Here is a 576,716-nt window from a genome sequence, read left to right on the forward strand (position 1 = left end):
GAACAGCAGGTTTATCCATGCTATCTGTGTTATAGCAATAAATATTATTGTAAAATGACAATCTTGTTAATTTATTGATAAACCAATACTTAAGAATACTTCAGGGGAATTCTAATCTTGATTTTGACCCAGGTTTGTGATGTTGAGAATCTAAGGCCCCTTCCACATAGATGTATAAAATCCACATTGAACTGGATTATATGGCAGTTTAGAGTCCGATAACAGTTTAAAGCATATATTGTAGTCTATAATTTGTAGATTATCTGCCGTGATATTCTGGGTTATATAGCTGTATGGAAGGGCCCTTAGTAACCAACATAGTAAATTCCAGATACTCCAAACAGACTCAGGCCTACAGTAAAAAACAAAAACCCTTCAATCTTCTAAAATAAAATAGAGTGGAAGAACAATACCTGTGTCAAAATGAGGTTGGGAAAGGCTAAAAGAATCCCAGTGTTGTCATAGCCATGATTTATGTGAGAGAACATGCCTGAGGAGACAGCACAATACTGAAAATGTGCACCTTTGAAGCCTTGGTGCTTCTTTGACGTTGTTTGCCTCTGGCAAAGGAGAATAACAGCTCTTACTTATTTTTAATAGATCCTAAGATGCATGTCTTGGTCTTTCTATAATTTTCTTTGTTAAAACGTTTGTCCTAGAACATAGACTATCAAGGGGATTCATAGATTTCCTGCATCGACCAGGAGGTTGGACTCAATGGATCATGTGACTCCTTCAGACTCTATGATTCTGATCTTATGGTACCCAAAGCCTCACAGATTTCCTTTTTGCAGGAGCATTTGTGAATGTAAACCATTTATATTGCAATATTGTCGTGTGTGCCCAGTCAGGCAGTAGTGAGAATAGATATTCCTACTGACATATTCCCTTCTCCCCAGATAAGAACAAGACAAGGGATATCTGATTATGCCCATCTGCTCACTCTTCTCTGTAGCAATATAACAGCAAGACTGTTCTTAATCATGGAAATAGCCCATAGTAGCTTGTTCCTTTATGTGGTTTATAAGTAATAAATAAGTTAACTATTTCAGTACGGTGAAGAATGTTTCCAGCTCTACACTGAAAGCCATATATTGGATTATGAACTTTAAAAATCACTCAGAGCTATGGTGCCCAAGTTTGTGACAGATTGAATGAACTAGATGGAATAGAAGATGGAGAGAAAGTAACCTTCCAGCAGTGAAATTTTAGGAGGCAGGATAAAAACCTGCTGAGTTACCACTAAGTACTTAACCAAATTGCTACAGAAAAGTTAATAGTCTGCGAAGAAGGGCACATTAGAGATAGGTAAAAAGGTCTTTAAAGTGCAGTTATATGCACAGCAATTCAGTCTGTTCTAGCTTTAGGGTAATCTGCATTGTAGTTAGACATGTTGATTTATGGACTAATTAGCTCTGTACAACAAAAATACTCTTCGAATCTCTTTCTACTAACCAGCCCCCAAACCACCTAAACAACTGGAAAATGGGTTTTACAAGTTAGAAGATAAAATTCAATATATATTTATGAGGCCATTCCAAATGTAGAGTCCTTCAAGAGCAAGTTTCTGGGAAGCAGAAATATCCATGCATCAAATCCCAAAGGTGTCAGAATCCCAGGCCGCTGAGAATGAATTTATTCGTAAGGTGCCCGATTTTATATATTAATTTTGGAGGTTTTATAGAGCACAAATTACACGAGCATTAATACATGTAACAGAATTGCAGAAAAGGTGTCAAGTGCTTTATAACTGTGCCCTGTTGCTTTGAAAAATAACACAGGACTATTATTGAGTCTCGCTCCTGCCCCCATTTGCTCAATAATGGGGAAATTTAAATTGCATCACAAACAGTATAATGGCTGAAAGACCTGTGCAAAGCCAACTTTGCAAATGTTAATTGCTTGTACATGAGCTCAGTTAGCATATCTGTTTTATTCTTTTATTGCTATGTGTCATTATTGTAAGTCAAGTTTCACTGTTACTGAACAGATCCACAAATAGAGCATTTGCTTAAGAGAATCAACTTGGAATTGGTATATAAGATGTGAAAATACACACTGAAATAAAGTTTTGGATCACAGAAATTGAATGGTGGTGGAACTACTTGGTTGGCACCAATCTCTTCATGTAATATCCACATAAATCTGAGACTACACAGTGAGCAGTTTGTTGCCTCTGTACATGTGGTGTGATAAATATTAGGAGAGATTACCCAGAGTAAAATCTTACCAACAGAACATTACCCCACTAGCAATTCCATGGAAAAAAGCAACATGGGCTTCTCTGGCAGAAAAAAATATACTACCCTGATAGTCACTAAACAGTAGCTATTAGAGGACTGCAGGCACCCCCAAGTTGCAAACAAGATAAGTTCTGTAGGTTTGTTTTTAAGCTGAATGTGTACAATTTAAAAGTGTAATTCCGATATAGATAGATATAAAAGCTTTAGATAGCATGGGGAATGGTTAACACCCCTGTGGTGTTTGTTTTGCTGTTTGTGCCCCTGTTCACAAGATTTCATTTCACTTCTGTTCCTGTAAGAATTAGATTTTGAAAAATTTGGCTTGTTGTGGAAACAAAAAATAGTGATAGCACTTCAGTGGAGACATCTTTCCCCCATAATAGGTCTAGGAATGAATTTCCCTTCCAAGAGGCAGATTTCTCTTACATCCTGTTGTAATGTAATGTAAATTTTTATTACGGTCAATGACCAGCTCATATCAAGGGCACCCAGTCCCGTACATCCATATGAAATCCAAGAAGTTATATACTTCAGAATTAATAAAACTCCTATAAAACTAAATCATTGACAAAATTTAAAATCTAGGCTAAAAACTTCAATATTAATATAAACCCTTATAAAATTGAATCATTGACAAAATTTAAAATCTAGGCTGAAGATCATATACCAGTACCATTAAGGCCCAACTCAACTCACAGGATCATCCGGGGGGGAGTCTAAAGGAAGGAGTAGGGATGGCACGGGGGGGGGGGAATACCCCTAACTGTAAATAACAACCTATAACTATAAATAGTGGTCTATATCTGCTTTCCCAACTCTATTCTATAGATGATACTTAGTTCTTTTGGCTCTCAATCATCATCTGCCAGATTTTAATTGCAGCTGTGCAGAACTTGGCGACATTATATGTCACAGCTGAGATGGTATCTGAGAGCAATAAGGTTACGTAAAATTGTCCAAAACGTCCTGGGTATTTAGTTGTTCATAGCATGATGAGACATCCTGTTGTCCCACCCCATTCTTAACTATGAGTTCTTTGTAAGTAGGATGTTTGTAAGTCAGAGACTGCCTATATCTGTTTTCATTCCATTGTGCCTTTGAGAAATCTTCACTTGATTTCAGAAAGGATCCTCTCATTTCTGATGTCATAATATTTATGTACAATGCCGTGTCATGTATCAGATAGATAGGATTTATCTGAATGCATGAGGCAGCAGAGGCACAAGCTGTTGTTGTTGTTATTGTTGTTTTCATTCAGGTTATTTCTGTCCTGTGGCAACCTCAAGGAGAAACTATCATGGGATTTTCAGCCATGAAGACCCCAGTGAGTGACTTGCCCAAGGTCACTTGGGGTCTTCATGGCTGAGTTAGGATTTGGAGACTGTTCTTCAGAATCATTGTCCTACACGCAAAACACTATGCCAGTAATGGGGTGAGTGAGATACCTCCTACATTATAGATAGATAATGATGATAAAAATATGGCATTTTGTGTAACAAATGAAATCCCAGAAATAGCTGTACTATATATGAGGGGGCATTCAAAATGTGTCTGCACTTTTATAGTTTTGTTTTAAATGGTAATGGTTAGAGAATTTATTTATTTATTTACAGTATTTATATTCCGCCCTTCTCACCCCGAAGGGGACTCAGGGCGGATCACATTACACATATAAGGCAAACATTCAATGCCTTAACATAGAACAAAGACAGAGACAAACACGGGGCTCCGAGCTGGCCTCGAACTCATGACCTCCTGGTCAGAGTGATTCATTGCAACTGGCTGCAGCTGGTTGCTCAACATCCTGCGCCACAGCCCGGCTGTGGAGTAATTCCAGTTGTATCTGAGAGTGTTATGTGAATAGTCTGTCTAGCAAGCCAGCTAAACTTGCATGGTTTGCATCTATACATTTTTGCATAAGAGTTGTCACACTGTGGTGAATCATAGAATCATAGAGTTGGAAGAGACCTCATGGGCCATCCAGTCCAACCCCCTGCCAAGGAGCAGGAAAATGGCATTCAAAGCACCCCCGACAGATGGCCATCGAACCTCTGCTTAAAAGCCTTCAAAGAAGGAGCCTCCATCACACTCTGGGGAAGAGAGTTTATCTCTATACTGAGCGCACATGCGGAGAAGAATTTGTGCTCCCAGCTTTCTCAGATGGCTGTGAAATTCATACACTTCACCAAAGAGGAACAGTGTTTTGTCATACACTTTTTCTGGGCATAAGGTTTGCTGGGAGCACAAATTCATCTCTGCATGTGTGCTCAGTATAAAGTTCTCTCACACAGAGTCATCTATGAGTGGACTGAAATATTCAAAAAATAGCTGTACTACTGTGATGGATGCAGATAATTCTGGACGTCTTCCTACAGTAATGACCACAAAGAATGAAGAAAGAACCCTGGTACTGATTTGTTTCCGTGCATCTGTGGCTACACACTCAACCAAAAGCATTTTTTTGCTTATGGCACTTAAAAGTTGGCATGACACTGGAAAAAAATGCATTGCAAAGGAAGGCGACTATGTAAAAAAGTGATGTCATTTGTTTTTGAAATTCTCAATAAATAGAGTTTGAAAACTGCAGAAACTTTTTGAAGAATCCTCATAGTAGCAAGAATTTTCCCTCAAAATGGTTACCAGCAGAAAACATGCACATAAACAAGTGCTCACTATGTTTGTGTGTGTGTTTCTAAGTGAGCAACTCCTGTCCACATGCTAGGGTTGTAAATATACACAGGACCTGTCAAACTACTTGAAATTGTGAAATTAGGTTTCAGTGTACCCAAATGAACCCAAACTGTGCTCCTTTTCTGTCTTTACTTTGCTGACACCGTGTTACCTTTATGAAGCGTTTTAGTATTTTGGACTTCAGGCACAAATATCTTTTTCCTACTCTTTCCACTAATCCGTGTGAAATGATAGCTACTTTTCATGCATAAACTCTTCCATGTGTGGAAATCTTAAGGATTATGCAGATACAAATGGAATTTGCACATTTCATTTTCATAACTCATCCTTTCAAGAGAATTCTTAGTTCTTTAATGAAAGAGCAAGGAAAAATTACATCTGTGAAAAATTTTATGACACAAAGAGCAAAATGATCATTTTTAAAACTTTTGAAATCTACCTAATTTTCCTCAGCAAGTCTTAATATTACCATAATTACATATCTCAGAATAATGGCCTATTTCAGTAGCAATTATGGGAAGTTAATAAAATTATCAGTTAATCTTAAATGTTGCCACTTTTGGATTTTCCATCCAGGTTTCTTTCCTTCTTTCACCCAGACAAGAGGGCAAGGCAAAGGCAGGATTAAAGCATTAATTATGAACTAACCTATATATTTTATGTCAAAAGAACATAGAATTGCTTTAGTCCTTGATTTGTAAAAACTTGCACACCAGCACTGCAATGTGAAACTGGCATTGGAAGAAGACGAAGAATAAACAACCTTGTCTTTGGAAATGTGTAAACATGTGAATATTTCATCCAGAGGAGTTTGGAGAAGAAAACTCTTTGACTTTGCATTGCCTTTACAGGAATCGGAAAGTAATTGAACAAAAAAAAAACAGATGGTGCTCACATCTGAGGCAGAATGACCATCAAAATTCTTTTTTTCTTCAACCCAAGCTTTCTTGGAGTGAAAAAAAACTGCCACTAACTTGATCAGTTCTATTACTGGCTTGTTTGATTACTTTATCATTCATCTAACCCCCTTTAATTGCTACTTGGCACTACCACCAGGCAACTGAATTGCTACTTGCCATTGCTCAAGAACCAATGTCGGATGCATCTACACTCTAGAATTAATGCAATGTGACACAATTTTAACTACCATGGCTCAATGCAACAGAATCACAGGAACCCTAATTTTACAAGGTCTTTAGCCTTCTCAGTCAGAGTGACGATGCCTCATCAAACTACAACTCTCATGATTCTATCACTTTGACTCATGGCAGTTGAAGTGATGTCAAATTGCATTAATTCCACTGTGTAGATGCACTGATCATGATCAACATGAATTTTGATGTGTGAGGAAGAAGCAAGAATTAGGTCTTAGCTATGTAATTCAGTATGTATTTATGGCAAGCCGAGCGCTCAATTCCGCATTGCCCTAGCATGCCATTTGCAGAAAGCATTTGAGCAAATGCTTAAATGTGTTCCTCAGAGCAATTACCATTAGCCTTTTGAATCGAAATGTAAATCCTATAAGAAATCATAGTTCAAAATGAGTTTCACTTTGGTCATGGCATCAGATCACTTTAAAAGGAAATTTTGCTACCATATTTTAAAACTGATATTCAGTATTAGATGTCTTGTCAATGTTTGCAGATGGCCAAATCACACTTTGAAATACATGATCATTATTCGTATGAAGACGGTTGTCAGGTTGTTGGTTCTGACCTTTATCAGAAGCAATCCTCACTTCTATGACAACAGTAAACAAAGGCTTCCCATACAATATTGTGTGGCAGGAGCGAGGCATTATCTCCATGTTATGTAGCTGTGAAATAACTCCATTCCCAAGACTGCCACATTGCTGCCTTCAATGCTTCAGATTCAATTAACCTTGAAAAACATATTCTAAACTCCTTTAAGCATTTCTTCTCATATTAGGCTTAATAGTTTGGATACTATATCACATCAAGGATTCTACCTGTGGTGTGATTGGGAGCATGCCTTAGGCAATACTGTCTCCTCTATTCCACTCATTGTGACTACAAGTGGATGAACATTTGACGAGGGGATGAGTACAAACAGTACAAATTGTTGGCAGAAGTGTAGTCAGAAAGGATCATGTATCCACATGTTAATGGTCATGCACGGTTATTTATTCTTTCAAAGTAAGTTATTTATGGAGAAGACAAAGATTGTTTATGGGATATGAGCCATATTTTGCTGGAAGAAGAAAAATATAGAAGTGTCACCAAAGGATTAATAATTCTTTATGAAGATGGCTGTTTGTCAGATAATAGTTCAATGTTGGAAAATGGCAAAGCTTCTAACAGTAGTTTAGATATGGAGCTGTGTGGTAAACAGCTATGACAAATCACCTGTTGCACCAGTTTCAATTGGCTAAAGATAAAATTTCTGAATTTTACACATTATAGTCTGGCTTCATTATACAATTGAGGAAAATGCTTGGCAATATCTAGCTACCTTTTCTCCCTGGTTATGGAAAAGAGATTAAATACATTGGCTAGATTTTTGTTGTTGGTGCCATTCACATGTGCCAGTTTTCTGAAACATGTAAGTGTGATTTTTTTGGCTGTTGTACAATGGATTTATTCTCTTTGTGACTGCAGAACTGGAGTTCCACAGTCATCATTTCACACAGGTTTAAATCCTATTGTTACAATCATGGGGTTTACCTACACGCTGGCTCACCATTAGATTCAGGTTATCTACAGGATGATCTTCTCCCATACAATCTGTCCCTTAGGACACAAATCCTTTGGGAGGTGTCTACTCCAGCCTGCCATAATCCAATTGGTGATCATCACCCAGAAGACCTTTTCATCAGCCACCCCAAAACTGTGGAATGACCTGCTGGAAGAACTCTTACAGCTAAATGAGTTATCGGAATTTGAAACATATCTGAAGACTTAATTTTTCTGTCAGGTCTACCCTTCAGTTTCAACTATGAATTTTAAACTCACATCTTGTGTTTACTATATTTTAATCTTTGTTCTGTGTATTATAATATATACATTTCATAGAAATATGTTTTTATGAAACATATGTCTATGAAATTCATATGTTATAGTAATATATAATTAATTTTAGTAAATAAAATATTATTTTATTGTATGACACAGCAAACAAGATAGATATGCTGGATTTTGTATCGTATCACAAAATCACAAGTCGAACACTTCCCAAGCGTCTAGGACTGTGTGATGTATTTTCGGATGATGCGTGCAGATCCCAGTAGGGTGGCCTTTTGCAGTTGGCAGATCGTAATTTTGTCAATGTCTATTGTTTCCAAATGCCGGCTGAGATCTTTTGGCATGGCACCCAATGTGCCGATCACCACCGGGACCACCTGCACTGGTTTCTGCCAGAGTCTTTGAAGTTCAATCTTGAGGTTCTGATAGTGGCTGAGTTTTTCAAGTTGTTTTTCGTCAATGCGACTGTCACCTGGGATGGCGACATCAATGATCCAAACCTTTTTCTTTTCCACAACTGTGATGTCTGGTGTGTTGTGTTCCAGAACTTTGTCAGTCTAGATTCGGAAGTCCCATAGTATCTTTGCGTGCTCATTTTCCAATACTTTTTCAGGTTTGTGATCCCACCAGTTCTTTACTGCTGGGAGGTGGTACTTGAGGCATTATTATTATTATTATTATTATTATTATTATTATTGAGTCTGCTTTCACTGGGAAGTAATCAAACAAATTCTAATCATTTTGTATTACATTTTGTATTACATTCTCGAATGCCATGCAATTGTTTGTCAGAGCTCTCAATGGTTGGACAATGCTGGTATTCAGCAGAAAGGTAATGTGAAACAAAGAAAGAAAGAAAGAAAGAAAGAAAGAAAGAAAGAAAGAAAGAAAGAAAGAAAGAAAGAAAAGAGAAGAAAGGCAACTACTGAGCAACTATGTGAGTCTACATTTATACTGCATAAGATAGTGTAAAGTCTAGGTCATTATCTCTATAAAAGCTATGTGAAAACTCTACAAGTTGCCAATGGAGTCATTTTTTATTTGACAGGTAGAAAAGGTAATATTGTAATAATTATTGTGTCAATTATTACACTTAAATACAATGTAACCAATTGTATTCCCTTCTTGTTTAATTCTTTTGTTATTACTTGTGAATTACTTCTTCCTATTTGTCATTACCTTTGAAATAAAAATAATAATTTTGAAAAATTCACAAAAGTGGCCATGTATTATGTGGGTTTCCAGTGCAGTGAAGCAAACATGCGCATCCCTTGTTTCTACGTTTCTGTACACATCTGGTGAGTCTGTGTAGGATATGCAAACATGTTACTAATTCCACTGCCATTTTCCAATCTGAATCCTGGAATAAAATGTGGCCTCAGTAAATTTCAGATCAGTGTAAGCTCCACAGAGTTTTCTAGCAGTTAGTCTTAAATGGAACTGAAATATCTAGTTTTTCCAAAACATCCATTCTGAGTTTCTGTTATAAGCAACAAAGGGAAAAAAAACTACAGATAAATAAACTTAGTCACTACATAGATGGGAACATTATTGATGATGGAGGAGATTATTGGATGAGGAAATTTTCCATTACAGTAAAAAAAAATCCTATCAGTTTATATTTGATAAACCCTATTGTTGCAATGTGCTGCATGCATGAAAATGATGTGAACATTAGAAGACAGTTATGATTTTGTGATGTGCTTCATTTTACCAACATACAATAGGAATTAGATCACAGTAATGTCTCAAAGATAGTGATAATTCCATACCATTTGATACATGAGTGAGCATCATGTGGCTTTTCAGCTGCTGTCAGACTGTAGTTCCCAGCATAGTGCACACTGCATATACTCATTTGGACATTTCGTTTGCTTTTTGTACCTGATTTGAAGCCAGGTCAAAGAATCTTGAGTCCTACTCGAGAATAACCTACTTACCCTCTTTGATTTGGCACACGAAAGTGGATTCATTTTCCTTTTGCCACACAAAAAAAAATCTCGATTTTTCACTGGAATGATAGATCAGCGATGTTAGTATCCCTCCCACAGATACTAACTAGCACTGCTAGAATTAATACACAAAGGGAAAAAGAGTTAACACATAAAACACTCTGATCTAAAGCAGACATTTGCAAACATGGTGGAAGAATACCTGTCCAGACATCATATTCACAACTTGTACAGTATGAAACCAATTATGTGTGGGGGATAAATTCTTGAATTTACCAGGGAAACATGACTCCATGATCTATTGAAATGGACGACTTCTGCCAAAAGTTACCATGGAGTCTCCCTGATCTTAAAAAAAATCCCAAAAATTCCACTTTAGGTCTGCCAATGTGACTCTGCAGCACCTTCTGGTGAAAGCATAACATAGAATCACATTAAGGACCTAGGAAAATTCTAGCGATTACATATTATGTCAGTTCTGGATAGATAAAATCACAGTTATTGGTCTCATGGTGCTTTATAAAGATTGTCAAATGTAGAAATGGGGGTAATCTAACTGGTGTTAATATTAGAAACATACAGGGAGAAGGGCTAATTTTGCAAATAGTGGTTTTCCACTTGATATATTTGATGCATAATTAAATGAAGAAAATAACTTTCGGTGTGTTAAGGATATAAAGGATCAGGCCTAAATTGAAATATTTTTTTTAAAAAAGAGGAGAATCTAGATCAGGGGTCCTCAAACTTTTTAAGCCGGGGGCCGGTTCACAATCCTTCAGACTGTTGAGGGGCCAGATTATCATTTGGAAAAAAAAATTTCCAATGCACACTGCACATGTCTTATTTGTAGTGCAAAAACAACAACAACAACAATGAAAGAACAATACAATATTTAAAAATAAAAACAATTTTAACCAACCTACATTTATCAGGATTTCAATGGGAAGTGTGGTCCTGCTTCTGGCCAATGAGATAGTCAAGTTAATTAGGATTGTTGTTGTTGTTGTTGTTGTTGTTGTTGTTGTTGTGTGCCTTCAAGTCATTTCAGACTTTGGGCGAGCCTAAGTGTAAAATTATTTATTTATTTATTTATTTATTTATTTACTGCATTTATTTACTACATTTGTATCACACCCTTCTCACCCCAAAGGGGACTCAGAGTGGCTTACAAATTATATGTACACACAATATATTATTAGCATAGCACAATATTAGCATTATATATTACTATATTGAACTATACCACTATACTGTAATATTATTAGTAATATTATATGTAATATAGAATATATAATTAATATTATTATATGGTATTATTATTAGTGTTATATTGTATTACATTATAATATTATTATCAATATTATATGTATATACAATATATTATATTATAAAACTGAGGGCAGGGGCCAGGTAAATGACCTAGGAGGGCCGCATCCGGCCCCCGGGCCTTAAGTTTGGGGACCCCTGATCTAAATGATCACCCAACAGGGATGTTGAATAATTATTGAATATAATGGTCAACTGAGTGGACTTTGGTGATATTTGAAGTCTTTTCAATGATATGTTTCTAAAAAAACCTCTTAAATTTGCCTCCAGAATTTTTTTTTTCGTGTCAGGAGCAACTTGAGTCGCTTCTGGAGTGAGAGAATTGGCCATCTGCAAGGACGTTACCAGGGGATGCCCGGATGTTTTTTTTTGATGTTTTTACCATCCTTGTGGGAGGCTTCTCTCATGTCCCCGCATGGAGCTGGAGCTGATAGAGGGAGCTCATCTGCACTCTCCCCGAGTGAGATTCGAACCTGGCAGCTTTCAGGTCAGCAACCCAACCTTCAAGTCACGAGGCTTTAGTCCACTCCGCCTCCAGAAGTTATCACACTCAGATTAGACTATCACAATATACACTCTTACGAATTTGGAGAAAAACGTTTGTTAATGAGGAAGAAAATTAATCACATATGATAAGTTTCTCTTAAGTTAAGTTTCTGTTAGCTTCTAAAGTAACACACCAATAAAATAATTTAATAATCAATATATAAAACAAGTTCTTTTGGCAAATTCTTGGTGGTATGGGGATACCAAGTCACTTTGTCTGTCTCCTGAGAAATCTGTATAAAGACCAAGTAGCCACAGTAAGAACACTGAACAGACTGGTTCAAGACTGGGAAAGGAGTAGGGCAGGGCTTTATACTTTGATCCTACCTATTCAACTTGTATGCAGAACACATCATGTGATGTGCGGGGCTTGACGAATCTAAGGTTGGAGTTAAAATTGCTGCAAGAAACATTAACAACCTTAAATATGCAGATGATACCACTCTGATGGCTGAAAGTGAAGAGGAGCTGAGGAGCCTTATCACCAAGGTGAAAGAAAAAGTGCAACAGCTGGGTTGCAGTTAAACGTCAAGAAAACCAAGATTATGGCAACCAGACTGATTGATAACTGGCAAACAGAGGGGGGAAACGTGGAGGCAGTGACAGACTTTATATTCCTATGTGTGAAGATCACTGCAGATGCAGACTGCAGCTTGTCCTTGAAGGAGCTGGGGTTGACGACAGCCGACAGGAAGCTCTGGCGTGGGCTGGCTCCTGAGGTCACAAAGAGTCAGAAGCGACTGAATGAATAAACAACAACATATAAAACAAATTGTGGACAGAGAAAGTCTTATTAAAATGTGCCCACAGTATAGTGAATTTTACCTTTAAGCAAAATTGAGGGCCAAGTGTTTCGTTGTTTGTCATTTTTTTTTGTGGCTGGCATTTCTATCCCATGATGAATGGAATGAAATAATTTGACCTGTTTTTCCAATTTTGGCTGGAAATAGAGGCACCCTCTTAAAATCGCTTCATGCACACCCATGTTGGTCAGCATTCAAAGCTATTCTGCCTTGGTCAGACCACACCTGGAATACTGTGTCCAATTTTGGGCACCACAGTTGAAGGGAGATGTTGACAAGCTGGAAAGCGTCCAGAGGAGGGCGACTAAAATGATTAAGGGTCTGGAGAACAAGCCCTATGAGGAGCGGCTTAAAGAGCTGGGCATGTTTAGCCTGCAGAAGAGAAGGCTGAGAGGAGACATGATAGCCATGTACAAATACGTGAAGGGAAGTCATAGGGAGGAGGGAGCAAGATTGTTTTCTGCTGCCCTGCAGACTAGGACACGGAACAATGGCTTCAAACTACAGGAAAGGAGATTCCACCTGAACATCAGGAAGAACTTCCTCACTGTGAGAGCTGTTCGACAGTGGAACTCTCTCCCCGGGGCCGTGGTGGAGGCTCCTTCTTTGGAGGCTTTTAAGCAGAGGCTGGATGGCCATCTGTCGGGGGTGCTTTGAATGCGATTTCCTGCTTCTTAGCAGGGGGTTGGACTGGATGGCCCATGTGGTCTCTTCCAACTCTACTATTCTATGATTCTATGATTCTATGATTCTATGAAAGGTTAGGAATATTCAGCAGTGCCCAAGGCTATTGGGGTGGAGATTTTAATCATGAATTTTAAACTTGTGTCTTGTGCCCACTACATTTTAATCATTGTTCTGTGATTTTAATATATGTATTTGGTAGAAATACATTTTAACATATATAACGATTACGTGTTTTTAGTGATGTAACCCACCTTGAGCCATGAGGAGAGGCAGATAAGAAATAATAATAATAATAATAATAATAACAACAACAATAAATAATTTGTTACTTTTTTGAAAAGTCCAACTTTCACACTACATCTAATCTGAAAGATGGTTCACAATTAACTCAATTTTTAATATAGAACTTTTGGGTTTGGGAAGAGAAGAAGATGCAGTCTTTAGAAGTTTCCAACCAACATACCTATATTTCTTGCCCAGAGTCCTTTAAAGATTTGTAGCATCATAGTCAAAGTAAAAAACAAAACAAAAACAAACACCTTCTATAATTCTAAAAAAAAGCCAATTGAAGAATCAACTATAACTGCATGGCAGGCCACAGAAAGACACATCTCACAACCATGCCATAAAATCACAAAGAATTGAAACCTATCTTGATTACAATCTGCATTAGACTTCATCGTATATTAATTTCCTGTAGAGTGTGGCCTGAACTCTGTATCAGGTTAAATTTCACTTAGCATTCAACTAAGGGAATACTTTGGATTTCAGAAAAATCACAGAGAAGTCTTACATGACCGACTCCAATCTGAACTGGTCTGCTGTTCATACAGGTGACCACCACCATCCCCTTTTACCAATACTCATTAATACATGGAAAATGGGACAGATAGATCAGATTTATTTACCTGCCCTCCTTCCATCAAGTTTCATAGTCACAGGGTTCTGGAGAACTTCTGGCTGACATTAACGAAAGCGCTTGCATAACCAAAGAGGAGGGGTTTTTAGCATCCCTGGACCATCTGCATTCATTGATGCAGTACATTGATGCTGCAAAATGTACTTGGGATGCATAGCTGAGCCAGGGCCAGTCCAGAATATTTCTACTCTGGCCTGGACTGGGTTATGTGCTACATGTAAATGAGCCCTAGGTAACTTCTAAGTAACAGTTACATAACCATAACTATTTCATATCCATAATCACTAGTTAAGTCATGGTTTGGACACTATCGCAATGGTCACAATTAATCTACAACCTACTTTACTGAGCATCAACTGCATGGAGAAGAGGACTATTTTGCTAACAAGACTGAATGATGTTTTTGTCTGATCTAGGAGAAGTTATTTAGTTAAGTATTTAGTTCAGTGTAAACTGATACAAGATTCAGGCCACATTCTTTTAAAAAAAAGTAAATAGTGTCTATTGTGCATAAGCTTCTCTTCATAATGCAAACAACCATTTGAAAATAGTTAAGATATGGAATTCATTGCAGTTTTGGTATTTGCTCAACTGAAATAAATGATCTACCTCTTCAGCATTTTTACAAACCTCTGAGTGTAGAACAATGGCTGAAGTGAATTTTTCTGATAATTGCAGAGAACAGGTAAGATATTGGGGGGGGGGGGAGGTGGGGAGGTGTTTATGTGCTAATACATTTTCAGCAGCATAAATTCCACATTTTAATATTAGAAATCCACTTTAATTATAAGTAATCCTCGGTGCCATGTGCCAGTCAGCTGTATTTGCATTTGCACTCCTCTGTGAGGCTGTAATATAATTTTCTGTTTATTGTCATGAGTGCACGGCTGGCTTAAATCTACACTTCTGTGTAGGCTAGGGCTGGCAGTCAGCCAAAACCTTTAATTTATCTTTGCCTTATCTTATTCTTGTACACCCAAAGAGCCTAGTGGTGCGAATAACAAACAGTCCATCAGCTGCGCTGTTGTGGAAATCTCCCCAAATGTCACCTATTTTGCTGTTTTTGTCATTCTTTATATTAGCTTTCCGAGAAACAAAACCAATAAGACAGCTTTCTCCCCTGGTGATTGTTCCTATGGAGTATTTGCCAGCCAAATTATTATTCTCTGGAGATGGGGCAAGTCTATCAAAGAAGGTTCAAAAGACTACACACTTCTTGATTCAGAGACTACAGAGCCCGGAGAGAACAAAATAACCCATTTCTCCTGGGCTTTCTGTCTGTGCTGATTAATTGTTTTCCATTCCAGGCTATTATATGGGTAAAATATTTGCATTACGTGCAATGGAATATCTTTCTCCTAAGAAAATTCACTCTGTGTTGCCACCTTTTGATTCTTTCTTTGTCTTTGAAACATTGCTGTGGTTGGTACTTTTGCCTCTGCTTTTTCCTCTGTCTCTTGCTGTCAAATGCAGTAATTGGGCTAATAAAAGGCAGAAAGAAGAATTTATTACACCTTGGGCAATACTTTAAAACAAACTTTATTTGCTGGAGCAGCACTTTCCCCATTCTTGCCACTATACATTTTGACACTACCCTAAATACTAAATCTGGATTTATTAAAAGTTAAATTGTGCAGCTGTTTTGTATGTGTCTCTGCTTGGTAGGAGCTGTTCAAATATTGTCACAGGTAGACAAGGGTTTGGGGAACATATAAATATTTCATTTCTTGCTGATGTCACGTTAGTAAGATTTGCAATTCACTAGCCGAGTTTTTCAGCATCTTTGCTATGTAGCTAAATATATTAAAAGTTATGAAATGATACCATGATAAAGAATTTCCGCCCATGATTACATAGAAACTTACACAGCAAGTGCATTGAGCAAGGAATACCAATTTTCACAAATATGTTAAAGTATCAAGCATTTACATTAGTGGTTCCCAACCTTTTTTTGACTAGGGCCCACTTTGACCACAGCCTGTTTTGACCAGGGACCACATAAACAGGGACCATTTTGACCGGGGACCACTTGACTGTAAACCACTTGACCAGGGACCACTCTCCAACATTAGTATCAAAAGTGTTATGAAGTAGTTTTTAGTCAACTTTAGATTTGGTTTGATTATTTGGGGTACAATTGCATTGTATAGAGCACATCAGCTCTAGTTTCGGATACCGAACATATCCCATCCAGTAGTCACCATCTGCTCGCCCACAGAAAACCATATTTAATAATCTAGAGTTGATGTGGTCTATCCAATGTAATGGTCCACTCTGTAGAAAGGAGCAGAAATAAAATTAATAAAATAAAATAAAAAATAAATAAATAAAGAGGAAGGAGGTTCACAGACCAGATTTTTGCTCTCACGGCCCACAGGTTGGAAACCTCTGATTTACGTTTATGATGACATTAGAACTGAATGCAAATCTATATATTTTTCTGACTCAGTGTTTTAATGCACACTTTCAAATCTTCTCAATAGTTTGCAACCCAGGTCATTTAATCCTTCCAAACCGAATTGTGTCATCCTTTCCCACAAATTATGGCAATCATTGGACTCATTCAGTGATGTACATTTGGAAAACACTTTTCTAAACATAAAAAATCATGGTATAGTCTGAAACGTATTCAAATCAACCAGAATAGACCTATTGACTCTAATTAATTTGCATATTTGCTGGCACTTTGTTAGGGACATCTACATGTGGAAGCTTTCCTTTCACATTTTTCAAGGGCTGAGGGGCTGGCATTGCATTGCTCTGATCCATATGAGGTTCTCTGTTGTTGATCTCATCGTTTTGTGTCTGGCTATGAGCATGTAGTCAGCCCCTTTTCCACGCCTGCCTGCACATCATGAAGCATGGAATGACCATGTGGGGGCCACTTCATGGGCTTTTCTGTAAACTGGGAGAGGCTATATGGCCCGGCATAATGTCAATTTTTACGCAGATATTTATGCTATCATGATCTGAGACTATCATGAGACTAGACTGTATCCATTGACTCACCATGAAAAAGTTGAGTCAATGGTTCTGTTTCAATTCAAACTGGTCAACAGGAAATTATTCTGTTTTCTTTTCTACATTAGATGGCAGCTCTGATTCTTGCTGTACACACAAATCAATCCATGGAAGATCTCTCACAGAATACAGTGAACTCACACCATGGGCGATGTCAATCAGTCAGCTGTCATTTCTAATGCCGGTCAATCTAAATGAATTTCTCTTTCAGTATTGCCCCAGTTTATGGATTAGGCATTCAGAAATAAAATGTAATATTCATAGCTTCATGTATAAAAATAATTTTGGGGACTAAAGTCTCCAAGTGTGTTTATTCTTTTATTTTGTCAGGTTTCCAAATTGCCGTAGACTGCAAAGTTGCCAGTGTTGCCATTCTGCCCACTATGCAATGTACCAAGTAAACAACCACTTTCTTCATCCATTCTATTAACTAATCTTGCCAAATAGACTCCAACCTTAAGCTATAGAAAAATGGAATAAGAGAGCTACTGTACCTTAACATACTTACTTACAAGAGAAGTGGTAATAGGGGACTCATCTATTGCTGATCTCCAGTGATGACAATGAACATAGTTACAGAATACAATTGTTAATTGTAGAAGTGCCTTAGACTTTCTTTAGGCAACTGTGCAGGAAAAGAAATTTACCTTTGTCAAGCTCTCTTTGAAACAACGATGGGAAGAATTTTGACAGTGAATATCATTTCACTGTGCAAATATTTGACAAATACTTGACATTTAACTTTGTCACTTGACATCCAGAGGTATTGCAACACCAGCTAGCATATCTGAAGTCTAACAGCTTGCAGTGTTGACAGGTACCCCTCAATGTTTGACAGTGTTGAAGATCTAGTGTCCAGTGGCTATCAACAATGAAGAATTGCTCTGAATCACTGCAATAAAGAGTTTATTCCAAATGAGCCTGCATTTCTGCTGAAGCCATCAACTGAAACTTTCCATCACTTGCTCTCTTAAGTGTGGTGGTTGTCATTTGAAGAGAAGACCTGCTTTGTGGTGGAATCCTGGCTTTGGAAATCATTCCTCTACTATTTTTCCCAGTATCTCCATTTACTGATTCTCTAGTCTGGTTTAACATGTAACACTGTTGGTACTGCTTTTAGTACGCTTTTCATGTTTCTCTGCCACCTTGAGAACATTTTTGCCAAAGGTGTACAATTAAATAGTAAAAGTTGGCAGAATCTGACAGCAGACACAAGAGCAATTCATGCAACAGTTTCTCATCCATATGGTATTTCAGTACATTTTAGGTTAACAGAATCAGTTAATTATGCCACTAAAAAAATCTGCATTTTCAGCTATTTTGGACTTCAAATCATCAACATTAAAAATTTAACTGTGGTTTTGAAATTCCCCCTCCCAAATTCATCTCTTCAAACATGACACGGTATTTCATCAGCTTTACCAGGATATAAAGAGATACATCCTATAACTTTATACCTTTACAATCTCAGTTGAGTCTTAAATGGGAAGGAAGGGAAAGTGGAAAAGTTTACTAGGATGATGTTGGAATTCGATGTTGGAAATAGATGTTATAATAATATTTTCCCAGTGCAATTGAGAACATGGCTACATACCCTGTTTTTCCCAAAATAAGACCTACCCTGAAAATAAGACCTATCATGATTTTTCAGCATTTCTGAGGTTGCTTGAAATGTAAGTCCTATTTCAAAATAAGCCTTAGATATAGTTCATTTAAAAAGTCAATTTCGAAAAATTAGACTGCCCCTGAAAACAAGCCCTAACACATCTTTTGGAGAAAAAAAATCAATATAAGACCCTGTCTTGTTTTGGAGGAAACAGGGTATGTCAGTTCAGAAATAATTATGTTCAAGAAAAATCATTTCCAGGGTAGTGAGGATAGTAGTAACTGGCAATGTTTTGCATTCCAGATATTTATGGATGGTAGCTTCTGTCATCCCACAATAGAGCAGATGGGAAATGCTATACTACAGGATGTGGAACACCACAAAGTGTTCATTTATGGGGAATTACATTTTAACTTAAATTGATTAGGGGAAACTGTGCTTGTCCACTTGTCTACTATACTAAACAATGCCTGCCAGTGGTTGTCACTCCTAATAACTATCTCTGCATCCCATAGAGATTTTCTTTGCACCTTAAGAGACTCTACTGATTTAACATGAAGATTTGCATATGTTCTGCTGTGCCTGCAGAACTCTCCCACCTGGTAAAATACAGTTAAGAAAGTGCAATACTAATTCCTAAAATAGTTTACGCAGGATTTTTTATTCTCTTAAATCTTCCAGTGTTAAAGCAACAAGAAAACATTTAGAATGTCCTTTGGTGGAATTTTATTACACTTGCTATAATATGTAAACTGATATTCTTTGATGCCAGCACGTTGCCCATACAGAGAAATCTCTGCACAAATAAAATGAAAGGAAAAAAGAAAAGAAAAAAAGGAGAGAAAAAAACGAGGATGAAATAAAAAATTAACTCCCCCCACCTTTATCTTATTAGGATTAAAGTACATTAATAAATTGTCTGTTAACACAAATTGTCAATAATACAAAAAGTCTACGTCGTACGTTAGTCAAGAAAAATAACTTCATTTGAATACAAAAGGATAAATACACTCTTCTTTTGTTCTATAGCCACTCTTGTACAATAGGTGAGCACAGCATTGGCTTGATGCAGTGCTTCTAAGATATACAAGGGTATGACTGGCTTGGAATTTATTGAGGAGGGGCTGATACACATGTGCATTACTAACATCGGACAAAGAAATCGTTCAACCAACAAGGGTTACAGAGCAACGTTCACTAAAGCACAGTTGGAAGGGGATTTGGGGGGGGGGGGGCTGAAGCAGGCCAATATGGCAGCTTTGAAACAGATTTCCTTATACCCACAATGCACTGACAGCAAAGAATGCCTCTATTTGGTTGGCCCACACACTGGGAAGAGGTACAGTTGTGCACCAGATTGAAGGAGCAAGGTTCTGCGGTTTTCATTTTATTGTATTCCTGTCCAAGGGGTGGAGACCAAAGCCTTTTCAATCCTTGGTAAGCTTTTGCAGCTGGCTTCGTCATTAGTTGTAATAGTACTGGCAGCTGTCCAAGTAAAGCTTGAGTCAGAAAGTAACAGTCTTGACTCGCTGGGTTGTCAACAATGGATAGATATGGCTTAGTTCAGTTAGGCCTTTTTAAAGTCTATATATATGTATAGAGATTTTGCACTTTCCCCTTTTATTAGTATTATAATTATGTTTGAAAGACGCATTAGCATCTTCTTGCTGCTGCTGCTGTCCTCTTTTTATTTCATTTTCCATTTCTGTGTCCAATATTTTTAAAGCAGTCTGAAGTCGACGCTGCTCAAGCTGCATAGCCTAGAATAGGAAAAATCCACTTAATCCTAATGGTGCAATCAGTGGTAATAGAAGTATCAGGCATGGTAATGTTAATGCCCTTTGTCCAGTGTTGCAAGCTTCTGAATTCCCTTCACAACTCGGCTTCTCACACAGCACACCTGTGTAGGTTGGTGGGCACAGGCAACGTACATTCTTCTCACACGTTCCTCCATTCAGGCAGATCTGAAGTTCATTGTCACACACGTTGGCTGAGAGATGGAGTTGGAAGGAAAGAAAAAAAAAACAGAATCAATATCAGTATTTTGGTTATGGAAAGCAATGATATGAAGGAGGAAGGTTAGGATTTTCCTCTTGAAGATACTTCTAACAGTATGGTCCCCTTATCTATGAATTCAATATTCATGGTTTCACTTATGGATATTCCAAAAATGCCCATACTCCCCTCCCTAAAAATGTTTCTAGGCCTCTTGAGATCCTCCGGTAAGATTCTACAATATAATTATGGATCAATTATAGTTAAAATATAGGATCCACTATTATTCATGGTTTCAGGTATCCGCGGGCATAGGTGGGTCTTGGAAGGAATCTCACATGGATATCAGGGATCGTACTACAATTGTACTAAAACCTATAGTGATGGTTCAGCAGATAATAGTGGAAGGTGGGTTTTGGAAACTACAATTTAAATATTATATATCTATATCTATCTATATCTATATCTATATATATCTATATCTATATCTCTAGCAGGAGTGATGATTTTATCTCCCTCTCCCATTGTTATACCTCCCAGTTATAGAATGGCTTTACTTTCCCATGTTCAAGTTAGCAGGATTATGTTCATAAACACTGTGAACTGATGAGATTGAGATCTATTGACTATCAAAGGCCTTATGCATTATGGATAAAGCATATGAAGATATTTAAGAGCATGTGCATGGCTAGCCTTGCTCCCAGAGGCCACTGGCTACTCTCCCTAGTAGTTCATATATAATCAGCATCAATTTGAGGAAGACCAACTCATCTTCAAAGCCCATGGGATAGGGCAACACTAAAGCTATTGTCACTTTTTTCAGGGCTGTGCCTTGCAAAAGTATCAGTAGCGAAAAAATAGGGCTAACAAGCCGTATTCTTAGAAGGCATTTACTGCATTTTATGCCTATGGGTTCTCATATATATTAAATACCACACAAAGTTGCTAAGACAATTTAATATGATCTTTGATGCTGGAGGAGACATATGCTGGTAATAACAGAAAAAGAACATTACTTCTCTCCTGAGCACAGGGAAGTCAGACGTGTTGTCTGCACAATCCACAATGGCCCTGCAATGGCCTGTATTGGTTCTGTATTCAAATAAAAAACCTGTTTAGGTCAGGCATTTTGCACTTGTGCAGTACAAGGATAAGATATGTTGAAAAACAAGAGCTCTTAGGCAAATAAACACCTAATACCTTTGCATTAAATTTTAGACATTCCTTGTATTAGGTCAGGGAATTTTTTGTACTGAAACTCATTAAAGCCCATGGGGAAAGGATGCTTAGATCATGACCTGATATCTAGGAAGCCATTTATTTGCCATTGGTCTGGTATTTCCCCTGAAATAGGAGAATACTAGCCTAGCCTTCTCTCAGAAATACTGGTTTTTGATAAAGAGAAATAGTCTAAAATAACCCGTTTTGGAATGGTTGTACCAAATGATCATTTTGAATATGTGGAGAAAACTGTAAGAACTGTGCAGATGTGCCTTGTGATCACACTGCCAGCCTAACTGTAGAGAAAGTTCAAAGAAATCACTGACATGTGAGTAAGAGAATCAGGCATGCATCAGAAGATTTGTCTGTGGCCATTCCCATTCGATACTGTTCCTCTCTTTGACTTGTGTTATGCTCTGAGCACCTACATCAATTCAAATACCATGAGCACGTAAGTGACTTCTTTAGATTGCAGCCAAATGCTTCAGGCTTGGCTTCTGTTGATGTGTCAGACTAGCAATTTCCTAGCATTCTGCAGCATTGGTGAGAGAAGGCAGACAAAACTTGCCAGGTTTGTGCAATCTGTTTTTCCAAAGCCACTCCTTCTTCCATCTCTCCTAGCTGCAATAGTCATGACCTTTTCCCCCCTATCCCCTCTTCTTATGATGGCATTGCTACACTGATATAGTGTCCCAACAATAGTCTAGTCTCCATTTGCCATTGTATGCAATCTGTGAGAGTGAGCCCCATTTAACACGGTGGGACTGTTTGCTTAGTAAATCTATATAGGACTATCAGTATTTAGTCCAGTAAAATGGACAAAAACACTGTGAAATGTTTGGAGAATTTACATGGTGTTATTATTAAACTGAAGCTTTAAATTATTATTATTATTATTATTATTATTATTATTATTATTATTATTATTATGCAAAAAGGCAACACTTGCAGCAAGCGGGACAAAACATGTGCATAACAAAATATTAAACACACGGTTAAATACAAAGAAACAAGTTAATACGAGACATGAGGTCTTTACAGTGAGCAATCTTATATGCAGAAAGAAATGTAAACACATAAAGTGGATATAGCATGGCAAGAGAAGTGCAACCTGGGTGACCTGTGAGCAAGCAGATATACAAGGAAATAGCACAGTACATTTTTATACTCATTTTATTTTATAAAAGAAAATATTTTTTAAGTACTCAGGTACAAATGACAGTTAATTAGGGAATACTAATGGTAAAAACAAAATGTCTATTGACAACTACTTAGAATAAATATGCATTACAATTACACCATACTAGACCATTGTAAAGAACATATTTTAACATACTGTAAAATCTTCTCACTCTATCAGGCTCATTCCCAATCCACGCAATTCTATTCCCTCTTTAATCATGTGTTATTTTCAAATAGTCTGTATTCACAATGCCCATTGAATGTTCTTCTGTCCTATAGGAGGCTGGTACAGTAGAGTCTCACTAATCCAAGCCTCGCTTATCCAAGCCTCTGGATAATCCAAGCCATTTTTGTAGTCAATGTTTCCAATATATCGTGATATTTTGGTGCTAAATTCGTAAATACAGTAATTACAACATAACATTACTGCGTATTGAACTACTTTTTCTGTCAAATTTGTTGTATAACATGAAGTTTTGGTGCTTAATTTGTAAAATCATAACCTAATTTGATGTTTAATAGGCTTTTCCTTGATCAGTCCTTATAATCCAAGATATTCGCTTATCCAAGCTTCTGCCGGCCCGTTTAGCTTGGATTAGTGAGACTCTACTGTAGCTCTAATATTGGTGGAGTGAGGATTCTCTCTGGATTCAATCCAGATTTTAAAGTTGCTGTCCAAGGTGCTGAGCCATAAGGGATAGCTTTCTGTACCATTGTGAATTTCTTTAAAGTTCAAACTAAAATCAAAAGATTATTCATCGACCAATTGACACTGGAGTCACTAGTCCCTGCTTCTTTCTCAGGTTTAGCCTTCTCCATTTTCAGTTAGACCCACCTTAAATAACAGTTTTGGGGAAGAGGTTGGAGAGCCATGCCAAAATAGACCAATATTTGATATTATTTAACCAATTATTCCTTCAGTGAGTCATTTTATTCAGTTTCCACCCTCTCCCATTTTGTTTTTCATGATTCATTAATTTTAGTCCTTCATATTTTTAAAAGCCTGGTGCGAAACCTAATATAACAGCCACTGCAGTATTGACCCCTGTATTCCAGATGCCATTGCATCAAAAACAACATGGAGCATAATATACATATACAGTCAAAGAAGGTTTGTTTCAGACGCTATAGATCTGTAAATTGAGGCTTTTATGAAAAGTTTTGAATGCTCAGAAGTCATTCATAATAGCCAGAGAGAAATATGATGAAATCAGTTCAAATTACATTGTGCCATGAGTAAACATGAAACCCAGAAAGTCTAAAGAATCATGATGGCATTCGGGAGCAGCAGGTGGCTCCCTTATTTCTGAGTAACATTTTCCTTGGAGTCTGTTTTCCCAAGTTCTGGTTTTGCAGGGAGCTATCCAAGGTTCTGAACAGTACTCCAAAAACAGATTCAGCTTTGAATAAACTGGCATGAATTAATCCCCTGATGTAATGGAGCTACCATCTTGCCTAGTGTCCCTGAATTTCATGACTGCTTCAGAAGACTCAGAGGCTGGCCAATGACTGCCTAACATACAGAGGGACAGTAAGGAACAGATATTCATACTGTGGTTGTCAACTGTAACTGAAAGAAAATATTTCACTATAACAGTCTCCATCTCCCCACACCCATTTGTATGTTAGGTAGGGTCCATGGGAATTGAAACCTAACAACATCTAAAAGGATACAGGTTGCCCATTTCTGTTTTAGTATAATGTCAAATTTACTTGTAACCAGTGTAGATTTTGCTTTGCTTGATGGTAATATTTTTTTAGTCTTGTATACAGTTCTGTATTCCCAAATCTCCAGAACACTCATCTGCAAAAGTAGGCACTGCTTGCCACTTGTCATGATGATTGTTACAAATTGAGTATATCTTATCTATAATGCTTGAGACAATAAGTATTCTGTATTTTTAGATGTTTTTGAAATACTTGGATATATATACTGAGGTATCTTGGAGATGGAGCCCAAGTATAAACTCTATATCCATTTATGTTACATATATATCTTATATCACATCTGAAGATTTTCTAATAATGTTTTGAATAATGTTGGGCCTGAAACAAGGCATCTATACACTAAGTAGTCAGAAAGTAAAGGTGATGCTATCGCAGCAACCCATATGTACAATTTCAGATTTTGGAGTATTCTGGATTTCCGAATTCTGGATAAGGAATGCTCAACCTCTAGAGGCAAAAAATGTAATTCTCCATCTTGCTGTTATCTTCATCATCAGCTCTGTATCAAAAAAACTTCTGCCAGAAACGTCATATGCTTCTAGTTACTTATCTCATAGTCCTAGCTAAAATGTTGAAGGGGTAATATATACACATTAATGGAAAATAACAGACAGTTAATCAGGACAAACAAGTTCAATTCAAACTAACAGAGGATACACAAAAACAGTGCTTGATAGAACTGCTCCCCTCACAATCATCTAGAAAGTATGGCTTTGTTTTAAATATACTTACTATTGGCTTCTAAATCTGTGCATGCAAATGAGTTGAATAACACTGCTCTTCTAGTCCTTCTCCAGTATGCTATGCCACAATTAATACGAGGGCAACCAACAGACACCATCTAAACATGCTTCTCCTTTGTCACCTTCCTCTGTGATAACTTTTACTGTACTAATGTATTTTTTATGACCCATTGACACAACACTGAAATGCATCCCCAGTTTCTGATCTGTAAATGTCACAACTGCATATTAAGTTATAATAAATGCAGCTTGCTCAGGGAATTACGATGATGATGACCATATGTTTACATTTTAGTCTTCTTTAATGTAGCATGCAAGACAAGGCTAATTGGGCATATTTATATTGCAAATATAAACCAAGAGGAATAATAAACCATAAAGTAAATCTGATGAGATTTCAAGTGTAGGAAATTATTGCAAACAGTACCAGCCAAAAAAAGAGCGCAACACGAAATCAGATTGTTTTGATATTTATAATTTCTTAACCTTCACATATACTTCCTTATAAATACTAAGGTTAATTCACAAGGGCATCTATTATAACCTGCTCCCTTTCAACCTCATCAGATGGGGTGACTTTAGTGTCATAGGAGTTCCACGTTGGACATCACACAATGTTGTGTAAATTCCAGCGGAGCCGTCCCCCCAAAAAACCCAGGGTGAAAGCGTTAATGGATGCCTTCTCCCCAACATGGGAGGTTTCCAATGGGATCAACATGGAGCCTTCTCGAGAGGGTCACATTTTCTCCTTGTGATGGGGAAAGTGTCACCGAGTGGGAGCTGCATGTGAGGTGACCAACTTGCCTTGCTGCTCCCCTTTTCCTCCTGGTTGCCAGGTTAAGCAGGATGCTTTGCCTGGCCTTTATGATGAGAGTCTTGCTGGTGAACACTATGTATTTGTTACCTGTTGTCTTTATACAAAATAAATAACTCATAAAACATTTTAACTCAAGTCCACCGAGTTCAGTGGCACATGCTTCCTGAATTAGTGAACTAGCACAACTGAACAGTGGGGTATGGTATCCGGTAGACTCCTGCAGAGGAGAGAGGATCGAGGAGTCTACCGGATACCATGCAGCTGTGGACATAGGGACCACCAAATGCAGCGCCCAAACACGAGTCAAAGAACTTGAAAAACACTGCAGACTAATTCAACCAGAGAAATCAGCCAACCTGGACACAGTATATTATTTGAGAACACAAAAATGCTTGACCACTCCAACAACTATCATGTCAGACTACACTGAGAAGCCATTGAAATTCACAAGCATGTGGACAACTTCAACAGAAAGGAGGAAACCATGAAAATGAACACAATCTGGCTACCAGTATTAAAAAACTCAAAAATCAGAACAGTAGATGGGAAGCAACACTCTGAGGGCAGAGGAGCTCCAGCGATGGCTAATGACTCTAAACAAGGGATGTCCTCCAGGCAAGAGACAAACCTTTCCAATGCTAATTAAGGTGATTAACTGCAACATTCACACTGACTTCCAACTGACAAAGAACTCTTCTCACACCCTGGACTCTCCACAGATATATATTAACCTTCCTTGCCTAGTTTCTCCATGTCTCACAACCTCTGAGGATGCCTGCCATAGATGTGGGTGAAACATCAGGAGAGAATACTTCTAGAACATGGCCATACAGCCCGGAATACATACAACAACCCTGTGATCCCGGCCGTGAAAGCCTTCGACAACACAAGTATGTGTAAGTTTGAAATTTGTAATGCTTCTATCTGAAGTTTCAACAACTGCTATTTACCTGATCTATCAGCTCATTTGGCTTGAGACATGAAAAGGTAGCCTTTCTACACATAAGCATTTTCAAAAGGCCCATTAGGACCATTGACACTTGAAACTTTATTTTCTGAACTTTTAAAAAATAAATGGCTGATTGCAGAGGTGAATTATATGTGCCATTAATACTGGCCAGTGACCTGAAATAAATGAGGAGAAATCAATAGTTAATTAAAATACCTTTCTAAAAAGTAGCTGAAATCTTGCTTCTGTTTGGAACATGAATGCAAATTAGGATATTTCCCAAAGTTTTTCTTTTCATATGGAAAATAAATTTGATTTCAACTTTTTTTTCACTTTTCAAAACATTTTACTTGTTTTCTTTTTTTAAAGGAGGAACTGGTCTCTCTTTATGGCTACAGTTTGTAATCATCATTTTCTTTTCTAAGAATATGTCTATTGAAAATTTTGGAAGCATGTTGCAATCATTTCTATTAATCTTTCTGTCATATGATATTACACTGGAGGAATGTTTGGTATGCTCCACCCTAAGCACTTAAAAGTTTGTAGAAGAGTCACTAACAAATGATGCCAATTATGTAAATTGGGAAATTGGAGCAGACCTAGCTTCCTATGCATTAGATCAGTGTTTCTCAAACTGTTATTCTCCAGATGTTTTGTACTCCAGCTCCCACAATTCCTAACAGCTGGCAAGCTAGCTGGGATTTCTGGAAGCTGAAGCCCAAATCACCTGGAGGAACACAGTTTGAGAAATAATTTATTAGATCAGTGGTTCTCAACCAAATACATTTTTCTGAGCTTTCTCATTTCTTGTTCTAGGAGAGTTGGCAGATTTTAGATGGCGCAACATCCACATTGACTTGGGTACCCTTTATATTTAAAGACCTGACTTTAGATAAAGAAGCTTCCTCATCTTTTAAGGCAGTGGTTCTCAACTTGGGGCCCCCAGATGTTTTTGGCTTACAATTCCCAGAAATCCCAGCCAGTTTATCAGCTGTTAGGATTTCTGGGAGTTGAAGGCCAAAAATGGGGCCAAAAAAGGCCCCAAGTTGAGAACCACTATTTTAAGGCATATTCAAATGCATGTAAGACTTTGAATGGTTAAAAATACTATGCATCAAATTATTGATTTTATGGATGTTTAGGGTTGTGCAAAACTTTGTATAATTCATTAGTCATCTGTAATTCATTAGATTCATACATACGAAGCAATATTTAGAAACAGAAGGGGCGGCCACGCAAAAAACGTATGATTAAAAAAACTGACTTGTGGTGGAGGCTCCTTCTTTGGAGACTTTTAAGCAGAGGCTGGATGGCCATCTGTCGGGGGTGCTTTGAATGCGATTTCCTGCTTCTTGGCAGGGGTTGGACTGGATGGCCCATGAGGTCTCTTCCAACTCTATTATTCTATTATTCTATGATTCTATGGGAGAGACAGGCAGAGACCACACTTACATTGAGGCTTTAATGCAGGAAATGAGCAGAATTCTGGGAAATGGAGGTATTGAGATAAAATGGAGGGCAGGGGTATTGAGATAAAAGAAAGGGATTGTTGTGAGTTGAATTAACCTTGTGATGTAGGCAAAGTTTAGAGACAGTCAGTCCAAAATTTACCTAGTAGGTTTCCTGTTGTTGTTGTTGTTGTTTCAAAGGCTAGATGGGCATCTTTTGGCGTTTGACTGTGCTTTTCCTGCCTGGCAGAATAAAGGGGGTTGAACTCTCCCCCCCCCCCGCACAATTTTAGAAATGATTCCCCCCCCCCCCATTTAGTAATGAGTATTGAAACATTTTTTTCATTAATCACACCGGCCTAATGTTTATACAATTCTGAAAGAGTAAGCTTAAATTAATTTTAGTCCTAACTAGTAGGCTTACTGACTGATTGGGATTCACATGCTGCAAGTGTTGGCTTATTATAAGCAATTGATTACATGGATTTATCCTAGTTCAGACTGGCAACTGAATTTAGGACACTTCAGTTCTTGTCCTTTGATGTTTTACAAGCTGATCCATTATTTCTATTTTTCAGATATTGTATAGTACATCAATGTATTTCGCCCTTGATGAATGAAGCACCATCAAATTTACCTTCTTCACCATCTCACAGAAAACAATAAATGTTTCAAGGAAAATGAGCTGCAGTCTAAAAAGATTTCTGTTGGCTATCTTCCAACTATTAGAGATTCATGGCAGATCAGCTGAAGTGAAAGTCCATACCATAGAAGCCAAGCCCATAGGCATCAATGTTCTAACAGTTGCATCACACAGCAAAATCATCACATTGCAAAGTTCCTATATTAGAAAATAGTAGTTGGCTTGTTACATTGTTTTGGATTGCTTACCAATTGTGTAAGGGTTAGGGTTTAACAATAAAGAATCTATGACTTCAGGTCTCCTTGTCACATCTTGCTGAATTTTCCAAAGACCCTTGGGGCTCAAATGCAACTAGGTTTGCTATAGGGCTAACTTCATTAATTGTGTCGGTAAAGAAACTCAGCACTTCCAATAAACTCTTTTCTATTTCCTTCCTTCCAGCCTCTTCTCTCCTTCTCTAACCTTTTATTGTTCTTTCCACCTCGGAGCTGGTCGGTGAGCAAATATCATTCAAGGGTTTAGAGAACAGGCATAAGAAAGCACTTTCTGCACATTTTTTCATTGTAATCATTAATGTTTCCTGAACTCCTCACAGGATGACCTGGGATGGTCTCACCATTAGGCAGGGTGAGGCAGGTCTCTTAAGTGGCAGATGCCAAAAAGTTTAGAATGACTACAGTGACATATTTCATATTTACCTTTTGCATGTTTTTAATTGTATTCCTTTTAAATTGCGAGCTGTCTGAATCTGAATTGTGGTGAAAAACCCCAAGATATAAATAAACATACTATTACAGAAAATATGGTTCCTTCTCCCTCTTTGCCTTGTGATTTTAACTTATCATCCCAGCCAAATCTTCCAAAATACTGAACCAGTATGATATAATAATTTGAGACTCTTTGAATCCTCACCTACCTAAGGAAACCCATTGGTCACCATACGCAAGTGACTGGGATTAAAATGGCAATCAGCATTGAGATGGCAGTACGAACTAGTTGTGTTGAGAGGAAGTTGTATCAGGAGAGAAAGATGTTTGCTAGCTAAGCGGCTCATGAATCAGCAAGGCTAGTGTCTATGGCAATGGAGACAACTATTTCTGCCATTCTGCTGCCATCACAATATCCTACTCCAAAAGGTACCTTTGGCCAGTGTAAGTCATCAATGGACACTCTTGTACCCATGGAGTCAGCCATAAAAACCTTGAATATCTATCTAACTCTTTATCTATCTATCTATCTATCTATCTATCTATCTATCTATCTATCTATCTATCTATCTATCTATCTATCATCTCCATTTTATACAAGGGACACAATTTTTCTACATTATTGTATATATAGGATTTGAACATCTACACATTTTTTTACTATCCACAGAAAGTCCTGAAAACAAATCCTAGCAGATACTGGAGGCCCACTGTGTTCAGTTTTATAGAAACATGAACTCCAGATGTATTCTGATCTCCAAACATTTGGAAGATGTAGATTGTGGGCAATTCACTTCAAAACACAGACAGATGAGAATAGTCCAGCATTCTTATCACAAAGGAAAAAGAGGACCTTCATCTATTATGTTCCTACTAAAGTTTGGTATTTTTTCCTTTTGGCAGACATGTTATGAAGTATCATGTTTTTATAAGACTGGAACAGTTGTGGGATCAACCTTAAATATAAAACTTAACTTTAAATGTTCTATTCAATTAGAATATATCCTACTGGTTAGTCCAAACTGAAATAGAAATCCTGAAAACATTGTTGATTGGGTAAATTGCATTGGTTCAAGGGGTCTATTCCAGTTGGGATTAACAATAGAATTTAGACCATTATCTCTGTTCTTAAATTCACAGATCAAAAGCACCTGCAAAGATGGTGAGAAAATTCACAAGTTCTTCTGGCTCCCAAAACACATTTTGATTGCTGATGGAGCATTAATATTCTTGAGTAAAACCCTTTCTCCAAAGTGCTAATTAAGAAAATATTGAAATTTTCCACAGGTCAAGACATTCATTTATATATGCTCAAAAAGATGGCTTTGCACAAGATACCACTGATTTTCTCCTCTGAGACTTATGAATAATGCAGATGTGGAGGGAGGGGTGAAGCAAGACAGAAGAGAAAAAGACAAAAGAAAAAAAAATGGAAGTGGCCTGAATCCACTTGGTTCATCTATTAGAATAGAGCCACCACAGCAATTATTGGATGTGTGACTCAGGCCTCATCTACATTGTCATATAATACAGTTTCATAATGCAGTATAACTGCACTCAACCACATTCTATGAGTCTACACTGTCATATAACACAGTTCAATACAGTTCAACTGTATTGTGAACCTGAAATATATAGCAATATAGATTTTTTTTCTCGTGTCAGAAGCAACTTGAGTTGCTTCTGGAGTGAGAGAATTGGCCGTCTGCAAGGACGTTACCCAGGGGACGCCTGGATGTTTTTGATGTTTTTACCATCCTTGTGGGAGGCTTCTCTCGTGTCCCCGTATGGATCTGGAGCTGATAGAGGGAGCTCATCCGCACTCTCCCCGGGTGGGATTTGAACCTGGCAGCTTTCAGGTCAGCAACCCGACCTTCAAGTCACGAGGCTTTAGTCGACTACGCCATCGGGGGACCTCAACATGATTCAATGAGCTTACTGTAATGGGGACTGACCAATGTGTTGCAGTGGCAACAGTGACTCAGCCTAAGTACTCTGTCATTTCACCCTTGCATGACACAAGATGAGGCAACTGGGGAGTGTGAGAATCGAGTAGGGATACAGTGCTGGATTATACTGCTGCATGTGTTGCATAGCCTTCCTTGCACTCCAACATTGTCTCTGGCTCCTTGGTTAAGTGGAAATACAATGCAGAAGCACGATTCCATTACACATCTCCTCTTTACATGGAACTGGGATGTCTTTTGCTCCAAGATACAAAATACATTAGACCACCCCTGAAAAGGAGACAAGCTGCAAATTCTGTTGTTGCATAAGAGATGAGTGCTCATTTAGTCATTCTCTAAAATGGGTCTGAAGGATTCCAGCAGTTAGGAAATGAGAATGTGCGGTACTTATATTTAACCACTACCGGCTTTCTGGTAAAAAAGTCACTTATTTTGACAGATGAATGCCAGTAAATGTTACTGATCACCTCATCACATTGACTTCTGATTCCATCCTAGGATTCCAGGATGGAGCCCAAAGAGCCCGATGATGGGGCTCCATCCTGGAAGCATCCTAGGACAGAGCCATGGGTGGCTAACCATGTTTTCATAGCCTACAGCGAGGGAGGCCAAGCAATGATGCTTTTCCTCATTTGATGGGCAAGGCGGCAATGTGCATCATGTGGGGCATGGGATGACGGTTTCCCCCACTGCCCTATACATTTGCCATGCTGCCTGGCAAATTCCCCCAGTGCTGGTTGTATTAGGGACCTCAATGTGATGAGGTCCTGAGAGAAGGCGGTATTTGAAAGTGAACCAACATTTTAAGAGGGAAATGAAGAAATCACCCAAAGTGAATCTTCTGAACATAGGTAGGGATGGATTTCTTGTTGCTGACAACCTTCTGTCATCTTCCACTTTCATTTATGATTGCATTTCAGTCCAACAACATTTAGAATACCACTAGTTGTCCAAACCTAGTGTAGAAAACACATTTAATTACTGCTGTGCAGGAATGTGATTTGGGGACACTTAGAAGAAGCTGAAATTGGTCACCGACTTATTTACTTATACCTTTCTTTGTGATTTCACCCAGTACAGATTTCTTTTCTGTACTGTTATAAAGAGAGTGGGGAATAATCATGTTCAAATAAATTGTGCACTCTCTAATCCTGGCCAAAGGGTAGGTATCTGTTTTTAAAATATATCTGCACAAACAATAAACCTCAGTGGATTCAGTAGGACATCTCATAATTAATATGCATTGGGTTGCAAGGTGAGGCTATGCACACCTAATTTAGAGAATGACCCACTAAATTCCCTATTTTTATATTTCTTTTACAAGATCACATTGTATATATTCATTTGAAACTACACTCAATCCCTGGTGAATACAGCTTCTAAGGAATTATACATTTTTGGAATAACAATTGATTTTCAACCAGCTTCTGCTCAGGCTTCAGCAACATTTAAGGAGGACTTTAGGGCAAAAGTACAAAATAGCAGTGGGATTCCAGCAGTTTACATACATTTTGCACCTTGTTAATAAGGAGGGAGGACAACATTCATACATTTGTTGTTCAGTGAACAATAAAACTCAATCTAGAAATCACACTTTATTCCAAATAGTGGGTGGTGGTGGGGGGACGGACTTAACAACAAGGGGGATAAGGGATTATATTTAAGAATATCAGAGGAGTTTTCTTTGTGAAATATTTACGATGCCAAGCAATCAGTTTCAGTGTTCTGTTACAGTACACATGTGCTGCCTGCAGATATTGAATTAATAGAATATTTAAAAAATAACTAAAAAGGAGGTATAAAAGAGGGATAACCTAGTATTCAGCATGACATGAAATGATGAGTGGGTACTCTATCTCCATAGTAATCATAATCTTACATCCTGGAGTCATTTTGACAGGCCTGATAGAGGATAACAGGAGATTGCTTTCTAAAATGGACAAAATTGGAAATAAATCCAGGATTAGTCATTTTAGAATTACTGTTGTTCTAGTGGGGATAGATCCTCCTATCTTTCTTAGTCAGGGGAAAATGGTTAACTAAGCTTGTGCAGCTTTCTGATTTAGGCCAAGCACTTCAAGGAAGAAGATGCTTATGGGTGTGAAGGACTCCTTGTCTTCCTCCGTGTCATAAACCCCTGGATATCCGACTGCTCATAATGAAGTTCTAAAAGCTGCCTGAGTAATTTGAGGGACTGCAATCAAATTGGAGAAGGCTGGGGAAAGCAGTAAATGTGACAATTGGATTGAGAGACATGAAGCCCATAATGAAACGCTGAAGGTACTGTACACGTTTAAGTTTAGAGATATGAAAATAATAGGAAGACTGCAGTTTTCAAATGTGAAAATGGTCTTCCATAATGAAGACCTAGTTTCTCTTCTATAGCTTTACATCCAATTACAAAATCCCCTGCAAGTTCACAACTATAAATATAATTATTCATACAAAGATAGGGTTGCACTCCCCCCAAGGTACTAATTTTGCACTTTCTCTGATGCTTGTATTATCAATTTTAAAAAATATATGGGAAAGAAAATTGTGTCTTATTGTGGTAGGCTGGTAAAGAAAGATTCAGAGCGGGACCAGAAACAGGGAAGTATGGTGTTGGAAGTCTATGTTAGATAAGATACACAGCATGTCCCATTTTCCCCTAACTTTGCCTGCAACTCTTCGATTATAGAAGGCACATGATCAGCATAGTTCCATCAACAACCTGTGGTCTGTTGTAAACTTTATTTACATTGGGTTGTTGTATGTATTACGGGCTGTATGGCCATGTTCTAGAAGTATTCTCTCCTGATGTTTCGCCCACATCTATGGCAGGCATCCTGAGAGGTTGTGAGGCATGGAGAAACTAGGCAAGGAAGGTTAATATATATCTTTGGAGAGTCCAGGGTGTGAGAAGAGTTCTTTGTCAGTTGGAAGTCAGTGTGAATGTTGCAGTTAATCACCTTAATTAGCATTGGAAAGGTTTGTCTCTTGCCTGTAGGGCATCCTTTGTTTAGAGTCATTAGCCATCCCTGGAGCTCCTCTGCCTTCAGAGTGTTGCTTCCCATCTACTGTTCTGATTTTTGAGTTTTTTTAATACTGGTAATACACCCCCTATTTCTGCTGCTTTGGCATCATCCTTTCTCCTTCTCTGCTACTGGGCTTTTCTTCCAGTTTTTTTTTCTTCTTTTCTTAGCAAGTCAGGAATGATACAGCAAATACACTAAATCATAGTTCTATATGGCCAATAAACCCAACTATATAAAAACGGCAGTGAAGGCAAGTAAAGACCTTTGGATTCAAAGCAAGTAAGCATATGAGATCTTTTCTCAACACAGTGTAAAGAACCGCAATATAAAGAAATTGATCCAGTAAGTACTTTTCCCGAGAAATAGTTAACTGATTTGGCTTTGAACAAGTGAGGAACATCTTGTGTATGTCAAAGTTTCACACAACTTAATGGAGTGGCTTTTTGATAAGCAAACTTTGAAAGTATTTGTGAAGTTCTCAGGGTAGCTTCTAAATTTATGATTTAGAGTAAAGTGATAGACTTTTGAATATATGATATGCACAGACAGCTTTTGCTATTCACAGCAATTTCTTGTTCCTCAGAGGTTTAATATGTAAGATGATTACTTTCCACTGTCTCATGAGTAGGACTATGCTTTGGGGGGGGGGGGGGGGGAAGGGATAGATATCTCCCTGATGACAATAAAATGGTTGCAACTCCTTCCTTCTCTTGTTCCAGTGGGGCAAGTTTAACTTGATTGCTGTAGCATATAATTATGTGGATTGCAGTCAGAAAATCAGAACACATTTACTTTTTGGGAGGAGAGCAATGATAAATCTCGATAAAATAGTGAAGAGTAGAGAACATCACATTGGCAATGATGGTCCGCTTAGTTAAAGCAATGGCATTTCCCGTATTAACCTATGGATGCGAGAGCTGGACCATAAGGAAGGCTGAGTGAAGGAAGATAGATGCTTTTGAACCGTGGTGTTGTAGGAAAATCCTGAGAGTGCCTTGGACCACAAGAAAATCAAACCAGTCCATACTCCTGGAAATAACGCCCGACTGCTCACTGGAGGGAAGGATATTATAGGCAAAGAAGTACTTTGGCCACATAACGAGAAAACAGGAAAGCTTGGAGAATGGAAGGAAAGGGAAGAGGGGCTGATCAAGGACAAGATGGATGGATGGTATCCTTGAAGTGACTGGCTTGACCTTGAAGGAGCTGGGGGTGGCAGGGAGCTCTGGCATGGGCTGGTCCATGAGGTCACGAAGAGTTGGAAGCGACTGAATGAGTAAGCAACAACAACATAATTATGTGGTGTAGTCCAGCATATGTAAGCTGGCACCCTCTCTTTTAGTAAAAGCATTTAGTATGGGAGGGCCTGTCTGCCATTAGAACTGAGACAGGTAGGCATTTTATGCAGCAAATGTTGAGTGTCCTGAAAAGACAACTAAATGTAATTCCATTTCCTACTTTATACTAACAGGACTTTTTTAAATATCAGGAAAAGATGCATTTTGTATTGCTTGCTTTGTGTGCCATGTTAGCTTGGTTGGTTATATGTTCTAGATAGTTTAACCTGGATAGTGGGGCAACATTTGCCATTCCACCCAAGGACAGTCCTATAGTATGGCCATGCAAGGTAAAGCATCAAAGCTGGCAGTCAAAGCATTTTGTGTATCTCTGAAAAATGCAATGGATTCAGAACTGCAGTAATACAATTGTGATATTGACATAGAAAAGTATTATGTAGAGCATCTCATTTGAAAGTCCTATGCCTGCCTTAAAGGAGAAATTTGTTCTGGCTGAGTTCTTTATGCACACTCCAGTATTTGTCAGAAGAAAAATCATAACCTTACACATGTTAATAAGTAGATTAGAATGGATCCAAAGGCGTACTTGGGTCTGTCATGTACATTTTCATGCAAGACACCTGCTGTGCATAGCAAAATGCTTATGGAAATGCTTTGAACAGAATTATTCCACATTTGGTAACTGAAGGAGAATCCTCTGCATTTGTATGTCACACAATGAGGAAGATAATAGATTCCTGTCTGGATTATTATTGATAATTAAAAACTTTAATTACTGCTTCTGTTCCTCTACGTGAGTTCTGAAAAACCTCAACAATCTTCCTCTGGAAGTTGATTCTATTTTTATGCTGCTTTAGCTCAGAAAAATGACATCATTGTTTTGAAGATCTGTTCAAACATCTATTTTTAGTGGGTTGCTGTGAGTTTTCTAGGCTATATGGCCATGTTCCAAAAGCATTTTCTCCTGACGTTTCATCCACATCGCCAACAGCCATTAAATGCCTATCAAGGTGATTAATTACAACATTCACACTGGCCTCCAACAGACAAGAGTTCTTTCTCCCACCCTGGACCTTCCACAGATATATAAACCACCCTTGCTTAGTTTTCTAATATACCTCACAACCTCTGAGGATGCCTGCCATAGATGTGGGCAAAACGTCAGGAGAAAGTGCTTCTGGAACATGGCCATAAAGCCCGGAAAACTCACAACAACCCAATGATTCCGGCCATGAAAGCCTTCGACAACACATCTATTTTTAGTTTCAGATTATGTAGATCTAACTTTAAGTTTCACAAAATAGAGATTTTAATGGATATGTCAATAAGTTCATAACTATCATGTCAGTAGCAAAGAATCCCTATCCATTATAAAATGAAATGAAATTGGTTGTAAATAATTGTAAGTGTTTGTTAATTGATTCTACAGGATAAACATTACCAGAGAAAAGGACAGAATCATGCATACGGGTTCATAAATGTTTATAATAGAAGTAAATTGGCTGATCTGACCCTACTAGTTGGGAGGTACTTCTTTTTAAAAACCCATTAATCTTTTTTCTGAATTTTAAAAGGGGATTTTTATTAGAAAACTGTTTTAACTAGTGTCACCTTTAATTTTGGTAACCCTAAGATCAAGTACCTCAAGAGCTGAGAAATAATTTCAATTGAAAAATTAAAGTTGAGCTACACTTTCCTCTGGTTTGTGGCTCCCTGTATTTCAGCAGAGGTGAGAACTAGATATTAAAGCTAGGTATATGGTTACAAATGAAAGAGATGTATCTCTTTATCTCCCTTTCCTTGAACATCAAGCACTGCTTAGCCATGTCCTGATATCATTGCACTGTGTATTTTCCAAGGCTGACTGAATTAAATTTACTGCAAAATGCCACCCACTCTCATCTGGTCCCCTACAACTGAATCTTACTTCATGGATGCAATCTATTTAAAAAGTTATCATCAACACTGGTAGACAAGTTCATATTACTGTGAGAGAATGAAACAAGGAAGGTGGGAAATTCAATTGTGTAAATAATTGTTAATGGGTTAAGTAAAGCACCTTTTAAAATAGATGAACATGTGTGTACTTTTGCCTTATTAATTCATTACTGAATGCATTCATTTGTCTGATTAATTATTAGTAGTTATTTTTGGAGCAAGACACCAGATATTTAAAGGAGTCTAATTCTCTCTTTCTGATTTTTGCAGTTGGTAGACATGTATTTTAAGAGGTGAATTCATAAGGTTTCATTTACTGTGAACCAGCATCCTTGGAAAAGATCAATTACCTTGTGATTCCATCAGGCAGGCACTGATTATATTTAGAGATGAAACAAATTTTCCACTTAGAATTTGCATATTGTATCCTGAGCACTTGAATGTCTCAACAAATACAGAAATTGTATGGCATAACCTTTGTGAAGTCTGATCAAATTCTAACATTTGACAGTTCATTACGTAGTTTAGTCCGTATAAACTGGACTAAGAATTGAAGCGTGAAACATGGTAGCCATCATATAATGTATAAATAAGAGCCTATCTACATGAGCATTAAAACTTGGACTCACCTTGAATTAGCTGTCTGTTTTCATGACATTCCTCAACCTTTGGTGACCATTATGGTACAAACAAGGTTAATCTAGTTTTACCTGACTGCAGTAAAAGCAGGAAGATATGCCAAGTTTGCCTGAAACCCCAAAGTATCCTGTGGCTTTGGGGCAACATGGACAGTTGGATTGGCATAGCTGGAATGACAGTATAGACATGGCCTGAAAAATCCTGGCCAGATGGAACACTGCAGCCATCACCTTCTCCTGTACACATCAGTGCAGGGAGAAAGGAGATGGAGTCATGTCCATGTTGCTATCACCATCATTCCCAGTTGTAATCTCCTGGCCCTTGCAGGTACCTATTCTGACATCATCAGATTGGGGTGATATTTGCTTCCATCTGGGGCTGGCCATCTTTAGAGGATCCTATGGAGATGCCAGCAACAAATGCATATAAAAGGTCTGGAGAAAATGTTGCTAGAACACAGCCATACAGCCCGGAAACCACACAGCATCCCAGTGATTCTGCCTGTGAAAGCCTTTAACAATATATCATCACATTGTCTCTGTCCTTTTTCCTGGTTACATCTAGATATCCCCCTTGATGTAAGAACAGAACACCCAGGATGGAGAGGAGTTGACATGGAGCTCTGCAGTCAGCTGGGAGAAGTGACACAAAAGTGAAGTGATGATCAAGCAGGGCTAATGTGGTTTCGGCCTGACTGGTGGCTGCAACCCACCACTGTTGAAGGTTTTGAGATGATGGTGTGACCACCTCTGGAACCAGTATGGAGCCTTTCTGCTCCAGACTGGCCCTGGATTCAATGGCTAGTATAGCAACAGCCTAATCAAACACAACTGTAACCGTATAGGATAAAATATAACACATATATACACTGGAGTAAATATCTGGTTTTGTACAATTTTGAAAACTAATTCTTTAAGACAAATTTCCTTCAAATCTCAGAAATATCCTATTGCATTTAAGTACTAAAACCAGAACAAATTATTGGACTTCAGAATACAATATTCATATTCTCACCCCAACTGTAGCATGCTTATTTGAGAAGTTTTCGTAGAGAAGCTAACTAGATTTTATCATGCGAAGCACCACAAGTCAGGATATATTCCCAGATAAAGATATAAGTATAATGACACAGGTGCATTAAGTCCAGTATTACTTGATCAGTTTTAAGATAACATCTTGAAAAGGAAGGTTTGGCCTAAGATATTTTGCTGTTGGGAGTAAACTGTTACTTAAGGACTGGCAACTGAGAAGTGCATACAGTTGTTTTTCATACCTTATAAGATCTCCTGATGCCCAATGACAAGGCTTATCCTAAAATCTGTTAGATATTTAGGCAGAAATTCCACCCAGAGATGTTAAATTGCCCTGCTGTGTTTCACATGTCATATAATAATCATGTAAGAGTATCACTATTTCTGGTTATACTCACTGAATGGGTATTGCTATAAATAGGTCTTGGTGTGAGGTACACATGCAAAAGGCACACATTTGATTAGTGAGAACAAGAAGAGTGTGACTTGTCTGTGAACTGCTTTGCTACACTTACCTGAAAAATAAAAAGTAATCACAAGATAGGTTCTTAAATAATTACAAGTTCTGGCTTATTTATTTCACCTCTTTAATTCCATGGTGTGACTCTTTAGGCTGTTTATATTTTGTTTTTTTCTCTAAAAACTGAAATTCTCTACTTGCCTTGATGGTTCTATCCTATGGTCAGATACATAGTTTGAAACAGTGACTTTTTGGATTACATCTGCACGAATGCCTACCACTATGGTAGCGGCAACATAAAAAAAAAGTAATGCTTCCAAGACCAGGAGGTGATACACTGTACTCAACACTTGCACGTTTGTTCCAAATTGCCAGTGTGCTACTGGACACCCTAAAATATAGAGGCAGGGAAATTTCCTGATGTCCCCTCCACCTGGTTTTCAATTACTCAGTTGCATAATAACTAAGCAAGAAAGGCCATGTGCTCATATGAATCTAATTTCTGAAATGTTGGGGAAAGATGTTAGAAGAACTTGAGTCCGGCCCTGCTACAACAATATGTAACAGTTGTTTATTTATAGGAAAATATATTGAGGATCATGGCTTTATCTCTTTAGTAAAAGCCTTCAGAAGTGTCAGACTCTACAATTTTGAAGTCCACAAAAATGGGCTGGAGGACTACATATTCTGTGTACCCAACTAGTAGAGGTCACTTCTTCCCCCAGTCTTATGGGAAACTGAGCAAGGCTTGGACTGACAAGTCTTGAAGGACTGCACAAAATTCTGTGGATATTATGGAGTGGAAGAAAATGATAATATCACTTCTATTAACCAGGCTAAAGGGGGAAGGGAGATTTACAAGCGTAATGTTGCAGATATCCAATTTTTAAAATATATATATCTGCTTCACAGGAGGAAAAATACAGATAATTTATTGCTGCGTTACTGCTCCAGGACCATAAAATATATGATGAAAATAAATAATCTCTTTATTGGAAATGTCTCCCACTCATTGCTCTTTAAAATATGGTATGATATTGAAGATTTACACATTTTCTTATGTCTTCTCTGAAAAAGCCTTCAACATGAACCAAAGAATATTCATATTTTTCCTTCTAACAGCCTAGAGTAACACAGACCCAGCATCAATGTTTGGCCTTCTCTAATAATTATGTTAAAAGTATTAGGTTATAGTTCTCTAACACATGCACGAATATTAAATGTTTGCATCTACTTCAGGTCAGATTACATCAAAAAAGATTCTACACTTTGATGTAGAAAACAGTTGTTGTGGATGCCTTAGGTATTGAAGTTTGTTATTGAATTACAAAGATTATAATTTCATAAACTGTAAATTCTCCTTTATAGAATTTCCATTCCAAAATGAGAGTTGTGTTGATCAAATGCACTGGTAATCTATTTCTATACTGTAACTGTTGATTTCTATCATCGCAAGACTTGATAGGGGGTTCTTTCACACAATACAATTATAGCACTACAATTTTACATTGATTGTGATGATTCTAGCCTTTGGAATGCTGCCATTTTCCATTTTAGTAGGGGTACATAGAATTTGAAGCCTCTAGTACTTCACTAAATGACAAAATACAGATTACTGTAGGATGCATCAAAAGTGACATCAAAAGTGCTATAATTGGTTAGTTTGAAGAAGCCTAAATGATAGATATGTAGGCATAGCTCTCCATTTGCTGGGCAAATAGTAACTAGGGGTGAAGGAAAGGGGTAATCTCACACCTAATTTAAATTATCCCTGGACCTGTCCATTCCCACCGCTGTGGTTTGCGAAATACAAAGAACAGAAGGCTTCATCGTCAAGTCTCTTTTGGTCCTCATTCAGATTATCACTTATCTGATTTTACTTGCTGTGTTTCTGTTATAACCTTCAGTGCTTCAAACCATGAAAATAACAAACTGGATTACATGGGTATTAGAACATAGTTATGTTCCCTGAGTGAGTTTCTTGACTGATGGGAAGAAATTTAAACACTTTTCAAAAGAAATTAAGGAATTACAGGAGATCACATCATCTTAGTATCAAAACATATTGAGGGACTAGTTTTTATGTTGAAGACAGAGATTTTGCACTAACTGGTCATTTGGAATATTTCTTGTTCATAGAATCATAGAATAGTAGAGTTGGAAGAGACCTCATGGGCCATCCAGTCCAACCCCCTCCCAAGAAGCAGGAAATGTTGCTCTTGCTATAGCAAACTGGCATCTGTGGTAATGGAGCTGGATGGGCCAATGACCCTAGGATAGGAGATTAGAAACTGTGGATATTGAATCCATGAATAATCAGGTTGTACTGTAATGACAAATTATTTGTTAGCAGCATTGTTTTGACTAATATGGTACATGCGTTTAGGAAATAGTTGGCGAGTTCCCCCTATTCTTTGTAGTCTTTGGTTATTTTCTCCTCCCATGGAGGCAACTGTTGTCCAGTTTTAAAACGATGAATGAAAGGTAAGTAATGTAACAGGAGAACACAATAAGAATGGTTTACTTGCCAGATACCTCCCTTTCATTATCTGATACCTTTTAAAGATGTCCTATTGAAGATTTCATTTATCTCAGTTTTAGAAATATTTGTTTGCAAGCCTTAGTACCTGCTGTATGTCCTACTGCCTTTTTTCTCCTACCTCTTATATAACAGTGGGTGGGTTGGGAGCAGTTCACGCAAAGCTTAAGTTACAGAACCGTTCTAGTGGGTGAGTAACCTCTACGATAATGCCTTCCCACCTGTCATTTCACAATAAGTACTGGGCCTGCTTGCATTTGCTCAAATAAGCAATGAATAATTCATTTCAATTAATAACATTATAAGCTTTCCCTTCAGTAGATTTGCTGTCAAACAGATTAAAGTGGCAATTGCTATCAAGCGGTATGTTTTATTCCATGCACCTAATAGACATTTCTGTCTCTTTCCTTGTAAACTCACTTTACATTTTTAGTCTGAGCAATGTCTAAGTGCCTGGCATATTCTTGTATTAAATTATTTATTACCAAAGGCAGCAAGTATTAACAACGTAAAAATTAAAGGGAAACAAATAGACTACTTGTTTAACGTTTATGCATTTCTTAATGAGTATATGCTACAAATTGCCAGTAGTTGTAATGTAATTTAGCCAAAAGCAGCTGACAAACCAAGATGCAGTGTGCCTTTGTCTCACACTGATCATTTTCCACTTCTTCCATTTGATCCATCACCATATGTTTGGGGTTTGCTAAGCAGTTTTTTTTTTACAAAGCCTCATGCATATTATATCTGTACAATCATAAATGTACGAAATATGATTAGGTAAATAGCATGGTGCTGAATGTAATATGGCTTGGGCCTAACAAATCCGTGGTATACTGACATTCTAGAATAATATGGTTCATTCTTACATGGAATATATCCACACCCATTTACACATTATGATTGTCATCCTATTAGTAGCATACAGAAGTGTTAGTCCATGTTATGTCTATGTATATCCTTTTTGGTCACTACAGTGGCTCGTATTATTTTGTCCTCCAAAGTGATCTAAGCCCCTTCCAACAAAACCAATCTATTTCTTCTTGATAGCCATTCTGTAAGGGATTGACAACATGAGAGATTGGGTCCCGTAATGAGACATAGACTCATGACATCATCTGTTCAGACCCTGGAGAATCTTTGGATGGTGAATCATAGCATAAAGACATGAGCCACATTGGGAAATGTAGGATCTTACTGATATGACAGGGCTCTATCTCAATGTTCAGATGATGTTCTTAGATCTCTGCATACATAGAATCATATAGAATCATAGAGTTGGAAGAGACCTCATGGGCCATCCAGTCCAATCCTCTGCCAAGACATGTTATGTCTCTCTGAACACTCCATGTTATTTTAAAGGCAAAAATCTACATTAGTGGAGAAGCTTGCATATCAGCTTCTATGCAACTGAAACTCTATGGGTGCAAATATTAAGTACTTCCCTGATTTACATGGCACATAAAGAAAACTAGTTTTGTGTGTTCTGACAGATAGTCCTCTTCAATATTTCAGATAGAGAATGGCTTTTTTCCAATTGGAGATTACATTGCTTGAACCTGGAATCTTTTGTGTACTGAAACTGTTGCTCTTCCATTAGTATGGTGTCACTGGTCTCAATGACATTAAGACATGGATTCAAATTCATCCTGAAAGTTACTGGCTAAGTATCTGAAAGTAGTTAAGATTATCTCTCAGGAAAGTAGTGTTTGGGATATCCTCTTGGATAGGTCTCCAAACTGTCTCTCAAATGTGATCATCCATGTAATGTATTTCTGGTATAATGTATCATATCTCATTCATGGCATAGCATTATGCTTGAACCAACTGCAATAAAGCAAGGAAGGTGGGAGAGTAGGGAACTGAAGTTAGTAATTCACTTAAGTTCAAAGGCATCGTTACTGGATCAGACAAATGCATCTCCTAGGACAGAGCCAACCTATTGAACTAGCCTTAGGGATGCACTTCATGTTGATGCTGGCATCAAGCCAGTTTATAATGACCCCATTAGGTTTTTCTTCACTTCGAAGATTTAAGGGCATTAGCTCTTAACAAATTCACAAGTGCAGCTTCAGGGTATCATCGATGCAGAGTGTTGCAACAAGTGTCAGACATCTTATGAAAACATGCTTGCTAGTTTTGGTCAGAACAACAGTTGAAGTCAGGAGCATCAGAAAAATTCAATTTCTTTGGTTTTCATAGATATATCAGCATCATATATGAGCAAATGAAACAAAATCCTCCCACCCCAAACATACATTTTTTCTTTGAATTGGCACACTTCAAATTATTGGCAGATTTCACAATTACTGCAGTTTAATTAAATAATTGTATTATGATTTAGTTACTGTTCATGATGCTGGTTAAAAGAAAGTACCGATTATGAATAGTCATATTGCCTTGGTCCCTGAAATTTATGTCCAGGGGTTCCACACATTACTGATTCCTTATATATATACACTTTAACTTTCAAATTGAAAAATGATATCAAAAGGAACATAAAAGAAATCATGGTGAAACACTTTTTTCTACATTTTTGCATCAAGATAAAATTACTTTTATATAGATGAATGAGACTATGCATCATAGGGTCACAGAGATCCCCCACTATCTCAGACATGTCGTGTTTCATGTCTCCTCAATTCACTTTAATTGGGATTGAACTGACATCAGTGAAACTCTAAACTTTTTGTAATGAATAATGGGAAAATGTATAATGGGACAAAGATGTAATTTGAAACACTAGGGAACAATGGATTGCTCAACTGTACATGGAAAAGGAAGTGTTAGACAGCAAATGCCTCATGTATTTTATGCTTTTTTGAAGCTAGTTCCTGCTTCTGAGTCACCTACAGCGATTGTCGTGTCATGACTAACAGAACCAAGCGAGTACATGCCAGGCATGAATTTCACCTCAGTGCTAAACTCAGTCACTGAGTGGCCTTGGGGCAAACCACTCTTTCTTAGTATTAGCCACTGTCACCAATTTCAAGCAGTCTTGGCACCTCATTGCTATTTAGCAGAAGATCTATTAAATGTGTGTGTGAACCTGAGCAGTGTTTCAATGGGAAGTCAAAGGGATACGTTTCCTATTGTGCCTTTCCCTGAGATCACATTTCACTCTGTATTCCTTTCCCGGTGGGAGATTTTAGATATCGGCTGGGCTGTGGCACAGCTGGCTAGTAACCAGCTGCAATAAATCACTACTGACCGAAAGGTCGTGAGTTTGAAGCCCGGGGACGGGTTAAGTCCCCGACCATTAAATAGCTGGCTTGCTGTTTACCTAAGCAGCCTGAAAGACAGTTGCATCTGTCAACTAGGAAATTAGGTATGCTTTATGTGGGAGGCTAATTTAGCTAGTTTATAACACCATAAAACTGCCAGCAGCACATGGAAAGCAATGAGGAAGTACAGCACTCGGTGTTACTCGTGGATGGTGAAGCATCAGCTCCCCCTGTGGCCGGAATCGAGCATACCCTCACGAAGCTGGAAATGTTAAAATTGCCTCTGTGTGTGTCTATACTGTATGTTGTTTGTCTGATGGCATTGAATGTTTGCCATATATATGTTCATTGCAATCCTCCGTGAGTCCCCTTCAGGGTGAGAAGGGTGTAATATAAATACTGTATATAAAATAAATGAATGAATAAATAAATAAATAAATTCCAGTCAGGTCTAGCAAAGTACAAGTAAGCTAGAAGATCCAGGAAAACAACGTAATAGTAAAGAGTGCAGTGGGCTCCACATATCAGCAGGAGTACCGTTCAAATTTTCCATGCAGTCATGCCCCATACAATAGTGTAGTAAACATGCATGTTTCAATGTATCTACATTTATGCTGGCACCATTTAATAATACAAGGCGTGATAATCCATGGTAGACTGAAACTGAAAAATCTGGATTCTGAAAATTCAGAGAGCTCACTGTATTGGTTTGATGCTGATTCATGTTTTTTTTAATACATATCCCAGTTAGCAAAAGTTTGAGTGAAACTGTGTGCATGAAGACTGCCTTTTTAGAAATAAAAACTGAGGTTAGCCTTGTTGGGTAGGGCTAATGGGAGCTGTATTCTCATATGATCTGGAGGGCAACGTATTTTCCAATGGTAAATTAAAAGATTCAGCAGCCTATTACAGAGATGTAAGCTCTGGTGGGGGTGGAAATTATGTGTTAAAAACTACACACAAGCATAGCACGCTCCAGTGCTAAAACTGAAAAACTCAGAAACTGTTATTTATTTCAGTTTATTTGGCAATTGCCAATATGTTTGTCTCCAGGTGAAACTTTAGAGCAGGTGAAATGGTGTTGATGCTTTTTCACATAATGGTCCTTTAGCCTTGTATCAAACAAAGAAACCCTTTCAGACTGTCTCGGAATGTGCAAAGATTTATTTATTTGCTCAATTGATATTTGTCAAGATGCTGGTTAATGCCTGGGAGTGCAAAATGAAGTTAACACACCAATAAAATGTAAATGTGAAAAGGCAGCTCTCACTCTATGATCCTTACCAATGTGTGACTCTTTTAAAAATATTTTTTTACTCTGGAAAGTGATTTTTTAAAAAAGGTTTCCATAATTTAACAGAAAGGAAAACAGTAGTATTTTCCAGCTACTTTGTGGTCAACACCGAACCGATATATCTTTTAAGTGAGCTGCAGATTTCTGGGGTAAACATGTCGTTTTATTACCAGATATATTTCCTGCCACTATTTTAAAGCTTGTGAAATATTTCACGCTGAGAAAGTGATAAGCCCATGGTAATCCACTGAGCTGCCTTGTTAAAAAGGATCTTAAACTTGAATTTCTCACAGTGTGCCTGATAGTTTCCTTGACAGTGGTACAGAGAATGTGATCTGGATTTTAGTAAGAACTTTGAAGGACCTATTGAAAGTACTGAACCTATTTCAGGGATACAGATCAGCACCTTGGATAGTGCCATTAAACTTCATTTGCCTAAAGCAGTGATTCCCAAAGTGGGTGCTACCGCCCCCTGGTAGGTGCTGCAGCAATCCAGGGGGTGGTGCTGGCCACAGGTAACATTTGGGGGCGGGGCCAGGGGAGGAGGCGTGGCCTCTTCCCAATTGCCAGAGACAGGGCTGAGCCCGAGACGCCTGTTAGAACACAGGGGGCGGAGCTAGAGGAGTGGGTGTGGCTTCTTCCCAAGACCCCGAGACAGGGCTGAGAATCTACACTTCTCCTGAGGCACTTGTTGGGACACAGGGGGCGGGGCTAGGGAAGGGGCCTCTTCCCAAGAGTGTGAGACAGGGCTGAGCCTCTGTATACCTCCCCTGAGGAGCTTGTTAGAACATGGGGGTGGGGTATAGAGGTTCAGCCCCATCAGCTTAGAAGAATGTGGAAGCTCTAACCTCTCCTCCCAAATGGAATTTCTCTGAGTTTTGGTTAAATTAAATCCATGACATACCTTGAATCACAATTTACATATAATTTTCCTACTTTTGTTTCTTAAAAGGTCATGAAAAATCAATAGGATCTCTTAGCTTAATGTGACAGAAGTTGAAGACAACATTGCCTGAGATTTTAGTATAGGTTATGCTTTAGTATGGACTGTGCCTGGGACCAGATTTTTTTGGACTGTGGAATATAGGTAGGTAGGTAGGTAGGTAGGTAGGTAGATAGATAGATAGAGAAGGGGGACAATGCAGCAAATGTCCAGCATCTGCTGACTGGCTGTTACTCACTGGCTGTTGATACATTTTCCAGGAAGTGAGAGCAAAATCCTCCCCTTTTATTTAACAATTTAACCAGAACTCAGAGAAATACCTTGTGAGGGCGGTAGTGGAGTATTGGAGTATTTTGGAGTATTTCAGACTATAGATTTCTAGATGAAGGAGGCTCAACCAGTATGAGATCTGAAAGGTGTTGTCTTGCCCTGTGATGCTGACATGAAATTAAAATACTAGGCAAATCCAATTAGATTTAAGTTGCCTGTCAGAAGATTCCCAATTAATTTATGATGACCCCATAAGTCATAGGACTTTCTTAGTCAAGAAATACTCGGAGCTGGTTATTTTTATTTTTTTTGTGTCAGGAGCAACTTGAGTCACTTCTGGAGTGAGAGAATTGGCCGTCTGCAAGGACGTTGCCCAGGGGACACCCGGCTGTTTTGATGTTTTGACCATCCTTGTGGGCGGCTTCTCTCATGTCCCCGCACGGAGCTGGAGCTGATAGAGGGAGCTCATCCGCGCTCTCCCTGAGTGGGATTCGAACCTGGCAGCCTTCAGGACAGAAACCCAACCTTCAAGTCACTTAGTCCACTATGCCATCTGGGTCTCCGGAGCTGGTTATGATAAATATTGACATTCACATTGGACAGTTTCTTGTCTTAGACTCTGTTGTGACAAGGATTTTTACAGAGTGTATGCTTTGCATGTTCATGCAAGTAATCTTTAGGGAATATTTATAACACATTAGAAAGATGTTGCAGCTCTTGTAACTTTCCACACTAGCATAATAAAGAATGTGATCAAGAAAGGGAATCTTGATTATAAAGGTTGTGTAATCCAACCGGAGAAGATGATGTATAGCTGAGTTTGACTCTGAACCAAATGATCCCAACTTTGGGAGAGTGCTAGTTTTGAGATTCAGATGTAACAAGGAAACACACACTAGTAGATTCTCACAGGCTTCCCATCTGATACCATTCTGATGCTATCCGCAGTAGACCTGGAGTGTGTGGCCTACTGTTTATCAGTCATGTTGTCTGATAGCTTGGCTCCATTGACGTATAAAGTAGCAATATTCTAACAATAGTGGACAGGAAAGTGATGGTGATTTTCATCAAAAAGAGAGAGTATATCCTGTACTTTTTTGTATATCATTTGGCATCATGTTATTTGTATATTATCCAAAAGCAATTTTGGACTGTTGGTGGTTGTTTTTGTTTTGCTTTACACCATCTCCTTGAATCCCCAATAACAGAGCCAAAGGAAAATGAGTCAACCACTGATCCTCACCCAGAGTTAACCCAAAAATAGGAATGCTTTCCTGAAGTTACTAGGTGTTTCTAAACAAAAACATGCTGTGCAAGATACAATGCATAATTGTATCTTCTCTTACATGGCTGCAGTCTAGTATGGAGAAACCTGATAGAACTGACCACAACACAAGGCAGTCACCTAAGGCAGCAGGAGCTGGGAAGTTGTAGCCAATTTAGGATAAAGTGGCATGGATGCACTTCTGGCACAGTACTGTACAACCCCTTGTACATCTGTTCTAATTTTGGTGAGATAATGCTCATGCATGAAATAATGTATGCATGTGGTGTTTTCTACATTTTGTGAAACAAATAGCAATTATACTATAGATGCAGGTACAACAACCTTAGGTATGCAGATGATACCACTCTGATGGCCGAAAGCGAGGAGGAGCTGAGGAGCCTTATCACCAAGGTGAAAGAAGAAAGTGAAAAAGCTGGGTTGCAGTTAAACGTGAAGAAAACCAAGATCATGGCAACTACACCTATTGATAACTGGCAAAGAGAGGGAGAAAACGTGGAGGCAGTGACAGACTTTATATTTCTAGGCGCGAAGATCACTGCAGATGCAGACTGCAGCCAGGAAATCAGAAGACGTTTACTTCTTGGGAGGAGAGCAATGGCCAACCTTGACAAAATAGTGAAGAGCAGAGACATCACACTGGCAACGAAGGTCAGCATAGTCAAAACAATGGTATTCCCCATAGTAACCTATGGATGCGAGAGCTGGACCATAAGGAAGGCTGAACTCTGGTGCTGGAGGAAAATCCTGAGAGTGCCTTGGACCGCAAGAAGATCCAACCAGTCCATCCTCCAGGAAATAATGCCCGGCTGCTCACTGGAGGGAAGGATATTAGAGGTAAAGCTGAAGTATTTTGTCCACATCATGAGGAGACAGGAAAGCTTGGAAAAGATCACGACGCTGGGGAAAATGGAAGGAAAAAGGAAGAGAGGCCGACCAAGGGCAAGATGGATGGATGGTATCCTTGAAGTGATTGGGTTGACCTTGAAGGAACTGGGGGTGGTGACGGCCGACAGGGAGCTCTGGCGTGGACTGGTCCATGAGGTCACGAAGAGTCGGAGACGACTAAACGACTGAGCAGCAGCAACAGTATGGTGCTAATTCATCAACAGTATAGCGAATTCATCGCTGATCTTTACACAGTATTCACACTATCCCAAACAGATTTCCAAATCTAGTCATCAGAACAATGTAATATCCTCACATTAAAAGCAAATTATAATACATATGATCAGATCATGTTTATGAGCAATTTTGGAAAGATATTATACTTGCATATAAAAAGCTCTGTGCATGCCCTCATCCCCAGTGAGATGGCATAACACCATATTTAAGACAGCATTGTTATTCTTTGTACCACACAACTCTGCACTCCAACAACTCATACAATAGTTGGTAGTAGGAACACAGCAGTTTGATAAAGAACTCCATGTTTAAGGAGGGCCACTGAGGGTGACTTACATGAACTCTCCTCTCTCCACACATTCATATTGGCAAAGGCCTTTGATACACCATTGCAGATCTAGGGTGTGCCCTAATTGCAGTTATGAATTGACATGTCTCCCCAAAGGAATAGCAAAACACACATGATAGCAGCATAGTCAATAACCAATAACCACTGAGAAAGACTACAAGCAATTCACAAATAGGAATACATTGGCATTAAGCAAACAACATCAAGCAGTAAGCAAATCAAATCAAATATTTTTGTTGATAACCCATTAGTGGATATCTAGACTATATTTGTTTAACAGAATATTTATTCCAAATAGCTGACTTTACTGCAGATTTCCACTGCATGTCTAGAGATGCAGATGTATTTTATGGGATATTTATATTGTACCTACCTGATATTCCATTATTGCATTAACCCCTTGATTTTGTGTTGCTTGTTGGGCAATAATACTTAGGTCATTAATAGCTTGGCGGATCGCAATATTTTGGTTCAGTGCATTTGTTAATCTTTAACTATGGTTTTGATAGTGGAAGTCTTCAGCTCAACAACTCCTGTCTGTCCCCGCTCCCTCCTTTTTTCTTCCCACACTAAAATTCCTCATCTCCTTCATTTCATGTGCTTCTCATGGTTAGAATCATATCTACACTGGAGCTAATATCCATCTTAGCTATTGACTTTGCTTCCAACAGTCCACTTGAGCACAGAACTAGCCATGGTTTGAATTAAAAATGGAGACATAACACTATGGTTGTGAGACTGGGCAATAGTTTTTTGACAGATAATGTTTTCATATCTCACTCTTGGTGTTAAGTTAGTATTGGCAGAAAATTAAAATGAAATGCACATGCATCAATGGATATACCTCACCTTACTTTTATTTTTCTAGCTGTCAATGCAGAAAAATACATTCCTTTAGTTAACTCTAGCCATTAGTAGAAACAAGTGGAGCGAGCAGTACATAACATATTGAAACGAATGGATTGCATTGTCAGTTGAATGCTCTCTTTAATCTTCAAGCAAAACGAGTTTTGAAAGCCTTTGGAGAAAGAGAGGTAGCCCTGCTGTTAAGCATTGCACATGCTGGCACAGATAAGTACAGGCATCAAGTGGCAGGGGAAGGTAGGTCAGAGGTAGGGCAATTACTTACATTGACAGCCCTGGTTGTGCCAGTAATATCCCCGCAGACACTTATCACACTTAGGCCCTGTTGTTCCCTGCTTACACTCACACATTCCTTTTTCATTACAGCGATCACGGATTGAGCCAAAACGGTTACAATTACATTCTGCAGAAACAAGACAACACATGTGAACTCGATACAGGGGTACAAGATTATAGCTAATTCATCGCTGATACTAACAATGGTCAGTGTTTAACCATAAAGGAAGATTGTTTAATGATGGAAGAAAGGAAATAACTGCAGGTTAATTAAAATTAGTTAACATGATTAATTAACAATGATCATTAATTAGTCAGGTGTATTATTTAATATTATTAATTTATTATGTTACTTATTCTCCATATTATAACTGAGCCATGTTGCTCCTACTTGTGTCACCACCACAGCAAAATACCAGCTTGGTTTAACTTTTTTATTGTTATTTTAGAATCAATGGCAAAGGGGAAGCAAGCAAAATAGTAATGGTGGCTGGCGGTTTGTGGAAGGATTACATTTCCTACCACATGCCACCCATGGGAAGTTGGTATGCTGTGATTAAGGAATAAGACTCACTATCAGAAGTCTTAGAACCTACTGAATGGCACAGTTTCATCATGAAAGGATGAAGTCACCCATATGTTCAAAAGTAATTGACTATGAAAGAGCTTCCAATTCATATTTTTAGATTTTGTAAAATGAACACTGAGAAAGCCCAATATTTCATGAAACATCAATAAGCTTCAAGTAAATCCTCTTCTAAATTATTAAATCAGGTAAGTGAGGTTCCATATGCAATGCATACTGCTGCATATTTTCTAAATGCAATGCAATGCACTCTGCTAATTTGAAAGATCATCTTCCTTTATGTTTATGAACATTAGCTTAATTTATTAATGACGTTTTAGTGATTGGCATTGGCAGGCTGTATTTTTAGGGGGTAACATCAGTTGTTTACTTAGTTATTACACAGTTTGAGATTATATGGGCAAGTGAAGCGCTGGGACTGCCAGACATTTTCATTAGCCTCAAACCAGCAGAGAACCTATAGTTATATTAAAATATAAAATCAATTCATTAACAAAAAGAGCAGAAACCCTGTGACCTGTCTATATAGTATCATATATACTCATAATGAGATGGTAACAAAGCACTTTGGTAATATGCATTTCAACGTGCAGGTCTTTATCACATTCAGTATGAAAGGTACTTAATACATGTAGAAGAATTATTTTTATTTTAATCCCAAATGGCAGAAGATTATGAGAAAAGGTTTCTTAAGAGAATTTTCTTAACAACACGGCAGTGTATGCAGCATGGTCAACAAATTACAAAGAATTAACAACCATTTGGAAAGATCATTCTTATTACCTAAATGAAAGCAAATGTAATTAGTTTCAGACTTTTCTACAAAGGCTTTGAAGTCTCCAGGCAGAGTTTTTGCAACTAAAGAAAGTAATGGCTTTCTATGAATTGAAGAATAAACCAGAGGCACTGATGGATGTTTTATTAGTTTTAAAAGCCCCTGTTTCGGCCTGCCTGTGCTTTCAAGGTTTTCTGCTGGGTCTATCTGCAATTTAACTTCAGAGATTTCCTGAGCAGAAACTCTCACACCATTTACTGGACAAAAAGAAGTTTGAGTCGTGCTCAGTGTTGAAATCTTGGCTGGAATTTTGTCAGGCAAACAGTGACTGCCTGATTCTTGTTGGTTTCTTTACTGTGTGCAACATTAGAATATGTTTTGTTTCCCATGACATCTCTTGGCATTTCTTGTATTAGCTAGTTTGGCGTCTCTGGGCTGTTTAAAACTTTGTTATGGAACTCCCTATTTTGAATTATTTTGGATTTGTCTTTTCTTAATCCATGAATTTGCTTCTGTCCAATCTTGAATGTGAGTTGCCAAAGCCTTAAGTCCATGGATGCAATGGGAATTTTACCTGTCTAGGAACATATGCCAACGCCAAGGCTGTTCTAATTTGATTAGTATATACCAACAGGCATTTGAAGACCTTAAAGGTTCTACGAGGGTTGAATGAAAAGTAATGCCTCCACTTTCGTAACTCCTCAACAGATGGCAGTACTGGTATGCGGCAGGTAATGGCTTGTTCAGTAGACTCTCCTCTACGGTTCCATTTGGCGGGAAGCCTTCGTATTGGATGGTTGTGTTGTTAAAGTGAAAAGTATGGAACACTGCGCAGATGGTCGGTAAATGCGACTTAAGCAACCGGCCGTCATTGAATTCTTGATAGCAGAAGGTGTCACCCCAAAGGCGGTTCATCAGATAATGCAACCTGTTTATAGTGATTGTGCTGATGTGAGTACTGTGGGTCGTTGGGCGAGTAAGTTTAAAAATGTTGAGGTGGGAACATCTGACAGGACTGGGCGTCCTGTGCCAGCAACCACCGAGTTTCACAAGCAAAAGGTTGACAGATTGATTCAGGATGATCGTCCTATCACTCAGAAATGTAAAGCATAATCGGAATTTCACAAGAACGTGTGGGTCACATTATTGCTTTGCTTGGCTATCGGAAGATCTGTGCACAATGGGTACCCAGGATGCTGACCCCTGAAATAAAAGCGCACAGACTTGAAATTTGCCAGGAACTCCTCTCGCATTACGAGAATGAAGGTGATGCCTTTCTCCTTTGAGATGACACCTTCTTCTGTCAAGAATTCAATGACTGCAGGTTGCTTGAGTCGCATCGACCGACCGTCTGTGCAGGGTTCTATACTTTGCACTTTAACAACACAACCGTTCAATGCTAAGGCTTCCCGCCAAATAGAACTGTAGAGGAGAGTCTACTGAAAAGGACAGTACCTGCCACATACCAGCACTACCATCTGTTGAGGAGTTACGAAAGTGGAGGTATTACTTTTCATTCAATCCCCGTATTCCAGGCTCAACCATTTGTGATTTAAAAGAAAATATTAATTTAATTTCATATAGCAGTTACTAAAGACCTCTACACTGGTATTAATATTTCCAACGATCACTGTCATTCTCTAATTATGAACACATATGGTATTATATGATCCAGTGTGTTTAGTGGTGGAACCTGAGTCTGGGGTTGGAATCCCTACTTAACCATGAAAACCCATTGGGTGACCTTGGGCAAGTCATCTCTCAGCCTAAGGAGAAGGCAGCCACAAACCTTCCAGGAATATTCTTGCCAGCAAAACCCTAGAATAGACTTGCAATATGTCAAACTTGATAGCACATAATAACAGTTACAAATGGTGTTATTTGTCCAATATTGGTTTTCTGCTCTGTATGTTGGTGAACTGATTATATATATTGTTGTATTCTGTCTATATATATATTTGAACAGTTAATTTGGGTATTGTAATTTCATCATAATGGCAAATGTAAGCATGTAGAAATGGAAAATTATGAAATAGGGAAATGTTTGAACCTATGGATTTCTTTTAAAAACATATGTATCTAATCAAACAATTAATAAGTTATATCAAATTGTCCTCTTCTCCCTTTTAGCTCAATAAGTGAATATTTTCAGATGGAACCTCTTGATTTCCTGGGGGACCCCATGGAAAGGCTTCCCAGTAGCATTGCATTCTAACCAAGTTCCCAGTGACATTGAAGTAGGCTACTGGGAGATCTCATGTTTGGAAATGTCCTCCATACAAACATTTTCAACTAATTCAGGAGCCAGGGATGGGAGTTTTGATTCTTACCCTATTATTACATTTTCAAGTTGTGCATGTATGTATATGAACACATTCAGGTGTCAGAAGTGCTGTGTTGCCTCAATGTTTGTGTTTTCTCAAGGTACTTTCTTTTACCTGCACTTTTTACTTGTCAATATGTTCTCAGTGTCTTCATCCTGACTATATCTTTTTTCCTATTTCTCTTTTTTAGGCATTTCTGGGGTTTCTTCTTTAAGAATTTTTTATTGCAGTTAAATATGCATAGATAGGATATAGACTCCAAGTTAATAATAAGCTTCCCTGCATCCCTGATGTCTAGCTGCTATCAAATGCAAAGAGTGCAAGCATTTCTTTTGAATCTAGTGATCATGCTGGGAGAGCAGCTCGATTTTTCTTTTAATCATCCCATTTACAATTGTTTCCTGGAATTTCATTAAGTATCACTGCGATCAGAAATGACAAAACAGGAGGGATTTTTTGAGAATATATTAACATTGTAAATAGAAAAAAGAGAGAAAGAGAGTTAACTCTGAAAATAGGGAAAAAGTTGAAGAGGAAAATGTTATGAGTAACAAATATTATGGTATTTGTTCAGGTTTTTGATCATTTCAAATTATAAATGTTAATCTCAAGAGAGGGGAAACTAATGATACAATCATACTCACTTACCCATAAGTAAGCCCGACTAAATTCAGTGAGGCTTATTTATGAGTTAGCATGAATAAGATTACCCTAAAGGTAGTATTGGAAATAATTTGCCAAAATGAATGAATGATTAAGTCGACATCGTCATCATCATCATCATCATCATCATCATCATCATCATCATCATCATCATCATCATCTCCTTCAGTCAATTCATTATCAACACCAACTAATGAACAATCAAAAAGCAGAAAATGTCTAATGTGTTACAGGAGACGAAAAGGGAAGACAATTTCAAAGTCAATCTGACATTCTGAATTTGCCTTTAAATGGACCAGAGTCTAGGTCTGAATGGAAGACAAATGCATTGTGTGTTCAAGACACACACAACTTTTTTTTGCCAAAGTCAACTAAAGTTTCATCTTGAGGGTTAAAGAAACTAGAATTTATGGTGTTAGCCATGTGAAAATTAGAGTAATGTGAGCATATGCCAAATAAATTTTAAGGACTGGACATGTTTCCATACATTCAGTAAGTTCAAACATTCCATAAAAGCTGTAAGCTGGGATATTTTAGTATGGTCACAAGGGTGATCATACAAAATAGCTAAATGAAATTTCAGTGGGGCTTAAATGAAATATGTGAGGCTCATATTTGTGATGAATAGCAGCATGAGCCAACAAAAACTTCTTTCTGAAATTCTACTTCATACACCGGTTTCTCCACAAATCTGAACAACTATATTTCATGTCCTGCATAGAGAAATTAGGATTGGTTGTTGTTGCATGGATCCTCCTACATGTGGGAGGGGATAGCTATATCAATTGCAGGAATTGTGCAGTAGGCCCAGGCATGACAAGGGAAACGGGAAAAGATGTTACTATCTACACGTGTGTGTGTTGAGGGTAAAGACCTGTAATCTAAAAAATAAACATTTCAAACTTTAATATTGGTAACATTTTTTACACTAATGCTTTCGCCATGATCATGGTGTAAACATCGAGGATCAGGGTAATGCAGGGTCATATATCCTCTGTTGATGGAGAGGAGACTAGTAATGAAAATAGGCTCCAGAAATGGAGCCATTGACATCTGTCTGGAACTCTGGGCAAAATAAATCCATGGTACCATGTTTAATATCTAGAGCACTTGTTGCCAACCTTGGGTTCCCATATGTTTTTGGCCTTCAACTCCCAGAAATCCTAACAGCTAGTAAACTGGCTGGGATTTCTGGGAGTTGTAGGCCAGAAACATCTGGGAACCCCAGGTTGAGAACCACTGATCTAGAGGAAGTGCATAGGAGTATATCAGATAGCAAAATAAGAACAGACAGCAGCAAAGTAAGATCCATTAAACTTCATGAATTCTTATATTCTATTACTGATATAAATACAGACATTTGATGGCTTCATGTACTCTCAATGAGTCTGTAGATGTTAATTAAATTATTGTTCAGACAACACTGCGTGACTTTTATGTAATTTAAATGTCATATCAGGGTAAATTATACAATAATTCTCTCTTGACACTTTACAAAAGAACTGCAGATATTTGTTGACTGATTGCAGCTTAAGTGTTGCTGTACCTCAAATGTTTGTGATCCTAATCCTAATCAGAGTACATATTTATTAAGGTTTGAGCCATTATGGACAACATTCTAATTGATATTTAAAACATGAAATTAGTGTAATAGCTGACAAATGAACATTGCTTGTTTGTTCCTAAGCTACAACAGAAAGGATTTGCATTTTTTGCTTCTGCTTGCTTTCTAAAGAACATAGACTGAATGAAAAAAAAGTCCCATATCCAATGGGATGTTTTAAAATTATTCACCCATTCCTACCTATTGTGATGAGTTCAGAAATTCACAGGAAGAGTTTTCTAAGGGCTCTGAGGGCTGTGGTGAGGGAGAGGTGGGGACTACAGATAAGTTCTAGAATACTGAAGGATTTGGGTCACAATGAATGTATTTTTTCAAATTCAGAAGTGAACTCCATTGATTGCACAAGGATTTACTCTGCTGAGAGTTAACTTATAATGTTCCAAGAAATCAGACTATTCTCAAATGTACATTTGAAAGGTAGGAAATCAATGGGGAAATTATCAAATAACATACTGGTTAACACAAGGGCATACATTCAAGTGCCACTGGCACCATAAGCAATGTCCTCTTTTTCAGATTGCTGAAAGAAATCAGCATAAGAAGTAGTTTATCATCTTTTGTCAGGAGCTGGAATGTGTGGGATGAGATCAATGAATTCACATGCAGGACAGAGCCATAGGCTATGATTTCTATTTGAGCTTTGCAACTTCTGAGTTAAGTGCTGCTTGGGGAAAGGGTGCAGAAACTGGAAAATGTGATCAACAGCAGTGAGTATCTCTCATTTACTGATGTGCTCAAGTCTTGGATTTCAGATTTAGTCATACATAGCACTGAACCTTATAAATCAGTGGAGATTAAGTATGTCTTAAGAAACAAACCCCACTGATTTCATGACTAGTCTGGATCCAACTGTCATTTCAAGTCATAATTAACTTAAAAGCCTTCAACCGGGTTTAGATTCTTCAATAATACATATGAGGACCTTCAGGTTCTCTGTCAAGCACTTCTGAGATCAAATACTGCTGTTTTTACCTACAGCAATCACTGTATTTTATTGTTTTTAATTGGGGGGGGGGGGTACTGTGAATTTGTGATGTTATGTTGACTGTTTATTGTCAATGTTTTGTTTTGCACTTTTTGTATTTTGCATGTTACATCTTGAATGTTCGTGAGCCATCCTGAGTCCCTCTGGGAGATGGTAGTGGGATATAAATAAAAGATTGTTGTTGTCGTTGCTGATTTCAAACTATCTAAATCTGAATATTCAACTATCTTTTCATTACTTCCCCGGTGGCACCTTGACCTGTTTTTCTAGTCTTATAGCTGGTTTGCACCCATCTATTATCCAACAATGAGATAAGATTTCCTCATATTTAGCAGCCTTCTGCGAACAAATGGTTGTCCTTCTGATTTAATAAGATGTTTAATTTATGAAGATTCCTCACTCTCTTGCATGTAGAGAGTTTATGTTCAGTATAAATATCTAATAACTCTTGGTAAAAGAAAAAAAGTGCTACTGCTCTTACAGGTCTCTGCAGTGTGGCTACATACCTTTGATATCAGAAAGATAATGTTCCTTGTTCACATCAAAGAGTAATAATCAAATGAGTGTTTGTTTTAAAAGACCTGTGCTTGGCATATGTGTTAATTGTATTGATCTGGCCCATTTGAGTGGTTGTCACTTGTCTCACCATAGATAGTAGTTACCCAGCATAATTAAACTCAAAGGAATCAAACTTTTGATTTAACTTAGCACCAATTCACATCAAAAGGAGCATCAACAACTCCTGACTGTGTGCATAACTGGTTTTTTAGTTCTATATTCTTTTGTGAAAGAGGATATTTGAAATATAAAATAGATTTTAATGGATGTTCTCAAGTTTTGAAGTTGGTTCCAGATTTAGTAATACACAGTGCTGAATCTGGTAAATCACTTCCAGAATATCTAAAGATCCAGATAAGTGTGGTTCTGGTTCTTATGTTGCACAAAAACACATTTCTTTGTATGCAATAGAATATGCTATGGTAGACAGATGCAGTTCTAATCAAGCTATACAAACAAGATTAGTCCAACTTTTCAGATTTGCAGGACATAACACACTCTCTTTAGTTACCTAGATTTTTGTGACATTGTGATAGCTGCTGAAACAGAGTGAATTTGCTTTCTAGTGTATTACACTATGCTATTCTAAAAATATTTATGGATCATCTTTTGAATCTTGTTGCAAACACATAGTGTTGCTTTAATGACCAAACCAACAATCGAAGCCAATATTGCTGTCATTCAGAAGTCACTGGAAGCAACTATTATACTCTATCAATGGTAAAGGTCAATGGAAGTTGCAGTCTAGTCGTATATCCACAATTTGGCCATCTGTGCTTAGTGAAATATCCTCCCCCCCCCCCGCCCTTGCAATCTTCAGCACTTAACAAATAGCATTCTATTTCAAGAGAAGGAGAAGCATTTAAGTACTGTACTATACAAAGTTTGAGTATCAGGAGCTGTAGTAGATGATTGATGATGATAACCCATTTGAATTAATGATTTTATGGCACTCCCACAGAACTTGTGGCCCAGCAATGTATAATAGCCTACAATGGAACAAAAGGGAGGATAATAATATTGTGTTGCCCATAAAATATTGCAAGTGATCTGGAAATTTGTAAACATGGGGATGGGGAATAAGGAATTTCACCATCCCACTTATGCTTGAACCCCTCCACCATAAATTTGAGGGAAATTGAAAATTATCAAATACTTACTTTTAATGCCATTTAAAGAACTTGTGTAGATGAGCCACAACTTGTGCAGGTTGGCTTGGGACTATTTCAGGATAGATGCAATGATAGAAAATATCTCTGTATAGAAAGATTTCCATATTCCATATGCACATTAGCATGGATGTTCAATGTATATGCATCTGTTTTGATGGGAGAACAGGATGGAAAAACAGCCGTGGGCTGCATTTTGTCCACCCCAAAAAAACTAGTAATTTCAAAAACTGGCAGTGATATCTGTGTTGGAAATTAGGAATGGATGTCTTCATTTGGTTGGCTTATGCTTATGCATGCAATAACAAAAAAATAAGATTTTTTCTTACTCTGGTGTGTTTATGGGGGGTTTTGTGCCTTTTAAAATGTTTTTTAAAGGATTCTTCTGTGAATTTTTTTTCTAAAGAATGATTTTTGAAAATCCACTCCATGATTTGTAAAAAGAACATTTTCATGCAATTTACAATGTTTTGCACAAAAACATATTTTTTACACAAAATCAAATATTTTGTGCAAAATTTTCCTTGAAGAATCCTGAAATATGAAAAACCTCATGGACATGGAAATTAGTAATTATTCTTTCTATACCGTTATATACCTGTTGGAAATTCATCACAAATGAAGTCATCATGTTCCATGGCATTCTTATAGGTTTACATCTGAGCTAGACAGCATATCTATTGCAGTACTTTCTACTAGGTTTCTATGTTTAATGATTTTGGCTAAACCACCGTAGTGAGTGGAATTTAATTTCTACCTTTCACTTTGGAGATTTGTATGTGAAAATGTTCTGGCATCTTTTCAGAAAACTCTTTCAGCTCATTTACGTTAAGGGGCTGAACTCTTTGCTTGACACCTTCCTAGGGTTAGAAAGGTGTTTTTTGTACATTTGCTATTTTGTAAAAGAAGGGAGCACAGTTAAAGAACACCAATATTGTTCTTGATGGGGTGCTAATACATTCATCATAACCTGTCATTTTTCATCTGATCAGATTGCTCTGTATCTTGAATGTGAAGGCATCTGGTACAGCATGTGGTTCATTTGTTAAAATTATATTAGTAACATATGTTGTGATCAATCTTTTCCATATCCTGAAATAAGCAGATGATGGCTGCAATTTGTAAATTGTGCAAATCTATTGTTTTTCTTTGAAGCATATACAGTGTACAACTGCACAATTCAGAGAGTATATAATGGTGCTTCAATAATATCAGACTTTTGTCCGGTTAGCCTAAACTTGATCTAGATTTCCATATGATTTCCTAGAACTTGATCAATCAATTAATTTTCAGAAAAGAAATGTCCACAGTTTTTAGCCAAATCTGTAATAACAAGATGCAGTTCTTATTCAGGTATTCAAGCTAGAGCAGTGGTTCTCAATCTTTGGTTCCTCGGGTATTTTGGCCTACAACTCCCAGAAATCCTAGCCGGTTTATCAGTTGTTAGGATTTCTGGGAGTTGAAAGCCAAAACATCTGGGAACCCACAGGTTGAGAACCACTGAGCTAGAGGAACAAGACTCAAAATGAATCCATGGAAGGTACACAGATCTCCTCCATAGAAAGAGCTCCATCTGACTCAGTTGGTGAAAGAAGAAAAAGGGTGAAAATGGCTTTGCTTATGCACTAAAAAGGCCTGAACAACTGAAAAAAGGCAGGGAACAAAATGCCAGAATTAGAATGAAACTGACCTATGCATACATTTTCATCGTCCAGCTTTGCCGAAACATTTCTGTAGTAGCCCATCCTGCACAACTCACAGTGCTGCCCTCTAGTGTTGTGTTTACAGCTCACACAAATGAATGTACTGAGCACATCGATGTAACTGCACCGGTTGGAGTGGCCGAAGCATTCACAGTCTTGCAAGGAAGAACAAAAATGTACACAAAAGGGTATTCTGTAGCAGAGTCACAGAAATTCACATGCTCTTCCCACCCACCCCTAAATATGAAGCATAAACAGATTATGAATGAAGAGCAGCACAACATGTTCATTAATGTTACAGTAGCATACATGGAAAACAACAGATACTTCACTGCTATGAAAGTGGTATCTCTTTTTCAAGCAGGTTAGAATGATTTGACAACCATCACATAGCATTGAAGGTAGCTTTATCTTCAGGAGGGCTAATGGAACTGAAGCATTTGCAGTTGTAAACCTTCCACTGGTTTTGTGAGTTACTTCCACTTTGTCTTGCAGGGTAGACTGTGGAAATCTATAAAAGGAAATCCTGGTGGATACAACTCTGATTTGCACATACAATTTAAAAAATCTCATTGTAGTGCTCTTGATGGTACAACTTATTTGAAATGAGACTACACACTTTTGAACAATGAGGTTCGCATTTTGGACATGCCATTTTCCCACCAGCCATGTTAGCAATGAGGAATGAGAATGCACAGTCACAAGCCATCCATAATCTGGTAACCTCCAGGTGAGTTTACTACAAAATATTTTAAATGGGGTTGAGTTTGAGGACTCTCCGAAAGTATTAATGAACAAAAAATACAATGACTAGTTTTCTAACTAGACAAGGGGAGAAATATGCCACTCAGTTGATATTTTTGGATTTTTACTCTCAGCAGTCATAGATAGCATAAACAGCTGTGAGAAATGCTGGGAGATAAGAGTCAAAAACCTTCTGGACATCTATGTGAACCTCCTGAACTGACTCCTAGTCTACCACTTGACTCATTTCCAAGGATTAGTTTTCATGTAAGAGCTATACTTCTTTTAGCACCAAAGTTCTGAAGGTCACTTGTTCTCTGTGTATTAAGATAGCCCCCACAAAATTTAGGTAGGATGTCAAATGTTTGAATGCTGATGTTCCAGTTATCAAGTCTTTATTTTTTTAAAGGCATTTTACATTATTTTCATCCCCGTTAAATCTCTCATTATACCACTTTTATTTGTTTATTTTCACTGCAGCTTTGAGATTGTTCCTACTTTTACCAAAAGAAAGATAATTGTACACATGTCAGAGGATAGAGAAGTACTTTGAAAGAATGAAAACCCCTTAAAAAAAAGAAAGAAATGGCCACTTAGGATGTGAAGAAATTCTCCATAATGGACCACGAATGATCAAACTGAGAGAATGTCCCTTGGAAGTGTTTGATAGTTTAAGCAGGAAACAGGTACTTTGGGCTGCATATTGCTACCATTTTAGGCAAACCTTTCTCTTGGATTATCTGGGGCACTATTTTCTTCAATGCATTAGATTTTTGGTGCATAAAGGTAAAAGTTTGAAATGTGAATGAAGTTTGTTATGGTGAAATCATGGAGAATGACGAAGATTCAGTAAAGAGGAAAAGCAATTTCACAGTAAGGCAAGTCATTGAAATACCATCACTTCTTGCCAATATAAAACAATAGGTGCCTATATGTATTTCAATGGCAGTCTAAGGAAAAATAACAGATGCCTAGTTTCAGCCATGATTTTAAGTTCTGATGGATACTTCCTTGATAGCAATGTGAGAACTGCAACTTATTCCACAAGACTCAAAGGACGTCTGGAGATAGGAGGCATGCTGCAGTTTTTTTGTACAGCAATCTGATAATGCTGTGTTACTCCTCATCTTTTATTTCTAATTAAATTTCAATGTCTCACCAGCCTATATTTACATAAAGACTTCAGGGTGAAGAATATATGTCCCTTCAGATATTGCTAAAGCTTCCATTATAATTTCGAGTTAGAATAACCTATAATAAGGAAGAATGGGAAAGAGCAATCCAACAGTATCTGAATAGCTATATGTTCGCTACTCCTGAAATAGATGAAACCGCACTTTTATCATACAATTTGTATCATCTCTGTATGTGTGTGTGTGTACACACACACACACACACACACACACACACACACACAAAGAATGAAGGATACACACCATCTGTCTATCCATGAAAGTGTTATGAATGTATTACCTATCAGAGACTAGGAATGCAAATGCACAATTTCTTCTTTGCAAAGGAGGTTGAATAATGTCTGTAGTTTTCCCCATTCTGTGAAGAAATAACTATTTCTACGTAGTTTTGACCTAATATTCACACATTCACAAAGTATTTGGGGAAAATATGCTGTGCAAAAACAACAATGGGTTTTTGTAATGCTATGTGGTTTGTTTTGTCCTTTAAATTTTTTTTTGCAGAAACAGAACATCTAAGTTACATAGAAAAATTAACAAAATTGCTGTTTGTGCAAGGTTGTTGCTTTTGCAAACCCCTCCATGTGGTTATCTTTTTTGTGGGTCAAAGACTGCTTTTGTAAGGCAAAAGAACCAGTATTGTACACAATATTATCATGCAACTGTTTTGGGTGCATTCCAGATTGCTCTTTATGTGCACATAGTATGGAAATAGTAGTTTGTGCCAAAAGCAACCATTTTCACACAGAGAATTCATGTGCATTTCTCACAGAGTAATTTGGCTGAAATACTTAAGGGTGTGCTGATATGAGGCAATTTTTTTTTCAATTGTATTGTTCTTCCCATCTAGGCTTCCCTAGTTTCAGTACACCTGTTTTTCAGGCAGGAAACATGGCAAATATTACCTCCATCATCCAGTGACTGAGGATTTTATCAGGTGTTTGCTGTTTGCTGATGGCAGAAAGCTTAGGAAGACATGTGCACATTCTTTGGTCAGCTACCACATGACCTGACTAAAATATAGTGGGAAATGCTTTTGAAAACAGTCCAATTATAAAAGCCATTCTCAGACTCATCAAGATAGGACACTGGGAAAGAGGAAGAAACAGCACCCAAGGCACCCACATTAGCCTGAAGCTCCCTAGAAGAAAGTAATTTTCATCAATTATTTAATTTCGTAATTGAAGCTTTATGAGTAAGAGCCGCACTTTCCATCCTTCCTCCTAGCTATGTCTTTGATCAGCTGTTGTGCTGATTTCCTTTTAAAAATACTCAAAACCTATTAGCCATTCATTGGCTGTCTGTCAACTATAGGGTGACTTCTGGACACTGGAGTAAAGAAAATATTATAGAAGGAGACTGAAGAATTCAAAGGTAGACTTGTCTGCCTTCACAATTCCAACAGAATGGTTTAACATCTCAGTTTATGAGGAAAACACGGGATTGTAAAGTACCAAGTCAAATAATAATTAATGGCCATGAATTCTGAAGTGGCAAAATTGTTTAGGTAATTATAATCCTCAATTAATCTTGGCTGGCTAATGACTGATTTTTAAGTGCACAACTAACAGCAGTTTTAAGTTTAATGAAAGAGGTAGAACCCATATTCTTTTAGTTCAGATTGTTGGTTCTTTTTTCTGGACAACAATTTTGGGTATGAAAATGGTCATACTATCCTAAAATACAAGTTTTCACATACTGTGTGGCGTATGTATCGTTCAACAACTCATCCAAAGGGAACTGATGACACAGTCCTATGATGACAGACACCTCACTACCCAGATATAGGATAAATTCTTTTAGTCCCCTACAGCTTCTTTCTAAAACAAAAGAAGGGCCCATAAAATGCATACAAACAAGATATTCTCATGTTCATCCTTATGAAGTAGAATAAAAGGCAATTGCAACTCTGATGGTCTACCTAGTTGCTAATTTCCACTCTTTCTGTGAGAAATCCAGTGCTAAAATTAATAAGGAGCAGAAAAGAATTAACTATTGGAAAGACAATTAGACTTTCTACAGCACACAAAGACTTTATCTCCTCGCCTGAACAAGGATGCATTCCTGGATCTTGTTACCGAGTGTGGGAATCGCTGAAGGCTTCAGTCTGATGCATTTACATACATTTACATACATGCAGTGGCTTGGTTTTTTAATGCAGTCAACTGCATTAAAAATCCCAGAAGGATATGTAAGCACTCATTGGGAGAACTTTAAAAATTCCTTCTTCTGATGTCAGAACACAAACATACCAAAGGAAAACTTAAATTTTGAAAACCGTACACAAACAGAATATTTATCTTATGTACAGATACACATCTAGAAAATGCCAATCCCATTGATGGATTGAATGAGAGCCAATAAATGGAGCGGTATTCCAGATAAAATGGAAGTCCTGTTTGGAAAGTTATCATTTGCCTAAAGACTGAAAAAGTTAACATTTTGCACTGGATGAATTCCTGAGGCAGCATCAGACTAAACATACATCACGCAATTGAAGTTCAAAATCCAGGAAACTGCAGTTCAATAAGTTAGCTTTTTCCAAGTCTGGTTCAACCAGTTTTGGAAAAAGCATCACTTCCTCTAAATTAGGAAACAGGTTTACCCCCCCCCCCCCTCATATGCTCTCCAATGCTTCAAGAGATGTAAGGGACAATTTCACCACTTTGGGGGTTCTGTTTCTCTTTTAAGGACAGGACAGGAGAAGCAATTTCCCCCCCAACAGCAAGTGATCTGCAAGTCACCTTTTTGGTCACTTCCTCTTGGAAAAAGACCCAAGTTGGGGTACAAATGTACCAAAATGTATCCCAAATGCTCTGCTGTGGGAGCAGACACCTCTAGGAGATTTTCTCCTCAAATTTTAGTGGATCCTGTGATAACATGAATGCCCCGTTCTAAGGTATCAGACCTTCCGTTGGGGAGTGTTCTTGATTCTGGAATTGCTACTGAAGGCATAAGACTCAGTGGCTAAAAGTAGTGTTGTCATAACAACTGAGATCTTAAGTTTTAGATTTGCTGTCATACAATTGAATTTAATGTTTGCTGTAGTAAGCTTTCTGTAGTAATGTACACATTTATAACTAGGTTACACCTAGTTACTTACTAGTTGGATTATGGTTCTATGCTCTATATAGAGCAGCCTTTACAAATAGTTCAGAAGGAGCAGCAAGACCATTAAATGGAATTTAACTATATGGTTACACTAGTATTTTATAACCAGAAATGATTTCTAGCCAATTTCAAGATCCAAAATGTACTCAATAATTGAAGGCCAAGATCCTGAGGAATCATACCCTTAGGCCTCAAAGCCATCTTCTGAGGCTCTACTTCATTCAGTAGAGTAGAGGCTGTAAAGGAATGAACAGCTTCACCAGGTTTTCATAATCACTGCAATACTATAATGGAAAAAGATATAGTTGCAGAATTTCTACTGAGCTATTAAAGGAAAATGAACTCTTATTCCCCTGGAACCTTCGTGGTGAAGAAGGTCAAGTGCCCATGAAGATACTAATTATATGGTTCTGGAGTTAGTGGAAACTATCCATTTTCTTGTGGTAGAGGAATGAAATGTTGGCACTGAATTAATAGCTGGTGTTGATGAGAAAAGATTTGTCTTGTGATCACAGATGGATGGGAACTCAAGCTGCACAGCTACTATAGCAGATAGGCTGTTTTGTGTGCAGAAGAGCTACCTTCCTGCCAAGATACAAACCACACTCTATCTGCACCATTCTTTGGAAGCACTGGTGCTATGTGGTTTATTTCTATACTAGTTTCAACCGAGGAATCAAATGAAATATCTGTTATCTGGTATTTCAGTACTAATGTAGTATCTCCAGTTTCCCTCAGTAGACATGAGGGGAGTGGCAGGTCTATGGGATGGGACAACACAAGTTTCCCTGTTATCTGTGGTGATGGACATGGCTGGACTCCTGTAACTAGTCTGTAGACTTGTTTGCCTAATTGTAACCCTTTAAAATATTGTAAATTGGCAGAAGGTGGCTTGGCCCTTAGTTTTCACATACCAGAACAGAATATCTGTCCGTTTAGGAATCTCAACATAAAATACAGATAGATGCTGCTACTTCTCCCACTGCAATATTGCAATGTTAAACATTATACCTTTGGAACTCTGTTATCCTCAGACCTCTTAAAATCTTTTATACTTTGTCAAAAATACAGCAAATATATTTATGACACAATCAAAAAATGGGAAGACCTTAAATTCTCCCATGCGCATAGGCTCCACATTTCCTGGGATTCTGGCACAACAAATACTAAACTCACACTATAGTCTGTTGGCCAAATTCTAAAACTATACTTTAGATCATTCAACTGACTTGCCAACCAGCAACAATCTGTCTCATAAATTTAAATCTGGAAGTAGTTAAAACATGTGTTTTCAAATAAGAGATAACGTGCAAAATTTGATCACTGCTCTATGTAAGTAGAGAATAGCACAGCAGTAGCATTGTCAGTGACAACCATACCATGCCACTATGAAATTGATGCTGCTATAAAATATATTAACTGTGAGTTCTTGAGGAGATTGTGATGCTTTGTATCAGTGAAATAATTAACCAATACCAAGCAATAAGGTTTAATTGATTTTAAAGGTCATCCTGACAGAGAAATTATATACATGTTTAAAGGTAAAGGTTTCCCCTGACATTAAGTCCAGTCATGTCTGACTCTGGGGGTTGGTGCTCATCTCCATTTCTAAGCCGATGAGCCAGCGTTGTCCATAGACACCTCCAAGGTCATGTGGCCAGCATGACTGCATGGAGTGCCGTTACCTTCCCGCCGGAGCGGTACCTATTGATCTACTCACATTGGCATGTTTTCGAACTGCTAGGTTGGCAGAAGCTGGAGCTCACAGCGGCCACTCCCGCCGCTCCCGGTGTTTGAACCTGGGATCTTTCAGTCTGCAAGTTCAGCAGCTCAGTGCTTTAACCCACTTTGCCACCGGGGCTCCTTATACATGTTTATACATGTTTACTTAGAAATAAATCTTAATAATTATGAATCTTAGGAAAATGTGGTATATGAATCCAGTCCCAAAAACATATACAATGATACATTGACTTAAGAATTTAATTTGTTCCATGACTGTGCTCTTAAGTCAAAACAGTCTTATCTCAAAGCAAATTTCCCATTGAAATGCATTGAAATGCATTGTTCCAGTCCCCTGAAAATCAATCCAATTTTTGTTATGCGTTTTTAAACAGGAAAATGTACAAATAACAAATAATATATAAAATGTTCAGAGATAGGCAGTGCTTGGTTCCATCCAGCCACTGTGGCAAGGAAGCACATTTGAGGCAACAAAATGTGTTGGCCAGTGTACAGCAAGGCAAAACAGCATTATTTTCTTCATACTGTAATTCCAGCCTCCCCCTCTCCCTCTCTTGCTCTCTCTGTGGTTCCATGGATACAATACCTAAAACATGGGATTCTCCATGTTAAAAAGGGAGTGGCTACATGATGTTAGTGCTAAATGTGCTCTGATTAGCTGCAATGGCTTAAAAACTCTAGATAAAAAGTTCCTCTTTTATCTCGATTCTGGCCAAAAATGTGCATATTCATATCACTGTATATCCCTGCACTCACCAAAACATGTAATTTTTTGCAACCGCATCTTCCCCTACAAACCTGCACGATCTCTAAGATTGTCTGGGGAGGCTCTCCTCTTGCTCCAACCCCTGTCACAAGCGCGGTTGGTGAGGATGAGAGAAAGGGCCTTCTCAGTGGTAGCCTCCCGGCTCTGGAACTCTCTCCCCTGGGAGATTAGACTGGCACTCACCCTGTCCACTTTCCGTAAAGATCTAAAAACACAGATGTTCTACTGTGCTTTTGTTTAGGCAGTTCCCCAGATAATTTTGGCCCCAGCTATGGTCCAAAGTCTAATCCTTGCACTTTAGCACTGCTCCCTACCCAGAGATATAGTGCTCTACTTTTAATTACTCATCCCTAAATTCGTTATCTGGCTTCTGCGCTTTATCTATCAGCTCTGTCCTTGCAACTGACTTGCACTAGCCCTGCTCACCCCTAAGAAACTGTTTACTTCTCAGGCCATTGGTGGTTTGTTCAATGATGTTTTATACTGTGTTATGTTGTGTGTTGTTTTATTTTGTCCTATTATGATGTTGTTTTATCAATTTTATTATGATATATTTTAACTGTGTTGATCGGGCTTGTCCCCATGTGAGCCGCTTCGAGTCCCTTCGGGGAGATGGAGGAAGGATACAAAAACTTTCTTTCTTTTGTATTGTACTGGAGTTATGGAAGAAAGAATGAAGAATGGGTGGTGTCAATACCCTGTTGGGCTACTACTCACATCTCCCACTACTGCTGGTCAGAGTAAATGGAAGCTGGACTCCTCCAGCATCTGAAAGGCTGTAAGTTGACTGAAGGCCACTCCTGACATTATATTAGTAGAGACATGGGAGTCTACAGCTTAAGGACTCAATATAGTTCACAAACAGTCCCCATCCTGCCTGACAGTTTCTTCTGTGGGAAGAAACCTGGGCTAGCCTAATAAATTTTGCTGCAGGAAATGGGGGATGAGTATAAATACCAGCAATTTTATGACCAGGAAATTACATAACAAGAACAATAACAACAATAACAGGTAGAGGCAGACAAGAAATTGAGGATAAGAAAAAACCGAATAAGAAAGAAGCCCCAAGAAACTGGCTTCTTTCACCTCCTCCTGCTGAAAGAATTTTGCAATTTCTTATCCGCCTTTCCCCAAGGCTCGAGATGGGATACAACATAAAAATACAATATTTAACTAAAATACATATTTTTTTAAAAAACACATAGATTAAGAACACATGAACATAATACTAAAACAGAAACCATCACACATTAAAAAGATCCATACTTCTAAAAATGCCAATTTAAAATGCATAGTTTAAAATAGAATGGGTTGGCCTGCCACAGGATAATTTTTTTTTAAATCCAGACTATGTGTTTAGATGTCAAATCTCTTTCAGCAGGTCATTCCACAGTATAGGGCAAACAAAAAGGTCCTCTCAGTGGCAGTTGACATCATAGTCCTGGCTGCTTGAAGTAAAAGTCCAACAGAGGATCTATGTGGCAAATTGTACAGGAGGAGGCAGTTGTGCAAGTAACTTGGACCCAAACCATGTAGAGCTGTAAAAGTCATAACCAAACCTTGAACTTTGCTCAGAAACTGATTGGCAATGTATGGAGTGATTTTAATAGTAGTGTGATGTGCTCATTCCTAGATATACCTGTAACCAATTTGGATATTTTGAACTAATTGGAATTTTTAGATTTGGTACAGAGGTAGCCTAATGTTGAAAAAGCCCAACATTGAAATTAACAGTCCATGTATTACAATCTCTAGGTCTTCCACTTCTGGAAAGTGGTACAGTTGGCGTATTAGCCAACACTGACCATCAAATGCATCTTAACTGATATTTGGAGAAACAGATCCAAGCTGTGAACATAATCTTTCAGAGGGGATATAACACCATTCAGAACTGCTTGACATACCTCTAACCCTAGGTTGGGACCCTTGATAACACTTCTGTTTTATCTGGATTAGTTTTTCTTTGTGAACTTTCGCAGTGTAACAACACAGAATATTGCAGCAGACATGAAAATAAAATTATACTATTTCACAAAACATAGCTTGAGAGAGGGCTGCTCTTCCCAAACAGTTATATGTGGACCCAAATATCTCCACTTAGTTACACAATTTCTTTAGGTGCTTTTATCACATGTCTATTTGAAGCAGATTCTAGACTATAGTGAGAGACTCTTACAACATTTGGAGGAAGACAGTTTCCTCTGGTTTTCCCTTGGGATGAGGACTATGCCATTGCCCTAGATGCCTGTGACCCTTCATAGATGTCTGTCAAAAATGTTGCTGAGGGAATGGTACAAGATTTTTTTATATTTTTATTGTATATCTTCTCTATTCATTTTTTTCATAGTGCATAGTGTTCAACATGCATGTTACTCATTTTCAGAACTTGATTTTTCCCCCTGGTTGCTTGAATTTGTTTTTCAAAGTTCTGCATTGATCAGTCCTCAATGTTCAATGTTTACCAGGCAATAACCTTTGGCTTAGGAGGCAGAAAATCTAACCCCAATGGCTCTCCTCATCTTTAAACATTCGAAATTAAACAACAAAAATAAATTTAAAAATTAATTTTGCATTTAATTTGTTTCTCTGCCATGACACCCAACAATTGCTGCCTGAAGTATGGGATCTAGGTTTCAAAACTGGTGTAGGATAAGGACCTCATCACATTTGCCACCGAAATTACCATGGATCTGGCAGTTCCCAGTGGGGGGCCCTGCATCGCCCAACTTACTCCTAACCCCATCCCATAGAGGAAATGTCCGCCGCCCAGCTTCCCTCTATTGTAGCTAATGCAACATAGTAAGCCTCCTGTGTTGCTGCTGTGGCGGGATAGTCCAGTTCCTCTCCTTTTGCGCCATGGAATCCTGTTGAAACTAGCTCTACGTCGTGGGATGGGAGCCAGCAGACTCAATGGAGCAAATGGAGAGGGACCAGCACATGCCTCTGATTTTGGTCAATATGATGAAGTTGTACATGATGAGACATAATAAATCTCTTCCAATATTGCTATTCTGGAAAAAGCATCAGGCTTCCTCATTGTGGACTGGTATTCACTAGGTAAAGCAACAATGCAGAGTTTTGAAATAATAAAAGGTAGCCCAACATCATCCTAAAACATTCCCATTCCATATTCTATATGTAGTTATGATTATTCCAAAACAATAAGAAACATATTTTAAAGTTGCCATCCACCTGTCATATCAAACTGAAAGCCCCACACATCCTCTCTTGTGTAACATAAACTCAGAAATAAACTTGTTTTTCATTATAAAATTAGATTTTCTCCAATAGTTAGATTTGTTGCTTTTTAACACCATATACTATCTATCCCCTGGGGCAAAACTAAGGGCATGTTTTGTAAATCCACTTGTGGTGTAATTTGGCCACTCCCATGTCATTTTTGAAATTCACATTAATTAGATGTCAGATTAAAGGCTCAGGCAAGACAATTTATAGCAAAACTACTTCCAGTCAATGACTGACAGATGCTCAGCTAGGTAGGCTGTCTAGGAGCTGTTACAGCAACTGTGCTATGCTTTCAAGATGTCAATGTAATTCCATTATTTTGAGAAAATATTGAAATGATCTCAGTGCATATAAAATCCAAAGGGTGAATGTAATTCACCAAGACATTCACAGCTAAAGTTGCCCTGCAGTTTTCCTTAAAGCAAAATTAGAAGGGGAGCAAATGGCGGTTTTATCTTAGGCAAAACACTTAATTTTTTCCCATGGAAATCCCAAGAGTTTCAATAAGTTTAGTTCTTAAGAAGGCAGGCAGGCTATATGCATCAACTGAATTGTACATTGAACAGAATTGACAGTAGCCACCAACCCAACCAACCTGAAAGCTTCACTAATATATTCCAATAACAACTACCATAAGAAGCAGATTTTTCTGGACTAACATATATAGCAATTTCTAGAGGTGTGCAAATGACTCGTAAAAAAATCAGAAATTGGAAGAATTTGAAAGTTTTGTAAGTCTTTTCGAAGCGTTAGCGTGGCCCACGCCAAAAACTTAAGAATGGAAACTGATCCCCAAAATGTTTCCGTTAGTGCTCTGAAGGCTCCCAGTTAGTTTCATTTAATGTAGTGTGGTCCAACCCATGGCCTGCGGGTCGCATGCGACCCATCAATTCATTTTTGTTGGCCCTTGCCCTTCTTACTGAAAAAATCCTTTAATTTAAGATTTGAAAATATATAATAATAATAATAATAATAATAATAATAATAATAATAATAATAAAACTTTATTTATACCCCGCCACCATCTCCCCAACGGGGACTCGGGGCGGCTAACATGGGGCCATGCCCAGAGCAATACAATATAATAAAATATAAAAACAACATATCATAGCACCATTTAAAAATACAATAAATGATAATAGACATTACATCAAGAAATCAAAAAACAATAAAACAAGGGCAGGCCGTGTGAACACAAAGATAAAACCTGGAGTGAGAGGGACAGAGGGGTACTCCACTGTGGGCAGGGACATATGGAAGTGGGGTAATCTAGAGGATAGATGTTCTGGGTGGGAGTAACACAGAAATATATAACAGAAATTACTCACCAAAGGCACAGCGGAAGAGCCATGTTTTCAAGTCTTTCCTAAAAGCTGACAGTGTGGGAGCTTGCCTAATTTCAGTAGGTATATATATCCTTCTTACTGCTTTAAGTTTTTAAGAATTCATTTTCTTTCTGGAATGTCTCTGGCCCTCACGTTCCTATGCTAAAGTTTGATTGGCCCTTGGGTAACTAAAGGTTGGACCACATTGATTTAGTGCAAGGCAAGAAAGCAATCTGCCTGCTACTAGTAAAAGAAAGTATAAAGCTACGATGCCTGGCTGCCTCCTTTGCCATTCCTCTCCCTAATGGCTTCTCCGCTTTCATGATGGCTCGCTTCTCGCGATAAGACAGGGGAAATTGCATTTGGGAACACACAGAACTTGGGAAATGTAGTTTGGGAAGGGGAGCAGCCCTATGCCAAAGAATTCAAAAGGCTTTGCTTTAAACTGCATTTCCCAGTATGCCTCGTAATGAGAATGCGCCAATCAGGAGAAGAGAGAGAAAACGATCCCTCCCCTAAACAGTTCATTTTTCTGAAAACCCTTTTTACACCCCTTAAATCAGTAGATGTATTAGTATTTCTGAAAAATGGGGGGAATGTTCCCCTGTTATCTTATGTCATTGCATAGAAATTCAAGAAGCTAGCTCTTGTGTTTTTAAAAATAATGTTGCTTTTAAAAAGCTTAAAAAATTTGCCCAAAAACCATGTATAAGTCCAACATTCTGAAATTTGGTGGGCTAACATTGGTAAATGTGTTCTACCACTGTAGCAAGTTTCATCAGAATAGCTCAAAAATGAAGGGAAGGAGAAGTAATGTTTTCCATATTTTGCAATCGTGACCACAATAATAATAACAACAACAACAACAACAACAATAATAATTTATTTGTATTCCACCCTATCTCCCCAAGGAGACTTAGGGTGGATTCTTATGAAGTACTTACAAAGATTTGTAAGTTTCATTAAGTTCTAAAATCTTTACCCCCAAAATTTGGGAAGAACTTTAGAAACAAGGCACCAGCGCCCCTACTTTAGAACATAGCTTAGAACCATTTTTTATGGATCGCACATGCCCAATAATTTCCCATGCTTTGGAATTGGATGGCAGTAATTCATACTGGAAAAAACAATTCATAGTGTGAGTGTATATTGAGTATATACTGAACTAACAATGTTTCAGGAAGTGATTTTTTCATAATCATACACTTAATCAATGCTCTTTGATATACCTGCCACTGGTTTAGTGGATGACAGCTGCTGGCCAATTTTGTGAAATTAGTAGCAAATATTACAGTCCAGAAACATTTGAAAGCCCTTGCAATATCATTTATTTTCACTTCAGTTAAACAATGACTGCTGCTATTTCATTTTTAAACATATGCAATCTAGAAATCATAGTTATTTATTTTCTTTACGGTTCATGCCCTTAGCAATATTTGATTATCTTATTTGTGTTCAATATGTATATCTCACTAATGGGATGATTCTAAGCACACCACAGTTATTCCAGATTCATACAGTGCAATTTTTACACAACACAGAACAAATTCTAGGAAATCACTGTATGAATGCAATGATTCATACCTCTCTTAGGGACTGCAACTTGAACAGAAGAAACTGTAGACAAACCTAATTTTGGAGTAACTGAAAGAAAGCATTTGAAAGATTATACAATTGGAACAAACTAAATTTTGATTGATTTAAAAATATATTATTTACAATGCAGGCTACTGCATTTCATGGTAGTATTCTCCAAAATACAGTAATGCCACAGTAATCTAAGTAATATAGTGAACTGTAATAAATAAATGAAGTTGTAAACTAGGCAGGAAATAGTTTAAAACATTATAATCCATACTCTACAAAGCTTTCAGATACCATATGGACACTCCTGTTTGTGAGACAATTTGATAGCTAAGCGATTGTAGAGTGTGGTCATATTTCAATGTGCTATAACAAATGCTAGTCTAGGAAATAAATAAAATTATCCCCGCAAATATTTGAAAAAAAATGGTAGTTGATCAGATATAATAACTTATGGGCAGGATGTCCAGTATATTGCAATCAGTTAATGGCATTTTTAAAGAGGAGAATTGAGAAGCATCTACCGTATGGTTCAATATGCTCTTGGCAAGGATCTCGGAAAGAGACCAATAATGGTAACACACAGGATTTAATAAACACATGACAATCCTGTAGTAAATGGCGGCCTATTGTGGAATAAATGTTGAGATCTTTAAATAAACAGCAACAGCTATTGTATTCAATATTTCTATCCTGCCCTATATCCGAAGATCTGGGGTGGAGTACAAGTCTAAAACATTTCAAACCCATTTAAAACCTTGTAAACAATTTCAGAAAATGAAATAAAACCTGCAATAAAAACCAAAATTAAAGATGGAACACCTGAGCCAATTAGTATTATAACAGTGAGAGTAACAACTGCGATATGATATTGTGCCATGTTTTTATTAATGTGCTCTGTTATTTGGGCTACAAAACACCTTTCTCTCCACCTCTCTCTTTGTGTATGTGTGTGTGTGTATGAAGTACTAGACAGACATCACATCACTCGTTGATTTAATTTCAACCCATGAGCTACAGCTTGTGAAATCTAGTGTTCTGCTTCAGGACGGATTTCTCATACGAACAATACCTCTGTGTGTGAAATTTTGTATATTCCACATATACATGCAGAATTCCATATGCACATCTAGAATCTGTACATTTGAAAAGTGTGCCCAAAACTGAGCTTTGCTTTGTCTAAATGATTGTAACCAATATAATCTCTTGTGTATTGAGGTGTTTAAACAATTGAGCTCCAGAAGATTCATTTTGTATCTGGACTAATCTGACAATTTCAATTTTTCACATTTGACAGCTTACATGACACTTTGGCTTCTCTGCACTTAAAAAAATGCTTTGAGGAGCTGGACTTTATGCTTAATGGTTTCCTCTGAGCAGACTCTGTTTTTGGTCTTTTCTATATTCTTAATAAAGAAACACAATCAAGGATTACCAGCAATTATCTTGATTAAAGGGTAATACTAAATGACTGATACAACTTTTTTCATCAATAAGAGGGCACCTTGGCATGTGTTCAAATTTTTTTGTATTAGTTGAGTATCAATATGGTACAATTATTCTATATACTGTCTTCAGTTATATGTAGATGCTACAATTTATGAGTTGTAAGAATGGGGTGTACCATACAGCATCTTTGGCAGAATTTCACATGGCTGTACTAACAGGATTTGATCCCATTACTTAGAACTTAGTCTAGGCTTTAATACGGTTTTCCAGGAGTGATACATGTTGAGTGTTCAATGACTGAATAATTTCAGAGAAGAAATATCTACAATCACTAGCCAGGACCATAATAGCTATAGTTCTATAGTTCAGTTATTCCAACTAGACACTGAAGTGTCAAACTCAATGTACACAAGATATTGAGATCTCTTTTATAGAAAAAAACTCCTTCTGGATTGGCTGTTAAAATAAAGAGAAATAATTTTGATTCTGTTAAAAAAATTGAAAGGCAAAGAGCAAATGTCAGTACTAGAATGAAAGTTCGTTATTCAGCTTTGAAAGAGCATTTCTGTAATATTCCAAACTGTGGTCTCCTCCATTGTTGTGTTGTGTTTAGTCATGCAAATAAATGCATTGAGCTTACAGGAGCAGCCAACGTAGCCAAAGCATTTATGGCAATTCAAGGAAGAAGAAGAAAAACATACAAAGGTTTTCTGTAACATTACAGTAATTATCGTAATACATATGCTCAATGTTTAAATCAGTATTGCTTAGGACTCTTTAGGCAGTCATATTAGACCTCTGCAATTCCTCTGTAACCAAGAAAAATCCATTAAAATGCTTCATTAATATTTTTTCATGTGTTATTGCTGTCAGTTGCTTATATAATGTGTTATAAATATTGTATTTTAGAGTGTAACCCCAATAATCATGGAATGCAAAAGGTCTGCTATTAAAATAATGGGTAGAAGGAAGATTTTGAACTATTATTAGATGCGTGAGATTTATAGTATAGAAGCAAAAATTGACACGACTCCTTCCTACCCTAAATTATATTGCTGAAATGAAGAAAGTTTGGGACAAACAGAACAGATTGGAGGAACTATGAGCCCTATTGAGTCTTGCTATTCAAAGCAAATTTCTTTAACATCAATCTCTGATTGGCGGGTTTTGGGGCTTTAGTAAAAATCATGCAAGCATGGTGTCCACACATCCCTGTATTACTGTGTACACTTTTCTAAGGAACTTGCAATTTTTAAATAAAATATATAATGGATTTCTATGATTAAGGCACTTCTAGCTGTCAGTAATGTATGTATCTAGGGCAGTCTCAATTTCATCATCATGATCAAGGGCTAATACTGCAGTCTTTCCAATCTAGCTCTCCAACAAATTGCTAATACATTTTGTTTAGTTTGGGAGCTATTTCCTGGATCCTCTTATGTTCATTTTCTCCTTCATCTGTATTCATTAGAGTTTAAAAGGAACATCCTGTGTATAATGATAGCAAGCTGTAGGTCCATATTGTTTGCTTTAAAAGTAGGGAAATGGGATCGTTCCACATGAAGCAATGAACCAGTTTACACCTGATTGAATGAAGTTGCTGTGTAAAAGCCTTGTAAGAACACATGCTTAGAAATCACACACACACACATTTCCCTTTTAATCCCACACCCGCTCCATTTCTTACTGGAACAATCACCATGCCATAGTCTGTCAATAAATGTTGTATGTGCGAAAGACATTGGAATTTAGATATGGAATTCATGCACTAGGGATATGGAGAGAAATATTGCTGTCAGTGTTTGTGGAAATGTAAAGCTTTAATCATGCACAGATGTTTGTGTGCACGCACGCACACACGCACACGCGCACGCACACACACACACACACACACACACACACACACACAATATATGTGAAACAACCTATAAAGTGACCTGACCTCTTGGAGAAAAAAACCCCTAAAGGGTAGGAAGAAAAAAACTCAAAAGCTTGACTTTCTGAAAATGCTGCATTGATCAAAGAAATTTCCTAAAAAAGGCGGTTTGCTGCCACCACTGTCTGTCTGTCTCAGTGCAACCTCAGTTCTGAAAACTATCAAAAATAACATTCATTTCATTTAAGAAAACTAATCAGAAAAGAGAGAGATTCAGGTATTATTTCATCGAGACATAGGGAATATCTTGTACTCCCGAAGTACAACATCAAAATTTATTTCTCATGCAAACCACGATGCCCATACAATTCCAGTATTCTCTAAGGACGTATATCACATTTTAAGCTATAAAAATGCTTGTAACTTTGGTGAATGTTATATAAAGCCTTTTCATGTAAGATTCATTTTATGATAATAACTCTCAGTAGGTTGTTTTGGACAGTATGCCTTTTTCTTAGTCCCAAGAGAGGAAATTTTTTTCATCCTTTTAGCAAACAGCGAAGATTGTAAGAAAGCAGTTAAAGTTATGATAGATCTGTAGGAATTTTATAGGATCCTACCTTGATTTGGGTTAGAAACCCCAAGGGAAGATATATTCGGCCATATCCTATCATGCTTTGGAGAAGCTGCATATATTGGGAAAAATTAGGATTTGTTATTTACATCTGGTGACAGATTTTGTTGTATTTTGTTTCTAAACAGATGTGTATGGAGAAAAACATAAAGCACGAACATCCATTACTGGACTTTGTCTATGTGACACTTGGACAATACATCACTGCTACATTTAAACAAAAACAAGCAATTGATGATTCCCAAAACACTCAATGAACACTTAGATATCATGTCTGTATGTCTCTGTGTGCATCACATCTTTACTTTTATCACTTAAAAGTAACAAATGTATGTTAATATATGTATAATTAGAAAGGACGATCTGGACTGCTGTAACTGAGTCCCTTCTTCTTCAGAAATGTTGTTTATAAAGTAAATAATTGTTTCAGGCCATGTTTCCCAATAACACTTGCAACAATTTAAATGGGTGATAAAAGTGATCAAAGGATGTATGACAAAAGTCCAGACTAAAGAAAGGTGGTTTTAACCAACAGTATACACACCACTAGTTGTTATGTGAAAAATAATTATACAAGGTTCTTCAATTCATTTCTTTTAGCAATTCAGTTTTGAATGTACTTCTTCCCTATCCATATGCTGTAGTGCATGGCGGTGGAGTTTACAGGTCTTGAACTATCTGCATGTTAATGCATAATTATATGACTACATATGTACACTTCTTTCCATTTGTGTGCATCCTGTTAATACTTGGATGGTCATTCCTGTGTGTATGTACAGCATCCTATTCCTTCCTCATAAGCCCTGAATACTTAATGACTGGTAACAAGTACTTCAATTTGAATGCGAATTGACATGAAAGCTCTATTTATGGCAATATATGTGTGGAAGCTCATTCAAACTTTGATATCATATATCTCAAGCAACAGTCAAGATCTAGCCTTGAAATGTTGATGTGTCTTTGCAAATTCTCCCATGGTGCTTTCTTTCACTGGCTGGACAAAATGCCTACATTCAATTGTGAAGCAAAAAAAAACAGGATCTCAATTTCTACTGAAATCAACATTAAGTGTGAAAAAGTATGACATGAGGTTACATTATACCATTAAAAATCAAGCAATTTCTGGAAACTTAAAGTGACATTTAAAAATCAGTTGCCTAAAGAGTTCTGATCATGAATGGATAAACTCAATCCTTTCCCTTTAAGATCTGGCAAAAACTGATCAGATAAAGTGACAGTTCATACATCTGTCAAATTTTCAGTGACACACAGAAATTGGAGTGTATTGCTAAAAATGCATATATTTGCTGATAATCATTTTCAAATTACTTTTAAACAAGTATTGTCACCTTGGAGCCCCCAGTGGTGCAGTGGGTTAAAGCACTGAGCTGCTGAACTTGCTGACTGAAAGGTCAGTGGTTCGAATCTCCCACTATTAGCCCCAGCTTCTGCCAACCTAGCAGATCAAAAATGTGCAAATGTGAGTAGATCAATAGTTACCGCTCCGGCAGGAAGGTAATGGCACTCCATGCAGTCATGCCGGCCACATGACCTTGGAGGCAGACAGCGCTGGCTCTTTGCCTTAAAAATGGAGATGGGTACCAACCCACAGAATCAGACATGACTAGACTTAATGTCAGAGGAAAACCTTTACTTTTAACTATTGTTACTTTAGTATTATCTGGCAATTGTGAGCATGGTATCTTGCCAATTTAACAAAGAAGAAACAAATACTGTAATTCTGATATGAGAGTGTCTGAAATGTTTTAAATATTATGGTTAAACCTTCCCTCCTTTTATGCTGTAGTCCCATGCCTAACATTACTGATAAATCACTTCATCAGACTAGTGGCTTTCCTCATCTTAGCATGCTGTTGGAAGTCTGCTGGAGCCCATCAAATAACATAGGACTACTTCCAGCGGGGCTCCATTGGGCTCCATGCTGGCAGCATGCTAAGAGGAAGCCCTGGGCAATCGGGTGACTACCCATCTCCTCATCAAAGAAGCCAGGGACAGCACAGAAACATCATGGGATGGCAGCCCACAACCCACAATGGTAAGGGGATGAAGCTGGGCACTGCCCCAAGATTTTCCCCACTTTCCCCAGGCTTCTGGACCACCATGTGATGAGGTTTGTAGTCTCTAATCAAGCATGCAGCATCACAGGTAGTTTGGTCCTTCTGTATGACTTTTGATGCTTTTCTATGGTCTGTCCCAAGATGTACAAAATTCCATTTTGTATGTTGAGAAATATCTGGGTTACAGCTTTAGGCCTGGGGCTGAAACATTTAAACAGCTGAAGTGGAAAATCTACATTAACTAAAGGCAGTGGTTGACTATTGATGGCTCAGTTTTGATCATTCAGGGGAGCTGGAAGTTGAGGGTGCCATCTTTGGAATACTATTTTGATTCTGGTACATTAAAATAGAGAAACAGTAAACTAAAATATTAAATTGGCAAACTATTTTGTACTCTCTTCAACATACCTGAAACGGCACAAAACAAGTGCTGTGGTAGCATGCGATATAATGATATCTAAGGCTGGATCTACACTGCCATATAATCCAGTTTCTGATCCGAAATACCTTTTTTGAACTGGATTATTGAGTCTGCACTGTTGTATAATCCAGTTCAAAGCAGATAATCTGGGATCAGAAACTGGATCGTATGGCAGTGTAGATGGGGTTTAAGAGATTAACTGGAGAAAGTACTAAGTCAGGATCAATCTTACTAACATGAAAAGTGAAGCAGCAGATTCTGTATGTGTCATTTAAGGGCATCGAATTGTAAGTTATTTAACTTATCACGAATGCATTTTTTACTCCTAAGAATGGGGAAAGGTAGAGATTTTCTGCCTAGAATTCATACATTTTGCAGTGTTAATTATATTTGATACTATGATTGGCTAATATTTTCCCTGCTTTTCTACAAAGGCACATTTCACTGAATAGAGTCTTCTCTTTCAATTTTGCCCAGTACAGAGCCTGGTGAACTAAGGATTAAAGCTCCATTTCCTCTCCACACAGCCTTGAGTTCGTTTAAAGCCCTGTGATACCACTGTACCAATTATTAGATTTGTCTGCTAAAAAGATATGGCTTTCAATGTAGACACCATGCTTTGTATATCTCGCCCATTCTTGGCTGGATACTGTGTGAACGTCACCCAGCCTTTCTACATTTGCCACTTTATTTCATCTCTAAATTGTGGGATAAAAACTTCTGAGTCACCCTGAGATTCTTCTGGAGGCTGCCTGTGAAGTCTTTAGGTAACTGGAAAAGATGAGTCATTTTCAACAGGCTTCAATCAGAATCCTTTAATAGCCAGGGCATATAATAGCCACTCATTCAGTTATTGCAATTTGTTAAGAACTCCCTTTTCCTGAGCAGCAGGAAAATAACATAATAGTTCTGAGATCACTGCAGGGGGATAGGTAAAGGGAAAAATACAGAATGGGAAAATGTAGCCTATGAACATAAATGCTTTAAAAAAACACAAGATCATATTAAAAAAGACCAGGGACCATGCATATATATGGTGCAGATATTGGGGAAATGTAAAAAGGATGAAGCTTTTCATTTATGACACTTATATAACAAATTTCATCCAGGAAGCTCAAGACGGCATTTGTCAAATACCTACATATGAGCTCCCCTGAAAGATACATCCAAACAACAGAGCTGTTTTGCTTTAGCAACACTACTTTTAGTGACTTAAAAAAAAAAGAACTGGTTTAGATCCCTGTGACAATCATTTATTTGATATAAAACATATTTATTCTACATTATCAAATCTCATTTTTCCTGGATGTTTTGCTTGTTATATCAAATTGCTGAAAATATATCATTTATTTATTTACTTTTTAAAAAATCAGCATTGCTAATCCAGTACTACAAATTTGGTCATGGCATAAGCCACCCAAATGACAACTTGAGAAAAATGGAGAAAGATAACTGCAGCTTAGTTTGTCATAAAAAGTTAAGATTGGGTTTGTTTCACTCAAGTTTGAAGGAGGCATGGGTTTTGATAGACTTTTATTGGATTTTGAAGTTTTATTGAGAGACGGATTTTTTTTCATGTCAGAAGCGACTTGAGAAACTGCAAGTCGCTTCTGGTGTGAGAGAATTGGCTGTCTGCAAGGACATTGCCCAGGGGAAGTCCAGATGTCTGATGTTTTACCATCCTTGTGGGAGGCTTCTCTCATGTTTCCGCATGGGGAGCTGGAGCTGACAGAGGGAGCTCATCCGCACTCTCCTCAGGTTGGGTTCAAACCGGCAACCTTCAGGTCAGCAACCCAACCTTCAGGTCAGCAGTCCTGCTGGCACAACAGCAGTACTGAGGGACTGGATGGGAGTGCCTGAAAGTTATGAGGACAGAGGTCTACATGGACTACACAACATTCTCTGTGTCCTCTATGTAACTTGTTGCTCCAAACTGTAGGCTTGATCTGGCATCCTAGATGCCAGATTGAGCGTGCTTGGCAAGCCCAGTAGGGACTCCCTTCAGCCTCAAATCACACACCTCTCACCCTATGTTGCAGATTTGCCAGCTTTGACACCCCCATCTACCTGAGTCTTGAGGTGCACTCACTGACAGACTTCCTAGGAGAATGTAGATGGGTGTGTCACAGCTGGTGACAGCCGTGACACAGGGGACAGGACAGGAGGGGAAAGCCATCTCACATCCCCAAGTCATCTGAGCCCAGAATGTTTGTCAAGACGTTTGTGGCTGGTTTAATTGAGGAACTGATCAAGCTGTCTTGACACCTCCGAACTTGGGGGTCAACTCGAATAGTGTTTCAACTGAGTTAACACAACCTGGGAGAAAGTCACCTTCCCCTCATGTTAACCTAGATCAGCCCCATGCAGTACTTCTTTGTGAAAAAGGGGCCTGTGTCAGCACATTGTTGGTTTTGAAGAAATTGTTTTCTAAACATGTCAAACCACTCTGTGTATGTGTGTGTGTGTAGTGCAGGAAGTTATCTCTACTCTTTCATTATTATTTCTGGTAATAAATTTCTGTCAAAAAAGTAGCACATTGTCTTTGTTAACTCAAGGACGTCTGTACTTTTCATCTAGGTAACAACTAATTTTCCCTATCCTGGGGTCCATTCTTCACTCAATTTAGTGCCTTTTCTTTCTTATTCGATTAATATTAAAAAGAAGTAAAAAATCAATGTGCAACAGAAAAAGTTACTACAATCACACTGTAATGTTGAAGGTAACAAGTTACTTCTCATTTAACTCCTTAGACTTACAAAATCAATTACTTTAAATATATATCTCTTCAATTTTCCAGACAGTGTAGACTAGTCCCAAGATGCTGTGTTATCATAATATGAAGATGAGATGTTATTATGAGGGAGACACAGAACTGTGAAGACGAACCCATTCAATAGTTAAACAGTACATCATTCTAGAAGGCCAAAAATTGACATGACGAATAATATCCATGGTAGAAACTTTCATCTCTCCTCCCGCCTCTAAAAATGTTTGCTAAAAATGGAAAGGGGTGATGGTAAGAGAGGCAAAACAGCCTCCTCTCTCCAAAATTTGCCCTCGGAAGGCCAAGGGCAAATTTTGGCAAATACCACTTTCATTCCTTGCTTCATTCTTTTGACTGAGAGCTATATTCCAATGTTATTCTGAGCAGTATTTTGAGAAAAAAAGGTGCCCCCAAGAATGGCTGCCACTAGAGAATTAAAATGGAAGCTGCCTGCTGAAAAACGCTGGTGATTATCAGTTTTCCTCCATTTCAATTCACTTCCTTACCACTGAAAAGACTAATTTGCTGCTTCTAAATCAGGTTGTAAAGGCCATTTTCACTTAGCCTTAAATGCTGATCACAAACCTGCCCATCACATCTGTTTGACTCTGAATGTTTCCATTCTGGAATTATATAAAAGCTCTGTTTAAGTCCACTGACTGAATTATCTAAAAATCTAGAATTTTATTTAATAATAGGAGAAATGCTAATCTCTTGAGAGTTGGCTGTCAACAGAAAATTGGTAGATTAGAAAATCTAAAATTCTACATTCGGCTATCATCAGGGCTGGCCCTAGGTAATTTTCAAGTGTAAGCGAACAGAATTTTGTTGCCCCACCCCCAAACCAATCACTGAAAAATAAAAACGTTGGATAAGCAAAAATGTTGGATAATAAGGAGGGATTACGGAAAAGCCTATTAAACATCCCATTACATTATGATTTTACAAATTAAGCACCAACACATCATGTTTTACAACAGACTAGCTGTGCCTGGCCATGCGTTGCTGTGGCATATGTAGAGGGTGGATGGCCATCTGTCAAGAGTGCTTGTATTGTGTCCTGCATGGTAGAAGGGTTGGACTGGATGGCCCTTTGGGATTTCTCCAAACTCTTGGATTGCATGGTTGTATTATGATTATTATTGTTTTTATTATCTTTATGATTATTATCATTATTATGTAGAGGTTGGATGGCCATGTGTTAGGAGTGTTTGGATTGGTAGAAGGAAGTTGAACTGGATGATCCTTAGGGGTCTCTCCTAACCTTAGGATTCCATGATATTGTTATTATTACTGTTATTTACAGGCTGGATGGCCATCTGTTGGGTGTGCTTGGATTGTGTCCTCTACTGCAGAAATGGCTGGATGGGGTTTAGGGGTCTATCCTAACAGTGTAATTGTCTGATGGGATTATTATTATTGTGGAGGTACTGGATCGGCATCTGCGAGGAGTGTTTGGATTGTGTCCTCCTCAGATGCGAAACCTACCTAGCTCTCGGCCGTTTGTGTAAAGACAAGGAGAGAAGAAACCGCCGCTTTTGTCCTCCTCCTTCCCTCCTTGTCAGTAGCTTCGCAGGCGGGGAAGGCACCTCGCTCACGCCCGTTTGCCGGATCTGTAGGATAGTGAAAACCACCGATTTCACCGTTCTCTTTCCCTGCCACTTAGGAGCATGCGGGGAAGTTGTGAGACGGCGAGTGGCGGTGTGCCAGGGCAGGTGGCCAAGATGGCGATGGTCGAGGTAGCCGGCGAGCGAGGGCACGAAGGAGCGTGGAGGAGGGGGGGGTGGAGTGGGTGAGTTTCGCACACTGGGCCTGTCCCGCGCAAGCACACATGGTTTTTGTGGGTTTTTGGGTTTGTGTTGGCCATGGATGTTCATGTGAATTGTGGCTTAGTCGTCTAAATCCAGCCTCAAGGGCATTGTGTTGTGTTGTTAAGTTTCGTGGTTCTGGGTGTTGTAGTTTTTTTTTGTTTATATTAAGATAAAAACGGACGGACTATATATATATATATATATATATATATATATATATATAGAGAGAGAGAGAGAGAGAGAGAGAGAGAGAGAGAGATCAATCAACAGAAAAAGCAGTTCAATACATGATGTTATGTTGGAATTACTAGCTTCAAACAGACAAGAGCTCTTTCTCCCACCTTGGACTTTCCACAGATATATAAATCCGACTTACCTAGCTTCCAACAGACCTCACATCCTCTGAGGTCAGGAGAGAAAGCTTCTGGAACATGGCCAGGCAGCCCGGAGACCTGGCTTCGAGGGCAAAGGCCAGGCCAGGCTGCGGAGGCAAGGCATGGGCCATACATCCCGGAAAACTTACAGCAACCCAGTGATGCCGGTCTGACACCACTTTAACTGCCATGGCCCAATGCTCAATTGAATCCTGGGAGTTTGTTGAAACGTCAGCATTCTTTGGCAGAGAAGACGAGATCTTGCAAAGCTACAGCTCCATGATTCCATAGCACTGAGTCATTGAAGTGGTATCAAACTATTAATCCTACAGTACAGATGCATCCACAGACTAAGGATCATTTTGTGAAGGCGATGACGGCATGATTCACAACAACATAAGGTAAAGTGTATATTGGGGTGTATATTGGACTGCAACTCCCATCATCCAAAATAGATAGTAATGGTGGATTATGGGATGCACAGTTCAGGAAACATCTGGAGGGCCCCAAGTTCTCTCCATCCTTGACTCTGTAATAAAGTAAAGGTGTAGATAGGTTTCATGTTCTAGGCTATGGAATCATGGGATTCATAGTTCGGTGAGGCACCAGTCTAGAGAAGGCTAAAGGACCTTGTAAAACTACAACTCCCAGGAACACAAAGCATTGAGCCATGGCAGTTAAAGCTGTGTTGGGCTGCATTATATATGCAGTGTAGAGGCCTGGGCAAACTCTGGCCCTCCAGGTGTTTTGGACTTTAACTCCCACAATTCCTAACATCCTACCGGCTGTTGGGAATTGTGGGAGTTAAAGTCCAAAACACCTGGAGGGCCAGAGATGCCACCTTCCCTTTCCTGCGACAGCACACAAAAGGCACTGCAGACTGATTCAGGCCGAGAAGTCAGCCATAGCAGAGCACCTCATGAACCAACCTGGACACAGTATATTATTTGAGAAGACAGAAATGCTGGACCACTCTTAACCACCATGTCAGACTACACAGAGGAGCCACTGAAATCCACAAGCATATGTACAATTTCAACAGAAAGGAGGAAACCATGAAAATGAACACCACCTGGCTACCAATATTTTTTTAAAAAAACTCAAAAATCAGAACGGTAAGGAACAACACTCTGAAAACAGAGGAATTCCAGACATGAGTCAATCAGGGTCAGCGTACACCTCCAAACAAAGCATTCCCCCAGGCAGGAAGAAGCCATGACATGAAGTTTGCAAGGCCATTAATGCTAATCAAGGTGATTAACAACATTCACACCTGCTTCCAACAGGCAAGAATTCTTTCTCCCACTCTGGAACACTGGAACATCCACAGATGTTTAATACAATAATAATAATAATAATAATAATAATAATAATAATAATAATAATAACAACAACAACAACAATAATAAAACAATATAATAATGTTAATTATATAGTATATATTACATGTAATATTAATAATAATATTACAATATATTGATATTGTACAATATAGTAATTTATTGCCAGTATTGTGCTATGCTAATAATATAATATTGTATGTAAATTGAATTTGTAAGCCGCTCTGAGTCCCCTTCAGGGTGAGAAGGGCGGGATATAAATGTATTAAATAAATAAATAATAAATAATATAAACCTCCCTTGCTTAGTTTTTTCCAGTATACCTCACAACCTCTGAGGATGCCTGGCATAGATGTGGGTGAAACATCAGGAGAGAATACTTCTGGATTCTGGTCCTGCAGGCTGGGAAACACACAGCAACCCTCAATCAGAGAAGAGTCAGGTTGTCCTAAAGGTGCCTTGGATGTTTGCTTCTAGTTGCTCTGCAATGCTAGGGCTGGCTGCTTTTAACCAGTCGCAGATGCAACAGTGTTTGAGTAGCACATCTCACAGGTGTGGGTAGGTGGCCTGTGATAGTGTCTGAGGGTGTGTTCTCGGGAGTCTGGCTGAAATGGAGGGGAATTCAGCTGTGTCTCCTGGCAAAGGGCCAGAGAAGGGCTCTGGGCAAGTCTTCTGCTCCTTCAGGGGAGACAGGCTCTGCAGGGTGGGCAGGGGAGTATCAAATGAATGAGAAGCTGAAGCTCAGTAGTAGGCACTTGAAATGCAGTCATGACTCGTGGGAAGTAGTTCTGCAAACATACCAGCAGAGAACCTATTATCCTGGTTGGAAAGGAAGTGGTTTTGGCAAATTGGAACTCTTGATTTAATTCAGTGTACTGGCAAAGTGCAGCAGGGTTCATTGCGTGAGCAAGGCTGCAGCTACACTGTAGAAGTAAGACAGTTTGGCCCCACTTGTAACTGCATGGCTGAATGGTATGGATTCATGGGAGTTGCAGTCTTGCAAGGTCTGTAGCCTTCTCTGCCCAAAAAAGGTGCTGGTGCAGCATCCAACTGCAGTTGCCATGATTCCATAGGATTGAAGCCTGGCAGTTCAAGTGGGGTAGTCTGCCATCCAAGTACTAACGAGAGCTGACCCTGCCTAGGGTGCTTGTAGGGTATTTGGAAGTAATTCCTAAATAAATAGGGAACTTTGTTTCGGGAACCTAGGCAGCGGAGAGACCCTGACACATGTGCATGGCTAAAGAATATGTAGCTTTCATTTCCAGATAGATGCGTGCCAACAGAGACAGGAGTATAACTACAGTGGAAATGTCCGATAATAAGGAGGGATTAAGGAGAAGCCTATTAAACATCAAATTACATTATGATTTTACAAATTAAGCACCAAAACATCATGTTTTACAATAAACCAACAGAAAAACCAGTTCAATACATGGTAATGTTATGTAGGAGTTACTATATTTGCGAATTTAGCACCAAACATTGAACTGGGATATAGGGCAGTGTGGACTCAGATAACCCAGTTCAAAGAAGATATTGTGGGTTATTCTGCCTTGATATTCTTGGTGATATGGCTGTGTGGAAGAGCACTGAGGGTCCCTCCACACAGCCATATAACCCAGAATATCAAGGCAGATAATCCACATTATCTGCTTTGAACTGGATTATATGGCAGTGTGGACTCAGATAACCCAGGTCAAAGCAGATATTGTGGGTTATTCTGCTTTGATATTCTGGGTTATATCGCTGTGTGGAAGAGCCCTGAGGGTCCTTAGGAATCCATAGGAATTAAAAAGCCACCGAAAGGGAATCTGGCCCCCGATATTAAAAAAAACTCTAAAATCAGGATAGTAAATAAAGGACAACACTCTGAAAACAGGGGAAATCCAGACAGGAAACAATCAGGGCCAGCTAACACCTCCCAACCAAGGATGCACCCAGGGAGGAAGTAGCCAGGCTTTGAAGCTGCACAGCCATTAAATGCTAATCAAATTGGCCAATTGCAACATTCACACTAGCCTCAAACAGACAAGAGTTCTTTCTCCCACCCTGGACTTTCCACAGATATATAAACCCCACTTACCTAGCTTCCAAAAGACCGCCCAACCTCTGAGGATGCCTGCCATAGGTGTGGGTTTACCGTCAGGAGAAAAAGCTTCTGCAACATGGCCAGGCAGCCTGGAGACCTGGCCTCAAGGGCGAAAGCCAGGCTGCGGAGGCAGGAAGGCCACGTCTGGGCGGAGGTGCCTCAACGGTGCCTCCTAGGCGCCCCCTAGAGGATGGTGCCTTCAGAAACTGCTTACTTTGCCTAATGGTTGAACCGCCCCTGGCGGTTTTTTTAACACTGTCTCTCTTAACAGAAGGCATCTTCTACCCTGCCATATAAAATCCAGAATATCTGCATTGAACTGGATTATATGACAGTGTAGTCTCATAATCCAGTTCAAAGCAGGTAATGCGGATTATCTTTCTTGATAATCTGGATTATATGGCAGTGTAGAAGAGGCCCAAGAAGAGAAAGCAATGGGGAAAGCTTCATTAATTGAACCAAAAGTATAGGACTCCTGTTCTTGAAAGCTAAAAGGATGAATAGTTAATACCAGTAATAAGTGATGCAACTTCCCATCTTCAGCTTTTGCTCACACAGAGTGATAAGATACCAGAGGCTTTTAAACCACTCACAATAATGATGTCCTCTTTGGTGGTGTATCATGTCTTCTCTCAAGAAAGCATTTCCAGTTATGGCTCAGAAATAATTTCTTCCCAAGGTGTTATCTGTTCATTATTACAAGTACTCAGATCTTGCTACAGTTATCTTAGGGGATCACAACAGGGTGTATTCACATTGAAAAAGCAGCGGATTGTCCGGCCATGCTGTAATCAACAAAAAATGCTTTTTTAGCATGAAGATAAACATTCGCATGTCATGTTTGCTGTTAAAAGATACATCTATATTTTGGAAATCCTAACTGTAGCCCACATATCAGACTGTCCAGGTGTTCTACTTCAAAAAAGGATGTTCTTTATATGGGAAAGTGAGACATTGGCTATATGTGACTCAATCTCCATTTTGTACCCCATTCGCAGGGGCACATAGATGTTATTTGTTCATTGTTACAAATGTGGGAGTTTTGGGGATCTGAAAAAAATAATTCCTAACACTCCCAAGCCTCCTGGAAATGTGTTGTTGCTTGCATCACCCTCCTATTATTCTCAATACATGCTCCAAAAAATTCCCCCAAAAGAAACTAATATGATGTGCTAGCAACATGCCAGTACAGGGCCCTGTAGAATTGTCCACTCTTGTACTATTAGTGGCAAGTGGAGATATTGCTGGACTGCAAATTCCATCAATTCTACAGCCAATGGTGAAGGATGATGGGAGTCCAACATCATCCAGAGAGAATTCGTTCCTTTGTCCAAGTAAAAGGTTACAAAATGTAATACAGAAAATGAGCCAATCACAAAGCACACATATAGTATTCTGAAAAAGTGACACAAATTAGTAGGGCTTTGGGTTGCTGTGAGATTTTCGGGCTGGATGTATGGCCATGTTCCAGAAGCATTATTTCCTGACATTTCGCTTGCATCTATGGAAGGCATCCTCAGAGGTTGAGAGGTCTGTTGGAAACTAGACAAGTGAGGTTTATATGGATTGTCCAGGGTGGGAGGCATGTGTGAATGTTGCAATTGGCCACCTTGGTTAGCTTTGAATAGCCTTGCAGCTTCAATGGCTATTCAATGCTAATTCAATGGCTGTAAGGTTATTCAATGCTAATCAAGGTGGTCAATTGCAACATTTACACTTGTCTCAAGCAGACAAGAGTTCTTTCTCTCACCCTGGACATTCCACAGATATATAAATCCAATTTGCCTAGTTTCCAACATGCCTCAAAATCTCAGAGGATGCCTGCCATAGATGCAGGCGAAACGTCAGGAAATAATGCTTCTGAAACATGGCCATACAGCCTGGCAAACTCACAGCAACCCAGTGATTCCGGCCATGAAAGTCTTCATCAACACATAGTAGGACTTTGCTCCTCTCCTTGTACTGAATTTCAATCAAAATTATAATTATGATTTCTCAATTTATATACGCAATTTACCACTGTATCTGTTGGGGATATGTTCCAAAACACTATGTGGATACCTGAAATCACAGATAATTTTAATGATACTTGGGCTTGAAGCATACTAGAAAGTAACACTGGAGAACCTAGAGAGATCCACAAACACTACCAGGAGAAATATATTTTTTGAGGATGGGTAAGAGAATTTATAGATATCGAGACTAAGGCCACATTGTATGCACATATTATCATATTCAATTATGCAAAATTATCTGTTCATTCTGCATTCCATGGTGGCACATTTCCTCTCTCTCTCAATCTCTCAGCTATATATATGCCTCTGTACTGAGGTGTATTTATTTGAAATGTGACCATCCTCCCAAAGCTGAAGACTGCAACCCTGAAAACTGCTAGCAGATGGGTTTCCTAAAGGCAGTTATGGAAATAACGGAACGGCTTATTTGTTTTTCACAGATAACGATGTGAAACCGGTGTGCTCTTGCACCTCAAGATCTAGGCTTTTGCTGAAATAACCAAGTGCAAAGGGAGATAGGACTCGGGTATCTTCACCTGTGGTGCAGTAGAGGGATTTCCAGCAAGTGTCACTTTCTCGCCCATGTTTGACAAGTGACACCTGCTGAGATCCCCTCTTTTCCACACCTATTAAAAGCACAGGAGTCCTTTGCATCTGGTCACACTAATTGCTCCTGCCCTTAGGCCTCTTCCGGGGAAAGAAGATGAATGCTAAGGTTGCTAAGCAACAGCTGGCTTTCTCGTGCCGCTGTTCCAGGTCTGGTTATTGCACGGACGACAGAGAAAAGAGCGGCAGGACATTTATTAAATTGTTCTGAAATTTTCTTCCACTTACATCACAGAGAACCATGGGATCCTGCTGCTGAAAATTAAGGGTACCATGAGAAATTTAATGGATACCATTCCATTCCTGAATAGACATCTGGGGACCTTCTTGTCCCTGGTGAGCAGGAGGTCCAAACTCTAGGCTAGCATACAAGGTTGCTAATCTAACCTCTTATCCACCTTGAATTTTAACTTTTAAGGAAAAGGTGGAAGAGAGTCCTTTGGATTCCAAAGCACTGCCCCAAATGACTATTTTTCTGAGAACCTGGACATAGTTCCTTTGTAATTCCTGCTTTTAATTTTTCTACTCAGTTTCCATTTCAAAGTTGTCTGGTTTCTTGGCTGGCCCCTTTTCTCATTTTCACTGAGGTCTATAAATTATCTGACATACCAAAGCTGCAGGAGTTGCAGTGTATTTCCAGCTCTTCTTAGTAGCCGTCATCATCCTAGGTGATCCCTTGTGGCCAAGTATGATTGCCTTCTTGGTGGTGATTTCATAAGTGAATGTAAAGACCTATTCTGTATCTGCATGGTCTATCACAATGAGGATATCAGTTTCCAGATGGAAGGATTTGTTTGACATGTCTTACTCTTGGCACCTCCCTCCCTTTTGCCCACTATTTTTGCTGCCTCAAAATCCATAGCACTGTTGGTAACAGCTGACATCCAGTTGGAATACTCGAGGGCCAGGAACTTCCCAGTTCTCGGTGATAATGCCATAGTTTTTAAGGTTAGCTTTAATCCCATCTTTAAATTTCTTTTGTTGTCCACTGACATTTCATTTTCACTTCTTGAGCTAAGAGTAGAATGACTGCTTTGGGAGACAGTGATCAGGCATTCAGGCTAGGCTAACAAAGTTGATGGCAGAGAACATTGCTTCAATGCTGGTGGCTTTTGCTTCTTCCAGAATGCTGATGTTTGTCTGCCTGTCTTCCCAAGAGATTTACAGCATCTTTCAAAGGCAACACTAATGGAATCTTTCCAGAAATTGAGAGTGGCATTTATAGATGGTCCACATTTTGCAGGCATACAACAGAATTGGAAGGACAATAGCTTTAAAAATAAGCATCTTGGCATCCCTATGAACGTCTGGATTTTCAAATACTCTGAGTCATTTGAAAAATGGTCCACTCAGAAAGCTCAGATGGTGTTGTATTTTGGTTTCAATGTTGGTTTTTGTGGAGAGGTGGCTGCCTAGGTAGCAGAAATGATCAACATTTTCTAACTATTAAGCTTTATTTCTGGCATTGCAGAGGGATTAGTGCCTGCTGGTAGAGCACTTTGGCTTTTTGATGTTCTGTGCGAGGTCAAGCTTTTCATATACTTCTGTGAAGATGTTTAAAGTGGTTTGTAATTCTTCCTCTAAATAAGCACAGACTACATTATCATTAGGATATCCGAGTTCTATAACAGAAGCTGTTGTGACCTTAATTTTGGCCTTTAGCCTGCTCAGGTTAAAGAGCTTGCTGTCTGTCTGAAAGGTGATTTCCACATTGGTGGGAAGTTTCCCATCAACAAAGTGTAGAATCATAGCTATGAAGATGGAAAATAAGGTTGGGGCAATAACACTTCCCTGTTCGACACCTGATCCCACCTTAAATGAGTTACTTTGGGATCCATTGCTGTCCAAGACGGCTGCCATCATGTCATCATGGAGGAATCACAACCTCTGAGGATGCCTGCCATAGATGTGGGCGAAACGTCAGGAGAGAATACTTCTGGAACATGGCCACACAGCCCGAAAGACATACAACAACCCTGAATCACAGGATGTTCACAAATTCATCAAGGCATTTAATTTTCAGGAGGAATTTTTTTTTTTTACAATCAGATAGAGGGTAGGCAAAGTGCGGCCCATCAGTTTGTGTGCAAGTTTGAAATTTGACCACTGGACTGTGAAAATTGTGAAGGTGACACTGCAAAGACATCATGGCCTGGTCTTGTCTAGTCTTCTCGTTCCTCACACATGGTATGATATCCATTGGATAGCACAATGCTGGAAGGGAGGAATGTTGTCTAATTGTTTAAACCAAGGATTAGGATCTACAGTAGGATCTGTGGTTAGAGTTGCCAATGTGAAAACTGGAGACTCCTGTAAGACTCTCTTCTAGCACATTTCAAATGATTTAGTTGTTTTCTTACCAGCTTTCTTCACTGTCCTCCTTTCAAAACAATGCATAGAAATCAGAAAGAACATGGCATGGACAATCTTTAGTATTTATTATCTTGCTTTTGAGGGTCTTGTCTAGTTCTTTCATAGTTGACATTTGAATTTTATAGTTTTTTGATTTCTTGACTACAGCTTCCATTCTGATATATGACTGAGCTAATGGATGGAAAACCCTTAACAATTTTAATTTTCTACTTTAAAGTTATTTAAATAATATGTGATTAAAATTTTAGTTTTCTTAATGTTGATCTGTATTTTTATGTTTGCACGTTCCTTCTCAATTTTCCATGGTCATTCCAAGTCTTTGCTCTCTCTTCCTCTTTTTTATATCCTTTTTTTCATGCAAAAGCTTCTACATGCTTTCTGTATGGTGTTACTTACACAACTATACAACAAACAATTACTGAAATGTCTTTTTCTATGCAATCAATAAAGCTATAGGAATTAATTCCAGTTTTCATTCTGGCAACTCTATTTATGGTTATTCGGATTTATTTTGGATATTAACTTCCATCAGTCACAGACAGTATGGCCAGTGTTCAAGGATGATGGTCACTATAATCTATCATCTAAAGCATTTTCTGCCTAAACAAGGCAGGAAAAATACTTTGAATCACAAAAGGGGAAGCATTAGTAAGCAGGCTATACTTTCACCTCTTTCACAGCCATGCGATGGCCTGTTTGCTAAAGCACCAACATAAAGGAAAAGACACCTGGGGAGCCTGAGAATCACCTCTGTATCCACACAATCATTATCATCACTGCACTGATATTAACCCTTTCTATGGCTCCAAATAACTACACAAGAAGCAAATTAAATTCAAAATCATTTTCATTCATTCAGCGATACTTCATCTGAGCGTTAGTTTTGACACTATATATATTAATGAATAGAATACTGACACATATCTCCTGAGCTCAGAAATGAGAATGTGGTTAAAATATCATAATCTTTCCAAATTATGGAACAGATGATATTTCAGTCATTGTTATATGTTGAAATGCTTGACAATTAAATGGTTTTAACGCTTTCTCTGGATGCTTAAGTCATTCCTCTTCTTTTGAAACATTTGAAAATGTAAGCTCTTAACCTTGCAGTTTTGAATCAATGTTTTGAATCAATGTTTTGAGGTACTACATGCTAATGCTGAAAATGAATTACTTCTGGCTCATTGCCATTTTGTTTTCTGAGGTGGAATTTGATTACAACACTATTTACAACATTCCAGTTCCTGAAAATAATTACCTAACTCTTTTCTTTTGTTTCCCCTCTTCCAGTGGGCTTGATAGGATTATTTGCTTGTGAGACTAGAGTTTATGCTGTACTTCACAAATCTACCTGCCCCAAAGAGTTCTGGACTAACATCATATTAAGCATACAGCGTTTAGCCCAATCTTTCATATGCTGGTGAACTAAAGCTGCCATCAAGTCTCACCATTTGCTGGGAGGATTGGGGCTGTTGGTGAGTGGAGTTTAATAACACCTGGAGGACCACAGCAGGGCGCTGTTTGGCTATCCCCAACTTCTGAATTTGGGAGTAAAGGTATCTTGATTCCAATACACAATTGCATATGACCCAGAACTTGAACATTATTCTGTAAATCAGTGGTTCTCAACCTGGGGTCCCCAGATGTTTTTGGCCTACAACTCCCAGAAATCCCAGCCAAGTTACCAGCTGTTAGAATTTCTGGAGGTTGAAGGCCAAAAATACCTGGGGACCCCAGGTTGAGAACCACTGCTGTAAATGATGATACAGATAATTTTGAATTGTGATACATTTGTTTCCCACAATTGGGTCTTTTGCACTGATACTCAGACAACATAACAAGTCTCCCTGAGGTTTCAGGTATGCTGAAGAACTTTCAGAAAGATTAAGGACCATAAAGTAAAACCAAAGATATTTCCTGTATAGAAGTTAAGAACTGCAGTCTTACAACTAATATGCTAATCTTACAAGGAGGAGGAGGAGAAGAATGGTCATATTATTTGTATATCTGTCTAGATTTTAGGAAAATACAAGATATTACATTACATAGGCAACGCGTATAAAGAGGCCTTTGTTGTTGTGATATGCATCCAGGTTGATTCTGACTTATGGTGATCTTGTGTAGTATATTTTAGTTGGCAAGGTTTATTGAAGGTAAGCTTACCACTGACTATATCTTAAACTGAGAGAGTGTGAATTGCCCATGATCACTCATTGGGTTTCCAGGGCATGCGGAGAATTCAAATTGTAGTCTTCTGAATTCCTAATCCATCTTTCAAAACCATTAAATAATGCTGCCTTCTCATAAAGAAGCCTTGTTTAGTGTTTTTGCATCAGGAAACATTGAGAGCATCTTCTCTACAGCAGTCCCACCAAGCACAAGAGTAGGAGGTTGGGCATCCACATCATTTTTTTTCTCTTTCTCCCAGACAACAGGAGCTTTAACAAATCTCCTATCTACATATCATTCTCTGCCTCTGTATGGACTGACAAGATGGTAAAATTTAGTGGAGAAATCAGTGGGGATGTAAGAGTTGCAGGAGTGATGAAATAATTTTAGAATTTAAGTATAAAATGTAGAAAGGGGCCTTAGCACCAACTGATGTGAAAAAGCTGATAGTTTTCACCACCTTCTGACCATAGAACTAAACTAAATAGTGGGAGGTCCAGGACAAATAGAAATAAATACTCCTTATAGGACATATTTATTTGCTACTATAATGTTGTGATGACCATGAACTTGGAGGCAGGTCAGTGGTTCTCAACCTGTGGGTCCCCAGTTGTTTTGGCCTTCAACATCCAGCAATCCTAACAAGTGGTAAACTGGCTGGAATTTCTGGGGGTTGTAGGTCAAAACACCACGGGACCCATGGGTTGAGAACCACTGATGTAGGGGTTAGATAAAATAACAGAACATAAGGCTATCGATGTCTACTAATCAGGATGGCTAATAGACATCAGCAGACTCTACTTCCTCACCACACTAGAGCAGTGGTTCTCAACCTGTGGGTCCCAAGATGTTTTGGCCCAGAAATCCCAGCCACTTTACCAGCTGTTAGTATTTCTGGGAGTTGAAGGCCAAAACATCTGGGGACCCACAGGTTGAGAACCACTGCACCAGAGCATAGATCCACTTTAAATCCAGTTGCTACCTCCTGTAGAATTCTGGGGTTTGTCTGGCTGAGCAGCTAAACCATGAGCTTCAGAATTCTGCAGGAAGCAGAAACCAGATTTAACCCATACTCTACTGCAGTGGTTCACAACCTGTGGGTCCCCAGATGTTTTGGCCTTCAACTCCCAGAAATCCTAACAGCTGGTAAACTGGCTGGGATTTTTGGGCCAAAACACCTAGGGACCCACAGGTTGAGAACCACTGCTCTAGTGTGATGAAGTCCTAATTATACTCTGTGGATTTATCTTGTATGAAAATCAGGGTAGTATAAAGGTTTGGACATTGGATTGTGACTAAAGACCAGGGTTCAAACCGCTGCTTGCTCATATATGGCTTTGGGTAAATCATATACCCTCAGCCTCAGATGAAGTCCTTTCTTTATTTACTACTAGGCTCTCTGTAGGCTTGTAACCGGGTAAGGAAAAAAATAATACACAGTGGCTTAGCTGTGAAGCTCGAAACAGCACAACATCCTCTATGAACATATACTCATATGGGAGAGGAACTATTCACAGCTAGCTTTCTATTTTCTGGCATGCTAGCTTTGTGCATATCTTTGGAAGCAGATTCATATTCTTCCCACCTGTATTATGAAGTGAAACAATCCATGAAAAGTTGAACCACACTCTTCTTCTGTGTTAGATCAATGAATGCAAAAACCCAGTGAGAGGCACCAAAGGGATTTTACTGATAAAAATGGGAAGATTTTCCCTTTGCCCTCTCTTTTATCAGGAGTGTTTGAAAACTCATTTTGGCCCTAAGCTATGCCAAAGTCTTGATGCCTGGCTGACAAAACAGACAGTCTTCCACAACTGACATGAAGCACAAAATGGCTGCTTTCTTGTTTTCCCAGTATCACATTATTTTAGTAACTGGCTACTAAAAAATCTCTAGAATACTATAGACAGTTTTAAAAAGTACAAGACCACATTACTTGAAAAGGTTTTAACATTCTTTTTGTAATTTAATTTTAGTGGGCCATTTCAATTTGTTATTCAAAGCATTCAAAATAGTTTGTGGTTTTTTCACCATTTACTTCTATTTCGATGTTTTATTGTTTTGTGGGATTTCTTCTAAACTCCAGGAATGATTTTGATTGCTAATTGTATGACTACGATTGAAAACTGCCTCAGGTTCCCAAGAGGAACAATAAGGTATAGATTTACTTAAATGTATATAAATAAAAATACATGAATATGTAATTACTGAAATACAGGAAAAAATTGCTTAAGCAAAAAACAACACCCCCCAGCTCTTCATTTAAATTACATATAACAACATCTTATCTTTGTCTAAACACTTATTTTGCAGTCAAGACTACACTGAATGTAATCAACCCAAATTGATTTACATCACCGTTTCTCAACCTGGGGTCGGGACCCCTCGGGAGGGTTGTGAGAGGGTGTCAGAGGGGTTGCCAAAGACCACCAGAAAACACTTATTTCTAATGGTCTTAGGAACCCCTTTGGCAGAGAAGGCTCAATATCTCTTTGCCTGTCCTTCTCTTCCTTGTCAGAAACAGAGGGCGAATCCTCTCATCAAAAGCCCAATTTGCCCAATTCTATTGTTGGTGGGGTTCAAGGGGCTCTTTGATTGCAGGTGAACTATAAATCCTAGAAAACTACAACTCCTAAATGTCAAGGTCTATTTCCCCTGAACTCAATCGGGGTTCACATTTGGGCATATTGAGTGTTTGTGCCAAGTTTGGTCCAGATCCATCATTGTTTGAGTCCACAGTGCTCTCTGGATGTAGGTAAACTACAATTCCAAAACACAAGGTCAATGCCCAGCAAACCCTTCCAGTATTTTCTGTTGGTCATAGGATTTCTGTGTGCCATGTTTGGTCCAATTCCATCGTTAGTGGTGTTCAGAATGCTCTTTGATTGTAGGTGAATGATAAATGCAAGCAACTACAATTCCCAAATGACAAAATCAATCCCCCTAAGCCCACCAGTATTCAAATTTGGGTGTATTGGATATCTGTGCCAAATTTGGTCCTGCATATCAGATGTTTACATTACGATTCAAAACAGTAGCAAAATTACAGTAATGAAGTAGCAACAAAAATAATTTTATGGTTGAGGGTCATCACAACATGAGGAACTGTATTAAGGGGTCGTGGCATTAGGAAGGCTGAGAACCACTGGCATACAGTATTCAATATAGACCCATACAGTCATCTCTGAAGGAAACAAAAGTCCCAGCAGAAAATAGTCCACAAAGACTCATTATTTATGTTCAAGAGAAACCAGAATGCCCCTATCTCTGCTGGTCTTCCACAAATAGATTAAGACCTTTCTTGGCCAACAGGCTTTTGAGGAAGGGTAATGAAAGACTCTGGGGAGGCTGGGTGTATTTTACTTCTGTTTTTAACCACACTGTTATTGCTTAATTTTTTTTAATTTGCTCTTTTAAAACTGTTTAGTGTAGATAGATGTTGGCCACCTAGGGGATAGCGTCTAGATCCAGAGAAGTTATGCTCCCCCTCTATTCTGCCTTGGTCAGACCACACCTGGAATACTGTGTCCAATTTTGGGCACCACAGTTGAAGGGAGATGTTGACAAGCTGGAAAGCGTCCAGAGGAGGGCGACTAAAATGATTAAGGGTCTGGAGAACAAGCCCTATGAGGAGCGGCTTAAAGAGCTGGGCATGTTTAGCCTGCAGAAGAGAAGGCTGAGAGGAGACATGATAGCCATGTACAAATATGTGAAGGGAAGTCATAGGGAAGAGGGAGCAAGCTTGTTTTCTGCTGCCCTGCAGACTAGGACATGGAACAATGGCTTCAAACTACAGGAAAGGAGATTCCACCTGAACATCAGGAAGAACTTCCTCACTGTGAGAGCAGTTCGACAGTGGAACTCTCTCCCCGGGGCCGTGGTGGAGGCTCCTTCCTTGGAGGCTTTTAAGCAGAGGCTGGATGGCCATCTGTCGGGGGTGCTTTGAATGCGATTTCCTGCTTCTAAGCAGGGGGTTGGACTAGATGGCCCATGTGGTCTCTTCCAACTCTACTATTCTATGATTCTATGATTCTACCTTGAGTCCCCATGGGGAGAAAGGAGGGATATAAATAAAGATGATGATGATAATAATAATAATAATAATAATAATAATAATAATAATAATAGATCGAAAAATCAGCTGATGACCCAAAATGCAGACTGTGCAAGGAAACCGACGAAACCATTGATCATCTCCTCAGCTGCTGTAAGAAAATTGCACAGACAGACTACAAACAGAGGCACAACTACGTGGCCAAATGATTCATTGGAACTTATGTCTCAAGTACCACCTTCCAGCAGCAAAGAACTGGTGGGATCACAAACCTGCAAAAGTATTGGAAAATAAACATGCAAAGATACTGTGGGACTTCCGAATCCAGACTGATAAAGTTCTGGAACACAACACACCAGACATCACAGTTGTGGAAAAGAAAAAGGTTTGGATCATTGATGTTGCCATCCCAGGTGACAGTTGCATTGACGAAAAACAACAGGAAAAACTCAGCTGCTATCAGGACCTCAAGATTGAACTTCAAAGACTCTGGCAGAAACCAGTGCAGGTGGTCCCGGTGGTGATGGGCACACTGGGTGCCGTGCCAAAAGATCTCAGCCGGCATTTGGAAACAACAGACATTGACAAAATTATAATCTGCCAACTGCAAAAGGCCACCCTGCTGGGATCTGCGCGCATCATCCGAAAATACATCACACAGTCCTAGACACTTGGGAAGTGTTCGACTTGTGATTTTGTGATACGAAATCCAGCATATCTATCTAGTTTGCTGTGTCATAATAAAATAATAATAATAACAACAACCCTCGATACAACTTGGATTGATTACAAAAAAGCATTTGACTCACTGCCACATTGCTCGATTATCAAATGTCTAGATGTCATCAGGGTTTGTGAAAATATTAGAAAGTTCACCGAAAATGCAATGAAACAATGGAGAACTGAGCTGTTCGTGGGCAACGAAAGCTATGGAACTGTTAATATCAAGAGAGGAATTTTCCAGGGTGACTCACTGTTACCACTGCTGTTCATCACTGCAATGGTCCCTCTGTCAGTAATTCTACAGAAAACAAACCTGGGCTACCAAACAGCAAGAAATTCACCAAAAAATTTCCCACTTGCTTTACATGGATAATCTAAAGCTTTATGGAAAATCAGAAACAGAAATCCAATCACTGACCAACACAGTCAGAATCTTCAGCACTGACATCAGTATGGAGTTCAGCCTAGACAAATGTGCCACAGTGGCATCAAAGAAAGGGAAAATTACTCACAGTGAGGGCATAGAGATGGCAAATGGACAAATCATAAAATGCAGTCAGCTGAAGCCTATAAATATCTGGGCATACTACAGTTGGACAATATCAAGCATGGGCATGTGAAAAATGTGGTCAACAAAGAATATATCCAAAGAATCAGAAAGATTTTGAAGAGCAAATTAAATGGCGGAAATACGATCAAGGCTATCAACACCTGGGCCATACCCATCATTAGATACACTGCTGGAATTGTGAACTGGACACAAGCAGAGCTAAATGATCTGGACAGAAAAACAAGAAAACTGATGACAATCCACTACTCATTACACCCGAGTAGTGATATCGACAGACTTTACCTGCCCAGAAAATCAGGAGGCAGAGGGCTTCTGCAAGTGAAACAAATGGTAGAGGAAGAGAAACATGCCCTGGCAGATTATGTGAAAGGCAGTCAAGAACCAACATTGAGGGAAGTCAATAGTAGTAAACTTCTTCAAGTGCAAAAGACAAAGAAAAAGCACAATCCAGAGCAGAAGAGAAAACTAGAGAAAGAAGGCTATCCATGGACAGTTCCTGGAAAAAAATTGAGAGTCAACTTGACAAAGAAAAAACATGGCTGTGGCTCACAAATGGGACTTTGAAAAAGGAGACGGAGACCCTGATTCTGGCAACCCAAGAACAAGCCATTAGATCCCAAACGTAGACTCTGCAAGGAAGCAGATGAAACAATAGATCATATCCTCAACTGCTGTAAGAAGATTACACAGACAGACTACAAGCAGAGGCATAACACCGTCGCTCAGATGATTCATTGGAACTTGTGCCACAAATACCATCTGCCTGCGACAAAGAACTGGTGGGATTACAAGACGGAAAAAGTTACAGAGAATGAACATATCAAGGTACTCTGGGACTTCCGAATTCAGACAGACAGAGTTTTGGAGCACAACACTCCTGACCTCACAATTGTGTTAAAAAACCAAAGTATGGATTGTCGATGTTGCAATCCCAGGTGACAGCAGGATTGAAGAGAAACAACTGGAAAAGCTGATATGATATGAGGATTTAAAGATCAAATTACAAAGACTCTGGCACAAGCCAATCAAGGTGGTCCCAGTGGTTATCGGCATACTGGGTGCAGTGCCTAAAGACCTTGGCCTGCACTTAAACACAATCGGCGCTGACAAAATTACCATCTGACAGCTGCAGAAGGCCACTTTACTGGGATCGGCACGCATTATTCACCGATACATCACACAGTCCTAGACACTTGGGAAGTGTCCGACGTGTGATCCAATACAACAGCCAGCAGAGTGTCTGATGTGGACTCATCTTGTTGTGTTTCAAATAATAATAATAATAATAATAATAATAATAATAATAATACAGTACACTATTGTAATATGTAATAATATTACATATTACAGTACACATTTGTAATATGTAAAATACATTACTTCAACTTGTCATACATTCTTCTCAGTAAATATGCCAGGATTCAGCAAGGTCCATGAGTGGAATTGGACAAAAGGCACTCCTTTCCCCCACTATTGCAACCTGGGTGCCCCAGTAAACCTCTTTTAGGGGACTAGAGTTCCTTCCACACAGTTCTATAAAATCCACATTGAACTGGATTATATGGCAGTGTGGACTGAGATAACCCAGTTCAAAGCAGATATAATGGATTATCTGCCTTGATATTCTGGGTTATATGGCTGTGTGGAAGAGCCCTAGGAAAGCCCATACCCAAAGAGCAAATTTTCAGTTGCGGGTGAGTAGAATTCAATGCTACTGCTGTAAAGAATTAGCCATCTTTGTCATACACATGCTTCTTGTTTGACTTCTTGTTAGTTTGGTTTCCTACCCACTCGCCCTTCCTGCATCTCTCCAACATAGTCATTTTTTTTTACCTTATATACAGGATATGTTAGAAAGAAGATGAAATTTGTTTCTCTCTCTGCTAAACTCTGCCTGTGTGTATGTAGATGGACAATGAACTGTTGTTCAGTTTCTGCTTTGCCAGTTTGACATCATTTTTGTGAGAGAGCCTCTTAGTGTCTAACAACTGCAAGTTGGGTGCTGGATTTAACCCATGATTTCCAAACAATGTAGCCATTGAAATGTCCATCACTTGAGCTGAGTTGCCTTGTCATTTTGAAGATGTCAAGTCTGCAAATACTATGATAGCACTTTCTAAGGACCTCTTCACACTGGCCATGAGAATCGCCAGGCATTGTGGTGAATCTGGTGACCGCCATTGGGGGGGGGGGCATGGGAAACTTTCATCCCACATCCTGTATCACCTGGCTTACCAGAAGGGTGATCCCACGGGGGGAAATCATTGACCACCCAGCTTCCCCCAATTGTTCCTGGCGGAACATGGGACACCTCCCGTGTTGCCATGGCAGTGACATGCTCCACTTTGCCACCGCTTTAAACGTGGAGCCTCACCAGAAGTAGTAGTGTGTAGTGTAATGGGAGCCAGTGGGCTGTGCTTAAAGAGGCAGCGAAGTGGAGGATGCTACTGATTTTTCCTGTTATCTGATGAAGTTGTAGGAGAATGCAAAAATGTGCTATTCTTCAGAAAGAATCAAAATGGCAGTGCAGGCAAGCATGAAACACTGCTGCCCATTGTGTACACAAAGATAGAACCCAGCACAGATATGGTATAGTTTAAACTCTGCTTAGCTTTGGTGTCATAAATCTACACTATGTAATAACTGGATCTTGGCTTCAAAACATGTCTCTAATAGCCTAGGATCAGTCACAGTTATGGCAGCCACACCTACATTAATAATGCTATGCATAAATTCGCCCCATGATAGTCAGCAAAAATATTTATGAAATATGCAGAAGGGTTGTTGTATGTTTTCCGGGCTGTATGGCCATGTTCCAGAAGTATTCTCTCCTGACGTTTCATCCACATCTATGGCAGCCATCCTCAGAGGTTGTGAGGTATGGAGAAGCTAAGCAAGGAAGATTTATATACCTGTGGAAAGTCCAGGGTGCAGTCCTTAAACCTTTAGTGTTTCCTATTCCCACCTCATCTCAGTTATTTTCCATTTTAAAAAAGATGTCCCATGTGCCTGCATGAACAATTAAAATAAAATGGAAGGAAGAAGTATAGCTTGTCTCCCACATGCCTCATGATATGCACTGATACCTTTATGGCAATGCTTTCTTTGGAAGAAGTAAACGCTGCTGAGAGGAGTTTTATATACATACATAAGCAAATACAAACAGATGGAGGAAAACAAACATTTCGGGGGGGGGGGGGGGAGAACACATCCTGACAGCAGTCTTGATCCGAGTATTTGAGACGGTTGCCACCTTTTCCTAGGGGTACTGTAATATTTAACAGCAACATGACATCCAGATATTAGAAAGATTATCTCCACTTAGTGAAATGCATCACTTGTTGATTTCAGCACATAAAGATATCTTAAAATAGTAGTCTTTTTCAAGTCTGTCAGACAGCATTAATTTGAATAGCAATGACACCCAAGGGAAATATTTTAATATTATCCATGTTACTTAGATATCTGAAAAAAATATGTAAAAGTCATATCCTACCTGCTCAAAAAAATGGCCATGAATCCTACTTTTCAGAGAACCCTCCTCTGTTAAAAGGTGTGCTCTTTTTGGAATCTTGTCTACTTCAAGACCAGCTTAAAGAGGAACTATAAGGAAGGTAAGTTAATATCCAGATAGAAGGAATGAATATGCACAAAAATAATTTCTGCACAGGAATTAATATTTCTCCATTGAAATATTATCTTCCAGACAGAAAATGCTGTTTTCTATACAAAACAACTGCATGTGAATGTTGTGCGGCCTTTTTATTTTTTTGCATTTCTTTTTCGGGAATTAACATTTTTGCATTAAAATGTTATTTTCCACATAGAAAATGCTGTTTCATGTACAAAAATTGATGTTTTTTGGGTAAACCCAGATGCCGTTTTACAGAGCATAAGTCCCAAACTCCTAATAGTCTTCAAAAACCCACATGATGTTTAAAGCCTTTTTTGCAGCAGGAAAATTGCTGAAATTACTCACTGCTAGTTTAAAAAAAAGTTATGAAAAATTACATCCTTAAATAATGTACTTCCAAGTAAATTATAGTAATTTCTCCTAATTTTGAATGTAAGGTTGCCAGGTGAAATTTGCTAAAAGGTAAAATTCAGTAGGTGTTGCTTCTCATAAACTTCCCTCTTCTCCACATCCATTATAGGTCCGGAAGGTTTGTCTCATATTTCACCTGGCAAATTATTTGCATTAACAGTTATACATTAATGCAATATGTGACCTCTTTTTTGTGTGCTGCATTCTCACTTGCTTGCTTGCCCCAAGCTGACATATTGCTATTTCCAGAATAATAAGGAGCAATGCTACGCCACAGTGTTGTATACAGGTCGAACTGGTAGATCATAGGGATGGAAATCTTTGAAAATTTCATTCTTGCATGCAATAACAAAGCACTAAAAAGGTTTAATCCAAATTGGACAACACAATTTGTTTATAACACAATATTTCCTATTTCAAAGCCTCTGTAGTAAAAAATTCAGCCAGTGTTTTGTGCAATCCCCCAAATGACAATATATTGTCAAAAAGTATTAGTTTGTGCACAAATGTCTTGTTCTTGAATGTAACTGTATTTGAAAACAGAAACAGAACAAGTTTGAGAATATCTGAATGAAGAGCCACATGAAAGATCTGTGAGACATGGGTCCTCCATAGCAGAGCTACTCAAAGTGGTTGTCTCAGGACTATTGCTGTTTCTTGAGTGACAGGATGTTGATCTCAGAAAAGGAAAGAAAATCTGTTTCTCTCTGGGACTGATATGGTATTAGGCACCTTTGACAAAAACAATGGTGCCACTCCCTATCAGATAGATAGGGGGTGCTTCCAGGTAGAAATTTTTAAAACCTGCTTTGGCGTGAATTTAAATCCACCCCGCCCCGCCCCCCAAAACCTCTAGGCTTTCCCAGGTGGGGTTCTAGATGCCATCCGGTTAGCTACCGGGATGGCCCCCCAAAAAAACAACCAAGATGGCTGTGTAGATTGGGCTCAGGCATCGCATGACACAGCCTCCAGGCCCAATCCACACAGGGCCCACATCTGGTAAGACCTGGATCTTACCAGGTGTCGAATTGGTTCAGAACCAATTTGGTTCAAAACTGAATTAACTCACTTTTATCTGAGGCGACATTTGGACACCTCAGGTAAAATAATGACCAGTCCCACATTTTTGGGCCTGTCTGGAAGAGCTCTGAGAAGCATTGTTCTACAGATCTCCAAGTGGGCAGTGAACCAGGATATTCCCCATTACTCCTCTATTGTCTTTTGGTTTTAGAGTTTGTTCTTTATTGTTTTATCATGTATCGATGTTTAATGACAACTCTTTCTGTGCAATCAGAGCTTAAGTAACAAGTATGTCTTGCCCCCCCTGCCCCCCCCCCCATTCTCTGACCTGCATAACACATTACTGGGAATTGCTATTTTCCAGTTAGCCTCTCTATTTAAGTGCCACAGCAAATGATAATTACTAATCCATCTTAAATTTTGAAATGAAGAGATAACAATCTAAATAGAAAATAGTAGCACCAAATCTCAGCTTGGGAAATGTACCTTTGAGGGGACTACAACTTCTGTAATCTATCATGTGGATTCTAAGAATCCCCCCCCCCCCAAAAAAAAAAAACCCTTCCAAATTTTTTCTTGCTCTGTAATAAACCTATTCAGAGAATTGTTCCGAGGCATTTTGTACTACGAATCTGAAATGTTTAAAAAATGGCTTCACTGTGCATAATTGTAAGGAGTAAAGTTTAGGGAAGACATAATGAAATAAGAAGTCTCCTCCTACTGAAAGTTGTCCTGTAATCAAATTTTGTTCAAAATAACAGTTGCAACTTAATGAGTAATGCAAAATGACAGCATAATCATATTTCTGGAGCATATGCTGTCTATGATGGTCAAAGAAGAAATGAAATGGTAGATCTACATAGAGATTAATGTGTAGTTATAATTGAAGTGTAGTCATGAGGCAGAGGCACTCATCCTTTGTCCATTGGGTAATCATGAGTTTTTGTGAAAGAGATTTAAACTGGGATAAATGGGTTGAAACCTTCCTATCAGACCTTGATGGCCCTGATATGACTTTTCCCTGTATTTTATTTGATATGCTTTCTGAAGGGGAGAGATTCTGTTCATAGATTTTCTTTTGATTCAATTGAATTACAGATACTCAAACTGAGATGTTCATTGGTTTACAATCAATGACATGTAAGAGGTGTTTGTGGGTCTCATATTCTTCTGTTGACTATACTGAGATGAATATTTACCTCTTCTCTCTGCTGCTGCTTCTTCAGCTGCCTTGCTCATCTTGAGTGGTGAACCAAAAGGCCTGCAAAAGGAACTGTTTTTGCTTCCTTTTTCTTTGATCACATTTGGTTTTAAACTTCAGAATAGAATGATAAAAGCAAGTTATGTTTTTCCGCCTTAGTCAAATTAGTTCTGCACTAACAGAATCTGCTCATGTTTTGTTTGACTTTCACCTGTCCAATCTAGTATCCTCCCGCACTTATAAAGCATCTGGCCACAGAAAGCCTGTCCTGGAATACTCTACTTTTAAGAGATAGGCAGATTACAAATCACAATTTGAAAATGGGTAGTGAGAAGAACAGAACAATGGGTAATAACACACTGCTGATTTTGTGTTCTGTACTTCAGCATGGTGTTTGTTTATAAACTCTGACTCTTCTGTTGCTAACAGGCTTCAGAGGTGGTAATCACTCTCATCAAGCAATTTGTGCGTCATGCCAATCCTGTTTTCAGTATAATTGTACTCTTTCTAACAAACTGCTTAGCATAATTAGTGACATGGTGGTGTGCTGGAATACAGATTAGTTTGCCATTAAATGCTTGTTTAAAGCAGGGCTTCCAATCTGGGCCATCTTTTTCCTACAAAGGAGGGCAGAAAATGCACAGGAGAGGCAGACCTAGGGACACTGAGTGACCATGGCCCTTTCTGTTGCAAAAAGCTTGACTACACAGATGTGCCAGGCAGTGGCAACATAGCGATGGAAGGCAGAGAAAGAGAAATCCTGGCCAGGGAGGCATAATATACTACAAAGTCTAGTGGTGAATATCAGTATTCAACATTTTGTAGGAAAACAAGATACACCAGAGGAAAGTGTGTTTGTGTATGGACACTCAGGTCGAATATAAGTATATGTTTATAGAGAACCTGTTTATAGAGGGTAATGTGATGAACTGTGGTATTTCTGTCATATTTTGAAACATCTTTTTGTGTGAAAAAGATCTTATATGTAGTATATTGATCTATCAGAAAGACAGTTGTATTGTCCTTTCTATAAAGTCCTAGGTTTCTACATTGGGCATTTTTTGCATGAGGAGCTGCCAAATAAACAAACAAACCCAACTACAGTTCACATTGACCAATTCATTCTTTTTAATGTGGAGAATTTCCCTGAATGCCTGAAATGGCTGATTGTGGAAAATGTATGAAAGGAAGGCATACAAAATAAGCTTTAACCTCTAATATTCAGTCCTAAAAGTAGTTTTTGCCATATGTTCTACATTGAGATTATTTAACATTGGTCATGATAAGATGTTTTGGTCATAAAATCTTACAATATCCTAAAAATGGTTTTGGGACTCATTAATTGCTAACCATCTCACCCGATTTTTTTCCCCAGCCAATGCTGAGAAAGTGTTGATAAGATCAGCTTTGGAATCAAATCTGCTGGAGATTATCAAAGAACCTTTTACTCAGTTGATAGACAACATCAGGTACAAATGGCCTTAATGGGGAAAGCTCTGGTTGGTTAATATTCTTGTGAGTGACCAGAAAGGATTTTTTTAAAAAAATGACCATTCTCTGTATTACACATAAAAATTAGCAATGCGCTGCTTTAATACAAGATTCTTTGAGAGAAAAGAGAATATAAAATTATATACATATATGTACAGTTCAATATATACACATTTTATACTCTCTTGAGCATGGCTTTGATTGGTGGAATCTTATTGATGTTTTTGTAATATTTATTGTAACAGATTCTTTTTTTACACTGGATATTTTGTGTTCTTTCTTTTCACTAAACTGAGCAAAGCTTCAGGCATACCAAAGCTGATATAAGCAGTTCCGTAGTTTCCAGTGAGCAATATTAAATGTACTACCTAAGAATAGTCAATTCCCAGATGACAGGAGATGAACAGAAAAATTACATTGGCATAGACAAAAGAAGGAATCATACAGAATCCATTAAAGCAGCTTCATGTTTTTAATTGAATTGGGCATGTTTGTGCATCTATCTCTGTCTATCTATGTATGCATACATGCATCTACCTCTATCTGCATATATATCTATCAATCATCTCGTTCTCTCATCTGATTTGTCTATGGATTCACAATAACTCATGTGGCCTAAATCTATCCATTAGTCCCATTAGAATAAACAAAATTAGACTACATTCATGTATACTTGTTAAAGCAATACACAGTAAGATTCGTGAATTCAGTGTATCTACTGTACTTGGTACTAACAACCAGATTTAGGCCTAATAATCTGCATACAATTGTATAATTGGATAATGGCTTCTATTATTTAAGAATTCTACTATTTTCAAAAAAGGCATTAATGAATGATAATCAAATTTTCCAACAAAGCAACCAAACAGGGTAATTAAATTATTTTTCCTTTATTAAAACTCTGTGGTTGAAGTGGAGTTGATTTCACATTCCTTTCTGAAGCAGAAAATTCCACCAATTGACCAGTGAACGGTTGAATTTCCATTGTTTGCAACAACTAGGTAATGTGTGCAGGGGAACTGGTTTCTTTTTGGTACAGTGGTGAAACTGAGTTCATAACTTTGTAGGTAGCTAGAATAATTGTAGAAAATCCCTTTAAGCAAAGGCAAAAAGAAAAGGCAAAGGCATAGGGAAAACCCCTATGGTTTTAAAAGTGCCAAAATGTAAAAAGGTCAACAATTCATCCTTTCAGATCACCTCCAATTAATCCAAAGCTTTTAGAGTTTCCCTATTAAGAGTCCAAAGGCCAACATCTGCTGATGCTCAGAGATGGCAGTGCAGTGAAGAAGGCAATATGGGAGTGTAAAGTGAATGTCACAACCACACAAGTGCATGCAAGACAATAGCAAGTTTGTAGCATAAGAACTATTTTTACCATTTATCCATTTCTGTTGAGCTATGACAATGTTGTTGTTCCTTTGTGAGTGCTGAAACAATACAGTTTTTCTTTGGCTTCCTTTCATTGCTTCCCCCAACCCCTGCCATGCATCAAATAACACATGCAAATTCATGGTCAGGCCTTCAAAAGGATCACATTATTATGCATTTGTAGGTAGGTATGTGCTGGAGAAAACACTGGGGCAGAAAGTATTTGATGAATAAAAATGAAACACCTTTATCTGGCATGTTGTTAATACCGTTTCACTCAATAAACCTGCCACAAAGAGGGAGGATGGCTGCTATCACTTTTAAAATGGACACAGAGCACCACTTGCATTTAAGCCAAAGCTAGTTTTGATGACATTTAACATACTGCATGGTGCTTAACAAATTGTTCCTATGCCAATTTGAGAGCTGAAGAAAACTGAGTTGATTTATAAATGGAAAGACCTGACCGTGCATTTATAAGAAGCATTGCAGCTGTAAAATTATTAGAGAATTGCTTTTCAGCTGGATGCCAGGTATTGCAAATCCTTTGTTGGCTGCTAAAGTGTATATAATGGCCCTGCATTGCACAAAATTCAAGCACAATCCAGACTATTTAAATCCCATGGATTCTGAACATTTCCTGGGGAAAGGGGAAACATTTCCTGGACAAAGAAGGGAGTCAGTCCCACTGTATACAGGCAGAAGATGGTCCCTCTAAGTAAATATAGATAGGACTGCATTGGAACTCTCTGCTTAAATTCAGTGGTAGGTAACATGCTTAAGTGCAGGTGAGCCATATGCTCTATGTTTATGGTTTGTGAAAAACAGAAAGGTCATTAAGGCACTTGGTGTCCCAATTGCACTGGGGGTTGTAAAACTGTTATTAATTTTGTGGCCATTCTTCCCACAGAGGTTCCTGACTGCGCAGGAACTCTCCTGGTACTAAAGGCCTTTTGAGAACAGAGCCCAGCATCTCGAATAGCTCTTGTACAAATTCTAGCCATAAAAAAAAACCAGACTGGGCTTCCTGCCCCCTGCAGAAAAAGATGGACACTAATCAGAAAGATGGACCAGTCTTTCTCTCCACCAGTTTTAACTATGAATTTTGAAATCATACTCTGTGTTTATTGTGTTTTAACTTCTGTATCTTATATTTTAATATGTGTATGTTTTAATATATGCTTTTAGGTTGTATTTTAACTATGTTTTCATATGTACTTTTATCGGACTATGTTGTGCCCTGTTGTGCAGGCAGAGTCCCTAATAACATGCTCCAAAGGGTTGGAAATCCTTTGAAGGTTTTTGGCACAATGGAGGCCTGTAGTAGGGGGAAAAGGATGGACACCTTGCATATGCCAGGATTGAATATAGAAGTATCGGGAATTTCGAGCACAGCATCTCTATAACGCTCTGGTGCAGTGCTCTTAAATCATTGAAAAGACGACAAAAGGACAACTCCAGTTGGGATTGTTCTTACAGATATTATACTTGTGCCAAAAAAAAGCTTGCTCAAGTGCATATGTTGTACTCTCTGCATCACTATTTTGCTTTATGTCTGGTTTACTTAATTATGTGTGATAGAATATATTATTCAGCATTCAGAGTTCTTCAAGATGAAATATATCTTAAGTAAAACCAGAAATTATTAATATAATTAAGGATACCAATTTGGAAAACAAAGTTGATTTATTTTAGATGCAGAAAAAAGCATGTGGTGATGCTTAGTGGGATATTTATCTCAGGTACCTTCAGTTTTGAGCCTTGTTTTCTTGGATGAATTAAGGCATTTAAATTGCCTTAATTCAGTGGTTCTCAACCTGTAGGTTTCCAGGTGTTTTGGCCTACAACTCCCAGAAATCCCAGACAGTTTACCAGCTGTTAGGATTTCTGGGAGTTGAAGGCCAAAACATCTAGGGACCCACAGGTTGAGAACCACTGAATTAAAGCAATTTAAATCTAAAGCCATTCATAATTGCTATAATCACTGAGGGATTTGTGGAGAAAGGAAGATATTTCAAAATATGTCATGCTCAAGGAAAGACTAGTGGTTTGTAAAGTGGGATCATCGGAGGACTCAGGTTTGGTAAAAAAAAGTTACATACAGTAATGTTGCAGTGTGATTCTGAATCAATATTTAGTCTCATAGAAAGAGGAATGGATAACTAAAACAATTTCAATTTGAAAAGTCGATCAGCTAATATTTAGGCATTTGCCAGTCAATCTTCCACATTCTTGATTATTGAGGATTTGATTATTTGCAGATTTAATCAAAATGCTATCTCTATGTGAGAATTTGATCAGTGAGGCCTTTCCACACTGCACCTATATCCCAGGATCTGATCCCAGATTATCTCCTTATCCCAGATTATCTGGCAGTGGAGACTCATATAATCCAGTTTAAATCAGATAATCTGGGATCAGATCCTGGGATGTATGGCAGTGTAGAAAGGGCCTGAGTCACATTGGAATACCTAGAAATTCCTAGAAAGAACACAACTTCTCATGAGAGTTGATGATAGACTAATGCTAGTGGACCTAGAGATTCCTGGGATGGTGTTATTTTAGATAAAATAATTGTGTTTTTTATTTGTGGCTTTCCCAGTTTCATATCGGTCCTGCACTGCTAATCCCAGCAAATGTATGTATTTATAGACATTAATAGGGATTTAAAAGAAATAACTTGAGAAATTACTGAAAGAATTGAGTTTATATATGCTCTTCTCTTTTCTTTTTCTATGGCAGCCATGTCAATTAAAATAAATGCTTTAAGAAAATTTAAAGGTCTTTTATGAAATACAGAAGTGAATATGTCATAAAATACTATGATATTGGTAATGGGATCAATATGTTTATTTGACCAAAGCCTACTGTGAACTACAGGACAATGCAAGGGATATTTGACAGAAGCTGTCATTACTTGCATACTCACAAGGAAATTATGTGAATAAGTCATAGACTGCTACTATAAGCCCTCAGGAACACCTTTAGGTATATTAAAACAGGCATATCGTAAGACTCTATTATATTTATTACTATGGATGTCATCTAGGGAAATGATCCCTTTGATTCAATCAAAGCAGTTTTAAAGGCAATATTAAAGGTCTTGGATATATTTAAACAAGTACTATGAACCTTAAATACAGTCACCTCTGAATTTCATAAAAATAGGTGAAGTTGTGTTTTTTTAATATGACAATGATGGAGAATTAATGTATATATGGACTGGATTGCAGATGAATATATAATTTGATATAGTCAATGCTTGAAAAGGGGAGGAATGCATTTCCCACTTTTGAAATATTTTGAAGTAGACACATATTGTAAGTAAAAGAAATGAGAATGATCATAGCTAGGAAGGAGAAACCCCTGTTTGAAAACGAATTCTGAAAGAGCCAAATTGCTATTCTGCTTCAGATTTTATCATAGCTGGTCAAAAGGTTCTAGGTTATATTTTGAAGGAGAAATAGCTGGAAGCTGAAAGTTCTCAATTATATTTTGGAAAAATATATGATGACAAACAATACTTTGCATCATGGGCAAGTGCTGCAAAATGAAAGCAGAATGCATACCCAGGGTCTGTGTGGAATTATGAAAGTAAACATTTGCAAATTCAACAGGAAAAACTGATGTATTAATAGTCCTGCAGAACTGCTGGCATACCTTTAAAAATAATGGGCCCTAGATGTAGTTAAAATGTGCTAGACTTGTTCTTGATCCTAACGTTTAGACCGGCAAAAACGTTGAAAGTTCAGGCTGCAATCATATGATCATTTGCTTGGAATAAGTGCCATTGAACTCAGCAGGACTTGCTTCAAAATAAACATATGTAGGATTGAATTGTCTGTTTTAAAGTATAGAAAGACAATTTATTTTATACGTTAGAGGAAGCTGAATAGGCAAATATTGGTAAATATTATGAACCATCAATTTTAAAAAGGAGAAATATGTTTGGGAATACATTAGTCCAGTTGTTCTTTTGCTTTTGTCTTAGAATAGTGTTACCTGGTATTTTAAAGCATAATTCATTCTCTCTTTGAGTGAATCCTACATATTTTAAAACAGTGTGGTCCAATCAAATTTTAGTATAGGAATGTGAGGGCCAGAGACATTCCAGAGAGAAAGCGTTTCTTAAAAACTTAAAGCAGTAAGAAGAGTAAACAATGTTTTCCTAATGTTAAATTAAAATATTTTTCCAGTAAGAAGGGAAAGGGCCAACAAAAATGAATTGGTGGGCTGCGGGTTGGACCACACTATTTTAAAACATAACTTGAGAATCCTTCTTTATTTCTCTAGCACAAACATTACTTTGGGTTGATTTAAATCCTTTAATTTGTCATCACTTTTGTTGGTGATCATAAAATCTGTGTTTGCCATTGGATGCAGTGGCATAAGATGTGAAGCTATGCCCCGCTGAATATAATGATCCACGATCAGCAGGAGGAAGATTGGTAATATTTTTGCAATTGCTACAAAGCATGCTTTTAAAACGAACAGAAATAGATACTGGAAAAATAGATTTTCAGAGCCTGAACAAAAGCAAAGCTGGGCTAATTCTGGTCTTTATTACTTACTACCAATGCTGGAAATACTGGGCATACCTGAAAAGAAAAGAGAAAAGTTTGGTTAGGTATACATATCCAGAACATTTAACATCATTGCACTGATAGGAAAATGACTTGTCCACACACTAAGGATCTCTTCATAGGGGGCATTTTTGCCCTTTTTTGCCACTTTTATGCGCAGCTTAGATGTGGCTTAATGCCATCACACAGCTTAGTGCCATCACACGACACACAGCAGGCCTTGCCCACATTCCTCCCAAAGTGGGGTGGAAGTGTCTCCACCACTACATGGAGGAAAGTGTTGTTTGGGTAGCTCCACACTTTCCTCCCCTTTTTGCCATGTAGTGGCAGAAAGGGCGATGGGGCAATACATGTTACCGCCCTTTCAACCATCCAGTGGGGTAAAGGAAAGGGTGCCAACGCATTGAGTTTAACAAGATAATAGAACACATATTGCTGAATTCTCATGGAAAAAATGACGGTAAGTGTGTGGGATTCACCTGTAAACTAACACTAACACCTTTTACTGATTTCAAAGAGAAAAATAATTCAGATTTATATAGGAAAAGACAATTAAAATATATATCGCTTATCGGCCTTTTGGCTAAGATCAAGTGTAGTTACCTGTTCTTATCAGTTTATATTAAAATATAATAAAAATTGTGTACCAAACTGCTTTGATTAGCTGCCAAAAGCATTTGGCTGTGGGTTGCAAAAGAGAAACACTAACAAATATATGAACTATATTAACAGATGGACAAATATTTCAAATGTTAGTTATGATGCAGTCTCAGCACCTATATAGAACTGTTTATAGTTATGATTAAAATTTCAATTTTAAGAGTAAAATTTTAAATTATATCATACAATTGAGGAGAAAAACTAACTGTGCTCCATTTTCATTTGCACATTAAAACTCCTGCAATTGTTTCCCGCTGGACAATAGGACAATACTCAATTCTTGCAAGGCTATCTGCAATGCATCATAAGCTTCTTATCAGACTAACTATGCACAGGGTGTTTTCTCATCTGTAGTCAAGTATGGTAGTTGCTTGCCTCTGAAAGACAGAGTATCCTTTCTTCTACCAAAAGCACTGGAGGTCAGATAGAATGATATAAGCAGAAGTGAGAGAACCAGTTTCAAAATAGGTTTGTAAGATTATACCCGCCAACATTTCACAAATGAAAACAGGTCACATTAGGCCAAGTGATATTTGAGCAAGATAGCAAAAGCTAGCTAGGAGAGACTGCAGCAAATTGGGCAAGATTCTGCTCCTTCCTCTCCTTTCCTCTCCTTGCTGCGAATTTTACTGAGAGTAAACTGCTTCTATACAAAGAATTGGAAACAGGAGAGAAATTGAGATGTTTTAAAAATTGTTGAAAAAGTGGGAAAGCAGAGGATTAATTGGGGGTGTCCCTGTCAAATTGGGTATACAGGCACTCTCCAAGTTATGAACAAGATTCTGTAGGTTTGTTCTTAAGTTAAATCAAATCAGAACAGGTACATTTTAAAGTGTAACTGCAGCCAAAAATATGTATCTTTTAGCTTTGGGTGGAATAAATAAAAGTTAACACCCTTGTGATGTTTGTTTTTCTGTTTGTGCCCCTGTTCAGAAGATTTCACTGCAATTTCTGTCCTGATTTTGAAAAAAAAAATGGCTTGTTGTGAACACAAGAATTGAGGATAAATCTTCATGTGAAACACATTTCGACCTTGATAACTCTTTCAGAATTTTCCTCCCTAGGGATAGATTTCTCTCATTTCCTGTGGTCTCATATCCATTCTTAACTGGGAGTCATTTGTAAGTCAGGGACTGCCTGTTTAAGATTAATTGTTTGGTCATTATGGCTGGAAAGGTATGTAAATTGGACAGTATGGCCCCATCAACACTTAGAATCCAAAAAGAATCCAAAAACACATAGAATCAACACATAGAATCCAAAAAGATGTGGATTGGAAAACACATGTTTTAGAAAATGTAAATTTAGAAAATGTAACCAGATATGGAGCTTTTGAGAAGGTAAACAAACATCTTTTCCCTCCCTTCCTGAGAAGAAGTCACTTTCCTCTTTTTGTTTTTGAGTTGGAAGATTATCTCCATTATTGATTCTCATCTGATGAGATGCTGCAGTTCAGTGCCATTTGTCCGAACAGAGTAAGAAAGTAGTTGTGTTATTCTGTTGAATTGATCCGGCATGAGGGGAGTTTTGTGGCTGCCCTAGGATCTTTTTCACATTTCTCAGGGTGTGTGTACAGACTCTCAGGAGTGGAACTGGATTTCTTTACTCCACATTTTGAACCGGATTAAGTGGCTGCGTAGACACAGCCTGTGTAAAATCAACTGGTTTGTCACAAAATCAAAGAGAACATCTTGGACAGTTAAAGAGATATATCTAAAAAGGCCAAATTTTCAATCTTTCTCATCTTCTCTCCTTGAAGTTCTTTGTTTTCCTCAATCTTCTTCAGAAAGGTTTTCCAGCTCTCTGACATAGACTGAGAAAAAGTGGGGCAGTGAACGATGGAGGTGAAATTCCCTGTTGTGGAGGACTCTGCTACCTAACAGGTATTGCTGGATCTTCCTCACTGTCCGTCTTCACTCTACTTCTAGGGTAAATCACAAAACCATAGTTGTCCCAGAGCATCAACCCCACCTTCACTACTCTTTTTTAGAAATTAACCTGATATGGGCCTCATCTACACTACCATATAATGCAGTGTGAAACTGCATTACGTGGTCAATGTAGATTCATTTAACACAGTTCAACTGCATTTAACTTTCATAGAATCATAGAATAGTAGAGTTGAAAGAGACCTCATGGGCCATTCAGTCCAACCCCCTGCCAAGTAGCAGGAAATCGCATTCAAAGCACCCCCAACAGATGGCCATCCAGCCTCTGCTTAAAAGCCTCCAAAGAAGGAGCCTCCACCACAATCCGGGGCAGAGAGTTCCACTGCTGAACAGCTTTCACAGTGAGGAAGTTCTTCCTAATGTTCAGGTGGAATCTCCTTTCCTGTAGTTTGAAGCCATTGTTCCGTGTCCTAGTCTGCAGGGCAGCAGAAAACAAGCTTGCTCCCTCCTCCCAATGACTTCCCTTCATGTATTTGTACATGGCTATCATGTCTCCTCTCAGCCTTCTCTTCTGCAGGCTAAACATGCCCAGTTCTTTAAGCTGCTCCTCATAGGGCTTGTTCTCCAGACCTTTGATCATTTTAGTTGCCCTCCTCTGGACGCTTTCCAGCTTGTCAACATCTCCCTTCAATTGAGGTGCCCAGAATTGGACACAGTATTCCAGGTGTGGTCTCACCAAGGCATCTAGATGCTATACCCCTATTTATGCAGGCCAGAATCCCATTGGCTTTTTTAGCAGCCGCATCACATTGTAGGCTCATGTTTAACTTGTTTAACGAGGATTCCAAGATCTTTTTCACGCGTACTGCTGTCAAGCCAGGCGTCCCCTATTCTGTATCTTTTCATTCCATTTTTTCTGCCGAAGTGAAGTATCTTGCATTTGTCCCTGTTGAACTTCATTTTGTTATTTTCAGCCCATCTCTCTAGTCTGTCAAGATCATTTTGAATTCTGCTCCTGTCTTCTGGAGTGTTAGCTATCCCTCCCAATTTGGTGTCATCTGCAAACTTGATGATCGTGCCTTCTAACCCTTCGTCTAAGTCATTAATAAAGATGTTGAACAGAACCGGGCCCAGGACAGAACCCTGCGGCACTCCACTCGTGACTTCTTTCCAAGATGAAGAAGACGCATTGGTGAAAACCCTTTGGGTTCGTTCGCTTAGCCAATTACAGATCCACCTAACCGCAGTTTTGTCTAGCCCACATTTTACTAGTTTGTTTGCCAGAAGGTTGTGGGGGACTTTGTCGAAGGCCTTACTGAAATCCAGGTACACTACATCCACAGCACTTCCTGTATCGACCCAACTCGTAACTCTATCGAAAAAAGATAAAGAGTTTTTCTATCTTTATTACATGAGTATGAACAGCATTATACTGTATTATATGTGGTCATTATACTGCTGTTCATACTTTATTACATGAGTATGAACAGTAGTATAATGACCACATATAATACAGTCTAATCTATATTATATGGGGCCTCATCTACACTGCCATAGAATGCAGTTTCAGAATGCAATATAACTGCATTGAACTTGATATGTGTCTACGCTGCCATATAATGCAGTTCAATGCAGTTAAACCACATTCTAAAACGCCATTATATGGCAATGTAGATGGGGCCTGCATTATATTGCAGTGTAGATCCAGTCCAACATATATCGGCTTCATCTTAGGCAATGAGAAAATGGCTAATTGGGGAAACATGTCAACTTCCAATGGCTTTCCAATGGGATCATTTTTGGGTTACATGCATGATCAACAAGTAGTAATAGATCACTTATTCTCTAAAGATCACAGTAGGGAATTTTTTTTTACCTCCCAAATCCCATAAATCAGCACAGGCAATGGTTAGGCAGAAAGTATATTTCAACAGCATCTGAAGGCCATAGGGTACCCATCCACTTCTCTATATGTTGCAGGTTTTTCCAGTTTGAATGTCTCGATTGCTGTGAGTTTTCCAGGCTGTATGGTCATGTTCCAGAAGAGGGTTCACAGAGAAAAATGAAGATGCTTAGAAATGTTGGTAATCCTTCAGAAAAAGTAAGGATATGTCTATTTCTTGGAAATTCCTGTAAATGTGAAGTTTTTTTGCAGAGGGTAAGAATATGACTCTAGAAGAATAAGCAATTAGGGTGCTGCATAAATAACAAAAAGACTCCATCATCAGCAAAAAAAAATCTTATATTAAGAAAAAAAACCCCGAGTTGTTCCTCTCTTCAAGCAACCATTGATAAATACAACCAAGATGGATACAGAGGAACTGTATTTCTGTGAGTATCAACTTGAGTGAGTTTAGAAGCCTTTCCAAAGCTGTGAATTTCTCCATGGGGGTGGAGAGGAGGGGACAGGGGAAAATCCTGTGAATTTTCACATGTATCTTGAACATAGCTTTAAAGTATTAACTCTGTGATCCAAAGTGTTCCTTTTTCTAAAAGTTAATGCTCTTACAAAATGTTTTCCCCCCTTCTTTTTGAAGGTTCTTTTCTCTCTGCTGCCTGGTAAAATTTTATCATAATTTCATGCCCCCCACACTTCATGGTTTGTTACTTGCTCTATTACTTTCACATTAAACTTGATAAGGTCCTGCTTCCTGTGATATTCATTTTGGAGGTTTGATTCCTTGCAGCTGCTGCTTTGAAGTGTGAGATAACATTTGGAACATGGCACATTGCTGGTACTGCTGCTGTGTGTGGTTTTTTCATTCTTTTTTCTTTCTTTTTTAAAAAAACATTTCATTTAACTGTGGCACATAACCCTGTTTCTTGAAAATAACTTATTTCCAAAGCTAGCTTTTTTACATTTATACAGGCCGGAACTGTAGACTTATTATAAAAGCAGCTAATAACTTTAACCCACAAAAGAGCTGATGGCTTATTCTCTGTTTGTTCTTTCCCCTCCTTCTCCAAGGGATTTAGGTACATAAGTCAAATTAGCAAGGATATGAATTAATGTAAAGCTCACTTCCAGGCATAGCAGAACGGATCTCAGAATTCATTGCTTTTTAGTACTCTTCTATTCTCTTTATATACCACATCCTGTCCTCATTTTGAAGTCTGCATTGTGCTGTTCTCAACATTATTAGTAGAAAGGACAAATGTATGAAAATCATTCATCCCCAAAGCTAAATGTATCTGACTTCCATTGATTTGAATAAGAAAATCAAACAACAGGTTCAAATGTCTCATATTGAAATCGTGAAGGAAGTACAGATGTAAATTGACATATTGTCATGAGGAAGAATGAAAAATCTGTCCCCTCCCCCCATGAATGGGCAAGATGGAGAATGGTTGTTCTTCAGTTTTCAGAAGCATCTGCATTTGTGAAATAAACATCTGGAAAAAACCTGAGCAAAATAACATTGTTTCAAAAACTGGTTTGGAAATTGTTGCTAGGGCTTTTTAAAATTGTGTGACTTTTTAAAATGTTTTAATTTGTTTCTAAATAAATGTGTGTTGTCTTGGAAATACTAATGCACTTGGTCGTTGGCTGTTTATATTTATTACTCATACACATTTCAAATCTTGGAAACATAATAGTCGCCATCAGATAATAGTTGCACGACCCTTTTGGGGAAGGTAAAATAGGACTTCTACCTTTTTCTGTGCCCCGATTGATTATTGCACTATGAAAGAAGCCCCTCAAATGGGGCTTTTTTCACCATGTAATAGTCGCCATCACATAATAGTCACATCAACCCTTTCCCCCTGCAAAATGTAGGGAAAAGTGTGAATATTATGCAATGAAATGTGGTATGTAAGATTTAAATAATCCAACATTGGCTATATTTTGATAAAGACTATTTTCTTGACTTAAAGCTAATGAAAACAGTGGATTTATACATGCTTCCCAATTCCAAAAGAAGTTATTTTTATAGAGAGTCTACTACAATAACATAAGAACAACTCCCCTATACATTTTAAGAATGGGTTAGATCCTTAATGTCATAAATGCCAGGCAAGAAGTAAAAGCCTAAATCGTAGTATTTCTGCATTTTTATTTGGAGTGTTGTGTAATGTGTACCTGACCATGAATGGATGGAACTGAACATTGTATATGACAGCTAGTGTTGTGTTATGATCAGTGGTATAGCGATCCAAATCCAAATACCTGCTCAGCTATGAAAATTCACTAGACTTTCTATTTCAGCCTAACCATCCTCAACAGATTGTAATCATAAACTGGACAGAGGACCATGTATGGTGTTTTTAGCTTTTCAGAGGAAGAGAGCTATATAAATAAATAGCATATACAGTTGTTATCACCTGATTGGGTTTTCAGAGGTAATCTTCCCTTCCTATTCATGGTCATCACTTGTAAGATATTTATTCATTTATAGTGTCAGGAGCAAATTGGGGATAAAGTTATCATGTATTTAAAAACACAAAGTTAAAAACTTGGCATTATACTAGATTTACTTTGACTAGAAGCTGGTCACTTGGAATGCCCCTGGTGTCACTGTGAGAAGCGTGCTTCCAAATTGTGCCTGTTGCAGGGCTCACGTTGCATTGTAGTAAGTGGTCTGTGGTTTGCTCTTCTCCATACTCGCATGTGGAGAGTTTCTCATCTGGTATCAGCCATGGATTGAGGTTCTGAGTTTTAGCCTAACACTTTTGGACTCTTGCTTGCTGAGGTGTTCCTGCGAGTATCTCTGTGGATATTAAGGAAACTGTTTCTTGATTTAAGGTGTTGGCAGGCTGGCTGATATCCAAACAGAGCTGAAGATGTCAATGCCTTGGTCCTTTCATTACAGACTGTTACTTCCCAATGGATGTCAGGTGGTGCAATACTAGCTAAACACTATAATTTCTCCAAAGATGTAGGCTATGAATGGGAGATTTTTTTAAAAAGAGTTTGAATGATCAAACTATTATGTAATAGTTCAAAGAACGAAACTGTTACAGTAGAGTCTCACTTATCCAACACTCGCTTATCCAACGTTCTGGATTATCTAAGCCATTTTTGTAGTCAATGTTTTCAATATATCATGATATTTTGGTGCTAAATTAGTAAATACAGTAATTACTACATAGCATTAATGTGTAATGAACTACTTTTTCTGTCAAATTTGTTGTATAACATGATGTTTCGGTGCTTAATTTGTAAAATCATAACCTATTTTGATGTTTAATAGGCTTTTTCTTAATATCTCCTTATTATCCAACATATTTGCTTATCCAACATTCTGCCAGCCCGTTTATGTTGGATAAGTGAGACTCTACTGTATCTTGGTATGTGCTATGATGCATGTGATATGAATGAAATGTAGACCCTGTGGTTGACATCCTGGACCCACCCTTCTGTCATGGTCTGCACTCTGTCTGCCCTGGCTTAGCTACTCAAAAGACAAGCTTTAGCACAATGAACCCAATTTCTTCAATAGTGATTTGAAACTGACTTAAACTGTCAGTGTAGATGTGTTCTTAGTGGGGAATTTTGTTTAGATTTCAATAGAGTTGCAGTGGGTGCTTCATAAAAGTACATGTCACAATTTTAATGGGTTTTTAAAAACAGGTATGGGGTTTTTATGTGTGGCTTAAATTTCTAAGCATGCTTAGCTTTATATAGGCAACTCCCCACAGAACACAGTTGAAGTTACTTTCAGGATTTTAGTATCCCTGAAAGCATATCGTCTTAAGTATTTTTAAGCCTGCATCACAAGTATTGTTAATAATGTTTGTCCCTCTGTTCAAAATATATTTTTACCATAGCTTTCCTGTTGGGCCAATAAGTACTCACAGATATTTGCAGTGCCCTTAGGAATGGGGAGATATGAGCCTGCGCTCCAAGGTCGTCCCTGATAATTCTTCTTGCATTTTCCACAGTCTGGGCCTGTTGTATTGTGCTCACATTCACATAACAATTTTTTGTTTTCTTCTCTGCAGCCGGTGGCATGAAGGTTGCATTTGCACCTGACAAAAGAAAAAAAACAAAGTGTGATGACAAAGAGATAGCTTGTTTCAGACTATTTTTACTCGAAATGAAATTTGAAGGATTTTGCCTTTGGGAGGAAGCATCTACTTAACAGGAAAAAAAATTGAATAACAAGCTCAACTGTGCTCTTATTGTTCCTGCCAACTATCCCACTACTCAGAACTATTTCTAATTTCCATGCTTCAGTTCTGTGACAGTTGGATTCAGACATTTCATGATCTTGGAATCTATCTGCTGCCTTAGCACTACAATCAAATCAACAAAAAGACATAGTAGAAGAGGTGTGTATAACTTCCTTTTTGGGGAACTATAACTCCCAGAATCCCCCAATCAGCATGATCTGTTATCAGTAGTCCAAAACGTTTTGTTTTCTAGAACATGGTCATGTTATACCTAAATTCTATTAAGGAGAAATTTACATTACAAACCTCATTGTTGGAACTGCCCCTGAAACGCAGGGCAATTGGAGGACCTATGAACAGGTGTATTTATGTGAGTATGCATACAAAGGAGACCCGGGCTGTGGCGCAGGCGGGAGTGCAAGCCAGTGCAAGCCAGTGCAATTAACTGCAAGGAGGTCATGAGTTCGAGCCCCGCTCGGAGCCTATGTTTGTTTGTCTTTGTTCTATGTTAAAAGGCATTGAATGTTTGCCTGTATGTGTAATGTGATCCAACCTGAGTCCCCTTCGGGGTGAGAAGGGCGGAATATAAATGCTGTAAATAAATAAATAATAAATAAAGGAGACTGACCATAGGAGAATCCTCTGAAACCCAGTAAACTAGGCTTCCTGGGAATTCTAAAGGTAAGACATGATATATGAAAGCATATTTAACTAGGTTGCCACTACCCTCCAAAAACTGGATACAATTTGCATAAATTTTGGACATTTCTATTTAGATAAAGAAATTGAAATTTTAAAATGATTGTTGATCTCCTAAATTCCCTACTTGACTAGATGGCTTGTTGGAATCACAGATGTCTTAAAGGGCCAGATTTAAAAGTGACTTCAAAACAGAAATTTAATCCAGATTAACTGGATGTAAAGAGCAACAAGTCAAACAAAACACTCTGAGGCAAAACAAAAGACACAGTACACAAGTGGTTAACAAAAAGAGTCGCAGGAAGAGAAGCGTCGTCAGCCAAAGGCCAGGGTCGAAGCGGGAGAAATCCAAAACAGCATCGCTCCAGTGTCTGCAGAAGCAGCATCTTTAGCCAAACCGGTCCAGGTCCAGAGAGAAGTCCACATTCACGAGAAGCCGATTCATGTCAAAAAACACACAAATGATCAGGAGGTCCAAACTGCAGATCCGAATCCAACGCCGAACACAAAACAGGCAACAGCAAGTCTACAAGAATCTTTACCAGTACACGAATGCACATTAACACCTTGCCTTCTGCAAATACCCCTCACCCCTGAACCTACTTTTATCTACAAATCATCATCAGAAGATGAACTGACCACCGTCCCATCACTATCCCCCGCAGCTGCTCCCAGCTCTTCATGTGAATTCCCTTGACTTTCCCTCCAATTCCTCCATCTCCTGTCAAGACTTAGATCCCCCCAAGACTCAGTTGGATCTCCTGATTGCTAGTCTTCACCCCCAGAGAACCCCATAAAGGATTGCTAGTCTTCACCCCCAGAGAACCCCATAAAAGTTGTTGGTGCCTCACAAATAGCTTGCACTACTCTTATCTTAGTCCAATCCATGGTGTCTCCTTCTTCTCCTTCACTCATTGACCCATCGTCCCCAGAGAATCCCTCAAACGACTCCTCATCGGTAGGTGCTGTAAGTATGTCCCGGATCCTCTTTCTCTGCTGCTCATCATCAGATTCCTGCTCCCAAGTAACCCCTTTCCCCCTTCTGACACCCATACTACTGTTTGTAACGTTACTCACAGGCTCTACTACAACACGGCCCATGTTGTCTCTTCCAACTCTATTATTCTATGATTCTATAAAATGTGTAACCGAGTAACATTTCCTGGTCCTTCTCCCTCAACAGCTTATAATTGTGTTAAGGTCTGTTCAACTGCTGATCAGGGCATAGATAGGATGATGTCTCCAGACTCATCCCACAAAAGAGGAAGGTTGTGATGTGAAATTGTGTTTAAGGGCCCACTTTTCTTGCTGGAACATGGCCACACAGCCCGAAAGACATACAACAACCCTGTGATTAGTTATTTTTGGAGTCAGTGCCCCAGACATTTTTATGGTTTCCATTTCTTATTTTCCTGTTCTCCCAAAGTGACTAGGAAGGCAAAAGCAAACTTCTCAATACAAGACACATTTTCACCCAACTACCATGTTGGTCCAAGGACCTCATCACATGGAGGTCCCTAATGCGGGTGACAGTGCGGGGATTCATTGGGCACCATGGTGAATCTGTGGGGCAGCAGGGGAAATTGTTACCCTGCAACCAGTATCACCACTTTTCCTACACATGGGGGAAAGTGTTGCCATCTCTTTCCTCCACGCTAGCCACATTCTAAGTAATGTAAACATGGGAAACCCCTGTCCTAAGACGCTTCCAGCATGAAGCCCTGCATCATGTGATGGGCTCTGGCAGGCTCTGTCCTTACTCCATCCTGAAACAGAGCCTAGGACAGAACCCAAGGCTAATGTGTTGAGGTCCCAAAAGAGAGCACAAAGCAGCAGCATTAGGCATAGCATGGATATGATATTTCTACTTCACAATTCATTAGGTCACACAACATCAAAGTAGTCAGTCCTCCATTTTTGTGGAAGTTAGGATGATATCCTTCCCTTATGAGTCCCCTTGGGAAGATAGGGCAGAATATAAATAAAGTTGTTGGTGTTGTTGTTATTGTTATTATTATTAAAGCGGAAAAATTGTGAATGCCTATGGGGAGAGGTACCACCACCATGGTCTGTGGGGCTACCCATCAGGGGGATCCACTCAGTCTCCCTACCTTTTTTTCCTGTTGCTGTGTGTGTCTGTTTCATGTGGACAAAGGGAGGGGGGAATGCAGCCCTTTCCTTTTTCTGCCTGCCCAATTGCTCGCTACATTTCTTGTGTATGAGGGCAAGGTAGGTGGGGAGGAAGGTACTTGGCAACCATGCAGTGGGAGAAATTGAGTACTCATTTATTTCTTCCCTTGCATGATTGCTCACTGGCTTTTTGTCCCTGGGCACTCAATCTCTCAATGTTTTTCTTTGCCCCCTTCATTCTCACCCACTGCCTCTGCTGCAGCCCTGGGCATTTTTTCATAGGGCTTTACAAACTTCACTCTTATGAGGCTTGCAGTCTCTGTTGACATTGGGCAGCAGCGAACAGATCATCAAATAATCTGCGGATAATCAAAATCATGAATGTGAAACCTGTAAAAATGGGGGATCAACTGTGGTATTTAAAAGTTACAGCTATATCAAAAAGGGAACGACATTTTACTCATAAAGTGACAATTGTAATGTAACTAAATACCATGTTCATTACTTGAAAAATGGAGTAACAGTGAGTTATATGTTATATGTAATTACTTTCTTTTAATATAATTTGTTTAAATGTGGCTGTTTGTAAAATAAGTTTTTCTGCTTTGGAAGGATATGGTGATTTCTTCAAACTATTTTCTAGATGTTATTAAGAATGCATGGATTTACATGTAATAAGCATAACTATGCCATGGTTTTTACCACCACATAACCAGCAAGCTAGATTGTAGAGATTGCATACAACAAGGGAAATGCAAGATATTTGTTGCTTGTGGCAATATAACAACTAAAACTCATGACCCATTGTAGTCAGGGTCTATAGTAGTCAAAAGCAGACAAATTATTTTGACACAGGAGGTGGAAAAGTTGGCAAGTTTCTCTTTTCATCCCTAGCAGTAAAAACACTATCATAACACATTTGATAACTATTTGCTTTCCCTCCATGACACCTAAAATATGTTGCCACTTTTCTCTGCCTAATGGTAGGCAGATATGTTCTGACATAAAACACTGAGTTTAAACATTGAATTTTAAAAAGGTATTAAAAAGTATTATGGTCACCTTATTGATATCTGTAAGCTGTGCAAAATAGTTACTAGTGAGAAAAATAATTACAAGTATACAGGGGGAAGATACACAATTTCAAAACAAATGGTTTGTTTCCCAAGCCAGTGCCCTCTACATGTGTTGGACTATAACTTCCATCACCCCCAGACCATGCTGGAGGGCACCTCGTTGAAGAAAGATATCTGAATGCATGTATCACAGCCTTGTACATTATCTTATTTTTTATTAGTCTGATCATTAGAAGCTTTGCTTGTGGAATCAACTCAAGGAAATTTGTGACTGCTATAGCCAATTAAAAGACAATTGTGCAACTCTAGATCCACAAATGGAGGCAACTCTAAATCTTTGAAAGGAGGTGTGGCTACCAATCACACTTTTGATACATTTATGTATTTATTTATTTATTTCAATTATTTATACCCCGCCCTTCTCACCCGAGGGGACTCAGGGCGGCTTACAAGTGGCAATTGATGCCGTTACACTGATATACAATAAACTAAAACGATTAAAACAGTTAAAACAGTCATAAAATAGTCATAAAATACAATATACAAGTTTAAAACAATGCAAAGTGCTTATGCCATTCATCCACCAGACCTTATACAAGAGCCGTAATTCAGACCGCGTCGAAGCCAACACATGCTTATTCTTCAAATGCCTGCGTACATAGCCAGGTCTTCAGTTTTTTTCTGAACCCCAAAAGGGATGGGGCCTGCCGAATGTCACTGGGGAGGGAGTTCCACAGCCGGGGAGCCACCACCGAGAAGGCCCTGTCTCTCGTCCCCACCAGCCGTGCCTGTGAGGCGGGTGGGACTGAGAGCAGGGCCTCTCCAGAAGATCTTAAGGTTCTTGTGGGCTCATAGGGGAAGATACGTTCGGACAGGTAAATTGGACCAGAACCGTTTAGGGCTTTGTAGGCCAGGAGCAGCACTTTTACATCTCATTTTATTATTTTATTTTATTATTTATTATTTTATCATTTTATTAGATTTAGCAGGATATAGTGGCTTGATCATTAGATTCAACTCCAGAGACTAGGATTTAATTTACTGCTCAGTCACCAGATCTCACTTGGGTGAGTTACACACTCTTAGCCCCCATGAAACTCTGTGATGGGTTTGCCTCAGGGTAGTCATATGCTGAATGACTTAAAGGCACTCAAAAACAACAACAAAGTGCAATACCAATATGATATTATTTTCATGCTATTATGCATTTTTTGCATATTATGTTACACAGCAGTGAATATAATCTGGAATGTTTCTTTTAGCTGCAAAACAAAGTATGAAGTCAGCTTCCTCTACCCGCCCCCCACTCACTCAATTGTCCTCCTTACTCCCAGATGTAACCCCTACTTGCCCGCTGCTTGTCCCCCTCCTGAGTGCCCCCAACCCACCTCGGTTTGGGAACACCATCTCTAGAAGGTTCATCATCACTGTTCTATGTGACTCCAGAAGCAGCTGACAGTTTCTTTGCCAGTGTCGTGGTTGATTTACTCTGGCTTTTAGTCTGAACTTTGAAGGAATTGTCCAACATCCTACCTCCAAAACATGTTCAATGCCTTGGATAGCTCCTCTAAAGTCCAGATTAAAACCAAGAATGGATTTATCAGCTCCATGACCCATACCATGAAAAGGCATAGTATAGGGGGGAAAGAATTCAGGATAGGTTTACTCTTCAACAGATGGCTGATATGAAATCTAAGTATCTTTCTTCATTCAATGTTATCCACATACACATACCAGGGCAACACTCCTCAACCTGATTAATAGGCCAGCTTGATTTATTATAGCCAAAGAGGGGCGGGGTGGGGTGGGGTGGTGGTAATGTTGCTTCAGTCTCGCATCATCTGGATGCATATACATTCCATATCTCTGTGGTGTGTCAAATTTTATTGACATTATTTTACACTATTTCTTTCCCTATCCAATTAACGGCATTCTTTTCTTTAGTTCAATTTTTGGAAAATAGGATTTTGTGGGAACTTGAGAGCTTAGACTACAGTTCTATACAGGCCTACCAATTACTAGTGAACCCCTAATGATCTGACAAGATATGCTCTAGTCTAAGATATCACCTCACCCACTCAAATGATTTGGAGATACTTCAAGTCTTTTCAATCTAGATTTCTCCTCATTTCAATTTTGGGCACTTCCAGGAAAATGAGTAAAATATAATTGTATCCAACAATGATACTAGTTATTTCCATCTCCCTGGCTTGATCCAGCATACATATCAAACTCGTTCATTCATTCCAAGTCTATTTTAATAACAATTCCTCCTGGAACTGAAGAGGCTTTTCAAATGAAAAAAAAAATGATCTGCACTAAGGCATTGTGATTTCTTTCCAGTAGATGTCAGAAATGGTTTAAAATCCTATTCTAGTAGATTCTGGAGAGGTGCCCAGGTATTTAGCAGCTCTGGTTGATTATTTTCCTTAATGATTTGACATTCGGTGCTTGGAAAGAATATTCTTCTGGGGGCATTTGTCACCCATTCCAAGAAGCGAGTAGTAATTAGAGCCAACCAGAACAAGGAACGGGCAAGATTATTTTTTTAAAAAAGTGAGTGCAAATTTACAGCTGCCAAACCCGGTTTCCATTTAAGAAAAATCTGACCTGAAGCAAGTGGCAACCCACATATAAATCCCACATGTAAAAAAAAAACTTCTGGTATCCTGAAGGAATCCAGAATAATGGTAAAGGGAATTGGTAACCAGATAGAGGTTATGTGCATTTCTTCTGCTGTGAAATCTAATCACAATCTGAGTGGATGCAATTTACATAACAGCTCACTCTAGCTGCAAATATTAACAATATGTTTTTCTTTTTAATTACAACTGACAGAAAAATTGGGCTAGAAACAAACTATGCATTGCCTTGATGAGGTCTGACTTCTGTTTTCATCACATACTTGTATGATGAACCATTCTCTAAATAGAAACAAATATCCTGGATGGTCATTCATTTCCATTAAAATACAAATAGAATAAGAAAGCATAGTCTGAATTAATGAGGAATGGGATCACTGAAAAGTGGGTTTTATGGCTTCATGAATGAGGGACCTGTGTCAGTTGCATGACATTGTGCCACCTGAAGCATATCAGCAATGATGTTGTTGCCAGTCTTGTTGTGCCATTCAGACACCATGTGTGTACAGTCTGAGAACTCTCAGGCTCCCTTGGTACATCAAGGATTGGATGATGGGAGCAACTGCCTGGTTTAAATGGTACTAGGCACATTGCAGTGATTCCAATCATACCTAAAAAGGTGGTACCAGAATCACTACAATCATTGGAATATGGCACCTTTGGAGTTCTCTCCTGCTTCCCATATAATTCAGTATTTATATGAAATTGATATCTATAGGCAGTAGAGAAATAGGCTTGGCTTTTTTATCTGAGGTACCAGCTTTCTCCATGTAGGAAAAAATTGACACAGAGACGCATTCAAATATGCCATCTTCTGAAGTGCTAGTCTGTATAACTTGAGAAGAATGTCCCACATGCTTTCTCTGTAGCTTTGAATAAGCTTTTACTGAAGTGAAATATTGCTAGCTTTCAGATTCCCTATCACTCTCTTCTTTACAGAACCATAGATCCTGCACAGCTTTAATGTGTCCTGGCATTTCTGTTCAGTCAGCCCTCCCTTTTGTTCACCCCACAGAGCTTTTAAAGAGAAGATTTATTTGTTCAAAATGAAACATTCACCATGCCTACTTGTTTGATTCCTATCACTGGAGTTACCAATAGCAAAATGCAAAAATGAAAAGACATAAGGATTTGCTTCTTGAATATTCTGAAATGGTTGGCCAGAATTTCTGTTTAACTACTCATAAAGAAAAAGTTGGAGTGGCAAGTCAGGAAAGACCACCATCATAGGTTGTAATTCAGTTGTGCAACACATATTTCGCATGGAAAAGATCCTTAGCTGAGTCTCCCACAATTCCAGGGGTTTTTTGGGATTTTTTTTCCGTGTCAGGAGCGAGTTGAGAAACTGCAAGTCTCTTCTGATGTGAAATAATTGACTGCTTGCAAGGACATTGCCCAGGGGACACCCGGATGTTTTGATGTTTTCATCGTCCTTGTGGGAGGCTTCTCTCATATCCCCGCATGGAGATGGACATGATAGAGGGAGCTCATCCGTGCTCTCCCCGGGTTGGATTCGTACCAGTAACCTTCAGGTCAGCAACCCAACTTTCAAGTCAGCAGACTGTTGGGACAAGGATTTAACCCATTGCACCACAGGGGCTCCACAATTCCAGTTGAAAGATAGAAAAGGTTTCCTATTAAAAGCTGGTGGAGATTCTCCTTAAGAATAGCCCGCAATGGAAGACAGGCCATTGGTGCCTTTCCCACTCTTTATCATATGGTCAGGAAGTACAAATTGGATTCATTACAGATCGCACAATGAGAAACCAAGATGCTTCATCTGGAGATCCATGGACTCTGTGGATCAATATATTGTTTTGCCACTGTACAAATGACTCAATTATCATGGGCACATGTGCACATTTTCAAACAATTCTCAGAAATAATCAAAACTACATCTCTACATGAGTGTGTTTCTTTTTTTTAAATAAAATAGGTTGCCTTTTTGGCAGCTAGCATCACAGAAAGTGAGATAATGAAAGAAAATTCTTACAAAAATATTTGAACTATGAAAGCAGTTAGAACAGTCAGAAAGCTAACATTACATATTTAAAGCTAGCTGCAGATTTAAATAGCTTAATCCAGCAATTTGCAACTGATTACGGGTTCAACAGATATTCTTTATGACAGAATCTCACAAATATGAGACTACAACTATTATGACCCTATCTGTAGTGTTTGCCAATGCAGTTATGTACAACCCATGGTGCATTCTAATTAAATACATCTGCCACAGCTACTTAAACATCAAGAAAACCAAGATCATGGCAACCACACCTATTGATAACTGGCAAATAGAGGGAGAAAACGTGGAGGCAGTGACAGACTTTATATTTCTAGGCATGAAGATCACTGCAGATGCAGACTGCAGCCAGGAAATCAGAAGACGTTTACTTCTTGGAAGGAAAGCAATGGCCAACCTGGATAAAATAGTGAAAAGCAGAGACATCACACTGGAAATGAAGGTCCGCATAGTCAAAGCAATGTCCTTCCCTACAGTAACCTATGGATGTGAGAGCTGGACCATAAGGAAGGCTGAGCGAAGGAACATAGATGCCTTTGAACTTTAGTGCTGGAGGAAAATCCTGAGAGTGCCTTGGACCATAAGAAGATCCAACCAGTCCATCCTCCAGGAAAATAATGCCCAACTGCTCACTGGAGGGAAGGATATTAGAGGTAAAGATGAAGTATTTTGGCCACATCATGAGAAGACAGGAAAGCTTGGAAAAGATCATGATGCTGGGGAAAATGGAAGGAAAAAGAAAGAGGCCGACCAAGGGCGAGATGGATGGAAGGTATCCTTGAAGTGACTGGCATGAACTTGAAGTAACTGGGGGCGGCGACGGCCAACAGGGAGCTCTGGCGTGGACTGGTCCATGAGGTCACGAAGAGTCGGAGCGACTGTGTGAATGAGGAAGAAGCCACAGCTACATCTTTGTATAAAATGCTTGACCTGGTGAGCAGTCTGGAAGAGGAAAACATAAACCTCTCCAACTAATTTCCCATCACTTTCTATTCATCTAATTCATTATCCTTCCAAGGAGATAACTGTTCAGAACACAAGTACATGATTTTCAAATGCTATGCTTCTCATGTCCCCCACTCCCTTTACAAGAAAAGAGAAAAGAGAAAAAGTCAACAGCAGGAGCGAACCAATATACTGAACTTGTGGTTGGGGTAGGAATGTGAATATTTAGTTGGTTTATTAATTATCATGAAAAAGGAGAAGCCCTGGTGTTTTTGTCCTTGTCTTAGCAAAGGTGAGATGCTTTCTAGTGCTGTTGATGAGAGCTTTCATCTTTGAAAGAAGAGGTTTTGCACAAACCATGAGAGTGATTTCTGTGTGAACTATGATCTCAGCTTCCTTTGTGTGTAGACTTTTAGAAATAAAAAAACATTGGATTTTTTATTTTTTCATCAATGCATCAAGTCTTTATGTTCTTGCTGTGTGCAGGTATATGCACATCTGTGCTAGCTTCACAAAGGGTAATGAGATTAGTTTTGTATAGAGAAGTTCTGTGAAATTTACAGCAATGCATGCAAGCTCTGAGAGTGGCAGTTTCTCAATAACTATCTCAATGTGTCGAGATACCCCCTCACATCAAAAATGAGAAATTTTGCAGATCGTCTCTGCACGTTTTGGTGATGTTGGTAGGCAGCAGATATATCCTTTGACAAATATAAATTATCACTCCATCAGTAGCTTAAAACAGAAATAAACAATACCTATCAATGGAATGCTATAAATAATAACAAACACTTCAGGAGTGTGTGTGTGTGTGTGTGAGAGAGAGAGACTGGGGGGGGGAAGACAGTTCAGTGGTTATCATGGTATCTTTTTGACCTTAGATTTCATAGAAAATAGTAAGAGATTCATTTTCCAATAGACAGAGGACAGCAATGACATTTCGTGCTGCATACTGAACAGCATTGCTTTCTGAATTGTGGGATTCTCTGTATCTTTATCAATCTGGTGAGATACAATTGAACTACTCCAGGAAATTCTGCACATGTCACTGTGAGAGAATTCATTCTAAAGATTAAAAAAGACTTGTGTGATGAGAAAAAAAATGATGCATAATGAATAGAGAAGGGAAACTGATGGATGCTTAGCTCATCTTAAAACGACCCATGCAACAATGTTTTTGTGAATGTTTGAAGAATTCACACATGAAAAGGAAGGTTTTAAAATGGCACATTGGAAATACAAGCATGCTAAATTCAGAGAAAAAGAAAAAAGGATACATCTTCCAGTTTATTTTGAAAATGAAACATCACTAACAAGCAAAAGAAAAACATCCATCCAATATTTCTTGGCTTAATTAAATCAATTAATTCAGCCAATTGCAAATGAACATTTGGGTTTCCTTGTGTTTTAGAAACTTGACATCCTTGTTTAAAATTGATATGACTCCATGGATCTTTGAATATAGCCTTGGTCAAAGGCTGAATTTTAGGCAACTGCTTGGTCTACAGATACACTAATAGTACTTAAATATGTGGAGAAATTTTTCAGTGCCAATCCGTTATGAGAATGCAAAAGAATTCTTATGAGAATTTTTAATTTCACTTTCCAAATGACTGTTAACTAGATGGAAGTCTAGAGACCCAATCCTACTGAGTGTATTAGGATTTTTAGCATTTTAAAAATGTGCATGAATACTAAAGAGGAGTGGAAAGAATCAGTGTAAAAATGAAACGCAGCAGGGGATTAACTAATGGTAGACAAACCGAATAAACCAAATAAAGAAACCTTTCAGAAATGTAGCCTTAATTCTGGGGAGTAATTCTTGAATCAATGGAAATAAGGAAAGTAGGCTTCCTCTCTGTTCATTTATGGCAGTGGTTCTCAACCTTTTTTTTAACCAGGGCCCACTTGACCAGCGATCATTCTCCAACATTAGTGCCACAGGGGTTATGAATTAGGTTTTGCTCAACTTTAGATTCGGTTTGGTTATTTGGGGTGCTGATTCAGAAAATTGCATTGGATAAACCACATCAGCTCTAGTTTCTGATACAGAACATATGCCACCTAGTAGTCACCATTTGCTCGCCCACAGAAAACAATATTTAATAATCTAGAGCTGATGTGGTCTATCCAACACAATGGTCAGCTCTGCAGGAAAGGAGCAGAAATAAAATAAGATAAATAATAAAGAGGAAGGAGGTTCATGGATTGGATTTTCGTTCTTGTAGTCTACTGCTGGGCTGCAGCACATAGGTTGAAAACCACTGAACTATGGCGAGATTCAGGAGGTTTTTTTTAGATTTTAAATCCCAGATTCTTCTAGCCAGTTTCCACCACTGGCTATTCTACTAGGTTCCCATATGACCAAGGTGAGCCACTTACTGATATCAAATGTTACTTTGGTAATATAAGCTAGAATGACCTGTTGTCTTTCCGTCAGCAGGTGAAAACATTTTTATTCAGCCAGGTTTTTAAATAGTAAGGTTTTTAAGATACCGTCAGCGGCTGCTGTGGTTTTAGCTTTAAATGTTTTAAATCAGCTTTGATGGATTTTAACTACAAATTTTAATGCCATTGATATTTAATTTTGTTTTAATGTTTGTAGATTTTAAATTGTATTGAAATACTTTTAATTGTAAGCCGCTGTGAGTCTCCTTTGTGGAGAAAAAAGTGAGGTATAAATAAACATGACGACAACAACAACAATGTTCCATCAAAGTTAGAAAACAATTTTAACCGCTATGACTTTCTGGGAAAGTCAAGCAAACCAAATCACAGCCAGTCATCTCCTTGGCTGAGGTCAAACATCTGTCCAAAGCTGACATTTGGATATAGTTGAGGCTATTATCCAAATCTCCCATTTTAATCTTTAGTTTTGCTTGTTTTTGTCATACATGACCCAGTGCTTATCTCAACTCAAACGCCAGTGGGGCACTGGGACCAAAAACAAATTGACCTTCTAGCTCTCCAAAACTATTCAAATCTTTTTGCAAAGCCAAGCACCCATTTGACCTTCATGTTATCACTTCAGAAGACCTCACTTGCATCCACAATTCCAATCATGTGTAATAAAAATTTTAAAAGCTAAACTTATTCATTTTATGCCAAAAAGCAGGGAGAAAACTGAGAAAATGCAATATAGATAGTAAAGTAAACCCAAAGCCCTTTCACCAAATGTGCATATAAGAAAGATAATTATATGTCACAATTAGAAAACCTCCTTAGGCTAAAAATGGCACCAAGGTCAGGTTGATGGCAATCTCCTTTTAATCCCCACCCATGGCTGTAAAATAATAATCAAAATAATCCTGACTGATTATAGGACAGTGACAGTGATGGTGCTGAGCAAGATAAATGGAAGCTTTCACAATTTGGGGAAGAAACAGTCCATCTGACCTAGCTATATAGATCTATCTAGCAAGACAGCTGGGGGGTGTCTCTGATCAATTTGTGACATTGCCAGTACAGAAGACAGGAATATGAAAGCAGATGACAAGAACTAATGCTTTGAAAAGGATAAAACCAGGTCTTTTTCCCCCTCTCTGTTTAAACTTGAACTGCCATTACATCACCTTATAATGAAGTTGGCAAAAATGAGGATTTTTCTAACTCTCATATCTACTTTTGGTCAGGGGAGTCTAATATGTATTAGTGATTGTAATCATTGCTTCATCATTTTCCATCAATTGATCCAGTGGTCCACAAGACTATGAACAAAAGCTTGCACTATGGCCTCAGGAGAAAACTACAAGTGTTTGATTATTTCTTTGTTCTTTTCTGAATTACATGTAATTAAATGTGGATATGTTTACACATACAGTACATTTGAGAAAAAATGCAGCCAAACTTAAGCCAGTAGGCAAGATGCATAAGATGTTTTACTGGGAAAAGTGCCTACTAATATACACACCAATTTTTCTGTGGGAAGAAGGAACATTCCCAAAAACCAATATGAAACCTGGGAAGGGTAAGGTGGTGGTGGTGATTTCTTACATTGAGCCTTTTCAGTTAAAGTGGTGTCAAACAGAATTAATTTTACAGTGTTGCTGCTCCCTAAGATATAAAAGTTGGGGCTTGCCCAAGATCATCTGGTGAGTTTCCATGGCAGAGCTGGGATTCCAACCCTAATCTTGTGGAATTCAAATTCGACACTAAGAAGTGAATTTAACCTTCTAGGATAATTTTTATTCCTTACCTGATTTTAAGATTGTCAAATTCATTTTGTTTGCTACACTCAGATCTTCAGATACAGATGGATATAAATATTTAAATAAAGAAATAGTTTTCCTTACATGCTGTAACACAGACACAAAAGGAAATGGACTAACAAAGCCACCCTTACAACTCTGTCACTTTGGGGGACTGTTGCAGATTGGCCCTCGTCCATAGTAAGGGGAACCTTGAAAATAATGTCCAGCACAACATCCAGAACAGGTAACAATGACTTTAAGAAGCAGTACTGCAGAGCATGAAAATAAACTGTGGGTCCTGACTGCAAACGGGGTTCCCTTAGCTCCATGTTGGGATCCTAAAATTTTAGCAAAAGTAAACATTTTCTGACTGTTTTAGACACTTATATGCATCTGTTGTATAATCTATGCAGTGGACTCCAAAGAGTTCAATTATACTTTATAAAAAATAAAATCTGCATGTTTAGAAAATCTTGCAAACATTTTTTATACCTATTTTATATATCTATATCTATATCTAGGGTAACATAAAAATGTCATGGGCCAAAAGGGGTCCCAAGTGGCAAAGTTGAAGAAGCCCTGCCCTACAGCACAATGAAATTAGAATACGAGAAGCCACTAGACGGAATCAGTTTTTAGTCCAAGCTTCTTGCCTGGAACCTTCTGTTTTATACCAATCATTACTCGCATTGCAACTGTTATTTATTTATCACAACAATAGTCCAGAGGCTTCAACATCAAAGGAACTTCATCCCACTCCTTCTCTCCTTCCCCAACAATCCCTCTTTCAATAATTCCTCCCATATGTCCTTCCTCACAGCTGTTCTAGACATTTTTCCTTCTCAAGGCCAGCTTCACGGTTCCAACCTCTCTTCTTCAACTCCCCCGAGTTTCCACATTGTTCTCTATTAACCCTATTCATCCCACTGTGCTCTTCCAGGCTTTTGGGTTTAGGCAGTTCCCTTCCTAAGTGCAAGTCTGTTACAGGGAATGATTTTCAAAAGTTAATTTTAGAGGTTTCTTTCATTAGCAGACATTCCCAAACAACAGGCATTCTCTAGTGACAACCACATCTGGCTGACTCTCTTGCAGCCATTCAGTCCTCTTGTTGGAAGTACAAACCAAATGCTCAGATATGTTTGGTTAAATAGACACCACTGTCACTTCTATGTGATGGAATAAAGATTCATATACAATGTCCCAAATAATGCTCTAAAGGCATCAGATTCTGTCTGATTTCGGAAGCTAAGCAGGGTTAGTATTTAGAAGGAAGACTGTCAGGAAATATAAGGCGCTGAGGGCTATATTTAGAGGAAGAAACTGGCAAAACCAACTCTGAGTATTCCTTGCCTAAGAAAACCCTATAGAATTCATTAGGTCACCATAAGTTGACAAATAACCTGAAGGCACACACATACGTCCAGAGTATCTTGAAGCAATGCTGGGAAAAGCCTGTATTTTGGTCTAAGGATCTTGTATCCTTTGCTTCCAGGTTGGACTACTGAAATGCACTCTATGTGGGGCTGTCTTTGAAGACGGCCTGGAAACTGCAGTTAGTACAAGGGGCTGTGGGCAGGTTGTTAATTGGGGCAGATTACAGGGAGCGATCGACCCCCCTGTTCAAACAGCTCTACTGGCTGCCAATAAGTTTCCGGTCCCAAATCAAGGTGCAGGTTATCACCTATAAAGCCCTAAACAGTTCGAGACCTGACTACCTTCATGACCACATCTTCCCCTATGAACCTGCGTGGTCCCTAAGATCCTCTAGGGAGGCTCTTCTCTCACCCCCACCCCCGTCACAGGTACGGTTGGCAGGGACGAGAGAGAGGGCCTTCTAGTCCTCCCCTCCCCCCGGCTCTGGAACTCCCTCCCCCAGGAAATTAGGCTAGCACCAACTCTGTCCATCTTCCAGAAAGAGCTAAAAACGTGATTTTCCACTGTGCCTTCGATTAGACAATTTCCCCAGATCACTCAACCCCACCAGGACATAAAATCTCATTCTTAAACTTTACTATTATTCTCTATTCAAAGATATTATGCTCCACTTCATGTTGTTCTCCACCCCCTAATCTCTGCTGTCTGTTTATGCACTTTATCCATCAGCCTTACCTTCAAAATTGATTTGCACTAGCCTGCCCACCCACACCTCGGGGAGATGGAGGCGGGGTACAAAAATTAAATTGCTGCTGCTGCTGCTGCTGCTGTTGTTGTTGTTGTTGTTATTGTTATTTTAAGCTTGTCCTGTTGAGCATTTTCCAACCTTCTGCTTCCCACATGCAGCAGTTGATGTCCTTTTCTCTGCCATATTGGCCATGGTAACTGAGAATGATTGAAGAATGAGCCAGCAATGTGATGCGGCAGCTAAAAAAGCCAACGGGATTCTGGCCTGCATCAATAGGGGTATAGTGTCTAGATCCCGGGAAGTCATGCCCCGCCTCTATTCTGCCTTGGTCAGACCACACCTGGAATACTGTGTCCAATTTTGGGCACCGCAGTTGAAGGGAGATGTTGACAAGCTGGAAAGCGTCCAGAGGAGGGCGACTAAAATGATTAAGGGTCTGGAGAACAAGCCCTATGAGGAGAGGCTTAAAGAGCTGGGCATGTTTAGCCTGCAGAAGAGAAGGCTGAGAGGAGACATGATAGCCATGTACAAATACGTGAAGGGAAGTCATAGGGAGGAGGGAGCAAGCTTGTTTTCTGCTGCCCTGCAGACTAGGACACGGAACAATGGCTTTAAACTACAGGAAAGGAGATTCCACCTGAACATCAGGAAGAACTTCCTCACTGTGAGAGCTGTTCGACAGTGGAACTCTCTCCCCCGGGCCGTGGTGGAGGCTCCTTCTTTGGAGGCTTTTAAGCAGAGGCTGGATGGCCGTATGTCGGGGGTGCTTTGAATGAGATTTCCTGCTTCTTAGCAGGGGGTTGGACTGGATGGCCCATGAGGTCTCTTCCAACTCTACTATTCTATGATTCTATGATTCTATGATTCACAATCCACATACTGACCACCAGCAATATGAATGCACTGAAGGAGTCAATACCTTTTCGCTCACTTCAAATTCATTAGACACTATTTAAGAAATAAACTGAGCGGAGAAAAGGCAAAAGAAATCCAGTGGAAGGGATATGAAGTGTTCTAGGTTTGGGGTGGGGCTGGGGGAAGAAATTGTAACATTGGTTCTCTCATTCCCTTAACATTAATCTAACCTGAAACTAAAGTAGCCTGAAACCTCTCTAAAGCAAAAGGGAGTATAGCAAGGAAGAAAAAGGAGTCATCTGTCAGCTGATAAATTTTATGACAAAGCACAATGCACAGACCCCCCCCCCCCCAATCCCAATTTCTGTAACTGCCTTCTTTTCAGGGAAGAGACACTGAATGGAAACAGCAGCTCATCTTGTGTATCCAGAAACCTTCATACTGACAGTTTCTACAACTCAGCTGATTCTCATCATTCAGCTGAGAAAACCAAAAGTGCTGTTTATGATAGGGACACAAAACCCACAATTTCGATTTGCCTTGCCATCTAATACCAGAGTTCCAACTCCTCCTGTGGGGGAGGACAAATTGGTTTTCCCAGACACTCATCTTTATAACACTCATTCTTTCGCAGAGAAGGCATTTTGAAATACCTCTCTATCCATGGTGATGATGATTTAAAAACAACAACAGATAACAGAATATGTAGGAAGAATCCTGATATATCGGCGCAAGGGAGGTTTCATGTGAGAACAAAACCCATGGATTTCTCATCTCCTTGCACTTTCTATTTACATCTATATAAGTGACATTAAAACACTGTAAATAATATCACTGAGATAGTTGCTAATAGCAAGTTGAATCAGTAGCTTGTAAGTGCAAATCAGCAGACTGGAGGTCACATGAGGGGAGCGTTTCTGCTGACTGATACACACACACACACCAAAGAAAAAAGAAGAGAGGCTGTCTTTTGATGCATTTTTAACGATAAGCCATATGTTCCTCTCTTAAGACATGGCTTTGGATCTCTGCACATTATTGCCAAGAGTTTAGCCAATCAGAAGTAAAGCAGTACAAGCACTTTTGTTGATTCAAGTCATTTCAAACTTCTGGAGACCCAAAAGCTAACCTATCACAGGATTTTCTTGGCAAGATATGTTCAGAGTGGGTATGACTTTGCTTTTCTCTGGAAGAATGTAACTTACTTAATATCACCCAATGGGTTTCCATGGCTGAGTGGGGATACAAACCCTGGTCTCCAGAATCTTAGCACAATGTACCAGTTAAAATTCATGAGTAAACAAGTCTTTTTAAACCTGAAACTTTTTTTTTGGGGGGGGGGGGTAACCCTTAGTTTGTAAGCACTATGTATAGTGCTGATGCCATATAATTATAATTATGATAATGATGGTAATGATGATGATAAAGATGCAGAAGTAATAATAATAATAATTTTTAAGGATTGCCATAATACAACAATGAGACACAAAGAGAACAAACACTGTAAACAGACTGAGCACTGGTAATGAAATGGCCCCATACTGTATAATTGAAAAGCCCCATATTAGCAAAAGACTCTAAAGACAAGTGTATTAAAGCAAGGTACATCTGTATAGCATAGAGTAGGGATGAGCAACTGAAGTTAATACAAATGCTTTCCTGATCCCAAGTAATGTCCCATGATAGCAACTAAGGACTTCATTGCACAGGGCTTTTCCGCCATCCTAGGAAGCTGCTGAGATGCAGTCACAACGGAGCCCGCTGGAGCCCATCGCATGACTCAGAGCTACTTCTGGCAGGACTCCATCCCAGCTCCATCTCGGCAGCATGGTGAGAGGCAGTAGAGAACAGCATAAGGAGAAGCTGGGGGCAGCCGGAAAAGTCATGGGAAAGTAAGTGCACAAAGTAATGAACTGCTTTGACAGATTCCCCCGCTGCCTCACAGATTCCCTGCTGTCCCCTGGCTTATGGACTTCCATCTGATAAGATCCTAAGTCAATTCCTCTTAGATGATGGGAAGGGTTTTAAACCTCACCTCTTCCATGGAAGTAGTAAGAGAAGTTCTCTAGTGTTATGCATTTCAGTTGTTCACTTCTGTGCCTGAATAGTAAGTGTGAGTAGCTGTGATAGCCTAAGGAAGGACTCTGCCAAGATTCTGCTACAATTCATATCATATTGTGTGTGTGTGTGTGTGTGTGTGTGTGTGTGTCAAAGAATTCGCTGTCTATTGCTCTGGGACATAGTCATTATTGTTAATTTGTTATGCTTTGCTTGATTGAAGTATGGCTTCTGTCAAAAATCAATGGTTGATAATAGGAATATTAAATTTTTACTCCAAGAGTCAGGAATCTTTTTTTCCTCTGTGAACTGTCATTGACCTGTGAAGAAATTCAATCAAGGTTTGCAGGATATGCTTGGTGAAATCTGGGTTAAAAAGGGAAGGAATCTTGGACTGTAGGATTGCAAGACATCCCTTTCCCTGTGTCTCTTTTTTGCTATTTTGAAAATCCAGTTTTTGCATCAAAAAGAGACAACATTCATAAGCAATGCCTTTATTGAACTTAAGCAAAGTCACAGAATTTAGTTCTTTTTGGCATCATTTATTTCAGGTTTCATGGGGAGGAAATTTCACTCTGCCATCGCCCTGGTCTCAAATTTTGGTGGAAATTTTTAGAAATATTTGATCACCCATGAAGAGGTTTTTCTAAAAACAACAAAATGAAACTACACATCTTCTTATTTTCTGTTTTTAGGCCCCTACATAGCTGCAGAAGCTCTCAGGAGAACTAGATCTTCCATGCCACCTGCCAGGCTCTGTTGACCCAGGATTCTGCTAATCAATGTCCTTGGAGTAATAAAATAATGAAGGGAAGGTTCCTCCCTCTATTGAAATGATGTCTCTGCCCTTATGCTCTATCAAAAGAAATTGGTGGGGAATTTCTAGTGCTGACAAGAAGCGCTTCCAAAGAAAGAGGCCAGACAATTTTGCTAAACCTTTCCAATCAGCCTGGAAAAATGATTCAATAAATCATATTCCATCTTTTTTCTCGGTTTAAAACAGATTGTTTTCTCAAGTTTGGCTAACACCACATGCAAATTAGCTAACACTGCTTGCGTTTTGCCACACAGACATCCCAAACTGAAAATTTCCTGGGGGCAAGAGAAATATAAGCGGCACAGCAGGGAGCCAGCCTAAATTTTCTGTAGATTTTCTTCTCTTCTTTTGAATTTCTTCACTTCTGTTTGACACCACTTCCTTCAATTTGGAAATCAAAAAACCTTGGGTCTACGTTATTTGAAGGACCATATCTCTCTCTATGAACCTGTTGGAAAGCCATTATCTTTTGGGGAGAAACTTCTCTCAGTCCCAACACCTGCACAAGTGTATTTGTTGGGAACAAGGGAAAGGGTCTTTTCAGTGGCTGCTCCCAGACTCAACTCCCTCCCAAGAGGAACTAAGATGGTTCAATCCAACCTTGCTTTTCACAAGCAAGTTAAGACTTTTTTTTTTTTGCCTTCAGGCATTTCAAGCAGAAAGAGGGGCACACTTCTGGAAAGGTTGTGGGTGAGTGTTGGGGAGGATATTTAGTTTTTAATGTAACTTTAATGTATTTTTATTGTATCTTCACTGTATTTTGAGTTACATACTTTTTATTCAGCTGTATTTTAAGTTGTATCCATATTTGTTTTAAATTTTTGTATTTACCATGTTTTTAAATTTATTGGGAAGTGTCATGTTATTGTTAACTGCCTTGGGTCCCCAAGCATGTCCATAGATGGGACATGCTCTTGATAATATAATATTAATGCTCGGTCATAAAGACTGAAAGGTAAGTTTAGTTTTGTGAGGTGATGAAGAGTAAAAGAATGTATTTAAATTTGTATTTCTTTTATCTTTTTTTCTCGTGTTTGTTGTACTTGCTCATAATGCATAAAAAGTATCTAGTAAGATGGACAGCAAATATCAGCATATAACTTTGAGGTATAGAGAGTTCTGGAGTAAAAGGTTTCTATTCCAAATTATCCAAAGTTTGTTTCTCCAAGTAAGACAAAAAGGAAGAGAAAGAATTACTACAGTGCTATTATCCATGGTTATTAGGGCTTCATTATGAAGAAACATGGTCCATGGCTAATTTTCAGACAGCTTTCTATTACTATGGTACCGTGACACAATGGGCATGCCAAGATAAAATGTGGACTAAAATAATTTCCTTGTCTGCTTTCCCATATTTCAGAAAGTATGCCAGTCTGATGTATTACATCATGCTAGCTCGCTAACTATCTTTAGGCTCGTCTCCTTTTTTTTTCGCAGCCCCAGTGAAAAACGCTGTTCCCACCAAGAATAATTGCCCTTGTTATATAGCAATCTGTAAGTTGAACTCATTTAATTCCAAATTTGGTTCCGTCAAAAAGTCGGTATGCATGCCAGTTGGGCTGAAAGTGTTTTTCAAGTGGCAAATTCCCAACAGAATGCTCCAGTATTGTCTAGCATTGTTGTGCTGACATGCCTGGAAGTATGGAGCATACTAGAATATGTCTGGGCTACATGTAGCCTCAACAATATTTCATTCAATCAGAGAATAAGAAGGAAGCTGTAGAAAGGTCTTTTTGATTAGGCCCAAAGTGAATGTTAAAATACGTTCTAGAACATATAATCCACTGTGGAATTTGAACTTGACAGAATGGATTCTCCACTGAATGAAACCACTTGGGATTTACTTTGTAATATTGTGCTCCAAACTGCTTCTGAAGGAGACATGTTAATAAGCTGGCTACAAAAAAGAAATCAAGTTTTAAAATGCTAATGTTTAATACGTGTAATGCTTACTCAATTAAAACTTAATTAATAATTAAATGATTAATTAAACAATTAATTAATTAAACATAAATGCTTAATAATGGATACACTTGCATCCACTGGAGAAGAGCAATAGCAGAAAATCATAATTACCATTTGGGCAGATATTTATTGTGGAAGGAGATAATGTGCAAGCATTCGGTGCCCATACATCGTCAATGCAACCAGCCACAGCTGTTAAAGAATAGAATGGACTACCTCAATAGGTATTGAATTCTCCTTGTTTGGAGGTCTTTAAGCAAAGGTTAGATAGCCATCTTTCAGGAATACTTTAGTTGTGTGTTCCTGTATGGCACGGGGTTGCACTAGGTGATCCTTATGGACCCTTTCAAGAGGACTTTGTCATCCTGATCTTTATACTTTCAACACTGAGAAATGAAAATGTTTTATAAGAGTGCATGCCAACATAATTTAAAAAGGAAAACAAGGCAGAGAGTTTGACAAGAAAGTAGTGCTCGAAAATATACATCTCCAACAGTTAACATATATCAAGTTTAGCTGTGGTCAAAGGAAGTCGTTTATGAAGGTTTTAGGGCATGAACTCAATATATCATCTCTGTAATAGCAACAAAGTGTTGCCTAAAATGAAATGTGGGGCAATTTTATTTTTCTTCAGGCTAAGGAGAAGTCATTTTCTGAAAAACTAAAAACAAACTGGCTAAGAGTAGCTAAATTTCAAATAGTGGTTTGTCTATTTTATACAAGTCACTGATGTGTTTGAGTTCCAGGATGGATGTCATATGGCCTTCCAGAGGGCATTGGACTGTAATTTCAATCACTCCTAGCCATAAGGAGACATTGGTAAGAAATAATAATAACAGTTATATACTAACTACTATTACCACTACTACTATTACTACATTGATAGAAGTTGTAATCCAACAATTCTTGGAAGAGCACATGCTCCCATCTTCAGTCTTATGCAAAATTTTAGGTTAATCAAGGAATTACATCTTGGGTAAAAATCCTGAGGAATATTGAAAAATGTCACAAAAACTTCAAGAAGGCTCTCAGAAATATTGTGATCTTTCCAGCCTACCATACTTGGTGGGGTCTACTGAAAACTGTCGGCTGCAATTTGTGTAATTTGCTTTTAAATGTGGTGATGGAAAGATGAAAGAGAAGCCTTCCATGTTGGATGGGTAAACATTTGCAATTAAAACTAATTGTTCTTTGAAAATTAAATGCAATGTTACAACATTATTTTGAATAGCTAAATATTTTTTAATTTACAAAGAAAGGAATGATGTTGGATAAAGTAGTTAATCTTCTTAAAGCAGTAAGTAGCTTTGGGAAAGAAGTTAACCTGTGTGGGCAATCCTCCCATACATTCATTGCTAGGATCCATGTACCTAATAGAAGTATCTACAGTGCCACTGGTTGTTTAGTTTTTAGTTTTCACTTTTGTATTTGGGGTAGTTTAAATTAAAATATATATCTAAATATGGAAAGGGAGGTAATTCCTTTTTAATTTCTATCCTTACAATGAGTAATTTTAGTAAGTTTCTTCTCACTGGGAGAAACTCCTTGAAAACAGTGCTATTTACAGTTTAAGACTTATTTTGAACAAAAATAGCAAGTGGCGTTTTTGAAAAGAAAAAAGCATTCTATGCACAAAAATAATCTTTCCTTCTGAGCAGAAAAAATATCCTGTGTGAATTCTGCACAAAATAAGCCCCAGCCTGTGAAAAATATCATAATAAATTCAGGATTCTTCCAATTTGAATTTTTGAAAACTTCAGAAACATATTTTGAATATTTCTGAGTTTTCATTCCATTCATAAACATGAATGACATTGGTAATGTCGAGGGCATGCTCTATGAAATATTAGGGGCACATGATGGCAGCTGAAAAGCTGACGTAATCATTTGGCAGCTGATTCAATCGTCTTGGAATATGAATCAATTCAGTTTGTCATTTTTTGATGAAATTGATAAGAACATCTTACAAAGAGATAGAAGGGGAGGAAGAGGATGGAGAGGCAGGGATGGAGGGCAGGGCGGACACAGCTTCTTAGCTCTCCATGTTAAAGCAGAATTAGTATGAATGAGCAGAGCTTGCAATATGAATCTGGAGAAGTTATTCAGTTAACAGTTATAAGTCTCCTATGTTAACGTGTTGTTTTTTTAAAAACACAGAGCTACATGACAAAAGGACAAAGATATGCTATTACCATTCAAATGTAATGTGATGCTTAAGCTACTGGGGAAATGTGTAGTCAAAATTAATTAAGCCAATTAATTAAGCCTGGGCCCGGGCTGTGGCGCAGGCTGTTGAGCAGCCAGCTGCAGCCAGCTGCAACAAATCACTCTGACCAAGAGGTCATGAGTTCGAGGCCAGCTCGGAGCCTGCGTTTGTCTTCTATCTTTGTTCTATGTTAAGGCATTGAATGTTTGCCTTATATGTGTAATGTGTCCCCTTCGGGGTGAGAAGGGCGGAATATAAATACTGTAAATAAATAAATGAGGTGAATCTGATGTCAGTCAGATATTAGATCACTGTAAAGTATAAGTTGAGGGCAAGTTTTAAGGGCAAAATTATGGATTTTGATATGACCCATAGATAAGTCAAGGATCACTCTACAGGATGGGAAAGTACCAATGCCCATTCTATACAACAAACAATTGAGACATTCTATACCAGTGGTTCTCAACCTGGGGTCACCAGATGTTTTTGCCTACAACTCCCAGAAATCCCAGCCAGTTGACCAGCTGTTCGGATTTCTGGGAGTTGAAGGTGAAAAACATCTGGGGACCCCAGGTTGAGAACCATTGTTCTCAACTATCTCAATTGTTGCCTTACCTCGATCATGTTAATAAATAGTTTTATAAAAATGATCAACATATTTTAAAATCAAGATTATTGGTCCCCAAAGTCATAAATGAGGATCCTGACTGTCTCCTACTCTTATAAATTTACTCTGAGCTTTCAACAATTCCCTTTTGTTCAGTCTAGTTAGTCTAAATTGCCCTTGAATGTTATCTAGCCCCTCCCCCTTTTTTACTGACATAAAATATCTTTAGCCTTTGTTCACATCTCTTTGACCAAGCAACAGTGTGGGGATTCCAGCTTCAGACATTTTGGAAGTCAAGTTTTAAATTTTAGGCAATGGCCAACGTACAAATGCAATAATGATTTCATAAAATGTCCATTATTTTAATATATATTTATGTGTTGCCTCTTTTTGTTATTTTATACAGTCCCTGAAGAAGGCCTTCAAAAGTTTACACAGACAGAAATGCATTGGATTTTTTAATTCAATAAACCATTCATTTATTGAGCACCTTGACTTGGTTTTTGCTGTAGATTTTATTGTGTGCTCCCCATTTTTTGTTCTTTCTATAATTGTACATTGCCTTTGCTAAATTCTTAGGGATATAGGTTTGTTGAATTCGTCCTCTTTGAGTTCCTTGCTACATATTTAATAGCTCTTCCAAATACTGCCATAAGGGAAAATGTTAAAAAGACCATTTGTAAGCAAGTCTCATTGATTCCCAGTGGATTAATTGGGAGTGAGTGATTGATTTAGTGACAAGGAAATCATTTCAGGCATCTGGCATGATTTGTTCTTGCATTATTATTGTCCAAAGGTCAACCAGGACCTCTCTAAAATATTGTAATAATTGTAGACTTTTGTCATTTTTGTTCAGTGCATTTGCAAAATGAATCTTTTATTAAATGTAGCACTAAAACAGGTAAGAAAGAGGAAACTGGAATGGGGGGGGGGGATGGTGCCATCAGAACAAGAAGAGGTAATCCGCTTTGTGTCCTGGAGTTTATTTGTTATTACAGAAAAAGGTAGATTGTCAACATGTAATCCTGGATTTATTACTAGCCTATACAAAATTCACCCAGTCAGAGAAGCTTGCTTTTTCTCTGAATATCCTTTGATCAAAAGTTGTTTGATAGTATTTTAAGGATGCTGCAAAAGTGGATAAAAATGGAGGAAATGTAGAAATGTGCCACAAGTTTCCAAAGGATGACATTTATAACAGAAATGTGACATGAGTTTTCAAAGGATGACATCTATAACGTCCTATGTCTTCCAGCAAGGATCACTGTGAAGGTGTAGACAATAGCAGGTGGTGGTAAAAGAATCTTCATCATATCAGCTTAAAAGGAGTGGGCAGGGTGTAATCTTGCAAAAGATAGTAGGTGTGAGCACTGCTCCTGGCACTCATGCTCTGCAGCTATTTTTCTTTCCAGATTCATGTTGAAATAAGGAGCTCTTACTGAGCCATGAAGCTCAGTTTAAAGTTTTGGGTCAGGTTTTTCCTTGCTTTCCCCATGAGCATAAAGTGAGGAGAAAAGAATAATGCATACTACCACATTTACTCAAATGTAATGCTCACTTTTTTGGGCTAAATTAGATAGCCAAAAGTGAGGTGAACATTAGATTTGATGGTGCATTAGAATTGTGCATGTAAATTCACCTGCGCCCCTCCATCAGGTTGAGGCTGGCAAACTTGCCAGTCTCAGCCTGATGGAGGAGCATGGTTTCCCAATTGGCCTCATTCATGAGGCCTTCAAATCCACTCCCTCAGTGCTGAAGGCTTCGTGAATGAGGATTTAGTTCGGAAGCTGCCACCCATGCATCAAGCTGAGACTGACAAGTTCACTAGCCTTGGCCTGATAGAGGAGTACAGCTTCCCCTTGCCTGTCAGCCGTTCCAAGGTGGGCAGCAGAATGGCTGACATGAAAGGGCAGGCTATGCATTACATTTGGAAACTAAACTTTTTTTTTCAATGTGCAACTTCAAAATTGAGATGCGCATTACAATCGACAGCATTTTATACTTAAGTAAATATGGGTATATTGAGCTCACTGATGAAAAAGTATATCACAGATGTAACAACCAAGCAAATAAGGCTGGGCACTATTTGTCTAGAAGCTGAGAAATAGAGTGACTCGCCCAAGGTTATCCACTGTGAAACAAGTTTCCACACTTGTAGACCAAAGTTCAAATTACTACATCTGCTAGATCACAAAATAGATAGCTTCTTGCCTCAATGTGTGACAATCAGCAAACGCAATGTCCATGAAATAAGAGGTGCTTGGCAAATCATCGTTATTAAATTATGGATATCAGGGTCAGTGATGAAGGAAGTAAGCCTTTGCAATGAAAGTGTTAAGATTGTCTGAGTTTAAATACACATGGTTATCTTTTGGATAATTCACTTGATTGAACAGGTTGCGTATATTTTAAAACAACTGCCCCATTACATTCATAAAACTAATATTATCTATATCTTTTTGGATATATGTGTATGTATTTCAAAATATAAGAGAGAAAGGACAGCAATTTTCTCCCCATTTTATTCAAATTATGATAATAGTATGCATTTTTAGGACATGCGAGTCTTTTTGGTGAACAATTTGTTCTCATCCTCCTCTTCCTCAAATCCAAAGTTCCCAAATGTAAAAAAAAGGCTTGTGGCAGTTGACCATCAGCTTTAAAGGATCTCTTGTGACAAACTTATTCTACCACTGAAAAATATCATGGAAAGGTTTTTGGGCTCTTTTGCACTGTGGAGGGAAAAAGTTACAAGCAAAATGAGCCATATTCACCATTTGATTCAATTAAGATTCTCTCTAGGCACATTCTTAATTACCACTACAATGATAAGCACATTCATTTTTTAAAGATTTCAAGATACCTTATTGTTTTACTGACTTAGGCAATCTTCAAGACATTTTCAGCAAAATTAGGATAAAAATGTTAAGCAAATCGATTGAAAGACCATAAAGGATAATAGCTAAAACAGACACCAGCTGGGAGGTCTGTTGTCAGTTTTAGAACTCTGATGAGTTTCCCAAGGGCAAGAAAAGGGACTCACCTCAAATCTGGATGACTATGTAACATCAGTTAATAGTTCAAGAGAAGAGGGATATAGTCCCGTACAAGCATATCTGAGTTATGAGGTAAGAGATTTTAAACTTTAAAATAGGCATATCGTTGTCAGGATATTAAAATAATTAACTAAGCTAAGCTAAAAGCCATATACAGGATTATATTAAAACCCAACAGTATTTATGGAATTAGGAGAGGGGAGGGAACGGGGGTGATCATGTGGCACAGGGAAGGGAGGTCCAGTCAAACAGAGGAGGGAGCAACATCCATACTATAATTAAAATACTGTAATCCCAATTTTCTGCTAGTAAGAAGTTCTGACTTGTACTAGCTTGTGCTTTCAGTCATCAACCACCGGACTTTAATAACTGGTGACCTTATAAATTATAGCTGAGTTAGTGTTTGAAAGCAGCAGGGAGATGTAAAATTGTCTAGATCGTACTGGGTGTTTGTATAGTCATGGCGCAATGAGACGGGATTGAATATCTCTATAGAACAGGCACTGAAGAAGCACATGTTCCATTGTCTCTATGTGTCTTGAGACACATGGGAACAGTCCCTTGGTGTATGGGGTCTTTCGGTAATGGCCTTCCAATATGGCAGATGGAAGGGCATGGCATCGTGCCAGAGTGAAGGCCCTCCGATAGCTGGAAACCTCCAGCATGGTTAGATATTTCATAGGGGAGGTACAAAACCTACTGACTCCACTGATGATAAAAGATGGGGTGCTAGCTAAGTCTGACTGGCACTCAATGTCTGTTATTCATTGTTTAATCAGGGATCTGGCTTGGTCATAGCAGTTCTGGTTAACAGTTCTGGAGAGAAAAGCCCAGGGATGAAATTTTGACTACTATTGCTTTTTCCCATCTGGACTGAAAGTCATCCAATATAGTAAGTGGTACAAGGCCAAGGTGAGAGAGGGATAGACTCTAAGCCAATAGTTTAATATAGCTTCCTACATCCTGGCGTCAATTCCCAGGAAGCCCTTCTCCAGACGTAGGGTGGCATTGGAGACACTCCTTGGTAGTTTGGTACCTATGTAGCATCAGAGCAGGCCTGACGGCCTCCAAGGCTAGTCCAGAGCATAAATAGTTTGGTTGTACCTGGCTTTAGCAATCTTTCAAAAGAAGATTGGCAACAGAAACATTTTGAATCAGGGGAACAGAGATATTTTTACCCCATTTTATTTTTCATTCCCCTTCAACTCCCAACACAGGACCTATACTTAATACGTGAAGAAAAAAGAGAAAATACTGGATACCTGCTTCTTTTCCATCCCCATAATGCTTGAACATATTTGGGGTGTCTGTGTAGTTCCCACTAGTAAAAAAAAAGATGGTGAGGTAAGGTGTTTAACCCTTTACTCAGCATTGTAGCTGAGAATCAAAACCTGAGGCATTAAATGCATCTGAGTCAACATATCTTCTGTATAGGGTGGCCATGGGCAGATGATACCTCCTGTTTGTATGTATATTTTATTTGAATGGCTATCTAGTACAAATCTAGTTCAAAGCCCAAGAGCTATGAGAGAAGGGGCTAGAAACTACCCATAACCTGTTCACTCCTGAAAAGAAGGCTAAACAGGGTAAGAGTTTGCCTAGTATTCGTAGCCTTTCACTCTATGGTGAGATGACTGTTTTTTGTATATGGAGAAAGAACACATGGGACAAATCTGCTGCTTCCTGGGCTATGGAAGATCCACACCTTGAGGGATTGATTGGCTGGCCTCATTTTGACAGAAAGATAAAGCTGAAATCTTCAAAAAAATCTTTCAGAGGCTAGGGATCATACCCTGTCTAGGTAGTAAAACAATGATATAGGCTGAAGTACTGAATTGGCAAAATACCTATGGTGACATAATTACATCTCAGAGCTATGTCTCCTGATGTTATACTCCAAAAACAAACAGGATGGGGGCTAGGGACAGCATAGTTTCCCCACACACCATCTTCCAGCAACTTGGAAATGGCCATGTTTGTGCGGCTAAGAAACTTGCAAGGCAGGCTTGGTGGGATATTGTAAAGCAGACCTATAACATACACTGTGTATTATTTTAAATATGTTTGCATTGTTTCCTGTTAGCTAACTTGATAAAATATAAAATTTAAAATTTAATAATAAATGTTTAATTTTAATAATTATTTCCAAAATTACAGTATTGATGAAATTTCATATTACAGTCTTGTTTGGCCCAGGGACTAGAAGAAGGTAGGCCTGTCTGTAAAAGGCTACATTCAAACAAACAATAAAGCAGTCTGTGATGTTCATTCTCCCTAGAGAACATGACTCAATAAGGGCCATAGGCAGTGGAATATATATTTGTCTGGGAGGGGAGAAGGAGAGGAAGAACAGAAATAATAGGAATTTTATCATTGATTTAGAGAGATAGCTCCCTGTGATCTATAATGATTTTCACTTAAGAACCAAAAGCATGGTATAGCCCATATTTAGGATAAACACCGTAGCACGTAGTGAGACTGCTGTTCACAGAATAGGAAACTTCCTGTCTCAATATGTCAAAACCATATTCCAACTAAAATATCTGGAGAAGAAGAAGATGCAAAATCTGAACAGTTAACATTATATAACGCAGATACAAGGCAACAGGAAAAGTAATAAAGTGCATCCTGTATAATTAGCCGGAAGGAAGTAGCTACATCACGTGGCAGATGCTGGGAGTATCTGGCCCTGGCATCTTTGACCTCCAACTATTCCCATCTGGACAAGAATTTCCCTGCATGGCAGGAGGTTTGACTGGATGGCCCTTGAGATCTCTTCCAACTCTATGATTATATGACTCTAAGAACAGAGATGTACATGAACTCCCCCCCCCCCCCCAACATCATCATCATCATTGGCAATTCCTCGTGATTGAGTATAATTGTCTTCCAGAAGTAGAGTCTTGGCAATGGGTTCGCAAGTAATTGTAGATATCTATTCTGATTGGCATGGTCAATCAAAAAAGAGGACATCAATTTCCAGATGGAAGCTGGTCCCAAAAAGGGGTTGCTTGATGCACCTTCCTCTTGGCACATTTCTTCCTTTTCTCCTCTCTTTGTGCCACCACAAAATCCATAGTACTGTTTGGTAACAGCTGACCCTCCAGTCAGAACTCCCCCACCCAAATCAAAGACGAATATATAGGGGCAGGAATGTGAAGGCATAACCCCTCCAAATAAGAATTCTGCCTCCCCAGATTAAACTTTTCCTTCAATTTTCACATTTTTAGTTTTGCAGAAAATGATACACGGATATATTGACATTTACAATTCTCACATTTGATGTGTATGCATTCTCTAATGAACATTTCATGCTCCTTTTCTTTGGATAGTTCTTGTAAGATGTCTAAGGACTTGATAGAATGTTTAAGTTAATACAGCAATAGAAATTTGGGTTCTGAAGGAAATATTTCTTGTTGAGGTTGTCAATGCTCTCAATTTGTTCCCCATTGATACCCCTCAAAAGAAAACATGTTACTGCCCGACTTCAAGCAGTTTGGCCCTTCTGGTGGAAGTCAGTGGAAAAGTCTTCCATAGTTCGCGCAAAATTTGCATGTCGCTTATTTTGTGCACAGAAACAGCATTGAGAATTAAATTAGCAAAGAATTGCATCTTCAAAAATAATCACAATTCATGGCTGAATTGTCCAATTTTGGGGGGGGGGGGGGGAATCTTAGTGGAAAAAATGAGAACCTGAATCAAATTAAATGAAGCTTGACAGATTTTCTCCTCTCTGCACATACTTGTCCTGCTTTAATGCTAATCACTTGGCCTGAAAATTCAATGAGATAAAGTTTAAATATTATGGCTTCCTTCTTGCTCAGTAGCAAATTAGGGCTGAATGTGTTTGTGTTACTTTAAATTGGTTTTTGTTGGATTTATGAATAATATCCATTGTTTCATTCTTCTAGGTTCCGTGTATGATAGGGTAGTTCCAGAAGATTTATGTAGGTAATTTACATAGGAATATCCTTGTTACAAAGAGGGGCATTGAGAAGAATGAACCAGAGAGCATGGGACACCTATTCTGTTTGTATATGCAAAGAATAAATAATTTTACAATTGTTCCCTCTATCTATCTATCTATTATCTATCTATCTATCTATCTATCTATCTAATCTATCTATCTGTGAGAGAAATGCATTGGAATAAGTCACTGGTATGTTTAGAAGCACACAGCAGGGAAACTTGCTCACTGCTCCAGTACATTTATTTATTTTCAAAAGACAGCAAAGAATCATGTCTGTGCTCAAGACCTAGGGAGCAATTCAGAAAAGTTGCAAACTTGCCCAGGTACATTTTAATTCTTAACTTCCCCTCCTCTAATCATTCATCTCCTGATGTAAGTCACACAATTAGTTATATATTTCTAGCCAATTTCTGTTTCTAAGTTATCTTAACTCCCTGTAGATTCTTAAAACACTCCCCACTGGTCGCACACCTTTTGCTCAGCTTTTCAAAGAGAGTTTAAAGTGGCAGTGACAGAGGTAGGGTTCCCTGTGTGGCAACATATTCATTTATTTCGTCCGTACTATCATATCTTAGATCCAACATTCTATAACCTGACTAAAGGCTCCGGATAGGAACACATCACTTCTTTCCCCCTCCATTTCTCTTCCCTTCTGTATGCAAGATGCTGTCTGATCAGGGAAAGCAAAGGATGTGCTTGGGACGATAAGCAAAAACCTGCTGGGTATTTATGTGTGTGTGTGGATTGTTGCTACTATTCATTCATGCAAGCATTCTTTCTTGCATTTCCAAACCTTTCAATATACAGTGGAGTCTCACTTATCCAACATAAATGGGCCAGCAGAACGTTGGATAAGCGAATATGTTGGATAATAAGGAAGGGATTAAGGAAAAGCCTATTAAACATCAAATTAGGTTATGATTTTACAAATTAAACACCAAAAACATCGTGTTTATACAACAAATTTTGACAGAAAACGTAGTTCAATATGCAGTAATGCTAAGTAGTAATTACTGTATTTATGAATTTAGCACCAAAATATCACGATTGTATTGAAAATATTGACTACAAAAATGCGTTGGATAATCCAGAATGTTGGATAAGCGAGTGTTGGATAAGTGAGACTCTACTGTACTTTAAATTATACCCTTTTATGCTTTATGCAATTATTATCCTAGCACTCTCAGCACCTGAATACATATCATTAAAAGCTTTAAAAATGGAATACGTTCCCGTATAAATATATTTATTTGTCATGTTATATCCCTCCTTTCCTTCAACAAGGATGGCTTTCTTTTTGCCATTTTATCCTCCACCTACCTTATGAGGTAGGTCTGAGTGAGAAAAAGACCAACCAATCAAAAGTCATCCAGTAAAATTTAGGCCTCACTGGAGGATCCTGAGCTGAAACTTCAACTCCGACTCTAGCATACTTGCTAATTGTAATCTGTATAAAAATTCTAATATTTTCAACTGTTGTCATATTGATCATAGCCTGTTGTTAAATTTACTCAAGCTATACTTATTCCAAATTGAAATCAAAATCAGCACCCAATAACAAAACATTAGAGTCAGACTAAACAAAAAAGTCACACAAAAGTGTGCAAAAGAAAATGCTTCATGTATATCAGTTCTCAGTGGTCTGTGTAACCATCATTTGGACCCCAAACTGATTCTAGGATTTTCTATGTACTTACTTACTTACGCGATCCCTCGTAGGCTGAGGATGATGGTCCTCCGTTTCTAATGTCTCGGGGGGGGGGGGGTGTCCATAGGTGGCTGAAGAGACCTATTCTTGATCTACATGTTCTCCCGCAGTGAGGACATCGGTTTCCAGGTGGAAAGCGGTCCTGGTCAGGGTTGGCTTGATGCACCTTCCTCTTGGCACGTTTCTCCCTTAAGCCCTCCATTCGTGCCTCTTCGAACTCCACAGCACTGCTGTTCACAGCTGACCTCCAGTTAGAGAGCTCAAGGGCCAGGGCTTCCCAGTTCTCAGTGTCTATGCCACAGTTTTTAAGGTTGGCTTTAAGCCCATCTTTAAATCTCTTTTCCTGCCCACCAACATTCTGTTTTCCGTTCTTGAGTTGGGAATAGAGTAACTGCTTTGATCAGGCATTTGGACAACGTGGCCAGTCCAGCGGAGTTGATGGCATAGGAGCATCGCTTCAATGCTGATCGTCTTTGCTTCTTCCAGCACGCTGGCATTTGTCCGCCTGTCTTAGAATCATAGAATCATAGAATAGTAGAGTTGGAAGAGACCTCATGGGCCATCCAGTCCAACCCCCCACTAAGAAGCAGTAAATCGCATTCAAAGCACCCCCGACATATAGCCATCCTGCCTCTACTTAAAAGCCTCCAAAGAAGGAGCCTCCACCACAGTCTGGGGGAGAGAGTTCCACTGTCAAACAGCTCTCACAGTGAGGAAGTTCTTCCTGATGTTCAGGTGGAATCTCCTTTCCTGTAGTTTGAAGCCATTGTTCCGTGTCCTAGTCTGTAGGGCAGCAGAAAACAAGCTTGCTCCCTCCTCCCTATGACTTCCCCTCACATATTTGTACATGGCTATCATGTCTCCTCTCAGCCTTCTCTTCTGCAGGCTAAACATGCCCAGCTCTTTAAGCTGCTCCTCATAGGGCTTGTTCTCCAGACCCTTAATCATTTTAGTCGCCCTCCTCTGGACGCTTTCCAGCTTGTCAACATCTCCCTTCAACTGCAGTGCCCAAAATTGGACACAGTATTCCAGGTGTGGTCTGACCAAGGCAGAATAGAGGAGGAGCATGACTTCCCTGGATCTAGACGCTATACCCCTATTTATGCAGGCCAGAATCCAGTTGGCTTTTTTAGCTGCTGCATCACATTGTTGGCTCATGTTTAACTTGTTGTCCACGAGGACTCCAAGGTCTTTTTCGCACACACTGCTGTCAAGCCAGGCGTCCCCCATTCTGTGTCTTTGCATTCCATTTTTTTCTGCCGAACTGGAGTATCTTGCATTTGTCCCTGTTGAACTTCATTTTGTTAGTTTCGGCCCATCTCTCTAGTCTGTCAAGATCTTTTTGAATTCTGTTCCTGTCTTCTGGAGTGTTAGCTATCCCTCCCAGTTTAGTGTCATCTGCAAACTTGATGATCGTGCCTTCTAACCCTTCGTCTAAGTCGTTAATAAAGATGTTGAACAGAACTGGGCCCAGGACAGAGCCCTGCGGCACTCCACTTGACACCTCTTTCCATGATGAAGACGACGCATTGGTGAGCACTTTTTGGGTTCGTTCGCTTAGCCAATTACAGATCCACCTAACCGTAGTTTTGTCTAGCCCACATTTTACTAGTTTGTTTGCCAGAAGGTCATGGGGGACTTTGTAGAAGGCCTTACTGAAATCCAGGTACGCTACATCCACAGCATTCCCTGTATCGACCCAACTCATAACTCTATTGAAAAAAGAAATCAGATTAGTCTGGCATGACTTGTTTTTGGTAAATCCGTGTTGACTATTAGCAATGACCGCATTTGTTTCTAAGTGTTCGCAGACCACTTCCTTTATGATCTTTTCCAGAATCTTGCCTGGTATCGACGTGAGACTAATTGTTTGGGTCGTTCTTTTTTCCCTTCTTGAAGATAGGGACCACATTCGCCCTCCTCCAATCTTCTGGGACTTCTCCCGTTCTCCAAGAACTCTCGAAGATAATTGCCAGTGGTTCTGAAATAACTTCCGCTAGTTCCTTCAATACTCTTGGATGTAGCTGATCTGGCCCTGATGACTTGAATTCGTTTAGAGAGGCCAGGTGTTCCTGGACAACTTGTTTCCCTATTTGGGGTTGGATCTCTTCCCAAGAGATTTGCAGGATTTTTCTGAGGCAGCGCTGATGGAAATGCTCTAGGAGTTGAGTGTGACGTCTGTAGACTGTCCACGTTTCAAAGGCGTATAGCAGGGTTGGGGGGACAATGGCTTTATAAACAAGCACCTTGGTATCTCTATGGATATCCCGATCATCAAACACTCTCTTCTTCATTCGGAAAAATGCTGCACTCGCAGAGCTCAGGTGTTGTTGTATTTCAGTCTCAATGTTGACTTTTGTGGAGAGGTGGCTGCCAAGGTAGCGGAAATTGTCAACGTTTTCTAATGTGACACCATTAAGCTGTATTCCTGGCATTGAAGAGGGATTAGCTGGTGCCTGTTGGAAGAGCACTTTGGTTTTCTCGATGTTCAATGAGAGGCCAAGCTTCTCGTATGCTTCTGCAAAGGTGTTTAGAGTAGCTTGTAGGTCTTCTTCTGAATGGGCACAGACTATGTTGTCATCGGCATATTGGAGTTCTATAATAGATGTTGTGGTGACCTTGGTTTTGGCTTTCAGTCTGCTGAGGTTAAATAGCTTGCCATCTGTCTGACAGATGATTTCCACTCCAGTGGGAAGCTTCCCATCAACAAGGCGAAGTATCATAGCAATGAAGATGGGAAATAAGGTTGGGACAATGACACATCCCTCTTTGACACCTGATTCCACTTTAAATGGGTCACTTTGGGAGCCATTGCTGTCCAAGACTGTTGCCATCATGTCATCATGGAGGAGCCATAGGATGTTCACAAATTTGTCAGTGAATTGCAGTGCTCTCTGGACCATCCTCCAAAAAATCGGGTGCCCTGACAAATTTTCTATGTAATCATCTGCCAGCAGCATTATTTTCTTCAATACCAGTTTGAAACTGCATTAAATGGTAAGTGTAGATGGGGCCCTAATTTCACCTCAACTATGCTATGTCACTGTATATGATGAAACTTGAGAATCCATATTTTTTATTCAGGATGGGGTAGGTAATGTTATGAAAACCTTACAAAATAAATGCCTTCCCTGCCCCAGTATCTGGAAAGAGGGTCTTTTTAATTTTGTACAATGATAATACTATGATGAATAAAATATATCGCTTGTTAATGATAAGCAATAATAATGACACTATTACATATACTGCTGCTGCAGTTCCTAACACACTTTAAAAGAAAAGAGATTGCATTCTTTTTCCCTATAACATCAGTTGCAAATTACTCTTTGATCAATTTCATAGTTAGGTGGTGAACATCAGCAAGATTAACCTCAGCACAGCCAATTTTTAACCCAACAGACTTCTCTTTCTTCAGTAGGCTCCTCTTGTATGACTATAAATCTCATGTTTCAATGAGAAAAAATATAAATTATGAAATTGTATATATGCTTATTCTAAAGTGAACCCCATTAACACCAGTAGAGTTTCTTCCTAATCCCAGGTACACTTGATCAGGAGCACATTCACATTACTCAGTTATAACCATTATACAGGTAGTCCCGAATTACAAACAAGATATGTTCTGTAGGTTAGTTCTTAAGTTGAATTTGTATGTAAGTTGGAACAGATACTTTTAAAAGTGTAACTCCAGGCATATCTATCTATCTATCTATCTATCTATCTATCTATCTATCTATCTATCTATCTATCTATCTATCCATCCATCCATCCATCCATCCATCCATCCATCCATCCATCCATCTATCTCTTTTGATAGCATAGGGAAAAGTTGACATCCCTGTGGTGTTTGTGTTGCTGTCTGTGCCCCTGTTCAGACGATTTCACCTCACATTCTGCCCCTGTGATAATTGAATTTTGAAAAATTTGGTTTGTTATGGAAATAAGGGTTTATGAGAAAGCTTCAGTTAAGTTACTTTTTCCCCATGATAACTCATTCAGGAGTGAATCTCTCTTTTTAGATTTCTCTCACTTCTTGTGAGTCATTTCTAAATCAGTTGTTTGTAACTTCGGGACTGTATTCTACTTCAGTTGCTATGGCTGCATTCTGTGGAGTCCTATGGCTTGTAGCTTGGTGAGGTACCAATACTATTTCAGATGAGAATTATGAACAGCTTTCCATAAGATGCAGATCCCAGGAAGCTATATGATGGAAGTATGGCAATTAAAGTGGAATCAGTGCACTATAATTATGTATACGTTATGAGTTGCATGCAACCAATGTGTAGTTTGACCATATCTGGAAGAGCTATTCAAAGGCTTTATCATTTGTTGTAAACCACATTCAGTAGGCTTACAACAGTAGGGATGGTGATGAATATGTTGAGAACAACAACAACAACAACCTAAATATCTCATCTGATCTTAGAAGCTAAACAAGATAAGACCTGGTTATTACTTGGATGGGAAAGGGACAATGGATACTGAGTGCTGTAAGTTAAATTTCAGAGGAAGGAGCTGGTAAAACCACTTCTGGCATTCCTTGTGTAAGAAAAACCTATGAAATTCATGGGGTAGTTTTGAGTTGACAGGTGACTTGAAAGGACATAGACATATACAATCATCAGCATCCAGTGTCATATATAGGATGATTTTTTTAAAAAAGAAGAGAAACTTGTAATGATATGAGACTATCATCACAATCAGGCAATCCCTCATGCCTGAGTATGATTGTCTTCCAAGGGTACTGTCTTTATGGAGGGTCAATAAGTGACTGTAGAGACCTATTCTGGATCAGCATTGTCTTTCGCAGTGAGGACGTTGATTTCCAGATGGAAGGCAGTTCCGATAAAAGGCTTACTTGATGCACTTTCCTCCTGCCACATTTCTCCCTTTTGCCTTCTATTTATGCCTCTTCAAAATCCACAGCACAGTTGGTAACAGTTGACCTCCAGTTAGATTGCTTGAGGGCCAGGGCTTCTCAGTTCTTTGTGTTTATTCCATATGTTTAGGTTAGCTTCAAGCCCATCTTTAAATCTATTTTTCTGTCCATCGACAGCATTGACTACTATATAAAAGAAGACTGTATCAGACCAATGAGATTTAGTGATTACTTTCACAAAAAAGTAAAATTCCAAAGAAAAGATACAAAAATGAAAGAAATGAACTGGCCACTTAAGTAAAGAAAACAGCCATGCATAAACCGAACAGCTAATTCATTAGACTCACAGCAGGTCCTATGAAAATATCTGATCAGCCAAGTTCAGCTAGCCATATGTTAACAGGTGGAGAGAAACAAATGACACGCCAGGAAAATACAAACAGAGCTCGTGCAGGAGGACAGTATTAATGCTGCCAGCAATTGGCAAGAAACAGTACAACTTTCTTCCAGGAACAGCAGCCAAAAACAAAGCTCTTGAACTCAAACCAACAAAAGATTATTAGATTGCATTTTACACACCCACACTCTTCATAGTTACACATTTAGTGAGATGCTTCTACAGGTGTACTTGTACACCGAAGCCCCTATAAAGGGGAACCTTACTACCAATGAAATCTGTTAATCATGCAGAAGAAAATGAAACATTACTGGCACAGAATTGGGTGATGAGAGGTGGAGCATGAGAAAGGCAACAGATCCTAATGTTTGAGCTTCATTGTTTTCTGCTCTGAATGAAAATGCCCAGAAATATGTTTGGGAAGTTCAGTAAACTGGCTAGTCCAGAAACATGATGAACCCCCTCCCTAAGAAGGCCAAATGTCTTTGTTTTGGGGGTAGCCAAATCAGCATGACAGAAAATAACTGTCAATTTATCTTTATGTTTATGCACATATTACTTTCAAATAGTTCAGTCACCATACCAAAACTTCGTTAATCCATGATACTAAATGAAATAGTCTCTGGTAAGTACCTAAACTCCAGTTCACACATTAATCTGACAGGTTGGAATCAGATAGTTTCATGTTAGAATTTGCTCAGATCAAATCCCCATCTTCCTGCCAAACATTTTTTATCATGGACTTTGCTTATGTGGTGCAATTCTAAATTTGAAGGGGCTTTGTCTCAGAGCGATTCCAGATATAATGAAAGAGTTGATAGCCTATAGGTGTGTGCCACAAATCAGGTAGAGTGGGCCTACTGCACCAACCTCCTTCAGGGCCCAAGGAAGGGACTCATAACCTAACTAGCACAGGGCCTCATTTGTCCTCCACCTGATACTGGCTGTTGGTTATTATTAAATATAGCATCTTTTGGGAATTGATTAATGAGACTAATATATCATAGTTCTCACTTCTAAAAATATATATTCTTAGGTGCTCCAATATTTTCCAATTTTTAAAATAACAATTTTATTCCCTAAAATGACTCTCTTGGAGTGTTTGTAAGTGACTTTTACATCCTCCCACTGACATGCATGGGATACCAAGCAGTGGCAATGAAAGTGGAAAAAAAACCCTACGATACAGGCAGTCCTTTTCAGTTATATTTACACTGCTATCAAGCTACTGTTATTCTAAGAAACATGTGTATGTGTGTGTATGTGTGTGTGAGAGAGAATGGGAGAGAGAATGGGAGAGAGAAAGGGAGAGAGAAAGGGAGAGAGGGGGCACATTCGTCTTCTGGAAAAATTGTTCTTGAAAACACTGCGTCTAGGTAGGGGTGCATTAAGAACTTGGTCTTCCCTATGAATGAAAAATGTTATCATCAACTAGGGCTCCACCTACACTACCGTATAATGCAGACCATTAAATTAAGCTGCATTGTATGAGTCCACACTGACCATATAATGCAATTTCAAACTGCATTACATGGCAATATATGACAGTATAGATGGAGCCCAAATACAGTGGTGGCAACTGGTTTTTTCTACTTTAGCCACATAGCCCGCCAGCTCTCTTCACACCCTGGAAAAGTACTCCATGTGTCTCCATGGCTGAACTGCTGCAAAAACCCTGCTTCCATTGCAAAATTGCCAAAGGTGCATGACGAGAGGTTCCCAGTCTTTCTATGAGGAAAGATGGGTTGAGTTGGCTTAAAGAGGCTTTCCCCCATGTGATGAAGTAGGGGGGAGGCTGGTACGGTTCGGGGCACAGGACGACAGGTCCCCACACTCCCAGGGCGGGCGCCACCAAAATTGCCATGATCTGCTGCAATTATGGCAGTGCAGGTGACAAGGTTCTTAGTCTGTATGTGTTGGATGTGATGCAGATACCAAACAAAACAAAGTAAAGCTCTTTTTAATATCAAGATTTAAAAGGTTTTGCAGCAAAATATATAGGAGTTTGCATAAAAATACAAAAAAGACATTCTACACGTAAACAAAAATATTTATGTTTGTAGAAGTATACAAAAGAAGCATTTCAGTAAAAATGTCTCACAATTTGTCTTCCAATTTAGTCTAGAAAAGCGGCATGTAAACTGTACGGAGGGAAAAAAATAACAAAAAACACCAATATCAAAGACCAATTATATCCTGCATAATAGATTGTTTAATTGTATTTTACATTCAACTTAGGGCTTAAACTAACTTGTTTTCACCCATGTTGTAGTCCCCATGCCCGCTCAGAACCCTGGAATTTTGCTCCTGGGGTGGCTACATCTGGCAACCCTCCAGCCCCCTCCCCCCCATTCCCTCCCACAAAGCTTACCCCAGGAGGAATTGTCCCTCTCCCTCTTTCTGGGAGGAATTGCCCTTGAGGTATGTTTTGGAAGAAGAAATGGAGGACTAGGAGGGAGGGGGGCCACCATCATGCTTTTCCAAATTTTGGAAGCCCGAAGAAGCAAGATGGCTATGGAGATTCACTCGCACATGTCCAATACCCCAATAGACTTTCAGGAAGGCTGGAATCTAATGAGGTATCAAATTAATTCAGAACAAATCAAGGAAACGGTTTGTCCTGAATTAATTCATTTTTTCGGAGGCATCATTTGGACACCTCAGGTGAAAACTGAAATAGGTCCCACTTTTTAGTCCTGTCTGGATGGGCCCTCAGACTTCAATGGATCAGTAAACATGACCCCTTTGTCCTTTCTTTCTTGGAGTCTACAGTGGACTCCCTAGCCAAGAGTATTCTACTGAGATGAAATTTCTGGCATATTTTTGGCATAAAGGTGGGACTAGAGGCACATTAAAATGATAACAAATACAGGTAAAATACACAAATAGATTAAATATACAAAATGATATTTCTAAAATATAATTAAACTATTATTTCTCCTAATTTTGTTGGAACATAAAAGTCTCAATCTGATGACAGAAGACCAGTAAGGAGGGGGATGTCCTGAGCCTCGACTACATGTGCTTTAAACCCTGGACTCACCCCAAATCAGCTCCTGGTTGTCCCAATAATATTTCCCCATTTCCAGTAAGTATGCAGTGTGAAACCAGATTAATCTGCACTTGGTGCCCATGATAGCAGGTGATCACAAGCTTTCTAGTCAGCTGGGAAAAATGATGGTAACATGGATGGTGAGGCAATGGTTCAGTGAGATCAATGTGGTCTTAGCCTAGTTGAGCTGTATAGACTGCAATCCGTCACCACAGTGGGTTTGAGAGAGTGAGTGTGACTATCTCCAGGGACAATCCAGAGCATTTGTACTCTGGATTGGCTCTGGATTTACTACTCAGTGAAGAAATGGACTTAGTCTTCCAAAGAAGGGTTCTTTGCAGCCTGGATGCAGCCATTATGGAGGCATCCAGGATTGAGGATAAGAGGACTATGAAGGTAGGCTGATATAATAGAATAGAGTCTTTCAGTCAACACTCATTTAGGTGGGCAATCATCAGATGCTATTTTATTGTTATTGGGGTCAACTCTTTCCTCCCAAATTCTTATCACCACACCATCAAGGACAGAGCTGACTTATTCATTTTTTTTTCATTATGTCTGGTTCATTTTAAGAAAAGTGCTTAGGATTAGTAAGATAATTGTATAACTCTTGGAAAAATCCTGCCATTCTGTAGCTAAATCTTAAGAAGAGATTCAAAGATGTTAATACATAGAGTAAGTTGGCTTTTACTCATATTCTGAAATGGAATTTCCTCACATTTGTCTTACTAAAGTCACATACCATGTTCTAGGCTGTGACTACAGTAGTCCATCCACCTTTGCAGTGGTTATTATGGTATGGGTACAGGACGACAGTGAGAGTAGGAAAACCATTAATAACCCCCTTTTTAACCTGAGAAAACACCTATCTAGGATTTTTAGGCCTCCAGCATAATTCTATGATCAGCCTCTGGTGAAATTAGTAAAGAATTGAGCTGGAGGACAATGCAAGCAAATCAGCCTTGAAACAGGACCAATTGTGATGGTTCCTATTGCATAATGGTATCTTGGTCTGCCCATAATTAACACATTCCCTGCTATTGACAACAAAAATCCATCAACAGTTTCCAATCCAATATGTACTTTGTACAATGGGTCCTTTCTGCTTTTATGTGCCTCTCTCATTCTTCCCTATCTTGTTATTCACAGGTTGTTTAGTATACATTTTACAGTAACATTTGCCGTTTTTTTTTAAAAAAATAACCATTGCTAGAAGTATGACTTTGGGAGCACAGACTGGTGAATTGTCACAACTGCATAAATGATGAGATGTGCAATAATGAGGGTGCTCATGCTGATATATATCTGATATCAGTGATTGCTGAAGAATAGTGGATGTGTGTGATAAAGTCCAATATTAATCAAATCTGCAAACACAGAAGGCAAACTGTATAGCACCTTCAACTCATTACTTCTGAGATGAAATTGATCACCTCAAAGGCAGATGGGATTGGAGTACAATTTGCAAGTCAGAAGGTTTAACAACAAAACATTTATTTTAAAAAAGTATACATTTAGGATTCTCTTTATTTTTCTTTCTGTGGGAGGTGAGGGTGGGGTGGATCCTGCTGGCCTGCTGAATTTGATATAATGGCTGTACGAGTCCATCCTTTAGAAGGACTAAACAACTTCATTTATATTTCAAATGCTTGAAATCAATACATTTCCCCCGTCCTTCATTTTGGATCAGGCTGCCAACCAAAGCAGCAACAACAACGACAACACATAACTGAACATTTTAAGGAATAGATTGCCTGTTATAAATAATTTATGGCTGTCATAAAGGAAAACCAATTGTGAAATACTGCTGACAAAAACAATGCTGATATTAAGGGATGAACCTTTCTGACTCTGACTAGCCTGACTTCTCTCTCCCCCTCCTCACAATCCTGTCAGTCCTCCCCCCCCCCCCCCCCCACACACACACACCATTTTCAAATGTCATTCAGGCTTCTACACTCAGCCGCACTCAGCAATGAAAAATGCAAAAGCTGCTTCTCTCACAAAGAATATACTCAAGATAATCTGAAAATAAATAAACAAATTGGAATAGTCAACCATCCCATGGATTAGACAAGGCTGGTATGCAGAACAGAAATTTGCATCTGAAAAACTGAGTTGGAAGTAAGCATCTTATGCAGGACTGGAAAGCATGACACTGGGTATCTGAGAGTGAAACAACAAGATGGGGATGAACCCTAAACCTTTCCTGGTCCAGCTGAGCTTAATTCAGTCTGGGGAATAACTGGCTTAGTCAGGCTATTGTAAAGAGAAGTTGACTAAGTGCAGCTCAGGGATTGCTGAGGCATGTATGGCCAGGCTTTTGAAGGGCTTAGATAAGAAAAGAAAACACAATACATCCTCCTATTGTCCTTACCACCCCCTCTCCAAATTGATAACTTCAATAGCAGAAGATTAGGGCGGGGGTGGGGAGAGAAAGCACTTCTGGACAGAGCTATAGGGAGACATGACAATTAATTTTACATAAGGAGCTCAAATAGGGTGACAGGAGGGGATCTCTGAACCTTTGATATTTGCACAGTACTGGGAAGCTTTAACAGGTGAACCTTGTCATGTAGGAATCAAAGGGAAAATGGCACCAAATGTCAATCTTCTCCAGAACCTTTTTAAAAAAACAACGATCAGGGGTGTAGTTATCTCTGTGTATGCATTAACACAAATTGATAACATTGCCCCTGCAAATAAGAATTTTGCCTACTCCAAATTATATTTTCATTAAGTCCCCAACTTTCTAGCATTGCAATAGCTTCAGCTGAGCATTTAGAGAAACTGTTTAAGCATTTAAGGGGGGGGATACACTTAGCAAGAGATTATGAAGATACAAATATAAGCATTCTGGGTATGAATGATTTTCAGTGCCTCACTTTGTAATGCTAAAGATTTGAGAACTACAGCATTACATTGTATGGACAGAATTCTTATTGGGGGAGCTACAATGCATCCCTACCCTTTGTAGCTCCATTCCTAAACACATTCCAGGTGAGGGAGCCATATTAGTGCATTCCAGAAAATGGCAATGACAGCTCACTAAAAACAAACATTATTTATTGTGGCATGAGCTTTCCTTTGGAAGTGGAAGTTTTATCTTTATATTTTATATTTTAAACAGTTTTATCATTGCTGGATAGGACTGTTGCAGTATTTCTGCATTTTGATAATACTTCACATTTTGGGATCTTTTTCTTAACCTTCCCTAAAGGCTTTTCAATGTGTCAAGATGCTAATGATCACTAAAAACAAAAAGGCTGCAAGTATTCTTTGAATTATTGAAATTACCAGAGGTAATTTCATCACATTGAAAAGTTTCATGTTAACCTTACTTGGGTATATCGTATTTTTCAGTCTGTTTGTCTGTCTGTTCATTCATCCATCCATCACATGAATACAAAGACAGTACAAATGAAAATTTCATCCATCTAGTAGAAAAAGAAGAACGCTCCAAACACAGAAGTAGTGCAAGACATGATGAGAAAGACAATAAGGCACATCCTCCATATACTGAAGCCAAACAGCTTCAGTTACTTTCTTCGCAGTCTAATGACTATGAAGCAACTGCCTGAAGTGGATGGGAACTAAAACTTTATTTTTTTTAATATCCCGCCCCATCTCCCCGAAGGGACTCGTGGCGGCTCACAACAGGGACAAGCCCGAACAACAACAACATATTTAACATAAACTTAAAACATTCCAACAATACACAAAATAAGATAATGGACAAATACATTAAAATCCAAGCAGATAAAATCAGAGTAATTAAAAGCAACCCAGTGGGGACAGGTTTCATAAAGTGCTGTATCATGGAAATAAGTAGCAGTGATAAAGTGCCATATGCTTTTAAAACAGAAAGAAGTATTCTAATAACAGCTCTATTGGGCCTGTTCATTTAAACGCGCTCTGGAACAACCATGTTTTCAATTCCCGACGGAAAATGGGCAGAGAAGGAGCTAACTACTCATAACTGGTCAGAAAATATTAAAAGACATAGCCGTGTTAGTTTGGATCAGTGTGTAAAGGAATTTTAGTCACACTTTTGAGGCTGAGATTTTAAAAAGGTTGGTAGAATAAACTTCTGTGGACTTGGGCTTTACCTACATGGGATAGTTATTCAGAGGCCTGTGGGGAGCAAAAATGCTCCAGAGTGGCCCATGGGGCAGTCACACAGTGTCCTCAACCTACAGTGGTGGTGGGCCAGAGCCCAACAAGGGTGAGACCACATTGCCCCCACTGGACCAACACCTTACCATCCCTGTTGCTGTTGCCAGATGGTCACAGAGTTCTGCAACATCTCATTATTGTCATGAGTGCACTGTGTTGAGCTCTTGTGGAGCTCTGAAGCTGTCTGGCAGAAGCAATGATGATGGCAGAAGCCCAATCCATCCTCTGTTCCTGTGCTGCTGTCCACACTGTGCTGAAGCATCACATTTGGAGCAAGCCAGCAGCTTCAGCAAAGTGTTGGCTGCAGGGTCTGGTCCCTTAACTTTTCTTAATGTGGTGCTAAACTGTGTAAATCTAGTTTATTCTATGATTCTACCCCATACTAGCCATCAGAGATTGCAGAATATTATGCGGGATGGTCAGAAGCAACTGCACCCTGAGTGAGGACTATTAAGACCATGTAGACAAGCCCACAATCTATGAAAGTTAATGCTAGCAACTTCTTTTTTGGAGTGGTTCTATGCTGGCCCAACAGGGAACTCACTCTGGCATTCATGGTGCCAAATCAAGCCTGCTTGGTGGCCCAGTAGGGACTCCCTCAGCCACTTTGGAGGCTACAGGGAGTCCTTACTGTCCAACCATGCCATTGGCTAGCCACCCTAAATGGTACCCCTCATGCTCACATGTCATGGTTCCTATCAGCCACAACACCCCCACCTACCTCAGTTTTTGGGTGCTCTGACTGATGTCAGCTGATGTGCCACTCACTAAGACTGCTGGGAAGGCAAAGGGGGAAAAGCTCATCTTTCTGCCCAGACTTATTAGAGAGGCTTCTGGCTGACTGAAAGCAGCTAGAACACACAGAATAGTGTAGGTGGAGATCTTATGGGGAAGGAGATGGAAGGGGGCTGCTGTCACTGTGGGGACTGTGGGATGGCTTTCAAGATTGCTGCTAGTTCCAAGTAGGGTCAGGATTTGGGTTTTCCCCTTAGGTAGGCTTGCCCTGTGTTAAGCCAGATCAGGCCTGTGCTGGACTTAGCTACTGCAGGGCTGATCTTAGGTCGCACTGGGATCAGCCCCACTGATCTATTTTCTATTTTCTGATCGGTGTGCAAAGGGATCTTGTAGCACTCTTGACTAATTCAAAAGGCACAACTATACTGATAAATAGATAAGAATGTATATAATACACAAATAGCACATAAAATATGCAAAAAAAATATTACTTTTCTAAATCTGAATCTGCTGGTTGGCTTCACCTAAGGAGTGTATGTGTGTGTGTGTGTGGGGGGGGGGGGCAGAGTTCATCAAGTCAGCATTCTTGTCACCTGTTTCCAGCACTGACCCATGGATAAGTTGAGCCAGATTGTTTTGGTCCATTTTTTATCAAAATGTTTTACTGTATACATGGGTCTATACAGAAAATTCATTAATTTTGCTAGTCTGTTTACTATCTGTTTACTTCCTTTTCAACAACCTCATATGACACTGTAACCTGCAGGTATTTTCTTGTTTACTTCCAATCTTTCATAAGACCATGCAATTGATTATGTACAAATATTTCCAGATTCGTTTACAAAGAAACTTATTTTCTCTGTTAGATCCTGGGGGTGGTTGTAGATGTGGAACATTTTTTAAGCTTCTATCTTGCCAATTTAATTGAGAAAAAGAGAAAGAGAAAAAGATACAGATGATCAAATTACAGTGTTGCAGGGGGTGGACAAAAGGCACTCCTGCTGAAATTTGTCTTCCAAATTCTTTAGAACTTTCAGCACAAAATCCAAACAGTGCTTCTTCTCATTCCTCAGCAATGAAGAAAACAAGAGAAAGAAATGACAATATGTTGACTTCTCCATGTGTTGTGACTCAGCCTTTGTGTGACTCTGATGAAGATTCTGGGATGCAGTTTCAAGATGATGGGATTCAGGTTCAGGATGAGTTTCAAGATGACTGATAGGAATTATGGGATTCAGGTGCAGAGTGTTCCTGCTGTGGGAGATGAGGAGCAGGGAGGCTTTCCCACAGGAAGAAATGATGTTGTTACTGATGATGGTTTTCAGGTGCAAGAAGCAGAAAGGGAGAGTAGCTCCCAGCCTCAGCCTGATAACACTAACAAGCCCTGTGGCCTTGAAAGCGAAAGCGATGAGGCCGCTTCTCTAGATCGGGCTAGTCGTTTGGAATTTCGGGGGTTGCACAGAAGTCTCAGAATAGCAAGTAAGAGGGAGGTCAAAGGGCAAAGAAATGCCTTCATGTCATGCTATTAAAACAGTCTGCTGAGAGGGAAATCTTCGTCAAAGCAATTTCCTCGCTTGAATCAAGAACCAAGTTTGCTTTCCTGTATTATCTTGTAGCCGGGATGTATCCTTGTTTCTGGGACATTGGCTTCATTTTAAGGACCTTGCTTCATGCCTAATGTTTCCATGGATTTGTTCTTACAGCTTTGTTTTTGTAACTATCTTTTGGAACTGAACTTTTACCTTTTATGAACTATCTTTTCCTTATTTCCTAATAAACTACAAAAGACTACATTCTGTGTACAGCCTGGTGTCTTTAGCAAGGTGAAACTAACCTAAGGGGCGACACCATGGTCTTAAGATTTATGTGCTCATTTTGACTCATGTTAGTCCTGGACATAATTCACTTTTTGTGCATACATTTATGAAAGGCACTAAGATCTTGACTTCCCTCACTTCTGCTCATTTACTGACTATGGATGATACAGGTATGTTGGATATCTGCTACCTACACAAGTTAATCCTGGAAGTAAATTGTTGTACAGGATATTCATGTTAAACAAATGATAAATAGTAACAGAATTTACTCCAAAAAAGAATTGTGTGGCATGTAGGCTGTATGGGTCTGATTGCTTGATCCCCTCCCACCAAATTGCTCCTCCCTTCTTAATTTAGAGGGCTGAAAAATAATTTTCTGGAGCCAGACATTGTATTAAAAAGACAATTAAGGGCTCAGAAATGCCACTCAAGTGACTGGTCACCCACAGAGTCAGCTGAACCCCATCAAACAATGTTGTGCCAGCTCCGTGGATGCTGAGAGGAGGAACTGGCATATCACTGCTGCCCTGGGGGGAAGGCCCCATGCTTTCCCCATGTGATCACCCCCCAAGTGAGGTGGGAAGTGTGAGGCATGGGGTGCTAGTTTCTCCATGCTTCTTGGTGTAGCGGGCCACCACCTCCTTCTGCTGCCAGCCATCTGATGAGGTAGTAAGTTACAAAATGTCACATCCAGTTGTCCCAAATAGTGCCTGTGGGAGGGATCTTTTATGAGTTTTTCATGGGGTCAGCAAGTAGTGAAAATGGATGTCCTGACTTTTCTGCCCATCCAGTGTCCCAATGTAATGCACAATAAAAGATATATGGTTGTGTTCTTGTTTTTTACACTTTAAAAGAGTATAACCAATTTTTCTAATCCAATACTGAAACCCACCATTTTAAACAATCATATATCCAGAGGAGTACAGATTAGATTGCCTGCTGAGAGCTCAACAAAAACTGAGCCAATGTTGCTAATTGTTTTGTAGTGTATAGAGTCTATTAACTCACAATGTATTCTCAGAAAATTAGGCACAATAGGATTTTCAGCTAAATGCAATTCAGAAACCCAATGGCAAAGCTCTTTTAAACAGATTTCTTGACTGCATCTTTGGAGAACAATTCCTCTGTAGCTGACAGGAAAACAAAAACTTGTTTCTGTATTATGCTTAGTTTCAGATATGGAGGGAGGAGTGCGGTGGGAGAGGGGAGGAAAGCACATTCTTTGCTGTTTTTAATGTATGAGCTTTTCTTTGTTGAGGCTGAAGCCAAAATTGCTAGTTGATTGGCAAAAGATGAGGCGAGGATAGTGACGTCTGCTAGCAAACTGGCCACAGATATTATCAGACGTTAATGTGGGCTTAAATGACATTATTAGGTAGAGGCACCACAGAATTTTCCAAAGCTGCAAAATATTCTTAAATAGACTTGTCAAGCTTCAGTTTTAGTATGGGTGTACATAAAAAACACAACAATTTATACAGAGAAAGATGTTGCAAGTAATGGCGTATTATTAATGTGAGGTTTAGGATAGGAATGTATGTCTTATTGGTTCACTTGGATGCTTTTTGTGCATTTTGTCTAGATTTTACATGATGGTATGCATTTTTTCAAATTCACTTATTATCTGAGGTATGCATGATTTTGTTTGTTTTTTCCCCTCTCCAAAATACATCAGAAATATTTCTCTTAAAGTCTTGGGAGGAAAAAACCACAACAAAATCAATATTTCTGTACAAAAATAGGAAAGCAATATGTTTCTTGCCCATTCCTTGCTAGTAGGCATTTTCATCAGTAGCATGTATTGTAATTCCAACATATAACTTATAGAAGACAGAAATTTCAATTCCAGAACTGCTCTCTTTTTTGTTCTTGTTCATATCAATAACATTTACAAATACACACAAAAACAAAGACTTCAGGTTTCAGTAAGTGTTAAGATTTGACAAAAAACAGTCACTATGATAACATGACAAAGGCTTTGGTCTCGAAGACACATAATTTGGAAGATGCTCTGAAATCATTTTTATAATTTGTAAGCTGCCTTCTGCCTTGACTTATTGGCTATCTGTAGGAGAGCTTTGAAGTGGAAGATATGATGACATCAAGTACCATCAAAGACCTTTCCCTTATGCACTGGATGGAGGTGCCCCATACATGAAATACAAGCGCTGACAAACACCATTGGTCCCTTCCCATGAAACTCGTGATCTTGACATCTGATCTTGACATCTATCCATTAGGTATGATTGCCTGCAGAAGGCAGCATGGATTATCTATGTGTAATTTGAAAGCATGATTTAGAGTTGCAAAAAGAAAAAAAGACTACACACATAGGCTTTCTTTTGTGGATGCAATACTTAAAATACAGTACAGCCTTCAAAACAGAACCAGAAAAATTTCCCCAGCTCTATTCAGTGCAGCATGTTTTTATGAAGCACGCAAAAGAAAAGATAATGGCCCTATCTACACTGCCTAAAATGCCATTTGAAATTGCATGATATGGTCAGTATAGACTCATATATTGCAGTTTAACTGCACTGAACTGTATTAAGGAAGTGTACACCGGGGCTGTGTTACCTACATATTACCAGAAAACTATGGCAAGGGGACTTGAATCTGTAGAAGCTTTGCTTTTCTGGTATTGTCCTTCCTCACTGAACTGGGAAATTGGTTTTCCATTGAACATCTAACAAAGAAGTGGGGTCATGGTGTTATTTGGGAAGGAAAACCAGAAGGTTGAAAGAGAGGGTTGACCTTTCTCTCTCCATAAAAATTTCTCCCTTGCACTACTGCCCCCAAATAATTTTCCTCCTAGTTCTGTCAAATGCACACCAGTGAATTCATACTGGGAGGGACAGTGCTGTGATGATGTGGCTAGCAGGGAAAAAAAAGAATAATCTCTCTATTCATTTCCCGCTTATTTTCAAAACACACTTTTCTCCAATGGTTTCTATGAGTTTGGAAGAAATATTGATTCCTATTGAAGACTTTGATGATAAAACATAGTTTTAAGAAATGGTACAAAATTATTCAGTCTATAATAATAATAATAATAATAATAATAATAATAATAACAACAACAACAACAACAACAACAACAACAACTTTATTTTTATACCCCGCCCCATCTCCCCGAAGGGACTCGGGGCGGCTTACATGGGGCCTGGCCCGATAAAACAAACAAATAACAGTAACAAAGCAATAAAACAATTATCCCAGTAAAAACATCAACATCAATAAAAACAATCATTAAAATCAACAAGCAGGATACAGTGTTAAAAACAGGAGACTAATTTGTAGATCCCAGGCGAAGTGCAGAGTGTTACGAAATGGGAAAAGGAAATTTCACAGTTGAATGGACAATAAAGTGCGGTATAAAATGGCAAGACAACAACAATGGGACTATTATGGAATGGACAGATAGATCAATCCAGCAACAACTAAAGTCAAAATATATTCCTATATGTATGTTTTACTGCAACACTAACCATTTATACCTCAATGACTACACTGATATGCCAACTCAGAAATGTTTGGATGCATTTAGCCTCTCACATGGTTCCCATTCGGTTCCTTCAACTCTCCCCCTGAACTGTTTGCATGTTTTTTAAAATAAAAAGAAAGTAATCTAAACATGTGACAGATGTGCAAATTTCCCCTGAGGCAAAAGTACTCCACATCCAGAATGGTGACAATGTACTTGACAAAAGTCATCATGCAACTTGCTGTCACTCTGTCACCTGTTCATGTGCTTTGCTGCACCCTCGGCAGCTGTCTAGGAGCCTCAGTGCACCAAGACGAATCTCATATATTCCTCTTGGGGCAGCTTTTCCTTTTTTCTCTTGATCTGTTTATAATTCTTCCTTTTGCATTATTGAAGTAGTTATGCTTTGAAAAATGTATGGATGAATACATCGCATACCATATTTTACCCCTAAGACATCAGGAAGCATCTTCCTTTAAAGCACTGAACCTGAAACCTATTTGCCATGATAACAGCCATAATAGTCACAGCAGAAAGCAGCATTTGCTCCATTAGCAATTGGCTATTTCATATGGAATAGCTACTGGAATCTGAAGGAACTGAAACAACACAGCTTCCGCTTTGAATCTGAGAAGTTAGGCCTTAAATTAGAACACAGGATTGGTCAGGAAAGTAGAAAGCTTCGAAGGGACTGAATATTAAAACAGAACACAATCTTTTCCCTTTTAATTACATAGTTTTATGGAATGAATACCAAGTGCTGTAGGCTATAGTTCTGAGGAAGGAACTGCCAAAGCCACCCCTGAGTATTCCTTGTTTTTAAAAATCCTATGAAATTTATAAGGTTGTCATGATTTTACAGGCAACTTGAAGGCATACACTGAATTGGAGCAGCAGTTCAGATCTTTAAGAACCTGGACCTGTGTGGCACTACTACCTATGCACTTTGTTTTCTGCAATAGCTTTGTTTTCTTCTAGCATCAGGAGAAATAGGAAGAAGACATAGCTGAACAGAGACTTATTTTTTAGTGAATGTCTTGCTTTCTTCCAGCTTCCAGAAGAAGGCATAGCTGAACAGAGACTTATTTTTAGTGAATGTCTTACTTTCTTCCAGCTTCTACAAGAGGTAGCTGGGTAATATGAGATGGTAAGAAGAAAAATCATTATGTGGGCAAGTGTTGTAAGACCTGAAACTTTTAAAAGAGCAGCAACCACTGCAGTTACTTGGTGGCATCACATCACATAAAAAGTCTACTTAGGGCAATGGGTGCATGCTTCTGCCTGAGGGCTAATTGAATTTCACAGAAGTTCTCATGGGTCACATTCCAGTGGTGGATGGAGTAAGAGCAAAAGTATATTACTAGTATATTTTAGCTTGAAGCTTTTACTACTAGTGACTTAGGAGAGACATTTCAAACTTTTAGGAAAGAGAAAGAGCACAAAGCCTGTGAAACAACCCAATGCTGTAACATGGAAGAGGACAGCGTGACGAGCGGAAACTCAAAAAGCAATACTTGAATGCCAGGAAGGCCAGATTCGAATCTGTGACTACTGATTTAGGTGTTTGAATGAGTTAAAACAAGAATTCAAACCACCTCTCAAGTTATATAAAAGAAGAAAAGTGTGTACATTTCCATTAATAGCAGTTGTAAAATAACCTTCACCAACATTATAGCTATTCTGGAATGTCTAAGGGGAAAAGATTACGTAGCACTTGTGTGACGGCACGCTGGGGGAAGGGAGGGCTATGCGTCTGGCTACACAAGCGGCAATCGGTTTACCCTTTATTATACCTCAAACCTTTAAAGTAAACACTCTTGAAGCTGGTTACAGATAACCAAATATATGTTTATTGAACGCAGGAAATGGTAATTTTAGGCAGGATTCTTGAATAATGATTCAGAATAACATATAATAGAAAACAGATTGTAGATTGAGTTTTAACCCCGCCTCCCGCCCCGCGCACCCTGCCCTGCCTCCTGCCCAGTGCGCCCTGGCCTGGCTGGCCTTGCCCAGCCGGCCATGCTGCATGGGAGAGCTCGCTCGTCGCCGAACATGCCTTCCTGTTAGCCGACGAGCGAGCCCATGGTCCCCGCTGGGGGGGGAGGAAGCTTGACGGCGCCCCCGGGGACCTGCGCCCGAAGCGGCCCCCTCAGGTGGCCTCCGTGTTGGGCCAGCCCTGCCTGCTGCATAGTAGAAAGGGTTGGGCTGGATCGCTCCAAACTCTTGGAACACGCCTATCTGTATTTTATAATGTGTTTTATGAATACTGATGTAAGTTAATAATAATTTTTTAACTGATTTATATTGCTCTGTATAATTTTTATATATGTGTTTTTTGTAAGCCGCCCTAAGTCCACTGTTGGGTGAGAAGGGCGGGATATAAATATTGTAATAAAATAAATAAATAATTAAATTCTATGCTTTTATTATTATTATTATTATTATTATTATTATTATTATTATTATTATTATTATTATTATCTTCATCATCATCATCATTATGTAGAGGCTGGATGGCCATCTGTTAAGAGTGCTTGGATTGTGTCCTCCTGCATGGTAGAAGGAAGTTGATCTGGATGATCCTTAGGGGTCACTCCAAACCTTAGGATTGTATGATGTTGTTGTTGTTATTATTATTAGTAGTATTACTATTGAGAGGCTGGGTGGCCATCTGTTGGGAGTGCTTGGATTTTGTCCTGCATGGCAGAATTGGGTTGGACTGGATGGCCTTTACGGGTGTCTCCTGTCTGATGCTATGTTTCAATGTGTATTACTATTGTGCAGATATTGGATGGCCATCTGTCAGGAGTGGTTGGATTGTGTCCTCCTGCATGATATAAGGAAGTTGAACTGGATGATCCTTAGGGGTATCTGCTAACCTTAGGATTGTATGATATTCTTCTTCTATTATTATTATTATTATTATTATTATTATTATTATTATTATTATTATTATTGAGAGGCTGGCTGGCCTTCTGTTGGGCATGCTTGGATTGTGTCCTCCATGGCAGAATTGGGTTGGACTGGATTACCACAGTAATTATTTCATATTACAGTAGAATCTCACTTATCCAACATTCGCTTATCCAGTGTTCTGCCTTTTAGTAGTCAATGTTTTTGTAGTCAATGTTTTAAATTCATTGTGAGATTTTGGTGCTCAATTTGTAAATACAGTAATTACAACATAGCATTACTGAGCATTGAACTACTTTTCCTGTCAAATTTGTTGTGTAACATGATGTTTGGTGCTTAATTTGTATAATCATTACCTAATTTGATGTTTAATCGGCTTTTCCTGAATCCCTTCTTATTATCCAACATATTCACTTATCCAATGTTCTGCCGGCCTGTTTATGTTGGATAAGTGAGACTCTACTGTATATTGATAATCTTATATTATATGCATAGAACTGGATTATATGAGGCCCCTTCTACACAGCTGTATAAAATGCACACTGAAGTGAATTATCTGGCAGTGTGGACTCAAGATAATCCAGTTCAAAGCAGATTATAAATGGGTAATATATCTGTGTAAGGGCCTTGAGTCTACACTGCTATATAATCCAGTTAAAATCAGATAATCTGTATCTTATAGGCAGTGTGGAAGAATTCTGAGGCCTAACTGTGTCTGTCCCCTGGGCTGAGTGGGTTGCTAGGAGACCAAATGGGCAGAGTTTAGCCTTGTAACTGGCAGCAATTAGATAAAAAACAATTATTCTACTCCCTCTAACTAGGACTTTATTTTTCTTTTCTTTTTGTTGTATGAACGTAGAGGCATGGATAAGGGATTGTGCTGCCAAGTTTAGTGTTTCTGGGATGTGTAGTTTTGTTGTTTGTCCTAGGCCAATTTTTTAAAATCCTTTTATATATATATAGATGATGAAGCTATACTTAACAACAACAGCATAACAAACATACTAAAATAGGAAAACCTCTCCACATAATCACTTGTTCAGATACAATAAAGGGATGCAGTATCTATATAATATGACTCACAGGGTGATAACTTTGGCCCCTTCTACACTGCCATATAATCCAGTTCAGCTGTATAAAATCCACATTGAACTGGATTATATAGCAGTGTGGACTCAAATAACTCAGTTCAAAGCAGATATTGTGGATTCTGCCATGATATTTTAGGTTATATGGCGGTGTGGAAGGGCCCTTTGACTCTTTTCAAATATAACTTTGCAGGCTTAGGACTAGTTTTCAACTGCAGGACGTTTGCACCAATCAGCTGACCGATAAATAAATAATCAGAGAAAAGCTATTGATGAAGGAAATTCAGAAATATATTTACATCACCTGATTTCTCAGCTCAAAGTGCAAACCTGGATTCCATTAGAAAGATTTAGGTCCAAGGGCATGTGACATAGTGTAACATTTCTCTCAGTGGATGTTGAAATCTGAGATGTACTTTCAGTAATATATCAAAGCACATGAAAACTAGACCTTTTTTGTCTGAATTGAAAGAGAGGCAATGAAGAGGAAGACAGTAGGAGTTAGAATTGATATGCCTTTAATGGCTTCAGTAAGCATTTCAGCATCTTAATACCTGGATTGTTCCAGACGGTTGAATAACAAAAACGAATCAAATTAGGTTCCTTAGTCAGAAATGATCGACTGTTCTACTGCTGTCTTATTGCTGGTGGCTTGCATGAAAAATATATAGTATTTTGGAAACTGAAATAGTCTTCCAGTTCAATACAACTAATAGAAATAAAGATAATTTAGTTTACTTTAATCCTCCTCAATCTCCTGAGAACTCTCTGGCCTCCTGACCAATAATGAAATCTAATTTATGGTTTAGCTCATCAGATTCAAAGCTGAAGCCCTGCTGCTCTCTTTCTTTCAGGTACTAAAGTATTTGTCAATGTACTCTTGTCTCTCTCTTTCCCTGAATGCATCTGTGTGCCTTAAATGTGTGGCCACCCTGTCTGAAACTCAGCAGGTTTTCTACTAATCAAAAGGGAGTTGTCAACATATGAGCACCCTCCTGTGAGTTTTGTGTACAATGACAAAAGAAGACTGGTTTCAGTCCAAACAAGATGCCCACATCCCTTCCTCTTCCTCTCTTTTGAAACACACAATACAAAAAGCTTATGTTTCTCAGTGAGAGTTGAACCTCTTTTAGAAAGAGCTCCAGGTTTCTGTAGCTTCTGTGGAACAGGAATTTTATTGTTCATTTTCTGTAGTGAGATGGAGGAGCAACCCCGACCTCTGATTTGAGACATGAATAGCAAAAATCAAACACTACCATTTAGAGTGTGGAAACAAATGCTGAAAACTATAGCATTAAGTGAATTTAAGGCGAAACCTAGAACCTAGGTCTGAGCTAGAATATTAATTTGAAATCAATTCCCGCGGAAAGCTGTATTTTTCTTCCTGAGCATTCCACAGCCAATGTGGCACTGATGAATACTGCAACAGGCATGACTGTTGCGAGTCTATTAAAGCAAGAAAATAATAAGCAGCAATATATGTGTGTTGTGAATTCATTCTAATATTTGTTTTGCTATTTTATTATTAGTTGTGGTATGTAAGCATTAGAATGTGAGGGTATAAACCAGGGGACCCCAAACTAAGGCCCGGGGGCCACATGTGGCCCATCGAAGCCGTTTATCTGGCCCCTGCGGTGGCAGCTCCCTCCTCCTCCGCCGAGGAAGGTGCATGCGGCGCAGGGTAGGAAGGAAAGGCATGCAGCTTTCCCATCTCCTCTCTTGCCTGGTGCATGCCTTCCAAAGCTTTGCTTGTTTATAATGGAGTTTTAATTATTATTTAATTAATTATTAAGGGATGCTTTGCTAGTGCTTTTGGTGCACAAAGGCAAAAGGAGGTTGGACTAAACGGCCCAAGGGATTTCTTCCAACCCTCTTTATTATTTTTAATATGATTATGATTAACATTGAGGCTGTATTTATTCCTGTTTTGTTTTTTTTACTTCAAAATAAGATATATGCAGTGTGCACTGCATAGGAATTTGTTCATAGTTTTTGGTTTTTTAAAAAACTATAGTCCGGCCCTCCAACGGACTGAGGGACCGTGTACTGGCCCCCTGTTTAAAAAGTTTGGGGACCCCTGGTATAAACCAATGAATTAGTCAACTGGCCACTTCCATTCTGATGCTTGTAAACTTCCAGACCAAGCTGCTCAGGATTTGGAGAATAATCTATTCCTCTTTATGTTGCTACTTTTCTACTTCTCCCCCTTATGGAGAAACATATCTATGAAGTGCCTCTTTCCTGAGATTTAATAAATTGTAAAGTGTTTCTCTCATTAGCAACACAGAGGGCACTTGGAAGTCTAGAAAGGGGCTTCTAAAGTTATCTAAGGTGTGTGTGTGTGTTTGGGGGGGGGGGGCAGTGTGTCCTGGTATCATATTTCTGGTCATTGTCTACAATGGTTTCTAATCTGTTATCTAGAGATGGGCAGCTGATAGTTCACAGGTTCTGTTCCATAGACCAGCACTCTGAGTAGTATTTTTCTACAGCCATGCTGAGAGTCCAGCTAATATGGATCTGACACACAAGACACATGGTCAAGAGTCATCAACTGTGTAGCCAGGGCCGTAGCAAAAAAAAAAAAAAATTCGGAAGGGGTTTTGAAAATTTCGGGGGGGGGGGGTTGAACCCCTAGCACACACCCCTCCCCGCTACAAATCTGTCAATATCTGCTTGAAATAGTGCCTGGAGGGACTCTTTAATCTTTTGCATCTCATAGACTTAGCATGGGGATTTGGTTAACCAGTTAAAATTCATGAGTAAACCAGATTTTTTTTATAACCTGAAAAATTTTAGGGGGGGGGGTTGAACCCCTAAAATCACCCCCTCGCTACAGGCCTGTGTATAGCCATAAGGTTCTCAGTCTTTTGTGATCCTTGATTCCTTCTAAGAGCGCTTGAACCTACAGAGATACTGTTCTGAAGCTCAGCACAAGAATGCACCTCCTTCCTATGGCACATAGCCTCTTGATAAGAAACCCTCTAGTTTGTTAGTCCTGCAGCCTCACAGCAACAAAATGCAATCCCCTTTCCTCGTGGAATAAGAGCTTGCTGCGTTAGTAGCTGTTCTTACTTCTAATTTAGTGTGAAATGGGATAGAGGGGAGGCAGGTGGCACAAGGGAAGCAGGGCAGGGAGTAGATACAGCCCTAAAGGCAGCCAACTAGTTGTCCTTGCATCAGGGGTCTATGTGAAGGCAGTATACAATCTTCCGATTGTGATTTGCATTTCAAAATGATCAAAGGGAACGGGGTGGAAGAAAAACGAATTGCTCCTTTATATCTTGGTTTTCGTGGCATTTTCTTCAGGCAGCTGGATTCTTCAACTCGATGTGTCCCACTGGTAATTTCCTAATGCATTACCTTGTCACTCACAAGTCTGTCTAGCAGTGTTCATTAGGAAGGTATGTGACAGCATCCACTAATGTATGTCTGGGGCAAGAGAATCGATTTCACCCTTCCTTGCAAAGGAGAGGTCTTTAATAGTAATACTGTAGGGGAGATTACAAGATGGAAAGTGCACACTGATGGAGTCTCCTGTAATACATTATCAGGCAGGAAAATGTCACTGATATATCACTTACAAAATATTAGCTATTTTTCCATGGGGTGGGAGGCAGCCAGAAAGGGAGAAGAAGAGTCCAATTATATTTGTGGATGAAAAGATGTCCTGAGGCGGGTGAGCCTGCCTTATTTATTAAGAGACTATTCAAAGGCGATGAATGCAGTTTGAGTCTAAATGGCTGAGTTCTGGTGGTCTGCTATATCAAAGAATATGGCCATGAAATAAATATCATACCACAGTGCAAAATTTTCCCACAATACATAACATAATTAATAGTGAGTATGTGTTTCGGATGTCTTGACAATGTTGCAGAAAATATAGATGGTTGGTCTGATTTGGGGATATTTCTCTTCTAAAGAACTAAGGAACATTTGTAAACTTTATTCAAGTCAATGCTTACCACATCCTTCTGCAAAGTTTCCACCATCAAACAGACAGTTATCCTATTAGCAGGCATTTGCATTCAATGCATTTTGTAATGATTTATCTGCCACATGTTGCTGAACGTGAACACATCAAATGCAGTCAGGAGTAAAGACCTACTCAGGTGTGAAAACACACATTACAGAGTACACATGCTTGTAGTAACCAAATATGTGTCTTTTTCCATAATGTGCTATGGGAAATGGTGACTGCAATTAAAATTGAACCTTAACATTGCTTTCTCCACCATACCACTACCATAACTAATTAGACTTGGATCTGGACTTCAAATAGGTGACTGGATTTATAATTGCCTCACTGTAATGATGATCATATTAAGGGAAAAATTACATGTTATCTCACCAGACAGATGGATAAATTTTATTTTGTATTGCATTGTCATCTTTGGATTTACATTCATTCACAAACACATTCTTTCCTGCTTTCACTTTAGTTTATGTGTCTTTTTCCATATATGTGTCTTTTTCCATAATGTGCTATGGGAAATGGTGACTGCAATTAAAATTGAACCTTAACATTGCTTTCTCCACCATACCACTACCATAACTAATTAGACTTGGATCTGGACTTCAAATAGGTGACTGGATTTATAATTGCCTCACTGTAATGATGATCATATTAAGGGAAAAATTACATGTTATCTCACCAGACAGATGGATAAATTTTATTTTGTATTGCATTGTCATCTTTGGATTTACATTCATTCACAAACACATTCTTTCCTGCTTTCACTTTAGTTTATACATTAGTTTTAATACCTGAATTTAAAATGTTATGTGGATTTTGCATGTGCATTTCTCTTACTATGATCATGAAAATGCACATCTGTATGCAATTTTTGTTTGCATATATGATATAAGTGAGAACAGTTTCCTACAACATAAATTGTTTTGCTATACTACTTTCTCTGCATGAATTTTCGTGTGCTTTCCTAGCCAATGTATACTGTTGTTGCCTATCCATTATTTCTGATTGATTACTGTATCATAAAATGCTGAAAAATGAAGGACAACAGCTTCAGATCACAAGAGTTCAGTTCAGTTCAAGAGGTACAAATTAGTTTGGTTCAAATTAAAAATGCTAATTAAATGATACCCTGCCCCACCCCAAATTTGCATATTTGCCTTTGCTGACAACTGGGTAAATACTTGCAAATGAAAACTGACATATTGGCCACAGCTTCCTGCGAATACGAAAGGAGTGAAATTTATCCTGCTACATCTCTTCCTGACAGCCAATTGTCAACTTAGTTTTCCCAGATTTTAGTACCTGCCGAATGATATATTTTTGAAGCAAGATCTGTATTAGAATATTTAGAAAGTGAGAAATCTGGAGGATAGTAAATCCTGATCATAAATCAATCTAATATGTGTGGGAGAATCACATTATTTTCCCCGAGTCCTCGTTGGGGAGATGGTGGCGGGGTATAAATAAAGATTATTATTATTATTATTATTATTATTATTATTATTATTATTATTATTATTATTATTTTCTTTTATACTTTTCAAAGAAAATTGTCAAAGATCTTGTCTCCCCCATTATTAACAATTTCTATTATCACAGAATCCCCAAACACAAATGGAGTCTAAAAGTATGGAGTATGGAAATTGAAGAACTCAACATCCTTTAGAAATCATTATACTGTTTCTGGAATGGTTCCTTGAGCTTTTTCAGATGTTCCTTATATTTAGCAAGGTGAGAACACATTGTGAATGTCAGGCTTGTCAACTTCTTTTAGTGCCTGGTAAATCAAATGTTCAAACAGCAAAACTTTTATTTAATTATTTACTTTGTGTTCTGTCTCCTCTTCCACTGCATGCTTTTGCTTCTGCTATTACTAGACTTATCACACTACTATACCATTGAAACCATGGCCGATTATACCAGCCTGGAGAGTTAGACTGGTTTGATTCCATAAAAACAGAAAGGGCTGCTATAATTTGAGGCTCTTGGTAAGTCAGAGAAGAATGAGAAATGTGTTATTTGCCTATTTGCTGGCTATTACCAATGTAATAGAAGCTGTTGGATCAGATACTATAAAAATGATGATTGGGGGGGGGGGGGGTCATTGTTTTTATCATGCAAAAAAGAATGATATCACATATGTGAAAAGACTGTCACTGACATATACAATAGTATATGAAGATTTATATCCAACATTCCTAAAAATGTTAGGTTTATATCCAAATGCTTTTCTACCTCACATATGAGATCTTCATGATCCAGAAATATGGTGCTGGCAGTGGATAATAAGCAAATAAATCAGGTTTTCCCCAATGTCTTATTTCAGTACAAGTCTCACCAGTATAGTTTTTGAAGTACTAAGGAGTCCATAGTTACTTACATCATTTATCCTTTTCAGAATTTCTTGCCTAAGCCCCCTTAGGCAAGTCTGAATTATATGAAAGATGACAGCAGTTATGAGCTTGACACTTCCAACAACAGCCATTTTAGAAATTATAAATGTTTCCATCTTGTGGAAGAATGGGGTTTCAAAAGCATGTAAGTTACCTGAATTATCAGTCCTGCACTGTTATTCCAGAAACAGATTATAACTAATTATCCAAAAAAGTCCTCCAAAATTTTATGCTTAAAATGTTACTTCCTTTATCTATGACTAGAAACAAATGTAACTTAATACTAACCACTTTAGTCTAGGAGATAGCATTGGAGTCAACAGCCAGTTATCCTTATTTATTTATTTATTTATTTATTTATTTCAGGTTATATTCTGGATAAAACTCACTATAACATTTACAATTTGGGGGGAAAAATTATCACCCAGAACTGTCTTAATCTGTTTCCATCCACTGTACCTACTACTTCCTAAAATGTCACAATATAATTATTAAGGCTGGATCTGCACTGCTCTATTAACAAGTTTCAGAATGTGAATTATCTGCATTGAACTGGACTAAATCAATGTACACTGCTCTATAATCCAGATCAATGCAGTTAATCCACATAATGAAACTGGATTATAGGGCAGTGTAGATTCATTCTTTAGAAATATCAGACAATAGAGATTAAAGGTGGGAGGAAAGGGATATTAACAAGTGAAATATGGGAGGAAGAACTGGGAATAAAAGTAGGAGAAAGAAATTGGGAAAAATTATGGAAAGCAAGGCATTTCAAAAATTTATCAATTAGAATAAAAGAAAACTAGTACAAGGTAGTATGGAAGTGGAATTTGACCCCAATAAAGATACATAATATGGATAAGAGCTGTTCAGAAAAATGTTGGAGGGGTTGTCAAGAAAGGGGGACATATATTCATATGTGGTGGGAATGTAAGTATGTACAGAGTTTTTGGGGAAAGGTCATAGCAGAAATAGGAAGTATCATGAAGAAAATAATCAATACAAACCCAGCGACTATACTATTATTTATTTGTAATACAGATGAATGGAAAGAAAATAAAAAGAATTTGATAACAATGTTGTTAACGGCTGCAAGGTTATTAATAGCAAGAAATTGGAAAGGAGAGGTGGTAATTAAAATAGAAGATTGGTACAAGGAAATTTGGAAATGCGCAATAAACGATAAATTAACATGTAATTTAAATGTTAAAAAGGCCTAAGGAAGAAAAATGATTTTGAAAGTATATGGAAGAAATTTATCGAAGAAACATTAAGGAGAGATGATGGGAATCAACCCCCACCAGAAGAAATGAGGTTCTGGTTGGCCTATAAAGAAATGGAATCCAGTGATGGGGAGCATAACGGGTAGAACACTGGGGGAAGGAAAAGAATTAATTATATGAATTATAATGATTTTTCTTTTCTTTGTAACAGAATGAATAGTAATGTAATAAAAATTTATTAAAGATTTAAAAAAGAGAAAGAGAGTGCATATATGCACAAAGAAAAAGAAAAGAAATATCAGACAAGAAACATGGGTGCCATACACTCTCAATGTTAGTAGTTAGTAACAGACATGGATTAGATTACTTTTAATTTTTTAAATTCATACTCTACTAATACAGCATGTTAATGACTGGATTAGCAGGCCTATGTCTCTATGTTCAAACAAACCTTAAATTTCTACTCAGCACAAAGAGTTCAACAACGTATTTTAAATTTGACTGTTATTGCTCCCAACTTCTATTGGAGGTGTGGAGAGGGAGAGACTAACATAGGGAAGGATCCTCTATGGCCGTTTCAGATGTTTAACCTGGAGTTACATATTCATGACTGTTACATATTTATAGTTCCCATGTAGCCCATACAGTGAATGTTCTCCAGTTTCCACTTACTGGGAAGCAGCTGCATCAATTGGTGGGAATCTGTTATCCTGTTGATTGGGAAGCAGCTGAGGGTTCTTCCAGACAGGACCAAAATGCAAAAGGAACTGGGATTTTAAAATCCTGATTCCTTTTGAAATTTAGGCCACACAGAGAGCCCAAATTCCAGTTTTTTCCCTGGGGGAGTGGCTAGATGCCCTCCCGGGTTGATGAGAGGTTGACCAGGGAAGACATCTAGCAAGCCCTCCATTTCTCCTATAACCTTTCCGGAGGAGCCTGGCTGCATCCTCATGGCTCCCGGAGTAAGCTACTGACACATCAAAATGATATGTCAAGAGTTGTGGAGAGGGGTGAGATCTCTCTCCAAAGCTCCTGACACATTTTGACACTCCAGAACAGGGGTCCCCAAACTAAGGCCCGGGGGCCGGATGCGGCCCTCCAAGGCCATTTACCTGGCCCCCGCTCTCAGTTTTAGACTTAGCTCGCCCAAAATCTGAAATGACTTGAAGGCACAACAACAACAATCCTACTTGATTATCTCATTGGCCAGAAGCAGGCCCGCACTTCCCACTGAAATCCTAATAAGTTTAAAGTATGTTGGTTAAAATTATTTTTATTTTTAAATATTGTATTGTTCTTTCATTTATCAATATTGTAAATGAAATATTGTAAATGAATGATATGGTAATAATATAATATATTGTGTATACATATAATATTGATAATAATGTTATAATGTAATACAATATATTTATTTATTTATTACAGTATTTCTACCCCCGCCCTTCTCACCCAATAGGGGACTCAGGGTGGCTAATAATAATAATAATAATAATAATAATAATAATAATAATAATACAATATAATAATATTGTACAATATAATAATATTAATTATATATGATATATTAAATGTAATATTACTAACAATATTACAGTATAATGGTATAGTACAATATAGTAATATATATTGCTAATATTGTGCTATGCTAATAATATAATATATTGTATGTACATACAACTTGTAAGCTGCTCTGAGTCCCCTTCGGGGTGAGAGAGGGTGGGGTATAAATGTAGTAAATAAATAAGTAATTGTTGCTGGGGTTTTTTTTTTTTTTTGGCACTACAAATAAGACATGTGCAGTGAGCATAGGAATTTGTTCTTTTTTTTTTTTCAAATGATAATTCGGCCCCTCAACAATCTGAGGGACCATGAATCGGCTCTCCACTTTAAAAGTTTGAGGACCCCTGCTCCAGAAGCTTACCCCGGGGGGCCTGAGGATGCAGCCAGGCCCCTCCAGTAAATTTACAGGGGAAATGGGGGGATCGAAGGGGATGCTATCATGCTCTCCAGGCTCTTAGAGCCTAAAGAACTGGGATAGCAATGGGAATTGGCCCTTGGGATCACAGAAAGCAGTCTTGAGAGTCAATCCCACAGGCCCAACACCTCAAAAGATCTGGACCATGCAGTAAGGTCCAGATCTTTTGGGGTGTTTTTTTTTAATCCAGAGTAAATTGGGAAATCCCAGTTTACTCTGGATGATCCTGGATTAACCTGAGACACCATTTCAATGCCTATTTGGAAGGGCCCTGACTAACATTGTTCACCCTATTTGCACACAACATCTCTGGTACAAGGGCAAATTGTAACAGGAGCTCTGCTTTTTCTTGTTGCATTTGATATCACTCACAAGAGGGATGGAAACAGCAGCCAGCTGTTTCACAATCAACAGGGAAATTATGGCATTATGGGGATCAGGGCAGGATTCAATGTGTTTATTTATTTATTTACTACATTTATATCCTGCTCTTCTCACCCCGAAGGGGACTCAGAGCGGCTTACAAATCAAATGAACATACAATATATTACTAGCATAGCACAATATAAGCCTTAAATCGGGGAAAATAGAAGAATTATTCAGAATATCACTCCAAGTAAACATGGAATGTTGATGGGGATATTAGGGAACAATAAGATTAATGTAAAACACCAAGATCTATTCAAAGCTATGATTCTTGCAGGGAAGGCAGTAATAGCATGGGGCTGGAGAGATGCAAAAAGTGGAATATGGTGAATTGGAATAATTATTTGTTTGACCAGGTTCAATCAGAAATTATTGCAAATGTAACCTCTGAGGATAAGAAGGAAGATAAAATGAGGAAAGTTAAAGAGAAATGGACAATATATTCAGATTGGATAAAAAGAGGCGAAGCCAATGTAAATATTGTACAGAAATGGGAAAAGTTGTGCTCATGGTTGGAGTTAAATTTCTAATGGAATTGTGGTATGGGGTAAGGGTGGGGTGAAGGGAGGGGGTGGGAGAGTGGAGGGGGAGGGAAGGGGAAAAAGAATGAATAGAATGATGATATATTAGATATGTGAGTAGACAATATAGATGGGAAGATGATTGAGAAATGTGATAAGAGATAAATGATGTGTAGGTATGAATGTTTGTATTAAATGTGCAATACACTCACAACATGAAATATGAGATAATATCAATAAATATATTTTTAAAAAAGCACAATATAAGCCTTAAATTACCATATTGTACTATATCATTATATGGTGATATTATTAGTAATATTACATGTAATATATAATTAATATTATTATACTGTATTATTAGTAGTATAATATTGTATTCCATTATGCAAATGTAAATTCCATAAGGTTTCTGACCAATGTCAACAATAATTCCTTTGGACACACAGCTCCCATATATTGCATATTTTAAAAAATTACCTGTGATGAAAAGATTTTAACGTCATCTACTCAAACTTTTTCCACCATCCTTTGAACTGAGTGGATATGCTTTTCTGGCCGAGGGTGATTGCTGCCAAGGAGTTTTACAAGGATTAGGATTGGAGGGGTTTTTTGGTTTGTTTTTTTTAACTTATCTTGATTTTTATTTGCCACCAGGCTGATTTTGACTTATGGCAGTACATAAATGAGAGATTTCTAGAAGCCCTACTCATAAACCGGCCTGCTCAGTTTTGTAAACGCAGGGCTTTGGTTTACTTTACTGAATCAAACTTATAATATGGTATTTGTTAGTTCCTACTGCTTTTCCTCTAAGTTAGTTCTAAATTTATAGATCTATATCGATCTATAATTAATAAACATTCAAGATGGGTTGGATCACAGAATACCCAAGAATTGGGACTGCTGCTACAGTGCTAAGTGGAATCAGGATCTATGGTATCTATTAGTTATTTAACTTGGCTCTTGTAGACTATCACATGAGTGAGATTACTGATTTAATGAAATAATAGTTCTTTTGAAAAGTTGGTACAATCCTGTGATATGAAAGTTCTGTTGCCAGGCTGGGCTGTGATGTTATAAAAGGAATAGTTAAAATCCAATAGATTCAGACATGAAACCATCATTGTGTCATGTTCATCTACTTTTTCTTCTCTTTCTCTGCAAACCCAAATAATACAAAGCAAAGCAAACTACACTGAAAATATGAAATACATGTTTTACACAGACAGACTTCATCAGAAATTGAAAGTAGTACCTATTCTGTTTACTTCTTCCATTACATTAACAAGAATGCATGAACCTAGCAAGATTCCATCTATCATTCCTGTCTCAACATCTCTCAGATAGATTCCTCTGGAAATTTTTAAACAGGACATGCAGATGTTACATACTATAATCTGTATGCTTTAATTCATTTTTAAGTGCCATGATTTTTGTGCTAGTAATAATTCTGCTGGATGGTCTAAATGTCATATTAATCTAATGTGAACAGCAAAGTAAAACTTGTATCTGTCTGATCAATTTTATGATAGAGCTGAGTCTGATGTCTTTGAAAATACATTAAACTCTATGAATGAGTGAGTTTATGAAAATCAGTTTGCATTATTAAGTGATTTTTTGAATTTGTTTTAATATCTGCAAACCACTTTGATTCCATGCACGCGCACACGTGTGTGTGTGTACACACACACACACACACACACACACACACACACACAGTCAGTACGGCTCACATATCTGAAGAACCAGTATCTGCAATTTCATTTATTCATGTCGAACAAAAGATGTCCTTTCAGTGTGCCTCTATGATATTTTGGCTTTAGAAGTCCTTTATTTCATTCATTATCCACCATTTTGTATATCCAAGTCAACTCTGTACACAGAGGTCATACTATTTAAATTCAAATCTTAAACTGGATTATTTATACTGTCATTGTACTTACTGTTTAGAATAACATATTTTTGTTAATACTGTGGAATTCCTCCAACTGGATATCGCTTAGTGCTAGTGTACATTTTAAAGTAGCCCTAAGAAGGGATATGGACCATGTTGAGGTTCTGGGTCCCACTTACTGATCACGAATGTCACTATGGACCTCATCACATTGAGGCGTCTCCCTATTTCTTTATGCTATTGGTACACAGAAGTAAGAGCCCATCATATGACATAGAGCTACTTCCGGCAGGGCTTCATGGACCTCTGTGCCAGCAACTTGCTAGCAGTGCAAAAAAATGGAACACAGAGGAGTGGGGTGCCTGGTTGTGCCATGCTCTGATTGGCTGAGAATGGACATAATGGACGACTACAATTCAGAATACTTTCTTGCGGTTTGTCTTATTTTAAAAACTTAAAACAATTCTAAAAAAACAGCAGATTAGTGAATTGTTTTGAAACTCAGCAGGCTTATAGTTGTAAGTGTGGTCTAAAACTGAGGTAGGTTTCATGCAGATAGGCCTTAAAATGACTGAGGTTTGAGCCTTTAAAGTTTCCCATTATAGCCAATGGGCTGAATCTTTGCCAAATGAAAATGGCAACATCCTTCCCCATTCGAGTAACTTCCCAGTAAACAGAATGAGGGTTTGGCCAAAAATGGAACCCAAAACGGCATACCATTTGGCCAAATGGCACACTTCTACTCTCTACCATACCAGCTGGCTGTCAAAAGTCAATGATGACAGTGCCACTTTGATATTTTCTGGCAAATAACAAACACATTCGAAACTATGTGTAGGCCTTTTAGGAAATAGGTTTACAAGTCTCTGTGTTCCTTGTCCTCTAGCACATCCAATGCAAACATGTAAAATACAGATGAAATCTGCTTTCCTCTGCAGTGATTGTGTTGCCCATAAACAATATTTATATTTAATGAGAAGGGAATAACTAGTTAAACAAGGAAAACAAATCCATATCTTACAGAAACCCTTTGACTATACTGCATTCAATTCCCTGTACAAGTTATTCATAGTGCAATGATGCTTTTGTTTGGATTATGAATAGTTTATTGACTATGCTAACTCAGAGCTTTTATCGTTATTCTTCTGGTGATATATGAATTGATTTGACTTTCAGGGTTTAGCTTGCAACATTTTCATCTATTCTGGATAACACAGTTAAAAAAATTCAAAGGGAATGATAGGATTAGAGCAAGAGGCAAAGTTGGCTCTGGCCCTATGTACACAACCTATTTTTTGGACCCAATCCAGATCATGTCCAAAAGGAGTCTGCTCAGGGAACCCCTCAGCTGCGTAGGATGTGGATTGGAGTCCATACACAGTTCAATGCCACTGGGCAGCTGCTCTACACATTGTCCCCCCTTTCCTCACATATTGTGATGGTTTCTGGCCCTGATTGGCACTGTTGCTTTCCCTGAGGTTTTTTTGTTGTTGTTTTTTTTTGGGGGGGGGGGAGAAAGTTCCCCCTTCTTCCCCCCCTTTCTAGTACTTCTTGTCATCGCAGCTGACATGAGGGAGAGTGATAAGGAAAAAGAGGGTGGTATGTCATGGCCAGAAACCGTGGCAACATGGGAGTGGGTGTGTGGGCAGCGGACTGCCATTCCATGTCCTGGGCTGCCAAAGGACATGGGATGCCTGGTACCCTTTGGGGAATGGCTAACTATCCTCACTGCCCATCATGGAAACCCCAAATTCTGGGGCAGGATTTGGCCTATTCACCAACTTTGGATAGCATGGGCAAGGACTCATTCAGTGCCCTTGCTTTGCATTACCACTATCAGCCCTTTGTGGCATGTAGCTGCCATGAGGCTGATCTAATGTGCTCTCTGTCTTAAGGTTCATTTGGTCATGATTAATCAATTCTTTATTCCATGCTTTCTATTGAAAACCTAAAACAGCTTATCTAAAATGTCCTGAAAATAAATGCATTAGGAACGGTAGGCCACAGTTCTCAAAATTTTGGAGGTAGGTGATTTCAGAGAGAGAAATAAGCTAGGCAAAAAAAGATCAATGTACATGGAGGGATTGAACTTTGATGTATATCCTCCAAATAAACCAAATTAACTTTTTCTGGTAATGCTATTAGAGTGGACAAATGGATGGGCAGATATTTTTATAACTACAGTTATTGAAACCGCAATGGGAATAAGCAACATGTTGGACTTTGATCTGAACTTTGGTCCAATCTAGTAGGAATGGAAAAAAACTCTACATGCTCAGTGGCACTTTCTTTATTAACCGTTTCTGTTTCAGAAACCCATGCTACAAAATCTCTACATGCTCTTGGGCTACACATTCACTTTAGTTCCTTAATGTTTTGCATATATAAAAGAGTTCAAAGAATTAAAACCTGTATATGCAGAATTAAAACCTGTATATACCTATCTGCCCGCATCTCCTTTTATCAACCTGCCCAAATGTTAAGATCTTCTGGAGAGGCCATTGTCTTGCTGCCGCCATCATCACACATGCATTTGTTGGCAACGAGAGAGAGGGTCCTCTTGGTGGCCACCCCAACCTTTTGGAACTCCCTCCCCAGGGAGATTAAAACAGCTCCTTCCTTGACATCCCTTAAAAAATAGCTGAAGACCTTCCTGTTTAAGCAAGGTTTTAATGAAGATATTTAATTCAGAATGACAGGAAATCTAACTTTCAGTGAGTCAAGCGAAGTTTACCATCTGAACTGAGAAGTTCAGACAACCATGGTATCTGGTATTTGTTAAATGATTTTAAAATGTTTATTTATATTTCATTGTAAATTTGGTTTTATTGTTTATTGTTAATGTATGGTTGATTTGTATTGTTTTTAAATGTTGTGAGCCACTTTGGGTCCCGTTTAAGGAGAAAAGCAGGATATAAATAAACTGATTTACAGCTTGTGGTTGGTCTCAATTTATTTTCTTTACACACATTATTAAAACACAGTTCATTGTAAATTCAGAAGAAGACCCCTGTGAGTTCAGCTGAACTTACTCCCAAGTAGCTTTATAAAACATAATAACACATTTGGATCAGCTCCTATTGTCACTTGATGTTAATCATGACCTTGCTCAAATTTCTCAGGGTTCTGTATTCCCTAATTCATCCATGAAAATGTGTAACATATTTAAAAGGCAGATATCTCACCAAGTACCAATATTTCTAGTTACTTGACAGCCCTGTATGCAACCAACTTTCAAACTGAAATTGAATCCAGACAAGACAAAGGTACTCCTGGTTAGTCAAAAGACCGATCAGGGTATGATTACAGCTTGTGTTGGACGGGGTTATCCTCCCCCTGAAGATGCAGATTTGCAGCTTGGGAGTTCTCATGGACTCATCGCTGAGCCTAGAACCCCAGGTTTCGGCAGTGTGCACCAGTTGCGCCCATACCTTGGGAAGTCTGACTTGGCCATCATAGTCCACGCTCTGGTTACATCCTGAATAGACTACTGCAATGCGCTCTGCGTGGGATTGCCTTTGAAGACTGTTTGGAAGCTTCAAATGCTCCAACAGGCGATGGCCAGATTGCTCACTGGAGCAGGGTACAGGGAGCATAATACCCCCCCCCCCCCCCGTTACGTCAGCTCCACTGGCTGCCAGTCTGCTACCGAGCACAATGTAAAGTGCTGGCTTTAGCCTATAAAGCCCTAAATGGTTCTGACCTAGCCAACCTGTCTGAACATATCACCTTCTATGAACCGTCTCAGAATTTAAGATTGTCTGGAGAGGCCTTGCTCTCGGTCCCGCATTCCTTGCAGGCGTGATTGGCAGGGACGATAGACAGGGCCTTCTCAGTAGTGGTCCCTTGGCTGTGGAATTCCCTCCCCAGGGATATTAGATTAGCCCCCTCCCCCTTGACTTTCCGTAAGATAGTAAAAACATGGCTTTGTGACCAAGCGTTTGAAGAACTCGTGCAATAGACACGTATGGATTGAAGTGCAATGACTCTTGGAATGGCCCGGTTTATGTTTGTGGATTACGTGATTATAACTGTGAATATATTGTTTTAAATGTTTTAATTTTTTAAATGTATTTTATAATTCTCTTGCAATGCTGACTTGAATTGTACACTGTTTTAAAGGCATCGGATTGTTGCCTATATGTAAGCCGCCTTGAGTCCCCTCCGAGGTTGAGAAAGGTGGGGTAGAAAGGTCATAAATAAATAAATAAATAAAAAAACCTCAGAACAAACCCAAATAGGCTCATGTGGTAACCTTAAGTATGCACATAAAATCTCTGCTAAAGCCAGAATTGTATTTCATTAAAAAACAACCAAATAAATAAGCAAATTGTCTTATTGTTTTTTAAAAACCCAGCGGAGGAAATACCCCTTGACTCCAAGTAATAACTTACTGAAAGCAGGATCAGCACACACAGACTGCGTTAACCTTGGCTAATAGAAGCTGAAGTTATTTCATTCATTTTTATTTGTGGTCTCTCCTAAACAAGTCTTTGACATGTTTATAAAAGATGAGAACTCTTTTTTAAAAATGACATTGCACAACAGCTATAAAAAGAATAATTTCCTTCCAGCACCAGGGAACTGTGAATTAACTGACAACATCATAAGTACATAAGCTGTTTTACCCTCATTCTGCTAATGAAGTTTGCAATTTAATTGGCAGAATTGTTAGATGCACTCACTCCACACTGTGGCAAAAGTCCCCAAGGAATCAAAGAAGCTTATGCAAGTATTCTTGTAAATAAAGGAAACTTCAGGTGCTTTAAGTACATGCTTCAAACTATGATGGCTCTCTGATCTTTGCAGAAGAGTTAGAAGTAGATGTATTGTTATTAGTAGGCTTTAGCATTTGCATTCTAGCTTAAAGATAAACATTCTTGATGAACATGAAACTAGAGCAGCTCTTTTAAGTCACTGTTATTATGTTAATCAGCATCACTATTAATAATAAGAACGTTAATAGATTGCTAGGGAGCAGCATTGTGCGTTTGGTCAGTGTAGAAAGCAGAGCTACACCTATATATGTGCTCATCTTTCACAACTGGCCAGTAAAGGACATTGTTAGCTTTTGTGAAGGTGCAGAGTGGATGAGGCTTCATGTGTTTAAAGATATAGGAGACCTGTGTTAAACCTTTCCATAATACCTTACAGATACAATCAGATTGAGGCTTTGTTGAATAAGTCCAATTCAAATGGAGAGTTTCCATTGGTTTGTGGAACATAACTTTATCTTGAATTGCACTTCAATAATTAATTAAAGTTTTCAATACTTATTGGGGCATAAAATTCTGCTTTGGGCTAAAATAGAAATATAATAATCATCAACATCATCATAAACATCACTATCTCTGGGACTTCCAAATTCAGACAGACAGGGTTTTGGAACACAATACTCCTGACCTCACGATCGTGTTAAAAAACAAAGTATGGATTGTCGATGTTGCAATCCCAGGGGACAGCAGGATTGAAGAAAACAACTGGAAAAGCTGACACAATATGAGGACTTAAAGATCGAACTGCAAATACTCTGGCACAAGCCAGTCAAGGTGGTCCCAGTGGTGATTGGCACACTGGGTACAGTGCCTAAAGACCTTAGCCTGCACTTAAACACAATAGGCGCCAACAAAATTACCACCTGCCAGCTGCAGAAGGCCACCTTACTGGGATCTGCACGCATTATTCGCCGATACATCACACAGTCCAAGACACTTGGGAAGTGTCCGACATGTGATCCAATACAACAGCCAGCAGAGTGTCTGCTGTGGACTCATCTTGTTGTGTTTCAAGTAACAACAAAAACAACAACAACAACAACAACAACAACAATTTGTTAGTTACGCAGCTCTTCACGTGGCTTGAGGCTGGGCACAATGTAGTTAAAACACATCATCATTAAAACATTCAATAAAATGCATATTAGGGTTGTGCACAGATTTGTTTTTCAAAGCAAGCTTTGGCTGTTTTGGACAGCTGTAATGGCATGGGCTCCGCTACTATTTTTTTTCTGACCGCAACAGACTACTTGGCTGCTGAAAATGGCTGCTTTTAGTTTCTTTCGGCTACATGTGGAGTGTGGGGAGGGAGGCAGACACATGTGTACAGGTTTCCCTGTGAGGCTGTGAGCCCTGCTGCCTGCCTGAACCAATCAGATGAACAAAGCTGCTCACATGCTAGCTAGCTCAGTGTTCTGTATCAGTGCCATCGCTGCTCTTAGGATCTTGCTTTTGGACTCAATTCCAATCTTTTCCTTTGGCAATTTCATTTATGGGCTATGAAAGGACATTTGTTAAAGGACATGTGTTTGTTAAATATTGGGGTGACTCCCTTGAGTCCCCATGGGGATAATTCAATTCCTCCCCAGCTCTCATTGAAGGATATAAGAGTTTTAACACCAAGGCTTGGGAAGGAAAGCAGCCCACAGAAATGTCTTAATACTGAGGCTTGGGAAGGAAAGCAGCCCATAGAAGTTTGAACACAGGGCTTGAAAGGAAAGCAACCCACAGAAGTATCATCATGGGGCTTGGAAGGCATGATGGGAGCTAGCTGGATCGGTGGATGAAGAGAGTGTAGCTGGCGCATGCCACCAAATGTAGCCCTGTGTGAGGGGTGAGTTTCATTGAATGATATAAGGGGTAAGGTCACAGAAAGGGTGGTTTTTTAAGCCTCTTGTCTTAAATCCAGGACCGATTGAAGGATATAAGGGGAAAGGATCCCAGAAAGAGTAGTTTCTTAAGTCCGATACCCTAAAAATGATGGAAAGGGGAGCCTTGCAAGTTCCCCATTGGTGCTAATAGACTGGATATTTCCCGATCTTTCAATCACCGAGCCAAAAATGGCTTTTTTCCATTTCAGGAGGCTCCTGAAGACTAATCTGGGTGCCCACCAAAATTCAGATATCGAAAACAGTTCATGGTCCAGCCAAATTTCACAACCCTAATGCATATATTAAAAGATATTTCTATAAAATACACCTATTAAAATACACAGAGCAAAGATTAAAATACAATAGTCATGGAATTTAAATTTAACATTTATGATTTAAAATTGACTGGGTAAGCTTGCAGAAGAGACAGATATTCAGTTGTATCTTAAATTTGGACAGCTAATTTAGCTGTTGAATCTCTCTTGGGGCAGCTGATGAAAAGGTGCTCTGGAAAGGTGTGGTCAAAATGGCGAATGTGTGAAATTGAAAATGAATGCAGATTGACTGTGGGGGTTTAAATGATGTTGTTTTCATGGGTAGCACAGTGTGGTTTCAGAAAATTAAAATTTATAAACCACACTTTCAGATCTATGGGCATATACTAATCCATGTTAGGCAGTGGGAGAATTAAGGGCAAGCATGAACAAATTTATACACTTTAAAAATAATTTTTTACCCCTCATTTGTATTTAATGGGACTATTAGCTTTATTTATTGAATCTATAGCCCACCTTTCTGCTCAAACAGGACCACTTAAGTTAGTAGTTCTCTAAAGTGGCTATTAAATTCAACTAAAAACAGCTATATACAGTTGACCTTCTCTAACCACAAATTCTGCATCAATGGATTCAACCATCCATAATGTGAAAACATACATTTTTAAAAAAATTCCAAAAGGCAAAGGTTGATGTAGCAAAAGGGAAACCATTTTACTACATCATTATATATGAGATGTGAACACTCACAGATTTTGATGCCCACATATGTGCATGTCTTAATCAGACCCAGAAGGTAGTACTTCAATGTGAAAAACATAAAATAAAACAACAGCTCTCTTCTGCTATGGCCCGGTTTATTGCCATAGATCTAAATATGACTTTGCGGGCCCCCAGAAGGACATTAGAAAAGGACAATAAGCCCACAATTCCTCAGTTCCAGAGCCTCGAAGCTACAATCTTTCATGTCACCTGATACCAAATTGCACTGGGATCACACAAGACTTTGAATTGTGCCTGGAAAGAGAATGTTACCCAGTTATAACATGGAAGTCACGTGCTTCCTGTAAGTGTCCTTGATCAAGAGCTGTGCTATAGCATTCTAGCTCTGTTAAAGTTTCTGAACACTCTTCAAAGGCAGAATGTGTTTTAGCCATCCAAATGAGATGTAAATCAAGTTTAAAATGCTTAATCATGTTCTCTGTTTCTGAAAGTGTAAAGATACCTAAGCTACATTAAGAAAATGCAGCTCTTTCCTGACCCATCCCATTTCCTAGCACTCTTTCTAGCATGACTTATGTTACCCATCCACTTGTGTTTTTGTAACAGTACTCTAAGGCAATGGTACAACCGTCCATTATTCAAGTTCAACTGTATAATTCAACTCACCTCCTTTCCTATCAGGCCTATCACCAACATCTTAGTGAGGAGGGACTTTATCTCAAAATTTTGAAATTAAGTATGACTATAGGGGCTACTGCTTATCATATGTGTGAGGATGTTTTCTTTCATTAATCCTTTTATTTGTTATCTCTAGTAATGGACTAAAGGTAGACCATATAATATGACTGGAATTCTATACTTGCACTTGCACATGTTTGTGAACTGATTGTGGTTGTGAGAAAGTGGACAAAATCTGCCAACTTCAAGACACCTAATCCCACAATGCTTTGCTTTTGCCCCAGCTCTTTTCCTCATTATCACTGTTGGTATCCTCATGCCAATCTATACACATAATAAAAGTGAAAATCTGTATGTGTGTATGTGGCAGAGGTGTCCACTTACACAGAGAGCCTCCTGCTTCCACAAACAGGCTATAGTTCCCAGTGCTGAGAAGCCACCAAGTCACTCCCTCCTAGGACATTGCAGGGTATAGCGAGCACCATGGACATGTAGCCCCAACCCCTGCCAATGTCCTCCCCAAACACTACTTTTCTCCACCAGAGGCAGACATCCCAGGGTTCTCCATTGGTGTGGAATTTGCATGTTCCTGCCTACTGCCTCTCCCTTTCAAATCTGTCTGCAAAACAAACAGAGCAGAACTGAGCATCAACTAAACATACTGGAGGAGTTTGGGGCATTGACTTCACATGATGGAAGTTGTTCACCCTGCATCAAGTCACAGCACTGTGACTCCAACTGAGGGATTTATAGGAGTTGTAGTTCACCTACACCCAGAACGCACTATGAACCTGACAATGATGGATCTGGACCAAACTTGGCATGCATACCCGATATGCCCAAATTTGAATACTGGTGGATTTGATGGGAATTGGCCTGGACATTATGGAGTTGTAGGTACTGGAATGTATAGTTCACCTGCAATTAATGAGCACTCCGTACCCCCAAAGGAACATACTGCAGGGGATTCTGGAAATTTACCTTTATTTCTGGAGTTGTACTTCTGCATCCAAAGAGCACTGAACCCAGCCAATGATGGATCTGGACAAACTTTGGCACACAGACTCAACTTGGCCTACTGTGAATACTGACGGATGTTCAGGAAGATTGCCTTGGGCATCTGGGAGTTGTAGTAGTTCACCCCCACCCAGAGAGCATTACAGCCAGAAGATGATCACCCAACGACAGATCTGGACCACACTTGTTTCACAGACCCAAAATGGTCAACTTTGAATACTGGCAGGGTTTGGTGAGGATTGACCTACGATTCTGGGCATTGTAGTTCACCGACACCAGACTGAGAATACCTAACATTTAAAAATAAGCAATGCCCTTTTCAAATAACCTGGGCATCGCCGGGTCCCCAAGCTTGTACCTTATAAAAATAGCTTTCTGACTTTCTGCTTCTTAACCTCAAAACATTTTCCTGCCCCCCTGCAACCCATGTAAGAGTCACTATGGCTATATTCAGTATTGTCCGGGCAGATAAAGTATTGGAAGTCAGATAGTTAAAACTGGGCTCTCTCACCCACACGATTCGCTAATAATTGCCCTTATAATGATGTCGCATTAAAAATTGATTCACACTTTAATGATATCCCAACACTGAGAACTTGAGACAGGTTTTTTTTTTTTTTTTTGTGTCAGGAGCAACTGGAGTTGCTTCTGGAGTGAGAGAGTGGGCCGTCTGCAAGGACGTTGCCCAGGGGATGCCCGGATGTTTTGATGTTTTACCATCCTTGTGGGAGGCTTCTCTCATGTCCCCATATGGAGCTGGAGCTGATAGAGGGAGCTCATCCACACTCTCCCCAGGTGGGATTCGAACCTGGCAGCTTTCAGGTCAGCAACCCAACCTTCAAGTCACAAGGCTTTTATCCCCTAGGCCACCGGGGGCTTCTTGAGATAGGTGATTTCATTCCATGGAATAACAAGGCCAGCCTCATGTCCTGGTTGAAATGATATATATTCTTCTGGCCTACTTGGCAATGGATTTAATATCCACAATTTCATTTACTCAAGCTCCAAAATATTTCCTCTATAAAAGTTTATGAGCCACTTTAGATGTGCAGTGTGATTCTATGGTATGCTTGTGACCCAAACAGTCAAAAGATACCATTTACTATTATTTATGGTTTCAAGTATTTTTTAATGTATCCCTGCAGATATGGGAATCATACTGTATTACAATTAAAGTACCTCTTGCCACCTCATCACACTCACCTGTCTTCTGGATGGAGCCCTACAATGGCCATAACATGCCATCATGTGATGTCTGGGGAAGCCCTGCCCCAAACCAAGGTGAAAGCATAGCTGAAAGTTTCCCCACAACATGGGGGGCTGGCTCCAATGGAGCCAGCACGGGTACTCTATGGAAGACCGACACTCCCCTCACCCGTGTGATGGGAACAGCGTTGTGTGGGGCGACAGATTTGCCCCATTGCCGTTCTCTTTTCTCTCCAAAGCCAGGCAAAGTGAGATGCTTGGGTGTATCATATTTCAGGATGATTTGTAACTTTTGGTAAATAACTAGGGAAAAAATGGTTTTACTAAAAACACTAGGCAAATCCTGGTCCATTCATCCAGTAAGGCATATTTTTTATTTTTACAAATTATATTCTAAATTACAGAATGGGGAAATAAGCAGTTCCTAAACATTTTAGGAACAGTGAACATTTAGAGTCATGGCAACATCATCGGCATGATGACGGAAGGGAAAAACACGACAAACTATTATTTCCTCCCACTCCCTGCAAGGGTAACATATTCAGACTCAGAGGTAGATTAAATTTAAAACTGATAATGTGAGGGACAAAAACTGAGCTGCTGTTATTGCTGGGACACAGCTGAAAAGCCCTGGGGCTCAAACACAGAGGATTCCAGCAGAAGGAGAATATAAAATAAAATGAAAGGCTTAATGATATGTATTGCAAAGGGACTCAAAGATATTTTAAGTTTCAAGATAAAGTAGAAATTCTTGTATTGAGAATTGTGGAAATGGTCCCTGGACTTTACCTTAACAGTCTCTTCTCGGCTCACAGGATAAAAATGTCATCCACAGCCATGGAAGTTTCCTCATCTGAACCTTAAATATCTGTATTCTGGTTATAAATGCATAGACAAAGAGTGACAGAAACAATATTGCTTGAATATGGCTCCAGGATTAGGAAATAAAAGGGAACACAACCATAATTGAATGAATATTGTGGTTTCTATGGTCTTTAATAAATTCAGCCCTCCTTATTTGATGGAACTGACCTCATGAAAGTGAAAAACCACATATAAAAACTGCAATTTTTTAACCTGAAAGAACACCTCTCTAATAATCTCTAGGTTCTCCATTATAACTCTATTGTGGAAGCTGACTATATCGTTTCTTAGAGATTCCCACAGAGAATTATTTTAATCAAATTTGTGAATAATAAAATCTGCAAAAATTAAGCCTACAAATACAGAGACCTGATTGCAATGCTTCTTCAAACTCCTCAAGTTCATGTTTCTTATTCCTCCCTCAATAAGAAAACAGGACAGGGACACAGTGATTCAATTTTAATAGCAAACCAGAGGTTAAACCAACCCTTCATGAGATATGTAGACACATACATACATTATACCAACAAAATGTATGGGGATACAACATAGCTCATGCAAATCTTCAATTTTATTTTTAAATATATGCTTTATTGCTTATTTCACATAGACTCAGAGATTTCTTGTTACATTTGTGTGATCCATCTACACTTTGCAGCTGGCACACTAACATGTCATGGCACACAGTTAGGAAAGCTCTGAATTAGAGGGCTGGTTGTATTCTTTTCACTTCTTTCCCCCTTGCACAATTACAAGGAGTTACCAAGCTTTTGCTTCAAATTTATATTACTTACCCTTTGCTGTGTTATTCAGATCTATCAAACTGTACCTACTCTTGATGTTGTAGCTTAGCAAGTGTCAGAGGAATTTTCTGAAGGGTCAGAGATGGAGGGGGATGACAGGTTTCAAAGTGAGGCATCTGTGATTGATTAGAGAGAGTTGCAAGTAAATGACACCAATATTGTGGATTCCTGTGCTCGTTCCCAGGCAACAGGGGAAAGTGAAAGTTCCAGTTCTCTTGATAAAAGGCTTTGGGCCGATGGGGAGTATTTTCAGGAAATTAGATTAGGCCTGAGAACACAAGGAGTGAAAAATAGACAAATGAGATATTCTCAGAGAATCCGAGATGCTGAACTCTGGTGTGGTGCTGGGTGAAAAGGTGTCTTAGTGCTAGAGTGAAACAGTTGAATACAGTTAGTGAAAACAAACCAACTTCAAACCATCATTAGCAATAGAATGGACAACTTGTATCCTTCCCTTCAGATGTTGTTGAATTGTAACTCTCAATAAGTCTGTCCAGCACAGTGAATGTTGGGAAATCATGAGTTACAGACCAGTAATGAATAGAGGGCCAGAATATATAAACCTTCCTTGCTGAGTTTCTCCATACCTCACAACCTCTGAGGATGCCTGCCATAGATGTGGGTGAAATGTCAGGAGAGAATACTTCTAGAACATGGCTATACAGCCCGGAAAACATACAACAACCCTGTGATCCCGGCCATGAAAGCCTTCGACAACATATTCATACCTAGTTTACAAGGCTGATTCCACTAACCACAGTTTAGGATTTTGACAATACATTAAACTAGGTATGAATAGCCAAACTTTAAAAGAAAAGTGAATTTCCTTTTCTCCTTGCAATAGCAACAGAGAAGGCTAAGGGAAGTGTAGCACGTCACACACTTTGTGCAGCTTGTTTTCATAGTTTGAATTTACTTCGGATTTTCACATTAACACTGGGTCAGAAATAAGGGTTGTGCTCACTCTGAGTATGTATGAATCAATTATAAGGATTTCTTATAAATGGTTCCATATACACAACCCATTGGCCTTTGTCTCAGAAAATTCTGATAATTTCAGAACAACTTCTAAACTTCTGGGTGACTCTTCTGGAGCCTAAACCATTAAACTTGAAAGAGGAGAAAATACCAATATACACGCAGTAAATGACAAATGCAAAGTTCTTTGATTTATGTCCTACATGCTCTGGATGTTGATTATTTTGGAATATCGATGAATTATTTTAGTTAATGTTTTACTGAAAGCAATGCCAGAAATTTATGTTTTGACAAATCAGTTTTAATATCAAAGTGGCTACAACTTGAAAAGCCACATTTGAAGCCAATTGTAATGTGTAAAGGTGAAACAGTAGAATTTTTTTTGGAAAGACAAAAAAATTGATACATTCAGCAAAATTTCAAGGTGAAATTTGGGTAAACACCTGCGGAAATTTGAGGGAAGATTAATAAGATTTTTTCCCACGTTTTTATATCCAACCCTTCCTTTAGAAGCAAATATCTTTGCAAACCTGCAATACAGTGGCCTCCCTGCGATGTAGCACTAAATCGTTGATTAATGTTACATAAACAAACTTCAGACTCTTGAAGAGATCAGATAAGATTTGCTTGCATTGTAGACTAGCAGCAACTACTCATTTTCCCAATTAGCCTAGTAAAATGTAGTTAGGGAAGGATGGGTGAGAATTTGACCTTTCTAATTCTAACTATTATCACATAACTAATGAGTAGATCAAACCACAGTTTTCCTTCAGATTATGCATCTTTCAAAATGTTGCAACTCATTTCTTTTTAAAAATGTTTTTATTGAACATTTCCATTTTTTCCATACAAGATGGGGCAATTGGGGGAAAGGAAAAAGAAAGAAGTTGGGGACAGTGAAGTTATATTTAGTAATTTAAGTCTTTACAAATATCTATTATGCCACTGTGGGAGAGGGGGAAGTCAGAGTGAGAGGGATGGGATGGGATGCAATGCAGTTCTTAACTGATAAAACAATAGATGGACAAAACACTTTAGAATTATGATATGACATGAAATAAATTACAGTAGAGTCTCACTTATCCAACATTTGCTTATGCAACGTTCTGGATTATCCAACACATTTTTGTAGTCAATGTTTTCAATACATCGTGATATTTTGGTGCTAAATTTGTAAATAGAGTAATTACTCCATAGCATTACTGCATATTGACCTACTTTTTCTGTCAAATTTGTTGTATAACATGATGTTTTGGTGCTTAATTTGTAAAATCATAACCTAATTTGATGTTTAATAGGCTTCTCCTTAATCCCTCCTTATTATCCAACATATTCGCTTATCCAATGTTCTGCCGGCCTGTTTATGTTGGATAAGTGAGACTCTACTGTAATTAGAAAAAGAAGTGAAAGCTTCCAATATCATCCTGACAAAAAGAGGAAGGAACCAGAATATATCAATGTAACACCAAACTCAGCCTTGTGCTGCATAGATTCTATAGCAATTTTATGGGCATCCTCACCATTGCTGGCCTTGTCAAATCGATTTGATGAAAAATATGGCAATTATGTTTCTTGCCACCTTCCCAGCAAAATTTAGTAGTGCATTAACATATTCGATGGTGGCAGTAAGGGCAGGCTGTGGCTTCAATGGGTTTAGGGTTTACTTTTAGGGGGCAATAGGTATCCTGCCTTGCTCTAGAATGCCCATCCTACTGAGATGCTGATTTGGGGGCACAATTCTTACTTGTGGAAGCATTGTAAGTAAGTAAGTAAGTAACTTTATTTTTCTACCCCGCCACCATCTCCCCGCAGGGACTCAGGGTGGCTAACACGGGACAACAGCCCGAAAACAGTAAACAAGTACAACAATTAAAACATATTATAATGAATAAAACACAGTAAAACCACATTATGCAAACAATACATTACATTAAGTATAAAAGCCCATTAAAACATAAAATAGGTAAAAGTAAAATAAAATAAAATGTTTACACCGCTATCCAACCAAATCTCTGGAGAAAACTTGTGGATCAATCAAAGACTGTATAATTGCCCTTTTTTAAAAAAGAAGAGAATAATAGGAAAAGCTTTCTTGTGATTTCTTTGCATTGTCTTACTTTTTAAAATTCTTTCTGGAGTTGGTAATGAACAGAGTGGACAAAATGTCTCCTGCCTTCTTTTCATTTTAGTTCTTACTCAACTAGACTTAATTTATGCATTAGTGGACCTTTTTAGCCATTAGTACTATCTTGCTCCAGAAGTTAATTAACACAAGTGCCATAATTTAATACAGTTAATGCTACTTGATGCCCTTTAATGTACCTTCCATTAGTGATATTATTGTAGTATTACACTGTAAATTAAAACAAGATCAAGATGAAGAGAGACTCTCTTTAATTAAGGTACTGGCATATTGAACTCGTCTGTTATTCACCTAAGAAAACTGGCCTGATTTAGTGAAACAGGGCCCTTCTTAAGGAAGAATTAGTTTATGTGCATTATTAGGTTTCTCAAATAACAGCAATACAATGGAGTTGCTAAAATGCTAGCAATCACATTTCCTCTTTTTTTCTTTATCTTAATAAACACACAATGAAAGGTAACAAATGAAAGTTGAATGAAAAACACATAATAGAAGAACTGAAGTGTTTATCATGAGAATGCAGGGTTTCATCTCTGCTGTAATATACATCAGACTCATTTCACAGCAAAATTCAGCTGAATGAGAAAACAAATTGTATATTAAATGGATAGGGTAGCCAGCTTTAATGTAATGTGCAATTGCCATCTTCAATGTGAGAGTTTTCATACCAGAATTTCCAAGATTTTCTTCTCCTCCTCTTTATTTTTTAACCTCTTCAGAGATCCTCGGAAGCAACAGCATAATTTCCAAATCATCTATTTTCTTCCTGGATTGTTTGAATATTATTGGGTTTTCAGATGAATATTGCAAACGGAAGCCTTTTTGAAGATATCAAGCACAGCTGCAGTTCAAATCTAGTTAATTCAATTGCAAGTTTCCCCTAACACAAGATGTGAATTGAACTGTTTCGATTTGCCTTTTCAGGTTTTCATTCTGGACATCTGTTTGGTGCCAGAGCCATTTCCCTTCTCTGTCAGGCTATTATTAATCAGCACTTCCTTTTAATCAGATTATGCTTCCAGCCATCTCTGCATTCACAACACATGCCCAAGAAAGACATTTATTTTATTTATTTATTTATAACATTTATACCTTGCCCTTCTCAGCCGAGGGGACTCAGGGCGGCTTACAGAAATTGGCAAAATTTAACTCCCAAAGAATACAATCATAAAAGCAAAACAATACATATAGATCCGTTAATAACATTGTTAAAATACATTATAAAAACCTTTAAAACATACATATAATTAATTCCATTCGTCCAAGAACCTCATGCTTCATCCTTAAATCAGGCCATGTTGACTTTGTCGTTTACTCATTAAAAGCTTGGGCACACAACCATGTTTTTACGGCCCTTCTGAAACTCAGAAGGGTTGGAGCCTGTCGGATATCTCCAGGGAGGGTGTTCCACTGCCAGGGAGCCACCACTGAGAAGACCCTATCCCTTGTTCCCACCAGCTGTGCCTGTGAGGCTGGTGGGACCGAGAGCAGGGCCTCTCCAGATGATCTTAGGGATCTTACTAGCTCATCGGAGGAGACACGTTCGGACAAGTAAATTGGGCCAGAACTGTTTAGGGCTTTATAGGTCAAGACCAGCACTTTGAATTGGGCTTGGTAACATATTGGCAACCAGTGGAGCTGGCTTAGCAGGGTGATGGTAAACTCCTGTTAGGTCCCAGCCAGCTAGGGCACCAAGGCCTGCAGCGTTTCGGGACCTGCACTTTGACATAGATAATGATGAGGAATTCACTGACATTGCACCCTCCACAGAGGGGCCTTTACAGCTGCAGGTGCCTGAAAATGTTGACGCTGGAGATTTGTTAATTGGAGAGGATTCTTCTAGTCTTCCCTCGCAGACAGAGCCAGATGTGGAAGAAATGCCTGGGAACGGGGTGTTTAATCATAGAGATTTTATGACAAGACAAAGAAGTGCAAAACAGGAAATTCACCGCAGCCAGAGACTGGCAAACATATGGGAAAATGGGTAGTGTTCCCTTGAGAAAGTTTGGGAGTTTGTACTCCCCAAATTCTGAACAGACCAGAATCTGTTAAAAGTGTGTTGTTCGGTAGATTCCTTTGTGCTGTCAATGATGTTTTCTGGAGAAAGGTTTCTCTGTTCCTAGTTCCTGTTTCAAGCCAAGTTTCCAGTTTCCAGTTGGGCTGTGCCAGGCCGCGACTCTCAAGTAGACCCTGACTTTACTTATGTTATTCCTCGTTCCTGTTTCAAGTTTGCCTCAGCTTTAACAACTTGTTTACCTTGATTGCTATGAAGCATTTCCAGTGGATAGAACTCTGTTTTCTGCCAGCCTTGTTTCCCTGTTTAACTTTGTGGACTTGATTTCTTGGGAGAGCTAACGAGTTCTCATTTTGGATTATAATATCGGACCTTTTCCTTCACACAATTGAAACCGTCATTGACTTTCTGAAAAAACCTATTCCTTACTGAGACTCTATACCTAATTTCTTTTAGATTTGTAATTGTTTTAATAAAGATATAGTGTGTTATATTGGCTCTTGTCTGGTTTTCGAGTGCTCATGCTGCCTTGGGGTGCAACAGCTCCCTATATGCTGCCCCAGTTATTAATCTGGCTGCCACCCGTTGTACTAATTGGAGCTTCCAGGCCATCTTCAAAGGCAACCCCACATAGAGAGCGTTGCAGTAATCCAAACGGGATGTAACCAGAGCATGGACCAAGTCAGACTTCCCAAGGTATGGGCGCGGCTGGCTCACAGTTCATAGTTGTGCAAATGCTCGCCTGGCCACCGCTGAGACCTGGGGCTACAGGCTCAGTTATGAGTCCAGGAGAAGACCCAGACTGCAAATCTGTGTCTTCTGGGGGAGTGCGACCCCGTCCAACACAGGCTGTAATCCTATACCCTGTTCAGCCCTGCAACTGACCAGGAGAACCTCTGTCTTGTCTGGATTCAGTTTCAATTTGTTCACCCTCATCCAGCCCGACACAGTGGCCAGACACCGGTTCAGGACTTGAACAGCCTCCTTAGTGACAGGTGGAAAGGACTGACAGAGCTGGACATCAAATGCTTCACAGCGGGCTGCCAAGTTGTCAGGGATCTCGTCCTGAGAGACGGGATATAATAAACCTCTGACAACTTGGAACAGCTCCGCTGGACGGTTCTTTGCGGATGCAATATTAGCTGCAAATTAAAAATTCTTTGCAGCATCTATTGCCGCAGCATATGTCCTAAGATAAGAGATTAGCCATGTTCGGTTTGGCTCGTTCGGCTCTGAGCGCCACACGCTTTCTAGTTCCCTCTTCTTTCGCTTCATCGCTTCCAACTCCTCGGTGAACCAAGGAGATGGTTTAGCTCGGGTACTCGAGAGGGGACATTCTGGAGCAATCATGTCCATTGGTTGACTGTGGTTGACTGCGGGATGGGGCACCTGGTCAGGGGGATAGACCCCTTATAGACCTCCTCCCTGCTCTCCGGATCTTGGTTGGTGCTGCACGGCATAACCTAGTGGACAAAGCTGGGTGAGATTGGCTCCCCCAGCCTCATCCAGCCAGGTCTCTGTTATTTATCCGTAGTTAGTAATAGCAACTTGTGTGTTTTTTACTTAAGACATCTTTAAGAAAGATGTATAAGAAAATGTATAAAAAAGGCAAAGTTCATCTTACCAAAGTAAATCCTGTGCTCAGGTAATTACAGGAAAAAATCCTGCACAACCTCTCTAGAGCTGTGCAAAATGACAAGTGATGGATCAAGCAAAGTTCTTGTTATAACTGTTGAGTTTTCTCAAAGACATCCAGTGTGGTGTGGTGGTTTGTCTGTTGGATTACAACTCTGTTAACCAGTAATTGAACCAGTTTCCATACAACTATGGAAACATACTGGTTAACCCTGGACACGCTGGAGTTGCACAACAGCAACAACAGGAGGGAGGAAATGGTCTTAACCATGGTTTGCTTACAGCAAGTGTAACACAAACTACAGTTTGTAGATGCACATCCAACTAGTGTGTGGTGAATTTATTCAATGATTTTGCATTTAGATGTGCTGCAGGATCATATCTTTCTAAAAAAATACAAACAAGGAAACACGCCATTGCTAATTGTTATATCTATATAGAGCCAAGATGTCCAAGCTCTCTTTATAAATCAAACTGGAAACAACAAAGTTTAGGAGCTGTGATGATTTTGCTACTGCTGCTACTGCTTTTGAGATTTTTTTTATGTTGAGCTTATCTTCTTTGCCGGGGTTCATGAGAACTTCTCTATTTCACCACATCAGAGACTAACAGCCAGTGACTAACTAAAGAGGAAGAGTAGCCCTTTATGGGCTTTGCTCAATTATATGGGCAAATCCTACAAAAAAGTGCAACATATCCAGGAATTTCTCATCCTGGGTCAACTTCTGTGATCACATAGAAAATGGTTGCCATAGACAGAAACAGGGTTCTCTCGGCCCATATAAAATAGCAGGTGAGGTAGAAGGAAGGGTGTTTCTATTGCAACTATGATGGAGAAGGACCTTTGGTTATCTCAGGATAATAGATTGTGTAAAGAAATTCAAAAGAACCAATAAGGAATGACTGTCCAGGTATGTGGGCAGCAGTCAAAACGGAATAGGGAAATTCTGGATCTTCTACATTGAGCAGTATTTAGGCAGTTGAAATGGAAAAGCCTCCCATCCTTCTTATTGAGTGGCAGAGATATCACAGCCTGCTCTTTGAAGCCGCAAGATTTACCAAGACCAAAAGCCATACTTTCTCTATTGGTGGAGGGAATAGATTAAGCTCTTATCAGTGAAAGGGAGGTAAGGATCCACATGAGTTGTAAGGGTGCTCTGCAAGGGCGGTTTATCAGCAGCAGCCAAGTGGGGAATAAAGAAACCAACATGAATTTAATCTACTAGGATGGGATTAAACAGCAGATAACCCCTTTGTAGTAGGCCTGTCCGATTACTAGTAGGTTTAGCCAACAAGCAACACCATCAGATAAGTTCTGTATACTGTTAAACCTAATTTTTAGAGTCAATTTGCTATGGGATTGCTGTGAGGTTTCTTTTTTAAAAAAGCCAAGTGGTTTTAAAAAAATCCTCTAGACCAATCTCCCTTTCTCTCTCCTACTCTTCTCTCACATTTCTTTTATTATGAATAGGAAACATCAAATCCATCTCAAAAAGCAACTCTCTTTAAGCATGTTGGTGCTTCATGCACTTTGATAATGGAAGGGATAGGGCTTCAAATTATTAGCAAATTATTCTGTCTTGGGAGGATATGCATTTGTGTGTGTACACACACACACACACAGACACACACACACACAAAAGCACTAGTATATCCCTAAGAAGGCCTTTGAACTTCCCAAAAGTTAAAATAACTTTCCTCTAAGGGAAAAATCCAGATATTTGTTTTAAAGTATTCCTGTTGCTCTCCTTAGAGCAGTGGTTCTCAATCTATGGGTCCCCAGATGTTTTGGCCTTCAACTCCCAGAAATCCTAACAGCTGGTAAACTGGCTAGGATTTCTGGGAGTTGTAGGCCAAAACCCCTGGGGACCCACAGGTTGAGAACCACTGTTTTAGAGCAACATGGAATAAGAGAGAGAAAAATATGTAAAATTCGTTAGGAAACACAGCCCCGTCAACTATGAAAAGGCTTTCCAAAATAACATTACTATTCATTAGTCAGACAACAGTCGTCCATTTAAACAACAATTATGAATCTAATGGCATTTTACCAGTGTTTTGACATTTTAAATTAAGAGCTCCTAATGTGTGTTAGAGAAAGGCCACAAGGAATGTTAACTACAGTACAAGCTATTATCCCCCTCCTAGTTGAAGAATTTCTCCTCTCATTAAGAATACACTTTCATTGCAATATTGTGCTGAAAGGTTCAGACCTGACATGCTTCCTGTCATATGCTTCTGTGTGAAATATAAACAAATAATCAGTTATTTGCACTGAATTGTATAGATAGATTGTTCTACTGACACTGATAACTTATGGGAAAGGGGAATGTGGTTGTAATGTAGACTAAGGTATATAAAGATGCATCGACTTCATCAGACAGGCTGATTTACCTGTCATATGTCACTTCTTCTGCACTTTCACCATGGATCCCTTCCCACGATGCATACCAACTTCTGGCCAGGCTCCATGGTGAAAGAGGACAGGAAGAGGTACACACTGCTGCTGTGGCAACATGGGAGGCAAGCCAGGGGACAAGCCAAGCGGTGACCCTTCCCCACATTGGATGGGGGTCGGGGTAAGTCACACAATGCGGGATGTGGAGTGACAGGTACTCCATGCCTCCTTCCCCTCCCCTCTGCTGTAGGTAACCCCAAGTATTTGCCACGATGCGTGGTGAATCCTCAGCCCAATGAGATATTGTCATTACTCAAGTTTTGATGACCACAAAAAACAAGGCCAACTGAATTGTATAGATAGATTGTTCAATTACTAGAGTGACAGATACTGGGAACCATCTAAAGCACCCTCTCTCTACCAGTACCTCAGGAACTTCCTAACTATTTCACTCTACCACATAACCTGACTTTCCCCCTCTCCTCCTTCCCATCAGATGGCTACTTCAGGTGGCCTTGAGCGTTTTTTTAGAAGCTTCAATATACAGTACACCATCAAAAATCCTGGGCCAACCCTGCAACAAAAAGTGTTATAGAATGAGTTCACATTAGATCCTTTGCCCTTTTCCCTATTGGCATATTAGAGCAACTCTTCTCACACAGCATTTCTGTCATGGGTTGGTGTAGGTTGCCAAGATCAGGTACAATGATACTTTAAACTGCATTTGCTGTGTTTGGATACTAACTATACCTTAGCATCATGGCAATCTGTTCTCTTCAATATTACTAGCAAAGCCCCAGTGCTTAGGAATGGGCCATAAGACTTCAAAGGGAAATATAAAGACTGAATACTGACAGAAGATGGAAGCATAATCATAAAATCAATTATCATTTGCTGATGGCTGTACTTAGTGGATTCTCTGAATTCCTCTAATATGTTCAGCCAGGTTTGTTCCCCCTCAGTTTTATTGTACCTATTCAACTATTAATATTGCATCCTGGCAGTTCTTAGAGTTGGAAAGGAAATGATTGAGAACCTACTCATTATTCTGAAAAGGAGGAAGAGGAGACAAATTATAGATGATAGACTAAGAGAGAAGTTGGTGCATATCCAATTATCCAGTCCTTCCATACAATCATGTTTTTACAAATGGTTTCTAAAGCTAAATTGGGGGGTTTCCTCACACACAGTTTATCCATATCCACATTATGCAGCATGCAGCATTCCAAACACACATTCAGACTTGTCTCTGTGTTCATGACTATGTATCAAAATCATGAGCACACAAAGAATCTTAATATGCAACCAAAGCATGAATACACTGCACAATGTATATAAAGATATGCCAGAAGCCATTAACCACATTCATGTTTGTTATCTGCCATTAACCAGTTGAGCAGTAGAAAATCTTGTTCCACTCAGTTTTCTCTAGTTTGAGGCTCCTTATTCTGCAAGTGATAATTATTTGAAACACAGGGTATTAAAATGAAATAATATATATATATATATATATATATATATATATATATATACACACACACACACACACACACACACACACACACACACACACACACAGACACACACACGCACACACACACACACATACAAGGAGCCCCGGTGGCGAAGTGTGTTAAAGCACTGAGCTGCTGAACTTGCAGACCGAGTTGTCCCAGTTTCAAACCCCAGGAGTGGTGTGAGTGGCCGCTGTTAGCTCCAGTTTCTGCCAACCTAGCAGTTCGAAAACATGCCAATGTGAGTAGATCAATAGGTACCGCTTCAGCGGGAAGGTAACAGCGCTCCATGCAGTCATGCCGGCCACATGACCTTGGAGGTGTCTACGGACAACGCCGGCTCTTCGGCTTAGAAATGGAAATGAGCACCAACCCCCAGAGTCAGACATGACTGGACTTAACATCAGGGGAAACCTTTACCTATGCATACATACATACATACATACATACACACACACACACACACACTCATCCTTATAAGACTGATCAATCACAGATGCTGAATGAGCTTTCAAACATTACATTGAAAGGCACTTTTCAATTTAAGTTTATCCCACATCAATAGTTTAATGACTATGGGGCTAGGATTATCTGCATCTACACTGTGCTGCATATCTTCTGTGGAATCAGCATTTCAGGACTGAACTTGGAAAAAGAGGTAGACCACAGTGTTTCTCTAACAGTTGAAAGGTATCTTGCATTATAAATTCGTTTACATCCCTTATAAAAGGTTATAGCTAAGCAAGGGGAAAAAGAGATGGGGTTCTATCTAAGGGCATGCAAATAAACCCCCATTCATGGAATAGGATTTCTCACGTAGCCTTCATTTCTCTCATGTCCACCAAATTTGCTGAATGGATCCCAGCTTGCAGACTATGGGAATACTTAGAAACAGACATTTACAAATGCAAACAAAGGCTTCACTCCCAGCACAGATAATTTCCAGGTATATGAGAATTTCCTGTTGCTTTAGAGCATGAATAACCCAAAAGTCTTTTCGTTCCATGATAGAAAAAGCATGATATGAAATCAAACCAGATTATTGATATTGTCAATGTGATGTAGTAGTTTACACACTGGATTACAATTCTGAAGATCAAGGTTCAAATTCCCAGTCAGGCATAGAACCCACTGAGTAACCTTGGGCAACTCACACTTTCTTAGTTTCAGCAAAAGACGAAGGCAAATTACCCTTGAACAAAGAAAATCCTATGATCAGTTCATCTTAGGGTTGCCATAAGTCAGAAACAACTTGAAGGCAAATGATAACAACAGTTTAATTTAATTTTCACATGATAATGTTTAAAAACTAGAATTGCGGTGATGTTGTATTTAGAGTGCTGGGTTAGGACCTCATCAATCCAGGTTCATCTCCAGTGAGCCATAGAACCCACTAGTTCACCAAAAGCCAATTGATTTAGCCATTTTCTCTAAGCCTGGACAACTCCACAGTGTTGAAAAAAGAAAACAGAGAGAAGGGATACATGTCTTGAGTTCCTTAAAAGAAACATAGGGAAAAAAAACAACAGCTGCATTTCTATTACTAACATCTTATTACACATATTGTGATGAGTGACAGAGTTCTTTCACTTAGTTGTTTAGAGATCTTTAGTATGCCCCGGTGGCGAAGTGTGTTAAAGCACTGAGCTGCTGAACTTGCAGACCGAAAGGTCCCAGGTTCAAATCCTGGGAGCAGAGTGAGCGCCTGCTGTTAGCTCCAGCTTCTGCCAACCTAGCAGTTTGAAAACATGCCAATGTGAGTAGATCAATAGGTACTGCTCCCGCGGGAAGGTAATGGCGCTCCATGCAGTCATGCCGGCCACATGACCTTGGAGGTGTCTACGGACAACACCGGCTCTTTGGCTTAGAAATGGAGGTGAGCACCAACCCCTAGAGTCAGACATGACTGGACTTAACGTCAGGGGAAACCTTTACCTTAGTATGCCATTTATTATATCATGGGCACAATCCCATAGTCAATGTCTGAAGTTACTAAAGGAATTGTGGAAGCCTTGGTGAGCTTGCAGCTTAAAATATTCTGGCAGAACTGCCCTGATTTAACTAGTAAGATGTCTGCCACTGGACCAGATAATGGCCAAGATTCAAAAGCTTGTGGATGATTTTTCACAACAGCCTCTGGCAATAGCGATGTTTCCACACAGATATGATGAAAATGACTCTCCACAATTGTTGGTGTTTTCTTTTTTGTCTAGTCCCCTCCCTTCCTAAGTCAAGTAGGACTAGGATCTGGCAGCCATTGTGTCATCATAGCAATGGTGTATCTGTATGGCTCTGACACAAGATAATATGTCTACTCAATCCATCTTGAAAATCCTTTGAGCCTAGACTCTTCTATGTACCAAGCAAAAATAAGTCATTGTACTCCGGTACCAGAGTCAGCACAGTATTATTACAAAACTTAAAAGCATGTTGCACTCACAGTAATCAGCACATAGCACAATCTGCCAAGGGGTTCTTCTGTGATAGGTATAATGACACAAATCTCAATGATCTCCACACTGTCTCCTCAGTGTTGCCCCAAAGCTACATTTGGGATGCCTGTAAACTGCCTTGATGTATTCACATGTCTGTCCACATGTCTGTTCCCTCATAAATAATCAATTAGTAAACATTTTCACTCTTTTTGTATTGGTTCATTGAAGAAGGCCTGTCCCTACCTTTTATGTGCTGGAAATTTTTAATTTATTGGAAGCAAGCAAACCTGTAGAAACAGTTCATGTTTGTAACAAAACGGTCTTCCCCAAGGCCCCAATACTTGATCATGAATATATATTAATAACACTGGAGGGAACTAATATACATCTCATACCCCATAACAGAGAACTTGCTTCCTGTTTTTGCCAATTAAGCTGGGGTCAATGTTCCTGTTAAAGACACTTCAATGGTAAATTAAAGATCTAGTGCCTATCAAGCTACATTTCTATGAATACCCAGATCATATCTTTGATTATGATCTCACCAAAAGCTGAGGTGCCTTTGGGTTGAACTCATCCACCCTAAACAATCTGCTCAACAATGAAATAAGATGGAACTAGGAAAATGTATTACAAATTAATCAAATTGTGGTCACAGGTGCTTGTGGAAGATTTCCACACAGTGATCAACATTCGAAATAACAATGAAAATAACTGCTATATTTAATGTGGGTGGACAGAACATTAACATCACCATTTCAAATGCAACTGTATACATAGTTGCTTATTTTCTCTTACCTTCCAACTACTCTTATGTCTGAGATGGCATAAAAGTAGCGCGTCAAATGATGCGGATCCACATATATTTCCCCTGTTGCTGGCCTGAGTAGTCTTATCCTCAAGTCTGTGATAGTAAAGAAATCTCTTAGGTTCTTGGTTGTGTCGAGCTGCCCATAGAGAGAAGCCATATTGTGTAGCCGTGCCCCAGCAAATAGGGCAAATCTATCCTTAATCTCAAAGTGGAGGATTTTACTGTTTGCCATGTACCCCGTAGAATATTCTTCTGTGCAAATGATTTCTAGGACTGTCTGTTGGGTTAAATCCCTCACTGATTTTGGTTCCATGTTGAAAGCATCTAAACAGTCGGTAGCATAGTACTGGTACGGCTGCCACGTCCGACCATAGTCGAGAGACTTCTCCAGGATCATTAGGTCGGGGCGGCCAGATTCAAAGGTGATCACAATGTTGTCTGTTAGCTCAATGGTTTTGTTCCAATAAAGGGTGATGTTCACCTGGAGAGGCTTTGGGTAACCCTTCCAAGTGGTAGACTGCCAAAAGGTGTAGGGATGCCTTCCTTCGGCATCAAACATCAGTTCGGGTGGATGTGCCAGTTCGTCAATGGTTGCATCGCACTCATTGCACATGTAGGGATTCCCCTAGAAAGAAGGGGGAAAAACAACTGTGAGAAGGAGGCACTCTAGAATCAAGGGATCTGGGGAGTGCAGTTGATTTCATAAATCATAGCAATGGGTTTTCATCTCGAATTTAACCTAAAGGTTTTATGCCAGATCCAAGAATAGTTTGGATCATTGGAGACACTCTTTACCACAGAACTAATGGAAAATAACTAGATGGTTGCTGTGAGCAAACATTTCCACCCACAGAGCCAGATGAGAGATCTATGACTGTATCCACATTCAGAATTATAGTAGTTTGACACCACATCAACTGTCACGACTCAAAGGAATTCTGGGATGGGCACAGAGAGATCTGGTGCCAAAACAAATCCCAGGATTTCATAGATGGAGCTATGGCACAATATGGTGTCAAACTGCTTTAATTGCTCAGTGTAGATGGTCAATGGCTCTCCTGACATTTCTGTTTTGTCGAGGCCTTTAATTTAGATTAGATCAACTGTAGTGTGGGAAAGGAGGAAGAGGACTTCAAAATATAGAATAAAATGTAAAGTCCTTAAAAGCTTGAGATCCAAATACTTGAGGGAGTATCTCTCTCTTTTTACATGCCTACCTGAGAATTAAAATCTATTGGGATAGGTCCTCCTTTGTGTCCCATTAATACAAGAAATACATTATGAGAGGATATGGACCTTTGTTGTGGTGGAACTCTAGTTTTGGAATTCCCTCTCTCTGAAGGACTCATTGGCATCAACACTGGAAATTACTTTGATGCCAAGCTAAAATCTGACTTTTTATTAAGGTTATTGGGCCAAGCTGACTTTATCTAGGCTGGAAATGATTCACAATGGTTTTATCTGACTTTACAGTATCTGTTTATAAAATTGTGAAATCATTTAATATATTTTAAAACATTTATTTTTTATAATTATTGTTTAAACTAATTTTATTGTAGACCAGTAAAATCAAATTATTTCTCTAGCTCTGTGAATCCACTATATAATAGTCCTGTGGATACAGTCATGTGGCAGAACTTTTTTTGATCTTATATATCTAGAGATTTGAAGGCATGGCAAACTTTTGCCCCCAGAAAAATGGGAAAATGGATTATGGAATACAGTAAAACATTCATCCCTACAGATGCAATATCCAGTTTCATTTATCAACGTTCAACAAAATTTGTCCTATTTAGGTTGTCCAGTGTGATCCCAGGATATTCTTGGGCCAGATTTCCTGAATTTCAATAGTATTTACTATTATTCACGTTTTTGTACATACATGCAGAAATGTTTGCCCTACAGAAATGGGTGTTATACTGAACAAAACGTTTACGACAAAATTTTCAATATTTACTGTCCCAAAATTGCTCCTTGACATAAGGTAAGAGGCTTTTATAACATGCTATGTACAGTACAACTAATTACAATTGTGGTCTTGATTTCCTTTTCTCAATTCATTATAAAAAAACAAAAAGAAATGTGTGGGTATGCAAAAAAATAATAGTTGTGAAGGTGAGACTGGTGAGATTCTTTACCAAGTTTCCTTCATTTTTTAAAGGACATGTTTAACCTTAATAGTTATGAGGGCCTAATTGTAGGTTCTTTTGAAGAAAATTGGTTCTCCTACTCCTGTCATGAGCACCTAGTACCTGAAAAGCAAATTAAGATAGGATACAAGTCATCTGGTTGCAATTTCCCCCATGATATGAAGTACATGTTCATTTCAGTTTTGCTTATTGCTTCTAAAATTACACCTACAGTATATTAGCATATTCAAATTTTATGCAAATTAGAATTATCTTTTGTCCTTTGTGAGGGTAATATTTTTTTTTTTTGGCTGCCCTCCCCATGATAGGTGAAAAGTGCAGTTTAACAACAGCTGAATTGAAGTATTTGATTTGATTTGGCTACTGAGATGCCCTCTTTGTTTAGGCAAGATTGTAGTAGCATCAAAACAGATGAAGTAATTATTTATTTACTTTCTAAACCCTACTTTTCCAGCACACATGGCACAAGAGGTGTCTCATGTTACAGAATACAGAATTTAAAAGGATTTTTTTAATGAAAGGGGAACATAAATGTCCATCAAGTTCACACTCGATTAAAACAACCCTAGCTTTAGATACTCAAAAATTATTTTCTGTAATATCCCCCAGCCTTGTATCAATGGCTCTATATAGTACATGTGGCATAAAATTTCACAACCATATTTTTATTATTTCTGAAAGCAATTTGGAAATAAATGGCCTGATTTGTCTGATCAGAATGGGAATTCTCCTGCTTTGTCTTTTGCTTAAATCAATCCTTCCCACACTGCTGTGTGCTTAGCAAATGCTAATGTTTGTCTCGGTGGGGTTTAAGAGGAAGAAAATAGTTTATTTACCCTGAATAAGTTGCCAGTAATCAACCCACAAAGCCTTGAGTACAATGAATCAGCGTCCTAACGGCTCCTCCATAGCTCTTGATTCTTTTCTTTCTTTTTTTTGAAAGATGCTCAGCAGTGCCGTGTTTTCTTTTCCTTTTTAAAATTTTTTGGCACATTGCTCAACAGCGCAGTTCATAAAAATGGTCCCTGCTAGGGCAAATGAGTTCAAATCAACCACACCGAAACTGTGCACATTCCTCTAGGAAACAATACCCATTAAGGTAGTTTGGTTCCCCTTTATCCCCTGGACTCAAATACATCAAGCTTAACTGTGTGCCTGTTTAGCGATGTCTTCCTTTGAAGGCATTTACACTGTTCACCACAAATCATTCTCTTGCGCTCCACAATACAAGCTCAGGGGCTTGATCCAGACATCTGCTACCCTATTAGCTACAGGCTAGCAAAGTACTTCATCTAAGACTTATTTCTTTCTATCTCTCCCTCCCACCCACCTCCTTCTTCCCCCTTCCCCCCTCCCACACCCCTTCTCTCCATCTCCAGTAGATGCTGGCTCCAATTTATCAGGACAAGATAATCCACTACTTGATTAGGTAGGTAGGTGATGACAAGAGCTCTGGCTGGACGTCTGCCGAGGTGGAGGCTGAAGATATGAACTCCGTGTTTATATATAATCTTGCCAATAAATGGGCAGCTTTCACAGCAGCTTTCCCTCTGTGGCAAGGTGAAAGTGAATTATTCTCCTCTTGACCTTTTCATGCATTAACTCGAGTGCCGCCACCTTTGCCTTATCTCCAAAGGACTATCTTGTTTGCAGGCTGGGATAGCCTGAATACACTATTTCAGGAGAATTACAATGGACACAAAATCATGTCTGCTAAGCCATCCATCTATAAATTCATTTCCTGGCAGCCCAAATCCAATGGATTGCAAATTGTGACATGCTGTTGCAGTTAAATACTGTTTTAATGGCAAACAAAGCACAGGTAAGACTTTACCTGGAAACCCTGCTACTGCTGTGGTTTTAAAAGGTGTGGCATGAAATCACATGGAATGAGTGTTGTGGGCATGCTCAGAGTCTGGAAAGTTTACTGTTTGGACTGCCATTCCCAGAATGCCACAGATAGCATGAAGGTTTTTGGGTAATATAGTCCCCAAAATTAATTTTCAAAACTGAGCTGGCCAGCAAGGTTTATTGGATGTTGCAGACTAGTCAGAATACTGGACATGATGAGGCGGAAAAGCGCATTCTCAGGCCCCTGATAAATCAGCATAACAGTCCTTCCATAACAAATAAAGATACAGGGAGGGAATGCTGAATGTCCTGGGATGTAGAAAAATGTTTGCTAGCTTTATGGTGCCATTTTTGGAGCTGTACTCCTTCTGGTCCAAAACAGCCTTATAAATGAATCCATAAATTGTACTTTCTCAGAACAATTTCACTAACCTCCTTGCAAGATCACCCCAACACATTTTGGTGTGGTCATACAAGTCCTATTCAGTTGAACTTTCTCAGAAAGCAGGGGTGAATTTCTGATGACTGGCCTTATGGAATTTGGGTGTTAGTGTCATCACTGTGCTACTGACATCTACCTCTCTTTTTCAGTTGGTGTCTAGGAAGCTGTGGAAGTTTGACTACAGGGAAGGATTTGATGAGAGGGAAAAAACAATCTAAGGCTAAATCTAGACAAGGTAGATGCACTGCTGGTCAGTTGATAGCTTGTTCAGACAGGTAAGTAGGATCCATGTCTGGGCAACTTTTCATTTATACTGCTGTAAAAATCTGAGTGCTATTGTTCCCAGGGGGGTGACAGGAAGCTGCTGGAGAGTACATGGTAGTTCATAGTAAGCCCTTGTGAGGCTGAACCATCTCTTTGGGTGAAGCCCCATACTTGTAAAAACTAATGAGAGCTGGATGTTTACCAGCTCCTCATTGGATGAATCTGGTTGACCACAGAGAGTATACATAGCCAGCTGTAAGGGTGGAGACAGCCAGTCTCAACTGGATCTCCAGCCACTCTCTTCTCCCAGCATTTCATAATTTGTCACAACTGTGAGTTGGGTGCTTGGTATAGGTCTTGGAGCCAAATTCAGAGTTAGTGCCTATGGATATTGGCAAGTGGGAGGGTTTCCATAAGGGAACCCTGGCTCCATGATGCGGTGAGTCAGTGTTTGCCCAGGTGGGGGCAGGCACACACTGCCTCAGAAATGCACATATCCTGAAACAGACCAGCAGCTGACTTGGGAAGTGAGATTATACATTATGACAAGCATGCCACATGGAAAGGGGATCCATGACCTAGCAGCTGTGCCAACCCTGATAAGCTATAACCAATAAAGTTGTGGTCTTATTTCATCCAGCATATGGTATATTTTGGTCATTATTATTCTTATACAGTTGATATCTGCACCTGCCCAGGAGCATATTATTTACAGAGCTGCCCTTAGCAAGCATTTGGAATTTACAGTTAGAGCAAAAAGTATAAGTATGTGCTGGTGTTGCTGGTCTTAAACAACTTTCAATTTGGCTTTGAAACAACTTCCCATTTATTTCTGAGCCATGTTAAAAGTGCTGGTTTTGATCTGTACACATGATCAGCAACGGATGATACAATATCACAAATCACTTTCATGGAGGAAGTGATTTTACATTTTGGAGAATCACTTCCTCCTCAGGACCTACCCAAAAGAATTCTTTAATGGTAACTATTCTGATTTTCATTTGATTGAAAAAATTGTCTCTGCATTTTAATAACTTCATCCTGTTATTTTTGCTTGCATTGCTTTACCCTGAGTTTTGCTCCACTGCTAATTCCTGCCATAATTTTCCATATTTCTTTTATAATCTTTACTGTTTGGTGTGTATTCATGTGTAGAAAAGTGGGATGAAAACAAAATGTTAGTAATTATTATTGATAGAAAAAAGAATCAATCAGAAGAATCCTCTTCTGTGGAACATCCTAAAATCTTGACAATACTTGTAGCAAACATTATTGCAGCCATCAATAACTGTGTACACTCGATGAGCCAAATATTGCTAGTGATGAGGTAAATACTGTTTAAGAAAATGGATGGCAAGAAATGTAACCTAATTATTGAGATTTCGATTTAACAACTAGGTGGAATAATAATTCTCTGAATAATTAATCTCATATTCCCACCCTGTATAATTACTATTGTATTACTTTCTATGTCCTAACCTTAGGGCCTTAAAGTCACTCCCATTGTGTGATGCAGGTATCCATTAGTGGTTTTCCCCCTGGTCACTTGGTAAGATATAAGTGAATTATTCATATCAACTCCCTGCCTGCTTCACAAAAGAAAAAAAAACCAATTAAGTAGCCCTACCTTTCTCCAGAGGGATTTCTCTTACTCATGGCATATCTAGTCAATATGCTTTTTACAGAGCCTTGCTTTTACTGATACATAAACTACTCTGAGAGCCTTTCTAGCTGAAGAGTAGATATAAATATTCTAAGTAAATAAACAACTTTACTAAACACTGCACTTTGTTTTAGTTACAGCTCTATTTGCACTAGCATTAGAGCAATGGCAGTATTATGATATTTTGTCTCTATGTAATAAAGAGGGGGAAAGAGTCTTGCTACTGGGGACAGTTATATCTGTTTATCTTCCAAACAAAAGATTTTAGCACTGCAGAGGGAGAAATCCCATGCTTTAAAGCCTTAAGTGTACCATGCAGCAGAGTTAAAAATTTCCAATTCCCAGTCATGTTATCAGGGACTTACAGTACAATCCCACATTCGTTTACTTAGAACTACATCCCATCTGGGGCCCATTTATATAGTACAATTATAGCGCTATTATTCCACTATAACTGATATGCTTTCAGTGGTTTGCAGAGAGGCATTTAGAATTTTCAAATGTTCATCTAATGCTTCAAACTTCAGGATTCCACAAAATGTTGCTATGGTAGTTAAAATGGAACCATCATGTTATGACTGTGCACTGAAAATGGGTTCCTGGCTGGTAAATGTGGGGCCAATCCAAAGCATTTCTGCTTCAGAATGTCCCTGGTGGTGGTCACATGCATCCTCCAAAAACTGTGGTGGCAGGGAGTCTGCACAGTCTAGTCGGGTCAAACCATACCAGCCCTCACTTCACCTTCCATGTTGCCATCACCACTCCCAGATGCCAGGGGCACTCACATGACCGGAAGCAAGAGGGAGACAATTTCCCCACTTTCTTCCTGGTTATAGGGACACCCCTGCCAATGTCAGCATAGGGTGCCTGAAACATCCAGGAGCTCGTACAGAGCACGGCAGTTAGCTGGGAATCATTCACTCCCTTTACCGGTGTTGATGAGCACAGGGAAAAGGTGATGGTGGAAGTGTCCTGTATAGACAGTGGGCCAGACCAGATAGGATCCGATTCGACTGCTCAAACTGCCCTGAAGCCACAGGATACTCCAGAGTTTCAAGCAAACTTTGAAAAGTCCTCCAACCTTTACTAAAGTGAGACAAAATCATATTAACCTGAAGTACTCACTAGAAATGGAGGACAGCCAGGAGCCAACTCAGATCTAATCCAGGTTTTAGTGCTTATGTAGGTGGATTGGGAATCAATTATACTGTTGTAAATGGAACTCACTTTGGACCATGCATATGTAGGACTGCATAGCATTTTTTTCATTGAAACAGTGCAATTCTAGCCTAAGTAGTAAAGAAAAGATCTACTGGTGAGAAATTATGCTTGGTAGCCATAGAAAAGTGTATTGGGAATAGATATAGTTCTTGAGGTCTTTGCAGTAACAGAAGCAGTGTTACTACTGATTATTTTGAATCCGAGTCTGGAAAAAAGGTGGCATATACATCCAATAAATAAATCAATACCTTACAAAAATGCAAATAACATGTGATAGAGATACAGATTGTTCATCATAGTGCTATAATTATATAGTGTGAAATAGCACCTTTTTTCTTTTACTGGAGTAGGGGAAGTATTCATTCTGTAGGATATTCACTTACTAAATGTGTACATTTCAGATACAATGTGATGATTTGGCCTTAGTAGAATCATCACAACTTAGAATATTGGAACTTTATAAAGATTGTATAAACTGCCCTGTAACAGCTTATGATACCGAAACGAACATAGCATACACAGCATTCACCATCTCAATAAATATTTTCTCAGTGGAAAAATAAAGAAGCCGTGGTGGCACAATGGGTTAAGCCCTTGTGAACTGCTGACCTGATGGTTGGATTGCTGACTTGAAGGTTGCTGTTTTCAAATTTGTAAGATGGGGCGAGCTTCCATCTGTCAGCTATAGCTTGAAGGGACATGAGAGAAGTCTCCCAGTAACACTTCCGGGCGTCCCTTGGGCAACATCTCTGTAGACGGCCAATTCTCTCACATCAGAAGCAACTTGCAATATGTTCTCAAGTCGCTTCTGACATGATAAAAAGTGGAAAAATAAGCACTGAATATTGAAATACAGTAGAGTCTCACTTATCCAAGCCTCACTTATCCAAGCCTCTGGATAATCCAAGCCATTTTTGTAGTCAATGTTTTCAATATATCGTGATATTTTGGTGCTAAATTCGTAAATACAGTAATTACAACATAACATTACTGCATATTGAACTACTTTTTCTGTCAAATTTGTTGTATAACATGAAGTTTTGGTGCTTAATTTGTAAAATCATAACCTAATTTGATGTTTAATAGGCTTTTCCTTAATCCCTCCTTATTATCCAAGATATTAGCTGATCCAAGCCCGTTTAGATTGGATAAGTGAGACTCTACTGCAGGGGTCCTCAAACTTTTAAAGCAGAGGGCCAGTCCACAATCCTTCAGACCGTTGAGGGGCCGAATTATCATTTGAAAGAAAATACGAACAAATTTCTATGCACACTGCATATGTCTTATTTGTAGTGCAATGTAACAATAACCATTAAAGAACAATACAATATTTAAAAATGAAAACAATTTTAACCAACATAAACCTATCAGGATTTCAATGGAAAGTGTGGGCCTGCTACTGGCCAATGAAATAGTCAAGTTAATTATGATTGTTGTTGTTGGGCGAGCCTAAGTCTAAAATTATTTATTCATTTACTACATTTATTTATTACATTTATATCCCACCCTTCTCACCCCGAAGGGGACTCAGAGCAGCTGTATGTGCATACATTATATTATTAGCATAGCACAATATTAGCATTATATATTACTACAGTAGAGTCTCACTTATCCAACATAAATGGGCCAGCAGAACATTGGATAAGCGAATATGTTGGATAATAAGGAGAGATTAAGGAAAAGCCTATTAAACATATTTACGAGTTAGCACCAAAATATCACGATGTATTGAAAACATTGACTACAAAAATGTGTTGGATAATCCAGAATGTTGGATAAGTGAGACTCTACTGTATATTGAACTCTACCACTATACTGTAATATTATATGTAATATATAACATATAATTAATATTATTATATGGTATTATTATTAGTATTATATTGTATAACATAATATTATCAATATTATATGTATACACAATATATTATAGTATTAAAATAATATAAAAATATTATATTATAAAACTGAGGGCGGGGGCCAGGTAAATGACCTTGGAGGGCCGCATCCGGCCCCCGGGCCTTAGTTTGGGGACCCCTGCCCTACTGTATTGATACAAGAAATCTGAGCTGGCTACACTGAGTAAATAAGGTAGATATTTCTTGGACAGTAATCAACACTTTAAAATCTTTAGGAATACAGCTGTATTTTCATTTAGCTGAAAATACGTCCTGTTAATGTTAATGGGGTGTACATCTGAAGAGGAAAGCACTCTAAATATTTCCCATAAATCCATATGTATAGATCCTAAGCTAATATATTTTTATATAATTAAATTAAATGGAGCAAGGCTTAAAAATGGAATTACACTAACAGAATGTAGAACTAATTGTAATCTCAAACAACGTCTGTTACAGAAATTGTGTTCAAATTATGGCTGTGAACATCATAGTCATCACTTCATTATAGTTCTTGAGATCACACCTATAATTTATTACTATTCTTGTGTTCTGTTGGTAGAAATATTTGATATTATCTTCCCACAGTGAAATTCAAGCACATTTTTAAAATGTGTTTTTCTTAGGAAAATTTTGAAAATAAATGTAATCTATTCCCCATTAATGAAAGTATCTTTCTACATATAGTTCCAAATATGCATATTGTAGCTCTTCATATTTTTTTCTGAACATACTGATGGGTATGGGTGTCTCTGTGTGAATGAACCTTTATTGAGCCTGCTGGGTCCAATGAAATTTTCTTCCATCCCTAATCAAATTCATCAAGCAATCATTCTGCCAAAGAGGAGAAATTTTAAGGCATTATGTGGCATGAGATGGAAGTTCACTTTGTGTAACTCTGCCCTTGTTGATTATTTTCCTAATTGCCTGCTCTAGCAATAGTAGGTAGTATGAAAGAAAAGTGTTGATATTCATATCTCAAAGAAAAAAAGGATGTAACAATGATCAAAACACTTCATTATGAACCGGGGAAACAGCCATGAGATCTTCAACTTTGGGACTTGGTTGCACAAAAACACACAAAGGTTGGTATACTGTTAGTTGATCCCAACTAGAGTAGATTCATTCAACCAATTGTTGAATGTTGAATCAATGTATAGGTAAACCCACTGAGTCCATGAGTCTACTCTTCTAAGGACTAATCAATGTCATAATCTTTGGGCAATGGGTTTTTTTCTGAGCAGAAAATATGTTTGGGGGAAGAAAATGATTTTTTTTTGCATAGAAAGCAGTGCTTTTGAATAAATTACACTGTCTTCAATGCAAAAATATGTGGGGTTGTATAGAAACATTTTTCCTGCAACACATGATTTCCATGAACAAATCAGAATATTTTTGTAATGTATATACATTTGCAATTTTATGTAAATGTAAGCAAGTTTCACTATAACAGATCCATGTGCATGTGGGAATAATACATACAAGATTTAAATCAAACGGAATGCAGTTTGTTAAAATGTATGTAATTTGATTTCTGTGCAGAAAAAACTTTTTGGGACAGAAAATATATTTCCTTTACAAAAAGCAATAGATAGCAATATATAGTTTCCTGTACAAAAATATGGATTGTTGTACAGTATATTTTCTGACCCCATCATAGTTTCCACCTGAAGGAACTACAGTACATTTATTTTGCATGAACAAACCTTCTCAAATGAAATCCCAAAGCACAAATATAGTTTGAAAATGGCATATTACCATGGAGTGGAGACAATGCGGCTGAAATGATTTGTTCTTGCATGCAGGCACAAACAAGTGAAAGTTTATATCTTATAAGAACACTGCTTTTGGTTTTTGCCTAAAATTTACAGGAGCTCTCTATGGTGCTGAACTTACAAAATAGGTTCAGCAAATCCATAGTTCTTTTAAAAGTTCATATCAAAACCTAGGATGGACTCACCAGTTCTGGAAGCCACCAGCTGCCATTGCTCAATAAAGCAATTTCTACACATCTTTCACATTCAATGAAGCACAGAGGAGTTGAAGGCAATAAAGATTACAAGTGAGATTGCTAACAAGCACAAGTGGGTATGCGTAGGGGGGTGGGAATTCAATATATTTAGAGATTCTTTGCATACAGCTTTTCCCATCCACCCACCCAAAATGAAAATGAAAAGTCAAATATTGCAGCTCTGTTGAAATAAATGTAAATGTGCACTTTGCATAAAAAGATCAGAATATGTGAATCACACCTTGACTTGAAATTTAACCAGCAAATGAGAGCAGCTTCAAAATCTGCCAACATATTCCTTGTTTAGGTAACCAGTAGCTTTTGTTTTTCTCTCTTTGGCACATGTCTGTATGCACACACACACACACACACATACAGAGAAAGATACTTTTTCTGGAGGTCAGAGATATCAAAATGCATGAAATCAAAGATATTGAGCAGCAAGTTGGAAACATTTATATTAAACCACTCTGATAGCAAGCTTTGCTCTCCTAAAGCACAGTCAAAAATCCCTGAACACAGATCTGTTGAGATTCTTCATGCTGAAAACTAAACCTACCCCGACACTACATACCAGTCTTTCAGTGCTAGGAGACAGCTTGTTGTTTGAAGTTAAATGGATAACCCAGACTGCAAGCCACTGTGTCTCCTTAAACATGACATGTTTCCTAGCAGGCAGGAAAAGTACATTAGCTTGTTGATTGGAAGGAAATGAGATGGCCTTTCCAATGGTCTCTGAGCAAGTGACATTAACCCTTAGGACAGTGGTGGCGAACCTATGGCACGTGTGCCAGAAGGGGCATGCAGCGCCTTCTCTCCTGGCATGTGCGCCATCGCCCATCCCTGCTAATCTCCCCCACTCACCCCTCTCACCCACCTCCCATCTGCCACTCCTGAGTGCCCAATCCCCACCCACCCACCACCCCGGTTTGGGCACCATCACTGCCCTAAATCATAAATCCAATGGTGAAACCCCACAACAGTAGATCCACCGAATCAATGGCTGAATCAACCCTGAATCAAATACCAATTCTATTAGTTTTCCCTGACTTAACTACAAGACGTGACACCCTTCTTACACTGCATTTTGCCATACACAAGTGAAGGAGGGAGGGAGAAGGGTCGGCAAGAACAGGTGAATGTACAGAGAACAGGATGACAGTGTGAGAAGGCATGGAACACGAAAGGAATGGTATGATGCTCTGCTCAAAATCAGTGTATAAAATGTTTAAATTCTTAACTTTTTATTTAAGCAGGCATATGATCATTGTTTGTGGGGAAACCTTTTATAGGGGTGTGTGTGCTTTATTGTTATATTTATCTCTTAAAATGTTTTTCTATTTTTCTATCTTTCGCTGGGCCAAAAAAAATGTTTTTTTCTATTTTTCAAAGAAAACATCAGGGTTTTTAAAATGATCTATTCACCTAATGAGGTGAAAGCATCATCCTAAGTATCTTGGATCCAGAATCTCAGGCTTTCTGTTATATTTCTGTTACCAACTTCCTAACACAAGCACCTATTGAGCTCTTTACCAAGTGAAATTTCTGGACGTTTGTCATAGATTCATATTATTGTAGAGTTACAAGATACAGTTATCCTAAAATATTCAGAGCAGTATATGCAGAGCAGAGCTAATCCATAGAACAGCTGTGTCCTTCACCTGGATACTCATTCTCTCATTTCAGTAACAACATTATTGAAACTGCTCAGTAAGCAGATCATTCCAAATGAGCTTCCTGCCTAAACGACTACTGGTAAAGCAAAATAAATCCATCAATAAATTCTACTTGGTGTCATAGCTCTAAATGCTGTTTTTAGAGGTTAATGATTTGATGATGATTGAGAGGAAAAGAATGTGAAGCTTGCAGTAGGATGGACTATGTAGATACCACAATGCAACCTAGCAAAAGACAATGTGTGAACTTTAGTGAGAACTAATACTGAACCGGGAGCCCCTCCATAGAAAAAGTGGAACATACTTGACTATGAAACACTTGGTGTATACATGACTTGCATCTGCTGGAAAACCACGTGGTGCAAGAAAATCATGTGATGAATATTTCTAGGAAAAGGTTTTGATCTCATCTGCAGGAGAGAATGCAAACCTAATTTCTCTTATCTTAGATATATATGAGTAAGAATGTGATATCTACATATTCACGATGCAAAGAAATTGCAGTTGTTGTTTTTTTAAAAAAAATACACACACATTCCAAAGTGGAAGAAATTGTACCAGATTTGACTTTGCAGGCCCAGAGTTTGAATACTTAACTCTCAAAAGTCTTATTTTAAATCCCTGTGTGTTTTAAGACAGAATTGCCACACATTTTCAAATGATAATACTGAGTTAATGGTGCATGTTTAAAAAGCTGTTCATTTTAAACACCTATATGGCAAGGCAGTACAATGAATTTCTCTCCTGTTGGGAATCTGGAATGGCTTTGGATAGTATTAATAGGGAAATGAAAATGTTTTAATTCATTTACTAACATCTGCACATTTTTTCACATAAAGGATAGAAAGAACTGTAGATTTTTTTTTAAAAAAAACCCCGAATGAAGACATAAGTGAAGGCACTGCCATATAACCCCTGTCTCTCCAGTGCAAACATCAACAGAGTCTAGGATAGACCTCTCTCCTTATACTCCTCAGCTGTTTACTGGTGTACAGAAGCCAAGACACAAACAAGACTGAGCAGCTGGGATGTATAAAGGAAAGTGCCAATGCATCAGTAGCTGCTCTTACTGGAAAGGAGGTTAAAGACCCCTCTGCCTGCATTCTGGCTTCAACAGAATCCAGCCAGCCTTTCTCCCCTTAAAAATATGCCCCCTGTTAAAACATTAATTGCTGGGCAAGCTTCTGGGCACTTGAAGTGAAACAGCTGCCATGTGGAGGCTGTTTCCATAATGGTTCAGTGTGTATGACCCTTATTGGATTATTTGGATAAGGAAGCCTCAGCCAATGTGAACGAATGTTGAGAGTGCATCTATGCATGTGTGAATTTAATTGACACATCACATAGGTAGCCAGCATCCCACATTTGATAAATGCTGATATTCATTCCCTGCATTTCTTGTAATTCAAATATTTCATTTTTTTTCAGACAAGCATGCATGAATTGCAGCTACCACTTCACAATTGATGGTGCATTTCTTTGTGTTTGGACATGACAAAAAATGAATGTGGCATTCCCGATTTCCCTACTAGGGTTACCAGATTGAAAACTGGAGACAGTTCCTTTATGTTTAATAATAATGGAGGAGAAAAGAGAATATCAGCTGGTGCTGTTTGCTTGTCACACAGAGTAACAAGCAACACTTGCTGAAATTGCCACTGCTAGACAGCCATTAAAGGTGTAGGAACCATATCTGGTTTTCACTCTGGCAATTCTAGTTTCTCCAAATTTCAGACATCTGGATTTAACAAATTCTGGACAGTGTCTGTAACCTAAAAATAGTATTGGCATCATAAACATCTGGACATGTCTCAACATGTTCATTGTCCCCACAACTCCAACTGCTACTGGCCGAAAGCAACAAAAAGCATATTGTAGCACACGGCAAGATCAATTAAACAAGTGCCTATGCACTTCAAGGTAAGTTTAGTTTAGTTATATTTTGCTTTTCCTAAGTGGGTAATGCAATAAATGTTTATCAAACTACAATATTAAAAAAAACAAAAAGATGTACAGGCCATATTCAAGCAACATAAAAGTATTTCAATACAAGTGGAATAAGATTGCTTTTGCAGATATTTTGTATCCCTAACCCCAGAGAATGCAAAGGACCCACTGTAAATACAGTAAAGTCTCACTTAACCAACAGTCGCTTATCCAACATTCTGGGTTATCCAACGCATTTTTGTAGTCAATGTTTTCAATATATCGTGATATTTTGGTGCTAAATCCGTAAATACAGTAATTACTGCATAGCATTACTGCGTATTGAACTACTTTTTCTGTCAAATTTGTTGTATAACATGATGTTTTGGTGCTTAATTTGTAAAATCATAACCTAATTTGATGTTTAATAGACGTTTCCTTAATCCCTCCTTATTATCCAACATATTCGTGTATCCAACATTCTGCCGGCCAGTTTATGTTGGTTAAGTGAGACTCTACTGTACAAAGAAATTAAAAACTAACAAGTAATCTCAGAACCACCGACAATAATCTTTAAGAATTTCTGGAGAATAAGAAAAATCCTAGCAGCTGGGAGAGTGCAAATGTGGAGTTTCCAAAAGGCACCAAATAATAATTTAAAATGTTGCCTAGGAGTAGAATATTATATACAGTTCAAAACTATCAAAATGTATCAAGTCACATTGGCACAGGATTTGGAAATTTGCATTTTATATCAAAAATGCGTTATTCTCAGCATATTTTTCCCCAATTCCTGTAAAAATTGTTCAGATGGGTCTGGTACCTTTTGGAAACAAGTTTCACCATTGTTGTCCCCATCTTCAGAAACGGGGAAAAACTGGATGCAAATAATTACAGCCAGGAAAGATCTAGAACAAATCGGACAGTATAGGGACACTTAGAAAGGAATGCATGATCACTGAAAGTCAACATGGATTTCTTAAAAAATCCATTGCCAAGGAGGCCAGAAGAATATGTATCATTTCAACCAGGACATGAGGCTGGCCTTGTTATTCCATGGAATGAAATCACCTATCTCAAGAAGCCTCCGGTGGCCTAGGGGATAAAAGGTTGGGTTGCTGACCTGAAAGCTGCCAGGTTTGAATCCCACCTGGGGAGAGTGTGGATGAGCTCCCTCTATCAGCTCCAGCTCCATGCGGGGACATGAGAGAAGCCTTCCACAAGGATGGTAAAAACATCAAAAAACATCCGGGCGTCCACTGGGCAACGTCCTTGCAGACGGCCAATTCTCTCACTCCAGAAGCAACTCCGGTTGCTCCTGACACGAAAAAAAAAATCTACTGGTTTGTTGGTGCCATTTCACTCAGTTGTGCACCCAATCAGGGTGTATGCCAACAGTCTTCAGATCATCCTGCAACACTTTCAGCCAGTGTTGTCATCCCTTTGGTCTCTTGTCAGGCACTTTTAAATCAAGAGCAATCTTGCAAATTGACTTGTTTTCACCTCGGAGAGTATGACCATACCATCTGAGGTGTGATTCTCGTAGTTTGTCAGCAATTAGAACAATGCCAAAGTGTTGCCAGATGTCATAGTTGTGGATGCAGTCCAGGCCTGTGATGCCAGCTGTAAATCGTAGCATCTTCATCTCCACAACACAGAGGTGGAGCTTTGCTTTGTTACTGGCCAACATTCAGCTCAATATATTGCGACAGGCATTATAATAGTTCAAAAGATTTTTGATTTCAGTTGATCGGGCATCTTCTTGTCACAAAGTACATTTGCTACCAAGCACTATTTCATCCAAGCTGCATTAATTTGTGCGGTGACTTCATCAAAAAGGCTGCCATCTTGAAGTTATAATTGATCCAAGATACTTTAAGATGTTGACTTTTGGGAGAGCCACCCCATCCACCTGGACGGTACCAGTCTCCTCCTCATTAATCATCAGGTACTCTTTTTGATGTTAAGACAAAGACCGAATTGCTCCCATCGGTCACACCATGCTTGCACTTCATGTCCAAGTTCTTCCTTGTCCTCAGAAGCAAGCATTGTCATCAGCATACAGCAAAGTACAAGGTGCTGGTTTCTGCAGATCTCTAGTACAGTCGAGTCTCACTTATCCAAGCCTCGCCTATCCAAGCTTCTGGATTATCCAAGCCATTTTTGTAGTCAATGTTTTCAATATATCGTGATATTTTGGTGCTAAATTTGTAAATACAGTAATTACAACATAACATTACTGCGTATTGAACTACTTTTTCTGTCAAATTTGTTTTATAACATGATGTTTTGGTGCTTAATTTGTAAAATCATAACCTAATTTGATGTTTAATAGACGTTTCCTTAATCCCTCCTTATTATCCAACATATTCGCTTATCCAAGCTTCTGCCGGCCCATTTAGCTTGGATAGGTGAGACTCTACTGTACCTGCATCCATTACAAGAACAAAAAAGAGGGGAGAGAGGGCTGAGCCCTGATACACACCAACAGTGATGAGGAACTCCAACAGTGTGGCAGCAGCAATCTGCACTCTGCCTTTTGGATCGCTATACACAATCTGGACCCAGTTGATCAATTCTTGGACAGATCTCAACTGCAATAAACCTTTGTCTAGCTCTGGGCATCAAAACACAAGGAGGATGTTGACAAACTGAAATGTGTCCAGGGAAGTGTTATCAAAATGGTGAAAAATCTGGAAACCAAGCCCTATGAAGAATGGCTGAGGAAGCTGGACATGTTAAGCTTGTAGTAGAAAAATTTGATTGGGGGGATGAGAGCCATGTTTAAACACTGAAGATGGATCAAGCTTGTTTTCTGTTACTCTAGAGACTAGAATATGGAATTATATATTCAAACCATAGGAAAAGAGATTTCACTTGAACATTGGAAAGACAAAATAAATAAAATTAAGTACAGGTTTGGCATCCTTTATTTGGAATTCCAAATCCAAAATAGTCCACAGGGATGGCTAAGATAGTGATAGTTCTAATGATGCAAGTACAAACTTTTTTCATGCACAAAATTATTTAAAATATTGTTTAAAATTATCTTCAGGCTCTATTTAAGGTATACATGAAACTTAAAAGAGTTTCATGTTTAGACTTGGATCCAATCTCCACAGTTATTACATTATGTGTCTATATTCAAGCAAAGAGATTTCAACCCCCCCCCCCAAATCCAAAATACTCTTAAGTCCCAAGCATTTCAGATAAGGAATACTCAATCTGTATTAATTAATTAGTTATAGGACTAATAAGAAGCGGGTTGCAGTTTTTCTTGATCAGTTACAAACTTTGTTGCCCTTCACTATTGCACTGTAACCTCATGAATGACTTCTCTCTCTCTGCAGTATACTTCCTTCTCTGGAGGTTTGTTGCTTTTGTGTGTATTACCACACACTCATCTCATTTAAAATAGAATTTTCTTGGAGTCTGACAAAATGTTTCATTACCTTACCAATTTCCCAAAGAGTGACGAGGCAAAAATAATATCATAATGTTATCAGCAGCAATGTGTTAATTAATAGCAGCCCCTATCACTCCCAGAGGTGTTGCGAAATAACACATATTTGGCATGTGATGATGCAGACGGGGGGGGGGGGGGCAGCAACAAAAATACCACAATTTTCCTTGCTATTTCTTAGTAAAGTATTTAGAGGTCATTCTCTTCAATTATTAAGCAATCTTTTAAATATTGTTTTGAAAAAAAGGCCCTTTCCTATTTAGTCCTGCTGAAGAGCTGCTTCTGGGAAGTCTTCAACTAAGATCTATTCAAGGCTGCCTGCTGGTCACAAGATAATTAGCCCCAGTTGCTTACGCTGAAACCTGTTAGATGTCACTAAAAGAGAAAATGTGCTTTGTTTTGACAAGGAAGGGAACAGCTCCCCCCTTTCTGCATTCATTTTGGCATTAGGCACATTAAGGAGGATTATCACAGGGGCATTAAAATATGTAATCAATCCTTTTAACAAAGATCCCTTTCATACAGCTTTCCTGCCACCCAGACTCTCTCAACACATTCCTTGAGAAGCATATTGAATGGATTTCAGTGGAAGCTCTTTCTTTTCCAAAATGTGATTCTTTAAGGGAATAAAGCCAGACTTCTGGAAAGCTATAAGTTCCTGACTAGTGGCCTTCTCCCAACTGAGTAGGGCATAGGCTTCCAGTGAGGCTGGAAGTCTCATATCTACCATAGTACAAAATTTGTTATTTTGTACAGTCAGTCCTCCACATTTGCTAGGGTTGGGTCACAGGGCACCCTCAAAAGTGGAAAAATGTAAATAATAATAATGCACTTTTTGTAACTGAGATAATGCCTCACTAGGAATCTCTATTATGACTCTATTGTCAACTTCCAGTTGAATTTGATTATGTGGTTGTACTGAGTATGGTGTGATAACAAAATCAACAGGATGGGGGTGTTGCAGTCACACTGATGGATGCAGCTCATCATTCTCCATACACTTCATGTTCATGCATACTTCCCCAATATGGATCTTAACTTTTCTCTGTTTTCTCTCCATTTTCCCCACGCTGGTCATACAAAGTCCCATGGAGGCCATCCCATGATGCACAGCCACTTCTGGTGGCTGCCTGTGGGAATCTGTCTTGCCAGTGTGCAAAGATGGAGAGAAGACTCTATTTTCAGAAAACAGGTGTTCCTCGACGCCTGACTGAAAATGTGGTGAGAAGTGGAGGAAAGCCAGAAGAAGGGGAAACATCGGGGATGGCTAGCCATCCCAGAAGACGTGTCCCCACTCTTCAGGATGCTTTCCCCTGCTTTCCTCCGCTACCCCTCTTCTCCCCTACCCATGGGATAACGGCGTATGAAGAGAAGGAGGAAACCTGGGGATTGAAACTTGCGGAAGTGTACTTGTCATAACCAATTACCCTGAGGTGTGAAAACATGACAATGGCTGGTTCTACACAGCCATTTATATTGAGTCATGATGTGGATTAAAGAGATCTGGTTCCCTGTGGAGTGCCTACACGGGCATCCCAGGAACTACTTGGAGGCTGGGAAGGTGGTCACAAAGATTTGCTGATTGAGGATCAATCCCTTTGTTACTGTGCCTTGCCTTGCTCTAGCACTGGTCCGTAATGGTCAGGAAGTGCTAGAGCAAGGTACAATAATAAAGGAAAAGCAAATGCTCCCATGGAAATGTTGTGGTTTTCTCTCCAGGGATAGATGTTTGTTAATTTCCCAACAAGCTGCGTACCTCGTTTCTTCACCTGGATGTTTCAGAACTAGCCCTGTCCTCACGGATGATTTCCATTTTTGTCTTAGGTTCCAACTCTGCATTGGCTATACAGTGATTGGCTGCAGCAGATTTTATGACTTATTTGTGAGCTTTTAAAAATATGCTGCCTTGGTTGGAATCATTTCGCAGCACACGACGGTGGTGTACTTTTGTAGACACCCTGATCTCAAGACAGGTTTGAACTGGATTTTATTGCCTGTGTGTGAGTGGAGGCATGCCTCATAAAGATGACTGATTTTACTTGCTTAGCTTGATAAACATTTTTCTGTTCCTTACAACACAGTAGCCAGAACTCTGTCAGGTCGTTTTTTTAACCTTAACGTTTTCAAAGAAAAAAATGAAGATGTCTTGCAAGGTGGATCACCCTGGAAAAATCTACCTAGGAACATAATATGCAAATGAAGTTGAGGGGAATATGAAAATAGTATTCTTAATTAGTGGGTCAACAGGACATCAGCCTAACGATGCCTCTCAGTGCTCTCTTCATTTTTTTTCCATATATGCAGATCATTAGCATTTATTTCTCCCGAGAAAACTAAATTACTACACCTGAGGATACTGCTAGCCTGCCCTCAATGACAAAGATCTCTCGGGATGATGTGATTATCTCTCTATGAACGGCACATCACAAGAGAGGCAGGATGCATCCTTGCTGTATAGATCTGCAGGAATCCCAAACAGACTTACTGCATTTCGGTGTCTGCTTATACACAACCTTTATAAATAGATGGATTGTTCTATATCTGGCTTATGCCAGCTTTGCTTTTGCTAATTTATAAGAATTTCAGCACATTCTTGTTTGTAATTTTGTTTCCATTTATTTATTATATTATGCAATTGTCACTTCTCAGTCTGCCAGAACCCCTTAGCAAATGTATATTTTCCTGAAAAATGAATGTGTTTGTGCTAAAATGGGCTTTTCCTGAAAACATTTTACACCATAGTGCAGGCTAGGGAGCTAAATCTGCACAAACATTATTCTTTCAAGTAAAACAGATAATTTTGCCATTTTTTTCTTCTCTGAGATAATACTAAGGTTTTGGTTTAATTTTTGACTAATATTTGTGCTTCAGATAGTAGTTTGTATATTTATATATTTGTACAAAATATATTGTATATTATTTCCCTGTATATTATTTTGAGAACAAAAATTGATACTTTGAAGAATATGCTATGACTGGAAAGGTTATTTGAAAAAATTGAAATAAAATTTCTCAAGTGTTGAAAAATTCTGGTAAAATATTCTGGACTGATGATAATATCTATTACAGTAAGTTGTAGTAGGACAAACTGTATGTGTTGAAGAAAAACCTTATGATGGTAATTACTAGGTGCAGCTGGTAATGTAGGTCAACCAGCAATCTTGGGCCTCACCCAATAGGGTATAACTGTATGGGTTTTTAGAATACAGTTCTGTAGAGTTTTTTCTTTGAGGAGATCTATGCTCAAAGGCTCTGCTCTGAGGAGCAGGTAGGAAATAAGCTGTTATGCTGCTCTAAAGGAGCCTATGGTGGAATAGCTGTTTGCTCAAGGTTTATGTTTTGATTTCTCATTTGATTTAAGACAAAGATGTCTTATTTTGTGTTACTTACAAAGACTAAGGTTTTTTGCATTGCTTGTTTTTTATACAACATTGCAAGTTTGTGTTTCATCTCTGCTATCAAGAGTAAAGATTTTTCTGTTCATTTCTACTCTTGTCTGTGTGTCTTGTGCATGGGACGTGGCGAAGAGCCGCTTGCTGTGCAAATATCTGCATGTTGGGATTTATTTTACACAAAATTTGGACATGGCATTTTTGTATAGAAAGGAGTATCTCAGCACAAGAAACAGCCCTTATTCATTGACATATTATTTTCTGTCCAAAAAAATGCTATTTCCTGCACAGAAAATTCTTTTTTCCTAGCAATAAAACTCCGCAAAACACTATTGTCTACACAGAAAACAGCATTTCTGCACAGAAATATTATTTTATGCCCAGAAAATGCTATTTTATGCACAGAAAGTGTTTTTCTATGCAAAAATGCCATGTGTGGAATCGACGTCAGTGTAGACTACAAAACTCTTTCTATTGATTTTCTCTCATCCAGAAGACATTTCTGAAATTGTTAAATGCTTTTCTATTAGATGTCATACTATGCATATATACACAATAAGGTAAAGGTAAACATTTCCCCTGACATCACATCTAGTCGTGTTTCATTCTGGGGGTTGGTGCTCATCTCCATTTCTAAGCTGAAGAGCCAGCATTGTCCATAGACACCTCCAAGGTCATGTGGCTGGCATGACCTTTCCACCTGAGCAGAACCTCTTGATCTACTCACATTTGCATGCTTTCAAACTGCTAGGTTGGCAGAAGCTGGGATTGACAGTGGGCTCTCACCTCGCTCCCCGGATTCAAATCGCTAACCTTTTGGTCTGCAAGTTCAACAGCTGAGCGGTTTAACCCGCTGCGCCACAGGGGCATCAATAACATTATCAGAGTAAAATCACTGGATGCTTTTAAGCACAATTTCAGAGTGAGGTTGTTTTACAAAGTCAATGATAGCATACATCTTAGAAGTATATGCTACAAATAATGGTAATTTCATGCATTCAGATATTTATGTAGGCATAGAGATGAAATTCATAGGCTGTCTGAAAGCACTGAAATTCAATAAGACATTTTCACATTTACAAAATCAATATCAAGAGCTACCACTAGACCACTCAAATTATCTCTGAACCAAATAAATGTGAATCTGCCCACCTGTTATTTGGATATTATGCACAAAGGGTATTCAAAATGTTCACTACCTGGAACTTATATTTTCTTTTAAGAAACATGAATGGATTTCATGAAGGGTCAAATGAAAAAGAAGCGCCTGACAGAGACTTCACATTCAAAAACTGTATGTTTCTTATAGAGAGATTTATTCTGTAAAATATTTATGGTAGAGGAGAGAGTGCAGGTTATTCCGAATCTGTCTGAGTCTTTTAAGTGTTAAAACAAGAACTAGGTTTATAAATGAATCAGGAGTCAGGGTAGATATTTCAAGTTTCATATTTTTCATATTCATAGTTATGAGCTACTTTATCTTGCAGTCGTTTTCAAAAGCGATCACTCAGCAGTTTCATTTTTGACATTAAAGAGCATCAGGGGAAAGTATAGCACCTTATGATGCTACAGGTACCATGAGGTAAAGAAAATGATCCCCAAGCACCACTTTCTGGAATTGACAATTAGGAAGAATTAGAAACCACAATGCAACATACTCCCTGCTCAAATAAGCAACAACAGATTTATTTCAACCCCCTAGTTAAATGTTGCTCATAGTTGGGGGAATGATGGAATTTGGAATGATTGGTCACCAATTGTGGAGTTCTGATTTAGTAACTTTAATCTCAACCAAGTGGAACTTAATTCCGACCTCCAAGAATCACTTTGTAGTACAAAATTCTGTCATCACAATTGGAAGGGAGAAGAAAAATCAGCAAAATACTGATTTGTCAATAGCCTTGTAGTGAGACAGCCAAGGTTCTGTTCATTTTTAATTTATTTTAATAGGCTATCCTAAAGCTTTATTTCCATAGTCAATGTATGCCCGGTTAATTTTATTGTGTTCCAAGCTTTGTCTTCTTCAGCTTCTTTGGGACTACAAATTATTTCTTGTATGCTTTCGTAGATCGTGTTTGTTGATACTTTTTATGTATTTCCAATAATATTTTCATCATCTGACTGCTTCTCTGGTTCCTTCAGGTTGTGCAGCAGCACTTAAGTATCAGCCCTTGAGCTTTGAACAGCCTTGCATTAAGGTAAAGTGCCTGAGCTATCTTCCAAAAAGCAATGCTGCTTCTCTTAGTGTAATTTTCTTACTTTCTATTTGTTGTTTAGCAGCTCCAGAAATAATAGTCTGGTCTTTGAGATGCATGCATTTTTAATGTGGAATTGGTGAGATGGAAGAAAGGGATGTGAATGTTAGAAGAACAACATATCAATTGATTGCTCTCAAAACTGGAAACATTTTGGGATGGTTAACATTAACACAACCACACTGCAACAACATAGGACATTGTTGGGGACTCTGCAACTCTTAAGTCTTATGTAGTTCTTTTTTCAGAGGGAAGGGGAGCTTATGAAATCCTTGGGTCCTTATAGATCTCAACCTCAAGTTCAACTTTAAAAAAAACAAACAAAAAAACAGCATCAATTCAATTTTTGAGAAGTGATGTTGTTTTGGGAGTACCACTCTCAGACAGCAGAAAATCACACAAACACTCCAAAGGTTGAAGGAAAGTAACAAGAAAGCCACTTCTGATTCCACTAAAATGAAGCACTGTGATTTGTGTGTGATCAGGCGGAGCCAAAATGCATTCGTCAAAATTCCATGCATGTCTACTCCAACAGAAGAAATGCTTCATAAAAATAGCTTCCCTTGTGGAATACTACCCTATTACCACTTTTATGCAGAAAAAGATTGTTTTCTGCACACAAAAATTATGGAGAATCATTTTGTTACACCCAACGAGGTCCATACCCTTCCCTATATGTGCTTGTGATGCCATTTCCATTGCTCACTCGTCTTCCTTCTTATCACCTTTTGATTCATTTTGCACCTTCACCATGTATCTGCTCTTTTGTTTCTTGCATCCTGCTGCTCATACTATCTGCCCCCCTCCCCAACACACACACTTTTCTCCTTAGGTCTCCTCATGCTTTTCTTCAATGTCTGCAGGGGTTACTCTTACTTCCATTGCATCTGAAAGGACTTGTTTCTCACTGAACAATTTCATAGAAGAATGCCTCCACATTCAAATAATTAGGAAATCACATGGTCTGCTTTGCCATAATGCAATGTGAGCTAGTGGCCTTGGAAAATTTAAATGCCATGACAGAGCAACATATTCTTAGGTGTGAATCGTGTTGGTACTCCTTGCATACATAATGTCCATTTTACCCCATACCCATGAATGGCATGGTGGCAGTAATTGGGACAGTGATAAAGGCTGCTGACTCCAAACACTTTGAGGAATAATGAGATCCTCAGAAGCAAAGTGCTATGGAAAAGGTGGACCATAGGTGGAAACAGAGTGCTCCATGTCAACAGTCTTCTACTCTGGCCCTCAAATATTCTTTCCACCTTCCCTGGCTTTGCAACGTTTCTTCTTCTTCTTTTTTCTTTTCTTTTACTATGACTGCTGCTCCCTGATCTTTTCCCAGTATAGTTATTTAACAGGGTCCGAGCCTTCGGTTTCTTTTTTATTGTTGCATTTCTACTGTTGCCAGAGGAACATGTTTTTGTGGGATCTGCTACCTCAAAGGGCAAAATAGATAGACCTTTGTACTATGAACTTTGACTGTAGAAACACTGCCATTCTATCTCAAGCAGCATAATGTTTGGGCTCATACTGCTTGTTCATGCTACAGTATAAAATATCAAACATGTGGCAGTTGGGAAATTGTTCCCCCCACTCACTCCTGTAGGGCACCCCATTGACCACCTGTGTTCAATTGGTTACTTGATCCAGACTGCCTTTAAGTTGACTGATAACTGAGACATACTATTTTTTTTCTAAATTAAAATTGGTGGTATGTTTCAGTTTTTGCTCTGGGGAAAAATCATTGCACAGTATGAGAGTAAAACTATGTTAAAATTATTGAATTAGTTTGTAATGAATTATAAATATAAAGTATTGATTAGTTTTGCACAAGCCTGGAAGACATTTCTGGTTTCTGTTTATATGCATTACAGTTCAGTCATATACATCTTTACTCGGAAATAAGGTCAATGAAATATTCTTCCAGGTAAATGATGTTTATGTATGTGTTCCCAGGAGGATATAGGTGCTTAGCTGGATTTAATTCCAAGTAAACACAGGTTTTCACTATAAGTTCTTTAAACACCAATGGTGTTCATAGTTACATATCAAAACTGTATGGTTTTAATAGAGGAAGTGCAAAGCAATACTATTTTTTTTTGTTTCAGCAATAAATGACAACACTTTGTCTTGGGTCCCACATACTACATAATGCCCTCTCCATAATATTTTTTTAAAACTTGTTTTTGTTGGATTTTTAAAGTATATTACCAAAAAAGAAAAAAAGAAATTGGGAAAGCAAGATGGAAAAAAGACACATGGAATGGGAAATACAGAGATGAAAAACAGACTGTAGATATAGGCTGACCATATTTCTAAAAACATTTCTTGAAGTTGACATCTCCACAATACACATTCATGCATAGTAAGATCTTCTAAATATTGAACAATAGATGGTGGATAGCTACCTTTCCAACCTTGGAAGATAAGCCTTTTTGTAACAGTATAAGTATCTAAGAGCCAAAGGTGCTTGTAGTTGAATTTCATGCCACCAGAATATATATATATATTGTGTCAGGAGCAACCGGAGTTGCTTCTGGAGTGAGAGAATTGGCCGTCTGCAAGGACGTTGCCCAGGGGACGCCTGGATGTTTTGATGTTTTTACCATCCCTGTGGGAGGCTTCTCTCATGTCCCCGCATGGAGCTGGAGCTGAAAGAGGGAGCTCATCCGCACTCTCCCCGGGTGGGATTTGAACCTGGCAGCTTTCAGGTCAGCATCCCAACCTTGAAAAGACCATATGCAAAAGATTTTTGCATTGCATAATCAGTACACTGTAACATAGCCAAGAAAAAAGGAGTAGCCACAAAGCTCACCCACATCATATGTCAAACAGATAGCTTACAAAAGCAGTGCTACTCAAACTTGTAGTCCCTGAATCATCGATGATCAGGGAAATGTGGTATGCTTAAAGTGCTGATAAGGATGTGACCCACGATTCAGAGAAAAACAGTGAGTGAGGGACCCATATTTTAGCATTATATTCCATTTTAAATGTCCTGGCAACAAATTATGGAATCTTTGGATTTGACATTTAAAGAGGGGAATTTAAAATTTTCAATCAGAATGCTCTGTCCAACTAAAAACTCAAGGATTCCATGGGATGTTGCTAAAGTAGTTAAATTGGAATTATAGAGCTAGGTGAAAGGGCCCTAGTTCAGGCAGAGATCCAGTGTGAGGGAGAAATTCGAACATATCGCTGTATTTAATGTTATTGGTTCATTCAGGACTTGAAAAGAATGGTTCTGTCTTCAGGAGATGCTGATTTTACAGAACCACACAATAATTATTTTAATGCTTTGTCCAGAATCTCATTGGGTTTTAATGAAATGGAAAACTATCAGTGGATATCAGAGGAGACAGTATCTTACACCAGTGGTTCTCAACTTGTGGGTCCCCAGATGTTTTGGCCTTCAACTCCCAGAAATCCTAACAGCTGGTATACTGTTGGCCAAAACACCCGGGGACTCACAGGTTGAGAACCACTGTCTTATATGCATTCTAGTTTGTCCTCTGACCCTAGCCCTCTACACCTCCCAATCCTCTGGATGATGGGCGGAAGAGAAGCCTGAATGATCCACTTCCCTACTCAGCACAAGAACCTCACTGGATAGTTATTTTATTTATTTTATTTTCTTCATGATGCACTAATGACACACCAAGGACACTTGAATCAAAACAGTGCATGTAGTTTTAGGTTGAATATTCTAATAAATATTTTCTTCCTTTTTTCTTAAAAAGAGAGGCCCAGAGTGATACATAGAATAAATTGAATACATTTTATATTACTTTAATAAATATGATTTTTGAGTTTTAAAGTTTGCTTAGTGAGGCATCAGAGCTGTCACAAAGTAGATCATGTCACATCAGAATGCATCATATTAGCAGATGATAGAACAATACAGACATCTGGCAGTGTTTTGTATTCAATGACCAATCAGCTTAAAATACTGGAAAGTAAACTTTTTGCTATTTACAAATGACATATTGGTTCAAATATTCATTCCAAGGAAGGAGATCTTGCATATTTTCCACTTCTAACTTCCATTAATTTCTAAAATCCTATTTGCTTGTCCAAATGTGTAGCTACAACAAATATATATCTAATCTCTGATTTATTGGACATAAATTAGACAAAGACAACAAACTGAGAGAGAAGCAATCCTCAGTGGTGTTCATTAATAGTAGCTTGCGACAAAGCAATGTCAACCTTAATTTACTAATGTTTTTTCATGCTGCGATTCTTGTTAATACAGCACAATTTTATTTTGTTATTTTTTTTTTTAAAAAAAGGCTGCTAGGAAGATTGTGGCAACAACAAAATTAATAAAAAGGATGTTTAAACAACCCTTAAAATTCAGTCCAGAAAAGCAATTTCAATTACTGCTGTAACTGAAAAGTGATGCCTAGACTTAGTTGGTGTGTTCTAATAACTTCAGTAGGATATCCTCAGTGAAATATATCCAATTCATAAGCGCATTGCTGAATTAATAATGAAAGAACATTTCTATAACCTCACAAAGACATTGCTGGAATAAGAAGATGAAATAAACAAATCCTCCCTGCCCAATTATATTTTTCTCCTGGTCAAGAAAACTGAATTTATTATATTATGATTGTGATTTGGATTGTGAGAGTGAAGATGTGGATCATGATAACAAAACGTATTATAGAGATAAGGGCAGAAAGGCTCCTACCTGCCTAGCAAACGGTATCTCTCACCCCATCTACTATATCAGTACCTGAGATTATCTACCAATTTGATTTACCAGACAATCAAATGCAATTTGAAATGGAATTTGTTAAGAATTTCCTCAATTTAGATCAAGAATGCAGTGCTGGGGCAGATGGATTACTACTCATGTATAAATCTAGAAATTTTACTCAAAACAGTGACCCAAAAATTCTAGGTGAACTTATACACAGGTCGGTACTAATTATTTTAACTCTTATCAAAAAAGGAACCATTTCCTTTTCTAAGTAGAATAGATAAGTCCTTCTTGAATACCTGGACGGATAAATGGCAGCAGTAGCACTGGCTCTCTCTCTCTCTCTCTGTGGAATGATCCCTGACTTACCCATGGATAATATCAAAATCTAGAGAGGGAGAGGGCCTTCTCTGCTGTGGCCCCCTGATTGTGGAACTCACTGCCCGGTGAGGTTAGGCAAGCCCCCACATTAGCAGCCTTTAAGAAAGAGCTGAAAACATGGCTCTTCCGTTGTGCCTTTGGAGAGTAATCACTACATACATCCCTTTTGCTGCTCTCCTTCAATATTTGTCCTCCAGATCGCACCGCCACTTTATGACCCTGTCCTCTGTGGTTTTTACTCCTACTTCCTTTCTCACCTCGAGTTTAAATCTAGTGTTCATGTGGCCCGCCCTTGGTTTTATTGTTCTTTGATCTTGTTTAATGTAGTGTATATTTTCTTTTATTGTGTTGTTTAATGTGCTATGATTTGTTGTTCTATTATATTTTGTTATATTGTATTGTTCTGGGCATGGCCCCATGTAAGCCGCCCCGAGTCCCCGTTGGGGAGATGGTGGCGGGGTATAAATAAAGTTTATTATTTATTATTATTATTATTATTAGAATATTGGCCCCAAAACCTGCCTTCAGCTTATACGCGAGGATGACTTACATTAGTATATATGATAGGTGTAAAGTGAGGCTGCAACTTCAGGGAGTAAATTCTGGATTTCATTTAAGGGAAGCACATTACTTGCTGTATGATTATGATTATTATTACCACCACCAGCAGCAGCAGAGCAAGAAAAAGAGCTTGCAGAATTTTCTTATGTGCCCCCAAGCCCTGACTTACAGTGTTATACACCATGATCTGGGTAGGTGTGATACAAAGGAGCTGCTTGCTTCTCCTCCTCCAGACAGAAAATGTTTTGGGTAATATATGGCAATGAGGGCATCTGATGTTTAGGAGGATGGTCCGGAGAGCATTGACTTTGCAAGATCAATGAATGCCATGTACAATGGTTAATTTTGTTCCCTGAATTTTTCTTGCAGGGAACAAAATAATGTCCACTGTTCTTTTGGAAGCCATTCTGGGAGGATATCTTCTGAGACAGGTAGAAGGTGGCTTGCAAGGATTCTTGCAAGGGTTTTCCCAGCAGAGGTTAAAAGGGAGATCCCTCAATAGTTTCCACAGTCTGTCCCCCCCCCCTTTTTTTTTTTTTTTTTGGAAAAAGGTGATGATAGTGGCATCCTTGAAGTCTGCTTGGATTTTCTCAGTTGCCCACACTTTTTCAATGAGCTGGTGGAATTGCTGTGTCAACTCAGGTCCTCCCTCTTTAAAGAGTTCAAATTTTTGATGGGGATAATAATAATAATAATCATCATCATCATCATCATCATCATCTACAAACAGAGGTACAACTATGTGGCCCAAATGATTCATTGGAACTTATGCCTCAAGTACCACCAACCAGCAGCAAAGAACTGGTGGGATCACAAACCTGCAAAAGTATTGGAAAATAAACATGCAAAGATACTGTGGAACTTCCGAATCCAGACTGATAAAGTTCTGGAACACAACACACCAGACATCACAGTTGTGGAAAAGAAAAAGGTTTGAATCATTGATGTTGCCATCCCAGGTGACAGTCGCATTGAAAAACAACAGGAAAAACTCAACTGCTATCAGGACCTCAAGATTGAACTTCAAAGACTCTGGCAGAAACCAGTGCAGGTGGTCCCAGTGGTGATGGGCACACTGGGTGCCATGCCAAAAGATCTCAGCCGGCATTTGGAAACAATAAACATTGACAAAATTACGATCTGTCAACTGCAAAAGGTCACCCTACTGGGATCTGCACGAATCATCCGAAAATACATCACACAGTCCTAGACACTTAGGAAGTGTTCGACTTGTGATTTTGTGATATGAAATCCAGCATATCTATCTTGTTTGCTGTGTCATACAATAAAATAATAATCTTTATTTATATACCACCCTATCTCCTCAAGGGATTCAGGACAGTTTCCAACATAGCAAGTAAACCACACAACAATTTTAAACCATACAACAACAAAACATAATACAATAATGAGCATAAGTAAACTAAACATACAAATCAATCAATTAACCACAGGTTTAAGAACTAATAACAAAATACTCCATCAGCGGGCCAGGATACAGTAATCAAGGGTTCAACGTTGGGGTAGCCAAATATAAGGTGCTAGATGGGTCAAGTGCAACAGTATGGCATGAGGCCAGGAAGTGGATAAAGCGCTGAATGGCGTCATAGCCGAGAGGGCAAAGGATTAGCCCTGCTCAAAGATCTGCAGAAACCACCAGGTTTTCAGATCCTTGTGGAAAGAAGATAGAGAAGATGCTTGCCTAATCTCTGTGTGAAGTGTGTTCCAGAGCCGGGGAGCCACCACCGAGAAGCTACCACTTGTGTCGGTGGCGGGAGCTAGAGGAGAGCTTCCCCAGAGGATCTCATAGGGGGAGATGCGATTACAGAGATAGGCAGAGCCTGAACAATATAGGGCTTTATAGGTCATCACTTGCACCTTGAATTGGGGCCAGCAACTTATTGGCAGCTAGTGGAGCTGTTTTAGTAGAGGTGTTGTATACTCCCTGTAGTTAGCTACAGTTAGGAGCCCGGCTGCTGATCATTGAACCAGATGGAGTTTCCAGACTGTCTTCAGGGGCTGCCCCACGTAGAGAGCATTGCAGTAATCCAATCTGGATCTAACCAAGGCTTGGACTACTGTGGCCATGTCTGACTTCTCGAGGTATGGTTGCAGCTGGCACACAAGTTTTATCTGTGCGAAGGTCCTCCCAGCCGCCACCGACACCTGAGCATCAAGTGTCAGCGCAGAATCCAAGAGGACCCCCAAGCTGCGGATCTGTGCCCTCAGGGGGAGTGCAACCCCATCGAGCACAGATTGCCACCCAATACCCCGATTGGCCCCACAACTGACAAGGAAGACCTCTGTCTTGTCTGGATTGAGCTTCAACTTGTTAGCCTTCATCCAGACCATTTCAGCTGTCAGGCACTGGTTTAGGGTCCGGGAGGCTTCCTTGGAATTCGGTGGAAAAGAGTAGTAGAGTTGAGTGTCATCCGCTGACATACAAAACATAGTGTAATTTATTTTTTATCCTTTAGAACAGGGGTCCCCAAACTTTTTAAACAGGGGGCCAGTTCACAATCCTTCGGACCGTTGGAGGGCCGGACTATAGTTGGCCACCGAGCAATAATAATAATAATAATTAATAATAATAATAACAGCAATAATAATAAAAAAGAGGGTTGGAAGAGACCCTTTGGGCCATTGAATCCAATCCCCTTCTGCCTTTGTGTACCGAAAGCACAAGCAAAGCACCGCTGACAGATGGCCACCCAGCCTCAATGTTAATAATAATAATAATAATAATAATGATAATAATAATAATAATAATGAAGGGGGGTGCAAGAGACCCTTTGGGCCATTGAGTCCAATCCCCTTCTGCCTTTGTGGACTGAAAACACAAGCAAAGCACCCCTGACAGATGGCCACCCAGCCTCAATGTTAATAATAATAATAATAATAATAATAATAATAGCAATAATAATAAAAAAGAGGGTTGGAAGAGACCTCTTGGGTCATTGAGTCCAACCCCCTTCTGCCTCTGTGCACCAAAAGCACAAGCAAAGCACCCCTGACAGATGGCCACCCAGCCTTAATGTTTGATAATAATAATAATAATAATAATAATAATAATAATAATAATAATAATAATAATAAGGGTTGTAAGAGAAGAAGAGACCCCTTTGGTCATTTAGCCCAACCCCCTTATGCCCTTGTGCTGTGGGGGCCAGATAAATGGCTTTGATGGGCCGCATCCGGCCCCCAGGCTCTAGTTTGGGGACCCCTGCTTTAGAAGTTTGGTTCATCTGATGAACATAGAGGTTGTATGCCATGGTTTGTTGGGCTATAGGTGATGTTTGTGGCTTTAAAGAATCCCCGTACATCATGGACATCTGCAAAATGTTGGATTTCTTTAGCCTTTTTTGTCCACCAGATGTTATTGAGTTCTCTGGTCCTTCTATGGACCTCAGCTGTTGCACTAGCATAGATCTTTTTCTTAGGGTCATAGCTGGTGTCTCTTTGTCATATCTGGAAGGCTTTCATTTTCTTATCGATTAACTGTTGGATATAGTTATTATTTTCATCAAACCAGTCTTGATGTTTTTTAGTTTTGTATCAAATGGTTTCTTTACAGGCTGTAATGATAGAGGTCTTCAGCTTATTCCAAAGCTCCTCAACATTTTCAGTCTTCTATAGGTAGATGATCCTTGAGTATTGTTTGAAAAAGGACTCATGTAGAGGGCTCTTGAAGGGCCCTTATATTTCTGCCTAGGAGTCTGCATTTAGGGACGGATCTTAATAACCACTGTCAATTGAATTAACCTGTGGTCTTTCCAGCAATCATCAGTGCCTGTCATGGCTCTTGTGAGCACATTATGGTTGTCTCTGGCACACAGAATTACATAGTCTAAGAGATGTTTTAACCGGGGGTGCTTCCATAATGTCTTAAACTTGTTTTTCTGGCAGAAGAGTGTGTTGGTGTTTTTATGAGGCCTGATTGATTACTTGTTTTAGCCAAGGTTTGTTTTGTTTTGTTTTATCTTGTCACTGCACAAGGTATTTAATTTTTTTGTTTTTGGAAGCCTCCCTGAGTCCCCTTGGAGAGAGAGGAAGAGTTAAAAATAAAGTTTTATTTATTTTTATTATTGGTGATAACAAGATTGTGTTCCACACATTTGGTGATAAAACAGTGTTGTGGAATTTGAAGAGGCACAAATGGAGGGTGAAAGGGAGAAACTTGTCAAGAGAAAGGTGTGTCAAGCTGATCCTTGTCAGGACTGCTTTCCATCTGAAAATCGATGTTCTCACTGCAAAAGAACACCACCAAGATCCTACACTTTGAAGGCAATTATATCTGGACACAAGTGATAACCTATGTTGAATATATAGCAATATTCGTTCCAGTGAAGTCATCTGAAGGAAGAGAAATTGCCCACAACTAACCAGAGAACAGTTTCAGACTGGATTTACTGAGAAAGGCAACCAAAGCCACCAAATAGATGACTGCTCAGAATATTTTGGTCACCAAACCATTGCTTGGTTGAATAAATGGTAGAAATATAACATACAGTTTGACTTTGAGAAACTTATTATTACAGTATGAACACAGACATACTGCTCTATTGTTATGCCTTCCAATCTAGTACAGACATCTTTCAATTCCTGCTACTAGTGCTACTAGAGGTTTTGCAAAAGTAGGCAGCTCTATTTCCCTTATGCTTGAAAGATGAAAAACAAGGCATCTGCAGATTTGACCACAGCTTCTCAGTAGCTAAGCAGGGAACAATATCTTTAAACTGCTTCAGTCTTGCTTCATGGATGGCATTTATTATTCTCAGCTGCTAATTCTATTTCTGATTCCATAGAGGAAAAATCTGAACTGCATGAGAAGACATAAAAATGATTTTTTTTAAAAGGAGGCCCTTTTTTTGCTTGGGGAGCGGTGCCACTGGGGCTATCTGCAACTGTCGGCATTATTCATTGTTCTCTGTCATATTATTGATTCTTGTACCTGTGGATTTTATGCAAAACCCGTATTTCTACTCTATTCACAGTATTATCTCCAATTTTTAACAAGCATTACTCTTGGCAATTTCTGACCTCCCCTATTGCTATCAATGTGTTCGTTGCCATTTTTAATAAGCTTTCGAGCAGGTGGATTAGCCCTGAATGTCAAGCACTACAATTAGAATTGCTGATCTTATGCAAAAACAGGGTGCACTCCTGCCCAGATAAAAAGTCTATTTCAATACTGTAGAATTCAGCACTCAGATGTCTTATATTTGATCACATTTATCATAGCATTTCTTGACTCAGAGAGGCTCAGAGCAACACTTTCTCTAAGTCTGTAGAATTCTGGGCTGCTGAATGAAAACCATGAAGGATGAAGCCTCAAGGACTTGTCAATTAGGAAAAAGGAAGAGAGACAGAAAATGGGTAAATGTCATTGTAGGAAACAGTGGCTGTTCTTTTACCCAATTCATCTGATGTCAAGAAATGGCTTCTCTTGGTCCTACCACCCTTGCAGTCCAATCTGGTGACATAATTCTTGGTGGCTGTACCTAGGCTATGGAGAGGCTCAACTGGCCCCTCCATGTTTTTTTTCATCAGCAGGCACAATCTTTCAGCTTTACTATTCTTGAATGGGTTTCTTTTTCATTATTTTAAATAAATGCTTTAATTGGATTGTTTAATGGTTTTTATGTTTTTGTAACATAACTGAGTGCACCAACGAATTTCAAAAGAAAATTAATATGTGCTATACATCTTATATCAAAGCCTTTGATTGTGTGATCATGAAAATAATGCATTGCTTTTAAATAAATGGATGTGCCACAACATTTGATTGTCCAGATGCATAACGTGTACTCAGAGCAAAAGGCTACCATCAAGACAGAAGAAACTAAAATGGAATGGTTTTCAATTGGCAAAGGGGTCAGGCAGGATTGCATTTTATTACCCTATCTGTTTAACGTGTATGCAGAACATATATTTAAAGCAGGAATTGATTCAGAAGAAGGAAGCACCAACACTGGAGGAAGAAATATTAACAATTTAAAATATGCTGATCACACCACACTACTAGTAGAAAATAGCAAAGCCTTGGAGTGATTGATAAAGAAAGTGCAAAGGCAGGTTTACAGTTTAACAGTAAGAAAATAAAATAATGACCACATATTATGTCTATATGAATGTAGAATATGAAGACATTGAAATAGTTTAAAATTTTCCATTCCTTTGCTCAGTCATTGACCAGAATAAAAGACTACAGTCAAGAAATCAGAAGAACTTGGAAGGGTAGCTATGAAAGAACTAGGCAAGATCTTGAAGTTTAAAAATATATTATTGAATACTGAAGTATTTCTCATTTTATGTATGGTAGCTAGAGTTGTAGAATAAAGAAAACTAAAGTGGAAATGACTAGACTGATGACTAGACTGAAATTGCCATACTTTGGCCATATCATGAAAAGACACAAACCATTAGAAAAGACAAGTAAGGTAGAAGGCAGGAGGAATAGAGGGAAACTGCATTACAGGTGGGCAGACTCAATCAAGAAAGCCACTATCATGAAACTGCAAGACCTGAGCAGTTCATTTGATGACAGGATAACCTGGAAGTCACATATCTATGGGGTTACTACACAGAGAATGCTGTTTTCTATGCATAACATACTGCATTTTGTGCCCCCCCCCCCCGGGGTATATACAATTTGCATGGACTAAGACCAAAACTGCAAATATCTTTTTGAAAATCCACATCTTTTGAAATCTTGCTCACAGTGGGAAGAAAACTGATACAATCGTTTTGTACGTATGATGAATTACGTTACTGGTTCTTTCCCAAATCTGCCATGAAGAAACTGTGCACATAGGAAAGATGAGATTTACAACATTTGATCCTGAGTCTCCATGTATATTCACAGAGCTATTTATTCCATTGTCTTGGATAAGAAAACTCTTTTATGAACATGCGAAGCATTTGCTTTATAATAATGTACAAATAACCTTTCTTTCTTTCTTTCTTTCTTTCTTTCTTTCTTTCTTTCTTTTCTTTTCTTTTTTAAAGAACTTTCTCATTGTTTCTAGTATGATGTTATTTGAGACAGGGAAGAGGTGTGAACTGCTTGTTAAGAATGACAGGTAAAAGAGAACAGAAGCAGCTGGCTTCTATCAACTGTAAGAGCACAGAATGCAATTGGCTGCTGGGCTGGAGAACCATGTAGATCAATACTTCCCCCTCCAAGGAATTTGTTTCTGGGTCAGAGGTGCAATCATAAATGATACTCACAAAGGTCTTATATGTACAATTGCAGTTTCCTCTTTTTAAAACATTGCTCCTCTAACACATTTTCCATCATCACACGGATGCTTACTGTCTTGTCATAAACAAACATAGAAAGCAATGAGGATGGGATTGCTGATCATGATTACACTTTACTTGTACAGAAAAGAAGAGCAGTCATTTGATTTGCAGACTTAACAATGAGTGAAAATATCAGGAACACTAAGGGCCTTTCTACACGGGCACTAAAATCTGGCTTCAAGTCAACTCAAACTCAGGGTGTTTGCAAAAGGTGCATCCTCAATGCAAATTACAACATGGATCCAGCCAGAAACAACATGTTTAAAAAAACCACCAGAAATTCCAAATCAAGCTATAAAATCCACTGAAACTCATCTGTGTATAAACGCTGCTTAGGAGGAAGCTGAATGCCAAAAGTGGAGCACTTATGTAGACATGGCTAATGCTGCAGAGGTTAGAAAAACAAAACAAAACCTTGGAAACAAAGTTCAGCATGAAGAGAAACAAATGCCTCCCTCCTGGAAAGGAAGCCACAGCATTCTTGTGGGAACACTTGATTGTCATCTTTTAGTTTGCCATGCTGTAATCAAGAACTGAGAAGCTATTTTTTTATCGAAGAAGGTGGGGGGGGGGGGGGAGAACCCTTGGAGTGGATCAATCCATAGTCAGTAGGTCTTTGAGGCTACAGTCCCTGCTTGCAGCTGGTTCCTGGAGTGCCTCTGCAGGTACTCCGAAGTGAACCAGGTTTCTTGGCTGTGTAGAAACAAACTTTGGCTGGCTCCACACTGTAGAATTAATGCAGTTTGACACCACTTTAACTGTCCTGACTCAATGCTATGAAATCCTGAGAATTGTAGTTTGGTGAGGCACCAGTGCTCTATAGCATAGAAGGCTAACGACCTTGTAAAACTGCATTAATTTGAGAGTGTAGATGCACCCTTTGACAATGATATGTTCCAGAACATTATAAACCTCACCTGGCCTTCACATCACATTGTGGATATGTTCTAGAAAAAGATGTCAAAAGGCTTTTTATCTTTTTACAGCAAAGATGGAGAGCCTTTGGCCTCCCAGTTATGTTCTAAATATCCAGCAGGGCTAATACCAACTGATTCTGTGTGTTCTGAAACTTATTTATTTATTTACTGCATTCATATGCCGCCCTTCTCACCCCAAAGGGGACTCAGAGCGGCTTACAAATAATATTTACATACAGTGTATTAAAAGACATTTAGACAGAATTTGCAAATTAAGCCAATGTATTAAGCAAATGAGTACAATAGAGTTTGGGGCAGAAATTATCAAACTGATACATTTCTGAACTATCTGAATCATTCAACATGGAAACTGTTTTACTTCTCCTTTTGATATTTTTGTCTGTTCTTTGCATAGAGGGGAAAAATTAAGATGGCAGTAAATGTCAAATTTGAATATTCTAGATTATCTTTCTTTACAATTGTACATCCTCTTTGAATGCAGCAACATATACAATCATGCCATTCTCATGGCAAAAGGAAAGCTGATAGTGTTTCAGCACACCATTAAATAATATCAAAAGACCTTTTTTTGGAAAACGATGCCATGGCATGACCTTCAAAAATTTCACATAGCTATACCTGGGATGAAGGATTCAGAAGCAATATGGACAATTCATTACAAAGATTGGGTACAACTGGCAGAAAGTAAATACACAGTGGAAGAACCCAGTGATTGCTTGATACACAATTTAGTACAGTGTATGAAAAAGTAGACTAAAGACTAAAGGTATATCTAGGTGAACATTATGCATTCAAAAAACATAATTGTCTATGGGGTTTTGTGAACTTTAATTTTGCTATACAGAAACACATTATAACACGATTGAGAAACATTCCTGAGGATCTCAGTTATTGCCTGTCATTGGAGAGCAGTCAATCCTCCTGTTTAAGGAACTCCATTGGCTACCGATCGTTTTCCGGTCCCAATCCAAGGTGCAGGTTATTACCTACAAAGCCCTGAACAGTTTGGGACCCACCTACCACCGTGATTGCATTTCTCCCTATGAACCCGCACAATCTCTTCGATCGTCGGGGGAGGCCCTCCTCTCACTCCCACCTCCATCGCAAGCATGGCTTGTAGGGATGAGGGAGAGGGCCTTCTCTGTGCTGGCCCCTCAGCTCTGGAACTCCCTCCCCAGGAAGATCAGGCAGGCACCCACCCTGGCAGCCTTTAAGAAAGATTTAAAAACCTGGCTCTTCCATTCCAGTGTGCCATAAATAACTGATCACAATAACCACCTCAGTATTGATTATTACCAGGCCGGATATATTGTTTTTCTTTCCCTTATTGGTAGTAACTCTCTTTGTTTATCCCACACCGAATTCTCTTATTATACTATAGCACTTTATTATCTACCTCATCAGATTTTAATTATGCACTCCTCGCACCACTGCTCAGCCTTTTACTATTTAAAATTGCTATATTGTTCTTATTTGGTGGTTTATTTACCATTACATTATTGTTTAAAATGGTGGTTAAACCTGTGTAATTCTAAATGTTGATAATGCTTGTTTTTATTGTGAATGTATTTTATCTTGTTTATTGTGGAAATTTGGGCTTGGCCCCATGTTAGCTGCCCCGGGTCCCTGTGGGGAGATGAAGGCGTGGTACAAAAATAGCGTTGTTATTGTTGTTGTTGGTTTAAAAAGAGTTTTAAAAAACAATTTCTAGATGTGTCAGGACCCAGGCTGCAGAGCACCAATAACCATGCACAGAGACCAGAATCTATCTAACATCTTTATTAAAGGAATATATAAAGTCAATAAAAACAAGTGAAGAATATAGTTCAGAAATAGACCTTTCAGGAAAGGTCAAATATAGTCCAGGAAAACAATGTCCAATATGAGATATTAGAGTCCAAAGTTATAATCCAATAACCGAAACACACACTTTGCCAAGCAAAGTGTGGGGAAATGACAAGGTCCTTTAGTCCAATGGAGCTTGACAACAAGGCTGGAGAGCAAAATAGATTCTTGGCAAACAAGGCTTGATTCAAGGCAACAAGAAGCAAGAGACGAGAACAGGGTCCGTGGCGAGGTCCGTGGCAAGGTCCGGGGAAACAAGGCAGGGCTGGAACAAGAACAAGGTCCTGGAAACAAGGAACTGGAATAGCGAGTCCACACACGATCTCGCTCCCGAAGCTGACGAATTGACTCCGCAAGGATCCCCTTGCGGTTAAACACCTATATAGGATCTTGTTTTCCCGCCAAGGAACACTTTCCCTGGGGAACAAGAAGTGAAACCCATACTGTGTCCAGATGCATGACTCCTTAAGATTTCCCAAGGGAAACAGGCTTAATCAGCTAATTGTCTGGCAGCAATTCTGGCGCTTCTGCGATTCGCCTCCCTAGCGCCTCTATCTCGATTATAATTATCCCGGCGAGAAAACGGGGGAGATTTCTGCTCAAGGCTTGTTTGGCTGACTTCTTGTGGGCAAACATCTTGCAGGTGCAAGGGCTCCAATTCTGGCTGAAACGGTGGGAAACCCAAGTTGTCCTCTTCATCTGCCACAATAGTACTAGGAACGGGACTACATGGCCCATGAGTCATCACAAGATGTTGTCGAAGGCTTTCATGGCCGGGTTGTTGTATGTTTTCCGGGCTGTATGGAGAAAATACTTCTAGAACATGGCCATACAGCCCGGAAAACATATATAACAACCCAATTTCTAGATATTTGAGGATGCACTATCAGAAAGATGATCAACAACTGGAAGAAGTACAAGGCTACAATCATTTTACCCAGAAGAGGTGATCCATCCTCCAAGAACAAACCTTCACGTTATCCAGCAAGTTGCAAAGAAACCACTATAGCACCCTAAGGATGTGAAGTCATTATCTCTCTCTCTCTCTGATTTGCTAGAAATTAAGGGACTGATGGAAAATTCCATGGGGAGGACAGAATTCTTATTTGGGATGCAATGCGCTCTTTCCCTGTTCTCACCTATACCACCATGATTTTTTTAGTACACATGCTCACTACATCTCATATACTATTTGTGTGAACTCAGATGAACAATAGTTGCTAAATGAGTTTCCACAGGTGTTCATCTTCCTCCGCTTTTCTGTTGGAAACAGAATGTCTCACAAGATAATTCAATATTGTTATTTTACCATGGTCATCTATTGCAATTTTAAAAATCTGGATTACTGTAAACAAATATTTATAAAGCTATTCCAGGAACAATGTGATATGTTGTGGTGTGAGCAGATCAAGGTAGGATCTGTCAATGTTGATAGATGATAAGTGACCCCAATAAGACTGGCTGAGCCAATGCTATATGATTTACTTTCAAACACATGAAGCTTAGGTGCGCCGAAGATTTGTAAAAGGTGATGTTGAGGCAAAGTGACGGACTGCATTCTAATATGTTTTGATGCACCACAAAAGCAGTTGACATGCCTAGCCCCGTGTGCCCATCCTTCCTTTGCCCTATCCAGGGAAAGCAAAGAGTTACAATATGTCATGTTTCATTACCACTTCCATCACAAGGCAGTAAGCTGTTGCAGCAAAAGTAATAGATATGATGTAGTAGCAAATCCTTGGGAAAAATAATGAATCTTGTGACCTAAAAAATTGCAATTCTGCCTGCAATCCTGAAAATAAGTCCTTGAACTCAATGGGACTTGCTTCAGTGTAGTTATAGTTTATGTCCACTGTACATATTGACTTTGTGATAATGAATTCACCATGGTCTGGACCAAGAACATTAAACCTGTTCAGTTTTTAATGTGCCTGCAGTGAAGTGGAAAACACAATGTTACCTATATGCTGCATGACTTTTCAGCATTGCTTAGGTGAGGTTTGCCTTCTTACAAACATTAAGTATTTGTGTCATATCCTTTAGGCAAACACCCCCTAGGAATATTTATAGTAGTTGTCCCTGAGAATGGCCAGGAAACCCAACGAACACTTCAAAAACATTTGTGCCCACCAGCAAGCTTATCCCTTTAGCTCACATGATTTAAGGATGCCCTATTCAAAGGAAAGGGATGTTTGTGTTTCAAAAATGCAGGCAATTCATTTATTTTTCATCAAGAATGTTTTTCTTCAGAAGCAAATTAATGCAAATACAATCACTTAATTAAACTTTTGAAATACACATAATTAGCCTACCAAGATTCCTTTATAATACTCTGCTACAATTCATTTTATCTCCTACTTAATTATACTAAACTTACTAAATAACTAAATGACTGTTGATCAAGCTCATTAATTTTGTAAATAAACAATGGGTCTGAGTAAAACAACTACAGAAAATAAATAGAAATGCGGTTCTTTGAATGCGATTTCCTGCTTCTTGGCAGCGGGTTGGACTGGATGGCCCATGAGGTCTCTTCCAACTCTACTATTCTATGATTCTATGAAATAAATATCCACAGTCACTCATCCCTAAATACTAGCGGACCCAGGCAGATCATTCTACTTTAGGGCTACATCCGTGGTAGTTCTACCTAGAGTAAAGTAAAGATTTCCCCTTGACATTAAGTCTAGTCAAGTCCCACTCTGGGGGTTGGTACTCATCTCCATTTCTAAGCCGAAGAGCCAGCAGTGTCTGTAGATGCCTCCAAGGTCATGTGGCCAACATGACTGAATGCAATGCCATTACCTTCCCACCGGAGTGGTACCTATTGATCTACTCACATTTGCATGTTTTTGAACTGCTAGGTTGGCAGAAGCTGGTGCTAACAACAGGAGCTCACCCCGTCCGTGGATTCAAACTGCCAACCTTTCTGTCTGCAAATTCCGCAGATTAGTGGTTTAGCCCGCTGTGCTACCGTGACCCCCTAGAGTAGATCCATTTAAATGAGTGACACGTAGTTACAACTAACTTGAATCCCATTGCTTTTAATTGGTATAGTCTAGGTAGAATAGATGTTGGATTTAAGTATGCATGTTATATTGTCATCCAGCTATCTCAGAGTCATAAATTTCTATCCAGTTTAGCTTTATTTTTATTCTAATAAAATAGTATTAAAGTAATATGAATTTTTAATTATAATAATTAACTAATAAGACAAAATGATTATTGAAATCAAGATGAGCAAATTAATTGGATTTATCCACATTAATCACTATGACTTACAAAGATTACCCTTATTAACTGCAGAGAACATCTGGAGAAAAATTCAAATAATTTATTCCATCTATCACAGAAAGGAAGGAGGGAAGAAAGGAAACCAAAAATAATCTGTTTCTAACTTGTATCCTGAGGTTTGGAGAAGATGAACATTTATCTTAAATTATCTCCCATGCCAAATGATTGACTGGAATAGCAATACAATATCTAAACACTAAATTCCCACCCAACCTGCAGAATGATACCGTTTCTCCAAAAATAAGACATCCTCTGAAAGTAAGACCTAGTAGAGGTTTTGCTGAATTGCTAAATATAAGGCCTCCCCCGAAAGTAAGACACAGCAAAGTTTTTGTTTGGAAGCATGCCTGCCAAACAGAACACCAGAGCATCCATGTACATGGAAATAATGGTAGTGACAAGAAATTATTGATAGGATTCACAGTTTGTCTAGTTATGCTGGTTTGTGATGACAACTACTATATAGTATACTAGCTGTGCCCTGCCACACATTGCTGTGGCCAATTGGAATTGCAGTGAATAGCCTCGCTGCTTCAAAGCCTGGCCGTTTTCTACATAGGGTATCCTTGCTAGGCCAGGTTGAATGAGATGGAGTAGCCTCGTGGTTTCCAAAGCCTGGCTTTGAAGCTGCAAGGCTGTTCAGTGTTAATCAAGGTGGGCCACAAAGGGGTTGATATATGTGTGGAATAACGTGCAGTATGGTAGAAAGAACTGTTGTCTGGTTGAGGCAGGTGTTGTCATGGATCTCCTTGATTAGCATTGAATAGGCATTCAGCTTCAAGGTCTGTCTGGTTAGTACCTGGAAGAATCGTTTACTGGGATGTGTTAGCTGGGTGTGATTATTTAAGTTGTTTAGCATTGAATGGTCTTGTAGCTTGCAAGCCTGGCTGCTTCCTGCCTGAGGGAATCCTTTGTTGGGAGGTGTTAGCTGGGCCTGGTTGTTTCCTGTGTGGAATTCGCCTGTGTTCTGAGTGTTGTTGTTTATTTAGTGTCCTGATTTTAGAGATTATATTGTTGTGTATTGTTATTAGAGCACAGTAACTAAATTGATAATGTTATATGATTTGCCTGGTATATGAGGCCCCTTCTATACAATGGTTTAAAATCCACACTGAAGTGTTTTTTTGTTTGTTTTTTGTTTTGCTGTTGCCTAGGAGGCAGCCTGGCTTTGAAGCTGCAAGGCTGTTTAGTGTTAATCAAGGTGGGTCACAAAGGGGTTGATCTATGTGTGGAATAACGTCCAGTGTGGTAGAAAGAACTGTTGTCTGGTTGAGGGAGGTGTGGATGTTGCCATGGATGTCCTTGATTAGCAATGAATAGGCATGCAGCTTTAAGGTCTGCCTGGTTAGTACATGGAAGAATCCTTTACTGAGAGGTGTTAGCTGGCTGTGATTGTTTCCTGTCTGGTATGTCCGAATGTGTATTTGAGGTATTTTGTAAGTGTAATGGTTGTAGTGTTGTATTTTTAGTATGGGGCTTCCCCTTTTTCCCCTCTGTCTGATGGCAGTGTTTTTGTTTGTTTGTGCGGTATGGCGTTGTCTCCCTCCCCTTTTCCCTTCCTTCCCCTGAAGTTCTGTAGTTTTTGTGGGGATCTTGCTGTCCCATGGTGTCTCTTTCCCCTTGGGGATGTCCCTGATGGCTGCATTTTGGAACGTACCTTGTTGTTGTAGTGTGTCGTTGGCTGTGGAGAGACTGGTTTTTTTTCTTCCCTGCTTTTGTCTCCAGTGGGGGGAGGTGAGAGCTGTGGACAGGAGAAGTGGGGAAGGGAAAGTGAGTGATGGTGGCTCCTGAGGCTGGGAGGGGGGGGGGGCGGTTTGGAGGTGAAAAACGTTGCAGGGAAGGTGAGTGATGGTGGCTCCGGTGGCTGAGGGGGGGGGGAGTGTTGGGATTTTTTTTAAGAGAAAGGGGGCTGGGCGGCTGGCGTGTTCTTGTCTCTGGGATGGTGTGGATGGTGTGGGAAACGGCAGTGACGTTTGTGGAGCAAAAAGGATTGCGCACAAGAGGGGCCGTTGAAGGGAGGGGTGTGGGTTGTGCTGTCTGTGCTCGGACTGGCCTTTGGCGCAGGCGCAGATGGAGCATTCCGGTTTTTGGGGGTTTTTTGGCGCCATGGAGGTTAGGGATGTGTAGTTTGTTTGTAAGAACGTAGAGACGTGGATGAGGGGTTGTATTGTCGATTTTCTAGCTTGGGGGGGCCTTTAGTTTTGTTGTTTTGCCTGGTGGAGCGATGCCATTCTCCTTTTATATATATAGATAGATAATAAATGTTCAATTTTTTGTACAACAATAAATGTGAAGTCTTCTTCATGGAAAAATAAAACATCCCCTGAAAATAAGACCTAGTGCATCTTTGGGAGCAACAATTAATATAAACACTGTCTTATTTTCAGGGAAACACGGTAGCAGTTTGACACCACATTAACTGCCAAGCAACTGAATTTTGTGATTTGCAGTTCTGTGAGATATCTGTGTCATGGAGCTGATGTGCCACAGAAAATTACAAATACCAGGATTCCATAGGATGGAGCTATGGCAGATAAAACAGCATCAAACTTGACTGAAACTAACATTCATTATAAGCTGGCAAATTTTATCAAATCTTTTCAAACATGAATGAAAAATATCTAAAGCTGTTTCAAAACAAAAGAGGTCTCCTCTCCTCTGGATATCACTCTGCTAACAATGGAAATCAAGTACAAGCATGTAGTTAAATAGTTCTAACCACCCAGAGGAATCAACTTGTATGAATGCTTCATGTACTGGTCCTATCCAATTACTGATTTGTTCACATGTGTGGCTTCTCCTTACATCATTGGCAATCACCATACTGATATCCAAAGGCATTAACCATGTGGAAATGCTCAAGGGGAACTTATGTGCCAAAAGTATAAAGGAGTGCTCTACTGTACATCTATTTTTTTCTCTGAAAATATTTGGGCTTACAAACAAATGAATCAATTCCTGTTATGAAGACAAAAGGTTACTTCAAGGCAGAATCAACTATTTTGGGGGGATAGAGGGAAGAAAGCAGAATTGTAAGAACTGATGGTGATAATTTAGGCAGAGTCACTAATGACAAAAATAAAAAATTGAAAATGCCATACAATATGAAAAGAAGGGTGTGAAAACCTGAAGCCATCACAAAAGGATTAAATTTTGAAGTCCTAGACCATTCTGTTGGATGTTTGTCTTCCTTCTAATTCACTCTCATGCTCTTAAAACATTATTATCTTGTTACCAAAACACAGAAAGCCAAATACTTCATTATCCGAAGTTCATAATGGATCAGTAGATTCTAACTTTGACACAGCAAGTGCTATTCAAAAACCTTTCCATAGTCATTTATAATAACTGTCCAGACTGGCTATTTTGTGTGTAGCTGAAAGCTATGGAAGACTGAATTCATATACCATTCTGTCTCCTGAAGAGACGACTAGGGCCCTATCTACATTGCCATATAATCCAGTTTCAGAATGCAGATTAACAGCACTGAATTGAATTAGATGAGTCTACACTGCCATTCTTAACCTGCATTCTGAAACTGCATTATATGGCAGTGTAAATCCAGTCTAAGATATATACTAGTAGTCACTGGCTCAATGGGGTGGTGAAAACCTGTTCCAGGGTTTGGTCTGAACAGCTAAGAGCTATCCAAGGTACTGAATCTATTTGGGGGCTACAGTGCTTTAGGTAGCTCTTTAATATTCTGACTAAAAGCTGCAGGGTTTCATTGCCCCAATAAAACAGAAGCCACCAGCTGCCATAAAATGTATCTGAAGGATGACTATCTTCTGCTGCCCCCTTGCAAAAATCAGATAAATGAAGCAATGACTCACTAAGAGTAACATTTGGGCTTGTTTGTGTGATAAGCCATTCCTTGCTTCAGGATCTCCCCTGAACCATGCTTTCAGTTTTTCTCAGCCCTGAGTTGTGCTGTAACTCAACAAATTCTCCCTTCAGGAAACTGCCAACCTCAGTGAAAACACCATTTCTCTACTGAGTATGGGCATACAATAATCTAAGTCTAGGCTTGACGTCTCATTCCTGTCATATTACACACATTGGGCAATATAAGACAAGGATGCAAACTTCAGAACCGAATAGATTGACATAAAAATCTCTTCTGTAAAGTCAGGCATTATGGAATTTTTTCTAAATGGAAAATGCTATGAATCCCACATTGTGTAGTGATATTTCAAGAAAGTAAACTGCAAGATTCTAGAATCAGGCTGTCACGTGTTTTTAAACTGCAGAAACCTTGACAAGATCTAAAATGCAATTGTCCTAATTTCTTTACCCATTAACAAAATAAAGCTTGTTGTATTGTTAATTATTACCTTGAAATTTTTATTATCTCAGTGCTTAGGGTGATAGCTCTTTGTTTTCAGACTTTATTGAAACTGGGGTATGTTTAATGCATACCATCTCATCTTGGCATCAGACCAAGATGACTGCTGGCATGTGTGTATCTTTTTATAATATACTTTTTAATGTTGTTATGTCCTAGTTAGAAATTCAAGTGCTCAAGGAAGTATTCTCTCTTTATTAAGTCTTGCTGTAATACATTTATTTTAGCTCACTGAAATAGGAGCCGTGGTGGCGCATTGGGTTAAACCCTTGTGCTGGCTGGACTGCTGACCTGAAGGTTGGGTTACTGACCTGAAGGTTGCTGGTTCAAATCTGTGAGACAGGATGAGCTCCCATCTGTCAGCTCTAGCGTGCTGGGACATGAGAGAAGCCTCCCAGCAGGATGGTAACACATCCAGGTGTCCCTGGGCAATATCTCTGTAGACAGCCAATTCTCTCATACCAGAAGCGATTTGCAGTATATTCTCAAGTCGCTTAGGTAATGATAAAAAAAGCTCACTAAAACATACTGGGGTTTGGTTTGAGGATCCTAATGTGAATAAATCCATAGATGCTCAAGTCTTAATATATACAACAGTGTTGTAAAATAGTACCCCTTATATGCAATGGGAAAACCAAGGTTTGCTTTTTTATTTTTTAAAATATTTTCATTCTGTAGATACAGAGGACCAACTGTATTTCATCAGACCTTTTTCTGGAGACACCGTATAACTAGGTTTGTAAGATGAGATTTTCTACCCAGGCCACTGGTTCAGCAGATCCAGACTGGAGCCACATGTAACATCATTTTATTGTATTTATTTACCCTTTTTCTCCGGATAAAGGCACTCAAGGCGGCTAACAAGAAATATCAAAGTGACTAACAATAATCAGTGGGGAAAAAGGCAAGTGTTACATTTGTATATCATGGCAAGCAAATTTATTTTTATTTATTTATTAAACTTATATACCGCTACTCCCAGTTTGGCTCAGAGCGGTTTACAAATATAGATTAAAACAATACACTTGGCTTTAAAATAACAATAAAAACAATAAAACCAACAATAAGAGCAACAATAAAAACAGACAGCAAGATCATACTTTTGTTTAGCTTTTTGCATTTATGATTAGTAGAGTGCATTCACTCACCATACTAAGTAGAATGCATTCACAACTGGCCAGAACTGTCCAGAACGTAGGGAGATGTTTACATTTTGGTGCTGGATATATTCAGCAGTGTGAGATGCTGTATCACTTTTTGTTGTTGTTCTTACAAAATGGTATTAGATGTTCTTAAGTTCTGAAGACACATTTACAAGTGTGTTTCCTGGGGGAATCTGCCTATACATTACTTCTTGAAGTCTTGTGCATTAGCTCAAGATCCTTTCAGTATGTCTAAAGCTAATATTGAGGTGGATGGGGGTAGAAAGGCATGCGAGGCAACCCTGTGATAAAGAAGATTTATGACTTTCCAGTTAAATAAGAGCCTGCGGCTTGACAGTTACAGTTATGGTTACAATGCTTCTCCAGTGTGAAACAACTTGAACTATCTGAGGTGTGCATTCTAAACAGAGGGACTTACTGGGGAAGGGACTGGGTCTGTGTATAAGAAATGTAGACAACTGAGAAAAAACAAACAAAAGGGCTTAAGACCAGCTGGATCAGTAACGGTAGGGACATCTTTCTGCTTTGCAGAGCAAACAGGCTGTCACTGCAAGGAATTGATTTGCTCTATGTAAGGACTTCCATCTTTATGATGAGAATGAGTAATCTGTTTCAGGCAGTTGAAGCATATCTGCTGTCATGATCGCATCCCACAAGTGTCTCCATGCAAGTGAAATGTATCAAATCAAAGCAGAATGACTTTGAAAAACAGTTATTTTTAAATCTATGCAGTAAGTAATTTCCATCAGGCAATGGAAAACGTGCTGTCATACATTAAGATATGACACATTTAATATAGTGCATGCAAAAACAAACATAAGAATTGTCGGATCAAGCCTGTATTATGTCACACTTTCCTTGAGGTTCCTCCGTCCTCAAAGACTGCTTAAAATGTATAATCTCGGCAGTATGGGATGTAACCATGTCCCGTCGAGGAGATAGAGTTTATTAAATTTAAAAAGTGTATTTATTTATTTATTTAGGATTGCAGAATGGTGGCTGAAACTTTCAACAGTACGATAGAGCCGTTTTCTGTCCCCTCCCCATGTTTTATTGACTGTATAGGAAACACAAAAGCAAATGCAGACCAGAAAAAGTTAAAAAAAAAAAACACAGTATATAAGAAAAACAGAAAATTTTAAATGGAAGCTCATGAATATGTGCTGCTACTTATGATCTAGTCTTGCATCATAAAATAGTAATTAACATTCCAAACATGGTGCTGTTTTGTATTTACACCCCTTTTCTATACTGAACTTGACAATTTTCATTATTCCAGGTATTTTATAAAGATCCGCTCTCTGCTACTTGGGTCATCCTTTAGCACTGCTTTGTCATAAAGCACCAAATGGTTTTCCACAGAGTAATTCTTTGTTTTTACCCAGTGGCAAGGATCACCGAGTTCAATAGGGCTTCATCTCAACCTAATGACCATTTCACACATTACATAGAAATGTCAGATTTGCACTTAAGGTACAGTAGGCTTTTCACTTTTGCCGGCATAAGGAGTGCAAGAACCCTGCAAAAAGGGGGAAAACATGAACAGAATAATATTTTTGTTTAACCCATGAGAACATTTATCTAGGAATATGTTGGTCCTTCAGTGTGACTCAATGCTCTACATCTTCTAGAAGTTGACCCTGGAGACTCCTAATGAAAATATATTACCGGTACTCAAAATCACAAATAACCAAATCTGCAAACATTCCATTCACAAATTGGAGCAGCTGGCTGTACATTCAACAGAAAAAGGCAACCTGTCACAGAATCCTGAGAAATGCACCTGCATGGCAAACATGTTTTTAACAAATATGTGTTTGTTACTTCACACCTTTGTGGATTTTTTTAAAGAAAGCCACATACTTAATGAGAGAAGTCATGTTTAGGAACCAGGCTGAAACAAGCAAGCACTATAAAATATATAATGTATAACTGAATGGTGATGTGCTTGTCATAGGCAGCAGTCTGGCAGCTATAGTTGCTTCATTTCCCCTTTTTATCCAGTGCTGTAGACCTAACAATAAATTACTGCCTGTTTCAACACTGACTGAGGACTACAGCAGCAGAACAGAAAGCCCCTCAACTGACACAAATCAGAGCAGAGTATAAAACCCCTCTTCCCACTTCTCATTCTGAAGCCTCCTGTTCTGATGGATCTACATTGCCCTATAATCCAGTTTCAGAATATGGATTAAATGCATTGAACTGCATTGTATCAGTCTACACTGCCCTATAATCCAGATCAATGCAATTAATCCACATTCTGCACTTGGATTTTAGGGCAGTGTAGATCCAATTGTCTGCTAAAGCAGAAATACATGTCTTTATCCACCTGACTCCATTCAAAATACAGCGATCTTGGGAAATGGTAATCTCCTAGACCATAACTGGCCTTGAGATGGGGGACACACAAAGACTATTCTTTTTCTTTCATACAAGTAAAATCAGCAAGCTTTCCTTGAGTCAGAACCTTCTGACACCTATCTAAATCCTGCTGCCCTTGCTCCTTTTTCTCCTCACTCCTTTGTTTCCCTCCCACTCTTTCGTTTCTTTACACCCAGCCCTTTCTGTGATAGCTCTTTGCACTAAGGGCATTTCCAGACAGTGTCAAAATGAGAGTTTAAACACTGGGGTAAAAAAATCCCAGGACCTGATAGCACAGATCTGTCAGTCCCAGGAAATGGTCCCCCGCTGTCCTCACACCTTCCTTTGAAACGGAGCAAGATGGAGGGTGGACGGGGGATATCCAGCAGAAGTTTTTTTTAAAGAAATCTCTCCAAGATGTGCTGGACCTCATATGCGCATATACGGAGATCCCAATGTACACACAAGCAGATTTCTTATCTCTTCACCCAACTGTTAATTCAAGCTCTGTTTAATATAAGAAAGAAAGAAATGCTTCGAACTGCTTTTGAATTGTGCTCCCCTTTAGCCACCTGTGTGTCCATAGCTCCAATTTTTGACAGCCCGATCAGCTGTTTCAGGCTTTTTTTTTTCCTTCGTGTCAGGAGCAACTTGAGTTGCTTCTGGAGTGAGAGAATTGGCCGTCTGCAAGGACGTTGCCCAGGGGATGTTTTTGATGTTTTTACCATCCTTGTGGGAGGCTTCTCTCATGTCCCCGCATGGAGCTGGAACTGATAGAGGGAGCTCATCCGTGCTCTCCCCGGGTGGGATTCGAACCTGGCAGCCTTCAGGTCAGCAACCCAACCTTCAAGTCATGAGGCTTTAATCCACTACTCCACCGGGGACTTTTAAAACATGTGAGCTCGACCAGTCCTCACAGGGAGATGGAAAGGAAGTCACGCATTTTCTATGACTGCAGGGATATGTAGTCATGTGAAGATGCTCATTTCTTGGAAACAATCGAGTTTTAAGTGCATCTTCTAAACATGTGCTTTTCATCTGTTAACCCAATTCCACCTGCACTTTCCACAAACATCATCTAGCCACTCCCCTTTTAATCCCAGTTACTTCTGGGTTTTCCTGCATGTGTAGAATGGCTCTAACTTACCAAGCACCAAAATTTCTCCTTCTCTTTCTCTGACATGGGATCCTTTCTTCCTTCTTTTTTCCAGCTTAAAGAACATTTATTTACATCCATACATTTGTTTGTTTTTAACCACTGCTGTCTGGCTTGCACTTTCTTGACTGTTTTAAGATCATCTTCTCATGTTACTCCAGCAGTTTGAGATATATCCTGATTTCTTTCAAATTATGTGGAGTGGAGAATTGATACAAGAAGCTCTGGGCCATATGGAGGAAGCTCCCTTCATAGTCCCTTCACAAATAATTGTCCTTCCACCTTTGCAGATTTCATATTCACAGTTTTGATTATGCATGGGCATGAGCTGCCTGCCCCTACCTCCCAAAATGCCACATATCTTCCTTTTTTCTGTGAGAAGAGCAAATCCACCCCTGGAACAAGGAAGTACAATGTGGAGGGCAAAGCCTAGTCTCTTTGTAGAACAGAAAGCATGTTTAATTATTTCAATGATATCTTTAGCCCTTAGGAAGTTAAGGTGCATCTACATTGCACAATGAATTCAGTTTGATAACACTTCAAAAGCCATGGATGAATGTTATGGAATCCTGAGAGCTGTAGTTTAGAGAAGCACAGCACTCATTGCCAAAGAAGGTGATGACCTTGTAAAAGGATGACTCCCATGATTCTAGAGCAATTAAGTGGCATTAAATTGTATTCATTCTACAGTGTAGATCAGGCATGGCAAACTTTGGCCCTCTAGGTATTTTGGATTTCAACTCCCAGAAATCCCAGGCTGTTAGAAATTCTGAGACTTGGTCCAAAACAACTGGAGGCTGAAGTTGCCCATGCCAACTTCAACCCTTAGATCATCCTTAGACAGTTACTTTGTAAAATATATAGCTCCAGTTCCAAGAATACGCCAAAGTATAATTGAAATATTTACAATAGATCAACCCTTTCCTTCTCTATTACCTTTTATTTTAGTTTAGTTTAACTAGTTTCTTTTAGAAAAATCAGTATGCTAAAACCTGCTGACATTATGTGGCACAAAACACTTTTCTCATCCACTTGTCGACTCAGCTACCACAACAGAATACAAGGCAGCACCACAAGTCACAGCATGAGCAATGAGATATTCCACTGTTTAGCAAGGCTGCCCACTTTATAACTATAACTTTAAAAAGTTACTTCTGAGTAAGGGCATTTTTCATCAAATTACAATCACAGAACAAGTGTAGTATATTGGCTAAAAAAAGACAAAGTGAAATGTATACGCGAAAGATGGGCAGTACAAAAGCCCTTAAATATTGTGCCATGCTTTATGAATGCACCCTACAGAAGACTAAAAAGGATGCACATAATTTATGCCTTTTTGATGCAATTTCAGGTATGAATTCTCTTCCATGGAGAGATCAACATACCATTCTCACTTGCCTTTCTCGACCTCATTGTACTGTGAATTGAGGAGATGCATGTGACAATTTTCTCCACAGAAACCACAAGGTAAATTTAGCAAGTAATCAATCTTCTGAACAGCAATCAGGCAACCACTTAACAAACATGCTACACAAACATAATAATTAATCTAAGCACTGACCTGAATAGCAATTAATATAATCAGCCTCAATTGGCATGTTCGTTCTACACTGGTTTTGTTTCCTAACTTGTCAACGTTGGGACGTTCCGCTTAGTATAGACATGCCAGCCTGTGCTGGGGAATGCTAATTTCAGGTGGAGTAGGTGACACCAATGTTGAAGCAGCACGGGGTGCTTGCGCTTTTGTGTTCAAAGTGAAGCAAAACATGGTGTCAGTGTCAAAGTAGAACAAAAAGGACAAGTGCATTCTATCTAAAAGGGAAAGGGATGTCAACTTCTAACCACAAATGACAGACAGATCCTAGTGGCCTGTGAATTTTAAATGAGACAAGTGGTAGGGAGAAAGCTATTCCTGTGGCCTCAGGTTCACCATAACCTGATATACTTGTCTTTCCCTTCTTAATTAAAGACATGCTGCCACTGAAAAGCTGAAGGCTCAATTCTTTTTTGTTCGAGTGTGAAATTCAGCAACTTGTGGATCAATTGTAAATGTTAGGTTCAATACGAAAGACTACTACCAAACATAACAGTTGATTGTCACATTCTTTTCCTTTCCCCTTAGACATATGTACCCATACATGATATTTTCAGAACTTAGGGGGGGGAAACTGAATGACACCTCTTAGAATCTGCTATGCCACTAGCAATGCTGGTTGGGGACTGTAGGAATTGTACTTCTAAAGTAAAGTTTTCCAAACTCTGGATACAATAATGTAGTGTGTATATTATTCAGTCCACACAACTGGCTGCTACTAAAAGGACATATAAATATGCTGAGGCTGTACTAGTTGTTTACAAATTGGAGGGCAATGCTGTTTTAGACATCTGGGTAGTAGAATTAGCTAGAGTAATTAATGGAAAGGTGTTGGGACATGGAAGTGGACGGCTACACATTTCATGTTACCTTGGCAGCCATACTTTGCACACACACAAACACACACACACACACACACCCATTATAAAATGAAAATTATGATGTATGTCAGGACCCAGGCTACAGAGCACCAATAACCATGCGCAGAGGCCAGATTCTATCTAATATCTTTATTAAAGGAATATATAAAGTCAATAAAAACAAGTGAAGAATATAGCTCAGAAATAGACCTTTCAGGAAAGGTCAAATATAGTCCAGGAAAACAATGTCCAATATGTGATATTAGAGTCCAAAGTTATAATCCAATAACCGAAACACACACTTTGCCAAGCAAAGTGTGGGGAAATGACAGGGTCCTTTAGTCCAATGGAGCTTGACAACAAGGCTGGAAGCAAACTAGATTCTTGGCAAACAAGACTTGATACGTGGCAACAAGAGGCAAGAAGCAAGAACGAGGTCCGTGGCGAGATCCGGGGACAAGGCAGGCTTGGAACTAGAACAAGGTCCGTGGCAAGGTCCTGGAAACAAGGAACTGGAGTAGCGTAGTCCACACACGATCTCACTCCTGAAGCTGACGAATTGACTCCGCAAGGATTTCCTTGCGGGTAAACACCTATATAGGATCTTGTTTCCCTGCCAAGGAACACTTTCCCTGGGGAATAAGAAGCGAAACCCATACTGTGTCCAGATGCATGACTCCTTAAGATTTCCCAAGGGAAACAGGCTTAATCAGCTAATTGTCTGGCAGCGATTCTGGCGCTTCGGCGATTCGCCTCCCTAGCGCCTCTATCTCGATTATAATTATCCCGGCGAGAGAACGGGGGAGATTTCTGCTCAAGGCTTGTTTGGCTGACTTCTTGTGGGCAAACATCTTGCAGGTGCAGGGGCTCCAATTCTGGCTGAAACGGTGGGAAACCCAAGTTGTCCTCTTCGTCTGCCACAATAATACTAGGAAGGGGACTACATGGCCCATGAGACATCACACTATCCCCCTCCTCAAGGCCCCTCTCCAAAATGGGCCCTCTTCCCGAGGTGCGGGGCCGCAGCTTGGCAGGGTAGGCCTGATGGAAGCGACGGACTAAATCGGGGGCATGGACTGTGGAAGCGTCTTCCCAAGAGCGTTCTTCGGGGCCAAAACCCACCCAGTCAATGAGATACTGAAGGCGGCGGTGGTGGAAGCGAGAATCCAAAATGTCCTGAACCTCGAATTCCTCCTCCCCATCCACCAAAACAGAAGTGGGGGCCGGCCGGTCTGCATCGGGGCGGACACCATCTGCCGGAAGGAGCAGGGAGCGATGAAACACTGGATGGATGCGCATAGAGCGCGGAAGTTGGAATTTGAAAGTCACGGGGTTAAGTTACGCCACCACTGGATAGGGACCAATGAAACGGGCATCTAGCTTCCGGCAGGGGCGGTGGGAGGGCAAAAAGCGAGTGGACAGCAGAACCCGATCTCCTACCTTGATTTCGGGGCCCGATTGGCGATGACTGTCAGCGTGGCGTTTATAGTCCTCCTTGGCTTGGTCCAGTTGCTGGAGCAATAGTTGTTGCACCGCTGTGAGTTCCTGCAGCCAGTCCTCCGCTGCAGGGACTTCTGAGGTTTCAATGACAGGAGGAAAGAAACGTGGATGGAATCCGTAGTTTGCAAAGAACGGGGTTTCCTTGGTTGAAGCCTGGACACCGTTGTTGTAGGCAAACTCTGACAGAGGTAATAGGGAAGCCCAATTGTCCTGTTGATAGTTTACATAACAGCGAAGGTATTGTTCCAAAGTGGCATTGGTACGCTCCGTTTGCCCATCCGTTTGGGGATGGTGAGCTGAGGATAAACGAGAGTCTATGCCCAATAGTTTCTGTAGTGCCTTCCAGAATCGAGAGGTGAATTGAGATCCACGGTCAGTGACCAAACTCTTGGGCAATCCATGTAACCGGAAAATATGCTGAAGGAATAAATCTGCAGTCTGTTTGGCCGTGGGAAGGCCATCACAAGGAATGAAGTGGGCCAATTTGGTGAAAAGGTCCACCACCACTAGGATCGTGGTATATCCAAGGGAGGGTGGTAGGTCGGTGATAAAATCTGCAGAAATTATCTCCCATGGACGAGATGGAGTAGGAAGGGGATGCAGTAGCCCTGAGGGCTTCTCCCTTCTTGTCTTGGAACGCTGGCATACCGGGCAGGTATTGACATATTTCTCCACATCCTTGCGGATCTTGGGCCACCAGAAATCTCGTAGGATCAAATGCATGGTTTTAAATAGCCCAAAGTGCCCTGCTGGCTTGCAGTCATGACACAGATGAAGTGCCTTTTCTCTGCCTGGTCCTGGAGGGATGTAGACATGATTTCTGTAGCATAGTAGCCCATCCTTAAGTGAGAAAGGGAAACGTAGTCCTTGGCGAATTTGATCTTGAGCCCAGGCATCCGCCTGTTGACTGGCTCTAATTTCTTGAGCACAAAGGGGTCCTGGAGTAGAGGGAGTTGGTTCAACTGCAGTGGATTTGGTGTTTCCCACTGTGAGCGTGGCAAAGTTTTCGGGCTGTAGCAATTGGGATTCGAAGGTCTCTCTGCGCCCTGCAGCATACTCTGGTTTCCGTGATAGAGCATCTGCTTGCTTGGTCTGAGCTGGGGTTACATAATGGATCTGGAAGTCAAAACGCTCAAAAAATAAAGCCCAGCCCTGCTGCCTCTGATTTAACTTGCGGGCAGTTCTTAGATGTTCCAAATTACGATGGTCAGTATGGACCTCAATGGGAAATTTGGCCCCTTCTAACCAATGTCTCCAATTTTCAAAGGCTGCCTTTATGGCCAAAAGTTCCTTCTCCCAAATAGTGTAATTTCTCTCTGGGGCTGTTAGTTGACGGGAGTAAAAGGCACAAGGATGAAGATGTTCTCCCACTGGTTGCATGAGTACAGCCCCAATTGCCACATCGGAGGCGTCAGCCTGCACAACAAAAGGGGTTTTAGGATCAGGGTGCTGTAGGATTGGCTGGGACGTGAATAACTTCTTTAGTTGCTGGAACCCTTTCTCTGCTTGCTCCGTCCAGCGGAAAGGCTGTTTTCCACGGATGCAGCTGGTGATTGGGTCGGACCAGCGGGCAAAGTCTGGAATGAACTTGCGGTAGTAGTTTGCGAACCCCAAGAAACGTTGCACTTCTTTCTTGTTGGTTGGCGCCCGCCATTCCAATACTGCTGAAACGTTTGCCGGGTCCATGGAGAGCCCTAATGGCGAGACACGGTATCCCAAGAAATCTACCTCTTGTAGATCAAAAGCGCATTTTTCCAACTTGGCATATAGTCCATGATCCCGCAATCGTTGTAACACCATTCTGACGTGTTTCTCATGCTCCGATTGTGATCTAGAAAACACCAAAAAATCGTCTAGGTATATGATCAAGAACCGATCTAGATAATCCAGGAAAATATCATTGACAAAGTGCTGGAACGTTGCGGGAGCTCTGGATAAACCGTAATTCATGACTAGGGACTCGAATAATCCGAATTTAGTCTGGAAGGCGGTTTTCCACTTGTCCCCCTCCCTGATACGAACTAGATTGTAAGCCCCCCGAAGATCCAGCTTGGTGTAAACCTTGGCCCCTCGAAGCCGGTCTAATAGGTCCGAGATCAAAGGCAGGGGATAGCGGTTCCGCTTCGTGATATTGTTCAATGCTCTATAGTCCACAACCAAGCGTAGGTCCCCTGACTTCTTTTTCACAAACATCACCGGGGAGGCAGCTGGGGATTGAGAGGGTCTGATGAATCCCTTGCGAAGATTTGACTCTATGAACTCCCTGAGAGCTTCTTGCTCTGGTTCCGTCAGGGAGTAGAGGTGTCCTCGCGGGATCGGGGCCCCCTCCACCAAGTCAATGGCACAGTCATATGGTCTATGTGGGGGTAGTTTCTCGGTTTCCTTTTCGTTGAAAACATCCCAAAAGTCTGAATATTTCTTGGGTAAGGTGATGATGGGCTCAGCGTCTGTGGCATGGCAGACCTTGGCTACTAGACAATGGTTTTGGCAATATTTTGAAGCAAACTGTAGTTCTCTGTTGGTCCAGGAGATGTTTGGGTCGTGGAGCGTCAGCCATGGAATTCCCAAAATCACAGGGAAGTGGGGCACCTCGGTAACAAAGAAGGAAATCTCTTCCAGGTGTTCCCTTATCCACATCCTGGTGGGTTCAGTCCATTGACTTACTGGACCCGTCTTTAGAGGACGGCCATCGATAGCCTGCACCACCCGGGCGTTCTTGAAATCGTGATATTGTAATCCCAGAGAGTCGGCATACTCTCTATCGATGAAATTGTTTGTTGCTCCTGAGTCTATCATGGCATGGATCATGACGGGTCCTTTTTTCGCTGACCACAACGTGACCACTAGGAGAAATAGGACCCCGGTTTGCGGCTCTTGAGTGGGGTTCTTGACCGGGTTGGCGAGCCTCTCTACGCCCGGTCGCTGGCTTCCCCCGCCGGCTTTGCGCCAGCCGTCTCGGCCGTCTCCGTCTCCGCGGAGGACGCCGCCGCCAAGCGAGCGGCGGGCTTTCTCTTGGCTGGACATTCTCTGGCGAAGTGGCCCCCATTCCCGCAGTACCAACAAAGGTTTAAACATTGGCGGCGGGCCTTCTCGGCAACATCTAATCTGGGACGCACATTGCCCAACTGCATCGGCTCTTCCTCGCTTCCTCTGGGGTATGGGGCTGGTGGTGGGGGTCTCCACACTGGACGTGGCTGAATACTGGCGGGAGCGGGAGGTTTCACTCCTGCCCTTCCACTCTGGCCTCGGAGCCACTGTTTTTTGTTGGCAAGCAGGACCTCAGCTCGTAAACATTGGTCGATAAGTCTCTCAAGAGAGTTTGGAGGCTCCACCTTGGAGATTTCTTCCTGCATCTTGATGTTGAGACCCTCACGAAACTGTCCTCTGAGGGCTATATCATTCCATCCGGTGTTTTGGGCCAGCACTCGGAACTCGGCTATGTACTGGGACAACGGCCTGTCCCCTTGGAAAAGGCGCCGGAGTTTGTGGCCGGCCGCCTCTACATTGTCCTCGATAGGTGCATGGAGCCCGCATCAAATAGCGCCGTCGCCCAATTGGCCACTGGCCCTTCTAGGAGACTGTAAATCCACGCCACCTTGACATCTTCTTGGGAAACTCGGCTTGACGGGCTTCTAAGTACGCCTGGCATTGGCGACGGAAAACATGAACCTTGGAGGCTTCTCCAGAAAACTTGGTTGGTAGCGCTAGGGTAGGGAGACGGGCTCCGCGTTCCTTCAAGCCCCGTATTTCTCCCTCCTGCGTATGGAGTGTATCACGGATTCTGTCTAATTCATCCTTGGAAATGGTGTAGCTGAGTGGTTGGGCTTCCACCCCGGTTCCTGTAGACATCCTGGCCTAAGGTTAATTGGTGCTTAGGGCGGCGGAGTCAAACTGTCAGGACCCAGGCTACAGAGCACCAATAACCATGCGCAGAGGCCAGATTCTATCTAATATCTTTATTAAAGGAATATATAAAGTCAATAAAAACAAGTGAAGAATATAGTTCAGAAGTAGACCTTTCAGGAAAGGTCAAATATAGTCCAGGAAAACAATGTCCAATATGTGATATTAGAGTCCAAATTTATAATCCAATAACCGAAACACACACTTTGCCAAGCAAAGTGTGGGGAAATGACAGGGTCCTTTAGTCCAATGGAGCTTGACAACAAGGCTGGAAGCAAACTAGATTCTTGGCAAACAAGACTTGATACGTGGCAACAAGAGGCAAGAAGCAAGAACGAGGTCCGTGGCGAGATCCGGGGACAAGGCAGGCTTGGAACTAGAACAAGGTCCGTGGCAAGGTCCTGGAAACAAGGAACTGGAGTAGCGTAGTCCACACACGATCTCACTCCTGAAGCTGACGAATTGACTCCGCAAGGATTTCCTTGCGGGTAAACACCTATATAGGATCTTGTTTCCCCGCCAAGGAACACTTTCCCTGGGGAACAAGAAGCGAAACCCATACTGTGTCCAGATGCATGACTCCTTAAGATTTCCCAAGGGAAACAGGCTTAATCAGCTAATTGTCTGGCAGCGATTCTGGCGCTTCGGCGATTCGCCTCCCTAGTGCCTCTATCTCGATTATAATTATCCCGGCGAGAGAACGGGGGAGATTTCTGCTCAAGGCTTGTTTGGCTGACTTCTTGTGGGCAAACATCTTGCAGGTGCAGGGGCTCCAATTCTGGCTGAAACGGTGGGAAACCCAAGTTTTCCTCTTCGTCTGCCACAATAATACTAGGAAGGGGACTACATGGCCCATGAGACATCACAATGTATCAAGTCTACACACAAGCCCAGAATATGTATGAAGAGGAAGAGAATATTAACTGGGAAGATTGACTTCCACAAGTCCCTCCAGGTGTAAGAAGCACACCTTAAACAAGCAATTGGCACAACCTGCTGTTGAACCACACTGAAAAATAGGACATGTAATTGCATTGCAGAATGGAGTGTTGACTAACATTAGAAAGAAGAATGGACCTCATCTGACGGTTCATATGTATCAGTCTTTCCACATGCAAACACATACATACAATCAACACTCCATGTCCATGTATTTTGTATCAATAGATTCAACCATTTATAGCTTGAAAATATACCCTCACTAAAAAAAATCAAAAAAGCAAATCTTGGTTTTATATGATAGGCTTGGGCCCAAATCACTGTTGACAAAAAGATTTGTAGTTTTTGGTGGGCCATTTTTGATAATTTTCAAAAACAGAGCAGGTAGGAGGGGGGCAAAAAGTCCAGCAAAACGGATTCAGAGTCGGATTTTTTTTTGGTTCTGGAGAGGAAAGAATTAAGTCTGCAACAGACCTGTAGGCAGGGGATCTGCTGTATCAACTCACTTTCCCAGAAGCCCTTGCATAGGGTGGCCATTGAGAAGTTCCTCTCGAAATATGATGGGAGTTTCTCAGCCAATAAAAAGCCTGGTGGTGTCCATGTTCTGATTGGCTGAGAGTGGACACAACCAGTGACTACAATTCCTAGTACCCTCTCTTGCAGTTCGTCTTAGTTTTTTAAAAATGTTATGTTTAAAACTATTCCCAGGCATCCTTTGACTTTTACTAAATCAGGGTAAAGCTAGATTAACCTGGGGCACATCTACACTGACTTCTTAGGCCAATGTGGAAACTGGAAAAGAAAGAAATGTTTTCAGTGTGTGGGTGATTAGATGAGAAGTTCTGGAACTAGTTTGAGCTATGAATGCTGCTTATACATGCCACTGGGGTTGGCCTTTAATAAATTCTTTGATCTGCAGGATCCGTGGTTTGGCAGCTACAAAGAATGCAGGTTTGTTTCCCAGCTCTCCATTCACAATGCCTCATGCATTCATAACATGTGTCATACAAACATCATACTCTGAAGCTGCCTTTAAACAACTTTAAATGGTCGGTGTAGATGTGCCCAAGGTTTAACCCAGTGGTAACACATGATACTCACTGCAAAGGGATAAACGTTGTGGGGATAGTCAGGCGCCAACTCAGGGTGAGTTTGGGTTATAATGTTCATGTAGCCAAGCCCTCCTATGTCATTCCAGGCAGGAATGTATACCTGTTCTCACAAACTGGAGGGAATTTAATGTATTAAATTGAGTACATTTGTTGGCTGCAGTGACGTGCTTCTGTAGACATACAGTAATGTACTAAACCTTTCAAAGCTACTGAGCAGCAATTATTTATGGGGATTTGCTTCCATTTTACTCAGTCAAAAGTATCTCTTGGAGATCAAAAAATACTGGATTAGCAAAATGTCTTATCTTTACAGGGATTCAAAGCTTGTCTGGTTCAATGTCAGACCATAAGTGGCTAGGGGGATGGGAATAAATGTAAACTCTTGCTTAGTAAACAGCTCAGCCTACAGCCTTGCTAAGCTGTAGTGCTTGGACACAAACAGGCTGTGTCTTTCTTGAAGTCAGTGGAATTGAATTGGTTTAAATCCAAGCACTTAAGTTTAATTGAGGTGAGAATGTAGGGTTGTACTTTTGATGGTGCATAAATATGCGATGAGTGGCAATGTCATGCTCCTTAACATTTTCAGTAAGAAGATCACAAGCTAGAGTGTGATTGCCTTGGAAGAATGCTCTGGCTCTGGCTGGCTCTCTTCTTCCCCCTGCTACTCAACTTCACTAATAAATCAGATCAGGGAGAAAAGCAATTGAACTAGCAGAGAACACAAGACAGGGGTGCCCTCCCCCATGTCAAGAGTGGGGAAAAGCCAATTGTTCTCCCACTTTGCCTTGAGTTAAGTAGTAACCTGAGATGTCTGAATTTTACACTGACATCTCTATGCATTTTTCCTGCAGCCTTGATTGTGAGCAGATTAAGCTTCTTATTTCCTAGGCTCTATCATTTCTTTCATTTATTTTTCTAGTGATAAGGCTGTTGGGGGCATGGCAATAGAGAGGGCGGGAAAGACATGAGCTGCTCCCCCCTTTAAAGAATCTAATTAAAGACAGAAATAAAAGTAGAAAAATGAAAAGTAAAGATGATGAATATCAAATCTAAAGCAATGATGTTAGGGGCAGCATGGTAGTAAATGCTTTTTCAATGCTATAAGTTGTATTTGGAGGAGGGTGCTACTGACCATTTGGGGGCAAGGTTTTTTTCAGCCAACAGGAAGCTGTAAAAATGCTCTTAAAGATCCCAAAGGACCCCGATGGATAGATTGCATAGCCTTGGGTTAAACTATTAGATGAGGAATTGGCTGGTCTGGTTTAGTCCTCGATAGATTTTGAGTTATTGAATGATGAATTGGCAGATCTGGTTTAATCCTTGGCTGGTTCTAAACTATAAATGGGTGAGTTGGATCAGTTTATTTCTCTGTCTGCTACATACATTGCCTTGAGCCCACTGGAGGATAAATGGATTATAAATACATTAACACACTTATACATAGGTGTAAAGCCCAATGAAAACAGAGATTTCCTCCTTGTATTCTGTTGCACTATATTGCAATCCAATGAAAACTTGTCATGACAGTAAGTCTACTAGACATTCACATAACTACTTTGGAGCATGTGAAGTCCGCAAATCCAAAATAAGTGGCTTTTAAATGTGAAACATTTAAAAAAAAAATTCAGCTTTGCAGAGCAAAGTTCAGGTATTTTAAACAATCAGGTAATAAAGCAAAATAGATGCAGGGGACTAAAAGTTATTTGATTCTTTGGAGATGCCAGGAACTGAACTTGAAACCTCTGAGTCAGTCTATATCATTGACCTTTGTAGACCATGTTTCTTGAGTCTAAGTGCATGCATACAAAAATGTGGATACAAAGAATTTAGAGGTGCAAAAATGTCTTATATATTCTTTGTAACACACAAAGCAGTTCTGATCAAGAATTCCTCATCCTTTTTTATCAGTTGGTTTCTATAGCCACTTATTGCTAGAAGCCCTATGTCTGTGTCACACTGGATAAATGTATAATTCCTGAATCATCTTGTCCAATTCAGAATTCATGGTATTTGAAGGATGGGTGAACAGGATGCATGTGGTGGTGGTGGTGGGAAGTGGAAAGGAGGGATTGAAGATTTAACTGAAAAAATTAACTGAAATATTTATCATTCTTTAGGTCATCCTCTTCCATTTGACACTTCACAAATGGGTTGGACTATAAATTTCATCAACTATAGTCAGTACATAAGTGGGAAGATTTGTGCCAGATTAGAGAGGCAAATGTACCTTGTAAAAAGGGGACTTCAAAAGGTAGTGATGTCAGCCACAACAAGATATGTTATTTTCCTTAATTGAATAGGCAATCTAATGCTTAAATTGTTATTCAGTAACTTCAATGCAGCATCATGAATGAAACGAGTTACCTCATCATACCAGGCTAGATTTGGCGGCAAACAACAATCTAGCCCTGGTCACACACAGAGCTGGCTAGTTCCCATCAAACGATGTTGTGCTGGCTCTGTGGGTACAGAAGGGCAGAAACGGTGTGCTGCCACCACCCTGGCAACATGGAAGGCTTCCCATGTTGCCCAATCTATGGGAGGGATGAAGCGCTCACACCATGCATGCTCCACACTTTCCCCCATGTGACTGCCCTCCTGGCAAGGTAGGCAATGTGAGGCATGGGGTGACAGATTCCCCACATCTCGCTGCAAAGTGGACCGCCACCTCCTTCTGCTGCCAGCTATCTGATGAGGTGGTCGATCTCTGAGTTGTCAAGTACAGTAACTTGAGAAATGAGATGATTTGTACAACTGACTCATAGAATCCATGGCTACTACATCCACAAATTCCACCAACCACAGCTTGGAAAGATTTTATAAATTAAAAAAAAAACAATACAAGAGACTTAACTTACTACAACACTGCAATTGTGGGGCAGATTTTGGTAATGCTGGGAGATCTTGGAATCAAACCCTAGCAGGTACTGAGAGCTTATCTATCTAAACTACTATCAGTTACTGAGGAGCATGAACATGGGAGTGCAGCTGCAGCATATTTTCATCTGCAGGACTTCTCATAGGCCACTAGTTGCCCATTGCAAAAAATGAAATATTAAACTATCGAGGCCTTTGCTTTGATCCATCCGGGTTCTGTTATGTTCCTATTTTTGACGTGCAGTGTCATGAATATCAGACTAGCTATTAGTTACCATTTGTAAAGAGTATTGAGTTCTTCGAGGCCTTCACACCTAAGCTTTACAATGAATCATTCATTGTATACAAATGTATACATGGTTTGTTGTTCTTGACTGAAGCCAACGTTTTTCATAATCTTTCCTGATTAGCTGTGTAAGATTTGTGAAGGTCCTTTTCTAAAGAAAAAATCATATTCTAAGAAAAAAAAATCCTTTTGATATTATTTAATACTATGCTGCAAATTATTAAGCAGTTTTCTACCACAGCAATGAATGACATCATTGTGTTTTGCTGTCTCTGAAGAGGATACAAAATTCCCAGAAGCATAATTTAGAACATTTAAGTTTGACATTTCCTACCATTTTTTTATTTCTCTTTTATAGAAAGAACAAACAAAAGCTTCAAAAGAGGAATAAAATAGCTGGCACATTGTCTTGACAAACTACTTGGAAATTCATCAGTTGGGACATATTATCCTTTCTTCTGGTAATTTGGAGGTGACAAAAGAAGAAAATCATGACCCGGAACACAATTGAAGTGAATTGTACAGTCATTTTACTATATCCTCCACATAAAACAGATTATATGTAAAGAACTCCAGAAGATCAAAGCTTCAGAACAGAATAACACAGAATAACAACTAAGAATGTGTGAATAACAACTAAGAATGTTCATGGAAATTGTCTTCTGTAAACATACTACACTATTAGAAATAATCTCTAAAAGGAATACTTGAAATATTGGGAAACCTATATCCAGCACTTGGAATTGAAGAGAAGAAATGTGGCCTTCCAGATGTTTTTGGATTTCAATGCAATAGCCATCTAAATTATAGTCATTTCCGATGGATTGTGGAAATTCTAGTCTGAATCTTTTTACTAGATCAGAAACAAGCTGCTCTCCTCTTTATCTGGAAGTATTCGGATGGATCTCAAACTCTTGTCAATGAAATCATATACATTCACCTGAATGTTAGTGCCACTGAACACAAGACTTTCTTCTATGTAGAAATGTACAGGACAGTGTTGATCATCATGTCCTTACTGAGAAAAGGACTAGATGGATATAAGAGAGTGATAATAAATATTTCCTTTACTTAAACATCTCTATAAAACTATGACACAAAGTGGCGTTCTTTGAATCAGAGTTGATGCGCAAACTGTGGATACCTGGCAGATTTACAGGAAAGAAAGTATCAACTCTAGCTCATGGGCACAAATACAGTATTGGTTCATGGCACGTTGCCTGGGAGCGGGGATCTGGTTCCCCTCATCAGATAGCTTGAAAAAGACTGTTCTGTAGCATCTTTAATGGGCATGAGGGTAGTATTAAGTACATCAATCAAGTTGAAAGTGCTTTGTTAAAGTGCTGCAGGAAGTTTCAGACCTCTCAAACCAAACCTTTTAGTTGTGGTTATATTAAATTCCCACAAATGCATAAAATATGAACTGGTGAAGTTGTCCAATTTAATTAAGAATTATGAGCACTAGCAGATGCACAGCCAACTGTGCCTTTCTTACCTCGAGTGTACCAAGAATATACATTTGCCAAATATTTATTGCCTTGATATACTTACAAGGATTTTTCTCCCAACAAGTATGGAATTATTTCAGAATCTAAAACCATGTGTGCATGTTTGTTGAAACTTTCCTATTTGTTATTCATTCACCCCTTTCCCCCCTATTTTGTTCATTTTAAAAAATCTCCAACCAGTATTTTCTATTGTACTGCTGAAGGAGTATAATCTATGGCAGTGGTTCCCAACCTGTGGACCGCAGACCAGCAGTGGGCCGCAAGAACGAAAATCTGGTCTGCGAATATCCTCTTTCTTTATTTATTTTATTTTATTTATTTTATTTCCGCTCCTTTCTGCAGAGCTGACCAGCCAGCACCTTTTGGTACTAATGTTGGAGAGTGGTCCCTGGTCAAATGGGCCCTGGTCAAAGTGGGCTCTGGTCAAAAAAAGGTTGTTAACCACTGATCTAAGGATATGTTGATGACACTGACAGAAGGCTCTCTTATATCACAAATTCCTTGAAAAGAGAAAACAAATATACTGGGAAGAATGTTAGATCCAAGACTTTCTCATTTTATAAATCTCGAAAGGCTCCCTCACAAAGTCAGCTTCATTTTCATGGCATGGCAAGCAAAGAGGGAAAGGAGGGAGAAAGCAGTGTTCCCTGGGAAGGAACACAGAACTGGGAAATGTAGTTTGGGAAAGTGAGGAGCCCTATGCCAGAGAATTCAAAAGACCCTGCCATAAAATACATTTCCCAGAATGCATCTGCATCAAAAACTTCCAGTCAGGATAGGGGAGAGAGAGATTTGCCCCACCATAGCCAGCCAGAGTTCCAATAAATTGGTTAATATTCTGCACTACAATTTTTGTTCCTAGATTATAAATGTCATTTCCTAATTAGTTCTATCATAAAAACATGTGGAAATTGTGCACTCCAGGTACGCAATTACTCAAAAAACGTCTTTGCAAGAGGGACATTGTGCTAAAGTGCTATAGTTTTTCAATGAATATCTCATCATCATTTCTCAACCAATTCAACATACCGTATATACTTGAGTATAAGCCGACCCGAATATAAGCTGAGGCACCTAATTTTACCACAAAAAACTGGGAAAACTTATTGACTCGAGTATAAGCCGAGGGTGGGAAATGCAGCAGCTACTGGTAAATTTCAAAAAAAAAAAAAATAGATACCAATAAAATTACATTAACTGAGGCATAAGCAGGGTAAATGTTTTTTGAATATTTATCGTATTTCAAAGAAAAACAGTAAGCTAACTTTGTAAGTGCATAAATAGGGTCAACAAAAACAATATGGTATCAACAATAACTTTATAATAATAATCATCATCATCATCAACAACAACAACAATAACAACAACTTCCTTTGTATCCTGCTCTATTTATCTCCCCATGGGGACTCAGGCCGGCTTCCAACATAGTAACAGGCAAACATTCAATGCCTATATAATCAATGCAGAGCTAGATATAGCTAATTATATATACTAATTTCACATTTGCATTTCCCCCTTAAAAGTTTGCAAATCCTCTCTCTATATATGTGCATTTCCCTCCTGCAATATTTGCAAGTCCCATTTATCTATGTTTACATCTATCTAGACATCTGTGTGTGCGCGCGCATTTAAAAGGCCTATATCTATATTAATATCTATCTATCTAGACATTGCTCTATATATAGAGATTTATATCTTTATAGGATTTGCAGAGACTTGCAAACATATGAGGGGAAAATTCATATATTAAATTAATGTACTTGTAGGGGAAAATCTAGATATTATTTACAAACTTTGGGGCATGCATTTGCCCAAGGAAGAAATGCAAGCAAAGCCCTCCTAAAAACAACTTTGGCCTCTTTTCTCCTCCCCTTTCCCACTTATTTTATTTATCCCTTTTCAAACTCTAAAAGTAGCCAGAAAAGGCTTTTTAAAACTTCCCTTCCTCTACCAAAAAACCCACCCCATTTTTGTTTCCTTAGGAATAAAAAGAAATACACAGCTTCTGTTGCTCTTCTTTCCCTCCTTCCCTCCCTATTGACTCAAATGTTCTTGCAATAATAGTAATAATAATAATAAATCCGGCAAATTTGCAAGAGTCTTTTTCTTCCCCTTACACCCATGCAATATTTTTCTTCTTCCTGGCTTACAAGAGGCTCTCACTCTCCTTTCACTTTTGAAAACACTCCCTTGTCTCTCTCTCTCTCTTAAAAAATAAGATAACTCCAGCCTTGGAGGAGAAGCGGAGAAGGGAGGTTTTGGAAAAGAAAACATACTGTAGTCTCCAGGCTCCGGCAACCTGGCTTGACCTTGACCTGATTATAAGCCAGGGGAGGCTTTTTTCAGTCCCCAAAAAGAGATAAAAAACTCGGCTTATCTTCTAGTATATACGGTAGTTTGTGCCACACAAAGTTTCTGGAGTAGAACAGCTACTTTCAAATTAAAGACTACACCACTTAACAGGAGATAACACTTTCAAACCAGGAACATATTGTCTTTATTATTAAAAAAATGTTGTTTAAAAAAATACTATGGAAATTCCCCAAAAATCTGTGGATAAGTGAAACATTCTGAAATTTGGTGAGCTAACAGTGGTAAATGTGTTCTACCATTTTAGTGAGTTTCACCCCAATAGTTGTAACAATGAGGGACAAAGGAGTGCCAGAACCCCCCCCCCCCCCGTGAGCAATTGCTATAATGAAATAGTAACCAAATTTAATTACTCTCATTATAGTAACAAATTTTTCACTAATGATACTTTAGAAACACTTTAGAAATGAAGTGCCAACACCCCGATTTTGTAATGCCTTTTGAAACATTTTTTTTCATCGATTGCACATGCTTACGTATCACTTGCTAGGAGTCTCTCTCTTGGAATTGTTGCTGGCACTCCTTTTCCTCTATTGAAACAACCAGAAAGTACAGTTCCAGATCCCACTTTTTCTACCTGGTATGAGTACGATGAATGGGTGCCTGATGCACTTACAATAGACCTGGGCCAGAGCATTTGATAGACACCAAAATGGCCTCAGATTAGAAACTACATGTTTGAAAAAAGAGCATGTCTATTACAACCATGGCTGGTATCCACTCCTCATATGCTGAGCTTTACAAGCCCATGCAACTTATAATTGTGGCTTGTGAGGCAAGCCTATATAAGATCTATTCAAGTTTTGCAATAATTCAAATGCACTCATGGTAGGACATTTGAGAGCCCAGAACTTTTGTGAGAGATCCTCATCTCATGTACTGGCTTGTCTAGGAGCGGATTATTAGGCCGCAGGTCAGGATGTTTTGTATCTTTACATAGTTTTATTGTATTTATGCGTAAGTGTGTACGTATTGTATGTTTTACATGTTTTGATATGGTCAAAAGTGACTAATCAATAAAGAATTGTATTGTATTGTACTGGCTTGTCAACTGCTATTTAAAATACACAACAACACTAGCAAAACTGACTGATTTCTAGTCTGGCTCTCTAAAAACAGAAGATTTATCCCCTCTTACTCTGGAGCCCAAACGTGTCTTTCAAAGTACTGGATTTTCCTGGTTCAGGCTGAGTAAACAGAGAGGGTTAGTGATCATAAAGATAGACTTCTTGGACACAGTATTCTTTCAAAGTAGTAGTAATGGTTCACATGGCAGTGGGATGGCGAATGCACTCTGGATGGGTCTGAACTTTAAATAATGTACATAATATGCTAGAACCATAGCCCCCAAATTATGTCAGCACATTGGCTAGCACCTATAAAGTTTAAACTGAAACCAAGAGAAGATTCTCTTCCTCTTTCATACACACACACACGCTGGCAGGAAAGCCATAAGCCATCACTGTTTAAACCTAATAATGATTTGTTGAAAACACTGACTGGTTTGTCAGTTTAAGCCACATGGCAATGCACAGCTAGTTGAAAACAGAAATGATGCCTTCTGAACATCTTGCAGTTGTGCTCCATGGAAAGAAGGATGGCAAAAATGCATGAGCTCATTAGAAATTCTCAGAGTCTTATTCCCATCACAGCAACCAGGTCTTATCTTGACATTCAAATATGGTTTCTGTGTCAAATAACACAGGCATTTGAGTGGGGTTTGAAGAGCGAAAACTAATATATACTTGGTAGATTACAACAGGGAGAAATGAATTCCAAATGTTACAAATAAATAAATAAATAAGTGCTAATCAGTTGGAAGGGCAATGAAATCATCCATTCTTCCAGCATTGCCCCTTTTATTTCAGACTAGGCTGTTCTGCCAATTCTCCTGTGCAAGAATGCATTAGCAATTCATCAAAAGAGCAAATGTCATTATACATAGGAAGCTCAGGGAATTATTTTGCATTTGATTTCCCACTTCTGATAGCATTATTATTGATTTAAATATTCTCTAGCTTGACACAGGTTAGACACAACAGATCACTGTATTTTTGAACTGTCAGTCATCGTAATCCTGGGCTACTTCAATGTTGATGGTTTTAGAAATTGTGATGTCAAATGCAGAGGTCATGCTCCCAGCCCACAAGCTCTCACACTTCAACAAAAGCCCACTCACTAAAGCAAAAATTCAAAAGGCGCTTGAGAAAACCAATCATAACACATTTTAATCAATATACCACATCACAGAAAAGCTGGGGGCTAGAAAATACTCATCTAATTTCTTACAAGGATTAAAATAATAATAAAAATGTTTCAAATAAGACAAGCACAGAAAGACCTCTGCAACTGCAGAACCCATATCCACAGTTTCACTTTTCCATGCCTGGGGAAATATTGTCTCTTTTAGAATCTGTAGGTCTTTCAAGCAATTCTAGAGTAGGCTTCCCCCAGAAGTTACCATAGAATCACCCTGAAGGACCTAAGGAATTCATAGAGAAAATACTTCTCTAAGAATTTTTTGTCCTCCCCAGGGATTGTATGATATACTGCTATCAAAAAATCAGGTAAGTTAATGGTGTCTGGTCATATCTGTGATCTCCAGTAATGTAAGCCCAGTAGATATGGAGCTCCTACTGTATACGTTTGGACCAAAGCTGTATCCTATGAGGTAACACATGTTTTGCAAAATCAATTTAAACACTGTTTTCAAAACAGCTTATCCTAGAAAAGATCATCAAACTTGTATCTTTCCAGCTGGACCACCCAAAATACCCTGAATTTGTCACCTCACTACCATACCTACAAGTTTTGCATTACTCACAGTCTGCCTTTAAAGTAGGCGCTCTACTCCATACATCTTAGAAAGTCTCCTTTCTCCCTCCCTTCTCCCCAAGTGCTCCAGTCACTTGGCTGATGTTATATCTATCGCCAAAGGAGGATCAACAGGCAATTTGACGCTGGAGATCGCAGTAACAGGATGGCCAGACAGGGGAAGGTAGGTGCCATCCTGTGTCCTAGGGCCACTTGAGACCAGGAACTAGGAAATATTCTGAAATTAATTCAAGCTAAATTCAAGTTACAATGACACAAGTTCTTTCTTCAAGTGTAAAGCCATATTACTAAATTCCAAAGTCAGAATCACTCAGGCCATACTATTTCTATTTACAGTATGATTATAAAAGCTAGGCAGTGAAAATAGCGGACAGGAAGAAAATCATTTAAAATTTAGTGCAGGGTAAGAGATATCATAGACAACTAAAAAGACAAATGAAATGTGCTCTTAGAACAAATCTTGCCTAAAGTAAGGTAAGATGATTACTGTATATACGTATGTGTAAGTCTAGAAATTTTTAGGAAAGAATTGACCTTAAAAATCTGGGTTGACTTATGGTACTTTAATGCTTATCAATGTAGGAACCATTTCTGAGTAGAGTGGTGAAAGGTGAGAGATAAGTCTATCCTGGAAAACCTAAGAGAAAGCACCCATCTCTTCTACTCTCTCCACTGTAGTACTGCTTCAGTCCTTTTTGAGTGCCTTTTTGAATAACTCAGAAAATGACAGCAGCCAAGGGTCATTGGACCCTCAAAGTGTCACTGGTACTTTCCATTCTCTATGGAATGACCCTTAAATTAGTCATGGGTCATATCAGAACCAATATTTTTGGCACCAAAATTTTCCCTCAACTTATATATGAGGTTGATCTGTACACAAGTATAAATGATAAATTGATGTTATCACACTTTGTACGCATCGTAAGATGACATAATTCACTGGAAAAGATACAGTGTAAACTGAAAGGCAGCAGGAAAGATGGAGAGTACAGGGGTACTCTGGTTTCACTGGCAGAATTAATGTTGGTTTTAACTTACAAACATGTTTCGGGTTTCTCAGAAGTTATTTTGCTAAATAGGAATTGTTGTGACCACATGATATATCTACATCTGGGTGTTATTGATATATTTTGCTATGGTGGGTGTAATATATAACTGAGCAATTTATATTTCTTTCATAACTGATTTTGACTAAGAAGCAGGTAATCAATATCAACTACTGATTACAAAATTATCCTGAAAAAGGAAGAAAACTGTCCTAATTAATCACTAAAGGGAAGATAATTTTTCCCATCACTTTACTCTGAGCTTTGTCAAATCTGGATGCATTCCATAGATCTGAAAGAAGGTGGGCAATTTTCAGTGCCCCAGTTGTTGTTGAAAAGCAAATGCATAGCAACTAGAAGATGGTGATGGAAGGTGTTTAGGAAACATTTGAATACATTGTTTTATGTACCACTCTAGAGTAGCAAAAACAAGCTTGGTTCCTCCTCAATGTGACATCATTTCAAACAGATATCATGTCCCCTCTCAGCTTTTGCCTCTCCAAGCTAAACATACCAAGCTTCCTAAGCTGTTCCACATAGGGATTAACTTCCAAAACTTTGATCAATTTAGTTACCCTTCTCTGGACACCATGTTGATATTGTTCTTGAATTGCGTTGCTCAAACTGGTGGACACAGTATTCCAGGTGAGGTCTGATTAAAGAAAGCAGAATTTGATGAACCCATGCAATACCAGAATGTCTTCTGTAAGAGATTTTCCACATTTAATCACAGTAATTATTCCTTGTCTCTGTTCTTGACTCTTTTCTAATTGCATTTCCTACTTTACTTACCTTGAGCCTCTTCCTTACTTAAAATGCTCAATATTTCCTCAAGAATTCCCCACACAAACAAAATACCATTCAAAGTTCAAATATGTCCACAAGAAAATGGCAATAAATGGAAAGAACAAAATACTATTCAAAACATCCAGCCCAACATCCAACATCCAATTTTTCAGTCTTATTCTGAATATCCAGATCTTTAGGCATAGGGCAGTACTTCTAGCAACAGCCACATAGTTCTTATAAGGTCAAACTTCAGGCTAAGGACCTGTCATAATGAGTGCATAAGTCTTGCGAAAGGAACTTGTTCTGATTTTCATTTGTCCTTACAAGTATTTCATGATCGCGGTAGTAGCAACCATATGCTTCAAAATCACAAATTTGCAACCAAGTCCATGTGTATTAAAGGAAAGTACTACAATTAGACCATTCTAATTCATGACAAAGGTGATGTGGAACAGGAGTGTGAAAATCCCCATCATCTGTATGTACAGCGGGGGTTTTTTCTTTACATTTTCCTTCCAGGACCTTCCTACCCATTTCTTGTAATGAATTACCCAGGCTGCTTTTAAAATTTCATGCAGTGATAGAGTTTAGCCATGATCTTCTATAATCATTTCTGGTATAGCTATGTGAAGTTTTTGAAGGTCACACCACAGAATCATTCCTGTACAAAAAGCCCTTTGTTATTAATCTAGTGCTATGCCAGAAAAACTTTAAAAGGGTAAAGAAAGTTTCCAAAATGATGTATTACAGAATAAGTGTGTGAGGAGGGTGGGTGGAAGAGACCATTAAATGAAACATTCTCCATAGAATTTGTTTCTACTGGCAAAATGCCCACACATTGGCATTAGGAGACAACTGTGGCATTTCTTTTGCCACGTAAATGATACTACTGTATGATGTTGTCAATTACAATGAGAACATTCCATTTCCAGAAAGTTCATTTCGTATATTTAAAATTAAAAGTTCATGCCATTTTTAGGATTTTTTTTCTTTATATAAAGCTCAAAGACATCAAAAGGGGAAGTGATCAGCATTCAATGTTGGCAAATAGTTGTGAAAAACCAAAATTTCAAACTATCATTATTTCTTTTAGTAATTTATTCTGAAGGCAGGCACCCAAGCCAATTCAAGTAATTAGTGCAGAACTTTTAATATGAATGAGAATTTAGGGAGAGAGGCCCTTGTTTTTAATATGACTGATTGGAATTCACACAGCCATACTACTGGAGCCTCTGATGGTGCAATGGGTTAAACCCTTGTGCCGGCAGGACTGCTGATCAAAAGATCAGTGTTTCGAATCTGGGGAGTGGGGTGAGCTCCCGGATGTCAGCAATAGCTCCCCATGAGGAGACATGAGAGAAGCCTCCCACAGGATGGTAAAACATTAAACATCCGGGCGTCCCTTTGACAACATCCTTGCAGACAGACAATTCTCTCACACCAGAAGTGACTTGCAGTTTTTCAAGTTGCTCCTGACATGGAAAAAAATCTCCATGCTACCAATGACTTAACACAGGACTTTTATGACAACAGGAACCCAGAATGGTTGGGATGTTTTCCCTTCATAGTATGCTGTGCAAGTTGGTCCTATGATTTATCACATGCTAAAATTATAAACAATAATCTCTATGACCTATTTCCTGCATCTCTAAACCCTGCTCAGTATACTGTGGGATACCAAAGGAAGCTTCTTATCTATCTTTTAGGGGGAATATAGTCATCTTTCAACATTTATTATTTTGATTTTTGGGGATTTGATTATTCATGGATTTGGTTTAAATTGTTCTCTCTAGGATTCTCTGTGGCCTCCAGTATGGCTCTATGCTCAATTTCCTCTAGTCATGGTGGAGGACCTAGAGACTTCTAGAGATAAATTTCTCCTCCAAAGTAATTCTGTGTTCAACCTCCAGCAGAAGTTGAGAGTCATGTTGGAAGACCTAGAAATTTCCAGAGAAGTGTTCTCTCAGATCAAATAAATAGCAGTGTCTTTATTTGTAGTTTTTCACTTTCATGGAGGTCCTGTGCCCCAAACACCAGCGAATGTGTAGAGATAACTGTGCTTTTTTTAAAAAAACTTCCACTACTATCACAGTCACTTATGGTGGCAGAACATGAGTGGCTGATTTCACTTTAATGAGAAGTCAGTCTAGGAAACCCTCTTTGTCCACTTCTTCCATTGGTAGTCAAACACAAGTGGCTGTTGGCCACAAAACCTTTAGTTGCAGAAGAGATTTCAATGATGGCTGTTGCACTGCTTCTCCGAATACAGTAGAACCTCAGTAGTCCGAGTTAAACGGGCGGACCTCAGCTCGGTCAACCCAGATCACTCGGATTACCAGGTTTCCTCTCCCTTTGGCGGCTGCTTGGACCCAGGGAAGCGTGGAGCATGCTGCTTCCCTGGGTCCAAGCGTCCGCCAAAGGGAGAGGCTTCCTCTCCGTTCGACGGGCACTTGGACCCAGGGAAGCGGCACGCTTCCCGCTTCCCTGAATCCAAGCGCCCGCCAAACGGAGAGAAAACTTCTTCCTTCGGTGGGCATTTGTGCCAACCATTGAACGGGTTAAGGGGGAGGGCTGCAAAAGCCCTCCCCATTCACCCGCCCGCCCGTGCCTCGGCTCCTTCGTCATGCCGGGGGCCGGCAGCACCGGCGCCCAGCGTGGCAAAGGAGCCAGCCATGCGTGTTGCTAGGTAGATAGCAAGCTACCTAGCAACATGCATGGGGCGCTCGCCCCTTGGGAGGTGCCCCCTGCGTGTTATTAGGTAGCTTGCAATCTACCTAGCAACACGCAGGTGGCACCTCCCAAGGGGCAAGCGCCCCGTGCGTGTTGTTAGGTAGCTTGCTATCAACCTAGCAACACTCACACCTAGCCCCAGCGAGCAGGTGAATGGGGAGGACCTTTGCGGCCCTCCCCGTTCACCCGCTCGGATTGCACGGAGGCTCAGACAAGTGGGGCTTGGACGAGCGGGGTTTTACTGTAGTTACTTTTTAAGGGTTTTTAAATGGACAACTTTTTATTTATTTTTCAGTATTATATGCATGTTTTAGGTGTATCCTTGTAAGAGTGTGAGGGAATCAGAGGATTCTGCCTCTGGTCTGAAGACAGTATGCTCCCTTAATCCTAAGGGAAAAGAGACCAAGACTTGTTGATGAACGTCAGCTGGGAGATGGGGTGTGTAAAAACACTGAACAGAAGGGGGGGGGGGAGGGAGATGAAAGTCCAATAGATCTCTCTGTGATGCAACTACAATAACGGACTATTGTGAGTTCTTTAATAACTTGCTGGCTTCTACTTGAAGGCCATTATCTTGTGCTTTCCTTTCTCACAGCAGAGGAAAAGTTTTTAAAACATGCACTCCAAATTGTATGCCATGTCTCTGCCAATGGAAGAGGAAAAAAATTCTATCCTTCTGTTTTAATTCCTATTATAAGTCACCTTGAGTCCTGCACTAGGAGAAATGCAGGATGTAAAATAAATAAACATCACACGATACTAGTATTTGTGTATTGTCCATCCTTTCTGGCAGCCTCTCTCTAGGGTTTCAAGTAGGAATGATTCCAAGGCTTTTTGAGAGCTGCCGGGTTATTTCTGCATGCAAAATATGTATTCCACTATGGGGCTGCACATCCATTTCTAAGAGCTACAAAGAGATCATTGTTGCCCTGACAGAAATAATTTTTATAAACCTCTCGTATATTTCCCTCTCTTCTTTAGTTGTTGTTCTAAACGAAATGATACCTGACACCTCAGCAGTTCCAATGGGAGATGCTCCAAACAGTTGATTCACTTTGGCTATCCTTTAACATGCCCTTTCCAGCTCTAGGTATCATTTTTCTTTTATCAAATCATTTTTATTGAATAAAATATACATAACATAAACACTGAATAACATATACAGTCAGTCCTTCATATCCACAGATTCTGTATCTACAGATGCAACCTCTGACAGCTTGATTAAAAAAAAAACCTTAAAAGCAAACCTTTATTTTTGTCATTCTGTATAAGGAACACCATTTTACAATGTCATTGTATATAATGGGACTTGAGTATCCACGGATTTTGATATCTGGTCCCAGAATATTTTCTAGTAGTAGATGCTTGAATCAGTGAAAGCAGAATCATGCACACAAAGAGCTGCCTTTATAATGGAGCAGTGTAAAGTGGCCTCTGTTGAAGATAGAAAGCTTTGTTTCAACTGAACACAGTCCCATTTTTAAAATACTATATCTCAATAATATAACTGTGGAATGGAAACCAAATCAAGGTCAGTCAATGTCAGGCAACTTTCAGACTCATACCTCAGTAAAAGAGTCCAGTACTATCTACCTCTTTTCTGGACTTATGTGGGCCGTAAGAGGAGGAGGAAGAAGAAATACTGACCCCTGCCTGCCTTGGCCTCTATGTTTCACTCGCTCTCTGACAGATAATGCTGATGGGACCTGAAGGAAGACCAAGGAAAGAGGCACTACAAAAAGTGGCAACAAAGGAGAATAAACACACCACAAAGAAAATGGGGGCTGCTGAGATTATAATATTAATTAATTTTCATAAACTGCTGTTATCTAAAGATTTCAAAGCTATGTCACCAAATACACCATATTGCAAATACATACAACCATTATATAATGGCATTACCCATAAAATACATGGTGACTGAAATACAGTACAACCCCTCTTATCCAGGGGGCTGTGGCCCACAATTTCATTTACCTGCATCCAAAAACTTGTGTTCTCTCCAAGCATTTTCTATGTCCCCCAGTTCAAATTTATGATATGCTTCTGCTGGAAGTATGGCTCTAGAGTCAGCCTGAAGGACTAGAATATGTAAAGGGGTATTCTCGTTAGGCATTTTCTATGTCCTCCAGTGTGACGCAATGTTCAGCTTCCATTGGATATTGTCCCTGGTATTATCCGTAGCTTAATATGGGAGATCATACAATATTTTGAGAAGGGCAACAAAAAACATGGACATGTGTGCCAAAGTGTGTTGTTTGGGCTGTCCCTGTTGTGAACCGCCCCGAGTCCCTTCAGGGAGATGGGGCGGGATATAAAAATAAAGTTTATTATTATTATTATTATTGTTGTTGTTGTTGTTATTATTAAAGGCTGCTTCCACACATCTATTTAATCCAGAGCAGAATGTGGATTTAAAAGATCCAGTTTGCTCTCAAGTGCATACACAGAACTGGTTGCAAGCTCCCACAGAGTCCACACAGAGCAACTAAACAACTGAAACTATTTTTTGATCTAGACTGGCCTCTTCAAAACCCAGGATAGTATTATTTCTTCTTCTTACCCAAAAACAGAAACATTTTCCCCGAGCTAGCCTCGGAGGCTGTAAAGGATGAAAGGATCTTACCGGCAAGGGGAAGTGGTGGTGGGGGGGGGGGGGGGGAGATAGGTAAAAGCAGAGGGAACTGTCTTGTTTTGTCCCTACCATCTATGCCCCATGTATTTCCGTCTTCAGGGATTGCAGCCATCCCACATCCTTTCCCTGTTTCCATTAGTCTTTGCTCCATTTCCCTGTGTTACTGCAACAGAACCCTACGGGCAACCACCAGAAGTGGCCTTACATCATGGGACTCTGTTTCAACAGCACAGCAAAATGGGAGTGAAGACTATGTGGGATGAAGTTCAAAGAATGCTGCAAAAGCCTGCAAAGGTTGTGTTCCCTGCTTCCATGGGGGAGTGGGAGAGCGAGGTTGCTTCTGTACTTCGACTGCTCAGCTTCCAAGATGTTTGTTTTGTTTTTGTTTTGTTTGTTTTTAGGATTCAGATCTTTCCTGTGCCTTGTTCAGACATAGGAGGGATATACTGGATCTTCCAGCTGAAATCGGGCTGGTTGCGAGTCAGAGCTCACATTACAAAGGAACATCAACAGGACAACAGGAACATCATTAGTACACTGCATTCGGAAGGAACATCATCAGGACACCCCTGCTTAATCCACTTCGAAGTGGATTATAGCCCTTGTGTAAAGGGAGTCTAAGACTTGCCAGGCTAGTCCAGGTGAAAAGTATACCAGACCTTGTCATTTCAAGGCCCAGACCTGAGATCCAGGGACAATACAATGTGCCATTAAAATGGAGTGGGCCCTGATGATGGTATAAAACACGTTACACTAAATATCAACCACAACTTCACTGAATATGCAATTCAAATTTTAAAAAAACCCGACACTTTACATATACAACACAAGCACACACTTTTAAAAGCAATGCTACTGCCCTGAAATCCCCCCCCCCCCCCGAGTAGTGGAGAGGAGGAGCTAAGACTTGATACTGAGAACCCTTGTCATGTGTAAGGCTCCCTTGTAGCAGGCTTGTCCAACTCATGGTCCACAGGCCCCATGCGGCCCAGGACAGTTATGAATGCAGCCCAACTCTTACTGAAAATTGCAACTACTTCCACTGAAACAGATTCTGATGCATTTGTTTCTCAAAAACAATGTCAAATATCTTACTAGTTTTATGTTGTCCTCTTTTCATTTACTTTAATAATAAAATAATTTTTTAAATTAATGAAATTTTAGTCTTTAGGTATGTACATTTTCTATATCAGTAATCACACACTTATGACCTTCTCAGTGATTTTAAAAGACCCTTTGATTGGGGCATTCATGTATTTTATCTATGGTCCAAGACACTTCTTCGTCTTCCAGTGTAGCCCAGAGAAGGCAAAAGATTGGTCTGCCTTGTGACAAGTGCTGCCATATTAAATATCCTGGGCATTTAATGCTTCTGCTGCTACATGGGTGGGAGCAGAAAGGCTTCACCAGATGGCCTCAATGGGTTTATAAGGAAGAGAAAGTACTCTGACTCGACATCATCACACAGCTGCTGGAATCACCACACATCATTGTGAATCTGGCAACCCTTGTTGGGGGGCGTGGGGAACCCATCACCTCATGGCTTGCATCACCTGCCTCATGAGGAAGCTGATCTCACGGGGAAAGTGTCAATATTTCTACACATTGCTTCCTGGGCATCATGGAGCCCCGCCGGAAGTTCCTGAGTGTTGTTTGATGGGAGCCAGCATGCTCCCAGGATGACCTAGAAGTTAACTGGTGTATGCTGCCAGAAAAAGCTCTATCTGATGAGGTTGCTAAACTGTTTAGGACTTGGAACTAGCACTGAATTGAATGCATGTGGGATTTTTCTGGGTCTTGCTAAACTTGCTCCTGCTGTGGCAGTAATATCTTTTGGGGTAAGCTGAAATGAAGAGCAAGTACTCCTGTTGCATCTTCCCAAGGAGGACTCTCCTGTCCTTAAATTTGGAAAGATGATGCATCCTGCTTGATGCATTTAAGAGAGGAGTGATAACTCATTAGTAAACATAGAAATGCATGTCTAATTACTCGAGAAATGTCTCTGCCAGTACCTTTTCAAGGCACCTGGAGGGGATAAATATGTCCACAGTTTTAATTAATTTTATTTTTTTCATTGCATCTGTATGGCTGGAAGAAATGGAATTCTGCTACAAGTATAATCGATGCTTTCTCCAGAAATTAGAAACATGTTTTGGCAATAACCAGACAATGAAACCTTCCTCTTGGTTTAATTACAGTCTTGGAAGGGTATGGAGGGGTGGAGTGTGGGGAGAGATACAGCTATACAACTGCAATTATTTTAACTCAAATCAGGAGGCAAACTCCCCTCATCTCAATTCAGAAAAATGTTGCATTCTTCTACATTGTATTTTTAATTAAGAAAGATAGCCAAGTAGTATTTATTTCATTAATATATGGAATAACAAATACAGCACATACTCTGTGTTGTCGAAGGCTTTCATGGCCGGGATCACAGGGTTGTTGTCTATGGATGCCTGCCATAGATGTGGGCGAAACGTCAGGAGAGAATACTTCTGGAACATGGCCACACAGCCCGAAAGACATACAACAACCCAGCACATACTCTCTTTGTGATTGTTCTGCATGTTATGGGAGCTAACAGAAAAGTGTTCATATCTTTTGACTGCTGAATTATTGCATCCTAATCTCTCCTTCTGAAATTTTGTTAGAAAAAGTACTAGCTGAAGATGAGAGTTCCTTTGCTTTATTCCTCTAAGAATATTTATACAACAATAGGCATCTTCCAGATCATTTCACCTAACTGCTGCCACAGAGAAATAAATATACAGTAAGATCCCTATATCTGTGGAAATACATTCCTGGCTAGAGTGCAGTCACCTGAAACTGCATATATGTGCAAACACAATTATATTACCTGACTGCTATCTGGAGAGTCTATAGATTCCTAGAGAGGTAGCCTTTCTAGGAATTTGCTTGGCCCACCAGAGTAATTCCACAATATCTTCCTGGTATTGCCTTCCATATAATAAGGTGGATGACCTAGCAAATTCCCAGAGAGGCACAGATAAATGAAATGTTGCAGTGGGTTATGGGGTCTTACTGTACAGCAAAATGGCTGTTAGTTTTAAAAAAAATAAACCAAGACATCATTTTTTGGGGTGAAAACACAGTTGTTTATCTAATCTAACCAAGACTTTTCCATCACAGCATGATCTGATCCCAGCGAGAGATGCAGAAATCTGGAATGACTAGAGATGTGAGTCTCTGGAAGAACTTGGGGGGGGGGGGGGGGGTGAAAAAAAATAAAAACAGGAAAAATCTTCCCTTCCCATCCTTTTCCAAATTCTTCCTTCCTAGAAAAATGGAGGGGGTGTGTGAAAAAAGCAGATATGGAATATTTTATTTTATAAATATTCATATATTTATTGCCCTGAAATAATTTTTAAACTTTATGCAAGAGAAAGACTTTTATATGATATTATGGATAGTATCTAGTCCTTATAGTTCATGGTCTTGGTTTCCTTTTCCTATATTCTTTTTATGGGAATAAATAAGTTATGTCTGCTTGATAGTTTGAACTACTGAAAGAAAATAATGTTCTTCATTTTACCAATATTGTTGGTTTCTTATTTTCATCAGACTTTTTTCTATTCAAAAGAGTCTAATTAAATAGCTTCAACCGGATATATTTTAAAACAAACAAATAAAAAGAAAACAAATAAATACAGACAGTCCCTGGGTTACAAACATCTGAATTACATATGACTAATAGTTAAGAATATGGGTGAGATAATAGGAAGTGAGAGTAATCTACCCCTCCAAAGGGAAATTCACTCCTAAAAGTTATCATGGGGAAAAGGTGTCTGTCTCCACTGGAGCTTTTTGTAAACCGCCCTGAGTCTATCTTCAAAGCAGGACACTTTCCTACTCTGGGAAAACTCCCAGTCTAAGAAGAGACATGCTGACTGGGCGGATCAGCTAATAGCCAGCTTCATATCTTGACAGTCTCCTAGGCATTTCTCCTCAGACTGAGCAGCATTCCCACTCTAATGCGGCTAAACAAAATCCCACTATACAAAAGACATGAAGGAAAAAGGGAGCCTATCTAGGCATAGAAAAATATTTTGTAAAAAGGAGCTTCACTGTCAGAATTTATATTAACTGAGGTATGCCTGTATAAGGTTCACAAATTTCTAGTGAAATAATTATTTCTGAAGGCTAACAGTGAGCAGCTGGAGCCATGACATGGTGAGTGTTATGGAGAGATTTAAAAATGAGTTTTTAATATCCCATCTATGCATATTGGACTCAAGTTAAGTTACGTGTTGTTTGGATTTGTATTATTTTATCTCATTAAAAAATCTAATAATAGTTGGACAGATCCACGAAGAGGCCTCCCACTAGATCCCAGAGATGAGCATAAATGGTGTGGCACAATTCGGGATGCCCACAAACCCTGGGAAATGGTGTTCTTATGAAAATTGGTGGCTCACCGTGCTACCAGAGTACTAAACAGAGATATTTCATGTACTATTCTTGTTTCGGATGGGTTGTAGACACAAAGGATGGGTTTTAAAAGACATGGAGGTCTCACAACATATCCCAGAAGACTATCAGAAGTGACTAGTTTAAGACAGATTATTTTGCTTCCATCCATTCCAAGTGAGACAGTTCTGGAGAGGAGGAGTCGTGTGTCCACATGGCCATGGAATCTCACTGAAGGCAAGTCTACTCTTCCAGCCTCACAGGGAGGCAAAGGCACCCCCCCCCCCCAAAAAAAATCTTGCCAAGAAAACACTGTGATCAGGTCACCATAAGGATACTATAAATCAGAAACAATCTGAAGGCACAGAATACAAACATTCCTCTAGTGACAGTCAAACCCCAATTACATTTGGAATGGTCAGAAGGAACATTGGATAAGTCAAAGTTTCAAACAAAAACTTGGAATAGATTCACTACCTTCTCCTCAACATAGAGCAGACCATTGTTTTCAGGCAGCTGAACCACAAAACAGTTGAGAAAAAAATCAATAAATTACTCCAAATCCCAGATTTATTAGCCAATCTAGCTAACAGGAAGAGGAAAAATAGGAGCCTTGAAAAACATGATCGTGGCTTTTGCACTCCCTTAATTTTGCTGATTCACTTTGCTATCCAAATAGTCTTTTCAAATTAATAGATATACAGTACTTGGAAACTGCAAGACAGCTTTCTTTGCAAAACCGTTGTTCTATGAAGCCTGGAAAGCTTTACTGTTTTCTAGAAGTGAGGCTCACTTCAAGGTGTCATTTAGGACGGTTAAGAATAATTGCAACGTGTTTTCTTCAAAGCTGAATTTTCAAAAGGGAGATGGAAGTGGACAGCAAAGAGACAGGGAAACCAAATTGCAGCTTGCCTTTATAGAATTCCTTCCCCCACTAGGGATATGCAAAAATAACATGCACTGGGATTTTGCATATTGCAGGCCTTGCTCTGAACTCTTTAATGAGGCAAAGATGCCACTCATTTCAGTGGGAGTTTGGCTGAGGAATGAGGCAGCCACTGGCCTTCTTCCAATATTGCATACTGAGAATTTGCAAGATGTGTCTATTTATGCCAGACAAATACGATGAGAGCAGAACTATTACAATATAAATCTCCTAAGAAGGGGTCCCATGGAACCGTTAGAGTTTAATGGAGTGTGTATGCCACATGCATGAATGTTCAAGTTATTAAAATCATTTTGAAACCTACCAGTCGTGTGCAGACCCCTTGGAAACATCCCAATTATGCATATGAAAGGCAGGACTTTTATGTACTATTTGCCCCTCCTCCTCTTTTTGGTTTTAAGTACAGTGGGCTCAAGCACTTGGCAAGAACTCATTGGCAAACTGCTGTGATTTTTATATCCTCTTTTGTAATGTGTCTTTTAGTGATGCACTTCTGGGACTCTCGCCGGCTATCCTAGTTACATCCAGATACATTGGTCCAAAAGGAACAACACTCCTTTTGCCTTCAGGTTTTCTACGGCTGGGAAGACAGAATCCTCACAAAGAATACAGCCTGATCCTCAGCATGTGAAATTCGCCGAAAGCAGCACTTATCCATAGGCTGAGCAAAGAGGGAATAGCTTGGGGGTTTACATTTAATGTCAGCCTTTGTTAGAATGGCAGGCTTTCCAGCATCCTCTTGGATATATTGAGAGAGAGCCGACAAATCTATGACAACCGTATACAGTGGGAGGAGGCTGTTATACACATATGTGAAATAAATCTGGGATCCAAATAAACAGTATACAATAATCAGGGACATTACGCGGATTTAAGAAACTATTCAAAAAAAATCTGATCCATTAAATGTCAGATGAGATTGATTACAAGAAAAGCTGACTGGAGTACACCCCCTCCTATAATCTTTCTGCAATATTCTGAGTTGTTTTAAAATGAACCTACTGTTTCCCTTCACCCACCTCCACAGATACATCATGATGAACTTATCTGCACAAGTAGAGTTCATTGTCTTGTTTTCCATTTCCTTTGAGTCAGTAGGAACCTCATCATATGAGCCACTTGAATCACCATGGATTGTGGTGAATCCAGCAGCGCCTAGCAGGGGGTGGGGAAAACCTGTAGCCCCACACCCCACATGGGCTCCGTTGCAAAGCTGAAGAGAAACCACTGTATGGTGGCGATTTTTACCCTGTCTGATGAGGTCATAAATCTCAATCTAACCTTCCTAATAGGGTTCTTTTGAAGATATAATGGTTCCCACAAATAACGGTGGGATTCAAATCTAACAATTAAATACATATAATCAATAGGGTTGTGCCTTTGGTTCAGAATTTCTTTAAATTCAGATCTAATTCGGAAGTTTAGCACTTTTGAAGTAAGTTCTGACTCACCTGCTCACTGCACACACCCCCCCCCCCCCAATATTGAGAACTTGAATCAAAAGGAGCCTTCGATTCTTACGTCTCGGATGTCTTCGGATGTAGTTGTGACCAAGCCCTGCTGAGAAGTGAAGCCAAATCTGTTGTCATACCTCTCAGCCGATCAGGGCTGACAGAGGAGGGAGGTGGAGGCATCATTCTTGCAGTCTTTTTTTAAAAAAATAACGGTTTTTAAAAAGTTGAAAATTCCCCAAAAAATCAGTGGATGGGTGAAACATTATGAAACTTGATAGGCAACGGCTGATAAATGTGTTATACCATTGTAGCAAGTTTCACCCCAATAGTTTTAAAAATGAAGGAGAAAGGAGCCCCTGAATTTTCTCCATTTATAGTAATTTAATGGGAAGCAAGGAGAAGTCACATGCAGGCACTAAACTACATTTCCCAGAATGTATGAGGCTGGATCAGCTAGCCGTGGCATTGAGAAACAGTCTAATTATTATAATAAATACAATCATGGAATCTGCAAAGAGGACATAAGGATATAATAGTATAAACCTGTGCAAAGTTATGTGGTTGTGTGTTAATAGGGAACTCAAACCTGTTGGCATGCCTCTCAGCCAATCAGGACTGACAGAGGAGGGAGAGGGAGGCAGAGATCTTTACAACAAATTTTGTTCTTAAAGGTCTAAAAATTCTCCAAAATTTCATAGATAAGTGAAACATTATGAAGCTTGACGGGCAGAGTGGTAAATTTGTCCTACTATTGTAGCAAGTTTCATCCCAATAGCTTTAAAAATGAGGGAGATAGCAGCCTCTGAAATTCCCCCAATAATAACCAAGGAGCCATATGCCTGTGTTAAAATTACGTTTCCCAGATGCATCAGCATCAGAAGGCAGGCTCCAATCAAGATAGAGGACAGAGAGGTTTGCCCGTCTCTAAGACCATTCACGGAATCTGCAAAGAGGAGGGCTGTGACTGGTCTATTTTCTTTATTGCAAACAGATGAGGAAAAACACAAAATGGAGCATTTTATTTTATGGGGCTCCTGCACTAAATCTTTCAGGATGAAGGGACATCATCGTATAAATAGCATATTTTGCTTTTTTTGAGTCTCTCCACCAATTTAACAAAGTTTCTGGCACAAAAACAAAGTTTCTGGAATAGAACAATGACTTTCAAAGTAAAGACCACCCAATCAAACAAGAAATAACACTTTCAAACCAGGAACAGATTTCCTTATTCAGAGGCTGATGGCCATCTGTAGTTTGATGGTGTACTAAGATTTCTGTTCTTGGGTGATGTCATTTCCTAATTGATTCTGTCATAAAAAATATGGCAAAACTTTATTACACTGCCAAAGCTTTGTCGTTGTCTGACTTGGCTGTGATGGTCCATGCTCTTGTTACATCCCGAATAGACTACTGCAATGCACTCTATGTGGGGCTACCTTGAAGACTGTTCGGAAACTTCAACTAGTCCAACAGGCGGCAGCCAGACTGCTCACTGGAGCGGCGTACAGGGAGCATATCACTCCCTGTTATGTCAGCTCCACTGGCTGCCAATTTGCTACTGAGCACAATTCAAAGTGCTGTCTTTAGCCTATAAAGCTCTACATCAGTGGTTCCCAAACTTATTTGGCCTGCCACCCCCTTTCCAGAAAAAATATGACTCAGCACCTCCTGGAAAGGGGTGTGTGGCTTAGAGGGGTGGGTGTGGCTCCTGCTCAAGAGGGCGGGGCTGAGTCTCTCCCCTAGTCCAAGATGCAGGGCTGGGAGAGGGAGGGGGAGGTGGACGGGGCCACAAATGGGCGGTCAGAATTGGGATGGGCAGAGTTAGGAGCTCTGAGGCAGGGCTGAGCTTCTATCCCTGCCCTGCGGCGCCTGCCAGCACACAGGAGGCATGGCTAGAGGAGGGGGCGGGGCCTCTTCCCAAGTGCCTGACAGGGCTAAACCTCTGTACCCCACCCCTGTGTTCTAACAAGCGCCTCAGGGGAGGTCTACAGAGGCTCTTGGGAAGAGGCCCCACCCCCGCCCCTAGCCCTGCCCTTTAGTCCTAAAAGGCCTCTCAGGAGAGGTATAGAGGCTCAGCCCTGTCTCGAGCTCTTGGAAGGAAGCCCTGCCCCCTTCCCTAGCTCCGCCCTCTGTGTCCCAACAAGCACCTCAGGAGAGGTATAGATTCTCAGCCCTGTCTCAGGCTCTTGGGAAGAAGCCACACCCACTCCTCTAGCTCCACCCCCTGTGTGTCCTAACAGGCGCCTCAGGTGCTCAGCCCTGTCTCCGGCACTTGGGAAGAGGCCCTGCCCCTCCTCTGGCCCTGCCCCCGTGTCCTAATAGGCACCATCACCGCCTTCCTGGATCACTCCAGCACCCACTGGGGGGCGGTAGTGCCCACTTTGGGAATCACTGCTCTAAATGGTTCCTGCCCAGCTTACTTGCCCAAATGTATCTCCTGCTATGGTCCACCTCTCAGTTTAAGATCATTTGGGGAGCCCTGCTCTCAATCCCACCACCTTCGCAAGTGCGATTGGTGGGGATGAGGGGCAGAGCCTTCTCAAGGGTGCCCCCCCCATCTGTGGAACTCCCTCCCTAATGAAATCAGGTTGGCTTCCTTCCTTCTGTCCTTTCATAAAAAACTTAAAACTTGGTTGTGGGACCAGGCATTTGAGCAGCAGACGCAGCATTAATAGTAAAAATGATTTTATGACTGATATTGGACAGACCTGGATCATGACTTGAATTGCGCCTTTTAAACAGATGTTTATATGGATGTTTTTAATTATTGTTTAATTGTTTTTAATTGTAATTGTTTTAAATATTATGTTTTCTAGCATCTAATGATTGCTGATTGTGAGGCCACCCTGAATCCCTCCTTGGGGGTGAGAAAAAAGGGATATAAACATCTGAAATAAATAAATAATAAATAAAATTGATGCAAGGGACATCATCCTATAAATAGTATATTTTTCTTTGTTGAGTCTCTCTCTCCACCAATTTAACAAAGCCTCTGCCACAAAAACAAAGTTTCTGGAATAGAACAACGACTTTCAAAGTAAAGACAACCCAATTAAATAGGAAATAACACTTTCAAACCAGGAACAGATTTTTGTTATTATTAAAAATGTTTTTTATAAAAAAAAACTTTGAAAATTCACCAAAGATCTGTAGATATGTCAAACGTTCTGAAATTTGGTGAGTTAACAGTGATAAATGTGTTCTACCACTGTAGAAAGTTTCATCAGGATAGCTCAAAACATGAGGGAGAGAGAAGCCCCTCAATTTTCCCCATTAACAGTTTTCCTTAATGAGCATGCGTGACCACATTTAACAAGGGACTTATGAAGTTTCAGAAGTTTCATAAAGTTTTGAAATTTTTACCCCCAAAATTCAGAAAGGACTTTAGAAATGAAGCACCAACACCCCCTACTTTTGAACACAGTTTAGAACCATTTTTTGGATCGCACATGCCTAATAACCAATGCTAAAGTCTTTCTATATATCATGTTTTATTGGCTCTAAATCATGAGTGTGATTCATGTGTTACTCCAAATGCTGTTGGACTGAAAGTCCCAACAGCTATAGCCTTTGGAGTCAAAGGGCCCTTCTATATATGCTGTAAAACCCAGAAGTAACCAGGTTAAAAGGTGTTGTTAATTAACATTTAGCCAAAATGCAGGAGGGATCGAGTAAATGGCTAAAAAGAACACAGTAAAAGGGTGTGCTCAAAACCCGATTCCGCCTGGAAAAAGCACACCTTTGCATGAGAATATATCCCTGCAGTCATGCAAAACACATTGTCCTTCCCTCCCCTCTGTGTAAACTGCTCCAGCGCATGTGTGCTTTTAAAAAGCCCAAAACATCTGATCAACTGATTGGGCTGACAAACAGAACACAGGTGGTTCAAAGGAAGCACAAATGGAAAGCAATTAGACCTCTCTGAAACACATTACTTTACACTTTATAATCTTAAACAGAAGTTGAATTAAGAATTGAGAGAAGAGGGAAATCCAATTGAAGTTTTTTAAAAACATCTCTCCATTACATGCTAAACCTCATACAGATACATACAAATCTGCTTGAGTTTATATTAATATATTCGCATGTGCAAATATATGGTCCAGCGTATAACGGAGGGATTTTTTTTAAAAAAGAACTTCAGCTGGATGTCCTCTATCTGCCCTCAATCTTGATCCACTACAGAGGAAGGCTGTGAGGGTGGCGGGGATCATATCCCAAGACTGACAGGTCTGTGTGTGGACCTGCTGTCAGGTCCCAGGATTTTTTGTCAATTAATATAAAACACATATTTTTATGCTATCTGGAAGCACCCAAAGGTGAAGAATTATGGTAATTATTGTTCAACAATATATGGATGCCATATGTTTCCTACCCTACCTTAAAGAGATACTGGAGTCTGCTGCTCCCCCACCATGCATGTGCGCCTGTGCAATTGATTCAAAAAAGCAGAATCCTTCCAGGAAGTGGCATTAACAAATAGATCTTGCAGATGGCTCCCTGTGACCAAGGTCTTTACTGTACAATACAGTTAGCTGTCATTATATTGTTACTAAAATTCATAATATTTGTACAGCAAAAATGCTGGATCTAACAATTTCAAAGTACAAGTGTTGTTGTTGTTTCGTTTTTGTTTTTTTTAAAAAAAAAACAACAACAACAACAACACAGCTTCTTCCCTCTTTGGTGGCTAAGCTAGTCTTTAACACAGTTGCTCCACCACAATTGTGGGTTTCACGTTTGCATATTTCATTATTTGTAGATTTGATTTGGCTACAAGTTGACCATAGAGTGGGACTGGTGAACCTAGAGATTCCTAGAGAGACTACTTCTCAAAACATTTCTAGATCCTACAGCACAATTCCATGGTCAACCTCCAGCAGAATTTGACCATAAAAGTCCCACTGGAGGTCCTAGAGATTACTACAAAGATATTTCTCAGTTCAAAAAAGCATTCGTACATGACTTCATGGATATATAGTAGAGTCTCACTTATCCAACACTCGCTTATCCAACGTTCTGGATTATCCAACGCATTTTTGTAGTCAATGTTTTCAATATATCATGATATTTTGGTGCTAAATTCATAAATACAGTAATTACTACATGGCATTAATGTGTAATGAACTACTTTTTCTGTCAAATTTGTTGTATAACATGATGTTTTTTGTATAACATGATGGTGCTTAATTTGTAAAATCATAACCTAATTTGATGTTTAATATGCTTTTCCTTAATCTCTCCTTATTATCCAACATATTCGCTTATCCAACGTTCTGCCGGCCCGTTTATGTTGGATAAGCGAGACTCTACTGTACTTAATACACTGATCTAAGACTTATGCTAACTTTAATTACAAACATATGAATTAAACACTTGTGGGCATTTGGTTTGGTCTTTTTTTAAAAAAATGGCTTAGTTTAGTAATGCCACTAACAATCAAAATATATCTATTGCCTAAATAATTTTAAAAACTGTTAGTTTTCCTATCCTACACTCCATTTGTAAATGAAAAATTAGGAGTAAAGGCAAGGCACAATGAAAATTAATTAACAGGATATAGGAGAAGGGAAGTATTTCAATCCTCCATTCCTTTACTTTTAGAACAGCTGTCCTGTTGAGCAAAATACATAAAATCCTTAACAGGCTATTGCTTCTGACAACCTAAAAAGCAGAAAGTATTGCAGATGTTATTAAATAGCGTACAAACATTGCAGCAAGAGAAGCATGCATATGTGAAGTATATAGCCTTATAAAAAGAGGAAGCATCTAGCAATTATGGCCTAATTGGGTGCATGGACTAGCAGGCTGTATTTCTGTCATATAAATATACAAATGTCTATATTTAATGGTGTCATAAAAATGGAGCATGTTTCGTTAAATAGCAGGAATTTGTGCTCTTCCCTAAAGAGATGATGGCACATAGCATTTTGAAAGCATTCCTGATGTGGATAGAGCAAAATCCGGGCCAAGAGACAATGGAGACGCTCTATTCCCAAACAAGTAATATTAATGCTGTAAAAACATAGTAATCCCAAGAACCTTCTGCCTCAAAATGGAGACAGCCACAACAAGATGAAAATCAGTGCTCCCATCTAATGAATAATGCAAATTAGTGCTCTCACAGCAAGGCAGTCTGCAGGAATTCTCCCTTGCCTCAGCTCACATTTCTGGGAGATTTTAGCACCATGTGTCACAAGGAATTAGAGAGAGGCACCACGGAGAAATGACAAAGGCTCAGAGACCCAAATTTGTCCAGCCAACCAGGTGCATTAAGATGCAGGAGGCAACTGCCTTGGCACTTGACAACTCATTAAAATGAAACGTTTGCTGTTTGCTCATTTTCTGGTCAATAGAGTTATAACACACTACAATTGGTGAAGGTTTTTTTCCTTTATTTGTGCAAACTAAACACCCTTCCAACATATTTCCAATAACAGAGATATGAAAAAGATCATGAAGTTTTCTTGTCTGTCTTAAATGATGTATAAATAATCGACCTAAGAATCAGCCTCAATTCTTCTGTTCAGCTATGATCTCTTTGCCTCCTGGCCAACTTTACAATACTTTTCAGCAATATCATAAGGTCACTTGGAGTAGGTAGCAAGTTCCTAGAGAGAACATGTCTCCCCTGGTGCAGTAGAGTGAAAAAATGGGCGAGGGTTTCACTGTCATGGAGTCTTACTTTAATTCCAAAATGTAGATTGATACTATAAGGAAAAAAGCATATTTCACCACAATAAGTGTGGTATGGGCCATAAATACTGTATATACTCAAAGATAAACTGAGTTTTTCAGCCCTTTTTTTGAGTTGAAAAAGCCTCCCTCAATGGGGTCAAGCCGGGCAGTGGAGCCTGGAGGTCATTGCTTGCAATATATGATATATTTCTCTCTCCTCTTACCCTCCCTTGACAGTGTGTTTTCTTTTTCAAAGCCTCCCTTACTCTTAACCAAGGGAATACTTTGAAAAGGGAAAGGAGGGGGAGAGAAGCCCTTGCAAGTCAGGAAAAAGACTATATACAGTATGTATGTATGTGTGTGTGTATGTGTTCGTGTGTGTGTGTGTGTATGTATATCAATTAATCTTATAAAAGCATTTCCCCCTTAAATATTTGTTAATCTCTCCTATAGATATATAGACCTTTTTCCCCTGCAAAACTTTGCAATCCCCATGTAGCTATATATCTCTATCTACATTAATTTTATATATGAATTCTCCCTCATTTGTTTGCAGGTCTTTGCAAATCCTATATACATACAGATATCTAAAGATTTCTATGTACCTGTTTATCTGTATGCATACATTATTTTTTCATATGAATTTTCCCCTCACATGTTTGCAAGTCTCTGCAAATCCTATATACATATAATTATCAATATAGAGAGATGTCTAGATAGATATGAAAATAGATATATGGGGCTTGTAAATATTACAGGGGAAAATGCACACACACACATACAAACACACACACACACACATAGAGAGAGAGATGTTTAGATAGATATAAACATAGATATATAGGGCTTGCAAATATTGCAGAAGAAAAATGCACATACAGAGAGAGAGGATTTGTAAATGTTTCAGGGGGAAATGCATATGTGAAATTAGTATATATATTGAGAGATCTATATCTAGCTCGGCATTGTTTATATAGGCACTGAATGTTTGCCTGTTAGTATATTGGAAGCTGGCCTGAATCCCCACGGGTAGATAGGCCGGGATACAAATGAAGTTTTATTGTTGTTGTTGTTGTTTTTGTTGTTGATGATAACATATTGTTTTTGTTGACCCTACTTTTCCATTTTCAGATCTAGTTTACTGTTTTTCTGTGAAATACGGTAAATATTCAAAAACATTTAACCTCCTGATGCCTCAATTAATGTAATTTTATTGGTATCTATTTTTATTTTTGAACTTTACCAGTGGCTGCTGCATTTTCCATCCTCGGCTTATACTCGGGTCAATACGTTTTCCCAGTTTTTTGTAGTAAAATTAGGTTCCTCGGCTTATATTCGGGTCAGCTTATACTTGAGTATATACGGTATGTAGGGTAACTCATGTATGTGTAACCAGTGACCTCTATCTCTCCAAATTCAGATTTTAATCCTAAACTAGAGCATGGGCCCACATTTTTTTAAGGTTATGTGCAATTTTGTCTTGATTACAGTCAATTTCTCTGAATGTATTCTCTTTTTCAGACACAACCCATATTTCCAGACCTTTAAAGCCATATGAGTCTTGAGGGAAGATCTTCAGGTAAATTCATTATTTTAATCCTCCTACTATCATGAGAGGTACATCTAGTTTGTATGCAAGGGAGGGGGGTTCTTGGACAACCACAAACTCTGGAAATTCTTTGCCAAGACAATCAAGTATATTCTTCCTGTGTTGCTATTGTATCACTGAGCAAGAACATTTTTATGTGACATGGAAGCTGGTTTGAGGCTGAAGGTGGCTTGTATTAGAGGGTTTGAATTGTATTTTAAATGTATTTCTCTCCATGATTTTTTTTTGTGATTTTCTTTTCAAAGCACAAGTTGAGCATCCCTTATGCATAAACCTAAAGTATTCTAAAATCCAAATTGTATGGCTGAAACAGTGAAACCTTTGTTTCTGAGGGTTTAGCATACACAAATGACTTTACAAATTGTATAAAATTACTTTCAAGCTTTGTGTGCAAGTGTAGATGAAACATAAATGAAATTCATGTTTAGACTTGGGTCCCATCTCCAGTATATCTAATTATGCATGTATTTGAAAATATGAAATATTCAAAATCTCAAAACATTTCTGTTCCCAAGCATTTCAGATAAAGGATTCTCAACTATGTTATGGCTAGTTGTAATCTCTCTCTCTTTATCTCTCTCTCTGTTTTTGCAGATATGCAGGGTAGAAATTAAACATACAGTCCTTCACAATGACTTAAGAGTGTTACAAGTAACAGAAATTTCATTTTCATTTGATTCCCACTGATGTCACAGGTAACTGAATGTGTCTAAAACAGTAACAGGCATTCATAATTTGAGAATATAACAATGCTCCCAAATCCGGCAAATCTAAACTGAGAATTTCATGTTACCCCATCACCTCTCTCTAGTCTTCACATTTTTAATAGTGTTTTATTCTTTTTGATACAATCTCAGCATCACACTACCTTTGTTCTTCTTGCAAGTTTCCAAAACTGCTGGAGACAGACAGTGTGCTGGCTAAAGAAACTGGCAAGAAAAAGTTGATCTATGTAATGAATACAAAAAGGAGATTAGAGAGATTTTATCAGGTGCCCTCTTAGGGGGTTCTGAAAGAAGCACTTTTATCGTGAGTTGGCAAAAGAATCACAGCTGAAAAGCAGGTCTTAAGATTTGTCTTCTTTTTAAGGCACCACGAGCATTCTGTGTTTGGCAGTGTTTTGGACCAGAAAAATGTGAAACAGGATTACTATATGTGTTGTCGAAGGCTTTCATGGCCGGGATCACAGGGTTGTTGTATGTCTTTCGGGCTGTGTGGCCATGTTCCAGAAGCATTCTCTCCTGACGTTTCGCCCACATCTATGGCAGGCATCCTCAGAGGTTGTGAGGTATGGAGAAAACTAAGCAAAGAGGTTAATATATATCTGTGGAAAGTCTAGGGTGAGAGAGGTCAGTGTGAATGTGTAGTTAATCACTTAAATTAGCATTGAAAAGCTTATCTGCTGTCTTCTTCCTGCCTCTGGGGCATCCTTTGTTTAGAGTCGTTAACTGCCCTTGGTTGATTCATGTCTGGAAACCCTCTGTTTTCAGAGTATTGCTTTTTATTTACTGTTCTGATTTTTGAGTTTTGTAATACTGGTAGCCAGATTTTGTTCATTTTCATGGTTTCTTCCTTTCTGTTGAAGTTGTCCACATGCTTGTGGATTTCAATGGCTTCTCTGTGTAGTCTGACATGATAGTTGTTAGAATGGTCCAGCATTGCACTGCAGACTAATTCAACCAGAGAAATCAGCCATAGCAGAGCATTTGATGAACCAGCCTGGACACAGAATACTATTTGAGAACACAAAAATGCTGGACCATTCTAACAACTATCATGTCAGACTACACAGAGAAGCCATTGAAATCCACAAGCATGTGGACAACTTCAACAGAAAGGAAGAAACCATGAAAATGAACAAAATCTGGCTACCAGTATTACAAAACTCAAAAATCAGAACAGTAAATAAAAAGCAATACTCTGAAAACAGAGGGTTTCCAGACATGAATCAACCAAGGGCAGTTAACGACTCTAAACAAAGGATGCCCCAGAGGCAGGAAGAAGACAGCAGATAAGCTTTTCAATGCTAATTTAAGTGATTAACTACACATTCACACTGACCTCTCACCCTAGACTTTCCACAGATATATATTAACCTCTTTGCTTAGTTTTCTCCATACCTCACAACCTCTGAGGATGCCTGCCATAGATGTGGGCGAAACGTCAGGAGAGAATGCTTCTGGAACATGGCCACACAGCCCGAAAGACATACAACAACCCAGGATTACTATACTTACTACAATAAAACTGGTGCCTGTATCTGCCTTTGTACACATTATCTTTTCTTACCCTGTGCATCTTCTTCCCTCAAAGAAGAAGATTTCAGAATCAGAGACCTGGAATTGTTACTTATGCTCTCAACAGCACTGTAAGTGATGGTGATAATAACTCACAACCTCTGAGGATGCCTGTCATAGGTGCAGCAAAATGTCAGGAAAGAATTCTACTGCAACATGGCCACACAGCACAAAAAACTCACAGCAACCCAGTGATAATAACTGTTGCATTACACTGCAATGACATCACCGGCACTAAATAATAATGACAGGGATAGAGGAGAAGCTCATTTTTAAAAAAAACAAAAAACAGAATTCATCCAATTTACACCTCCTAGAATCAAATGTGGTCACGAACACAATTTGTAACCCATATATTTACAAGCTTGTGATCCACTTCACACATCATTTCAAATGTGTTTTGTAAATTTGAGAAATGTGCACTTCACGTTAGGCTGAAATGACAATTTTCATGGAAGAAAAGCACAGCAAAATGTGCACCCATGATGCATTTGAGTCAGAACAAACTTCAGTATAGAACAGTGGTAAACTGCATGGGATTTCTGGGAGTTGTAAGCCAAAACACTTGGGGACCCACAGGTTGAGAGCCACTGAAATAAATAAATAAATAAATAAATAAAAGTTTAACGTTTGCATTCTCCTTATTTACATCAATAACTTACAAATAACAATATACAGTATCACTTAAGATTTATTAGAAGCATCTGCTTAACCACTTAAACAATATGCAGTACTGGTTCAGAATATTCAAGTTGTATACGAATTTAGTGCATAGCTAAGTTGTGGTTCCCATTAGTCTGGGAATAGCAGTCAATCCCAAAGGAAACAGGCTGGGCTTTTTTCCCAAAACGATAAATATTCCTGAATCCCTGATGATCAATTTTGACAGTCATACTGGATAAAATTCTTTACTTAATTCATGGAGAGTACAATTTTTATTGAGGAGGGTAATACTGTCATCTTTTATCCCTACTCCTCCATATACCACTGCTCACCACATTGAAAGTAGTTGACGAAATCTGACTGGTCAGATGGCTACTGAACTTCTAGTTAATAGGAATACCTCCATCCTTTTAAGAGAAAATATATGTATTAAACGCAATAACAAAGGCCAAAGGATTTTTCAAAGGAAACAGATTTGAATTAGATAAACCACAAGATGTAAGAAGAAAAGATTTATTTATTTATAATGTCAGAAGCAAATTGGGGGTACAGCTATAATGTATTTTTTAAAGCACAAATTAAGTTAGAAAACTTGACATTATGCTAGATTTCCTTTGTCCAGAAGCTGGCCACTTGGAGTGCCTCTGGTGTTGCTGTGAGAAGGTCCTCCCTTGTGCATGTGGTAGGGCTCAGGCTGCATTGTAGTGATTTGTGGTTTGCTCTTCTCCAAACTCGCATGTCCTGGACTCTACATTATAGCCCCATTTCTTAAGATTGGCGCTGTATCTCATGGTGCCAAAGCAGAGTCTGTTCAGCACCTTACAAGTCGCCCAGGCTTCTGTGTGCCCAGGGGGGAGTTTCTCATCTGGTATCAGCCACTGATTGAGGTTTCAGGTTTAACTGGCCACTTTTGGACTCTTGCTTGCCGTGATGTTCCTGCAAGTACCTCTGTAGATCTTACAAAGCCGTTTCTTGATTTAAGGTACTGGCATGCTGACTGATATCCAAACAGAGGATGGGCTGGAGATGTCACTGCCTTGTTCCTTTGATTACAGGCTCCTTCTTCCCAACAGATGCCAAGTGGTGAAATGCAACCAGAAGAGAAGATAATGCAAGATCAGAGAAAAGATGGGAGGAAGCTGAAGGGACAAAGACTTAAGACCAAAAAGTTCAAGATCAAAGAGATGAAAATTGATAGTGAAAGTTTTTGGAATGACAGAAGTAGAATTAGTCATAGGGAGCAAGGAGAAAGTATACAAGAGCTATAGAGAAGAAACAATCTTTGAATTGTGTGGGAAGAAGGAAGGAAGGAAAAATGTTATAGTTTTTATAAAAGGCTTTGTAAATTGTTTGGTGCTTGTTAGAATATTTGCATGGAATGTTTAGATGATGATGATAATGATGATGATACTTTATTTGTATTCCACCCTATCTCCCCAAGCAGATTCCAGCAAACACAGACACAAGGCGAACATTCAATGCCTAGAAACAACAAACACAGATGAAGATAAAGGCTTCCCCTTCCGGCTCTGAGAGGTGGTGCTCATCTCCATTTCTAAGTCAAAGAGGCTGTGCTGTCCATAGACACCTCTCAGATCATGTGGCTGGCATGAAAGCATGGAGCGCTGTTTACCTTCCCACTGAGGGGGTACCTATTGATCTACTCACATTTGCACTGCTAGGTTGGTAGGAGCTGGGGCTACCAATGGGACGTCACCCTGTTCTGCGGATTCGAGCCGCCAAGCTTCTGGTCCGCAGGTTCAGCAGCTCAGCGGTTTAACCGGTTGCACCAATGCGGTCCGTTTGTTGTGGAAGAAATAATAGGAGGATGCCTCACTGGGAAGGAGGCACATGAGCATATGAATGTCTTTGACCCAAGGGGCAGGAGATCACTGCAATGGGATAGGTGGGAGGAGAGAGTAGTACAATGTGGAGCAATAAAAGAGTATATGTTTGTGTGTGTCCATGCAGATTTTTTAATGCTAATGGTGCATTTGTGCAAATTTAATATTAAGAAATTTTCATGGGGAAAAACAAACATGGTTACTGATCAATCCAGTGTCCCAGCCTAACATCCCAAGCTAAATCTTGTCATAATTTATTTACTGAATTTATAACCACCTTTCTCATGAGATGGGATCTAAGGAAGCCTTTCTTTTGCTTTCCTTTCCTTTTGTTTTTTAAACAAATAACATTCACAAATATCCAGTCTTTCCACTGAAATGCAAGGTCAGCAGCGGAAAAACAAAACTAGGGAGAAAGCTTTTGCTAGAGTGGGTTATACTGCCAATCTAAGACAGAAAAACAATTAAAGTCAAACACTTTTTGAAGAGTAATAAAAACGTCAGTATGAGTGAGTGATAAGTTCCAGAAACTTGGTTTCCAACTGGGACTCCAAAGGATGCTTGTGTTTAATCTGTCCTCTAAGATTGATATGAGAAAGGGATGTGAAATTGTACACACACACACACACCCTTCTAAAGATTTATTCATTGTTCTCTCACTGAGGTTATATAGCAGAAATAGGCTTCGTTGTCAGTACAGTATTCCAAAATCCTCCCTAGGAAAGAAACATAATTTAACAAAAAATAAACTGGGCTTTTCTGCAGAGAATTCCTGACACAGATACTGCTGAAAAAGAAATTTGGGATTCTTCCTGCCTTTAATAACTTCATTGCATTATTGTTTTTATTGTATAAGTAATGTTATTTCTGTTTCTTGCAGCTGAAGGCTTGTGGTGAGATAGAGGAGAGTTTCCCCGCCCCACCTTCTCTTGCTCCCATCTTTCTCCACATTGAGTTCACAGTGTAAAGTCCAATAGAGTTCAACGAGGTTTACTCCCAGGGATGAGGTGCAAAACGTTCTGTGTATGAGTTCGGTCAGAATGGTTCAAACTTAATTATTTCCCATTCAAGCTACTGTAATACACCCTACATGGGACTGCCGTTACAAAATACATCTGCAGGCTGTTGTGTGGAGTACTCCTTCTGTGTTTACATGCTATCAAGTTGGAGACCACATATCATCTACTGCAGGGGGCGCCAAACTAAGGCCCGTGGGGCAGATGTGGCCCTCCAAGGTCATTTACCTGGCCCCCGCCCTCAGTTTTAGACTTAGGCTTGCCCAAGTCTGAAATGACTTGAAAGCACACAACAACAACAATCCTAATTAACCCGACTATCTCATTGGCCAGAAGCAGGCCCACACTTCCCATTGAAATCCTGATAGGTTTATGTTGGTTAAAATTGTACTTACTTTTAAATATTGTATTGTTCTTTTATTGTTGTTGTTGTTGTTGTTTGCACTACAAATAAGACATATGCAGTGTACATAGGAATTTGTTTGGTTTTTTTTCTTTCAAATGATAATTCGGCCCCTCAACAGTTTGAAGCATTGTGGACTGATTCCATCCCTACTATGTTTCCAGTAGAAGCTACCTCATTCCACATAGCCTTCTGGGGGAGGCTTTAGTTATGTGTGTTTGTGTTTATTTTTCTTATGTATATGTCTGATGTGCACTGGCTATGCAACTTAACAGACTGGTTAGCAATATCAAATAAATAAATAGCATCTATGCATACATCATGCAAGAATGATTGAGATTTCCATTATATTGCTTAGCCTTCGAGAGAGAGTACGTTTGAGGAGGGAATATGTTCTGCATACAAACATAATGCAAGTAAGAAGGTGCATCCAATATGCAATGATGTTTTTGTTCTATATGTAGGTTGAATATCCTTTACCAAAATGCTTGGGACCAGACATATTTTCATGTTTTGGATTTTGGAATACCTGTAGATGCATACACATAAGATAATGAGATATCTTATTATCTTATGTCTGGCCTGAAGCATTTTGGATAAAGGATATTCAACCTGCATAAAGATAATGAAATATCTTATTCTCTTATTATGTGTATGCTTATACAGGTATTTCAGAATAAAAAAAACCCCATGAAAATATGTCTGGCCTGAAGCATTTAGAATAAAGGATATTTGACCTGCATAAAGATAATGAGATATCTTGGATCCCCCGATGGTGCAGTGGGCTAAACCCTTTTTGGGGCAGAACTGAAGACTTGAAGGTTGGATTGCTGATCTGAAGGTTGCCGGTTTGAATCCACCCCGGGGAGAGCGCAGATGAGCTCCCTCTGTCAGCTCCAGCTCCATGTGGGGACATGAGAGAAGCCTCCCACAAAGATGGTAAAAACATGATAATCTATCCAGGAGTCTCCAGGGCAACGTCCTTGCAGAGGGCCAATTCTCTCACATCAGAAGTGCCTTGCAGTTTCTCAAGTCACTCCTGAGATGAAAAAAAGAGCTATCTTGAAGATGAGATTCAGGTCTAAACACAAAATTCATTTATGTTTCATATGCACCCTATTTTAATAGCCTGAAGTTTATAAAATAGTTAAAAAAATAATTTTGTACATGAAACAAAATTGTTGTTTTTTTTACAGTGAAACATCAAAGAGCAAAAATGTCACTGTCTAAGCCAGGGGTCCCCAAACTAAGGCCCGGGGGCCAGATGCGGCCCTCCAAGGTCATTTACCTGGCCCCCAGCCCTCATTTATAATATAATATTTTTATATCAGTTTTAATAATACAATATATTATATATACATATGATATTGATAATATTATCATGTTATACAATGTAATACTAATAATAATACCATATAATAATATTAATTACATGTTATATATTACATATAATATTACAGTATAGTGGTATAGTTCAATATAGTAATATGTAATGCTAATATTGTGCTATGTTAATAATATAACATATTGTATGTACATACAGCTGCTCTGAGTTCCCTTTGGGGTGAGAAGCGTGGGATATAAATGTAGTAAATAAATGTAGTAAATGAATAAATAAATAATTTTAGACTTAGGCTCGCCCACTTGACTTGAAGGCACACAACAACAACAACAACAACAACAATCCTAATTAACTTGACTATCTCATTGGCCTGATAGGTTTATGTTGGTTAAAATTGTTTTCATTTTAAAATATTTTATTGTTCTTTCATTGTTGTTGTTGTTTTGCACTACAAATAAGACATGTGCAGTGTGCATAGGGATTTGTTCGTATTTCTTTTTCAAATGATAATTTGGCCCCTCAACAGTCTGAAGGATTGTGGACCGGCCCCCTGCTTAAAAAGTTTGAGGACTCCTGGTCTAAGCTATCCAAATGGAATTTTCCAGTTTTTGGGCTATTCTAGATTTTGGAATTCTAGACATGGGAGCCCCCGGTGGCGCAGCAGTTTAAACTGCCGCACTGCTGAATTTGCTGACTGAAAGGTTGGCGGTTCAAATCTGGGGAGCCAGGTGAGCTCCCGCTGTTAGCCCCAGCTTCTGCCAACCCAACAGTTCAAAAATATGCAAATGTGTGTAGACTAGTAGTTTCCGCTCCAGCAGGAAGGTGCTCCATGCAGTCATGCCAGCCACATGACCTTGGAGGTGTCAATGGACAAGGCCGGCTCTTCGTCTTAAAAGTGGAGATGAGTACCAACCCCCAGAATCAGACATGACTAGACTTAATGTCAGGGAAAAACCTTTACCTTTACCTAGACATGGGATGCTCAACGTATATTTTGAAAACAGCACTGGTTCTGTCTTTCTTTTCTAGGTAAGGATTATCAGTTATTCCAGAGACAAAAGTGCAAAATCCACATCTCCTTTGTTTAAAACAGGAAAGGAAATCTGTATATGCAATGCAGCTGTAAAGATTGGGGCAGAGATGGGAGTGGTAGCTTACTGCTGAGTTTTTTCAATTCTCTGCTTCTTCCATCCACACTCCCTACCCCCTTGGTCTTCTGTAAATGTCAGCCAAAACTGCAAATATTCCGTAGAAGAATAATTTCTACTGTCAGAGGCAGAGAAAAAAAAATCAGTCTGATTAATTCAGAAAATGTCTTTCTTCAGTTTTAAAAATAAAAATTTAAAAATCTCCCAAATGTTAGAAAGCACTACACTTGCATGTATAAAAATCTGTTTTGCTCATTAAAAGCCTTTTTAATGGTTTTTTAAATCAATCTAGTTATAATAAGGCTTTCCTTTTGCTTCTTAAAAAAATGTACAAGTATTAATTAAAACATGTGTATTTTTTAAAGCTCTGTCCAGGTAAAGTTGTTCAAATGTAAAATAGAAAGAGGATTTTTATATGTGAAAACACGAAGCCAGATAAATGTTCTGCAAGGTCTAATATGTATTCAGGATTTTCTGCAAATATATATGGCTGCAACGCAATGCAATGTGACGTTATTTAATGTAATGTTTTAGAGAAAGAGCGATAAGGAGAACCATCCCACTAGATTCACTAGGGTTAGAGGTTCAGAACCCCATATATAGGTCACTAGCTGTGCCCGGCCAAGCGTTGCTGTGGCTTTGTCTGGTGGTGTATGTATTTTATAGGCAGTGTGGAAGAGGTCTAAGTGAGGCCTAACTTTGCCTGTCCCCTGGGCTAAGTGGGTTGCTAGGAGACCAAGTGGGCAGAGCTTAACCTTCTAACTGGCAGCAATTGGATAAAAACAATTATTCCTCTCCCTCTAATTAGGACTTTATTTTTCTTTTCTTTTTGTTGTATCAACCTAGAGGCATGGATGAGGGGTTGTGCTGTCAATTTTTGAGGTTGTGGGGTGTTTAGTTTTATTGTTTTGTCGGTAGCCAGGATTCCATCACTCTTTTATATATATAGAAGACTAGCTGTGCCCGGCCACGCGTTGCTGTGGCGAAGAATGGTGGTATGGGAAATAAAGTATTGAGGAATTGGTGGTAGTTAAGGTAAAGGGTAAACGTTTTCCCCCGATGTTAAGTCCAGTCATGTCTGACTCTGGGGGTTGGTGCTCATCTCCATTTCTAAGCCGAAGAGCTGGCGTTGTCCGTAAACTCCTCCAAGGTCATGTGGGATGACTGCATGGAGCAGCGTTACCTTCCCGCCGTAGCAGTACCTATTGATGCACTCACATTTACATGTTTTTGAACTTCTGGGTTGGCAGAAGCTGGGGCTAACAGTGGGGGCTCTGTCCGCTCCCCCAATTCAAACCTGCGGCCTTTCGGTCCAGAAGTTCAGCAGCTCAGCGCTTTAACATGCTGTGCCATCAGGGGATATTATTTCCTAAAGGTTGTGAATATACAATATTTCTGATTGTTTTTTGTTTTTTGTTTTTTTGTCTGTTGGAGGCAAGTATGAATGCTGCAATTAGGAAAAATGATTAGGATGTAATGGCCTTGCAGATTTAAAGCCTAGCTGTTTCCTCCCTGAGTGATTTTTTTGTTGGGAGGTGTTAGCTGGCCCTGATTGTTTCCTGTCTGGAATTACCTTGTTTTCAGAGTGGTGTTGTTTGCGATATTTTATGTGCTTCTACTGTCTGTGGCCCTGAGAAAACAGAGGATTGGCCAGACTTTGATGATGGGAATCCTTTGTTGGGAGGTGTTAGCTGGCCCTGATTGTTTTCTGTGTGGAATTCCCCTATTTTCAGAGTGTTGTTCTTTATTTAGTGTTCTGATTTTAGAGATTGTATTGTTCTGTTTTATTCTACCACATTAATTTTTATATATTCTGATTTTAGTGTTTTTGAATACTTGGAGTCAGATTGTATTCATTTTCACGGTTGACCGCAACACAATAATAATAATAATAATAATAATAATAATAATAATAATAATGATAGTAATGATAGTAATAATAATACATAGTGCTTCACTGCCTTCTCAGCTTCCTTTCTGGAAGAATCCTTTCTTGGGAGGTGTTAGCTGGCCCTGATTGTTTCTTTTGTGGAATTTCCAATTTCCTTGCTTTATTTACTTTCTTTATTTCTTTATTTCTTTATTACTGTCCTGGTTTTAGAGATTATATTGTTCTGCATTATTCTATCCTAGAAATTATTTCATATCAAAGTAGAATCTCACTTATCCAACATTCGCTTATACAATGTTCTGGATTATCCAACACAGTCTGCCTTTTCATAATCAATGTTTTTGTAGTCAGTGTTTTAAATTAATTGTGATATTTTACTGCTAAATTTGTAAATACAGTACAGTAAAGTCTCACTTATCCAACATAATTGGGCTGGTAAAATGTTGGATAAGCGAATATGTTGGATAATAAGGAGGCGTTAAGGAAAAGCCTATTAAATATCAAATTAGGTTATGATTTTACAAATGAAACACCAAAACATCATGTTAGACAACAAATTTGGCAGAAAAAGTAGTTCAATACGCAGTAATGCTATGTAGTAATTACTGTATTTATGAATTTAGCACCAAAATATCACGATATATTGAAAACATTGACTACAAAAATGCGTTGGATAATCCAGAACGTTGGATAAGCGAGTGTTGGATAAGTGAGACTCTACTCTAATTACTACATAGCATTACTGCGCGTGGAACTACCTTTTCTGTCAAATTTGTTGTATAATATGATGTTTTGGTGCTTAATTTGTATAATGATTACCTAATTTGATGTTTAATCAGCTTTTCCTGAATCCCTTCTTATTATCCAATATATTTACTTATCCTGCCGGCCTGTTTATGTTGGATAAGTGAGAGTCTACTGTATATTGATAATCTTATATTATCTGCTTAGAACTGGATTATATGAGGATCCTTCTTCACAGCTGTATAAAATGCACACTGAAGTGGATTATATGGCAGTGTGGAGTCAAGATAATCCAGTGCAAAGCAGATAATATAAGATTCTAAATGGGTTATATAGCTGTGTGGAAGGGCCTTGAGTCTACACTGCCATATAATCCAGTGCAAATCTGATAATCTGTGGAAGAAGCCTAAGTGAGGCCTAAATCTGCCTGTCCCCTAACTGAAACCTGGCTGTCCCTTGGTTGCTAGGCAACGAAGTGGGCAGAGATTAGCCCTCTAAACTGGCAGCAATTGGATAAAAACAATTATTGCTCTCCCTCTAATTAGGACTTTATTTTTCTTTTCTTTTTGTTGTATCAACCCTGAGGCATGGGTGATGGGTTGTGTTGTCAAATTTCGAGGTTGGGGGGCCTGTACTTTTGTTGTTTTGTGGGTTGCCGTGATGCCATCACTCTTTTATATATATAGATTGTGACTCTATGCTCAACATAATAATATAATATATATTATAATAATAATAATAATAATAATAATTATAATTATTATATATATTATAATAATATAATAATTCTGGAAGACCTATAAATGCCTAGAGCTTGTTCTCTCTAGGATTCTCTAGGTCCTCTAATGCAACACTATAGTTAATTTCTGGAAATTTACTATTGAGTCATGCTAGATGACCTAGAGATTCATAGAGAGAACATATTAATCAAATCTGTGAATAATCAAATCTGCAAAAGTGAAATCTACTGACTGCACTGTTGCAAATGAATGCAGCATAGCATGTAGAAATGCTGCTAATGGCTAATCATAATGGCTATATATTGATTGCAGTATCAGTATTATTATTTATTATTATTTACTTCACTTTTATATTGCTTTTCTCACCTCGGATGGGGGACTCAAAGCGGTATACAAACATATTATGACAAAATTCAATGCCTACACAGCAGTACTAAAATACAACTATGCACTGAATCATAAAAATGCAATAACATTAACATTAAAGCATAGAGTTAAAACATATTAATTTAAACATTAAAATCACATAATCCAAAAATCAAAGTCCAGGGCCATTCCAATATCAATCTCTATTGCACGTAATCTCTTTATTTCTTTATAATATTTATTTAGTAAGAACCCTCCTCTCATTACTAATTATTCAGGACAAAGCAAGAAAGAGTGACTGGTTACTGTATCTGACTTGTGGGTTTCCCACAGACATCTTGTTGGCCACACTGAGAAACTAGATGCTGCACTATCATGCTTTTGTTTTGATCCAGAAGAGTTCTTAATTGTTTTAGTCAGAAATGTCCACTGCTTGAACAGGCAGATTTTACATACCTCTAAGTACTACACTTAGAGCCCCGGAGCCCCGGTGTGTTAAAGCACTGAGCTGCTGAACTTGCAGACCAAAAGGTCCCAGGTTCAAACCCCGGGAACGGCATGAGCGGCCACTGTTAGCTCCAGCTTCTGCCAACCTAGCAGTTCGAAAACATGCCAATGTGAGATCAATAGGTACTGCTCCAGCGGGATGGTAACGGCGCTCCATAAAGTCATGCCAGCCACATGACCTTGGAGGTGTCTACGGACAACGCCGGCTCTTCGGCTTAGAAATGGAGATGAGCACCAACCCCCAGAGTCAGACATGACTGGACTTAACGTCAGGGGAAACCTTTACCTTTACTTTAGGTACCACACACCCACCTGCTAACCCAGACTGTTAAATAACATATAGAAGGGAGAGCATTTGAAAGAGGAATGTGAATGGCTCTCAGCTTGCCAGGGCTTCCAAAGCGATGCACAACAGATATTTGATGTTGTTAATTGTCTTTAAATTAATTTCGATTTAAATGAATGAGAGACCTCCAAGTCACCCTATTATCGACAGACCAGCTCAGGTGTTGCAAAGAGACACGTGGTTTCCTTGAGTCTTTTGTCTTCTTTTTCTTCTTCCTTTTATCTTACCAAGCATTATTGCCTTTTCTAGTGAGTTCTGTATTTTCATGATGTGCCCAAAATACAACAGTATGTTGTTTAGTTAGCTTGGCTTCTGGGGAGAGTTTGGGTTTGATTTCAGAACCAAGCTTGATTTTGTGGAATATTGTGTCCAATTCTGGGTACCGCAATTGAAGGGAGATGTTGATACTGGAAGGTGTTCAGAGAAGAGCGACTAAAATGATCAAGTGTCTGGGGAACAAGCCCTATTAGGAGTGGCTTAAAGAGCTGGGCATGTTTAGCCTGCAGAAGAGAAGGCTGAGAGGAGACATGATAGCCACATATAAATATGTGAGGGGAAGTCATAGGGAGGAGGGAGCAAGTTTGTTTTCTGCTGCCCTGGAGACTAGGACGCGGAACAATGGATTTAAACTACAGGAAAGGAGATTCCACCTGAACATTAGGAAGAACTTCCTCACTGTGAGAGCTGTTCAGCAGTGTAACTCTCTGCCCCGGAGTGTGGTGGACGCTCCCTCTTTGGAGGCGTTTAAAGAGAGGCTGGATGGTTATCTACTGGGGGTGCTTTGAATGCGATTTTCCTGCTTCTTGGGAGGGGTTGGATTGGAAAGGCCAAAAGGTCTTTCCAACTCTATGATTCTATGACACCCATCGGGAGGATGACAAAGTCCTCTGTATGAAAGATGGAGCAACAGCCTCTCCCCCCCCCCCCCGGTCCGGAGTTGACCACAGCCTCCAAAATGCCGGAAATAAGATGGAAAATGCCTTTAACTCTGTCTGTCTGTATACTGTATTTTCTGTCCTTCTGAATTGTATAACAGCATTAAATTCTTGTTGTATATGTGTTCTGTAATCCGCCCTAAGTCCCCACGGGGAGATAGAGTGGAATATAGATAAAGTATGTTGTTGTTGTTATTCCTATTATTATTATTATTATTATTATTATTATTATTATTATTATTATTATTATTTTATTATTATGACACAGCAAACAAGATAGATATGCTGGATTATTATTATTATTATTCTCTAGAACCCATTTATTTGTCTTTTAGCAGTCAACAGTATCTATAGAACTCTTGTCCAGCACCCTATTTATAAATATTTTTTTAAAGACGAAGAAGAAAATCCACAGTAGAACAGTGCAGATCCAACATGATCAGGCCTTTAAAAAAGTAGTGGTCTGTGATAAAATCCCCATGTCTTCTAGACAGAGAAGGAGAGGGAGAAGAGAGAAGGGAGAGAGAAAGCAAGCAAGCAAGCAAATTTATGTGGTTCCAGGTGGTGATGCAACATTTGAGGATGTCAGGGGAAACATGTGAGCCAGAGGTTGTATTTTCTCCCCTTATCCCGCATTAAGCTATTCTAGTATTTGCTAAGATGTCCTCCCATCTCTGTCAGTTTAATCATGGCACAGATTAGATACGTACAAAACAATTCAGATAATATAAGTCCTAAAATCAGCCTTTTGTCTTCTTATTTCAAGAAAATGATACTTTATTAATTTGAGTAAATTTGTTTTTCTATATAACTGAGGTTATAAATAAGCAATATTGATTTTTAAAATGTTAATTTTACAGTTGTGGACTATTTCAAAGGGATCCAGTCATAAGCATTCTATCCTTGATTCTTTAGCTTCATGATTTAATGGGGTTTATAAATGTTTATGCTGTCATTGGATTTATACAGTGTTCAGAGTATACTGGTAGGATTCTGCCCATTAGCCATAAGCTAGAATTAAGCTGAGAAGAAAGGTTCAACATAAATCATATTATCTAAAACTGCAAAAACATCTCTGCCATTGATTAGAGAATGATTTCTCATGAACTGCAGGCAAATAATACAACTTGATAACTTGTGGGCAGCCTATCGTACATAGATGAACATGAAATGATTCTCAGCCAACTATTACCTATCCTGGTGACTGTCAGATTTAGGACAAATAAGGCCCTGTGTTAGTTAAATTATGAAGTCCCTTACTTGAGCCCTGAAGAAGGTAGACTCAGTAGGCCTTATGCTGCCTGCTTAATGGTACACTCCCATAGACTATCAATTCTATCGCTCTGAAACAAAACACTGACAAATTTAGAATTGCACTACATAAGCAAAATTCTTTGTAACAATTTGGGGGGGGGGGCAGGATGATGCCCTATCCAAACAGGGCCCTGTGCATACCTAAGCACAATGGTAAATCTGGTACTGATCCTGGTTCATCTAATTCAGTAGTTGCTCTCTCTAAGTCTCAGGAAGAAAGGATTTTCCCACTGCTCAATAACTGAGTTTTTTAAAATCCGAGATAGAAGTCACTGATTCTGTGACCTTCTGCATCCACAGTATGTACACTGTCTCCAAAGTGTGGTCCCTGTGTAGTTCTCATCCTCAATGGTCAAGAAAGTAGGTCAAACAGGTCAGACAAGGTGTCAGCAGACAGACAGAAATGGAAAACAAGAGAAAATAAAACAAGACTGGAGACCCAAAGCACATCTCAGGAGTTGCCACTGATGGAAAAGCATAGATTTATAATGCCCAGTGTGCTGGAAGAAACAGGAGTCACAAAACATTTAGTTTAGAAGTAGCCATTCCAGTTTCAGTTTGGTCCATGAAGAACATGTGGGATTTAGGTATTAAATGAAATAAAACTAAAAAATATCTAGTTGAGAAAGCCCTGCATACCACTTGGAAAAAATTGTAAAGGCAGATAATTCAGATAACTTGTTCATATTCTCTTTTTAGGACTAGCTAGGATTGGAAAATCCTTGTGGAAAACATACCCTGAAATAGATGTATGTCTGATAGCCCAAAGTACACTGATTTATATTTAGACCATGGTTATGGAGAATTATTTCTGTGCTGAATTACACTGTCTACCATAAAAAAAATTCTGAGTTGCATTGAGAGCTAAATCATACTTGGTGCAGACAATGGATTGAGAATCTATAGCTCTGCTGTTACATAAGCCATTGACTGCAAACTATGAGTCTTGTGAGGTTTAGTAAACCTGGTTTTCTTTTGTCTATCCCTGTATTGTCTCAAAGATACCTTGTCTTCCAGCCTCAGAGGTCTGACTCCCTGGAATTTCCTGCATGTAAAGATATAACAGATGCCAGTAACTTTTAGCTTCAGTGATAAAAGTGGTAAAGGGGTCTGACTTTTGATGACTGGGGAGAAACAATACTCCATTTTCTCAAAGTTGTGCAGAGCCACTGAAATCAGTGGTACATCTATTAGACACGTTATTATTGTACCGACATCAATTAATCTACAGTTGGATTGGGTAGTGTGTGGCTATCCAGATGCTACTGGCATACAACAACCATCATCATCATCATCATCATCATCATCTTCATTTGTATGCTGCCACCATCTCCTGAAGGGACTTGGGACAACTAACAGAAGCACTTCAAGTGCTGTATATAAACAATAGTACATAAGCATATACACAGTGACGTAAGTATAAAAACAACAATACACATAAAATCCCAGCTGATAAAATTGTAAGAATTGTAAAAATTATTTTAAAAATTCCTAAAATGCAGTAGGACCTGCGAATAAAGCTGGCTTATCTGCAGAACAAATCAAAGTGCATAGTGACACAATCAATGGATCCACCAGCTGACCCTAGATTCCACAGGGGCAAAGACCTGCCTGAAGAGGCATGTTTTTAAACTTGCCCAAAAGGCCTGAAGAGTGAGGGCTAATCTAATTTCTTTAGGAAGTGTATTCCAGAGCCGGGGATCCACCACGGAGAAAGCTCTCTCTCTTGTCCCCACCAACAATATTTGAGACAGTAGTGGGACCAAGAGAAAGGCCTCCCCAGCAGATAACCTTTTACCATTGGCTATGCTGGCTACTAGACCATCAGTGAAAAGTAGTCTAAGACTATCTAGGGAGCTACAAGTTCACCATTCCTGGTGTACAAAAAACATAATGAACCCTTTGTGTTTATAATATCTTTACACTGTTGGTGATTTATAGCCGATCATATGCATTCAAGACCTGCAGCCATGCATTCAGCAAAATTATACACATATGGATTGGGGTAGGTGCTAGGAACAGATTCTAGTTACTGAACAACATTTCTGTTTGTTGTTGTTTTTTGACAACATGGCCAGTCCAACCATCAACTGGCCATGTTGTCTGAATGCTGGACTGGCCATGTTGTCCAAATGCCTGGTCACCATCTCCCAAAACAGTAACTATACTCCCAACACAAGAACAGGAAACGTAATGTTGGTAGACAGGAAAGGAGATTTAAAGATGGGCTTAAAGCCAACCTCAAAACCTGTGGCATAGACATCGAGAACTGGGAAGCCCAGGCCCTTGAGTGCTCCAACTGGAGGTCAGCTGTGCAGAATTCAAAGAGGCAGGAATGGAGGGCTTAAGGGAGAAATGTGCCAAGAGGAAGTCACATCAAGCCAATCCTGATCAGGACCGCCTTCCATCTGGAAACCGATGTCTTCACTGCAGAAGAACACGCGGATCAAGAATAGGTCTCCACAGCTGCCACCAAGACACTACATTCAGGCTACGAGGGATCACCTAAGTAAGTAAGTAAGTAAGTAAGTCTGTTTTGTTGTTATTTTTTGAGATATTAAAATGTGTAGGTCTGCTCTTGATAGGAAATTAATTTATCTTATTCAAGTTATCTGCAAAACTAATTCTCAGCTAGTACCTTAAGAATTTAAAGTAATTGAGTGCATGAGTAAAAAGAAAGATATTAATAACCAAAAAAGTACAGGAAACTATTCCCTTCATAGGGCATATGTGTTATTAAAATTCATTCAAAGGCTACTCTCTATAATTACATTCACACTGTCAGGACTTAAATATCAAGACAGTGTCACTGTCAAGTGACTGTTCCCATGTGGATTTATTAAATTTTAGAGTCCAAAAAAGTACTAAAAATATAACCTTAAGAAATGATGTGTTTATGGATATTTCTGCCTCAGGATATTGCTGAACCTTTTGCTCCTAAGAGACTAATGTTTTTATATCCCAAGCTTCTTTGCCTTCCTCCATTAGATAAAGCATCCAGGATTACTGCCAAATTTTCAAAGTAAAATACTGTGTGAAGATTAGGAACGTATGTTCCCATAGCTGAACCATCCAGTTGTTAACCTGATTTATTGTAAGATGTAAGATTGTCCTCTCTTTTTTCTGAACTTCAATTTTGCTTTAAACAACATGGTGAAAGAAGGATTAAGGGGGTCAAACAACAATGGAGGGGAGGCCATCCATCCCCCAGATTTGCCACATTGGTAAGTAACAAACATACAAATAAGCTAAATAAGCCCCCATGCATTTATTCTTTTCCAGATATGAAAGACAAAGTTAGAAAAGGTTACATCCTTGGAGTACAACTCCCAAAGTCCCATGCAAAATTCCATTAAAATTCGAAAGATGAAATCAAAACAAAACAAAACAAAACAAAAAAAACCACACAAAGACTGCACAAAAATACTTTCCCAATTTCTGGGTAGAAATCTATGTTCATAGTAGAAATTCGAGGTCTGCAATAAACATTGGCAGTGGTTATTAATTTTCATTTATTTTATAAAATTTATCGGTCAACTTCCTTCCCTGTTACATGGAAAGTTCAGATAATGTTGAATGTCATACCAGCACAGATTTTAAGAATAAAGAAACTGACCAATTTGAGTCTAAAGTATTATTTTGATTGAGCAATTCTTTCCATTCTGAGTCCAGGATACAGCTGCATTCAGACTAACCAAAGGTTACCCTTTTTAAATATAGTGCTTTCTACAGGGGTGTTATCGTTGTGGTATTATAGCTGTATAAGAAGTACTTTCACACGTCTGTGTAATGCCAGTATGATATATTGATTGGATCATTGGACTGAAAGTTGGAGGGGATTTATCTTCCAGTAAACCATCAACTTAACGGGTGATCTACTGTTTTTTCTTTCTCAGCCACCCAGGGTTGTTATGAGGATAAAACTGTGGGGCCACAAAAGTACCACCTATTAGTAAGTCATGTGCCAACGGCAGCATTTTCGTTTCCTTCTTTATTTCCTTATCAAACTTTTGGAATTTTTCATCAATGATCTCAACTTTGGGTTCACTGCAACATTTTTTTAAAAAAACATGAAGTCAGCAGAAAAACAGAAGACCAGCATACGAATTAGACCCACACCTGTCAAGCTTAGAAAAACCCAATGAAATTAGTAGAACTTTTAATCATGATTAATCATGACTAACAAGTTCCCTTAGTTTCAATGGGTCTGCTAGGCCCTAACTACACTGGCATATAATGCAGTTTTAGACTGCATTATATGGTCAGTATAAACTCATATAAAGCTGTTCGATATAATGCAGTTTGATGCAGTTAAACTGCATTATATCAGTTTACATAGATAAGACAGTGTAGATGGAAGTAGATGGAGCCTTTTTCCAGATCCAACTCTACATAGCTAAGTATTGAAAGTACAGTAGAGTCTCACTTATCCAAGCCTCGCTTATCCAAGCCTCTGGATTATCCAACACATTTTTGTACTCAATGTTTTAATATATCGTGATATTTTGGTGCTAAATTTGTAAATACAGTAATTACTACATAGCATTATTGCGTATTGAATTACTTTTTCTGTCAAATTTGTTGTATAACATGATGTTTTGGTGCTTAATTTGTAAAATCATAACCTAACTTGATTTTTAATAGGCTTTTCCTTAATCTCTCCTTATTATCCAACATATTTGCTTATCCAACATTCTGCCGGCCCGTTTACGTTGGATAAGCGAGACTCTACTATATATTGAAAGAAAATGATCTTTTTGTAGAAGAGAACATGCTAACTATATTGCCAATGAAATGAGTTCGCCTATCTCTAGAATGGCAATTGAAATTTTTCTGCTTCACCTGATTGAATCTGACCTAGAGGTATGATAAGAAATTGGTACTAGTAAATAGTAGTCTTGTGCATTTGCATGAAATTGCTTACTGTTCCTGCTTGTTTCATTCATATGGCCCTGTTTCCGTGTCCATCCACCGCTTCCGAAACCATGGTCCATATGAATGAACTCTTTCATTTTACCATCCGAATATACAAATACATTCGTCCCATTGGCAACAATGGGTAAGCTGCCCATGCTCCCGTCCTCCTCAGTTTTAAGATTAGAGGGGTGAAATTCACCAGACATGGAAGGCATATCAACCACTTTTAGCCCACCAACTCTTACAAGGTTTGTGTCATCCCCCAAATTTTAGGGATTTTTTTTCTTTCTATAAATAAAATCTTGAAAACATTCCCTCTTTCCCCATGGGTCCTGCCCTCTAATTTAAGGGCTTAAAGATACCAATGATTCTGAGACATCTCCCTCTCGATCTGCAAGAAGACCTGAGCTTAAAGGCAGGGTCTTAAGCACTACTGATTCTGAGATGTTTTTTGCTGCTTTAACTTTCGTTTCACCACTTCATCTGTGTGGGAGGGGCTGTGCCATATCGTGCAATACGAATGAACTCTACGGTACAGAAGTACGGATGAAACATATGAGAAAAATACCGGGTCCTACTCTAGTAAGTATGGCCTATAGTTACCTCTAATACCCAAGTAAATTCAATTTAGTTGGGGAGACTAAACTTCACATCATATTCTTTGACATGGAATAATGATCCTGAATAATGATCACTTTCAAGAATGAAGGAAGTCCTATCTTTATTGTATGTTCCACGATCACAGTTGTACTCTCCTCAAACTGAAATGTAAGCTTTTTTTTTTTCCTTTGGTGAGACCTTGTAGGAAAAGTATACATTGTCTTCAAATATTAATTTTCTTCCAAGCTTTCTAAAAAAAACAATTACAGGATTCTGACAGGAGCCAAGGACATGTTTTCACATCTGGCTAGTGACCTCATCAGATGGGGCTTACTTTGGCAGCATATGGCCAGTTCAGCCTTTGTTGATCCACAGAGCCCACTGACTCCCATCTCACAACTCAGAGGAACATCTGGTGGGGCTCCATGGGTCAACTAGTACAGAACCAGCATATGCCGCAATGGCAGCAACACGGGAGGCTTCTTCTGTTGCACCTGAAGTATTGGGGGAAGGAGAATGGTTGACACTTCCCCCTGTGGGATCAGCTTCCTAGTAAGCCAGGTGATGCAGGGCATGGGACAACAGGTTCCCCATGCCTCCCTGACAGCGGTTGTATATTCGTCATGATGTATGGTGATTCTGGTGGCCCATGTAAAGAGACCGTTAGAGACCACTAGCTGTTTATATGAGGGCTAGACAGCAGAATGATAGCATTAATAGCTCTAGCTCCTCTATGGCCAGACAGATGACCCCAGATTATTATGAAACACAACATGCTGGACTGGCATTCTCTGCCTATGAAAGCTTCTATGAATGAATTTTATCTTATTCAGTTAGTAGACTGCTTTCCCAGCATATGGTTCTATTTAAAAAGTGTTTTGTTTTACATCACTGCCACAATGGTGTCCAACTTCACTAGTAGCATATTTGTTTATGAAATTCTGATTTCACTGAAAAATGTGTTTATGTGATCCTGGGCAAAATGTCTCTCTGCATGATTATCATTTTTTTCTTTAAAAAGAAGCACACACACAGTTTTGCTTTTAGAGAACACAAATTTATGTTTAAATTCAACATGGCATACTCTTATTAATAATTTAGAAATGTGCTTCTAAGTGGATTAATGAATGACAGTCAGATCTGTTTTTTTCCAATATGTGAGTCTTTAATTTTGATTTATGAAACATATATTTGCTTTATTTTAGTTTTGTTGTTGTTCTCTTTAGAGAGTAAAAGAAACATACACCCTACAGCAAGCCATATTTTAGGTTTAGTGATATTAGGATCATTAATGTTCTTTTAATGAGACTAACAAACCTGTCACTTCAAATAGCACAGAAAGCTTCAATGTAGACACTGCAAAAATATAGTCTTCCTTTTTGATAATCTGCTCTTTCATTAAGAACCAAAACTCCTCTCCTCTACTGTGTTGATTCTACTATAAAATTTTACCCAACCAGAAATGGTCTCATAGACCACTGTGACAAGCCTAGTGCAATCATATTTAAGTCAGAAGATTTTTCCCCCTTCTTATGCCACTTGTCCATTTATCTCTCACTGTTCCTCTTCTCCCATCCCATGTGTTCCAACCATGAACATGGGTTTCTCATGCTCATAGCAGCCTTGCCACCAGCCCATTCATTTTTAAAACCATGTTTTGCATTTTGATGGTTTTCAACAGTGTTTGTGTCCATATGTGATTGGTTCTTCTTAACAATTATTATAACCAACTTTGCAGATAAAGAATATAAATACTGTCCAGATAAAGAACAGAAAAAACCTTATTACATAGGAAATAAAATAAACATATAATGCTTGTTCCATACACACAACATACAGTACCTCTTGTTTCAAACCAAGTAGCACTTTCTCCTCAACTCTCTCTGCCTTCTCAGTTTCCCAAAATCAAATATTCTCCATTCTCTTACTAGACATTATTCTCTTTTTGACTCAACTCTATTTTATCCTGCATTGAACTAATTCTCTAAAAGAAAAGCATCTCGTTATAGCCATCCTCTGCTTTTTGCTCCCTCACTTTTCAATGACATGCTCTTTTGAATGTTCCCAATTAAACCCTGAACAGTATTTTTGAGACTTGTTGCACTTCTCCAACATTTTTATGACTGCATGCTTCCTCCGTTTCTCCTTTTCAGTCAATTCTGTGTGCTGATTTCTCTCTCTCATTTAACAATGCCAACTTTTTCATTTAATCTGTGCTCAGTTGTTCATGGTGGCTCTTAGAAATTGTGGACCATATTAGACAAAGTAAAAAATGCGAAGTTATTAGAAAACAGGGCAGTCTTTAATAGCTGATAAGAAAAAAGTTTTAAGTCTGTGAATTCAAGACCAAATTCATCCACAATATTCCTCTAAGCACAGGCATTATCCGACCAAAGCCCTACATCTATAATATAACTAGCTGTGCCCGGCCACGCGTTGCTGTGGCAAAGTATGGTGGTATGGGAAATAAAGTATTGAGGAATTGGTGGTAGTTAAGGTCAAGGGTAAAGGTTTTCCCCAGAGATTAAGTCCAGTCGTGTCTTACTCTGGAGGTTGGTGCTCATCTCCATTTCTAAGCCGAAGAGCCGGTGTTGTCCGTAGACTCCTCCAAGGTCATGTGGGATGACTACATGGAGCAGCGTTACCTTCCCGCCGGAGCAGTACCTATTGATACACTCACATTTGCATGTTTTCAAACTTCTGGGTTGGCAGAAGCTGGGGCTAACAGTGGGGGCTCTCTCCGCTCCCCCAATTCAAACCTGTGGCCTTTCGGTCCAGAAGTTCAGCAGCTCAGCGCTTTAACACGCTGCGCCATCGGGGGATATTATTTCCTAAAGGTTGTGAATATACAATATTTCTGATTGGTTTTTTTTGTTTGTTGGAAGCAAGTATGAATGCTGCAATTAGGAAAAATGATTAGGATGTAATGGCCTTGCAGCTTTAAAGCCTGGCTATTTCCTCCCTGAGTGAATTTTTTGTTGGGAGGTGTTAGCTGGCCCTGATTGTTTCCTGTCTGGAATTCCCTTGTTTTCAGAGTGGTGTTGTTTGTGGTATTTTATGTGCTTCTACTGTCTGTGGCCCTGAGAAAACAGAGGATTTTCCAGACTTTGATGATGGGAATACTTTGTTGGAAGGTGTTAGCTGGCCCTGATTGTTTCCTGTCTGGAATTCCCTTGTTTTCAGAGTGGTGTTGTTTGCGATATTTTATGTGCTTCTACTGTCTGTGGCCCTGAGAAAACAGAGGATTTTCCAGACTTTGATGATGGGAATACTTTGTTGGGAGGTGTTAGCTGGCCCTGATTCTTTCCTGTTTGGAATTCCCTTGTTTTCAGAGTGGTGTTGTTTGCGATATTTTATGTGCTTCTACTGTCTGTGGCCCTAAGAAAACAGGATTTGCCAGACTTTGATGATGGGAATACTTTGTTGGGAGGTGTTAGCTGGCCCTGATTGTTTCCTGTGTGGAATTCCCCTGTTTATTTACTGTCCTGGTTTTAGAGATTATATTGTTCTGCATTATTCTATCCCAGTAATTATTTCATATTAAAGAAGAATCTCACTTATCCAACATTCGCTTATACAATGTTCTGGATTATCCAACGCAGTCTGCCTTTTCATAATCAATGTTTTTGTAGTCAGTGTTTTAAATTCATTGTGATATTTTAGTGGTAAATTTGTAAATACAGTACAGTAGAGTCTCACTTATCCAACATAAACGGGCCGGCAGAACGTTGGATAAGTGAATATGTTGGATAATGAGGAATTAAGGATAACCCTATTAAACATCAAATTAAGTTATGATTTTACAAATTAAGCACCAAAACATCATGTTAGACAACAAATTTGTCAGAAAAAGTAGTTCAGTACACAGTAATGCTATATAGTAATTACTGTATTTATGAATTTAGCACCAAAATATCACGATATATTGAAAGCATTGACTACAAAAATGTGTTGGATAATCCAGAACGTTGGATAAGTGAGTGTTGGATAAGTGAGACTCTACTGTAAATACTACATAGCATTACTGCGCATGGAACTACTTTTTCTGTCAAATTTGTTGTATAATATGATGTTTTGGTGCTTAATTTGTATAACAATTACCTAATTTGATGTTTAATTGGCTTTTCCTGAATCCCTTCTTATTATCCAACATATTCACTTATCCTGCCAGCCTGTTTACGTTGGATAAGTTAGACTCTACTGTATATTTCTAATCTTATATTATCTGCTCAGAACTGGATTATATGAGGCTCCTTCACAGCTGTATAAAATGCACACTGAAGTGGATTATATGGTAGTGTGGAGTCAAAGCAGATAATATAAGATTCTAAATGGGTTATATAGCTGTGTGGAAGGGCCTTGAGTCTACACTGCCATATAATCCAGTGCAAATTAGATAATCTGTGGAAGAAGTCTAAGTGAGGCCTAAATCGGCCTGTCCCCTAACTGAAACCTGGCTGTCCCTTGGTTGCTAGGCAACCAAGTGGGCAGAGATTAGCCCTCTAAACTGGCAGCAATTGGATAAAAAAAATTATTGCTCTCCCTCTAATTAGGACTTTATTTTTCTTTTCTTTTTGTTGTATCAACCTTGAGGCGTGGATGATGGGTTGTGTTGTCAAATTTTGAGGTTGGGGGGCCTGTACTTTTGTTGTTTTGTGAATTGCCGTGATGCCATCACTCTTTTATATATATAGATGAAGACTGAAAGAGAAGAAACATCAGTGGGAGAGACATTTGAGGCTAACAAAAGCTGGTTTAATAGATTTAAGGCAAGGGCCAATTTGCATAATGTAAAAGTGCAATGAGAAGCAGCTAGCGCAAATACCACAGCTGGAGAAACATATCCTGCAGAGCTTCAAAAAATGACAGAAGATGGTGACTAAACAAAGCAAGAGATTTTCAATGTAGATGAAACATCCCTATATTGGAAAGAAATGCCAACTAGAACTTTTATTACAAAAGAAGATAAATCTACCCAGGGATTCAAACCAGCAAATGGTAGGATAACGCTGTTGCTAGGGTTAATGTAACTGCCAACTGCAAGTTAAAGTCTATGCTTATACAGCATTCAGCAAATCTTAGGGCTCTTAAAACCTACTTAAAGTCTAGCATCTTGTTATATGCTGATGACATGACTTTATTGTCATAATTGCAAGTTGGGTATGTAGGCTGCTGAAAAGATTTAATTCTTATTGTCATCATAATTCCCTAAAGTAAAGGTAAAGGTTTCCCTTGAGATTAAGTCTAGTTGTGTTCGACTCTGGGGGGTGGTGCTCATCTCCATTTCTAAGCCAAAGGGTCGGCGTTGTCTGTAAACACCTCCAAGGTCATGTGGCCGGCATGACTGCATGGAGCGCCATTACCTTCCAGCCATAGTAATACCTATTGATCTACTCACATTTGCATGTTTTCGAACTGCTAGATTAACAGAAGCTAGGGTTAGCAGCAGGAGTTCACCCCACTCCCTGGATTCGAACTGCCAACCTTTCAGTCAGCAAATTCAGCAGCTCAGCGGTTTAACCTGCTGCAACACCGGGGGCTCCCTAATTATTAATAAATCGAAGCCAAAAATAACGATATTTGGCAAACGTCATATAAACATAGATGGCTTCTGGATGGTGAACCAATAGAGCAAATTTGCACTTTTACATACCTAGGAGTCTTTTTTCTGAGACCGGTTCCTGGGTCCCACACCACCAAAAGAGCTCAACCAGAACCAGAGTACGTGCAAATCTACTGGTTAAATTAACAAATCATAGCCAACCAGGATCTTTAGACCCAATTCTTAAAGTATATAAGGCTAAGGTTACCTCCATGCTGTTATAAGGAGCTGAAGTTTGAAGCCTAAACCAGGTACCATTATTAGAGCAATCTCAATCACAGCACCTGCAAGGTTTGCTGGGAGTGGACAAAAAGGCCTCAACTGCCGCAGTAAGAGCAAAACTGGGAGTATATACAGTTGATGGTTAATCCAAAATTAGGGCATACAACTACTAGGTAAAATTGAATGCCACGGCAAATGACAGAATACCAAAACTGTGCCCGTTAGAGCAGACAAAAATCAATCTCAGATCTCTTGTCAATTGCCAAAACACATTAGGAGTTGTGGAATTCCAATTCTACATCCAAATCTCCTAGTAGAACTAGATCCAAAAATTGTTCACAATGAAATCTAGATATAGAAGCTCAGAAATACATTGCTACCCTCAGTAATGCCAGCTCATTGAAATGGCTGTCGTTTTCAACATATTAATCAAACAGCCCAATATTTAATGCCTAAGCACCTCAGGAGGGTATTTAGCAGAACTAGATTTGAACAGCTGAATACAATGGTCAAACATGGAAGGTTTAACCAATTTCCATAAATGGAACGATTTTGTATCTGCAGAGTGTCATAGGTAGAAGATATCACACATGTACTGTTTAGTTGTAACTTGTGTGAGAAGGAGAGAAACTAATACCTCGGACCATACATTATACAAAAGACACAATGGGATCCTTATATTAAAACTAAAATTTTATTGGCTGGCCAGAATGCTAAAATAACATACAACACGGTGCTTTTACTATATAAAGCAACTCAACTGAGAACTGCATATTTGGGGCAAACTGTAGGGATGATGCAGATATTTCATCTGGATCGGGATCTTGATCCCTTGTTAACAGCTTGTTTATTTTAACTTTTGTTGTACTGTGGGTTGTATGATGTATGCGTATGTGTTAAATGTGTTTGTCAAGTGTTTTGATACAGCCGATGGGCTAATCAAGCAAACATATTATACTACTTAAAGTCTGTAATAATAATAAATAATAATAAAACTTTATTTTTATTCCACCCTATCTCCCCAAGGGGACTCAGGGTGGATTCCAACATACAATGGCAAACATTCGTTGCCCCCGTAAACAAACAAATATTGACATAAAAATCCCAGAGAAATTCCGCATATAAAAATAACATTAAAACCTAACATCAATTTAAAGTCTAACACCAGTAAATTAAACCTAACATCAATAAATTAAACTACATGTAGTCAAACAAAATTATATAAAAACATCAAATCCAAACAAACATCCACATTAATTTACAACAGCCAACTAGAGTTCACAGTGTGAGCTGGTTATGTGGTCAAACGATGACCATTGGGCTGGTGTGGACTAGAAAGGCCCTCTAGCCTTCTAGCCTTCTACTTTATTATAAGAATAATGTAAAAGACTGGATGATTGCTAACTTATTTGCAATTTGGTTCTCATATTATTTCAAGCTCATAGTTGAGGCTGTATTGCAAGGAACACAAAAATCCCTTTAAGATTGTACTGCTTCTTGATAAGGTTCCATTGTACTCTAGAGCTTTGAATCCTTCTGAGAAATCAGATTGCCTTCATGGCTACAAACACAACTTCATTGCTACAGCCAATGGATCAAGGTGCTTATTAGGAATATATTCATAACCTGTTATGCATAAGTATAAGCTTTTAGAGATGAATGGGAAGAAGTTAAAGAAACCACTTTGAAAAGTATTTGAGAGAAACACATTTCCACACTCAGGTGATTTTGAAGATATTGATGATCTAGTAGAAGAAATCACTTCAAATGTTGTTGACACAGAATTAGAATTGGGTCTCATGATAAGGTCCCACTTTATGAGGATTTCTGTTACTTGAAAAACAGAGAAAGTCACAATAAGTACTGCCTGGTGATATGGCTCAGCCTAAAAAGCACTGATGAGTATAGAATTAGGGCATTTCCACACTGGGTTTAAACCTGCTCTGAAGCAGTTTTAAGCCCCTACAGGTGCCCAAAAGAACCGGGTTTTCCCAGGGGTTGTCCCCATTCCAGCATAGTAACTACCATGCTAGAATAGGGCCACTTCAAACACCCCCAAGCCTTAAAATAAAATAAAATAAAATAAAATAAAATAAAATAAAAACTTACCGGGTTGCCATGCTTCCTCTCCAGCAGTCCTCCTGGCACATAGAAGTGAAATGCCAGGAGGCGGGGGGGGGGGGGAGTGATTTTCCTCCTCATCGCATCCCCCCGCCTCCTGGCAAATAATTTCTGTGTCAGGAGGGCTGCTAGAGAAAAGGCATGGTGGCCCAGTAAGATTTTATTTTATTTATTTACATCATTTTAAGGCTTTCAGAGGGGAAGGGGGCACCATTTCACATCTTTTGGGTCCAAGAGCCCAAAAGGTACGAGATGCGTGTGGGGAATGGTAGTCAGTCCCCACAGACCTGGTAATCGGTCCTTACAGGCCCAATACCCCCATTAGATTAGGGCCTTTCAGGAAGGCCCGGGTATAATGGAGTATCAAATTAATTCGAGACAAATCAAGGTTTTTCTGCTTTGTCCTGAATTAATCCTCTTTTACCTAAGGCATTATTTGGGAAGATGGGTGAACTGGTTTGCTGTATGGGATATACCGTAGATACTCGAGTATAAGCCGACCCGAATATAAGCCGAGGCACCTAATTTTACCACAAAAACTGGGAAAACTTATTGACTAGAGTATAAGCTGGGGGTGGGAAATGCAGCAGCTACTGGTAAATTTCAAAATAAAAATAGATACCAATAAAATTACATTAACTGAGGCATAAGTGGGGTAAATGTTTTTTTGACTATTTACAGTATTTCAAAGAAAAACAGTAAGCTAACTCTGTAAGTAGGGTCAACAAAAACAATATGGTATTAACAATAACTTTATAATAATCATCATCATTATCATCATCATCAACAATAACAACAACAACTTCCTTTGTATCCTGCTCTATCTCCCCATAGGGACTCAGGCCGGCTTCCACATAGTAATAGGCAAACATTCAATGCCTATATAAACAATGCAGGGCTAGATATAGCTCTATAATTATATATACTAATTTCACATTTGCATTTCCCCCCTGAAAAGTTTGCAAATCCTCTCTCTATATATCTGTATTTCCCTCCTGCAATATTTGCAAGTCCCATTTATCTATGTTTACATCTATCTAGACATCTGTGTGTGTGTGTGTGTGTGTGTGTGTGCATATTTAAAAGGCCTATATATCTATCTAGCTAGACATTGCTCTATATATAGAGAATTATATCTTTATAGGACTTGCAGAGACTTGCAAACATGTGAGGGGAAATTCATATATAAAATTAATGTATACATATAGGTACAGATATACAGGTACATGGAAATCTCTAGATATCTATATGTATATAGGATTTGCAAATACCTGCAAACATCTGAGGGGAAAATTCATATATTATGTATTTGTAGGGGGAAATCTATTTATTATTTACAAGCTTTAGGGCATGCATTTGCCTAAGCAAAGCCCTCCTAAAAACAACTTTGGCCTCTTTTCTCATCCCCTTTCCCACCTCTTTTATTTCTCCCTCCTTCAAACTCTAAAAGTAGCCAGAAAGGCCTTTTTAAAACTTCCCTCCCTCTCCCAAAAAAACCCCACCCCATTTTTGTTTCCTTAGGAATAAAAAGAAATACACACCTTCTGTTGCTCTCCTTTCCCTCCCTTTTGACTCAAATGTTCTTGCAATAATAGTAATAATAATAATAAATCCTGCAAATTTGCAAGAGTCTCTCTTTTTCTTCCCCTTCCACCATGCAATCTTTTTCTTCTTCCTGGCTTGCAAGAGGTTCTGTCATTCACTCTCCTTTCGCTTTTAAAAAACATTCCCTCCTTGTCCCTCTCTCTTAAAAAATAAGATAACTCCAACCTGGGAGGAGAAGCGAAGAAGGGAGGTTTTGGAAAAGAAAACATACTGTGGCCTCCAGGCTACACTGCTGGCTTGACCGTGACCCAATTATAAGCCGGGAGAGGCTTTTTCAGCCCCCAAAAAGATATTTAAAAACTCGGCTTATCTTCGAGTATATATGGTAGTTCTTACCAAAGAGCACTTCCTTAGGTAGTGCCAGCCATAACTTACAACCTAATATTAAGATCCATGAATCATGTAAAAGGTGTTCCATCATAAATGTACAAGGGCTGCAGTTTCCTTGCTCTAAGGTATTTTTGCCTCTTTTAAATAACACACAGCAATATGGTTAATGAACTAGAGTGCATTTAGGCACTTGAGGAATGCGGCCCTTTTCAAGGTGGTTTCTGCTGTTGTTTTCATAACTCGGGATGCTGTGTACGTTTTGTTCTGTTTGCTGCCAATAAAAAAGGTTCAGAGGAAATAAAGTGACTGGAAGGGAAGGTTAAATGGGACTACCCAACCTTTACTTGGATTCTTCCAGAAGACATGAGCTGTTATTTAATTATTTTAATGAGCATTTTCCAAAATACAAGAACAATTACAATTGTTTCAGGAAAATGTTTTTTGAAAATAAAAAGATAAAATAACAGAAGCCAAACAAGTAAGATAAGTTACACAGAAATAGAAAAGTGACTTTTGACTTCCTTTGTGTTAGTTATAAATGCATTTAATCATGACTTTTCACTGTAAGATTGCATAATACATTTCTTTAGATCGGTGTTTCTCAAACTCTGCTCCTCCACGTGTTTTGGACCTCAGCTCCCAGGATTCTCAGCCACCTTACCAGCTTGTTAGAAAATGTGGGAGCTGGTCCAAAACATCTGGAGGAGCAGTGTTTGATAAACACTGCTTTAGAAATTAAATCCTAGTCATTCTTAAAACCCACAGCTATAAAATTTTCTTTTTTCCTGCAAAAAGTCAATAAGTTGTTTCCAGGCCCTTTAAAAAGTTACTAGTGATTTTTCTCTAAAATCTCACTAGTGATTTTTCTCTAGTCAAACCATTTCTGCTCATTTATTCTATGTTAACAATGAGTCCTCTTTGACCGTAGTACTGAATTTTTGCATCTTTGTGCATATATCAATCTTGCCACTGGGCTGAAGATTTAGATACTAAACACCTCCACATATGGCTCTGAATAATTTGGACCATCTAAGCCTATACAAATTATTGTTTTGTTACAATCACTGCCTTCAAAAGGATGTAGCAATGGTGGCTGGCATCCTGTCGATGGCATACACACCTTAACTGATGACTATGTATGTAGATTAAAAAAAAACTTAAGAAGGAAGGTGTCCAATATTTCCTTCCACAAGGCTATAGCCCTGGTATATAAAAATGCACCCCACATGCCCTGTACCCTAACACACCTCTATCTTGGCATACAAGAAATCCATTTAGTATTCATTCATCCTGCTATAGTTCCCTGGATACTGACTGGTAGTGGCAGATGTGCTTGGGCTTGTTCCAGTGGACAAAAAACAGCCTTACACAGTGGTTAGACTATAAGTGACAGCATGATCAGCATTACTATCGAGGTGGCTGCATTTATGCATGTAGGGTTTCCGCAATAGGGATTGAAACCTCCATTCTTTGTACACTGGAGCAAATGTATTGATATGGAAGTTGCCTCCTTGAAACTTGACAAAGATCACACATTGGTTAGGAGGTATGGCCAGTGTGGTTAGTTCTGCCTATTGATCTCTTCAAATAATCCACATACATGACTCCCTCCTGGGCATCCAGAAGACTGGGTGACATAGAAGGCACTGAACAGACTGCTCTGAAACTATGAGATGCAGAGCTAATATTCAGAAATGAGGCTACAAAGTGGAGTCTGCAACATGCGAGTGTGGGGAAGAGCAAACCACAGACCACTTACTACAGTGCGGCCTGAAGCCTGCTGCATACACAATGGAGGACCTTTTTACAGCGACACCAGAGACACTCCAAGTGGACAGATTCTGATCAACTGACATTTAGTATAATGCCAAGTTTTTAACTTTGTGTTTCTAAATACATTACAACTGTACCCTCGGTTTCGCTTCTAATACAATAAATAACTCCACATACATGCTTCAATGTGGCTTCTGTGTGTTTCAGATTAATTTAATCTTTCCTTACAAAAATGTAAGTTTATCACACCTTACATCCTATGCATAGAGAGGAACATGTGCCAAGTAACAAATCACACCTTAATAAAGGTGTTATTTTGTTAATATTGACAATCCTTACTCAAACACCTTCATAACACTATTAACAATCAGAAATATCAAGATATAACGGAATATAACAACCATGAACAAAGCTTATACAATTTTTGGAGATCCCATATCCCCAATTCATAAAAACACAAAAAGTGGATCACTGCAATCAATTTTCAGAAGGCAGGCAGGCATACAATCTGAATAGGCTATGCTCCCCTTTATGATAAATTATGATAAATTACGTTCTTGATATCACTGCTGGACTGCAATACTGATTTGTTGTCCTGAACTATTCATGCATATATTATTGCAGCATTTCCAAATGAATCTGCATTTGCTTTTTGCCTTACGTACTAATCTAATGATGGAATCCAATGGTTTAATTATTTCAGTAAACATAATCATGATACTGCTAACTACACCAGAGAGCCCTTTACTTCCCTGATTTTCTAGCAATGCAAGCCTCCTTGTAATGAAAGGCACGCTGTATTAATGATGCTGAAAATCTCCAAGGACAATGTTTAAGGTCCAACTCACAACATTATGCCAAAATTACATGCACAAAAGACTTTTTAATAATCTTTGTTTCTTAATTTAGTTTTGATTGGCAATGAAATCCACAGTGGCACTCAAAAGCTCGTTTTTCTGCTGCCATCAGCACTTCTGCTCTGTAAATTGTACAAATGTACCCGACTTCCTCCAATTGTAGGCTCCTTCAAGCCTTCGATATAACCTCTCCAGGAAGGGAAAAATTGGCTGCAGATAATTCTAGGATAATGTTACCACTTCTAAGCCACTCAGATGGTGCACTGGGCTGTGACAGCCAAATCTCCCTAAGTCCTGAGCCAATCTTCTCATCCAATTGTCACTCTTTCAGCTTTCAAAACACAAGCTGTTTATTGTGAATTACAAGTATGGCCCAGCAATCTGTAAGTAGTCATTCTACCCTTTCTGTCTCACTATCTGCATCCTCAATACCCCCAGTCCTTTTTATGCTGCTCTATCCTATTTAGACCAGTAGCCATACAGGGCTCTAAAAAGCTTTGTGGACTTATATCAGAATATTTATGCATGCTCTCTTTCATGCATTTTTCATTTGTTCAAGCCCATAAAGCCCTAAATGGCTTGAGGCTGGGATAACTGAAAGTCCACCTCCTAACCAGAATTTGATCTCTTCATCAGAGACTCTACTGTATGACCCACCATTCTAGGTTACCTTGGTGAATACAAGAGATAGGGCTTTCTTTACAGTATCTCCTACATTATAAAATTTCCATCCACAAGGGAAATAAGCATAGCTTCCTACTTGCTGTGCTCCCTAAAGATAGTTTTTTCTCAAGCCTTTTGGTTTTTAAAATTGGCTTCTGGCATTGCTGTAAACTGTTTGTAAATACTGAATATATCTATCTATATATAAATGTAATGTATGTTTTTCCCATGGAAAAAATCAACAAAACCACTGAACCAAAACACACCAAATTTGACAACAATAGACACAGTCAGCCAATCTATGTCTTTCAATTAAAAAAAACCTAGAAAAATAAAGTTCAAATTACAGAGGGAGGAAGAGCCGTTCTCTCCCTGACTGCCAGTTAGAAGGGTAGGCTCTACTCCCTTTAGGCCCCGGCCACTTTGTGTCCTAACAACTCCTCAGCCACTGTGGCTGAGGGTTCACTTAGGTCTCTTCCACACTGCCTATAAAATACAGATTATCTTATTTGAACTGGATTATATGGCAGTGTAGACTCAAAGCCCTTCCACAAAGCTGTATAACCCAGAATGCCAAGACGCATAATCCATAGTATCTGCTTTGAACTGGATTATCTTAAATCCACACTGCCATATAATCCAGTTCAGCATGGATTTTATACAGTTGTGTAGAAGGGGCCTCATATAATCTAGTTCAAACCAAATAATATAAGATTATAAATATAATATATAAAAATTACTGTGGTATAATAAAACAGAACAATATAATATCTAAAATCAGGACAGTAAATAAACAACAACACTCTGATAACAGGGGAATTCCAGTGCCCCTGTTCAGAAGATTTCAACTCACTTTTTGACCCTGTAATAATTGGATTTTGAAAAAAAAAATGGCTTGTTGAGGAAACAAAGATTGGTGAGAAAGCTTCAATGGAGGTACATTTTCCCCATGATAACAACTCTTTCAAGAATGGATTTCCCTTCCGAGGGGTAGTTTTCCCTCAATTCCTGTTGTCTCACCCCTGTTCTTAACTATAAGTCATTTGTAAATCAGATGTTTCTAACTCAGGGACTGTCTGTACAATGTTTTAAATAATTTTGTATATCAAATAAAGTTTGTGTAAAATGAGCCATCATAAAGCAAATGTATCACTATCTCAGTCACCCATAGGGACACTTTCAAATTTTGGAGCAGTTCAGATCTCTAAATTTCAGATAAAAGACGCTGAACATGTACACATTGTAATTATTAGTAATAAATACTCGCTGCAGCATCATATAAGTGGAATGCTGATGAGATTCTTGCAATTCAAATTGTGTTTGGGAGTGATCTCCTTTGCAGAGGAGCTCATTCTCTTCCACTTTTTGTTTTACCAGATGCATCCTTGCATAGCATATCTTTGTCTTCGTTCTCTGTCATTCATCCTGCCTTTACAACATGGATGGGAAAGTGCAGGCCTGGGACTAAAAATGCCCCCCCCCCCCCCCCCCCGAGCTGTTCTGGTGCCCTATCATTAATTCAGTCTCCCTGGATCACCCTTTTTCAACAACAACAGAAATTAAGGCACATTGTCTATACTCAATGCATTTTACTTTTTGCTGATCTGCACTATTCCATGATCCTCATAACCATAAAAAAAAAATTTCAGCCACATCAAGTTCTGTTTGGTTTTTGGCACGTTAGCCATTCATGAGGCGCCCAGAGTCACAGGCATAGAAAAGCTCCTGACCTGCCACACTTATCTACACCAGCCTTATTAATTACAGGTTCACTTACATTCAGATGTACACTTATTAAAAGCCTGAATAAAAAGGCTCCTTGATGTGTTGTCAAATACACTTCTATGTGTGACTTTATGCATGTATGGGATGCATGAAGGTGGACTACCTAAATTACCAAGGGCAGAGGGATCCTGGTCTTCTATGTTCCAGTGTTCTGCACATATGCTCTTCCTCATGTGAAACATGTAGGAAAAAAATCAACTGAAAACTGTGGCAACTGTGATAAGTTTTCGTTCAGGTTGTTATAACTGTGTTGTTGTATGCCTTCAAGTCATTTCCTATTTATAACAACCTGAAGGAAAACCTATCATGAGTTTTCTTGGCAAAGTGTGTTCAACTTATGATGCTGATTAAAGAGAAATCTCTAATCAATTTCAAGAAAGACTGGGATTTATTTTTGATGTTTCTTCAGCAAACATTCACTATTGGTTTTTTTAATTAGAAGAGTGTCATTATGCTAGGAAAGGACATACGTATTTTTTTTTAATTGAGGGAAGAAACCATTATGCAGAGAACGTAAAGCCCTTAGATTAGACATTTTAGATTTATATCTAGTCAATGTTTAGTGGTTGTAGTGTAATGTGTTTTTTATATCAGGAAAATAGATTTCGACTCTTTTTTTGGTCTTTATATTCTGTCTTATGATTTGTATTTTTGCTTTTTATGACTGTTTGTAGATTTTGTTAGTTTTTTCTAAATAAAAAGGCACATTTGTTCAGAGGGGATGTGCCTCTGATTGTCTCTGAAACTGAGAGAATGCAGCCTACCCAAAGTCACCCAGTAGATTCCCATAGTTGAGCACAGTTTCAAACCTTGGTCTCCAGAGCCATCGTCCAATGCTCAAACTACTACATCCTGTTGGCTTTCATTTGGCAAGCTATTCATGCCCCAGTTTTAAAACCTATTTTAGAAGTTGTCCAAATTAAATCAAGAACAGAAATCTTTCACAGAACCACTAGGAAGAAAAACTGGGAATATTTGCTTACAATATGCAGCTCTCCAAGAAGAAGACATAAATTAATAGGTACCATTCTGGTGGGAAAGTAACGACACTCCATGCAGTCATGCCACCCCATGACCTTGGAGGTGTCCATGGACAACGCCAGCTTTTCGGCTTAGAAATGGAGACATGACCAGACTTAATGCCACCTTTATCTTTTTTACTCAATCTCTGCAGCATGGATTTAAAATGACTAAGGACTTCAAAACTGGCCTTGAGTTGGCAAATTCAGCCCCCTTTTATTTCAATCATCTTATTTATCATTCTAAAAAGCCAGAAAAAATGGACCTTCTCCCAAACAAAAATCCCACCCCACCTTGGATCTTTATTGGTCATAAAGTTTTGTCTCTCATTCACATTTTCTATCAGGACCAAACATCAATTGATCGATCCCTTGAACATCTTAATGCACAGGGCATCAAAGTAGACATACACTGTAATTTGGCTATGTGCTTTAGAATTGTGTTGACTTGCTTATTCATATCAGAAGGTAGGCTCCAGTTCATGAAAGCTCAAGTCAAATAAACATTAGTTTCTCTGCTGTTTTGACCACAAGAAACGTAAATGGTTATATACCCAGACTTTTTTTCCGCAAGATTTATCTGTCCTCTCAAAAGGGCAGTCATATCACTGGTACATAATCCACCATGCAAACCTACATGTACTTCTCAGTCTGTGAAAATATTTCAGCTTAATCATATTGTTCCCCTGAGTTTCCCTGGTGAAATGAGTAAACCACTCAACCCAAGAAGCTTCTGGCTATTTATACAATAAGAGAATTTGTTCCTAGCTCGACCACAGTTCCATAAAACTACAGATATGACCAAACTCTGTTAAATTACATCATTTTCAGTCCCAGCATACTATAGAGTTGGGATGGGGAACCTAGAGATTCCTAGAGAGGTATTCTCCCTAGTAATTTGCTAGGTCTTCTAACACAACCCTATTGCAACTTCTGGGGGAAGGATACTATAAAGTCACCAGGAGGATGCAGAAAATACCTACAGAAACGATTAACCCTCAAGGCACAGGTAAGTGAAACTGCAGATATGGATTCAGTGATTACAGGGGCTTTTGCTGTATTGGCAGAAACAACTGAATAGATGGATGGTATGCAAATCCCATGCTGACCTCAGTCTTCAGCAATCAGTCCCTAAACCCTTTTCCAGACTCTGCTAACTGATATAAATACTAGCACCCATCGAAAATGAAGGTACACAACCATGAATGAGGCTGTGAAGTCATCTATGTTAATATTCTTACGCATCTTGTACATTGATTATTCTAGGCATTGATAAGACAGTGATCATCCTTCCCTTTGTTTTTTCTGAGCCATCACTCATCCTTTCCCACTATTTTGCAGTCTTTGGTGAATGTATGCCTCTGATATCTTCTTCACACACACAAAGACAGAAAAGAGTATTGCAAGCAGAGGGCAAAGGTTGGACAACCTGCACACTGTAGAGCAGCCATATCAACTTCTGAATAAGCAACTGTGAGAATCAAAGAGTTGTGTTATCTCAGTATATTATCTACTATGTTCCAGTTCATTCTTATGAGCTGGGTTACTAAGATACATTTTGGCTCTTTGAAGCCTCCACTGCTGGAGACCTAACAAAAGATGACCTGACAGTGGTCTATGCAATCAGTTGCTAAATAATCCCAAGATACCAGGATAAGATCCTAGGACCTTTGGTTTGCAAACTATGGGCTCCATCATGGAAACATTCCTCCTTCAAACATATAAATCCCAGTTATTTAACAGTTGGAGCATTGTTTGCAACACTGCCTTTATGTTATGATCTAGTATAGTAGATCTTTCAATGTCATTTTAGAAGTCTAGTGAGCACAATCTTCTGAATTTCCTAATCCCAAGTCCATAAGCAATGAATGCATATGGCACCACGATTACATGAGCTTGCATCCATAAGTGAGCAATTTTACTGTCAACCTTCGTACATGGGCTGAAACAGAATTTACACATATAGGCTAATGTAAAAAATCAAGTAAGCTGGATATGACAGCATTCAGTCTTTGGTGACATGTCACTGTATTTTCTGCTTCTTTCCCTGAATTCTTTCCTCAGGCTCTACATATAACACCGAGGTCTAAATTTCAAATACAGAAGAAGAAGGCTTGTGACTAATCCAAATAGCGTAGGTGTGTGTTTTTATAAGAATAAGTATTCATCTGCATGAATATGTCAAATTAAAAACCACAGCTGAAACATTCAGTGCTCTTAAATTGTGGAACAAGTTTCAAAATTATATGAGTTGGTTGGGAAACCAACATGTACAGGACCCCACCCCGCTTCCTTATCTCCTGGCACCTGAGTCTCAAAGGCATTACTGTCATCAAATTTTCTGACCTGATCTATGACAGCAAATCATTTCTTGGGATGTGAACCTGTAGCCCTCACATACAAGTTATGCTAGCACTGCTTGAGCACTGCTATACATCATCAGTAGATTATTCATCTCACAATGGAGAAATACCGCTGTCTCATTTGAACTTTAACAAGACCTGCTTTCGGTTCATTCAGTGACAGGAAAGAAGGAACAACACTTACAGCAGCACATGTTAAATGGCTTTAGAAATGAGAGGAAATGTTACTCTTAAAGCAACTCTGTAAAAGGTTACTCCTAAGTTGCCAGTGGGGTGAGACATTTGTCTGAGAACCTCAATGCTTACAGAAATTAATATCATTATTGGATACCTATTTACAACCACTGTGCACAAGTGAAAGTATTATTTGTGCTCCCACTCTGAGAAGCTGATGTATCCTTTGAGTCAGATCTATCTGCCCTGTGAACCAAGAGGCGAGCCTGGGCAAATGTATACCCAAAATGCTCCATTTGTCAAAGAAAAGAGCCTGGACTTAAAGAAAGCAGTCAGAAGTTTTGCCATTAATTCCAACCAGACCTTAAGGACATTGCTGAACAACTATTTAACTGTACTCTTCCGCTTAAAAAGCTTTGAGGCTTCCTCCTTGCCAGAAGCTTTTCAGATCTACAGTATGCAATGTCATGCAGCTTTTACCTGACACTTAAAACCTTGGCCTTGATCCACAAACTGAAGCAAAGGATATGCACTTTTTCTTGCTGAGGGGACTGCAATTTGTCATAATATACCATGGGGAGGGGGTTCTTACCATTCCGCAGAAATTCTCTGGTGGATTTCCACATGTTATGTTAGGTGGATCCAGATTTACTTTCACGTATTTCATCATATCTATGGCTTCTGGCTGACAAGCTGAGTAATCCCAAATCTTCCCTTCATCTGTGTAAATTTGAGTCTTGCACACGTCATAGTGTCCCCACACGGAAGGATAGTGTTGTATCACTGACGAGACAGTAACCCAAAGGGCATGAAGGGACAAGAATCTTGAGAAATACATCTCTAAATCCTTGACAGGTGTCTTGATAGCTGTAACTGGCCAAGAGCTAAGTGCAGTCTCTATTATACATATATGTACACAGGAGGCCGAACTTATTGTAAAATGTGTTCCAAACCAGAAGACAAGAAGGATATTATGATGACTGGGTTTTTTAATTCAAAGTTGGAAACTTTGGTGGAAGCCTAGAATATTGAAGAGATGTCGTTCAAAACAATCAGAAGGACCATCTGTTGCCTTCAAATGTTTCAGGACTTTTTAGCACAAAGGTAAATGGTGTCCAAAAGCAGACAATAACTCAGCAATGTTTCCAGTCCTCAGTGGCGATGTCAGTAATCCTGAGCAATCCTCCCTTTACTCAATGCATGAGGGATGACTGCACAAAGTGATAAATCAGTTGGTGGAGCAAAACGATGAATGTCTATAGCCTCTCCGCCATCAATCATCCTTTCCTTCCGGCACTGGCATCCTTTTAGAAACAATAAAAATAAGAATTATTGCCCAAGAATCAATGCATTAGAAAATATATGATATGTTGGCATTTCAAGAGGTTTGATAATGCAAGATAAATTGGAATAATCTGGATAACCTTTAGTGGAGGTGTATTGCTAGGATGAAGAAAGTAGCAGAATCGCTCATTGCCAAAAAAAATTTTGACATGAAAGATTTGACTCTTCTAACAAAGACATACAGAATGTTATCTCCGTGTTCCGGAGTTTTCCCCTTCCTCCTGTTTGTCTACAAAAAAACAGCCTTTCCGTCTTGGCAAAACCCAAGAGAAAATGACAGCACTTAAAACAGTTCTCATATTTCATAACCAGATCAGGGATAGAAATCCCAATCCACCAAAGGCAGAGGATCTTTTATTACCGTGACAAAGGACTGACAACAACTTGTGTGTTTTTCATCTTTTGCAAAGAAGACCTCAGAGAGCTCAAAATGTCTAGAACACGTCTAAGCTTTTGTTAGCTTAATAAGAGAGATATTGCGAGCAAACTTCTGTCTCTTGGGATTTTTTTCTCATTACAATTGGAAGAGCTCTGCTTCTTTTGTTTAATTGTTTTTAATGACAAAGATAACAGTTGGTTCATTTGCAGCTTATAATAATAATTTCCCTCTATCTAGGCTTTCTGTATATTATTATTATTATTATTATTATTATTATTATTATTATTATTATTATTATGTTATTTGATGCGTCAATTTACTTAACAAAAACCATCCTCTCAAACTCCCCCTCCACTCAATGCAGAGGGCATAAAATACTGTGTTCTAAATTAAATGATTTAAAAATGACGTCTGGAAAATACAAAGCAAATTTGCACCGTTCATTGCCACATTTTCAAGTTATTTATATCGTAAGGATGGCTAACTGACCATTTTTTAAAAATCCCGGCCTTATACAGATTTCAGTTAGTTAGTGATTAAGAGAGCCTCAGATATTATCTTCATGAAGGCAAGGGAAAATAATTCAAGCCTGAAACATGTGGAAAGAGATCTTTTCCCAAACTAGGGCATATTTTGTATAGGCTGTGTGTATCTATATAAAATGCCCAAAAACTGTAGAAATACAAAAAGTAAAAGATGCCAGCAAGATTACAGATCCTGGCATTTTCTGAGCAGATCCATCTTCTCTAATTCATTAATATCTGGAGAACACTTTGGTCTCTGAACCTGGCTATAACTGGTCTAAGCTAGGACCATAATAAAATAACACTCAAATGCATTTATACCTGCTTTATTAATTTCATCCAGTGAAAGGGCTTGCTCATCAACCTTTCCAGAAAACACTTGCAAGATTAAGAATACCACTCTAAAGCCATGTTTAAATCATCTGTTTTTAAAAGATATTGGATTAGCATTTACTACCATTAAGGGCCCTTCCACACAGCCATATAACCCAGAATATCAAGGCAGAAAATCTCACAATATCTGCTTTGAACTGGGTTCAGAGTCCACACTGCCATATATCCCAGTTCAAAGCAGAAAATGTGGAATTTTATTCAGTTGTACGGAAGGGGCCTAAGACATTTTTCCTTTGCAAGTACAGTAAACATACGGAAGCACTTGTACTGCCTCACAAACCTTCTTACCTTGCCTTGCTCATTTAAAGTCTGACCTTCTAAAAAGTTATATAATTATTATTATTATTTCCACAATGTGAGGCATATAAAAAGAACACAGCATTTTAGTGACTTTGGCAGGATTACAGTTCCTTCCAAAACACCCACTTTCGAGGAAAGAGAACCTTGCCTTCAAAGCAATTTTGTAAACAAGTTCCTTTTATTCAAATAAGGAATCATCTTGAAACTGAACTTCGCTACAGACACTATGCAGTGCCAACAGATGGTTGAATTGTGTTTCCATAGCAAATTACAATAATTGCCTTATGGATGCAAGTGCAATTTCCTATTATATTCATTTCATAAAATGGTATCGTACAGCTGTTACATGCAATGCATTGTATAAGAAAGCATGTTGGCTAGTTGCATTTGCTTTTAGCAATCAGCTGCACAACACGAGAACATCAAATTTAACTCTGTCCCAAAATCAAAAGCATTCCAAAACGAAATCTGAGTACACTTTGTTTCAAAATTACACAAAATTGTCTGAGATCTTTCTTTTTCTTTTACATTTTTGTCTTCTCTAATCATCTCCAAATTAGTTTAGGCCTTAATTCAGTAGGCATAGTATTTGATTCATTTCGAATCTACTGTCTTTAAGATTTATGTTTGAGGAAGATGTGAAATAATTTTGAAATTATAACTGAGAGGGGCGTTTTAACTGAAGAAATCATCCCATTGAAAATAGCATTTGAAAAATAAATCATATTTATATAAAAACCCAAAATCTGTATTTAATGCGGACATGAAAGAATGGCTTAAATCAATTAATAGCCATGTTAGTGCAAAGTATGATAGTGGAAATAAATGTTATATGTGTAGAACACCTTTATTCCTAAATGAATTCAAACAGCCTATACCTAATAAAACACTTGGGAGATGCCCTTTCCTCCCTCCCTCCCTCATATCTCCTGTCCACAATATCAACAGATACAAGCTGCAATGAACAATGCAGAATAAGAGACTAAATGCCACACTAGCAGCTCTCTCTTTCTCTTCATTGGGCTATAGCATTTCTCCTGTATAATGAATTCTCATTAAAGCAAGTTTGAGTCATAATAATGGTCATTACCTAGAATTATAGACTATCACATTGATCGAATTCAGTATGCTGGGAAGGGGAAAGTGGTGACAACCACGCAGGTGATTTAAGCATCAGGCAGATGCCAGAACATGCGACTGGCATGCTTGACAAGAAGCGGCCAATTATAGCTTAAATTTCTGGCACCTGTCCAGTATGTGATTAATAGTTTTCCATTACATTTCAGTCATATTATTAATGTATTAAAAATGTCATGCTTTGGCAAGAGCTAACGCAGCATAGCTTAGCTACTTGGCAGTATCTCATTAGTAATGATTTCCCATTGACACAGGGGATGGTATTGACTAAAGATCATACGCTAAGGGTCACAGGGTTTTGGTAACGGCATCACGTGACCCACGTTGTATTTGTGGAGCAAGTGGGGATGAACTCTCCCCCATGAAATTCAGATTTCACTTCTCCAAGAAGAAATGAAGCAATCTTTTCAAAAATGTAGACAAGACCTTGAAAATTACCACTTCAACCCTAAGCAGATTTGTATTGAACGGAACTTCAGTTCAGCCCCACTCAAGTCATTACAAACAGCAATGAAGAGTTTCTAATGTCACAAACTTTCTGAACTTTAATATCTGCAATGTAAAGAGATTTCAAATATAACAGCAATAGGAGATCGCTTTTCTCAATAGTATTTTTATTGGTATTTGCTCCAACGCAGGAAGTGTTAATAAATGACAAATGTCTGAGGTTTTTTTTAATCCTCTCTGACTTTATAACCTCTGCTTACCATCTGATCATGCAATCTGCTGTGTTAACTTGAATTGATCCATAGAATCTCACATGCAGAAACTGATGTCTTTACTGATGAAGGGAAAGGTGACTCCAACCCGCTGAGGGTGAGGGAAAGGAATAGATTATGCTAACTATATTCAATAGAGCTGTGGCACATGGCAAGCCAAAGCTTTCCTTTGTTACCAATAGCTCATTACTCTGAAGGTGTTTTGACCCTTGCATTATCCACATGTGCCCTATCCTACATAAGCTGTAAAGCAAAAGCAAAACAACAACAACCAGGAGGCATTCCTCCTCTAGAGAACTCAAGAAAACACAGAGAGATGGCAAACATTTTGCTGGGATTCCTTTACGGAGCTTGGAGAAATTCAATCCAATGTGTAAAGCACGGGTCACTGAATTTATACCCAAACACATCGCCATCCAGGCACTTCTTATGACTTTTATTTAGTACATTAAAAAATCAAAACAAAAACACTCCAAACCTTGTTATATAAATATATTCATGGCAAGCAATGTCTTTTTAGCTATATACAATGATTACGCTCCAGCCTCACACGCTGCCTTCATTATGCTAAATCTGATACCCCAAAAGTGTATCCTGGCTCTAATTAATTATGATAAAAGACAACTGCCAATGCTGATTAGCATTTGCTGGCAAATGCAGCGTCTTGTAATGGGATTGATCACTATGAATAGTTCTCTGCCCCCCTCCCACATTCAAAGTGATAATCTTCTCATTATTATTATTATTATTTTTAAAACTGTCACCAAGAAGCAGATGGCATGTTCTGTCAGGAGAATTCTCCAGATGAGGACTGCATCATACAGACCTAAAATTTTAAAAATATAAACAAAACATAAAAGTCCCAAATACAAATTTTTGACATATTTACTTGAAAATATGCTCCAGTGTGACATATTTGAAGTACGTGCGATTAGAAATGCAAGGCTTTTGTTACATTGCCACATGCAACTCCTAGGGAATTTCATCTTTTGCCTTTGTCCGTTGACATATTTGCTTTATAGATAGATAGATAGATAGATAGATAGACAGACAGACAGAAACACACACACACACACACACACACACACACACACACACACGGGATAATATGAAAACCCATAAAATTGATTAGGTGATTAGAAATTTCAGAAATGAATTTTATGCGATCCTCTACTAATTCTTTTTAAACCCTTCTTGACATCTTAGTTTTGTGCTTTCAAAAGGCTCAAATAATATTGTTATAAATGCAACTCAGACAAAAATGGGTATTTTAAAAGCTCTATTCTCCACATCCCCCATGACTCTAGAAACTGGATTTGCGAACATATACAAAATCTCCGCATTTAAAACCAACACAGTGCTTTTAAAAATTCACTCATTTTGGCCAGTTAAATGGGAGTGCATATATAGTAGACTTTGTATTTTATTGTCTTGGAGGTAGATCAAAGGTGGTAAATGCCAATTTCCCGCTGTGTCCCACCATGTCAGAAACCTGATAGATGGGAAATTGCTGCATTTAAAACCAACCTATTGCTTTTCATAAATGTTAAATTAGTTTGCTGAACAAGCAAAAATTGGACCATGTGAATAATAGGGTAAGTGCTTTATGTCCCAGACTTGAAAAATTGTAATATCCATTTTTAAGAGGGGGAAATTAAACTACAAAGAGACTTTGGTGGTTAAGTACCAATTGTCAAAAAAAATCTAATAAGACAGTGAAGTTTTTAAATCTACCTACTTATGGAAAATTCTGTTTGTTCCCTTTCAAGAGAGTGCAAGGGATAGTGAAATTCTAACTTGTAGTACAAGGGAGAGAATCAGTTAACTTTTATTTTGGAAAATAAGCCAATTTAAGGCCACACTAGGCTGTTCCATGTCTCTCCTTCCTACAGCATTTTGCGGGAAGCATTCCAACTCATATCACATTGTCAGAATTCAAAACAGAGAATAAATGATTCATGTGCTTTCATTTGAAAGTGATATTATGTAAAACTGTTGGAAGCACATACTACAATAATTCACCTTAAATTGAGAGAACTTCTCTCTTTCTTTTTGTATAGGATTTAATGTATGTTGCAATGGGTGCAGCATTCAGGTCTCATCTAGATGCTCAGGGAAAAGACGGATACCTGAACAACACAAGGAAAGTTGTTTGAAAGGAATCGCAGTCTCAGGCAGCATTCCTTTGCATGGTGATACATTGTGGAAAACCCAGTCCGGACACTCACCTTACTCATAAGTAAGTCTCTGCACAAGATTATTTCCTAGGTCACTCCTTTACATTTTCTCATTTAATATCTGTACATACAATTTGTTAAATTATTATCCTTTTTGTTCAACCGTTTCTGCCCTTTGTACCATGGGTTTAAAGACACTCCTGGGAGAGATGAAATAATAGTGTGACTATTAGCTAAGGAATTATTATTATTTTTAATCACACCACTGGTAAATATTTTTCATTAGATGCAAAAGATGTCTTTGTCAATTCACCTTCCTGAGAACTGAGTGATGGAAAACTCAGCTTCGTCAGAAGCATGGACTATGTTTATCTAATGCCTTAAAAGGCATTGTGCTATGTCTATCTATATATTTATTCAAAAGCATACTAAAACCGAATTGAAGGGGGCTTACTACCCGGGGAATGAGTATAGGATTGCACATTTAATTTCCCTTCTCAAACATATATAAGAATTATGCCAGCAAAACGGTATCTGTTACCTGCCAAAAATCCACACAACATACTTATGCATTGTCCTATTTTCGTATATTTGAAAAATGGATAGCTGACAATGAAAGAATTTAAGAGAGGGAACAGAGGGAAGGGGAGATTAACATGAAGAGACTAGTAAAGCCAGCATAAAACCAGGACTGTTTGCTTTAATATATATTCAAAGTTTAAAGCTGCATGTATTGATTCCAGTTTTCCTCGTAATTCGACAATTGTCTGCTGCTTCTGTTTTGGGGAAGAGTGTGAACTCATTTTTCACCAACATCTCCAAGCATATGGGAGAAACCGCCTGCTATTTCAGAACTAAACAAAGGAAATTTTTGAGCTGGAGTAACACTAGTCTTTCCTTCCTATAGTTTGTACCCCTCTTCCTAGCATAACCAAAAAAATCTATATTATAAAATCTATTTTTAAAAAATCTACAGGGAAATCTTGCTGGGTTTGAAAAGGACACTTTTCATAACAGTTCCAGCTCAGTCCCACCCAGCTTCCTCAGTCTTTTCTTTGCTCAACCAACATGTTATCTTTCTTTACTGCCTGTTACTCTTGTTAACATTTTTCATTACAAACAAAAAAAAAGACGTAAAAGTTGAGTGTAATCCTTTTTTTTACTGTTTATACAAGTGAGGTTTCTCCCTTCTTTCGCTACAGTGCCATCGATCCTATGACTTAAGTACTAAGCTATTTGGGGGGCTTTATCTCAGTAGGAAGAAAAAGACTGAAGGTTTCCATATGTACCAGGATTGAATCAGCTGCTTCAGAGGGCTCTTCCATAGTAATATAACTCAGAATATCAAGGCAGATAATCCACAATGTCTACTTTGAACTGGGTTAACTGAATGCCCTTCCACATAGCTATATATAACTCACAATATCAAGGCAGATAATCCACAATATCTGCTTTGAACTGGGTTATGGGGGGGGGGGGGGGGTGTCCTTCCACACAGCCATATAATCCAGAATAAAGACAGATAATCCCATAATATCTGCTTTGAACTGGATTATCTGAGGGCCCTTCCGCAAAACTATATATCCCAGAATATCAAGGCAGGAAATCCCACAATATCTGCTTTGAACTGGATTATCTGAGTCCACACTGCCATACATTCCAGTTCAAAGTGGAAAATGTGGGATTTTATATAGCTGTGTGGAAGGGGCCTGAGCTGAGGCCACTCGACTCGGAGAACTCATCCATGTGGGATATATCCGAACTTCTCCTGTGACACTGCCTTAACATAAAAAAATGCCTGGTTGTCCCTTTTATAAAAACCTGTCTTCAGTGTTGTTTATAATTCCTGGACCATCCCCAGCTGCTAATTTTAAAAAGCCAAACCTTCTTCAAAAAATCTCTTTTCTCCTTTTTTACCTTGCCACACTGGGACGGTAGAGGGCGCACTGTCTATTTGTAATGGATCGAAGTTTGGTCTCTTTCCTCCCCGTTTTGGAAATGTCTTAATTGCTTCAAGGTGGAGGAGGAGGAGGAGGAGGAGGAGGGGGGGGGGGAGGAGGCAGAGGAGGCAATAAAACCACCATTTAATTCATGCCTGCAAAGTGTGTGCGTAGGGAAGGGGTTGGGGGCGTTGTCCCTCTCCAAAAAGGCTGCAAATCCTAAAAGTACAGTCAAAATCCCAAAGGATGAAGAGGCAGGCAGTTTGAGGCCCCAGGTTGCTGTGAGTTTTCAGGGCTGTATGGAAGCATTCTTTCCTGACGTTTCACCCACATCTGTGCCAGGCATCTTTTTGTGAGATTTGTTGGAAACTGAGCAAGGGAGGTTTATATATGTGTGGAAGGTCCAGGGTGGGAGAAAGAACTCTTGTCCGTTTGAATCAAGTGTGAATGTTGCAATTAATCACCTTGATTAGCATTAACAAGTCTTGCAGCTTCCTGCCTGGGGGAATCCTTTGTTGGGAGGTGTTAGCTGGCCCTGATTGGTTCCTGCCTGGAATTCCCATTTTCAGAGTGTTATTCTCTATTTACTGTCCTGATTTGAGAGTTGTTTTTTAAATACTGGTATCCAGATTTGGTTCATTTTCATGGTTTCTTCCTTTCTGCTGAAATTGTCCCCATGCTTGTGGATTTCAATGGCTTTTTGTGTAGCCTGAGGGCCCTCCCACACAGCTGTCTCTCAGTCTTTTCCTATCCATTGAGCTACCCATTTGTGGGATTAAGGGCCCTTCCACACAGTCCTATATCCCAGAATATCAAGGCAGAAAATCCCACAATATCTGATTTATTTATTTATTTTATATACCGCTCTTTTCCCTCAGGGGGACCTTGCTTTGAACTGGGTTATCTGAGTCCACACTCAGATAATGTGGGATGTTCTGCTTTGATATTCTGGGATATAAGGCTGTGTGGAAGGGCCCTGGCACGGTGGTTGTTAGAGCGGTCCAGCATTTCTGTGCTCTCAAATAATATGCTGTTCCCAGTAAATAAAGAACAACACTCTGAAAACAGACATGAAACAATCAGGGTCAGCTAACACTTCCCAACAAATGATTTCCCCAGTCAGATTTTGAGGCTGCAAGGCTTTTTCAATGCTAATCAAAGTGATTAATTGCAACATTGCAACAGACAATAGTTCTTTCTCCCACGCTGGACCTTCCACAGATATATAAACCTCCCTTGCTTACTTTCCAACAGACCTCACAAATTCTGAGGATGCCTGCCATAGATGCGGGCGAAACGTCAGGAGAGAATGCTTCTGGAGCATGGCGATACATCCCAGAAAACTCCTAGCAGCCCAGTGATTCCAGCCATGAATTGAGAAAGCGTTTAGAAAGTTTACTGTCCTTGCCCTGGAGGGGAAAGGCAGGAGCGCGGTCCTCTACTCACCGACGAAGAGGCGGATACGAAGAGGCGCTTCCAGCCAGTTTGCACAGCTCCTCCAAAGTTGCGCCGGGCGAGCCCAGGCGGGAGAGACGGGGCAAGGCTCGGGCTGGAGCAGCGGCGGGAATGCCAGACGCGGCGCTCCGTCTCCTCTCGCTCTGCCTCGGCGCCCCTCCTCTGGCGCTGCCCCTTCGGAGCCCGAGCCCGGCTTGGGGCCAAGGGAGACGGACGGGGCGGGAAGCCCGCGCCGCCTTCGCCCAGGCAACTTTGCCCGGCGCCGCTTGCTGCTCCAGCTGCTGCTGCTGCTGCTTCTCCCGAGGCTGGCAGCGTTCCGTCGGGTCCCCTTGGCCAGCTTGCATGTTATTTCCCCTTCGGCCGACGTCGGAGGCGCTGGGAAGGGACGCCCATCCCCGCGTCGGGACTCCCAGCCGCCTCCCGAGGCTCCCTGCCCATAAGCGCCCGCGCTGGGGAAAGTCCGTCGGAGGCCTCCTCCCCTCCCTCCTCCCCTCCCCACTTGGCCCCTACTGCTGCCTTTCCCCGGCGCCGATGCACATTCCCCTCTGCCTTTCTCCCATCCCGTGGCGGCAAACTTCAACGGAGGAGGAGAAGGAAAAAGCGGCGGCGGCGCAGACGTGTCAGTTCCAAACCATCTTCTCCGGCAACTGCCGGCGAGTAGGGAAGAAGGCAAACCTTATACCACCTTCGGTTCCGAGCGCGCCGAGCGGTCCTAAAGCCGGCCCGACTCCTTCTCCTGCCGCCGTCTTTTTTTGGATGGAAGAGCCCGAAAGAAGCAGGAATCGAACGAGAGCACAGTCGCCTTTAAGCGGCTGTCAACCCGGGCCACGGACTAGAGCGAAAGGCAGCTTGTGGTTCAGAGAATCATAGTTGGAAGAGACCACATGGGCCAAAAGAGATGCCACCTGAACATTAGGAAGAACTTCCTCACTGTGAGAGCTGTTCAGCAGTGGAACTCTCTGCCCCGGAGTGTGGTAGAGGCTCCTTCTTTGGAGAGGCTGCATGGCCATCTGTCAGGAATGTTTTCAGGGCCATAACCAGAAAAAAAATTCGGGGGTGGGGTTGAAACTTTTTTTAGCAAATCATGAAGAATAGTTCCATAACGCAAAATAATTTAGAAATCAGGCTCCATCGATAAACTTCAGTGGACACTAATGGGGATTCGTTAGAAATCATTTGTTAAAATTCATGATTAAACCAGGGGTTTTTTTTTGGGGGGGGGGGGGGGTGAACCACTACCCCTCCCCCTTGGCTACAGCCCTGGAAGAGACCACATGGGACAAAAGAGATTCCGCCGGAACATTAGGAAGAACTTCCTGTCTGTGAGAGCTGTTCAGCAGTGGAACTCTCTGCCCCGGAGTGTGGTGGAGACTTCTTCTTTGGAAGCATTTAAGCAGAGGCTGGATGGCCATCAGTCGGGGATGCTTTGAATGCGATTGTCCTGCTTCTTGGCCAGAGGTTGGACTGGATGGCCCACAAAGTCTCTTCCAACTCTATGATTCTATCTAGTCCAGGCTATTGGGCAAACTTTCTTCCAACTAGTAACAGAACATGGTTGGCTCTATACCAAGCATACACAAACTTTGGCCCTCCAGGTGTTTTGATAGGCTGTTAGGAATTGCAGGCTGTGGTGTGCAGGCTGATTAGCAGCCAGCTGCAACAAATCACTCTGATCAAGAGGTCATGAGTCCAAGGCCAGCCGGTGCCTGCTTTTGTCTCTGTCTCTGTTCTATGTTATGGCATTGAATGTTTGCCTTATATGTGTGCAATGTGATCCGCCCTGAGTCCACTTCGGGTGAGAAGGGCAGAATATAAATACTGCAAATAAATAAATAAATAATTGTAGTTCAAAACACCCGGAGGGCCGAAGTTTGCCCATTCCTGATCTAGTCCAACTCCCTGCCATAAAGGAACCCACTGTTCACTTTGCACCTTCAGGGCCAGGCAGTACATCCGAACTTTCAAACTCTTCAAATTCGGGAACTGCACCACTCTGCAACACCGTCATTCAGTGCCATTGAATACAGCCATATAACCCAGAATATCAAGGCAGATAAATCCACAATATCTTCTTTGAACTGGAGCTCCGTCCACGCAGTGTATAAAATCCCACATTATCTGCTTTGAACTGGATTATATGGACTCATATAATAAATAAATGAACGAAACTTTATTTATAGTCCGCTCTATCTCCCCAAAGGGACTCAGGGCGGATTACAACAAAATTGTTTGAAATAACAACCTCCCAAACCACTCACTATTTATTTGTTAATGTATATACAGTAGAGTCTCACTTATCCAACATTTTGGATTATCCAACACATTTTTGTAGTCAATGTTTTCAATGCATTGTGATATTTTGGTGCTAAATTCGTAAATACAGTAATTACAACATAACATTACTGCGTATTGAACTACTTTTTCTGTCAAATTTGTTGTATAACATGATGTTTTGGTGCTTAATTTGTAAAATCATAACCTATTTTGATGTTTAATAGGCTTTTTCTTAATCTCTCATTATTATCCAACATATTCGCTTATCCAATGTTCTGCCGGCCTGTTTATGTTGGATAAGTGAGACTCTATTGTATTTGGTAACCTGTATTCTATATGTATGTTGATTTGACTCTTTGGTGTGGGAGGAGTTATAGACATGTGATTATACTGAGCATGTGCAGACCCAAAACTCCATTTTGTATTAAATACAGTAGTCTCGCTTATCCAACATAAACGGGCCGGCAGAACGTTGGATAAGCAAATATGTTGGATAATAAGGAGAGATTAAGGAAAAGCCTATTAAACATCAAATTAGGTTATGATTTTACAAATTAAGCACCAAAACATCATGTTATACAACAAATTTGACAGAAAAAGTAGTTCTATACGGAGTAATGCTATGTAGTAATTACTGTATTTACGAATTTAGCACCAAAATATCAGGATGTATTGAAAACATTGACTACAAAAATGTGTTGGATAATCCAGAACGTTGGATAAGTGAGACTCTACTGTACTTAGACCTCAGAGGAGATGGATGCACACAGTTTGCTATTTGGACAATGGGAGCAGGTTGCTGTTTGGACTTCAGTGGAGAAGTCAGTTTAGACACTTCTTTTTGCTTATAGACTTCAGTGAGTACAGCTATACTAAAGATTATGGACTGTTGATAATGCACAATCCACATAATTATAAACATATTGAATCCTTCAAATCTCATTAAAAGTCTCTAAAACTCAAATTGTTGGAAGGAAGATGGTGAACAGCAGATTAACAGATGTTAACAGCTAGGAGTGTGTACATATAGATGTACTTAATCTTCCTCCTCTCCATAAGCTAAATTGCATAGGTGTGTCTTTAGTAATTTTTTAAAGGCGAGGAGGGAGGAGGCCATTTTTAATTCTGTAGGGAGGGAGCTCCAAAGGTGGAGAGTGATTACTGAGAAGGCCCTCTCTCTTGTTCCCACTAGTTTTATTTGAGATGGGGGGAGAGGACCAAGAGCCGGGCCTCTTCAGCAGACCACAGCGCATGTGGTGGTTGGTATACAAAAATGTGGTCTTTTACATAGTTTGTGCCTGTGCCGTCCGCCAGACAATAAAAAAAAACTATAAAGCTGAAACGTGCCGTCCTTTATCCGGGCGAACTGCAAATCCCTATAAGCTGTCCTAAAATATTGAACGACTGAGTCTGGAGAACTTCAAAAAAGGATGTTTATTCATACAAGGTTGTAAACCTGGCACAGATCTTAAAGTTGCAGAAAATGAAACAAATTTCCATAGGTTTTAGTTGCAGAATTATCCCTGGTTCCAGAAGGCAAAGGTGATTATAAAACCACTATACCCTAATCACGCTGTCTATATTAGAAGGAGAAACTCTTTCCTTCCCTATCTTTACAGCAAAGATTAGTTCTAGAAGCGATGGAATAACCCTGCTCCTCTAACTAGATTTCCTATTCCAGATCAGTATAATTCAATACTTATCTAATTTGGATAGGCTTAGATTGGCCTGGTTTTGAGGATGATTTGTCCCAGTTAGCCTTGCACAGCTCCAGCACGTTGGAAGACTATAGCCAGAATGAAACTCTAAAATGGAGACTAGACCCTGGTAAAAAGGGCGGTCCTAAGATGTTGTACTCTTTGACCAATCATTGCAAAGAAAACTGCAGCCAGCTCTTGCAGACTTCAAGCCACCTTTCCTGGGCTTTTGCAGCCAGAGGCTGAAACAAAATGCAAAGGAGGGAAAACAAACAAACGACCAATAAGTAAGGCAAACCATCGTCCTGGGGGACGGAACACTCCCCGCTTAAATTCCCAGGATGTGGGAATTTACCACTCAAAAACATACAAACACCTTTGCACATATGACAATACAAACACTAGAACTTTAAACATCTCCAATAAGCAACACGAGGTCACTAATTGGTCTGTCCAAAATGGACACTTTGTCTCTGTTGCAAGTCTTTAATTGAACTTTCCTGACCTTACCATCCGGGCAAGGAAAGGTCTTTAATACAATGCCCATGGGCCATGCATGGCGGGGCAAGTCTTTGTCCTTTAACAACACAACGTTGTTAACCTCAATGTTGTCCTGTGGGCTTTGCCAGATTCTTCTAGCTTGAAGCTGGCTTAAGTACTCAGCTTTCCACCTTTTCCAAAATTGGTTGGCCAAGGACTGCACCTGTTTCCACAGGGCACGGTGAGTTCCGTCCGGAACTGGCAACATGATGTCCTTCCATCCTGGCACCTTTTGTGTCAAAATAAGTGCAGGAGTCAGTGGTTGTAAGTTCTCAGGGTCACTGGTAAGGGGAACCAGCGGCCGGTTGTTGATAATTGCGGTAACTTCCGCCATAAGTGTCACCAAAACATCATGCGTCAATGACCTATGACTCAAAAGCATGGCATTAAGGATTTTGCGACTAATACCAATCATCCTCTCCCAAACACCACCCATGTGGGAGGCGTGAGGAACATTGAAAGTCCACATAATTTGTTCAGTATTCGTAAAGTTCTGAACCTTTGGGTCTCTCCCAAACCTAGACACACAATTGAGTTCTTTGGTCGCACCTACAAAATTGGTGCCACAGTCCGACCGAATTGACTTAATTGGCCCTCTGAGGGCTATGAACCTTTTTAATGCGTTTAAAAATGATGAAGTGTCCATCCCTTCTATGACTTCTATATGGACAGCTCGTATTACTAAACAAGTAAACAAAACTGCCCACCTCTTGTTATTTACAACACCACCCCTGGTTTTCCTAGTGACAACCTCCCAAGGACCAAACACATCGATTCCCACATGGGAAAAGGGTGGGTCTGTCAAAGTCCTATCCTGAGGTAGTTCTGCCATCAACTGACTTTGACAGTTTCGCCTAAGGCGCCTGCATTTAACACATTTGAAAATACAACTGTTGACCAACCTTTTGGCATTAACTACCCACAGACCTTCATTTCTAAGGGCTGCCTCAGTTAGAGTTCTACCCTGATGATGGATCCTTTCATGGTGATGCCGAACGAGCAGCAATGCAGTGTGACTATTAGGGGGTATGATGATGGGGTTTTTTATGCACGCCTTGAGTTTAGCTTTGGCTAACCTTCCTCCAACTCTCAAAATACCCTCCTTGTCTAGAAATGGGTTTAACTCATTTAGAAGACTTTGATTAGGGATGTTGAGCCCTTGCTCTAGCCTAGCTATTTCCTGCTTGAAAGCAGATCTCTGTACTGACTTGAATATGACGCTCTTAGCCTTTATCATATCCTGGACCTGTAAAGGCTCACTATCTTTGCAAGCTAAACGATGTATAAGCCTAGCAACTGCTCTAAGAAGACTGTGCCACTCCGAAAAACATTCAAAACGGTGTGGTTCCAGGCAGGATCTTTGGCCCATCTTGATTTCTGTGGTCATCTTGCAAACTTTCACCTCTGGAACGGACTCGGGCAATTCTGTATTTTCGGTGGGAGAAAAGGCTGATGGAAAATTGACTTCATTGACCTCACTTTGATCAGAGACCTCGGCGTAGTTACTTTGGAACATGTCTTCCATAAAGCCAACGATTTGCTCCTTTACCTTGGGGTCTTTCTGCATCTTCTTCTTCAGTGACCAGAGTCTATTTTCTGCCACATGCCTGTTGTTTGGCAAAGTGGGTTTTTCTGCTTTAAAAGGCAGAGGGGCTATCCAACTTCCCTCTGGACTCCGGGAAACTTGAGAGTTCATGATCTCTAAAAACCTCTGTTCATCTTTGGAAAGCGCTGTAGTTTCATCCCTTTCGGAGACTTCAAAGATGGAAGAATACTCTGGTGTTATCCCCTGACAATAGACCGAGATATGACTCAAACAGCTATGCATTAGTGTGGGGCGACTGCCTTGAAGCATGTGCGCTTGACGAGTGCCCACCGACGATGGAGGGTGCATCCTATTTATGCACACCGGGCCTGTAACTGTCCAGCCTAGTGGTAGCAGCTGAGCAATGGGCGCCCCTGGAGGTCCCTTAACTTGGTCGTTCACATAGAACAAGTTCGGACAGTCCGCACCAAGCAGAAGGGCAATGTCCACATCTGGACGGAAAGCAGGTAAGGCGTTCTTCAGCTTTCGCAAGTGAGGATGGGCTTCCACGACTTCTCTGGTGACAATCTGCCTTTTGTTCCGGGGAATAGAGGAACACTCAATGAGGTCTGGTAACTCGAACAGTCTCTTCTGGTCACAAGAGGAGACAACAAAGCCGGATGCTATGCGACCCTGCAACTTCTTCTTCCCTACACAGGTGGACATGGTGTAGTCGACCGTCTGGGTTTTTATGTCAAACAGTTGGAAAAACTCTGGAGTCGCCAGGGAGGCGTCGCTTTGTGAATCCAACGCCACGTAAAGTCTCTTTTTAAGCCAAGGTCTTCTGGCTGGATATACATCTGCTAGGCAGATGGGATGGCAGACTCTGAACTGGTGCACGTCAGAGCATAGTTCAGTACAGGCGACCGATGGAGCATCCTCCTGCATCCGTGACGCGGTCTGCATGTTGGTGGCTTCAGTAGATGACCCTTCTTTGGAAGACGTGTCCCCTTTGGCGTGGGAGACAGCGTCAGAGTTGTGCATCGCGGTGCAATGCTTAAGGCTGTTACACCTTGCGCATTTGACGTCCTCTTTGCAGTTGGATGCAAAGTGAGGAGTTGCTCCACAGCACCTAAAACATATGCCCAGCTTCTGTACAATCTGTTGTCTTTCTTTATAAGGCTTCTTGCCAAATTCCCGGCAGTTGGCCAAACTGTGAGGCTTTTGGTGAATGGGGCAGAGCACCTCCTTCACCTCTGACTTGGATTCGTTGGCCCTGTGCTGAGTTTCAACAGCCTTAACACTAACCGGTCTTTTGGCCTCTCTGGATGGTTTTTTCTCCACTTTAGGTGCCTTCTCTGGCTGGGTCCCTTGGTATAAGGTGGGGAGGTCCGTCTGCGGATCATTCCTTTCTCTGGCCGCCCTGGTGATGAACTGGACCAAATGAGAAAATGGAGGGTATGCCTGGGAGTGGGCCTCCTTGTAGTTGAAGACCTCCTGTCCCCAGCGTTCTTGCAAAGTGAAGGGCAGCTTGGTCAAGATCTGCCTCTGGGACAGGTGCTGATCGAGGCACTTCAAACCGGGCAGTTCTGGATTCTCCTTGGCCGACTCTAATTCCGTAAGGAGATCGCTGAGGTCCCACAAGAGTTTGAAGTCTTTGAGTTTCAAAGCTGGGAACCTTTGGAGCTTGTCCATAAGAGATGCTTCAATCTCTGTGCTGGCCCCATACCTCTGCTGCAACCTGGCCCAGGCCTTTTCCAGGGCTTTGTCGGGATCGGCTACGTGGGCTGCGTAGATCTTCTTAACTTGTGAGGATGAGGCTGGGCCCAACCATGCAGCCAGAAGAGTCAGTTCTTCCTCAGGCAATAACTTTAAGTCTCTGATTGCTCTCTGGAAGGTGGCCTTCCAGAGAAGAAATTCCTCAGGCTTGTCCGAAAACTTTTCGACACCCTTGTCCTTAAGATCTCTTCTGGGGCTTCTGATGATGGAGACAAGCTGGGACTCTGGCGTCGAAGGGAACAATTGAGGAGTTTGCTGTTGTGGAGTGGACTCCCACCGTGCACCTTGCGTCAACCTTTGGCCTCTTGGAGGGATGACATCGACCACTGACGAATCGGTGGCTCCCTGTGCAGCTGTCTGTAAGGGCCAACTAGCACTTGGCCTTGAGGCCCTGATTGACTGACCTAGGGATTTAGCAGGAGGCACAGGTAGCTCGGGCAAGGGTGAGCTCCCCGCTATGACGCTCTGCTCTGCAGGAAACTCAAAAGTGACTTTGGGGCCCTGCTCTGGGTAAGGAGAGAAGTCTTCCTGTTCCTCATCCGAAAACTGGCTGTTTAAGCTATTAAGATGCACAAGCACCTTGGAAGAAGGGTCCTGCTTCGGCAACTGACTTACATTTTCTTCTGTGAGTGGCTCAATTAGGGCCTTGGCCAAAGTCTCAGCCCTTACCTTTTTGGCAGTAGCATCCATCCTTATTCTAAGCATTTCTATTTCACCTTGCCTTTGGGCCTGTTCTATTTGCATTTCGCTTTGTCTACGGGCCTGTTCTATTTGCAGTCGTTGCTCTTCTTCTTTAAAGGGAAGGGTGAGATCAGCTGCCTTAGCATCAGCCTCCGCCCCCGCTACCTTGCTCTTTAGCTCTAGACGTGCAGCCTCCTTAATGTGCAAGGCAGCTAGGGAAGAGATGGCACTCCCAGCAGCAGAAGACTTGCTAGAGTGGCTATGTTTAGATGATGCACACTCCCTTAGCTTAGATACCTGGCTAGAGCGGTTGGACTTAAGACTAAGTGCCACAGCAGGTGATTTTAAAAGATTGGTCTCATGGCTGCATAAGGAAGACTGATTTCCTTTTGGCTCAGACCTTAGATTAACAGATGGAGAACTAAATTCCAAGGCATCTAGAATTGCCCTCACCTTATTTTCTTTCTCATTAGTGTCAGCTAAGACACTCACTATTTCTAACTCTGAATCCTTGGCGTTAATGCGCTCGAGGACCTGGACTATCTTAGACACCAAACCCCTCCAAATACCGAAGGTCTCTTCAAGGTCTATCTGTAATATGGATGGCACCCTTGTAATACCCAAGCTCTCAATTCTGTCCATTAATGTTACAATTCGCTCCCATGCCGAACCTAACCTCACATGGAGGAGCTCCTTTTCATCTATTAGATGGGCTAGCATCTTGGCTGAAGGGTGCTTTATCCTTTGGGGCCTTTCATTCCTACTTTCAGCCTCAGAAGGAGGTATACCATCTGCATCATCTTGAAATTGCATAGACATTATGTATTCTTAATAGCAAGTAAATTTACAACAAAGGCAAATGCAATATACCTGCAAGTAAATTTACAATAAAAGCAAATTCAATATATAATACAATTCACAGCACTTAACCATATCAATATATATCACTAAGTAACTATACTTTACAAAGATTGTGACCTTTGGCGCCAAACTTTGGTAGGCAAGCTGCAAAATGCCAACTGACAGCAACTTGCCACTTGATACCTCCCTTGCCCGAGTGACGTAAACTGCCAAAATGGCGACTTCGCCAAATTTTCAAGCACCTTGTGCTCCGCGGCTCGAGGCCTGCCGCCGAAGGAGCACCGAGGCTGGCTTTGGAAAGGAGGAGAGAAGAGACGCCTCCTCCCCGCAGGACGATGAGACAGGTCACCACCGCAGGTCAATGAGGCAGGTCACCACCGCAGGATGATGAGACAGGTCACCGCCGCAGGTCAATGAGGCAGGTCACCACCGCAGGATGATGAGGCAGGTCACCACCGCCAGACCATGAGGCAGGTCACCACCGCCGGGCGACTGTCCCGGCCGAGATCCTAGCCACTGTGAAGACTCAGCCAGAACTTTCTTTTGGAGTTGCCAGGCTTATCTGGGTCCCGGCCTGGTGCTTCTGGACTCACCACCTCTGTGTGAGCCCAAAGACTGCTGCTGGAGCTCCGCGGCTCGATACCTGCCACCGAAGGAGCTCGGGGTAGATTGCTGGGTTTTGCACAGCCGTGCAATTGCAGAAACAGCCGCAGCTGAAGAGCAGGATACTGCAGAGGCTGAAGGAATGGCAGCAAGCTTCACTGCAACAGACCAACAAAATCAAAGTCTCTATGGCCGTGCAGGCTAGCTCAAGCGGAAAACCGCTGATCGTCCTCAAAACTGTGCCGTCCGCCAGACAATAAAAAAAAAACTATAAAGCTGAAACGTGCCGTCCTTTATCCGGGCGAACTGCAAATCCCTATAAGCTGTCCTAAAATATTGAACGACTGAGTCTGGAGAACTTCAAAAAAGGATGTTTATTCATACAAGGTTGTAAACCTGGCACAGATCTTAAAGTTGCAGAAAATGAAACAAATTTCCATAGGTTTTAGTTGCAGAATTATCCCTGGTTCCAGAAGGCAAAGGTGATTATAAAACCACTATACCCTAATCACGCTGTCTATATTAGAAGGAGAAACTCTTTCCTTCCCTATCTTTACAGCAAAGATTAGTTCTAGAAGCGATGGAATAACCCTGCTCCTCTAACTAGATTTCCTATTCCAGATCAGTATAATTCAATACTTATCTAATTTGGATAGGCTTAGATTGGCCTGGTTTTGAGGATGATTTGTCCCAGTTAGCCTTGCACAGCTCCAGCACGTTGGAAGACTATAGCCAGAATGAAACTCTAAAATGGAGACTAGACCCTGGTAAAAAGGGCGGTCCTAAGATGTTGTACTCTTTGACCAATCATTGCAAAGAAAACTGCAGCCAGCTCTTGCAGACTTCAAGCCACCTTTCCTGGGCTTTTGCAGCCAGAGGCTGAAACAAAATGCAAAGGAGGGAAAACAAACAAACGACCAATAAGTAAGGCAAACCATCGTCCTGGGGGACGGAACAGTGCCCAAACTGTTTAGGGCTTTATAGGTAATGACCAGCACTTTTTATTTAGCCTGGAAGCAGATCAGCAGCCAGTGGAGTTGCCGTAACAGGTGTTGTCTGCTCCTTGTAAGGCACTCCGGTTAGTAATCTGGCTGCCCATCTCTGAACCAGTTGCAGTTTCTGAACTGTCTTCAAAGGCAGCCCCATGTAGAGAGTGTTGCAGTAGTCCAAACGGGATGTAACCAAGGCGTGGGCTACCATGGCCAAGTCTGATGTCTTAAGTATGGGCGCAGCTGGTGCACAAGTTTTAATTGTGCGAAGGCATTCCTGACCACCGCCACACCTGGGGTTACAGGGTCAGCGATAAATCCAGGATCACTCCCAGACTGTGAACCTGTGTTTTCAGGGAAAGTTTGACCCAGCAGATACTGTGGATTATCTCCTTTGATGTATGGTTTATATGGCTGTGTGGAAGGGCCCTGGGTTATCTGAGTCCCAGGGCCGTAGCCAGAAAAAAAATTCGGGAGGGGTTTTGAAAATTTCGGGGGGGGGGGGGGTTAACCCCTAGCACACACCCCTCCCCGCTACAAACCTGTCAATATTTGCTTGAAATAGTGCCTGGAGGGACTCTTAATGTTTTGTGTCTCATAGACTTAGCATGGGGATTTGGTTAACCAGTTAAAATTCATGAGTAAACCAGGTTTTTTTTATAACCTGAAAAATTTCGGGGGGGGGGGTTGAACCCCTAACCCCCCCCCCCCCCCTCGCTACAGGCCTGCTGAGTCCATGCTGCCATATAATCCAGTTCAATGTGGATTTTATACAGCTGTATGGAAGGGACTTCAGGGCCCTATATCCCAGGATCTGATCCCACTTTGCTGCTTTAAACTGGATTATATGAGTCCACACTGCCAGATAATCTGAGATAAACAGAAAACCTGGGATCAGATCCTGGGATATAGGGCTTATCTGGAAGGGACCTCAGTTTCCCCACCAAATGGGAGGGTAAACTCACCCCTTATAAAACACACAGGCCTGTCTACATTGTCATATAATCTAGATTATAAAATAATCCACAGTTATCGGCTTTGAACTGGGTTGTATGAGTCTACACTGCCACATAATCCAGTTCAAAGCAGATTGTCTGGCAGTGTAGAAGAGGCCACAGGCACTTGTAGAAAGGAAATGTATGGGGATATGATATACCACACAGAAACATTTCATTTATCTTTTTCAAAACAATGTGGTTTGTAAGAGATTAACATGCATTTCCAAGATTTTGATAATTTCTCCTTTTGTTCGCATAATAAACCTACATGCCACAGCCAACATATGAACACACGTGTGAAATGCAAGGCCTGTGGGATTAATCTGGACCTGCCTTGTCATTTTATGTGGCCCTCCTGATGCTGGACGACAACTCCTGTTTTGCTCATCATTATGAGAGCTGATGGGAGTTGTAACATTAGGAAGAACATTGAACATTAGGAAGAACTTCCTCACTGTGAGGGCTGTTTGGCAGTGGAATTCTCTGCCCCGGGCTGTGGTGGAGGCTCCTTCCTTGGAGACTCTTAAGCAGAGACTGGATGGCCATCTGTCGGGGGTGCTTTGAATGCGATTTCCTGCTTCTTAGCAGGGGGTTGGACTGGATGACCCATGAGGTCTTTTCCAACTCTACTGTTCTATGATTCTATGATTCAAGGGTCTGAATTGAGATACAAAGCTTGTGGATATGAAGTCTGACTTTAAAATGTCTTTTAGCCTTTCTCCACATCAGAGCTACAAGTGCTATTGGGCTGCAATCCCCATTATACCCAGTTCAAATAGCCCTGCATGAATACGGCATGGTACAGTAGTCTCACTTATCCAAGACTCACTTATCCAAGGTTCTGGATTATCCAAGGCATTTTTGTAGTCAATGTTTTCAATATATCATAATATTTTGGTCCTAAATTCGTAAATACAGTAATTACAACATAACATTACTGCGTATTGAACTACATTTTCCGTCAAATTTGTTGTATAACATGATGTTTTGGTGCTTAATTTGTAAAATCATAACCTAATTTGATGTTTAATAGGCTTTTCCTTATTCAAGATATTAGCTTATCCAAGGTTCTGCCGGCCTGTTTAGCTTGGATAAGTGAGACTCTACTGTACACAGTTTGGAAAACTTTGTGGTAAATTATAAACCTCCATGACACCGGATTATGAATAGCCCTGCTCTTTAGACATGGAAACATCTTCCACAAAAGTTACTCTTATTTATAAGCTTCCCACCCCCACCACCCCCATTTTCACCTCACTTTAGTGAGATAAAGATGTTTTTGACCACCCTGGTAATGAGGAAGAATGGGACAATCAACCTCAACACGCTACAGCTTGGATCCACTTTAAATCCACTTTAGGAAGGAGGCTTTAGATAGCTCAGCCGGACAGGTCCTGGGCCTCACCAAGCTACAAACCCTAGAATTCTGCAGGTGGCAGAAACCGGATTTAAAGCGGATTCATGCTCTAGTGTGATGAGGCAGAATGTCTCCTGTCATCTGCTCCACTTGGGTTGGTGTCACCCAGTGAGGGAACTCATGGTCCCCTTCTGGACCAGATCACAATATTGTAGCTAAAAGGCCAGAAAAGTTGACCAAAGCAGTGATTATATAAAAAAAACTAACCGAAAAACAGATTACAAACCAACAACAAGTAACACCAAATCCAACAATAAATAAATAACATCAAAACAGAGAAACAAACTCAACAAATAACACGGAAACAAATAAAACCCAACACCAAATAGGTTGTTGTGCATTTTCCAGGCTGTATGGCCATATTCTGGAAGCATTCTCTCCTGACTCACATCTATGGCAGGCATCCTCAGAGGTGGTGAGGTATATTGTATCATGGCCATACAGCCCGGAAAATGCACAAAATCCAGTGATTCCGGCTGTGAAAGCCTTTGACAATACAACAAATAAATATCACCAAACCCAGCAACAAATAACAGTGAATGTGTATGCAAGTGAAACCACATGATTTGAAGTATCATTACAATCGCATTATAATGACAGCTCCAACCAGAGCACACACACAAGTTTGAAAAAAGTCAACTAGCATACAAGAAAATCTTGCCATAGAATTGCCATATGTTGGAAATGACTTGGAGGTGTATGTAAACTAGGTCTGCAAAATACTTTTTGTGGTTATATCTAATGACAGGGATATTATTTCAAATAAATACTAAAACACTGCACAAAATTGTAGGCTGTCATTTTGGTGTCGTGCCCTTTGAAGGTGTTCACCAGTGCAGTTTGAACGCACACCACACAACCTTAGTGACACCATTGGCCTGTTCTCCATGATTATTCCCTGGCTGGCCTGTCAGTCAGCCTGATTTATTATATTTATCTACTTAGTGAATGCATGCCCTGACTTTCATTGAATTAGGCAACAATATCAGTTTTTTTGAAACCATCACTTAAAGTGTTGACATTTAAAACATAGCTAGCAATTAAATAATTTTAAAAAATAACATTTCTAATGCATTGAAATGCAGCCAGGTTAATAACTGGAGTGGCGTTCAGGGAGCGTACTACTCCTCTGTTACGCCAGCTCCATTGGCTGCCGATTAGCTACCGAGCACAATTCAAGGTGCTGGCTTTAGCCTATAAAGCTCTAAACGGTTCCGGCCCAGCTTATCTGTCCAAAAGTGTCTCCCGCTACGACCCACCTCGAAGCTTAAGATCGTCAGGTGAGGCCCTGCTCGCGGTCCCATCAGCCTCACAGTTGCGGCTGGCGGGGACAAGAGACAGGGCCTTTTCAGTAGTGGCTCCCTGTCTATGGAACGCCCTCCCCATTGAAGTCAGGCAGGCTCCTTCCCTCCTGTCTTTCCGAAAGAGAACAAAAACGTGGTTATGGGACCAGGCATTTGAGCACGAGTAGCAGCAAAAATGAGATATGAATATATGACCTACTGACAGACCCCACCTGGACATGGAAAGCGCCTTAAATGTATATTTAAATGTATAATTATGTATATTTTAATGTATATTCTTAATTTTATTGAAATTTTTAATCTTGATAGATTTTTAAATTTGATGAAAACTGTTTTCGATGTGTATGTTTATATTGTAAGCCACCCTGAGTCCCCTGATGGGTGAGAAGGGCGGGGTAGAAGTGATGTAATAAAGCTGTACATGTAATGTGATGCTGGCTGGCTGTGGAATGGCTGCTATAGCCATTCTCCAGGAGTCTGCCCAACTCATTCCTTTCTCTTTCTCCTCAAGGATCATGCCTAGTCTTGACATACAATTTCAGACCATCTAGATTCCTTGGTTATTACACAGTGTTTAAGAAGAAGAAATCAGTCCATAGTTTACTTTTAATTTTCTATTATCTCTAGTAAAGGTTGAGTATCCTTTACATAGAAGTACTCCAAAATTATCCTCAATGATGTTTGAAATACTGGCACCTTTGCTTTCTGCTGGTTCAATATAAACACATTTTGTTACGTATACAAATGTTACAAATATTGTGTCTAAAATTACCTTCAAGCTGTGTGTACACGTGGAAAATGAATGAATTTCATGTTTAGACTTAGGTCCCATTTCCAAGATATCTCATTATGTGCAAATACAGATATTCTAAAATCTGAAAATAAATCCAAAATACTTCTGATCCCAAGCATTTCAGATAAGGCAGTGGTTCTCAACCTGTGGGTCCCCAGGTGTTTTGGCTTTCAGCTCCCAAAAATTCTAACAGCTGGCAAACTGGCTAGGATTTCTGAGAGTTGTAGGCCAAAACACCTGTGGTCCCACAGATTGAGAACCACTGAGTTAAGGGATACTCAACCTGTAGTTACAATGATTTTAGTGATCCTAAATAGGATATTATAGAAGCCTGCATTTAACTGAACAGGAACATTAATTATCTTTTTGTGAAGGCTATAGACCTGTTATTGTTCCTTCACAGAACAAAAAAGCAGTGCTGTAATAAAGAGGGAACCAATCTTTTCCTTTTCATACAGGAAAGCAATCCACTTTTATCATATATAGTGGTTGTGTAAAAAGGCGTAGAAATATTGGACACGATTACATATGATTTTAGAAGAAATTGTTAAAATTAAATTTGAAATGAAACCTGAATTCTATCTGCTGGGATGTGAAATGATCAACTCAATAGAAACTGTGGAAGGTTACTGCTATACATGACAGTGGTAGTAAGAATGATATATGCTCAAAGATGGAAAAACTCAGTGATTCTGACACAAGATTATTTGCTTATGAAAATAAGTGGACTTATTTTTTTAATTGTGTCAGAAGCAAATTGAAGCAAGTTGCTTTTGGTGTGAGCGTATCGACGGTCTACAAAGATGCTGTCCAAGAGATGCCCGGGAGGCTTCTCTTATATCCCTACATGGGAAGCTAGGGCTGACAGACAGGAGCTCACTCTGTCTCACAGATTTGAACTGCCAACATTTAGTTCAGCAATTCAGCCCATTGTGGAAATTGATAAATGTGCTATGTTAATTAAGGAGATCTCTAATTAACTTTAAGAAATACTGTGGCCCATTTCTTGTGTTCCTCTAGCAAAGTTGGGGTCAAACCTCCATCACTCGTTTTTTGGACTAGGGGTGTTACTAGGTAGTGAAAGGATGTATCAATAGTCACTACATTAGATTGGTGCTAGGATAGAAACAGGCTCCATGACATGAGCACAGCCCTGTTCCAAGAGAAAGAAATAGCTCCTGGGCTTATATTATCCACTGGAATCTGCCGCTTATGCTAGTTGACTAACTCTGCCTCCCCAGTCTTGGTTTTATATGGCATGTCATGCTTTCCAAAGCAACACTCTGCTTTGTAATAGTCTTGTTTTCATCTGTCTACAGAAGTAGTCAGTGAAGCCCATAATTAATTGGGCACAGCTTTTAAAGTCTCAATAGATCCACTGGAGGAGACTTGAACACAAGCATAGCTCTTTCAGAGAAATCAAAGACATGTCAAAATGTTTCACTGTTCTTCCTTCATGCCATATGCTCCCATCACCACCGATCACTTCAGCTGCACCAATAGACCTCTAAACCTCCATAACTATGGGCACAGGATGAGCAGGCTCCACTGAAATCATTGGGGCTTACTCTGAGGTAAGTCGCCATTTATTGTCTTCACAGTGGGCATTTTAAAAAATGTTGTCAGAGAAACACAGAGTGTGTTCCAGCGAAAGTTAAAGCATATCTAAGTCCTATTGATTTCACATACTCACACTTAACCTTTTTGTTGAAATCAGTGGGACTTAAAAGTGCTGCATGTCAGATTAACTTTGTTGTTTAGTAAATTTGGAGAACCCATTTTGCGAAAAGTTCAGGGTATTGACACAAACATTGTACAATGGCAATACAATAGAAAATAAAACAAGTTTTTAAAAATGATACCATCTGCTAAAACAATAAGTGAAAGTGACTTACAACTCATTTTCAAGCCTCTGCTTAAAAGCCAAGACCCTGACTAGATAAAATTGACTTTGCTTGCTGCTGGAAGAAGCTCCTCAGACAGAAGGTTTCCCTGTTGTGATCTGACACAAAATGTTGCTCTTAGATTACCTTCAGATAGGAATTGCATGGCTAAAGCTTGGGACCGATGAGGATTTTTTCAGTTCATTCTTGGAAATAATTGGCTACAGTCCACATTTCTTAATATTTAGGTTAGAAACCATTTGGAATAGATAAGAATTTCCCCTACTTCATTCTTGTAAGAATTGGCCAAAATCCACATTTCATGATATTCAAGGTAGAAAGAAAGTTATTTTTATTTATTTATTTATTTTAACATTAATCTCCCTCCATATAATACAGTAGTGTTTATAGGTTTTCATCTTTTCCTTGTTCTGCTTGAGATTCCCAGCAGAATATATACAAATAGAACTCTGAGGGAGCTTTACTGGTGATGTAGGATCCAAGAGGATGTTCAAGCAAGATACTTTCCCATTTATCTTTATGTTTCCCAATTGTCTGACTCAGTGTCAGCATAGCTACTATCTCCCTGGGTGCCTTGGCATTTGTCCATCACATACCTTTTTAGGCTTCATGCTCCTAGCAGTGGCTCCTAGCATAGTGTTTTCGTCCTTATTCCACCTACTGTGTTTAAATTTGACTTCGCATCATATAATAGTTATAAATAAAACAGTCTCCTGATATTTATAATCTCCTTTGCCATATAGTATTTATAAAATTTGTTAGATAATCATTATGGCCAGGATCCAACATTGTACATCCACTGTTCGAAGGAGCTCTGTCAGCGGATCAAGAAAGGGAGATTCCCTCTCAAGGCAGCCTCTTCTCATCATTGATATCTCTTTTGGGGGGCTGGGATACTATCAATAGCAGTGTTTCCAGGGACAGAAATAGTTGGAATTAGGCTAGAGAAAAGAAAATAATCTTATTCTACATTAATAGGGTGCTGTGTAGGGAGAAGAATTAATTATTTTTGGAAGTTCTGGCTTACATAGAATCTATATAATTGAGTCCTGCTATTGTTTACTTCAATTTCCTGACAATTCTGTACTAATATTATAACACCCAACAGTAGCAATGGCCATGATAATCAGAGCGAAGACATAATTCATCTCACCGATCAGTATATAGTGCAAAAAGCCCTGCCACTTTAGGGCCAGAAATAAGACTCACTTGTGCTGGTTAAGTTCCGCAAATCCAAGAAATCAGAAGTTTAGGTTGAAATGATAACAGATGTGACAATGGGATTCCTACTGATAGTGCACAATGTCACACATTTCGTTTTCTTCTTTGCATACACACCTTTTTGTTCTGTCTTTGAAACCCAAGTCTAAATGGGGAGAGGAAGGACTCTTTCTTGCATTGAGTTCTGAATTATCAGGGATAGTCATCTTTTGAGGATTCTGGTGTGACTTTCACCCTATCCTTTCAATTTGGTCCCATGCTGCCAAATTAAGCTCCAAACGTAAAAATATAAAATTAAACCAAGAAGTATTAAAGTTGCAGTTTTTCATTCAAACATATTTTCCCTCATTCCAGCCTGTTTCATGTCAGAGAAAACATTTTTTAAGAAAAGCTGCTTAAGGGGTGGAAAATTATACCCTTTGAGGCTTTTAGAGAAACTATTTTCCATTTCAACTACAAGGAAGAGGAGGGGGAGGAGTACTAGAGGACAGGAAAAGAAAGACATGAGAATCACCTTTGCTCCATCCCTATCGTACTTATTTCAAGCTCCTTCTACACAGCTGTATAAAATCCACATTATCTGCTTTGAACTGGATTATATGGCAGTGTAGACTAAGGGCCCTCCACATAGCCATATAACCCAAAAATAGCATAATATCTGCTTTGAACTGGGTTATTGGAGTCCACACTGCCATATATCCCATTTCAAAATAGAAAATGTGGGATTTTATTCAGTTGTGTGGAAGGGGCCTAAAATAATCCAGTTCAAATCAGATAATGTGGATTTTCTGCTTTAATAATCTGGATTATCTGGCAATGTGGAAGGGACCAATTCTTCTGCAATTTTGAGGTTGTTTTATGGAGTTCTTCAGGATTTCCAGCAGGGCTTCAAAAACAGAATGTGGACCAACAGTCATCCTTCTGCACCTCTGTTGTGTGCCTTTAATTCATTTACAATTTATGGCAATCCTAAAGTGACCCCCATCATGGGGGTTTCAGGGGCTGAGAGTATGTGACTCACCCAAGGTCACCTATTGGGTACCCATGACTGTATAGGGAATCAATCCATTGTCCCCAGAATCATAGTCCAGCATTCAGACCACTATACCATGCTAGCTTTCATGTTTACAAAAAACTATGTATCAGGTCTTTAGGCAGGGATGGCATCACTGGACACATTACAGTTCCCCTACTGGGCCTGTTGACAAGGCAGCAGAAGAATTTGGGGGAAAAGTGAACCTACCATTTTATTTGAGCCCTTCAGAAATTCCCAATTAGCGTGGCTACTGTCACATTGCTGAGGAGATTAAGCTATATTGAGCAGTGCCTTACAAAGAAAGAGACTGAGTGGCAAAAGGAGCCTTTATAAAATTAGATGCTGTCATAATTTCTATCATACTTTGTTTACATTCTGAACTTGTAAAAAAATTCTGCCTGCCTTAATTACCTTTGGTTGCTCAATTTTGTCAGGTAGTATGTTTGGCTGCTTATTTGGTGACCTCCTCCTCCTTGCTTCTATTTATGACTTTTGTTAAATAACTGTAATTTTTCCAGGTCTGAACTGAAACATTTGCCTAGAGGCAGAAAAGCAGTTGGTGCCACAATACCTCCAAACCCCGGACAAAGCACACAGACCTGGAACTGTGCAGGCATTACTTACTTACTTACTTACTTAGGCGATCCCTCGTAGGTCGAGGATGATGGTCCTCCGTTTCTGGTGTCTTGGGGGTGTGTCCATAGGTGGCTGAAGAGACCTATTCTTGACCTGCATGTTCTCCCGCAGTGAAGACATTGGTTTCCAGATGGAAGGCGGTCCTGGTCAGGGTTGGCTTGACGCTCCTTCCTCTTGGCACGTTTCTCCCTTAAGCCCTCCGTTCGTGCCTCTTCGAACTCTGCAGCACTGCTAGTCACAGTTGACCTCCAGTTAGAGCGCTCAAGGGCCAGGGCTTCCCAGTTTACAGTGTCTATTCCACAGTTTTTAAGGTTGGCTTTAAGCCCATCTTTAAATCTCTTAAATCATATGTTTGGCTGCTTATTTGGCTGACCTCCTCCTCCTTGCTTCTATTTATGACTTTTGTTAAATAACTGTAAATTTTCCAGGCCTGAACTGAAACATTTGCCTATAGGCAGAAAAGCAGTTGGTGCCACAATACCTCCAAGCCCCGGACAAAGCACACACACCTGGAACTGTGCAGGCATAAAATCATATTTTAATCTATATATATAAAAGAGTGATGGCATCACGGCGATGGACAAAACAACAAATCTACAGCTCCCCCAAACTCTAAAATTGGCAACGCAATCCATCATCCCCGCCTCCAGTAAGATACAACATAATCAAACAAAAAACACAATCACAACACCAAAAAAACACAACAGGCAATCTGCGCACGCGCAGAAACACAGTCCTCCCAACTCTTTCCGCGCGCGCGCACACACACAGAACCGTTCCCCTCCCTCCCTCTCTTGCACCTCCTCCACCGCCGAAGCCAGGGACTCTGCAGGAGAAGGCACATCTCCGCCTCACGAGGCTGAGCTCCCCATCCTCGAATCGGGAGTTCTACTCCAAAACACCCGGAGGGCCTAAGCCGACCCTTCCCTGCCCTCACCTCTCGCCTGGAAAACAAAAAGGTCCCTCCCTCGGGACCTTCCTGGTTTTTGGCGCCAACACTGTCATTGCCGCGCCAGGCACTTCTGGGAAAGCGAGTCCTGCCTCTCTCCCTCTGTGTGGAGGGGAAGCCTTTCCCACCCCTTTCTCTTCCTCTCGGGCCTGCAGCGGCGGACGAGCACCACGTTGCCCGCCTTCCTGGCCCGGTTCCCCTCCTCCTCCTCGCCGCTGCTCAGGCCTCCTCCTGTCCTCCGCGGGAAGAACATGGAGGCCGGCATCGGGAAGCGCGGAGGCGGGGAGGAAGCCGCGACGCCCCAGGCCTGCGCCTCCACTGGAGCCCGCTCTTGCCTGGCCTACAACCCACCACCACACCGGCGCCACCTCCGGTAGGAGGGGAAGGGCCGGGATTGAGGGGCAAAGGGGAAGGGCAGACCTCACCCCGCCACGCCTCCCGCCTGGCCCCTGAGCACGTACAGAGCGCCTTCTCCTCTTCTCTTATTTACCCTTTTCCAGGGCCCGGGGGATGGCGCAAACGCCTTCCTTGCAAAATTATAAATATACAGTAGAATCTCACTTATCCAACATAAACATCCCAGCACAACATTGCATAACTGAATATGTTGGATAATAAGAACGGATTCAGGAAATCCCAATTAAACATCAAATTAGGGAATCATTATACAAATTAACCACCAAAACATCATGTTATACAACAAATTTGACAGAAAAAGTATCACAATTTAAAACACTGAATACACAAAAATTGACTACTAAAACGCAGACTACATTGGATAATCCAGAACATTGCATTACCAAATGTTGGATAACTGAGATTCTACTGTAAGATGAAATAATTACTGTGGTGCAGTAATACACAACAATATAATCTCTACAATCACAACACTAAATAAACAACACCACTCTGAAAACGGGAATTCCAGACAGGAAACAATCAGGGCCAGCTAACACCTCCCAACAAAGTATTCCCATCGCCAAAGTCTGGGAAATCCTCTGTTTTCTGAGGGTCACAGACAGTAGAAGCACATAAAATATCACACACAACACCACTCTGAAAACAAGGAAATTCCAGAGAGGAAACAATCACGGCCAGCTAACACCTCCCAACAAAAAATTCACTCAGGGAGGAAACAGCCAGGCTTTAAAGCTACAAGGTCATTATATGCTAATCATTTTTCCTAATTGCAGCATTCATACTTCCCTCCAACAGACAAAAACAATCAAAAATATTGTATATTCACAACCTTACGAAAATAATACCCCTGATGGTGCAGCGTGTTAAAGCGCTGAGCTGCTAAACTTCTGGACCGAAAGGTTGCAGGTTTGAATTCGAGGAACAGACAGAGCCCCCACTGTTAGCCCCAACTTCTCCCAACCCTAAAGTTCAAAAACATTCAAATGAGAGTAGATGAATAGGTACCACTCCAGCGGAAAGGTTACGGTACTCCATGCAGTCATACCACATGACCTTGGAGGAGTCTACGGACAACGCCAGCTCTTCAAGCTTACAAATAGAGATAACCACTAACCCCCAAAGTCGGACACGACTGGACTTAATGTCAGGGGAAAACGTTTACTGTTTACCTTAACTACCACCAATTCCTCAATACTTTATTTCCCCATACCACCAGACTTCGCCACAGCAACGCGTGGCCGGGCACAGCTAGTATCATATAAATCAAGAGATAGAACACACATGATTGGCTCTACTTGAAAGTGTGCCTTTTATTCCCTTTGAGCCAAAGGCATGGAGGCCCCACTTGGGTGAGACCTAAGGCAAAGGTTTGCTAATACCGTATGTTTAATGGGTTTATGGATGTTTTCTTGTTTTCCTTTCGTCTTTGGTGTATATAGCCTTGGGATTTACTTGTGCAGTCTTAAACTATCCATCATCAGGGAGCAACAGGAGGAAAGGTCATCTGTATGTGTGTGTGTGGTGAGTGTTTGCAACTGTGTGGAGACTGATGGATACTTCAGTGTGGTTTGAACTTCATAAAACCTGTCCTGGAGAAAAACAGGATAAAAGAAATATATTTGATTTCCCTCTCTTTCTGTTTTGCTGTAACTTGAACCAAGTAGACAGACATAGGGTGCATCTACACTTCATAATGGATGCAGTTTGATATTAGTTTACCTGCCATAGCTCAATGCTATGGAATCTTGGGAGTTGTAGTTTCACAAAATATTTAGACTTCTCTGCTAAATAGTGCTGGTGCTTCATCAAACGACAAATCCCAGGCTTCTATACCATTGAGTCATTGCAGTTATGAAAGGTGATCTCTCTTGAGCATTTTGTAGGAAACATGCATGCTTTAAATGCCATCTCATCAGAAATTCCACCCATGAAATATAGCTTTCTGTTATTGATGATGAGACTTAAAACAAATAAGATTAAATTGGGAATTGCATGTCTTATCCTGAAAAGTTAGCCAACTGAGTGGGGCTTACTCTCTGATTCTAAGCCTCGCTGAGTATGTTGGGATTCTGATCTGAATAAACATGCATAGGATTGCCTTGAGAGAAATAATTCAGTTCTGTTTTTATGCCTCTGTTGTTTTGTTTGTGTTGGTGTTTTACAAAATAGCTTCAATAACAGCCTGCTTTTAGGCAAGTTGCAATGTTCAGCTTTACAATTCAAATAAGTGCATAAGTGACAGACTAGAATATGTTCATTTAAAGGGAAGGGGAGAATAAGAAAGATATAAGCTAAATTCAGTTTGCATCCCAAAGTAGGGCTTTCTCCTGTGTGTGGTGGCAGCTGGTGGATTCCACGTCTGTGGGACGCTGAATATTTTCTGGGATTTAGCCAGCCTGTTACAGGAGCTATTCAAGATCCTGAATATTTTCCATAATATTATTACAGCATTCCGAATAGCTCCTTCAGTGTTCAAACCCACAAAAAAGTTTCACCATGCCACTGACATAAAAGCCACTAGCTACCACTGCTTGTTATTTAATTTCTCCCCAACCCCTAAACCTCACAACCATTGAACTTTGTTGGTGAAATGGTTAGTAACTTATTTTCCTAACTGGCTGTTGGATTGTCTGTTCAGGGTACAGTTCCCACTGAGCTTAAAACTCACAGTCACATGATTGTGCCAATCACTCTCTCAACTCATATACCTCACCTAGTAAAAATAAAGAGAAGAGGAGCAGAGTCATATATGCCATTTTGGTTTTTTCTTTGTGTCAGGAGCGACTTGAGAAACTGCAAGCCGCTTCTGGTGTGAGAGAATTGGTTGTCTGCAAGGACATTGCCCAGGGGATGCCTGGATGTTTTGGTGTTTTTACTATCCTTATGGGAGGCTTCTCTCATGTCCCCACATGGAGCTGGAGTTGAGAGAGGGAGTTCATTGGTGCTCTCCTCGGGTTGGATTCGAGCCGGGAACCTTCAAGTCAGCAACCCAACCTTCAAGTCATCAGTCCTGCCAGCACAAGGGTTTACCCCACTGCGCTATCAGGGGCTTAATAAATTAACAATGTGTGTATCTATCCCTTTGCCTATAAATGGGATATCTGTCTCTGTGTTTGCATGCTTGAAAGAGGGGGAGTAAGGCAGCACCTAGCGATATTACTAACAAAGGAAAATGTTAATTAGTAAGATAAATGCCTTCCACCCCACCAGCTCCATTAGATACCCTGTTTCCCCTAAAATAAGACATCACCAGAAAATAAGACCTAGTAGAGTTTTTGCTGAATTGCTAAATATAAAGCCTCCCCTGAAAGTAAGACCTAGTAAAGTTTTTGTTTGGAAGCATGCCCGCCAAGCAGAACACCAGAGCATGCAGAATCGGTAAATGTACGTACGATAGAGTGTTGTACATGGAAATATACATGTTGTACATGGAAATATAGGTTGGCAAAAGCTGGGGCTAACAGCAGGAGCTCACCCCGTTCTCTGGATTCGAACTGCTGAGCTCAGCGGTTTAACCCGCTGCACCACTGGCAGCTCCAATATGATTTATTCAGATCGGGTTTATAGTTCATATCCTTATCCACAGGCTTGATATCCATGGTTTTATTTATCTGTGCTTAAAAAAACTCTTCCCCTCGGAAGTGTTTGTGGGCCTCTCTAGATCTTCCAGCATGATCCTATGGTATGTTTCTGGTACAGTAGAGTCTCACTTATCCAAGCCTGGTTTATCCAAGCTTCTGGATTATCCAAGCCATTTTTGTAGTCAATGTTTTCAATATATCATGATATTTTGGTGCTAAATTGGTAAATATAGTAATTACAACATAACATTACTGTGTATTGAACTACTTTTCTGTCAAATTTATTGTATAGCATGATGTTTTGGTGCTTAATTTGTAAAATCATAACCTAATTTGATGTTTAATAGGCTTTTCCTTAATCCCTCCTTATTATCCAAGATATTCGCTTATCCAAGCTTCTGCCGGCCCATTTAGCTTGGATAAGTGAGACTCTACTGTATAAGTATAGTCAAAATATAGGTGTGTTATTATCCATATTATCTGTGTATGCATGTGTTGGAATGTATCTCCTGCAGATATGCCAGTTGTATTGCATTTTTAAAAAGCATATCAAATGTTAATAAAGACTGTATCAGACCTGACTCAGTCTTTTTCCTCCTGCTCTTAATATGACAGTGAACACACATTCTTGTTCAAAATGGCTTCATATGAGATGAGGAGGAGGATGATTCTGGGACTAGTAAAGAGTCACTGGACAATATGGCACAATCTAAGCAACATCACTAATTTTTGTAATACTGCTATCATGCCCCTATATGATGATTTTGATTCAAATGATGTGTCAATCCATTTGGAATTGCTCTCAGAGCATCTATCCCCAATGGTTCACAGCTGCTTTCTTCTCCCAAAAGATCTAAAGCAGATAATGAATCTGAACCCTAAAAAATAGCATGCTAGACACATAGCTGTTGTTGAGAAAAATAAAGCTCAGATTATAGATATGGTAATCCTGGGAAATAATGAGATATCAAGATCTAGAAATTCAGATGTTTGTTTTTGTTTCTGTTACAGAGCAGAAAATCCTTCCTCTATCCTCATAGGACTGGCAGCCAAATCTTCCTCTGACATCTTCCTCCCCACCCAAGGCAGTTGGCTCCATTTTTGGGAGAGTGACAGACTCCATGGCATGCATACATTTCTTTGTTTCAAGAGAAGGCAATGGCTCATGGGCATAGGAGGAATGGGCATTGTTGTCCCATAAAATCTTCTGTTGGGTCCAAAACTGTGACTAAAGACAACTTAACACATAAAAGATAAAAGCAAGACAAAAATAAATATATAAAACAGCTATTGTTTAAATGCAATTAAATTATCCACAGAATTAAAAGCATACAAAACCAATCCTTTCAAGGGGAATTAGCCCATGTAATACTTGAAAAGACAGATTCACCAGGGGCATTTTGGCTGTGTGTTTTTTTAAAAAAAGTGGAAAATCAAGCTGGGTTTGAGAATGACAGAACTATATCTCCAAATGTACGACTATTTTAAATATGGGAATGCAAAATTGCAGAGGCACTCACAATCACATTACTATTTGGAAATTACAATAACAAAAAGTGAACCAAATGTAGAAAAGGACATAGCTGAGACTGGCAATTGCACCCCAGTCCTGAAACATTTCAGTCTCTATTCAGAACAGTTGACAAAGAAAAAGGCCATACCTCATCTTCATGGATCAAACTGGCCTGTCTGATTTCTCATTGATTTTTCTCTTGCCAGCTCAGCTTCCAGTTTGGTCAATCAATAAGCGATTATTTGGATATTGATCTAGGCCCACACCTTTAGTGCCCAGAGCAGCTTTATTTGTAGCTCCTTGGAGAGGAGTGACTGGTATGGGGGAATCTTACTCTAGAGAAATAAATGTCTTAATCCAGTTGAAACAGCATTTAACAGAAAGAAAGAATTCCTGTCTGTGACAATTATGGTATCAAAGAGACCTGTGGTATCTTAAATACTAACAAAATATTTGAACTTTCTAAGATTTAGCAGATTAAAAATAGGGATTTTAATACTGTAACTGTCTTTCTTTTCAAGCACTGCTTCATTCCATTCTATTCCTGCCACAGTTTGTGAATGCATTTTTAAAATACGAATACCCATTTATAGATATTTTTATACCGAGTTTAGCCTAACACAAAATATTTTTGACATTCATTTTTGATCAGAGAAGTGTAAAAACCTAAGGATGTTTGCATTATAGGGCTTTTTCACATGCACTGCTGGAATCATTGTGTATTGCCATGGATCATGGTGATCCTGGTGGTTCCCGCATGAGAGGTGTGGAGACCTGTCACCCCATGCCCCGCTCCGTCATGACTTCTCCCACCTCATCACATGGGGAAGGCCTTTTGAGCTGGCTAATGGAAAGACGGGGAGCCTCCCATCGACTGCTGCTGGCAATTTTATGGCAGTGGCAGGGTGTTTGGGGTAGTAGAGCCACAGAGCCACCCTGAAAGTATTTCTCCAGCGTGTGATGGGCTACTGAGCACCCATCACCACTGCTGAAAAATAGGCATGTGTGAAGAGGTCCCTAGTATAAATATTAATTCCATAAGTGAAAATTGGATCACTTCAAGTTAAAACACATGCCAAATAAATTTCTTCCCCACTTCTAGTATGGTAGTATGGATTACTTTTGTGGTTCCCCCCTGCCCTGGGAAATTATAGCAAATGTATGAAATTAGACCCAAATGCAACATCTTTAATAGAATGCAGTAGGAAACTGTATATTCCCAGGTGATTTTTAATGTGTTTTTGAAAGAAGCTAATTTTTAAATCTATGTGGAAAACAACATTGACTGAATGTTTCTTAGATTTAATATTATTATTGATCAAAAGACATAGTTCTTTTTCATGTCTTCAAATACCACTGAGTCGGAACATTTACAAAACACGTGGGCTTGTCAAAATATAGTCTCCAGTGATGTTCCTGTTAGTAAGCTTCTCCCTGTCCATATTGCTGAAAGTTGGAGTGCATTTTAATTATCTACCCTGCTGTTCTATCAAAATAAAAATCATCTTTAAAAGCATATGTATGATATCTGAGTGGGATCTCTATATAGTGGTCCTTGTTGGTTTTCCATCCAGATACTGATCAAACTAAGCCCAGATTAATTTGGACATAATTCTTATATTTACAGTCTGCCCTTCAAATTTACTGGTTCAACTTTTGCAGATTTGATTACTCACAGATTTTATTAACATGTTCTCTCTAAAATTCTCTAGATCTTTCTGAATGATCCTATGGCAATATACTTCTTTTAAAGTGTTGAAAGGGTTTTTTGCAGGGTTTCTGTGACCAAGGACCTTCTCAGATGGGCTGGCGTAAAGCAGAGGACAGCAGGGGATAGTGGGGGAAATAATGGGGCAGCAGAGGGAACTGTCACACTCTGTTCTCTACCATCAGGGTCCTTTATCTCTCTTCCTACAATGTTTCCATGCTGCCCTGCTTCCTCTTTGACTCCTCTTGCTTTGTCCTATGAGGAGTTCATGGGTTCCACTGTCGCATTGCTGCCAGCACAGAGTTCCACGGAGTCCCGCCAGAAGTAGCCCTCCTTCATGTGATGGTTCCGGGGGACTCTGTGTCGGCAGTGGAGAGAAGTGGGGAGAAGACGCTTCTCTTGCTGTGTATGATGAGGTCTCTAATTCCCAAGTGGAGGGTTTGCTATCTGGTCACTGAGCTCACTACCCAAATTCAGAGGAGGAAAGAAGTTCTTGAAACCACGCTTTATTTACCCTTTAATTTATTTACCCTTTAATTTATTTACCATTTAATTTAATTAGAGAGTGTTCTGCCATGATTATTGATACCTTGCTGAGTACTTCTGCCACGAAGCTACAGAAGCCCTCTATTTCGGCCTAGAACTGTTTTATCTCCTTGTTTTTAACATGTGATGTATGTATTGATTGTATGACTGCTTTTCATGTTTGATTTTACAATGTGTAATTTGTCACTGTTTTTATTATTGTTGTGAGCCGCCCCGAGTCCCCTCGGGGAGATGGGGCGGGATATAAGAATAAATTTTTTATTATTTTTATTATTATTATTATTATTATTATTATTATTATTATTATTATTACCCTCCTACTTCTGTATTTGTCCACCTTCTAGTGTTCTAAATGATTTCCTCTTAATCCGCAGTCAGGAATCAAGTTAAATCACCTTGCCAATGGTGTATTTGAATTAAATACTTTACTTCTCTGTCACTGAATGGTTGTCTCTCACACCTAAGTAGTTGTGAGAACAAAATGTACCTTCATTCACATACTCTGATGGTACAGCTTATAATTGTCCAGATACAGGTGTAGATCAAACATGTTGATCTATTAGGATTTCTTCCACTCAATCTCCTCTTTCGCCATAACCTTCTAGGGCACTAGAAATTGCTCCAAGCCTTTTGGAAGAGTAGGTGAAAAAGAGACGAGGACTTGCCCACTCATGTTTTCACATACAGAAGGTGGCTTTGGAAACAGCAATTGGATTCTGTCCAGGCACTCCACTAAGAAAGGTGCAGTCAACCGTTATAATGATGATGATAATAATTAAAAAAAACACCTCTTCTGATTACAAGGACAGTAGTGAAGGTTCAAAGCAATACAGTACAACTGCCTCATTCACAGATTCAATATCCACAGTTTCACTTAAGCACACTTCCAAAAATATTTTCTCCCAGAAGTGTTGGTGAGTCTCTTGAGGTCCTATAGTCTGATTGTATTATATGCTCCTTGGCCAAGTGTAGTAAAAATATAGTATTCATTATTATTCATGGTTTCAGGTATCCATATCTCTGTGTTTTTTTTAATTGGAACATTATTTTCTGTGGTTATGGAGGTTGTACAGTACTTGAAAACAATTAATATACAAATGTTAGGTTTATTACTAATAACTTTCTGCATACATTGGCTGGTTCAATTAAACCAGTGGCTCCCAACCTTTCATCCTCCATGTGTTTTTGTCTTCAATTCCCAGAAATCACAGCCAGTTTATCAGTTGTTAGGAATTGTGAGAGCTGAAGCCAAAACACATGGAAGACCAAAGGCAGGGAACCACTGAGATAGACTAATATATAGTATAAACATGACCAGTTTTAAAGGGGATGTTTAAACATATTGGCGTGTTTTCTACTCAGTTGACCTGGAATTTAATGGCCAACCCAGGTATGTGAGACTTGGCCTTCTGCGGATTCATGTTCCATTTCTTCATACACACTAAGTAAATAAAGGTATGTTTCCAAACTGCACTACCTCTGTACGCAGAGCCACAGGCAAAAGACCCCTACAAAGCAGGTTTTAATCTGAAAACAGCTGGAGATTTTGACTTGACAAATCAGATCTTCCAGCTTTGAGAACATCAGGGATTCTGACTTGAAAAAGCAGATAACAAGCTTGCAATGCTTAATTGGCATTTAACTAAAAGCTAAACTTCTAATGGCAAAATATTAATACAAAAGTTTTCTATGCTTTGGGAAAGATGTGAAAAGTTTGCTTAAGGCAACTCCATTTTGCTGGGAAGTGGTAGTAGGAGATGGAATTGAAAGCCATTGCGCCATTGCATTTTGAAAGGAATTTACATCCCTTCCACACAGCTGAATAAAATCCCACAGTATCTGCTTTGAACTGGAATATATGGCAGTGCGGACTCAGATAACCCAGTTCAAAGAAGATACTGTGGGATTTTCTGCCTTAATATTCTGGGTTATATGGCTGTGTGGAAGGGCCCTTAGTTTCACAGTCACATTGGCAGAGTTTGGAAATGAGGTTTTTTTAAAATTACAGCTCTCTAACATCATGCTGCTCACGAGATTCTTGGATATGCCATCCACGAAAAGTTGTTGTACAAGCTTTGCTCACTAAGGAAAATAAGAGAATCTTATGTATAGCACTCATGTGAACGTATTTCTAGTTCTCTATTAATAGACATCAGGAGATAGATCTGTAGCTAATTCGGCGTACAAATGTCCTGATTGTTAATCCAAATGACACAGACTTGCAAATTCTGATAGCTACTATAATGGTGTTGATTTGAGAGATTTTCAGATAACTATTTGAAAACTATGTTAATCAAGGAAAGTCTATTGACTTTGTGAAATCTGCTCTGTAATGTAAAAACTGTATGAATCAACGAATGAACAAATGAATGAATATAACTTAGAGTAGGCTAGTAACAGCTGTGAAATTTTTAGATGGTTTTACAGTATATGCAGGCATACTGCCAGTACATTTCATTCCTAGGGAAAGAATATCTATTTTGCAGAGCGTTGACAATTTGCTTTAATACTGAGCTCAATAGAAGAGTCCTTGCTTACATGAAAAACTTGTTGTTGTTGTATGCCTTCAAGTCATTTCTGCCATGTGACAATCCTAAGGGGAACATATCATGGAGTTTTCTTGGAACGATTTGTTCATAAGGGGTTTGCCTTTGCCTTCCTCTGAGACTGGATGCATCATTCAACATTGTAATACTAATGCAGTTTGAAACCACTTTAACTGACTTGATCAATGTTATGGAATCATAAGAGCTGTAGTTTTACAACGTCTTCAGCTTTCTCTGCCAAATAGTGCTGGTGCCTTATCAAAGTACAACTCCCATGATTCCATAGCACAGGGCCAAGATAGCTCGAGTGATGTCAAACTACATCAGTTCTACAGTGTAGATGTGCCCTGAGAGAGAGTGTCTTGCCAAGTTCACCCAGTGGATTTCCCTAGTTGGATGAGGATTCACACCCTCGTCGCCAGACTCATTTTTTGACATTCAAACCACTACATCAGTGGTTCTCAACCTGGTGTTTTTGACATTCAACTCCCAGAAATCCTAACAGCTGGTAAACTGGCTGGGATTTCTGGGAGTTGTAGGCCAAAACACCTAGGGACCCACAGGTTGAGAACTACTGCACTACACCATCCTGGCTCTAGAAGCATTTTTCAAAGATTGAACTAATTTGATACAACAATATAACCCATTGAAGAACTAGGATGTTAAAAGATTGAACTAATTTGATACAACAATGTAACCCAGTGAAGAGCGGGGATGTTATCAAACACTTACTTGTAATTTCTTTCTTCCCAAAACAAAATTTAACCACATTATATTATGAGTGCAGCATAATCAGAAATAACTCTAGACATTTTGCAGCGTAATCACAACTTTAAGTTACTTTTATAGATATGGGAGTATGGCTTCCCTAAATTGTTACTTTTATAAATATGGGAGTATGGCTTCCATAAATATCAGAAGGGACATATCATGTAGTTTCAAGTTCTGGCTTGAGTTCTATTGTGGTTGTCGAGGCAACAACATAGATTGGAAGAAAGTGTGTTTGGTACCGTAGAACAGCCATATGTAGTATTCAAATGAGTAACTGTTTAAATCTCATTTTGAGAAGAATGAAAGCATATTTTAAAATTGCAATGATAATGGTAACTTCCCTGGAAATACAGCATAAAACGATCAATTACTTTTCAAAAGTGACTTCCCAAGACTCGCCCCATTGCAGTGAATGAAAAAAAAAAAAACCTCCACTAATTTTTAACTCTAGATCACCTGTATAACATTTTATCTCCAAGGTAAAAGTACCACAAGTGGCAGGGAGTGCTTGTACAAACAACCATATTCTGTTTTTTGGGACATGTTTATATTGTGGGTGATACTTTATTTCAACCAGTTAGGTTTTGATTGAAATTCCTAATCAGACACTGAAGCCCCTTCTACACTGCCAAATAATCTGGATTATCAAAGCAGAGAATCCATATTATTTGCTTTGAACTTGATTATATGTCTAAACTGCCATATAAACCAGTTCAAAGCAGATAATATGGATTTCATATGACAATGTAGAAGGGGCCTGAGTTATTTAAGATCAGACACTCTAGTCTTCCTTACAAGGTTGTTACAAAGATTAGGATGAGCTGCGAACTTTGCTCTGAGATCTTCAGATACATGTAATATGTATGCAATATGTAATATGTAATAACAATGACCCTTAAACCTTTAACAGATGAGGACTAACTTAGTTCTCCTTATTGTCTTTCATTTTGTCCATAAAACTATTAGATGCCAAAGCTCTATCCTTTCTGGAATTTGGTTCAAAAATGGCCAACCAGATATCTATAGGAAGTGCAGAACAGGATATGAGATCAACAACCTCTTTTTTCTTGTTTTCTCCAACAACTAGTTCTCCAACATGCTTCTTTGGATAATGGAGATAACATACAAGTGTCTTATTTGGTAGCCATTGTCTTATCCTCCACAGTTTTTCCAAATCCCCCTTTTAAACCCATCCAAGTTGATGTCTATCCTTGTATCTTGTGATAGTGAATTTCACAGTGATACTATGGTCCTTGCCCAGTAATTACTTTGGTCCCACCTACATGAGCCACAAACTTTGGTGCTGACCTGGAGTAGGGAAACATTGAGCCACGGCAGTTACAGCAATGTCAAACTGAATTGATTTGACAGTGTAGATGCACCTTTCCCTGCCCACCATTGTCCATATAATTTGCCTTATAATCCAGATTATTAAAGCAGATAATCCACATTATCTGATTTGAACTGGGTTATATGAGTCTACGCTTCCATATAATCCAGTTTAAAGTAGATAATCTGGATTTTATATGGCAGTGTAGAAGGGGCTCAAGCAGCAAGTATGTCTCTCTCTAAACCTGTCACTTTCAATTAAAAATGATGTAGCATTGGACTGATGTCTGGTTTGGCATCAAGGACTGTAGGAGGAAAAGAGACTGTGGCAGAGGGAAGACAGGACTGCTGGGAGAAGGCTGAATGAGCCCATATGAAGTTGACACTTAGCACTTTGAGAATTGATGGCAGCTAGTTTATCTACTGATGTTTTAAAAATTATATATATATTTTTTCATTTTATGTTATATGTGTTGACAAGGGTTGTTGTTATATTTTTATGTGACTTTGTTTTATATTTATGTACAGTTTTGTTATATTCGCACCCTGGAGTGCCTTTGTAAACTGCCCTGAGCCCCTTTGGGGAGACTACGATATATGAGAGAAATAAAAGAAGAATGGAAGATGGGAGATCCCACCACCACTGGTTCCTGCTATTTGGAGCAGGTGAGGACCAGGAAGGCGTCAGTCATTCCTGGGTGGTTCCAATGATCTTATCTGCTGGAACCACCCAGTGTTGTCCATACACCCCACGCCTCTGTAACAATACCGCTACTTTGCTTGGAGGCTCTTTCAGATAAATGGTGCTGTTAAAATGCTGCAAATAATGAATCTTTGACCATCAATGAAGCTAAACCTATGTTGACCTTTGTATACCAACCTTTTACTATTTCTGTATAAATTACAGGGGTAAACATGGCTTCATGTTTCCCCATGTGAGCTGCCCCGAGTCCCTCCAGGGAGATGGGGCAGGATATAAAAATAAAGTTATTATTATTATATGTTTCATTTACAATAATCAACATTTACTCAGGTGAACTGGCATACAAGAGAGATGATGTTGTACTTTTATCTTTTATTTGGACCAAATCTTGAGAAACCTGTCTATGCTTCCATTGAAATAGAGAACCGGTACACTGTGACTAAATCATGTTGTTGTAGTATGCCTTCAAGTAATTTCTAACTTACAGTGACCTTAATGTGAACTTGTATCACCTTAAGGGATTTTCTTGGTAAGATTTGTTCAGAGAGGGCAGACGTTGCCCTCCTCTGAGGCCGAGACTAATTCATAATCCATATAATTTCAATGGCATTTCAGTTAGCAATAAATATTATAAAATTACTCCATAGAGAGCCCTCCATCAAAGCAAGGTGAACTTCTTGCCTAAGAGAAAAGATTGGGAAGGGCAGTAGATTATTTTCCCTTCCATGCCAGGACAGCCCCTTGCCATCTTTTGGTCCAAGCTGTTCCCTCATTCTGACAAATCATGAGAGGGATGCAAGGGAATGGATTTTCTTTAGAGCCCTCCTGGCTGCTTTCTCCTCTAGCAAATGATGTAACAGTTTGTCTAATCCGAGTAATTAGTCCAAGGGAGATATACTTGTGCCTTCTGTAAAGCACAGACATAATGCTGATTCTTTGTTCTTTCCTGAAAATCTTTAAGCTTTTTATCCCCAGGGAACAGAATGCAATGGCCTTTCCAAACAGGTCTATGTATTAGCTAGACAGGATCATCAGGAGCCTAAGCTTGTTTTAGTCTGTAAATTCAATATAACAGACTACAGGGAATAGAGTTCATTTTTTAAAAGGCATACTAAGAAGATGCTGTAATCAAAAGCTTAATGAGCTGTGTATAATCTGTCAATAGCTTAGTGATAAATTGATAAATGGGAGATTTCAAACAGCATCGGTAGAAGCTACCTTGTCAGAAGCAGATATGGTGAAGAAATGCAATGCAGGAGAGTACTTCAGTACAATTGCCATGTGTTTGAACTGTGCTAGAAGTGTGTAGATTGAAGTATTAATAGGCTCTTTTCCAAGTGCTTCATGGTAGATTTTCCTTTTGAGTCCACAGTGTACAATTTTCATTGGTTGCAGTATGGTTTCCCTAAAGATAAGAACTCTAAACAGGAATATGTTTCCTGTAAATTATGGAAATCTGAAATATTAGAAATGAAATGAAAATCCAGTCAGCTAGTCTAAAAATGTATCCAAATATTTCCTTCCAGTCTAACAGCCTTTCTTTCTCTGTGAAAGCTGAAATAAAACTCCAGTCCATGTTAAATTGCAAGATGTTTTGTGTTTTACCTTAATTCTATTGGCTCGAGGCAACCTGCTGTGATCTCACCAAATGTGCAATGCTGGTTTTCATCTGGAATAAATAGCACGTAAAAGAATGGCTAAGTGTTTATGATCTTTGTGACCTCAAAATGCATAAAGGCAGTATAGCCTGGACATAAAACCTCCCATGAGCATGATTAAAGGAACGGCAGCAAAAATAGCTGATTGTTATTCAAACTGGAACTCTTGATTTTTTCACTAACAGGAGCTAGGAAGCAGATTCCTTCTGGCAGCATAACTGATTTGTATAGCTTTGGTCTTGATTATGTTTTTGTAACATATCTAATTTTGTATGAAAAGAACTTGTATTCAAACTTTGCAAAGTATATTTATTGACTTGTTAGTCAGTATATGGAAAAGCAGTTCACAAGGCCAAAGCAGAAGTCGAAGTATCCATACATGGTATCTTTCTCTGTAGTTTTCTGATGGTAAAATATTCCTGCAGAAGCATCTCTCTATATAAATATAAACATTGAAAATTTCAGCTTTTAAAAAAGATTACTAAATAGCAGAGGGTATACCAGACACCATCATTCTATTACATTGCCAAGATTTTTCGTTTTTATGTTTCACAAACATGTTCATGTTTATCATGAAGGGAGACACAATGATAGGTCTGTATCCCTTAGTACTTTTCAGGATGCAGAATTGGAACTTGACTGATGGTTGGAATTTTCTATGTTCTCTATGATAACTTCCAGCAAAAGTTGTTCATTTCAATAGGGTTTGCTATCAACCATAGTTTCCCGTTTCCATGGTCAATTCAAGAATGTATTGCTCATCAATCCAGGGGTTAAACCAGTGGTTTTCAACCTTTGGGTCCCGAGATGTTTTGGCCTTCAACTTCCAGAAATCCTAATAGCTGGTAAATTGCCTGGGATTTCTGTGAGTTGTAGGCCAAAACACCTGGGGACCCACACGTTGAGAACCACTGGTTAAACCACACTAATGTAGAATAGTGATGGTAAGATTCCTAGAAACTATGCTTTAACAAAATATTTGGTTTGCTTCATTCAACATTTTCCACATTTTCAACAGCCCTTTAAAAAACTATTCATTTATACAGAGTTCTCAATGTGTTAAAGAAAAGTTGGTCCATTCTGCATAGCCCATCACTCTGAAAGTTCAAATGATAAATATTTCTCAGTGTGAATAACCTGAAATGGGTTTCAAGATAAAGTCATTAAAAACACTGGTTTCTAATACATTTTTCAGTTTCTTCATGCTGAGAAGTGCAGAACTGGTGGGGAAAAATTGCAACTTAGTGCCATTTTGTCACTGGACCATCTCAGAAAAGTGATTAGACTTTAGAAAGGAATAATAAACAAACGTGACACAAGATCTGTTCGATCTCAGCATATGCCAATCCAGAAATTAGATTTCTGTGTGCTTAATTGTATGTAGCTGCATTCTAAAATGCATGCAAAGTGGGACAAAATACATTAACAAGATATCTACATTTTTTTCCCTATTTGTTATTTGTTACTTCTCGGGCTCTGGTTGAAACTGTTAAGAGTATGTTGCCATTTGATCATATGTTGGCCATTTAGTCAGTAGGCATGTCCGATCGATGAAAAAAATGTTTCAATTCTCTTTTCTAACGTAGGGGACGCCGGCGCTTTGATATAGAAACTATTTCCGATTTTTTCCCCTCAAAAATTTTGGATATTTCCGAAAATTTGTAATGTTTCTAAAATGGCGGACGTGCCTGCGCAATCGCCCAAAAAACCAGCACCATTCAAGGTAGGTTGCAGAAACAATTTTTTTAAAAAAAAATATTTCAAAAAATATATTTAAAAAAATTTGGGGGGGACTAAAAATTAACGAAACATTAAGAGACAATTAGAGAATGGGCCAACGATGGTTCAAATTACATTGCCGGTTGCGCTGTGAGACAACGTCTCGGAATGCATCTCAAAAAGCGAGAACAATCCGATATAAATCCAATATAAGATTCAAAACGATTTTTTGGACATACCTATTAGTCAGTTTCATTGCCTGTTATTTGTGACTTTTCCTTCACTCCAATCCTTTTCTTTGATTATAGGTTTCCATTGCTCAAGTTTAGAATGCAAACTTTGGGGGGTAAGTATATGGAGGCTGTGCCCAGCAAACCATATTTTATTTTGTTTTCTGTAAATGACCTTGTTATAGAATAGAGAGGATCAGGTAGAAGATTGTCAGTGTACCAGATAATACTTAGTCCTTTCTTGCTAATGATCTTGTTTTTTTCTCTCATGTGTCCTTCCCACTCACCCTTCTTTCTGTGTAATCTATAGCAATCCCTCTAAATCCCACCAACCTTCCCCAGAATATCCCCAGATAAACTCTGAGATTCTTTTAAACAGCTCCTGGGGACTCAATATAAAAAATGATCTACATACCCTATGAGTGGTTGTGGTAAGGTCTTAGGTTGATTGGCTGGACACATGATTTGGTTGATGTCAATTGCCCCTTTCCTCAGCAAGCATTTTGTTTGCTGAGCCATGCAGCATTTTCATAGAACTGTGGGTATAAACCTTGTTTGAGAGAGAACCGGTTTTAGAATGCTGTAGTTGTATTTAGACCAAGCTCACTATTTGTGTATAGCATATATGTCTTCAGTCAAATAATAGTAAAATGTACTCTAAGTTACCTGATTTGATTCTGAGGATTACATCAACATGTGGAGTGATTATTCTCATCTCTGAACAGAAACTGATTGGCATTTCATTTAGTTTAATTAATTTTCCAGCCAGATGGCAGGAAGTGATCTGGGAATGGTTGCTTGATGCAAAAGGCATTATGGACCTTTAGAATGTATTTCTATTACATGTTCAAGTGCAAACTTTCCAGGTGCTGTTATAAGCACAAAAGTTTAGTGCAAGTGTTATTTATTGTGTTTTGGTCTTTGAGATCTCTTCTTAAAGTTTGCAGTTTTGATAATTCAGGGGAGTATTGGTGAATGTTGCTATTCATATTTCACTTGTGATTATGACTGGAAATAGAAGAGAAAAGCTCATAACCTGCACAATCCCCACCACCTAAAAAAATCTAGAAAACAAATATTTTAGTAGTGAAGTATCTGGTAGGTAAAAATGGGTGAACATATGGGCAGTCCTCCATTTGAAGACATTGCTGTATTCAGCCTATGGGTTGTGCATGCTCCATGCAGTTTCCCATCTGGTTAGGAACCATCTTGTATTATTGTCTCCAGCCAGTGATTAAACATAAGACACTTCTTAAAGATAGGGAACTGACCTCTGGTTTTCAGCCTGGGATAGTGTTATAATGGGACATATTCATGAATTAGAGGTCGTCTTTGTCTGGGTTTTCTTTTGGCAAGGGGGAAGGGCCCTACCCAGTACCTTACTCATGCCTGTTGCTGAAATATCCCCAGGATCTTTTCCATATTGGAATTCAGTCCTCAGGTCATAAAAGGTCCCTCACTCTAGACATGCACACTCTCAAGTCCACCTTCTGAAATAAATAAGGAAGATCATGGACTTCGGCAATGGAATGACCAGATTTAAATATAACTATACTGTGTTGTATAAATATCTATTTAAATTATAGTAATAATTTTAAAATATCCATCTATAAATACAGAATATGCAAATTATATCTCCTTGTTGATTATATATATTGTTAATTAATTAAACAATCCATTAGGAAACAATTTGAGTGCACTTCTTATGGGCACTCTAATCCAGGATGCAACTGGATCAGATGATTTACAAAAACAATCACAAATAATGATTTATAAATATATGTTAGAACACTTTGAGAATAAGAACATTCAAATTATTATTTAAAAAGCAACAGCAGCAGCAACAACATGAGATAAGCAATGTTGTCAAAATCAATAGAAAGCAAACACTAAACAGTACAACTCTTTTTAACTGATACCTAAAATTTGTAAGAATATGTGCCAAGGAAAAGATATCAGAGGACATTCCAAATCAGGATTCCTGATCATATCTCATTACTCTCAGCCTCTTGCCTAACCCACTCATGCAAACCATTTGCACATTTGCACATTCATTTTGCATAATCCTGTCTTTTCTTCAGAACTAGATGTTCAATTGCAAATAGCTATAATCGAACACAGGATAACAGAGGACTCATCTATATGGTCCAAAGGAATCACTTTGGGAGTCAATGGACTTCATGGCATTCCCATGATGCATGAGTTCCATTCACCTCAATGCAGGAGAAGACCACGTATAATGGCCTTGTCCTGTAATCTAAAAAATTGCAGGCTGCTCCAGAGTTTCACTGAAGCACCATAGTTTGCTCGTACTTTGTGTCAATGTAAATACTTGAGCTTCTGTCCATACCGTCATTCCACTTTCCCCAAGCTCAGGCAGCTTCAGTCAGCATTTGTATAGGGGATGGAACTTACATTCCCACATTGTTCTGACTTTAGTGACAAACACCATGCATAAAATAGCTAGTAGTCATTGCTCAGAGCCTATAAAGATGGAGTGACAAGGTAATCCTAGGAGAGAGGGGAGAAAGGAGGAGTGATTTCTCCTTCCCCCATCTCTCTTGCATTGCTTTTTCAATCCGGTTATTGTCATTATAGGTGTTGAGTGGCAAACACCACCAGTTTTGCAAACAGGTACTACTTCTAGATCAACAGGGGGATGTAGCATTGTTGTGAGCTCATCCATGATAACAGGAGCTTGGATTTGAACACACAATAGGAGGATAAGTGAAAGACAAGAATCCACTAACAAATATGCCCATATTCTTGAATCCTTGAAGGTCCAACCAGAGTAGCAGAAGTACAAATCACAAACAGATAAGGGTGAGCCAATGCTGAGTTGCAAAGTCCAATTAGCTGAAGTCAAGCTGGAGAAGCAAAAGAGTAGATTAGGAACAAGCAAAAGCCAAGGTCACAACCCAGGGTCAGAAATGCTGCTAGTTGGAAAAGCACAGAGTCAAGTTCCAAGCCAAGAAATAAAAAAGGTTTCTGCCACAACAAGACTCCATTCTGAGAGCCTTTTTATCATATGACCTCAGCTATCACTTGTTTATAATTTTTCTGCTAATCTCTTAGACCTGCAATACTCTGCATGCTCTCTCCTGTTCTCCAAAGGTGGGGAATGTTCAACCCTTCACTAGCCTTGCTGGGGAGTAATTGCTGGGAGACTGCTGGGAATTGTTGACCTATATCTCCTCTCTTTTCCCTTCCAGCAACTCCTCGTCCTCACTATCAGAGCTGGCCATGACAAGCATTTCAGTGGCACTGAACCAATTCTGACACCACTGGGCTTTGCAGATGTCATACAGTCACCAAACCGGCTTGGTGCTATCCACCACAGACACCAGCCAGCCCCCAAACTGGTTTGACTGTGCAAATTTTGACAACACTGACCCAGAGTATCCCACTCTGCATCAGCATTGCTGTTTGTGACATGTGCAGATGGCCCTACACTCTTGTAAAGCATACTTTTAAAATCAAATGAATTCAATTCACAGTAATGAAAGTTATGACCAGTGGCATTCAGATGCTCTTCAGTGAAAAACACATTACATGGGAAAAACATTTCTTCTGAAGATACAGATATATAAGTAGATTGATATTGTCTCTCAGCAGAACTAGAAGTACAGTCAACAAGGTAAAAGGCCAATTTCCCCTTGGCATTAACAATGACCTGTGAACAGCCCTTAGGTTCTCCTTGTAGGGTTCCTTTTGGGTTGAGAACTTCCCTGGTCAACACAGTTCTTCTAGTTTGGGGTGTTTATGTATGTTTCATGGCTCTCTGAATCCATAGCTCTGTTCCTTAATTCTCATCACCCAGCTTACAACTGTCATCTGCCAAAGGCTGAGCATTGATAATAGCTTAGGGAGTTAATTTTCTCTGGCACTTAAATTTTAATATTGTGTCTGCTTGCCTGTCTATCAGCTATAGGTAGACAAATTTTATTTGACTTTTCTGCCACAATCCATTCTACTATAATTATCCTAGTATAATTATCATTCGTCATGTTACCATAGCATTGTTTAACATAGTTTCTGTCTTATGAGAATGGTTCTATAACATTCCAATTGAAATGAAATTGGGAATGCATTTTCATTTCAAATTTTTCTAGGCTTGCAACAAAAAAATCTTCAATTTTAATACTAGTTTTGCTATCCTCTTTTCAAATTTGCACTTATTTTGATTGTTCTGTGAACTAGTTTCTTGAGTAGCAGGAAACAAGCTTCTTCCTTTCTCAATGTGACATCTTTTCAAACAATTAAACGTGGCTATCATGTCTCCTATCAGCTCCTTTTTCTCCAAGCTAAACATACTTAGTTTCCTAAGCCTCTCTTCATAGGAGAAGAGAGGGTATTGACTCATATTCATCTTGTGGACTACTAAGTTTTCTATAGCCCTTTCACATGTACAGTTTTCAAGCCAGGTGTCACCCATGCTATATTTGTGCATTTCATTTTTGTTGCCTAAGTGTAGTAACATGTAATTGCAGGCATGTAATTGTGTGATGACTTTATTCTCAAAGGGGGTGACAAGTAATTTTAACAATTTTCTTTCCTACTCACAGAAATTGTATGGAAACAATTTTCTTCACAGAAAACATAATTTTCTTTGTAGGAAATAATATACCAGGACAAATATTTTATTTTATGTGTAGAACATATCGTAGTTGGAAAATTATACAAAATTAGCAATTTCTGCATAAAAAGCAGCATTTTCTTATACCAGAAATTATATTATTTTTTCACAGAATAAATATTAATAAAATGTTATTGCTACACTATTCTTTTTAATTAGATTTTCCTAACACCAAAACCCCCCCCCCCCCCACATTTTCATCATTTTCCAAATATTTTTCCCATCCCCATTTAAAATAAGGGTAGTTAACTGTAGTTATGATGCTATGAATATTCTTCTGGAAAATCATCCCTTCCTGAAACAGATTTGGATGGGGGTAAAAGAAGCTTACTTCAGGGTGGCATTTTTAAGTCAAAGATTAAAGGGCAGTGTCAGATATTTTATGCATGTATTTTGTTGGTGTGTGTATAATAACCATTCATTCATTCATTTTATTGTTTAGGGGGGAAACTCTAGCTTCATATCCTTTACATTAATTGACTGCCTGCCATTTTGGAATATGTTGAAAGATAAAAATCTTAAAACAGATAAATACAAAAAAAAAACCAACCAAAAATTAAGCAAACTAAAGATATACTGGAAAATATATTAGAGCGATGCCCATCTTTACTTATATCTTCCACTTCTTCCACTCAATGACAAAGATGCAATTTCTTTTCTCTCCACTGAACAAGATTGCAAGGTATTGATGGAGCAGGTAAGATGGTTCAGGAGTGAAGCTTAGATAGAACATCTTTACAAAAGTGATGCTGACCAATCCAGCACCATTATGTCAAGAGCTATATCTAGTCCATTAGTAAAGGTAAAGGTTTTCCCCTGACATTAAGTCTAGTTGTACCCTACTCTGAAGGTTGGTTCTTATCTCTATTTCTAATCCGAAGAGCCAGCGTTGTCCGTAAACACCTCCAAGGTCATGTGGCTGGTATGATTGCATGGAGCGCTGTTACCTTCCCATCAGAGTGGTACCTATTGATCTACTCACATTTGCATGTTTTGGAACTGCTAGGTTGGCAGAAGCTGGGGCTAACAGCAGGAGCTCACCCCATTCCCCAGATTCGAACCAGTGACCTTTCAGTCAGCAAGTTCAGCAGCTCAGCGGTTTAATTCACTGCATCACTGGGGGCTCCGTATCTAGTCCATATTTTCTTTTAAAATGCTTTTTCAACATAACCTAAATTCTGCAGGGAGAAAAAAGTAATTGCTCCTGTCTATAAAACTTATGCCTATTAGGTACATTTGCATGATTTTTCATATTTTGCCTATTGTTGCTTTACGGCACATGGATAGAGCGGAGCCATAGGTATACCACCTTACAAAGGATTCCAGAAACATGTTCAAAAGTACTTCTGGCTCCTAGGAATCATCCTGTATTCTGTGTTTCTGCAAAAGCACATGCACACAATCACATTTCTCTCTTTTGGTAGGCATTTAAACTCTTGTCACTTTCAGTGAACTTAAGAAAAAAAAGTCTGCATTATGCTATATGGTCACTTTCAGCAAATAAGTCAATACACAGGAAACCTTGCTAAGAGAAAAATATGTGCAAAATGTTTTCATTCTTTCCAAAGTACATATTTCTCTCCCTAGAGGGCATCTGTGAAGATTGTTATTGTGTCTGTGAATGTTAAGATCTATATTTTTACCTAAACCTATGCACATAGTATTAGTATTATACATATGCAGGCCTCTTATTTTCATTCTTCCCAAATGTTGCAAAAATGGCCTGACAGATTTTATTAATGCATGCCTCCACAAGAGCTGTCAATAACTATTCATCAACATGTCATTACTGGCTAGTTGTTTCCAGCATTTTACAGTTCCAGTAATGTGTTGTGATAATGCTAGTTTAAAATAGCTAAGGTTCCAGTCACTTCACATCAACCTGAAATGAGCAGACCATCCATAGGAAGAAGAGATTTCTTAACACTAAATTACAAATGCAGTACAGAAGATGTAGTGATGTGGGGAAAACATTTGATCCTCAAGCCAGTTCTACATGTATTCATGGTTCTGTGTGTGTAGCTCTGATAAGATTGGCTTCTCAGTGGGGTAACTACAGTGGTGACAAACTGAGGGAATTGTCCCACCCAAATAGCAATTCTCTCCTTCCCTTGAAATTTCCTTTCACTTCCCAAATTTCTAGCACTGCACTAACTTCAGTTGAGCATTTAGAAATTCAGTTTTGGCATCCTCCCCAGGCAAAGTTATCAAGGGAATGTGAACATAACAAATATAAATTTTGAGCACAAATGATTTTCAATTTTTCGCTCTCTGCTGTGCTAGAAATTTGGTGATTTTGCATCTACTTGGGGACCTATTGAGATCAAAGCATGGAATAAAGCACTGCAAGAACAGATGAAAGAAAGATGGTTGGCTATTCTCTCCTTTTTATGTATCAGAAGATTTGCTGACAAACCAGGTAAATAAAGAGACCAGACAATAGCAGTGGATTGAAATAAAGGCAACTTTTATTAATTAGTTACCTATTTATGCTGTTTCATAGCCAAAACTATTAGGGGAGTGATCTGATATGAGAGTAGTTGAGGCAGTCTGCCATTAATGACTTGAGCCCCCAACCTCCTCTTGGGCATAACACCAAAACCCCTAAAAGCAATCCCTGATTTACATGGTTGCTCAAAGGCCATTACTTGTCCTGGAAGGTTAATCAAAGGGTGTAAGTCCCTAAAGTTCCTTTTGACTTCTAACTAGACTAAAGACCCCAAAGATGGGATATTAATCCCCACTACCCAGATTGCTTGACCCACAAAGGGGGTTTGAAATTCCCACCTGACACCAAATAGTGCCTGTAGGTGAAGACTGAATCATAGCTCACCCAAATACCTGCAGAGAAACCTATTTATTTGACACCACCTGAAGCCAATTTTCCTGTATCTCTGTGACAGTGTAGGGTAGTTCAAAACCTTGTAAAGGGGGAAAAATCCTACCCGGCTCCTAAGGCAACCACACATTGCTACACTGCGAAAAGAGGTGGGCAGGTAGACCAACGAATTTCAAAGAGATGGTGGTGCATGGCTGACTTAAATCATTTACAGAGGCCATGCCCCCACATCCCATAGTTACACAGCAATGCTTTATGGCAGTGATTCTCAATTTGGGGTCCCCAGATGTTTTTGGCCTACAACTCCCAGAAATCACAGCCAGTTTACCAGCTGTTAGGATTTCTGGAAGTTGACGGCCAAAAACATCTGGGGACCTCAGGTTGAAAACCACTGCTTTATGGCCTCACACTGGATGCCAGCATATTGGTCTACCCCACCTTCATTGCTTTATGGCTGGGCTGTGGCGCAGTTGTTTAGTAGCCAGCTGCAATAAATCACTATGGCCAAGAGGTCATGAGTTCGAAGCCAGCCCGTGCCGGAGTGAGCATCCGACCATTAAAAAATAGCCCTGCTCGTTGTTGACCTAAGCAACCCGAAAGATATTTGCATCTATGAAGTAATTAGGTACCACTTATGTGGGGAGGCTTATTTAACTAATTTACGACACCATAAAAATCACCCAGCAGGATTTGGAATGAGGAAGTATCCATCAAGGACTCGGTGTCACAGTGAATGATGAAGCACCTACTCCCCCTGTTGCCGGAATCGAGCATACTCTTAGTAAGTTGGAAGCTGGAGAATGTTACATTGCCTTTGTGTCTCTGTCTCTATTTTCATATGGCATTGAATGTTTGCCATATATGTGTACATATGGGGCCGGGCTGTGGCGCAGGGACCGGGCTGTGGCACAGGCTGGTAAGCAGCCAGCTGCAATAAATCACTCTGACCAAGAGGTCATGAGTTCGAGGCCAGCCCATGTCGGGGTGAGCACCTGACCATTAAAATAAAAAAATAAATTGCCCCTGCTCGTTGCTGACCTAAGCAACACGAAAGATAGTTGCATCTATCAAGGAGGAAATTTAGGTACCACTTATATGTAGGGAGGCTAATTTACGACACCATAAAAATAATCCAGCCGCAGTTGGAATAAGGACATTGCTGTCACAGTGGATGATGAAGCAGCTGCTTCCCCTGTGGCCAGAATCAAGGATACCTTTGTCACGACCCAGGCTGCAGAGCACCAATAACCATACACAGAGGCCAGAATCTATCTAATATCTTTATTGAAGGAATATATAAAGTTAATAAAAACAATTGTAGAAAATAGTTCAGAATTAGACCTTTCAGGAAAGGTCAGAATTAGTCCAAAAAAGCAATGTCCAATAAGAAATATTAAGGTCCAAAGTTGTAATCCAATAACCGAAACACTCACTTTGCCAGGCAAAGTGAGGGGAGATGACAAGGTCCTTTAGTCCATGAAACTTGAGCGAGGCTAGGAAATAACTTGATACTTGAAACAAGGCCTGAACGTGGAACAAGGTAACTAAGAACAAGAACAAGGTCCGTGGAATAACTTGATAAATCCGTGGAACAAGGCAAGGATTGATCCTGGGAAACAAGGCAAAGTCCGTAGGTAAACAAGGCTGGGAAGCAAGGCGAAGGCTGGATAGCAAGGCAAGGCTTGAGCAGGAGCGAGGCTTGAACCGGAGCGCGCTGTCCAGACACAACTCGCTCCGTAGGCTGACGAAGACTCCGCGAAGTTACTACGCGGGTAAAACATCTAAATAGAGTCTAGCTTTCCCGCCGAAGCAGTTCTCTGGGAATCAGAACCGAAAGCTAACTCTGAGACCAGATGTGAGACTCCCCAAAGATTCTCACGAGAAGCAGTCTTAATTGGCCACATTCTTAGCTGCAATCCTCGCACTCCTGCGCGAAGCTGAATCCAAACTTCTCTGTTGTTTACAAAACTCCCGGCGCAAGAATACGGGAGAAGTAGGCTCTGGGCTTGTTTGACATACTTCTGGGAGACAACTTTCTTGCAGGTGCAAGGTTCCCAGATCTGCCTGGGAAAGATCTGGCTGAGAGGAATCCAGTTCAGACTGGGAAGGTAAAAAACCCAAGTTTTCATCTTCATCAGGAATTACAATGTCCTGAGCAGGACTACAAGGCCCATGGGTCATCACACTATCCCCCTCCTCAAGGCCCCTCCCAAACTGGGGCCCTCTCCCCGAGGCGCGAGGTCGTGGTTTGGTGGGATAGGTCTGATGGAAGCGGCGGGTTAGATCAGGAGCATGGACTGTGGAGGCGTCTTCCCAAGAGCGTTCCTCAGGGCCAAAACCCACCCAGTCAATGAGATATTGTAGGCGGCGGCGGTGAAAGCGAGAATCCAAAATGTCCTCAACCTCGAACTCCTCCTCCCCATTCATCAAAACAGGAGGGGGGGCCGGTTGGTCTGTATCAGGTCGCACACCATCCGCCGGAAGGAGCAGGGAACGGTGAAACACTGGGTGAATGCGCATTGAACGCGGGAGTTGGAGTTTGAAAGTCACGGGGTTTAATTGCGCCACCACTGGATAGGGACCAATGAAACGGGCATCTAACTTCCGGCAAGGGCGGTGGGAGGGCAGAAAGCGAGTGGACAGGAAAACCCGATCTCCTACCTTGATTTCGGGGCCCGGCTGGCGATGTTTGTCAGCGTGGCGTTTATAGTCCTCCTTGGCTTGATCCAGTTGCTGGAGCAAAAGTTGTTGCACCGCTGTGAGTTCCTGCAGCCAATCCTCTGCTGCGGGAACCTCTGAAGTTTCAATGACAGGGGGGAAGAAACGTGGATGGAAGCCGTAGTTTGCAAAGAACGGCGTTTCTTTTGTAGAAGCTTGAACTCCATTGTTGTAGGCAAACTCAGACAGTGGTAACAGAGAAGCCCAATTGTCCTGTTGATAGTTTACATAACAGCGAAGATACTGCTCCAAAGTGGCATTGGTGCGCTCCGTTTGCCCATCTGTTTGGGGATGATGAGCTGAAGATAAGCGAGAGTCTATGCCCAATAGTTTTTGTAGTGCCTTCCAAAAACGAGAGGTGAATTGAGATCCACGGTCTGTGACTAAACTCTTGGGCAATCCATGTAGTCTGAAAACATGTTGAAGAAATAGATCCGCAGTTTCCTTGGCCGTGGGGAGGCCTTCGCAGGGAATGAAATGGGCTAACTTGGTGAATAGGTCCACCACCACTAAGATCGTGGTGAATCCACAGGAAGGTGGTAGGTCAGTGATGAAATCCGCGGAAATTATTTCCCATGGGCGAGATGGGGTAGGAAGGGGGTGTAAAAGCCCTGAGGGCTTCTCCCTTCGTATCTTGGAGCGCTGGCATACTGGGCAGGTGTTGACATATTTTTCCACATCCTTGCGGATCTTGGGCCACCAAAAATCCCTTAGGATCAAATGCATAGTTTTAAACAGTCCGAAGTGTCCTGCTGGTTTGCAGTCATGACACAGACGAAGCGCTTTTTCCCTGCCCGGTCCGGGTGGGATATAAACATGATTTCTATAGCAGAGCAGCCCATCTTTAAGCGAAAAGGGGAAATGCAGACCTTGGCGAAGTTGGTCCTGCGCCCAGGCATCTGCTTGCTGACTAGCCCTGATTTCTTGAGCACAGATGGGTCCTGGAGTAGGGGAAGTTGAACCAATGGGAATGGATTTGGTGTTCCCCACCGTGAGCGTGGCAAAGTTCTCAGGTTGTAGCAGTTGGGATTCAAAGGTCTCCTTGCGTCCTGCAGCGTATTCCGGTTTACGTGACAGGGCGTCTGCTTGCTTGGTTTGGGCTGGGGTCACATAATGGATCTGGAAGTTGAAACGTTCAAAGAATAAAGCCCAACGTTGCTGCCTCTGATTTAGTTTGCGGGCAGTTCTTAGATGTTCTAGATTACGATGATCAGTGTGGACTTCAATGGGAAATTTGGCCCCTTCTAGCCAATGTCTCCAAGTTTCAAAGGCTGCCTTTATGGCCAGTAGTTCTTTTTCCCAAATGGTGTAATTCCTCTCTGGTGTGGTTAGTTGACGAGAATAAAAGGCACAGGGGTGGAGGTGATCTCCCACCGGTTGTAAGAGTACAGCCCCAATTGCCACATCAGAGGCGTCCGCTTGCACCACAAAAGGGGTTCCAGGATTTGGGTGCTGTAGAATTGGCTGGGAGGTGAATAGTTTCTTTAGTTGCTGGAACCCTTTCTCTGCTTGATCAGTCCAGCGGAAAGGCTGCTTTCCACGGATGCAGCTAGTGATGGGGTCGGACCAGCGGGCAAAATCTGGAATGAACTTGCGGTAGTAGTTCGCGAACCCCAAGAAACGCTGCACCTCTTTCTTGTTAGTTGGCGCCCGCCATTCCAATACTGCTGAAACTTTGGCTGGATCCATGGAAAGCCCTAGAGGCGAGATGCGGTAACCAAGGAAATCTACCTCTTGTAGATCAAAAGCGCATTTTTCCAGCTTGGCATAAAGTCCATGATCCCGCAATCGTTGTAACACCATCTTGACGTGGTTCTCATGTTCTGATTGTGATCTGGAAAACACCAAAAAATCGTCCAGGTAGATTATCAAGAACCTGTCTAGATAGTCCTGAAAAATGTCATTGACAAAATGCTGGAACGTTGCGGGGGCTCCGCATAAACCGAAATTCATAACTCGGGACTCAAATAATCCGAATTTGGTCTGGAAGGCGGTCTTCCACTCGTCCCCTTCCCTGATGCGAACTAAGTTGTAAGCCCCCCGAAGATCCAGCTTGGTGTAAACCTTGGCTCCTCGAAGCCGATCCAGTAGATCCGAGATTAAGGGCAGGGGATAGCTGTTCCGCTTGGTGATATTGTTCAATGCTCTGTAGTCCACCACCAAGCGTAGTTCCCCTGACTTCTTCTTCACAAACATCACTGGGGAGGCGGCTGGGGATTGAGAGGGTCTGATGAATCCCTTGCGAAGGTTTGTCTCTAGGAATTCCCTGAGAGCTTCTTGCTCTGGTTCAGTCAGGGAGTAGAGATGCCCTCGCGGGATCGGGGCCCCCTCCACCAAGTCAATGGCACAGTCATAAGGTCTATGTGGGGGTAATTTTTCGGCTTCTTTCTCATTGAATACATCCCAATACTCGGAGTACTTCTTTGGCAAGGTGATGATGGGCTCGGTGTCTGTGGCATGGCATACCTTGGCTACGAGGCAATGGTTTTGGCAATACGGTGAAGCAAACTGCAGTTCTCTGTTGGACCAGGAGATGTTAGGGTCGTGGAGAGTCAGCCATGGAATTCCCAAAATCACAGGGAAATGGGGGACCTCGGTAACAAAGAAGGAAATCTCTTCCATATGTTCCCTTATCCACATCCTGGTGGGTTCCGACCACTGACTTACGGGGCCCGTCTTGAGGGGACGGCCGTCTATGGCTTGCACCACACGGGCATTCTTGAAATCATGATATTGTAATCCCAGAGAGTCGGCATACTCTCTATCGATGAAATTGTTGGTAGCTCCAGAGTCTATCATGGCGTGGATCATGACGGGTCCCCTTTTTGCTGACCATAATGTGACCACGAGAAGGAACAGGACCCCGGTTGGCGGCTCTTGGATGGATTTTTTGACCGGGTTGGCGAGCCTCTCTACACCCGGTCGTTGGCTTCCCCCGCCGGCTGTGTGCCAGTCGGCTCAGACGCCTTCGTCTCCGTGGAGGACGCCGCCGCAAGACGGGCGGCAGGCTTCCCTTTGGCTGGGCACTCTCTGGCGAAGTGGCCCCCGTTCCCGCAGTACCAGCAGAGGTTTAAGCGTTGACGACGGGCCTTCTCGGCGGCATCTAGTCTGGGACGCACATTGCCCAACTGCATCGGCACCTCCTCGCCTCCTCTGGGGTATGGGGTTGGCGGAGGGGGTCTCCACACCGGACGTGGCTGAACGCTGGCGGGAGCGGGGGGTTTTGCCCCGGCTCTACTGCCCTGGCCTCGAACCCACTGTTTCCTGTTGGCAATCATGACTTCAGCCCGTAAACATTGATCAATGAGTGCCTCGAGGGTCTGGGGAGGATCCACCTTGGAGATTTCTTCCAGCATTTCAATGTTGAGACCCTCCCGGAATTGTCCCCTGAGGGCTACATCGTTCCAGCCGGTGTTGTGGGCCAGCACTCGGAACTCGGCTATATACTGAGACATAGGTCTGTCTCCTTGGAAAAGGCGACGGAGTTTGTGACCGGCTGCTTCCAAATTGTCCTCGATTCCCCAAGTCTCCTTGAGGTGGTCCAAGAAGTGTTGCGCTGATCTTAGGTGTGGAGAGGCTTGGTCGAACAGTGCCGTCGCCCAGCTGGCCGCTGGCCCGTCTAGAAGACTGTAAACCCATGCCACTTTGATGTCTTCTTGGGGAAACTCGGCAGCACGGGCCTCCAGATAAGCTTGACATTGGCGACGGAAGACATGAACCTTAGAAGCTTCTCCAGTAAACTTGGTTGGCAACGCCATGGCCGGAAGACGAACTCCGCGTTCCTTCAAACCCCTTATTTCTCCATCCTGTGCATTGAGCTTATCACGGATTCGGTCCACCTCTTCCTTGTCGATGGTGTAGGTAATCGGCTGGCCGCTCGGCCCAGGTACGACTCCGGTAGACATTCTGGCCGAGGTTAATTGGTGCTTAGGGTGGCGGAGTCAAACTGTCACGACCCAGGCTGCAGAGCACCAATAACCATACACAGAGGCCAGAATCTATCTAATATCTTTATTGAAGGAATATATAAAGTTAATAAAAACAATTGTAGAAAATAGTTCAGAATTAGACCTTTCAGGAAAGGTCAGAATTAGTCCAAAAAAGCAATGTCCAATAAGAAATATTAAGGTCCAAAGTTGTAATCCAATAACCGAAACACTCACTTTGCCAGGCAAAGTGAGGGGAGATGACAAGGTCCTTTAGTCCATGAAACTTGAGCGAGGCTAGGAAATAACTTGATACTTGAAACAAGGCCTGAACGTGGAACAAGGTAACTAAGAACAAGAACAAGGTCCGTGGAATAACTTGATAAATCCGTGGAACAAGGCAAGGATTGATCCTGGGAAACAAGGCAAAGTCCGTAGGTAAACAAGGCTGGGAAGCAAGGCGAAGGCTGGATAGCAAGGCAAGGCTTGAGCAGGAGCGAGGCTTGAACCGGAGCGCGCTGTCCAGACACAACTCGCTCCGTAGGCTGACGAAGACTCCGCGAAGTTACTACGCGGGTAAAACATCTAAATAGAGTCTAGCTTTCCCGCCGAAGCAGTTCTCTGGGAATCAGAACCGAAAGCTAACTCTGAGACCAGATGTGAGACTCCCCAAAGATTCTCACGAGAAGCAGTCTTAATTGGCCACATTCTTAGCTGCAATCCTCGCACTCCTGCGCGAAGCTGAATCCAAACTTCTCTGTTGTTTACAAAACTCCCGGCGCAAGAATACGGGAGAAGTAGGCTCTGGGCTTGTTTGACATACTTCTGGGAGACAACTTTCTTGCAGGTGCAAGGTTCCCAGATCTGCCTGGGAAAGATCTGGCTGAGAGGAATCCAGTTCAGACTGGGAAGGTAAAAAACCCAAGTTTTCATCTTCATCAGGAATTACAATGTCCTGAGCAGGACTACAAGGCCCATGGGTCATCACAACCTTCAGGAAGCTGGAAGCTGGAAGCTGGAGAAGGTTTAAATTGCCTCTGTGTCTGTCTCTGTTCTATGTTATATGACATTGAATGTTTGCCTTATATGTGTACAGTGTGATCCACCCTGAGTCCCCTTCGGGGTGAGAAGGGCAGAATATAAATACTGTAAATAAAAATAAATAAATGGTGGGGTAAATGTGCTAACATTAGAATCCTATTGATTTTTCCCATCTGAATGAATAAATTGTTAAATAATAAATCAACATACATATACACCAATTGCTTCCATAGGACTATTCTAGTTGGGACCAATAGTTAGCCAAAATTTAGCACATAAATCTTGATCTCTGATATTTCATAAAAATGATAAACTTATTTTAACTTTTCAAAAATGAAAATAGTTATACATATTTCTTTATATTTAGTGTAAAAATATGGCGCAAGAGTTTTGAGTGCTTGAAAGTTTGAATCCCACTAATTTCAGCCAGATCTTCATCAGTCAATTAAGGTTGCCATTTTGTGTTTTCTTGTTTTTCTTTTTCTTGGGGTGTGTGTGTGTGTGTGTGTTGTTTTTTGAGAGACAGATGAACTGGTCATCTCCCTACTTGCTATCTATTAAATTTGACAAATAACAATCTCTCTTTCCACTTCTTCCCCCATTCAGCTTTAAAGAATGATCTGCATTTGAAAAATGACATCTTCTGGATGGGAAAATGCAAGGCTTGAGACATTCAAATGCAGAAGAAAATTTGGCTGGTAAACTCATGCAAGTTCATAGTTCTGACTTCTGGACTGAGCTATCATTTCTGCTCATACCCACCAGCTTTTGAGCATTTGAAACTGACGACTTCTCACCACTCACTGGAGGACCTGTCAAGCCTCTTTTCAGCCCAGCTCTCCACATCAGTAATATGGGATACTTTACAGGATTATTTTTACAAGACTATTGTAAGGCTTACAACTAGATAAAATGTGTGTGACATTTTTGGAACATTTGTTCAGATAGTCAGTATAATTCATATACTGATCAGTGGCCAGAATTGGAAAAATTGAATGTCTGAATCTTCAGCTTCTATGGTCCCCTAGCCAGCATGGATGTGGATTATGGGTGTTATGAGATCCAAATAACGTTTCCAAATTATGTTATACTCTTGCTTATACCTTATATTGGAAATGTTTTAATTGTATTAAAAAGATGTTAGGGTCCATAACAAAAGAAAGGCAGGATATATCAGCTGCAGGGTTCCTTGTTCTGTTTCCCTAGTTCTATCTAGGATTTTGTGATGTGTCATGTTTGTTATTTTGTAGGCTTCCTCAATTATTTGAGTTTATATTCAGGTGCGATGCTATCAAAGTGCATTGCCCTCAAATGGCTAATTAGTTTTGCTGGCAATCAGTGTTTGTTTAGGGGTTTTTTTTTTTCAACCATGGTAGGCAGCTCTTAGTTTTAGTTATTTAAGCTGAGTGCACTGGTATTCTTCAGTTTTCTGAGCAACGATCAACATCAACCAAGCTGTTCTGAAATTAAAGTCTGTAGCAGAATCTCAGATCATATGCTGTTCTCCGAAAGGAACAAACCGTGACTGTATTTCAAGATCTTATCCTTAATTTTATGGCCAAATATTTCAGTCATGTATATAGCACCAAGCTGAAATGTTGTAAAATTGACTCAGCATTTTCATAAAACTTTTAATCATCACTATCATACTCAGATTTATAGAGCTGCGAAACATGGAAGTTACAAATTCAGCATTAAAATTTTACTGCAAGGTTGAAGAAGAGAAGAGAGTAGGTGGGGATGCAGGAGAAACAGATTCCTTTGGCAGGAAGCAGTGTATTAGGAGAAGACTGAATGATGCAAGCTGGAAGGCTAAGTTTTCACAGAGGTTTGGGAGAGAAACCTGGGTGAAAGACTTACCAAGGATGTTCGGGAGGACGATATGTCAGCAAATAGTGCATTAAAAAGTTCAAGTTTCAACCCCCAACATCCTCAAGAAGCTCTAGCAAAGTCTGATTTCAGAAACATTGGAAGGCAATTTCTAGTCAATGGTGACTTGAACCAGTCATCTGAAGTGCTAAAATATTATATCTCTATGGTAAAACATATATTTTGCATACAAAAGATTTGGCTGGAAGATTTTCTATCTCAAACCCTAAAAATACTCTGTCAGTTAGTGTCTCTAAAATGGATTAGATCAGTGATTCCCAAACTCTGGTTCTCCAAGTGTTTTGGATTTCAATTCCCAGCATCTTCAGCCACTTTGGTCAGAGATTCTAAGAGTTGCTTGTAAGTTTCCCTAGTGGTGTTATCTCTGTAAGGAATTGTTCAGGCTCAGGCACATCACACTGGCATCCTTTGCAATGATAACATTTACACCCCATTAAAAATATTTCTTATATAAATGACTAGCTGTGCCCGGCCACGCGTTGCTGTGGCAAAGTGGTGGTGGTATTGGTTAAAAATTGTTGTGTAATTTTTATTTGATGTTATTTGTATTTTTTTTATAAATTTTATTGTAAGTTATCTTTTTATTATATTTTATTATTTTGTTGTATTATTTTAGTTATTTTCTGTTATAGTATTTTATTGTATTCATTTTTTAGTGTTTTTAATTCTTTTTTAGTGTTTTTTTATTATTTTTTTATTGGGTTGCTAGGAGACCAAGTTGGAGGAGCTTAGCCTTGTAACTGGCAGCAATTGGATAAAAACAATTATTCCTCTCCCTCTAATTAGGACTTTATTTTTCTTTTCTTTTTGTTGTATCAACCTAGAGGCGTGAATGATGGGTTGTGTTGTCAATTTTCGAGGTTGTGGGGTTGCTGTGGCGAAGTCTGGTGGTATGGGAAATAAAGTATTGAGGAATTGGTGGTTGTTAAGGTCAAGGGTAAAGGTTTTTCCCAGACATTAAGTCCAGTCGTGTCTGACTCTGGAGGTTGGTGCTCATCTCCATTTCTAAGCCGAAGAGCCGCGTTGTCCGTAGACTCCTCCAAGGTCATGTGGGATGACTACATGGAGCGGCGTTACCTTCCCGCCGGAGCAGTACCTATTGATGCACTCACATTTGCATGTTTTCAAACTTCTGGGTTGGCAGAAGCTGGAGCTAACAGTGGGGGCTCTCTCCGCTCCCCCAATTCAAACCTGTGGCCTTTCAGTCCAGAAATTCAGCAGCTCAGCGCTTTAACACGCTGTGCCATCAGGGGATATTATTTCCTAAAGGTTGTGAATATACAATATTTCTGATTGGTTTTTTTTGTTTGTTGGAGGCAAGTATGAATGCTGCAATTAGGAAAAATGATTAGGATGTAATGGCCTTGCAGCTTTAAAGCCTGGCTGTTTCCTCCCTGAGTGAATTTTTTGTTGGGAGGTGTTAGCTGGCCCTGATTGTTTCCTGTCTGGAATACCCTTGTTTTCAGAGTGATGTTGTTTGCAATATTTTATGTGCTTCTACTGTCTGTGGCCCTGAGAAAACAGAGGATTTTCCAGACTTTGATGATGGGAATACTTTGTTGGGAGGTGTTAGCTGGCCCTGATTCTTTCCTGTCTGGAATTCCCTTGTTTTCAGAGTGGTGTTGTTTGCGATATTTTATGTGCTTCTACTGTCTGTGGCCCTGAGAAAACAGGATTTGCCAGACTTTGATGATGGGAATACTTTGTTGGGAGGTGTTAGCTGGCCCTGATTGTTTCCTGTGTGGAATTCCCCTGTTTATTTACTGTCCTGGTTTTAGAGATTATATTGTTCTGCATTATTCTTTCCCAGTAATTATTTAATATTAAAGAAGAATCTCACTTATCCAACATTCGCTTATACAATGTTCTGGATTATCCAACGCAGTCTGCCTTTTCATAATCAATGTTTTTGTAGTCAGTGTTTTAAATTCATTGTGATATTTTAGTGGTAAATTTGTAAATACAGTACAGTAGAGTCTCACTTATCCAACATAAACGGGCCGGCAGAATGTTGGATAAGCGAATATGTTGGATAATGAGGAATTAAGGATAACCCTATTAAACATCAAATTAAGTTATGATTTTACAAATTAAGCACCAAAACATCATGTTAGACAACAAATTTGTCAGAAAAAGTAGTTCAGTACACAGTAATGCTATATAGTAATTACTGTATTTATGAATTTAGCACCAAAATATCACGATATATTGAAAGCATTGACTACAAAAATGCGTTGGATAATCCAGAACGTTGGATAAGCGAGTGTTGGATAAGTGAGACTCTACTGTAAATACTACATAGCATTACTGCGCATGGAACTACTTTTTCTGTCAAATTTGTTGTATAATATGATGTTTTGGTGCTTAATTTGTATAATGATCACCTAATTTGATGTTTAATTGGCTCTTCCTGAATCCTTTCTTATTATCCAACATATTCACTTATCCTGCCGGCCTGTTTACGTTGGATAAGTGAGACTCTACTGTATATTTCTAATCTTATATTATCTGCTCAGAACTGGATTATATGAGGCCCCTTCTTCACAGCTGTATAAAATGCACACTGAAGTGGATTATATGGCAGTGCGGAGTCAAGATAATCCAGTTCAAAGCAGATAATATAAGATTATAAATGGGTTATATAGCTGTGTTGAAGGGCCTTGAGTCTACACCGCCATATAATCCAGTGCAAATTAGATAATCTGTGGAAGAAGTCTAAGTGAGGCCTAAATCTGCCTGTCCCCTAACTGAAACCTGGCTGTCCCATGGTTGCTAGGCAACCAAGTGGGCAGAGATTAGCCCTCTAAACTGGCAGCAATTGGATAAAAAAAATTATTGCTCTCCCTCTAATTAGGACTTTATTTTTCTTTTCTTTTTGTTGTATCAACCTTGAGGCGTGGATGATGGGTTGTGTTGTCAAATTTTGAGGTTGGGGGGCCTGTACTTTTGTTGTTTTGTGAATTGCTGTGATGCCATCACTCTTTTATATATATAGATGGTAGACAAACTAGCTGGTGCAGCTCTATGGATTTTCCTAACTTAGATGTGGGCCATGCAGATATGTGAAGATGATCAAACTTTGGGTCCATCTTTATAAAATGAAAGAAGAGATCAAACTCAAGAGGTGAAGCCTTTGTTTAGAGAAGCACTCCAAAAATTTACCATGTCTGATACATGTTAGGAATGTAACATATTGTCATTCATTCAAGGCAGTGACTCAGATTCTCTATTTTTTTCTGAAATAATTCTTTGTAGATAGTTGTGAGTCTGCATTGGTTTTCAAAAGTTCCATTTTAGAATATTTTGTCCTTGAGAAGCAATCCAGGCCAGGAAACATAGCTGTATCACAAAACAAGATTGAGTCCAAATAGCAGTGTACATACATGGAAATGAGAGAGAGTGTGTGAGAGAATGAGAGTGAGAGAAGCTACATGTAACTATAAGAGATATAGATTTTTAAAAAATACATGCAGGCATGGGAATATAGCAACACTATGTCATAGAAAATACACCGCTAAACAATAATATCAAATGTATTTCAGTTATATTTCCATTTTGATAATTTGCTTTTCAAAGTATTTTAAAGGGTTGATACAATATGCACTGTAGATTACAATGATTGCTGTGTATTTTCTATGGCGTAGTACTGTTTCTTGTCTATGCTTATGAGTATTTGTAAAACAATCCATGTTTAATTAATGTTCCTATTATAAAGGTGTCATATGCAGTTGTTCTTCTTTGTACTTGTGTTTACAATTAATTAACAGGAAAAATGAATGCCATTTCCCTACTGAAATATAGCTCCTGGCTCCTTAATAACTACATAATTCAGATATGATCTGCAAACAGGACCACTTCAGCACTCATCATCTCCCATCTGCACAGTTTTTCAAATTGCAGGAGAAGCTTTCTTCAAGGTCAGGCTCTGGCAATCTTATGAAGGAACCCAAAGTCAAACACAGTCTAGCTAGAAAGCTACTTCTGAACACTGCAGAAAAGCAAGTCTGGATAGTGCCAAGCCACAATGTGTCGCACACTGTCCCACTGAAACCTGCAGACTAAATCCTCTTGGCTAGGGAGGGTCACCAGAGTGATTCCGCTTGCAGAATTGTAACCGGAACAGTTTCCTTTCCTAATGTGTGTGAAAGAAATAACTACATCTATAGGACACCTGTTGAGATAAAAAAGATCTGATGGCTTTCCATCTGCTTCCTTGGCAATCGCCAAGCTGAAATTAATTGGATTTATGGGATACTACTAAGAACCCAAAGCACTCATCTCAGTGGAATTTCATGAAGGGTAGCACATTGCCAACAGGGAGGACAGCTCATTTGGGAGGCTGTTTGTATAGCAGAGCCACAAAACCAATATGTTGGCCTTTCCCCTCCCTTCCTGTTGGAAGGAAATTCCACCTAACAGCATTTGTTAGAACTGGCAAGGACAGCTTGTTTATTCAGGGAGCATTGTGATTGAGCTGTAAAACCTAAATTCAAGTGATAGTTCCAACTAGAGTAGACCCATTGAAGCAAGGGAAGACCACCTATTAGTTTTGAAGGCATAAGCAGCATTAAGAAAGCCATATAGGATGTCAGAATATCATCTATAGGACACAAATAAGTGTTTCTAGCTCTCAAAGTACATTCTACTGTCTGATAGAAATCAATTTACACTGCAATCCTCTACAAGATTCTTCCAAAGTATGTTGATAAAGAACTACAGGCTAAAGTAACATTATTATGGAAATACTAGATTGTTTCTTTCCATGTATAAACTATACCAGGCTACTATACCAGGCTACAGGTTAAATAAATTGTAGAAATCTGCCAACTAGATTCCTGTCTTTAATATTTTTATGATGTGAATTCTGTATTTGAGCATTCAGTGCTAGGGCAAACATTTGTTATCTGAAAATTTTTGAACAAGTCAAACGATAATTCAGGACATAGCATTCACCTCATTTGACCCTTAAATAGATAAGGAAAGAAATTCTAAGTTAGACAAACCAGAGCTTTTCAGCACTGTGCAGGTTTGGACAGCAACATCCAGTATAATTTAATGATGGGAATGGAAACAGAAGTTTTTCAGCGATGTTCCTTAATGTGCTGGCCCCCAGACCAGTGGTCTGTGATGAGCTTCTAGGAAAGAAAAAATCAGAGCCACTGGGCACAAATGTATTGCTATTGCTAGCCCCTGGCACATTGGGAAAAAAGGCCCTTACTTCAGACAGCCTGACAGGACTGATTTACAATAGTGCAACCCAGTACATTGTACTTAGTGGTATGCTTGGTTGAATTCAGTGTGATTTAATTTCCACATAAACATGTATAGGATGGTCAGCATTGATCATGTTCCTGTTGAGAGCTGGTATAATGAAACATCATGCTAACAGTACTCAGTGGGATTGTGAAGGGACCAGGGGCATCTAGATAGAGGTGGGAGATTGGAGTTGTGCCCATGCATCTTTCAGGGAGCTTCATAAACTATTGTGTGATCCAGGGGAATGCTTGTATAAGCAGTGTTAAAATACAACTTGTATAAGGGATCAGTTATACAAGAATGGGATTTGGACTTACTTCACAGGGAAGAACACAAACGATTTGGGATATCTTCTACGTGATATGTAGTTATCATGAATGCTTCTTGCATCTCATTTTGTCCAGAGGTTACCCTTTAAAGCAGTAATTGACTACAATAATGAAACAAATGAAAATGCAACCTGTAGTGGTCAAGACACCTCCCTTTCCACTAAAAAAAGAAAACAACTTAGCACTGCACAGCAGCTTGACTGCTGGATGAGGGACTTCATCACACAAAGCCACTATTCCTTGATAGTCACACAATGACTGACAGCAAATATATACATTCACCCTCAGTATGACACATCTCTCTGTTCATGTAACCGCATGGATCTGCCAATCTGTAGTCCCACACTATTAATACTTTGTGACATTGTAACTCCATCCTCCCATTGCTCTGTAATTTTTAAAAATATTTTAAAGCAAGTCTACAATTATTGTTAGTGCTAATAAAAAAATTCAAAGCAACTGAAAAGCCAAACATTTTAACTGAAGGAATAGTAAGGAGAGGGGAAAAGAAGGAGTATCCTTCCCCCTGACATCACTTCAGTGGTAGTATGCTGGCAGAGAAGTGGAATGGCATCATGACACTAAGTAGGTGATGGGAACAAGGTGTGAATTGGACCAATTTACATGGTTTTCCTGTCAATGGTGAGGGATGGTTTTATTACAGAGTAGACAAAGACCTGCACTGGGATGCACATGGCAGTAGGGAATATTTTAATGTTTGTTTTAATGTCAATTTGCCTCCTTCGTGCAATAAACTTCTAAGACTCCCAATCAAATTTCTACTGGGTAACTCGGGATAACTCACACCCTCTCAACCATAAAAGAAGGGAATGGCAAATCTCCTCAGAATGACCTTTGCCAAGAAAACCCCATGATAGTGTTGCCATATTTTGGAGCTAACTTTAACGCACATACCAGAAGCAGCAACAGCAATAGCAGCTGAACCAGCAGGAACAACAGCAACTGTTCATTGTTATGATACACACAGCTGGAGCCGTGCTTCCCAGTCCATGGCTCCAAGTATATCTCAGAGCACATGCTGAGGATTGGATTGAGTCAGCCCCTTTCTGCTAGAATTTCCCACAAGTTCTGTAGAATCACCACATCAGAGCTGCTATGTTCAAAACAAACCAAGTTATCCATTCAGTCTCACCTAAGCCACAGACCTGAATGAAACTTATATATATATATATATATATATATATATATATATATATATATACACACACACAATGCACAAAACACTTTAAACTGCAGAAATGACTTATGGAGACCCAGAAATCCATGCTATTGTTTCAGAATGAAATGGATGCATCAGCTGAGAGCAACAGCAATTAGAATCTCCAGCTGTGAAAAGAATGCCAGGCAAATTAACCCAGACCTCTTTTTGATTAACCAGATTTTTAAAGACTAACATAAGCACTTTATTCCTTGGAAGGGAAAGCTTCCAAGTAGGATAGAGAGTTGTTTTTAACTGAGGTAATCTTCTAATACATTAGTCCTGACCAGGGGAAGCTCTGGATGGGTGAGGTAATCCCAACCCAAAGTTGATTTAACCTTCATAACTCCTCAGCTTTGGGGCTTTAAGTTGGTTGCCTGTGACGCTTCTGCATGGCTTAGCTCCTGCGATATTAAGTAGGTTTGTAACTTCCTGAAGACCCCCTCTCCAACTCCTATTCCACAGTCACCCAAGTTGACCTGACTGGTGTTATTTAGGGGTCAATGATGGGAATATGAATAGGTCTATAATTTCCTACAGTCATGAGCGCACACACACTAAGTTTGTCTGACAATATATAGCAAAAAACATTTGCTTCCTGAAAATATAAAATATGATAAGAATCATTCTATCAAAGAAAATGGCCTATCCTTTAAGTATGGACCCTCTTTAAATGCTCCCCTAACATTTTTGCTTCCACAAAATAAAGAAAAAATAATAATATTATCAAGTTACTAGGTGTTATTTTACTTTGCGAAAGGAACATTGTTCATCTTTCCATGAACCTTTCTCCTGCAAAATAATAGATTACAGGTAATAATATTATTTAGCATATTCTTAATGCAAACTTTGCTTCTGCTGACTAGATTTAAAAAGAATAACGTCACCATTCCAAAAAGAAAAAAAAAGTCTGTGTGAGCAAGTCTCAAATGAACAAATGTATCTGAATGGATCCATTGGGAGTTTGGAAGGACGTTATTTAGTGACCTGGAGGTCCCTCATTCAATGGAATGCAAATAGAACAAGTTGAGAAATTCTTCCTAGTTGTAAATTTTTCATAGCTCTTCCCCCCCCCCCCCCCGGCACACCTACAACCATCTTTCCCAACTTCTTGCATAACGGAGGTTGGATTCTATTCTCTACCTCTTCATCCCCAACCCCTGCATTCTAACTCTGCTCTTCGTGAGAACTGTGAGTTACTTTTTATTCTTTGGGGAAGGCAAAAAAAGTTCTCCTGCTTTGAGGGTCCTTATTTGTGTTGTAGCCTTATTATATCCTTCTACTGGCTGCAAGCTAAGCCCCTTGGGACACGTCTTACTGTATTTGCCTTTCTAATTTTCTCTGACAATAATGTTTCCATCTGTGGCTTGCCACATCTACCACAGCAGGAGCACCTACCTGCTTCCATCAATATCTGGTTGGATAAGGTGATAATGAAGGCAAAGGGAGTTGTACTTTTGCATTCCATTCTCCCTGAAAACCATCCTTCACCTTTATTAGCTATAGTTTGGGGTGCTAATAACTGCAAAGCCCTTTCTGGCATTTGTTATGATTTATGTTTCCTGCTGTTGCACACCATGTAACGAATAATAACACTTGCTTGCAGATTCCCTTTAGTCCCAGCAGTTCAATCTTGTTCTTTTTTTTCTCATTAGGTGGAAAAAACAGGTAAAATAATTGAATATTCTTACATGTAGATGAGGCCTCTGTGAAATTAGTTTTGTTAACTTAATTTTGTCATAATGGTAGGTTCAGGAGATACATTTTTAAATCTTCTGGCTCAAATTCTAAGGTTTTTGCTCTTTTCCTATATCTTATTTCTTCTATTCAATTTTGGCAGCCAGAAATTGAGAAGATGGGATAATATTCGAGCATTTCTGGGCAGAAGAAAGAGAATCATATATGGTATGCAGAATCTGATTCAGAAGAACTGTGTAATCTAAAGTCCTACCAGGTTTATTCTGATAGGAAAAAAGGAAGAAGGGGAAAGTAATTTTCTAGTTTTTTTCCCATTTTTTAAATCCTTCTTTACCACTAATGTGACTGACTGCTTTCCCCTCCTGTAGTCCTTCTTATGAGGATAACTAAGTGTGCCCATTTCAGGTCTACTGTGCTCCTCAGCCCCTAATTCCAAGGCCATGCTTAAGAAATAGGGGGCTCATTCCACTATTCCCACATTGGCTTGAAAGCTGGTGCACATTCTTCTCATTTGGGAGGTTTAACAGGGAGATGGGAGTTCTTTTCGGAATCTTCCCCCTCCCCTTTTACTGGGATTACTCCTACCAGATAATGCACAGTACAATAGCAATAGTGGCACAAGTTTTGGGCCTGCATTGAGCAAAAATGGAAAAAGATTGGACTCCTTCTCCATGTATCCTTCTCCATCTCCCTCCTTGGATTGAAATGGAAATCTACCCTGTTCTATGACTCCTGATGTGCCTTTTCAGGAGCCATGAGACTGTACACTAAGCAGATTTCTGTGGGAAAAGAAATCATTACTGGCATCTCCAGAGGAGCATTTTTACTTATTGTTTTGCAGTCTGAGCAATTTTTTGTTCAGTATTGATTATTCTCAGACTTGTGAACACATTCTACTTTCCCAAAGATTATGAATCTAGTTGGAAAAATACCAGCATTAGCAATATAGCAACAATAACAAGTATTGCCGTTATTCTCACGTGCCTCTGTGACAATGTTATATATCAGTTATACTGGGTAATGCTTTGTCATGACACCCTCTTATTCACTGCATGAGTTTTAGCTAACTGGAATCATGAACTGATTGACAAACATAATCTAAAAGAAAGAATATGCTCATGAAAGGGGAGATTTGGAAAGTTATGGTTGTGAACAGATGTGGAAAAGACAATATTCAGGTAAGGTTGTGTGTGTTTGTGATTTCAAAACCTGACATACAAAATGGGTGAGTATTAGCAGAGCTAATCATGCTATCTCCATCTATTCTGGAAATATTAAAGTCAGATTCATCTGTACCATTTTTTATTTCTATGCATGGATGTGAGAATTGGACATTGAAAACTGGCAGAAAGAAAATCTGCTAATATGTATGAACTGTGTCACTAAAGGACAATTTGACAGATACCATAAGCAACCCGCCCCCCCAAATGAATGGGTCCAAGAACAACCATTCCACATCTCCAAGCCATTTGAGCTTGGGGAGTGTGGAATCACTATTGAGACAGCTTTGAAATGGGCCCAGCTGTCTTAACTCTCCTTAACTAAAGGGACAGCCTGAATGTTACTTCAGGACTCAGGTTTTCCCTCAAGTTAGTCTAAACTGGAGGAAAGTTTAACCCAGATCAGCCCAATTAGGGCCAATTGAATAACACACTGGTCATGGACTGGTCCATGAGGTCACGAAGAGTCGTAAACGACTATGCGATTGAGCAGCAGAATAACACACTGACCTATGTGGTCACTATAGATCGGTGATTCCCAACCTTTGGTCCTCCAGGTTTTTTGGACTTCATCTCTAATAAATCTTAGCCACATTACCAGCTGTTAGAAATTGTGGGATCTGAAATCCAAAACCTCTGGAGGACCAAAGGTTGAGAACCACTGGTGTAGATAGTGCTCCATATAGTACATGCCTATAATTTCAACAGAGGCATGGTAAGTCTAATTAAGGAGAAGAAATTGTACAGTCCTCCAAATCTTCATGGACTGCAAATTTTCATCAGTCCTAGCGGGCATAGTCAGTAGTAATGGATGCTGGGAATTACAATTGAACTATGAATTCCAAATTCAGATGAATTCCACACCTGCCCTAATGCAGGAATGTAAACATGTTAGCTAGCCCAGACTTTGAAGAGCCAAGGATTCAAAATCCTTTGCCCTGTCCTTCTCCTAAATTTGATTTTTTAAAAATCTCAATTTTTTTCTTTTCAATAAATGAAATAATATATCAATGTTCATATATTTTAATGAAAAACCTCAAAGTGAACAACAATATCATTTCCAAATACATTTGGCTTAGTATATGATACAAAATCTGGGTTACAGAAAATAATGTAACATGCTGACGGTGTCTTTTTCACAAGGATGCATAATTTGATGGAACTAATTAAGCATAATTAGCTATTTCCAAATCAGGGAGTAATGTCAAATCAATGCAGCACTTTGTTGTTCTATGCTTTCCAGCTTAGGTGAACCTATCATAGGATTTTTTCAGCAAGATTTATTCAAGGGTGTGTTGTAATTGCCTTTCTCTAAGGCTGAGAAAGTATGACTTCTCAACAGAATTCATGGGTTAAATGAAGATTTGAACCACAGTCTCTAGGACAGTGGTTCCCAACCTGTAATCCATGGACCACCAGTGGTCCCAAGAATATGGTCCGCATTACTACACTGTTGCAACGAGAGTGACTAGTCTCGTGAAACCCTCTTATAGTGCTGAGGGAACAGGGATGTCAGCAGGGGAGAGGCTGACTACCCACAAAATGTGTAACAACAAGCCTCCTGACTGCTTCTTCTTCTTCTCCTACCTCCATGTGGCATCTAGAAGCAGGGGTGCCTTGGTGTCTTCATTTTTAGGCCTGTTCCTGGGGTCATTTGGGATGCTGATTAGAAAATTGCATTGGATAGATCACATCAGCTCTAGATTATTAAATACGGTTTTCTGTGGGTGAGTAGTTGGTGACTACTGGATGGCATATGTTCTGTATTAGAAACTAGAGCTGATGTGGTCTATCCAATGAAATTTTCTGAAATCAGCACCCTAAATAACCAAACCAAATCTAAAGTTAACCAAAAACTGATTCATAATCCTTTTGGTACTAATGTTGGAAAGTGGTCCCTAGTCAAACTGGCCCCTGGTAAAAGTGGTCCCTGGTCAAAAAATGGTTGGTAACCACTACTCTAGGAGTTCTAGTCCAACATTATAGTTATGAAATCCTGCTGGGTCATATGCATATGCATGAATATCTTTCTGGAGGGTACAAAGACATAAACAATATTTTGAAGAAATTTGTAAATCAAAATTAATGTACCTAGATTTTATTCCCATCAGATAATATTATCAGAAATGATCTCAGTCATGTATCTTGAATGATTAAAAATATTTCCTGATTAATTTTATGATGTAGTAGCTAAATTTCCCTCTTCCCATTTTTACTGTAGATGCATGTATGATCTTCTGAAGATGTGGCCTTCAAAACAGCATCAACACATAACTCTAAACTGCCATCAGTTCTCTTTAGAAGTCTTCTCAAAGACCAGGTTGGAAAGTATAGCTCCAGGTCCTAAGTGCCTGACTCCCCGAACCCACATCTTTCTCTTTTACACTTGTCACTCTACTCCCCCTTTCATCTTGTAATTAAATCCCATTTTGCCAAATTTATTAGTTAATCACATTCTATGGTGTTTTAATATATTTTAGTTAACTATTATATAGGTTTTAGCATAATGATTAGTGTCTATTTGTCTGTGTATTTTTTGTGTTAGTTTTTTTAGTGTTGATATACTCAGTGGGCTAATCAATAAACAGATCTGAAGTCTTGGGGGGGCACTATTTGCCAATGCATATGCATTGGTTAATCACTGCTCTTGGAGGCACAGGAAAGGTAGATTTTCTCCAAAAGCACTCTTCCCTACAAACTGGGAAATTGCAACCAGAAATGGCCTGCTGTTGTAATTTTTGACCTCCAAGAGTGGCCTGCCTTGCGAGCCTAGGGGTAGAAATTGCCCCTCTCCATTGCAATCCCCTCCTCCAAGTTTGATAATAAACTTCTGTGGATGCTCATTAGGCAATAACTGCAAATGGAAAAGAATCACTTTGTTCCTAAGGGTCATAAATAACTTGTCAGACTGAACATCAATTCTGTACACATACAAAAATTGCTGGCTATAAAAAAGGAAAACCCTCAGTAGGTATCTATTATGGGAAGATTTACTTTATGGGAATTTTCACTGACTGCAGTGGTTTCAAAGCTTGCCAATTTGAAAGATATATCCTTGTTTTTCAAGCCAAATATGTTTTAATGTCTCCTATTTGCCACTTACTTCTTCATTTTGTTTCCAGTTTCTGCAAACTCTGGCTGCAAGTGGCTTTTGTACTGGAATGACCTGCCCTTCTGATGAATACTGACTCAGCAGCATAGTTGAATTACCTAGTGTAACATTAGTGCTAATTCCCATCTGCTAACTTGCTCCTGATAAGTACAGATTTGAACATTTTTTTGTCATCACTCTTCCAAAATGCTTTGTCATGTGGCTAATGTCATGACCCAGGATTCCTACTTCTTTGTGACACATTGTGTTGCCATGATATGGTCAAAAGTTGAGACCTCAGAGTTGCTTTAAGAAGTCACACAGCAGACCCATTAAAGTCCTCACTATGTGTTATCTAAAACCTACTCAAAGGTATCACTTGCAGTCATCTCAAATTATTTAATTCTGAGTGCAGTAATTTGCTCTCTGTCCAGGCACATAGATTTTCTATCTATGTTCTCCTTGGCAAGTGGAGGCATATTATGTTCCTAGAAAAATGTACTTTTATCACATTGCTATGCCCCTCCAACATCTGCATGCTCATGGTGGATAGAAAAGTGTTGATTGATATTCCATTCAAAAAAAAGGAATGAGCAAGCCATTTATAATATATAAAAGAGCATAAAGCACAAATCACAAGCTAAATGCTGGAAAGCTCAATGCAATGAGCCAAGTAAGGGGAAGACAGAAATACAATAAACCAAAATTAGCAGTCAGAAAAAAAAAATTCAATAAGAGCAGAAGCAAATGCTTGTGAAAATACCTAACATGAATATACTCTACTGTGTATTTTCCCTGCTGACGATCATAATATGAAGTGAGAACAGGGACATGTATAATGTCATGACGATGACGATGACACATAACTAATCTTATTGGAAGGATTGCCTTTACTCTGAATTGGCTTTCAAGATGAAGAAAAAGGAAGAACGCTACAAGTATAAAGATTAGAGAGAACCTCTTTCTTTGCTCCTCTTCCCAAATATGATGCACTTGGGTTTGTTTGTTCAACGTAGGTATAATACAACAAATATAATAACTATAATTCAGCAAAATGTCATAGGTCTTCTATTATCCTTTAAGGCAGGGATGGAAAATATGTGTTCCTCCAAATGTTGTTGTATTGCATCTTCCATCATCCTTTGGTATATATCCAGGCAAGGGATAATGGGAGTTGTACTCCAACTTCAACTTAATGTCCACAAGTTGTCCACCTCTACTATATTTTTTTCTTAACTCAGGCAAAATTCCAGATGTCATATGATGCATCTCTTTATGGAAAGATTATAAAAATGATATTTATCTTGGACTTTTGTGTTCTTATTATGTGTCAGATCAGAGGGTTTTTTAAAAGTCAACAATAATATAAGATAATGCAGTAGTTGCATACACAGAAAATTTTGATCTTAGACTTGATTGGCTCCCAATTATTAGAACTACCTTCATACATTCTTTTTTCTTTTCTTAGAAACCGTTGATCAGAAATACAAATACACAAACACAATTTTAGCATCTGTTCATAATAATTGTATTGACATTCATAATCCAAGGTGTGAAAGTTAAATGAGGCAGCAAAGACAGTTAAGATGATTTATTATTTTAATAATCTTTTAATATATGTAAACTTAATTCATGCAGATCATATTACTGATTTCATTTGTAATACAAATATCACAGCAGAATACTATATTATATTCTTGATGGCACACATTTTAAGGGCTTGATTTTTTCCAAAAAACAAAACCCTCACTGTTCATCTTGTTATAGAAATCTCCAAAATAGCAGAGTATTTAAAAATACAAAACATGATACTTAACTAAGCAGTTAGCTCACAGCAAGCAGAAGGTATAGTGTTGTGGTTGTAAAAGAATTCTTGAATTACAGAGGCAAAGATGCATAATTCAATTCTTAAAGTTTAAAAAGGTTTATTTTAAAAATATAAGAATATATAGGATAAAGAGAGAGAGAAAAACAGATACATCAAAAGACATTCAGGAGCTGGGGGGGAGAGATTCCCTCAGCCCAGCCTAATGCTATCTATTTCAGCGGTTCTCAACCTGTGGATCCCCAGATGTTTTAGCCTTCAGCTCCCACAAATCCTAACAGCTGGTAAACTGGTTGGGATTTCTGGGAGTTAAGGCCAAAACCCCTGGGGACCCACAGGTTAAGAACCACTGATCTAGTTGCTTCTTGTTGAGGACTGTAGGCTTGAGGAGTGTGTGGTTGAATTCCCACACATATTTTTTTTGTAGTTGGCTTGTTTGGCAAATACAGTGCAAATTAATTATGCCACAGTTACGCTGTATTGTTAGCACTTGCTTGGGGTTCCCCAACTATAGTGGTTTTTCTTGTTGTTCCCAAATCCTTTCCCATCTGTCTGCTATTTTGTGCACCCATCCAAATCAAGATACTCAGGGACAAAAGTTAATCCTATTATTTTGACATGTGACTCAGGCCCCTTCCCCACTGCCCCTATAAACAGGATCCAATCCCAGATTATCTGTTTATCCCAGGTTATTTGGTAGTGGAGACTCATATAATCCAGTTTAAAGCAGATAATCTAGGATAAGGTTCTGGGATATACGGCAGTGTAGATCCAGCCTCAGAAAATCCTACAAGTAAAGCCAAGATGTAAGAATGACAAATTAAATATGGTAACACACTTCACTAGCTTTTCTTAACTTCTGAAAGTTGCTACCTCAAGTGGATTCATGGCAGAGCTGCCTCTGATGCTTCTAGTCTCCACATCCCATGTTATATAACTAGGTCCTAATTTTTATTTCTGGAATAGAAAAGAAGTGGAAAAAATAATCACAGGGAGAGACAGGTGCATGAACTGTTTGCAGGTGTCAAGCACAGATGGTTGAGCATATGATTGAGTTTCATTGGTTCACACAGAGCAGCCAGAGGTAATAGTAGATCACAGCCCTGCGGGTGAACTGAACTTCTCATTTCATAGATAGTATTCCAGAAATAAAGTAGTCCATACACCTTTCTAGCTGGGAAAGCCACTGAAGCAGGAGAATATATTTCACTGTGACTATGCTCTTTATTATGGCTGTTTTTGGAAGCATCCGTTTTGCAGCTCCGTGAACACTTTCCCACCATCTTCAAGCCCAAGGCCAACAGTGCACGGGTGACTGAGGACCTCAGGCTCCAAGGTACATTTGTCACAGTTTGAGCAGCCCCTACTGAAGAAACCTGGTTTGTGAGGTTTTCTTTCTCATTTTTTAATCTCCGTTGTACTGAATACAATCTAGGTGTAGGGAATTATCTCCTCTTTTGAAGGACTTGCAATTGTGGAATTCTCTAGATGTGGAGCCATGGACTATAGGGTGCTCATCTTAAATGGGCAGGGATATAAAAACTTCTGCATTTCTACTTCATTGAGTTTCTTCAAATCACACTTACCTTTTCCTCTTGTTCTTTTTTTGGAATTTGTGTTTTTTTCCCCAAACTGATTTTCACACAAATGTATATGATATTTTTTCCTATTTTGCACATTTATTTGCACAATGCACTTAAATTCCTCAACTTGTCCTCATGGGTTAAAGTGTGTTTCTGTCTATTTTTTCTATTATGCAAATGTTCAATTGTGATTTCAAATGTTCACATTGCTTTTTGTGCACTTTGTTTCACAGAATGCTCCAATAAGCCTTGAAGATGTTTCACTTCTTGGCACAGTATGCACATTTTCTTATAACAAGCCGTGGAAGATTTTTTTATATATATAAAAGCCATGTTCTCATATACTGTAGAATTCAATGATTTTTCCATATCTCTTTTGGGATTACTGAAGATGGAGATTCAAATAATTCCATCATGCAATAATCTAGAAGAGGAGCTGTTGGCTTTTTCCTCCCATTGTGTGCCAAGGTCATGATCTTAGCTTTCTAATGGGAGAAATACTTCCTGGCCATCCACATGATCAGACTGAAAGAGGAACCATAACTGATATATAAGTAAAAATACATGTACAGATATATAAGTACTCTATACAAGTATACTCACATATATTTCCCCATAATCTCTGAATAACACATTGACTGACAAAAAGCATGTCTACTACAAGTTATGGCAGCTGAGGATATAGCCACATTCCAGACTAATGGGTTAGTTCATCACCTCTATGACTCCCTCCTCAAAAATACCTTGCTGTTTTGATGTGCAGATAATGATAATTGCTCTAAGGCAGAATAAAGAGTATAGTCTAGAGCAGGGGTTCTTAAACTTTTTTTGTTCCAAAGACTCATTTGCCAGTCAGATGAAAATCATGAACTCCTTCTCAGATGTAGTGACACTCAACACTGGCATATCTTTAAATTATCTCTTGTTGTTGTTGTTTATCTGTTCAGTCACTTCTGACTCTTCGTGACCTCATGGACCAGTCCACACCAGAGCTCCCTGTTGGCCGTCTCCGCCCCAGTTCCTTCAAGGTCAAGCCAGTCACTTCAAGGATACCATTCATCCATCTTGCCCTTGGTCGGCCTCTCTTCCTTTTTCCTTCCATTTTCCCCAGCATCATGATCTTTTCCAAGCTTTCCTGTCTTCTCATGATGTGACCAAAGTACTTCATCTTTGCCTCTAATATCCTTCCCTCCAGTGAGCAGCCGGGCATTATTTCCTGGAGGATGGACTGGTTGGATATTCTTGTGGTCCAAGGCACTCTCAGAATTTTCCTCCCATACCACAGTTCAAAAGCATCTATCTTCCTTCACTCAGCCTTCCTTATGGTCCAGCTCTTGCAGCCATAGGTTACTATGGGGAATACCATTGCTTTAATTATGCGGACCTTTGTTGCCAGTGTGATGTCTCTGCTCTTCACTATTTTATCGAGGTTGGCTATTGCTCTCCTCCCAAGAGGTAAACATCTTCTGATTTCCTGGCTGCAGTCTGCATCTGCAGTGATCTTCGTGCCTAGAAATACAAAGTCTGTCACTGCCTCCACGTTTTCTCCCTCTATTTGCCAGTTATCAATAGGTGTAGTTGCCATAATCTTGGTTTTCTTGATGTTTAACTGCAACCCAGCTTTTGCACTTTCTTCTTTCACCTTGGTGATAAGGCTCCTCAGCTCCTCCTCACTTTCAGCCATCAGAGTGGTCTCATCTGCACATCTAAGGGTGTTAATGTTTCTTACATCAATTTAAACTCCAGCCTTGGATTCATCATGTCTCGCACATCGCATGATGCGTTTTACATACAAGTTGAATAGGTAGAGTGAAAGTACTGTTTTCCCAATCTTGAACCAGTCTGTTGTTCCGTGGTCTGTTCTTACTGTTGCTACTTGGTCGGTATACAGATTTCTCAGGAGACAGACAAGGTGACTTGGTATCCCCAGACCACCAAGAACTTGCCACAATTTATTATGATCCACACAGTTAAAGGCTTTAGAATAGTCAATAAAACAAAAGTAGATGTTTTTTCTGAAACTCCTTGCCTTCCTCCATTATCTAGCAGATATTGGCAATTTGGTCTCTCGTTCCTTTGCCTTTTCTGAACCCAGCTTGTACATCTGACAACTTTGTCTCCATGTATTGCTGGAGTCTACTTTGCAGGATCTCTTAGATAGGCTTAAATGAATTTTTGATATTTGTAACAACTATAATGTGCAATGAAATGAACACTGCTATATTTTGTGGCATACATCCATAAGCGAAGTTGATGCTGGATTTCAGTTAAGGGCCAGAGAAAATAAAGATAGTAAGCTGGGGTTTTTTTTCACTTCAAGCTCATGGAACCCCTGAAATCTTTCTATAGACCCCCTTTTAAGAAGCCCTGGCCATGACAGCCATTGAAAATGAATGTGAGGTTGGAATGACTTCTATCTTTCCACTATTGTCCAGCCTTTCTCTAAGAAGATATGATTTGTAAGGATATTAGACAATTTCTTTTCCACAGAGAAAAGTGATTTTATTTATTTCTTTCATCTAGTTTTCCACCCCTTCATTTAATTTTTTTGGCCATGCAGCCTTGCATACTACCCAATTTAAATATCTAGGGTCACTGGACTCCATAGATGGCAACACAATGCCAGATGTACGGTCACAAATAAATGCAGCCTGGTTGAAATGGTGGCTAACTACTGGCTTTCCATGTGACTCAAAATTGCCTGAACAACTCAAGGCTAAGATCTACACTATAGTTATTTACCCAGTAGCCCTCTTCCGGGCAGAGTGCTTGCCAGCAACAAATAAACATGAACAAGCCCTTAACACAATGGAAATTAAAATGCCGAGATGAACACTTGGCTTGACCCTTCTTGACCATGTAACAAATGATGACATCCATCAAAGAGTAGGAATAAAAGTGATCAGCCAGAAAATGCAGGAAGCAAGACTACAGTGGTATGACCATGTTGTGAGAAGAGACCCAGCATCAGTAGCACAAACAGCACTACATTTGGAGATTGTAGGATGACTGCCACGTGGATGGCCAAAGAAGACTGGTGGACACCACCAAGGAAGATATGCGTGCTGCCAACCTGGGACCTGAAAATGCCCAAAGCAAAGCCCTATGGAAACCACAGTCACAATGTTAACCCATCCTTGGAAAAATAGCTTAGAAAGAAGAAGCCTTGCCCACCTGTCTTTTTGTTTTTCAGCTCTAAATATACTAATATTAGAATGTATGGAAAAATTTAGCAAGTGGTTTGGAAAAAACGCCCCTTGGATCTGTTTCTTCTTATATCATCTGAACGTCATTTATTTAGTCATTTAGAAATGTATCTTCATAGCTGTGGTGTAGTGCCAAGTCCTGTACTCTGAAAAATAAAACAGGATAATTAACTATAATGGGTTTTAATGAGAGGAATATGCCTTCTGTTAAAATGTCACTACTTTAGTGTTTTTTATTATCATTTGTTCAAAACTTTTCTGCATCACCTTTCTCTTCAGAGAACACCAAGGATCACTCAGAAGAAAGCAAACAGTGAAAAGGAAAATCATGTATCATTGTCCATATGGAGTATAATTGCTCTTACATTTGTTGTTTTCCTGGGAGAGAAGAACATGGGGGATAAGGAGATACGTTTCACTTGATAAAGAACATTCTTCTATTTTAATGACTGTCTGTCTGGACAAATCTTATTTAGAGACAACTATTAGAAGTGAAAGCAAAAGCCTTGCACTTATACATCTTCTGCTGTAGGACTGAACAGGGAGATAGTTCACCTAGTTCACAGCCTAAAAATAGTTATTAAAATGTTTAATATGTTTAATAGTTATTGTTTTAAACAATTTAATATGTAAGCATAAACTCTAGTCACAGCAGAAGGGGAAGATATTAGTAACACATTGTTGACACATTATATCAAATTACATTTTAATTTTTAAAAAGCCCAGAAAATTGCCAAGTTGACCCCAAATCATCTCAATTGACTAAAAATAGTGCTTTTGAAAGAATTACCGGTAATGAACATTACTTCTAAACATAATGTATTAGAATTACATTTGGCGGAATATTTGATACTGAAGGACATAGAGCCATGCTGGTATGCTTGGTTTGAGCCTCAAGTGGCAGGCAAAGCCCTTGCTACATGTAGTTACTAATGGATTGATGTAAACACCTAAAACAGGCACTAGGTGGCAATCAATACTATTTTTGTGACCCCCAAGTTCAGTTTTGTGACCCATAGTTTAAAAAGCTATGTTATAAGCCAGGGGTCCCCAAACTAAGGCCCGGGGGCCGGATGCGGCCCATCGAAGCCATCTATCCGGCCCCCACGGTACAAGGGCAGAAGGGGGTTGGGCTAAATGACCCAAGGGATCTCTTCCAACCCTCTATTATTATTATTATTATTATTATTATTATTATTATTATTATTATTGACATTGAGGCTGGGTGGCCATCTGTCAGGGTGCTTTGCTTGTGCTTTTGGTGCCCAAAGGCAGAAGGGGGTTGGACTCAATGGCCCAAGGGATCTCTTCCAACCCTCTTTTATTATTATTATTATTATTATTATTATTATTATTATTATTATTATTATTGACATTGAGGCTGGGTGGCCATCTGTCAGGGGTGCTTTGCTTGTGCTTTCGGTGCACAAAGACAGAAGGGGAATGGACTCAATGGCCCAAAGGGTCTCTTTTTAACTATTTTTTATTGTTGTTGTTGTTATTATTATTATTGCTCAGTGGCCAACTATAGTCCGGCCCTCCAACGGTCCGAAGGATCGTGAACTGGCCCCCAGTTTAAAAAGTTTGGGGACCCCTGTTATAAGCAATGTGCATACTCTAGCTGCCTCATAAATATTTTGAAGCTGCATTAAATAGTCGGTATCAATGGAGCTTTAGTGTAACACTGAAACAGCAATGTCCTTTGAATTAAAACATATTTAAATCATCAGACACTTTTTAAGGGAGATCGGCTCCATATTGGCTATGCTATAATTATCTGAACAAGATGCGTTTCATCACTGTGGCTATTATTTTGCATTAACTTTGAATAGTTCCTAAGTATACCTAATGACTTGCAACTGTAGTTGGCAAAGAAACATTGAAAATGATGGATCTGTGCCTTTTGGGAAAGCTTGCCTTCAATTATGGATCTATATACTAACAAATCCATGTTAATCTTATTAGGAACCCCACAGACCCTTTGAACATAGTTAGAAAATAAAGACCTATTCCAAAATACCAAACAACTAGCAATAAATGGCTATTTGGGATGTTGTTTGGCTTTCTGGACATCCTCTGAAGATGCCAGCCACAGATATAGGTGAAACATCTGGAGAAAATGTTGCTAGAATACAGCCATACAGCCTGGAAACTACACAATCCCCCAGTGATTCTGGCTGCAAAAGATTTGAAAATACAGATGACTAATTATTACATCCACTGACATATGCTCATGTTATCATCAAACTTTTGCTAGTTATGTTAAACCATTGTGTTGGCAGGACTGCTGACCGAACAGTTGGTGGTTCGAATCCAGGGAGCGAGGTGAGCTCCCATCTGTTAACTCCAGCCTCCCATCCGGGGACATGAAAGAAGCCTCCCACAGGATGGTAAAACATCTGGGCATCTCCTGGGCAACGTCCTTGCAGACAGCCAATTCTCTCACACTAGAAGTGACTTGCAGTTTCTCAAGTTGCTCTTGATATGAAAAAATGACTTCTACACAGAATAGCAGCAGTTAGTGAGACCTTTCTCTGAAAAGTATCATGGCAATTAAGAATTAATGGTTTTTTTTACAGGTGGAAAGTACCAAAAAGACTCAGTGACACTGAAGCCAATAAAATGTGACACTGAAGCCAACTCAAGGAGAGATAGATTTTTGAAATATATATTCTATTGTTTCTGCATATGAAATTGCTCCAGTGATTAGACTTTTTACTAACTGCATCTTGAAAACTGTTCAATAACAGACAGTAGTTGATATTATGTGAATGACAGAAGGAGAGTGTATGTTTTCATAAGTCCCTTTTTGAGATGGAGCACTGAGGACTCATCTCTTGCTCTTGCAGTCTGTTGAAACACCTCACATACTGACAGAGTCGATATTCAGGAGAGGCTGTTCTGTTTTTCCTACTTATCAGAGGGAACCAGGGGGAGTGGGGAGGTGATTCAGACTGTGAAGATCTCCATTTGAGATGAGAATTTATTTCTTTTCCCAAAACTAAGTAAAGACCATCTACCTTTCTATGGTCTGAATCACTTCTCTCCTCCCTCTCCTTCCCCACTGTAAACACCAACAATAGGAACTGTTTATTCATGGAATTATATAGTTGGAAGAAACCATAAGGGTAATCCAGTCCAGCCTTCTGTCATGTGAAAATATGTGTAGGATCTCAGCCAGGATTTGTATTTGAATGTTGTTGAATGTTATTCAATATGCTCAAAATGGTAAAGCTGAAGTCAACCTGAAGTGCCAGTGATTAATTGTGGCCAAGAGCAAAATGGAATCATTTGGACCATAATGTGGAAAGGAAAGGAATAAAATTTCTCTTTCCAAACCAGTGACATAAAACAATTCCCGCACTCTACCAGAGATACTTCCTTTCTTAGACAAAGAAACAATTCACACATGACATTTCAAGAGATCTATTTAATATCATGTCTGCCTTTTCTCTGAGGTGTGAGTGATTCACAGATGACAGACCACCTTAAGTTTCATCATGTTCCACATTAGGGCATATAGGTTGGTGTAGAATTGGATCAGCCCTTTAGAGGCTACGTACCACATGGTCAGATTGCACATAGTCAGGGGATGCTTCAAATTCTGCCATATCCCCTGACTTAGGGGCTGTGAAAACAGTTGAGTTTTTAAATCAAATTGAACTGGCTAAAACTGTCCTTGACTGCCATTCTGTGTTCCCCAGGCTTAAGTGGCCTGGGAGCACAGGATGGCAGTCCCTTGTCCTCCCTCTCACCCATGTCCCAGCTGTGTCTGACCATGACACAGCGCCTACCTTTCTCCCATTTCTTGCCCTGACATCAGCTGTAAGGATGGGGAGCTCTGGAGAGGGAGGGGGAGAGATGAGGGATTTCCTCCTTTCGCCCCATCTCCTCCTTCAGCGTCCCAGCACTATGGCTGATATCTGGGTGAATGATGGGGAAAAAAATAAGGTGCCATGTCATGGCTGGAGACTGCCATGACATGAAGGACAAAGTGGGGGAGACATGCTGCCCAACAGTACCAAAACATTGGGCAGTGGAGACTCCCTCTCCCCTCTGTGAGATTTGAGTCCTGTGTGGATGCCAAACCAGCCTGTTTTGGTGGGCTGATTTGGCATCCAGCATGCTTGATCATGCCTCAAAATGGGTCAGTGTATATCCGGACCATATAAGTTGCTTTGGAATGCAAAGCATATCAGAGTATTGCTGCGCAGCAGTAGTAGTAGTATGAAAAACAATGGAGCGCAGAATGAAGCGACAGTTTGAGAAGTCAGTAAAGGCAATATACAAAGCTTTACTGAATGGAGCAGTAAACAGCACAGATTCTTGCAGACGACGAACAAACACAGGACTGATCTGTTCTCCAACAGATCTCAAACTCGACTCGAACTCAAGACAGACTTAACTGATGCAATAGATATGCACATACTCTTGTGACTGGATCCTCCCTAGTTCCAGCCACACACACCAAGGTCATCATAGCTCATTAGTGATTAACTCTTTACACACTATTACACACTCTGGATGATGCAATCTGACTGCAATACAAGCATGGCACAAATTACATTTAAACACTCTCATTACACAAATCTCATATTGACAAAGCAATGGGCTCAAATGCACCCAGCAGCAAGTTCAGAAATCTATAGACATATATATGTTAATATAACAGACATAGGTAAGACTCTCCAATGAGGTGATGAGGGAAGAAATAAAATTAGCACACAATGTTGTGGGATATAGTTTAGAATGCATCTCTCTGGAATATTTCTTTTGGTCTAGGATTTTAGCTGCTAGTTTCTGCCACTTGAGCTGGATGCATGCTCAAACAGTTATGATGTGGCACAGCACCAAGATTACCGTATGGTTCCAGCACCTGATTTTGGAATGAGCTGGAGTACGTAGGGCTCTATTTACATGGCATACAAAAATCATTTATTACTACTTCTCCTTTGCCTTGTGAATCAGTGAGATTGGGTACATGGTAGGGGGGCAGTTGTTGCCAGGTTTCAGATTGTTGGCAGGTATCACTACATTTCTGTTTCAAATGTGGATTGAAACTAACAGGGTGGCAGCCAGAAATAATGAGGCAAATTTCCTTTGCACTCCCTGGGATTTGGGATCCCATTAGCTCTAACAATTTATTTAATTTAACTCTGTGTAAAAATTTCAGGGCTCAGGAGCTGAAGTAAAATAACAATTAAACCAGATAATATCGAAGTAGTATGATTACTGCCTTGCCATTGCCATGTGGATGACTTAGGTTGGAGAAGATTCATTTTAAGCAAAAGAGATAGTAATGTTAGCATGTTCAGCAAAACCTTTGGAAAATCTTGTAGTACTTTAAAGACTAACACATACATTAATAAATATTCTAGTCTTTAAAATGGCACAAGACTTTTTGAAGGATTCTGACACTCTTTGACACTACACAATGATAAGACCACACTTTAACTGTTAAGGCTATGTCTCCTGGGAGTTTGTAGTTTGGGGATCCACAAAAGGAAGTATGTAGCAGAAAATTCTACATAACCCACCCTAAACTACATATCTCATCTTTTCATAGGGTGTTCCTGTGGCTGTTCAAGTATAGTACTGTGATTCTGTAGGATGAAAAAGTCCTCTGTCTTTGCAAATTCTTATACAAAATAACAGAACTTGATTGACCTGCAATGTTACTGTAGGCCCACTGAGCTAATGAGGATGAAGATATCATAACACATTGAAATCGCATTGTTTTCAAATTGTGTGCCTGAAGTATAAGTAAGTGTGTATTAAATTCATCACAGAAGGCGGCGATGAAAAAACTTTTTCAATATTGCACTGGTTTTTAATGTATTTTGGGGTGCTGAATTTGAAAAAAATAATAAAAATGTCATATCACACATTGTTCTTTCACAAATTCAATATTTTTTATCAATTCAGTTGTTGCTCAGTTTTGATTAAGTATGAACACTGATATTTCAGTGGGATTTCTTTTAGTGCATTTGAACATATTGCTGTGTTTCATATCAGTAAATTGAAATGTTTTGAAAGTCTATGACTTTAACCCCTATCTTACTGTTTAGTCTTTACTTCCCAAAGTCACATAATACAAAATAAGAATGTCAAAGCTAGTTTTGAATAATTGTACCAAATGGAGCAAATCTGAGGCTATTTTTGGATTTAGCATTCCAAAATAATTTTAACACATGTTTATAACCCTCCGTTTTGCAGGCCTGTCTTGCCATTTACAGAATGTCATTTATAACTCAACTTAGCTACCTACTGATCTTTGTGAATATTGTGGCATTGTTCTCAGCGATCAAAATGTGCTTTGCATCACATGTTTATATGGGAAATATACATATGTAAATAGTATTTGGAGATGATAGTTTATTTATTTATTTTTAGGTGAAGTACTTCACCTTGTTGATGGGAAGTTTCCCACCGGAGTGGAAACCATCTATTGGACAGATGGCAAGCTATTTAACCTCAGCAGACTGAAAGCCACAACCAAGGTCACCACAACATCTATTTTAGAACTCCAATATGCCGATGACAACGTAGTCTGTGTGCATTCAGAAGAAGACCTACAAGCCACTCTAAACACCTTCGCAGAAGCATACGAGAAGCTTGGCCTCTCATTGAACATCGAGAAAACCAAAGTGCTCTTCCAACAGGCACCAGCTAATCCCTCTGCAACGCCAGGAATACAACTTAATGGTGTCACATTAGAAAACGTTGACTATTTCCGCTACCTTGGCAACCACCTCTCCACAAAAGTCAACATCGACACTGAAATACAACACCGCCTGAGCTCTGCGAGTGCAGCATTCTTCCGAATGAAGCAGAGAGTGTTTGATGACCGGGACATCTGTAGAGATACCAAGGTGCTTTTTTATAAAGCCATTGTCCTCCCAACCCTGCTCTATGCCTGAGAAACGTGGGCGATCTACAGACATCACACTCAACTCCTAGAGCGTTTCCAACAGCGTTGCCTCAGAAAAATCCTGCAAATCTCTTGGGAAGACAGGCAGACAAATGTCAGTGTGCTGGAAGAAGCAAAGACCACCAGCATTGAAGCGATGCTCCTTTGCCAACAACTCTGCTGGACTGGCCACGTTGTCCTAATGGCTGATCACCATCTCCCAAAGCAGCTACTCTATTCCCAACTCAAGAATGGAAAACGGAATGTTGGTGGGCAGGAAAAGAGATTTAAAGATGGGCTTAAAGCCAACCTTAAAAACTCTGGCATAGACACTGAGTATTGGGAAGCCCTGGCCCTTGAGCACTCTAACTGGAGGTCAGCTGTGAACAGCAGTGCTGTGGAGTTCGAAGAAGCACAAATGGAGAGCTTGAGGGAGAAACGTGCCAAGAGGAAGGAGCGCCAAGCCAACCCTGACCGGGACCGCCTTCCACCTGGAAACCAATGTCCTCACTGCAGAAGAACATGCGGGTCAAGAATAGCCACCTACGGACACACCCCCAAGACACCAGAGACAGAGGGCCATCATCCTCAACTTACGAGGGATCGCCTAAGTAAGTAAGTAAGTATTTATTTTTACATATTTAAATTCATATATTGAATGGAAATGCATATTAAATTCTGCACTTTGATGGTAAAAAAACTCCCAGTATTATGAGATTTTTGTTTTCAATCTGTGGATTAATATAGAAACTGAATGGAATGGGATTAGGGTTATGATATTACAAAATGACGCAGACCTAAAACAAATGGAAAGAGTAGTGTCAAATTAAGTTCCAGTTAGACGACCATCAGTGATCTCTAGAATACTTAATAGATGGTTTCTCACAACAAAATGAGAAGAAAATTCTCAGGAAGTTCGAAATTTCTTCCTATTGGTTATTAGTTTTGGAAGAAACAACTGTCTTTAGGTCATATACAGCTTATTGGACATAGTGAATAAAATAAAAATGCTTAAAATGTTTCAAATGGGCTAGTCATTTGGCTGCATTTATGCATGCTTTTACTATTAAGCCTATTCAGTTTAAGGTACAAAACTCCCACGTAGGTAGGTTTACACTTACAGGACACAATACAGCATTAATTAAAATTGCACTTTTTATCTGTGTTTTGATTCATGTGAGGTGAGGAATCTTAAAGTACATAGAAACAGAGCCAAGAATAAATGTTTATGAAATATAATAATTCTGGACCAATATTCACAATGAGCAAAGTTACTCACATACGGCTCAACCCAAGCAGCCATGAACAGAGATACCAGTGTGTCTTCTGGTTTTAGATGGTAAGCCCCTTTCCCCCAAGAATTTTAATTATTAAAAATACTTTAAAATGTGTTGCTATTCATTAAGTTTTTATTTATTTTGGAGCTGAGAATGTTCTCTGTATGAATAATAAAATGGCTAGGGCGAAGAGTTTGCACATCACAGTTCTTTTATATGCAGTTCCATGTAATAACAGACTTGTGTGTAGGTTATTTAACTAGAAAGGATTGCCTCTGTATAATCCTTTCCCAGCTTGTTTTTCAGAAGCAAGTCAATTTGCATGTCTGAATTCAGAAGTATGGGTGACTGAGTGAATGAATGCATACATTTATTTATAGAAAATGTTATTGTTCCAGGAAAGGCAGTCAAGGCTCTTTAGATCTTTTGACCTCATGCCAAATAGGAAATTCCAAAGCAATGTCCCAGATGTGAACTGGAGCATATGGGCGGAGCATATGGAAGAAGGTGGTTGTTAAATGGTGTCAGGAGAACCTCTCCAGCTTGGTTTTGTTTCCTGCTGTCATGCAGGCAAAAGCTAGCATTTGTTTCCAAATTAACAGGGACACAATATGGAAAATCTTGGGAACCTTGGTTAGGTTCAGAGCTCTCTTCCAAGGCAGTTTAACAAAGCTTAGTGATGACAGGTACTGAAAACTCTTCCAGATGGGAGAGGAAAATGACTGCAGAACAGCAGCAAACTATTGCTATACATCTAATTTTGGGTGTAAAATGGAGGAAAGAGAACATACTGGAAAAACTTAGACCAAACAGAGCAAGCAGGTGAGATAAGGCTGAGTAAGAAGGTGATATTCATCTTCTCCAAAGTCCAATGAGTTGCTAGGGAGAATGGTGCAAAGGGGGAGAGGGTATTTCAAGATAAGGCTGTTTTTAACCAGGCAAATTGTGTTAGTGATATAGGGATGGGCACCAGGCTGACAGCTGAGGAGGAACAGAAGTAAGGTGAAAGTCATATCCCTTATGGAAGTTGACATGACAGTTCTACTAAAAACACTTGAGTAAAGTTATAATATTTGAACACAAAATCCCATGGGACTGCTAAAAGAAGTTTTCCATAGGGAAAAATGGTAGAGATGTCAATGTCAATCTCAAAGAAGAGGCAGAATGGGGTGTCACTGTAACTTGGGGAAAAGTCATAGAAAGATACCGAGCACTTGGTATGAGAAGTTGGGTGCTCTCCTGGTTGTCTTAGGATGTTGAGGACTTTGGGACAGAAGTCAAAATGGACTATTTTCTGTCTGAATAAGAGATGGCTCCTGGTTTCTAAATGACCTACAGGCACCAAATACTATCTGCTTTAGGAAGTTAAGCAGAGTCAGCCCTATTTAGTACTCGGATGGGAGACTGCCAACAAATACTTCAGAAGAAGATACTTGCAAAGCTACTTCCAAGAATTCATTTACTTTAAAAAAAAGGTATGAAATTCATGGAGCTACCATAAGTCATTGAACAATTTGCTAAACTTGCATGATCTGGTGCATTGGAATTTTTAGAAGCAGACTTTTCCCCATTTTAATTTGCAGTCCATTCTTCATGAGAATGGAGGTGTCGATTGTCTCCATATTTTGCCTTGTGTATTGCTACTATCCCAATTATTCTGTGTGACAATGAATATGTTGTGACTCACTTATATTCTATTTTTTCCATCCACAATAGAAATTAAATTCATAGATTTTTGTAACATTTTTCATTCTGATAGTTCTGTTAAATGTTGGCTCATTAATGTCTTTTTTTGCTGTGGGAATAATTGCACTTTTAGCCTTTTACATGCAACAAAAGCCCCCATGGTAAAGCCAGACTAAGTATGAATTAAAAGACCAGAATGGGGGTAAGTCCCTACATCAGTCTCCAACAACACCTATTCCAAATAATTTCAGTTTTACATACAGATAAAGATTTGTAATGACAGCTTATTGTTTAGGATATGCAGAATGGGATACAAAGGAAGACAAGAGACCAATTAGTGGAAGGGCAGACCGAGCTTTTAAGTCATGCACCCATAAATTATCTGTTCCCACTATGTGCATAAATTAGCTTTGCAATTTTGTCTTGATGTTCTGGTAATGTGAAGAAACTTGGGCAGCTTTTTTTTCAGGATTTCTGCTCCCCACCAAATACCTGTTAGGAATTTTATCATGCTAAACATAGGGATATGGCTCTTTACAGAAAGCACTCTTCAATGTAATATTAAAAAGTTGTAGGCGAAGTATCCCTATAATGTGAATATCAATGATACACTAAAGCTACAATCCTGCATCAGGGAACTGCAGAAGATGCACACCTCCATAGCATGTGTGAATAAACATTAGTTTAGAGAGATGGCAGATGCTCAGAAGGCACTGAAACACTGCCCCAGGAACTCATGCATTTGCAAGAGCCCATACATTTTGCCATGCTACAGCAGGAAACACTGGAGAGAACAACAAATATGCAAATAGTAATTAAAATCAGTGAGACTAAGCCTCTTCTCATTGTTTGGTTGTGAATACATTGTTTCAGCCTTTTTCTTTTATAGCACAAAGTGAATAGAAAGCTCTCTTGGTTTTTATCATATCAAGTACTTCATGACGGGAAAATAAATACTTGCTTAACTTACAAGTTAGGAGTTCTTTTTCTGAAGGTTGGGTTGTTATGAAGTAAAGATTTCCATCTGTATTTTGCCATCTTTATTTTAGTGAAGGGTGACCATAAACAATGAACATGTTCAAGAAGATGTGCAATTCTCCCTTGTCTCAATTGCCACCAGAACGTAAATATAACAACTACAGCTCTACCCACCATGTACTCATACTCCAAAAATTCATACGTGTATAAAATCTTACAACGAGAGTCAATTGAACTATACAAGTGTGGAAAGCAGATCCCATTTCACAGTTCTTTGATCTTATCTCGTCTCATGTCCAGATAGACATTTATCTGCTGATGCAGACCATCCTCCACGTGCTTACAAGTATTTCTCTTTCATCTGATTCCACTCAGCAGTACTTCCACCTGCAGAGCAAAGGAGAACATTCTAAGCTATATGCTTAGAATAATCCCTATAATTTCTATTTTAATAATAATAATGATGATAATAATAATTTATTTCTTACCCGCCTCTCCTTGAGATGAGACACAACATAGTTAAAAACACATCATTATAAAACATGATGTAAAAAGACAAATATTAAAATATATTTATATAAAATACATATATTAAAATATACAGAACAAAGATTTAAATACAGTAAACACAAGACATGACTTTAAAATTCATGGTTAAAAATTGACCGAATAAGCCTGCCAGAAGTTCTTTCATTGTCTCTTAAATTCTAACAGCTGATTTAGCTGTTGGGGTTCTTCTGGCAGGTCATTCTATTATCTTGGGGTGACCAATGAAAAAGTTCTCTGGGTAACTGTTGCCAGTTGGGTTCTGACTGGTCAGAGTAAGTGTTCCTCAGAGGACCGAAGTGTCTGGGGGGGGGGATTGTACAGGAGAAGGCAATCCTGTAAGTTACCTGGACCCAAAACATGTTGGGTTTTAAAGGTCAAAACCAATACTTCTTACTTTGCTCAGAAAATAACTGTCAATCAGTGAAGTGACTATAGTATAGTGTAATATGCTCACTCCTGGATGTTCCTGTAACTAGTCTGACTGCTGTGTTTTGAACTAATTGAAGTTTATGTACAGCACTTTGCAGAATTTTGCCTCTCACTATTGATTTGTTAATGTATATATTTGCTAACCTGTATTCTATTTGTATGTTGATTTGCAAGTTTGTACCTCTTTGGTGTTGGAGGGGTTATAGACATGTGATTGTACTGAACATGTTCAGATTCAGGACTCCATTTTGTATTCAGTCTCGCATCAGACCTCAGTGGAGGTGGATGCATTATGTGTTTGGTCTCCAATGAAAGTAGGTTGCTGTTTGGACTTCAATAGAGAAGTTTGCGTTAGGATTTCAATATAGAATTATGCTTATGGACTTCAGTGAGTACAAGTATACTTAAAGACTATGGACTATTGATTAAGAATGATACCCTGTGTACTCAACACAGAGAGAAGCTACATCATATCTATAACTGAACTTTAATAAGAAATGTGCCTGTATGGTTAATTAATACAAGATGTTTATGAGTAAACAAGATAGGTTATTTTTCAAAGAACTTTGTTTTTATCTCTGAGTGCATATTTTAAACTAAAAGGTTTCAAGGAAGTGTATATCTTTTGGGCAACTGCAACTCCAAGGAAACATCTTTAAAACTCTGCTAACCAAATATATTTTTATAGCAGCATGTCTTTATCTTTGGCAGTTTTTAATACATGGTTCTTCACCTGAAATCCATATTAATGTTTCTGAAGCAAGCACTGTATTAGAGAGGGACATGCAACTGTACTATTAACCATTGCTGCATAACTATGTCCTGTGCTGACATCAGTAGAAGTGAAAACACAACCAGACTATGCTGTTGCCTCTGCTGATGTCAGCATGGGACACATGTTATGGTCAGGAGCTCTCATGGACCTCTGTGGCCATCTGGGAGGGGTGATGGCAGCAACACAGGCCTGATTTGTTCCCTTTTCTCTGAACTGAGAAGTACAGGTAAAAAAAGATGGTGCTGGTGCTGGTGCCCCCTGTGAACAGTTGGCCAGTCTAAATCAGACATAATCCTGCTGTCCACACTGTACCAAAATCACTGGATTATTCTGGAGTTTTAGGAAAATTCTGGAGCATCCTACAACTTTTCTTAACTAGGGCTAAACTGGATGAATCTGGTTTGCTCCACAATAGCTACCAGAACATCATGAAGACAGCCAGAACTGAATGCATGTTTGAACACAGGTTATTTATCCCATGTAGATGAGCCCTCAGTAAGTATTTTTTCTTAGCTTGACACAAAAGATGCACACCTACTGTCAATGAGCCCATGTTTAACTATTTTCAAGGGTCATTACACAAACTCACTATCAGAGTATATTCTGTTCATGCAGATTCCTAGTATCTTCAGGCAGGGCTGGCAAAGGCTGCTGTTAGTTTTTGCAGAACAAATGTGGTCAAAGTGCAGGCCTGAAGCCACATTTACTATTATCAGTAGGAATTCACATTTTAAAAAGTTAGCAACCTTCAGTTTGATATGACTCTTTTTTCAAAACCAGCACTACGCCTCTGTTCACTTGCATTTGGGGGTGGGGAAAGGGGATATCCTTGTGTGGTCCATATGGCAGAAAAATTGGAAGTGGCCACATTTCCTTACCCTTCTTGCATTCCTTGTGGACATGATTGGCCAATGGTGTGGCTCTGTCTAATGCAGCTCCACTAAGCTATAGTAACCCCCCCCCCCCATGACCTTTCCTTTTTTCCTTTAGAAATGTGAGTAAATGAGAGAGTTGGGAAAATTACTACCATTATAAGAAACCTTCAGCCAGCATGGCCTGTGGCCATATAGGCTAGGGATTTCTTAGAAGTATCATCCAAAATCATTTTTCCAAGATCTGCCAAATGATCATTTTCTATATCACTGCATCTTTGATGATCAAGTGAAAATCACATGTAAGAAAGATATGTTCTTCTCTTGTAGCAGAAGCTGGGCTATTTTCCCCAACCCAACGTGAACTATGAAATATCAGGACACACACAATTTCCCCCATTTTTCATTGTTGGTTCAAAATTGTCTCCATTCCATTTGTGCTAGAGCAGCTTTATTCCTCTTCCCTCTTGACTTCAAAGTGGATTTTTTTTGTCCCTTTGATTTTGCTCCAGGGGAATCCTCTTACTAGAGAACACTTTGGTTGTGCTGGATCTGATGGTTGCTTCTGTCCTCCTTCATCCAGAGGTGATTTCTTTTCTCTGTCTCAGTTTGCTTTGTGACACAGAATGCTTTTCAGAATCTTTTAAAAAACCTCTAGCTAGACCAAGCAGCATGATGAGAAAGGAGATGTATGGATTAAATGTAAGGCTAAATTTACCAGGATTTTCTTCTGAGGTAAAATGAGGTGACATGAACATAGTCCCCTTCCATACAGCTGTATAAAATCTACATTTAACTGGATAATATGATAGTGTGGACTCAGATAATCCAATTCAAAGTAGATATCGTGGATTACGTGCCATGATATTCTGGGTTATATGGCTGTGTAGAAGGGCCATTGGATTGGGGTGAATGGAATAAATTTGTCTATTCTTAGAACTCGCCGGGGCCTTATCTTGAAATCTATATGTATATGCATGTGTGTGTGAACACATATTTACACACACATATGATAGAGAAAAACAATGTCTTGACATATCACAGAATAGTACACATATCCTTCTGTCAGCATTAAGCCAAAATTCAATTCTCCCTTAGGGATGTAATATTTCATTAAGTTTCTTTATGATGGTCACACTGAGTAATTTTAGTACTTTTTTTCTGGTGTAAGAAAATCTCTAAAAATCTGACTTGTCAATTTGGGGTGACCCCGTATGTTTCTTATGTGGGGAATGCTCGGAGATGGATTTGCCAGTTCACTCTTCTAAGTGTAACCTGCAGCACTTGATGTTCGTTGGCAGTCTCCCAATCAGGTGCTGGCCAGATTTGGCCATGCTTAGCTTCCAACATTATGCAGCATCTGGTGTTTTTAGGTATTTATGAGGACTTTGTACCGGTAATCTATTAAAACACATCCTAAACATGTTGGACATTACTATAGATAATCAATCCTCTGTCAGAGTGTGCCTTATTAATCAAATGAAAATGTTAAACATCCATGCCATTAATTAGAAGCATAACCAGCAGGCAGCAGGTGTTATTAATAGGCAGCACAAGAAGGCACGTAGTATATAAAAAATTCCCAAGAGTTATTCCGAGAAGCTTGGTGCAGACCAGAAGAGTCCATGAGGTTCTACACAATATTGTTTTGGGGTATCTTCACTGTTGCCTCACTGACATCCCAATAACTGATTGGAGACATGAGTTGCTCTGTGGGCCTTGCTGTTAGGTAGAGACTCAACTTTTATTTATTTTTGACCGTTATCTAATCAATTTATGATTCCAATCAAAATAGAATAGAAAAGAAAACTATATGTTTTTGAGGGCTATTTTCAATTTGGATTTTTTTTTCTGTACAAAATTCACATGTGGCTGTTTTTGTGCAAGAAATGGCATTTTCTGCCCAGGAAACAGCATTTTATTAATAGGAAATAATTTTTCAACATAATTACTGTGTAGAAAAAGATATTTTCTAAGCAGAAAAATATGTCTTCAGGGCAGATAAGACTGTTTTCTATGCAAATCAACTATATGTACATTTTCCGTGGAATGAATCTCCACTTCCAGCATTTTCTGTGTAGAAAATAGTTTTTCTAAACAAGAATTAATACTTCTGTATGGAAATTTTATTTTTCATTAATTGATCAAAAATTGTTGTTCAGAAAACCTTAAAATTTGCTTTTAATTTTTTAAATTGTGATGGATATCCTTATAAGTGCTGATGTGGATATCTGAGTGTGCACACAAGCAAATTTCTTGTCATCTCTCCTGACCCGCTTGTTGCCTTTACTTTTCCCCTCTTGAACCCTATTTCCTTTTGGGGTCACTTGCTGTCATGCTGGTGCCCACTGTGTAAATTCAAACTCTGTTTAATTTCATAAACATCGCAACAAAGGAATGGTTGCAGAGAGTTCTCATGGGAATTGCTTTCAATTTGTACACCTGTGTATCAGTGGCTCCATTTATTTACAGCCCACATCAGCTATTTTGGAATTTTAAAATGCGGACATGCACTGGAGCAGTTCACACCAGCATAGAGGAAAAAAGTCACATGTTTTTCTTGAGTGTAGGGATATACAGTGATGTAAAGGAATATGTACATTTTAAGGCTGAAATCGGATTTTAAGTGCATCTTTTTAACACATGTTTTTAGGTCATTAAAGCAATCCAGCACACATTTTTGGCAAATATCATTTAGCCACCCCTCCCCTTTGTGCCCCTGGTGGCACAGTGCGTTAAAGCACTGAGCTGCTGAACTTGCGGACCGAAAGGTGCCAGGTTCAAATCCCGGGAGCAGAATGAGCACCCGCTGTTAGCCCCATTTCCTGCCAACCTAGCAGTTCGAAAACATGCAAATGTGAGTAGATCAATAGGTACTGCTCCGGCAGGAAGGTTACGGCGCTCCATGCAGTCATGCCGGCCACATGACCTGGAGATGTCTATGGACAACGCCGGTTCTTCGGCTTAAAAATGGAGACGAGCAGCAACCCCGCAGAGTCGGTCACGACTGGACTTAATGTCTGGGGAAACCTTTACCTTTACCTACCCCTTTATCCTAGTTTTTTTCCCATATTTTAGGGCCTGTTTAGAAAGGCCCAGATACAGGCTTGTTTCTCATCTCTTATCCCATCAGTTCTCTCCCCACTGGTTAAGCAAAGCTCAGTGAGTCTATCCCGAATATACAAAATCCCTGAAAGGAATGCTGGTTTGATACTTCTACACATACTAATCTGTCTTCCAACTTTTTACAGTTAAAAACTGGGACATGTCATGAAGCAGCATTAGAGCGTGCAAGATGTCAAATGTTATTAAAGAGAAAGAACACCGAAGTTAGGAAAGTTTGTAGCAATTTGCTTTTGCTTGAGCCTACCTGAAAGGGCAAAACTCTTCCCTCCTTTGCTCTTAAACTTAGTTTGCAGCAACTGAATAAAGCTAAGACTGAAGGGGAAAGCTGAAGAAACTGGAACATTTTAAAAGTAGTTGAAAAAGTTGGATAATGGAGGATTAATTCCTTCCTATCCTTCCGTAGGAAGGTTAAAACTTGGTTGTGCGGCCAGGCTTTCAAATAAGAATCAGCAGCGCCAATTATTATTATGTACGCCAGAACTCAATTGACAGACCCAGTCTTTTGAACTTGAACATGTCCATTTGTATTTTAGAATGTTTTTATGAATGTTGATGTAAGTTAATAATTTTTAATCTGATTTATAGTGTATTGTATAATTTTTATATGTGTGTTTATTGTAAGCCGCCCTGAGTCCCCTCTCGGGTGAGAAGGGCGGGATATAAATGTTGTAATAAATAAATAAATAAATAAATTGAGGCTATCTCACCCAGATTAACATGACTGGAAGGCATATGTTCATAAAAACAGGTCAGGTCAAAAGGAGTTGCTGATGCCCCTGCTGAAAATGTTTAGGCATATATCCTATCCTATATCCTATATGATATATGTACCCCTGGTGGTGCAGCAGGTTAAACCACTGAGCAGCTGAATGTGCTGACCCAAAGGTTGATGGCTCAAATCCAGAGAGCGGGGTGAGCTCCCACTGTTAGCCCCAGCTTCTCCCAATTTAGCAGTTCAAAAACATGCAAATGTGAGTAGATCAATAGGGTTTGCCACTTTTAATCATGGCTTGGACAGGGCCTGCCTTGCGCCATCACATGACGCATGGCAGGCCCCGCCCACATTCCTCACAAAGTGGAGGGGAAGCACTGAAGGATGCTTCCTCCACCACTACGAGAAAGAAAGTTTATTTTCCTCCACTTTTCCTTATATGATGGGGAAAGGTTGGCAGGACAATGCTCATTGCTGCGTGTTGCTGCTCTTTCTCTCATCTGATGGGAACATGGTGCCAATGTGCCCTGTCCTGTTCTCATCATATGATGGGAAAAGGAGGGAGAGCACCATGAGCTTCTCGTGCCTTCCCTTTCATCGGTGACTGCTGGCAAAATGGCACAGACCAAAAGGCCGTCTGTGCCTTATAATCTGTGATATGCATAGCAGAAGGAAGAGGGAAGTCTCAAAATACAACTATAGACAATCCATTACAGGACTGGTGAATATCTCCGCATTGTAGCAGAATGATAAATTGTCTTAATGTGAAGTTTGTGTGGGTATATCTGCTGTTAAAGAAGTCTTAGTTCTTGAGAAACCAGATGCATCTTTTTCAAATAGGGATGGAGTAACATATTGGTTTCTTGTTTTCTTTTAGCTTCTCATGTTTCTTCTTTTAAGCTTATTTCAGCCTGAATATTGAATTTTTAAAAAAGAGTTCAGATGAACATTGTTATGTGTTTTGGTGAGTTTATTATATAATTTTGTCTAATATGTATTTTTTGTAAGTGACTCCTCTAAATGTAATATCATTTCACATCAATTGTACTACTGCAACTGGTTTAGCTGAGTATTGTTTACATGGTTATTTTATATTCTTATGTTTTATTGAATTTGTGTTTTTAATTGTTTTGTTATCTTTTAACTATGTTTTTATTTTAATCTATTTTTTTTGCTTTGATAGATTGTTTGTATTTGTGTTTATGGCCATGTTGTCCCCTATGTTGGCTACCCTGAGTCCCGTTTGGAAAATGATAGCGGGGTATAAGAATCAATTTATTATTATTATAATTTAATGTTGTTAGTGACTTTCTCTTTAAATACTGGAATCATGAATACATACATACATACATACATACACTTTCATCAAATGTGAGCATTTCTGTAATTTCATTGCAAATTTCAGTGCAGTAAGAATTTTGCAATATACAGAATTTCAGTTCACATAGTAGTTCAAAAGTGAAATAACTTATAATCTGAAATTATCTAAACCAAACAAATTTCTATGCCACCCCTACTTCCAATATAATACATTTTGTCACATTTGTTTTCTGGCCATAATAGCAAAACATATCCCAGCTCTCTCTTTTGTGCGGTATGAGGAATTCCTTTGCTTTGAATGCCAGACTTAGGCTATAATAATGTATTCAACACTGATAGTGTGATAATGTAACTACAAATTGCATCATAATTAAAGCTGTCAACTATCTAAAGTATTGTTAGTTGATTAATCTTCTCTGTTTTCACTGGTGTTTAAATTTAAATATATTTCCATATTATCAGACCTCACTGTGAATGTCTTTTTGAGATTTGAAGTGCTGGGAAAACCACAGTTAAGTTATTGAATGCTACTAGTAATTGAGAACCATCATGCACACACATACCTTAGAGCAATAGCACACGGGAAAGACTTAATCATTGTTGTGCACAATAAATTATGTTATTTGTCTTCTCTCGCTTTTTTTTTAAAAAAAAGAATCTTAAATCAATTTGGGGTTGTTTAAAATGATTAAAACTCACAGACCTAATTCTAATGCATGCCAGGATGACTCTTAAAAGTTGACAAATACAACTTGAGTTTCGTACTTTCATTTGCTAATGCAGAAACCTATGTTTAAATATTTATTGACACTGTTGTTCTGTGTTTCTTCAAAATGGCAAGGAAATTAGGTTGAATATGACCTAGGTTGGCTGTGGTAAATGTTTGTGGTATTTCCATTTCTGTTTACTTTAAAAACCCTTTTCCTTGCTGGAGGAAGCATTTGAATCCCCCAGATTGGCCCTGGAATGACAATTGTGACATTTTGAGGGAATAGCTGCCATATTTTTTTTTGCTAACACCTCAGAATAATTGCTGGGCACTCCAGGAGAAAGAAAATGTCAAAAAGATTATATTGTAATCTCCCTTGAGTCCCATTTTGGTAGAAAGATGGGATATAAATGAAATGAATGAACGAATAAGAGAGAACAGCTAATCACAGGAAGAGTTCTTTTCCCCCACTGGATGATGCATTTAAAGTTAAAAAGGAATAACTACTATCATGACAACAATAGGAGGAAGATCTGAAACCTCTGAGGAATTGTGAAGGAAACTGATTGAGATGTCTACACTACAATGTTATATGCCAATTTAATTGCCATGGCAACCCCTTATGAAATCCTGAGATATGCAGTTCAGGCAGGAGTATTTAGAATTGTCATCTCTTAGACTTCATCAAACTACAAATCCCAGAATCCCACAGGTTGTTGCCATTGAAGTTAAAGTGCAATATATCACTGTAACAGTTCAGAGTGATAAGGTGTCTAGAAGGTGAAAAAAGAGAGTGGTATTTCAGATGAATGTTTTTTTAAAAAAGTAACTTTAAAAAATAATTAAAATTAATTTTGAAATCAGTAGGAATAAACAAAAAAATGATAAACAATGTGATAAAACTAATGAAATGTGCAGTTTTGTATAACCTTTTTACAGTAAGAAAAATTCAGGAATGCAACAAAAATCTTTCACAGAACATATCCTGTTCCTTTTATGTGCATGTGACACAGTTTGTAACATTTATAGGCTAATATAGGCTGATAAAGTGATAAGAGCATTTATACAACTAATAAAGGCCTCAGCAGCATGCCTGTGTTGTAAGAGAACATCTTTATCTTCAAAATCTCTGATTAGAACAGAGCATTTGCCAACTGTTCGTATGGGTATGGGCCAGGATTCATCACTTAAAGTAATACCTAATTAATCCTGCCTCGCAACAGATGTCAGCCTTATTCTGCCACCTCTCGTACATGAATTTAGTGTTTGCAGCACTTACTGTGAGATAAACACCTCACCATCATTTTGTAATCTGGTGTGTAGCACCTGGAGCATTTCTTTAAAGAGAGTTTCAATAATCAGCCAAAGAAAGAGATTTTTTTCAGTGGTTTAGAGATGAACCAGCCAGTTCCATGATGTTGAGAAATGGGAATTTTCCCTTTGGTTTTCATTGGTTTATCTTACAAAATAAGCCAAATTACTCATTCAGTGTCTAGAAAAAGTAATTTCCTTTTTCCTCTTGTGGGGGGAGTATAAGTGCTACTTCTGCCCACTGTAATCCTCCTGGATGCATCATGTTTAATAAGGATTCACAGATTTCAATGCCCAACTCTTTTCCTTCAGGCTTCAAGTCAAGGGGAGGAATCTTAGGATGAGAGTTCTTTAGAAGAACTTTAGGTTCTCCATTGGGTACAGAAGGACACTTTTCTTCTTTCTTGTTTTTCTGCTCAAAGTTTCTCAGACTGGATCTACACGGCCATATAATCCAGTTTCTGAATCCAGATTATCTGCTTTGAACTGGATTATATGAGTGTACACTGCCACATAATTCAATTCAAAGCAGATAATTTGAATTCAGAAATGGGATTATATGGGGCTGTGTAGCTGGAGCCTCAAATGTGCCAGCACCAAGGGTCAGATATGGGGAGCTACTGGTATGGGGAGATCCCTCAGTATTCACTGCTTTGAGGGTTGCCCAGTATTGTATTGCAGGGTAGATACTATGTGACTTTTTCTGTCTTACTGTTTACCTTCCCACTAGTACTGTTGACATCTTCCTTACACTACGTCAAATGGTTGAATTTTTTTCCCTTGGTCTAAGGTGCTTGTGGGTTTCAGCAAGTTTTTGTTCTGCTGATCTTTGGCACTTGACTTGATTTAATTTCAGTTGCTGATTTTGTTACATTTTCTTCCTGCAATTCTTTCTTCTTTTTTTGTCCCTATCATTTCAGTACAATTCCTAGTTACATGTCTTACTCATGTTTTCTTCTTCTGTATGTTTCATCTTCTTATTCTGTCTGACTTCCCTCACTTACATCCATTATCTTCCTTCTTGTTCCTTCCCATTTTGTTTCTTCAAATGTTTTGCCCCAACCTCCTGAAACCCTGTTTGGGATATGGGTTATATTATTTTTCAATATTTTGAAGTAATAAGTTCCATTCAAATCAATAGGTTTTTTTCTGAATATACCTGCATGAATAGGACTTCCTTTTTATTCCATAATCATTATGGTGAAGATAATAATTATTTTGAGTAATGGGGAGTATTCTATAGCCTGAATATCAGGAAAGGTAGAAAATGTTACCAATGAGCAACATCAAACTGTTCAAAGCAGTTTTTTTTGTAGAATAGGATGACCCTTCTGCTTACAGGACCAGAACCCACAGTTTCACCTACCAACATTAAACAAAATATGCCCTCTCTAGAAATTTTCTTGGTCCTCCAGTGGATTCGAGGGGATGCTTCCACCAGAAGTTTCCATAGATTCCCACTGGAGGTGCCAGCAAATTCCTAGAGAGAACAATGCTTAGGAGATATCCAGGAAGTGTCATTCATTTCACTAGGATTCATTATTACCCACAGTTCAAGAGCACATTCACTTGAACATGGGGGTTGTGCTGAGTGTTGCTTCTGTTTGGAAAAGTTAATGCAATTAGACTATACTGTATTGCACATATTGCTGAAGTTACTGATTAGAAAAGTCTTAAAAGCAGGTCTAAAAAGTTTCTCATCTTTCTGCAGAGCTTAGAAAATGTAATTTCCAACAGAGATGGGCTGACCCAGTTGTTAGACTGTTTTTTTCATTAGAATGACATGCTCTAAGCAACTGTGCCTGAGGTATCATACATAAATGACATTAGCAGGGTTGACATCCATCATAGTGCAGTCTGACCCTGTAGGCTACCCCTAGGTTCCAGGTTTAATCTCTGAAACCTCAGTGACAATTTAAGATTTGGAGGAATCTGATGACTAGTTGGATGGATGGATAAGGTAAGTGACTCACGATGGAAGAATTCATAGATCTTGCAACACTTACTTTTCTTTTGGGGAGAGCATTAAGGTCATGCAATGTCTTTATTTAGACCTCTGCCCCATGACCTTCACTGGCTGATTAAGGTTGGCAGATCGTAGAAAGCTATCCAACATCTCAGAGATAACTATGCATCTCCAGGTCTCCAGATGAAGAGGACAAAGGCAGCAAAGGAAGCAAATGTTTCATGTTTGTGAGGGGATCTTGAAGATCCCATATATTTTTATCTGGTGCCAAAAATCTCAGGGTCGGCATGTTTGTAGGCAAATTATTTGTCTGTATGCTATGCTTATGTGAAATTGTTGTATCAAAAAACAAAAGCAAAAAACAAATAAAAAATAAACAAAGAAACACAACACCAGTGGAATCAGAAATGAAGAAATGGATATAAATGCTTGTACTCACTGGGTAATTTAGAGTAGATCACAGAGAGGACTGCAACCATTGCCATGCGTGAACTGGATCTCGTAATGGGAGAAAGGAGGGATATACATTAAACAACTACCCAACAAAATGAATTGATAAATATTGTTTCACCCACAGCAACAATGTGAGAAAAACTCCCATAAAACTGAAAGTGAGCTTTTATAAAGAGATGGTTAGGGTTTGGAAAGAAAATCCCCACTTCTTAAGAACAACTCCAGAAAATATAACATGTATTTTGTTGCCAGCCTGGTTTCTTCTCCTGGCTGTGATATTACCTGATTAGCTTAAATCCTGCCAAGCTAACAGTTCAAAAACATGCAAATGTGAGTAGATCAATAGGTATCGCTCTGGCGGGAAGGTAACAGTGTTCCATGCAGTCATGCTGGCCACATGACCTTGGAGGTGTCTACGGACAACGCCGGCTCTTCGGCTTAGAAATGGAGATGAGCACCAACCCCCAGGTTCATTTGCTACCATACCCAATCAGTTGATCCAGAAATACTGAAAGGATTCACTTTCCAACACTACCAGGAAAGCATGCTTAAGACATTAAAAAGACTGTTATGGTCCTTGGACCAGGCTTTGTTTCTGAAATTTCAGTCACTGGGACACTATTCACCTGGCAACCCCAATTGGCATTGTAGTTTGGAGGGGCACTCAATCTCCCTTGTTGAGAATTCTGAGTTTTTCCATAAATGGCATATCCCAGGATTCAAAAGGATAGAACCACAGCAGTTGCAGTGGAATCACAGTGCTATATTTTGTTGTTGTTTATTCATTCAGTCACGTCTGACTCTTTATGATCTCATGGACCAGCCCATGCCAGAGCTTCCTGTCGGCCATTGCTACCCCCAGCTCCTTCAAGATCAAGCCAGTCACTTCAAGGATAACGTCCATCCATCTTGCCCTTGGTCGCCCCCTCTTCCTTTTCCCTTCCATTTTCCCCAGCATCATTATCTTCTCCAAGCTTTCCTGTCTTCTCATTATGTGGCTAAAGTACTGTATTTAGTTTGTGTGAATGGGCCCTTGGAGTCAAACTTCAGATTATTCAATTCTATATAGTACATTTCCCTCTAACTGCAACCATCATAATTGTTGTTGCTGTGATCACCATTATTTACATGTAGGAAGCCAGGCTAGCTTTCAGTTATGAATACATGGGAAATAAATCTAGCACATTTGGAAACACAGTTGGATAAAGAATTGAAACCATTTCAAGAGAAGGATTAACAAAGAAATTGCTGAACTCAGATATCCACTTGATGTGAAGCATGGACACATTTGTTTTTTAATAGGGTGTCTACTGTATTACCTTTCTAAATTCCACTTGTTTATGATTTTATCCCACATTATATTCATTCACTGTCAGTAATAGGATCTTACTTCCTCATTTCCTGCAGTATTGTAACTGGTATTGCTTTGATCCAATTATGCCAGAACACATAATTGCATTAAATGACTTTCTGGTAAGGGATTTCCTGGTAAGAGATGTCAGGTTAAAGAGCTAGATTGACAAGGCTGCCAAAGCATTCATATATTGTACCCAAGGAAGTATAGATGAAGAGATGTGACAGGGCTTCCCTTCCTATCAAATTAGGTGAGGAAGCAGTAGTTTTGGAAATCATACAAATTCAAATTCACTGTTCATTTTTACTAAATTATTGTATTTTGTTGCAAGGGATTCAGCTGGTATACTTGCTTTAAATCTCTCCTGTGTTAAATGACTTACAACGCTTTTAGCCTTTCATGCTTACTATTCATTTTGTGCTGCTCTGAGGACCTCAGATATAGTATGGGAAATAAATGTTTTAATAATAAATGCATAAATAGGGATGGTGAAAAGGATTTATTAGTGATTTGTGAGAAAATAAATTGTATACCTTGGGGAGGCAGTACTTTAATTGAAGGCACCTTAGACTGGTTTTGGATGACAATGAATCAGGTATCTAACTGGTTTTATCTGAAAGAGAAGGTGCAAGTGACTGGGCATTTCAACTGGATTGGGAATCACAGTGGCTCCATATTGTTTTATTCAACACCTTGGTGACTGCACATTTGCTCTGAATTAATAAAACACTCGGAAAGATTCAAACCTTAAGTTAAGATCTGGATCTTTCCAGGAGTGGATCCTGTGGGAATTGACTCCCAGGATTGCTTCTGCAGTCCTGGGATCAATCCCACAGCCATCTGGTTCTTTGGGCTCCTGGAGTCCAAAGTATACAAGGAAGAATGTCAGCTCCAAAGAAGGGACCAAAACAACCAAGTAAAGAAAAAGAAGGAGCATCTAAAGCACATCTAAAACATATGTAGGAGACAGAACCACCATGCATTAATGACTGTATTCATTCCTTCTTCCCTACCCTTCGTAATCCCATCTCTATTTCTGTCTCATCCTCACTTTGCAGTTAGACATGTCAAGAACTCTCACCATTGCCACCTTTGAACAGCAAGGTCTCATCCAGACAGGCCCAAAAAGCGAGACCTGTCTCAGATTTACCAGAGGTATCCAAATGATGCCTCCAGTAAAACTTAATTAATTAGATATCCCATTAGATCTGGGCTTTCCTGAAAGACCTGGGTCTAATGGGGTAGTGGGCTTGTGGAGACTCACTCACGGGTAATCCCAGGACTACTTGGAGGCGATTCCCCATTTACCCGCATGGACCTTTTGGGCTCCTGGAGCCCAAAAGTCTGGGATGGCACCCACCCCCTCCATCAGCCCCCATTTTTCCCATAAAATTAAAAAAACTTATCTGGCAGCTATAACGTTCCTCCTCATGCCAAGTCTTTAATTATGTAACTTTGAATTCCTTTTTTATGCTGGTCTTGGTTCTCATGGAAGCCGCCTTGAGTCTCTTTGGGGAGATGGTGGTGGGTTGTAAGAATAAAGTAATAATAATAATAATAATAATAATAATAATAATAATAATAACAATGAAGGTGAGAGGAAATGATGTGTAAGGAGATTGGGGGGATTTCTCTCTCTCTCTCCCCCCCCCCCCCCCAATCTCCTGGCATGTAATTTCCTCACACTGCCAAGTAAGTTTTTTTTATTTTTAGGAGGAATTTTGGGGGGCTTCAGGATGGCTGCCTGCCTGCCTGTGGTTTGGGTGAGAGTGGGGGCAGAAATCCAGGCCAAGCAGGTTTTTAAAACCCACTTTGGTATAGATTTCTGGGCTGTGTGGAAGTGCCCCAAGATAACACTTTGACAATTCTCCATCCCCATAAACAGATTTTTCTTCCAGCTTGAGACTGAGATGCCAAATGATATTTTTTGCTGTTGTAGTTAAGGCCTGTGCAAAACGTACTTCGCTTAAAGCTCCAGCTTTAGTGAAAAAACAGTGATTCCCCCTTTGTGAAGCTAAGCATGCACACACTGTCTCTCTCACTCATACACACAGGAGGCACAACAAGACAAAGACAAAAGAACATTCAAAGTGAGTTGAAGCACATTTCCATGTGGCCATATTTTAAAGAAATATGCAAAAGAATCACAGCCTACAGTGATCCTATAGCAAGTGAATGAAATTAGAAAAGAAATGGAATTCACTCATAATTGAATAAATGAACTCTAGACTGCAACATCTCAGTTCAATATGATTCCTTAGAAACTATCTCAGTCTTCTTAGTATTACCATTTTATATAAAACATTACATGGCACTGAGAGATAGTACTCTCCCAAAATTTGCCAACACAACAGCATTGTTATTTCAATGCACTGGAAACTGCAATTGCCTAGCCTTTTCTGTATGCCAGCCACAGTTATAATTTTCACTGCTTGGTATAAATGAATTCAAATGCACTCAGTTCACATGTCAATATAAATGCATTTACCCATTAAAAAGCTGTCCAAACATAATATAGTTTGCTACATGGCAGACAATGCTTAATTTTACAGCATAATTCTTTATAGTAGATTTGAAGACAGCATGGCCTATAGGCCACCTGTGCACTAAGGGTGTTAATGCCACACTCCAGCAACAAAAATGCAAAGCCAAAATATATGTTCAAATTTCCAAGCGACAAACAAAAACAAAACAAATAACCACCAACACAGTAATGGTGTTGTTGCCATTTGAGATATTATTGACTATTTCATTCAGTGGCCTCTCATTTTCTGAAGCCCTGGATGGGGCAGTTTCTCCCACAAAGAGGAAGTGACCACCATGCAGTTTGGAAATAACATTTTCCTAGACTTGCCACCTTGGCATACATGCCACCAGAATCGGCCAGTCTCGCTGCATCCCCCTGCATGGGAACCTGTCGCCCTTTACTCCTGCCTCATCACATGGGGGAATCCATTTTAATCCATATTAAAATACACCTAGCTAATCTACACCCCATACTATATCATACAAAAAACTTTGTATTGACTTAATATTCATATTTACATACAGTAATTAAAAGTATGGGCCCCTGGTGGCACAGTGTGTTAAAGCGTGAGCTGCTGAACTTGCAGACCAAAAGGTCCCAGGTTCAACCCCCCGGGAGCAGAATGAATGCCCGCTGTTAGCCCCAGCTCCTGCCAACCTAGCAGTTCAAAAACATGCAAATATGAGTAGATCAATAGGTACCGCTCCGGCGGGAAGGTAACGGCGTTCCATGCAGTCATGCCGGCCACATACCTTGGAGGTGTTTATGGACAACACCAGTTCTTCGGCTTAGAAATTGAGATGAGCACCAACCCCCAGAGTCGGTCACAATTGGACTTAACGTCAGGGGAAACTTTTACCTTTACCTTTAATTAAAAGTAAATAAAGACAAGTTAAGACAAACTTATCTTAATGTAACACAGCTTTACTATATTATAAAAAGGCTTTGTAAAAGCAATACTATTTCTTTGATTTTTTGGTTGCTTGAGAGTTCTGGTTAACTGAGAGTCTACTTTACCAGGATATTATATTATTGTAGTTCTTTTAGGAAAATAAACAGAGATAGCAGACTTAAAAATAAATATTGAACAAATAATCCATAATTTCCAATATGTTTTAGAAGAATATCCTTGAAGAGACACATTGCAGAGGTTGAGATATACAATAATAAGGGTATGAGATATTTTAGAATATTTTGCTCCATTTAGTGTTTTGACATAATTTATTTTTAGTGTAATGATACACGTCACCTCCTTCAAGGAATTTTACTAGTCTGATCAAAATTCTGTAGGCTTCCTCTGAAAGTTCTCAGATATTTGGACTCTAAATTTGCCTTGAAATTGCTTCAAGTGAAATGCAGTGGCTGTGTAATGATACATGATCCACCTTTCCTCATCATAGAGTTTTAGTAGTTTTACTTATTCTTATAACATTCATCAGGTGTCTTGCTAAAATAGCAACTACTGCATTTGCTTTTAAAGTTAATTAGAACAGAGGTGGGAATCTGAATGAAACTCCCCATCTTACCCAACACATCAAGCTCTCCAGAAACTGGATGATGTTAGGGCTTGGATATTCCCACAGCATCATTGGTTCCTGGGACCTCACCCTGAATGAGTTTTCTGTAGCCAAAGTTAACTTATGTGAACTGAACCTGACTCCCCAACTCTGGAGCCCTTCTTGAGCCTGGTTGAGAGTGGCTTTGTTCTCTGACTTCTTCCACGGATGTGAGGAAAGAGTGTACAAAGAACATCTACACTTTTAAATCCAATCAATGGTGCTTTGTGCACCACTAGTCTTTCAAACTGGGAGAATGTGTTGCATGGTGGGGCATCTTGCTGATGAGCAATAGGAGAAAACCTGTCATTTCTGATCAGAGATCAACCATAATTTCACACCCCCTTCCTCCTTCCTTTTGCTCTTGCTTTGAATTTTGGAAAGAACAAAACAGAATCATGAATTTCTGAAATCCTCATTCTCATCTCTTCATCCCTTGCTTTATCCCTCTCCTTCCCTTATGCATTCAACTCTTCAATGCCTCTTTTTAACTTACTGATTTCTGTGTGGATGCCATCAAAGTCCCAGTATACTTGAAGCAAGGAATGGTGTGATGTAGAACACAGCAATGTTATCTAGAAGCAAATAAGACCATCCCATTCCTGTATGATTTGGTTTCAATCTTTCAACTTTGCAATTAACTAAATTATCATCTTCTAACCATATACTCAATTAAGGGATTCTAAGCATGTGTTCTAAATAGAGTACCATATTTGCCCAACAGTGAGGTACTAACAAAAATCAAGAATTGGTTTTGAAACATTCTACGGGAGCTAGGCAAAGAACTAGATGGGAAGTTTAAAATATCTTAGCTCCTTAGCACTCTCTCTCAATTAATTAATGACATCATTAATTTAATTTATTCTATATGTTGGATAATTTCCATCTTAATTGATACTTTCAGCTGTATCTACATTGTAGAATTAATAGGATTAATGCAATCTAACAGCATTTTAACTGCAATGAATCAAAGCTATGAAAATCTGAAATTAATAGTTTGGTGAGGTCTCATCACTCTTTGGCAAAGAGGACTGAAGAACATATAAATCTATAACAGTGGACTATGGCAGTTAAAGTGTTCTCAGACCACATTAATTCTACAGTATAGATATACCTTCAATTGATTTTAGCTACCCAGCTCCAATGTTTGCACGTAGACTCGCATTCCCAATTAAATTGGTTGTTTGAGACATGAGAGTTGCAGAAGAAAGGCCTCTTTTGGATGTTTGAAGACCATTCTACTTATACTGGGATTTCCTCTACCTCATTTCACATCTCCAAAGAGATGCTTACAGGCAATGAAAAAGCTAGGCAAAGCTCAGTTAAACTTAATACTTTGCTGTTGCTGCATAGGCGGTCTCAATTCTCTTTTAATTAGTCCAAAATTAAGTGACACCGTATTTAATCAGCAACCTAACGAGTCCAGGAGCAGATTGCTCCTTGCAAATGTGTAAGGAAAAGGTAAATAAAATTACTTTTGTTGCCTTAAATGAAATGGGATGCCTAATTTTATTACTGTAACAGTTGGCTGAGGAAAATGATAGAGCAGTAAACATGGATTCTTTTAATGTTTCCCTCCCTTTAGTGAGGCATTTTATTAAAGATGGGTCCATTGTAATTTTACTTTCCAGGTTGATTGTGATAGCGTAATTTCCACAAAACAGGATATATTTCCTAAGAGGTAACTCCTGACAGTACTGAGTGGTGAGAAGTGATAACAAATTAGTTCACATAATATATGGAGATACAAATAGACTGTCAAAGCTGGTTAGATAGATACAGATTTATGTCCCAAGTGACCATCTGCAACATAGCTTTGCCAAGATTGCAATGATCTACGTACAGCAGGAGTAGGAAACATGTGGACCATGATCCCCTTCTTCTGTCCCCCCGGACTCCAGTGCCTTTAGATACCCTATTTTTAAAGCTGGAGATGCATATTCAAGCACAACACCTCAGCATCCCCCACTCACCAATTGTCTGATGAAAAACAGCTGAAAAATGTGGAAGTTAGACATTAGAGTTCCAGTTCCTTTGGTGATTGATATTAAGTCAAATATCTGGAAGGATAGCCCATTGTGTGGACAAACATTGGTACCCATTCACCCATGGAGAAATTTTCTAACATGCAACAGCTGAATTAGAACTAACATCCAACTTTATTTTATTTCTTTGAGTTTAAACAGAAATGATCATTTCATATTTCACTGTTAAGTGTTGGTTCTCCAAACTGCTCTTAGGTTATGTTATTTTCTGCTTAGTGAATGGTCAATATGTTTGTTGCAAATACAAGTTTTAATTGTATTGTCAGGCTTCTGCTGTTGGTTTTTTGCATTTCATTCCCACTTTGCCCTCATTTTTCACATTCTTTTTTCTCCTTTATAGCTGCCAGTTGAAGTGAGAAAATCATGATATTATGAAATTGGATATTGGTCCATAATAAAGTTTTTATAAGGGGATTTTTAAAAAATATTCCAAGGTTCTATTTCTTTGTTTTACATTGAAACAGACTGACATAACTGTCTTGGGTTGTTTGTTTATGTTGTTCTTGTGTCTTCAAACTGACACCAGTTCTATCATAGAGTTTTCTTGGTCAGATTCATTTAGATAAGTTTGATCATTGCCTACCTCTTAGCTTGAGAGCATGCAATTTGCCTAAGTTCATCCAATTGGTTTTCATGGCTGAGCAGAGATTTTAACCTGTTCTCCCAGAATTCATCACTTTAACCATAACACCATATTAGCTACCTCTTAGGAGCTCATATGTCTTCAGCATACTCTAACAAATCAGACTTTTCCCCATATTGTCTGAATAAGTCCTTAAATCCGAAACATGGTAGTCCTTCTAGCTCTTTGATGCTGATTTAGAAAAAGGAACAAACTAAGCTATCCAGACCCCTTACTAGGAGAAGACATCTGGGAAATGCTATGTATATTTCTACCCATCATGTAGACTGTAAAACCTCCAAGGGATTTTTCCCATAAATTTAATCTGAATTATTTTGATGTTGTCTTATTTTTTATTTTTTTTAAAAATCTCCAAATTAAATACAAAATCCATTTCATTTAAACTTCAGAGTCATTTAGGGTTATCTTAACACAAAGAGAAAATGTGCTTATTTTATGAAAACTTTTATTGAAATGTATTTATTGATATATTTAATTAAAACATTTTCCCTGTCCTATGTCTCATATATTGGGCAAGGGTACAATCAATACAGTAACATTAAAATACTTCAAACACCTAAAAAAGGAAGCAAAAATAAAATAACCTGAAAATTCAACAAGCCAAAGACAAAATGGTAAAATAATAATAATAATAATAATAATAATAATAATAATTAATAATAATAACAATAACAATAACAATAACAACAACAACAACAACAACAACAACAACAAGAATATGCCCTGGCAGAATATGTAAAGCAAAGTGAAGAACCTGCTTTGATTGAAGCCAAAAATCAGAAACTCCTCAAAGCACAGCAGACAAAAAACCAGTACAAACTAGAGCTGACAGCTGGCACAACAAAACATTGCATGGAAAGTTCCTTGACAAAATTGAAGGAAAAGCTGATATGGAGAAGACCTGGCTCTGGGTCACAAATGGGACACTGAAGAAGGAGACAGAAGGCCTGATCCTTGCAGCACAGGAGCAAGCCATCAGAATAAATGCAATTAAGGCCAAGATCGAAAAATCAGCTGATGACCCAAAATGCAGACTGTGCAAGGAAACCGATGAAACCATTGATCATATCCTCAGCTGCTGTAAGAAAATTGCACAGGCAGACTACAAACAGAGGCACAACTATGTGGCCCAAATGATTCATTGGAACTTATGCCTCAAGTACCACCTCCCTGCAGTAAAGAACTGGTGGGATCACAAACCTGCAAAGATTGTGGAAAATGAGCACGCAAAGATACTGTGGGACTTCCGAATCCAGACTGACAAAGTTCTGGAACACAACACACCAGACCTCACAGTTGTGGAAAATAAAAAGGTTTGGATCATTGATGTTGCCATCCCAGGTGACAGTCGCATTGACGAAAAACAACAGGAAAAACTCAGCCGCTATCAGGACCTCAAGATTGAACTTCAAAGATTCTGGCAGAAACCAGTGCAGGTGGTCCCGGTGGTGATCGGCACATTGGGTGCCGTGCCAAAAGATCTCAGCCTGCATTTGGAAACAATAGGCATTGACAAAATTACGATCTGCCAACTGCAAAAGGCCACCCTACTGGGATCTGCAGGCATCATCTGAAAATACATCACACAGTCCTAAATGCTTGGGAAGTGTTTGACTTGTGATTTTGTGATATGAAATCCAGCATGTCTATCTTGTTTGCTGTGTCATACAATAAAATAATAATTAATAACAACATTAACAATAACAAAAATAATAATACAAAGACTCTAAAAGTTCAAGAAGCCAAAGACAGGCAAAAATCAAGGTTCTTCTCATTGGGTGAACAGCTAAGTTTTAATCAGTCCTTATTAGCATCATTTTGGCCTCAAGATGGAGATTTCCACAGCAGAGGTGTCAAACTCAATGACCTTGTCACACAGACTGCTGGAATCACCATGCATCATGGTAAATCTAGTGAATGTAATCGGGGAGCATGAGGAACCTGTTGTCCCATGCCCCGCATCACCCAGCTTGTGAGGAAGGTGATCCCATAGGGGGAAGTGTTGACTACACATCTTCCCCCCATTGCTTTCTGTGCAACATAGAGACATATGCTGGCTTTGCCCTAGATCATCCATGGAGCCCCCCCCCCCCAAAAAAAAAAGTTCCTGTGTGTCATTTGATGGAAGTGTTGTGCTTTGTGAATAATCTAGGGCTTAATCGGTGTATGCCACCAGAAAAAGCCCCCTCTGATGAGGTTGTAAGAAAGCCCTACCAATATATTTGGTTCCAGTTACAAAAAAATCTGATAACTGTTTCAGATTTCTTGCTCTGTTGTAATGGGCAGTGTAGTAGACCCATGTCAAAGAAGACCGAGGTCATTTCACACTACACAGCTATAGGGATAAGATTAAACTTTAATTACCAGGGAAGAGCCCTGTAGAATCCTGGGACATGAAGTTTAGGGAAATGTTTTTAGAATTCCAATCCAGAGGGCTCTAGTGCTTTAGCAAATCACAAACCACAGGATTACATAGGATGTTGTCATGGCAGCTAAAAATGGAATCATTGTTCTATATTTGTCTAGTGTTGGAAAGGCTCTGGAATTCTCCTCCCACTTTGTTGCCCTCACCATCTATCTCTTTACGAACTTACTTTGCTGCACTATTTTAAGGTAAACATGAGAAAGCCCAATGCATGTGTTCCAGAAGACAGAGAAGGGCATAGCAATATGAAGAATGAAGCAAAACGACTTAAGTTAATGGGGGAGTCTCCTCTGAAGGGGGGATTTCGATATCTGAAAAATCCCTTTACAACTGATAAGTGAGCCTGTTCGTACTCTATGTATATACTTATCAGAGCTGAGAGAGGTTATAGTGAGAAGAGGGACTTGCAAAAACAGATCCTCTTGAATGTGAGGTTGACAAGCTTTATTTAGAAAGTCAGCATATGCACTGGTTGAATTCATATCTGAAATGTTCCTGGACTTGACAGGCGATCTACAGCACAGTATATATTAAGGGAAGATACTTTTGGAGCTGGAGCTTTCTTCTTTCACTCTAGTTAGTCATTGCTGTAACACTCAACATTTGAAGACAGACATTGATTTTGTTTTGCAGGAAGGCGTTTTATCACCTGCCTTTCTTTTTTCCTCCTGTTTGCCACACAGCACATAGAGAAATAATTGTATTTTAAAGACAATCTGATTTACTTAAAGCAGGAGTTTTTATTTTCTGTGTGCGTGAAGTTACTGTGCCATCAGTGTTAACTAGAGCCCTGTAAGCAATAAGACACTGGAATGTCCTCCTAATGATTCCACGGAATTGTTTCCCCTCCAGGACTGAACTTACAGTTATCAAATGCACAGAAGGAAGCAGCAATGTCATATTAAAATGATGGCTTTACTTTCACTAAAGTGACAAATAGCAACTGGAGATAGCTAGCTGCAAAGCACTGTTTCAAATGTGTTTTGTTCACTGTGGTTTATGTCATGTTGTCATAATGAACAACATGTTACAAGAACCAAGCTCTGTTTTTATAGTCCTTGGTTTTTACCCTAATACAGCTTTACTAAAATTTCACTATAACAGCAAATTTTTTCACAATATTGTTCATTCCCTATTAGATGAAAAATTCAAAGTACTGTAGACTTTCAGTTTACTGGCACTCATTGTGAATAATTGATGCCAGATAAATTTATTTATTTATTTACAATATTTATACCCTCTCTTCTCACCCCAAAGGGGACTCACAGCAGCTTACAAAACACACATACGGCAAACATTCAATGCTGGTTATACAATGAACAAGGACAGACAACACAAACAGAGGTAAAGGCAGTTTTTCCTACCTTATATCTGGCATTTTGGAGGCTGTGCTCAACTCCGGCCATGGGGGAGAGGGTGCTGTCACTCTATCTTCCATGCCAAGGAGTTTTCCTTAAGGGTGCCTTTATTACCTCCCCGCTAAAATGTAGTTTTTGGTTGCTTGAGAGTTGCTATTAAAAATACAGCTCACTAATACTATACCCTATGGATACTATATTATAAACTTCATATAGATACAGTAATTAAAAGCAAATAAAGACAAACTTAATGTAACTCGGTTTACTGTATTATAAAAATAGCTTTGTGGGTGTAGTATGCAATTTTCATTATTATTATTTTTTGCTGAATGCTTGAGTGTTTTAGTTGCTCAAATTCCTGTTAACTGAAAGTACTTTGAATTTGCTAGTGGCCTCTTCTGTACAGTATGTATGTTTGTACAGCATTCAACAACCCTGAACCCTGATTTGTGGCTGAACTTGACTGGCATATGGGTGATCTAAATGCTATTAAAAAAGAATAATTTTGGTATCCCTGCTATGCTATTGGGAAAAAGTCTAAACTAAGTAGAGAGTTGTGCTCACAGTGATTGACAGTTTTGAATTTTTCTTCTGAAAGCCTTTTCTAGCCACAATGGATTCGTGGATGAGAATGTAAGGGTCTGACCTAGATTATTCTTTGGATTATTTCCAACTAGAAATAATTGGCATAAAAATAAGGTCCTGAATAGTGTGTTAGTATATGGCAGCACACATATATTTCTGTAACAAGACAGTGGAAATCAGAATGCTTGCTGAAATTTACAAGGCAACGTGCTAAGTATTTAGCAATTTTATTGTATTTTCATTAGATACTGATCTGTGAAGCATATTTGAGACAAAGGTTTAGGCATGACTTACAAGATATCATGCGTACAAAAAAATGTGTGGGAACATGTGGCACTGAGACATTTTCCAATGCAAAACAGGAACATTTGAAAGATTGTTTTTATTTCTCCTACTATTGCCATTCTAGGATTATTGATGACAGTGTAGGACAAGAGTGAACAATTTGTGGCCAGGTGTTTGCTTCTTATTTAGGATTTATTAATTAAAATATTTAAAATATTTATAACCTGTCTAATATGAAAGGTCAAGGCAGCTTCCAAAAAAGCACTGAAACTCTATTTCAGACAATAAAATAATTAAATAAAAACAAATTATATTGCAATAATACAGTAGAGTCCCACTTATCCAACATCGACGAGCTGACAGAACGTTAGATAAGCAAAAATGTTGGATAATAAGGAGAAATTAAGGAAAAGCCTATTAAATGTCAAATTTCATTATGATTTTAGAAATTAAGGACTAAAATATCATGTTTTACAACAAATTGACAGAAAAAGCAGTTTAATACATGGTAACGTTATGTAGTAATTACTGTTTTTATTAATTTAGCACCAAAACATTGCAATATATTGAAAACATTGACTACTAAAACATTGACTACAAATAAAGATAGAATTGCATAAAATGAACTTTCAGTAACAACACTGTTGGAAAGGTAAATCCATAAAAAGTTCAGTCCTGTGAAGATTTTTTTTTAAAATCTGTGATCCTTGTTTGCTTAGAAAGACAGCTGTGGAGCTGGGTGGGAGGCAGACTGCATTGGATAATACAGAACACTGGATGAGTGAAGGTTGGATAAACTAGACTGTATTGTACATATATAGGCAGTTCTCAAGTTACAAACATCCGACTTACAAGCAACTCATAGATATTAATGGGAGTGAGAGAACAGGCAGTAAGATAAATCTACCCCTCAGAAGGGAAATTCACCCGAATGAGTTATTATGGGAAACGATGTCTCCACTGAAGCTTTATCACCCATTCTGGTTCCTACAACAAGCCAATTTTTTTAAAAATCCAATTATCAAAGGAACAGAAAGTGAAGTGAAATCTTCTGAACAGGGGTATATGCAGCGAAACAAAAAACACAGGAGGAAGAGCCTCTGTTGTCCCTTGAGGTAGTTGCTTCACCCTGCTCATGCTAACAACTAACCCTGGAAGCATTTACCCTTTCCAAACCTAGTTGCAGAATAGTTCCAAATCACAATTAAGGGTATGTATCAGTAACTCACCCAGAGCACCTTGTAACAATAATTGTAAATAGACTTTAAATTCAGCCCATCATTTTTTCCTGATCATTTTTATTCAGAAAAACTAACAAAAATCTACAAAAAGACATAAAAAGCAAAAATACAAACCACAGGACAACATTCAAAGACAAAAACAATAGAAATAATTTTTCATAATACAAAAAACAAACTACCACTACTACTATCACAACTAATCATTAACTACATTCAGATCTAAAGTTCCTAGTCTAAGAGGGTTTACATTCTCTGCCTGATGGTTTAACTTTCTCAGTTTTTGAATCCAGCCCTTCATTTGACAGTGCTCAGGAAAGTGAGTGATCTAGGATTGCTTCCAGAGCCATCCATAGTATTCATGTCATTTTTTCTCGCCTCAATTCCATTCTTCAGGGAGATTAAGAGAGTGATCCTAAAACTGCACAAAAACTATTTGTTATTTGAACCTCTGGCTCTTCTCGCATTGCAAACAGCCTTTTGATTTCTGAATGATTCAGTTTTCAATAGGCCCTTCTGTGAGCGCACCTGGGAGCTCTGCATATGGGAATAGATGCAAGCAGAACACTGGGGAAGGAAGATTTACACCATTACAATTAGAAGGTCCTCCAGAAGTCTGGCCTTTGTTCTTGAGCAGTGTTAACATAATTAACCTCTTTTACTGCATCTCATTTTGCTTTAGCATGCACTTAGTAGTGATGACACTTTTACTCAGCTAGAGGCTCTTCCTTTCATTGGCAATTCAGACTCCCCATGGAGAATTCATGTGCTAAATGTCCAAGGCCTCAATTAGAAATGACAGCTCTTTGGCAAGAAATAGCTAACATCATGACAATGATCAACTTGCATGAATGACAAAGTGAGTCCACAAGAAGGAGTTATTGCTATGAGGACCTATATATGAACAGTACTTAGCTGAAGACCTAGAGTTATCTTAAGTCTCCATGTCATGTAGACAAGATGACTGGACTGGCATTTGAAACTTACTTTAGAAATGGCAAAGGCACCGCATCTTCCACTTGAAGAATAAGGGGCAGGCTTCATAGCATACACAATGTTATGTGCCACATCTCGGTAGTGTTTGCTGAACCAGTCTCTGCTAGAATAGCTCTGCCCAAAAGGAAATTTTTTTTAATTATCTTTCTAATTATCTTGAATTAATATTGGCTCTTCTTTCCTTCTGTTTTCAGTTGTCCCTGGCTGTCATTTCTCAAGATCTTTTCTATTCTTCCTATCATTTTGCTGAAGATGCTGCAGGTTAAGTCTGACATGTGCTACATGCAAAACATAGACTTCTACATTCAGTGTTTCCCTTTAAAATGTCATATTTTTAAAAACCAGATGGAGCTTTGCCCATTGCTACTCTGTTGTGAAGGAAAAGCTGGATCAACTGGAGGTTTTAGTTTAATTAAACTCTCACTATGGACATCCTTGTAAAGTTGTTGCAGAATTCTGTGAACTTTCTATAAGGAGTGGAATTTGTGGGCTTAAAATACTCTGACTCACCCAAAATATTTTATTTACAGGCTCCTTCCCTCACCTAAGACTAATCTTGGAGGTATTGTTCCTGTTGTGCGCTTCAAGTCATTTCTGATCTATGGAGATCCCCAAGGCAATGCTATTACAGGGTTTACTTGACAAGATTTGTACCTTCCTATAAAACAGAGAGAGAGAGTGACTTGTACAAGGTCACCCAATGGGTTTCATGACTGCGCAAAGATTTGAACTCTGTTCTCCAGAGTGGTAGTCCAATGTTCATACCACTACACCATGCTGGCTCTCTCTTGGAGGTATATAAAACGGAATTTCTTCCATTTCTGATCAGTCACTGGAGGTAGTAGGGATTCTTTCCTGGCTGTCATACCTTTTCCTTGTGTGGGGAAGAAAAAAATAAACAAAGCTAGCTACTCTTATCTGGCATGTTCATGTGCTGGTTAAAAATGCTTCATACCATCCTGCTGTGAAGAAGAGGGAGTGAAACTGATCACTTTCTGCTGCCACCTGAAAATAAGATGGCACTTTTGCATCTACCCTCAGAAATCAGAATATCAATGGCATATTGTATGGAAGAAACATAAGCATGCAAGTTATGACAAGAAAATCCTGGATAGTATATAGGAGAAGAGTCCCATAGTAAGGATTGTGAGTAGCACATCTTCTCCCTTTGCAATACAATACAAATTATTTGTTGTTGAACCTTGCTTAAATAGGGCTACCATACATTCTCATTTTCTGGGACATGGTCTCTTTTTCAGAACTAAAAACATGCCCAAGTTTTCTTACAAAGTCTAAATTAGATTCTGAGTTTTAAATAATAATGAAACCAACATTTCATTATTCTTTTTAATCTAAGTGGAGTCATATGCCATCTTGAGAATGTTTTGAGATGAAGTTCCAATGTTTAATAACTTTACGAGCTGTAACTGAATGGCCAGGAGGTTGATTTTATATCTCTCCTGATTGGTGCTCATGAATTTTTCTGAGAAAGTCGAAGTTAGTGATGAAAGTCAATGCCTTTTAAAATATAGATAGTATATAGTGCCTCAGACTTCTAAAACAATACTTCAAATGAACATATCTACAATCCCCTCCCATTTTCACCTGCTGTTTAACCAAAAAAGCAACAGTGTTAGACTGCTGTAAAAATGGACGTGATAGCAGGTTTTGTCAGCTAATGTGGGGTTATTCAGCCACTTTGAAGAAATATGTGATGCCCTTCAATCTATTCTTAAACTGCCATGAATATATTGGGTCTGGAGCTATTATGTGCTCCGGCCACCATTCTCACTGATTCACTATGGTAGATTTATTATTAGATTGTGGAAAGGCCATTCTGTGAAGAATGCTCATGAAAATACACCGACAACATCCTGCAGCAAAGGTCTGAATACAGGACCAAGAGGAATCCCAGTGTCTTCCTCTTTGACAGAAAGCTAAGGGAGGGGAAGAGTCTTGAAATATGGCTCTTCATCATGGCCATAAACAGATCTCTCAGGAAATTTATCTTAATGTTATTGCTAGTGAGTGCATTTGGAGAGCATCAATCAGAAGAAACACATTCAGTGTGGAAAGAATCTATAAATATGTGTAAGTGCAGGACTGCTTGCATTATTACATCATAACAGTAGGTCATACACAGAGTAGATATATCAAAGAAATTGGTAATGACAGTCCAGATTTTCCACTAATTGAGGTGGGAAGGGAAATTTGGAGGATAGTTGGGATATGGGGGCTTCAGACATTCTGAAGGGGGGAGATATTTGTGGTAGCAGAGAAGAAGGGGGTACATTTGTGTCAAATTCTTTTAATTTTCAATAAAAGGGAACAGTTATAAGCTTTCTGAAGAATTCTTATTAAAGCCAAATGTGTTTCATAACTATGACTATGGGTGTTGCCATGATACATTTCTTGGTATTGGGAATTGCCACAAAATGTGCTTGCATCCATTTCTAGGAGTCCTAGTAAAGTACCTAAAGTGAAAAGGAGAAGATAGTCATTATTCTGAATGCTGGATCTTCTTAAAGACCTGAATTAGTGGACAGCAACTGTTAAATTTTTTGCTTATTTTTATTCAGATATTTATATCCTGTCATAGATCATGTGAATTTCAAACAACTTATTGAGTCCAAGCAGGTTAAAAGACTTAAAATATTTTAGGATCTTTCCCTATATGAACTTGCCTAAACACTAAGATCTATAGGTGGAAGTTTTATCTTGGTCACCATTGCAGGTTTGCTTGGTGATTATACGGAAAAGAGTCTTTTCAGTGGCTGTTTCCATCCTCTGGAATTCTGCTTCATGAAATGGTAGGATGGTTTCCTCCCTGCTTACCTTTCCCCAGCAAGGAAAAATAGCTTTTTTTTTTTTGCAGGGGGGGGGGGAGATTTTATTCTTTTAAAGCTTGTGTATGTTTAAAAACATGTTTACACCGTTTTCTGTGCTTTTAATATTTTAAAGTTTCTATAATGAATATTTTTTAATTATGTTGGAATTTGCCTTTAGTCCCACTTTGAGAGAATATGCAACAAATAAATACTTTCTGAGCAAAAGAGAAATGTGATGTCTGCAATTGATTTTCCCTGTGTGACTTTTCTTACTAACATGTATCTGTCAAATTATTATCTTGTGTAGACAAATTGTTCAATTGGTCTTGTAAATATGCATGCAAATTTATAGATTATAAATACTGTTGTGTGTTACAAAACAGAGGGGAAAATTACAATATAAATAATGCCCTTTTCTTTTCTTTTCTTTTTTTTTAAAGGAAAGGGTAACAAAAAAACCCACAAAATGAATCAGATTAAGAAACCAATTAAAAACCACATTTTCTCCTGTGAACCGACACGGACCCTAGGATCTGCTGGGGAAACCCTACTCACAGTCCCACCACCGTCACAAGCACAGTTGGTGGGAATGAGAGAGAGGGCCTTCTCAGTGGTGGCCCCCAGATTTGGAACTCCCTCCCCAGGGAGATTAGGCTAGCACCCACTCTGTCCATCTTCCGTAGGGACCTAAAAACCTTGATGTTCCAGCGTGCATTTGATAATGGTTAGGCCCCTGCTGTTGTAGCCCAGCATGAGATTGGGCCTGTTCAACCTGTGATTGTTCCTACTCCTGACTCTGTGATTCATCCTGCACCTGCTGTGCCAAGAGACTCTGGGTTTGAGACTGAGATTCCTATGCAGCCAGAAGTGGAGGAAACTGCTGCCCCAGGCCAGATAGAGTTCTGGCTGGAGGATTCTGGGAACAGGCACACAATGGTTCCTAGCTGGCAGCTACTGCTTGCATATAATCTTCAATAAACAGCTTGCTTGCTTATATTCTGGGGCTCCAGTGTGGTTTTGAGGTACCTCTACAGCCTAGGGGTGCAACACCTGCCCATGAATGCCCACTCCAAATTGAACATTAGATTGAACTCAGCACTCTCCCCCAGCCCTGGTCCTATAATCTGCTTTTTGCACAACCCCATGTCCAGCCTTCTCTAATTTCTGACCTTGCCCACCTTAATCCTGGTTCTAGTTATTGAGGTTTGCTTTGATTCATTTTAATGTTGTTTTTATACTCTGCTGTTTTTAATTGTTTAATTAGATTGCTATATGGTTATAATGTTTTTAAATGTATTTTCAGTTGGCAAACTCTGTTGTTGCTGGGCTTGGTCCCACTTGTAAGCTGCCCAAAGTCCCTTCAGGGAGATGGTGGCAGAATATAAAAAATTAAAAGTATTTATTATTACTATCACTTACTTAGGCGATCCTTTGTAGCTCAAGGATGATGATCTTCCAATTGTAGTGTCTTGGCGGTGGATGCGTAAGTGGCTGTGGAGACCTATTCTTGACCCTCATGTTCTTCCACAGTGATGATGTCGGTTTCCAGATGGAAGGCGGTCCTGTTCAGGATTGGCTTGATGCATCTTACTCTTTGCACATTTCTCCCTTAAGCCCCCCATTTGTGCCTCTTCGAATTCTGCAGCACTGTTGGTAACAGCTGGCTTCCAATTAGAGTGCTCAAGAGCCAGGGCTTCACAGTTCTTGGTGTCTATGCCACAGTTTTTAAGGTTGGCTTTGAGCCCATCTTTAAATTACTTTTTCTGTCCACCAACATTACGTTTCCCATTCTTGAGTTGGGGGTATAGTAATTGCTTTGGGGGACAGTGATCAGGCATTTGGACAACGTGGCCAGTCCTGATTTTAAAACAAAAGAAAAAAGAAAACAAAGAAAATGTTTTCCTATCATTCCTTTAGCTGATATGGGGTTGCCGTAGTTATGGCTAGTTTTTTTTTATGCAGATGACTGCAAATGTCACATAGCATGTTTTGCTGATGTGGGGAAAAAGACCAACACTTTGTTATTATAGTATCATACGATGGTGGGTTATGACTGCTGAGGTAGGAGAGATCATTATCAAGAAATATTTGTCAACCTATGACAATTGTTCCTGATTATTCCACTTTTTCACCTGTGAGCATTTATGTAGCTTGGACATAGATGAATCACTTTCTAGCTGGCCTTAATGCTGACCTCAAGTAATCATCATTAATGTTGTGTGAGACATAATTGAATATATGTTCCCCCAGACAATGGATTCTTAATATTTATCCTAGCAGTGTTTGAAACAACTCAGCTGTAACGATATTGCCTGAAAAACATTTCCATGAGAGGAAATGACAAATATAGGGATTAAAAAAATACACCCAAAGAGAGTGTGATTATGAGTATCAGATGTTATTGCTTGAGGAAGCAGCAGGAAATAAATGACAGCCCAACACAAATAACAAAGCGAGTGGCACTGAAAATCCTCCGGTTCTGTGTTATTGTGCAGCTAACCAAGCAAGATCGTGTCAGCCCAATTTCTGAGTGATGGAGGAATTATTCTGATGACTGCAACTGAATGTAAGGCCAACTTCCAGGAGACAATCAGTGCCTTGATGAATAAACTGTCAAGGAAAAAAAACCCATCACAGTAAACTCCTGCATGGCAGGATTGTTCCACAAGCTCACTGAGCCTACATGCATGGCAGGAGCCTTCAAACAAGAAAATCTTCCAGGAACTCTAGCACCTGTTGTTTGTTTTCTCATATTCATTATTCTTTTTCTTTAATGTGCTCTCCATCCTCAAAGTTTCAGCCACAAAAAGTACACGTCAATCTACAACAACAGTGGACTGAGTTTTCTCTTTTGCTGAAGATATTTTGGCATGCAGATACAGATCACTGTTTGATCTGGGATAGGTGACCTGTTACCCTTCAGACATTATGGACTAAAAAACAAAAGAAAAGACAGACTTTTATTTTGCCTGTGCAGGCTGTGGCTGGTGGGAACTGTAGGTCAAAGCACCCAAAGAGTGCTACCAGATTAAAGGCAGTGAGCTGGCACCCTTCCTATCATGTAAGTATCAAGGAGTGACAAAAGGTATGGCATTAACCAACTTTAACAGAAAAAAATCAGAGATTATCTTCAGTTGTTTGGAGAAAAAGTTATTGGAGAGATCATTTCAGTGGCTTGAAATGAGGGAACCATATTGTTAATATTAGCCCAATAAGGGTTTTAAATGGTGACCTTTGCTATGTTGTGACTTGGTGAAGTTAATAGTAGTTTAATGACCATATGTGTGTGTGAGAGAGAGAGTGCATGGGAGTAGCTGGTGACTATGTGTTGTCGAAGGCTTTCATGGCTGGGATCACAGGGTTGTTGTATGTCTTTCGGGCTGTGTGGCCATGTTCCAGAAGTATTCTCTCCTGACGTTTCGCCCACATCTATGGCAGGCATCCTCATAGGTTGTGAGGATGCCTGCCATAGATGTGGGCAAAACGTCAGGAGAGAATACTTCTGGAACATGGCCACACAGCCCGAAAGACATACAACAACCTAGCTGGTGACTGTTCTATTCAGCTCTCAATTTCACTGTCAAATATACAACAATATAAATAGAGTCCACTAACAGCAAGAACACTTTGGTCTTTGCAAGAGCTTGGGAAAGTCTACTTTCTTTGGTCTGCATTTCTGGGAGTATTCTCTCTACCCCTCTCCCTAGCTCTGGCATTTACATCCAAGGAATGTGGAGATAAAATAGAGACAGAAAGGTAGAGCACAACTGAATCCTGATGGTGGGCACAGTATTGCTGCTGTCCTTTGTGGTCACTATCACTGGTAACAATAGTACTTCAGCAGTTTTTAAAGAGTTTTGGTATCACAAGTGAGGTCCAGAAATTGGCACAATGTGTATAGTAGATAGCTTGGATAGAAAAGTGCTATCTCCAGATGGCTGATCTACACATACTATTTATAATCTTAATAAAAGGCAGCAGAGAAGAGAACAATTTCCAGGGTTTGTCTAAAAATAATACTCACACACACACACACACACACACGTGCACTCATCTGTTTTGGAAGTAGGGTACCACAGTTCCTGATCCACCACTGAGAAGACCCTCTCTCTCAGGACAGCAGCTTCTAAGCACTTGGCACAGTTGACACTTAGCAAAGATGCATCTTAGAATATGACAGAGACAATTTAATGGGCTTGAATGGATTAGTGTATTTTAATTAATTTTTTAAAAGCAAAATAATCTATTTCAGTTGCATTTATGCTAGAGGTGAGGAAAACAGTTTATGTTAAATTGCCTCTTAAATTTAATGCCTGGATTAAAAACTTTTACTGAATGAAGCTGAAAAATTGTATCTATGATTTGCTCCTTGTCTTGTCCTTGTTTTGGATCTCATAGGAAAAAGCTACATGAATTTTTTCAAGCATAATTTTTAGCTAATGCATGCATACTATTTCTTAATTGATCTATATGATTTGTAATCCCCATTTAGACAGATACTGTAATTGTATTTACAATTATTATTATTATTATTATTATTATTATTATTATTATTATTATTATTATTATCATTATCATCCCATTGGAATTACTCTTCAATAGCTACTCTTGTAACCTAAACTTCCAAATCCCCAGCCTTGAAAAATTAACAAATAGCAAAAGATTTTTGTGAAAATCCAAGAGAACTAGGGCTTGTGTAAAGAGCCAGTTGTGAAATGAAATGACATAATTTTGGAATTATGTTAATGTTGAAATCCCTATTTAAGTCATTTCATTTATTTATTTATTTATTTTAAAAAACAATTTCTCCAAGCTGTCTCTTTTATCAGAATAAACAATTCATTTAACTGGAAACCTCATTGAATTTAACTAACTAATTCCCATTTCTGGTATGGGGGCAGGTATTATTATTTGGGGAACAAGGTAGTGAATACTATAGCTGCAGTAATATGATATAAGGTGAACATCACTATAATCATGTTTTGGCTAGGAAAGCAGGAAAGTGTTCTTTATTTTAAAATAGGTACCAAAAATATGCAAAATTCTGATCGCAATGCATTTGAGAAGTATGATGGAACTAGAAGCACCATCAAGGATTTCAATAGGAAGGAATTATTGCTGAACATTTACATTTACATTGAGCCAATTGTACTTGACTAGGATTTGCTTATTTAATTTGCATCCCGCCTTCTCTCAAATTCTAAAGTGGCTCACATCATTAGTAAAAATATGCAAATGAAAAGATAATCAGCTATAATATTAAATGTAAACAAATTATCATATTTAATCAGTGCTGAATTTTGAAAAGAAACACACTAGTAAAAGTGCATTCTTGTGTATGTTTGTGCTTTCAAGCTGCCTTAGACCTGTGACAATAGTATGAATTTCATAGGAATTTCTCTGGCAAGGAATATTCAGAGGTGGTTTTGCCTATTCCTTCCTCTGGAATACAGTCTATAGCACCAGGAATTTTTGGTGATCCTGCATCCAAGTGCTTATCAGAGCTGACCCTGCTATGTTTTCAATACCCTATGAAATTTTCTGCCTTTAGGGTACTCAATACTTTACATTAAAAGCCCTTTTCTTAGCAGTCTGCCAGTTGCCCAAAGTTCTACTGAATTTTTCTTGCAAAAAGGGTGGTTCAAGTTAAAATTTCAGGAAAAAATTTCATAGACTGGTAGAAGCATGAGTCTGATTGTTGCGTGATTTCAGCTCTGCAAAAACCATGGGTTCGTGGCCCACTATGTCAAGCCCCCAAAAAACCAAATAAGACACAGACAGGTTGAAGGCAGAAGGAACAGAGACATTTATTCACCTTGGTGAAAGCAGATGTCAGCAGAGTCTGCATTGTAAAGATTGACTTAATAATGCAAACATACAGAAATATTTATAACATTATGACAGCTGTTTGAAACAAAGGATTTTGCCACTCTGGTTGCTGATTAGTCCAGATTGTGGCTGGTTAGGATGCGCTTGCTGGTTGGTTGAGAAGTGCTATCCCCTGTCATTGTTGATTGGCTGACAAGTTTTGTGTGAAATTAAAAAAAATGTCACTGCACTGTTTGAGGTTTTGTGGTTGCTGTGTGTTCTGCCTCTCATAGGTGTGGAAAGGGAAGACTGTGGGTAGGGTTTAATCTAATAGGTGCTAATGATGGTAGTTTATTTCCCCAGCCTGGTGAAAACAATGGTCCATGCTGATGAAATAATAGGTAGCAATGGGAGTTAATAAGCCTGAATGGATTCTCAGGAGAAGGACAGAAGAGGGGTGTTGGGCAACTTTTGTGACCTTTGCTTTGGTTCCATTGTTAGGTTTCTGGAGGCATTGTTAGGGGATTATGCTTATTGCCTGAAGGGACGATGGGGATTTCCGATGCTCCCCCTTGTGAGTATATGAGTGCTTGCGAAACTTGTATGTCCAAAGTAAAGGTCATCCATGGAGGTTAAACAAATTAGGCTTCTGGGTGAAAGGCTGCTTTGGACTTGGCTATCAAGACCTTTCCATGGCCACATGTTTTGGGGTCCTTTTTGGGTTCATGAGGTTTTGTTGCATGATGACCAGAAGCTAGTGACAAATACCAGGAGGTGAATTTCATTCCTACTTGTGTACATCCTTGAAGCTGTCTAAGCCAGAGGAAAGCAAGCTCACATTGGAGTGCACAAAGATTGCTATAGAAAGGCAGTTTCTCTAAATTACTAGTGTCTGTCCTTTGGCTGGCAACAACCATATTTCTCGTTGCAATAAAACCTAAGAATATGGACCCTGGAGAACAAAAGTGATTGTAACTATATTTAATACAGCCATTTGCATATTCTAGATGATAAAACGATCAAATGAGGTGTTCCTTGGATCAGTATAAAAAGGATTTTTCAATATTGTAGTCATTAATTTTGTATTTTTCATAAAATACTCAGATGTCAGATAGTTTGTCTTAGTGCCAAAGCCCTGCTAGAAATTAGCTGATCCTACGTTGGAAGGGTTATTGTTAATGTTGGGGTAATGGAAGCTTGTAACTTGTTGGAAATTGGTGTCACATGTAAAATCGCCCTATTATCGAAACCCAAATTACAAAAAATAATAGCAATGAATCAATGTTATAGCAGTTCACAAAAAGGTGATGAGAAGCTTGAGAGAGATAGAGTTTCCCAGGTCTCTATAATGTTTATTGAGATTTCTTTTTAGAGGTTATTCATTCCTAAATGTTCAAGCACATTAAAACATATATAAAACCTGTACAATATATAAACCATGCCAAATGTTTAAAGTGCACCTCATCAAATAAAATGTCATGTCTCTAATGCCTCTGGATAATAACCACACAAAGACTGAATATGAGCCACCCATACATTTCCACAGCCTCCTGGGTGAACTACTAACCTGGATGCCATCTAGCTATCACGCACTATAGTAGCTCACACTGCACTCCTGTGCACATAATAATAATAATAATAATAATAATAATAATAATAATAATAATAATAATAATAATATTAACAACAACAACTTTATTTTTATACCCCACCCCATCTCCCCGAAGGGACTCGGGGCGGCTTACATGGGGCCTGGCCCGATAAAACAAACAAATAACAGTAACAAAGCAATAAAACATGTACTGGATGCCCTCCTGAACTATACTAGGAATGATGTAAGTGTGAGTAAACAGACTCACTGCAGGAGATCCAAATCTGTATGACATGTAATGCAGCAGATATGTCCTACTATTATCTTTTTCAAAATTTAGTAGTTTTTGGGAGGCCAAATTTGGTTTCTCCATAAAAAATTATCCCTTCTCTCCTGCAATCTACAATTAGCCTTATTTCAAGAAAAAGGTTGGCACAATACATATTCATCATGTTTCCAGAAGAATTAACAGCCATTTGGAGATGAATAGGTTAAAATGAATTTGACCTTGACAGCAGCAGAGAATGAAAACATGATTTTCACCTCTTCACAGCAATGGAGTCCTAAGAAATACTTGTGACATCTTCAAAACTATAAAATTATATGTTGGGAGATCAAATCATGAAATCTGATGCCATGCTGTTCATTATCAAAGTAATTAAGAAACAGCAACAGCAATGATAATGTGACATGTTCCATGCAATGTCACTTTTGGTTAATTCTGCTATTATGATCCTATGTGTGGCAATTTCATTGAGATATTTTATCAGTTCATTTGGAATTAGTACCAGATTACTGGAACCACAGTTGTTTCATTTCTTGGAAGCGCTGAATTTCAATCTATAGGTTACAATGTCTCATAATCTTTTCTCTCTCTTTGGCCCTTCTACCCAGACCAAATGAGGGCGAGAGTGAATGGACTTTGTGACATTCACACGACACAGAGTTCTTTTGCTCTACATGCTGGGTATGGCTACTTACTGTGTCATTGCCCCATGTTACATAAAGTCAGGGAATGCCCTTGAGCCTTGAACCTTGGCCACATTTAAAGAGTTGGGCTGGTTCCAATTAGAAACAGGCTGCTGTTGCTTACTTGACTGATCCACTTTGCCCAGACTCAGGTAGTCTAGGGGCAGGGAATGATGCTTACCATCTCCATCCTGTCTCCATCTTGGAATGATTATAATGCGAGATTGCTTGTGGCCTTTGACAAAGCATTAGAGCGACTGGAGAGGAAAAGGGGGGGTGGGCTGGTGACCTCTGACAAGAAGATTCCTAGATTGATGAGAATTTCCTCCATTTATGACTTATTTTGTGGCAAATTTGCACAGAAAACAGCACATTTCTGTGCAACAGCAACAAAATCAAACTGTATTTGTCTAGTTATATGTTCTAGAATATATGACTGGAATAACAAAGGTAATTCCATAATATATAAATGGAATAGCAGATATATCTCTGCACAAAGCCTGCATAATTTAGTTTAATGAGAATACTCAAACGGAGCACAACCAACAAGAATTCCATGAAATCTTTATAAGAGAAAATAATCATCACCAAACTTTGTTTCTCCATAAATATTGGACTTTAGCTTCCTGACAAGCTGTCTGTGGCTTATGGGAGCTAATGTAATAAACATTTAGAGTAGGGACCCTCCACTTTTTAGGTGGAGGGCTGGTTCATGATACCCCAAACTGCTGGGGGCCAGACTATGATGAAATAATCCAAAATTAGGATTGTTGTTGTGTGCCTTCAAGTCTAAAGTTTAGGACAGAGGCCAGGTAAATGACCCTGGAAGGCCGCATCCAGCCCGTGGATGCTTCTTAATTTGGGGACATCTGATCTAGAGGAATGAAGTTTGGGAACCTTGCAAACAGATTCACCCTTTGGGTTGACATAAGTCAGAAGCAACTTGAATCCTAATTTTGGATTATGTCATCATAGCCTGGCCCCCAGCTTGAAGGCACACAATAAAAACAAAACTAAAGATTCATTACAAGTAAAACATGGAGACATAATTAAAATCATGACAATGAAAGATACTGTATTTAGAACAGCAAACATAATTCAATTTCTGACTGTTAGGGGCTCACAAACACCATTCTGCCAACATTCTCAGAAAGTTCCATGGAAGACTGCTGCATCCATGATTTAATAGTACAATCACATGCCAGAGCAGCATGATCAATGTCCTGACTGGAAGTAGCTTTGTAAAAATAGGGAATATTTTTGATTATATAACAACTGCATCTCATGAACCAGTTGAAAGAATAGCATATGGACTTCCTCACATGTGCGACCAGAATTGCGGATTACAGTGATTGTGATAGTGCCCACCCAAGGGGAATGGGAACCTATTGCTCCATACCTTTTCTTTTTTAGGGGGGGGGGGCTGTGTTGCACTGAGCCCCTAGGGATTGGTATGATCATTCCCAAACTGGAACAAGATTTGGCACAATTTTTGGGAAAGGTCTTCTGAGGCCACAATCTCAGGAACTTCCTAGGAGCTTGGGAAGCTTATATTTAGACCTAAAAACATGGTGGGTTCCTGATGTCATTACCCATCATTTGAGCAAGAATGATCTAGGCCCCTCCTACAATGCCCTATATCCTTGGATCTGATCTTTAAACTGGATTATATGTGTCTCCACTACAGATAATCTGGGATAAGGAAATAGTCTGGGTTCAGATCCTAGGATATAGGGGCAGTGTGGAAGGGAGCCTTGTTACGGCACCTAGATTTCAACTTTTTGAAATGATGATGGTGATCTTTCATAGCATCTAATGCCTTTCCTAGGGATTCACAACCTATGGACTAAAATGTTAAAAAGAAGGATGTGGCAGGTTACATTATGTACCTCAGTTACTTAATGGAATCCAGTACTGTGCTAATCTAGATATCACTTTCCTGGTTGGGCATCATACTTATCTCCCACTCGGACATATCTAATTACTTGGTTTACCTGGACAGAGGTGACAGAGTACACCTCTCCCCAGTGGACTGTGAACTCTATTTGGATGGATGAAACCATGAGCTTCAGCAATACATTCAAATAGCATGAGGTGACAAGCTGGGCTGATCCCTCTAGTGGTGGGTATGGAAGAGAAGGGAGGACAGCACCATTAATTAAACTGGGAGGAGAGAATCCCTGGGGCAGTTAAATGGTTGGGAAAGGCAGGAACCTATAGTTTGGGCATCCCTGGTGTACTGCTTTGGCTCATCCTACAGACTGTCTGACATCCATAGCTTGATGCTCTGTTTGTGCATTTGTTGTTCAAGAAACAATTTGATCTTCCTTGGGTTATGTATTGTCATCTAGGTGGGAATTATATATGATGTAAGTGATTCATAGTTGTTGCATTTGTATTACAGTTATGACCATCCCACAGTGTCCAGTTTCTTGGGTTTGGTGCAACATCTCCTTTGCAACCATTGTCCCAGTGAAAGGGCAAATAATACAATTTCTAAGGGTTTTTGTGGAATTATAGCTATTAGGCAAACTGTAGAAAAATTATGACCTCTGAAGTGTATTTTTTTGTTTCTGGATACATTGTTCAGCAACTTTCTGAATGCATGTGTGGGGAAGTGACTTGGGGTGGAGATTAGTGAGGATGCCTGGTGTGCATTATAGCCTAAACATCCTTTTAGATCTATTATTCTGAAAGCTAGGAAGATTAATTACCTATTGTACGACCCTATTCTACTTCATTTGAAATATTGCAAAGAAAATTTAAGCAGTCAGTGCTCGACAGGTTAGAAGGCTCCTGGTACCTTTATGCATTCATGCTAGTCAGATTCAATTTTCCAGATTTTGGGTCATCTGTTTCGCCTAAATTCAGTGGACTGGCTAACCAGGTTGTTTCTTGTGAATTCTATTAGTATTCAACAATGACAAGAGATTCTGGCAACATAAAGACCGTATAATAATATGTTTACTACCACTTAAATAAAAGGCTCTAAAATATTTGATTAAACTAGCAGCCACACTTTTAGTTTCAAATTTGAAATGTGCTCTTGGAATCTTTGTTTTTGTTTCAAAAATGCTTGATTAAAGGAATACCCCACCATTTTTAAAGAAATACAGCATTCCGTATTAGATATATTAGATATGTGTTTTGAAGTTATGACAAATCCACAATCATAAGGAAAATGCCTATATTTAAATAAAAAGAGAGATAGAACAAATTATAAGATTAAAATTGCTAGAACCTACAGATCTAAATGAAGATTTTAATTTACAATCTCTAATATAAAGATTATTGTGGAAGATAGGACAGAAAATTGGAGTAACATTTAGAATGACTGAATCAGATGTTCTTGTGACCAATTTCAGAGAAAACATCGGCTCTTTTCTTTTGCTTTTGACTACTTGAATACATGCATAAATATCCAGGGACCATAGTATCTAGATCTTGTTAGCAGTCCATTTTTTTAAGAAAGAGTTCTGTAAAGTTTTAGAAATATCTGTGTAAAGGTATGTATATGAACTGTGCGGTGTAGAAAAATGTAATCTATATTTTTAAACAATATAATTTTGTGTTCTTGTTAACATGTTAAAAGGAATTATATTTGTATCTTTTAGTGTAGACCCTGAGGAACACCAACTCTCTTAATGGCCCAAATGTATTGAGCTTTTTAAAACAAATAAAGAAAGTGACCAGTCGAAGGAGCTTTGTCTCCTGATTTGCTTTGACTTCTCATATGTTCTCATCCAGTCCCTCCTTAAATGTGAAAAATCACCACAATTTATCTTTAAATAAGGGGAGAACCAATCTATGGACATGACATCTGGGAAGATGCTTCTATCTAAATTGAGACTGCTGAGAAATTTAGGTAGAATCAATAATTTTAATAGTAGCTGGTTACCTTTTATTTCACATGTCAATAGTTAGGCAGACAAGATGTGGCTTCTTTCAGCCCAATGCATCTTTACATTCAAGGTGCAACTGATTTAAGTTTTTTTAAATAATAATAATAATAATAATAATAATAATAATAATAATAATAATAATAACAACAATGGAAAAAATAAACCTGCCAGATTCTGCCCTTATTGAACATGCTGAAGATAAACCTAGATTTTATAATCCCTTTGTTCCAGTTTTCAGATCACAGGAAAATGAATGAAAAAGTGAAGATAGTCACATAGACCCTAACTATAGTAGCATAGAGACTTTCTTTTTTTGTATGTCTCTTTTTTCATGTGGCTTTGCTTGGCTGGTATTTTGTCACATTTATTCTTTATCTAATTTTGCTTTATTCTTTCTTCTTCAAATGCTATTTAGTGTCCTCCCAATAGATAAGGAAGAAAGAAGCTACAGAGCATTTTTAAGGAAAACTCATGATGTTCAAAATAATTTCCATGTGGAATCCAACAAAAATTATGAGACTACTGATGATGGCAGCATTTAGTTTATGTAACCAATTTAATATTCCCCTGGACTCTATTTGTTTTTACAAAATGCAGAAAGGTTGATTCTGTAATTGTAGAATAGGCAAGGAATATCCACTGTGGTAGGTTTCCTGCTGTGCAGAAAAATTAATATGAGTTTTAAATTTCCACTATTGATTCCTTTCTCACCACTTCTGATTTTAAATGTTCTGTGTTTGTGAGGGGAGGGTAAACAAACAAAAACATTAATGGTATAGCATGTTAAAATATAATTCATTATTCAAACATTGCTCAAAGTTCAGAATTTCATAGTAACACAAACAACATGTAGAATCTGCAGTGATGTAGGTATGGAAAAAATATAATGGTTATTATTGGGTTTGTATGTAGACTTCAGCAGCCCCTATTCCTCTATGTTTATAAGGATAAAATAATTTTGGAAAATCATTTTCCTCATTAAAATCCATTGCTAAAACCAATAGTCAGTGGAAGAGATACTAGCTTAATCTCTTATTTTTCTGCTAAGCAGGAAACCTAAAGTGAAAATAAATTACCAAAAATAACAATATTTACATAATCTCTACCTTCCACCTAGTCTAGAACTGGACTACCACTACCAGTCTTCTTCACAACTGTCTGTTGTTGGCATTTGCAGTCCAACAACACTGTGGTGGCTATATCTAAGCCCTAGATATTAAGGCCATGCAAAAAGTCATTTGTGCATCATATGTTGGATCTATTTCATAAGATTTGTCAATACGATGCAATATTAAGGAATGTGGGAGGCACCCACACAAAAAACTTAATCACAGAATCATAGAATAGTAGAGTTGGAAGAGACCTCATGGGCCATCCAGTCCAACCCCCCACTAAGAAGCAGGAAATCGCATTCAAAGCACCCCCGACATATGGCCATCCAGCCTCTGCTTAAAAGCCTCCAAATTCAAAATTTGGATTCAAAACACTTACCTATGACTTTTCAGAAGAGTTATGTAAGTCTTATAACTGGCTCCAGGTCTCTGTTGCAGGCTCTGCTTCTCCTTCAGAAGGGCTGAGTTTGGTTCCCCAAAGGCCCCCAAGGAGGATGAAAAGGCCCAGAGTCGAGGAAGAAACCCCACTCTTTCCCCAAAGGGGGCAGCAAGGGGGCCTGGGGTGGACGGGCGGGATGCCAAGCTGGATGGCTGGGCAAAGAAGAAGCCACTTTGGAACATGGTTGCCCCAGTGAGTAATAGGTAGAGACCACACTCACATTGCGGCTTTAACACCAGACCCAGTATTCTGAAGCAGGTCCTCACCTTCCCAAAGTACAATTCCCAGAATTTCTCCCTCTAGGTTTTGATGTTCATTCTCTAAAGGTATTTCAAGATAGAAGGGATTTGTTGGGAGTTGAATTAACCCTGTGAGGTAGGCAAAGTTGAGAGGTAATAACTCCAAACCTAGAAGGTTTTTGATGATGATGATGATGGTGATGATGATTTCAAAGGCTGGATTGGCAACTGTTGGGGTGCTTTGACTGTGCTTTTCCTGCTTGGCAGAAGGGGGTTGGACTGAATAGCCCCTAGGGGTCTGCCAGTGAAATACTACTGTTAAGTTTATGCTGGTTAAAATTCCCAAAAAATCAGTGGATGTGCAAATTTCTGAAACTTGGGGGAATGATGCCAAAAATGTTGTTCATAGTAACTTGTAAAAATTCCCAAAAATCAGTGGATTTGGGAAACATTCTGAAATGTGGTAAATTCTACATTTATAGCAATATTCATCCCAATAGCAATAAGAATGTGGGCGAAAGGAGACCCAGAAGCTTCCCCACTTGCGAAATTACATAACGAAAAAATAACGAAAATTTCATTATATCGTTATAGTTAGATAACACTTGCAATAGTTTACAAACACTTTATAAACTATTTCCCCATATTTATGAATGAGTATTGATCACACACCTCTACTAGATATAATCCCTCAATTTTTCTTTTTTGTTTTCATGAAAAAGCGTTAATCATGATAATATTGGAGAATAAAAATAATATTTGAAAGAATGGCCATCTGAGCTCATCTGCAGTTTGTTAACAGATTCCCCAGATTCCCCCTGCTGGAGTTGCTGTATTAAATATTATGATTGGCTCCCGAATTGCTGAAATTATCCAAAATATGAATCAACCAATGGAATTTTGCACACCACTGGTAAAAAGGTAAAAAGATAATAATTCATATATTTATGGATTTCACTTATATAGGGATCTCTGCCTCTAATCCTCATTGTCAACCTCAAGGCCCACAGGCCAAATCTGTCCCCCTCATGTAATTTTATTTGGCCCTCCAGATTCTGTATTTTCCATCATGACTAGAGCTGATGGGAGTTGTGATACAGTACCATCTGGAAGGCTGCAATTTGTCCTGTTTAGCCAGGATGGAGGGGTTTGAGTTTAGATACAAGGCTTGTGGATAGGATGTGTGATGTTAAAATGTCCTTTAACCTTTCCCCAACCTCAGAGCCACAAGTGAGGTTGGCTTGCAATTCTCATTATCCCCAGTCTGTTGGCCCTCCTTATCCAGGGATTCAATAGCCCTTTAAAGGCAACCATAAGGCTGATGTGGCCTTAAATGAAAATGAGTGTAACTCCACCAAATAGGGAGGGCTGATGGTATAACTCAGAAGTATACTGTTTTTAACTTGATTCAGCATACTGGTCTGTTCTTTCTGAGATCTGTAAAATGTAATGCCATAATGGGGCCGGGCTGTAGCGCAGGCTGGTAAACAGCTGCTGTAATAAATCACTCTGACCATGAGGTCATGAGTTCGAGGCCAGCCCGTGGCGGGGTGAGCACTCATCAATTAAAAATAAAATATAGCCCCTGCTCGTTGCTGACCTAGCAACCCGAAAGATAGTTGCATCTATCAAGGAGGAAATAAGGTACCACTTATAAAAGTAGGGAGGCAAGTTTAACTAATTTACAACGTTGGAATGTGGAAGTGAGGAAGTGCTGTCAGAGTGGCCAGAATCGAACATCCCCTCAGGAGAAGGTTAAATTGCCTCTGCGTCTGTCTGTCTGTTGTCTCTGTCTTGGTTTGATGTGTTTATGGGCATTGAATGTTTGCCCTATATGTACATAATGTGATCCACCCTGAGTCCCCTTCGGAGTGAGAAGGGCAGAATATAAATACTGTAAATAATAAATATATCTCTGATACATACACTTCTGGTATGTAGTGCACATAGTCATGTATAAGTCTAGAAAAGTTAATACAAAAATTAACCTCCCAACCTGGGTTCCTTAGCCTCTATCAAAAAAATGAAGAAATAAAAGAGCTTAGTCCATCCCAGAATAACATTAAAAAATCATTTACCCCATATATTCTCTCTGTATCGGTAGCATTTCTGGCTTTTTTGAGTGCATGGGTGGTAAAATTGTAGTGGTCAAGAGCAGTTGATTTCCTGAAACTGTGCTGGTGCTTTCCCTTCTCTGCAGAATAACCTTTGATTTATTCATCAAACTCTATTATTTTGGCCTCCAAGCCTATATGAGGTTGACATATACATGAGAATATGAGGTAATTGAGAATCAGCATGGTGTAGTGGACTGAACTAGGATTTTGAAGAACAGGGTTGAAATTCACATTCAACCATTTTGGGTAAGTAATGCTCTTTCAACCAGAGAGATAGTCAAAGGCAAAAAACAAAAAAAACAAAACTCTGAACAAATGTTGACAAGAAAAATATGTATATTTTTATGAATGTTTAATGTATTTAATTTTAATTGATTGAATGAACTGTATTATTTTTATATACATGTTTTATTGTAAGCCGCCCTGAGTCTCCTATTGGGTGAGAAGGGCGGGATACAAGTACTGTAATTAAAAATAAATAAATAAATAAACCCATGATAGGTTTGCTTTAAGTTCACTATGAGTTAGAAATAACTTGAAGGCAGAGAACAATATAATTATTCTGCCTATACATCTCTTATAATGTTTGTCAAATCTATCAGGGAGCAAGTGCCAGTGAACATATGGAAGGCTCCAGTCCTCCCCCCCCCCCCCCCAATTTTTACATTTTTATCACAGCACCATAAATGTAACAAAATGATAATAAATAGAAGGAAAGAAAAAAAGGAAAAAGAAAGAGGATGTTCCATTATGGCTGAGTCACCGTAGAATCAATCAACAGAAGGTAGGATTCATTTGTAATCTAATAAAATACTATGGGGAGAGATTCTACCTTATCATAGAATTACTCTGGCTATATCTTGCCTTTACTATGCTGTGTTTTTTAATGATCCATAAAGTTTGCTCATCTATAATGCCATGGCTAAGTGTTATAATGCAGTCTAGATAAGAGTTGTTTTAAATTACATTCAGACTGATAAAATGCTAGCTATTATGTGAGTTTTAGTCTTCCTACTCAAAAATCTAGAGACTTTTATGGGAACAAGATCTGTGCTCAAGGGTGGTAATTGGCATAAGAGTTTCAACTACTTGAAGGGATGACATATTGAAGATAGAGTAAGTTTGTTTGCTGATGCTCTAGAGACTAGAACACAACAATGGATTCAAACTACAGGAAAAGATATTCCACATAAACATTAGGACAATTTGCCCAATGGCAAGAGCTGTTCAACAGTAGAATATCCTGCCTCAGAGTGTTGTGGAGACTCCTTCTCTGGAAATTTCTCACCAAAGGCTGGATGACCATCTGTCAGTAATACTTAAAATTGTTCATTCCTGCAAGGCAAGGGGGTTGGAATGGATGTCCCTTGTCGTGTCAACCATTTTTATGATTTTATCATTCTAACTGAAGCCGCTCCATTAGCTGCTTTCTCACATTTGTAGATCTCATCCCGCTTCCAGACCTGACAGAAATACACACCAAAGCAGGTTTTAAAAACCTGCTTTGGCATATATTTCTGTCCCTCTCCCCCCCCCCCCCCCAAAAAAAAACCAGGCTTTCCCAGCGGGGTGTTTAGATGCCCTCCTGGTAATTACCGGGAGAGCACCCAAATCCCCAGACACCCCCCCTCCACCAACCAGCCTTAAAATGGTAAAAAACGTACCGGGCTGCCATTACACTGCTCTGGCAGTCCTACTTGCACATAGAAATGACGCACCAGGTGACTGGGGGGAGGACCAAAATTGCTCCCCCCCGCCTCCTGGAATGTCATTTCTATGTGCCAGTAGGACTGCCAGAGCAGCCCAGTAAGATTTTTTTTTTTACAATTTTAATGCTAGTTTGGGGGATTTTGGGGGATGGGGTGGGTGTCATCTCAGTTATTCATGGAGCACGAAAAACTGAGTGGACTGTGGGGACTGACCCCTGGGTAGTCCCCAAGGACCCAAAACTCAATTAGACCTGGGCCTTTCAGGAAGGCTCTGATCTAATAGAGTATCAAATTAATTTGGGACAAAGCAGAGTTTACCTGCCTTGTCCCAAATTAATTCTCTTTTACTGGAGGCATCATTTAGAAGCCTCCGGTAAAAGCCCTAGAGGCTCACATTTTGGTTCCTGTCTGCAAGGGTTCTCAGAGGTTAAATTAAAGCAAGCTGACATACCTATGTTGTTATGTAAAAGAGAATAATATTGAATGAGGGACCAGCAAACATTATGACAGAGCTACAGAGCTCTGGGTTCTGATTTCAGGAGGTGGCATGGACTGGGGAATCAAATAGTTTGCATTTCAAGAGTTGCCAAGAGGAGAACGAGGAATGTGAGAAAGGGAGATCCAACTGTATACAGATATGTTTCTAAGATATGCACAAGCATTCCAAAAAAAAGGATGGCTGCTGGAGGCAGATTTAGGGTTGAGGGAAATCATGCTTTTCAATTGTTTTAGATTTTCCTGAGTAGAAGTTGGGAAGTGTTATGATTCTAGCTAGAGCAATACAAAGAATACAAAAATAGATTGATCAAGGTACTCTGAGCCAGGACAGATTGTTAAGAAACTAACCTATGTTTCTGATTTAAACACCCCAAATTCTGGGAATCAGAGAGCAAGACAATTTTATCTTAAAAGAAGCTAGACAAACCTAGCTAGTAGCTTCACTATTGTTTAAACAAGAAACCTGAAGAAGCCACAGGCAAGGGTTTTTTTCCTCTCAAGCTGGAATATTCATAAAGGACATCATCACAAAAGTCCATGGATTTGCATGCACTGTGGTGAATCCACAGGGCCCCGGCCGGGGGGGGGGGGGGAGTGGAGAACCTGTCACTCTACGCCCTGCATCACTTGATCCATCAGGGACTCCATCACATGGGGGGAAGCAACTCCACCTGGCTTTTCCCCATTGTTCTGAAGGCAACATGGGAAGGTTCCACTTGCACTCCCCTTTCCTGATGGAGCCCAGACAGAAGTATGCATGCGTCATGAAATCGGCTCCGTCAGGAAAGAAGAGAGCAAGCGGTGTACAATGGGGGAAAGGAGCCCATCTGATGAGGTTGTAAAACAGCATATTATAGTGGTTTGAACATGGAAAAATAGGTAGATCCACAGTGACTAATTCTTTTGGGACTGATCCAGTGTGACTTGTACTGCCAGACCCTCAGCTGCAGCACAGGTGGGAGTGGGCTCAACCATCAGGTGGCACTGAACTTAGTTTGGCCTGTGGGACAACCCCTTTACTCTCCCTTTTTGTTATTCATGGCAGTCTCCAGGCATGGCATGGATTCTGCTGGTCAGCCATCACCTGCAGTGATGTCAGTAGGATGATGCGGGAGGGGGGAGAGGAGGAATCCACCCTCTCCACTCCCCCTCCCTTTCCCACTGTCATCTAATCACCTGTCATCCCTGCCAGCATCACTGCAGCCAATAGAGGTCTGGCAGGACCTATGTCACACCTGGAGACTGCTGAGTCACTCAGAAAGGAAGATGATGATAAGTGCTATCCTGTGTTCCTGGACAACATGAGCAAGATGGCAGTGTAAACAATTGCAGTTGATTCTGTCTTGGACCTGATCAAATTACTACCGTTGGCACTTGCTCTGAATTCTGGGCTAGAATTCAGAACACAACAGTTTTGGTTATAGACTCATGGTTGGAAGAGACCACAAGGACCATCCATTCCAACCCCCCACCATGCTGCGTTAAGGTTGTCCCATATCATCCCAGATCAGCTGAATCCATTTGACTAACACAGTGTATTAATTCAGGGACCCTTCACATTAAGTGATCAGTGTAGATATGTCCAAGGACTCTGGAGAACAGGATTCATATCCTTGCATGGTAATGTGTTCTTCTCATTTTGTGTCAAAAAGTTCGACAAAGAAACATGTACAGGTGCATTCATGGCTTCTCAGAGTGTTGGTTAAATAACTTTGCAACATTCCTTAATCAGTATCTTTTAAAGGTTTGGGAATACTAGAGGTGCTAACTCGCTATGCCAAGAATGCCATTCCTAACTAAAATCTCAAAAATAATGTTTCATTGAAAGATAGATTTTGAGGAATGTAGAGCATAGAATATACAAGGCAGTAGTAGACGATAGAATGAGAGTGTGGCATAGGACTCTGGAGATAAGATTTCAAATCTCTGCTTGGCAATGGAAACCCACTGATGAACTTGAGAAAGCTATACTCTTTCAGCAAAATGAAAGCAAAGAAGACCCCTTGACCCTGAACAAATTTTGCCAAGAAACCTACATGATAGGTTCATCTTAGGGTTGCCATAATAACTTAAAGTCACATAACAATAAACAAAAGATGGTAGGCTGGATGTTGGTGGTATGGAAAAAGGATCAAATGAGGTTTGTGTGTGTGTTTTTTAAATTAAGCTTGAGTAGGCCAAAAATGTTTAAGCAGTGAGAAAAATAGAAGAAATGATGAATTGGAAGTAAGCAAGGATTTTTCTAAAGTGCTCAAAATCAATATTGAGACTGTGTCTCTTTAAGTTAATGTCTGTTTCTTTTTTAGTTAATCAACGAAGAAGCAGCTTAAATTGAATAGAGATTGGTATAAATGAATTACTTCTGTACTAAATATATTTGAATACAGTTTATTTCTGAATGAATAAATTTAATGGAACTGAAAAATGAAGAGTCTGAGATTAATGTGAAAGGATAAAACTAATTGATTGGATTCTGTTGTTTAAAATTAAGGGACATTTTTTATTTCATTTAAAATGAAAGGAACAATTAATGTATGAGGGGGAAAATAAATGAAATTAAGGCTCCTGTGATTAGAATTATTAAGTGTTTGATGATCTGAGATATTGTTTGATTATAGTCTGATTGGTTTGTTTCATTGGGTGCTTAAAGACTGAATGCTCCTAGTTCTGGCAATTACACGTCTTCTGCTTTCAGCTAAAAACAGAATTTCAACTAGGTGTTATGAAGCCGAGTGGACAGTGTTATCTCTCTGCCTTCTATTATCTCTCATCTGATTACATTCCCTTGCCCCTGAAGCATCTACATAGCATTTTAATACTCATCTACAAGTGTGTACATTTATAATTAAAATTATTTTTTCATCACTTCCATTGTGTGGTTAGGAAATCTGTCTGCTTGGTTTATCTATTCACTGTCAGAATGGTATCCCGATTTTCCATTTACCTGACCATATTCTCAATAATGCTAGAAAATGGCAGATTTCTATTACCTCCTCAACCTTCCTTTTACTGACATCTCAAAGATACTTATTTGACCAATTTTTCCCAAATGTTGATTTCTCAAAGGTGGCAGAGAATGAAGGCTGGATCTACACTGCCATATAATCCAGATTGTCAAAGAAGACTAACTAGATTATCTGATTTGAAATGGATTATGAGAGTCTATACTAGCTTGTGAATTTCAGCTGAACCTTGAGCTGTTTCTGCTATCCAGATTCCAGGGGGCCTGTAGATCTGTTTTTCCATGCATCCCGAAAACAAGCAAGTGCCCAAATGGGCGTTTTTGGTCTGCAGCCAGAAAATGCAACTAGATCTGGCCCATTGGCAGCAATGTGGGGGCTTCACGAGCTCCCCTTCCTGTCATTGTTAGGGTTATCGGGATGAAAATGGCCACACTTGGAGGACCCATCTGCAACTGCTAACCAACCAAGTTTCATAATGTTTGAGTCCTACATGACTTTTAGGAATTCTTTCTTTCTAGAAATAAAATCTCCTTTAAAAAATTCCCCAAAAGGTATCACCCACTGGCCTCACCCTGTAACTCCAGGAGCAACAGTAGGGTACCATTCCTTCCTGCCAAATGATGTACCTCCACCTCACACAGCCCACTTTTACAATTTCTTTACTACTAATAATAAAACACAGCATCTTCTTCCAAAGCTTTTGCAATTTGCATTTCTTGTTCTCACAACATACTGGAAGAGGCCAGCAGTCCACCACCCTCAAGCAAGCAAGCAAGCAGCATATCCCCTTATTAAAAAAAAACACTCCTGTATGATCAACTGGAAAAAATCTTCAAAATGTATTGTGGGAAATCTAGCCATTTTTGGGAAACAATGCTTTTGGAGCACAATATATTATTTTAAGTCTTAGCATTTCAGAATAGGTAATCATCAGCTTCACTGATTCAGAAAGGCAAGGTGGTGGCAGCCTCAAAAAAGACAACGGAGGGGCTCATGGACAAAGGAAGAAGGATGACTTCAGGTCAGGCAGGCAGGCGGCCAGCAACTGGAAAAAATGGGGATTGGTGCTGCTGGCTGTGGCTTGATGCGGCTGGCTAATTGCCTGTGCCCACCCCTTAAGTTAACCACAGCCCCTTAAGTTAACCAAACAAGGAAAAGGTACCAGTAGGTGATGGGACACGATGTGCCAGAGAAAAGGGCCTGCTGGCAACATGTCCTGACCCAACTGCCAGTGGGTCATCCCACCCCACAAAGAGCAAATCAATTCCCTAAAGAAGGAAAGGGGAGGGAAAGGGAAGGAGGAGACCCCCAGAACGGCTGGGGGTCATGGGTGGAGTGGTCAGTTGCTGGCCACCACCCTGCCCCACAAAGAGTTAATCAGTCCCCTAAAGAAGGAAAGGCGGAGAGGGATGGGTCTACCCCAGGGTGGAATGGATGATTTGTGGGGGAAGTAATGGAATGTGATAGCCTCCCAGCTGTCTGACTGGCCCACCAGCCCACGCCGCTAAGGCTGGCAGCCATAGTAACATACCACCACTTCTTTGGGAGGCTGACTCACTCCTTGAGACAGCTGTCAGCTGCAGCTGCTCTGCTATATAGCCACCCTGAGTTTCTGGAAAAAGCCAAAGTTTTTGTGTGCATGCAACAGATCCTCTATGGGATTCCCTCAAGGACCAGGCAGACACTAAATTGCAGGTATGGGAGGGGGAGGTTTGTTGAACTTCTGATGGAGGAGAAGCTGTGTCTTTGACTCACTCCTTGAGACAGTTGTCAGCTCCAGCTGCTCTGCTGTATAGACACTGAGTTTCAAGGAAAACCAAAAGTTGTTATGTGATTTCCTGGGATTCCAAGAGCATCACCCACTACAGGATCCACAAGACATACTCAGAGAAGTTAAACTTGAAAAGAGAGAAGCAACTGCCCATTGCCACCTGGGTGATACCACACCCATCTATTCCATGGAACAATTCTTTAAGAGATTGACTTGCTTCTTGAGACAGCCAGCTATCCTGACTTCCAGGAGAAAGTAAAAGTTATTTTTGGCTGTGCTTTGCTTCCCCCTCACTGCTATGGAGGGAGCAAGCAGACCTTTGTGAGGAAGAGGATTGGGAGATCCAGACCCAAAGTGTGAGACAGTGGCAGCTGGAGACAGCAGCGAAGTAGTAAAAGAAGATCAACAAATCCTCTGTGAGATTTCCCCAAAGACCCAGAAACCAAACTGAATGTATGAGGGAGAGGTGGTAGTTTTGTGGAAATCCTGCAGAGTTGTGGGTCCCCCCCTCCCCCCGCCGGGTGCAGGACTCCCTCACAAATGGTGAAACCCTTTATTTTAAAAAATCCAAAAATGATAGGTAGGGAAAGAGAGAGAGGATGATGTATTTGTCTGAAATCCTGAACAATCGGTCAGGCTGGCAGTGATTCTGGCATGTGCCATGCTGTCATGGGGCAGCTTTGGGTAAACATAGAATCATAGAATCATAGTTGGAAGAGACCTCATGGGCCATCTAGTCCAACCCCCTGCCCAGAAGCAGGAAATCGCATTCAAAGCACCCCAGACAGATGGCCATCCAGCCTCTGTTTAAAAGCCTCTTTCTGATGTTCAGGTGGAATCTCCTTTCCTGCAGTTGGAAGCCATTGTTCCATGTCCTAGTCTCCAGGGCAGCAGAAAACAAGCTTGCTCCCTCTTCCCTATGACTTCCCCTCACATATTTATACATGGCTATCATGTCTCCTCTCAGCCTCCTCTTCTGCAGGCTAAACATGCCCAGCTCTTTAAGCCACTTCTCATAGGGCTTGTTCTCCAGACCCTTGATCATTTGAGTTGCCCTCCTCTGGACACATTCCAGCTTGTCAACATCTCCCTTCAACTGCGGTGCCCAGAATTGGACACAGTATTCCAGGTGTGGTCTGGCCAAGGCAGAATAGAGGGGGATCATGACTTCTCTGGATCTAGACGCTATACTCCTATTGATGCAGGCCAAAATCCTGTTGGCTTTTTTAGCTGCCGCATCACATTGTAGGCTCATGTTTAACTTGTTGTCCATGAGGACTCCAAGGTCTTTTTCACACGTACTGCTGTTGAGCCAGGCATCCCCCATTCTGTATCTTTGCATTCCATTTTTTCTGCCAAAGTGAAGTTTCATGCATTTGTTCCTGTTGAACTTCATTTTGTTAGTTTCGGCCCATCTCTCTAGTCTGTTAAGATCATCTCTCTAGTCTGTTAACATCATCATGCAAACCATTGAGAGAGAGTTTGCTTGCAACAGCCTTCCCGGCTGCATGACACTGGTAATTTAGTTTGAGTTTGGGGAAGAAGGATCAGTTGGTGGTTGAGGTAGGTGTTGGCTTTTGCATTGGTGAACTCTGAGGGGTGCTAGGAGAGCAGATGTGGCCCCATGCCACTGGTGTGGCGTGGAGTGTGGAGGTAGCATGTCAGAAAGACCAGAGAGGGAGAGGGTGGGTGGGTGCCTCTTTGGAGAATGAGTGCTCTCACACCGGGTAGAGACTTGGTGCTGTGACACTGGTACGTGCTGCAATGCCACATAAGAGTTGAGATAATTTAGTCTGAATTTGGGGAAAGAAAGATAATCTCTTTTAAACTGGTATAAAAGAAAGAAAAGACAAGTTCTGAAAGCAAGTGAGCCAGTCTGCCATGCTGACTCACTCACTGCACATTGGGCTCAAGATCTGGGAAGCCCAGGAATGGGAAATTGACTTTAAGGAACAACAGCTGTTCTACTGTAGCAGGGTTCAGCTAGCTGCATTGAGGGCTAACAACATCTCCTCTCCAGCCATGCTGAAGAGCCTCTCATTGGCCATTACACACAGTGAAGTGGAGCCTGTGTACCAAACATGAAACGCCTGAAAACCTAATGTCTTTGACCCCCGAACCACATTGGCCCCAAAATCCAACTCTACAAAATCAGAGCAGCTGCCTCTCAGGAAACCACACATCAATTATGCATTCTATGGTCTGCATGAGCTGTACAGCAGTGTGGGCCTTGTCTATGGCCTTGACATGGAGCATGGTCCAGTAACAATGCCCTGTCTCCATGTTCCCCTTTCTCTCCCACCAATGTGCAGTCAGAGAGAAGTAAAGCAGATAATCTGGATTTTATATAGCCCTGTAGACTCATAGAATCTAGCTCAGAGCAGATAATCTGGGATCAGATTCTGGGATATAGGGCAGGGTAGATCCAGCCTGATATAATACAATTTATTCTTTTACAATATAATACAAATAAACAAATCCACTAACAGTAAGAAAATTTCAGTCTTTTGTCTGTGTTTTTGCCCCCCAGAAGTAAATGCTACTTTGTTCAGTAAGATCTCTCCTTTGTAAGCCCAAAGGAGTCTAGAAAAGCAGAAAGCACTTGCTTTGCACAACACAATATTGCTCTTTAACTGGAATTGTGCAGCAAGTGATCAAGAAAGGAAAGGCATTCCCAGGGGCAAACACCTCCAACTGTTCTTCAGCTAGGCATTTTCTTGTTCACATCTGTTTGAAAACTGCAGTGTTCTGCTCATCCCCCTCCTACATGAATACATATGTGTAATACACACTTCCAAAATATTGCAATTTGATATCACGTTAATTGCCATGATTTTACTATAGGGAATCCTTGGTTTTACAATTTACTAAAGTAGTTTGTATTCTCAGCTGGGTGCTTTAGTGTTACAATGTAGGGGAATATGCTGAAATGCTGCAGCAACAAAAACTTTATGTATCACCACACTAAAAATTCCAAAAAAGGAACTATGGCAGTGAAAATGGTCTGAAACTATTGTAATTCTCTGGTATGGGCACCCCCTATCCAGGCAAAGTCTTTTGTTGTCAGAAAAATAATGATATATGTGTCATGTATCATGTTCCACAGTTGATGGTGGTTGGTGTCGGGCCTAGCAGTTAGTGATATCAGTCCTAGATCTAAAGGGCAGAGTAATCTCTAAGTAAGAATTTGCAGGCAAAATCAATTAAGGGTGGAGGCATGCAAGAAATAGGATGCAGCTGGGTTTAACTGGTTATAAGGAGTTAGCCTGGAGACTGTTCTTTGGGGGAGTGGAGTGGAGTGGAGTGGAGTGGAGTGGAGTGGAGTGGAGTGGAGTGGAGTGGAGTGGAGTGGAGTGGAGTGGAGTGGAGTGGAGTATTTGTCCTATCTGGCTGTGGATGCTGCTGTCCCCCCCCCCCCCCAAGGTCTGTGGATTTTTGGTATCATTACCTGTTTCCTGAACCCTGGAATCTCTGAATGTCTGGATTGGTTATTGACTATGGTATAGACTCTTGATCCTTGGACTTTAATCATTGAACTCATTAGCTATTAGACTGGACATCTGAAGCTATATTGGCATTTGCTATCAGTCTTTGTTTTTTATTCTGTGGCTGAGTGCTATCTTTGTTTTTTGTATTTGTTTTCATAGTACAGTCAGACAGTAAGTGCTGCTTTAATTAAACTGTTTGACCCAAGCTGGGTGTTTGTTTTGGTTCCCCTCTGCTTGTGTACTGGCAGAGCGCTGGCATCGTGACAATACGCAACAACACAGTTGCTCCTCTCTATGCATGGATTATGCATCTATGGATTCAAACATCCATGGGTTGAAAATATCCAACCCCCCCTCCACAAAAAGTTCCTGAAATCAAACCTTGGTTTTGCCATTTTATGTAAGGGACACTCTTTTTCTATCACATTGTATACAATTGGATCCAAGAATTTTTGTATCCATGACATGTCCTTGAACCTAATCCCATCAAATACCAAGAACCCAGTGCAGATGGAACATAATGTTGTTTGGCTCTTTGGTGAAATCAAGTCAGAGCTATTACTCAATACTATTTTTATCAGAAAAAAATCCCTTTATTAATGAAACAAGGGCCTTATCTACACTGCCATATAATCTAGTTTCTGAATCAAGATTATTCACTTTGAACTGGATTATATGGCAGTGTAGACTCATATAATCCAGTTCAAGGCAGATAAACTGGATTCAGAAACTGGATTAGATGGCAGTGTAGATCCAGCCTAATTTATAGTACAGTCCCATTTATGTCTCCTTACACCTGAAGTCTTGCTGAGTTTATTAGAGTTGCCAGGTAAGAGGGTATGGGTCATCAATGTATGCGGGAAATTTAGCAAGCAGGTAAAATGGATTTTTTAAAACAAGCCCACTGCTCCCTCACTACCCCAATCTCATTTTTGAAAGTGGTTTGCAAAGACGGAAGACTTTACAAGAATAAAACACGACGCAGTAAAACATCAAAAAATTTGGAAGCGATGCTATTGAAGAGATGAGGACAGTCTTCAAAGATATTTTTTTTACAAATTTCAAACTGTAACATGTAGGCGGATGAGAAAATGGAGAAATTGATACCTTCAGATGATCTATAAGAATACCACAGAATGCAAAGAGAACAAAAGCTTTAGATTAGAAGCTGAATTAGGCATTCACAAAAGATAAGGTGAAGAATGAGACACCTCTTTCTTTTTCTCAAACATTTCTAGAGGTCCTTGATGATGTCTTGATGGCCCTGATCTATTAAGAGAAAGTGACAAAGTTACACCCAAACTGTATCAGTAACCTGTGCACACCCTGGTCAATGCAATAAGTTTTCTATGGCCCCTTCTACGCTGCCACATAAAATCCAGATTATCTACTTTGAACTGGAATATATGGCAGTGTAGACTCAGATAATCTTCAAAACAGATAATGTGAATATGGAGGGGCCTTGGTAGAAACAGCTGTACATCAGATGGTGAAAATCTGGTATATGCACTACTCTACTACTAAAACATACAATATGCTATATTTACTCATGTGCTTTGAGCTTCAGTCCAGATAACATTACAGAATCACAGGATGTGTGTTTAAGAAAATGTTGTGCTAATGGTGTTACACTGCCTTTTATCTCTTTAAAGTATATGCTTGAAATTGTTTTAGTTTTGTGAATAGTTTAATTCTATGTTCTGTATTTCCTTTTTGTATGCATTTAGCTTTTGTTTTAAATTGTAAACCACCAATTTTGAGTAAATAAATACATACATATTAATAATATTGAGGCTCGTAGCATACATATTGAGCCTCCGATGGCTCAGTGTGTTAAAGTGCTGAGCTGCTGAACTTGCAGACCGAAAGGTCCCAGGTTTAAGTCCGGGGAGCGGAGTGAGCGCTCGCTGTTAGCTCCAGCTTCTGCCAACCTAGCAGTTCCAAAACATGCAAATGTGAGTAGATCAATAGGTACCGCTCCGGCGGGAAGGTAACTGCGTTCCATGCAGTCATGCCAGCCACATGACCTTGGAGGTGTCTACGGACAACGGCTCTTCGGCTTAGAAATGGAGATGAGCACCAACCCCCAGAGGCGGACACGACTGGACTTAAGGTCAGGAGAAGCCTTTACCTAGCATACATACACACGAGCATACATGCACACAGAGTGAGAGACAAACACATAGTAATTATTTTGGTTACATTTGAGAAATGGGAATGTAATGACATATTTTAACATACCTGTAGGCTGTTGCTAGCCTCCAGTAAAGGAGATTAATTGAATCAATGGATTTATGTAAATATTCACTATGGGCCTTTCCACAGAGTAATATAACCCAGAATATTAAGGCATATAATCCTCAATATCTGCCTTGAACAGGATTATCTGATTCGATATTGCCATATAATCCGGTTCAATGTGGATTTCATACAGCTGTGTGGAAGGGAACTAATTTAAGCTTTAACCCAATAGTTTTATTCTAAGGCTTTTCCACACTGTCCTAAATCCCTCCTGGGATTTTGTTCCAATTCCCAACCCAAATCCCAGGTTTTTCCTTGTGGGGTAGCTAGATGCCCTCCTGGTTCAACAAAAGGTTGGACCAGGAGCGCATCCAGGCATCCTCCAGCCCCCCATTTTCCCCTCAAAAACTTAACTGAGTGTTCTGCTGATATGCAAAAATGACCAATTTTTGAAGGGAAAATGGGGGATGGGACGGAGTGCCATGCCTCTCTGAAGAACCAGGATCACTGTGGGGATTGACCCCTGGGAATGCAGAAGCAGTCCCGGGAATCAACTCCCACAGACCCAGCACCTGCAAAGATCAGGACCATAGTTTAAGATCCTGATCTTTTTTTTTAAATTCTATTAAAGTATTTTTCTCAATAACATAAAAAAGGAAAGAGTATGGGAGGGAATAATGGTAGTAACATAAAAGGGGAATAAAAGAGAAAAAATATAGAGGGGAAGGAGGACTCAGGGCTCAAATTGGGGTTGGGGAAGGGGTATTTGGTTAGTTTCCAATCCTCTTTATTGTGAATTTATGTCTATAGTTCTCCTTTACATCTTGCTTTTTTCCTCCTCTTTCTTTTTAAGTTCCAGAGTGTATATTTTTTTTCTTAATTCATATTTATAATAATAACCTCATTTTTTTTCTTGTTTCATGTATTTTTTCAATAGAGTCCAGTCCATATTCTTTTTGAAATTGCCTTATCGGTGAGCTGACTGTTGTGCTAATTTGTCCATGTTCATAATTTCCATCATTTATGTCAGACATTCCTTTAATGTAGGAATTTCATTTACTCTTCAATGTTACACATACACTATTCTGGCTGCTGTTGCCAAGTAGTTAAGATAATATCTCTGTTTCTTTCTAAGTTTAAGGTCTGGATCTTTGCAGGTGTCAAAGTACTACAGAGAAAACTGGGATATCCCAATTTTCTCCAGATTAATCCTAGTTTTCCTTAGGGAAACCCATTACTCATCATGGGGCAGTGTAGATGGGCCCCTAGTTGGACCTAGCAATTGGGTATAGATCTGTAACTACAATAGTTACTACAATGTTTACTAATTAATTTGTGAATGGCCTTCTCAAGCCCTGAGGAAATTTACTTCTTGAGTCCCGATTAAATAGAAGTAATTACATAAAAATACACCTGCATATTGGTAAAGAAAAATGTGAATCCTCCTTCCAGGTTTTAGGATTAGGGCATTTTAGACCTCTAATTATAGATTTGCCTGGTATGCTATATATAACATTATCCATATATGAGCCTAAGTGCTCATATAAATATGATCCATGTTAAACACGGAAACTGTGCAGTTTAAGAATTTACAATTCAGCCAGGAAATAGGAATCCTACATCACATAGTAAAGGATCACATATTACATGCAATTGGCAGCCAATCCTCATAAGAACTTTGGAGCTTTTTTTGGCTGCTCCCAGTGATTGCCACCGATTGCATCCCACACAGAATTCACAGGGAATATTTTTGGACCTGCCTGTCAGAAAATATCTTGGTCCACAGAGAACTTTTTGTAATATTATTTTTTAAAATGTTAATTGTTGCGCTGTTAAGGTTTGCTCTTTTTTTGAACATTTTCTTTTTGGTATGTAGTATACACAGTTATAAGTTTTACTGTTCAAACGAATTTGAAAATACAAGTATTTTTATCTGAATGCTTGGGACCAGAAATATTTTGGAATACTATGCACAATGTGATATCTTGGAGATGGGACCCAAGTCTAAACAAGAAAATCACATAGCCAGAAAGCCATTATAAACACAACACTTTAGACTAATTTTGTGCATGAAGCAAAGTTTGTGTATGTTGAATCAACAGAAAGTAAAGGTTTATTATCTCAGCTACCCACATGGACAATTTTGGAGTTCATGTAGATTTTGGAGTACTTTGGATTTTGGAATTCTAGATAAGGAATACTTGGGAGTTGAAGTCCTGACAGAGTCACTGAGCTCACTGGATGACTTCGGAACGTCAGTAGTGTTCACACAGGGTTTTTGTGGGGAAACATGATGGGGAAAGCTGTGCACATTATTTTAAGAGCATTGGAGGGATGTCAGGATGTTAATGTAACCAATACAAATGTGCATTCAGACATTGTATGCTCATGCTGAATTTAGATTCCCACCCCTTGTTTTTCATCCTTAGCAACTTCAACAGGATCATACACCTCCTTTGCTATAAGAGTTCCACTGGCTCCCAGTCTGTTTCCAGGCACAATTGAAAGTGATTATAACCTATGAAACTTTATACATGGCTTAAGTCCAGGCCATCTCCTCATAGGAACATTCCCTAGTCCTGAGATTTCTCAGCAAAGGCATTTCTCTCAGGGCCCATCCAGACAGGCCCAAAACACGGGACCCGTCATGGATTTACCTGAGGTGTTCAAATGATGCCTCAAGTAAACCCGAATTAATCTGGAGTAAATTGGGATTTTCCCAGTTTACTCTGGATTAACAAAATACTTTCCAGGTATAGCCCTGTGGGGATTGACTCCCAGGACTGCTTCTGTAATCCTGGGGGTCAATTCCCACTGCAATCCTGGTTCTTTGGGCTCTATGTTTTATTCCCCCGCCCCAAACCTCCCAACATGTCATTTTCACACACCAGGAGTTTTTGCCAGAGGGGTCTGAGCATGTAGTCAGAATCCTCAAATAAGTTTTTTCAAATAAATGGGGGCTGGGGACTACATATAACCACCCCCTCCCCAGGGAAAGCCCAGGGTTTGTGGTGGGTATGGAATCTCAATCCTGGGAAGAATGGGGATAAACTAACCCTGTTCCTCCCAGAATTGAGGCCTGTCTGGAAGGGTCCTTAGTCTCATCACCTTCACATGAGCAGCTCTTAGGTTCATGAACAGGGCCTTTTTGAAGGCTGCACCTAGACTCTGGATCTCCCTTCCCATGAGACCTCTTTGATGTCCTTCAATCAGTAGCCAAATACTTTAAAAATCTGACTTTTTTATAATTGAAGGTTTTCGAAGAAAGAAAACAATGCATTGTGTTTACTGATTCTTTTTTAAAAACATACTTATCCTTTTTATGTGTTTGTTTTCAATTCTTTTTATACTGTGACTAGTTTGATTGCATATTGAAATTGTTTCAAATGTCATTATTTCCATTTGCGGGGAAGAGAGGCTGCAAATTAAGTTAACAATAACAGCTTCTGCCTGGTAGGCTAAGGCCCCATCTGCACTACCATATAAAATTCAGATTATCTTCTTTGAGCTTGATTTTATGGCAGTGTAGACTCAGATTTCAAAGCAGATAGTGGGGATTATCTGCTTTGATAATCTTGATTATATGACAGTATGGATCTAGCCGTTAAAAAGCATCACAGTTAATTCCATGTTGGGAGAAATTTACTAAATTTCACAAACTGAAAATAAATTAAAAAGAAAGACTCCTGGCTGATTTGCTATTCTTGCATGAAAGTGCCTTGTCCAGTTTGTTTCCGTCCAGTGAGGAGTAAACTCTGTCTAGTGCCCCATCTACACTGCCATATGAAATCCAGATTATCTGTTTTGAATGGGATTATATAGCAGTGTAGATCCAACCTAGGAAAGAAGCTAATTATTTCCTTCAAACAAACCCAACCATTTTGATAAAGAGCTAAAACAAGCATCAAACCATTTTCAATACTACAATAAGCAGTTTAAATATTAAAATGAAAAAGAGGATAACATTTCATAACTTGAATATCCAGGTAAAAATAACTGATGGTTGTAATTATGGTATAAAGCACTGCCTGGGCATTTAGTTGTTTAAACTCTCCCCTTTCTACGTTTTCTATTTCTTGGATCTTGGGGGAAATCATTCAAAGAAATGACCCGTCTCTACTTGGCATATTCATCACAGAATGATATACATGAATGCTTAGCTTTGTAATAAGAAGAAAATCTCATTTGTAGTGATCTCAGAGATGCGTAAGGTCAATAAGTGTTCTCGTAACTCTGGTGATATTTTACCAGCAGCTCAGGTCACTAATTAATAATCACCACACCTTTCACTGACAAATCTGAATAATGTTTATGTACATCATTAGGAGTCATCTGTTTGTCAGTGTTTTGACAGCCACTGTTTTTATGTTACATGCACTTCATTTTACTTAATCATCCGTGAGATATCCTAAGCAATGATTTACATGACTAAAAAATCAGATGAAATGCAGACTTTATTTGACAATGGATAGGCTTTCATTTTTCAACATTGACATCTATGACACACTGCAGAAACAGTGCATTATTGAATTTAGCTGGCTCAAATCCCAGTTTTGAGGAAAAGATTTGGTATAAATAAAGATTAACAACAACAAGCCTCTGTTTATGGCTTCTATCAATATACAATAGCAATCTTTTATAGATCTGAGGGCCTATCCAGACATGCCCAGAATGTGGAACCTGTCCCAAGTTTATCCAAATGATGCCTTAGGTAAACCCAAATTAATCCAGAGTAAACAGAGATTTCCCTGATTACTCTGGATTAATAACAGACCTGGAAAGATCTGGACCTTAATGTAAGGTTGGGATCTTTCCAGATGTGTGCCCTGTGGGGATTGACTCATGAGACTGCTTTCGCGATCCAGGGGATCAATCCCCATAGTGATCCCACCTCTTTGGGCTCCTGGAGCTTGAAGCAGCAGGATGGCACCCCCATTCTCCCCTCACAGCCCTCCATTTCCCCCCAAAACTTACCCGAGAGGCCTGGCTGCATGCTCAGGCCCCTCAATGGAAAGCTCCCGGTATGTCAAAATTACATGTTGGGAGTGGGGGAAAGGAGGAAATCCCAGTTCCTTGCTGGATTTTGTCATGTCTGGAAGGACCCTAAGAATAGAGTTGCAAGATTATTCAGATACATTCACATATATTTTCATCTACCCCCCCCCCCCCCCAGTGAAAGATGCCATCCAACCTCTGTTAAGGACCTCCAAAGAAGGAGAATCCACCATCCTTTGAGGTGATCCATTATACTGTTGAATATTTCTTTCAGTAAAGAACCTTTTCCTAATGTTTAAGTGGAATCTCTTTTGTTGCATTAAAAATCAGTTGGTTCATGTTCTCATCTCTGGAGCAGCAGAAAACAAGCCTGCCTTTTCTTTTCTATGGCAACCCAAAGGATACTAAAGATGGTCAACATTTCACTTCTCAGTTTGTTCTGCAGGCTAAACATATCCAGCTCCAAAGGTGGTTTATCATAAGGTTTTTAAGAGCTAAGATGTGACTGAGGATCATAGAAGAACTTGAATTGAGTTCAGTTTAAAGAACATGGAGAAGGGAAAGATCATAATATAAAGGCTGTTGCCTGAGTGTTTTCTTCCAAAATTGTAACTAGTTCTAAACCCAGTTAAATTGTAATTATCTTCTGCTGAAACCAGTGGAATGAAGTTGTTGCATAGAAGTTGCAGAAGTTGACCATAGAAGTGCCCTGGAGAAGTGTTTTATCTGGTTTTTTTAAGAAGCAGACTTTTATTATTTTTCCTATTTTGTGGGGCTCCTATGTCCCTAACCCCCATGAATGTGTGGGGCTGATTACATTGCTTAGCAATGAGCAGGGAAAATAGTACTTAAATGCTAACTGAGGTATAAGGCCCTAGGAAAGTTTTTTTTTTAAGTGTGTGTGAACCTTTCCTAATTTTTCCTATCCTATTTTTTAAAATGGATTATGAAATATTTCCATTTGGAAAAGCAAATAAATATTTAAGACAAAGCTTTGTAAAATGATATTTTATGTTGTCCTCTGTACAATGTCAGAACATTATGATTCCTAGTCTTGGCTTTCTTTTATAAATTGTTCTATGGGAATCAGTGCATTGTGTTTGGCACTATGGATAATTTGTGAAACAAGATAATTTTATTTAAATTAGGATGAATAAACTGAAGCTAAATCCCACTGAAGCGAGCACTCTTTGGATCAGCAATTCTCAACTCTGGAAACTGGTTAAGTTGCCAGCTGCACTTTCCCTATAGGAACAGGTGCATAGTCTGGGAATTCTCCGAGATCCATCCTTGCCACTGGTAGCCCAGCTAGAGTTGCTGGCTTGGGGTACTTGGGCCCAGCTTTGAATAGCTTGCCAGTTAATACCTTTCCTGGATAGGGATAATGTAGCCACAGGGGTCCATGTGATACATTTCAGATGAGTCTGCCATTGGAGATGACTTTGAAGTTGTAGCTGATGCAAACTGCATCATGTAGACTGTTCACTGGAATCCCATTCAGATGTCACATAACATCAGTTGAGAAGGAATTGCACTGGTTGCTAATAAAACAATTTTGGTTCCAAGTTAACATTTGGCTTTTAAATAAAGCCTTCAGGCCAAAGTGATCCAGGTTTATTCAGGTTTCAGATTTTTTTTATGATTACATCATTCAAGGTTGTTTCAATTGATTTTCAATTATTTGTGTTATATTGAAAAACTATTTAATATATTGTTAATCTTTTAAAATGTTGTAATTATTTATTGTTTTAAATTGATTTTATTTTTGTCACCCTGATATGTTTACTCACCATACAACAATTGATTGAATGACTCTACTCTAACTGGGACTAACCAGAAGATGACAACCAAAGTCCCATCTAAACTGCCATATAATCCAGTTTCTGAATCCAGATTATTTGCTTTGAACTTGATTATAAGGCAGTTCAGACTCATATAATCCACTTCAAAACAGATAATTTGGATTCAGAAACTGGACTACATGGCAGCGTAATGTGATGAAAGCTTTCCTTGTTATTAAAGCCACTGGAGGTATTGCTGAATATCTTGATGATTTCTTGTTTCACCATTTCACATCAGAATCTGCCTTTTGTGCAGATATGCAGTATCTGAACTGGTGCAGCCATATTGACAGCTGCTGCTGTTGCTTCCCCACAGTAATTGGGTAAGCACAGTGTGTTAAAATTGTCTATGTGTCTGTGTGGGAAGCTCCTTATACTTACTAAAATTACTCCTGAGAAGCAAACCCTGTCACAGTGATCACATCAGTTCTGACATTACTTCCTCCACATTCCTTCATCCATGAGAGGTTCCATGAGGAAAGTTTTAGAGCGTCAGGAGATTCTACATCCATTTCAATGTATTATATTGTAATATTTAATATTTAAGCCAGAAGTACTGTATTAATTGCAAAAAGCAGAGCGGGTTGATAGATTGGGCATCCCTTACTTGAAAATCCAAAATTGTCCACATAGCTGGCAGAGGCAGTGAAAATTTTGCTCATTGTATGTGCATCCCATTGTATGTGTGTATGTGTGTGTGTTATATATGTAATATATATATGATATTCCAAAATCTGAAAAACTTTAAAATCCAAAACACTTCTAGTACCAATTATTTCAGATAATGGGTAAGATATTCAACCTGTATTAAATTAGACTTGCTTATTAGAAAACATCTTTTAAATCAAATGACACTATTGATAATGAAATAAACTTTGTCTCTTTCCCATCTATGCACAAGTGAAACCAATCTGGAACTCTCCAGCTTAGTTCACTTTCAGTATCACAGTTGGAACTTGGATGATATGTACTGTATGTGTTCACGCAAAGAAAAAGGCTCACAAGATCAATAGGAATAATAAAGTTTAAAAAATCAGAATATTGTTTTAAAAACAGGTAAATGAGAGCAGTGATTAGGAATGCTTACTCCCAGTTTTGGCTGATACACCAGTTGTGCCCCTTCCTAAAATTGGAGGACCTAAATATGGTAGTACATAGGCTGGTAACCTCAAGGTTGGACTTCTGCAATGCACTTTACATTGTGCTACATCTGTACCAGGTTCAGAAACACAGCAGCCAGACTAGTTACAGGAACATCACACTCATACTAAAGTCATTCCACTGGCTGCCGATTAGTTTATAGGCAGTGTTGGTTTAGAACGCTAAAGCCCTACATAGTTTGGGTCTAGGTTAACTACAGAATTGTCTGCTCCCATACAATCCACCCACACACTTAGATTCTCATGGGGGGTGTCAATTCCATCCTGCCAGAACTTGGCTGGCAACTGTCACCCAGAGGACCTTCTCAGCCACCCCACAACTGTGGAATTACCTTCCAGAAGAGTTTCAAAAGCTAAATTAGCTGTTGGAATTTAAGACACAACTGAAGACCCACCTGCATTTTAACTCTGTGTAACTTGTTACGTGTATTTTAAAAGTGGTTTATCCCTTTGTTTTGATGATATTGTACCCTGCCTCAAGCCACAAGGAGAGGCGGGTAATAACATTATTATTATTATTATTATTATTATTATTATTATTATTATTATTGACACAACGACGTTGTATGACACAGCAAACAAGATAGATATGCTGGGTTTCGTTTCACAAAATCACAAGTCGAACACTTCCCAAGTGTCTAGGACTGTGTGATGTATTTTCGGATGATGCGTGCAGATCCCAGCAGGGTGGCCTTTTGCAGTTGGCAGATCGTGATTTTGTCAATGTCTGTTGTTTCCAAATGCCGGCTGAGATCTTTTGGCACGGCACCCAGTGTGCCCATCACCACCGGGACGACCTGCACTGGTTTCTGCCAGAATCTTTGCAGTTCAATCTTGAGGTCCTGATAGCGGCTGAATTTTTCCTGTTGTTTTTCGTCAATGCGACTGTCACCTGGGATGGCAACATCAATGATCCAAACCTTGTTCTTTTCCACAACTGTGATGTCTGGTGTATTGTGTTCCAGAACTTTGTCAGTCTGGATTCGGAAGTCCCACAGTATCTTTGCATGCTCATTTTCCCATACTTTTGCAGGTTTGTGATCCCACCAGTTCTTTGCTGCTGGCAGGTGGTACTTGAGGCATAAGTTCCAATGAATCATTTGGGCCACATAGTTGTATAACTCTGTTTGTATAAAGACACAAGTAAAGGCAGCAAAATATATTTGCATCACTCTCCCAGTTAGACCCACTTCAATTACATCAGCTGACATGCCTGAGTGAAAATGCCTTTGTCCATAGGTTGAAAAACAATGGAGTGGGAGCCAATCAATCTTTCCCTGGCAGAAAGAGAATGTGTGCGGTGCACACTTCCATTTCTTTCGATGTGCTCTCATTTTGACATAACATAAGTCCCTCCTATCATAATTTTCAATTAATGGATACACAAATTTTTAAAATAAAGTGATAAACATTTAATTTAACCCCCAGGCCTTTCTTCTTGATAGATGGTTTATGTTATTAGAATGGATTCATTCCAAAGACAGAAAGTGGCAAATAGTCACTGCCACCTATTAGGAAGACTTGCATTAGCCATTATATTGCCACCATCACCAAGAAAACCATAACTAGCAGTGGGAAATGAAATAAAGATGGAAATGTCTCTCCTAACAAACACTAAATAAGGAAGATGTGGTGAATGCCTGATGAGTTGAATCATGGTGCCAAACATCTATCTTTAAGAGTAAAGACTGGATTTAACTTGGTTTGCTAAATGAAGCATGCTTGGCACAGCCTCAATTTAGGACTCCTGTCGAGTTGATATATCTCTCTTTACTCATGTGCAATTCACCAAACACTTCCTGCCTTTGTTGAGAAAAATCTGGGCTGAGACTGTATGGAAAGGTTGATGACTAATCTGCCTCTGGAGGACAGTTGCTTTTTGGAGGTCTTTGGAAGGTCAATGTAAAGAAAATTGCACTAGTGATTTTTCAAATATTTTTCACCCCAACCTCAGGGCTCAATAATCCTCTAGGGAGACCTAGTAATCATTCTCTTTCACTGCATTTTTGCCTTTGGATAAAAATGAGAGTTTTAAATGACTAAGCAAGGTTTATACTGCTATGCTCTATGAACAAACTGGCAGACTTTAATTGCATATCCTCATGTTGTGTTGTATGTTAGTAAGCTGCTCAGGGAAAGATTAATGTTAACTGTTGGGGGCATATGGAATTCAGTAATTTAAAGTAAATGGGAGTCAACCTTTTTAATGCTTTTCAGATTGTCTGTTTGGAAGCTAGATCAAGAAATCAGACTGCTGGAAAAAAATTATAACAGTAGTGTGTACATATGAGTGTATCTCTGATTCACCTTATAATATCATTTATTCCTACTAGTAACAACTAGTATCTTATACAATTATGCAATAGAAAATCCTTTCAATACTGCATTGAAATGACAGTCACTATTTAATATTGATTCAATTCTTTCAACCATTAATCACAGTCTTTGAATTTGAGGAAGCTTTCAATATAATTGAAAGCCATCCATTATCAAAATAATCTATACAATTTATAGTAATAACCAGGTTACGATGCTAAGGGTAGGATGAGGTCAAAGGAAAAGTAGTACCAAAGAGACAGCCATCAAGATTAAAACAGAATTTTCTTAGGGCACTTTCAGACAGGGCTTAAACCCTCTTTGGTGCAAGTTTAAGTTTCCATTTCCCTTCTAAAAACCTGAGCTTTCCTGGGGGCGGGGGAAGCCCCCGCCCCGCCCCCAAAATAACCTCTAAAAAGTTAAACTTTCCTGGCCACCATTATGTTTCTCCTTTCACGCTCCTGGCATGAGGAAATGACACACCAGGAGAAGGGGGGTGGGGGGAGGATGAGAAACATAGTGGCAGCCAGGTTATTTAACTTTCTTTTTAGGGTTATTTTGGGGTTGGGTGGATTGGGTCTGGGGATTGCATGAAACGGTCCCCAGGCCCAATCACACAGGGCCCACATCATGTGTTTAATTCATTCTATGTGCCTGGAAAGCAAGTTTGATCGAGTGCGGAGGGACTACTGAGACCTTTACACCCATACCAAATGCGGCTTAAAGCTATTTAAGAAGGGACCTTTCTGGGAAGGTCCCAGCTTTGTGGAATGCCCTCCCAGAGAATTCAAGGCTGCCACCACTCTTTTATCATTTAGGAAAGGAGTGAAAACTTTTATGTTTGAACAAGCCTTTGGGAGAAATTAAAATTTTAAATGGACCAAGAGTCTCTATAGATCAGTGGTTCTCAACCTGTGGGTCCCCAGATGTTTTGGCCTTCAATTCCAAGAAATCCTAACAGTTGGTAAACTGGCTGGGATTTCTGGGAGTTTTAGGCCAAAAAACCTGGGGACTCACAGGTCGAGAACCACTGCTTTAGATCCAAGAGTACAGGAACTTGGCTCCCTTTGGGGTTAATTAATGGTTTAAAATAAATATGTTATATTTATAGATAGGGTTTTATCGCTGACAGTTTAATATAATAAGGTTGCTATAAGGAATTTATCGGATTTTAATCAGTTCTAATTTTTACTTTGTATGTTCTTATTGTATTGTTTGCCGCTTTGAGTCTCACCTTAGTGCGGGAGAAAAGCAGGGTAAAAACTGATTCAAATAAATAAATTAAACAATTTGGAATAAAGCAGGGAAACTGTGCTTTGTTCCAAATTAATTTGGTTTTACTGGAGGTGTCATTTGGATGCTTCTGGTAAAACTGAGACAGATCTCGCTTTTAAGGCCTATCCAGATGAGCCATAAGCTTCTGTAGTGAGCAGTTTTGATAAGGAATCAAAGGTATTAGTTTTTTAATGGGGTCAGTGTATTGATGCTTGTGCTGTTGGTAATAGCTGTAACCTGCCTCTAGCTGTGAGTAGAGGCAGGCAAGAAATACAAATAATAATAATAATATAGACACTTGGGAAGTGTTCGACTTGTGATTTTGTGATACGAAATCCAGCATGTCTATCTTGTTTGCTGTGTCATAATAAAATAATAATAATAATAATTAATAATAAACAATAATAATAACTTTATTTGTATCCCGCCCCATCTCCCAGAAAGGACTCGAGGTGGTTTACATGGAAACACAGTGCAAGTGAAATACATAAAATATACACAGAATTTAACCAAAAACACTAAAACACTGAGTGACAAGAATGACAACAAACAGGTTAATATATGGAACACATTAACTGAAATAAAATAGCAATAAAATACCTGGTGTCACCAAACTCCCTGTATTTCCCTCCTGAAATGGAGCTCTGCAGTGGACTTTTGGTGATAAATGGTCCTGAATTGGAAATCTGAAGACACACGCCTGAGATCCAAGAAAGGTGCATAGCCTTTGAAACAAAGAAGTGCCTAGAATATATTTATAAAGTCTGGCTAATTAAACCTTTTTTTTTCCTTTGTCTAGTTTTATTTCCAGTTCTGATTTTTGAGGCAAATCCCTTCTTTTCATCCTTTTTAAATCTTTCATATAATTTATGATAACGAAACCAGTCTTTGATACCCAGTTCATATTTTCCCCTCAATGCCCATTGGCGATCAGTTCTGATAAGTAATTCCCCGTAAATTTTACATCATTTTTAGAGGTGGGTCTCGCAATAGCTTTTATTGGTCTCAACCACAGAACTTGAACCTATCAGGCAGGAGTGGACCTCCAGTTGCTGTTGGAAAGTAATTCCCATAATTCCCAGTCAGTATGGCAGTGATCAGAGATGACAGTTGCATTCCCATATCTTCAGGGCCATGACATCACATCTATGCTACAGGTTTCTCTCAGAGGGCTGGGGAAAATGCACATAAAAAAAAATCTTCAACACTTGTAGATCAACAATAAAACAGAGAGCCAAATGTTCCCCATCTCCAATTTATGTGAAACTAAGGGAATAAAGTGTATGAGTATTCTTGGACTGATTCAAATTCCTGCTTTTCTAATTGATTTGAAGAATAAGAAAACTGGCTTTGTGGACAACGCTCAATGAAGCAATTTACTCACAGAACCAAATGCTGTGTAACAGAGGTATCCAACATGTTGTACTTAGGATTCTGCGGTGGGCAACCAAAAACTATTAAAGACGAAGTCAAGCCAGTCATGATGGAGTTGATGTGGATGAGCAAGACAAGTAATCTGTGGATCTACTATATTGGCAAAATAACAGTTTTTTAAAGTTAGGGAAAGAGACAAGATATTAACATTTTGCTTGCCAGAGTGCAAAGTGTAGATATGCAAGACTAGTAAGGGCTATATGAGCAGGGGCAATATGAGGAAAGAGGTCGTCTCAGTCTCCAGCAACTATTTTCAACTAGCAATGGATGTAACAGCTGATACATAATGATAATAATAGTAATGCTGCTGAAGCATCTAAAGTTTAAATAATGTTCCACCAAATATAATCACTCATTAATACATTAAAATCCACTTCTTAGAAAGTCTTTGCTCTTATATTTGCAGGACTGGGAAATTAGAATTTTAGAGTTAGAAATGCCACTATTCTTTGTTTTGTATGCCTTCACATCAAACTTTGTTTGGGAGGGGGTCTTTGCTTTCTTCTGAGGCTGAGAGCATGCTACATGCTAAGCTCATCCAATGAGTTTCCATGGCTAAGCAAGGATTCAGACCCTAGCTAGAATTATAGTCGAATGCTGAAACCACTGCACCGTACTGGCTCTTTACCACCATTACATGTGGATTATAATCTCTATATCAGTTTTTGATCTAGAACAATTATCAAAATATCCCACATAAAGTAATATATGAATTCATTAAAATTGTTCCCCTGGATAATATGCCTGTGGACAAATGCATTCTTCCCGCTTTTGGAGCACCTTTGTTCATGGTAGCTTTCCTAGAGCAGGGCTTTAAAAAATCTACCTTCCACCTGAGAAATCTTTACATGACCCCCCAAGGAATAAAGTTATATAGAATTGGTTAAAAAGCCAAACATTTAATGATAATAAATCAGCATTTGCAAGGCTTGCCAGACTGACTGATTTTCCTTTTTGTGAAGTACAGCTGAAGCACTTTTCTGCAGAATCCATGATAAAACAATGCAAGTTGTTCATAACAGTTTTGTGTAAATGAGTGACATTCAGAAACCTTTTACTGTTGCCAAATTTTATGACTCTAACATTGAGCTAAGGAGACCCCATTTGGGGTTGGGACTCACAGAAGCAGTGTTCTAGAGGAACACAGGAAGCTGCTTTGCATCAAGGTCAACAATTCACTCATCTGGCTTAGTACTGTTAGCAGTGATTGTCCACGGCCCTTCTTTATTTCAGAGATTACATTTTGCAGCCCAGTTTGAAGATACATAAACTTGAGAGTCCTCAGAGCTTAGAAATATACTGGTACATTGAAAAGTAAGTGCTTACAAGCCCAAAGTCAACAAAACAGTTCACAAGTATTCTAATTACATGTCTTTCTTACATCGTTTTCCCTAAAAACCGAGCATAGCAGCGTAGGCCATATGTTAAAACATGAAATATTATTCGTACACCATTTATTGAAATAATGCCATTGCAATGAGAAATGAATTACACTGCAAAAAAAAGGAGATTGTTTCCACTCACTGAATTACAACAGTAATAATTAATCTGTAACTAGTTATTTTTGAGCAGTGGAATTGCTTTCATGAATTTTATTACTGAGTTCTGCTAACATTTCCTTTGCTTTAATAGTATCAGACCACCCTTTTCATATCTGTTACTATTTGATGGACTCTTGTCTGGTTAGATGTGTTGTACTTCTCTCTCACCATCCTACAGTCCATTCACTAGAAGAGGAGCAGTGCTTTGTTAGAGTTCCTGAACACATGACAATAGCTTGGGTCATTATGTATATAATTTATACACCACTATTTATTTATTTATTTACCCTAAGGCTAAGAGTACACTTCATCACTATAATGCAGTTTGAAGGTAGCTCAAGGTGGAATATACACTACAATACGCATTAAACAGAAAACAGCACGTTAAAAACTCACTAGAAAGTCCAAGACAAGCCATAAAATCCTTTGCAGCTGATCAGAGTATATGGAATCCAGGATTGAAAAATGTGTACTTATCAGGACAGAGCTAGTGCTTACACACTTTAAAAACCAGAAACACAGAGATCTAGATGGTAAACTGGTATCCCTCCCTCAAGAAAGGAAACCACATTGTTTCCTTGGGAATTCTCACTTTCTGCCCCTCTGCTTCTATTTCCCGTGCCCTGCCATGGTCTAGTGCTCCTACTAAATAGTAAGTGCCTCCTGGTGGAGTGACTGAGGGAAAAAACTACTTCTGGGAATAGTTCCTCTGCCCATTCAGCAGATACTGTGGCCACTGTCTCAGCAACAAACTGGTTCCTGGGGCGATTGGGTAGGTGCTCAGCAGAAGAACTGTTTCTTGTAAATCCACTTTCTAACACAATGAAAGTGGCTGTCTAGAACTGCCCTGAGTGTGTTAGTGTTCCTCAGTGTATACCTCTGTGCATGATTGTGTGTTTGTGTGCATGTGCACATGTCTGGGAAATGTATGAGGGATTAAACATCAGCAAAGGGCTATAACATCAAGTTTGGAAAATAGCTCCTTATGGGCTTACCTACAACCAATGTGGTATTTGAGTGACCACCACCCCCTTTCCAGACTTAATCAAAAGCCCATTTACAGCCATATAATGCAGATTTTTTTTTGCTTTATTGATTAGTCAATTTTGACCATATCAAAACATGTGAAACATACAAAATGTACACACTTACCCATACATACAGTAAAACCATGTATAGATACTAAGCATCCCGGCCTACAGGCCTAGGTAGTTGTGCAAATACAGAATAAAAAGATTAAAATTAAATATTCCCTTAAGTTAAGGTTTGAGCGGGGGCAAGGGTAAGTGAAACTAGTAGCTTGTCCATAGTAAATTTTAAATTTGGATTTTGTTAATGGCATTAATGTCACAGCTCTCAGCTTCCATTTTCTCGCGGATGACCAGCGCTTTCTGCGTAAAAAGGGTCAGTTTTAAAATAGAGTTTTTATCTGAACCCTGTAGAAGGATGTGCATTTTCTCCTTATTCTCTAAATGAGTGTGGTTCTCAAGCAGAGGCTCTAAATAGAAAGATCGAATCCTGTTGTAATAGGGGCATTTTAAGAAAAAGTGTTCTGAGTTAGGGTCCATATGGTCAGTGTAGACTCACATAATGCATTTTAACTGAATTAAATTTCATTATATGAATCTACACTGAAGATATAATGCATTTTCAATCTGCATTATATGGCAATGTAAATGGGACCTTAATTAGCCTATACTCTTGGGGTGACCATATGTATAATTATAGAGTATTATGCAGGCTTGACACAGCAGTTGCACCCATTCTATTCCTGAAATATTTAAGGATTACGGTTCCAATTTCTTTCAGGCATTTCACAAAGAAATGGAAGAGCAGATTCACTGTTCTTCTCCAGTCACTTTGTGATGGTGCTGAATTAGTACCTAGCAAGTTGTAATTATCGTAAGGTAATTTTCTTGTCTTTTCTGAATTACGGGTTCATTTTTTCCAGTCAGACTTTCTCTTGGAACATTATTATCTGCCCAATATTCTATGTTAAAACTGGCCCCATGAAAAGACTCCCAGCTACCCACTTTTTAGTGTAGTCAATCTTATGATAATGTCACCAAGTTCTGTTTCATATTCTCACAAATTTTTCTAATGACATACCATTCCATATTACTATGTGGCTTTTATCACTTAGCTATCTAATTAATTGCTCGTTGGCCTCTGTATATTTTAGAGTTAGGAAGTGAGCATAAAAATAATTCTCATACTTAATGGGAAATCCACATGTTATTCTCAGTAATTATACCCCTCAAAGTCCATTATACATTCACAGTCCTTTGGAAGTAACACCCCTAACATTTCTTTTCCATTTAAAAATGCATTTCTTAGTTCATGTAAGCTTTAACTAGAATCTACACATAACTATAACATTCCTTGTCAGGACTGGCCCTCCTACTAGGCAGACTGAAACAGTTACTTCAAGCGGAAGCTTTTGATTATCTCAAAAGGATAGCAAATTGCTTGTTATTAAACTTGTTATTCTGGAACATGAACTGGTAGGGGTGGAAAGAAGTACCAGTGGGATTTTCTGCCTCATTTGACCAAATGCTCTGCTTGGCTTTGGATATTTTGTATTTTGAATTGCTTGGGGCTGGGTGCATTTTACTGTTCTGTCTAGGTGTATAGCTACACTGTAAAACTAAATTATTATTGTTGTTGTTGTTGTTGTTGTTATTATTATTATTATTACCTTGTTTTTTTCTCTCCACAAAGGGGATTCAAAGCAGCTTACATTAAATGCATTTCAATGCCATTTAAAATCTACAAATATAAATTCTGTTGTTTTCCTGGAAATACTTAATGAATTTGCAGGGGCCTTCTACACAAAATATACACAAACACTATAATCCAGTTTAGAATTGGTTTAAAATAAATTAGTTTTGCTGTGCAGCACCTACACAAACACCCTAGGAACTGGTTAAAGGCTGAGATGTTGGCCACTATCTGCAGATTGCAGATCAAAATCAAACCTAGGAATGGCAGCATCCATGGCTAGACAACCACCAGGGTTTTTTCTTAACCAATCCACTGCAATGTGCTATTGTGCTGCAGATGATCAGAATATATTTCAGTTTTGAGCCCTGCATGGGATATTCTCTGTTCAGCTATAGTACATTATCTGGCTTCTTCCGCATTTTTTGATGTTTTTTTAAAAAAACCCACATTGTTACTGGCTTGATGCATGTTGTGGCTCATATTGAGGGTATATATTTTGTGGCCTGTGTAGAACCACCCATAAGCAATGGCTTTTTCAGAGTAGATTGTCCAGATCAGAGGGAAAAATAATATTCAAATATATTTTTAAGGGTTGAGAAAAGTTTTTCTCAAATGTCAGGAAAGTATGATGAAGAAAATCCTTGAGAATTCTAGCTATTCAATACTTATTCTGTGCAAAATTTCCACATCAGTTTTGATTTGTGCAGACAATAACTTTTTTCTTTTCAGGAAATGGCAGAAATTGCAATTCTGTTTCTTGTGTGGAAAAAGTTGTCTCATTTGTCAAAAAGACATATGCATATTTTTCAGAGTATAGATCTTTGATTGTTAATAATCTGTGTAGTTTTTTGAGGTAAAACTGCAGGAATAAGAAAACTGAAAATAGCTTATTGTTTCATTTGAGCATGAAGTTAGCAAATAATTTACTCTGGTACGATTTGATGTCCCATTGCTAGATCACAGGAAGCACTTGGTGAATGTTGTTCACTGTACTTTAAGGAAAGGGCCACAGACTGTGTGTGGATCTACATGAAGCAGTTGAACTCTGCTTTAACTGCCATGGCTCAATGCTATCGTTTCCTGGGAGTTGCAGTTGTCGAAGTACTGGCACTTTTTGGCAGAAAGGGCTAAATACCTTTTAACTTCCATGGTTGCATAACATTGCACTCTGGTAGTTAAAGTGGTGTTAAACTGCATTAATTCCACACTGCAGATTTACCTTGTCTCCCTTAGAACTGTTGTTTACTTCTAGTTTACAACTATGTTTTGAAACTTCAATGGGCACAGCATAGCTCTGTACATAGATAATACACATGAAAATCCACTACAAAGTTCTGTTAAGTGTACAGACCATAAGTGTACATTTGTCTAGTGACCAATAATTGATACCATCATTTATGCACGGGAGGTGGGAAGATAATACCACAACAGCTGTATCCATTTCTGTCTATAGCCATTAGCCATTGTGACCACAATCTCTTTTTCATGAGGGCTGCTTTAATAAAACACTTTAATGAAGACTTTGGCCTCTTTCCTTTCTACATCTCAAAGTTCAGCACAACATGACCTTCATGCTGTTGTGATGCATGTGGTTGGATTGATTAAATACTCAGCTGATTGCACATTGCGGGTTGTCTCTTGTGCAATTACAGTTGCAGCAGCCTCTACACACAAAGTTTCCAGTTCACTTACAAAAGCATGATGGCTCGTAGGTACCTGAAGCTTTCCCTCTAGAGGAAGGAAGCAAAGATGTCATAAAGCAAGTCCAATGAATAACATACAGTATGTTATAAAAACACTTTGATTCATGTCCGAATCAACTTATTTGTTTGGTGCACAATCACTTACCTTATCCCAACATCTGTGAGAACAAAAGTCTTTTCAGGCAGTTATTTCTGAAGGGCAAACATAAGAGATCAGTACATAACAAAGCTGAAGAGGTACTGGAAAATTGGAGCAAATATTTACACAAACATTTTTTTTTTGTATCAAGCATTTTTGGCTTCAGTAAGGAGCCAGGCAAAAAGAGAGAAGACAGAGAGAGGTGTGCATGTGTGTGCTTTGGGGAAAACACGTGCTCTCAATCCTACATAATAAAGAACATCCTTTGGTTCCTTTCATTTTGTACAATTATTTCACCCCACCTTTCCTCCTAGGATATCAGGGTGATATACAAGATCAAAATGTATCACGATGCAGTAAAATAACATCATAAAATGTATAATAAAAAGGAGCATAAAAGGAGCAGAGAGAGCAACCACCTCGCTAATGAATATTAAGAAATCATTAATGCATCTGAATTGTTGTATTATTATTTTTATAGCTGTTCTTATCATCTTGGCGCATTTTATGGTGGGTGGGGTGGGAGTATACCTCTTTTTAAACATAGCGTTTCTCCTGCACAGTCCTATGCAGGACTCACCCTGTAATGATTTTTTTTTTTAAAAGAGACAAACGTATGACATCATATCCATTTTTCCCTTCAGCTAGCAAACTGTGAAGCCATTAACGGAGGAGTGTGACTTCACTCCAGGACCAAGGAGAATGAGCAGCTGGCCTCAGATCGAGAAAGCTCTAATTCAAACACATATATCTTCAATAATAGCAGGGGAAATACAGAAAATTACTGTCAAAATAAATTGCATTTTGTATAAATGCCATCTCCTTTCATGTTTGCCCCAGCATGATAATCCTTCTTTATTTAGTGGTATTGCCCTTTTGTCTTTAGAGACCTTTGCTGATGTCTTCTTTTATATTTTATATATCATTAAAATGACTTAAATGAGCAGACAATGTAGCTCCGGTGACATTCATTTTTAATTATTTACATAAATAAAGAGGTTTTCTTATTCCACACCTGCTCCAATTATCAAAATATATTTCCTCAATTTATAATGTGAATTTAATGCCTGGGAGTGCTGAGGGGAGGGAATGAGTGGAGGTAATAGCACTGGAAATGTTCTTACAACTGGAAATGGAGAGGGAAAGACTCACTGCAACGGTGAAGCCTTTGCTCTAATGTAATACAACACATTTAGTCATATTTAGATATTCTAAGATTTGGAGTATACCCACAAGTCTTATTTTTATTTATTTAAAGTAACACTTTGAGTCCATTCTCCATTTCTAAATGGCTTATAAATAGTTAATTTGACAGTTCACTGTGTTCGGGTTGCATCTACACTGTAGAATAAATGCAGTCTGACACTATTTTAATTGCCATGGCTCAACACTATAGAACCATGAGAATTGTAGTTTGGGGAAGCACCAGTATTCTTTGGCAGAGAAGGCAAAAGATCTTGTAACTATAGCAGTTAAAATTGTATCAAACTGCATTCATTCTACAGTGTAAATGCACCCTTAATCTTAAAATGTAATTAAGACATGGCACAAAAGGAAAAGAGTTTGCCACACTTTTCAGGAGATTAAATCCATTACATGTTGCCTATGCCTCTCTCCCTTTGGCACCAGGGCTACAGCAGTTTGGATGGAAGGAGAAGCTTTCACCTGTTTCTGGACCTAGGCATGACTAATGGAAGTCCTGCTAACTTTAATAGGGACATTTTAGCTATGACTAAGGCATAGAAGGTGAGAAAATACACACAATGAGACTCTCCTCACTGTAATCAACTCCATAGATGTAAAGATCCAATAACTAGTATCTATAGTATAATAAATGCCATTCAGAACAATTACTGAATTATAGTATATATCAGGGGTCCCCAAACTTTTTAAACAGGGGGCCAGTTCACGATCCTTTGGACCGTTGGAGGGCCGGACTATAGTTGGCCACTGAACAATAATAATAATAATAATAATAATAATAATAATAATAATAATAATAAAAAAGAGGGTTGGAGGAGACCCCTTGGGCCATTGAATCCAACCCCCTTCTGCCTTTGCGCACCAAAAGCACAAGCAAAGCACACCTGACAGATGGCCACCCAGCCTCAATGTTAATAATAATAATAATAATGGTTGTAAGAGAAGAAGTGACCCCTTGGGTCATTTACTCCAACCCCCTTCTGCCCTTCTGCCATGGGGGCTGGATAAACAGCTTCGATGGGCCGCATCCGGCCCCCGGGCCTTAGTTTGGGGACCCCTGGTATATATCATAGAAACTTATCCCCCCAACTAGAAATCATTGACTGATATCCATTTCAATATGAGTCCTTGCTGGCATAATGTAAAAATAATTTATAATTTATGAGGGTGGAAGAAGAGTTTTCTTGCCAGAATTTAGTATAAGTCACTCTTTCTAGTATTTTAAAGAGTTTTGCCTTTATGGAAAATACTTCTTAAAAGTAAGGTATTTCACTGCTTCACAGAATGAAAAACAAAACTAAACTAAATTTCATACACCTCTTAGCTAGAACTTATGCTTCTGTATCACAAGTTCTGTATCTGAGTAGAGGTTTACATTTTTGACTATTTTGTCCTGGTATGCAATTATCAATTATGTGGTTTTTTTCCTTTTTGAGAGAAAATAATAGACATTATTTTTCAGAATTAGAGTGTCCTAAAGTGTTCTGGGGAATTTTTCTTCATAGAAATAATATGTACAAAAAGACATATTGCTCTGTGCAGAAAAATCTCCTGGAACATTTTGGAATGTTTGTATAATGGAGAAAACTATACAAACTTCATGTTGCTTTATTGTTCTTTTCTGTGGGGCTTCCCAACTGTTGGTAAGCCAATTTTTGATTGAAAAATGAATAATAGATTCTTTCCATCCTCTAAATAACGATTTGCATCTTTCAGTGTCCTATTACATTCTGAATTCACCCTTAATACAGCATTTTAACTCGATTATACCTGGAGCCCCCATGGCACATTGGTTTAACTGCTGAGCTGCTGAACTTGCTGACCAAAGGATTGGCAGTTTGAATCTGGAGAGTAGGGTTGGCTCCCACTGTTAGCCCTAGCTTCTACCAACCTAGCAGTTTGAAAACACGCAAATGTGCCACAGATGGCACATGACCCCTAAGAAATTAGGACTGATATATAAAAAAATAGACAACCGTTGTTGGAAATGTAAGGCTAAAGTAGGATCATACTATCATATGTGGTGGACCTGTGATGAAACAATAGACTTTTGGAAAATGATAGACAAAGAATGTCAAACAATATTGAAAATGGACTATATGATGAAACTTGAAATATATCTATTGCGAATATGTGAAAAATAATCCTTCATAGACTCTAAAAAAGAAAAATTACTTATTTATTTGATGACAGCTGCAAGAATGGTGTTTGCAAAAATGTGGAAATTAGAAAAGACACCGATAAAGGAAACCTGGCTAAACAAAATAATGGAGATAAAGGATATGGATTGATTAACATTTATACTAAAGAAGAGCAGTGGTAAAGGTTTAAAAATGACAGATTGGACACTGTTAGAAGATTACATTAAAATGAACTATTAAATATAGACAAAGAAATGAAGACCTGAAGATAACTACAAAAAGGGAAAGGAAGACTAAATACTAAGGAAAATTATGGAACTTAATTGAAAGGAAGAAGAACGGAAGCCAACTCCCACTCCCATCTTTCCCTCCCTCCCTCTTTTTTGATTTTTCTTTCTTTTTCTTTTTCTTTTCTTCTACTTTCTTCTCTTTTCTTTTCCTTCTTTTTCTTTCTTTCCCCCACCTTTCCCTTTTGCCTCAATCATGATTTTACCTTTTCTGTATTAAAACTTTCATTAAAAATATTTTTTTTAAAAAAAGAAAATAAGAAAACATGCAAATGTGAGTCATGCTGGCTACATGACTTTGGAGATGTCTACAGACAATGCCGGCTCTTCGGCTTAGAAATGGAGATGAGCACCACCCCCAGAGTCGGACATGACTAGGCTTAATGTCAGGGGAAAACCTTTACCTTTACTATTCCTGTAGTTGTGTTTCTAACTCCATCAGTATATTTAAAAAAATAGACTAAAAACCAAAGGAAATATTGATCTTGGAAGCAGGTCCGCTGGGGATCTGGATTGTGTTGCAGGGAAAATAGATAAGACCCCACTGGTCTGAACCACATATATGGCCCAAGGACCACAAGCTGTCTCCATGATCTAGTGTGGTATCACTGTTCATTTTCTCATTGTTGCCAGTGAATATCTTTCCAAACATAGCAGTTCATCACCTTCACTTTTTATGGTGGGATCCTGTCCATTGGAGCTGAGGTTCCAAGCTTTTGGTCTTTCAGGTATTTGGGACTTAAAACTCCAGAAGACCTAGACAACTTGGTCAACTGTCAGGAATTCTGGGACCTGAAGTCCAAAACACTGGGAGGACAAAAAGTTGGGAAACACTGCATTACAGGAATCAAACTTTTAAAAATTCCATGCTGCTAGTATTGTAGCAGACTAACTATTCTATCCTTAAGCCATAGCAACAAACCTTTCAACTTGTGTCACAACAATGTCTATATCACCAGTTTGTATAAAACCGCCATTTCTCCTCAACCATTTTTAAATAATACATGCATTTCCAACATTGCTTTTATTTTTACTGCTTTCTTGAGGGAAACATATCCTGTCGATGACAAATACAGCTTACTTGGAACCAGGCTAAACCCTAAGACATTTTTTTTACAATGTCTTATACTTAGTACTTTAAAAATAAAGAATAGAGATGAGAAGTGCATTTCAAATATGCAAATTACCTTTTCTAGGGCTGGCACTTCCATTAGGCAGAGTGCAAGAGCTGCTTCACAAGGCAAGTACTGGGCTGTTGGCTATGAACAGTAGTAAAGTGTTGCTAAACAGATCTCTATGGACAATACAATTTGCCAGGTGCTCCTTAAACTGACCAATTACTTTCAAGAATCAACAGCAATGTCATAATATCAAATGAACATTCAGCTGTCTGATTAATTTTTAGATGAAAAGCTGTTGTACATAGAAGGTAGAGGAAGATGCCATTGTATGACTTGCTTCAGGTATCAACATATTTTAGGTAGCCCCAAACAGGGTAGTCCTGTTTCCCCTCCCCCATATACACCCAGATATTTTTCAGACCTTGACATAAAAAGAGAGGGAGTAATTTCTCATGGTGCTCTGGTAATTTGGAAGTTCACATGTGTATATACTTGTCTAAAAAGTGTAATTTATGTATAGGTTGATGCAGGGCTGTAGGCAAGGGCGGGCATTAGGGGTTCAACCTCCCCCCTGAAATTTTTCAGGTTTTTAAAAAACCGATTTACTCATGAATTTTAACTGGTTAACCAAATCCCCATGAGTGTCCACTGAAGTTTCTCAACGGAGCCTGATTTCTAAATTATTTTGTGTTATAGAACCACTCTTCATAATTTGCTAAAAAAGTTTCAACCCCCCCCCCCCCCCTCAAATAAATAAATGTTTTTCTGGCTATGGCCCTGGGTTGATGACATGTTTTGAGGGTAAAATTGTAGATTTTAGTATGACCCATGGATAAATTGAGAATCATTTCATGAAGAGGGAAAAGTGACTATGCTGCCCCACCACTGTCTTCCTGCCCTTGCCATTGTCCTCAGATAAGGGGAATTGTTTGTTTTAGAAAAAAAGTTTAGGTACATTATTAACTCTTATAAAAAAATGGAACCATCTCCTTCCCCGAGATAAGTGGAAAAAGGTGAGAGCTTAGTCTGTTATGGAAGCAACTATAAAAGGCATCAAGTCCCTCTACTTTGCCCAAGGGTCACTACCACTACCATTTTCCCATGCAAGCATCCAAAAGGAGCAGAAGCAATACTGTGACAAAGGGAGTAGAGCTGGTCAGTGCATCTTTTAAGTTTTCCCAGGATGAACTAAGCTCTCTTCTTTGGCTACTCTGCTCAGAGAAGAGGATGTCCCATCTCTTTTTAATAAGAGTACATAGGTATGTTGAACCAGATCTTTGGGCCTGTTTTTTTAAAAAAAGAAATTGAAACTTTTTGACATGAGTATACTGAGTATATTAGTACATCATTGAAGTCCTATTTAGCAAGAGTGAAACTGAGCAATGTGACTGGCTCATTCAATGTGGTTCTTGTTGGAATCACAGACGCCTTAAAGGGCCAGACTTAAAAGTGTCTTCAAAACAGAGTTTATTGAAACAAAAGGAAAAGGACGCAGGGATACTTAAATGCAGTTCCACTGATCAAAAACTCAAAAACCCAAACCAGACCCGGTCCAAAAGGTAAACAGAAATGTAATCCAGAATGACTGGATGCAAAAAGCCATAAGTCAAACCAAGTGCTCTAAGGCAAAGCAAAAAGGCACAGTACACAAATGGTTAACAGTGGGAGTTGCAAGAAGTGAAGCGTTGTCAGCCGAAGTCCAAGGTCGAAATTCGAGGAATCCAAAGCAGCGTTGCTCCAGTGTCCGCAGAAGCAGCGTCTCCAGCCAAACCGGTTCAAGGTTCAACTGCAGATCCGGTTCAACTGCAGATCCGAGTTCAACGCCGAACATGAAACAGGCAGCAGCAAGACTACAATAAACTTTCCCAATACACAGCAACCAGCACATGAATGCACATCAACACCTTGCCTTCTGCAAAGACTCCTCATCCCTGAACCCACTTTTATCTACAAACTATCATCAGAAGATGAACTGACCACCGCCCCATCATCATCCCCAACAGCTGCTCCCAGCTATTCACGTGAATTCCCTTGCCTTTCCTTCCAATTCCTCCATCTCCTGTCAAGATTTAGATCTCCCCAAGACTCAGTTGAATCCCCTGATTGCCAGTCTTCATCCCCAGAGAACCCCATAAAGGTATCACTAGTTGTTGGTGCCTCACAAATAGCTTGTACTTCTCTTATCTTAGTCCAATTCATGGTGTCTCCTTCTTCTCCTTCACTCATTGACCCATCGTTCCCAGAGAATCCCTCAAACGACTCCTTATCTGTAGGTGCTGTAAGTATGTCCCGGATCCTCTTTCTCTGCTGCTCATCATCAGATTCCTGCTCCCGAGTCACTCTTTTTCCCCTTCTGGCACCCATACTACTGTTTGTAACGTTACTCACAAGATCTACTACAACAGTTCTGCTTCTTATAGATGCCATAACATTCGAGCCATAGACAAGTGGTTCCTACAATGCTTTGATAACATATAATGGTTCCTCAGTGACTATAAGAACCAAAAGATATCTGGGATTAGACTGTAAGACATCCATATGATGAAATGTGAATTCCAAGAACATTTACATCAGAGTTTGGAGAAATTACTTTTTTGGTCTACAACCAAGAATTCCTCAATCAGATTTATCATGGAAACTAACTTTCCAAAACACTATTTTAAGACATTTAAGAGTTTTCTACTGTATCCATCGGCAGAACAATGCAGATGTTGCAGATACCACATATTTGCTCTCTGAAGTTTAGGCTTATAGTCAGAAGCTCCTTGATTAATTGCATCTTAATAACTCCTTGTATGCCTGAATACTACACTGCTGAGTTGATGAATTTCTAGATAGCCTGATTGATTGTATAGCGGGTGGGTGCATATGTTACTAGACTCATATAAATTATCAAGAGATGCTGGGCCATTGTAAACTCTCTCATCTGGGGAGAAAGACAATCCATTCCTCCACTCCAACATTTTGTTTTGATATTTGCTTTCAAGCACCTCATTGCCTGTTGTGTCTTGCATTGCTTCTTTGTAGTGGCATTCCTCCTGCTGCTTTTCATGTAGCTGTCACACTGTAGTGACAATCATTGCAAACAACAAAAGGATAGGCCCCTTTTTGATATGTTGGCTGAAATAGCAATTTTCACCCAAACTTCTGCTTCTTGTGGCACATCAAAGTGAGATAAGATGTATGTAGAGGCAATACAATCTTTACAAATAAGAGTTAGTAGAGAAGTTTAACATCTTTGCCTCCAGTTGGAATGGAAAACAGATTCTTTTTAACTACTCTTCTATTGAATGAAAGGAGTAAGGGATGGGCAAACTTGTCAGATTTTGGAAATGTTTCCAGAATCTTACAACCATTATATAAGTAAAGGTAAAGGTTTCCCCTGACGTTAAGTCCAGTCATGTCTGACTCTGGGGGTTGGTGCTCATTTCTAAGCCGAAGAGCCGGCGTTGTCCGTAGACACCTCCAAGGTCATGTGGCCGGCATGACTGCATGGAACGCCGTTACCTTCCCGCTGGAGTGGTACCTATTGATCTACTCACATTGGCATGTTTTTGAACTGCTAGGTTGGCAGGAGCTGGAGCTAACAGCGGCTGCTCCCGCCGCTCCCGGGATTTGAACCTGGGATCTTTCGGTCTCCAGCTCAGTGCTTTAATGCAGTTCGCCACTGGGGCTCCTGTATGTATAGGCCACATTAAAAGGTTACAACTGTACAAAATGGCACCCATTTATAAACTTGCACTCAAGAAGAATGGATAAAAAGAATATGGGATATAATGAATATGGACTACCTAACTTTCTTGCTATCAACAACACAAAATAAGCAAAAAAGAAAAAAAAAAGAAAAAAAAAGGATAGATTGGACACTGGTAAAGGACTGGATGAAGAAAGAAAAAGTTAGAATATTGTTATAAAGCCCTTAACATGAAGGAGAAGTGTCAACTGTCGACACAAAAAAATGAATGATACCAACAACATAAATAATACAAATAGTTATGACAACTTTATAGAGAATGGAAGTCAAGAATTGACAAGGATCCCGACCCCTCCTGCACTTATTACCCCTTTCCCCCTCACTTTCTACCAGCCCCCTCCCTACCCCCCCATTCCTCCTTCCCCCCCCCATACTTTCCTAACCCACTAAGATGGATTTTATTGTTATTTTCAAAATTTAATAAAAATTATTTTAACACAGGATTTATTTATTTATTTACATCATTTCTATCCCACCTTTCTCACCCGAGGGGAATCAAGGCGGCTTACAAATCTGGCAAAATTCAATGCCAATAAACAACAGTACAATAGGATAAAAACATAGAGCAATTAAAAACAATTAGGCATTAAACAGTAAAACACTATACAAAACTTAAAACATATAAAGTGCTTAAATCCATTCATCCAAAAGCTTGCATATAATCCTTGATCCAGACTGTGTTGAAGCCGTAAAAGCTTATTTGTTAAACTTTTGCGCACATAGCCAAGTCTTAAATTTCTTTCTAAGGATGGGTTAAAGGTGCACTGTTCATGATGCCATGTTTCCAATACACGTAATTCAGTCTTGAAGTGCACCTATTTGTTTTATTTTTAAAAAATTAAAAATAAAACAAATAGGTGCACTTCAAGACTGAATTATAAAAATAAATAAATGCCACTGTAAATAAGGGTCAAGCATTTCTTATCTCAAATTCTAAAGCCTGAGATACTCCAAAATTTGGAAATATTCACTGGAGTGACTGACAGGACACTGAATCAGCTTTCTGCTGTTCAGTATACTTAACCTGTGTTTGGCCCACAAACTAACCATGCCTTACCTGTGCAAATGCCTTCCTTGAAATACTAGAAAATGCACAACAGCACACGCACAACTTCTTACATGTGTTCATCTTATTGCTTTTCTTACAGCAGAATAACATCTTCAGGAATGAATACAAGGAACCATAGCAAAAATAGGACAGTGGTATATTTTCTTTCCAGAATTACTCCGTTTCATATAACTTGGCAAGAAACATGCACATCACACCAAACTCTGCATGGATATGGTGTACTTTATAACTAATCAGGATTTGGCCTGTGTTTGGGAAGGCTTTCCAAACATGTGTGAGGTTTATGATATAGGTTGTTCTTGTTGTTTTCACTGTCTACAAGGAATTGGATTGAGACCAGCAAATCTGTTAGTACAAGTGGCGGAGATGGTACAGTTTTATTCCCAAGGCTTCCTTCTGCTGTTTATTTTTCATGATAATTCATCAGCTTTCTTGTCTTTGTGGAGCTCATGAGTGTGGTTGCCTGCAGTCATTAAAAAGAGGGTACTATATGTCAATTTGGAGATAACATTATGCTATCAGATCTAAGGGGAATGTTTGCCATCAGAAATCAATCTTCCTTAAAACAACAGAGATCTCCCCCAAAGCTTTTTCATCCCCCAAAATCAAAATATTTTGCAATACCGGAAAGCTCAAAAACTCTTCCATGTGAGAGCTGACAGGCAACTGTAATCAAATTGTCAAGGAATTGCTCTGACTGTGGCAAAGCGAGAATGTTAGATTACATGTGTCAGCATGCGAAGATAAAGACTGCATAGTGAAGGCAGTGTTGAAAGCTTGATAGGGGAGGAGAAGTTTATCGCTGTAAACTATAACCTGCTGCAGACAGTTCTGCTACCTCAGCGTTCCTCTGTTTGCATTAAAAACCTTTATGATCAATAAAATGTCTCAGTTTTGCCTTTTTGGGAAAATACGTTTAGAATTCTCATGTCACCTGTGCTCGGCCAATTAAGCTGAAGACTAATTGTTATTCCAATGCCTTCAAAGTAATAAAGGATGTTGCCTTCAAACGCCTTGTGTATTACACTCCTCCTCCCCCCTTGTAACAGATTGGGCTGGGTGGGGACACTTGAAAAGAAAGAAATACTTATTTTATGAAAAGTATTGGCACAGAAGGAAGAGCATAGAACAGAGCATGGAAAAATTACTTCATTGAACTACAATTTTGTATGCAAAAATGTCTGTGATATAGGTATCCACCTCTGATAATACAGGAATCATTTTTTTAATAGATTCAGGATTTGTTTGTCATTGTTTCTTTGATTTATTTTGTAATGTATATTATTATTTATTGTATTGTTTATTGTGTTGTGATGTGTTGTTCTTTTATATGCTGTTTATATTGTATTGTTTTGGGCATGGCCCCATGATGGTGGCGGGGTATAAATAAAGTATTATTATTATTATTATTATTATTATTATTATTATTATTATTATTATTATGTTTAGAGAGAACAAGGGAAAAGGTCTCCCCGAAATTAGGCCCTTCTGGGTAGCGTCATCCGTGGAGGAGGTGGTAAAATCCTCCCTCCCCCAGTTTTGTCAGGATTAGGAAGAGCATTTTGTGACTGCTCCTACATTCTGGATCTCTGTTTCTAAGACCTCTTTTACACTGCCATAAAAATCCAGTTTATCTGCTTTGATAAACTGGATTATATGGTAGTGTAGACTCAGATAAGCAAGTTGAAAGCAGATAATGTGGATTATCGGCCTTCATTTTCTGGATTATATGGCAATGTAGAAGGGGCCTGAAAGAGTGTCTAGGCTACTTCATACTTGCCATTATTTTGCCATCAAATGAAGACTTTTCTGTTCCAGCAGATAAAGTGATACCTTTAGTTAAGAGTTTAGTTCATTCTGTGACTGAGATCTTAACTCAAATCAATCTTATCTCAAAGCAGATTTGCCCATTGAAATGTATTGAAATGCTATTAATCAATTTCTCCTTGAACCCCCCCCCCCCCCCCCATTTTTGTTATGCGTTTTTAAATAAGAAAATGTACTTTATAAATTACAAATAATGTATAAAGAAAACCCTGGACATTCACATGGAACAATAACAAAAGAAAGATCACTTTTAAAATGGTAGTAGCTCAAAGTTGTGGCAAGGAAGCACATATGAGGCAACAAAATATGTATTGGCCAGTGTAACAGCAAGTCAAAACCTCCACATTCACATGGAACAATAACAAAAGAAAGAACAACTTTTAAATGATAGAAGTACTAAGTTTTGACAAGGAAGCACAAAGCGAAGAGACAGAAGCACCATTTTCTTCATTCTGTACTCATTCTAGCTTCCCTCCCTCTCATTCTCTCTCCCTCCCACTCTTCATGAAGCTGAACATACCAGGAATAAAAAATACACAAAAGCAACTAACCCAAAGTTCCTCAAAGCGAACAATAGCAAAGCGGACATCAATCCCCCAAAATGGATAAGAGCAGACAGCAATCTCCCAAAGCAGACAAGAGCATGAGGCACAGAGGCTGCTCCCTTGAAGCCCTAAAGCCCTGTACTCATGTGCTACTATGCTCTCTGGCACTAGCTCTTAACTAAGAATGCTGCTCTTATGTCAAAGTGAAACCCAGGCCAAGTGCCGGCTTGTAACTCAAAACACTAATAAGTTGGTAGGCTCGCAAATTGAGGTTTCACTGTATTGGAGAGCTTATTGCTTTATACACTGAGCCTTACTGCTCTACTTTTATCTATGCTTTGAATCCATGCTTTATGTGGTTTTAATTCTATAGGCATCTTAATGTAATGTTAATATTAACTTTTTTGATATGTTTTCAGCTATATATGGTTTTACATGTACAGTAACAGTTCTGTATTTGCAGGACTGGTATGTCCAGTTTCATTTACCCACGTTTAAAATATTATGTCTTCTCTAGGCTTTTTAGGTCCTTTTATTCTATGGTATGCTTCTGCTAGAAGTCATTCATTTCAATAAAGTTGCTATTTTCTGCAGTTTTGTGTTTCCATAGTAAGTCCAGGAACTGGATATGGGAGTTATACTGTATTTTTTTAACTCTGAAAACTGCCTTGAGTTCCACTCTTTGAGAAACAGTGGGATATAGGCAAATGATTACTTATACGGACAGACCTAATTCATTCAAAGTGCTGTTGAAAGAGATTAACCACTTGTTCAGATTCCTTTCAATGGGGATTATACTAGAACGTGGAAAGAACTTTTTCCAGTTCCTATTTTAAGGTTAACCTGCTTCATGTGCACTTTCTGAACTAATGCAGCAACTGAAACACAGATGTACTTTGGGATTTACACTTCTTGGAATGTCCATAAGTATACAAAACATGACTATTAAGGGAACCCATGCACTAAAATGTGTATATTTGTGAAAATAATGTAAAAATGTGCATCCTATTGTAGGAAATATTTGGCAATACAGTAGAGCCTCACTTATCCAACACTCGCTTATCCAACGTTCTGGATTATTCAACGCATTTTTGTAGTCAATGTTTTCAATACATCGTGATATTTTGGTGCTAAATTCGTAAATACAGTAATTACTACATAGCATTACTGTGTGTCGAACTACTTTTTCTGTCAAATTTGTTGTATAACATGATGCTTTGGTGCTTCATTTGTAAAATCATAACCTAATTTAATGTTTAAAAGGCTTTTCCTTAATCTCTCCTTATTATCCAACATATTCGCTTATCCAACTTTCTGCTGGCCCATTTACGTTGGATAAGCGAGACTCTACTGTATTTGTAGTTTGCAGAATTCCAAATGAGTGCTTAAAACATAATTTGAAAATGAATATGGTAATAGAATCAGACAAATTTAATAGAGAAGGAATGGTAAGAACTCAAAATTTATATATTTGTCCATCACCAGTTAAGACAAAGTCCTAGAGGAAAGGTTTTGCCTTGTGGTTTTGGGAAATTGGTTTTGACCTATAAATTATAAATAAAAATCAATGGCTCACATTTTGTTCAGAAAATATTATGGAAACAACTAAGATACAGGAACACTGTGTAATTCATTTTCTTGAACCAAGCTCACTATTTTTTAAAAAAGAATTTGCTTTATTTTTATTTCTTTGTCTGATCTGTTGATTGTAATAAATTATTAATTATCCCACCTTTTCTTCTGATATAGGGACTCAAGGCAGCTAACGGCAAACATAACAGGATATAGAGCAAATGCACTTAAATGTGAAGATAAAAAATAAAATAAAATCGTTTGTGTCATGGAGCAAAAATATTAAAATACATTTAAAACAACTCGTACAAGCTACACATCCTTCCCCTAAATCCCACTAACCTCATCTCACTACATCAAGCATGGGCAAATTTCACCCCCCCCAGGTGTTTTCGGCTTCAACTCTCATAATTCCTAAATCCTGGAGGTCCAAAGTTTGTCCATGCCTGCACTACATCCTGCCTCTCACTATGAAAGCACTCTAATGCATTCACAGCTACTGAAGCTTCAATCAGTGAAAATGATATGTTGTTGCAGTTATCTTGCCTTGATGTGAGTCATGGTTGTCATGTCCTGCTTGGATAAACATGATTGTAATTTTCACAAGATGAAATTTTGAAGCCATATGAGGTCATAGAGGTAAGCTGGACTTCCAGTTACAGTTTTGGATCCAGAAGCATTTGTGGACTCAAAAAGTTATTACCATCTTTATAAACAATGCTCACTCTTGTAAAAATCCATGCTCCTATGGTTCTTTGAGTAAGAAAAAGTAGCTCATTTATTCAACATATGTCATAGTTGATAATATGACTTTTAGCTGTCTAAAGATTTATGTTCATATTTTTCTTTCCTTGTTTGACATCCTTATTTTCTTCTCAACTCCATTTTTCTAATTGGAAGGCTTTGTTTATGAAAACAGTGTCTTGAATAAACTTATGTAGTGCTGAAATTCATACATTGCTAAGTAGCCTGTGTGTTTCTCAATATTTTAGATGTTTTAAGATCAGTCTGAAATCCAGTAAGCAATCTCAACCTGTCCTTTAGAATTTCTGTTTACGAAAACTTTTTGCTTCCTTAGTTGTCAATTAACATATTATCATCCCATCTTCCCCTAGGTGGTCCCAGCTGCAGTCCACTGGGCAAAGATGTGCTTTATCTAAATATGTGATATGCATCTCATTTTTTGCTCTGCGAGAATTGTAATTCATCACTTTCATGTACTGTCTTTATGTTTTATGAATCAAAGCAGTAATTCCAGAACTGTGTTTTAGGGCACACAAATTGAGTAGAGGGGCTGTGAGAAACAAATGAAATAGTATGGTTTCTATCACAATGGGCAATCAGATTCTGATGTATACAGTGTTCCCCTGCTACTTCGCGGTTCGCTTTTCTCAGACTCGCTGTTTCGTGGGGAAACGGGGGTATATTTAAACATTATTTTAATTGTTATGTAGCCTTTCTCCCCCTTCCAACCCTTCCCTATCAGCGCCTGCTGGGCCCTTGCTCTGGGCCCATCATGTTGCTCTGGCTGCTTCCCTGCAGCCAGGGAAGAATGAATGCTGCTCCAGCCGGATGAGTGAGCGAGGGAGGGTGGGTGAGAGAGTGAAGGCCGGGGGCAGCAACAAAAGCTTGGAAGAGGCAGACAGATCTGGCCTCTGCCTCCACTCCACCCCCTCTTCTGAGTCCTCCACATTTCCCAGCGTGGCCCTACTTTGCGGATTTCCATTTATTGCGGTAGGTCCTGGAACAGAACCCCCGCGATAAGCAAGGGAACACTGTATACCTAAGATTAAGGTACATTCGGTTACAAGTTGGCAACCCCCACTTTTTATCTCTGTAGTAAAAGTAAAAGTTTTCCCTGATGTTAAGTCCAGTCGTGACCGACTCTGGGGGTTGGTGCTCATCTCCATTTCTAAGCCGAAGAGCCGGCATTGTCCATAGACACCTCCAAGGTCATGTGGCCGGCATGACTGCATGGAGTGCCATTACCTTCCCACCAGGGCAGTACCTATTGATCTACTCACATTTGCATGTTTTCGAACTGCTAGGTTGGCAGGAGCTGGGGCTAACAGCGGGTGCTCATTTCGCTCCCGGGATTTGAACCTGGGACCTTTTGGTCCACAAGTTCAGCAGCTCAGCACTTTAACACACTGTGTCACCAGGGGCATCTCTGTCGCAGCTATCAAACTGGGGTTCCAAACATTCAACCCCTTCTGCGGAAGCTGCACCCTTTGTCCAAGGAGAAAAACCCATAAGCAAACTGTCTTTTAGCAAAGAAAGATTTATATGAAAATATATACAAACACAACAGTCCTTGGCTTTTATCAGCTGCTTTCAAACGGCGAAACAAAATGTTCTTATCTTCAAGCTTTCAAGCTCCAACCTTTCAAACTCTCTGGTTTCCAGACTCTCGTCTTCAAACTCTCTTCGGCTCCACTCCAACAGGTTTCCAACAGCAACACCATCATCGTCACCATCACCTTCACTTTCACTATCACATTCACTAACTCAAGATTTACTCAGTCTCTATTAATAGCACTCTGTCTTTAGCAGGTGTCTTGATTGCTGCTGGTCATACATGGATAGGACATGATTCTTACAAACACTTATCCATTTAACATAAGAAATGACCTAAATAATATAAAACTCTGACAATCTCTGTACTTGTATATTTATAATTTTACTCAGATGAGATTTATACTGTATGTTGTGTTTATATTGTCTGTTTTGATAAGGCCAATTGACTGATTAATAAAATTGTTTTGGTGCAGTCAACTTCAACTTATCATGACCCTATAAATGAGAGACCTTCAGAAGCCCCGGTCATTGAACCCATTCATTCAAGTCCTGCAAACTCAAGTCTGTGGCCTCCTTGATTGATCACACCATCTGTAATACCATCTTTGCATTTTCTTACAACCTAATCTGCCAAGCATTATTGTATTTTCCAGTGAATTACATTGTCACAGGATATGTCCAAAATACAGCAGCTGTAATTCAATAACTTTGGCTTTCAGTGCGAGTTCAGGTCTCATTTTCTGTAGGACTCACTTTTTTTAGCACTCGTTATTCACATACATCTTCAACAACATATTCAAACATTTGGATTTTCTTTTTGTCAGATTTTTTTTACCATCCAAACTCTCATACCATTTTACAGTCTGGATTGATGGTGTTGGAATCTTGACATATAATTTTGTTCCATGATTTCTGGTTCCCAGCTGGTTCTCAAATTCCTGACTTGCCCGTAGCTGCATTCACAAATTTAATAATTTCTGTGGGGTGATATATCATTCTTATTCTAAGAAATATTTGCAAAGTATCCACCAGCCACATTTCGACTCATTATGTCTTTTAGATTTCCAGGGGTAGTCAATGGAAAGCATGAACCTGCAGATATCTAGATCATGGCCCAAAAATGAGATGGAGTGGTCTGAGCTAAAACAGGCTATTTTCTGATACATTACACCCATTTTTGTGAGCAGAGAATATGTGTAGGCCATAATATGAAATGTGAATAACTTATTTTACAGTTCCTCCTTTCCGCCATGACTGAACATGAGCACTGAAAGATATTTGGAGAATATCTCATATGAGGCTTTTCTCCCCGCCCCCCCCAGTTACAATCTCTTCTTTTTCCCTACAATATCTTTTCTCATTGGCATAAGTTTAAAATGAATACAATGCATTTGCCTTTTCATGGCAGGATGAAGTTTTGTTGTCTTTCATCTTAGTATGTTCTCATATGCTTGAGAAGAATCCTTCAGGATCAGTTAATAGGAATGAATAATTTCAGCAAGAAAGAGGTTTGGCAACTCTACTAACTTTGTAGCAATGAACACCAGTCTTCCTTGTCACTTGTGTTGAAGAATCAGAACAAAATCATAATCTTGTGGAAGTTCTTTAGCACCAGTGTATATTAAACACACACACATCACAAAATGAGTAATATTAACCCAAAGATTCGGAAGAATATTAAATCTCAGAGGCTATAAAGTGTGAGTAAACTAAGGTCACTGCTCTGAAATGTATGTGATGATTTCACCAAGCGATTTGGTTGACAAAGGTAAGTGAGTTGTGGGAAGTACCTGAGAGCAAAAAGATGAAATGATGTGATAGACTTTTGTGTATGTCTTGCTTAACGGTTAGGGAGCAAATCCTGTTCTTGATGATATAGTACTAAAATGTAGATCGGTGTATAGAATTATAACCAAAATAATATGTTACTCAAATAAATCATTGTTCACTTACACCTAAGAAACATATTCAGGGGAAAGCTGTATTGTCCAGGCAGCAAAACCAAAACTCAGCAAAAAGTTGAATTATTTTTTCTTCTTGAGAAATTCAATATTCTCTTCAATGTTCTCTTCAATGTTCTCTGGCAATCTAAGAGCTCTGCAGCCTCATAGAGACAGCCTGGATCCCAAGAGAAGTTACTTTACTACTGCTGATGGAGTTTAAATTTTACTGTCCTTTGCCACAGTCTCCACATGGCCAATAAAAGGAGTGACATTTTCTTGCACTGAGATCTCTCCAGATCAACTTAACTACCAAAAAAACCCTGATACCAAATATAACTCCAACATCGGTACTTTTATTTTCACATATGATCTTTTAAATGTCTTTTACTAGATGAAGAAGCTTTAAAATCTTACATGATATATTTTGAACATTTTGGTTGGCTATTGGTATTTGCCAATACTGGATGTTTCTGTAGTCACCTTACATCTGTTTCTGTCCATCCTATTACAAAATTGTACACTTGATCCTATTGCTTCTGTTGATTTCAACATTTAACAGGTGTACCAGGTGGGGAAAGTGTCAAGTGTCAGATAGTCATTATATAAATATGATGTTTTGTTACCAAGCGGTGCTTAAATTGGATTTCTTACTAATTTCTTCGAAGTGCTCCCTTTCATTTGTAAAAGATGAACATGCCACAAAAAGCAGGAAAATATGATAACAGTTGGCAGCAATATGAAAAGCATTTATCATGCCATTTAGTGTTTTAAATAACATGAAAACATAAAACAGCATAAAAGAATTATTTCTTTCATATTTGTCATAACAAGAATATTGGCAGTGAAATCCTCAGTCACCATTACAAAAGCTTTCTACTTCTACTAATTTCATGACTGTGGTGATGGAATATGACACAGTGTGCAAAAGAATGGCAGAAATTGACAGCAAAAATTATGGTGTGAGATTCTGGTCATTCATTTCCAACACTAGAACTCTGTGAATAACAAAACACTGATTTACACCTCCACAAAATACTGTGCAATCCAGCTTAGTTTTGTGCAGCTAATTCTTGTAGATATATTTTCATTTGTAGGTTAAAGCAAGAATTATTGGAAATGAAAGGTATTAATTATCTACTCACACGATTACTAGTTTTGAATAACAGGTCTAAGTCATACAGATGAATTTGTTCCATGTTGTTCATCTGAACAAGACTAATTCAAGACTAAGGACTTTATCACACAAAGTGGGCAAGCCAGCATTATAGCAGGCTCAACTGACCCTTTTGGCAAGAGTCCCTATCACACAATGCTGTCTAAACCCCACTCCCAGCCTGTCCTCCCCCCCCCTCCGATTCTCCCATCTGTAGCTATTAACAGGTACAAACATTGACAGCTCTCAGTCATACAATATTCCCATCACATGCCTTTTTTTGCAATAGGTCCCTTCCACTTCTGTGCTGGCATGCCAGCAGTAGAGTTGCATCAAAGACAGGGTTGTACTACTCTTCCCCTTCCCCCTCACTATTCCCAAGATGGCTGATTATCTTTTCTGGAGTTGTGCAATTGCACTAAAAACAAAAGTAGTAACAAAAAATAAGTATGGAGTTAAGAGGGTGTTTGGAAGTGCGATTGAAGGAATACAGATAGGCAAATCAGGTTTTTAACACCAAGACAGCTACCCAGCTGCTGTATGCTTCCAGCATTGATGGTCTAACATCTAAGATAGAAAAGCAGTAAGCTTCGTTTTTGAGGGCCCTCTTCCAGTTTCCCCAGATGTGTGCCATTTTACGTCCTACTGCTAGAATCTGGAGAAATCTCCCTGTCAACAGGAGCTCTTAAATATAGGCTTAAGGTTAGTGTTTTCGGTTTGGGCTCAGGTCTAATTAATCATTGAGCCCAGGATGAGTTTACTAGGATCTGCGGTTTAAGCTTAATTCTAAAAAAGCCTCTTCTATCAGCCTTTCTGTATCCTTCTTAACTCACCTAGGTTTCGACATGGCACATGAATCTATTAAATGAAGGCTGTGGGACATTGAGTTCTGTGAGCTGTGTTCTCTCTCATATGCTTTTTGGTTCCCCAGGCGCACTCTTTATGCACTATAGTGGGTAATGTGTTCCCCTCTGAATTGCTTCGAGGTAGATTTGTGGGACTCCCATATAACACCTGACTTTGCCCATGTAAAACCAGAAAGGTGAATGTATGTATCACATCTTGTTGTCCTACAGTTTTTATATGCAGACTCAATAACGAATTAATCCACTACTGAGAAACTTACCTGAGAAACTTAGACTAATTCTATGTAAAATTTTATTTAGGAGATAATATCTTCTATGTGACACATTGCCCTGAGATTAATCAGTTTTTATCAGTTTATTAATCTGTTTGCATTTTGTGTACTTAGCTATTTACCACTAGGCTTACCACTGAGCTATTTGGGTCTTTGAACTGTAATAGTTTTCATTGATTGATTGAAGAATACCTGCAGTGGCAATGTTTATAGAGCATTGGAATTTAATTTCCTATTAATTACAGTTTATACTAAATTAATCCGATGGAGTAATTTTAAAATAAAATCAGAGAAAGTTATTTTTAAAAAAGACAAGGAATGAATATAGGATTTATATGTTAGACAAACTATCGGATTCCACACAGAAATTTTAAAACATTTTTAATATTTCAGTCTATATACCATTTTCCTATCTCTGCTAAACAACAGTATTTGTGATCACAGTATCTTTTGGTGTCCATTTATGGTTTATTAATAGGCATGTGCAATTGATTTTAAAAATGTTTCAAAAGTCATTATAAAATTAGGGATCACTGGCATTTTGTTTCTAAAGTGTTTCTAAAGTATAGTTAGTAAAACTTTCATTACTATAATAAGAGTAACAAAATTTTGTAACTTTTCATTATAGTAATTGCGCAAGTTGGGAAACAATGGTAGAATATATATACAACTGTTGACCCATCAAGTTTCAGAACGTTTCACTTATTCACGGATTTTTGGAGAATTTTCAAGGTTTTTAGAAACAACATTTTTTTAAAAAAAATGACAAGGGCTATCTTCTTCAATTTTCTATACAAAGGCACAATATAACAAAGGATCATTCCCTCCAACTTTCAGAAATATTTATACATCTACTGGTTTTAGGGATTTTTTAAAAAAAAAATGACAATTTTTTAAAAGCCACAACAGCTATCTTATTGAATGTCTCGCATATTAACAAATATAAATTCAATTTAAGATTTTTTTTACAGCACAGCACAGAGATTTACTTAGTCAGTCTTAGTCTTAGTCAGTCCTCTTATTTACAGATTCAACAATCTATTGGAACTCTGGCTGGCTGCTGCTATGGAGGGAAAATAGCTCAATAGCTCTGGGAAATACAGTTTAGGGCAGGGCCTCTTGAATTCTCTGGCATAGGGCTCCTTGCCTTCCCAAACTACATTTCCTAGAATTCTGTGCCTTCTTTTCTAGAAAACTCTGCTTTCTCCCTGCTGCTTCCCTGATTTAATGTCAAGAGGCCATTAATTTAAAGAGGAAAGACCAGTGCTTTCTTGCACTGAAAGTAAAACTGACTTTGAAAGGCTTCTGAGATTTACAAAATGCAAATGAAAAAGTATTGGGTAAGTTTTGATTATTAAGTTTTTGGCACAGGTCATGCCCATGCATTGGGTATCACATCGTAAGTACAAATTTAATGAATTTGATATGATTTACAATGACTAACAAAATAATTGCACACCCCTAGGTATTAGCTTTACTGTGCTGTTTAAGTGAATTAAATGGACTTTTAGCGAGGTCTAAACGAATGATAATTATTTATAAATGTTTGTTGGAATGTAATGTTTGATGTTCAGGTGTTCAGACTTGAGTGGGACAAAGAACTAGATGGTTTAATACAGCATAATCCATGGAATGCTGCTTTAGCTTTAGCTTGTGCTTTTTCACCGCATTTAAAATTGAGATTGTTTCCACACAAAAAAATCAAACCTTTGAGTCATATTGAACACTACAGTGCTTTTTAAGGCAGCAGCTGTGTAGTTCAGTCACATATTGGCAATGCGTATTAAGTTGTTATACTCTGTCAGGCTTTCTTTTGTTGGAAGGCATGACTTATATTAATTTTGCCTGTGAAAACTTTGACTTTCAGAAAGGTTCAGAGATTTCTGTTACTCAATGGTCTGAAAATATTGCTGCTTTCCCCACTTTTAAACATATGTCTTATAGCCAATTTATAGCTGGACATTTTCTGGCCATTTGGGTGCTTGCATCAGCTTAGAATATATTGGATAATTTCACAAGTCTGTGAAATATACATATTATTGTGAATTTGCTTAATTTTTGTATTGTTTTCCCCTTTTTCTTTTCTCCTTCCCTTTGTGTATTTGAAAAATAAATGTTGTTTTAAAAATTCTTGTACCATCCACCCCCCCCCCCCCAAATTTGGCTACAAGTTCTTCCTTAGAGTTTTATGAGCAAAATAAGAGAATATTTTTGTAAACATAAATACCCTTATTGTAAAAAAAATCCACCCGGGGATTTGGCGTCAATGATTTTTTTTAATTGAGAAAATGACACAGGAAAGAAGATGATGCTTTCCCCTTCTTCCATCATAAACCTAATCCAGCTCACACAATTTGTAAATTCTGTGAATGATACCATACTATCATGTTGTAGTATTGTTCTCAAATGTTTTATGGGAAACAAAAATGGCTGATACTAGCTGTTAGCTGCCAGAAAGAACTTTCTTTACAAATGTAACAGAACTGCAGGTGGTATAAAAAGGTAATAATTAGGGGTGATTTTTCTCCCTTTTAATTCCTATCTTTTGATTCAAAAGTTCCCAGCTGGGAATGTATAGCTCACTTCTAACCTTTCACCTAGAATGTGCCTTTTTTCAAATATTTTAATTAAAATCTTTAACCACAAAACACACAAAAATAAAAGCAACAATACTTATAAGTACATAAACATAAACATACTTTGACAGCAACTGCCCAACAAGAATATACGTCTTTCTACAACTCTAAAACTACCAACATATACATAAATATAAATTGTCTTGATGTATACTGCAAAATTCATTTCACTACACTGGAACCACTGCTTCCCTCCACCACTGGAAATTTCAATTTAAAACTATTTTATCATCTCACTATGAAAATAATTCAGTTCACACATATTGAAGTGCCTGTCCAAGTGTCTTGATATTGGATGGAAAGCTCAAAATGACTATCTCTAAGCAGCAGTCATGAGGAAGTGCCATCAATATGAAAATGCAGTTTATGTCAGATGTTCTTGAGTAACTGAAGTGACAGAAGTCACATGCATCTTCTGATATATTAGAAGACTTATTTTTATTTTCTCCCAGCTGCAAGTCTGGTGGAGGTTCATGCTGAGTGAAAATGTTTCTTTAGTATCTGAGGACCTTACTAGCATATACATCAATCACAGTATTTAAGAATATGCAACTTTTTTTTTCAAATGATCATCTTCACTTTGTTTTTCTGGCCTTATTTTCTTTGCTGACTCTGAAAGCACCATGTTGGTATCTTTACATTGTGAATTATGCTCCTTTTCCAGCCTTTTAACTTTATGTTTTGTTGTACAAGACCATAAGAAAAGTGTTCTTTGATTAGGCTAGAAAATGCTTGGATTATCCAGTTTTCTATCCCCAAAGTAGCCATCAAATCTCAACAAGAACCTTGCAAGCAGGACATGATTGCAACGACATCTTCCGTATTATGGTTCCCCAGAAACTGGAATACAAAATCACAATGACTACATTGTTTTCAATAATGGAGGTGGTATGGAGCAATCCTCCTCTCCCCCTCCTGCTCTTATTCCTCCCTTTTTCCTCTTCTTTCTCTCCCTTGCTCCTGTCTAATGGGACCTAATAATCATTTTAATAAAAATTAAAAATGATAGTCATTAATAAAGAATTAATATAATAGCTATTTTAAAAAGGGTTTAAACAATTTATAGCTAACACATTAAAATTACAAACATTAAAATTATTATACACAAACCTGAACAATTGCAGTCAGTTTCTAAATGCTTGATGGCATAAAAATGTTTTGGCTTGCTAATGGAAGGGGGGCAAGTACGGGGGCCATCCTAACTTCTTGAGGAAAGGAATTCCAAAATTTGGGGGCAGCCAATAGACTAGGAGCCATTGATGGGTCAGCTTACCATGAATTTTTCCAATGTATCCAATCCTCATTTAAAGTTACACCAGCTGACAGTTGGAACCATATCTCGTAAGAGTAAATGGCACAGTTTAATCATGCACTGTATGACTCTCCCATCATTTGGCTTCATTATGAGAGATGGGGAAAAGATTCACATCATACTTAACTTATTTGCCTCTCTCATGTCTCTCTTTGCTTGCTTCCACAGTCAAAATTAAACAGTTCTGCAAAGGATTCGCTTCAGTCATTTATTAATTTGGGTTGTTCATTATTTGACTTTTCTAGTGGTACAAAATATCATCATCATCATTATCATCATTTAATTACTTATTAATCGCCCTCCATCCAAGATGCTCTAGGCGATTTACAAGATAAAATTGTAAAGGATAAAAATACATACATATAAATATTGATAAAATTAACATAGATTAAAAGATTAAATTAACATAGATTAAATTAACATAGACTAAAATATAATTTTTGATTTGATGAACAGACATGTACATAGTGTTACAAATGTAGCCACACCATGGCTTTTTATAAGGAAAGTATGATGATGGCAGTTTTATTTTCAGTTCCTTTTCTAGAAATGTGTTTTTTTCTAAAGAAATTGGTTTGAGATTTGCACTGCAATTCCCACAAACTCGGGAATTCTTTCTTGGCTGTCCAAGAATAGATCCCTGAGGGACCCTGTTGATCACAGCCCTCCTTTGCGAGACGGGGCATGCTCCCATACACAGCACATCTCCCTATCCAGGTGGCATCTTCTCACATATGCAGAGCTGTGTATTTCTTTGCCAGAATGTTTAAAAAAGCAGAGCACATGTTTAGTCTATGGGGCCTGTCTATTATGCTGAGTGCTCTCATGTACGTGCTCAAAGAGTGCATGAAATCTTTAGTACTAGATGGGGATTTAGAAAAGAGAAGAAACCCAAAGAAAAGCAGACAAGTGTGGGAAGTTGATTTAACCTTAACCTGACCTGATGGCATTTTTAGAGCACGAAAAATTAGCAGAGTGCTGACTTGAGCTCAAGGTGAGCCTCTAAGGGAGAAGCTGGGAATACAAATGGCAAGGTTGCAAGAAGACAAGAATAAAAAGGAAATGATGATAAAATGGAATTAAAAGGGTTTCTGACAGGTGAAAAAACAATTCATGTGCTTTTTTCGCTTTCTCACAGGGCACTGGAGATTCAATCCAGGGGGCTGTCTTACTAGCTGCAGACTTTCAGCATCCTGCACACATATTTCCAATGCATTTCCATTTTTAAAAATATTAACCTTCCCTCAAATACCATCAAAAATTGGTGCCCTTATTATGACTACATATTTGGTTTTCAAATGAAATTGCATCATTTTGCTAATACTTTCTTTGGATGTCCTTACTAAACAGTAAATGTAAAAAGAAATTGGGTCACCTTTTCTAAATCCTTCATTATTGTTTATTCCTATTGCTAACATAATTATGTGCCTATTTAGTTTCAGCAGTATTAGCTCATTCCATTTAATCATATGATGTTCCTGGGGGATGCTCTATAACCTCATTTGGAGCCATACCTTCTTACCAGCATGGGAAAATAACTATCATACTGTGTTTGTAGAATAATTTCACAATATGTGAAGTAGGGGAGCAAGGCATGTACTTGACATATATATTCAACATAGTGAATGTGGTGTAATAAGAAGAGGCTTTTTTTTGTCTTTGACAGACCACCTCTTCAATTATAAGGGGTCAGAATTCCACTTTTGGTTTTGCAAAACCCCTTTGAAAACATTGGGGGACATACTTTGGGAAAATATATTCTTTTAAAAGAGCTCTATCACTTATCAAGACTTCAAGAACCATTTTTGTCTGACATTAATTTGGGCATTAGTATCCATGTGTCATCTGCAGACCTGTGATTTCTAACACTGTATAATAACAACAACAACAACAACAACAACAACAACAACAACAACAACAACTTTATTCTTATACCCTGCCCCATCTCCCCGAAGGGACTCGAGGCAGCTTACATGGGGCCATGCCCGGACACAACAGCACAAAATCAAAACAAAAACAATAAACAAATCAGCCAACAATAAAACATCAACATGGTATTAGAGAGTCAGGACTAAATTCCCATGAGTACAGCTATGCATACAGATAATATTGATGAAAATTTTCCTTAGCCTCTGATATCCTACTTCTCCATGCACTAAGTATATAGGCAAGGTAACTATACAGTTCTTGATCCTAAAATCGTCTGAATTCTCAGAGGAATCCCAATGTTTGCAAAAAATCCCTTTATGGAAACCAAATTTGGAGGAAAATTCTTCAAGGAACCTACTGAAGAATTACCATGCTCAGTGGTCTTGGAATGATGATGGACTGTGTGGAATATGTTTTCACACAAACATAAAAGATGGGTGTTAGGTAAAATATATGTTTCAATGTATGGCTATAACAAGAAAAATATATCAACATAAACCAAGAATAAACATGATGTGATGTGTGTGTTAGGAGAAGCTAGACAAACAAAGGAAAGATGGGATCAAACCCGAATACAGAATTATGCAAGTCAGTGTAAAGGAAATATTCCAAGCTGTTAGTATTTTGACTGCTTTGATAAACCTAAACAAACCACTCTGGTTAAACCACTCTCTTTTTAAGTTATATGATTGTTGCTGAAACATGAGGGGAGCTTTTGCAAAGTCAGCTATCCCGTGAGGAAAGAATATTGAGACATATGGTGGGTTTTTTTTGTTATACTTATTTGCAAATATACAAGCTAAGCAGGTAAGAGCACACAGCCCTCCCCCCTTTTAAAGCAGCCCCTCGGGTCTATTTCTTGCTAAGCAACCAAACACATCTATGTATACAAAGTATACACAGCTCATTTTTGACCAACTTCAAACATTCTTCTTTCCCTCACTTGGCCTCATAGGAAGGACACCAAGCTTCCCGGTGGCAGAGAGATGTGACCTATATAGCTGAGTGTGACTGTCCATTAAACAGCTTCATTGCTTCATAAGCAATGTTTTGATAAGAAAATTACCTCTTTCCCCCCCAGATATTACTCCCCCATCTCACTTAAGATGATAAATCCTAAGGCAAATATTGGTGATTTGTTTCCAAGCATCTGACCTGTATTCCTTTCTAGCCTTATTCTGTTTTCTGTTTTCCAATTATTACAGTTCATGAGGTCATCCCATTTCTCTTAAATGCCTCCATTTTTATCAGTATTAATAGGTCTCAGAGCAGTAGTGTTATCAGCAGATTTTACCAGATACCAATACTTCACTTTTTCAAGGTTAGGAAAGAAAGTGTGGAATGGGGTGCAAACTTGTTGTCCAAGTTTTTGTTAGGCTCAGAAGAAAAGATTTGGAAGTGAAAGTGAGGCCAAGATTCCCCCCCAAAATTAGAGAACTATTAGAAGAATCATTACATGTTAAATGGGGATCTACCTGGCAATTGAGACTAAGGACACAGGAATAGAGTTGTGCATGGAATTCCTTTTTCCTTTGTTTCATTCATGTCTTTCGTTTCTTCAGGAGTATGAAACAGGAAAGCCCCTCCTGCTACAGAAATCAGCTGAAAACGAAAGCAAGTAGGAGTGGATCTCGGCTGCATCACAAAGTAAGAAGTGCTTGGCTGCAGGCCCTGGCAGGTGTGGGTGCACACCATACACACACTCTCATTGGAAAGAGTGTGTGCACATGCCTGGCAGGGCCTGCAGTTGAGCACTTCCTCTAGAGTAGAAACAGCAAGTAAGAAGAAGTCTCCTTAAAGCATGCACTGGGAAGGGGAGTCTGGGTGGGACCCCCTCCCCCATAATGAGCTAATAGAAAATGGATATTTCAGCACCAGAGAGCAAATACAAATCAGCACTGGCCTTGTCATACTCAACTGCTGAGTACGTCTGTCTTCAGTCAGATGAAGAATTTGTACAGTTTTTCCCTGGTCTGAAACCTGCTTGTTGTGCAATAAGCTTGGGTACGATAACAGGTCCTAATCGATTTAATAGCATCCTCTCATATACTTTATATAGATGACATAAGAGAGAGATTGGTTGGTAGCTCCTGGCATTGGAGGCATCTTTACCGGGTTTTAAAATGGCAATGATCTTAGTTTTCCTCCATACTCTGGGAATCTGTTTGTGTGGCAAGCATTGATTGTAGAATTTCAAAAGCCAGTTTTCAGCTTTGGGCCCCAAGTGTTTGATTTGCTCCATCATTGTCACCTAGGCCAGGTGCTTTACCAGTTTTACATCGCTTGATGGCTTCTCTGAGTTCTTTCAGGTTTAGAGGAGAAGACATTACTGGTGGGTTTCAAGTTCTGGCACCCTGTTGATTTTCAGCTTTATTAATTCTGCCCAACACAGGGAGGCAGCCAATAGAAGGAAAAGGATCCCAGGAAGTGAGGTTTTTAAAACCCTTTCTTTAAACCCAGGTCTCCTCTACATACAGTAGGGAATGGATTGCAGAAAGAGTGGTATCTCAACTCTGATGCTTTTAATCCAAATTTTGGGCGCTCCTGAAAAAATGGATCAAGACCCCCACCAAAATCCAGGCCACTGAAATGGATCACAGTTTACCTGGATTGTACAAACCTAACTTCTACTTGTGCTTTCCAAAAGGGAATAATTTCACAGGGTCAAAATATCTGAGGGCCCAAAAATGAGAGCATAAAGAGCAGTAAGTGTGGAACACCTTAATAAGAAAAAAAAACTGCATATCTTTACCAATGCATTTCAGCACTGTGTTTATTAAGAATGAAGTTCTTATATGTTAAACAACAGCCAAAATACTAAGATTAAAAATAAGTATGCAGATCAATGTGTTGTGTTACAATACAACACATGCAAATTCTCCAAAGGAAGAAAAGAAACAAGTACTTTTCATTACTTCCCAAAATATAATATTTTAGCATATTGACTTTCAAAATACTAAAATACTAAACTTGTGTTTTACTTCTTAGTCCAAACTATTTTTAAAAGAAAAAGAATGCATGATGGAACTAATGTAAGCAATCTGCTATGTAGCCAGACGAACATACTATTGATTCAATTATTGCCTAGAACACCTGTTCCACACTTAATCAAGATTAACAGTATTTTAAATCCAGTTTCTAATGCAAAAAGTTGTCTTGTCTCTATCTTGTTATACCACACGCACATCCATGTAAACCATTTTAATGCCATCTCAAAGCATTGTATATTCGAAAAAAAATGTAATCAAATAAAACATATTAAAATGTAAAGATTGATATACAAAACATTAAGGTGCATCTCAAGTTGCTTGTCCCAACTAAAGCAGACCCAATGAATTATGTAAGCATTTTATTAGCATTCAGTGATTGGTTTTGTAGCTCTACTCTCTTTGGCACACAACTGGATTTAAGGCCTAAATAAAACAACCATCCATCCAAACATTCAAAATCAGAGCCTGAAAACACAATGTTGAGACTGAAGAAAATATTTACTCAATGAGTACAGTATGGATGGGAGAATATTGTTCAGGAATAACATTTTTAATGACTTATATGTAGCTGATGATCTCTTACATGTAGTGGTACATGAATTTGTCAATGCTGTATCCATTCTGTATCAATTTTCATATGTATTCCATGATGACTCCAATTTCCACATCATTAAAACTAATTTTGTAATTAACTTTTCCTAACACACATACACACTTTTTCTAATATCCACATTTTTAATCACATTTTTGTAGGCAATTTTTGTGCACTACCCATTTTTGATAGAGCAATATAGCAGTTCCCGTTACATTCCAAACAAAAATCCCCATCACATTTTAAACAAAACAAAATCTCAACCCCTCCATCAGGAAGCAAGAAAACCCCCATAAATCAGCATTTAGGCAGTTCTGTGGACTGTGTGGATGTATGTGGAATAACATTGTTTGGCACTGTGATGCCAAAGCAGTATTGGGTTTTAGGTCTTTGAGATTATAATTGCATTGCAGACTTTGAATATCAATGGTACTCAAATGATATCTATATAAGGAAATTAAATTAGGCTAGGTTTTTTTCCCCTCCAAAATGTAAACCAGATAAAATCTTTCAGAAGTCCTAGTCAACTGAGGAGTCTGAGGGGGGAAAAATACTACCTAGGTGACAGTGATGTTTGGAGCTTTCTAAAGTGAAATAATTCAATTGTAGATTTGTTTAGTCTGAACTTTAAAGGTTCAGCAATTTAGATAGTTCTTTTAAAGTCAACCTAAAACCCAGAACAAATTACTGCCCCTCTTGTATAGAAACCACCAGCTGGTGCTACAGAGTTAGTCTCCTTAGAATATAAAGGGTTGTTGTGGACTGGAAATGCAATCCATCATTACTTTCTGTAGGAAACAACAAATAATTGTTGTGATTTTCTTCCTGCTGTGAAACTGTTTTTGAAAACCACTGAGTTTTTAAAGCCTATTCAGACTCTGGCTCTTATTTTGTTTAAAGTTTGCACATTGGCATTTTGCATAGAAATCAGTCCTTTTTGCACAGGAATCGGCATTTTCTGCACTGAAAATAATATTGCTGATCAGAAAATGCTATCTCCTGTGCAGAAAATATTGAATTCTGCTCAAAACAACCACGAGCAAATTTTGTGCAGCCTGCAAAGATTCTCATCAGTCCATTATTCTTCTCATCAGGTTACAACAGGATTTTAACTAATATTTGCATATTTGAAGATATTTTAAGCATCCATTTCCTTTTTTGTCTTTTGCAATCTTATAACCCCTAGATAAAACCTTGCCTTCTTTCCCCACCAATTAGATGTCTGCTTTTCTGACATTCAGTTGCAATATAGGATTGTAACATCTCTGAAACGTCTTAGGTAAGAAAAACTAAACATGCGTTTCTCTAAGAAAGGGCAGTTTCCATCACCTGCATTAGTAAAGTTTTAAGAATTGCAATTTATTACAGTTTTTTTCTTGCAAATTTTTCAGTTTTTTTTTCATATTTAAGGCCTTTGTACAAAAATTGTATTTGTTATTTGCTTCAAAACATTGTTACTGGAAAAATATTTTTATCAAACACATAAGATTTATATAAATATATTTTAGTGCAAACAAAATATTTGTCCAAACTCCCCAAATTTAAACAAAAACCCTGAATAAATTATCATAATTTGCCTCCTCCCATGTTTCACCAGCTGTCATAACCTTGTCTGACAGAAATAAACTTTTTGAAATATTTCATTTTGTGTGTTCAAGAATGAAATGAACCAATACTTACATTCATTTTCTCCATATATCAGGTACAGATCAAAGGCTGGCATTCGGAGGTGAATTTGACTCCAGATATTTCTTTTTTCTCAGAAATAAGAGATTAGAAAAATTAGAGATTCTTGAAAAATCCAAATACATATTTCCTTCAAGATAAAAAAATGTAATTGCAAGCTATATGGCTAACAACCGTTTTCCCTTTAATTTTTGTATGTCTTATGCAAGGGTACCTATGTCTTTCCAGGTTCTTCCAGGTTTTGATCAAAACCGTCTTCACCAGCAGGGATCCTCTGGCATGGATAAGGTTTCAACACCCATGTGTTCTATCACTTAACCTGCCTCTCATCAAGTTTTCCTCTATTGTTGGAGCTACTCATCTCCTGTCCCTTCCAAAGCTCTGTGAAACTCACCGTTAAAGTGGAGTAGAACATGGCAACTCAACTATGATGTGTCTATGGTAGTCTGACAAGTTGGTTTGATCTGCCCATCATTTTCATTCTCTATGATCACTGGCATGTGTGATAGACATCAGTATTGTAGAAAGCAGACAGTATGGAATCGTAATTAATTGATGGTATTAAATCATTCCTAAGAGAAAATGAGATTTTTTATAAAAAGAAATCGCAGTCATTAGCTTAGATTTAATCTGCTAGGGGAAACGGCCTTCACACCTAAGCCAGTGTCACAGCTTGATATTCTTTCAATTAAATCCATGCTTGTCTAAAGCAATGAGGATTTTGAGGACAAGATCAGGGCACAAACTAATGAAAGTCCCCACAGAACAAAGACATTAGGCAAAAGCTGTTACAAGAAAGAAATCACAAATCAGTCTTTAATATTTTCTCTTAAACTGGCATTAGCTGATTTCGGCCAGATGAGACGCAAAGTACAATTTCAGTCATGTAAACCAGAAAGGGCCAGACCTTTCTGCCTGTACACAAAAGACAAAAATTATGTTGGGAAATTTAAATGTCGGTTTAATGCCAACTGGGGACATGGATTTATGGAACAGCTTTTTCAGCATCGTTTTGGATTCTCTTATAGACCATTATGACTTGATTGGTCTTGGTGTGCCTCAGTCTTCCAATCTACTCTATCCTTTATAGCTGTTATAAATTAATAGATCCTTGTAATGGTTGAGAAGGTACGTTGTGTGTGTGAGTTCACTAGCCTATTCACATGCAACAGGGAGGGAAAAGGGAGAAACAAGACTTTGCTTGTAGTAATCATCTCAAGCACAAAGAACATATAAATAATGAAAGTCAATGAGAAGTGTTAATATGCCAAGCCTGGATAGTACTGGAGAAAAGTCCAAAAAACAACATGCAATGAACTAGCAAGAAGTGTATTTTCTTTGGTATGAGTAAATGAGTTTCCCATTCCCCAGTAGATGGACTCTCTCATGGCCAATACAGGTGACTGGCGGTAGTGATGTAGTAAATCCCATCTCTAGAAAACTGCCACTGCTGTGTCCCACTCTTCCACTAGTGGGAACTATCTTTGTCTACCTCCTTCCTTCAATCTTTTGGTATGTGTGTAGAGGCAGATGTCTTTCTCATTTATGTGAAAATGAGCATGAGGTTAGTTCCATTGTCTACTCTGTCATTCTCTCCTTCAGGAAGGGGGAAGGTGTGTGTGTATGTGTGTATAGCACAGCTACAGATTTCTACTTTTCAAACAAGGATGTTGTAATGTGGAAATGACAGAGAATGTACTACCATCTATGTGGCAATAACATCCCTCAAAAGAGAAAACCAAATCCATTGTGACTCATATGGCAGGAGCAGTGCTTTGTTTCTTGCCTCTGGTGGCAGTACAGTTTGGAATGTCAATTCCCTATAGTGTATTTCAGCTTTCTGCCATTTTAATGAGACTTACCATATGAGATTTAAGGACCTTATCACACAATGAAAATTCAGTGTCCTAAGACACTTTTGCCCCAGTTGATCCAAGGAGCTTCATGCCACCCATAAAACAATGTAGCCTCTCTTCTGGCATGGCTGTGTGGGTCAACTGAAGCAGCAGCATTGTAGGAGTCCCAATATACCCTTTACCTCCGCAATATCAGATTGTTGACTAATCCCTCCAAACCCAGCTCTCCCTTCAGATATCCCTGGGGTTGGATCTCCAGAGCCAGGGAGTGCCATTGAGGTCGTATGGGGGAGGAGGGTGAGATGTGGTCAGTTACAGTAATCCAGGGAGAAGTGCAACAGAGTCTTTGCAACCCCGAGGAAAGATAGACCTGGTAACCAACATGACAGGCCCCCTGGACTCAAAGCCCTGCTGTTAAACGCCAGATCAATAAATGGCAAAACATTAGCCATCCAGGACTTGATCCTGGATGAAGATGCGGATCTGTCGTGCATCACTGAGACGTGGTTGGATGAGCTGGGTGGGGAAAATCTCACCCAGCCCTGTCCACCGGGTTTCAGGGTGCATCAGCAGGCCAGGTCCGGGAGGCAGGGAGGTGGGATTGCAATGGTCTAATGGGAATCCATCTCCCTGATTATGTGTACTGTCCCACAATCTACTGGGTTCGAGTGTGTCCACCTGAAAGTGGGTGCCCAGGGCAGTTTGGGGATTCTGCTTGTGTACCGACCACCCCATGTCACTGCAGTCTCCCTCCCAGAGCTAGCTGAGGTGTTTTCTGCTCGGATCCTGGAGTCCCAGCAGTTTGTTGTGCTGGGGGACTTCAATATCCATGCAGAAGTCACCTTATCCGGAGCAACTCTGGATTTCATGGTTGCCATGATGATCATGGGGCTGTCCCAAGGGATATCAGAGCCCAGTCATAAGGCTGGGCACACATTGGACCTAGTTTTTATTGCGGGCGAGAATATGGTCGGTGTGGAAGAGCAAAATATTCTTCCATTGTCATGGACCAATCATCACCTGATCAGTTTTAGACTAACTGTGACCTCAAACCTTTGCGGGAGTGGTGGACCTATTAAAATGGTCCACCCCAGGAGGCTTATGCATCCTGATGGACTCCTGATGGCTCTTGGGGAGTTACCTGTCATGAAGGCTGACAATGCTGTTGATGCCTTGGTCTAGATCAACAATACTGAGATGGCCAGGACAGTGGACATGATCACCCCTGAACATCCCCTCTCATCTTGCAGACTCAAGCCGGCTCCCTGGTTCTCTGAAAAACTGGTGATGATAAAGAGGACGAGATGGAGGCTAGAGTGCCATTGGCGGATGACTCGTAGTGTACCTGACCAAACATAGGCTAGAGCCTCACTTAGGGCCTACTCCGTGGCGTTGAAGGCAGCCAGAAAAGCTTTCTCGACTGCCAACAGACCTGCTGAGTTGTTCTGGGTGGTTGGGGATCTTCTCCATCTCCATGAGGGGGAGGGGGTCCCCAACCACCCAGCAATTCGATGTTGCAATTTTGCACATCATTTTGCAGACAAAGATGCTCAGATATGCTCCAACTTAGACACTAGTTTGGCTGCAGTACCAAATAAGGTAACCAAAGCATCTGCTTATCTGGTTTTGATGGATTCGTTTCAGCCGGTTCAGCCGGAGGATGTCAGGGGGATCCTTGGGGCTGTGAGGGCGACCACTTGTGCTCTGGACCCTTGCCCTTCCTGGCTTATTAAACTTGCCAATGTGGGATTGGTAGATTGGTTTGTTAGAATCATCAATGCTTCATTTGATCAGGGACTTATGCCATTGAGCTTTAAACAGGCAATAGTAAGACCTTGCCTGAAAAGTAAGGCCTTGCCTCTTGATCCTATGGTTTTAAACAACTACCGCCCAATCTCCAATATCCCTTTCCTGGGCAAGGTTCTAGAGGGGGTGGTTGTCACACAGCTCCAGGGTTTCCTCGACAAGACCAACTATTTAGATCCATCACAGTCTGGCTTCAGGCCTGGTCACGGCACTGAGACGGCTTTGATCGCCTTGGTGGATGACCTCCGCAGAGAACTTGATAGGGAGTGTCTCCCTGTTGGTTCTCTTGGACATCTCAGTGGCTTTCGATACCATCAACCATGGTATCCTTCTGGGTCGACTCTCCGGAATGGGTATTGGAGGCATTGCTCTGCAATGGCTCCATTCCTTCCTGGAGGGTCACACCCAGTTGGTGAAGCTAGGAGAGAACTGCTCGGACCCCTGGCCTTTGACTTGTGGGGTCCCGCAAGGTTCTATTCTATCTCCTATGCTGTTCAACATCTACATGAAACCGTTGGGTGAGGTCATCCGGAGTTTTGGCGTACGGTGCCATCTCTATGCAGATGACACCCAACTCTACTACTCTTTTCCATCAAACTCCGAGGAAGTCCCTCGAGTCATGGACCAGTGCCTGGCCGCTGTGATGGACTGGATGAGGGCTAACAGGCTGAAACGTAATCTTGACAAGACAGAAGTCCTCTTGGTCAGTCGCTTGACCGATCGGAGTATAGGGTGGTAACCTGTGCTTTATGGGGTCACACTCCTCCTGAAGGCACAGGTCCGCAATCTGGGGGTCCTCATTGCTGATCCTTGATGCTCAGGTGTCAGCGGTGACTGGGAGGGCCTTTGCACAATTAAAGCTTGTGCACCAGTTGCGACCGTGTCTTGAGAAGTCTGACTTGACCAGGGTGGTCCATGCCTTAGTTACCTCTAGAATGGATTACTGTAATGCACTCTATGTGGAGCTGCCTTTGAAGACGGCTCGGAAACTACAATTAGTTCAAAGATCAGCAGCCAGATTGTTAACTGGAGCTAGTTACAGAGAGAGGTCTACCCCTCTGTTTAAACATCTCCACTGGCTGCCATTAAGTTTCTGGTCCCAATTCAAGGTGTAGGTGCTTACCTATAAAGCTCTAAACAGTTCGGGACTGCATCTCTCCCTACAAACCCGTGCTATCTCTAAGATCTTCTGGGGAGGCCCTTCTCTCGCTTCCTCCCCCTTCGGTTGGTGGGGACGCGAGAGAGGGCCTTCTCTGTGGTGGCTTCCCAGCTCTGGAATTCCCTCCCCAGGGAGATTAGGTTAGCACCGACCCTCGCTGTCTTTCGGAAGCAGTTAAAAACATGCATGTTTTGTTGTGCATTTGGTTAGTTAAGTCCGTTATACCTAGCCCTTACCAACTTTGAAATTTGCCCGGTTACATTATAGTTGACTCCCACCTCAAGATGTTTGAATGGGAGGCTTCAAGGCTAGATATTAGATAAATTTTGTTACATGGCTTATCTTATCATTATGCAGATTGAAGCACTCTAATGGAAAGGATACCGTTATTGGAAGACAGAAATATGTATATTATGCTGTTTGCCCTTTGCCCCGAAAGCTAGATTCCTGGGTACTGGTATAGGATTCTGTCTTCTCACCAGTGTTGAAGTAATATTCTGTTCCCAGTTCAATATTTTCCATGGAATTCTAACAGCAGTAACTTGTTCCATCACTGTAATCTGATTTTAAGATTGCCAAAAAGGTACATTTCTTTTATCTGGGCATTCTTCAGTTTCATATGTCTATAACAGGACCTCTCATATTACAGGTGTTTCTGAGCTCCAGTTCCCATCAGCCCCAGCTAACAGGGCTAATTATCAGAAATATTGAGAGCTGTAGTCCAAGAAAGTTTGGAGGGCTACAGGCTTTCTATCCTTGGTCTATAACTTCAAATTGAAGTTGGTTCTGTAAATAGTTCAATTCTCGACATTTCATAATTTGTGTGTGTACACACACAGAATGAATAAGTATGCATGTGAGTAAAATCTTCTGATTTGGTCCAAGCCCAAAGTAATTTTTAATGTGGGTATTGCAATCTTGGTTAATCCCAGATAATATTTTATGGGGAGATTACTATATGCCTGCTAAATTAATCTCCATGAAGATTGCTACTTAATGAAAACCGAGGGTACCTGTAGGGAGGAAGCATGATAGGAACATATGTTCTGTCCCTGTCCTTGAATTAAGGATAAGTATTAAAAACAAGTTATATAAGGTACTGACAGACAGCTAAAAGCCTGATGATGGCTTCAGCTCCAGAAGATATTCTTTGGCATGCAGCAGACAGGTATAATAATAATGTAAACTTTTTTGGGGTATTTATTTTCTAGGAGATGTCTCACTTTCATAAAATGAACAGAAGAAAACTGGCTAGGGAAATGCTTTACACACTGGAAAAATGTTTTGCTTGTCCTGTGGCTAGATGAGTTTGGATAGAATGAACTGGCATATCTGAGATATACAAGAAAGACAGGAAAACCTGGCATTTTTAAATAAATTCAAGTCTCCAGGGCCAGATGAATCACATCCAAGGATATTAAAAGAACTGGAAGAAGTAATTTCAGAACCTGTTGCCAGTCTGTTCTTTCCCTGCTTTTAAATCTATCCCCTACTATTGATGGGAAAACTTGTCAATTAATCAATTAATCTGTTCTGTTTCTGTGCTGGAATGCTGGAATTAAGTGATATCAGGAAATGGTATCCTTCTCCTCCTCTCCCATTCTCTTTTCCCCACAGTAATTGAGATTAAAGTTAATTTATGTTTACTAACCTTTGCTAGAATTATGAAGTTGCTATTCTTAAAAAATACAGAATGGCAGAACTATAGGAGGGCAGAGTTACAAGAGGATAGCTATATTACCACAGATTAGTGAACTGGCACTGTTGCACAAATGCAGACAAGGCTGTAGCCCGGGGGGGCGGGGCGGGGGCTAGGAGTCCACCCCCCCCCCCTAAAATTTTCAGGTTTTTTAAAAAAGCTGGTTTACTCATGAATTTTAACTGGTTAACCAAATCTCCATGACTTTCCACTGAAATTTATCTGTCTTGAGTGTCCACTGAAGTTTAGCGATGGAACCTGATTTCTAAATTATTTTGTGTAATGGAACTACTCTTCATGCTTCACTTTTAAAAAGTTTGTGCCCCCCCCCCTTGAATTTTTTTCTGGCTGTGGTCCTGATGCAGATTTGTGCAATAGTGAGGATGATCAGTCGAGAAAAGTGCCAGTGTTTGTGATTGTGTGATTGATGTGGAGTAGTGGCTTTGTGTGATAAAGTCCACAGTTTTTGACTACAATGTGGTTCTGTTGAGAAAAGGCTGGAAAGATGAAGAATAATGATAGTTAAGTAGTCCTTCTCTTGGCCATTGAGATGTCCGAAACATACACTTCTTGTTTGTGAGTGTGTGTGTGTGAGTGTGTGTATGTGTAAGAGAGAGAGTGAGAAAAGAAGAAGAAGAAGAAAGAAAGAAAGAAAGAAAGAAAGAAAGAAAGAAAGAAAGACAGACAGTTGGCTTTCTTTTGAAAACTACTGAGATAATGTGTAGAATTCCAAATCATGTGCTGAAGAAAAGAAAGCATGCACTTTTTAAAAACCGTGCAACAGTTTCATTTCAAAAGCCTTGAATTGTGCTAATAATGATCCCTACACACACACACACACACACACAGTATAGATAGATAGATAGATAGATAGATAGATAGAGAGAGAGAGACGCTAAAAGTGAAATTCATCCAGGTTTGTCAGATTTTTTGTCTGAGCCAGTTCTGACACATCAAACAAAGACTAGCTTTGATGGGATTGCAAGATGACCAGAATCTTTTTACAAATGCTAGACACATCATATTCGAAATATTAACAAAGAGCAAAGGGAACAGTTTGAACCTGAATTCTATTGAGAGAAGACAACTTTCTTATACTCATCTGTGCTCAGTGAAAGATAATTCCAGTTTGCTTTTTCATTATATCTTTGGATAGGAACAATTCTCTTAGGTCTAGACATTTCATTGCATTTGCCTTTTTAAAAAGTAAGAAAAATCAGCATTTTATTTCAAATCTCTTAAGAATAAACTTAGGAGAGCAGCTAAAACATTGATTTACAATATAGAACCCCGTTGCACATTTCATATAGCTGTGGGTGGATATAGCATACATTTTAGGAAGTCATAAAATAATATGAGTATTACAGAGCAACAAGCTACATTAGTCCAAAATACATAAGACACTTGACTATGGGATAACAAAGGCCACAAACTCATTTATTGGTTGCATCTGATAACAGGGTTGGCAACTGCACATGGTCCCTGGATCCTAGCACTGATCAGCCTATCTGCTGGATCAATGATCCTGAAACTGGTAAAGGCACCTGCAATCCATTTCCAACACCTCTACCATCACTAGAAATGTGGTTAGGAGGGGGGCATTGCAGAGGTGAGTGTCTAGCAGCAGATCTGGACTTTCCTGTGCAGCCTATTACCCTGGAGTCCCTGTAGGGACGCTACATACTGAGCTTGATCTATATATATATATATATATATATATATATATATATATATATATATATAAATGTTCTGATAGTTTTTCCCTTAACTTAAACAACAAAACTACATAACCAAAACACACCAAATTTGGCCACAAAAGACATGGTCATCTGGACTGTGTTTTTACATCAAAAAAACAAGAAAAATAAAGTCCTAATTAGAGGGTTAAGCTCCGCCCACTTTGTCTCCTAGCAACCCACTCAGCCATTTAATGGTGCCCAGGGCCTCTTCAATCAGGCCTCTTCCACACTGCCTATAAAATACAGATTATTTGATTTTAACTGGAATATATGGCAGTGTAGACTCCAGGCATTTCCACACAGCTATATTACCCATTTATAATCTTATATTATTTGCTTTGAACTGGATTATCCTGAGTCCACACTGCCATATAATCCACTTCAGTGTGCATTTTATACAGCTGTGTAGAAGGAGCCTCATATAATCCAGTTCTAAGCAGATAATATAAGATTATAAATATACAGTAGAGTCTCACTTATCCAACATAAACACCCCAGCAGAACGTTGGATAAGCGAATATGTTGGATAATAAGAAGGGATTAAGGAGAAGTCTATTGAATGTCAAATTACATTATGATTTTACAAATTAAGCACCAAAACATCATGTTATACAACAAATTTGACAGAAAAAGTAGTTCAATGCGCGGTAATGCTATGTAGTAATTACAGTAGTTACGAATTTAGCACCAAAACATCATAATGTATTGAAAACATTGACTACAAAACCATTGACTGCTAAAAGGCCGACTGCATTGGATAATCCAGAACATTGGATAAGCAAATGTTAGATAAGTGAGACTCTACTGTAATATGAAATATTTACTGTGGTATAATAATACAGAAGAATATAATCTCTAAAACCAGGACAGTAAATAAAGAGCAACACTCTGAAAGCAGGGAAATTGGGAATTCCAGAAAGGAAACAATCAGGGCCAGCTAACACTTCCCAACAAAGGATTCTCCCAGGCAGGAAGCAAACAGGCTTTGAAGCTGCAAGGCCATTAAATGCTAATCAGGGTGGCTAATTGCAGCATTCATACATGCCACACTGAGACTATTAATTGCTATTCAACCTGGCCAACCAAGGATTCTGCAAGGTAGAAGGTGACCAGGCTTGCAAGCAGCAAGGCTATTCAGTGCTATTCAACCTGGCCAACCAAGATTTCCCCTAGATAGAAAACCCCCAAGCTCTGAAGCCACGAGGCTATTCTGTCCCATACAACCAGGCCTAGAAAGGATGCCCTATGTAGGAAGCGGCCAGACTTTTAAGCTGCAAGACTATTCAGTGCAGTTCAAGCTGGCCAAACAAGGATTCCCCTACTAAGGAAGTAGCCAGGCTTCAAAGTGGTTTTTTGATTGAGGGTGCTACTCCAGCTACTCCAGAAAATGGCCAGGCTTTGAGGCTGCAAGGCTATTCACTGCTATTCCACCTGGCCAACAAATGATTCCCATAAGCCACAGCAACACATGGCTGGGCAAAGCTAGTATAAATATAAATATTCCAGTTTCCAGGCCAATGCCAACTACCCCCAAATTGTGACAAAGACACTTCTAGCTCATGAGTAGAACCGATATATAAAGGAAGAGTGGATGGGTCGAGTTCACAAAGGTAACGGCAAGGTAATTAAGGAAGAAAGCCTACTTATATACTTAGCTGATAGACCAGAGGGAAGAAGTATTCCCTCAGGTCCACCCCTTTCTGCCTGTCAGCTTGAACCAACAGATTCAAACTAATTGGCTGCCCTTTCCTGCACTCTCAGCCCAGCCTTGTGGTGCATGAAACCTGCTGGAAGAGGGGAGAGCCATGGCAGTGGAAAGAAGATGGCTGTTTGGGTTCATCCCCTTCTCCCGACTGCAATTGCCTCACCTGGTCAGATGAGTGGACAATTGTTCATGTAACCAAAAATCTGACAAATGATGATCAGAGTTTTGCCTCATTTCCCTGCCTGGCTAGCATTCTGAAGAAGAAGGCATGATAAAATTCTCTTCACCAGTTATTGGGATGATACACTGAAGTTAAAAATTCCTAACAGTTATTTGTATATGTTAATGTCATACATTACTCCATGCTATGCCTCCTATGTCTATCTTTGAGGAAGACTTAGATTTCAGAAGAAAGGGTTTTGATAAGATCTGTTAAATTTCTTTTGACAAAATGAATTGTGTCTATGTTCACATGCTAGAAAATTGCTATTGGGTTTGATCACAAGCAAATATATAGAAATATTTGATTTTTTCCTCACTCAAAATAGCTGAGAAATTTTGGGAGAACCCAATAGAGGTCTTGGAAAACCAATGATATTTGTCAGGGTCCTTCATTTTCAATTTGAATCCTAGCATCCCAATGGGCTATCACTCCCCCCCCCCCCCCAATTCAGTTTCAAATCCAGTAAATATTAAAAATTATTTGAACCCTCTTCCTATTCTTTCTCAATATTATGAACATGTCTAAAACTTCAAATACCTTGTATTTGGCATATGAAATATAAAGTAACTAAAAATAATACTAGTAGTGCCTTCATTTGAACAAAACAGTTTAATGTGCTGAATGCCAGTTTCATATAGAGTAATGATTTACCTTCCATTTTCAATAGAAATCAGATATACCTCTGTGCAGTGTGCACTTTTCATGATACTTACATTTTTCTTCTATTGATTTCTAGTGCCAGGATCCTGTTTTATTGGAAGTATCTTCCCCACCAATTGCAAAATGTCAACTCAGTTTACTAATACCACATCTTTTCCATCACTGGATTCTATTCAATTAAGTGCCCACCTTTGCCAGTGTTCAAAGTGCAGAGCTTGCCAAAAAAAGCAATACAGTATACAATATACAACACGGTGTTCATTGATACCTTGTGTTTTATCCAAATGAGATAGATTAAGATGACTGCCACTGCTTGTAGTAGCTGACAACCTGTCTGCATACAGTATTTATGTGTTAAATAATATCAGGCTTTACACAGATATGTGTAAGTTCTAGATATGCTGACTTAGAATTCCTAGTCAAATTCAGTGATACTCACCCCAAAGTAAAATTGTTTGATATTACAGTATTACATTGACACAGTTAAGGAAACTTCTTGTGGGGCTGACAATTCAAGCCCAAGAGATTACTCCTGCATTTTGGTATTCCATGCTGAATTCAGAAATAAGATATTTTCCATTCTTCCATTCCACTGTCCTTCCCATTCTCATCCATGCTAACCTGCTATAGATGGTGATGAAAGAGGATTAGATCTAAAGACTAGAACAAAGTGAGAAGTAGCAGTGGAATAAAGAGATGTGTTCATGTTTCTTATTTTATTTAAGGTAAAGGTTTTCCCCTGACATTAAGTCTAGTCGTGCCCGACTCTGGGGGTTGGTGCTCATCTCTATTTCTAAGCTGAAGAGCCGGCATTATCTGTAAATACTTCCAAGGTCATGTGGCCGGCATGACTACATGGAGCGCCGTTACCTTCCCTCCAGAACAGTACCTACTCATCTACTCACATTTACATGTTTTTGAACTGTTAGGTTGGTAGAAGCTGGGGCTAACAGCGGGAGCTCACTCCACTCTCTGCATTTGAACTGCCAGCCTTTCGGTCAGCAGCTCAGTAGTTTAACCTGCTGCGCTACTGGGTTTATTCATTTTATTCCTACCCTGCTCCATCTTACCTCGAGGCAAACATTAAATCCCGCAAATATAAAAGATCAAACAAATATACACAATTAACCATTAAAATCAATTAAACATTTAAATACAAATTTAAACCAATTAAAACATGTAAAACTTAGCACTGATCCCTTATTCACTTGATTCCCATATGTTATTTGTGCACAGTTTCATCACCCCTCTTAATGCGAAAAAGGTTTTGAAAGCTACTTTAATTAGAGTCCTGCTAGAGTATCGCCCCAACATAAAACCAATTGTGCAACTGATTTCCCTTTTGGAGACATAGGACCTCATAGGACAGGGTGGATTTAGCATCTGAGGACACTTTCACCCTGTCTAATGGATGGAGCTCCATGCTGGACATCATACTACTGTGTGACACCCAGCAGTCCCTGCCCCCAACTGAGTGAAAGCATCACTGGATGCTTTCCCCCAACACAGAGGGCTTCCTGTGTTGTGCTGGTTCCAATGAAGTGAGCACAGAGCCTCACCGAGAGGGTGACAATTTTCCTGTGTACTGGGGAAAGCGTCACGTAGAAGGAGCTGCATGTGGAGTGACAGATTTACTCCATTGCCACTCTCTTTCCTCCCGAATGCCAGGCGAAGCTGGATATTTTGTCTGGCCTTTATGATGAGGCCTCAAGCAAAAGTATTTCCTAGTGCAGTCAGTCATAGAATCATAGTATCATAGAATCAGAGTTGGAAGAGATCTTGTGGGCCATCCAGTCCAACTCCCTCAGCAGGAAAATCACATTCAAAGCACAGATGGCCATCCAGCCTCTGTTTAAAAGCCTCCAAGAGAGTTAAACAACAGCATGATTTCATATGACACCAGAATATGATTTTATGATGGATCAATTGAGCTGGAATTGCTTTAAAACAAAACTGGAAAATATATTTGAAATTCCTACGGGAATGTCAATAATTCTTGTTGAAATAACAATTTACATATACATATAGATTGAAGAATAGTAAATGTTTTTTTTAAAAGACTTCCTAATAGAATTCTAATAAAGCATTTAATTTCTGCTATACAGGTGTGTGTGTGATTATTTTAATGGGTGCTTATATGAAAGTTACTGAAGCTAAATATAAGAAGAGACCAGCAATACAACATTTGTTTATTCAAATTGAAATTCTGCTATAGTAAATATTTTTGGTTAAATATTATATTTGCATTTTGGTGAGTACTGCTGAAGTAAATAGGTTGAAAGAATATCCTATAAATGGACTTTCCGCGTTATACTATCTGCAGTCTTTTTCACAGTGATATCATGTTTATCTAATTTTGATGCTGTTGTTTAACTCTCTTATCATTTTACCTTTCTTTCAATTTTTTCTGTTTTACTTCTTTCATGTACATTTAAACATTGTAGCTTGCTTATTTGCTCAAAAGTAGGGAACAGTTATGGGCACCACAATTCAAGAAAGGTATTGAGAAGCTGGAATGTATCCAAAGGAGGGTGACCAAATTGATAAAAGATCTGGAAAACATGCCCCATGAGGGGCAGATTAGGGTGCTGGATAGGTTTAGATCAGAAAAGAGGAGCTCAAGACATGACATGATAGCCATGTTTAAGTATTTGAAAGCCTTTCATATGGAGCCAGCATGTTTTCTGCTGCTCTAGACGCAGAGGACACTGAGCAATAAATTCAAAATAAAGGAAAGGTATCCCACCTAAATAATGGGAAGAACTTGACAGTGGAATATGCTGCCCTGGAGAGTGATGTCCTTCTTTGGAAATTTTTAAACAGACTGCCATCTGCCATCAGTACTTTGATTATTTTTGCATGTTAGGGGGTTGCACTACACCATCCTTAAAAAAAAAAACACCCTCAAAACCCTGAGACATGAAGAAAGAAATATTTTTAATACTCAAAAAGGTTTTGGCTCTTGTCCTGCTTCTCACACAAATTAGGTAAGGATCTATTTTATCTTCTTTGTATCCAACTATATCCTCTTCGTCCTCTCTAGTAGGGAATCTGGAATATTGCCTGCATATGGAAAGATGACATGATCTTCTGGATCAACATTTTTTTCTAGCTTCGAACTACACAAAACCCCAGCATAGGGAAACATTTAGGACCTCAACACACTTACCAATTTAAGCATCCTAGAATGCTTGACAGACAATTGAGGGATATATGGGCATACAGCCCATCACACCGTCCCTCAACTTCCAGTGGAGGCCCCACCTCCAAATGACATGGAAATCTTCTAGGGCGCTTCCTCAGTAACATGGGAAGGCTATGTTGTCATTGGAGCCAGAACACTTTTGCCCTATTTGGACGATTCTTCTCCCTTGTAATGAGGGAAGCATCAGTGCAGGAGCGGTGCGCAGGGCAACAGGGTCATCCTGCGCACCTGCCATTTTGCCATGTTTGCTGTGTGTCCTTAGATCAGCCATGGGTATGCTCTGGTTCTTTCTCAAGAAAAAGAAAGACAGTGGAGTAGAAAAAAGTAAAAAATAGTCATTTATTAAAAACAGAACTCAGCATACCTTTGGATATATGAGAGGCTCTGGTATTGGAAAGCTCCAATATTTCCCTTGGAATTGTTCCCTAAATGACATTGTGAATTTCTGTCTATTGAATATCTTGGAGTCAGTTGCATCAACCATTTTTGTATCCAGTAATGTTTGATATTTCAAGAAAAAGAAATAAATGTCAAGACTAGAATTACATAGAAACATCAAAATACTATCACTATCCTGACAGATATAGTACATCATGCTGTATTGTTGTAACACTATATTGTCACAGAATCAGTTTAATGCATATGTGAGGCTACTGTAAGGCATACAAAGGAACTCAAAAACATCAAGTGTGTGCCCATTGATACTTAGATCTAAATTTTGATCAGTGTAGATTTGGATGACAACATGTTCCTCTGTATGCTTTCAGGTTTGGCAGATTTGAAAGCTTGGCTATGAAAGGCACTGGCTGAGGATCAGTTTTGAAAGGATAGAAAGGATTTTCATTTGTAGAGAGAATGAGGTAGAACTATCTATTCTCATGTTTTGAAGACAGTATTTTTGAAACTATGGCAGAATAGTCTAGAAGATCTTTTTCAAGTGACTTCAGTAGAGCACAACACATCAGAGGTTTCAACAGTCAGGGGTTCATATTAAAATTAAAAATTTGCCATGCTAAAATGTGTATGATATAAAGTTGAGGTCCCTGGCAGGGCACTCATAGGAGCACTCTCTTTGAAACTTTGCTGTTTGTTTGTTTGGACTACTTGACAGTTAGTTTGATCTTTCCCATCAACACATCAGTTTCTTTCTTGAGGAGAAATTACTCTGAAAATTCACAATCTAGCTTCAGTTTGTACCTCCCAAAGGCACTTTTTTCCTCCCTTCTTTCTTTGTACCACTTTGATCCACTTCAAATTACCTTCACTGAGGAGCCTGAAGAATGTCTTCTGGAACATGAGCCCTGGTGAACCATTTTTTAAAAAAACAAAATGGAAGAAGACCATTTTATAAATGTGCCAGGTGATGAGCACCATACAAATGTGCCATTGCATTTCCAGTTTTTTTTTGTTTTTTTTTTGTGAAAACTGGGCAGTGAAGGAGATTTTTGGCAAGAAATTCAACTCAATGAAATGTAGAGATAAGTTCTGAAGATACCCTGGACTTCCAAGTAGGCACATGAATGACCTCAATTGCAAATCAAGCCTGAACTCTCCCTAGAAGCCAAGATGACTAAATTGTTGTATTTATTTTGTACATAACCTAAGAAGAAAAAGTGGGAAAGATGAAGATCACATTATAGGTGAATAGACTCAATCAAATAAGCCACAGCCCTGAGTTTGCAAGACTTGAACAAGGTTGTAGATGACAGGATGGCTCAAAGATCACTCATTTATAGGTTCACCATATATAATAATAAATAATAAATATAATAAATAAGTCTATTTATGACAAATAAGAACAAGAATTATTGTACATGCTTTCATGAAGAAATGTTAAAAAATCTTTCTCAATGTCAAAGTCTATCTTGAAATACAGAGATTGCTTATGGTGTGCTCACTGGGTAAGACTTGTCATTAGAGCAAGAGTAAGAATGAGTTCCTTTTTTGATTGAGGTTTATACCATTTTGCTAAATTTCTTTGTGCAAAAGTAATGTCTTCTTCTTTTGTGAAGCAAACCACACACATGCCCATGCAGCAAGTAAAAACGAATTGGTTGATTGATCAAATGAGGCACAGAACTCACCCAATGTTTCTGATTTTTAGGAGTCCTTACAACAAGGTACCAGCTCTCATAGCTTATCCCATTTGTGCAGTTTTTGGATATTGTGAAATTAGCTTAGTTTATGCAAAGGTTCTTTTTACTAATGTGAAATATCTTTTGAGAGTGACAGAAAATAACTCACTACCTCACAAGCCATCAAAATGTTTTTGTGACAAACAAAGATTTGCACCCTTAAGAGGCAGCTAGTGGGTGTATGTGAGCACCTTGTCTTTCCTGGTACAATCATCTCTTTGGTTGTTTTCAGCTGGTGCAGCTCTCTACACTTTAGAAAAGGTTCAGGGGGAGACGTCTTGAGGTATCTCTTCTCATGCGGTCCCGTCAGCTCAGGAAGTGCAAGCAACCCAGATATTGTTGATAGGAAACACATACAAAAAAATAAAAATATAAAATAAAAACACACAGAGAGAACATTTGATCACCTGGAAACAATAACTTAAACTTAAAAATGTCAGCAATAAAACAATAGCAGCAACAAGATCTAAAATCTCTAATGATCCATAAGAAGGCAAACAACTGGAATTTTTTTTGAGAAATTGAAATAAGTTTTAGTTTGTTCACCAGTCTTGTCCCAGGCTACAATAATTCTCTCCCTCTCCCTCTCCCTCTCCTTCTCCCCCCTTTCTCTCATTCTCTTTGTGTGTAGAAACATTTCAAGGCCTAAATCTAATTGACCTCTGAATCAATGAAACATATTTTAGTGTAGACTTACCAAGTTCTCATCGATTCAATGGATCTACTGAATATGGGGTTAAGAACTGGATTAAGGTCATCTTGGTGTGTACATATTATTTTCCTATAGAAAATATTTATAGTTGCATGCCAGTCTTGTCATGCATCTGAGATCATTCTTTGCCTTTGAAAATAACAGATGAGTTATCATAGATTAACTTCTCCAGGGGATGAGAGGGCATACTATTGATTTTATCTCTACACTTTTAGGCACCCAAATGGTTTCTTTCCAGCACATTCATAGGAAAGTTTTAGAACTGCAGCATCCACATTTATT

At 39.2% G+C, this 576,716-nt stretch overlaps 1 protein-coding gene, 1 long non-coding RNA gene and 1 pseudogene across 13 annotated transcripts; 2 read left to right on the top strand and 1 right to left on the bottom strand.

Moving 5' to 3' along the window:
* Positions 1-19,417: 19,417 nt before the first annotated feature.
* Positions 19,418-365,678, bottom strand: ntng1 (netrin G1). Of its 12 annotated transcripts, none has more exons than XM_008109115.3 (10): positions 365,035-365,675; positions 355,268-355,979; positions 220,699-221,336; positions 126,231-126,403; positions 117,873-117,899; positions 80,772-80,837; positions 76,827-76,886; positions 63,102-63,269; positions 52,717-52,854; positions 19,418-20,765 (listed from the first exon to the last, which is right to left on the bottom strand). In XM_008109115.3, the coding sequence occupies exons 2-10, from the start codon at positions 355,511-355,513 to the stop codon at positions 20,536-20,538; spliced, it is 1,746 nt and encodes a 581-aa protein (XP_008107322.2). In that variant the 5' UTR covers positions 355,514-355,979; positions 365,035-365,675; the 3' UTR covers positions 19,418-20,535. The 12 variants fall into 12 exon arrangements, with proteins under 12 accessions (XP_008107322.2, XP_062834010.1, XP_008107323.1 ...); XM_062977941.1 differs by having other exon boundaries at positions 20,586-20,765; positions 63,112-63,269; positions 365,035-365,678; XM_062977940.1 differs by lacking the exon at positions 52,717-52,854.
* Positions 59,023-64,664, top strand: LOC134298286 (uncharacterized). The gene is made up of 3 exons (XR_010005289.1): positions 59,023-59,116; positions 63,610-63,844; positions 64,339-64,664. It is a non-coding gene; the product is annotated as an uncharacterized LOC134298286 (long non-coding RNA).
* Positions 118,448-118,541, top strand: LOC134299056 (U2 spliceosomal RNA; annotated as a pseudogene).
* Positions 365,679-576,716: the final 211,038 nt, after the last annotated feature.

This window comes from Anolis carolinensis, chromosome 4 (assembly GCF_035594765.1).
Source record: "Anolis carolinensis isolate JA03-04 chromosome 4, rAnoCar3.1.pri, whole genome shotgun sequence".
Taxonomy (NCBI): Eukaryota; Metazoa; Chordata; class Lepidosauria; order Squamata; family Dactyloidae; genus Anolis; species Anolis carolinensis.

Bases quoted from the DNA above. Each gene is read 5' to 3' on its own strand.
- ntng1 (XM_008109115.3), bottom strand. From the start codon at position 355,513: ATGTATTTCTCAAGATTCTTGTCCCTTCATGCCCTTTGGGTTACTGTC. The intron at 221,337-355,267 runs GTAAGAACCCCC...CCTTCTTTCTAG, and splicing joins CAGAGAATTTCTGCGGAATG to GGGAATCCCTACATGTGCAA. The intron at 20,766-52,716 runs GTAAGTAATTGC...TCCATCTCTCAG, and splicing joins GCACAACCAGGGCTGTCAAT to CCAACGTGTGTGACAATGAA.